Source organism: Siphateles boraxobius, unplaced genomic scaffold (genome assembly GCF_051911475.1).
Source record: "Siphateles boraxobius isolate OS27281-9 unplaced genomic scaffold, OSU_SipBor_1 20, whole genome shotgun sequence".
Classification (NCBI taxonomy): Eukaryota; Metazoa; Chordata; class Actinopteri; order Cypriniformes; family Leuciscidae; genus Siphateles; species Siphateles boraxobius.
This window is the reverse complement of record NW_027508811.1, coordinates 16,977,367-17,554,082: the sequence shown is the minus strand read 5'-3', so window position 1 is coordinate 17,554,082 and position 576,716 is coordinate 16,977,367. Positions and strand designations below refer to the sequence as shown.

Here is a 576,716-nt window from a genome sequence, read left to right as displayed (position 1 = left end):
ATATAACTTATATCAAGTTAGGTCAACTAATATCAAGTTCTCTGATGCGGATCTCTAAAACACTGAAAAGGGTGCTACGGTGCTAATGTTAAGTAAAACTCACAAGCCATCTGTGCCTGTGAAAAAAAAATATATTCCACTGCTTGTTAACGGGAAAAGAAAATGTGGTTCCTGTGCACTTTCAGTGGGAGTCTGTGCCAGATGGGAGTGGACATGTTTTGTTTTCTTCAGCTGTCACTTTGAGAAATAGCTCCGTGCTATCAATTTTTATTCAGAGAGGATTTGGAGCTGGCCCACTGGTGATTTCTCATACAGTTCTTCAGCAGATCCACCTTCTCAGTTAAGGCTGCAGGCAGGTGCAGACAGGTGTGCAATCTCCAGGGTGTATGGAGGTACATCACTGTGTTTAAACTGCTTTGGCTGATAAACATTTGTTATCCATTTATTATCTATTATTGTGTGTGGGGAAGACAACACACTTACACTTGAGTGTTAAGTGCTTTCTCAGAAACATGGTTAAGTGAGTTAAACATAGTTGAACAGTTCATGTGAGAAAGTGCAGTATGTATCTGAATGATCTAAAATGTAAAAATGTAATGTGTCTGGACGATACTTTTGTTGAAACAGTTATACATTTCCATTGAGGCAGCGGCAGTACTTTGTAAAAAACAAACAAAAAAAAAACTAAACACTCAAAATGGCAATCTAGGCCCAGAGAGACAAAGGGACAATTTCTACCAAAAATTTACCAAAAAAGTAAATATTTCTCTCAACTGGATATGAAAATAAAAAGGTTAGATCAGGTGTTTTAACAAGCTATTTTTATTCATTTTACATTTAGACACCTACGTGTAGGCTAATAGAAGGCCTTGGGACTGAGAAAACATACAACATAGTTTTAATCCATAGAAACGGTAAAATGGCACAATTATGTCTCGTGGTCCGGATAGAACCGGTCTGTCTGGTTGGAATAACACTGCCCTAGTATAAGGATCAATCACCCATCAGTGTTTTTGATACTCTCCTCCTTCTTGCGCCATTGCAATCAAAACTGTTTATATTTAATCCTGTCTTTTTAGCAAGGTTTTTTACAGCACAGTGGTCAACTACTGTTGTATTTATTGTGCTTTAAAAATAAATTTTGATTTGATTTGAACACTAGTGGCAGCTAAAACATTTATTCCTTCTCACACAAATTGTGATTACAGGGGCAGATTATTGGTTAATAAAGACTTATTTTTACACAGTTCCTTCTTATGGCCTCAAAATACTTTTACCATGGTGCAGGATTTGTAAACTAATACATTTTGACATTTGCATCACAATAAGCTCAATAGTACATGGTAAACTTACTCAGTAGCTCACCTGGTACAGCACTGCACTTGTTCTGCGGAGCGCTTGGGTAAGACACTTGTTGAAGCAAGATAAAATTACATGGTTGCTTCAGCAAATGTGTTTTATCTCACGTTTGATTTTGTTAACTATCATTATTGGCATACATAGCATTATTATTTTCAAACGCGATAGAGCATTAACTTTTAGTGCCACGATGCATACAACAACCAACGTAATAAAACATTGCCATATAAATAATTTGGATAAAACTGAACAAGCTTTTAGCACCACTCACTAGACATTTCACTTTGAAAATGTTGCAAAATGTGCAAGAAGCAAGTTAATATCATGTTACAGAAATGTTGCCACAGGTATGTGGTAAGCCTTGGTTGGCAAATTTGAATATCCAATTCTGTCCCGTTGTGATAAATAAATAAAAAAACTCTGATAGATAACCAATATGGCATCCTAATATTTATTAATAATAAGCCATTTTACTTGATGTACAGTAAAACATCAGAGTCTTTGCTTTTGGATGTAAACACTCTATGCATATTTTTGAAAGGTCTTTTCGTTTGTCTTGTTTTAGTCTTTAAATCAGTCAAAAGGCAAATTTTTGTCATGTTCACAACCACTGTTACGATTGATACTACAAAGCTACGGTGCCACACGTCATGTATTCTGTCAAATCAATGACTAGCTATTACTTCAACTCAACTTTGCCAGCCACAGTATACCTCTGTTGAACTGAGAACAAGAGCAAACAAACATATCTTGATGCCCTTCATTTACTTGTCACACTGTGGCCAGGGCCAAAAAAAGACTGCATTGGTCAATTATTTTTGCTAACAGAAAGGTATATCTATTCACTCTCCTTCTCATCCCCATCTCATATTGAATTCGCAAGAATTGTTTTCTTGTTGAAGAAATAACTATCCATTTGAGAGTGTTTGTCATCAGTCATCACTTATGTACCCAAAGCACAAATTGGGAATGGAGTGTTCACATGCCCAATCACTTTTAAAGGGTCAGATAAAGACTTTAAATGTGACCTTATTTACAATACAGTCTTGTTTGCACTATATATTTTAGTAGTCATGATTCTGGAAGTATCTTCCCTATTCATTTTCTCCAATCTTAGATAAAGACCTTCCTCTGATTAATCACACTACAAACTTTGTTTTGAAGCAAAAATAAACTTGGAATTAAAAGAAAAAACTAATTTTTACTTCCAGTACCCAAAAGTTGTGCTTTGTTGTCTTTTTTGATCTGCTAAAATTCTGGCCATGCCCTCCAATATAAGCACTATAAATAACACAGTAATCCGTGCTGCTCATTTTCATAAAACCGTTTCATTTTTCATTCAATAACATCTCCACTAGCCTTTATGAGGCAGAGTTCATAAAATCGTAAACTGTGTGGCACTCAGAGTCAAGATTTAACTCAGTTTATGAGTAAAGTGGCCTATCTATCAACCATTTAGCTCTCAGTTAGGTCACAATATGGAACATCAATTTTGAAAATATGTGTATATACAGATATATTAGAGGTTTGCCTAAAAAAGCCACACTAAGGCTGCTATAAAATAATAATCTTAAGGAATGTTTGTCATGACTGTCCTTTCAAATTGTTGCCAAGGAAATGACTGCACTTAGATTTAAATTTGAATTTCAGTTTAAATTTAGATTTAAGCCAAAGCTCATTCCGAATCCAGTCATTCAACTGTCCTGCTTGAGTGACAGTCAGATAGTCACTGAGAAACATGTGAATCATATTTACAAATACATTTCTAATATGAAATATTCATCTTCTTACCATACTTTTTTTTTTGTGCATTTGTCACTATTTCTATGCAGTTCTGCATTGTTGTTTTGGATGTCACAGTAATATCTCTTAGGTGGAGGGAAATGTCATAAGCAGTGAAGCCTGCGGTGCTGCTGAAGCCTGGTGTAAATCACAGACTCTTTGTAATGCATCTGCATTCTTAGGTTTGAAGAAGAGAAGGAAAGAGACAGGCAGAATCAGAGAGAAACAGCAGAAATATGAGCAGAAAGGTCCTGAGGAGACATGAGATTATTATTAAGTCTTCTGTCCAGATCATGTCAACACTTTCAAGCATAAATTTGCAAAGTGTTATGAAGTGTCATTTTCTTTATTAAATATTCTTATTCCCCATAAAAATACTGCTGACACCCAATTTTAGTTTTTGTTTCAGTAGGAATCCTAAGAGAAAGATTTTATCTTATTTACAAAGTTTTATCTCTATGGTGTAATTTAAGGACCATTGAGGTTTTAATGTGGCATTTGTTGGCATTGTATGAAATTCTATCAAAATAAAACACGCTCTTGACAAAGGTGCCACAATAAAACTGCTATCGAAATGACCTCAAGCTAAGCCACTGAATCAATATTGAAGCAAAGGGAAGTCAGTAAAGAAATCAATAGTTCCCTTTCGTTGTCACTCCGAGTTACGTCGGATGACGACGAATGGGGTTTCGCTTAGAAAGCCTATCAACTTCGAGTATTACAAAACGAGCCAATGGCAAAGAAATGCCATGGGTCTGCGGAATTTGCATGGCGTAACTCCGCCCCACCTCGTGGGTATAAAAGGAGGAAGCCGGCAGCAAGCAGATATGTTTTCGCTTCGGAGCCAAGTGTATTCTTCTCTCCACAAGCCATCTCTGAATTGTCAGCTTTACAAACGAGTACCTCGAGTGTTGGTGTGACGGCGATCTACGGCGAGAGCGTGCTTCCTGCTGATCTGTTGCAGTGGTCTGCCAGTCGGTGCGTTTCTCCCCGGGTGCTTCAACACTTGAGTTTTCTCTCACTAAAAGAGCTTACACGTGGCACGTCTTTTTAAAGACGGCTCGCCCGTGCATTTCTGGTTGCAGCGGACTGGTATCGGACTCTGATGGGCACGAGCGCTGTCTCGTGTGTTTGGGCTTTGATCATGCTTGAACAGCGCTCGTGGGTGACTCATGTTCTCGCTGGGAACGTGATCATCGCGTCATATATAGGTCGAGACTCGGTGAACTCGCAAGAGTGAGAGTCCCCTCATCCACCCCCCGATCTTCGGCTGGTGGCCAGGGTGACCTGAGGGTTACGGTCTGGATCTAGGCGCCGACTATGTGTCCGTGACCCCAGCCCCCCTCTTCAATGACGGTGCCCGCTAGTGAACTGCTGATTCCCGCGAGTCTACCCTCTGGTGGCCCGCGTGTTTCAGTTGAAGCTACAGAGGAAGATGCCATGTCTGTTGCAGCATCACTAGGTGGGTTTGAGTCTTCTGGAAGTGAGGGCTCGTCACAGCTGCCACCTTCCGGTGTGCATACGGCTGTGCCTGAGTCTGATCCGGAGATGACGACCATGCTTTCCTGGGACGATGGGTTTTGGGTAAGGCCGCCGACCCTCGTCCACGGCAAACCCCAATACCTCTCTTCCCGGACGTGCATGATGAGATCTCGAAGTCCAAGAAGACCCCCTTGTCTTCTCGGGACCGCTCGCTGATCTCATCCGCCTTTCCTCCCCTCGATGGGGCCGCTGCCCATGGGTACACTGGGGTTCCCCCGGCTGAACGCTCTGTTGCGATGCTATGTGTCCTCAGAGTGCTTCTTCTCGGCGCAATCCTAAGCACCCGCCCGTGGCCTGTAGTTTTTCGTCTACGCTTGTGGCGAGATCCTATAGCGCCACGGGACTGGCAGCCGCCTCACTGCATGCCATGGTCATTCTGCTGGTCCACCTGACCCAGATGCTCATGGACCTGCACGAGGGCGGGACTGACCCAGGGCTCTTCACTGAGCTGCGCGCCGCCACTGACCTTGCTCTCTGAGCGACGAAAGTGGCCGTACGCTCCCTGGGTCAGGTGATGCTCACCAGTCTGTGGCTGAACCTGTCTGATGTGCTGGATGTCGCGTGGACCCGTCTGTCCGACATTCCCATATCCCAGGTCGGCCTCTTCGGCGGTGCGGTTGAGGGCTTGCCCAACAGCTCTCAGCCGCCCATGAGCAGAGTGAGGTTGATTCTGTCCCGACGGCCCCGCCGTCCGCTCAGATCCCTCGTCTGCCCACCGCCGAAGGCGCCCTCCCGCGGCTCCCACCCCGCCCGTTCACGGGCCGGCTCTGGGGGCCGCGGGCGGACGCCACAGCCCTCTCCAGCCCCGCCCCCCGCTACACGCCGGGTTAAGCGGCGCTCGTGAGACGGGTACCTCGGCGATGGAGCAGACTGAGGTTGATTCTGTCCCGACGGCCCCGCCGTCCGCTCAGATCCCTCAGTCTGCCCACTGCCGAGGGCGCCCCCCCGCGGCTCCCACCCCGCCCGTTCACCCGGGTCGGCTCTGGAGGCCGCGGTCGGACGCCACAGTCCTCTCCAGCCCCGCACCCCGCTACACGCCGGGTTAAGCGGCGCTCTTGAGTTGGGCTCCTTAGAGATGGGACTCAGTTCTTTCCAGGAGTTGGTAGCAGGACCACTCCTTTCCCCGGGGAGGGCCGGGGAAGAATCCTTATTCTCCAAAGAGCTGATTCTCCCGTCTCTGAGCACAGAGTTCTCGGACGTCACAGAGCGCCGCCCACAAGCCGTGCTCTCCTCGTCCCCCTCTGTCCCAGAGGTGGTTGACATGGCGTGCCGTCCACGGACCGCTTCGCCGCTGTCCCCCTCTGTCGCCAGACCCCTGGCAGAGCAGGCCCCCGCGGGACGACCAGCCTGGTCCTCCCCTGGCCCCCTCTGCCAGGGCGCGGTTGCTAACTGTGCCCCCTCTCCGGGCCGCTATGCCGTCCACATCTGGGCCAGTTACTCCGCTTCGCTGCCCCTCCGGGGGGACGCCTGTGGCTCGCATGATCCCGTTGGTTCAGTTCCTGGGAGCCTGGCTAGAGCTTCCCCGTCTGTCCCACTGGATCGTGCGTACCGTCAGGCTCGGCTATGCGATTCAGTTCGCACGGTCTCCTCCCCGCTTCAGGGGAGTCCGCTCCACTTTGGTCGGTGGCAATGCCCCTATCATGAGAGCAGAGATTGCCACCCTGCTGGCGAAGGGTGCAATCGAGACTGTCCCTCCAGCCGAGATGAGGTCCGGCTTCTACAGCCCCTACTTCATTGTCCCCAAGATAACCGGTGGGTTACGGCCAATCCTGGACTTGCGCGTGCTGAACCGCTCCCTTCACAGGATGCCGTTCAAGATGCTCACCGCCAAACGCGTTTTCGAATGCATACGGCCCCAGGATTGGTTTGCAGCGATCGACCTGAAGGACGCCTACTTTCATGTCTCCATTCTTCCTCGACACAGACCGTTCCTCCGGTTTGCTTTCGAGGGGCAGGCATACCAGTACGCGGTTCTCCCTTTCGGGCTAGCCCTGTCTCCTCGCATCTTCACGAAGGTCGTCGAGGCGGCCCTTGTTCCCCTTCGAGAGCAAGGGGTTCGCATCCTGAGTTATATCGACGACTGGCTGATCCTAGCTCACTCTCGAGATCAGGTTTGCGAACACAGGGACCTAGTGCTCCGGCACCGAGCCCGTCTGGGCCTTCGGGTCAACTGGGAGAAGAGCAAACTTTGCCCCGTGCAGAGGATCTCTTTTCTCGGTATGGACATCGACTCGGTCGCCATGTCCGCGCAGCTTACGAGCGAGCGTGCGCAGTCACTGCTGACTTGCCTAAGACAATTCGAGGGCAAGAGTGCGGTTCCACTGAAACTTTTTCAGAGGCTCCTGGGGCATATGGCATCTGCAGCCGCGGTCGCCGCTCGGATTGCTTCATATGAGACCGCTTCAGCTTTGGCTTCGCGACCGAGTCCCGAGGTGGGCATGGCAACACGGCACGTTCCGAGTACCAGTTACTCCGACCTGCCGTCAGTTCTTGACCCCGTGGTCGAACCTCGATTTTCTCAGGGCCGGTGTCCCCCTGGCACGAGCTTCCCGGCATGTTGTTGTCTCAACAGATGCCTCCACCACGGGCTGGGGCGCCATGTGCAATGGACATGCTGCTGCGGGCTCCTGGACAGGACCCCAGCGGCTGTGGCATGTCAATTGCCTCGAGTTGTTGGCAGTACGCCTTGCCCTGCACCGCTTCCGGGCGTTGCTCAGGGGTCAACACGTACTAGTCCGCTCAGACAATACCGCCACTGTAGCGTACATCAACCATCAAGGTGGTCTACGCTCCCGCCGTATGTCACAACTCGCTCGCCACCTCCTCCTATGGAGTCAGAAGCATCTGAGGTCGCTTCGAGCCATCTTCATTCCCGGAGCGCTGAACTGTGCAGCCGACGAGCTCTCACGGCTTCAGCCCCTCCCTGGAGAATGGCGACTCCATCCCCAGTCGGTTCAGCTGATTTGGGACCAGTTCGGGGACGCGCAGATAGATCTGTTTGCCTCTCACGACTCGACCCTTTGCGCCCAGTTCTATTCCCTGACCGAGGGCACGCTCGGCACGGATGCTCTGGCGCACAGCTGGCCGCAGGGCCGCAAGTATGCGTTTCCCCCAGTGAGCCTTCTTGCGCACACTTTGCGCAAGGTCAGGGAGGACGAGGAACAGGTCATTCTGGTTGCCCCTTACTGGCCCAACCGGACCTGGTTCCCCGAACTAGTACTCCTCGCGACAGCACCTCCCTGGCCGATCCCTCTGAGGAAGAACCTTCTTTCTCAGGGACGGGGCACCCTATGGCACCCTCGTCCCGATCTTTGGAACCTCCACGTGTGGCTCCTGGATGGGACGAGGCAGGTTTGAGTACCCTACCACCAGCGGTGGTGGCTACCATCACTTCCGCTAGAGCGTCGTCCACGAGACACGTCTATGCGTTGAAGTGGAACCTCTTCGTCAACTGGTGCTCTTCTCACCGAGAAGACCCCCGGAGATGCTCGATCAGTGTTTTGCTTTCCTTCCTTCAACAGGGGCTGGAGCGAAGGCTGTCTCCCTCCACCCTGAAGGTCTATGTTGCCGCCATTGCCGCACATCATGACCTCATCGAAGGTAAGTCGGTAGGGAAGCACGACCTGATCATCAGGTTCCTGAGAGGAGCGAGGAGACTAAATCCTCCTCGTCTTCCTCTCGTTCCCTCTTGGGACCTCTCAGTGGTTCTAACTGCCCTGGAGAGTGCTCCCTTTGAGCCCCTGCAATCAGTCGAGCTTAAGTTCCTGTCTATGAAGACAGCGCTCCTGGTTGCACTGGCCTCCATCAAGAGGGTTGGGGACCTGCACGCATTCTCCGTTGACGAAGCGTGCCTGGAATTTGGGCCGGCTTCCTCTCACGTGATCCTGAGACCCCGGCCTGGATATGTGCCCAAGGTTCCTATCACTCCCTTTCGGGACCAGGTGGTGAACCTGCAAGCGCTGCCCTCGGAGGAGGCAGACCCAGCTTTGGCACTGCTCTGTCCAGTACGCGCTCTCCGCGCCTATGTAGACAGAACGCAGTGTTTCAGGACCTCAGACCAGCTCTTTGTCTGTTATGGTGGGAAGCTGAAGGGAAAGGCTCTCTCCAAGCAAAGGTTGTCTCACTGGATAGTGGACACCATTGCTGGCTTACCAGCAGCAAGGTCGACCGTGCCCCCTTGGTGTGACTGCCCACTCCACCCGGAGTGTGGCGTCCTCTTGGGCTCTAGCGCATGGCGCCTCGCTAACAGACATCTGCAGAGCTGCAGGCTGGGCGACACCTAACACATTCGCCAGATTCTATAATCTCCGAGTGGAGCCTGTGTCCTCTCGTGTACTCGCTTCAACCAGCTAGTACCGGACCCGCTCAGGTGTCTTCGCTTGCTCGCCATTCCACTCCACGGACTGGATACGTGCGATATTTTCTCAGGTGAGCTTCTCCGAAAGCCCTGAGCTCCTCCAGCACTCCTGACGTCGGCGCCAGTGTCTATTGCCTGTGCGTCGGCTAGGTGCCTCCCGTGTGCATGGTCCCTCCTCTGAGCGACCCCCACATGTGTATTTCCACTGTAAGCCTCTCTGAGCGTGTGTCTTTCCCTTGGCAAGCCACCTTGCCACCCCTGGGGTTGAAATATTCCACCTGCGGCTGGACACCCCAGTGTTTCCCATATGCTTCCTTCGGGTCATATGTGTATTCTCTAAGTCCCCCCCCTCCGGGCTGGCATTAATTGCATACTTCCCCTAGCTTGGGATATGCTTCCCAGTGTACCTTGGTATTCCTGTGTTATATGGAGTCCTTTGTCCAGGCTGACAGGGATCTCGATTACGCAGGGCACTGGAAGACAGCTGAGAAGGTGGCGTGATTAGACTGGTAACCCCATTCGTCGTCATCCGACGTAACTCGGAGTGACAACGAAAGGGAACGTCTACGGTTACGTATGTAACCCTCGTTCCCTGAGTAGGGAACGGAGACGTTACGTCTGCCTGCCACTTTCCGCTGTACCGCGGGGATCGCCTGAGCTCAGTCTTGGCTCCTCAGCGAAGAAACATATCTGCTTGCTGCCGGCTTCCTCCTTTTATACCCACGAGGTGGGGCGGAGTTACGCCATGCAAATTCCGCAGACCCATGGCATTTCTTTGCCATTGGCTCGTTTTGTAATACTCGAAGTTGATAGGCTTTCTAAGCGAAACCCCATTCGTCGTCATCCGACGTAACGTCTCCGTTCCCTACTCAGGGAACGAGGGTTACATACGTAACCGTAGACGTTCTCTATGGTGAGAAATATGTTCTTGTTAGATCCACCAGTGCATGGATGAAAGTAGACTCGTGGCACCCTCAACATGTGACAAGTACAGAGCTGAAACCATGCTAATAAACATGATGAGTTAAAGTCAAAAGTGTCATCCTGAAGGAAAATGTTTACCCACAGTGAAAATGCTAAAGTCTCTTTTAGTAATAATTTACTAATTATTTAGTAATTAGCTACAGCATGTGGTTTTAGTGATTTAATTGTACCAGATAAATACTTCTCTAATTAATTAAATCACATAATCTGATAATTATAGAATTTAAAATCTATTGCCTCATTAATTAGTTTTAATTAATTGATGTTTGGTAACTTGTAGTGTAACTAGGAACTTTTTAAAAAAGGTTGCAAAAAGCTATTCATAGGACATTTATATAAGAAAATAAATCTCACTGAACTCCCCATTAATGCCCTGCTGAATTACTTTAATTATGAGACAGTGACAGCTTCCAGTTCACACTCATACTATAAAAAATCTCAGTTGTTTATTTCTTATTATTACTTCAGTTGTATCACACACTTCACTTTGATCCTCTATTTGTTCTTACAGAATTAAATAAATTAGTTTATTGTCATAAATCGGAATTTAAAGTGTTTAGATGAGCCCCACCTTAGAGCTTATATTATTCCACCATTCACTCCCACTGTTTACCCATTACCCATCATTCATTTATTCATTTTATTTTTGAGAATAAGGAACTTGAAGAAGTGTCATCAATACAGAGATTTTATCTCTTTTTGAAACATGGCAGGCTGTCAGGAGCTTTATGAATGTTGCAGTATCTAAACGCCTAGACGTTGATGAAATGGCCATATGGCTCAGTCATTGATCCCCAGTTGTTGTAACTTGCTTTAGATTAATGACACTATAGCAATGGGAGGACCCCATCTGCATGCCAATTCCATCTTGATGGGACTGCGACATGACGCTGCATTACTACCTGCACGTGAGTTTGTAGGCAGCATCTTTTACTCGACGGATGACGGCAGCGATGCATCAAATGCGCTGGACACGACTGGAAAGGTTCAAAACATGTTTTCTTCAAGTGCTCTATTCAAAAGCTTTTACTAGGGTAATCTTTGGTAAAGTTAATTAAAAGTTTACAGATCCTCATGATGAAAAACCAATGGAATGAAAGAATAAACCATAGGATTATGCTTTTCTTTTGAATGGAATTACATGCAAGAGCATTAATCCATAAGAGCATTATACCACCTCAACAAAATTTAGCAGAGCTGATAATTAATTCAACATAGATAAAGATTAGTTTTATAACTAAGCAATACTATTGTAAAAATTGTGTAGGTGTTTGCATGTAGAATACAAAAATAAATAAGATATTGTAAAAAAGAAAAGAGAAGAACTTGGGATGTTGGTAGGAAAGACATGAGAACCAGCTGATGAAAGGGGGAATTTTAGGTGGTTCATAAAGGCTATGCAGTCTTATATTAATTGTTTTCATTCTTCAGATTGCTGCCAACGCCACTCTGCAGAAGATGTTTCCAACAATTATTTCACAGTCTGAACCTCAAGGCTCACATTGGCATTGTTATCCTGAGGGGCTCAGTATTTTAATGACACACCCTTCAGCCCCCAAAGGGCCTCAGCAAAATGCTTAAGGCTGAGGAGATTGAATGGAAGAGGGCAGGATCTGCTTAGACCCAAGACACAATAAATCTCAGAAACGATAAGTTTAGTTATTATGACTTGAGGAGAAATTTCGACATTGGAAAGGTCAACCGAATAATATTCAACAGGATTTTGCACCTGTGTCCCTTTGAAAAGATTGAAAAGCACTTATATTATACACCTATATCCTATTTTGAGCCCTTTCAATCTTATTACTTTTTTCAAAGATCTGAAATAGTGTTGTGGCAGCTCCTTGTAAAATATAACACTGAAGACAGAAAAGAAAGAATGAAATAGAAGAAAGATAAGATAGGAGTCTGAAATCATGCATAATATGTTAACATTTCTTGAACAAGAGAAATATAGTAGAGTAGAGCATGCAGGATTCGCTAAAACAAGGGTCGCTAGGTTTGCGGAAATTTAATTAGTCAAAAATCATGAGATTATTCACAATTATTATATTCCATTGATAGTTCTTAATTGAATTGAACTTCTGTTCTAAAAGGTTTTTATTATCAATGTTGAAAACCATTGTCCTGCTCAATATTTTTGTGGAAACCGTTAATCCCTTTCAGTCAGTCACGTTCAACGTTATGTCGACAGACTGACATAGTGGGATCTCACTTGGGAGCCCAATCACCTTGAAGTGGTAACAAAACAAGCCAATGGACATTGGCGAGTGAGATTTGCATGGCAAGCCACTCCCCCGGACATACTGGCATATAAGCTTGCATGCAACTCAACTCACAGTACAAGGTCCTCCCCTTTGGACTGTCCCTGTCACCCCGTGTTCTTGCCCTGCTAAGGGAAGTGGGTGTTCGCATTTTCAACTTTCTAGCTCACTCTCGAGATTTGTTGTGCAAACACAGGGACCTGGAGCTCAGGCACCTTGGCCATCTGGGGCTGCGGGTCAAAAGGGAAAAAAGCAAACTATCCCCTGTGCAGTGTGTCTTTTTTCTCTGTATGGAGTTGGACTCTGTCAACATGAAGGCGCGTTACACGAACGAGCGCACATTAACTCATGTAACACAGTAACAAGTAACTTGTAACTAGGTTACACTAGACTGGATATGTGCCCAAACTTCCCACCACTCCTTTCCGGGACCAGGTGGTGAACTTGCAAGCGCTGTCCCAGGAAGAGGCAGAACCAGCCCTAACAGAGCTGCCAGCTGGGTGACACCTAATAACATTCCGAGATTCTACAAGCTCCGGCTGGAGACGGTTTCTTCCCATGTGCTATTTTACTTGTCCTTGGCATCAAGTTTGAAAAGCTGAATAGAGTGCAGTCATTTTTATGTTTGTAGAACTACAATTAGAATGTATCACTAAATCATTCATCTGTTATTCTCAGCAATTACATGGGCACTTATTTCTTTTAAACAAAGCTGGATCAGTTGTCACAGTAGTTACACTCATTTATGTTACACTCAGAAACATTTTTGTTTCTGAAAGGTTCTGTTTAAAATCAACCATGACATAGATAATTATAGAAGACTATAGAGTCAACGATGCACAAATGGGCTCACAGCACAATTCTGACACAATGAAATCAATAAATAAAAGTGAGAACAAAGCTGTGAACGTTTCTGTAATCAGGGGTGCTAGCCACTGCTAATGAAGTGTGTTGAAGCCTGTGTGCAGTATTGTAAATAAAAAGGCATGATATTCATGGAAACTCTTTGCTAAATTGCATGTAAATAGCAGTGGGTGTTTGGCCTGCACCTACCATTGGCATGTGGTTAGCAGCTCTCATTTTCCCATCTGTCCTGTGTCAATACACTTGATGCGCACATGCACCCACGTGCACACACAAATCAATACACTTTCTTCTCTGCTACATGCTTTCAAGCATACTAAGCTATGATTAAATTCAAACATACCATTGCTCGCAGGGCTGTTCAATGATTCATGCATATGTTACAAATGGTTAAACAGATAAATTGCCTCTGAAAACAAGACAAACATGCATGCACTATGATTTGCTACATGCAATTTGTAAGGAATGTGCTGGTGAATAATATGCTGACACACTCTCAGCAGGTTCCTGAATGTCGGGCACAGCAGGAGCCTGACAGTCTCAGACAATGAGACTTCCTTCTGTGTGATACTCCAGCTACCATATATATCTCCCCTCATATCCACTCCAAGTAAAGCAGCCAACGTCTTTTTCCCACTAAATCATCTGCTTCAATAGGAAACAGGATATAACCCTCTCAGCACAGTAGAAATTAGTCTAATCTATTCCTCCCAGCAACTGTTTGGTTAGCGACATTCTTCAAAATAACTTTTATTTTCAACAGAAAAATAAACTTAATTGGGTTTAAAACAACTTGAGAGAGTAAATGATGACAATTTTCATTTTGGGGGGGACAAGTCCTTTAATGTTAATAAAAAAATAAAAATAAAAGAGAAAATCACTCTGAGGCTTTAATAGTAGCTTTAATAAGTATCATTGTATAATGTATACAGTGAAGTCTATGTAGTGTTTTATCTTTATATTTTTTTCATTTAATTTCTTTCTTGAATGCTACTGTTAAATACACCTACTGTAGCTGAAACAATATAGCACTGTTTATTTCATTTGTATATTATATGTTGTGTATATGTAATGTGTATCTTTGTTCTTATATTTTAATAACAAAGAAAACAATGACAAAGATTTTTGTCTTTGCCACTTTGGCCAAAATGTCTGCCATTCTATTTTATTTTAAATTTTGTTAACTTGTAAGGGACATTAGTTTGGCGGTAATGCTCAGTCATTTGCAAAATAGTAAAACCAATATGAAAAAGAATAGTGATAAAAAAAAGAAAAATCGTGATATGATACACTATCTTTGCCATATCACCCACCCCTACTTTAGAATACTCGCTTTGAGCTACTAAGAGACATTTAAAGAGCAAAAGAGCATGTGACAGGGAAGTAGAAAGGAGAAAAGAGATAAGGACACTCTCGCAGTCTAAGCTTTAATTCATTCTCACAGAAGGAGCTTTAAGATTTTATTCCTGCTACAATTCCTGCCACACTCTTTATAGAAGTAGCTGCACTCATCCAGCTTTCGTCTGTCCAAAATTGAAACAAGGAATAAAGTTTCTTAAGCAATTCATGGTGACAGTTACAAAGATTTGAGCTGGTGGTCTTTGACTACACTGTATACCCGAACAGTGAAGTTAGCCAAATGAAATGTTTATTTCGCTCAAATATTACTGAAAGTCCATTTTACTTTATATATTTTAGAAGATGATGTATACAGCATCAGCATATTGCGTACATGCAAATGCATAGTGATAGTCTCTTTTCTAAATAAATAAAATATATAGCTACAGTCAACATTTCAGTTAAATTGCAATTAACATGTTTGTGAAGTACGAAAATCTAAATGTTAAGTTCAACAAACTTAGAGTTTAAAAGCGTAAGCCTATAAATGTTGTGACTACTACAGTAAAAGAAAATCAGAGTTGATCCAATATAGTATTTGGCTAAAACAATCAAATGAGAAAGTATTCAGTATTTTATATGCATTAAAATTCACATCATGTTAAATATGATTATTAATATGTCTAGGTTTTAATAAAGATATAATCATTAAACCTGTAAATTAATCATGAAAAATCAATGTTTTATTACTTAAAAACAACAGTATCCATTCTTTTATCAATAATGCATATCATAAATCAAAAAATATATCAGTATACACTATTTATACAATTCCTCTTCCGAGCTGTTAGTCAACAGAAATGGCAAATGCCCTTGACTGGCATTGCTTATTTTTCGATATACATCTGAGGAGTGCAAAATTAGAATTGATCAGAACAGTGAAGGGGGAGCAATTACAGAACTGTCTTGAGTCATTTGAATATAAATGAAATACACAATCAATGAGTAGTAATTGCAATATACTTTTTCTGGCTGAGTCATACATGCAATGTTGCAGACTGCTATTAGTAAATCTTCAAAGCTACTAAGACTCTGCAGTCAAACACTGTCTGCTTTAAATGCTTTTTTTCACATTCAACTTAAAAAAAATTTGACTGTTTATATTAATATATTCCTTTATATGAATGTGTTAACACATTGCAACACATCTACTGCAGACTCATTCCAATCTAAAACTGAGAGGTGTTTAAAAATATCTCTGCTAAAGAATTGAGCAGTTAGGACAAAATCAAAGGCACGGAAAACGAGAATCTAGAACAGCATTTTCTTTATGCATTTTTGTCTATTTTTAACCAAGATTGCAGTAATTTGTTGCTAGAAGAAAAACAATTCTAAATGACAATACAACAGTTTTAGAGATATTTGCATGATGATACTACTGAATTTGTGACTTACAGAGCTTTATAAACTTTGCAAGTACTAACTTTCCCATATGAGATGCTCTTAGTGTCACAATTTTCTCAGCTGCGCTCTGGTGAAAACCAATGGGTTGGCTGAGAAGATAAGAAAACAAGTGTGCAATCTCTAACTCCTTCAGCAATGGTCTTTAAATTGTTCTTAAGCGGAATCGGGTTATTTTGCTTCTTCCACTTGTTCAGCCAACCCAGACCAATCCTCTGGTTTAATTTTTGGAGTCTATATTGACGTTTTCTTGTAGATGGCATGAGCTAATTTCATGCTTCAATTGTTTCTTCTTCATAAGATCTGCCTTGAAGCAGTAATAACAAGGAATATATCAGAAACACAATACTATGTTTAAAAAGTACCAAGTAGCCATTGATTGTTTAAGGTCAGGAATTGTTACCAATAACATACCTCAACTTTTAGTATTCGTTCTCATATTTAAAAATAAATCTTTTAACATTCGAAAAATAAACAGAAAACCCACCAAAACTGTTTAATTTCTGCAGACAGAAATAAAAAGTTTTCAAAGAAATGACAAAAAATATGGGGGGAAATAAACCTCAACCTATGTTAACAGTCATTAACACATGTTTTTAGAATTTACTTAATTTCTTGTTTGTTGTGAGACAAACAGATTTAGTGTGTGTCCAATGAAACACAAGAACAAGATATTTGCTTCATTCCACCTGCCACAAAAAGATCAGTAAGATTTCAGACACTGAACTGTAATGAATAGAGAATGAAGAGAACCCAAGTGTAGTGTTTTTACAGAACGTGATCAAACATAAAACAAAGGCATGACATGAACTCAAAACATAAACGTGGACATGATGCTTACCAACAGTGGTAACAGGAAACAATACTTGATGAGCAACAAGGCAAACATAAGTGTTTAAATACACAAGGACTAATGACATGACAAGGGACACCTGTGAACAATGAAACAATGAACCAATGACACCATGACACATCATGACACAAGACATGGCAGGATCACATGACTAATAGGAAAACATAAGTCAGGAAATTGTGAGATATGTAATGTGTCAGAAACAGTGGAACATGTCTTTATGATATGTAAGAAATTTAATAGAGAAACGGTTTTAATTAAAAGGAAATTAGAGGACAGTGGGGAAAAGGTTTATCTTTAGAGATATTTTGTCTAAGGCTTCCGATCATAGAGTAATAAAATATATGTTTGAATTTTTAAAGAACATGACTCATTGACGGTGTAGTTTTTTTGGGGTTTTTTTGTAAGCCATAGTGATGATCAAGCACAATTTATCTGGAGGGTGGCGGTAGTGGGCTAAGTTAGTCTGCATCCGCCGTTAAGCAGCCAAAGAAGAAGAAGAAGAAGGAGAAAAAGATCACATGACTAACAGGGAATCACATGACAAAGACATGAAACAAAACCAAACCAAGACATGACATGAGATCACATCTGTGCCATTTCCAAGGAAACTAAGTAAGTGGGTGGACAGAATCTTTCTAAATATGTTCTTAGATTATGAATTCTGTGCTTTTTGACATTGGTTTAAGGCTACTATTCTCGGACCAGGTGAATTAATTAATTAATCTATCTATGGAGGCCAAAAGAAAAGGGGATTCACATGACACATAAATTAATTTATCAAATTTATAAAAATGTATAATAATGTGAAAGCTAAACCTCAGCTCGAGACCTGGTTTTAATGCCATGGAGGCAAATCAGTACAAGTTAAAACTGTTCTCTCAAAAATCATCCACCCACAACAAACAATCATTGTGTACCCACAGCATGGCGCATAAACTGTATCCATCCAAAGTGGTTGTTAATTAATGGAGAGCAACTCCTGTGGAACAAGGACATTAAAACTAAAGCTAATATTGGGCTATCTATAATTAGCAGAGATAAGTCAGTGAGAGGCAAAGTCATTTGTCTTATTATACATCACAGAAACCCATTAGCTCAGCCTCATCAAACAATGGCTGTGCTGGTGTCACCTGTTCTGTGAGAGACAAGCTCTTGTCAGAGTTTGGAAGCCAGTTTCCTCATCCTACCCCAATAAATAATAATAATACAAAATAATAACTTAAAGTATAGTCTAAGTGACTACTCAACAGAATTTACTCTGAACTCTAAGAACCTGATTTAGAACCTAACCCTAACCTAACCCTAACCCTAACTCACACATTTCAGATTAGCAAAATAACAAATCTCCTAATGATTTTAGGGCTTATACCACCAGAAAATAATAACATAAATGGTGTGCCAATTGAAATTGTTTCGGTTGCTCCCATAACACGATTTATCAAGCATGAAAGCCATTTCAGAAACAGTAACTGTGTCTGCAAATGAAAACAACTGAAAGACAAGAATCAATCTGATTTGTATTATGCACTATGGCTACTGTCACAGAGAATACAAAGATGTATCAATGCTGCTGGACTGCTGAAATGCAATAATGATGTGAAATGATGAAAATCATCACAATAATGATGAAAATATTTCTCATGAGCTTATGTTAAGATGTTGCTCTATTTAATTGGTGAACATTTTGTTTAAAAAAAAAATAAAAAAAGGTGAAGAAAGAAGACTACAAATAATACATGTGATATTCTTGTCCTGAAATGGGTTAAGTGTCATATCTGAGCATTTTTTTTTTGGTACATTTGCTATTAGGAATAATGTACATGCCATAAGCGAAAACGTAATTTGGACAAGCAAATTATTACTTTAGCCCTATTCGCACGGGATAAATATTACCTGATGACCTCTAGTCATTTGTAATAATTGCGGAGTTTGTCTGAGATCTTAATCCCGTGCGAATCGGCCATGTCTGTAATTTGTAAAGTAAAAATTCCCCCGCAAATTACCTACTATATTTCGCCGAACACCGAGGTCCTGTGATAATATTAGTCCCGTGCGAATCGGCATCTCTGTGATTTGACCGTATTGGATCGTATATCATCTATTCAAGGTTTTTGTTTCATGTGCGCCTTTTTATCCATCTTTCGCGAAGAATGGAGGCTGTGTTGGAGTGTTTTGATAGTATTTTTGGGTGCTGGGTCATATCGCTATACACAACTACACAATTTGCAGAAAGTGAAAGCTGAAAATCATTAGAAGAGCAAAAACAAAAAGAATAATTAGATAGAGATGAATGACATGTATAGCAGCATGCGGTAAGGAATTTTATTCTGTTTATGTCATATATATCATACAGCTAGACCTATAACGAAAAGACATTTCCAAGCAATAGCCTATTGACGTCATATCCGAGAGATAAGTCAGTAAATTTGAGTAAAATCACAGGCTTCGGTTATCCCGTGCGAATGCGCCACATGACATTCAGACGTGGGGGGGTAATTTCTACATCACACGAGGTCCCCAGATAGTACTAATCCCGTGCGAATAGGGCTTTTGTATTTGTTGGGATGTTAATAAATCAGTAGGGCTGGGTAAAAATATCGATTCATCAAAGCATTGCAATTATTTGTTTCTCAATTCAATATCGATTCATCAAATCCTATGAATCAATTCAGCCCACCGGCCAGTGGCAGCGCTGTGGGCAACACTCTAGTGAGAGCGTTCAGCGTTGTACAAGATGCGGGAGACTCCCGGAGACTTATTGTTGTTCTTATTATCATTTTGGGGTAGCTTCACCAAGCTTCACCAGCTTTACCAAAACAGCAAGATGACGGACCGCAGCTGCACTCTGTTCAAGCCTGCACCACCAACCAGGGATGTCGTTAGGCCTATTTTAGGGGGGCTGAAGCTACCCCAAAATGATAATAAGAACAACAAGTCTCCGGGAGTCTCCCGCATATTGATAGCGGCTCCCTGATGTCCGCAAATTAGTTCGAATCTCCCGAAATCTAGAGCTTTCGAGCTCCAAACCGCGTAGTGCGCGCAAAAGAGAGGAAGAGAGCAAGAGTCCTTGCGTGTGTGCAAATGTGCCCGTGTGTGCCTCACAAAGCGCATTTTTTTTATGAGTATGCACATTTTGTGTTTCTGTTTGCATTTCTTTTATAACTTGAATGTATAGGAAGAAAGAAATATACTTTCTATTACAGTTACATGCACTTTAGAGGTGTGTTGATAAAGCATTTGTTTGTTACCGTTGTGGTTTGTATTCAACACATACAATATTGTACAGTTTGTTCTGCTAAATAAACTATGACAGGAAACACGCTGGGGTCAATTTGTTCTTAAACATTGGTAATACTGCACACATTATTTAAAATTTACTCAGGTACTTAATTACTTGTGTATTTACTAATTATTGAATCGCTATCGAAGCTCATCGAAGCCTCAAGAAACGAAATCGAATCGAATTGTGAAATTCCTAACAATACCCAGCCCTATAAATCAGAGCCCAAAACTGCTCTACACTCATGGGAAAAAAGGTTAAATGGGGCTCTATTCTACTCTACTCTATTTTAAAGGACCCTTTATGCCAAAAAGGAGAAATGTCTTGACTGCATAATACTTGTTTAATGGGTTATTTTTTTTCTACTGATATAGTGTTTACAAGCTGTTTAATTCATAAAATTCATTTTAAATGTTTAGTGAATTAAAACAAAATTTATTAATTAAAACTAAATCCATAAAATGGTCCCATGATGGGAACCACCTAAAAGGTTATAAGAGAACCTGACAGAACCCTTTAAGGTTATATGAGTATATTTAAGGTTATATTAAGTGCGCAGATTTCTTTTTAGACATTGTATTGGTTTTAGATCAGTTTAGTCAGGTGCAATGCCCAATGAGACGCCCAATTTTTATGCAAAGGAAAATTTAGGGGTGGTGATGGCGCAGTGGATAAGACACATGCCTTTGGTGTGAGAGACCCGGGTTTGAATCCACTGTGAGACACCAATGTGTCCCTGAGCAAGACACTTAACCCTTAGTTCCTCCAGAGGCGTGCGACCTCTGAAATATAGCAATTGTAAGTCGCTTTGGATAAAAGTGTCAGATAAATGTAAATGTAAAACTAAAAATTTTCTTTCTAAATGATTGATTTTAAAATGATTCTGCACGCGAGACAAACAAACTTGGAAAAGATCATCTTCTTGTCATTGTTCTTCATTCAGAACGATGTCTAAGTCTCGCCAGAAGTAACCGAACACAGTTAAGAGACTGAGTGGGATGATTCCGAGTTCAAACAATCAATCCGGCTATTTGAGAAAGAGTGTGAAAAATGAAGGACATGGATTTGCCTTGATGTTTCAAAGAACACACTGAACGCTGAGGATGAAGCTCGAACTAAAGCTTTTCATCATAATCACAGGGTGACACTTACTGTAGTGAAACACACCTGGAAGGATCATAGTCTCTATACTTCATTTGGCTGTACCGTTTTCGACCATGAAATCCACATCCTGTGGGCAACATCTCACCTTGAGGGAATCAAAGGATTTATGGATGGAACCTTGAGGACCAAAGAAACAAGACACGTTCATCAAACTCCTTTAAAGTTGCATTCAGACGAGATTTAAAAGTCCTCTCTTCTGAGTGAATGCCTGAGTGCTCTGTGGTTTCTGTTATACTTATTACTGTGACAATTGTGAATAAATTAAAATATAAATAATAATTCCATTTATCTTCCAGCAAACTGGTACTGAATGGATCTCAAACAAAAATAAAATAGTTATTTGTATTTACTAAACCAATTAAAACAACTGTTATGATGTTATGATACATATTATCGGATTTTCTTACCCGTTATCCCGATATTCATAATTTCCGCTACTGTACTTGAAAGGAAGTACATACTAAAAAAGCAGGTAACAAAATTGATATCTGCAAGTATGAAAAAGAAAGTATCGGTACTCATATTCAATCTAAAAAAAATGGTATTAAATACTGAGGGAAAAAAACAATACTGAAATTATGTCTGATACCAAAAAGCAGTTGATTAGTTATGTTATTGCTGATAAATAGTCAATATGAAACATAGTTTTGTCCGTATTAAATAAATAATTTAAACACACAAAAAACTACAATCAATTGATTTTTGCCAAAGTCAAATTAATAATGTGATGCTTAAGTGAATGTAGGTTTCACGATACTATAATGTACATTCTGAATTTTGGATAACTTTTAATTTGGAGATTAATTATCAAATGTAAATCAAAAATGTCCCTACTATATAGTATGCAAAAAACAGTACGCCAAAATATGTCCAAATACATAGTTTTCGGAAAACAGTAGGCTTAAGCCCAATTTATACTTCTGCGTCGAACTTACGCCGTAGCTACGCCGTAGGCTGTGCGTAGCATGCTTACCCTTCGGCGTACCCTGACGTGCACCTCTCCAAAAATGTAACAACGCGTCAATTCTACGCGGACGCAAGCGCTGTGATTGGTCTGCTAGAACCACTCCATCGGGTTTCACATGTTCCCTCTGCACGTGTAATTGCGCGTCAACGCGGACAACGACCCAGAAGTATAAATGAAAATCAACGCGTAGTGTATAGCGTAGGGGCTCCGGCGTAGGTCCGACGCAGAAGTATAAATCAGCCTTTAGAGTCCCCAGATTACTTGCTACTGATTCTGAAGTGTGCATTCAATGGATACTTTACCCTCCCATGAAGCCCCGGGAAAGGATTTTTGAATGGAGGTTAACGCAACTGAATCTGGTAGGTCACATGATGGCAGATGTAGTACGTCCGAATTTTATCATATCTACTTTTAATACTGTAAAGAGCACACTTTCTTAGTACCTAGTACCTATTAGTATGCGCTTTTGAGCGCAACAAAAGAGAAAGTTGAATTATTTGAGAAAGTTGCTATATGAATAGTAATCCACTCTTCTAAAAAAGTTGGAAATTATTGTCCACACTTAAATATTCAATATTTTCAAAACCGATAAATAAAATAAAATGAAAAAAAACGTATACGGTATCAACCAAAAACCGATATGCAAAACCCATTAACACTGCACCTTGAATGTATGCTTGTGTGTGACTCTGAATCATTGCATCTTTTGCGTACCACTGCTCAGAGGAAGGCCATCCTTCAGGCCAGAAGCAGAAGCACGTCAGAGCGGAGCCATCAATTGACCGATTTCCTGACAGTGAAACTCATCTAAAATCCTAAATGCAATCCCCATTCTCCTTTTCCTGAATCACAGGATCAGCCATAGGATAACAGCAAAGAGAGACATAATGCACAGCGAGTGACAGGAATACAGAGCAGACTGAACGAGTAGAGACACGGAGGAAACATCAAAGCTTTTAAGCGAGAACTCGTTCCAGTTTTTGCCTTTTATTTTCAGGGCTGATTAATTTCTCATACTTCTGATTAAAACAGGTCCTTCCTGGAATGCAATCACCAGACAAAATCCATTGATCAAAGGCTCGTTTACAATCGCTGCTGCAATCATTTACGACAGAGAAATAGGAGATGAAGTGCCATCTGAGAAGTGCCAAGGATAGTGGAGCGGCTGCATGTGAAATTTACTGAAAATAATCGAACGGCTCTGACCTATTGAATCCTCAAACATTTTCTCTACACATTGAAGTCACAACTAGGAAAAGTTATGCAGTGTAATCGTGTAGCTTGTGTTACTTGCATTCATGATTTGTAGCTGAAGGTCATAGGAGACTAACTGAAAGAAAATCAGTACATGTATTCAGACTATTCTTATTTTAGACGAGACTACTACAACCAAAGGCAGCTGTTTATATATCTTTAATACCTAAATTGTATAAAAGTGTAATATTTTACAAAGTGCACTTATGTATGTCAACAAAGAGAGACCCTGTCCACGGTGTGATACAAGAGAAATGAAGGTTGTTTTAAAGTTACCGTATGAGCTGACTAATTCACTGTACAACGTTGTTAAGGACAATAGGGAATATAAGGAAATAGCTCACTTTTTCAGTGGCCTTGGTGCAGGAAGTATTTTTCCCAATTAAAAGTTATAAACCACCAAACCAACGAGCTACAAGGTGAATAAATTAGAAATTTAGATTTAAAGCAAAACATTTTTTGAAAACTGGGCAGGTACAAGGTACAAGACTGTATTTAATGGCTTTAATGAGGGAAAGAACTATAACCCCACAAAGCACTGCAAATTACATAATCAAATAAAAACAATGGAAAAATATAAAACTACATATACATACAAATATCTAATATCTAGATTGACTACATCATTCGCGGTGCTTCATGGGAGTGACAGTGGGCAGACATTAAAAATATATTTTGGCGTGAGTTGCTTGTCACAATTCTCTGATTAGTGGAGAATCATGGGTCATGTATAGTTTTTCCACCAGGAATTCCACTTTTAAACAAAATAATTTTAAAATAAGTTGAAATAACACAGGCTTACGTGTATAGCTTCAACAAAAGCATATACCATCATTGATTTATAACCTCATAGCTCATAGTAGGTCTGTCTTTAATAGTTTATAAGATATAGTTCAAAATCAATGGGATTTTTACTTCCACAACCCAACTTGGAACCAAGTATTCCAGAGAGTAATGTAATGAGTTCCTATAATCCAGTTTTTGCAATGTGGTTGCAAACGTTTGTTCAACATCTTGCATTTTGAGTTAGTGTGATTTAGTATGTTTCTGCAGCTGGTAATTCAATAATGCTCATTACCATGCATCACCACATACTTTCGTTTATAGAACCAGCACCATTTTGTGATCTTCCTCCACGGTTCCAAGTCTGACTAATTATAAGTTCTCTTAAACTGAATTATTACATGATATGGCTGAGCCACAGTGCCTGCGGTGACAAGTAGGGGGTCTCTGCCCTCCCAGCGCCTCCACCGCCTCATTTTCTGCCTCTAATTATGAAGGTGGGAAGGAAGGTTGCTCATACACCCTGCTGCTCTCATGTGCTGATGTTCACATAATAATCTTCTCTCCAAAGAGGTGCAGGTTTCCACACAGCAACAGGGTAAATAAAGATGTCCTGTTTTAGTAAGCACACTGTGTAATTCATATTGGCTACAAGCAGTTGAGCCAAAATAATAATTGGATATCATTTTAAACTTGAATCAACACAATTTTTACATGTTAAATCACTCATAATATCAGCTTGCTGAATGCAAATAGAGCCAGATATCACAAATGGCACTAGCTACAGCATAATAATGACAAAAATGGCTACTTCAAGTCATATCAAGGAGCTACTGTTCTGTATCCTATCCAAGGAAATCAAGGTGGAACCAGGTTCTTTAAAGGTGCAATGTGTAATATTTCTGAGGATCTATTGACAGAAATGTCAATAGATGGTGTATATAGACCTTACTCAATGCACCGTTATGTTTTTATTACCTTAGAATGAGACATTTATATCTACATAACCGCGGGCACCCCCTTCTATGAAGGTCGACATATTGTGACGTCATGTTTCTACCGTTGCCGACAGCGAACAAACAGCGTTACAGAGCGCGTTTCGTCACTACCTTGAAAGAGAAGCCGCAAAAAGCTAGAAGCTAGCCATAGACACCGTGAGTAGTGACTTTTCCCTTGTCAGTGGTGTAAAATATGTAGTTGGATTGTTTCATGTAACATAGTTCTTCTCCCTTTATTAATTTGTGTGTAGTAAATGGTGTCTAGGGGATGCGGAGGCGCGCACGCTGTTACAATCACATCATTTTTGCAGACGCGTCGAGTATAAACAATGTTTTACGCTATAACCAGCTCAGCCACAGCCCTACAGCATAAAAGCTCATATTAGCCAGCTAAACCTTTACTACCCTCTTAGAAAAAATATGTAGTTGGATAGTTTCATGTGCAGAAACATGTTACAGAAACAGTGACAATGTTACACAATCTTGGCGACGATATGTTTGTCCCGTTTTAGCCACCATAGCTTCTTCGAAAGGGAGGGGTGAGCAGTGGGCTGAGCCATTAGTGCAACTTGCAACCGAACCGCTAGATGCCGCTAAAATCTACACACTGCACCTTTAAAACCTTAAAGAGGTCATACCATGAGGAATCTTTTTAAGCAAAGAAAAACTAATGCACTATAAAATTATATATTGTGACACTCAGAACTTAAATGTTCCTCAGTCCAAAAATTATTATTTATTTTTTTTAAACCTCAAACGACTTATTCTGTACTTTAGAACTAATACATTTTTTTGTTCGCAAGGTTTCTATTTCTGTTCTCTCGTAACCCGTAGCCCCGTCCAAACAGGAAATCAACTGGAGCAAAATCCGGCTTTTAAAATGTTCAAAATCAAACATGGATGTGAAGAAATTGTGGGGAAAAAATGGATGTGAAGAAAGCTGAATCAATGTTAGGAGGACATTGTGGAAAGGTCAAAGAATTTGGAAAATGCTCAAAGGAAATATGGAAAAAATCTCAAATTTGTCACACAGAAAACAGGACTTAATTTATAAATCTCATATATTTTTATAAATTGCTTTCTATAAAAAGGAGAATAAAGTATGATATGACCTCGTTAATATTCAAAGCAGAATTCAGCTCTCCTCTCTGTTATCACCGTTTTATACGCAAGACATCAAAGGCTGTTGATCACAAGACAAAATGAAGGAAGCCTGATTTGAATACACAGAAATGAGTTCAAATGGACCGCAATTGTTGAATACTGCGTGAGATTAAGAGGCTCAATACAGAGTAAAACCCAAAGCGAAAGAGATCAGATTAAAGGTCGCCAGATCAGTTCATTACAGTCACTTTTCATGTGAGTGGGAGGACACTCAAAATTCACATCAGCTCAATGTGATGCAAGTGCAAGTATTACTGGACCATCATCCCTCATCTACAGACAGAGAGAGAGAGTCAGTGTCCTGAAGATAAAGAGCGTTCGGGAGTGAGAAAAACAAGCATGCAGACATGTGGGGTAACATTCAATTAAGTTTATTCACAACCACCAACAGGCTCGTTAATCAAGAGGAGATAAATATTACAGCACATTAGCTCCATTTATTCTACAAAATCAATTCTTCTCTAGACTGTTTTCCTTCCCTTTCTGCTCCAAGCTAAAAGAGAAGACAAATCGCTACTTTTTAATACAAGCCCTTAATTCAGATGAATGGTAGTGTCCATCTTTACACAACTCTCCTGTCAGCCCACTTCTCCATAAACAGCTAGCTGCACCAGAATGCTCCTATCTCTACCAGAAATTCAATCTATCAAACACCACCACCAAAGCATATCCACTAATCTTGGTCAGTGATGGGGGGTAACTAAAGGCTGGCCCACACTTAAAAAATTTTTAAAACCTTATCAGATTTTCAAAATGTGAGACCATAAACATGACAATGAAAAAAAAAAAAATAGATTTTGTACCTATAGTGTGTGGAGTGCCCTGATTTGACCAAGACAGCACACTATACAATAACAGATTCCATTCACAAACAACCAGATTCCCGACTGTGAAAACAGGAAATCTTGCAAAATCTCTCACGGTCAAACGTGACTTTAGAGAAAACAAACATGGCGGACGAGGGGCAAGAAGACAAGCTGATAATAGTGTTTGGACTGCTTTTTACAGAATATTCACACAAAAAAAAATCCATCAGCTTGCTTTCTGATTGGATCGTTTTGGTTTCAATCACTCTTAATAATCAGGACTTTACCTAGGATTGCGGGATAGGGGGAAATTGGGACCAAAATCAGCCCGATTATCTTGTAGTGTGCAGTTTCCTTAACCTTTAATGCTAACTCTACCTTAACTACATGTGCAATACTGACGACTATATGCTACTTTGTTTTTAAATTAACACTAAACCTTTTTCCAAACTCATTCTTCTCCCTTTTCCCACCGCATATCAGCTTGGAAAGTTGTTTACTTTAAATTATATTTGAAAAGAGGAAATAAAGTGCCTAACGGGTATTTAAAAGTGTGAATAAAGTGTTTAACGGGTTAGGGATAGGTGTAAGGGTGGGCTTTAGGAACAGGGGCAAGTTATGTCCCAATAAAGGCAGCATATGATTATATATTTTATAATTTTATAATCAATACACTGAGGTGCAAACAGTATCTGCCACTATTTGCACTAAGTATAAATAACATCTACAACTACTATGACCAGTTAGTGCAAAGAAATACTGCCATTTTCACTAAGTGTAAATATCATTTAACGTACTCTGTGCAAATAGCCACTGCCTAATTCAAACTGTAATAATATTTCATAATATTGCTGTTTTTACTGTAGTTTTGGACAAATAAATGCAGCCTGAGAGAGCATAAGAAAACTAGGAAACCACTAAGAAATCTAGTTTTAAATATACTTCTTTTGAAGTGTTGGTGTTTAATGTAAAAATATATAGTGTAAACAATAAATCACGTTTGAGAATTCTGCTGGCTACTGTATACAGGCCACCAGGGCACCATAAAGATTTTATCAAAGAATTTGTTGACTTTCTATCAGAATTAGTATTGACTGCAGATAAAGTACTAATTGTTGGTGATTTTAATATACATGTAGATCAGGGGTGTCAAACTGAGTTCCTGGAGGGCCACAACCCTGCAGAGTTTAGCTTCAACCCTAATTAAACACACCAGATCCAGCTAATCAAGGTCTTCAGGATTACTAGAAACTTCCAGGCAGGAGTTTTTGGAGCTGGTTGGAGATAAACTCTGCAGGGCAGTGGCCCTCCAGGAACTCAGTTAGACACCCCTGATGTAGATAATGAAAAAGATGCATTGGGATTGGCATTTAAAGACATTGTAAACTCAATTGGAGTTAGACAACACGTGTCAGGACCTACTCATTGTCGTAATCATACTCTAGATCTAATATTATCACATGGAATCAATGTTGATGCTGTTGAAATTCTGCAGCAGAGCGACGACGTCTCAGATCATTATCTAGTCTCATGTAAATTACATTTAGCCAAGGCTGCAAAGCCGACTCCGTGTTACAAGTATGTTAGACCTATCACTTCTGCCACTAAAGATTGCTTTATCAATAATCTTCCTGATCGGTTTCATCATCGCTGACTAAAAAAAAATTTGATGACTAGTAATTTTCTACTACTAAATTCTGAAAAAACAGAGATTCTAATTATTGGACAAAAAACTTCCACACGTAATAACCTAGAATACTATCTAACACTTGATGGCTGCTCTGTTAAGTCTTCGTCGTCAGTTAGGAACCTGGGTGTGCTCTTTGATACCAATCTTTCATTTGAAAGTCACGTGTCTAGTATCTGTAAAACCGCATTTTTCCATCTTAAAAATATATCTAAATTACGTCATATGTCTCATTGACAAATGCGGAACAACTAGATCGTGCATTCATGACCTCAAGGCTAGATTATTGTAATGCTCTACTGGGTGGTTGCCCTGCACGCTTAATAAACAAACTACAGCTAGTTCAAAACGCAGCAGCTCGAGTTCTTACCAGAACCAGAAAGTATGACCATATTAGCCCGGTTCTGTCAACACCGCATTGGCTGCCTTTTAAACATTGTATACATTTTAATACTGCTGATATTGCTGATTACTTACAAAGCACTAAATGGTTTAGCTCCGCAGTACTTGAGCGAGCTCTTAACGCATTATAGTCCTTCACGTCTATTGCGATCTCAAAGTTCCGGCCAGTTGATAATACCTAGAATATCAAAATCAACTAGTGGTGGTAGATCCTTTTCCTATTTAGCACCAAAACTTTGGAACAGTCTTCCTAACATTGTCCGGGAAGCAGACACAGTCTGTCAGTTCATAGCTAGACTAAAAACACATCTCTTTGACCTAGCATTCACATAATACATTATCGACTTCTATAATTCAATATTAGGCTGCATAGATTAGGTCAGCCGGAACTGGGAACACTTCCCTTAAATCCTGATGTACTTGTTACATCATAAGAAGAATGGCATCTACGCTAATTTTAGTGTCTTTGTTTATCTCAAGGTTTTCCCGCAGCCTGCTGGATCCAGGCCGTTTCCAGATCTGACGAAGGACCTTCGTCTGGACCCGTCGAAAATGCAGTGCTGAAGTGCCAACTAGCCTCTCCCTATGGAGGATCCCTATACCACTCTACAGATAAAGCGCGTTGTGGAATTTTCGGTTCACGTACCTATCCAAAGTGATAAAATAAAATAAAATTCTGCATCAAAATTTATAGGCAAGACAAGTAGTTTGTTTAGGCATGGTTTGTAGGGAATTACAAACATGCGCACATATATTCAAACGCACATAACTATAGAATCAATTCTTAATGCGCATGTGAACGCCATCAGCGTCTATCCCAGGTTCGCGTTTAAAGTCTGTTTAGAGAGAACGGTGTCGTCTTAGCGGCCCCTAATTTAATAACAAATGACAATTTCGACGGAAGTGAATCAATCAAAACTAACTTTAGCTGGAAATAACATTATTCAAGAACCACTATAAAACCAAACCAATCTCTGTTACCTTAAATTATATGTTCTGTAAACCTTAAATTATATCTCTGTAAAAAGCTGCTTTGAAACAATCTACATTGTTAAAAGCGCTATATGAATGAGGATGACAAGAGACTTTTTTTCAAAAACATTCATGTTCACCATGTGACTAGTCAAAATTTAGTTTGCATCCACTTATTTAATCCCATAATGTTTTTCATATTTAATTATTTATAGCCAGGTTTTTTTTTCAAATGACAGAGCAGGGTGTTATGTTGGCTTCTCAGAAAGGAAGATGGGAACAGTAAGGCAAACAGTAATGGTAATGACACAATAGACAGAGAGCTGATGTTTGAGTCTAATTCCCTGCTCCATTAGCCAGGTAATGGCTGATTAAATGAAGAAGGGTTAGATGCATTGAGTCCTCCCTAGTCATCGGGGCACTGCACTCCCAAAGGTTTGCAGCAACTATTGATGGAAAGTCATTAAACTGGGATGTGGTGAAATCCATTGTCACCTGAAGGCTCATGAGATCATCTAATTGACTTAACTGAAGAGAATTTTCTGATGCCATTTTATTTTAACAATCTGTCTAATTTTATTTTGTGTTCCATAAAATAAAATAAACAATATGGGTTTGGAATTTTTATTTTTGGGTGAACAAACCCTTGTCGGTGTTCTGGACTTGGGACCAATTACCTAATATCTAAAATCTTACTATAAAAAATAAAGAAAAACAGATCAGAGCAGAGCTTCTTATTACCAACAAAAACTTGTTCAACATTTTGGTTCACCTTCCAGAAGCTTCTTTGAGGGAAGTTCTGGTTCCATCATAGATCATAAGCTCAATTCGAACAGTCACTCACTTTCATCAGAGTCAGAGAGGGTTGAAACACCTAAAACATGAAACAAACTATTAAATGAAGCCTGTTTAAAGGTGCTTAGCCTCAAAAAGAAGGTGCAAACACCCTGACGATTCCACATATTGTTACAACATCAACATCAAACATCAAGATTTCAGATATTCTGTTCCTCAAACATGTTGTTTTTAAACGGCTCACTGAATTGAACAAAGGTGGATTGAAAAAGAAAAAGTTAGACATTTTATAGGCTATTGGTAAAAAGAAAAGGACAAAAAAAATTTTTTTAACAAACCAAATGTAAACAATGTATGCATGTCCATATGTGATTGTGCACCTTTGAAAGTGTGTTCATTTATCCTTCAGTGTCTCAAGGACATCTTCTTATGTCTTTCTCTACAGAATCCAACAAAAATCCTTTCACTGTCCCACTCTTTCAATATGGGCTTTTTGTCTCAATTAAATTTATGGAAACTCATCAATGTTGAGCCTTAGAGAGTGATGATGTACACCTGCTTGATATTTGTAAACCTGACAGCACACTGCTTTGGCAGTTTCACAGCAATCAACAGCAGATGTCATAATAACTAAAAGTGACTGTCTCGGCTGTACTAAATAAACTGTTCAATATGCAGTTACAGAAAGATGTCATTATGCAGCTATGTTCATAATCCATCATCTTATTCATGATCCATCATCTTAATCAACCCTGGTTACAACAGATGAATGCATTTTAAATGTTAATACTAAAGCTACATTCAATAATATTTCAAAAACATGCTGACATTAACAGTAAAGAGTTAAAGTATTGCACAAAATGGAAGATTCTTGGATATGTAAATGCTGTGTATATGTTTCCCATCACAGTGTCTCTTTATGTAAAAAAAATAGACAGGAACCTTTTTGTTGTTGTTGTTTATTTAATTTAATTATTTATGATAAGAGAACACTTTTAAATGACCATTCCATTTGAGATTCAAATCAGTTCTCTCAGATAAAGGCTTAATGCTGAAATTAGTTTCATCGTGCTATGCATCGCATTTACTTTTACATTTACATTTACATTTACATCGCGTTCCATACTTAGCTACTTAGCTATATCCACACTTCTTTAATTCTGTGCTAGATAACAGAAGAGTACATGCGCAAGTAATATGATATAATGACCTCACACCCCTGTTGTAATGAAGCATGATCCATAGTTGTGTGGTCAGCCATGATGGCAAAAAACTGCTAAAAATTCCTTAAAATAGCTCAGCTTTTCCCTTCATACATCCCTTTCCATTTGCTTGCAAGATTATTGTCAAATAGATGTTATGCTGATGCTGTCTATTTGAAATACCGCAAGAAGTTGTTTTTTTTCATTTAAAAAAGGTTATTAATCCAAAAAGTTTGATTCATGATTTTCAAAATGTTAATAGAATTACATTGTGCATTTGTCAACGTCCTTTTTCTGTCCATAATACAAAATGATCAGAAACTAATATTAATTTATTGCCTAATTAAGGAAAAATTACACAGATATGCAGATAAATTAATAGCCAAATAACATAACTGGTCTGCGTTTTGCAAAAGCATCGTAAGCCTAAATTAATCATAGAACATAATTGCCACCAATGTTCTCTACGATCAACTTGGCTAACAATGCTTTTGGGAAATGCAGTCCTGGGCAGTAAAAAAATATGCCTGGAAATACTGTTTTGTGCCTGTCGAAATGGAAATCTGAGAACTTTATTTTCCTCATTTACTTTCCTAATCTGCTGGCTAAAATATCCCCCATTATTTCAGCAGGGTGTCTGTTGTCTTTCAGGTAAATGGAAGGCTTGTCTGTAAGACTGTAATGTGAGCTACGTCAACCGTCTTTGAGTTCCATTATGGTCATAATCACACTTCAATGGCTTCTTCTCTGTAACAGATGTTATTAAGTGTTGCATCTAAGTGTTGTAAGAGAGTTGATGTCATCCCAATTATACTGTCAGGCCGTGTCATCATTTCAATCTCTTATTCCAAATGAAACATGAGAACAAACAAAATTGCACTTGGAGTTCTCAAGCAAAGATAGGAACGTCCAATTAAAAATCATGCCCAGCAGGAACTTTCAATAATGCTCTCATGCTCCAAGTGGAAATAACAACAGAGATTTTGATCGTTTTTGCTTGTCACTGTGCTGACAATATTAGTATTAGTTTTTCGTGGGGTCAAGTAAGTTACTTTTGAGTACTGTGATCATCCGAGTGAATGTTTCGTGTAAATTGATAATTTTATCTGATGGGTCACACATCAGATGGATTCTACCCCTTTATTCTCTCAGATGGCTTCATCAATAAAATTACCGCAGACAGTTAAGATGAAAAAAGTGTCTTGTGCAAGTTGAATAGGCCAAAAAAGCAATCAGTTAAAAACCAGCATAGACACTTAATCACAGACTTTTGCATCCTGTTAACATAAGCATTCAACTATGCTTAATTAAGATTAATTGTGCGTTGCTACTTCATTTGAAAGATATTCTCTAATATGGTGGCTCTCAAAATCTGCTTTTTTACTAAATGTATTTTATATATATATATATACAGTATATATATATATATATATATATATATATATATATATATATATATAATTTTGTTAAAAAATATATATATATTAGGGTTGTAACGATACACAAAACTGACGGTTCGGTTCTTCCCACGGTTTTGACGTCTCTGTTCGGTTCGGTGGGGTGGGGTTTAGAAAGATAAAATTGCTTCTTTTTTTTTTAAACAGTGGTTTAATGCAAAAAATGTGTCTTTGTCTTTAAATTAATTCAATTACAATTAAAAGTTTCGCAAGGATTAAAAAAAAAAGATCTGCTAATGCTGTAAACTATATGGAGCCCGCACATTACTATAACATTAAAGGTTAACAACAGAGCCTAGACTTTTAGCCTATATTCAGATGCTATTTATTTTTTAGATATAATAATCAACACCCAAAACATTCGATACATGGGGTTCGATACACCACGAGAGAATCGCGATACGTATCTTTGGGTTCTGTATCGCGGTTTTTCGGTTCGGTTTGAATATCGATACACCCCTAATATTGTATATATATATATTATTGAAATTTTTTTAGAGCAAAATGGAACGCATTAGAAAGAGCTTAGTGATTTTGAAAGTAAAATGGTGTGGAAGTGCTTGACTAGACTGCACAAAGCATCAACCTAAACCTCACTTAACTCCTTTGGGATGAATTGAAACACTGACTGGGAGCTAGAACCTTAACGTCTGACCTCAATGATGCTTATGTGTGTGAATGGTAGCAAATCGCTTCATCCGTTTTCCAACACCTAGTGGAAAACCTTCAAACAAAAGGGAAATCCAACCCCCTATTAATGCTTATAGTTTTGGAAGTGAATGTTCAACAAGCACATACAGATAGGGGAGAGCCGGGCACAACCTAACACATTTTGGTTTTGGCTCAATTATTAAAAAAATAATTAAGTTAGATTCATCTTTTTTTTACACAAGCAACATACACATCTCTGCTACAAATGAACACTTTTTTCTAGGACCTACCATTTTCGTACTGTTGCACTGAAAGTGGCAGAAGTGCAAATGTTACAACTAACCCCATAAGAGGGGGTTAATTGTAACAGACAGAGGGGTTAGTTGTAACACTTGTGTGTAACACACATAATTCAGTACTATTTTATCTGTGTAGTTTGATATTGTTTGTGCATCTGTATAGATAGATGTCCATACATCCATCCCTCATTCGATCGTCCTTCTATTATGGAGCAATATCATGGATAGAGATATAGGAAAGGGCTGCACAGTTTTGCAATAAATAAATAAATAAAATCATCAAATATTGTAATTGCAATTGAATTATATTTGTGTGTGGCAGCTGCATGCAAAATTAGTATTAATAATAATAATAACAGTAGTAATAATAAAAAAGAGCTTAAAATCACATTGTAAAGGGTTTATTGCATGAAAAACAGGCTATATTTAAATAAACAAACAAGTGATCAATGCATAGTAAAAATAAATTAAAAACAAATAAAATAAATTCCAAAATTGTTTGTGAAAGTCAAACAAAGTTCTATATATAAATAAATACTCAAACCTGAAAAGTGGCTCCCTGTTTTCATTTCATTATCATTGTACACTTGGCAGCTTAGTTGTAACACTAACTAACCCCGCTGTGTAAAACATTTTAAAAGCCTAGCTAACAGTTGCTAGGATTTGCTGATATGTTTCAAAATGGTGCTATATTTTAGCCAACAAGACAGTGATTAAGGTAATATAAAGTTAGATTTGGTGACGCACACACCCAACCCAGAAATCGAAAAAAAAAGTATGATGAAAAAATTTACTAGTTTAGTATCAAAACACTCTTTGTCCAGAATCTTCACAAAATCTTATCAAAACTTTCCACAAATTCGAGGGAAACCGTCTTCTGGCAGAGAGAGAAAAAGAGCGGAAACACAACCTGCTTGATCCTGACTATGTAAAAGGTCCGTGTTACATTTAACCCCGCGTTAGGTTGTGCCCCGCACTCCCCTATAGTGTTTGTCCAAATAGGCTACTTTTTGGCTGTGTAGTGTTTATGGAAACTGAAAAAAATGTGCATGTTTGTTTAAGGAGTATATTTTTAAGCAGGATGAGATATTGATTGAGCCATATAAATGTATTATATTGCTTGTAAAATGCAGACCTATATGCATCACAACTGCATGTAGTGTTTCAGAAATGAGGAAGAAGAGGATCCAAGTGCAGTATAACAGTTTATTAACAAAATAATTAGAAAATCCAGGCAATGGGTGACACAGGCAAAAACAGATAATATCCAAAACAGGCTGAACAAAAATGAAAATGGCTCACACAGTACATTCAAATTGGACAACGCCAGGCAACGAACAAAAGAAACACAAGATATCAAGCGGCTGACGAGGGACAGGTGTAGGCAATGACTGACCATTGTAACAAATGAGGGTATAGCTATGGAAACAAACAAGGTAGACAATGCAACAAGATATTATATTATATTACATTAATTATATTATATTATATTATATCCACACACACACAATGACATAAGTCACATAATCTTCTCTTGTAAAACCCTAAGAACTGAAGATTAATACCTTAATATCATCGCTGTATTGTCATAACGTTTGGAATGTGCTCAAATAAAGCACTGTTATCACTGATCCATCTCTCTCGAGTCTGCAATCACCTGACCTATTATATTATATATTGTATTTTAAAGTCACAAAACCATAACCAAAACATATTGCTGCTCCAGTTTCTACAAAACATATATAGAAATATAGCTTATAATTTGTCCACAAACTTGTAGTTTGGTTTTCTCACAGAAGGATTTACCTCTGATCACTGTAAATAAAAATCTATACAATAACGCTGAGCTTGATCACCGGTTTCACAACCAAATGCAGATAGTTATTGAAGCCTTTTAGAGACCATAACAGGTGGCAAGTGAAATGGTCATTCAACCATTTTATACAAATGCAGAGTAATAGGAGAACAGTCATATGAGCACCAGTTTGGCTCGAGGACATTTGATTGTAGTTCACTGTGTTCTTCCAACAGCAGTAATGTGCCAGCTGTGCCACTGCAGTGGGTGCACATTTGCTAGTGGAAGCTGGACTGGAGCGTGACCATATAGAAAGGTATGTTTTGAACCCCAGGCAGAGCTGGCTTTCTGTACAACTACTCTAAACCTGCTGTTTTTGAACCGCAGGGAACTTCAATGGAAAGAGTTACAAATATGAGCTCTCCTAAATAGACTTCTTGTTCATAACCTTTAAAGGGTTTTGCTAGCTAATACCAAAGACTATAGATATACAAAGAATAAATGAATGGGAGAAACTATAATGCGCAATATGGCAGGATAAGTCGCGCCTTCTAAATAAAAGAGCCAATCGCTAATTGGTAAAGTAACTGTGTCCCTGCAGCTGCCGTTAGAAGCACTTATTATATACAGGTAGAAACCTGGAGGACTGCACATGCACATTGGCTGGTCTAGCCTGAAAATAAGCTTTTTTGTACGATTATTTGAGCAACATTTATGGGACAGTAGAGGTCAGATTTTGTTGTTGATTTGAAATAATGTTCCCCCATTCAACTTGGTCTTGGATGCCTGAAATAGGGGTTGCAAATATGGCTGCTAAGTAAACAGACTTTCCTTGAAAAGAGCTTTGCTGATACTTTGAAATGATTGCAGAATGTTCAAGAATACAGCAACCAATAATACTTTTCTATCTTTCTGTCATATAGGCTACTTTATATGGCCCTACAAATGTATTTGGACTCTTAAGTCACTCTTGAACATATCAAACCAAGTGCCTTCTGCAAACGAATGATGCTTGACCTTTTCTCAGAACTAACTTCCCCTTTCTTTGAGAGTTTTGCTATTAGGATTAACTAAACCAAAGCTCAGTCTCAAGGTGATTTTTTGTTGATGTAGGAAGTCAGTTCCCCTCAAAATCACACGTTAAATTTGAAGTTTGCAACCAGAAAGTGTCCAAATAGTTGTATCTTCATTTTGTATAACTTTCTATTGACATTCATTTTTAATTTTAAACATCTTTTTATTACTGTTTCAAGTGAAAAATATTCTTGTGCTTTCAAAAATGCCACATGGTTTAATATTTTGCATTGTATACACTGTAAATCAGTGAAATATCATTGTCAAACATGAACAACACACTATTGGTCTTTCCAAACCCCCAATTCTGAATCCTTCATGATCACTTTCAGAGTCTTTCTCCTTTCTTCAGTAAAAGGAGAAATTGTAAATTGTGCTTCCAGTTAGATGAAAGGAAAAGAAAGAAAGCAAGCCTTAAGTCAAAGGATGTCTGTGTATAAACAAGTGATTCACTGCATTCATTCAGAGATTACTCCAGTTACCCCCCCAAAAACTTTTTTTTCACTCTTAAGGATTGCCCTTGAATGTTAATTTACAACCTGAGCAGTAATATATCTTTTGATGATGACTGTTGCAAGTAGGGCTGTAACGATACACCAAACCCACGATTCGATTCGTATCACGATTTTTGACCCACGATTCGATTCGTATCGCGATTCTATCACGGGGGCGGGGCTTGAGGGGGCGGGGCTTGTGGTGAAAAAAAGAGATTTTGAGAGAAGAAAAGAAATACCGGTATTTTTATTAAATAACATTAGGAAAAACCTGTATAATCTAAACACCAAAGAACAATAATAACTATGCAAATTATTATACTATACGGCAGTGTAGGCTGCTGCTTTTGGGCTGTGTTCTGTACTCCAACTAAATTGATTTCGGGATGGTGCCGTAATATGCATCTGCATGTTGGACGTGTTGCCGGTCAATTGAGGATTAATTTAATGCACTTTCTGAGAATTTATATTTCAAGTTTTGGCTGCAAATTTCACGTCCATAATGCTGAAATTGCCAAATTTTAAATAATTTATCCTCAACTAGTTTTGTGGTGTAGGTCTACGTAGGCTATTTTATAATGTTAACTTCAAATAATACTAATAGTAATTTAAAGATGTGGTAGTTCTCATGGGCCTGAGGGGAGGGGAGGGGGGAGGGGGGGGCATCTAACCCTTTAGATGATTCTCATGGGGGGGATTTTTTTTGTTTGAGGGGAGAAAGGGGGGGCATTTTTTCCAAACAAAATTATTACATTTATCTTGCCTAAATGTTTGCGCTCATTGCATTTTTACAATGGGGTAATAGCCTATTGTTGTTAAGAATTTACACATCACAAGGAAGCTTGATTTAAATTGTTTAATTAAATTGAAAAAAGTAGCACAAATAAATACAATAGAATAAAGATACAAATAAAGACAATTAAAGAGAAAAGTTTTTGAATAGGTCTAACACTAGTATTTATATACAGATACTGAATAAAGTAATCAAATGGAAAATAACACTGGGTAGTATTTTAGTCCTGAATAAATTAAATACATAGGCTATTAATCCTGATTCCTTTAACTTAAAGCCATCTTTTGTTGTTTTGACAACAAAATTAATGACAGACACATATGGCTGCCGTCACTTTAAGAGCTAGTGCACGGATCCTGTGTTCATTATACTGGCATGCGTTTTATGTTTATTAAAGACAAAACCGACTATAGCCTATTTAGAGTATAGCCTACTCACAAAGACCGAAATTGACAATTTTGCGTGTTAAAGCAATATAATCCGCGAAAAATAGTTACTAGCCAGCTGTTTTTGAGGCGGATTTTCTATGAATGTGCGCATAGAAAATAATCTCAGAGAGCGCGCGAGCACTGATTAGTTTAAAATCGCTTGAATGTTTAAACTGGTAAGACTTAAAAAGACTTCAGTCACGATGCACTGCTGGCCCGATTGTGCAAGTGAATATTCCGTCATGTCCCGACCTTACAGTCTATGGTCCCGACTCCAAAACGCGAGTGTGTATTATCGCCGCAGCGCTTGATGCCTGCCTTGCACAAAACATTATGAGAAGAGATAGAAGACGCGCGGCACCGCTGAACACTCACGCTGTTTGTGAAATTGCGTCTGGAAGATAGTTGTTAAAAGAATGATTTTATTTTATTATCTGTGTGGATTACGATTGCGGGAATTTCCCACATTATAAATGGGAGACCTGCGGGAATGATTAGAATTATGCGCAATACCCGCGCCGAAATTCGAGCCCTGGTTCTAGACAGGAAGGATAACTCTGGGAGTTGGAAGGGGTGTGATCGCGATTCTGCCTTCTCACATCGCGATACAGGATCGTGGACCTGAGTATCGCGATTTCGATTTTATATCGCGTATCGTTACAGCCCTAGTTGCAAGCATGACTGTTTTACTGTAAGTCTCTCTCTCTCTCTCTCTCTCTCTCTCTCTGTATATAGGCCCTATATATTATATATATATTAGGGGTGTAACGATATTCAAACCGAACCGAAAAACCGCGATATAGAATCCACGATACGTATCGCGATTCTCTCATGGCGCACCGAACACGCCCCCCACGCCCCAACCCCACCGCTACCCCGGTTTATGTCTTATGTGTACACAACAAATTCAGTTTTGTAGTTTGTCATAGCATTATATTTACCTCAGCAGGCAAGTCATCATCCAGTTCTTAGAGAAATGAACTCTTGCACTAAATAAATGCACTTTATTAGCCTATATATATATAATATATAAAAAATAAATAGCATCTGAATTAATTTTTTTAAGAAAAAAAAAGCAATTTTAGCTTTCTAAACCCCACCCCACCGAACAGAACCGAACAGAACAGAGACGTCAAAACCATGGGAAGAACCGAACCGTCAGTTTTGTGTATCGTTACACCCCTAATATATATATATATATTAGGGCTGGGAAAAGATTAATCGCGATTAATCGCATTCAAAATAGAAGTTTGTGTTTACATAATATATGTGTGTGCACTGTGTATAATCATTTTGTATATATAAATACACACACATGCATGTATACATATAAGACATTTTTTTTTATAAAATATTTATATTTATATATAATATAAATTATAAATAAATATATACAGTATATACATTAAAATATTTCTTAAATATATACATGCATGTGTGTGTGTATATATATATATATATATATATATATATACACAAAGTAATTATACACAGTGTACACACATATATAATGTAAACACAAACTTTTATTTTGGATGCGATTAATCGCGATTAATCTTTTCCCAGCCCTAATATGTGTGTGTATATATATATATATATATATATATATATATATATATATATATATTGTCTAAGGTGATGTCTATAGTTCTGATTGATTTTACACACTTGTTAGCCATTGAGTGTAGATTCATTAAGTCATTCATTAAATAAACTTTTGATCATATATAATTGGGAGTTGTACCCACAAGCCTTCCCTGTTTTTGCTACCCAACATGCATACCACTCTCCTATCAAAACAGTATGCTCAGTTATGAGTTATGTTGCATGATCAAATAAAAAAAAAAAGACAATGCTCATTAATTATAGAACATTTACATTATAGAACCACTTTTAAAGCAAAATGCATTAGAATAGCATGGAATTAGCCACTAGCTGTAGCATGAACTCACCCCACACCTGCCAAAGCAGTGAAACAGTGGCCTCTGGTGGCAAACACCATGAATTGTACAATTTTTCCACTTGATGGTTCGAGGTTTTATCAATTGCAGTGTACAGCAGTTGTTGACTATATTTAAATATTAATAATTTTGTATCCACATTTTTTTTGTCTAATCACAAAACAAACAGTATGTATAAGGATTACAAATGTCAATATTTGAACATAAAAAAATAATTTGCTAGCCTTCCCAATCTACATAATTGTGTGTTCACTTTATTGACACTCCCATGCTGATATACTTAACATATTCTAGGACTATCATAGATCAAATTGCTTATTTGTTCCAGTATCTCATCTTTTAACCTTTTTCCCCCTTATATGCTTTTTATATGGGTATCTTATAAATTAATCATATTTGCTGTTAATGTTGAATGCATTCTAATTTTAAAATGATTGAATCTACCAACATGACCCCTGTATCTATACAGGCAATATTATTAAATGGTCTACCTAAACAAAAAGGACTCATCTATATAAAACCTTCAGCAAAAAAACATACAGTCGAATCAGAAATGACGTGATAAACATATGACTCTGTCCGCTTTGAAGTAAAATGATAATCCAGCCACAGTCGTAGCAAAATGCAGCATTCAGCAATATGCCATTGGTGCTGTAAGTGATGCCTGAGATGTGAAGGGTAAATTCTTCCCCTCACAAAGCCACTAGAGCCCCATCCACTCCTACCACATCTTCTTGAAGATGATTGCCTGCATATATCATGTGAGGTCTATTTTATATGTGTGAGCACAGGATCAAGGATGTATTTTGTTATTTCTATTTTAGATACTGTATGTGAATGAAATACTCTTCAATCTATACTGTTAATGAGGCCAAGATGTGTGTTGTTGATTATTAATCAGTTTTCCTACATTAAGCAAATAAAAAAGAACTCATGGTATGTGTAGAGATGTGTTAAACATGTATTTAAAATAACTATTTAATTTAAATTTGTATTTTGGAAAAAGTTGAGCAGCAAGAAGACTATTGGCAGTATGGCAATGTTTTAAAAAGGAAAATGAAAGCTTTTAAAAAGGCAGTGTGGGAATGTAATAGGTAAATCGTGGTGCATTATATTATATTATGTATATTGTATTATATTAATTATATTACATTATATTATATTATACACTCACCGGCTACTTTACACGTACACCTGTTCAACTGCTCGTTAATGCAAATAATCACATGGCAGCAACTCAATGCATGTAGACATGGTAAAGACGATCTGCTGAAGTTCAAACTAAGCATCAGAATAGGGAAGAAAGGTGATTTAAGTGACGTTGAACGTGGCATGGTTGTTGGTGACAGGCTGGTCTGAGTATTTTAGAAACTCCTGATCTACTGGGATTTTCACACAGCCATCTCTAGGGTTTAGAAAAAAAGAGTTTGGCCCGAAAAAGAGATGATATCCAGTGAGCAGCAGTTCTGTAGGCGAAAATGCCTTGCTGATGCCAGAGGTCAGAGGAGAATGGCCAGACTGGTTTGAGTCTGATAGAATGCCAACAGTAACTACTCAAATAACCACTCGTTATAACCATGGTATGCAGAAGACCATTATTGAAGCAGATTGGCTACAGCAGTAGAAGACCACATTTTGCCACTATTGACAGAAAAACAACTGAAGAGGCTACAATTTGCACAGGCTCTGATTCAGGCTCGTCTCGATTTCTGCTGTTTCGACATTCAGATAGGGTCAGAGTTTGGCATAAACCACATGAAAGAATGGATCCATCCTGCCTTGTATCAACGGTTCAGGCTGCTTTTGGTGGCGTAATGATGTGGGGGATATTTTCTTGACACACTTTGTCACACATCATGTCAGTGTAGTTGACAAATCTGCAGTAACTGTGTGATTCTATCATGTCAATACAGACCAAAATCTCTGAGGAATGACTAGAATGGTATTATTGCTGAAATATTTTTTAATAACAAAAAAATAAATAAAACCATGTGCTGTGGTTATAAAACGCAACAAAAACATTTGAATAGCAAAAAATATTCCTGTCATTTCATTCAAAGTCTTGGTATAGATGCACAGACACTAAACTACATTATTCATGTGTGACCATTCACTCATTCGCCATTAATTCTCCCTTTACCATTGTCCAGACAATTTCACCACTTACAGCAGTTACATGAACGTCTTTTACCCTGGGTCACAATTACCACACAAGCCTTTGGTTCCAAGGCAGAGAATCATATGTCAAGCACATTATGAGGCCTGTGATTGAGGTTTTCTTTTTTTGCGTCAAATTCAAAAGTGTGCCTTGCAGAAGTGCTGGCAATTTGAATTGTAATTGTAGTCAAGATCCGTTTAGTCACTGGAAAACTGAAATTACCCCCGAGATGTATCCGTCTGTGTGAATCTGTCTGCTCTTTCTGAGGCATTTTGTGACCATAGGAGGCTTGTGTCAGAGCTGATACACATGCCGTGCCCGTTATCACTCTCTGTTGAGTTGTAAACATACAAATACACATAATGACTTAAATATGTTATTGCCAAAAGTCATCAATCCTTCTTGTTCTTGTCTGTTTATCCAGCAGGAAAAGCAGCTTTTTGTGGTAAATTTGGTTTGCTAAGTGACGTTGTGAATGCACACACTAACAGCAAGAGTCAGTCTCTTGATTCAGAAGTGCTTCTTTCCATTTTAAAACGACAGAAAAACATATTTGTGAAATGAAAGCAGTAAAAAGAGGGACGTGAGAAAGACAGAATACCATACAAAACCATCACAAACTACCTACAGAGCCTGTTTGTAAGTTTGTAAGACTTGATGGGACTGTGCTGCCCTGTCTGAAAGGGTGAAATTGCAAGATGCCACCCATAGTTCCTGCTCTCACAAATCAATTTTTGTCTAGGGAAGATGAAACTCATTTTCACAATTTTTCCATTGAAAAAGTAACAAACAGACGTACTCAAGCGGAACTCCTTTTAAACATTTTATAAGACATCATAATCTGCTTGGCCCATAAATTAATATAGTGTAACCTAGGGGTCGACCGATATGTGATTTTCAGGGCCAATACCGATTATTACAGATCAAGTAGAACGATAACCGATATTTTTAACCGATATATAGCCTATGTCTGGTGTAAAAATGTAAATTAATGTCAAAATTAAGAATAACAGAGTTTTGACAAAACTTTCTTTAAATTATTTTAAACATATCTTTGAATCTGAGAACTGTTATTATTAATAATAATAATAACATTTATAAATTTACATTTATTCATTTAGCAGACGCTTATATCCAAAGCGACTTACAAATGAGAACAATAGAAGCAGTTAAACTAACAGTAGGACAACAATACGTAAGTGCTATAACCCCTCTCAGTTTAACTTTAGTGCACTTCATTTTTTTTTTAATAGAATAGAAGAGAAGAGAAAGTGTTAGTATTATTGAATCAAGTGCTGCTGAAAAAGATACGTCTTCAGCAGTTTCTTGAAAGTGGCTACTGACTCAGAAGCTCTGGTTGAGTTAGGTAGATCATTCCACCAACAGGGAACAGTCATGGTAAAGGTCCGAGAAAGAGATGTTGTGCCTCTTTGAGATGGTACCACAAGACGACATTCGCTAGCAGAGCGCAAGTTTCTGGATGGCACATAAGTCTAAAGTAATGAGTTTAGGTAAGAGGGAGCAGTGCCAGTGGTTGTTCTGTAGGCAAACGTCAGTGGCTTGAATTTAATGCGAGCGGCAACTGGCAACCAGTTTAATTTTGTGAGGAGAGGAGTGACGTGTGCTCTCTTTGGCTCATTAAAGACTACTCTGGCTGCAGCATTCTGGATCAATTGTAGAGGTTTGACAGAGCAAGCTGGAAGACTAGCCAGGAGAGCATTGCAATAGTCCAGTCTGGATAAAGCAAGTACTTGGACAAGGAGTTGTGTAGCATGCTCTGTAAGGAAGGGCCTGATCTTCCTGATGTTGTGCAAGGCAAATCTGCAGGACCGGGCAGTTCTAGCAATGTGTTCTGTGAATTTCAACTGATCATCAATTACAACCCTAAGGTTCCTAGCTGACCTTGATGGAGTTATGGATGACGAGCCTAGCTGAATTGAGAAGTTGTGATGAAGTGTTGGGTTGGCCGGGACCACAAGTAGCTCTGTCTTCGCAAGGTTTAGTTGAAGGTGGTGGTCCTTCATCCAGCCAGAAATGTCTGTCAGGCAGGCTGAGATACGAGCAGGTACCGTCGGATCGTCAGGCTGGAATGAGAGGTAGAGTTGCGTGTCATCAGCGTAGCAATAATAGGAAAAGCCATGTTCCTGAATCACAGATCCTAGTGATGTCATGTAGATGGAGAAGAGGAGTGGTCCAAAAACTGAGCCCTGAGGCACCCCAGTAGCTAGATGTTGGGTCTTAGATGCCACACCTCTCCACGACACCCTAAAGGACCTACCTGAGAGGTAAGACTCGAACCATTGGAGTGCAGTTCCCGAGATGCCCTTCATCTTTAGGATTGACAGGTGGATCTGGTGGTTAACTGTGTCAAAAGCAGCAGACAGATCCAGCAGGATGAGGACTGAGGATTTGGAAGCTGCTCTTGCCAGTCTCATAGCTTCAATTACTGAGAGCAGGGCAGTCTCAGTTGAGTGTCCACTTTTGAAACCAGACTGATTGTTGTCCAAGAGGTTGTTCTGTGTAAGACAGGAGGAGATCTGGTTGAAAACAACTCGTTTAAGTGTTTTCGCGACAAATGGAAGAAGAGATACCGGTCTGTAACTTGTTAGATGTGCTGGATTTAGATTGGGTTTCTTAAGCAGTGGGGTTACTGGAGCCTGCTTAAAAGCTGTGGGAAAGGTACCAGTGTGAAGAGAGGTGTTTATGATGTGTGTAAGTGTGGGTACAAATGAGGAAGAAATGGCTTGAAATAGATTAGTGGGAATAGGATCAAGCGGACAGGTAGTAGGGCGATTGGAAAAGAGGAGTTTAGAGACTTCCGCCTCTGAAAGTAGAGAGAAGGAGGGTAGAATGTGTGCGTTTGTTGGTAAAATGTGTATGTCAGTTTGTTGATTGGTAAATTTGCCGCTGATGGTGGTTGTTTTTTCTATGAAGAATGTGGCAAAATCGTCAGCTGTTAGGGTTGATGAAGGAGGAGGAGGAGGAGGGTTAAGAAGAGTGGAGAAGGTTTTGAAAAGCATGCGAGAGTCAGAAGAATTGAAAATTTTGTTGTGATAGTAAGCCATTTTAGCAGTAGAGATATTAGCAGAGAAGAAAGAGAGGAGGGATTGATAAAGACCTAGGTCTGTTGGATCTTTCGATTTGCGCAACTTCCTCTCTGCACCCCTGAGTTTAGTACGATGTTCGCGGAGAATGTCAGATAACCAGGGGGCAGAGGGTGTGGTGCAGGCTGGCCTGGAGGAAAGGGGACCGAAGTTGTCCAAGCAGGATGTTAAAGTGGAGAAAAGAGTATCAGTTGCACTGTTAGTGAGCTCATCAGGAGGAGGAAGTGTGGATGAGACCAAAGAGGATAGGTGAGAGGGTGAAGGTGAGCGTAGGTTCCGTCGAAAGGTGACCTGTGGAGGAGGGTGTGTTGTTTTCTGAGGCAGGTTGAGGTTGAGAGTGAGGAGGGAGTGATCTGAGGTGTGCAGTGGAGTGACCAGTGTATTGTCCGTGGAGCAGTAGCGCGTGTAGATAAGGTCCAATTGGTTACCTGATTTGTGAGTAGCCACAGTAGATACTCCTTTGAGGTCGAATGATGCAAGCAGGGTGTGGAAATCGGCAGCCTGAGGTTTTTCTAGGTGGATGTTGAGGTTCCAAGAATTACGAGAGGATAACCATCTTCAGGGAAGGATGAGAGTAGCACATCAAGCTCCTCCAAGAAACTGCCAAGTTGACCTGGGAGACCAATTTTTGACCTATTTTTAATGTTTGACCTATTTTTGACCTATTTTTAATAATAACTTAAAAAGTGCAGGGTACACCCAGGAGCATTCTATAACTTAAAGACTAATGGTTAAATCAAATTTTAGTAATCAAGAAGCATTTCTAATTAATTGAAATCATCAAACTTATTCAATTAATTTACAGTTTAACAAAAATTACATTGTTAGGGCCCTATGAAAAGGGCCTGTCCGTGTTTTCTCCATTGCGTAAATCACAGGGCCCCATTATATTGAGGTGTTTTGCAACTTCAATGTAGTAATTTATTGCTACTTCAGCAATGTCTGCTGCTGCCTAAACTTTGAGAGACAACTGATGCGTGATCAGTAAAGCAGCTTCAGTCTGCAAGTGCTTTCGGTGTGAGAGTGCAAAACTTTCAGTGCCTTCAGCTTTCTGCGTTGATTGGCTGGACTCGTGACTCCCAAAAATCAGATGGGCGGGGACATTGGTCTATTCTACAGAGTGGTGAGTTCCGACAGAGGTGGCTGCGTCAGAGTCAAATATAGCACATTTCAAATTTAAATTAATTTATCGGCAAATCGGGTTTGGAAATGGCCGATACTGATAACCATAAAAATGCTTAATATCTGCGCCGATAATCGGTCGACCCCTAGTGTAACCCCATTAAAGTCATTTAAACAATAAACCACATAAAATAATTTATGCATTAATGATGTAAAGCACAAAACTGATTGAATTCATAATTAACGTATTAACGAACACTGCCAGATGTCCACGCAAAGCTTCAGGACTGTGCGTGTTATAAGCCAAGTAATTGAAGAATGTACTCCATACTTCATTTAAGATTTCATCATTTGCTTCCGAAACATAGACAAGCACTAATAGACATCACGCAAGCCTTATAGAGAGCTGTCAGAAAAAATATACCCCTTCATTACCCTCTTCCAATAATCAGTTCTACCACCTGTTAGGTGCCAGCCATGTACAGTACATTAATATTCCTTGTCTCGGTTTTCGTTACTGGCTGAATTATACACCAGACATCTGATCCAATGAACTCCACCCACTGGCAGTCTGCCATGCATATGAAATAAGTTCTTTAAAAAAAATGAATTAATTAAAATAAAATAAACGCTTGAAAATGGTGCTAGCCTGACATCCTGAAACCATAATTTGATTCAAGCTGTTCCTTCACTCATTTTGGTAGGAATAGTCCAACTAACACCTCTCAATTTCACAGAGTCTCTTGAACCTAAGTGAGATGCATACTCAAAGAAAGTGATCCGGTGCTCTCAATCCACCTCAATGAAAGTTCCTGTGGAATCTGGAATTGTGGCTTTCCACCGGGGATATTCACTACCATTCAAAAGATTGGGGTCAGTAAGATTTTTTTTATGTTTTTGAAAGAAGTCTCTGATGCTTACCAAGGTTGCATTTATTTAAAAAAACTAAAAAAACTGTAAAACAGTAATATTGTGAATTATTACTGTGTATTTACTAGTGCTGTCAAACGATTAAAATATTTAATCGCGATTAATCGCATTAATGTCATAGTTAACTCGCGATTAATCGCATTTAATCGCACATTTTTATCTATTCTAAATGTCTCTTGATTTCTTTTTGTCCCATTATTTTTTCTCATTTTAATGCTCTTATCAACATGGAAAAGTGGATCGGCTTGCTTTGTGCAAATGTTTTTTATTGAAAACAACATTGGCATATATTGTGTTCAATTTCACACTAAAACATTCTTACTTGGAGCAAATAATCTCTCACACAATGTAACACTGTCCATCAATAAAAGGGTGAAAGAAATACTGACGAGGTCCTGATATTGACGAGGGGGCGGAGAATTCGCATCAGCTGTGTGTGTGTGTGTGTGTGTGTGTGTGTGTGTGTGTGTGTGTGTGTGTGTGTGTGTGTGTGTGTGTGTGTGTGTGTGTGTGTGTGTGTGTGTGTGTGTGTGTGTTTGGCCATCATCAAGTGGTATTTCAGACTGGACGTGCTGCGATGATGATAGCTCAGTTCACAACGACAAAACACACAGATCACTTTGGTCTCGTCAATGGAACCATTTGGCAACTTTTTAAAAGTAAACGTTCCATTCAGAATCTTATTGGCATCCATTTCGGTGTCTCGCGCTCCCCTGCAAACATGCCCCTGCGGGGCCCACGCTGGCTTTTTGTGGGCACAGTGGGCTAGGGCCAGCCCACGCCAAACCTAAACAGGCCCAGTGCGGGCTTGCCCAGGCGAGGCCCACTGCTTTGGGCTCACCGCGGGCTATCTGTGAGCAGCCCAAACTAGCGTGCTGCCCACATTAAGCCCATGATGGCCCATTGTGGGCCATCCCGTTCGGGCCCAGAGCAGGTTTTGTACCTTTGGGCCCATGCAGGTTTTGTTTAGGTAGCCCACTTTCATACGTTTTGGCTCCTTTTTAAAATTTAATGTGAAATTCATAAGACCTTCCATTTATCTGCTCAGAAGGAATAAAAAGAAAAAATAATTTGCATTGGATTGTGTCTACAAGACAATGCGAGATCCCTTAAAAACTCTAAGAACAAATCTTACTTTAAAAAGGATATTATTTTGATAATTGATCATTCACATGTAACGTGAACGCGTCCCCACCGCATCAAAAACATGATTGCGTGATGAAAACATGAAAAATACAACATAAACATATAACTGTTTAGAAAGAAAACACAGAACAAATATGCGCATACGTCCATCTCGCGAATTTAGCTCTTCTTCATGTCCAGTGACGTTGGAACTATATTGTAAGAGGGGAGGGGGGGGGGGGGGGATTCTTGAGGGGGCACAGTCACAAAAGAACAGTCACTTTTTAGTGTAGGCCTACTGTGTTATGTATCCTGATTGACTTTATGATTAGTTAAATCTGTTTTGCACAAGCATCGCCGCAGAGTTAACCTTTTCAGACAGTACCGGACAGCGTTCACTTCACGTCTGTGGCCGTCAAGCACAGCTCAGTGTGGCCGCTCCAATTTACCTTCAATGAAATCTAATGTAATTGACAGAATTACTAAAAAATATTTAGCTATACCTAAAAGTTAAAGATTTTGGTAGATGTGTGCATTTTCATGATTTATGAGCGACGTTAGTCTAGCAGACTTTTCTAAAAAATAATTTGCTATACCTAAAAGTTAAAGATTTTTTGTGTCACGCATGTCTATTTCCCTCATATTAAATATAAAAAACATGTGGATTGTGGACTGATATTTTTCCAATGTCTGGACTCCTTTATTAATGGAGTAGGCCTATATAAACAGACGTTCCAATATATTGGTATTAGGGATGCACGATATATCGACCACATATTGATATCGGCCGATAAATGGTCTTTGACGTTATCGTTATCGAGCCGATAAGAAAATTGGGCCAATATATCAAAGCCGATAGATAGATTATTTACTTCAGTTGAGAGATTAGCGCTGTTCACTATGATGGTTCTGAATGATTGGATTCACTTCGAAAAGGAAGATATACAGTTCAGTGCAACGTGTGCAGCACAAATCTGTCACATAAGCTTCATAATATTATAATAAGAGCACTTCTGCAAAAGAATGTTGTGAATTCTTGTTCGCAGTGTTTCAGCGCGACGAGCGCGTTGTGGCGGAAAGAGCGCGTTTATGGAGTTAAGCCTTCATGACAAGCACAGTCAAGTTCTATTGAGCATTCGCAGCATTCTGTGCCATTGTAAGTTGCAATAATATGTTTATTTTGTGTATATATATCTGATTAATCTAATATGGGATGCGTTTGGTTTGAGTTAATGATGCAGTAGCGCTTCATTGTACGGGTGATCATCTTTACCGTGCGCAGCTTAAACAGAAATGCACATTTATAACTATAATTGGGACTGTCATATACATGCCATTATAATGAGAACATTATTGTAATAAAACGTTGTAAATTCTCTGAGTTTAGTTGCCGTTTCAGCGCGCTTGTTGTGGGAATAGCGCGTCCAGAACAGGGCCTACACATTATGACCAGCACAAGTTCGATTGTGCATTCACGTCATTTTTTGCAGATAAGTCGTGATATAAAGTTGATGTAATATAAATATATGATTAATCTCACATATGATGCATTTCGTTTAAACAACCTGCTAGAAAAGTTCTTCAGTTTCCCGGTGCTCGTTCTCTTCAGCTTCAGCGCGCGCACTTTAAACAACAATGCAAAACATTAAAAGCTGATTGGGACTGTCATATAATTATAATTGTATTCACTATTGTAATAAATTAGTAAATTGGGCAACCGTTGAGTTGATTAATCTTCTAGCAAAGCGATTCAGTTTCGTTCTCTTCAGCTTCAGCGCGCGCAGCTCACACTGACAGCAATGTCATTTGAAACCGTACTTAAGCTATTAAAGATGTTTACTATCACTGTAATATTAAAAATATTTTTTTTTTCAAAAACATTGCGTTATAATTGTTCTCGTATTATTTTCATCAACGATATGGTTTGATTGAAATAATTTCCTTATTGTCGGTGCAGAGGCGATTCCATTTTATTGATCCATGGCACGTGCATTTAGTTTCTTTATATGCAGCCCAATGTTATCCAATGACTTATTTAGGTTTTTTTTTTTTTTTTTTTTTTTGTTAGGCAATAGATTTTTTGATAACACTTTACAATACGGTCTCATTTGTTAATGCATTAACTAACAGAGAGCAATAGCCTTTGTTATTGTTATTATAAAATATGTGCGTTCATGTTAGTTCACAGTGCATTGACTAATGTTAACAGATACAACTTTCTTAAAAATGTCTTATAAAATTTTTGGTTCAACTAATGCTAACAAAATTAAACCTTATTATAGTGTTACCATTTTTTAATAAAGAAAGTTGCCCAGTGTTATTTTACAGTTGATTCTGCTACTTTATTTATATTCTGTATTTCTGAATAGGCTACTAGACCTATCCAAAACTTTTCTTTTGCTATTGTTAGCCTATTTATTTGTGCTATACATTTTTTCAATTTAATTAAAAGATTGAAATCAAGCTTCCTTGTGTTGTGTAAATGTTTAACAACAAACGTACCACATCGTAAAAATGCAATGAGTGAACAAACATTAACGTGAAATAAATGTTTGTAAAAAAAAAAAAAATTATTTTTAAATTGTGCATTTATAGTGTTGCAACGCCATTGTCCATGTTTCTGTGATTTCTATGACAAGTTATCGTTTTTATAGTCTTCTCCATTCATTTCCCATGGTGTCAAAAAGACACGGACATCCTGAGTGTGTAGGCTATTTAAAATATATGCCAACATCCAGACAGGCTATTGTATTTTTATTTTTTACATTTCTAAATTCACTCGGCGCTCTGTTAAAAACACTGCACTTTTATTTTATTTTATTTAGTCATAATGCCGGGGTACAATAACGAAATGTATTTTAGATGTAGGCTATACAAAACATTTTTTTGAAATTAAAAAAATATAAAAAGTTTATAAAATTACATAGTTCATAAATTATCACTCGCGTGGCAAGCCCGCGAAAGAATGCAGAGGGCATATATAAAGCTGCAGCAGAGCTGCAGTCAGTGCCCTTCGCCCAGCGGACATCTCTTCTGACTGGATCACCACGGACGACTGAGTTTTCCTGAGGTAAAGTATCTACTTATCACTATCAGATTATTTTAATTACCTTAAAGACTACATTTAATTACATTTAAACAGATAGGCTATGTAAATGATGTAAAACTAGCTATAAATAGGTTATGACATTTCAAAATAAGACCGGAGTAAATAATACATTATTTTAGGACACAGTTTGAACAGGTTTTTTTTCTCAGCTATAACAACTAAACATAAATAACATCCGTTTTCTCAAATGAAACAAATTAAATGGTTAAAAGGTTGTCGGACGCCCTTTTCCACACACAAACAATGACTTTCCGCCTTTTTTCAACATTAGGCCCCAAGACCATACAGTAGGCTACAGTTAAATGCCGTTAAATTCCGTTAAATATGCGTGATGTCATTTGCACCCAAGTGATTTAAACCCCCTCCCTCTCTCTCCCCCCCCTCCCTCTCTCTCTCCCCCCCCTCCCTCTCTCTCTCTCTCCCCCCCTCCCTCTCCCCACCCCCCCTCTCTCTCTCCCCCCCTCCCTCTCCCCACCCCCTCTCTCTCTCCCCCCCTCCCTCTCCCCACCCCCCCTCTCTCTCTCCCCCCCTCCCTCTCCCTCTCCCCACCCCCTCTCTCTCTCTCCCCCCCTCCCTCTCCCCACCCCCTCTCTCTCTCTCCCCCCTCCCTCTCCCCACCCCCCTCTCTCTCTCTCCCCCCCTCCCTCTCCCCACCCCCCCTCTCTCTCCCCCCCTCCCTCTCCCCACCCCCTCTCTCTCTCTCCCCCCCTCCCTCTCCCCACCCCCCTCTCTCTCTCTCCCCCCTCCCTCTCCCCACCCCCTCTCTCTCCCCCCCCCTCCCTCTCCCCACCCCCTCTCTCTCTCCCCCCCTCCCTCTCCCCACCCCCCCTCTCTCAATCTCCCCACCCCCCCTCTCTCTCCCCCCCTCCCTCTCCCCACCCCCTCTCTCTCTCTCCCCCCCTCCCTCTCCCCACCCCCCTCTCTCTCTCTCCCCCCTCCCTCTCCCCACCCCCTCTCTCTCTCCCCCCCTCCCTCTCCCCACCCCCTCTCTCTCTCCCCCCCTCCCTCTCCCCACCCCCCCTCTCTCAATCTCCCCACCCCCTCTCTCTCTCCCCCCCTCCCTCCCCCTCTCTCTCTCCCCCCCTCCCTCTCCCCACCCCCTCTCTCTCTCCCCCCCTCCCTCTCCCCACCCCCCTCTCTCTCTCTCCCCCCTCCCTCTCCCCACCCCCTCTCTCTCTCTCTCCCCCCCTCCCTTCTCTTTTTCCAGCTTCATTAGCATCTGTTTGTTGGTAAGTGACCATCTGTGCATCTGTGATTTTTTTGCCATGTAGCCTACATTCTGATTAGTATATTGTAGTGATGTCATAATGTCATGCCCACTCACTTCTTATGTCATGCCCACTCTTTAATAATTGATGAACAACCAGCACATTTTAACAGAGGTGTAAAGTCCAGGTTCAGAAAGTAAAAGTCCACCTCAGTATTTTGTTCCAATCACCTGGATTTGCTAATTAGCAGTTTTTTAGACAGGATTATGGCTGCTGCATTTTCATTATAAACATGTTTTACTCACCTCCAACTCTCTCTGTAGTGCAGATGCATGTGCATCGCTATAGGAGGAGTGCTTCAGCACCCCCAAGAAAGACCAAAGCACCCCGATAGCATCCCCAAAAATAAGTTCTGGAAGCAATTAGCCTATATTCAGGCTGTATTCTATGAATCTATATAAAAAAGATTTTATTCGATTCCTCCTTTTCTTTCCTCGCTTCCTTCCCTCGCGTCCTACAGGGGGTGGAGCTGAGACGCGAAGGAAGGAAGCGAGGAAAGAAAACGAGGATGCACAAATAAGAAATGAGAAGCATCCATATTTGTTGTCAGCTTATGTATAGTGTGTAACTCCATGTTGCAGATCATTTACGTAGTGTCACGCAGTGTGAACACCACAATGACTTCAAGACTCCAGAGCAAGTCGTCTGAACAGCACAGCTATCTGCTGACGTTTAAAGTTGTGTAGTGAGAACTTGGCATTAGTGAAATCAGCTGGCTGAGTTCATGGTGGAATAAACATATAGCAGGACTTTTACTTTTTGACCCCTGGACTTTACACCTCAGCATTTTAAATTATATATTAAAAAAACACTCATGTTTCTTCTTTTTCTCTTTTTTGCTCGTGTCTCAACAGCAGCAAAATCCACCCTAACGGCTCTTTTAAGAGCCAAGACAATCAAAATAGTGCATCTTTGGCTTTGTAAGTATGTTTACTAACTGTTAAACACCTTCTCAGTATCTGGGTTTTGATTAATTGAAGCTATATCATGCGGCAAGTTATCGGTAAAGTCTTAATAAAGACATCGAAAGGATAGTTCCTCTAAAAAAACAAACAAGCATCCTGCATCTTAAAACACGTTCCTCTAATCTAATGTCAAGAAAACTGGACATTTTTATATTCTCGATAACCAATCCTGATAACACAAAAAAGTTCATTATAGTTCATTATGTATGTAGCATGAACTAATAATGAACTTCACTTCTACAGCTTTTATTAATGTTAATTTCAACATTTACTAATACTTCATTAAAATCGTGCACTGTAAACTAACATGAACAAACAATGGACAGCTTTATTTTATTAACCAACAATAATAAAGATGAACAAATACTGTAACAAATGTATTGCTCACGGTTAGTTCATGTACGTAAAACATTAACTAATGAAGCTTATTGTAAAGTACAAGCCAGCACACATGGATTACATGCATTTAATTAAGCATATATGATATGGGCTTTCAGAAAATTCCATGTTTGTTGTCCTGCTTGAATACCACAAACACAGCTGTAAATTTTATGTGTAATTTGATCATGTTTATTTGTGAAGTTATAGTAAGTCAATCACATGTATGTATGTTTTAATGTGCTGTATGTTCTTGCTTGTCTTTGTTTTAAACAGGCTCCTGACACTTCTTTTTAGCAAAAATCCTGTCCTTACAGAAAGGTATGTCACACAATAGCAGTTGTTTATAACAGTGTAGCCAAAAATAATCTGTAGTTTAATTGCATTTACATTCTTAAAGTTGGTGTGCAACCAGTGTTGGGTAAGTTTAAAAAAGTAATTAGTTCTAGTTACTTCTCACAAAAACTGAATTAGTAAACTGAGTTACATCATTACAAAAGTAACTAAATACATACCAGGGAAAGTAATTATTGCGTTACTTAAAAAAAATAATAATATGTGAAATAACTTGTATACCCCCAATATACAAAATTTTAAATGAATGAAATGGACACTAAATAGAACACATTATTATTATAAAACATTGTAGACTAGACTAACCACTATATTTTAGTATAGCCAACAGCATGATGGGGTGTGCAAATGCTGCTCAAAATAATTAAACATTTTAGTGTTAGTGCTTTCTCTCCGTAAAACGGCAAAATTTGACAACAATTTATTAGTTTGCCTGATTATTTTAACAGAAGATTTATGTTGACCGCATGTTTGACTCGGCAAGGAAGTGAAAGTCCTATATATATTTTATCTCAGATTACAAGGACATGGCTTCCAGGAGTTATTGGACTAAGCGCCGACACACATTAAGAATCCTGAATTCTTTTGATTCATCACCTTCTGTTCAGGAGATTAATGGTGGTAAAAGTTTGGGAGAAGTTAATCCTGAATCTCTGGATGTCAATGATGAGGAAGATGATGTTTTCATGGATTGTGTAAATTCATTTGATGACTGTGGCAACATTAGTGATGAGAGTGATGCAGTGGAAGATGGTGATACAGACTGTAGTGATGAGAGTGATACAGTGGAAGATGGTGACAGTAGTGATGAAGGTGATACAGTGGAAGATGAATGTGCAAAACTATCAAAGGTGCTGTGTGAGTGGGCTCTGAGGAATGATGTGCCACAGAACACCCTCTCAGATCTTCTTTGTGCACTACAGGAGTTTCATCCAAATTTACCAAAGCAAGCTCGCACCCTGCTACAAACAGCCAAAATAGCAGCCAATGTTAAAAACATCAAAGGGGGTGAATATATACATTTCGGCATTCTCACTCATCTGCGGACAATTTCAACTCTCATCAACGAAGATAGCAACTCTATTGGCCTCCAAATTAATGTTGATGGGTTGCCCTTGTACAAGAGCTCTGCTTTGCAGTTGTGGCCAATTTTGGGAAAAGTGTCATTTGAAGAGGAACCTTTTGTTATTGGAATTTTTTGTGGCAATAGCAAGCCTCTGGATTTGGAGCAGTATTTATCTGACTTTGTGCAGGAGGTAGCTAGCCTTGAGCAAGGCTTTGAGGTGGCAGGAAAGAACTTTACTTTAAAGATTGACTGCTTCATTTGCGATGCTCCTGCAAGATCGTTTATTAAAAACATTAAGGGACACAATGGGTACTTTGGGTGTGAGCGCTGCAATCAAGAAGGAGTCTATGTTAAGAACCACATGACTTTCCCAGAGAAGACGGCTACACTCCGCACAGATGATCAGTTCTCTAGACAGGAGGATGAGGAACACCATAGGGGCAACTCTCCCCTTGCACGGATTAACATAGGCATGGTTACAATGTTCATTTTGGACTACATGCACCTAGTTTGCCTGGGAGTGACTCGAAAATTGATACGCTTTTGGATGAAGGGAGATTTTTCTTGTAGGTTGGGCTCGCATGCAGTGATGGCTATCTCTGTGAGATTGCAGCAGCTAAGGCAGCATATGCCAATTGAGTTTCAGAGAAAGCCAAGAAGATTAGCAGACATTGACCGGTGGAAAGCCACTGAATTCCGCCAGTTCTTACTTTATACGGGCCCAATTGTTTTACAAGACATCCTTTCCTCTTCTCACTACAGAAATTTCATGAATCTCTCAATTGCCATGTACTTGATGCTCTGTCCTGCCTTGTGTAATCATTACTGTGACTACGCTGATGCTCTCATGAAACATTTCTTAAGCGAATTTGAGCAGTTGTATGGTGCTGATGAATTGGTGTATAATGTGCACAGTTTGACTCATTTGGCTGATGATGTTAGGAGGTATGGAGCTTTAGATGGAGTGTCAGCTTTTCCATTTGAAAACTACATGAGAAAGCTGAAAAAAGCTTCCCGGAAACCACAGTTTGTTCTTAAACAAATATTTAACCAAATTACACTTGAAAGGACATTTATTACATCAAAAAAAGCAAAGAAGACAGACAGCAAGACACCTTTGCTGAAAATGAGACACTCATGTGGTCCATCAATACCTAACCTGCCTCACTGCACCCAGTATAAAAAGGCAATCTTTCAACAGTTCTGCGTTGCCACAACTACTGGGGACAACTGTGTGATGGCTCAAGGGAAATTGGGACTGGTACAGAACATACTATGTGATGAAAAGACCAATACAAAGTACATAATTTTCAAGAGGTTTTCAAAGCTAGATTCCCTTTATTCCAGTCCTCTAGATTCAAAAGACATAGGTGTTTATAAAGCAAGTCATCTAGAAAGTACAGACCAAATAAACTACCTGTCAGATATAACAAGAAAATATGTTTTGATCCACACAGACACAGAATGGGCAGCCATTCCATTTCTCCATTGCTACTGAGGGTTTTTTCTTCTTTCTATTTTTTTGTAAATGTAAATGTCTTCCACCAGCGAGTCACCTTCAACCAGCGAGTCACCTTCAACCAGCGAGTCACCTTCCACCAGCGAGTCACCTTCCACCAGCGAGTCACCTTCCACCAGCGAGTCACCTTCCACCAGCGAGTCACCTTCCACCAGCGAGTCACCTTCCACCAGCGAGTCACCTTCCACCAGCGAGTCACCTTCCACCAGCGAGTCACCTTCAACCAGCGAGTCACCTTCAACCAGCGAGTCACCTTCAACCAGCGAGTCACCTTCAACCAGCGAGTCACCTTCCACCAGCGAGCCGCCTTCCACCACCTTCAACCAGCGAGCCACCTTCAACCAGCGAGTCGCCTTCAACCAGCGAGTCGCCTTCAACCAGCGAGCCACCTTTAACCAGCGAGTCGCCTTCAACCAGCGAGTCGCCTTCAACCAGCGAGTCACCTTCAACCAGCGAGTCACCTTCCACCAGTGAGCCACCTTCAACCAGCGAGTCACCTTCAACCAGCGAGTCGCCTTCAACCAGCGAGCCACCTTTAACCAGCGAGTCGCCTTCAACCAGCGAGTCCCCTTCAACCAGCGAGTCACCTTCAACCAGCGAGTCACCTTCCACCAGTGAGCCACCTTCAACCAGCGAGTCACCTTCAACCAGCGAGTCACCTTCAACCAGCGAGTCACCTTCCACCAGCGAGCCACCTTCAACCAGCGAGTCACCTTCAACCAGCGAGTCACCTTCCACCAGCGAGCCACCTTCAACCAGCGAGTCACCTTCAACCAGCGAGTCGCCTTCAACCAGCGAGTCACCTTCCACCAGCGAGCCGCCTTCCACCAGCGAGCCGCCTTCCACCAGCGAGTCCCCTTCAACCAGCGAGTCGCCTTCCACCAGCGAGCCGCCTTCAACCAGCGAGTCGCCTTCAACCAGCGAGTCGCCTTCAACCAGCGAGTCGCCTTCAACCAGCGAGTCGCCTTCAACCAGCAAGTCGCCTTCAACCAGCAAGTCGCCTTCAACCAGCGAGTCGCCTTCAACCAGCGAGCTACCTTCAACCAGCGAGTCACCTTCAACCAGCGAGTCACCTTCAACCAGTGAGCCACCCTCCACCAGCGAACCACCTCACCAGCGAGATGGCCCTGTACAGCATTGTTGAGTTCCCAGATTACTCAGTAGGGATTGTGAGCAGCAAATGGCTTAATGAGGACTCCTCCATAACTCTGTGGCCACCTTATACTGACCCTGGTAAACAGAAGGCAGCTTTGTTGATGCATGAAGTTCCTGGAGAGACTTGGAAAGCGCATGAAATCTGTGTTTTGGGCACAGCAGGTAGATTTTTTTTTCTCTCCCAGAAATGTATATAACTTAAACTAAGCATTGCATGAAATGTGTCAAGGTAAATGTGAAAGGATGAAAGACCTATTGACATTTATTTTGTTTCTTACAGTGGATTATGAAAAGGCAAGATATAAAGCCAAAATGGCAGAAACAAATCTAATTGTAGCCAGTGAACCTGAAGAATTAGATCGCAGTCAGCGGTCAAGACAGTAAGTGTTGTTCTATTGCTTTTACTGTCTAGTACATTTATGCAAATTAGGTTAAATATTAAACATAAATTATAGTGCTGGTGCATTCTAAGTTATAAATGTTGTGAACAAGATCCTGAAAGCAAACTATTACTATATCTAAAATAGTATGAGCCAGTTATTTAGTATGAGCCAGCTGTTTATGTGTGTTAAAATGCATTCTTGGATTGTTTTTCCTCATTTTGTGCAGACCTACCAAACGCTACATTGATCTCGAGCCTGAACCTGCTCCACTGAAAAGGCAGAGACAATCACAAACAGTCACAGCTGCAGTCGTACACCAGCTACCAGTTCCACCATCACCCATGGGTTTGCCACCTTCTGGTCATAACTCTCTGGTTACTCTGTCTCCAAGCCACCTTCCACCCCCGAGTCGCCTTCCACCAGCGAGTCACCTTCAACCAGCGAGTCACCTTCAACCAGCGAGTCACCTTCCACCAGCGAGTCACCTTCCACCAGCGAGTCACCTTCCACCAGCGAGTCGCCTTCAACCAGCGAGTCACCTTCAACCAGCGAGTCACCTTCAACCAGCGAGTCACCTTCAACCAGCGAGTCACCTTCAACCAGCGAGTCACCTTCCACCAGCGAGTCACCTTCCACCAGCGAGTCGCCTTCAACCAGCGAGTCGCCTTCAACCAGCGAGTCACCTTCCACCAGCGAGTCGCCTTCAACTTTCACCTGAGGTCCACCTTCCACTTGCAAGCCGTCCTTCACCTGCAGCCTTCCCCCTTCCTGTGAGGAACTCTCTATCAGCAGGTATGTTTAGTAGACTGTAAAAAGGCTTACACCTCTCTAGCCTTGGAAGCAAAAGTTATTTTTATTCTTTGTGGCTACATCTTGTAATGATGGTTATACAATAAGAGTTGGTTCTTGATAGAAGAACTCAATGTTAATATCCATTTCTTTCTTATTAGGCTAGGCCTTACATTACCTAATTATATGAGGATTTTGTCTGTAATGTATTGTCTGTGGATTTTATTGTTTCATTTGTAGAGATGCACACTAGGCCTATTCTGATTTCCGGTTTTTCATTGAGTTTGACCTGCAATACCTATTTTAGCCGATTCCGATTTCATTTTTTCTAACCACTTTACAGCACACACAAATATTTATTTTCTATCTTTTCTTTAATAGAACATTTTGCATATAACATTTTTTTTAACAGATAATCGCTATAATGCAACTGAATGATTAAAAATAAGCTTAAATGCGTGTATCTTCTATAAATATTTTTATTATTCATTTTATTTTCAGACATACTCCAGTTTTTGTTAAAACTCACTACACATGTTTATTCTGTGCATTTTGAGCAAATAGAAAATAAAATAAGAAATAATTCAAATAGAAATAATTTCTATTTTGTCTATCGAAAGGGTGCTTTCACTTTAATTGAGCTAACGGGGCAGCACAGCAAAAACTAGACTCAGTGCCGAAACCCACTTCACTGCTTCACTGCACGCACGTGACGCTCACGCTCTGCTCATGCTGCCGTTGTGAATGCACTCATTGGTTAACATGCACTCCAAAAAAATATGCGCCGCTCACGCTTGCGGTGTGAAACTGCTGTGATGCTGATGCTAAGCGATGGTAATCATGAGTGCATTTGACTGGCATAAAATCGGCATATGGACTGACCGGCCGGTCGCCGGCCATGGCCGATCACGGGAAAATCGGCCCATTCCGGTCAATCTGTGCATCTCTATTCATTAGCCCATTTAATATTTTCACCTATTACAGATACAATAGTATTTTAATAACATTAGTTATCATGTATTTGTGTAAAGGCTATGTATTATAGTACTATAGTATAGTACAGTATGTTTTTCCTGTATGTGCCTGTATGTTTTTCTATTGCTGTTCAATTACATGATAGAAAGTCTAAGGCCTTCAAAAGCCGTACAGCAAACCCATCAAATCTGGTGCCTATTACACGACATACCAAGATTGCTGTGGGGACAAAAAGTAAGACTGTTAAGTTAGCACTTTTAAACATCCGCTCACTTAAAAATAAATCACTTTTAGTCAATGACTTAATAACCACATACAACCTGGATTTTATGTTGCTAAATGAAACTTGGCTAGAAGAAAGTTGCAGTGCAACAGTCCTCAATGAAACAGCCCCTCCTAACTTTACTTTTATGAGTGTCTGCAGAGCTGTCAGAAGAGGCGGAGGTTTAGCTGCTCTTTATAAAGATGTCTATCAATGTAAGCAAATATCATTTGGGAATTACCCGTCTTTCGAATATCTGGGTATTGTGTTAAAAGGTGCTCCACGCATTTTACTTATCATTGTTTACAGGCCTCCAAAATACTCTCCAGCTTTTGCTGAGAACTTAACAGAACTGTTAAGTTCTATTTCCTCAGAGTTTGACTGCTTTGCCATTGCTGGAGATTTTAACATTCACATAGATAATGCAGAAAACAATATGGCAAAAGAAATCAAAACTGTTTTAAAAACTTTTGATCTGACTCAGCATGTACATGGAGCCACACATAATCGTGGACACACTCTAGATTTACTTATCAGTAAGGGTCTAAACATTTCATCAATTGTTATTAAGGATGTAGCACTGTCTGATCATTTTTGTATTTTCTTTGATATATTGATCTCTCCTGCCATTGAAGCTAGATCTGTGTCTGTCAAGAAGAGATGCTTAAATGAGAATACTAGTGTACTATTTATGGAGGCTATATCTTTAACACCAAGCATATCTGCTGACTCTGTTGATTTTCTCCTTGATTCTTTTAACTCAAAAGTTAAGAGTGTAATTGATGATATTGCTCCTGTGAAAGTCAGGAAGAAGAGTGGCAGACAAAAAGCACCTTGGAGAAACTCAACAGCAGTGCAAAATATGAAAAGACAATGCAGAAAAGCAGAGCGCATGTGGCGGAAGACAAAACTTGTAGTCCATTATAACATCTACAAAGACAGCATCCATGCTTTCAATAAGGAACTAAGCAAAGCTAGACAGACTTTTTTCTCGAATATTATAAACAGCAATATAAACAACACGCGCACTCTTTTTGCTACTGTAGAGAGACTGACAAACCCCCCAAGCCAGATTCCCAGTGAAATGCTCTCAGTGAGAAAGTGCAGTGAGTTTGCTTCTTTCTTCTCTGAGAAAATCAATAATATCAGAAAGGTGATCAGCTCATCCTTGAGTTGCGCTGGGGTCAGGCAGATCAAACAACAGCACGAGAAAGTAGCCACTATGTCTGATTTCGAAGAAATTGATGGCAAAATTTTGGAAGAAACCGTACAGCAACTAAAAACATCCACCTGCGCCCTTGATGCACTTCCCACATCTTTTTTCAAAAATGTGTTACACAGCTTAGAAGCAGATCTCCTAGAAGTGGTAAATGCCTCACTTCTCTCTGGGAGTTTTCCGACCTCCCTGAAAACTGCTGTTGTCAAGCCCCTCCTGAAAAAGAGCAATCTGGATAAGACCATATTAAACAACTATAGACCGATCTCAAATCTTCCTTTCATAGGCAAGATCATTGAAAAAGTTGTCTTCAATCAGCTGAACAAATTCTTAAGCTCGAATGGATACTTTGACCATTTTCAATCTGGTTTCCGACCGCACCACAGTACAGAGACCGCGCTCATAAAGATAATAAATGATATTCGCTTAAATACTGATACAGGCAAATTATCAGTGCTGGTACTACTCGACCTCAGTGCTGCATTTGACACTGTCGATCACAAAATACTTCTTGACAGGCTGGAAAACTGGGTCGGGCTTTCTGGGATAGTCCTAAAATGGTTCAGGTCATACTTAGGAGGCAGAGGTTATTATGTGAGTATAGGAGACCATAAGTCTGAGTGGACATCCATGACATGCGGAGTCCCTCAAGGCTCAATTCTTGCGCCACTCCTATTCAACCTGTACATGCTCCCAATGAGCCAAATAATGAGAAAGAACCAAATCGCTTACCATAGCTATGCAGACGACACACAGCTCTACTTAGCCCTATCGCCTAACGATTACAGCCCCATTGACTCCCTTTGCCAATGCATTGATGAAGTAAACAATTGGATGTGCCAAAACTTTCTTCAGTTAAACAAAGACAAAACTGAAGTCATTGCGTTTGGAAACAAAGATGAAGTTCTCAAGGTGAACGCATACCTTCAGTCTAGGGGTCAAACAACTAAAAATCAAGTCAGGAATCTGGGTGTGTCTCTGGAGTCAGACCTTAGTTTCAGTAGTCATGTCAAAGCAATAACTAAATCAGCATATTATCACCTGAAAAATATTGCAAGAATTAGATGCTTTGTTTCCAGTCAAGACTTAGAAAAACTTGTGCATGCTTTCATCACCAGTAGGGTGGATTATTGTAATGGACTTCTCACTGGCCTTCCCAAAAAGACCATAAGACAGTTGCAGCTCATACAGAACGCTGCTGCTAGGATTCTGAGCAGAACCAGAAAATATGAACACATCACACCAGTCCTCAGGTCTTTACACTGGCTGCCAGTTACATTTAGGATTGATTTTAAAGTATTATTACTGGTATATAAATCATTCAATGGCCTAGGACCTCAATACATTGCAGATATGCTCACTGAATATAAACCCAACAGATCACTCAGATCATTAGGATCACATCGGCTAGAAATACCAAGGGTTCACTCTAAGCATGGCGAGTCTGCTTTTAGCTACTATGCCAGCCGCAGCTGGAACCAGCTTCCAGAAGAGATCAGATGTGCTCCTACAGTAGTCACATTCAAATCCAGACTCAAAACACATCTGTTTAGCTGTGCATTTACTGAATGAGCACTGTGCCACTGTTCGTCCGACTGTTTGCACTGTATTTTATTTTATGTTTTAATTATTCTGATTTCTGTATTTTATCTTTTATTCTAAACTGTTTTAATTATTCTGATTTCTTTTGATTATTTTAATTTCTTCTATGTAAAGCACTTTGAATTACCATTGTGTATGAAATGTGCTATATAAATAAACTTGCCTTGCCTTGCCTTGCCTTACAGAGAAAGTGACACAGAAAGCCACAAAGGCTGTTCAGACTGCAGGCATTAATGCTCAATTCCGATTTATTGCCAGATCCGATTTATTGCCAGACTGACTGACTGACTGACTGATTTTTTAAATGTGGCCTGCATGCGCAAAAGAGTAAATGACGTAAATCGAGTTTATAGCCTATTATTCTGCTAAAACGGTCTCTGTGCTCAGTTTTAATTGTTTTCTTCCTTTTCAGGTATTGATAGATATTTAGTCAGTACACTAGAGGAGATTAAGGACAGGCTGACTATGCTGGAGAGAACAGTGGCAAATAGCTCTCGATCAAGCACAAAAGAGGTCACATTGCCTGATGACGTCATATTACCCCTCCAAAGCTACCAGGACATGGATATCTTGGAGCAAAAAATGGAAGATCATCAATGTCGGAAAGATTTGGTATGTCAACAGTAGCTCTTCTCAAGACCAATTACTTTGAACTAGCATTGACCGAGCCTCTGGCTCTAACTATATGGACAAAAGTATGCAATTACACCCTCAAGAACTTAAATGGCATGCCATTCAAGTCTATATGCATTAACATGGACTTGGTCCCCCCTTTGCAGTTGCAATAACTTTCGCTCTTCTGGGAAGGATTTTCACAAGGTTGTGGGGTGTCAGTGGTATTTTATGCTCATACATCCACAAGAGTTTTTGTGAAAGTCAAAAAAATATTATTTAACAATTTCGTCTTAAGTGTTGGAATGCGCACCAAAATAAAGTAATTTCTTCTACGTTGAAATTATTTTAAATGATTACATTTTCATATTTGTATGCAGAAACAAAAATTGATCGACATGCTCAGGGTTAAGAGAGTGACAGCAGAATATCTCGCTTAACTTCATCATACAACCGGGGAATTGCCGCTTCTGTTAAAAACTTTTATGCTTATTTAAGACATAACCAACTGTGTTTAGAGGATACTTACCAAAAAAAAAAGCAGGATGTGCAGTATATTGAAAAGAAATATTAAAAGTGCGATAAGTCGGGAAAGAGAACGGAATTCTTTGCACATGCTCCGAGCGCAACACAGACAAGCATAGCCTTTGTCTTCGGTTGTGCTCCTAAATGGCCAAATAAACACAAAAATTTATCAAAATGCCAAGTCGAGTATTCACGTAAACACAGTAGATGTAAGTACTGTGTGCATTCTCTCTTTCTCTCTCTCTCTCTCTCTCTCTCTCTCTCTCTCTCTCTCACATGCAGACAGAGAGGATTTATGTTCATCAACCACAGTCACAGTGAAAGCCCTTCGCAATTAATACGTATTGAAACTTTATTGTTTGCTGTATATTTGTTTGTTTTTAGTTGTCTATCTATGGACCTAATAATTAGCTGCTGTTGACATTTTATTGAAAAATCCCTTTTTAATTTGTGTATGTTCCTTCCTGTTAGACTGCCTATCTAGGAACCATTGGTGGGTGTAATGTCCAGGTAGCAACTAGGAGAATATTGACAACATTGATTGGCCATTCTTTAGCCACTCAATTGAACTGGAATGGCTCAAATCAAAAGAGACCTTTTCAGAGCCTGAGGCTAAAGAGGGTTGTAACAGGTAAGCATGTGGTATTAGAAATGGCATGTATTAATTACTTCCCATACACCATGTTGTCTCATGCCTATTTGCTTTTCAGAGGCTGTAAGAAAATGTTCCTTTCAGCCAAGTCCTCGTGATTCCGAAATTGAGAGTGAGATAAAGGTGTGGCTGCGGAATTCAAGAGACAGAGCGGGTGGACGAAAGGAGCGGTACCACCGTCTGCTGACTAGTCAAGAGACCTCGGGGGAAGAGTGAACTTTGCCAATGAATGATTAGCACACCAAACTTTTTTTTATTTTTTCAGCAAAGGTATTTTTATGTTTATTTGAATTATTTTTATATTTGTATGGATGATTTTTAGTCCCTTTCAGAGTGTTAAATTACCTTTATTAACCTGTATTGACCTGAATTGAATGTTTTATATTTTGTATTTAATAAATACATTGATTTGAAATCCCTTTGACTACTGTACATTTTTGTGGTGACTGCATTCATTTCAGATGTATAGAATAATTGTTTTTCCCAAAGACTTATAGTTATAGTAGCCGAAAAGTATTTATAGTGAAACAGATTAATTTTGAAAAAAATAAAATTAAAATAAATAATTGTGAACAAGATCTTTTGTTTTAGTTGAATAGTGCCCTGTGTGTGCGGGCCCTGTGTGGGCTTAGTGAGGGCTTCCTGGGGGCTAAGGGAGGGCTGCCCATGCAGGGCCAACGTTCTGCGGGCCCTGTGTGTGCGGGCCCTGTGTGGGCTTAGTGAGGGCTTCCTGAGGGCTAAGTGAGGGCTGCCCATGCAGGGCCAACGTTTTGCCAATGAGCAAATTTTCATGGGCCCTGCGCTAGCAGCCTGCTGGGGGCCCTTAGGCTAGCCCTAAGTGGGCCCGGAAAGGGCCAGTGCGGGCTTGTTTGCAGGGTCGTCATCCACTCAAAACTGGACGTTTTGAACGTTCCTATAACATTCAGAAATAACGTTTTTATAACTTAATGGGAACGTTATGAAAACGTTCTTATAACCTAAAATTGTTAGCTGGGGAAGAGGAGAGATTCGCGATTGCACTGAACACGTTTTAAGTGCAGGCACATATTGTCTGAGCGAGCCCAGAGAAAATTCTAACAAGAGCAGCGTGTATCTGAGAGCGCGCGACTCGAGCAGAGAGATTCGTGCTCGGCACATTATATTCCACGCGCGAGCAGAGAGATTCGCGCTCGCGCATCCGGCTCGCAAGCCCAAACAAGTGTGTGCGGCGTGCCTGTTGTTTTGTTTCCGGTCTAGCTAGATCCGCTTGCGCTTTCAAAACGTCCATGCCGCGTCCTATTGCAAAAGCATGTGAAAAAAAAAATACAAAGCTTGCTAGGCCAAAAAGACCGTTAATCGCGCGATAAAAAAATTAACGCCGTTAAAATGGGTTTGCGTTAACGCCGTTAATAACGCGTTTAACTGACAGCCCTAGTATTTACATAACTTTTCTATTTTAATATATTTTAAACATGATCCTTCAGAAATCATTTTAATATGCTGATTTGGTGCTCAAGAAACATTTATATGATTAACAATGTTGGAAACTAGTGCATGCTGCTTGGTATATTAAAAACTGTAATGCAGTTTAGTTTAAGGATTCTTTCATGAATAGAAAGTTAAAAAGAACAGCATTTATTTGTAAGAAATATTTATTAAATATTTAGTCATTTTCAATCACTTTTTTGAAACCCTTGCTGAATAAATATATGAATTACTTTAAAAAGATTTTTGAACAGAAGTGTATGGTTTTATGCTTACTTACATTATGCTTACTCTGTTGACAGGTTATGCTGGTTCCTGTTTGATCGATTGCTCCTGTCTGCCTTGCTGCTAGGGTGACCATCCGTCCCGCTTTATGTTGTACCGCACAGCATTTTCACCCCTTGTCCCGCACGTCGCATATTGAGAAAATTCTCTCTATTAATATGGCACATAGTCTTAGAGCTCAAACATGACACTCTGGGGCTCAGGTTAAGAAGCAGACAGACTGGCTAAACAGACCGTCAGCTAGTTGTCTCACGTCACTGAGGTCAGATAAATCCCATCACATTGAGACTTTTTCACCTAGATATCATCATATAGAGACTGTGTCTGTTCCCCGAATTAGGACATACAAAAAACTCCTAAACCCATTTAAGGGTAAAAAATGTAATTGATGTTCAACAAATAAAAAGCAGATATAATACGGATGAACAAATGATAAAGCTTGGGTTGCTGAATATTCGATCCCTTACTTCAAAAGCACTTATTGTTATTGATATGATTACAGATTATAACCTAGATGTGCTGTGTTTGACAGAAACCTGGCTAAAACCAGACGATAACATTACTTTAAATGAGTCCGTCCCGCCGCAAGATTACTGTTATATACATGAGCCTCATCTGAACGGCAAAGGGGGAGGTGTTGCTGTAATTTATAGTAGGGATGCACCGATACCACTTTTTTCAGAATCAATCCGATCCGATACCAAAAATTCTGAGTATCGACCGATACCGATCCGATACCAACACAGTTTTTTTTAAATCAAGTAGAATTTATAAAACTCTCTGTGTGTTGAACTGATAATCACTCTTTTGTGTGTTAAACACAATCTACTTAATACAGACAACTTCATTATAAAGAAAAACAAATCCAAAAAAATATATGATCATAATCTATGACAAAAATGCTTTTATAAACTAGATTAGTGGATAATTCAGCAGCAAAATTTAGTCTAGAAAAATCATGAGTCCACAATTATTGTATAAAATCTGAACATTTAGATCTTATTTGTAAAAAAACAAATAAGAGACAATAAGTGTAACACTAAATCTGGTAAAACATTACACATTGCTCTTTGTATTGTTGTAAAATACATTAATGAAAATCAAGACAACAAAAATCAAAAAGATAAATTATTGTATATCTATCGGCTACTATACAATTGAGACATGTTTTAAATGTATAGCACAGCTGTTTAATGAGGCTGCAAAATATGATAGATAGAACAGAACAAGAAAGGCTATCTTCTAATCTTTCATTGCGTCACTGTATTATGATATGAAAGGCTGCAATACAGTGTGGCACAACGCACTTATGCGCATCCCGAGCGCAGAATGATGTGCTTGAAGCAACATGGAGTCACAGCGCGCAGAGTCCGCATTGAAAAGTATTGAGCCTTTTCTTTTAACAGTTTTAAATTTCAGTTAGTGTGCGCGTGAAGAAAAATTATAGTGCTCTGACTCTGCTCTAGTGATCTAACAGACACCCGGTAGAAAGTAACATGAATGATTAAGTTATAGCAATAAAGTCCAGCAAAATAAAGTTGTTTTATGCGAAACCATAGAACCTTATCTACAGATCAAGTATAAAAATAGTGACAATGAATCATCTTGGAGAGGGTTTCATCGTGTTGACCGTCGTAACCGAACGCGCGCGGAGGGAAAAGTTTACGTGAACTTGGATTTAATGACTTAAATGTTAATTTCTATCTCACATTATACTATAATGGCTTCAGAACACTTGTAATATAATGCACGAAAACTTTATGGTGCTTTATAATGTTTCTGGGGCTTTTGTGGGGCTTAACAAGAACACAATAGTGTACGCACAATATCGGATTTGGATCGGCCTTGTCTGACCGATGAACCCCCGTGCATCCCTAATTTATAGTAATATCTTCAGAATTACTGAGAAGTCTAGTTCTAAATATAATTATTTTGAAGTGTTGGTGCTTAATGTAACACTATCTAGTGTAAACGATAAATCACATTTGAGATTTGGGCCGGCTACTGTATACAGGCCACCAGGGTACCATACAGACTTTATCAAAGAATTTGCTGATTTTCTATTAGAGTTAGTACTGGCTGCAGAAGTCCTAATTGTTGGTGACTTTAATATACATGTAGATAACGAAAAAGCTGCATTGGGATTGGCATTCTGAACTCTATTGGAGTTAGACAACACGTGTCAGGACCTACTACCCATTGTCGTAATCTTACTCTAGATCTAATATTATCACATGGAATCAATGTTGATGCCGTTGAAATTCTATAGCAGAGCAATAACATCTCAGATCATTATCTAGTATTGTGTATACTTAATTTAGCGAAGGCACCAAAGTCGTATCCGTGTTAGAAATATGTTATAAAATATCTATTATAAAGATCGCTTTATTAATAATATTCATTATCAGTTTCATCTCCTCAGCATCCCAGATGGCTCGATATTGTGACAGAAACTTTTGACCCTCTCTTTCCCAGCACTTTAGACACAGTTGCTCCTTTGCACTTTAAGAAGATTAAAGAAAATAGTCCAACGCCGTGGTACAACGAGCACACTTTTGGCGCTTTTCCACTGCATGGTACGGTGCGGCACGGTTCGGTACGGCACGCTTTGACGCTTTTCCACTGCATGGTACGGTACGGCACGGCTCACTTGTGGCGCTTTGCCAATGCATGGTACGGTACGGCACGGCACGGCTCACTTGTGGCGCTTTCCACTGCATGGTACGGTACGGGACGGCTCGCTTCAGCTCGCTTTAAATGGTACCACCTCTGTTGAGGTTCCAAGCGTACCGTACCGATACTAAAATGTGACGTGAAAACACTGCAGATCACTGATTGGTCAGACAGACAGAATCGTCACTACCAGCATCTATGTATTTGCATGACATAAGACCCGCTAGATTTAAATAGCCAGTAACAGCCACCGCTGTAGCACCTGTTTTAAAACTACTTGCTTGACTTGCTTGAAGAAAAAAAACTTCCAAAAAAGAAATGGCTGATTGTGGTCAGTGGACGAGAAGTGCAGACGTACCTCTCGTTGGTTGACGAGGAGCGGATAAACTATAACGATCAGTTATATTCCCACCCACTTTGAAGCTAAAGCGAACCGAGCCGTGCCGAGTCGTAGCACGCAGTGGAAAAGCAAAGCGAGCCGAACCGTGCCGCACCGTGCCGAACCGTACTGAGCCGTACCATGCAGTGGAAAAGCGCCATTAGGCCCTAAAGAGAGCAGCCAGAAAAATGGAGTGCAAATGGAAGAAAACAAAACTAGAGTTTTTTTTTCGCATTTCATGAAAAGAGAGCGTGATTGCGTACAGAGAGGCCTTAAAAGCTGATAGATCTGCTTATTTTTTAACCCTATTAGAAGAAAATAAACAAAACCCTAGGTATTTATTTGAATCTGAGGCTAAATATGAACTTCTTTACTTACAAGATTGATAATTTCAGGGAGAAAATGATAACTATGCATGACTACTACAGTCTACTACAGTATCGCATCAGGCAGTGCATTGTAATCTCCTTGAGGAAAAATTTGATTCATTCATTGCTATAGGAGAGGAAGAATTTTCTAAACTCGTTAAATGATCTAAATCAACAACATGTATGTTAGACCCTGTACCGACTAAGCTATTGGAAGAGATGCTTCCAGAGGTCATATATCCTCTTCTTAATATCATTAATTCATCTTTGTCATTAGGATACGTACCAAAAACGTTTAAGCTGGCTATGATTAAACCGCTTGTTGAAAAACGCAACTTGATCCTACAGAATTAGTCAATTACAGGCCAATCTCGGATCTACATTTTCTGTCAAAGTTACTAGAAAAGACAGTATCCTCACAACTATGTTCCTTTTTAGAAAGAAGTAATATCGGTGAGGATTTTCAGTTAGGATTTTTGACTGTACCATAGTACTGAGACAGCTCTCATCAGAGTCACAAATGATTTGCTCCTATCATCCTATCGTGGTTGTATCACTCTATTAGTGTTACTCAATCTTAGTGCTGCATTTGATACCATTGACCACAACATTCTTTTAAATAGACTTGAAAATTAAGTTGGCATTAGTGGAATTGCATTAGCATGGTTTAAATCATACTTATCTGATCGTTATCTGTTTGTACCAGTAAATTAAGAGATGTCTTATCGATCAAAAGTTCAGTATGGCGTACCACAAGGCTCAGTACTAGGACCGTTGCCGTTCACTCTGTACATGCTACTCTTAGGAGATATCATTAGAAAGCATGGCATTAGTTTTCACTGTTATCCTGATGATACTCAGCTTTATATTTCTTCACGCCCTGACGAAACCTACCAATTCACAAAATTAACGGAATGCATAGCTGATATGAAAAACTGGATGACTAGTAATTTCCTACTACTTAATTCTGAAAAAACAGAGATTCTAATTATTGGACAAAAAACATTCTCACATACTAATCTAGAATACTGTCTAACACTTGATGGCTGCTCTGTCAAGTCTTCGTCATCGGTTAGGAACCTGGGTGTGCTCTTTGATACCTTTGATATCTTTCATTTGAAAATCACGTGTCTAATTTCTGTAAAACATAATTTTTCCATCTTAAAAATATATCTAAATTACGTCATATGCTCTCAATGACAAATGTGGAACAGTTAGTTCATGCGTTCATGACATCAAGGCTAGATTATTGTAATGCTAATATGGGTGGTTGCCCGGCATGCTCAATAAACAAACTACAGCTGGTCCAAAACGCAGCAGCTAGAGTTCTTACCCGAACCAGGAAGTATGACCATATTAGCCTGGTTCTGTCAACACTGCATTGGCTCCCTATTAAACATCGTATACATTTAAAAATATTGCTGATAACTTACAAAGCACTAAATGGTATAGCTCCCCAGTACTTGAGCGAACTCTTAACGCATTATAGTCCGTCACGTCTATTGCAATCGGTTACATGGGAGTGTATGGACTTTGTGTTGGGTTTTCCCTGGTGTGTTTCTCTCTCTTTCTCTTTTTCTCTGTAATGACTCACAGCTGGAGCTGTTAACGAGTGTCCTGATTGGTGACTGGAATGATTGCCGCTGTATAGCGGCAGGAACACACCAAGCCGACGCCGACGAACTAGCGCTGATGAAAGCCGACTGTGTTGTCGCCTCGCGTCGGGGTAAAAAGCTGTACTTGAACACACCGAGAGAACTACTGCCGACTGTTAGCTAGAATGCACGTTCTGCGCCTGCGTGTGAATGACACAACTGTCCAGGGGTGGTAAAAGTACTCAAAAATTATACTTGAGTTAAAGTATATATACCTAAATAAAAAATGACTCCAGTAAAAGTAGAAAGTCCTCCATTCAAAAATCACCTGAGTAAAAGTATCAGGAGTATCCGATTAAAAACGTACTTAAGTACCGAAAGTAAAAAGTAAATATTACAACTGTAAATATAAATAATTAAACAGATCAATTGTTTTGGGAGTGATATGCAATGTTTTAATTGAACAAATTATTAGATACTGCAATTAAGAATTTGTTAGATTTGCATAAGAGACAATGAAGCACCTTGCATCAATTCTAAACAATTTCATTAAGTTTAGTGACAGCATATTATGCTTAATTTTTAAATTAAGAAAATCTACAGAGAGCCCTGTCAGCTGGTATTATTACATGTTAAAAATACATGTGATTTTTATTATAATAACAACTTTATAATATCTTAATGATATAATTAAAAATATAATACATATATAGTGCACATTTAACAAAATACTAATTTATACTAATATTAAATATATTATAAAATACTAATTTTTCTAGCCAACTAACATGCTATGGTCATTAAATGTTTTTTTGTTTTTTTTCCTGAGGTAAATGTAACGTTATGTGACAGTTCTCCAGCTGTTTTATTGACCTCTTTCCGCGGTTGAAAAACACTGATTTATTGATATTATGTAGAAGGTATATACATTTCGGTAAGTTGTACTGTATCTTTCAACATAGGCTACCTATTATTGTTCATTTGTGTTTATTTACAATTAACTAGTAGTAAAGAGATTAACGGCACCCCATAGCGGGCGCTAGCTATCTGTCACGTCACATTTAAAAGCTCCAAAACAGTATTTATTGTTTAAATTTCGTAATAAAATTGACAAAATCAGCTGAGAATTTGTTTCATATCAAAAGTAACCTAATCTGTCTTGTCTGTCGGTGTCAATGTCCTCTTTGCTTTGCGAATTTTCTCTGCGTGAGAAAATGGATGTGTGTCGTGAGAGCGTGTGGAAAGTGTCAATTGCGTGAGTCTCACACTAGAGGTCTGCGCGGGACACAATTTTCAGACCCGCTCCCGCCCGCTCCCGCAGTGTTCAGTCCCGCTCCCGCCCGCTCCCGCAAAGATTTGTCATTTTTAGTACCGCTCCCGCCCGCATCTGTGATATAATGTATGCTCCCGCCCGCACTTTCTGTCTGACGAAAGGTCTTGGGGAAAAAAATGCGTGCACACAAAATTCCTTACCAATACTTTGTAACATATTTATTGGTCCCATATTACGAACAGCATAATATTCACAACAGTACTTTATCTGAAGCACTAGAGGCGCTCTGTTCCTCGTCCATGCTGTCTATTTTGAACTTGAACTAGCTTTCGAATTCGAACTCGGAGCAGCGGGAAAGGAATTGTCTCTAAACAAGTGTGCGTGAGATTAGGCCCCGCCCTACCCGACAACATTCACAAGTTTAGGCTGCTTAAAACGTTTTTATTGCTGCCAATCAGAATCTCCCTCACAACTACAAATTATGTATGCTACTTTAATCATTTATATATTTTACTTTATACTCATATTTAATTTGCGGGAGTGCAGCGTATCATCCCTCCCGCCCGCACCCGCAAGTGCACCTCATCATCCCGCCCGCTCCCGCAATGACCTTTAAAAATTTGTCCCGCGCCGCACTGTTTTGCGTCGGGACCCGCGGGTCCCGCGGGACTCCCGCGGGAGTGCAGACCTCTATCTCACACTGAATGAGTGAGAGTTGGCAGCTCTGCAATAGACATGTTCCGTAACATTAGCTGCATCAAATAGAAGATCTGCAAGATTCAAGGTAAGCGTGAATCTCGGGATCATTGCTGGGCAGAGCTGCACCTTCACCTGTTTCTGCGGTCATCTTCCACAATGGCGAACTGACTGCTATGTGAGCGTATGCTGGCAAAGAGCTTGCGCATTCTTTTTTTCAAAATAAAACCAAGTTTTTCATTGGTTTGGAAAGCCAGTGTAATAAATACTTGGAGCAGGCATGGGGAAATGTAACGGAGTAAAAAGTAAACTTTGTCTTTAATATTGTAGTGGAGTAATAGTGAAAGTAGATGCAAATAAAACATACTCAAGTAAAGTAGGCCTACAGATCCCCGAAAAAAATACTTAAGTAAAGTAACGAAAGTATTTCTACTTCGTTACTTACCACCACTGCAACTGTCTATTTCTGCAGATATATTCATCTATATTCCACATTCAAAAAGAGAAACCGACGCTGCAGGCTGCAGATAAGGTTACACAAACCATAAACAAAGCAGTGCGTGCTTACCGTTTTGAATATCAATCCTGTTAAACACTTTCTTTATTCCACTCCACTCATGTTAATATTTAAATATTTGCCAAGGAACATTCATGTAAGATGACGTAACATAACAGCAGCCTTCTATCTGTACTGTTTTGACTTCTTTGCTCTAGTTTTGCTATTATTCTCGTGCACTGATTCGTTCACTAAGCTGAACAGCCAATCAGAGTTCCCTCTCTCACCGACGGCCCGACGCCCATTTAACATGTCGAATCGGCTGTTACAAAGCCGACGAGGACCAATTTTAGCCAACGGTGCGGAACACACTGAGAAAACTTAGTCCGTCGGCTTGGTGTGTTCCTGCCATAAAGGGATAGTTCACCCAAAAATTAAAATTAAAATTCTGTCAGTATTTACTCACCTTCATGTTGTTCCAAACTCGTAAGACCTTCGTTCATCTTCGGAACACGAATTATGATATTGTTTGATTAAATCTGAGAGCTGGTTCACTCCTCCATCGGCTTCACAAGGGATTGAAGCTTGCCAGCCCCTAAAACTTATTAAAGATATCGTTAAAATAGTCCAAGTGACTGCAGTGACTCAATCTTAAATTTATCAAACGACGAGAATACTTTTTGTGTGCAAAAAATAAATAAATGACGACTTCATTTCAACTATTCGTTTCCTTCTTTGTGGGCCACGAGTCAGTTCACTAGTGTATTAGCGCAGTTCTTCTGTTGTTGTACGTCACACGCATCACACACATGACCAGCGTCGGCCGATAGTTAGCCTACGTGTGACGTAGCTCTACGCTATCACACTATGCTAACTGACTAGAGGCCCAACAAGGAGGAAATGAATGACATTAAAATGATGGACTCAATTGAGATGAAGACTCCAGTAATATCTGTCTTCTATAAAATGCTGTTGTATTCTACATGGAGCCGGTTGCCCCATAAAAAGTACTAATACTACTACTATTACTACTACTAATACAGTACTACTACTACTGACTTCAGCTGAACAACAGCTGAAATGCACTATATTTTTTGTTATCACTATAAAGTTGCTTTAAAACCATCTGTATGGTATAAAACGCTTTAGGACTTTTATCACGACATCGAATTTAGGTTAGAATGCCAATTGATTATTGACCATTTATATAATCATTTATATAGACACTTATTTATTCTATTTAACTCTATACTCTTGTTGTACTCGTTCATTCGGATATTAATATTGCTCAGGGTCTTGCGCCAGCCGTTCTTTTATGCAGATCCAACGGTCACAAACTCGCCAGTCTTGCTTCACTAGAGAGAGGTAATTGACTAATAATTTAGATGGCCGCTCCCATGCCTGCTCTATCTAAAAGTAATTTTTTATTCCCCATAGATCTGTATATACTTGAATAAAGCAACACTGTAGGCAGATTTCATTAGCACTACTACAGATTTAAGCCGACCAATAGTACTTTCTCTGATAGCAGCTTTGGTTTGGTCATCCCAAGGTGACCCATTTACATTTAGCTAGAGTAACATTTCATCAAGTTTACCCTATTTACTTTATTTATTTATTAGTTGGTCGATCATCATTTTGTTGTCCTAAACGGAAATTCCCCTTTTTAGCATTTACAGTTTAACTACACTTGAACCAGTGCCGAGTGTTAGCCGGAGCTCTAAAATCTCAGTTGGCTTGCCCTACGCTCTACTCAAAACTGGACTTTAGTCCATTACTAACCTGAATGCAGATTTGTGGTAACTATAGATACAACGTAATCTACTAGAGTTAATTATTTCAGAGAAAGTCAGAATAAATTCAAATGTAACAATTTATTATTAGTTGGGTACATGTATCATGCCAATTACTTAATCAGTTAAAAGAAAATCAATACAAAACATCAAATGCTCAGAAATGAAGAGTAAAAGACACATACCTGACATCATAAAAATACATAATGCTAAGTGTCTGGAGGACTGCGTGTCTTGTCATCTGGTGTTTTTCCTCTCTTGTGTCTGTCATCTGCCTAATTGTTCCTTTGGATTCTCAAACTGCGCTTTACAAAGCATAAACATAAAAGTATACATTTTAGCAAAACAAGAAAACCAAATAATATAAGACAAAACAGTATAAGAACAAACACAATATAAATAGACAAAACAACAGAGCCAGAGTTGACAGCAAAGGGATGAATCAGAGGTAATGGGATCAGAATCTGTGCGACCCAATAGGCAGTCCAAATAGAATGAGAGCAAGTTGAAAAACAAATGTCCAAACGACAGATTGAGGATAAACACAAAATGCCTCAAAACACAAAATTCTTCTGTCTGGGACAACCGTAACAGGGAGAGAGAGCCTGTGTCACTCCAGTCATGGTGCAATGAAGCACAAGAATTTATTTATGTGGCACCATCCAAAAATACTAGTTATTATGATTTTTATTTAATTAATCATTAAACAATGTGCAATTTATTATATTGCATTCTCTCAATACAAAATCTCTTTCAAAAAGATTACCATACAGATACAGATCAAATATAAGTATATATGTATCTTACTAAGAGAAGTTAGCTGCAGCATTACGCAGTTAATGTCTTTATACCCTTAGAATAAATAATAGAAACTCTATTTGTGCTTATTGCAAATTTGCAGCTATGTGAGCACTGATCAATGACCAAGTGAAAATGTACATGCAGGTGAGAACCAGAATAAATGAGCACCATTATGAGCAGAATATTAAGGTGTCTGTTGCAGTCAGGCTGAATAAGGATGAGCAGTGAGTGCATTTGAAAGGACAGTGGCCCTGGGGGGTGACCCTATTAAAATGGCAATCATGCAGACATGTCCTCAATTCCCTCAGCTGGTTTCTCCTCTGAGAAGATAACACTTCCAGTTCATATCAGTCAAGAGTGAGCAGGGACTGCGTCATATTAAATAATTATTCGTCTGTATGAGAATCAGTGTTATATAATAGCTTTTTAAATGGAGGAAGTAGTACCTCTCTTAGTTTAAGAGGGGGGGAATTAATATCACTATGCTGTCATTTCTAGCTCTACAAAAAAAAAAATTCTGTCTGTTTTAATGGTTAGGAAGCTCCCCGAGGATTATAGTCAATTGCCTGGGAATCTCTTTGAATGAGCTGACCTAGGTATATTTTATGTAGGTGTTGATGACGACCTGATCAATGACCTACTTGCACTTGCATAAGGCTGAAACCACTGTCAGTATTTTGCTCGATGACCTCTATAATGCTGTTTTCATCATTTTACCTCCCCAACTTGGGATTAAACTCAGGTGGATGTAAGTGAATCTTCACACATACTAGATCACAGATTACCTTACTGACAAGTGGAAGTTCATGATGCTCCAGACTTTTGTACCTGAGATGATGTAGTGAATAACAGCAGAGTACCACAGGGTTCTGTCCTGGCCCCTTTTCCATTCACCCACTACGTGCCATCAACTCATGGTTTCTGCAGAAGTTCAACATCATCAGTAAAATTTAATCAAAAGTAAAGCATTTCTCATACAATAAAAACACCACAAAGACCACAGTCTTCTCAAAGGTTCTCATTATTTGATAAATGTCATGAAAGTATGCTACTAAAAATTTTTTTTTATTTTTTTTACATTTGGCAGATGCAAAGTATAAGTTTATGCAACGTAACTTACAGTACATACATTATCTTTTCAGTATATTTGTTCCCTGGAAATTGAATCCATAGTCTTAGCACTTTTAGCTGTTGAACTACAGTAACACTGAGTATTGACCCAGATCATTTATTTGCTTAGAAACTCTCTAAACCATGTTTTTAATTTAAAAAACAAACATTCTGCATTACACGCTATTTTGTAACACTAGCATTTACTTTAATCATTTCCAAGTAGCAAGCAGTGATAATTTGGTAGCTGGTACAGCATAACCGCATTAAAACAAATGTACTGTAATTTATGTTCATATTTTTGAAGGAAAAAATGTGTATGTCTCACATTTTGGCTGGCCACAACCTTCTTCCTAAGAGGTAGACATTTCTATTGAGCCGACTACTGATGGTCAAGATAAGAACTGTCAAACAGAGCATAATATACACTAATTATCCTCCTGCATATACTGAGGCTGTGATAACTGGCATGACTCTTACGGTAACATACTAACTTTGTGCCCCAGATGCATTATAATAACAGCTTCATATTTTAATGTTGTTTATCTTTCTGGCTTTAAATCAGAGAGAATAAAGGGTACTGTGGAGAGTTGCAGGCCTGGTCCTTTGTCTATTTTATTCATTGAGCCAAATGACAAGAAAGAAGACAATAGGCTTTGCCTATTACATGCCACTTCAAGGTTTATAGAAGCCAGTAATATGGCATCCAGAGCATTTTATGTTCGGAATTAGGGCACCTCTGCGGTTTCATTAGAGGAGGGGACAGGATGAGCTGCTCTGGTGAGACTTCAAATGAAAAAAATGAACACAAGCCCAGTCGTACCATTATGAAAGCATGTCAAATCTCTGAAGCGTACTGCATTGCTATTCAAAGAGGAAATGTCAGGGATACAGCAATACATGAAAGCAATTGTCTGTAGTCAGAGAACTTAAGACAACAAGGTTTAGTAGGTTTTTAAGCCCTCGTGTTCTTCAACTATTAAATTCACACACCTATTAGTATTTGGTTCAGTTTCCTTCAAACTTCTTTCTCAGGAACACTAAAATGGACCATAAAACAAATATAAAATAAAATAAAAAAACAATGAAAAAGAAAAGACCCTATTGGCCAGGCAAAATAAATAACCACCCTGAATATAAAAAATATATATTTATATACAGTATATATATATATATAAAATTTTATCTGTCCATGGTAAAGAATATCATTAATCATGCAGTGTTAAAGATCAGTCAGCTTCATAAACCGTCTTTGACAATTAAAGCAAAATGTGCAGAGATTAAGATTTTCCACTGTTAATGATGTGTGTGGGTGTTTGGCAGCGCACACACACCTCTCAAAATGTACAGCAGCTGTACAGATTAATATAGAATTCATAAACTGTACAAACCTTACTGGAGCCTATAGTAATAGTTTATCTTGTGATCAACATTGAAAAGGAGAAAAGTACTGATATGATAAAACAAACACATTTCTGGGGCGAGAATTCAGACGCAGATTGCTTTGATTGACGAAAAAAACTTCCAATAATGTGGCTTCTTGTACCACACAAAGCACAGCAGGAGGGCATGTTTTTTTTTTTTTTTTTTCTGTGGAAGGGAATTTATTTTGACTCAAATTACAGGCACCCCCTGCTGTTTGGCTTGATCGTCTGAGGCTATATTTATGAACATTACATAAATGTGTGTCTATATACACACATACCCCTCGCAAATGCATATAATTTTATTGTGCAAATGGCGTCTGCTTAGAAAGACGTTTTAGCACTTCTCCACCCAAGGCAATGCATCTCTATGACACTCACACAAATCTCAATGTCAATCCGCACGTCTCCACACATCCACTTAAGCTTCTGTAATAGAGCTATAATGCTGCATGGAGAAAGAGTGAGGAGGAGAGAAAGAGATCACACAACTGGGACACCTGTCATAACCCCAGCAAATCTATCTGGACCATTAAAGAGCGTTTTAAACAGCCAGATTAATTGCTGTCTTCCTATCTCGCTGAGTGTTTGATCCCGTGCTTAAATTCCCTCTACTTGTTGTCTCTGATCCATACAGCCTTCATCTCTCTGCCCAGTGCGCAACAGATGCACTCACTGAAGACTCTCGTTGTTGTGTTAATTTATGTGCTGCTGTGCGTAGCCCAAGGCAACGTGGGCATTGCAGGTGGGCTGTGTGTCTCTAAACATGGAGGAGATTGTGTCCATGAGACTGTCTGAGGGAGGATATATTTCTTCTGCACTTCACCATTGAGCTTTCCCACTCATCTCTAATTCCTTAATTACAAAAAAGCAGGGATTTTATTACCATCGGTTACATAAATTAGCACTAGAAAGGAACAAGAATAGAAATTTAAGTAGGAAGACAGAGAGGTGGATGAAAATGTGCTTTTGGTGGTGACGAGTCACTGCAGGGAAGAAAGAAACATAAAGGAGAAAAGAATAGAGTCAGGAAGGCAGTGTGAGCAAGAGAGAGCGTGAATACGAGACTGGCAGACACCATTAGTCAAAGCCTGACAGCAGACTGTGACCGACAGGTAGACCAGTGCCAAGCAGGCTGCGACAGCCTTGGCTCTGATTAGTCCTTCTTGTTTGGAAGCCTTGTTCTTGATTAGTGTTGTTTTGAGAGACCAAATAATCTCTAACAGCCATTCAACTTTAGCTCAACGCTGCCCCCTGTCTGTTATATATATATATATATATATATATATATATATATATACAGGTCCTTCTAAAAAAATTAGCATATTGTGATAAAGTTCATTATTTTCCATAATGTAATGATAAAAATTAAACTTTCATATATTTTAGATTCATTGCACACAAACTGAAATATTTCAGGTCTTTTATTGTTTTAATACTGATGATTTTGGCATACAGCTCATGAAAACCCAAAATTCCTATCTCAAAAAAATAGCATATTTCATCCGACCAATAAAAGAAGTGTTTTTAATACAAAAAAAGTCAACCTTCAAATAATTATGTTCAGTTATGCACTCAATACTTGGTCGGGAATCCTTTTGCTGAAATGACTGCTTCAATGCAGCGTGGCATGGAGACAATCAGCCTGTGGCACTGCTGAGGTGTTATGGAGGCCCAGGATGCTTCGATAGCGGCCTTAAGCTCATCCAGAGTGTGGGGTCTTGCGTCTCTCAACTCTCTCTTCACAATATCCCACAGATCCTCTATGGCAGGTGTCTCCAACCTTTTTTCATTTGAGAGCTACTTTTTAAAAAAAGATAGTGGCCGAGAGCTACTCATGTAATACAATACTTTAATCTCTAAAATAATGTCTCATAACTCTCAAATTAACAACTATTTAAACTGTTTTAGACCTTTAAAAGTGTTTTTGTAGGCCCATATATGTCACCCTTAAATGTCAGAGAAAAGAACAGAATCAGAGATACATTTTTTTAAAGAAAATTGTACTTTGCATATTATACTGTAAAAACAAAACATAATTATAGTTGATTTTATAGTGCATCTTAACTAGATATGAAATGGCATGGAAATTTCATTTCATGATTATAGTGACCAAAATGATCACGGTTATCACAGAATCCTGTTCAAAAAGTACTAATACTACACAATAAAATCAATACACTAAGTTTTATGTCGAAAACCAGCAAATGACAAATATAATTAGCATTAATATGCACTTTTTGTTTACATGAACATTAAAATAACAACATTAAAAATGATGGCCAGATCTTAAAGGAGTACTGGACATTATCTACTAGTATGCAGCCTACAAGTTCAAATAAAGTTTTGACAAAAAAGATGTATAAAAAGAAACCTTGCATATTTCAGCCTTTTAATCATTTTTATAAAAAGAATGAGTCAAAAAAGATAAATTACTGACTTTTACAATGCACATTAGCTTATCTTTTATTATTAATAGTAAAATTCGGTCCGGTTTTCCCGTGGCGTCTGTCGTTGCTATACAACCATGCACTGCTCTCTCTACAATGACATAGAAGTTTTAGCTGATGCATTTTTTCATCTCACTGCGCCTGGAAAAAATGAGCGCGTCGCTTCAATTATGAGCTTCCTACATTTGAAACAACGAACTTGAGCGCGCAAAAGACGCGATATGTGAACGGCCCCTTGGCGAGCTACCTCCAATCAGGCCACAAGCTACTGGTAGCTCGCGAGCGACGTGTTGGAGACCCCTGCTCTATGGGGTTCAGGTCAGGAGAGTTGGCAGGCCAATTGAGCACAGTAATACCATGGTCAGTAAACCATTTACCAGTGGTTTTGGCACTGTGAGCAGGTGCCAGGTCGTGCTGAAAAATGAAATCTTCATCTCCATAAAGCTTTTCAGCAGATGGAAGCATGAAGTGCTCCAAAATCTCCTGATAGCCAGCTGCATTGACCCTGCCCTTGATAAAACACAGTGGACCAACACCAGCAGCTGACATGGCACCCACAGACCATCACTGACTGTGGGTACTTGACACTGGACTTCAGGCATTTGGGCATTTCCTTCTCCCCAGTCTTCCTCCAGACTCTGGTCCCTTGATTTCCGTATGACATGCAAAATTTGCTTTCATCCGAAAAAAGTACTTTGGACCACTGAGCAACAGTCCAGTGCTGCTTCTCTGTAGCCCAGGTGTTACGTGCTAGCGTTTTCTTCCCTCCCCTTTTTGTTTATTGGTTGCTGCGTTTCTTCCCTCTGCTGTTGGTTTCTTCCTGTTTTCCCGCTCTCTGCTATCCTTGAGTTTTAGGTGCTGCTATTGGTCGGAGACAACCAATCATCGGCTGTGGTTCTGATATAAGGCACTCGGGAGGATGGACGAGGAGAAGCTTGGAGTGTTTGTTGGCTTGTGCTATTGTTGTTGCTGAGAAGTACTGACTTTGTGGTGGTTCGCTTGCTTGTTTTCCTAGTAGGAGTGTGTTTGCTCATTGAGGATTGTCTTACCTGATCTCAAACTACGCCAGCCCGGAGAGAAGAGAAAAGGGAAGTACGTCACGTGACCTACATTGTACATACATGTAGAAGTGCCATTGTTAGACACACTAGGGAAGGAGCGTGTGCAACTATATGTAACTTTTGTTTGGTTGGTTAGTGAAGTTTAAGTTATGGCGTTTTGGCGCTGAAGAATCCTTTATTTTCTGTTTTGTTTTCAGTGAGTTTAGAGAGTGGGGATTAGTAATTGAGTGTTTTGGTTTTGTTATTTTGTTTGTTTAGCACCGCTCATTTTCTTTCTCTCTGTGGCTTATTCTTAATATCATTTTATTATTATTATTATTTTTCCTAAGTTGTATATAGCTATAAATGAGTTGATTTGTTTGTTTCCAATTATTCATTGTATGTATTGAAAATAAAGCGAACCACCTGTTTGCAGTAACTTGCTGTCATTGATTCATTCGCCCACAATACTCCCCAGAGATCAAAACTGTAGGAAAGTGTTTAACTTTTATTACGTACGTCTTCCTTATATCTCTAACCATCCGGAGACGTATCAGGCGCTTCTGCCGCTGTTTCTGGTTCAAAAGTGGCTTGACCTGGGGAATGCGGCACCTGTAGCCCATTTCCTGCACACGCCTGTGCACGGTGGCTCTGGATGTTTCTACTCCAGACTCAGTCCACTGCTTCCGCAGGTCCCCCGAGGTCTGGAATCGGTCCTTCTCCACAATCTTCCTCAGGGTCCGGTCACCTCTTCTCGTTTTGCAGCGTTTTTTGCCACACTTTTTCCTTCCCACAGACTTCCCACTGAGGTGCCTTGATACAGCACTCTGGGAACAGCCTATTTGTTCAGAAATTTCTTTCTGTGTCTTACCCTCTTGCTTGAGGGTGTCAATGATGGCCTTCTGGACAACAGTCAGGTCGGCAGTCTTACCCATGATTGCGGTTTTGAGTAATGAAACAGGCTGGGAGTTTTTAAAAGCCTCAGGAATCTTTTGCAGGTGTTTAGAGTTAATTAGTTGATTCAGATGATTAGGTTAATAGCTCGTTTAGAGACCCTTTTCATGATATGCTAAGTTTTTGAGATAGGAATTTTGGGTTTTCATGAGCTGTATGCCAAAATCATCAGTATTAAAACAATAAAAGACCTGAAATATTTCAGTTGGTGTGCAATGAATCTAAAATATATGAAAGTTTAATTTGTATCATTATATTATGGAAAATAATTAACTTTATCACAATATGCTAATTTTTTGAGAAGGACCTGTATATATATATATATATATATATATATATATATATATATATATATATATATATAGGAAATATATATATTTATTACATGAATGTAGTGTGCTCAAAAGCATGAAGAAAATAAATAAAAGAAAGGGAACAGAGTACTGAAGGGATGACATATTTTTGTAGGCTAAAACCTGGAAACAACTTTAGCACTTCCAGTTCCATTGTCCTGAAGTCATTGGGTTGCTTGCATGGGTTTTCATTCATAAAATACATCAGTAATACCCCAGTGATTTACTTCCTTTGTGATTTTCTTGTCTTGAAAAAGGTGGTTGCTAACAAAGGTTGTTGGGAACATTAAACATTAAACAGGGAAATCATCTACTCTCTAGTTCGCTTTTACTGCCTCAATGTGTTTATAGTCCCACTCTTGCAAACTATTTTAACCCAAATAGAGACAGTTAGTATATAGTCTACATTTAGCTTTGTATGCGATTGTATTTACGCTTTAAAATTCATTGTACATTTTCATCACACATTTGTGATTATAACAAGGAACAAAACATAATCATAAACTACAGTGGCCCAGTAGTGCACACCACAATGAAAATTAAAAAACAAAAATAAGTTCCCAACACATGAATCCAAAACAAAACGGAAATGAGCCTCAACAGAGCACAACGAAAAATGTACAAAACAAAAGAAATAAGTCACAACACTACGTTAATGCACAATTTTTGGCACAATTTCACCTCTAGAAAGTCAGTCTGGTTATTACGACTACAAAACTTCAACCTTTGAAACATGATAAAAAATAAAAAAAACTTTTGTTATATTACAGAAATTTTGTTTTCTAAAAATAATTGTTTACTGTAAACATTGGAAAAAAAGTCACCTGTAGTCAGTCTTACCAATACAATCAAGCTTTGGATTTTGAACATGTCTGTTTTTGCCTAATACAAATTATATGTTTTAACCACTTGGAGGAATTGGCAGACCTTAGGGATCATGAGATGTGGTAGCGCATCAAAGCATTCTAGAGTATAAATATGCAGCTATAATGCAAGTGGGTGATTTTGAATTAATAAATGTCAATATACAATGGTTAGCTACATACTGTTAAAACTAATCGTGGTGTTAATATATTTTTTAGACTGCTGACTTTATAGAAGAGTGGCATGGAAAACTAACTTTACCCTTCTCCGAGAGGCCTCTGGTTGTCGGGAGCATTTCCGTTGTGTTGCGGCTTTATTTCCGTTGTATTGCGGCTTATTTCCGTTGTGTTGTGGCATGTTTCCGTTGTGTTCTGGATTCATTTGGTTGTGTTGTGAACGTGTTTGCTTTATAAATGTCGTTGTGTTGTGCACTACTGGGCCACCGTAATAAACTTTTGTTGTTCACAGAAGCTTATTTTCTGAAAGAATCCAAAAAGCCTATTTTTGTTTCAGATTAGCATACAGAATTAAATCATCACTGCAGCGCTCTATAATGGACAATAGCATTTTTAATATTATATCACAAAATGTACAAACACGTGATATACTGACTTTTGCAAAACATATCACCCATCAATTCAGACAATTAATAATGGGAGTTTCATGAAACCTCTCAAGGAGAAACAAGAAGGCTTAGACATAAATCCCTGAGTCCAAGGGGTCGTTCTTATACTGAGAACTTCTGGTGCCAGTGGCCCACAAGTCTAGTAGCACTTGATCGATTTTGTCCACTCACATCTAGCGATACACACACATACACAATTACACAGATGGTGTAACACTCACCCACACATTCAATTCTCCTAGTCCATATCTCATGTGCCATTATAGCTGAGCAAGGAGGTAAAACAATCTGTCTTAATGCCTGGGGCTTAAGCTTGCTGGGAGATAAATTGACTTTTTAAAAAGTACTGAAGTGGAAAGCATTAGTGTGGAAATCCGAATTTTTTTCGCCAGCCAGAAAGTATTTGTATTGTTTTAAAGTTGTCTGTATTTATAACATCCATAAAGATGAAAAATGAAAAGTATGCAAGTAGAAATGTACACATATATGATTCAAAATTTCATGATATTTCTGCTTATATGTACATTAACTAATAATAATCAATTGTTAGAATGTTTAATGCAATTATTTTGATTATAGCATTGATACTTTCAGTGTCAGCCATTGCTTTGCAGAAAAAAACCCTGAAAGTAGACATTCTGATTAAAAGAAAATTAAATTCAACATTAATTCATTTAAATATTTTAGAAATATTTTTATGTTAGGGAAGTTTCAAATGAGAAATACACTTGTACATTATTATCTGAATACAATAAAAATATAGATTATTATTTGAAAAAAATCAAAGCTAAATACTTGCATAAACATGCACAATACTATTTAACATTCACTGAGGCTACAAAAAAAACTCAAGGTTCTTTTGATAAGGAACGATAACCTTGAGACAGAAAGATAAAGGACAGAGAGAGAAAGAGAATTATGCACCATGTGGTTGTTTGTGGTGCCGAGCTGAGAACATTAAAACACTAAGACAAAATTCAAATACACCATCACACCTGCAGATATTTCCCCATATTTACAGATAGTAGCTTAAAGTCACAAAGATTTGCTTTGTTAAGTCTGTGTTTAAGGTGATTAAAGACAGAGATAATATAAGGAAGGAACAACATAAAGATACAAATTAATAATTTATACCAAACAGATCATCTCAGTGAAGTCAACAGCATTACATTTGCTTAAATAGCTTAAGGAATAATTAAATTCTCTCTTGCAAAAGCATTAGCATTGTACCACAGGAGGATAAACTTAATAAAGAGAGCAATGGGCTCAGATGAACCCAGATAGGACAACAGAGAGGTTTCTAATTACATTAGCAGTATCTCTCTCTCTCTCGCGCTCTCTCTGTGTGTGTCTGTGTGCGTGCGTGTGTGTGTGTGTGTGTGTGTGTGTGTGTGTGTGTGTGTGTGTGTGTGTGTGTGTGTGTGTGTGTGTGTGTGTGTGTGTGTGTGTGTGTGTGTGTGTGTGTGTGTGTGTGTGTGTGTGTGTGTGTACCGAGGTGAGACCAAAAGAAAGCGAGCAAGGGAGATCTAGTTGCATTATAGGTTGACAAAATCCCTTGTCCATTCACCTGTGGGATACTTCTGACCTTCAGTGCACACATCATAACAGAGACCAGTCACAACATAGATGCAACCATCCAAACCCTCATCTGATGGGACACAATACTGCGCCACTGTATTCATCAGCAATCACCTGGTTGTGCTCGACTCTTCAATGACACAGCGAGAAGCTCCATGCTGGCAGGACACAGAGGGATCTGAAGGAGCCAGAGCAGGTCAGTAAGATGAATAATGTAGAAAAAGAGTGACCTAGGAACACAGACAGCAGAGTGTTGATGAATGCTAGATATTGAATTTTATGTTAAGAGTTTATGACATGAGACAAACTTGTATTAGTTTTGGGGGTGCTTGTATTCTATTAGTGTGAGATACTTGTATTCTGATATTGAACAATTAAAATAATACAGTGAAATGAGCTCCATAAAAATACACTACTGTTCAAAAGTTTGGAATCACTAAGACATATTTATGGAAACTGGTATGTTATTTTTAATTAATTGAAAACAATGAAAAGTGGTAATGTTTTACAATTGTATGTCTATATTACTTTTAACAGCATTTATTACAGTTTATACATATACAACTTTTAAATTTATTTATTTATATTGAATTCATCGAATGTTAAAAATTCACCCACAAAATCACTCGAATGTTAAAAAAACACCTTATTTTCACATATTTTACATTGTTGCAGCACCTATGGGGGTTTTTTTCTGTCTTTTTCAGCTGTGTAAGTACACTTGCATTTCTTGTAAGTCATGCCAAATTTAAAAAATGGTTAAAAAAATTGTAGTCTATTCTTTTGAGATAGGAAGGCTCTTACATATACTATCATGAAAGAAGAAAATAAACTGGATCAAAGCAGAATAGAACAAGAGAATGGCCCAGATGAACATCAACAAGAGGACAAGCACATCGGACTCTCTAATTTGAGAAAGAGACCCCTGACTGGAGCTCAGCTGGCAGCCTCATTGAACAGAAATTCTACAGACCAGCTTAATCTGCATTAGTCAAGTCAAGTCACGTTCATTTATATAGCGCTTTTAACAATACAGATTGTTTCAAAGCAGCTTTACAGTGATAATAGAAAATTTAAGTAACGGATTGTTTTGTCTTTACAGCAGCAAAAGTTATTGTCTAACTAAAGTTAGTTTCGATTGATTCACTTCCGTCGCAATGATCATAAGTTATTAACTTAGGGGCCGCTAACACGACACCGTTTTAACAGAAAACCCTTAATGCGATCCGGCCGCTCATTTGCCCAAAACAGTGCCTGGTGGCTCGAGAACGCAAACCATGAAATAGGTTCCAAGGTACAAGCCTTGAAAAATTGATAATACAGAATTTTTTACCGCTTCCGCATAGCCAGAGTCGACTTTGCAGCCTTGGCTAAATTAAGTATACACGAGACTAGATAATGATCTGAGATGTTATTATTCTGCTGTAGAATTTCAACGGCATCAACATTGATTCCATGCGATAATATTAGATCTAGAGTATGATTATGACAATGCGTAGGTCCTGACACGTGTTGTCCAACTCCAATAGAGTTCAGAATGTCTTTAAATGCCAATCCCAATGTATCTTTTTCGTTATCTACATGTATATTAAAATCATCAACAATTAGGACTTCTGCAGTCAGTACTAACTCTGATAGAAAATCAGCAAATTCTTTGATAAAGTTCTTATGGTACCCTGGTGGCCTGTACAAAGGCCAGCACAAATCTCAAACCGGATTTATCATTATTACAATAGATAGTGTTACATTAAGCACCAACACTTCAAAAGAATTATATTTAAAACTAGAGTTCTCAGTAATTCTGAAGATATTACTATAGATTACACCAACACCTCCCCCTTTGCCTTTCAGGCGAGGCTCATGTTTATAACATTAATCTTGCGGGGCGGAATTATCCTGACAACTTTTAATCTGTACAGCAGGGCTCAGACTTTTTTTACCTCCGTCCTGGAACCGTCCTGAAAAACTATTTGAACCGTCCTAAAGTGAATGTCAACCATCCCAAAATAAAAATGTTGTTTCTGTACTTTGTTATTATCATCTATAGTCGTTAGTTGTTAGTCACATAATAAAAACACTATTAAAATGTTTATGATGTGTGTCCATGGCTGCACGCTTTGGGTCGGCAGTGTGCGCAAAGAAAACCGTACCGAATAGAGCTCTTTTATTGCGTCGTCACTCTTATTTAGATCTATATGTCTGCTCTACTCATTCTCCCAGACGTTTACATTTTTTAACGTTTTATGAGACAGCGCATGCCAACTCGTGTGCCGCTGGGTAGATCAGCACGCTACGGTACAAATGTGCGCATCTACCACAAACGCAGGACAGAAGAAGGGACGTCTTGGTGCTCAATCTGTTTTACCTTACCGTTGTTTAACCAGCGGAACATATTTGCGATGTCATTAAGCCATTTGATAGATGTACCGCAGAACAAGTCTATGGGTGAGTAGCCGGCCAGTGATAGTAACTATAGTAACAGCATGAGAAGACGCGCTCCTTTGTAGTCAGTGCTTGGTCGGTTAATTTTGGCATTTTCTAAGTAAGTTAGCCTAATAGGCTAGTAATAAATGAACACACATACAAAAATGTCTTTCGTCCTGTAGGCGTCCTTGAGAATATTTCTGTTCGTCCTAAACACATTTTCTATCGTCCCCAGGACGAAATGACAGAGTGTGTCTGCTTCCCAGACAATATTTGGAAGACTGTTCCAAAGTTTTGGTGCTAAATAGGAAAAGGATCTACCGCCAGCAGTCGATGTTGATATTCTAGGTATTATCAACTGGCCGGAATTTTGAGATCGCAATAGACATGTTGGACTATAATAAGAGCTCGCTCCAGTACTGGGGAGCTAAACCATTTAGTGCTTTGTAAGTAATCAGCAATATTTTAAAATGTATGCGATGTTTAATAGGGAGCCAATGCAGTGTTGACAGAACTGGCTAACATGGTCATACTTCCTGGTTCAGGTAAGAACTCTAGCTGCTGCGTTTTGGACCAACTGTAGTTTGTTTATTGAGCATGCCGGGCAACCACCCATAATAGCATTACAATATTCTAGCCTTGATGTCATGAACGCATGAACTAACTGTTCCACATTTAGGATTGAGAGCATATGACGTTATTTAGATATTTTTATAGTTCCGTCATGGCGTGAAGAAATATAGAGCTCAGTATCATCAGCATAACAGTGAAAACTAATGCCATGCTTCCTAATGATATCTCCTAAGGGTAGCATGTACAGACTGAACAGCAATGGTCCTAGTACTGAGCCTTGCGCTACACCATACTGAACTTTTGATCGATAAGACATCTCTTCATTTACTGCTACAAACAGATAACAATCAGATAAGTATGATTTAAATCATGCTAATGCAATTCCACTAATGCCAACATAATTTTCAAGTCTATTTAAAAGAGTGTTTTGGTCAATGGTATCAAATGCAGCACAGAGATTGAGTAACACTAATAGAGAGATACAACCACGATCGGATGATAAGAGCAAATCATTTGTGACTCTGATGAGAGCTGTCTCAGTACTATGGTACAGTCTAAATCCTGACTGGAAATCCTCGCAGAAATCATTTCTTTCTAAAAAAGGAACATAGTTGTGAGTAGAGATTCCCCGATTACAATTTTCTAGGCCGATTCCTGTTTTCCATGAGTTTGGCCTGCCGATACCGATTTTAGCCGATTCCGATTTCATTTTTTCTAACCACTTTACAGCAAAACAACAACAACACAAATATTTATTTTCTATCTTTTCTTTAATAGAACATTTTACATAGAACATAGAACATTTTTTGAACAAATTAAATAAAATAGAACTATATAAATTATTACTCCTGGTGTGGGAAATTCACACATATCTAAGTGCAGAGTTAGTGTATGGAAGAACCATTTTCATTTTTCAACTAAAAAAAAGTGATATTTACTTATTTAGGAAACTAAACTTCTGTATGAGAACATGTAATGTCAATCAAATAATATATAAATAGCAAATAAATAAAAAATAGCCTTGCAGTATACAGATGTTTCTCAAAACACACACACACACACACACATATACACACACACACACAGGCCTATTGCAATCACTTGTACATCAATGGCAAGTTTTATTTCGAAAATAGTTCTTCTCTGCCACATGTCCAGCCAGGCTAAACAATCACATAAATTGAACACAAACAGCGCAGCAAAAATAGACTCTGGGCCGAAACCCTGCTTCCCCGCTGCTCACGCGACGCTCCTGCTCGACGCTCACGCGCTGCTCCTGCTCCCGGTGTGAATGCACTCATTGATAACATGCACGGCGGGAAAAAAAAACCCGCTGCTCAAGCTTGCTGTGTGAAACGGACGTAATTCACGAGGTTTCCTACATGTGCATTCTGTGTGCACGTGTGATGCTGATGTTGTTGCGTGATGTTAATCATGCGGCGGCCGAGTGCATTTGACCGGCAAAACAATCGGAATATGTCAGACTGACCGGCCGGTCGCCGGTCATTGCCGATCACGTGAAAATCGGCCGATTCGAATCACCAGCCGATCAATCGGTGCATCTCTAGTTGTGAGGATCCTGTTTTCTAGTATCTTTGACAGAAAAGGTTTTTTGACTAATTGACTAAATTAATTAATGATGTTAAGAAGAGGATCTATGACCTCTGGAAGCATCTCTTTCAATAGCTTAGTCGGTATAGGGTCTGACATACATGTTGTTGATTTAGATGATTTAACAAGTTTAGAAAATTCTTCCTCTCCTATAGCAATGAATGAATAAAAATTTTCCTCACGGAGACTACAATGCTCTGCCTGATGCGATACTTTAGTAGACAGTTGCATAGTTATAATTTTCTCCCTGCTATTATTAATCTTGTAAGTAAAGAAGTTCAAAAAGTCATTACTGCTGTGCTGCTTGGAAACGTCTGGGGTTGAAGCTTTATTTTTTGTTAATTTAGCCACTGTTTCAAATAAATACCTAGGGTTTTGTTTATTTTCTTCTAATAGGGTTGAAAAATAAGCAGATCTAGCAGCTTTTAAGGCCTCTGTACGCAATCGTGCTCTCTTTCCATGAAATGAAAAAAACTCTAGTTTTGTTTTCTTCCATTTAGAATGTAGCCAATTCAGAGCTCGAATTTCAGCACGGGATTGCGAGTATTACGCATTATTCTAATCATTCCCGCAGGTCTCCCACTTATAATGCGGGAAATTCCCTCAAACATTGATTGAGTGTCCAGCTGTTTCGCGTCTTCTGTCTCTCTGTCTCTCAAAATGGGTTGCTCAAGGCAAGCGTCAAACGCGCTGAAGGCGGTGATACTACACTATCGCTTTTAGGAGTTGGGACATGACGGAATATTCACTTGCATATTCGAGCGAGCATTGCATTGTCACTTTATTTATTTTTATATATGTGAAGCTTTATATATACTTGATATAATTTGATTCATGTAGAAGTTATATGTGTTCTGTGCTTTATACATGCTTGTTATTTGATCCATTTTCAATAAAAAAATAAAATAAAAAAAGCATTGCATTGTCACTTAAGTTTACCATTCGCTCGTCTTTTTAAGTCTTACCAAGCTAAACATTCAAGCGATTTTAAACTATTCATTACTCGCACGCTCTCTGAGAGATGGTTTTCTCTGTATGCTTATGCTTACATAGAGTAAAGACGCCTCACAAACAGCCTGTGAGTATCAAAAGTTATTTTTCGCGGATTATATCGCTTTTACAGCCAAAAACAAGCAAAATGATGTCAAAAATGTCTTTCTTGGTGAGTATCGAACACAGTCGGTTATGTCTTAAATAAGCATAAAATGCATGTGATGTGACAGTATAATGAAAACAGGATCCGTGCACTAGCTCTTAAAGTGACAGCAGCCATATGTGTCTGTCATTAATATTGTTGTCAAAACAACAAAAGATAGCTTTAATTATAATGAATCTGGATTTATAGTCGATGTAGCCTATTTAATTTAGTCAGGACTAAAATACTACCCAATGTCATTTCACATTTAATTACTTTATTAAGTTCTTAATACTAGTGCTAGACCTATTCAAAAACTTTTCTCTTTATTGGTAGGCTATCTTTATTCTATTGTATTTATTTGTTTAAAATGATTTCAACATAATTTAAAGAAATTACTGTGTTTGGTGCACATTCCAACACTTATTTAATTTAACTCTCATTGTTTTTTAATGACAAAAACTAAATATTTTCAGTTATCACAACTGTTATAACACTGTTTATTCAATAAAGATATTACTGTTACTAAACTCTGCTCAAAAGAAATTTAAATTCCAAATTGATCCATATTGTGATACGTATCGTATCGTGGCTTTAGTATTGTGATGCGTATCTTATCGTGACATTGTTGGTGATACACAGCCCTAGGGTCCTGACACGTGTTGTCTAACTCCAATAGAGTTCAGAATGTCTTTAAATGCCAATCCCAAAGCATCTTTTTCGTTATCTACATGTATATTAAAATCACCAACAATTAGGACTTTATCTGCAGTCAGTACTAACTCTGATAGAAAATCAGGAAATTCTTTGATAAAGTCTGTATAGTACCCTGATGGCCTGTATAAAGTATCCAGCACAAATCTAAAACGTGATTTATCATTTACACTAGATAATGTTACATTAAGCACCAACACTTCAAAAGAATCATATTTAAAACTAGACTTCTCAGTAATTCTGAAGATATTACTATAAATAACAGCAACACCTCCCCCTTTGCGTTTCAGACGAGGCTCATGTTTATAACACTAATCTTGCGGGGTGGACACATTTAAAGTAATGTAATCATCTGGTTTTAGCCAGGTTTCTATCAAACACATCACATCTAGGTTATAATCTGTAATTATATCATAAACAGTAAGTGCTTTTGAAGTACGGGATTGAATATTTAGCAAACCGAGCTTTGTCATTTGTTCATCCGTATTATATCTGCTTTTTATTTGTTCAACATCAATTGAATGTTTACCCTTAAATGGGTTTAGGATTTTTTTGTATGTCCTAATTCGGGGAACAGACACAGTCTCAATATGGTGTTATCTGGGTGAAAGAGTATCTATGTGATGGGATTAATCTGACCTCAGTGACGTGAAACAGCTAGCAAACGGTCGGTTTAGCCAGTCTGTCTGCTTCCTGACCTGAGCCCCAGATTGTCATGTTTGAGCTCTAAGACTATGTGCCATATTATTAGAGAGAACTTTTCCAATTGTCTATGAATTCTATATTATTTTGCGGACACCACTTAGACAGCCAGCCATTGAGTGAGCACAGTCTACTAAGTATCTCATCACTCCTGCAAACAGGAAGGGGGCCAGAGCAAATTACAGTGCCTGACATCATACTTGCGAGTTCACACACCTCTTTAACGTTAATTTTGGTGATCTCTGACTGGCGAAGTCAAACATCATTAGTGCCGACGTGAATATTAAAAACATTAGTGAAGAGAAGACTCTGAGATATGAGCCTTTTAGAGAAAATACAAAATCTGACCCTGACAAATAAAAATAAAAGGGTAGAATAAGCGAAAGAACTGGATGGTAAAATCAACCAATCAGATTTGAGGGACAAGTTTACAGCTTATGTCAAGTTTAGGCTTACAACCAAGGTGCTTCTACATCAGTGTTATTCACCTATCATTTAGGTTTAGGACAACATTTTGGACAGGAATGTTGTTCCACATTCAACAAGATGTTTGATCCTGAAATGTGTCTAACTCAAAAAAATCAGGACGTGCAAAGAAATAGGAAAGATTAAATTTTCATACAGGAATGCTGTTCCAGGATCAACAAAATATGTTGTTTCAGGAATGTGTCTAATTCAGCAAAATCACAACATGCATATAGAAACAGTCATCAGCCATCATTTTAAATGTCTGTACCGATCGATTTAATTTTATTAAATTTTATAGTGATTCCAAACTTTTGAACAGTATATGTGTGACTTGTAAGCTGTATACAACCTCCAAAATGTTTTGCCACAACTACCTAAGAAATTCTTCTAAAACCGACATTGCCTAACACATAAACGTCAATATAAATAAAGTGGGAACTGTGTTACAATCTCAGGGCATTTGCTGTTGAAGAATCAGTTACGTTTTAAAGATGCAAAATGTTGCAGTCTGTTCCAGGCAAACATGCTGATATGGTAGTTAATGCTTCACCTTGTTTGACTCAAAGAATTCTGCTGCAAATATATCTGGCAGTTCTCCCAGCGTGTTCCTGGAGAGGAGATTCTGGCAGTTCAGAATGATGCAACAGATCTTGAGAGACATGTTTGTAGATCCAGAGCTTCTAGCTGAACTTAATGAGGAGCAGAGGCAGATTCTTTTCTACAAAATACGTCAGGAGCAGGTGCGACGATGGACGGAGTGTGAGAGCAAAGACGGAAGCTGGAAAAGTCCCCTGACCGAGGAGAGAGATGGTGGGTCCGGCAAGGAAATCTTTCGTAGCCCTATACGTAATCAGATTGTTAAGTTTGACGTTTCCGGGTCCAAACCGTCTATCAGATCCCAAAAGCAAACAACAAACGGTGCTAATATACACTCAGCGTGTGCTGTAGTACTCTGAAAAATTGTGATTCTAATCTATATACATAACGAAATTTCAGTTAGACATAGTGTGTACCGTGAGGTTTGAAAGCTTATCTTAAATGTGTGCTATTCTCAATTGAAACGGAGTAGAGGTTTGGACCGAAAACAGTATTCACTACCTCACAACTTAACAGGTGGATAGTTTTGTTATATTTGATCCTCTTTCATAATTTCATCATGATTTGTTTTGTAATGTACTTTGTCTTCATATCCTTAGTGGAAAAGGCAATTTCAGTATGTACTGTGACATGGCCCAAAAAAAGACTATTCTTTTCTTCAATATATATTGAGATCAATTAATATTGTATGTGAAATGTATTAGCAATATGCTAACAGCAAACTCTGAAATCAACTGTGCATCAAAACTCAATTGTGTGTTCCTGCCTATGTAAAGTGTTGCAGATGTCACTTGTGAAGTTGTGATGGTCTATGATTGTTAGGATGGTCCCTTAGAAGTCAGCTGACTATGTAGGCCATAGGCAGCGAGGCAGCCAGCACAAAATTACTCTTTGGTAAAAGGGTTATTTCACCCAAAAATGAAAATGTTGTTTTGAAATCCGATACGACTTCCATTCTTCTTCGGAACACAAATTAAAATGTTTTTAATACATTATTTTTTCATCATTATCCGTCCTTTGAAAGTCCACACAACCGTATATCCGATATAAAATATTATATAAATGAAGCGGTTTAATCAAGTCTTCTGAAAAGACACCTCTTTATATGATAAAAAGGCTCTCTTTATATAATAAACAGATTTCACTTAGGCTTTCATTTACATAAAACATTGATCAACAGCATTTTCATCTTTTGGTTAACTGTCTTTTGAAAGAGTTCATCTGGGCTGGTTTTCACATCCTTTATCGCTGTTTCCAGAAAACAGGAAGAATGTTCAGTGGCTGCAGGGCAAAGATGGTGAGGTGTGGGTCTGGGTTATGGGGGACGCCCCTGGAGACAAACCATACGAGGTGATTGTCAAAGAGCTGATGGAGGAGAGAGCGAGGCGACAGGCTCAGCTAGAAGCCCAGGAGCTGTGGTGAGGATTGTGAGCAATTGTATGATGTTTATCTGTATCTTTCGACTAGATTAGAAACTGATTTCATGTCCAAAGAAAACATAAAAAAAATCTTTTGCTGTAGATATTTAGCAATTAGGCATCATGCTTCAGGATGCAAAATGGAAACATAAGGTTTATTTTGTTTATACAGAAATTTTTCTGAAAAACATTGTGCACCTAATTTTTTGGCTTTTTCCAAGGCGAAAAAAAGAAGAAGAAATAAAGCAAAAGTTCAGAGATGCCATTGCGAAGGAAAAAGCACGTTTAGTTGCAGGAAAGTGGAAGGAAGAAGCCGAGGACAGAAAGGCAGCCAAACAGGAAGAGGAAGGTATACGAGAAAAGCTAAAGGTGATTGATCAACAAACCCCTCAAACGTCTAACTGTGCTGCAAAATGAGAATGCACTAATTGTCTTCAGCAAGACGAAAATGGTTGCCAGCGTTCCACAAGGATCCAAACTATCTGCTAGAGAGTCAGGGGACTAGCTTAGCAGTGGGAATCACAAAACAATCCAAGTGATCAATTACTTGTAGGAGACCTGCACTGATGTACACCTTTAGGGTCTAACATGTGTTTGGTGGATGTTGTTTTCCACCAGTCTCTCTGTAAATTATTTAGGTAAGTGTGTGGAACGACTGCTGAGGTTGGCCCTCTGTACTTCTATTCTCTGTATCTCCCTTTGAAAGACAGAGGACAATGAGGAAAACAACCAGGCAATCAATACTCAATCTGAAACCAACAGGAGGGCAACTTGCTGCATCAACGACAAAAACTAGGGCTGAGTGCTTTTCTAGTTCTCCAGAACAGTCCATGTATGTACTTTTGTTTGTCATGTTAGTGTTAGTTGCTTCCCACTTTGAGGCTAAATGAAACAGAAAATGTATTACACAGAGCTGAGGCTGTTTTTGGTTGATGTTGTGAAAAGTAGAAGTCAATGGCAAATAAGAGTGCTTAGGAAAATGAAAATGTTGCCTATTGTTCTTTATAATTCTTTTGCACTTTAATCTGTACTCTTAAAGATAAAGGTTCCAAATGTTGTTTTTCACAGCGGTGCTATAGATAGAGAACCTTTCAGTGAACAGAACTTAAAATGTTTTTCTCACATTTTAATAATCTAAAAAAAAAAATTTCACTATAAAGAACCTTTTGTGCTTTGAAAAGGTTCTGTGGTTGTTAAAGGTTCTTCATTGTGTTAACATCGATGCCAATAAAGAACCTTTATTTTTAAGAGTGCATTTGTTTACTTAAAATTTGTATGTATTGTTTTATTGTATTTAAATGTTCAGAGCTCTTTTTGTTATAAGAAAAAAATAATTAAATCTGTATTAGAATGACAACACTTTTTTGCAACTTATATCGTGGTAGTACTTTATACCGTTATAATGTGACGGCCATTGTCGTGATATGAAAATCTGATACCGTCACATGCCTGCCTATTGTATAAATTAATTTGCATTTGAGATGATGTCATTGACCCAAAATCTAGATGCTTAATAATTCTACAAGCCAAAAAGCATGTCAACTTCGTAAGAACGAGAATTTGTTTGGCTGCAAGAAAGTGAGGGGAGAAGTCAATTAATTTTAAATAGAAATTACATCCTAAAGGCATCTTTAATACTGCAAGATTGGTTATACAGAAGTTGCACTGATTGCATTATCTTTTCAAAGAGGAAGAAAAAGAAAACGGCAGAACGTAGGAGGAGTCAGGGCAGACAAAGGTGGAGGCACGACCATTTTTCTAATTATTACACCGCAGATTCCCAAAGAGGCCTTGATGGTTATCCTTGATTTGTGGCCTGGTAATGAGACCTTCTAAAGAAACTTGTCAAATATTAAAGAGCTCATTTATCATAACCCCCATATCATCCCTCTATCTGGAAAGTGCTGAGTCATTAAACTTTGAAGTGTTTCTCTCACAATACTCCTTAAGAAATCTTTTAAAAGACTGTCAAGGCACGACAGAAAAGTGGAGAAAAGTGAAAAGAAAAGGGTAGTTGTCTAGCTTTTAGTTAGATGTGCTTCAGCTATATGAAAAGGCACTTTAATATAGAGTAACTATGTAAGCAAACTCAAAGAAAAAAACTCAAAGAATGAACAATATTAACTGCACTCAAGTTTTTGGACTCTAGTGGTCTAGTCAAGGGGTCTGTTTTCAGATAACGCCTCATTGGTAATTACCTTATGTCAATAATTACACAGCTTAAGTATCTCAAACAACCATGCTCCCACATGTTATAGTGTCCTCGAGGATTAATTATTCAACCAAATGATTTCCATTTCAACACAGCTAATGAGCCACTGGTGCTAATTCATTAGTGCTGTAAGACTTAGAACAACTCATACTGAGGCTAAGTAAGGACTGAGGTGCATATAATTTGACAACACACTCCCTCTCTCTGTCTCACAAAAACTTTCTATATTACTCTCACGCAGAAACAAGAGGAAGAGGAGAGGCAGAGGGAGGAGGAGGAGATAAGACGTGCAGAGGAAAAAAGAGCGAAGGAGCTATATATGTCCCTTGAGCATGAACAAAAAAAAAATGAACAACGTGATAAAGATTGGGAGGAACAATGTGAGTGAAGATGTTGTTTCTTCATATGCATTTTCATCTGTCAAACTCTTTTTTGTTTATTATTTATGTTTCTTCTTAACATCTACAAAATGTTAATCTCTTTACCTCTCTGAGCTTCAGCCTGTTGTGCAAATGTGAAAAAGAAAAGATAGATAGATAGATAGATAGATAGATAGATAGATAGATAGATAGATAGATAGATAGATAGATAGATAGATAGATAGATAGATAGATAGATAGATAGATAGATATTATTGCTTACCTAAGACCAGCTAGAAACCAGCTACCATGTTCCAAAGCACACTTACCAGGATTCTAAAAGCTGGATTTTGTTTCCAATCGCTTTCCTTTCTAATCTAACCATCTACTCTTTCTTTTTCATCCTCTTTAGTACGTCGCTCCAAAGCAGCTGATGAGGAGATGACAAGGAAGGCTCGCTGGGCAAGAGATGAGTATAAGCGTCAGTCACTACGGGCCATAGAGAAAGGCCACGTGGCTGGCCTGAGTGGCCACTTTCAGAAACAATCCCACCGGAGACACAGTACCTTCATTGAACCATCTGCTAGTCCTGTCTCAAGCAATGAAGTCAAACCCAGGCCCGGCATTCAACGTGCAGAACCTCCTTTGTACCGTCGCAGACAAAGCCGAAGGCATAGTACAACTACAACACAACCACTAATGGACAGGTAACCATTCTGTAGTGGAATAACAGAATGTTACATTACTTAAATATAGATTATACTATACTTTAAAGACATTCATTTTAAATACTAAAAGTGAAATTAGACATTAAAAATAATAATGTACAGCATTATTTTATTTATTTTGAGATTTGCTAAAGATTACATTTAACAGTATTATACAGGTCCTTCTCAAAAAATTAGCATATTGTGATAAAGTTCATTATTTTCCATAATGTAATGATAAAATTTAAACTTTCATATATTTTAGATTCATTGCACACCAACTAGGGATGCTAACCGATGACCGTTTGACCGATGGTTGACCGTCTCAACGTTAACCGATCAAAGTTGTCGGTAGTCTGTTAAAAAAAAAAGTGATCTCTAAATTAGGCTATTATAGATAGTGGACTAAACGCTACTACAGTTAGCCATCTTATTCCAAGATATTTTTGTGTGAAGTGAACAAATCCCTCGCACTCAATTTTTCATAACTCGCCTGTTTGTAGCCTACTTAATAAACCAATAAAAACATTTGGTGCGAGATCACAGCGTTTGGGTTTGCGCGCTCACAAGGTTTGCGAAAAGTAAAGGCTACAGGCTAAAACACTGGAGGTTAGAGCCAGGGCAGACGACAGGATGAAGCGTGCAAAGAGACGTGTGTGGGACCATTTCACCAAAAAGAATGACACAGTAAGTTGCAACTTGTGTGATACAGTGCTTAAATACAGTAGTCATACTGTAGAAATACATTACATCTACATTTCAGTGGTAACAGATAAGGTGATGATGATCATCATCTTTCTTTATTATTGTTAGAACTAACGTTACCTCAAACTAAGCGGAGTCTCTTCGGAGCTGTCATTTTCTTAAATGAGACGCTGCAATGTTTCAAATGAGCTTCTAACGCTAGACTAACGCCTTTATTTTCAACGCGATCACCTTGTACCCAAAACATTTCGAAACTAAGGAGCCATTTGTCCTCCGATTACATACAAGCTCCTCGGCGCAGTGTTTGCGGGACTCATGTTTCGCGCTGTAGGGCATTTTAGAAAAGTGACGTGAGTGGAAGCGCAGCGCCGGGGCAGTGTGTGTGCGTGTGTGCGTGCGTGTGTGTGTGTGAGTGTGTGTGTGTGTGTGTGTGTGTGTGTGTGTGTGTGTGTGTGTGTGTGTGTGTGTGTGTGTGTGTGTGTGTGTGTGTGTGAGCGGGAGGCAGAGAGAGATGCGACAGAGTTGCGAAATTGCAGGCACGGCTCGAAATGGCTGTTATTTCAAATAACATAGCATATTTTAAACTAATCGGTTAACCGGTTTCAACCGGCTAATGAGGCTCGGTGGTAGGTCAAGAAAATTTTTAGTTTTCGCCATCCCTAACACCAACTGAAATATTTCAGGTCTTTTGTTGTTTTAATACTGATGATTTTGGCATACAGCTCATGAAAACCCAAAATTCATATCTCAAAAAATTAGCATATTTCATCCGACAAATAAAAGAAGTGTTTTTAATACAAAAAAAGTCAACCTTCAAATAATTATGTTTAGTTATGCACTCAATGCTTGGTCGGGAATCCTTTTGCAGAAATGACTGTTTCAATGCGGCGTGGCATGGAGGCAATCAGCCTGTGGCACTGCTGAGGTGTTATGGAGGCCCAGGATGCTTCGATAGCGGCCTTAGGCCGTGTGTCCACCAAAGCGTTTTTAGCCGGCTGAAAACGCTGGACGCTCTGCTGAAAACGCCTAGCCGTGGGCGCTTGAGAGCGTTTTGGCAGCGCTGCGTTTTTCAGTTGAGACGATTCGTTGCTATGATACAGAATATCCACAGCACAGTTTACTTGTAACTGATTTCGCAGATAATTTTGTTTCATACTAAAAATTTATTTTTCATCCATTTTGTTCGGTTAGCTCTGCTGGTAGACGTCGTTGTACAGAAAGAATGTTGTGACAGTTGGTCGTGTGGTATTTGTCCCGCCCCTCCTCCACTGTGATTGGACGGCTGTGTAAAAAGTGACAGTGATGAGCGCAGCGTTTTACCCAAAGTTGAACATTTTTCAACTCTCGGCGACCAGTAAAAAACGCCGGGCGCTCAGCTCTTGAGCGTTAAATACTCGCTCAGCGCCTCGTTACGCTCATGGCGTTTAAAAAACGCGGCGCTCCCATTGAAAACAATTGGAATTTTACGCCAGCTGCGTGAAAAAACGCTTTGGTGGACACACGGCCTTAAGCTCATCCAGAGTGTTGGGTCTTGCGTCTCTCAACTTTCTCGTCACAATATCCCACAGATTCTCTATGGGGTTCAGGTCAGGAGAGTTGGCAGGCCAATTGAGCACAGTAATACCAAGGTCAGTAAACCATTTACCAGGGGTTTTGGCACTGTGAGCAGGTGCCAGGTCGTGCTGAAAAATGAAATCTTCATCTCCATAAAGCTTTTCAGCAGATGGAAGCATGAAGTGCTCCAAAATCTCCTGATAGCTAGCTGCATTGACCCTGCCCTTGATAAAACACAGTGGACCAACACCAGCAGCTGACATGGCACCCCAGACCATCACTGACTGTGGGTACTTGACACTGGACTTCAGACATTTTGGCATTTCCTTCTCCCCAGTCCTCCTCCAGACTCTGGCACCTTGATTTCCGAATGACATGCAAAATTTGCTTTCATCCGAAAAAAGTACTTTGGACCACTGAGCAACAGTCCAGTGCTGCTTCTCTGTAGCCCAGGTCAGGCGCTTCTGCCGCTGTTTCTGGTTCAAAAGTGGCTTGACCTGGGGAATGCGGCACCTGTAGCCCATTTCCTGCACACGCCTGTGCACGGTGGCTCTGGATGTTTCTACTCCAGACTCACTCCACTGCTTCCGCAGGTCCCCCAAGGTCTGGAATCGGTCCTTCTCCACAATCTTCCTCAGGGTCCGGTCACCTCTTCTCGTTGTGCAGCATTTTTTGCCACACTTTTTCCTTCCCACAGACTTCCCACTGAGGTGCCTTGATACAGCACTCTGGGAACAGCCTATTTGTTCAGAAATTTCTTTCTGTGTCTTACCCTCTTGCTTGAGGGTGTCAATGATGGCCTTCTGGACAGCAGTCAGGTCGGCAGTCTTACCCATGATTGCGGTTTTGAGTAATGAAACAGACTGGGAGTTTTTAAAAGCCTCAGGAATCTTTTGCAGGTGTTTAGAGTTAATTAGTTGATTCAGATGATTAGGTTAATAGCTCGTTTAGAGACCCTTTTCATGATATGCTAATTTTTTGAAATAGGAATTTTGGGTTTTCATGAGCTGTATGCCAAAATCATCAGTATTACAACAATAAAAGACCTGAAATATTTCAGTTGATGTGCAATGAATCTAAAATATATAAAAGTTAAATTTTTATCATTACGTTATGGAAAATAATGAACTTTATCACAATATGCTAATTTTTTGAGAAGGACCTGTATTATTTATAATCAACTGATATCAAAATGTAAAAAATGTCTAATATCATACAAAAACCGTTATGGCACCAATATAATGTACATCCATAACACGTGTGTGCAACACTTCCCTACCAAAGAAACACTTCAGACCAGCCAAGCTGGTTTAAGCTAGTCTTGCTGGCCACATGGTGCTCAGCTGCTCTGCCAAAACCTGGCCTTTTTAGGCAGGCTGGGAGACCAGCAAACCATCTTAGGCTGGATTAAGCTGTCTTTTCAAAGGTTTATGCACCAAATTAAGAACTGTGTAGTTCTGTAAATTAGCACTCTTCTTTCCCATTAGCCCTGCATGGTTGCGGACACCACGACCCAGTTCCAGGGAGTTGGTTATTCTCTGGTTTACTGAAGAGCAGAAACCAAAACAGGCGGGACGTGAAAGGAATGGCAATACTATCGCCCCATGGTTCCATGGTAAGGTTTCTTAATGACCTCTCTGGTGTCTCCGGTTATACGATACATTAAAATCCACTATCACCTGATAAACTGTACGGAAAATGAATAGCTTGCCAATGTCGACATTAATTGCAGAACATGGCTGAAGATTACTGTGCCGTAAGCAAGTGGGAAACATGAGTAGTTTTAGCAACCCAGACAGATGCTAGCACCACTCAGGCAGATAACAGAGCTCTGCCCTTTTACCCTCTTGTACACACTGTCAACCAGATCCAAAAGGAGAGAGAAATGGAGTATGGAATATGCGGCCTTGTTTTGAAACCAGAAACTGGCCGACCAACAGATGGAGAGCAGTTGTGTATGCGTCTACTTGTACACAGACGGACAGTAGAGAGAAATTGAGGGGAGTGCTCAATAATTCAAAGCTTTTGCTAGGCTTATTACTGGCGTTGTGAGTCATGCAGCTTTGTCATGTTTGATTGGGTTACAGTGTGTGACTCCTGGTTAAATGACAAGAGAGCAGATTATTAGGCTTGTGAGTGTCGGAAATTCCAATTTGGGTCGCGTCTGTGTGATTCTGAATAGATGCATATCTAGATAAGAGATCCAATGCACACTCATTCATACCCTTACTGACACACATACACAAGCCATGGTGTAGATTTACACCAACACTGTTAGTACAGATACATGGAAAAACATACTATACCACTTTCTACCTGGCACCTGGTGACTATTACAGAGATAACAAGATTACAATGGAAACAATGCTGAAATACCTAAACAACTCCTCTTTGAAAGTCATTACCTTTCTGAAAAAGAAGTGTGCTCACTGAATGTGCATGTGTAGTGCACACACATGAAATAAAATTAAATAAAAGGTCACTTAAAAAATAGAACACTTTCGTGGCTGTTTCTTAACACACTTTGTAATAATGTCAAGTGAAAATTTTTACTTTAACACATTTTAAATAATTGCTTTAATAGTCTTTTATCATGCTTAAACAAGTACACTTAATGTGATTTGTTGACTAACATAGCCTACTTGGTTATAGATAATATATTTTAACTGTAGTGTGTCATTTAATATTACATTTAACTTCATTACAAATAAAAACATGACTAGAAAGTTTAAATAAAAATTACATTACATTTATTTCCCCATCAATGCTTTTCGGTACATTCGGCTGTACCATATTTCAAAGTCAACAGAAGTAATGATGAAATTACATATAAAGATGTAATTCATGAGTATGTCAAAAAAACAAATATAAATTCAAATTAAAATAAATTCAAATTAATAGCAAATAACATGAAATTAAAACTCAGTTATCAAGTCTATTATTTTAAAATATATTATTTTCATAATTAGTACTATTTTTAAAAGTATGCTATTTTGTATGTCTTTTTCACAAAGGCAAACAAGCCAGGATCTTTGAGGTGCTTCAGTTAACAAAAGACTATGAGAATGTTTTGGAAAGTTTAAATTAGTATAATTAACTCTTCACTGACAGTTGACTGGAATGTTTATCCTGAAGGTATCATTTCTCGAGAGGACTCAGAAAGACTGCTTATGAATTCTGCTAAGGGCTCTTTCTTGGTACGGGTCAGTGAACGGATATGGGGCTACACACTGTCCTATCGCACAGCCAGCGGTTTCAAGCATTTCCTTATCGATGCTTCTGGGGACTATTACAGCTTTCTCGGTGTGGACCAAAACCGTCATGCCACCCTTGCTGACCTCATTGACTTCCACAAGGTAAGAGAGCAGAATAGCAACTTTAGAAAGCTATTGTGAGACATAAGGATAAATGGAATTTTACTTCAAAATCATCTACACCAACCACAAGAATAGAAAAAAAAATAGAATATAGAAAAATAATTTTCATATTATTTTATCAATCATTCACAATAAGGCCTAGCAAGAGTTTAGAAAATAGAGCTGGTGTCCCAATTCAGAGGCTACATGCTTTGGAGGCAGAATTCAAGGGCAGATTGTGTCACAGTGACGAGACAAAGGCTGTCCCAATTCAAAGGCCCCTTCAAATGCGGCCTCGAAATACATCCTTCGTGCAATGAAGGATACAACAGATGGATCCTTTGCGACCTACACTTACCCAGAATTCATTGCGTGTCTGTGACAACATTATTTTTTGAGAGAAATTCCAAGATAACACTTTTAAATGTAAGTTTTGGCTCTCAACTTAAATTAATATGATACAAATGTGAGTTTATACTCTTAATTATGTACAGAAATCGACCAATGTAAACATAATTTCATAGGCTGTGAACACTGTTTTGTTTTCAGACAGATGAATATAACTTTTTTTTAAATCCATTACAAACGTTACTCCCCCTCGTTAACAGCTGTTACTGTTCCAGCTATAGTGACTAGAACAATCCTACATAGACTAGACTGTCCCATTTAACAATGTTCGGTTTGACCTTCACGGCCTTTGAATGTGTGTCCTTTGAAGAATGCAGCCTCTGAATAGAGTGGTGCAAGTTTGTGCCTTCATCGCGCCATTTCCTACTCCTGATCTCTCCTCTTCACTTTGTTTGGGATAGTTAACCAAAAACTGAAAATTCTGTCATTATTTACTCACCTGATGTTCCGTGCCTTCCTTTCTTTCTTCTGTGGGACACGAAAGATGTTTTAATGAATGTCCACACTTCTCTTATGAATGTGGATTGTGGATCATGGATGAATTATGTCTGTCGTTTGTTTAGATGCACAACTTGCGATGCACGATTCGTTAATGAATGAACAAATCACTCTTTTAAATCGGTTCTTTTTTTATGAATCGATCAAATGGATCTTTTTGTTTTGAAGCGCTCGAAACACCACATGTTGATGACACCTGCTGGTAAAAATGTGTAAATACATTAAAAAAGTAAATTGATCTCATTAATTATGAAGTGTATAATTTGAGTTTGTATACTGTCCAGTGCTTGTTTTATATAATTTTAGGAAGGACTTGACTAATACGCAAATTAGAAACCATTAATTATAACTCTCCCCTTTTTTGTACACATGTTTAAAATTCATAAAATTAAAAATTCATTATTTCTTAACACTGAACCTATATTTTACAAAACTGAAGAGATTTCTTAAAGCCATTAGACACTGAATGATTTTACTACATCAATGCCATATAGTGATGAACCATAGGAATTCGAAAAGTTTCGAAGCTTTGAGTCTCGTTTGCAAAATTTACATGACTTGACAAGTTCAGAATGCTCTCCGAATCACTGATTCGAAACAAAACAAAATCAGTGTTTTGTTTCGAACAAAGCTTCAGCAGTGTTTCTAAAGCGCCCATTAAAACACTATGCCAACTGTCATATGTTCACAAGTTGTGAATCGTGTGTGACAGTCTGAAAAAGTTACAAATACAGGTCCTTCTCAAAAAATTAGCATATTGTGATAAAGTTAATTATTTTCCATAATGTAATGATAAAAATTAAACTTTCATATATTTTAGATCAGGGGCGTCACTAGGATTTTCATTTTAGGGGGGCTAAGCCCCCAATGAGGGTTTTTTTTTTTTTTAAATCTAAAAAAAGATAACACTTTAGTTTAGGACCTAATGCTCACTATTAACCAGTTTCAATACCATGCAAAGGCAGGGTTTTATAATCACTGTGGTCCCAAATGTGAGGTAGGGCAGATAGGGGGTTTCTGGGTTTCCCCGAGAAAATTTTGATTTCTCTGATCTACATATTTCAAGATGTTTTGAAGGCCAAAAAAATTGGATAACAGCTTTAAAACCATGTCAGTGGGCAGCTGATTATTTTTCATCATCAGCATCACACCCTTTTTCTCTTTGTTTTTATCTTGCCCTGTCTCTTCCCCTCCTAAAGCTGGGCTTTGACTGATATAGGCTTTTCATTTTTGTCTGTCAGTGAAGAAAGTAAACATAGGATCAACTGATAGGTTGATTTTGCCTATGAATCATTTTCTCAGACACGTTTATTTACTGAAAGCTACTAAAGCTAGGTATTAAATGCATTCACAATATGTAGGCTACACATTCATTATTGATCTTATGCCTAATACAGGGCCGTAGACAGGGTTTTATAATCAAAGAGGTCCTAAATTTGAGGTTGGTAGGGGGTTCAAATTTTTTATTTCTCTGATATGTGCATTTCAAGACGTTTTTAAGATAAAAAAGGATAAGAAATAGCTTTAAAACCATGTTAGTGGGCAGTATCTTATTTTTCAATACCTGCTCTCTCCTCATCTCCATCACTCTTTCATTTTTTCTCAGTCTCTTCATCCCTTTCTCTTCCCCTCCTAAAGCTGAGCTTTTTTAATTTACTAAAGGCTACAATTTGTTCAATATACACGAACACAAACACATTCATTATTAATCTTGTGCCTGACATGATGAAAATGGCTTTGTTAATGTTTCTTGTCCCCTCACAATGACAGTACACTAATTATTACATTACATAAGTCACATACTTTTTGAACTGAAAATAGGTAGGCCTAACGTTACATGGGCATATTTTTCATTCAAAATGACGAAATTAGACAAAACTATATTAGTTTGCTGATTATTTTTTGTCATTCGTTTAACATTTATGACCTAAAAAAAATTCAAATATGAAATGTTAAGTTTAGCTACTTACATCTTATCTCGCACTTGACCGTACGCGTCGAGTCGCACTGTTAAAATTCGCGCTCAGCAGCGTCTGTGAACATAAAGCCCGCCTACTTTGATTTGATTGGTCATCTCAAATATTCTGACATTGACGAGCAGTGACAAGCCAATGAGGCTCAGATGAACACACACACACACCCTGTCCTCTGTTTCTGATGTGCTCTCTGCTCGGCGCCGCTGCGGATTGAAGATGAAGAGCGCGCTAAATCTGATCATAACAAGACTGAAGCGAACATTTTTAAGGGGGCTAGGCAGAAGTTTAGGGTGGCTGAAGCCCCCCTAAAAAGGGCCTAGCGACGCCCCTGTTTTAGATTCATTGCACACCAACTGAAATATTTCAGGTCTTTTATTGTTTTAATACTGATGATTTTGGCATACAGCTCATGAAAACCCAAAATTCCTATCTCAAAAAATTAGCATATCATGAAAAGGGTCTCTAAACGAGCTATTAACCTAATCATCTGAATCAACTAATTAACTCTAAACACCTGCAAAAGATTCCTGAGGCTTTTGAAAACTCCCAGCCTGTTTCATTACTCAAAACCGCAATCATGGGTAAGACTGCCGACCTGACTGCTGTCCAGAAGGCCATCATTGACACCCTCAAGCAAGAGGGTAAGACACAGAAAGACATTTCTGAACAAATAGGCTGTTCCCAGAGTGCTGTATCAAGGCACCTCAGTGAGAAGTCTGTGGGAAGGAAAAAGTGTGGCAAAAAACGCTGCACAACGAGAAGAGGTGACCGGACCCTGAGGAAGATTTTGGAGAATGAACCGATTCCAGACCTCGGGGGACCTGCGGAAGCAGGGGACTGAGTCTGGAGTAGAAACATCCAGAGCCACCGTGCACAGGCGTGTGCAGGAAATGGGCTACAGGTGCCGCATTTCCCAGGTCAAGCCACTTTTGAACCAGAAACAGCGGCAGAAGCGCCTGACCTGGGCTACAGAGAAGCAGCACTGGACTGTTGCTCAGTGGTCCAGGGTACTTTTTTCGGATGAAAGCAAATTTTGCATGTCATTCGGAAGTCAAGGTGCCAGAGTCTGGTGGAAGACTGGGGAGAAGGAAATGCCCAAATGCCTGAAGTCCAGTGTCAAGTACCCACAGTCAGTGATGGTCTGGGGTACCATGTCAGCTGCTGGTGTTGGTCCACTGTGTTTTATCAAGGGCCGGGTCAATGCAGCTGGCTATCAGGAGATTTTGGAGCACTTCATGCTTCCATCTGCTGAAAAGCTTTATGGAGATGAAGATTTCATTTTTCTGCACGACCTGGCACCTGCTCACAGTGCCAAAACCCCTGGTAAATGGTTTACTGACCATGGTATTACTGTGCTCAATTGGCCTGCCAACTCTCCTGACCTGAACCCCATAGAGAATCTGTGGGATATTGTGAAGAGAACGTTGAGAGACGCAAGACCCAACACTGGATGAGCTTAAGTCCGCTATCGAAGCATCCTGGGCCTCCATAACACCTCAGCAGTGCCACAGGCTGATTGCATCCATTACACGCCGCATTGAAGCAGTCATTTCTGCAAAAGGATTCCCGACCAAGTATTGAGTGCATAACTGAACATAATTATTTGAAGGTTGACTTTTTTTGTATTAAAAAAACACTTCTTTTATTGGTCGGATGAAATTAGCAAATTTTTTGAGATAGGAATTTTGGGTTTTCATGAGCTGTATGCCAAAATCATCAGTATTAAAACAATAAAAGACCTGAAATATTTCAGTTGGTGTGCAATGAATCTAAAATGTATGAAAGTTTAATTTTTATCATTACATTATGGAAAATAATGAACTTTATCACAATATGCTAAATTTTTGAGAAGGACCTGTATTAGTAATTTTCTTGCCAACATCTATTGTTTAGGTTCGGAAGATATATCAGCTGGGGTTGATTGGATTCCCGTTCACTTTGTGTACCGTGCACTGGCTTTTATGTAGACTAGCTAGGCCTACTCATGTAGATTATTTTTCTAAAAATCATCTAAGAAAGTCATATAGCCAACCTCTGGGACAGCATCAGGGTGAGTAAATGATGAGAGAATGTTCATTTTTGCCTTCTGTGGCATATCACCCTGAATCAGTTCGCAATTCAGTCTAAAACATTCAAAAAGGTCAATCATGCACTGAATCTATTGCAAGCTGTTTGTCCTTGAACACAGAAAACAAAAAGTGGTGGGATTAAGTGCCGATTTACTTACAATCCAAATGAAATAAACTTGCAAAACCATTATTCCCCAGAAGAATGTTTTCACTGAGGAGAAGCCTTGATGCCCAGAGACATTAAAGTTTTAAAGTGCAGGATTAAAGTTTGGTCAGTCTTAAAGTCTCTAGATCTCTAAATGTCCTGTAACATCACAATATTTGAGAAAAGGATTAGTAGTCAGAGCTGTTCCCCGAGTTAAACACTGTAATGTAACCTAATCTGCACTAAGGCAACTTTCAGTAACTAAGAGCTTACCTTCACACATCTCTTCAGCATGCCCTATGTAACCATGGATACATATTTCACTGTCTGGAATGCTGTCAAAGTGGGAGTCACAAGCTGTGAAATCTCTGACATTAGTTACTTGCAAATGCAGGCGACGTTGTACAACTGTCAACAAGCGTTCCCGCTTCACGCCTCTGCAATATGGTAAAAATAAATTTTAAAAAAGCTGTAGCGAACCTGTCAACATATATATGAAAATTACAACAGGTTTAGCTCAGGTAGAAAAACAAGCAGAATTCAATAGCAATCACAGAATGAATACAAAAGCAACTCAGATTTATCCTGAAACAGTGCTGGAAACAAGGCTGCCCTCACTATTTCAGGCCAGATTTGACACATTTTAGAATATGTAAAATAAATTGAATGACACAGCATGCGATGATTCCAGCATTTGATGATTTCAGGCGTTTGTGTATAGAAATGTTGTACTCTCGTTATTAGAGTGCACAGCACTCTGGATAATGGCAACATCTGTCGATTCTCAGGAGGAAGTCATCACAACTACAGGGAAAGAGCTGCTGCTGGAGGCCTGCTTTCGGACTGGGCCCTCTGCGGACTTCGGAGGGCTTTTCCCATGATTCCTCACACTAAAGACTTCAAAGGCGAATCTATGCAGGGCAGCTAATGTAGCAGGGAGTTCGTTGCATTTCAAAGAACATGGTCAAAAATAAACAAGACTTCTGCTCCTCATGTTCTGCCTCTGGTTTACAGTTCCTTATGATCAGGCCCCAGACTTTTTCTTTGCATTTTCTGTGCTGATCTTTGAGGAAAAGATGTGGGATTCTTGTTTTGTACTATACTCGTGTTGGTATAGCTGACAGCATTACCGAATATTTCAGAGATTTATGATAAGTCTCCGTATGATCCTGGCAATTGAAAGAGTTGACACTAACTTGACATGTTGTGTTTTACATAATTAGTGGTCTTTGTGGTTGAAAAGCCATTAGTGTTCCATTTTTTGTGATTATTAATGCATGTAAGTCAAATGCATTCATGTAGTGCAACTGCAAGTATAAATATATCTGAAACAGAACTATTATTTTCTGTTCTTTAGAATAGGATTTGATGGAAATAGCTACATAAGAACCATTGTGAGCACTGAAAGAGAAAAAAATCAAAAGTACCTTACTGTGACTGGGGAAGGTCTGATTTAACAACAACAGGAAAAGACAGTTTCCTCTGTCCATCCTTTAATCATATTGTAGCTTTTTCCATGACGGAGATCGTTGTTCTGTACCTTCCAGTGAAAGAAAACAGGTATTTTACACTTTTCATCTGCCCAGCCAGAAAAGCCCATAATGGGACTTTTTTATCAGGACTGATTGTCAAAGGTGTTCAATGTAATGTAGAGGTGAATGTGAAAAGGCAAAATTTACAGAGAACCCAGTCCTTCCAAATTGAGCAAGACAATTGTGCTTGTATTTACTGTGCTATAAGTCATTTTGAAAGGGAAAATGTCACTGCTACTATATAGTAAAGATGCTTAAGTAGTTGCTGAAAAAGTAACAAGAAAAGTTGCATAAATCATAAATGAGACAACAAAAATTTCTAGATTTGTGGCAAATGTAACGCACTGCAGGCTTGCTCAAGAAGTGAACCTTTCTGGCCTGGCCATCTGAAGCTCAGATGTCTTAACACACAGCAAAGTCTGAATTTTAAAGACCTATTTTATGTTACATTGTTCAGGTTGTTTATTTGTTGTTGTTGTTGTTGTTTTTTCCCTTCTCCCTGATATAAAATCTAACTTTGAGATTTGAAGCATAACTAATGGTATGAACTTCATAAACCAGCGTATTTTCTTTAAAAGTCAAACAGCAATGAGGCTGATAGCTAACAAACTTTTTATTGAATATCAAAACAATGAAAAGAAAATATTTACAAAGACAACACACATTCAAATCAAAGGACATAAATCCAACAAAAAAACATCCCTTCGTTAAAAAGGAGGCTCTTGCAGTAAAATCGGGGAAACTACTGCATTTTAGTAAATAGTCAAATTAAGCTTTAACACTACACAGTGGCACAGACAGACACTCCAAAAAATGGACCAAATAGTGCTCTCTGAACTGAAAAGATTAACAATTTAATTTTTAAGTTCTTTTTTAAGTTTCTTTTGTACATTTTTAACATAAATTCCTTTTTGCATTATTGTGAATTTCAGAGGTCATATTATACAAGTATACTATGATAGAACAGTGAAAATGAAAAATAACAGTAAAAGTCTTAGGGCTAAGAGTGAAGTTAATGCTATGGATTTTAGTTTGTGCTATTTTGGCAGTTAATTTTTCAATTTAGAATATAAAAAGTAAATATTATTTGATGTGTAATAATTGACACGAATCCAACAAAAAACCTCTATCCAGCTAACACATGGTATAATACATTTGATAAAACCTTCAATGCGAGAAAAAAGGCACAACCTGATTTTTTGTGTAAAGTCAGGTAAGAATAGAAGGAGGTAAGAGTTGGCATCTCAAAGGCAATGTTAACATCAGTATTGGAAACCATATGGTGATTTGCATCAAACTCCAGTGACTCCTAAAGGTCTGCACAAGTCCAGGCTTGCACATTCAAATGCAAGACAATCAGATGAAATAATCATTAACGGAATAGAAATATAATAGCATAAATGAGTAAAAATACAGGACGCATACTGATGCTTAAAACCTGTGATGTAAGACCCTTCTCTTTCAGACTCGCAGGAATTTCATTTCTACCCAACTGCACTCAATATGTTCTGTTTGCACGCGAGTCTAGTCAGATCTTAATAGATTTCTTCTGCACTCTTTGCAGTTAACATTAAATGCAGTCCCTCTGTCTGCATAAATATGAATAGTTGTACTCAATGAACTAAGAAAATGGAATGCATTTACTGCAGTTAAAACTGCTTTACAATTGTTCTTTCATCACACTTCTTACTATGAGGCCAGTTTCTAATCATCACCAGCATGTTTTTATCTAAGGAAAAATAAGCAAGCTTCAAAAAGACATTCTAGTTTGTGCTTTTGAACTAATTATTAAAAATAGAGAGATATTGGAGTATGTGTAAGAGGACCATACCGATACATTTCAATAATTAAAACTTGGTTGACTAGGCTGCTTCTTCTCATGATTAGAATTACAATTCAGGTTAGTTTAATGGTTATGGTCCCACCCTATGGCCAGTATGTATATCAAACTTGGTTAATAGTGGTCCCAAAATTACAAATGTTAATGTTGGTCATAAAAAAAAAACACACACACAATGGGAGTGGGCTGCTGGAGGTAAACTTGAAGAAGAGAGAAGGCACACATGTGACAGTAATCCAAATGATCTTAGGCAGCTGCAAATTCAATATGTGGTCTTTAGAAATGCTGAAAAGGTGGTCCAAGTGAATGGTCCAGAGTCCTCTTTTCCACAAATGTTCTTGTCCTCCATGAAAAAAAAAGAATAACTGGAGGTCCACATATTGCTCCATACATTGCCCTTCGCTCGTTTTAGTTACCTGAGCTCAGTAATAATTAAACTTTACTTTTTCTATGTCTCCAATCAGCGTCCTTGCCAAGAAGATTCCCACCATCTAATAGCAAAGTGACAAGACACAACATTAGATTCAGATTCACTTCAAAACTGTCTTTTAAAAAGACATACTCCTTACATGCAGAAGAGTATTTCTTTTCAGGGGCTACAATTTGTATTCATTCTGATGACAGAATTTGTTTTGTGTGGGTGACATCTAACAGGAAAACATATTTTCCATGCTGGATATATTTTTTTCAAGCACATCCAATACCTGTAACAATGATATGACAATGAAGACTCCAGCCACAATGTACAGATTGCGTGGAAGCCACTCTTCTAAAGCCATCATGCATCCTTTGACATAAATGGTGTTGCTCCATTGAGACTGAAAAACAAAACGGTGTGTTGTTTATTCACAAAATAAGTGACAATTTATGCAATTAATTCAAAAGCATTTTATTACATCTACATATCATCATATGACACATGACTATCTAAGCTGTATGATGTTTTTGACATAGTACATAGTACAAAAAAAGTGTTTCATAAATTATGGGAACAAAATGTTATCACCAAATAACTCAGCACAGTTGATCAAGGCAATAATTTAAAAAATGATGATTATTAATGTTTTTGTAGCTAGGTGGCGCCCGCCAGCTGTACACTCCATGAGTGACTACTCAGCACTCGTTAAGAGTTAATAATTGATTTGTTTCATTCTATTCAGTGGTTGCTTAGTAATTTGATTATGAATTTGTTTCTCTTGGTGTACCGTCGGCGTTACACTTCGGGTTTAAAGGGTTAAAGCAGAACTTTTGTCAATAATGCCAAAGAACAAAATGCCTAGCAAAACTGTACAATCTGCACTCACCGCTGAGCCAGTTGATCTAACATCATATCCACACTGCGTGTTCACCACTGTATCCTGTAAAGAAAAGTCACAGGTTCATAAAAATGAGGCCTATAATTATGTAAAGTCATTTACGATAGAAATAAATAACCAAGCACTAAGTAATTTAAACCAAAACCAGACATAGCCTGTGAAGGTCAGTATTCGGGGTGTGAAGAGATCTTGTGCCACAAGATCTTACGATATTAAAACATAATGATATTTCTCGACAAGGTGAAAAGCTGTCCCGTGATATCAACACCTTTTACAGTGCTGACATTATATTGTTCTGTCTTTTCCTGCATATGATAATTCATACCCAGAAAGTAGAACTGAAGTGACAATAATCATAAGATGATTAGTGTAGGGCTGTCACAATTCCTCAATTAAAGTTGTGTCGATTGCAATTTAACTGGAAATGGCTGTACATATGCATCATAGCATTGTGCTATTATTTATAAACCTACACTAACACAGGGGAATACATCAGTGTGTTTCTAAATATGCAAACTTTTTTTCATTGCAATTTCAAAATAAAAGGTAGCATGTTTTGATGTCCATGTTCTTCAAGAAATTACAATGACTAGCATTTCCATCATGAAGAAGTGGCCAAATATTAAAGATTAGGTGAACACTTGAATGAAATGTTTCTGGCCAATATTAAACAAGGATTTGATTATGTTGTAAAGTGCAACTAACAACAATCAAACAGCCATCGCCGCCTTTGGCATTTGTTATAATGTACATAAGTTGATTGTTATAATACATAATATAATAAACAGTGTTCTTCAATAAAACCATAAAATTACTTGCTTTTAATACTTTATTTAAAACAATTATTATTGCCTCATTGTTATTATATATGAATTTTAAGTCATTATAACCGTTATTCTCCACAAAAATATTATCCGATAACTCTATTAAATCATGACTTTCTGAATTTCCGTTTCTCCAGTCATATTTTGTCATTGAAGATTTCTTAAATATAGTGTTTCTTTAAAAAATTGTCTTATCTCATTCTCGTGAACCCAATTTTGTATATGGTCTCATTTCGTGAGCTAAGTGTATCATCACACCCCTAGTCAGTATCCTAAACACAAATAAATCCTAGCCCTTCTGAGATTAATTCCCTAGCAGAGTGAAAGTGAATTAAATTGGTTGCAAATTAAGGAACATGTAATGATGTTTACAAAGTAATAGTTAGAGTTAGAGTAGTGAGGGTAGCAACCAACTAGCTAGATTGGCTTGATGCAATAAGAACTAAAAAACTGTTTTCAGTTTCATTGGCTTGTGAAAAGGATAGTTCACCAAAAAATGTTGTTCACCCTCATGTTGTTCCAAATCCACATTACTTTTTTCCCCCCATAAAATGTGGAATAATGCTTTAAACCATGCAATTGCAAAGTACATTCTGCAAAGTTTCTCAGACAAAGATGTATGGGTTTGGAATGACATGAGGTTAAACTATTCCTTGAAGCATTTCAAGGACAAAAAGCAAGCAAAGGAAGTCTTCAACATGCTTGGCCTTTGACTTGAAAGCACAATGTGTTATTTTAAACAGTATTTTTTATGATGAAAAGAGCTCTTTTTTCTGTGGAGGGCTGCTGTGAAGGAGAAAGGAACCTACAGCAGGGTCGCTGATGCAGCAGGAAAAGGGCACTCCACATTTCTCTCTGCTATGCTGACTCTGTGAGCAGTTAAAATACACATTCAGATTCCAGTCATTGGGGTCTTTAGCTCCACAGCAATGATTCTGTGAATAAAACAACATGTACATTCAGAATGTTTTTAATCAAACCCTGCAACAGGAAAGGTGAATAAGCACAGTCAAAATTGTGCTATCATAATTCCCCAAATTACATTAACAATAATTTAAAATGTAAAATATTATTTGAGAAAACAGATTAAATTCAAAACCAAGACATATGTGTTCAGTACTAGCACCAAAACTGCTCTACAAGTCCTTAATATCTATGGCTTTTTCATCCCATATATGGTTTTGTTCAGGTTAAATCATGCTTGTTAATTTAGCATTGCTTTAATTAAAAAAGAATTGGCGAAAAGACACAGAAGAGTGAATAGCGAAGCACAAAGTTTGTGACAGTTTGACCTCTAATAAGTATGGGGTGGTTAGCATGCTGAGTAAACAGAAAGCATTCATTTACATATAGGATTGATTTTAAAGTATTATTACTGGTATATAAATCACTCAGAGGTAACAGTTGCCTATCTGACGCACAGATAAGCGAGCAGTCCTGCACTTGAGTAGACAGTGAACGTTTGTATGTTCAGCTCAGCTTCTCAGCTTTGATGAGAAACGAAACAGACTAAAATGTGACAAAGCTGAAATGCTTCTTTTTGTAAAGAAGAACTTGCATGCACTTTTGAAAAGCTAGAAATAAATGTCAGCTCTGTATAGGATGATCATTTTTATGTTACCTTAAAATTACATTGACTTAAAAAGCACCTGCTGTAGCATCTTTGTTTTACTCGTTGCACTAAACATTATTTGATTTAACATTTTAGAATAATACATTTTTTGGGGTTTTGTTTAGCTTCACTGGTAAATACCTTTTTTCTTTACAATGAATTGAAAAACAAATGCTGAATGCTGATTAAATATCCAAACATCTTTGTTTGGATTGTTGAATGTGTGTTGATTGTGTAGTGAACTGTGCAGTTGTTGTCGTTAACTTCAGATGGTTACAGCTGAACTCAAATGGCACTGAGAATTGGGTAAGAGAGAGGAAACCAGGCCTGGGTCTACGTTGGAGTAGTGAGTTAGACGTGATTAAACTCGAGGTTCTGTGGGGTGCAGACTGGATTGAATCCATTCCTACAGCTTCCGAACAAATGGGTTTTTGGGGTGCGGACTGATGATGCAGTGAACCCGAGGTTACCCCGTGAGTCAGTCCTAGAGCTCCTCCTGTCCATTTTAGGGAAAAATCGGGTCTAATGGAGACGTCCAATAGATTTTTTGTGTGTCGAAAGAACACCACAGACAGTATAATCCAAATGGGAAAATCTCACAGTAAAACAAGCAGCTGTGCAAAATAAGATACACCGGTGTTTTGCCAGATGAGAAGATTTATGTATTATCTTATTACTCTTTTAATTATTTGTATAACTGTATCCACTGTATGTCTGACTGATTGCGCTGTATTCCTCCTTTTGATTCTAAACTGAACTCAAATGGCACTGAGAATTGGGTAAGAGACGAACATAAATTACTTAATTGGGGAACTTGAGAGATGAAACCATGCTGATGGCCTGGGTCTGTGGTGGAGTAGAGTGTTTGATGTGTGATTAAACTCGAGGTTCTGTGGGGTGGGGACTGGATTGATTCCATTCCTACAGCTTCCAAACAAATGGGTGTTTGGGGTGCGGACTGATGAGGCAGTGAACCCGGGGTCAGTCCTAGAGCTCCTCCTTTCCAATTTTAGGGGAAAATCGGGTCCATCGGAGACGTCCAATAGATTTTTTAGGCGCGCCGAAAGAACACCACAGACACAGTGTAATCACAATGTGAAAATTGAGTAAAACTGGGAGTTGTAAAAAATAAGATACACCGGTGTTTTGCCAGATGAGAAGTTTATCTATTTATCATCTTTTAATCTTTTAATTCATTTTATAACTATACCATATCTTAATTTATTTTATAACTGTTTTAATTTTCCTTGCTTTTGTTTAGTGATTTTTTTAATTCCTTTCTGAAAAGCACTTTGAAGCCATAGTGTATGAAATATGCTATATAAATAAACTTGCCTTGCCTAATGAATGAATGTGAATTGGTATACATTTAAAAACTCTCTCAAACGTACCAGCTTCTGAAGAGAGTCGATCAGATTCTGCAGGTCAATGTCTTCCCTGTAGGCCTTCACATTGGCCAAGAAAAATTCGTTGATCCACTCCCTAACTTGGCCCTGGAACACAAATGCCAACACCGCAGCCGTCAGCTCCAGGAAGAAGATGAAGCCAATGACTCCAGAGAACTGAAAGAAAAAGTCAAGCAGCAAGGTGAAAATTCAAAGAGTAGCTTTTGACAGTGAAAAATAGTATTTGTACATTTTTATGTCTGAGAAGTATTTACATTTCACACATCATAAAGTGCCTAGCTTACACAGGTCTAGCACTGCAAGGCATGCAAAATTGACCAGCTTATGTGATGGCACCTCAGCATCACATCGAAAGGATGAGAACTTACAAATTTAAGGAGGCAGATGTTTTCCCGGAGTGCTCCGACACAACCAGCAAATCCCAACACGAAAGTGACTGTGCCCACAACAAGCACCCCCCAAACTGGGTCGAAACCATGTAGACGTGTGACTTGCGTCAGATCTGATAAAACACCCTGTGGGCAAATCAAGGAATAAAACATTTTCACTAGTTGTTTTTCCCTGAGCCACTAAAACCCATTTACAGCCACATAAACTAATTTTTAGAAACTCGAGTTCTAAGAAATTTTTTTAAGGGTGTGTTCACACTAGGCAGATCGGGTTTGATTAAAATGAACTCTGAAGTGATTGCTCTGTTAGTGCGGTTCATTTGAGTAAGTGTGAACGCTGCCATCCGAACCCTGGTGCACAGCTAATAAGCAGACCGAGACCCCTGAAAAAATGGGTCTCGGCCCACTTTCAAACAAACTCTGGTATGGTAAGGCTGAAATTTTAGTATAAACACGGACCAAAGGCATGTAAACAAACCAAAAACAGGACATGATGTAACAGGATGCAACCCTAAAAAGGACAGAATGCTCAAGCATACCTGTTTTTCTCATGATAATCGCAATGTTGTTGTTTTGTGTGTATATCCAAGTTCAGTCGCAAAATATACGTCATAAAAGCTTTTTTTGTATCATTAGGTTCGGTGTTTAAAAATAACAGTGTGAAGACTAAGCAAACCAGGACTACATTTTTTATTTTATTTTTTGATCCAAACCAAACTACCAGTGTAAACACCCCTTAAAAGAGTAGACAAAAAAGACTTTCACAGACACTTACTCACCTTTTCACTCCAGGCCCAGAAGCCAATTGCAATGAATGCTGTTCCAGCTAGCTGAAAAGCAGAAGAGGTTTAGGAGACGTTAAGACATGTAGCATCAGAATAGTCAAGTTCAAAAGTGTGTGGTTATAACATATGACGCATTAGTATGACTAAATGTGACTAAAATCTAGAACACCAAGCAACTAGACACTTCTAGTTGGAATTTTTAAAAAAGTTTAAAAACACAGTACAAAATTTGGGGTCTGTAAGAATTTTTTTTAGCCCTACAGCCTCTCTTATACTTACAAGGCTGCATTTATTTGATCAAAAATACAGTCTGTACATAAATACAAAATAGGAATATTGTGAAATATAATTGCAGTTTAAAATAACTTTTCTGTTTTAATACATTTTAAAATGTAATTTATTTAATGTAATTTTTAGCATCATTACTCCAGTCTTCAGTGTCACATGATCCTTCGGAAATCATTCTAATATGCTGATTTGGTGAAAATCGTTGTTCTTTTAAACCTCAAACTTTTAAACGGTATAAAATTTTGAACATGCTAAAGATACAATTTATTTAGCTTTATTTAAAAGTATGGAAAATAAAGTGTCGATTAATGGACACAAACGGAATGAAATATGCATAGCACACTGCAGTAAAAACAAAACTTGTTTCTCAAGAGCCATGTTAAAAATTGAAAACAGGAAACCGGGTTAGAAGGTGTTATCTGGTATGAACTCCTCCCATGCTTCCTTATACAGGACACCACAAACTACTGCAATAGTATGTCCGCGTAAATCTGTTTCCTGTTGACGTATATGGAAACCTGACATCATTAGGCTGACTTTTTCGGTTCAGCTGTGGGTGTTAACATGCTCTGATGAAAATGCAGTCAATAAGTGTGAAACATCTCTGCACACGGTGTAAAACTAAGTGGTTCAAATAAACATGCAATGTGGTGCTGGTTGTAGATTATGTTATCTGAGCAAGAGTGTCATAAAAGATAGGCAAGGCAGACACAGTACTAGATGTTATCTAATGTCAGAACTGGAAGGGCTGCCCATTTAAACATGATTTGCAGATGAGGGCATGTTTGTGTGTGATTGTGCATGCGTTTACACCGAAACAAAACATTGTCATTAACTTACCCAAAAGATAATGTTGTAGCTGAACATGAGGTATTTGTAGCAACAGCTGACCTCTGCATTTTCATATCTATAATAGTGCATCTTTTTCTGTAGAATAAAGGAAAATGACATTTGAGATTACCACATTAAAATATCTAGAGAGATCTTTATCATATATTGTTAACTTACATTTACATTTATTCATTTAGCTGACGCTTTTATCCAGAGCGACTTACAATTGCTATGTATGTCAGAGGTCGCACGCCTCTGGAGCAACTAGGGGTTAAGTGTCTTGCTCAGGGACACATTGGTGTCTCACAGTGGATTCGAACCCGGGTCTCTCACACCAAAGGCATGTTTCTTATCCACTGCGCCATCACCACTTAAACTTAAAATGTTCACAAACAGAACTCACCCAATTTATAAATTCACCCAAATTATATCACATCCTCAGGATTAATCAATTGCACAAGAGTTTAATTACTCAGCTGTTGCTAATACAGGGAAGAGTGTGTATTGCATTGCATTTCCTGTCATGACAGTAAAGATACATTTCCAACTGACTGCATTTCCAGAAAGAAAGAAAACTTCCCCATTTTTTTTTAATACAAGCAGACCCACCCTTGCTGACTTAAATGTATTTTTTAACTAAATTATGTTAAAGATAAAATGTACCTATCAATTCGTCCAATTTAACATACTTTACTTTCTTGTAGACCCAAAGTGGGGGATTGTTTGTGAGTTGATTAAAAAGCAAATAAGTAATTAAATCAAAACAATTAAAATTAAAGTAAATGATTTAAAAATAAAAACAAAACAAAACACTATAAAAAGGAGGAAAATTATTTTTTACTTTCATGTCATATGACCATTAATCGAGAACTGAGAAAACTCAAATGTGTTGTTAGATTGTTAAATAAATTATTTATATTAAAATAATTATCTTGAATGGAGCAATTATTCTGCATCTACCTTACACATTCACATCCAAAAATCTTGATAATTAAAAAAGTACTACTTAATGATCAATAAAACCCTTCATAAAACCCTCCATTCTGTATTAACTGCCCTATTATACTAATATGCAGTAACGTTAAACAGAAAACTAAATGAGAATCAGCTTTTAAAGATTTGTAAACATGTCTGATACATGACACGTAAAAATCTCGGGTTAAAGTGTTATGTTATCATAATTATTCCAATTTGGATCAGCTGCAAACAGTTCATTGGAAAACCACTGGAGATTTTCAGGGGAAAAAAATCGTGTGTACGTTTGTTTTCTTTTGATTATCACATCAGATGTGATCACAAAATATTTTATTGTTCCAGAGGCAACTCATACGGGAATATATCCGTCCAATAATCAGAAATCAGAGATTACACACACACACACAAGATGGCTCACAAACTCTTCCCCACTATTTCTTCCTCTTGCTAGTTAGCTAAGTTGCTAACGTTAGTTGATTAGCAAAGTTGTCACAGTTCACACTTTAAAACCAGCTCCCAAGGCAAATCTCGGTCTTCCACAACAATTAATGTTCACGTTTAGGAGATTTTGTGAAGTTAATGTAGTGAACACTGTCAGTACAATAATACTATAATATGTTCGTTTTGTTTCTGCGGTATAAAAAAAAGAAGAATGCTAAGAGCTAGATATCTCAACATAGCTAACCAACTGTATCACCTCACGACTTGTCAAACCCAACTATTTACTCACATTTACCTACTAAATATATAAACAATATAACGTTAACATTACCCAGATATAAAATCTTTACAACGACTGGTTAAAAATGCAGCCACAGTTTAATTTATTTACGTTAACTTGGGAGAGTGCGCGAGCGCGCTGTGGGTGAAACGAAACGCTGGAGAGCTTATGTCTGTTTATTGTATTTACAATTTAGACGCACATCGCAGCGCGGTTTATTACCGATTTTTACAACAACAACAAAAGCACGTCACTCAATGTTAAGAAATAAATAAATAAGCAGTTATAATATGTAATCTTAAAGCGCTCACCTCTTTGTTTATGTCACACAACGCCTCCGCCTGGTAGAGTTTGAAAACGAAAAAGAAAAAACTAGCCTAACTCTTCTAACACCCACCCACTCCGTACATGAATGCGGGACATCGAGTGCGAGTGAGAATGCTACGCCCAACTCCCGAGTAATGATCCCTCAAAAACACAACCAAATCTATTCCACGATTATTTATCAGAGATCCACTTATCTCATTGTAGGCTATATATGCATTAAAGCGACGTTAAAAACACGAACAGTAGCCTACAAATAGGCTATCTAGTATTTTATTTCTGTTGTTTAAATATTAATAATAATTATAAGACAAAAACACATACACAGTATTTTCTGATATCTAGTGTTTTATTTTTATAATTTCTTTAAAATATTTCATATTATTTATACTGTTTAAACAATAAATTAAATATATCATAAATATATAAATTAATTAAGGTTCAGGCTAATTCTGCCACATCCGCTACCTTGCTTTGAATTGTGTAAACAGGAAGAGACATTCTTGGTTTGCTAGTGCTCATATATATATATATATATATATCACATATATAGCCTATGTGATCACGCTATATCACACACACACACACACACACTCTCTCTCTCTCTCTCTCTCTCTCTCTCTCTCTCTCTCTCTCTCTCTCTCTCTCTCTCTCTGTCACTTTTTAACTGTGATAACTGTACTTGACAGCAGTATGAGTCACATCCTCTGCAGTTTCATCCAAGAGGGACAGAATAACCAGCTTCCTAAAAAAAAATAACCAGCTTCCTCCTTGTTTGTTTTTTTCTTTTTCTTTTTGAAGTGTTGTTTGCAAGAAAATGTTGAGGAAAAAATGCCAAACATCCTCAGAATCAAACATCCTGCTGTATTGTTCACTGTGAGCAGAACATAGCAAAAAACGAGATTCCAGAACACACAATGGAATAGAAAACAGACCAGTACATATTTAACTGGGTTCAAATACACTTTCAGTCCTTTGTAAAAGCTCACTCACACTGCAGACGCCAGCAGATTTACTTCAGCAGATACCCCTGTCGCAGTCTTTGGCATTGGTCAGATCATGTTCAATCACTGTTTGTCGGGTCGTAGAATGTCTATAGGCCTACTGTAGTTTGGTGATTTACCGCATCTATTTGTGCAGTGTGAACTGGTATTAAAAGAATTCTAAGGGTTTGATGAATGTACACACACATACATAAATAACCTAAATACAAAGAATATGCAACAGCACATAAATCCTGCTAGTCTGTGTATAAGGAGTGAGGATTTGAAGTTTGTAATGCTCAGACTTTTGGAAAATACCTCTACTGTCCAAAATGTTCACCTGGCCACCTGGCCACCAGCACGTTGCACTGTGACTTATTTTGTTCTGAGAGAGGCAGGAATGCTTATAAAGAAGCGAGTAGTGTCATGAAGACCTATGGGAAGAGAACATGCTGTAGACGTAGATGGAAAAAGAGCGTGGAGACATCTCCAACAGATAAAGGATACTCCTGCAATCCAGATGTGAAACCATGGAGATTACCTTCACATTGTCACCTGATGTTGTATTGTATAGTTCCAGAGTTTTTTTATTTATAGATTATCAACCCAAAAGTACAATATATATATTTCATGAAAGCCTTTCTACTACAGGGCTAAAACCCATTAGTGCCGGTACCACCATTCTTCAAACCAATTGCTCCTGTTGATCAAAGGAGCTGCAAGCAGAAGGCTTTCCAGTTTATGCAAATCACTTATCTCCTCTTCCTGTTTCATCACTGTTTCTAAAAACACAACCACCCCACACTCACAAAAAAAGTAAACTATTTACACTGTAAAAGCAGCTGGTGCATGTAGATTACACCCGAAACATTTAAAAACCCTTATACAAACCCCAGACTTTTGAATGGTTGAGTATTCTTTTTGATTCAGACCAGAAAAGGGATGGATAGTATCGAGCACAAACATTTCACCTTATGAATGACAGAAACACTGTGTTATGCATATTTGACGATTATCATGGATTTTTTTTTTTGGGGGGGGGCATTGAGGTTATCTTAAAGAATAAGTGCAAAAAGCTATAGCAATATACAGAACAATTGTATAAAGTCTGATATTTGAGAGAGCATTAGGGGGAAACACATCTTTATTTAAATACAAGTGCAGCAATTAAATTAATTCAATAAAAAATGTCTGTACACACAGCTGCATGATTACACGTTTACAGAGACTATTAAATAAATAGCAAAAATTAAGATAAATAAGACTAAAGCCCAGTTAATTAGTCTGAAAACATCTGAAATCTCTCATGTTGTTACTTTCAGATCAGATAAATAATAAATTATCGTTTAAGCACTTATCCTTATAGTCAATAAATACATTGAATAAATAGTCATAGATACATTGCACACAGCCAAATTCAGCCATATAGATGGTTGTCCTCAGACGACGAGTGGCTGTTCAGTCCTTCTCCTTGCCACCAGTCTCCTTGCAGTTCCCCCAGGATCTCCTGCAGCGACAGGGCCGGCAGCTCAGGCAGAGGCCCGTGGTGAGGCCCGTGGTGAATCCCGCTTTCCTGTTGGCTCTCCATCCTCGGAACTTCTGGGTTGTCTACACAAAAAGAGCTGGAAGCTGGAGGAGTGCCCTCCCAGCAACCCGAGTCTGGGGTAACAGGGGTCAGTGGCTGAAGGCTGTTGTGTTTTTCAGATGGAGAGTAAAAAAAGCTCTGGATGGCGCTTGTTTTGCAGGCATAAGCTTCAAGATGATATGGACTCCACATGGAGCTCATAGGTGACCTCCTGTCATACCTCGTAGCCCAGTTAGGGGGCATCTGATGCTCTGTGCTTAGAAGAGGAGGGCTGCAGTGAGCGTTCATGGCTCTGGCCTGATGGTGTCCGTATGAAGGGGTGCAGTAGCCGGAATCATCACCGATAGACATGGAAGATGGAGTGTCATATCCATAGTGGCCATCCCTTTCCATCTCTTCCTTAATATGATCTGGGTGCGCAGTTGGTGAAGTGCATAAAGGCCCAGTGACCACACCAGACTTGCTGCCCTCCCTGTTAGAAGAGTGAATCTGCAACGGTGAATTCTGCATGGCACTGTAGGCTGGCAATGGTGAGTCAGATTGCCACAACGGTTTCTTTCCACCCTTGCATTTTAACGTGCGAGCCCTCCTATTCTGAAACCATACCTATTGCAAGTGGAGACATCAAGACATAGAGGGTCAGTCTCATAAGAATACAGTTGATAGATTAGACTCAACCATCTAGTGCATACAGATAAGAGCTTCCCTGTCAAAAGATTCAGGTTAATCATTGTGAGATGCATCCAGCTATGGTGGCATAAAGTCAGGATGGTTATCTATGCCTGGTATGTCTATTGTTTACAGGCCGTATGGTCTCTAAACTAAACAGCAGATAAACACAAAGACGCTTACGTCATGTCAGATATTGATAGTGGTATCAAAGACAGCAAACAGTATGTTTCACATAAGGCCTTATTAGCATATCACTTCACCTGTTTTTATGCGTAGCTGGTGAATTTGTAAATGCGTAAGAGATACAGAGAAAGAGAAGAAGAAGGGGTTGCTTCCTTATTTACATAATTAAAGAAATAGTTCACCCAAAAATGTACTCACACTCATGTTGTTTCAAACCTGATTTTCTTTCTTCTGTGGAACACTCAATGAAATTTTGAAGAAAAAAAAGCCTTGGTTTTCTGTCTATAGAATGAAAGTCAATGGGGCCAAAAATTGTTTTAGACCCTGCTGACTTTAATTATATAGATAAAAAATAACGACAAAAATCTGTTTCACAGCGGAACGAAAGTCATTTAGGTTTGGAACGACATGATGGTGATTAAATGATGACAGAATTTCATTTTTGGGGGGTGACCAACCCCTTTAAATTTCAGTGAATTCAGTGTGCTATTGTACATAACGTGCCATAAGACATCGTGACCCACCTGTATGCGAGACTCTGGTAGTCCAGTAGTTTGGGAGAGACTTTCTCTGAGGCTGATTCCTGGGTAAGGATCTGTCTCAAATGTGGCACGCAGAAGCTCAACGTGTTCCTTTGAGAAACTCGTCCTTTTCCTGCGACTTGCACTTCTGGATACAGTACTGCTTCCAGATATTTTAGCAGATGCATCTGAAAAATAAGATCTAAATTACTGCAAAGCCAATCATAGTGTTATAATGATTCACAACCTCATAGTTCATTAAAAAAATACTATATTACAAGCAAACAATATCAATGCAATGTATGAATGCTTCTCCACAATAATATATACAGCAGAAGAACAGTAACAGTATATTACTTTTGGTTTGAGATGGAGAAGATTGTTTTTTCTTATTACATCTTATATGTTAATATATATCCATAAAAAAACACCATTTAGTAGTGCTTACCAATACTGTTGTCTTTCCACATGTTGAGTCACCACTGCTTGAATCCTGAATACTGAAGGGGCTGGAGAAGTATAAAGGTCTGTCTTGTTTGATACTCCTCAGGGATTTGATTTCTGACCCCTACAGCACTGTTTTATACCTGTACCTATCCCATGACCCCCCTTTCACCCACACCTCCCCCATTAGAAGTGCTTATTATGGGTGAAATAGAAATAAGATGAGGGGAAAAGCCAGCCAAAGCCAGTACTTAAGTGTTTAAAAACGTCTTTCTCAATAAAAAAAAAATGTTTTGTCTCTTTAAATTGGATTTTATAACATTTAAAAGTTTTCTTTTTAGATATATCTTCAAAAAACCAAATACATGAAGAGCATTAGTCGCTTTTATACAGTATGTTTATCTGCTTTTATTTTGTCAGATCTTTGAATATGTTATTTATCTATGTTTATCTATGTATTTATTAAATTTTTTGGTTGGTATGTATATTGCATTTTATATATATATTCTTAATATATACATAAAAAAGAGTTATAAAGTTACAGCTTTACAGTTTGGATATTCTCGTAATGACCATTAGCTGTAAATCATTCAATTTAAAAAAATATCACACACTTAAAACAGCAGAAAGTAATTTGAGAATGCAATGAAATGTTAAGTTGTTGTTTCAAATCTATTTGTTATTTTATATTATATTCCAACGGCTAAAAATAAACACAGACTGTACCAAATAATATATTTAAATTCTTTATATATATATATATATATATATATATATATATATATATATAAAAAAAGATTAAGGTTTTCAACTTTACAGTTTGGATATTCTAAAAATCCCCATTATATGTAAGTCATTTAACAATATCACTTAAAACAGCTATACAAATTTGAGAATTGAGAATGCAATACAATGTTAATATGTCTGTTTCAAAACTATTTTTTTAAATATATTCCTATTTACAAAGGTTAAAAATAAACAGACTGTATGTTAATAGAGAGGGCTTGTTGCACATTAATCAAACATATAATTACCCTTATTGGAAAAGTGTGTAAATAGATGGTGTCTTTTGCTGTAATTGCTCTTCGTTCAAGCATTGTAATCAATTAAACAATAGACTCAAGAAAATATTAACTAACAAAGACATTAACAACGTGCTTAACATAAGTTTAAGCAAAAGGCTGTGAATGGATATCTCTTTGTGTCTTCTGATCTCTTTTCAAAAGAAACATGTTTTGGAAGCCAAGGAAAACAAGGAGGGTAATTTGTGAAATGATTAATAGGAGAGTTCACATGTGTGAGGATTGTCACTCCCTCTCTCTGCTCCAGAGGATCCAGAGGGGATAACGGTCATTTCAAAGTCAAGGTTCTTGCCAAGCTTGTCAATGCAGATGAGCTGTTAAGATGTGCTGTTGAATTAAGCCAGACTAAAGCAAACTGAACACATGGACCTATCAGCCCAAGACATAGAATGGATAGATAGGTAATGGATGGATAGAACGGATCAATAAATAATGTCCATATCTGACAAGATAAATGTTTCCATACAAACAAGTTCAAATAAATTATGGAATCGGGTTAGCTATAAATTAAGTGATGTTTGGAATGATTTTTATGAAGTCCAGGTTCATCTTGTCATCTCATCTTAGTGCTTTTGTTATGGTTATTAAATTAAATTACCATGTAAAGCATGTAGAACCTCAAAGTTTTTCATTAAGTAGTTTGGCAAGCATGCATTGAATTTCTTACAAAATGTAGAGCGTGACATCCCCCCATTCTTCAAACATACCTACTTGGCTGATACCGCATTCTGCTGCAGTTTAAATCCAATCAGTTTGTTATTTTAAGATAAATGTGCAAATTGCAGATAAGTTTTCATTTATTTGTTTTGTAAAAAATTACCTTGCAACATTACTATTGTATAGAAGCAAATATAGAGAGTAACTATCCTTTCCCACTGTTTCTGTATTGCTTTTTTTTTCTCCCCATATTTGAAAATTTACCTTTAAAACTCCTAGTCCAGCTGTTCTATTGACATAACAGTAGTCAGCACAGTATTGAGCTTTAACAGCTTTAAGATTGTGGCACGATTTCCATAATTCACAGCTCTAAAATCATAAGATGCATACAAACATGTTCAATTCAATAGTTGTTGATTTTAGGGGATAAAATAATACTTTTTTTTACCTGTACAATGAGGGGTTTTTTTTGTACCTCTGATCTAACCAAATTATCTACCGAGATGTAATGAACATGCACATACAGGCAACTGAGTGTTGCATGGATGATGTATTTTTTTAGGCCAAAAAAAACAGTAACAAGTTAGCATATTAGCGCTTCTGGTTATGTCTATAGGTCAATGGGTTTTATGTTACAAGCATGAAATACTGTATGTGGTTACACAAGCTCAAGATATTTTGAGGTTTTATTCTACAACAAAGTCTACTCTCAGTCATTTTTACATGTCCTTAAAAAGGTGACAAATTTGTAGGTGTCTTAAATTTCATAAGTACAAATGCAACAAAAATTGCTGTCCATTCATTTTGATATGTTGGGGAAAGTAAAAGCAGTAGGGAATAACCAGGCACTGAGGTATCGCTGTATCACACCACTGCTGTACCCTTGAGCAAGTCACTTAACCTCTGGTTCCAGCAGGGCAATGAGAAGTGTTACCTAAATGGCAAGTTACTGACTGGCTATTCATGAAAAATGCTGGGGTCAATGTACGGCTGCTTAGTTCCTAACCACATTTTTGCCTGCTAGTGGAGAAGAGCACACAGAATATTCCAGAAAGTGTTTTTGCCATTACAGTTATTACTTATTAAAACCTCTGAGTCGGATGTGATAAAGAAATCATATTTCTGAAGAGGCTTCCAGAGTGATATCCAAACACAAGTGCTATATCATGTACTGAAGAAAAAAAGAGAATGAAAAAAAAGGAACTTACATCAATCTTAAGATCTATGTCTGTCAGACCTGGAAATATGTAAAACTTCCTGTTTACAACAAAAGTATGTGTAAGAATGCGTAAAATATTCCAGCTCAGCTCAGAGAACCTGTCAGCTGACACCATTTGTCTGTGAAAAGTTGAACAGAACATGAAAGACACAATAATACAGAAACAACTTTAATGACAAAAAAAAAATCATAATTACTTCACATTGGCTTGGAACTTGTACAGACAATCTGGTAAGAAAGATAAATATTTACATTTGACACCTTCAATACATCACATTTCACTCCTTTATTAAAATATAGGAGTTGTAAACATGTTTGTTGTAAATGTTTTGTAAAGTAAACTAGTGCCACTTTACATTCAACTTCATACAATAAGTTCCTACAAACACAATGTTATCTTTAACATTAAGACAAAGTCATAAAATGTCTTTAAAACAAATCAAAATGTCCTTTAAGTGGAAATTTGCAAATATAGAAACTTTCAGTCTTAAAAAAAGTGATTCTAAAGGAACAGACATGAGAAATCAGAGTACAGACAGACACCAAAAAAAAAAACCATCTTAGACAGTAGCAGCAACATTTCAGATTAAAATTAGAATCCATATTTAGTTCCACTGAATATTCTCAAAGGCTTGTTCTCTACCAGTACAAAATACAATATTTTAAAAAATGGCCATAGGTGGAAACCCCATCATGGTAATTTCAGTGGAATACCAAATTCCCCCACAAGCATAAACTGAACTATCTCCAAACTGTGATCACATGTGATATTCACAATAAATATATATAAACTGTGCATTTTAGTAATGACTCAAGTAACAAACACCATTATAGGAACAGCTAAAGTTTAACCGCTGTGCCAGACACCAATTTAATACTCACAGACAGAAAACCAGAAAGGAACCATTTCATACTGACTCTACATGTGTTATTCAAGGGTGAGCGAGTCTAGATCAATCATTCCTCAGCTAGTAGTACATACTGTAAATTCAGTGCATCAGGGCTGCAGTGAACTAATGACAGAAACACGCACAGAATGAGAGCGAGAACAAGGGTGTCGTCCTTCTGGAGAATTCCAGCCTGAAAAATGCCCATTTTAAACTACTAGAAACCTGTCCAACCAGTCAGCACAGATAATTCAAGTTTCTGTAACATCATGAGAAAACAGAACTATCATGCAGCAATACCTACACACCCAGAAGAACAATCAAAAATGGATGAAATTTTAATGGTGTGGCCATTTAAACTAGGACTTTGTTCTACAAATATGTACATTTAACAAGGACTCTTTTGACAAATTCTTCACTTGTTCTCAAACTACAAACACAGATCTTGGATCTGAGCACACGCTACAACATACACCATGTGTCTCAGCTGGGTTCAGGGCATGTTACCAAGTCTGCAAAGAGTAAACAAACATGAACTTTTGAAGATTAGAAACTGTGTCCTGTAAGACTGCAGGACAAAGCGATCATATGACACCGAAAATTCACAATCACCCTCCAAAAAAATGTCTGGAAGTTCTTCAAAATCAACAACAAGTTCTCAACAACAACAAAATGAAGAGCTGTTTTTGATTAATACCAGAATAGAACGAACAAACAGTTTGAGGCATAGCCAGACTATAATAGCAGTTGACATCTTCATTGTTCACCTTGCTTTAAAAACATGAAATAAATAATATAACAATAATATATTTTTTTTATCAAGGAAAACTATCAAAAATAAAACCTGTATATAAACCTCAGTCCTGCATTTCACTCAGTTTTGATGCCCATGGGTTTTGAACCCTTTATGTAAGACTGATAAAAGAAAGAAGAGAAGAGGAGCAGATAGCTGAGATACATGAGTGAAGCCCACACTATGTTATCCACATAAGAGGGACAATCTCCATCCTGCATCCACCGGTACACTAGTGCACTTACTGCCAGCCCCATGGCCATCTGGGCAATCTGGGTGCAAGTGATGATGATGGCACAGGGTTTCGGCACACGGAGTCCTGCCGCTCGAGCAGCGTAGTAGCTGTACATGAGTGCATGCACAGTGTAATTCATGGTCATGAACCAGCCACCACCGGCAACCTGGTCTTTGTAGGAATACCAGGAGTACACCAGCACGGTAATGTGATGATACCAGTGCAGGAAGATCAGCCGCTGCTTACGCAGGACGATGAATATGGTGTCTCCTGAAAAGATTACAAGAGCAAAATTGGAAGCAATTAAAGAGAATTAAGCTAGAAATAAAAAGTATTTAGTCACAAAACTTTTTTTGTCCATACAATGAAAGTCAGTTTCATTACATATGCAAAACAATTGGAACATTCTGCAAAAAATCTTACTGTGTGTTCCAGAGTAAATGACAACAAAAGGGTATTTTTGATAAATTATCCCTTTAAAAATAAAACCTCACCTAGCTCTGGGGCTTTGCTCAGCACAAAAGCACAAGCCCAGAACTTGCTAATTGGCCCGTTGTAGAAGCTCTGATCACAAACAGACTGTTTAAAACCGCTTGTGCTGAGAATGTACAACATGAAGCAACCAGTTCTCACCGCTCCAATGATACTGAAAAAACAAAACAAAAAGCATGATTTGTATATGAATATTGTCTGCCATGGTTGTGAAACCATGATATCCAAGATAAACAATTCAGGCCTCTTAACTTTAGGGGTGGGGGAGAAACCCCCCCAGGAACATTGCTAACAGGCAGTTTCTGTTAAACTGCAATCAATATCAAAACATTAACTAAGTGGTGAAAGTCCAGTTGCTAAGGGAGATCTAAATAGCATGTGACCAGAGAGCACTGCTGCCATCCAATCACAATATTCCATTGTTCTTTTCTCAAGCATGCACACAATTACTTTGTGCTTGCTGTCATTTCTGTCATCTTTTGAGATGGGACCAAGACAACTTATCCCAACCCAAGTGAAACCAAAATCCAACTTGAAACAACAGCACTGACGATTTAAAAGCAACACGAAGTGTTAAATCTCTCTTGCATGCATTATGGCACTCTCACATTTCAAGCAGCAAATATGTAACAATGTTCAAGAGTGAAAGTCTCCTTAAAAAGACAATGTGCACTATCATTAAAAGGTCAAAAGTTCAGGGCATTTGACTGATACTATAAAATACTATGGAAGTCAATGGTGCCCCACAACTGCTTGGTTATAAACAAAAAAAATAAAAAAAATTATATCTTCCTTTTGTGTTCAGCAGAAGAAAGAAATTTAAACCAGTTTGGAACAACTTGAGGGTCAGTAAATTACAGAATTTAATTTGGGGTAAACTATCCCTTTAAATAAACATGTTACTTGCTGTTCCTCAAACATGTAATGTAATATATATATATATATATATATATATATATATATATATATATATATATATATATATATATATATATAAATCATTGCACCCAGAAGTGAGCTAAATTTCAAAACCTCTTTTTAAGGATGTCTTAATGTGTAAAATAACTTGGTATTTTAGATAACCAAGTAAGTGCACGCTATAAACTAAACATGGTTTTTAACTTACCTAAAGATGGCCAAACTGAGAGACCACAGCAGTAACACTCTTCGCAGATCAAGTCTCTGTCTTTCCTTCATGAAATGCTGCCCACCAAACACGACCACTACATACACAGCACCAAACAAAAACGACTTTTGCCTGAAAGGGACAACACACAACACAAGAAAACTAATTTATACTCGGCCTTAAAGCAAAGATGGCAGGTGAAATTCTTATTCAGTCAAAGACAGTTCTTACCAGTTGTCCTGCATCCATTCAATAGCAAACCTCTCATCAAAGTGGCGCTCGAAATCATACTCGGTGAGAGGCAGGCCAAATTCAGTGCCATTCATTTTGAATCACCTTCAAAAAATCGCAATATAAAAGTGAAGGTAATTCGGGGAAAATAATAAAAAGTTGTGGTTACTGTCCACTCGGCAGGGCGGCCACCAGTTAACTAAGCAGGCTCAGACACACACCTGTGCACACACCTGGCATATGCAAATCAGGGTGGAGTTTATAGTGGAGTTTAGGGAGTGACTCTCGGGCAAAGGGCTGGTTTTGTATTTCCTGAATCGAATATCAGTTTCTGCGATGCAGCCAAAGCACACAAATAGTTGTTTCTATCCATAACATACACAGAGGGAGAAACAAGGTGATTGAGAGTCTATAAATAAGCCATTTAACTCAGAGCTGTGATAAGACAATTACAGTTAAGTAGACTATGACTTATGCAAATAATAGCGACATTATCGCCAGAATGTTCTCATGTTGCATTTTTTAACTTCATAATATATGTCTTATTTATATTTCTGTCATTTTTGTCTTATGTTTCATGAAAAATAGCCTTTAATATTTATTTTTTAAAAACTAAAAAGTAACTGTGATGTGATAAACCAAACCGGTCAAATAAGAACAGAGCATTTCTGTTAAAGGTGATCGACGTAAAATACAATTAGCCTATCAAATCATTTTTAACTGTAATTTTTTTAGCCTATTTTATTATTTTTAGTGTAGGGCTATTAAATTTAGCTTTAATTCCTGCCGTTCCTATTCAAATTCCATATGAACATTCTGTGAGTGTGACAAATTCCATTCTAGTGACTGAACTGGCAACACATGACGTAAAAGTGCGTTCTGTTTTTATTAATCAACTATAAATGTTGACAGGTAGCCTATGGGCACTAAATCACGAAAATTATTCAGGAAAATTATTCAATGCTTCAATGATACAAACAGAGTTCATTTCGGCTGTGCAGTCACTGTTCAACTGAAATCAGTAGAAATAAAATACCTAAAATAAAGGGTAATCGGAATCAGATTTACAGTAGCCTAAAAGACTTGTTAAAAACATGCTTTATTAACCCTTTTATTAAATGAAAACTAGGGAAGAATCAGCGTTTCAAATTTATTTTGGCCCATATTTCATCCATAATCCCACTCTGCGTAAAAACAGTGAAAACTTTCATAACGAGAATGAATTCAGTGTTTCTCAAAGTATTATACCTGCAAAAGATATGGCAGAGAATCTGCACCATGATCTGGACCATAGACAATCATGCGCTCTGTAGTTCCCCTGCCAATCCTGTAGGTGGCGAGGATTGGTTTATTTCTGTATAGTCACTTGGAGCACAGAAGAAGTAGGCTATAGCATCTGTAGGAGAGTGATGTTTACTACAGTGTTTTAAATTAAATCGTTTAGAAACCTTTAATTATACGATTTCTTTTTTCACAAGCAGCGGTCTTAGTCTTACAAATACATTCTACATTCAGACGGACCGAGTGGCCACGATGAGAATTTATCATTCTTTACTCAATGCTACCAAGTTTAGGAGAGTGTTTGACTTTGGTGAGCGAGAGGTGGCGCATTGGTTCCCTGGACATATGGCTAAAGGTGCGTGCCACATACTAGAAATCACTAAATCTGGCTTATCCGTCTAATTTGTTGCTACATAGTTCTTTAAGACATGTGCCAAAAGTGAACATCTAGAACAGGGGCGTTTCAATCATTCTGCTTACTTTGGTTACTGATCTTATTTATGGCCATCAGATAAAAGCCAGGAGTCTTAAAGTTTCAAAATTGTCATGTCATTCCTTCAGAATTATCCTCAGCGTTGTGACTTTTTCTTTTTTAGGACTAAAGCAGATGAGAGCCAGTCTAAGGAAGGTGGACTGCATTATAGAGATCCATGATGCTAGAATATCCTTTTTATGGCAGATAATGTACATTTTGAATGATTAAACATCAGTTAAACCCTCTTTAACTGGCCAACATACCATTTTCTGGAAGAAATCCTTCATTTCAAGAAAGCCTTGATGTCCGGCCACATTTACTTGTACTGAACAAGATGGATCTGGCAGACACATCCAAAAAGCAGGTGTCATAATCTTATACATGTCATTATTGCTTTTAATTTAAATTGCCTTAATAGATGCAAGAACAGAAAATACTTAAATAATGTGCTAATCAGATATAACACGTTTTTTTAATTCCACCAGATCATTATGAAGCGGCTTGAGAGAGAAGGTGTGAGGAATGTTTTATTCACAGACTGCTTAAGACAACGAGATGAAAACCTAAAAAAGGTGAGAGGTTTTACACTTTACATCAGATTTCTAAATTAAGCTTGACTGGAGAACCTGACACCTTATAAATTGAAACATTCTGTCTTTCACTGTCTGGCGTTCCAGATCATTCCTCTCGTGACAGAGTTGATAGAAAGTGGGTCACGTTTTCACAGAGAAGAGGTGGGTTTCAATTATTTCAGTGGCTTACATTTTGCTATACAGTTTTCTGACTTTGTTATTCATCTATGTGTAGGACAGAAGTTACTGTCTGATGGTCATTGGTGTGCCAAATGTGGGGAAATCATCACTGATTAATGCTGTAAGAAGAACATATTTGAAAAAAGGTATTTCGTTTATGTTTTGTAAATACTCTTCTGCATGCTGTAAGAAATTCCAGTCTATTAATCGTTGTTTGTTTGACTTTAACAAACAAACCGGAGGCCTAGACATTTGATATTTGTATTTTCTTGTTTTCAGGGAAAGCTTCAAAAGTTGGAGGTGAACCAGGAATTACAAAAGCTGTCCTGACCAAAATTCAGGTTTGCAGTATTAATTAATAATTAATAGGCAGATAATGGATTTGTTTCGGTTGATGTGTTCTCCCGTAGCATTAAATACATTTTTGTTTTACTAGGTCTGTGACCGACCCAAAATTCATTTACTGGACACCCCAGGAGTCCTGCCACCTAAAATAGAGAACATAGAGACTGGAATGAAACTTGCTTTATGTGGTAAGTCCACAAATTTCAGAAACAAAGATGCCTATCTTAGTGTATAGTAGCTTTGTTGTTTTAATTTCACAATTGTAATGTAATGAAAGAGTTTTCTTTTCAAACAGGTACCATTTTGGACCATTTAGTTGGTGAGGATATCATTGCAGATTATCTGCTTTTTTCACTGAACCAACTGGAAAGATTTAGGTAGGTTTTGTGTTTATTCTCGGTGAGTTTTGAGCAAATCTACAATTTTATAGTAGTAAACAATCATCTGTTGCATATTTTATAAAGCTGCATGTACAAGTAATCAACAATGATTGTGACAATTTCTTCTTTAGTTATGTTGAGAAGTACAATCTGGAAGAGCCTTGCGATGATATTCAGCACGTGCTGAAGTGTATAGCAGTAAAGCTCGGCAAGACAAAGCGTGTGAAGGCCATCACTGGAGTTGGTGAGCTGATTTATTCAGGCCATTTAGTGAATTCACACAATAAATCAACCTCACTTACACTGCTTTAATTATTGAAGCATTCAGTTGTTCATGAAACATCGTATCCGATGTATTTAACCAATAACACATCAACTCTTTAGGCAACATCACTGTCCAAATGCCAGACTACAGTGCAGCAGCCTACGATTTCATCAGAGCATTCCGGAAAGGAGAACTTGGAAAGGTGATGCTTGATTATGCTTGACTTGACTGTATTTACATTTAAGACTGGACACTGAGCACATAAGTGAACCACTCATTACTTTTAATGTTTTAATTAAAAGGTGGTGCCATGGGTATTTTGGACATGTCTTGTTTTTATTGTGTAGTTATCAGGTCAAAGGTGCAGTGAATGTAGTTATTATTATTCAGCACTGCAATTGAAGCAATAAATGATTCAGTTTAATTTGAACAGCATTGGTATCTTGAGTGCATAAGTTTGTATGTGAAAAGCAAAGATTATAACCAAACGTCAGTTGCCAACACAAAAGTACTTATAACAATTAGATTGTCTACTTTCACATCAGCTGTTTTTCCTTACTAATATGTCCATTTTATAAAATATTTGGCATGTGATTGCTTTGATTTCTAAAATTATAATCTTTTAAATGCATCTAACAGCTGGCAAACAGTGCTTGTGTAGTGTTATATTATAAAAACATCTTCAATTTCACTGCCTTTTTTAAACACTTGTGAACTTAATACATACTGCATTATCAAAAAATTCTACTAGAAATAGCATGACTAAAGTAGAAATTTAAAAACAGGACATTTTAACACCCACAGCAATGGAAGTACAGGTACAGATAGAAACAGTTTTCATATTCTAAACATGTTACAGCATACCTCTTCAATCTACACACAATTATTAGTTAAATGTGAACATAAATATTGATAAAGAGACAAAGGTTCATTAAAAAAAAGTTCACGTTTGTGTAAATCTCAATTACAGTGGTGTTTCTCCAGCCGTTCAGCAGCACAACAATAACACAGTATTTTTGCCATCCAGTACATGATGTAACCAGCATAATTTAAGTAGTCTATAGTTGTATAGTTACTAATGCTCCTGTTGAAGCAAACTAAGCAGTCTAACTTCAGATCCTATTCCTAAAATGTCTACTAAACTAAATAAAAGTTTTGAATCTTTCTTTTGTTTTCATATCCTCTTTGTTGTGCAACAGACACATTATTAAACATAGGTGTTGCACAGTAACATACATAAGCAGCTTATTAAGCTGTCCCAATCTGTGTCTTAAACTGCCTCAAGGGGCAAAGTACATGATGAGGTTTATTGGTAGGAGCAGAGCGGAAAGTTTAGTGGTAGTGGGGTCATACACTATTGCGCTTGATGTCCTGGCGAGGTAAAGCTCCCAGTCTGTTCTGTTACTGTAGTAATCATCTCCATGCTCTGAGCTGTCATCCGGTCGGCGCTGGGCCGACGCGTACCATCCTCCGGCTCCCAGCGCCACCACGGCCCCGGCCGCCGCTGCCCCTGCCACCCGCACAGCGGGGGAGCCTCGGGTGCGGGACGTCCGGCCGCCTCGGGCGCTGCCCCGCGCTGAACCCCTGGCACCTCCTCTGCCACCTTTGGACATCACCTGATCGCAGAGGAATGCTGAAAGCAGGAGAAATATCCAGCAGGTGGCGGCTGCCCTGTTCATTCTGGATCACCCTGGGAATAGAAGAAAAGCATGAAGATGACTCGGAGAGAGAAAAAAATTAGCAAAAGCTAGCTATTTTTCCCAATATTACTGTGGCCTCTAATAGTATTTGGACACTTTCCCCCAGTTTTACAGACAAGGCTTAATAATGGAGTAGTTCACTTTGAAATAAAAATGTCCTGAAAATTTACTCATACCCATGTCATCCAAGATGTCCATTTCTGTCTTTCTTTCTTCAGTCAAAACGAAATTAAGGTTTTTGAGGGAAACATTCCAGGATTTTTCTCCATATAATGGACTTCAATGGCAACCAACGGTTTGAAGGTCCAAATGTCAGTTTTAATGCAGCTTCAAAGGTTCGACGCGCTCCCAGTCGAGAAATAAGGGTCTTATCTAGCGAAATGATCTGTCATTTTCTTAATAAAATAAAAATTATATACTTTTAAACCACAAATTCCCATCTTGTACTATCTCTGAGATGTGCCACGCATTACTTCATCATGTTGGAAAGGTCACACGTGACGTGGTCGGAAGTACCGACCCAGTGTTTAGAAGTTTGGAGTAGGAGGAACGTTCAAAGTTATTGTATGTTGAATGACACATTAATATGTATTTGTGTCAGTTTATTGTTTAAAGTGGTCCTTACGTGTGCATATCCTGGATGTTTAACGATGTCACGCGTGACCTTTACAACGTGATGATGTAATGCGTGGCGCATCTCAGAGATGGTATATTATTTTATTTTTTTGAAAAATGGCCAATCGTTTCGCTAGATAAGACCCTTATTTCTCGACTGGGATCGTGTCGAGCCTTTGAAGCTGCATTGAGACTGACATTTGGACCTTCGAACCATTGGTTGCCATTGAAGTCCATTATATGGAGAAAAATCCTGGAATGTTTTCCTCAAAAACCTTAATTTCTTTTCGATTGAAGAATGACATGGACATCTTGGATGACATGGGGGTGAGTAAATTATCAGGACATGTTTATTTGAAAGTGAACTAATCCTTTAAGCCTAGTCCCAGACTAAAATGCATGTTTGAGCTGTTTTAACTGAAAGCAACATATCTTAAAATATGTCAGTGCTATTGTATTGTCTCAAGATGCATACACTGATGGTTTTTTTTCTAAGGAACGGTTATAAAAGCTACTTAAATGCCTTAATTGAATAGGCCCTACTCTTAGTAAGCCCTGTCTGTGAAACCAGGCCTTTAAATCATAATGTTTTTAAGGATTTTTAAGTCGCACTTAAAATGCATGAATACCATTGCATTTAACCAGTGGTTCTCAAACAGGGCCTCAGCAAGCCTCCAATGACTTAGTTGCTTTGGCTCAATTAAAATCATTGGCAATTAAGAATCAATGGCCTGGGTTCACAGACAGGGCTTAGATTAAGCCAGGATTATACCTTAGTTCAATTAGGACATTTAAGTAGCATTTATCAACGTGCCTTAGAAAAAAAAAACCTTGTTGGTGTGCAAATAGAGACAAAACAATGGCACTGACATTTTAAGATATGCCAATGCATGTTGCTTTCAGTTAAACATGCAATTTAGTCTTTGACTAGGATTAAGCCTTGTCTGTGAAACTGGGGGAATGTATTTCTTATTTTAATTCACCCCCTCATCAACCTGAATATATGAGGTAACCTAAGTGTGATTTCAAGAATGGGAAAAGTAAATAATAAATAAATGAATAATAATAGAATAGTATTATTTACTTTTTTCCTAGTCATACAAAGCTCTAAAATATTTTATCTGTTAAATGTTTTTTTTAAAATCCTTATCCAGGCATTTGAATATTGGCAGTGGGGGGCAAATGCTTTCTCCCAAAGTATTTGGATACTTGTTGTCAAACTTTGTGGAACAGGTGCATAGTTCATGTGATGAATTACACCTGATAGGACAGCAGTAAACTTAAGGGGAATGATCCAATGTAAAAACAAATTAAAAATAAATTGTAATTTTAACTGGGGGGAAATGTTTTTTTTTTTTTTTTACTATAGAAAAAAAAAACTGTTAACTTAGTTAATTTTGTTTTACCTTACTATTGCATTGCATGTATTTATTTTATGTATTTATTTGTAGAACTGTTTTTTATTGCATTTTCTTGAACTTGCATTGCATGTAATTTCTATGTAAAATATTGTTTACAGGTTTAAATCTGGTCATCACCAGAATTATTTGTGCAAACTATCACATTTATTTTATATTTCATTTTAAAATGTTATTATGTGCATAGGAGTTTTTTTAACTTTTTATTTTATGTAGGCTATTTCATGCATATTGCATTAATTTTGTGTCATATGTTTTATCCTGATGTGTTTTGCAGGGGTAACCTCATATTTATATTGTCTTGTAACTGCATTTTTTATGATAAAGTTCTGGCAACCACATCTGCCAGTTTTTTAAACCATAAATGTAACAAACTTTTACTACAGACAGACAGTTGACACAAGCTACTTAAGAGTCCAAATACGGTTGGGAACACTGCAACTGCAAAGTACGTAATATTAACAAAGGTTTAACATTTTGTAATGCCCGTTCAGGTTCATTTACTTTGCTCGGTGATAGTGTCTCCAAATGTGAGTAGATTGCTTTGTTTGATATAGGCCTAATATAAACAAAGACCAGAGAAAAGCACAGTGATGGTGGCTAATGAGCACATATTCTTAACACATAATACATTAAGCTAACTCAGTTTTAATTTGCCTTAAAATTTGGTATTCACTGTCGTGTGTTTAATTGATGAAATTGTAATGAATCTGGCTAATCTCCAACTAGGTCACTAGAAATTAATTCATTTAGGAAACGGTTCACAATTGCTAGAGATAGCGGAAGATAGGTTATATTATCCTAACCTTGTGTTATTCTGACTATACATTAATAGCTACAATTCATGTCACTCAATACAATTTATGAGAAGAAAAATACTCTTTACACACATCGTTCGCCTGGTCAAAATTTAAAATGTTCACGATATCAATAATTTTTTAGTTTTTTAGACAACGATAATGCGAATTATCTGGCATTGTCATCCTTTATGATAATATGCAGATATGAGAATAGACGCGCATATGCCTGATAATATGGCATTATGCATGCGACGTCGATTGATGTTCGCACAAACCCAAGGCGTTTCTGTGGAGTCTCGACGGTGTCTAAGTAGAATTGGTTAAATGGATGCTACACCTCTGCAGCAACCCTTCATTATGCATATTCATTCATTTAAATCGTTGTATCTTTGGCCATATCGAGGCACTTACCTCCGTTTGTGTCCGTGTCCACAGAATAACCCGCGATATCTCACTATCATGTGTGAGATCAAATCAAATGCACGCGTTATGTAAGGCAGCACTGCTCGTGTAGGCTATGCTGATGCTGGAGATGATGAATTAACAAATGGCAGGTGTAGCCTCATCAGGTTTGCTGCTCTAGTAAAAAGAAGCCTCTGTGCAATAGAAGAGCAGCTGAATGTATTCAAATGCATCATTTTGCAACTACTTTAAAATACAATTTATAAATGCTTGAAGACAAGTGGAAATCATGTCTATTGAATTTAGCAAATTTATTAACTAGCAATAACTCTTGGTGTATTTATTAATGTAGGGATATTTAAACACACAATACCATCAAATGCCTAGGCCTAATATCTGTGCATCAATGGATATGCTTGCTTTAAACACAATAACAAAAGAACTATCAAAGAATCCTGACAAAAAGTGTACATAACTGCATGTTTCAACATTGATAATAATAATAAACGTTTCTTGAGCAGCAAATCAGCATTAGAATTATTTCTGAAGGATCATGTGACACTGAAGACTGGAGTAATGATGCTGAAAATTCAGCTTTGCATCACATGAATAAATTACATATTAAAATATATTCTAATAGATAACAGTTATTTTAAATTGTAATATTTCACAATATATTACTTGATATATTACTATTATTGTTGTATATTACTATATTACTATTGTTGTTGTATTTTTATTTTTTTTAAATGCAGCCTTGGTGAGCATAAGATACTTATTTAAAAAAATATTACCACTCCCAAACTTTTGTATGGCTTTGTATATAGGCTACTATTATTCATTATTAATATACACAGAGTGCTCATCACTACTACACTATTCATAGGAGTGAGTGTGAACGTGGCAGCTCCTGCGTAAAACAAATATGTGTGAAGCGGACCCTGCAAATGCACGGGAATAACGCTAGGAAGATGGATGAATAAATTCATTATATTGATTCAAAGTGACCGTAAAGTGCAGGGGGAGATTTAAAATGTATATATATATATATATATAGGCCTATATATGATGGTTATCATGGTTATATCATGGTTTCCACAAAAATATTAATAATAAGAAATGTCTTTTTAGAACCAAATAAGGATCATGTGAAGCCTGGAGTAATGGCAGCTGAAAATTCAGCTTTGCCATCAGAGGAATAAATTTAATTTTAAAATATAACATAATAAGAAACAGTTATTTTAAATCGTAACAACATTTCACAACAATACTGGTTTTACTGTATTTTGATCAAATAAATGCGGCATTGGTGAGCAAAAGAGACTCAAAAACATCTCACAGACCCCAAACCTTTAAATGGTAGCGTATTGTAAGTAGTATTTCATTTTTAAAAGCAGTTACACATACAGTATGGTAAATAAATTGTGATACCATACCTTACTGTCATGCTTTGACCAGCAGGGAGCGCCACAGTTGCTGTATTCTAAACCTCCATCACAGTGCTGCCACAGAATTAAACAATAAAGGTTTTAATTGAATTGACACTATTCCACATAGACTAATGCAAGACAGGAACATAATCATAATTAGTATGTTTTACTAATGGAAAACAAACCAAAGAGCAGTTAACTATTACAAAATAAAGCTTTTAATATACTGAGCAAATTACTACAGCAATTAAGTGAGAAGTTCAAAATTTAAGGAAGATCTGAAATGTATTACTGTTGCTGTTGCTACCGTTGCTTAAAAATACCCTATTTCGAATCTGTTCATTACATGGCTGTCAAATCTATACCCAATAAGAGTATTATAAATGTACATTTGGGGTCTCAGTCAGGTTGGTTCTTTAGTCCACTGCACCAGTGGTGCGAGAACAGCATCCCGGGCGGCGCAGATATCCCAATAACCCCTTTTTTCTTCTCTGGGTCAATCCTGAGCTGTGCTGGGATGCTGTCGTGTTCTGACGCGAGAGCTTCACCGCTATTCCCTTAGTCTCTTTGATCTGTATCTCCAGATGTTTCTGAATCGCAAGTCCGAGTTCCTCAGGGTCGGCCGAGGCCCCGTACACCTCCCAGGTCATGCCCTCTGCATCCCATTTCACCTCCTTCACCGGAGACTTTTGACTCTTTGACACCGTTTTCACATTCGTCTTCTCCTCATCCAGACACACTTCTGGGAACACGTGCTGAGGATGTTCCTCAGAGTCCTGACCCACTTGCACTCCTACATCTCTCAGTTCATTTTGTGAAGTCATGGTCTCCACTTCCCTTGTGGTCTTTTGATCCACCCACCGTTGGGTGCCAACTGGACGCAACGGACCAGGCCAAGAGCAGTCCAGATTGCAGAAGCGGAGGAGTCGCTTACCATCCAATCCGGTCTCGCTGACGGAGGAGATGAGCCGAGGAAGAGCAAGCAGGTTGCTTGCAGATGCTTGACCCTTGTAGTTCTCCTCCATTCCCACTAAGTGCGGAAGCAGCTGCGCTGGGGCAGGAATGGGCTGCGGGTGGCAATATGCAGCAAATGTGTCTTCGACGGCTCCATGGTGGAAGTGTGAGTTACAACAAGCAGCCTCTTCGAATCTGGGGCAGGTGGATTCTGGAATGACTTCAGAGATCTGAATGAAGCTGTTTTTGGCTGGTTGAGTGGGGCTGCCCGACCCGCTACCTCCTCCTCTGGTGGACGTGGTCACCGTATTGCTCTGCTGAAGCGGCATGGCCTGTTTACACACTAAAGAAGGAAACGACTGCGCACAAACATCCTGGTCTGGTCCTTGGCAAAAGGCGTCACCCGTTTCACAGTAGAGAGGAGAAGCAGTGGCCTTTTTGAAAATCTGCAAGCTGTCTGTGTGGCTCCTCTGTACTGATAACATACTGTGGTCATTTAAGTCCTTGTGAGGGGATAAGGCATGTTCCCTGTGTACTGTCAGTAAACATGAGTGTTTATTCTGATGTTGGTCATTCAAGCTGCTGTCTTTGAGGTCTTTTGAAGAGAATGATGGTTCATCGGAGCTCTTCAGGAGTACATCTTCAGGCGTCACCTCTGCTGAACTGCACTCAACAGTGATGACAGGGTCTGATTGGATGAGGCCCCCTGGTGGGAATGGCACTGTGTGCCCAGTCTCCGCCATTAGATATGCTGGAAATGAATGGAGAAAAAAGGTGTCTTTAATGTGAAAAGCCTTGAAAACAATATGGGTTGGATTAACTGAATAGCTACTCTAATCAGAATTTTTTTTTGTAAAGCAATTAAGAAAAATGAACACTGATTCACAAAGGTGCCTTAACTCTTTTCATGCCAATGGCGAGTTTTTACGGCTTTCCGTGTTATCACTAAAGCTAGGGGGCGCTACTACACATCTCCTGAACGAGTACAGTATCTCCAGATCAAAACACAGGCAAAAAAGAAACAGAAACGAGTGATTTCATATGTAAGCAGAAGCATATGAAAAATGATGAGATCATCAACAATAAACAGCATATAAATCATAATGTTTTTTTAAACAGTTTTTTTATTGAATAAATGAAGCCTTGTGAGCATAAGCGACTTTCAAATACATTAAATATTTTAACAATCCCAACCATTTGAAAAGCACTTAGACTCTTAGAGTATCAAGACAGACATTGGCATTTGTCTTGTGTGAATCCAGCTGTGTCTCAATCCCACCGTGGTTGTTTTCTCACTCTACAGTCCCTATATGCATGCATTAGAATAGCATATATGTTGTTGTTAGACATTGCGTATAGACATTGTGAAAAAACAGCCAAAACAAGACTGTTTGGTAATTTTGGTAGAGCTTTCTTAAAAAAGTCCAAAACATGTTTTTTCCCCACCATTCCCCACTTTAATTTGTTTTTCAGTGATATATCTTGTTTGTGATATATTAACAGATGAGGAAAATAACATCTATAGCCTAGCAAGAAATTATTTGCATTAGACATTTTAAATAACAATAAAACATGCTTAGTATTTACATTTAATTAGATTTAATTCCAATGATAAGGTTTGTTTTTACTTTAAGAGTCTTTCATAAATTTCATAAATAAGTTAAATGTCACACAAGAAAAGAATGTGCTACTTGGGCACAGTGTGATGAAACAGCTTGGCAATATCAATTCATTTAAGGCCTGAGTGCATTTTTCTTCCATTAAATCCCAAAATACCTTGGTGGCAAGGTGAGAACTCCATCCTCTGTATCTAAACCCATCCACACACATATATCAAAAAAACAATGGCAGACAGTTTTTTCAAAAGAAATGCATACCTTGTGTCCCAGTCACAGATGAAGCTCTCTTTTAATGACTTCTCTGCCCCGTCTTTACCTGTCCACTCTCTCTTCAATGGTCTCTGCGGTCATCCCAGACTCCCAAGAGTGAAACGTCAGTCCAGGTCCTTATAAAGGCAGAACCCGTCGGCACAGATCTCTCGGCATCAGAATCACACGTCACCCATCCTGGCCCTTGTCCTCTCCTTCAGCATCCCACTCCAGCAGTGAAAAAGATGGAGGGAGCTTCGGGATTATACTCGTCTTTCATCTGATTACAAACCAGCCTCAGTCACATCTTCAAATCCCCAGGCAGGAGGGCGCGTATGCGTGCATGAGAGAGAGAGAGAGAGAGAGAGAGAGAGAGGTGAAGGAGGAATGTGTGTGCCCGTGTTTGTGTGGGTATTGTGGGGAAAGACTGTGTGTGTGATGTGGTGGAGGACTGAAGGTGATTGGATACTAATAGGGGGAGAATGAGATGAGGAGGTACAGCAGTGGTTAAGCCGTTGGCGTTGGTGCCACTTCATGCATCTGACAGAAAATAAAAGGTAAACACATGAATGAATGTAAAGGAAATCAATGGATGGACGGTCAAATTATCTCTCCCTCACTCACTCCCCCTCGTCTTCAAATGCCCTCACCATCTCTTATGAACAAGCGTAAAGACACAAACACAGTGGAAATATGTTTTTGTCTTTCACCTCTTTTTTTATAAAGAAGTGACACTCCCTCTCTAGGTCTCTGTGGCTTAACATCATTCTCCCCCTGTTGCTATGGAAACAAAATTTCTCAATGGGGCTGAGATGAATCTTCGTAATACTATGATATTACATATTGTCTCTCTCTATGTACACAAACTATTATGGGATCACCAAAATGAAGTGTGTATAATGAACAACTGTGCCTCTGAGAGTCATTTGTGGGCAAACGGGTCATTTAACAGTTTATTCACCAGTTTATTACTTGTGTGCTCTTGGCAACAAAGGAAATGTTTGGAGAGATATTTATACCTTTAAAATATATATATATATATATATATATATATATATCTGTCTTTCTCTCTGTCTATCTATCTATCTATCGTTCGTTTGTTCATTGTTGCAGAGGGAGAGAAGCCCCAAGACTCAACATCTGGAGAGGAGTGTGATCAGAAGCGCACAGATTAAATACAGACACAGACGAAGAGAGAGAAAACAAGCCACAAAGCAGCAGACAACAATCATCAGTCTTGTATAAGGACTGATGCTTTCTTTTGTCAGTGTGTTAAAGATGGATGTGGCCACTATCAATCTGGCCTCTTTTCAAAACGAAATTGGACGAAACTCAAAACGAATTGCTTGTGCTGCTGACACAATTTAGGGGGTTTTCTGTCAGCTCACATTATAGAACAACATCACAATATTGTGGCAAAATAGGTGATCTGACCTTATTTACAGAGAGTTTCAAATTCTGCTCTATAAAATGCAGGGGGGGGAAACTGCTACATGCTCAGAGAGGGCATTCTGAGCTGAATTGTTGATAAGAAAGCACTGCTGGGCCATGCAGGCAATGGAGGGCAGCAGATAGGAACAAGGTTAAGCAGCTTTGTATAATAAACAAAATAACTGCTGACACCCATTCAGTGTGATTTAAGGGAAAACAATACTTGTCAATGGTAAAAACAAGACAGAAAGAGAAAGAGTTGCAAAATTACTTTAAAAAACTATATATATATATATATATATATATATATATGGTGCAACAAATTCTACAGTGTGTGGTAACAAACATCTAGCAGGAGAAAACACAATAAAACCCACTTCATTCATAATTTGCACAGTAAAATGACCTATCCCATCATTTTTATTTTCCATGTGTGATCTTTGTACTTAAGTGCACATTTCACACAGATATGCAATATAACAGAGAGTGTGCACTTAAATCCTTTTCTTTTGGCATCATATAGGCCTATCTGCTGGAAGTGAATGAGGGAAAAGTGACTTTAATGTGAAAACCCTTGAAAAAAAACATTTTTAAAGATTTTTTTTATTCAGCAAAGGTGCATTAACCTGATCAAAAGTGACAGAAAGGATATTTTACAGTGTTACTCAATATTTGTATTTTAAATAATTGCTGTATTTGAACCTTCTATTCTAAACTAATTCTGAAAAAAAAATTGTATCACAGTTTCCACAAAAATGTATAATAGTGTAAATTAATACAGTCTTAAGTAATTTATAGTTCTAGCAGAAAGTATCAACATAATCAGAAATACTTCAATAGTAAATCACATTTATATTGAAACTATTATATTCAGATTGGACCAATCACCAAAACTAAATCAGGCCCAGTGGTAAAACAGTTAAATATGATACACATAGTCATTTAATTTTGTGTCTTTTGGTGAATAATAATTTACGTCGACCTTGATCATTTTCTACTGACCTTGCATAGGTGAGTTCAGTCCTTTGGTGGTCCTGGATCCTTTTGCCTTTCTCAGTTTTCGTTTAATGGGACTCTGAACTTTCTCTTATGAAAGATAGTCCTTCAAGCATGAGTCATGGCTGTTCCAAAGAGCACTATTGTGCATGTCTCTTCACCTGGAGCACTTTTCCTGTCCATTGTTCACACGACTACCTGAAGTCCAGCCACGCCCACACCAGCATGTTTACATTCTCACCTTCAGATGTTAAAAGTGTCATTACGGACCTTTAGCTCAATTTATTCAGTACTGCTGCTCCCTACATATTCAGTTTCAGAAACATTACAGTTTTTTTACAATCGCTAAGTATTTCTTAATACTTAATAAAAAAAAGTCCCTTTTTCAAAACTCTTCACACAGTTCTCCTTACCAACTCTCAACTTGGCACGGCAGTTAATTTCACATTCAAAATGCATTAAATCTACCAAAACACTTCATACATGTCTAAAATCAAGCCATTCTTCCATAACACTAGCAAAGCTTATCACTCATAAAACAACAATCTAAAAAACTATAACAGCACATATAGCATTATACAATGTTTTCTTTTGTCAAATGTCTTTACAAAACAAAACATGACAGTTCTCTACTCTTTAGAATTCACTTTGCAGTATATGTTACTGTCAGGGTTATGTTTAGGTCTGTTAGTTTTTTTATGTTTTACTTTGGTTTCCCTGTTCCAGATTTGCCTGTGTTCTCATTCATTGTTAGTTGCCTAGGTTGCTAATCAAGTTACACACCTGTTCTATGTTAGGTTAATTAGATCATTGTATATATAAGCCCTTAGATTTCCCAGTTCCCTTTCGAGGGGTCTCTCATATTGCGTAACTTAGCTTACGCTATGGGAAAACTCCTTTTCTTGAGAATATTGAAGCCAATTTTTTTATAACGCAGTGCAGCTGCACAGCAAACATATAGCTGAGCGTCTAGCGCACTCATTGGCTGTGGCAACTGCACGAACCTATGGCGAGTCGGCTAGGGTGCGCGAACCAATCAGGTCGCTTCGCGCCAGAGCGTCACATCCTTTTCACTTCCTGTTTGGGCCGTGACCATGTGGAAGCTGCACTCTCTAAGGTCGGATGCCCGGAGTGTGATGAGATGGCGCACCCTGCGAACTCGACTGGCCACCAACGACCCCGCGCCTCCCACTCCCCCTTTTCCTTTGCTCGAGCCGCGCAAGAAAAAGCGAGGGGATGTCAGAGGATTCCAGAGCGGATGAATACGAGCGAGTACACGCCGGCCCAGTCCCTGCGTGCTTCGCTCTCTCCCCCTCGCTGGTCGTGTTCACACAGGCGGAGCAGCGCCCCTCTCAGCGAGCGACCTGTCTTGTCTCTTTTGGGGGATCAAACGAGGAAGACGAGAGGACGACAGCGTTTCTCTCGCTGCATCTAAATGCGAGGAGTGGGTGGGCTCCGTGGCCGACCACGTACCCTCAACACAAACCAGCGCGAACGACGTGAGAACCAGCCTTGACGCAGAGCTTCTCCGTGTGTTGACTAAGGCCGTTGAAGAGCCCACGCGCAGCAAGCTAGACGAATGGTTCCTGCAGGGGCGCCGGGAGGCCCCTCAGCAGAGACCTGCTCCCTTCTTCCCAGAAGTACACGACGAGCTAAGAAAGTCATGGAAAGCATCACATTCAGCTCGTCTAAAGCCTTATATCTCCCCCTGCACATAAGCACTGTCCCCTCAGTATCAGCTTTCCCTCCGGCTCGTGCTGGAAGTGTAATAAATGTAGGTTGTGTGCCCACTATGAAGTATGCAACCCTGCACATAAGCACTGTTCCCACAGTGTCAGTTTTCCCTCTGGCTAGCGCTGGAAGTGTAATGAATGTAGGTTGTGTGCCCACTATGAAGTACGCACCCCTGCACATAAGCACTTTTCACACAGTATCACAAACACAAAACAGCTGGACGGCCAGGCCATCTAGAATGCCTAAGTTTTAGTCACTAAGTCACTTACGCAATAAAAGTGAACCACGGCTGTGCCAGAGCCAAGCGTGCCGCACAAGCCCTGAAAAGTGAAGCCAAAGTTTCTCGATCGCCCCCCGGTGACTGGTCCTAGTATAGGTCATAAACCCCGCCTCCCCATGTTATTCAACGGGACATGAGACCAACAAAACAATTAAATTACACTTCACATTTCTTTTTTCCAATGATAGTTTCTGTCATTCACTGTAGTTTTTATCATGCTGATGTAATTTCAAGTGTTTGTTTTTAAAATAGGTTTGTTTTTAGTTGGTTATTTGAAGCTATAAAAACTGTGACGTCATGATTGACAGGTTCTCTTAGCAAAGTAACGTTAGTCAGTGAAGCCCTATACGAGGACAGGCCCATCTCCGGCGAGGCCCAGCCCGGAGAGGCGCCTACACATAAACTGTCAAGACATGAGAGTGTTCGCTCTATCACTAAAAGCTTTCCTCCCATACATAAAAGGTTACCACGTCTTGGTCCAGTCGGACAACATGGCAGTGGTTTCCTATATAAATCGCCAAGACAGGCTCAGGTCGAGCAACCTGCACACCATGGCCTAACACCTCTTGCTATGGGCTCAGCTCAACCTGCGCTCGCTGAGAGTGGCGCACGTGCATTCTGTACCAGGGTGCGGATATGCTATCCACAGACAATATCCTACCAGGGATATCCCCACTCTCTGTGAGGCAGAGGTCGACCTCTTCGCCTCAGAAGACAACAATCGTTGCTAAGCATTTTTTCCAAATACAGGGACACGCTGGCCCAGAGCTGGCCACGCCGCCTGCTGCATGCATTCCCGCCGGTCACGATGCTACCTCAGGTCATCGAACGGATCGGGGAGAGCAAGTGTGCAATGCTCTTGATAGCCCCGCCCTGGAGAAACCAGCTATGGTCCTCTGAGTTGACTCAGCTGCTGGAAACAGCCCCATGGCCGAAACCGCTGAGAAGAGACCTCCTCACGCAGGCGAACGGGACGATCTAGCATCCCCGTCCTGACTTGTGGGCCCTCCATGTATGGCCCCTCAACGGGTATCCAGGAACCTTCCGGATAGGGTGCTAAATACCATTACTGAAGGAAGAGCGCCTTCAACCAGGCGTCTTTATGCTCTAAAATGGTCAGTATTCTCCGGCTGGTGCACTAGGGATGTTAATCGATGACCGTTTGACCGATGGTTGATCGTATCAATGTATCAATCTCTAAATTAGGCTATTATAGACAGTGGACTAAACGCTACTACAGTTAGCCATCTCATTCCAAGATATTTTTGTGTGAAGTGAACAAATCCCTCACACTCAATTTTTCATAACTCGCCTGTTTGTACTTAATAAACCAATAAAAACATTTGGCGCGAGGTCACAGCGTTTGGGTTCGAGCGCTCGCAAGGTTTGCGAAAAGTAAAGGCTTCAAGCTAAAACACTCGAGGTTAGAGCCAAGTCAGACGACAGGATGAAGCGTGCAAAGAAAAGTAGTGTGTGGGACCATTTCACCAAAAAGAATGACACAGATGTAAGTTGCAACTTGTGTGATACAGTGCTTAAATACAGTACATAATCTATGATGTATCACCTGAAAACGTGACTTGTTCTGTCCGTTATTAGAAGGCACACAGTGAGTTAGACCTGCCTTGGCCGGTGCGTCTTTTACGCATTCTGAAGGTGCCTGTTTTATCCATTGGTTTTATCGTGTTGCAGTCTATTAGGCAACATTCAACATAAGATGGGCTTAGATTTGGAAATACATTACATCTACATTTCAGTGGTAACAGATAAGGTGATGATGATCATCATCTTTCTTTATTATTGCTAGCACTACCTCAAACTAAAGCGGCGTCTCTTCGGAGCTGTCATTTTCTTAAATGAGCCACGGCAATGTTTCAAATGAGCTTCTAACGCTAGACTAACCCCTTTATTTTCAACGCGATCACCTTGTACCCAAACCATTTAGAAACTAAGGAGCCATTTGTCCTCCGATTACATACAAGCTCCTCGGCGCCGTGTTTGCGGGACTCATGTTTCGCGCTGTAGGGAATTTAAAAAAAGTGACGTTGAGTGGAAGTGTGGCGCCGGCGCAGTGTGTGTGTGAGCGGGAGGCAGAGCGGCAGAGAGATGCAACAGAGTTGCGAAATTACAGGCACGGCTCGAAATGGCTGTTATTTCAAATAGCGTAGCATATTTTAAACTAATCGGTTAACCAGTTTCAACCGGCTAATGAGGCTCGGTGGTCAGTCAAGAAATTTTTTTAGTTTTCGCCATCCCTATGGTGCACAGTACAGAACCTGGGCACCTACTCGTGTGGAGTGACAAGTGTACTTTCCTTTCTACAAAAGCTTGAGGACACGGGTCGCACCCCCTCCACGCTCAAAATATATGTAGTGGCCATAGCAACACTTCGCGCTCACGTGGCCGGGCAATCACTGGGAAGAAACGACCTAGTCGTGCGCTTCCTGAAGGGGGCCAGAAGGCTAAACCCACCTCGACCCCTTCTGTACCTATTTGGGACCTCTCCACGGTCCTAGGGCCCCTTTTGAGCAGCTTCAGTCTGCTGAACTGAAGCCTCTTTCATTCAAAACCGCTCTCTTGCTACGCGAATCTACTCTGCTCTGTGAGGGCTCTCAAGAGTCTATTTGGAGCGTTCTGCCCCCTTCCGGCAGTCAGAACAGCTCTTCGTATGCTTCGGCGGCTGCACCAAAGGTTTTGCGTTCACGAAGCAGAGACTGTCACGTTGGATAGTTGATGCTATCTCGCTGGCTTATGAGTCTAAAGGTCTCCGTTGTCCCATAGGCATCAAAGCTCATTCCACGAGAGGCATGGCCTCGTCATGGTCGAGTGGAATACCAATTGAAGATCTTTGTGCGGCGGCCGCCTGGGCCTCACCGTCACATTTATGAGGTTTTATAACATGGAAGTTCCTGCTTTACAAGTGAGGGTTCTTTCCATATGAATAAATTGTTTAAGCACATTTTCCATAACTATAAGGCCCGGCGTCTGTCTGGTCCTGGGTGGACATGAACTACAGTTCTATAAACCATATAAGAAGGAGCCTGGCCTTTTATAAGGCCCATTCCTATATTTTCCCTACATGAGGCTCATTACTGATCTGGCCTATATTAAGACTTATAACTTTACTCTTCTATGAGCCTCAGGCGCTTGGCCCTAGGCTTAGAATGGGGCAAAGTTGATAAGCACCCACAGCGTTTTGAAAGGGGTTCCCATAGCGTAAGCTAACTTACGCAATATGAGAATCCTCTCGAAAGGGAACGTTTCGGTTACTAAAATAACCTCGGTTCCTTGAGAGTAGGGAACAAGTATTGCGTAACCCACCGTGCTACTGTGCTTCGATCAGGGGATCGCTTCACTCGATTTAACCTGAATTCTATGGCGAAAATGGGGGCTTATATAGCTATAAGCCACGCCCATACTGGCGGGCTCTGACACGCTCTGGCGCAAAGCGACCCGATTGGTTCACGCCTTCTAGCCGACTCGCCATATTTTCGTGCAGTTGTCGCAGCACAGCCAATGAGCGTGCTAGACGCTCAGCTATATGTCGCTGTGCAGCTGCACTGCATTTAAAAAAAATTTGGCTTCAATATTCTCGAGAAAAGGAGTTTTTCCATAGCGTAAGCTTACTTACGCAATACTCGTTCCCTACTCTCAGGGATCCGAGGTTACGCTAGTAACCGAGACGTTCTCTGTTGTTGTCTATGTTTATGTGTTGTTCCTTTGTTAAATCTCAGTGTTTATTAGTCTCTCCAGTATCCTGTTATTCCTGCGTTTTACTTTTCAATGAGATATTGAAGCCAAAAATTATCCTTAATTTTGAATTAATGTAAAATGCTGTGCGGCAGCATGCAGACATAGGCAAGACGGCTCGCACTCCTATTGGCTGCCCTGCAGCAACAGCAGCAGCCTATCGAGAGAGGCCCTGCGTGACGTGCTACCCAATGGGGGCGCTTCGCGGCCATTTCGTCACGTCCCGCCAGAATAGGCGTTGCCTTGGCCTATAAATACGCTCGACAGGCTGATACAAACTGATTTTCATCTCTTCAGCGAAGCACTACTGCATCGCTGGATCCGGAGTGAGAAGCCGCACCGTTGACAGAAAGCCTTCTGCAGGACGAACCTTCGAGACTTAAGCCGCTGGCCTTCACCACGCCACCTTCAGCCGCCGTACCTACTACGCTTTCCAGCGTCTATATCCTTTCACTGCTAGGAGTGTGTTTTCGCCGCTGCGACTCACACTCTCACTTTATATCTCTCTCTCTCCTAAAAGAGCTGCGTCTTTTTAAAGATGCAAAGATCCTGCGGCTCGTGCCGAACCACACTCAGCGACGGGGACCGTCATCTGCGCTTCCTGCCTGGGTGAGGATAATGTGGCTCTCGCGCTCGCTGACGGCGAATGCCCTCATTACGAGCTGATGCCCATGGTGACTCTGAGGACTCGCCTGGCATCCTTCTCAGAGCCTGCTCATCCGCCCGCTGTAGTGACGCGCCGTAAAAGCCTTGTACAGCCCGTGAAAGCTCGCCGGTTCGCCCGCCAGCTTCACCAGCTTCACTCGAGTCGCTCGCTGACGGACAACGGCCGCCGCGCGCCGCCGCTTCCGCCGTTAATGACGCCGAGATAGCTGCATCTGTAGAGAAGGCCAACTGCTCTATCCTGGCGTCGGACAGTGAGGATTGGGCGAGCTCTGTGGACCTCCCCCACTCTGCCTGCGAGTCGTCAGGGAAACGGGCCAGCATCAAAACCGCGGCGCGGCTAGGTTTCTTTACGTTACAAGAAAGCTACCCCGCCCCCCGTGGACATGCGTCACCGGCGTAATGAGGAAAGAGTGTGTTTTGGTCCCGCCGAGGCCGGACCAATCTCCATTTCTCAAACATTTCTCAGCTCCTCGTAGTCTGAGCGGCTGAAAATGTCAATATTGCAGCAATGAGCCTGTTGTTTAATACGCACGCCTACAAACAAACGCCGGAACACACAAATCTGTGATGACGCTCTCAACCCGTGGGCACGCGTCACCGGCGAATTGAGGAAAAAGTGTGTTTTTGTCCCGTTGAGTCTGAGCGGCTGAAAATTTCAATATTGCAGCAATGAGCCTATTGTATAACACGCACGCCTGCAAACAAACGCCAACACACACACAAAACTGTGATGACGCTCTCTTATCTGCACGAGAGACTCGTGTTCGATCCCAGCTCTCGCAGCATATTAAAAAAAAAATTTGTTCATTTCTACACACAAACACAGCCCGCCACAGTGCAGGGCTCGCACAAATGAGGTCGACTCATGTCAATTGTGCATTAAATGTAGTGAATGTGCCCACAACCCAGTGCCCAAAAACACTACACACTTCATGTACCACGGTTTCTGTAAAACGAAACCAACACACATTCAGTCAGCTAAGACCCACGGTGTTTAGGTCTCGCCACGGCCAGACTCCAACGAAACTTCTCGCTCATTCAGTTCCAAACAATGTGACTGTTCCAGTGTATTTCGCAGTAAACAAGCCGGTACCACAGCCCGCTTGCCTGCACACAAACGGCATTTTTACGGCGACCCAGATAAATCCCAAAAAAGAGTGCATTTTCTGGTATTCCGGCCATGGCCGATGGTGTTATGAGTGTTGTAAGAATGCCCACGTCTCAGTGCCCATTCCCACACACAGACACAGCCCGCCACAGTTCAGGGCTAGCACAAATAAAATCGACTCATGTCGATTGTGTGAAAAAGAAAAAATGTAGTGATTGTGCCCACGACACAGTGCCCACAAAAACTACACGATACGTGTCCCTCGGTTTCTGTAAAAACGTAACCGACACACATTCAGTCAGCACAAGCCGACGGTGTTTTCAGTGTAGTGAGTGTGCCCGCTGTCCCGCGCCCACATTCCCTCACAGACACGCTCAACCCAATGGGGTTTGTCCCGCTCGCTCTCTCTCCGTGATCGGCGCGCCTCCCGCCTCGCACACTGTGTTTATGTCTCAGCACACCGAAGCTCTGCACCGAAGCTCTGCACCCCGGATTTCCCTTCATTCTAGCCCGGATTTCATTCTACCTCTAGCTATTCACCCAGAGGCGTGGGCAAAGCTTCCCGGGGTATCAGAATGGGTGCTGAACACTATAAAAAGAGGCTATTCGCTACAGTTCGCTCAACATCCCCGCTGTTACACGGCGCAAGTCAAAACCACGGTAAACAATGAAGTATCTCATCTACTTCGAGCCGAAATAGCGAAAATGCTGAGCAAAGGGGCCATAGAACCTTTATCTCAGGCTCAGAGCGAAAGGGGGCTATACAGCAGATATTTTCTGGTACCGAAAAAAGACGGGGGTCTCAGATCCATTCTAGATCTGCGACAGCTGAACAGAGTGCTTATGAAGCGCCAATTCAGAATGCTGACAACCAGGAAAATCCTTGCGCAAGTGCGCCAGGAAGACTGGTTTATGTCAATAGATCTGAAAGACACCTTTTTTGAGACTTCAGGGCATGCGAGTTTTGAACTACTTGGACGATTGGCTGATTCTAGCTCGGGGAGCGCTGCTCGAGGGCAGACCGTTCTTTGGCCAGTGGTCAGAACGGGAAAAGTTCCTACACATAAACTGTCTGGAAATGCTGGCAGTCGACAACACGCTACGGCGCGTTTGTCCCCAGATAAAAGGCCGCCACGTCTTGGTCCGGTCGGACAACATGTCAGTGGTGGCATACATAAATCGACAGGGTGGCGTCAGGTCCCGAAACCTTTACAGGCTGACGGAAACGCCTCCTGGTCTGGGCTCAGCACAACTTGCTTTCACTGAAAGCAGCGCATGTGCCTGGTCGCCTGAATCTGGGACCAGACTGTCTGTCCAGAAACAATGTCCCAGCAGGGGAATGGTCGCTGCACCCACAGACGATCCAACTGCTGTGGGAGATATTCGGCAAAGCGCAGATGGACTTGTTCGCGTCCCAAGAAAACGCTCACTGTCCAAATTTTCTCCAAGAGCAGGGATGCGCTGGCCCACGTATGGCCCCTCTGCCCCCTCTATGCTTTTCCCCCCGTCTCGCTCCTGCCTCAAGTGCTGGAACGAATCAGGGAAAACGGATGTCCAGTGCTGCTCGTGGCTCTGTGTTAAACACAATCCCGCAGGCTAGAGCCCCGTCTACTAGACGGCTATATTCCTCAAAGTGGTCGGTGTTCTCTGTCTGGTGTCAAGCTCAGGGCTTTTCACCCGCAGACTGCGGGGTTACGGAAGTGCTCTCCTTCCTCAGGAGCTGCTGGATAAGGGCAGAACCCCATCCACGCTCAAAGTTTACGTGGCAGCCATAGCGGCGTTTGCAAAACCGACGTCTGGCCAGTCACTGGGGAATAACGACCTGGTCGTGCGATTCCTCAGGGGAGCTCGGAGGCTGAATCCTCCCAGACCCCCCTCAGTCCCTGTGTGGGACCTTTCTACGGATTTTGAAGCCATGAAAGGTGCCCCATTCGAGCCAATCCATTTGTCAGACATGAAACATCTGTCTCTCAAAACGGTATTCCTTATGGCTCTCGCTTCAGTGAAGTGCGTAGGCGACTTGCAAGCATTCTCAGTAAGCGCATCATGCATGGAGTTTGGGCCTAATGACTCAAAAGTCATACTCAAACCAAGGCATGGGTACGTGCCCAAATCCCTCAACACACCCTTCAGGGCCCAGGTTACACTGAGAGCTTATGTGTCCCGCTCATCTGTCTTCAGACAGACTGAGTAGCTCTTCGTTTTGTTTGGCGGATGCTCCAAGGGACTGGCCGCATCAAAACAGAGCCTATCCAGATGGATAGTCGATGCCATAGCGCTGGCTTACACTTCTAAGGGCCTGCAGTGTCCTTCGGGTGTCAGAGCGCACTCCACAAGGGTGTGGCCTCGTCGTGGGCGTGGTCTAGCGGGATTTCCTTTCAAGAAATCTGTATGGCGGCAGGCTGGGCCTCGCCGACTACATTTATAAGGTTTTATAACCTAGATGTTACCGCTTTACAGGCCAAGCTGCTGTCGGTCTAGAATTCAGTACTATCTGCCCTGTTGCGCCGGCGCAGAATGCTGAGTTTTGCTTGCGCATCGCTCACTGATCGATAGAACAGCTCCATGGGTGTTGAATAACCCGTACTTATACCCAGTTCAGGCTGAACACGTTCACCCTGTCTGCGTGAAACACTGTTAACATAACTAGCTCCTGTGGGATGCTATTTCATGGGCTTCGCGCCCCCATTGGGTATCACGTCACGCAGGGCCTCTCTCGATAGGCTGCTGCTGTTGCCGCAGGGCAGCCAATAGGCGCGTGAGCCGTCTTGCCTATGTCTGCATGCTGCCCCACAGCGCTTTACATTAATTCAAAATTAAGGATAATTTTTGGCTTCAATATCTCGTGGAAAAGAGGTTTTCCCCATAGCGTAAAATATTACGCAGTACTCTTTCTCTCTCTAGAGAGAACCGAGGTTACGTTAGTAACCGAGTACGTTTTGAGTGAAAGTGACTTACAGTAAGTATTGAGAAATTGGTCCAATAGTGATTGTAAAAACATTTTTTGATTAGAAGCCATTAATCTGTAGTTTTTCATAACTTCAATGGAGATTAGATGTGATCCAATGGGCCAATCACTAACATCAGTGCGCCTTTTTGTTTCTCATCTTCATCACTTTTTCTTTCTTGTGGAAGTTGATAACTCTGGAGGATCAGCAGATTAACATCTGTGTGATCTGTAATCTGTACAGGCCATGCTGTAATGTTCCACAACAGCAAGCATTGATTAAGTTGTGAATTAAAGACAGGATTAACTTGCTGAGATACAAAGATGACATTATAATTTCTGTGGCATCATTGAAAGAAGCAGCACAGTGTTCATTCAAACTTGTTTCTGTGTGGTTTTGGGTGTTTGTGTTGCTGTAGTGATTTAGATATAGCAATGCCAGAATACAACCGTAACATGAGCGTCACAGCTGCAGTTCTCTGATGAATCTTTAAACAGGAAGAGGAAAACCAGCCCAGCAGCCTTCCTTCACTGAACATAAATCAGCAAGTTAATCTCAGATGGTGATACTCAGTACTTGAAATACCTGTTCTGTTAAGCAGTATACAGTACTGGTTCTGTACATTTTAAAACAGGAATATACCTGTGTTGCAATTAAAGTATAAAAAGTTTATGTAGAAATATGCCCTTTAAGAACAGGCACTTAAACTCTATTATCCAGTAAAATAAACAGTATGCAAATTGGATGGAAAATAATAAGGAGGAAATAAAAAAGTATGTACACTGTATGTTAAGTATTGCAATTGTGGAATGTATTTTAACATGAATAGGCTGGTTGTTTTACAGTGTCTGGTTGTGTTCCCTTGTTTATCACTAGAGGTCCTCGTTCTCACGGTGTCCTTCACATTTGACTTCAATTCCCAGCATTCTGTCTGTCACTGTCACTCATCAGTTCATTGCACTCAGCTGTTCCCCCTAATCATTGTTCCCAGCTGTTCTGTGTTAGTCTTGTTAGATATGTGTATATATTCCCTGTCTGTGTTAGTATGTGTACGGAGTCGTTGTTTTGTGTTACCAAACTTCTTGTCTTTTTAGACCCGTTCTTGTTTTGGATTGCTTCTCTGGATATTTGACCTCTGCATGGATTACAACGATTTTGGATTGTCCTCTTAATAAATTACTGCACTTGGATTTTCCCTCGTCCTGTGTGTGTTTGTGACTGGTTGGGTTTAAATGTGTATTAAAATGGCACTGTACTTACTTTGGGAATTCTCTTGTTCTGATCAAATAAAAACAATCAGATTTCCATCTTCAGCAATTGTGAGTTCAAATACATTAAAGTGTATGATGGCTACGTGAAAATGTACTGCATAACAGGAATGACTCACCTGTGATTTCCTCCTCGTGAGGTTATTGAGCTATTGCTGTTATTTAGGAGGTGGAGGTCCACTCAGTGGATGATGGAGGAACACACTGATTAGGATCGGCTGGGTGCTGTGGCTTGTGTAATGTGGACAGATGAGAGTGGATGAACTCTGGGCATGAGGCCTGTTGTACCAATCACCTGCAGGGACTACACATATTTTTCACTCGGCACAGCTCCTGTAAAACATGTCCACCGTTTGTTTAATGCAAACATGTCCACAAAACCTCAAAGATAGTGGTTCCCTCAGCCGTAATCATTTGTCACATGAATCAACAGCCTGGCCTTAGGTTGAGACTCAGTAAACTGTCAGAATGATCATTACACAGATAATATATACATCAAACAGAGCTTCAACAAAGGAAAAAAAAAATGGGTTACCATGAATGACAAATAATGAGATTGTAGATAGTAACTGCCATGAAATTAGACAGCAAATAAATACGTACTGAACTGGTTTCTCAGCTTTTTCTTTATTAAGATAATGAAGGTTTGTTCCCTAAGTCCATTGAAGGAGCTGCACAGACAAACACACTGAAATCTGCAATGAAAGCATGCGTTCTGGTCAAAGTAGTGTTTCAATTATCTCCATCTAGTGGTCATGTCGAAGACTTCTGATTTGGGAGCCTTTCATGACAGTGTTCTGTTCATAAGTGGTTCACAAACAAGACAGTGACAAGAATAGAGAGTGGTTGCATTTTTGTTTTTAAACTTTCTACATCATCCTAATATCTAATAACTAATAATCTATCATATGTTATTTCAAATAGTCATGTAATTATAAGACAATATTGTTCCATTATTAAATCTGATAGTGTATATATATATTTGCAGTTTGCACCATTGCACCATTCAAAAGTATTGAGTCAGTTAGATTTTTGAAAATGTTTGTAAAAGAAGTCTGTTTTATTTATTTGATTAATAAATACTATACATGTGATGTTGATATTGTGATATACAGTGATATTGTGAAATATTTGTATAACTGTAATATAAAGTATATACTATATATACTAAAATACTATCATTTTTATTTATAAAATTTAAATAACTGTTTTCACTTTGAGTTGAGTTTAAGTTTAGTTGAATTAATGGATGATATGCTATTGGTGAACAACTAAATTATAACAAAATTTCAGATATCACAATTACACACACACACACACACACACACACACACACACACACACACACACACACACACACACACACACACACACACACACACACACACACACACACACACACACACACACACACACACACACACACACCAACACACACACACACACACACACACACACACAAAATGAAAACAGTGAATAAATGTGAGCAAAACCAAAAGGTGAGACAGGGTCTAGTATGAACTCTCATCAGTTCCGATCATCGTTTTTTTGGGGGACATTTTCATACACGGTCTCCGTCTTTGATTTCTGAAAGGAACCTGCTTATGCGATGAGAAATTAATAACAGACCAAGGTTTTTCTCTGAATAACCTTGTTATTCTCTTAATAAAACCTTTTAAAACTCCAGATAAATCAGTAGAACTGAACATAATTTTCTATCATTTTTACTCCAAAGGATGATCTTGTATGCTGCTTTTTTATTTTTAATATGCAAATCAAATACAGACATTTTTGTTTACTACTAATACTGAAAGATGCTAACAAGCATTCAGTAGGAAATTACATCAAACATCCCATTCATGACTTTTTAAGCAGTTAAATCATAAAACAGATTAAGTTTCTTCATATTTGACAGGACAGTCTATGCTCTGAAAATTTAGTCTTTCACACTAAAGCAACAGCAAAGAAACCAATGGCCACTAAAGCTGCATTACAGCTCAGATAATGATAATGATGGTGACATTAGTAACAAGTCTGTGTCCTACTTTCTCTCCAAAGACAACCTAATGATATAAAAGCTGATTGGGTGAATTTAGAATAATCAAATCAAGTTAGAACTGTTTGTATATGTTTTCAAACTAAAGATTAGTCACTGGCTGGCTGGTGTAAAGGTCAAACATTTTAAACCAACATGTAGGCTATAACTAATACAAGTCATAACACCTACTTTATGAGCTATGTACATAAAGAAAAACACTTTTAGGCCTTTTTTCAGGCAGACAGCAGCACATCAAAAATAGAAATAGGTTGTCAATAAAGATGTGTCACAACTACAAGAGCGATCTACTCAGTCAAATGACACACTTCATAGTCACGGTAGCTCTCATTTGAATTAATGCATAACCAAATCTAATTTATACATATGAATTGGTTTTTATTGTTGGTTTTCTTTTCCATGCCAGCTTCTTGAGTTAGATGTGAAGTGAGAGGAGAAGATTGAGATAGAATGCTGAGCATGTGCTTGCATGTTATCCTGCTTGTTCATAACAGTTATTAAAAGTTTCCTAAGAGGAATACACTTGTTTGTGCTTCTTGTCATGAAGACATAACAAAATTGGCGACGAGGACGATTTTTTTACAAGATTTCCTGAGGATGGCATCAGTAAGTGCTCCGTTTCCCAGTCCATTTCTGCCTTGTCCTGGTGAGCCCGCTATTCCACTTATAACATGGCTGAGGATGTTTCAGAACTACATGCTTGTCATCAATGCTACTGGAGATTCCTAGCCAGAAGCCAGAAACAGGCTTTCCTTCTTCTCTGCCTCGGAACTGAAGGTCAGAGACTATTTCATAAATTGCCCAATACTGGTGACAATCTGGCAGGTGCTAGCTTTGGAGGAGCATTTCATTCCAAAACTAAATGTGGTTGTGGAAAGACATGCCCCCTGGAAACGAGTGCAGAGGACACATGAAACGGTACTGCAATACATTGCTGCACTGAGAGTTTTGGCGACTACTTGTAAATTTAATGATATTAAAAATATTAAAATTTATTATTAAATTTTAAAATTATTATTATTATTAAAAATATTGCTAACCCTCGCATTCGTGAAAGATTATTAGTAGATCTAAATTGACACTGGAGACTGTAATTACAATTGCCACACAGCTAAAGGCCACTGATGCTCAGGCAAAATCTATGGCTATAAGCAGTTCTGCTCCAGTACAAGCCGCACATGCCACACCTGCAACTGTACGACAGCATCCAAAGGCCAAATTCAAAGCATGTACCTTATCAAACCCTCTGCTTCTGCTCAGACATGCTTCCACTGTGGCTCCGCTAGACATCTTGCAAATGCACAGAGCTGCCCTGCTGCATCTGCTAAATGTAAGAATTGCAATAAGACTGGACATTTTGACTGGAGTCTGCCGTTTTGCTCCTACTCGTTCAGTGCATTCAATTGAATTACCAGAGGTCTGTATTCTCTACCTAGCTGGAACATCTGACCGCTTGATGTGTGATGTGACCATGAATGCTACATCTGCTGTTACACCTGTGTCTCTTCAACTCACAGTGGACTCTGGTTCATCAGTGTCCATTCTGCCAAAACAATTGTTTGAGCAGCACTTTCGCACTGTGCCGCTACAAGTTCCTCTGCCCGTGTAATCACTTACTTGCAAGAGCCAATTTCAATGATTGGATGTTTACCTGCAACAGTATCTAAATATGGCCTTACCTGTCCTGCACACTTCTTCATTATTGACAATGGCACAGCTTTGCTAGGCATGGAACTGATAAAGGGACTCCAGCTTCGATTCGATGGAAACAGTGTGCTGACACCGCCACAATCTTCTTCAGTTTGTGTCCTCTCTACTCCTCCATCACAGTGTACTGCATTGGGCTGTGTAAAAAAAATTACACACAAGGTTAACATTTTTGATTCTGTACCTCTGTGAGATGCTGTTTCTGCAAAACTGGGATGACTCCACAGAAAATTGACTCCTCTCTTGGGGGGGATCCACATGTGTGTGGATCTGCGAGGACACAACAAGGCAGTTATAGTAGACAGCTACCCATTGCCACACATGGAGGATATGATGACATTACTGCAAGGTACAACTGTATTTTCAACTACAGACTTGGAAAGTGCATATCATCAGTATCTTCAGGCAGTATCTTCACAACTATGTTCCTTTTTGGAAAGAAATGGTATCTGTGTGAATTTTCAATCAGGATTTAGACCGTATCATAGTACTGAGACAGTTCTCATTAGTCACAAATGATTTGCTCTTATCATCCGATCGTGGTTGTATCTCGCTATTAGTGCTACTCGATCTTACTGCTGCATTTGACACTATCAACCACAACATTCTTTTAAATAGACTCGAAAACTATGTTGGCATTAATGGAATTGCACTAGCATGGTTTAAATCATGCTTATCTGACCATTATCAGTTTGTAGCAGTAAATGAAGAGATATCTTATTAAACACAAGTTCAGTATGGTGTACCACAAGGGTCAGTACTAGGGCCGTTGCTGTTCACTCTGTACATGCTACCCTAAGGAGATATCATTAGGAAGCATGGCATTAGTTTTCACTGTTATGCTGACAATACTCAGTTCTATATTTCTTCACGCCCTGATAAAACTTACCAATCCACAAAATTAACGAAATGCATAGCTGAAATAAAAAACTGGATGACTAGTAATTTCCTACTACTTAATTCTAAAAAAACAGAGATTCTAATTATTGGACAAAAAACTTCCTCACGTAATAACCTAGAATACTGTCTAACACTTGATGGCTGCTCTGTCAAGTCCTCGTCGTCCGTTAGGAACCTGGGTGTGCTCTTTGATACCAATCTTTCATTTGAAAGTCACGTGTCTGGTATTTGTAAAACTGCATTTTTTCATCTTAAAAATATATCTAAATTACGCCATATGCTCTCAATGAAAAATGCAGAACAATTGGTTCATGAGTTCGTGACATTAAGGCTAGATTATTGTAATGCTCTAGAGTCTAGACAAACGGGGAGGTTTGTAACTTTCACACACACACACACACACACACACACACACACACACACACACACACACACACACACACACACACACACACACACACACACACACACACACACACACACACACACACACAATCATGGTTGTTTCCTGTCTAAAGATCATTAAATAAATAAAACCAGGCATTCTCAGCTGTATTTCCACTTTATTGCCAGAAGCAAGCTGTTCTGGTAAACCGTACACTTCACACACAAAAATAGTCTATTTATTTAAAAAGGTAATCAACACCCATTAGCGCAGCAGCTATGAAGGACAGATGGATATTGTGCTATTTATCAAGCTGTGAAAAGCCTTGTGGTCTTCAGTGCTGCATGAAGCCATCTTGGCCACTTCACAGCAACCTCACATATTCAGCTTTTTAAATCTGAAAAGTCTGACGTTGCCCTCAGGCCATTTGTTTCCAAGAACTATACAGGCCACACATTTATAGACACAGTTCAAAACATTACTTCCTCTGACACAGTAGTCACTAAGATTGTTCTGTTTTGTCGATCGTCTGACCTTGAAAGAAACTGCGAGTTTTTAAGACATGGATACAAAGATGCAAACACAACAGCATTTACACAACACTGCTAGAGGTATCAATGACAATTGCTTTTTATTTAGACTTGGGAAGCTCAAGAACTGTTCTTGATATGTTTCTGGCTATTGCTTTCATGATATGGAGATTCAGATTTGTGCTCATGGCTAGCTAGAAATAAATGATCAACATGATCAAAGAATCTGCATTAAAAAGCCCTACACAATAAAACTTAAATAGTAAGGCCAGCTATGATATGAAAATAGACAATACAACCCGAGACATACTATTTTCTAACCATTTTTTTTCATTCCCCATTTTATAACTTGATGAAATATAAATCAGCTGTGTTAACATACTCTGATAAAAAGAAACCACAAGACAAGTATAACACTACTCATATAAACAGCAGTGTAGTACTGTACATTGGTGTGCAACATAAAATTACATGTTTGTTATTAATTCATTTCCATGGACAGACAGCAAGCTCATAGATAGATACAGCTGCTTTGCTAGATCTAGTGCTCTTACAATGGAAGTCCAAAGCCAATATAATTGCATGTTTGTATGCAGATATTAACCAAGTTATTTTCCACTGAACACTCCTCATAAATGTAAAGAGTTGTTTCTGTTTCTTGTTTAGTAGGGCAGAAGGTTAATTACTGATGTCTGATGGATAGTCTGTCTCCCAAGTGTTCCTGTCCCTGGGATAGCTGACAACAAATGACATAAATCATGGACAAACTGATTTCTTCCTACTTTAGATGATTAAATCGCACCACATTTCTCCCAAGTGGCTGTGGTAAACTTATATTGCTTTGGTCTGACTATATGCCAAGCTAGATGGGAGTAACTTTTTTTGTTTTACTGTCCTTATGGGGATGAACTGTCTGAAAATATCCCCCCAAGGATGACTATGCAAGACGTGTTAATCTAGGCAGTTTCAGAAAGAACAGCCATCACCGTGTCGGCCTGCTTAGCCAGCTTTGTGCTGGTGTGAGTGGACAGTTTGGACAGGGTATCCCTCAGGTTTAGAGATGTTATCTGCTCCCTTAACATGCCTGTAAGAGAGAAAGAGAAGCCAAATGATGAGAAGAGGTAAATAGAAAGATATAGTTTAGTTCAAAACTAGGGCTTTCTATTGTATATGCCTGTTCTAATACCCAATGAAAACATCAGTTAGGTAGACACATAAGTACCTAAGAGTAATGAGAGATAATATGGTTTCTTGGAAGGACCATATAGACCGTATATGTGAAAAGACAATGTGGAGAATACATGTGGAGCTGTCTCAAGTCTTTTGGAGCGAGAAAACTAATTACTTTATCATTTTCTTATGTCTGTGATTATGAGTGTCTTACAGTATTGTAATTCCATATGGTATTTGAGCCCGTCTGTTAGTTTAAAAACAAAGTTGTTTAATCAATTAAAACTTTGCTCTATAATTGCAGGTCACCCTTTTGAAAAAGTATAATTTATCCTATTATAAGAACTTCTTAAGGCTGGCCAGTGTTGCCAAGTCTGCGGTTTTCCTGTGGAATTTGCTGTTGCGTGTTACTTTTTTCTGCAGGTTGATTTCCATCCCCATATATACAAATTCAGTGGCGAATTCAGCCGCCTGACAGAGAAAATCGCATTTGGGTTATTTTTGAGCAACTTTTGATTGGCCATTTGGCTACTTTTATTGCACAGACCTGGCAACTCTGAGGTTGGCTAATCATATTGTCTTGGAACAAAATCATGTACTGCATAATGAATTTGTATTCGTATTGTATACGTTTTTGAGATATTATCAAGTCAGACTAAAGCATTCTTTTGTACATCAAGCTGTATTGAAATTTAATAAGGTACATAAGAAATCAAATGACACTAATAGTAACTCTTTGTCTCTTATGTGTCTCTTTGTCATGTTGTTTCTATGATGTATTGTTGATTGGTGATTGTCAGGGTTTGGGGATTTATGGGTAATGATTGTGAATGGGTATACTGTCTTGCAAGAAAGATTTCCATCCATCCATCCATCAATATTTGCCCTTTCCATAGTGTGTTAATTTTGCGGTACTAACTGGAGTTGGCTAGGCTGCAAATGAGGCCTAAAGCACTGAATTTGACCTCCACAGCCACAACAGGGTCATCTAGCATCTTCTGCAAGGTGGGAAGGAGATCTGCATCCAGAAACGGTTCTTGGATTGCCTCTGCACAGAAGAGAAAGTGGCACGCATATACCAAGATTAGAGATGGTATGTATGAGCAGGAGTAACGCATTACAAAAGTAATGCCATAACAGTAATACAGTATATTATTTTTTGCTGTAACGCAGTAATATAAGGCATTACTAATAACATTTTGGTAATCTAATACCGGCTACAATCTCAATAACGTACGCTACAACAATGCATTTTAACCCAAAATTATGTGGTGTTATTTATTTTTTAAGAATTTACCAACATACTCCCATTATTTTTATTTCGTCAGAGAAAAGAACAACAACATAATAGTCAAGTGCAATATATATATGCAACACTAATGGAACTCTCTACATCAAGAAAGTAACTTGAAGAAACACCTGGACCAGTGCCAGAGAGAGAACGCTAAAGAGAGAGCTGCAGGGTCGGAGAAGAGAAAGAATGCGGCGGACGAGAGCGCGGGGTAAGACAAAGCAACAGAAATTAATTTTCTCTCAGCCTGCCATGCTACTTGAACCCCGAAAAGTGAAGAGACTTCTTGTGGAAGATATGCATGCCAGGTTTGTGCTGTGAACTTAAAAGAAGAAGAAAAAGAATGGAAACTAAAAGAAAAAGAGATTGTGCATCTTGCATGTCATTAGGCCAAAGGTTGCATTATAGTGGGCTCTAGCTCTATTGTGTTTGGTATCTCTACCATCATTTACCAGACTTTGATTGCTTGTCTACTTTTGTGATTCTGACAGTGGTTGTAACTTATTGTATTGTGCCATGAGCCTTCACTGTGCCTATTCCATTATGGGCCAGATTTACTAAACAGTGCAAATTAGTGTGAGAGCGCAATTCCAAAAAACCGCCGATTGGAGTGGAAAGTTTAGTGCGTGATCTATTCTACTGACAACATGCAAACTAAAGTACACAGACGCAACCGTATCATTTCAATAATGACCAACGCAATCTACCAAGAGCAGCGCAAATTAGCATCTGATTTAAGATGTGCATTTTTTAGACAGTAAATTGACCAGCTTAAACCTTAGTAAATCACCTTACATGATTAATTTGAAGTCCCCCTGTGGTGCAAATCAAGTTTTTAATGTTGTTTTAGGTCTATGTGGTGTTTTTAATATGCTTTAAGACAAATCATGTGCAAATGCATAAGTTTTTCAAGGAATTTTTGTTTTTAAATATGTCCTTTTGGTGATCAAAGATGAGTTTTAAGGGATAACATTATTGACTACAGGGGGGCTTTAAATGCTCTCCTACAAATGCATATGCATTAATGTCAGCTGCAAAAATAACTATGTCCACGCCTTTACAGGGCAAATTATTTTCTGTGTGTCTTAAAGCTACAATATGTAATTTTTTCGCCGATATGGGTCGCTAACCTCTTACAATAACAAAGGCCTAGGTTGATAATGCATAAGCGGAATTATGGAACTTGTCATCATTCTGATGGATCTAATAATGTTTATGGATGAGTGAATACACTGATGTTTTTAACATGACTGTGGTATGAAGCAGGTCGCGATTGCGATGAGAGACAGATATCAGCGCCACATGCAAGTCCCGCGGATATAAAGGAATAAGGACATTTAATTCTACCAAACTGCCTGCAAGTGCTGAATTAATACTCACACAGGTCAGTTTATCAGACGAATAAAACTTGTGAGGTAATGCAGTGCTGCTTCACTTGCTCTAGTCTACATTATTACACTAAACTGCATTTGAGTGTGTTGAAAGTTATAATGTTATTCTAGGTGTTAGTTTGTTGGCTGTATGAGACTAGCAGTAAGCTAGATCAACATTAGAATAACATACTGATCATATTCTAACATGTAATCATGTTGAGCTATATAACATTGATTAGTTTTATGTACATTTGCTCACCTGTCTAATAGGCTAAAGTACATGCAAGAGCGGCGTATCCGTCAAGTCGAAGTTTGTCACGGACGTGGAGCTCTCGGCAACTCAAAAACTTATATCAATCCTCGTTTTATTTCTCTTTTTGTCCCAAAGTATCCTTGCCATGGTCCATAATGTTTAAACGAAACAACAAAAGCGTGAGCGTGCCGCTAGACATAACGCAGTTGTTCCCGTCTGTCGCGATGGTTACTATGGCAGTACGAGCAAAAACCAGGGATAACGCGGATATTACATCATTGACAGGCGACAATGACCAGGGACAAGCCATTATTTAAAATTGGAATTTGCCTGTCATTAAAAATCTGTGGGAACTTTTGGGATATTGTAAGTACACAACTGCAGTAAATATATCACACTGTACAAGTGATTCTTATATAATGTACCTCTAAGTAAATCCTGACAGTAGTTTTTAAGGCCAAAAGAGGGTTTGCTTTGCGCAAGCTGTTAGTAAACCTGGCCCTATGTTGTTAGTAGGCTTGTGGCCTACACAGTCATTATACTATACCACATCGCCTTCCACTGGATGTATAATGAGCAGCAATAAACTACATTTTAGCATTTGAGAATGCCTAGTCATATGTCTGTGGTTATTTTGGTGAAAGTAACTTAAAAGGCACGCAAAAGTAGTGTAATGCATTACAACTCAGAGGCTGTAAAATTGTAATGTAACTAATTACTTGCAAATGATAGGAACTAGTATATGTGTATATATATATATATATATATATATATAGAGAGAGAGAGAGAGAGAGAGAGAGAGAGAGAGAGAGAGAGAGAGAGAGAGAGAGAGAGAGAGAGAGAGAGAAAGTAAGAAAGAAAGAAAGAAAGAAAGAAAGAAAGAAAGAAAGAAAGAAAGAAAGAAAGAAAGAAAGAAAGAAAGAAAGAAAGAAACTTATATTTGGAAGTAACTTTCCAAACACCATGTATGAGGGCACTACATAATTCAAAGAGTTCAGTGTCCAACATACAAGCACAAAGGCCAATTCGCACTACACAGACAGATGCCGACCAACGTCGACAATGGCAATAATTACAATACATCACTTCTCAGACATCCCACAACCCAACAAAAGGCAATTCAACGTGTTCAATGGCCAAAAACAAGTGGAGACCAAAGCCAACAGACTCCAACAGGGGTTACACACTTTATCAGGTTTTGTCGGATCAGTTTATGTTGCAGTCTGTCAGTGCAGTGTGAAATGGCCTAAAGACTGGCAAGACCTGTTCACACCAAGGTTGATAACTATAAGATAAAGATAAAGTTTTAAAAAACGTTCTAAATTTAAAAAAATAGCAAATCCCAAACCACAAGTATAATGATATTTTAAAATTGATACACTAGTATGAATAGTGCATAGTATAAAGTGTATATTGTATAATATGTCTTATGGGACACAACCATAGTCTCACCAATGTCTATTGCAGAGGCAATGGCCAAAGCAACTAAAGCCTCATTCTGCATGATGACGTGTTCACTTGTTGCCATTGAGATGAGATGTTGGACTCCATCTGCTTTAATGACAGTTTGTATGACTTCCTTTTAAATACAAGAGAGGGTTACATTTTAGACAGCCATGATGATAGCAATTACACATAGTGTGTGTGCGTCTAAAACTCACAGGGTTTCGGCTGTGTCTTATAAGAGCTGCTAAAAGGCGATTGGCCTCGCCTCTGACACCGGCGTGATCTTTAGCCTCGCACCACTCCATGACCCGAGCTAACAAAGCTGTATCCTTCCCCAAAACTGAAGCTGCTTCTTCTACGAGACGGGGGAAAAAAGTACAGTAGAAATGAAGAGAGAAAACAACCCAAAAATAACTGTTGATACATTTAATGAGACATTGCAAATTTCAAAGAGATACTGTGGCAGCACTTTAAGGTTTGCTTACCTCTGTATTTAGTTACTCAGTTCATTTTTGTCAAGGGAAATAATCACTGGAGTGTAGATAATAATTTAGTGTGTCAAAGCCCTTGCAGGCCTATTGTCTGCATACTGAGGTGTCTAAGGGCTCCCTCTAAAATAACACACTTTACTGAAGGGCAGGAAATTACAGCCTTCATGTTCACTACATTTGAACAACAGTTTAAAGTTGTAAGTAGAAATGTTAATTCCTCAGCCATTATAATAATTTGTGTCACTGTGACACCTGTCTCGGACTTTGTTTTGCCTTCTGTGTTTGTGCACTCTGTGTTTGTGCACCATGTGTTTTCTTTTAAATCAGTTTCACCTGTTACCTGTCATCATCCTCATCAGTCATCGTCACTCACCTGTGTCTGTGTCACCTTTTGTCACATAGTCTCTTCATTTGTCTGTGTATTAGTCTCAGTTCTCCCTTGTTGGTTCTCATCAACACTGAGTTTGAGTTTTGGTACGTTTCTGTTTAAATTAAATTCCTGTTGTCACGTCATCATTTCATCTGAGTCTGCTTTGGCCAGCCTCATGCAGCCAAAAGCGTGACAATTTGGCAGGTAATTGTATAGTTTTAAAAACTCGTCTAAAAATTACAACCTGTCTACTGTCATGTCCTCCTTTTCAACGGCCAAATAAACATACTTTTTTTACTACCACCAGGACTGTCACACTTATTCAGTTTTTTTTTCAGTGTATGCATTTAAGAGTAATTTTAAAATTGCGGTGCTAGCACCCCAACTAACAGGGAACGTTCTCAGAACTTTGTCTAATGTTCTGGCCAGGTTCTCTTAAAGTTTTAAACAAACATTATTCCAGTAATGTTAATAGAACGTTTGTTCAAACATATATGGTCTTTAATAATGTTCTCAATGTTAGCACAAAGATATTATTTTTCCTGACCCGTTACCTTGGCCGTCCACCATCATGCGCAAAGTGCCCAGCAGTTTGAACTGGACTGGGGGCATGTCAGAGCGCAGAAGGGTCCTGATCCTTTCCGTGACTCCATCCTCCAACATGCGCACCTTATTGGAGGCTACATCAGGGAAATGGAGAGAGTAAGACTACAGAGTAAAGCTGAAACTAAGAATGATTGTGGTAGCTGGTTATGGCAAGACATACTTCCCCCAGTTGATTAATCACTGTACATTATGCCAATTGTTTTGTATTACAAGTTTTCAAAAAAAAAAAATACAAAAAAAAAAAACTGTATAAAATACTGTATGTCTAAACCAGGTTCAAAATTGTTTCATATTGTTGACATTAGGATTTTGGATATCTTTATTCAGAAAATACTGTTAACAGCCAGAAAAAAGAAGGCAGTTTGATGATATTGAATTATATGTAAAAGAAGAGAACTGAAGAACCTGGAATGGCGAGATTTCTAAGTGCACTGAGGCCAGCGTGCTGCACAGATACATCTCCCTCTGTTACATGTTGCTCCAACAGGTCCAGAATATGAGGAACAACTCCTAATTCCAACATCTTCACACAGTTGCTGTCTAAGAGCAAAAAAAGAGAAAACTCTTCTTATAAATCTGATATACTTGAGAAAGTTGGAGTGATTCAGACAAAACCTTCACTAAAAAAACTATATTCATCTCCTCACCATTTCTGGCAAAGTTAGCAATGGCCAGGGCTCCTGACAACTGCAGCTCAGTGTTTGATGACTGCAGCCAGGAGAGAACATCCTGATACACCATCCCTGTCCCTTCCCCGAAACACTTCTGCATTGATTCATCTGTAATGGAAGGCAGATGCTAGAAAAGGCCTACATTAAATAAAGGAGTCTGAATCTCTCATCCATCCATTTTGGGTAATAAAGCAAGCAATATAAAACCAGTGGATTAAAACTAAAATGTGAAGAGATATGAAGTTAGTGGTGGTAAGTACTATTTATATACTATTATAGTTTTTTATTCATATTTTGAATGAGCTTTTATTTTTTGATTTTTGTTTGTTTCATTTTAAATTTGGCAAGTTGTTTTGACATTTCTAATGTTCTAGTTTTTAGTTCAGCTTTCTTCCAACAAACAAAATTTTCACAGTTTTAGTTTATGATAACAACCCAAGTGGTGAAGTAATGGAGGGCCACACCTCCCAAAAGGAGGGACACTATGAGGTTTGAAGCCACTTTGATGCTGCAGAGGTCATGTGTGTCAGAGCCACCCTGAAGAGTTCGAATCATTTCAGAGAGAGCTTCGGGCACGCCTGCTTCCACAAACTGCAGCTTCAGAGCATCTAAGAGACACAAACATGCGGTCACACAGGGATTTGCAAGTACACGCACAAGTACATTTTCAGTTCACTTCTAGACACAGTGACTGAGGTGCAAGATAGATCATATTTCAACCAAAGTACTCAATACAATTCATGTTTTGTAGAATCCAGGCTCATAAATGGACCTGGTTTATATATTTGTCTCACCACTCTCTCCCAGTGACCCAAGAACCTCTAGTATGAGATGCCGGCGTTCAGGGTCCGGTGCCCGCTTCAACTGATATGTCAAGACTTCCGCCACACCCACTTCTGCCAGAGCCTCTCGTGCAGCATCTGAACAGTGGCATACCTCAGAATGAATCACTAGATCTTGTATAGATACAAGAGATATTATGAGAAAAAATACCTGAATATTTATATAAATAAGAGTAACTGAGAATGGGATGACTATAAAAACAGTGTTATGCATGCACGATATATTGGTAGCATATTGGCATGCCCATTTTCCCTATTTTTACTTTTAAATTAACTTTGCCCTCATCTAATAACACCTACTTAAAGTTAATCTTAAGTTAATATTAATAAAGTTAATAACTATAAATAAATGTAATAACACTTTAGGACATCTTAAAATGAATATCCATGTTTCATACGGCATATTTTTGTGGTGTGTTGTGATGCTTAAATTCACTTGTATTTTAGTTTTTGAAAGATTTATTTTTAGTTTATTCAAACTAAATAATATAGAATGTAAACATCGCTAATTTATTGGTAATGCAAAAATGATAAATAATTAAAACAATAATAACATAAAAATTATTAAAAAAATTAAAAAAATTATATAATAGAAAAAAATTATAGCCCAGAATACTGGTGATATATCGGTTAAATAAATAAATCACCCGGAATTTTAGGCCATGTAGTAATGGTTATGGGAAGAAAGAAAAAATCAGTATTGCCAGAATTTTAAAAAACAGTGTATCCCAACCAATGTCCAGTCAGCTAGTGTTTTCATGATTTTAGAGCTTCCCTTCCCCCTCTATTTTTGTCTTACCCACATCAGCAAGGTTGCAGAGTGCCAGCAGGCAGACATTTACCAGCGGGTCATTCTCGGGATACTGCTGCATTATGGCCACCAGCCTAGGGATTACTCCATTCTCCACCAGCTGCATCTGCTGAGCAGCTGAGAGAGAGAGACATGGGGCGGATGGGTGAGTGGGCGCACAGGGAGGGACAGACAGCCAAGAGAGGGATGGGCATTGAGAGCTATAGAAGATGTGAGAATAATCATGGAGAGAAGAGCACAGAGAATGAATGGCGGTTTATTTTATTCTGAATGTGCGAAATGAATGCTCAGCATGAACAGGTTGTCGCAAACCAACAAACCAAGAGCAGAATACACATTATACTTAAAGCATCTTTTTAGCTAGGAAGTTTTTCCTTTTTGACCAATCACAAACTGCATAACCAACCTGAGGAACAGCAAACACACTTTAGAATATGAAATTCAACATAGACCTGGAAAGAAGTGCTGGTACTTTAGAAGAAACTTTTGTTTCAAGTCAGAGAAAACTAGACCAGGAGATGTTGACAAAACAGAAACTCAATCCAAGGACTTCACTCAAACACTCCAATCAAAGAATCACTCCACACTACACGTCTTTATACCACATGCAGATCGCCGAACCATAATATCAGGAGAACTACAGGTGAAACTCCAAATGAAACTCCTTGGTACGAAAACTGAGTTAGAACCGAAGCAAAGGAGCTGAATGGAACTGTGGGACCAAATCGGAGACACATCAAGTCAAGGAGCTTCTCTGTCACTCCGAACGCACCAAACACTCCGAATGCTCTACCCTCAAACTGTCAAACGTTAATTCAGAGACATCCAGGAACAGTTTTACTCACCATTTTCAAAGCAGATCCGTCCAATTGCACGGCCCGTGTGCAGCAGCTGGTCCTGGTCTGTGCTTTTCAGTAAAGGGACTAATACAGTCACCAGGCCTGCTTCAATACAGTGCTCCCTCACAGTAGCTAACACACACAAATGCACAAACGTTATGTTTTACATAATGGTGGACACCTCACATTGCTTTCTATTAAACTTCTTCTTCTTTTAAGCTTAATAAAATTACCTGAGTTGGAAATTATTTCCCTAATCTTACCCATTAAAAACACCTTTTGGCATTAAAAAGAAAGGTTGAAAAAGGTTGTTCTTTTTTGCCAAATAACTATTTCAGTGAACAGTTCTTAGAAGAACCTTTCTTTTTTTTCTTAGTGAAGAACAATGTGAAGAACATTTTTCCACTATAAAGAATGTTTTGTGCAATGTAAAGGTTCCGTGGATGTTAAAGGTTATTCATGGAAACATTGATGTTAATAAAAAATCCTTATTTTTAAGAGTGTGCATGTGAAAACAGACATTATTTAGTCCATATATTGAGCTGTTTATATAAGTTTTATTGTCATTGCAGGGACATTTGATTCATACATGGATGGACAAATACAAGGTTTTATCTACGGGAACTTTGTGAACTTAAATGCTTATAAATGACAGTAATTGATATTTGATAAGTAAATGATATTTAGATAGAACTTTGCTGTAATAAAATGACAGACTTCTCTATCTTGCTAATGCTAATTTCATAGCTAGAATTTTATGTACCTTAAATACAATTAAACAATATTTTCATACTCGTTACATAATTTGACAAAATTGTGGCTTTGTGAGAAATAACATACAATAAAAATATTTAGTTCACAGTGATGTGAAAGGTAAAAATATTCACCTTGATTTCTTTTTGTTTCCTTCACATATAACGTTTACATTTACATTTATTCATTTAAGCGACTTACAAATGAGGAACATAGCGAACAGCTATTCGCTGACTTCACATCTACAAAAAACATTAGGGTCAAAAAGGTTAATTGTGGTGTAAATGACATCACAACTGAGAAACAAAATTCTGTCCCTAATTGATATGAATAATTTCACACAATGAATATTTAAATGGTTTATGTTTATTTCACACTTTGTTTAGATTATCATAGTTTTTAATGTAATAAATTATTTTAATGACAGATGTCAGTTTTATAATGAGTCTGGGACAAAAGTAGACCTATAATAAAATTGGTAACACTTTACTATAAGATCTCATTAGTAAATATTAGTTATTACTTTGTTATAGTTAACTAACTATAACCAATACATTTTTACAGCTTTTATTAATCGTTGTTAGTGTTAGTTAATAAAAAAATACAATTGTTCATTGTTTGTTTATGTTAGTGCATTAATGTTAAAGGACAAGTTCGGTATTTTACACTTAAAGCACTGTTTTAAGATCGTTTCTGATGAAATAGAACGGTTAAGATTGAAATTTGGACAAACGCTGCTGTCCCGAGAATTTTAGGTTTCTGTGTTAGCAGCTAGATCATACTAAATTCATGTCAGTTTGCATGCTTACTGACTTTTGATGGATGCTAATGAGACGGGCGCGTTCACAGAAAATCTGGTGCACACGCACTGACGAACACGAACTCGGTGGGAGGGTATTCGTTGATAGTGGGGGAGGGGCATGAAAGTTGTAAACATTCAAAATTTTGCCTGTCCACTCTATCCGCCAGACTTGCCGACTGCAGCTTTAAAGTTTAATGCGTGGGGTGGGGGTGCTAACACAGAAACCTAAAATTCTTGGGACAGCAGCATTTGTCCAAATTTCAATCTTAACCGTTCTATTTCACCAGAAACAATCTTAAAACAGGGCTTTAAGTGTAAAATACCGAACTTGTCCTTAGATACAACTTTCGATTTAAATAATATATTAGTAAATGTAGAAATTAACATTAACTAAGATTAATAAATGCTATAGAAGTAGTGTTTATCGTTAGTTCATGTTATCTAATGTAGCCAAATAACGTTAGCAACGAAACCTTATTTAAAGTGTTACCATAAATAAAAGACATTTGAAAAGTAGTAATAAATTAAGGATAAAAAGCTTCAAAGAATGTGATGGCTAAAAGGCTGAAGTTGACGCAACACAAATGTAAGTAACAGACTCTAATATAAATCTCATTTACCTTCTCTGGCCATCTCTGCCACCAGTAGGGTGACCTGAGAGGTGAGGGGACTCTTCTTCCTCAGAACTTGAGCCAGAATGGGCAGAACACCACTGGACACTATTTTCTCTGCTGTTCCTTTCTCTGGGGATAGAAATAGATTTGATTATTTTCTTTGCATGTTTGTAATATCTATATAATGTCTAATACACATATATATAAATATGCGTGTGTGTTTATTTGGGTCATACTTTACAGGTGTGTTTTCCATTTTTGTAGACTGGATATTGTCAGGGTTTATCTGTGTTTGGTTTGTTTTGCATGTTTTTAGTTCAGTTTCCTGTGTTTCTGTTTGTTACCTTGGTTATTCATTGTTTAATCATCTTTTGCACATGATGTTCATTTGGTTACTTAGTTTGGTCTGTGTATTTAAGCCCTGTATTTCTTTCTGTTCATTGTCAGTTCTCATGGTGTGTATAGCGGTTGTTTTGTTCCATAGTGTGTTTTGAGTTCTGTTTAATAAATACAATACTGCTGCAAATAGATTCTTACTAACCTTTTTTGCAACCTTCACACCTTTTTTGCAACCAAACAGATATCCTCATTGAATAAAACCAACTGAATGTTTTAACAAAGCTTCCCAATATTTTTTTTGTCAAATAAATTTCAAAACACCCTTGTTTTTCTTGATTGCTCATCCTGTTGCTTCACTTTTTCTTTTATCTCCTTCCTCAGTTTTTGTTCTGTGCACTACAGAGTTGCTCTGACAGCAAGGCTAAATAATCCATTCAAATTCACAGTAGTTGACAAGGATCTCCCCCGGAGACAGAGATGCTAACAGGAGAAAATCTGTCATTAAAGCATGTTCTCCTCAAAAAAAGAAATCCACAAGGGCCACGGTGGCAGGTCAAGCTGTCAGAGGAAGCCTGGCTGCTATGGTAACATCTACTTTGTGTTTTTTTGCGGGGGCTGCTTTTCCATTTTTAAATGTTAGCATTTGCCATCCGAAAGCACAAGGAATATGCCAAGAAGGGCCAGCTGGTGCAAACTAATTTGTGAGAATGAGCAGAAGATGGGGCGTGAAGTGGAGAAAAGAAGAGAAAGATTAATGAGATTAACCCTTTCTCTGCTTCGCCTTCCCTCTCTCCCTCTCTCAAATGTAAATGCGGATTACTTGTCTCCTACTTGTGCCCCAAATCTGCTAGCAGGAAGATAAGCTGACCCTCTGCTGCCCCCTACATTGGATTGTCTTCCCACACACTCACACACACACACACACATACTTCAAGGAGGCAGAGGTAAATAGCAGCTCACAGCAGGATGAGTATGTAATGAGTGTGACGCTAAATGATGCCCTCACTCAGTAGGGCATCTGGCAAAAACACACGTCACTTTCACATGTGATCATGGCTTTTTAGTCTCTTGTATGGATCATGGCACCAGGATTGGATGTTGCAATAAATATACATACAGATATGGATGAAAAGACGGATTTATGGATTGATGGGCTGACAGATACACAGAGATTTATAAATAGTAGTTAATAAGCACATTGGTGTAAACTCACTCTTCTCTAATAGGAGGGTAAGCAGAACATCCAGATGAGGCTTCAGCTCCTCCTCCACCAGCTCTGTGCTCACAGTGATGGCTTTCAGGGCCTCGTTGAGAGATTCTGAAACACAATCATGAGTGTCACCACATCATGATCCCTACCGCACAACATTTCAAAAAAGCAAGCAGAATTAAGTGTCTCTGAGACATTTTTCATGATGATTCATAACCATCTCAGTTATATAGATATAGCTGAGTTTATCCATGCATTCGGTGAATTTCCCATGTACATTATCATACAAAATAATAATGAAGTCAACTAACTGTCTTTATAATGATATTAAGAATTTTTATGTTATTGGTTATTTATATTTGCATGCTCACATGCTTCATTTAGATTACCTTTAATGCTCAATTGAATGTAATCTTTAAAACACTAATAATTGTTACATTAACTTGTAATAATAAACTGTATCTTCAAAATTAAATGTAATTTTAGCTAAATTAATTACTTAGCATGAATAAATATTACATTCTCAAACTGTACATCATATTTTTACCAAATTATGTGCATGGATACACTATTTAAATAAAATAGCAATTAATGAATGAAGATGCCTGTGGACAAACATGTCAATGTGATTTAATCTGCTGTGACATTCTTCACACCATGAACATTTGTATACATGTATGTGTGCCTAAATTATACCACTAATACATTAAAAGTCGAACACTATACCACAAATACATTAAAAAACGAACATATTTGCACATTTTGATGATCACAGGAAGCAAACAGGGCCAGAAAGAGAGAAACAGAGACGATTCTGTATATCTTCTGTAAGTAATCACCCTGATAATCCCTGGTAAGCAGAGTGAAAATAGACACAGAGGAGGTCTATCATACCTTTCCATACCAACTTCCTGTGATCATTCATAGACACAATAGATATGTTCTGCGATATCAGCCCTCTCCATTATAGGTTTAAAGGGCAGGGATGGAAAGCAGCAGTGCGTATGTGAGCTGGGCGGGGTTGAGGATACCCTGGGGCTCTCATTAACTCTGGGTGTCTGGCTCCCAGCATGCCCTTATTTTAATACCCACACGCTGAGGATACACTTCTCAAACAATGGGGTTCGGATCACCTGGAAGGTTAATCACAATTAGATTTCTCCAAACCTAAGAAAGTGTGACCTTTAGAGGCAGAAAGTGTGTGTGTTCAAAGTTAAACCTAATATTGTGGTTAAAAACTTGCAGAATAACCAAAATAGGATTTACAGAGAAGAGATCTGAATCACTCACCTATGTCTGCCATGACCACGGGTCCTCTGAATCTCCCTCTGAGCCTCTGTGCGTGTCTCGGCGGCGTGTGGTTAGAGACAGCCTTCCTCAAGGCAGGATGGAAGGCTCCAGCCCTGAGAATGCCTGAAGTCAGTAAAGCAACCTAGCCTCTCTGCTCGGCTCCAGTCCTCACCCTTCCCGTTTTTGCTGATCACACATGCGTATTCCTTCGGTCCCTCGCTGTCATTCGCTCCTTCACTTTCACTCTGTGCCTCTCAGTGACGCTGCATCCACTTTGGCTAATTCACATGCCCTTTTATTTCAGTGTGTGTGTGTCTCTCACTCGCCGATGCAATCCTCCCCGCCCCGGTCCTCGGCTCTCTGGCAGTATTCTTGCTGCCTCTCCCTCCCTCCCTCCTCATAATACACTCTAAATCCTAAAGCTGCTCAAAGCTCATCAGTTGACAATTAGCTTGAGGAAGATGCTGAGGCTAACACACAACACTCAGTGCTTTGCACTGCAGTTCTACCCCTCCATCTTTGGGTATTATTGCAGAGCAAACGTGAAATTTGAACACTGGGATCTGTGGCCCAGGGGGTCTGGCAGCTATTTATCAAGATATTAGTAGAGCTGTCTCAGTGGGGGAGACTCATTTAAAGGGACAGTTCACACACACAAAAAATTATTTCCCTGGTCACTAAACAAAATGTCCAAGCTGCTGTTTTTCTTTATAATGAAAGTGGATGGGGACCAGCCAGGGACTGCAATGCAGCTTGAACCATGCAAAAAAAAGAAAGGGTGAGGGAGGGTAAATGATGTTCACAAAAAGAACAATGTGTCCACACCAATGGACGATAACGTTATGTATATTACAAGCACACTACAGTTATGTCGTCTGCTGTTTTAAATGCTTGAGTGCTTTAAAATTGGGTGGATTCTGATTGGATGTCAGTCTTTTAGCAGCTGAAAAAAATTTGTGATTCCATCGATATTGTTCCTCGGTCACCATGATTTTGCCAAGTAAGACATGTTCAAGAAAAATAATTCCGTCCAAAGAGTCCTAACAGGCTTACTCGCATGCTATTGGCTGGTCAGTGGGAACTGCACGAACCAATGGCAGAGTGGCGTAACTGCACGAACCAATCGGTGTGAAGCCCGCTGAAACTGCACATGGGAATCCCCGGGGAAATTCCAGGGGGAATCCGCCAATAAAAGAGGCTCGAATTGCCATGGATTCAGGTTTTTATCGACTGCAGCGACTATCACTAGTCGTTCGCACCATAGCACAGCCGTTTACGCAGTACTCGTTCCCTTATCTCAGGGAACCAAGGTTACCTTAGTAACCGAGTACGTTCCCTTTCGAATGGTCAGTCGTACTGCGTCTTAGCTTAAGACGCTAGGGGAACCTATTCAGTCACGCCGTGCTACGATGAGCGCAACGACATGTACACTACCCAAGTTGGGACGCTAATAATGGTCCCAAGCTTGAGTTTATTGACATATCATATAAGGGGCAAAGACCCATAAAGTGAAGGGCCGGGCTCACCGCGGCCAGCCACAATCATGATGAAGGGACTTGTGTGCTTGCAGCGCAGGGGTGCCTGAGTATGGACCTCAAGCGCTAATTGTAAAGGGCCGGGCTCACTGAGGCCAGCCACCATCCTATTGAAGGGTTATGTACAGTGTACTTGTAGTACAGGGCTAACTGTGAAGGGCCGGGCTCGTAGAGGCCAGCTCATCTCTTTTTTTTTCTTTTTCTTTTTTTTTTACACAGAAAGGATACGTGCCTGCAGAGCAGGGACTTCCAGACTGTAGAATCTGGTAAAAGTAGACGGCGAAGACCAGCCTGCCGCTCTACAGATATCACCAATGGATACTCAGCTGGACCACGCCCAGGAGGAGGCCATGCCTCTCGTGGAGTGGGCCCTATGGGGCACCACAGGCCCATAGAAGCGTAGGCTAAAGCGATAGCATCCACCAACCTTCTAGATAGTCTCTCCTTCGTACTCAGGACACTCGCTGGGAGGCCCCCGAGCTCCCATCGAGGCGCCACACATGTAGTGCCCCCAGTTTGGGAAGGGGGTGCCAGGTCATCCTGTTCGCCTGGGAAAGGAGGTCTTTCCTCAGGGGAATTGGCAAAGGGGCTGCTGCGAGCAGCTGAATCATCTCGGGGAACCAAGGTTGGGTCTGCCAGAGAGGGGCCACTAGTAGGACTGCATGTCTGCCCTCCCTGATCGTGGGCCAGTGCGTCCCTGCCCTTCGAGAAGAATGTTGGGCAATGACAGTTGTCTTCGGTAGCGAAGAGGTCGACCTCTGCCCTCCAGAAAACATTCCATATCATTTTAACAGTTTGGGGGTGGAGAGTCCATTCTCCAGGGGACACTTGGCCCCTGGACAGCATGTCTGCTCCCTGGTTTGGCACGTGCACTGCTCTTAGAGAGCACAGGTTGCCATTCGCCCATAGGATGAGATCTCTGGCCAGTTTGTACAGACGTCTCGACCTGAGCTCGCCTTGGTGATTTATGTAGGAGACCACAGCCGTGTTGTCCGTGCGGACCAGGACGTGTTGACCTGAGAGACGTGGTAGGAAGGTCTTGAGGGCTAGCACAACTGCGATCATTTCCAGTTGCCTCCGTCCTCGATCATGAGCTGAAGGCCGGTTCGCCCTCGCACAGAGCACCCCAACCCGTCTTGGAGGCATCCGTGGTAACTACCATTCGCCTCGAGACTGTCCCAAAGCTCATCCCAGACTCGAAGAGACTGGGTGTCGACCAAGGACCCAGGGCTCTGATACAACCATAGCCCACTCTGATAGACAGACTGCCCGTGCGCCACGCTTGGGGAGGAACCTGAGGTTTCAGCCAGTACTGCAGGGGGCGCATGTGCAGCATACCCAGCGGGAGTACTGATGAAGCCAAGGCCATAAGACCTAGCATCCTCTGATACCTTCTGAGGGGTCTGTTGGTTTCCGTTCTGAACGAGCGTGCGAGCCGCTGTATAGCCAGCGAGTGCTCGTCTGACAGCCACGCCCTCATTTGGGCTGAGTCTAAAATCGCACCCAGGAAAGAGATCCTCTGCCTGGGCACCAATGAGCTCTTGGCTGTGTTTATTCTGAGACCCAGGCATTCTAGATGGCTGAGGTGCACAGATTTGTGGAAATTCAGTTCCGCCTCTGACAGGGCCAGAATGAGACAGTCATTGAGGTATTTCAAAATGCACATTCCCATTTGTCTTAAAGGGGAGAGTGCTGCATTCATGCACTTTGTAAAAGTGCAGGGGGGCAGAGACAGTCCGAATGGCAGGACTGCATACTGGTAAGCTGTCCTGTCGAATGCAAATCTCAAGAACGGCCTGTGACGGGGTGCTATTTGGATGTGAAAGTAAGCGTCTTTCAGATCCACCAAGAAGAACCAATCCATCAAAATGGGAAATCTTGGCTTTCCAGCCAACCGTTGCGGGTGGGCAGAGGTGTGCCGCCACGGCTTCCTCAAGAGGAGGCAGCCTCTCATAGCCTTTTTTCACTGCGCCGTCGATGGTCAAGAGTGCAGACGAGGAAGAGAGACGCAGGCGTGCAGAGTATGGGGCACGCCTCGATTTCGCCAGTTCTTCGTGGACTTCCGGGAAGAATTGAGCGGATCTAATACAGAAAATCAAAATAACACATTAAAAACATAACCAAACCAAGTCTAATAGTCTGTTATGTTCCCTGGTACCCTGTTATGTTTTAGATTTTAGATGTCATAATACTTTGATTTATCATGTTAGTGAATGATTCCCATATCCGTGGTATATGCAAATAATATCATACTAGCATGTTACATGTTCAATAACATGTTAGTTCCATATGGTACTTTTTAATAAATGTTATGTATTTACTTAAAATTTTAAAAAACAAAACAGCCTGGCTATATTGTATCTTTTACATATGTGTGGTTGCAATGTGTGCTTCAATGCAGACCATCAAAGACTCACAGAGTCATTCAGTCATTTCCATCTAATGGTTTGTAGCAGCAGGTGGCAGTATGAGGCATCATTCAGTTGAGAAGAAAATAGCTTTGGGGTTGATGGGTTTAAAAAGAATTGTTGACTCATTTATATATATATAATTTGAAAAAAATACAGTAGTTCATTGTTAGTGCATGTTAGTACACAGTTCATTAACTAATGTCAACACATACAATGGTTAAACTAATTCTAACAAATTTTGTAAAAGTATTGTTCATTCTTAATTCGTGTTAACTAATGTACTAATGTTAACTAATGAAACCTTATTGTAAAGTGTTCCCACTTGAACTACACATTTTAATTTTACTGTCAGATGGACAATTAAGAATCAAATCATATTGTGAAATGAGTGTGGGTTCTCTAGTAAAGTGCAGATGTAATAAAGCAACGGGACCACCATAACAAGAATTTACAGTGACATTATTACATCTTGTAGCCTATTTGTTTGTTAATAAGAGGATTAGTAAGTCTTAGTTTAATAAAAATGTTTTTTCTAAACTTGGACTATTGTTGTTTACTTACAAAATTTGTACATTTAAAATGTATTTTAATTTTTAAACTATTATCGTTAAAAAAAATATCTGCCGACATTCGGACTGGCAACCAATCAGCAAACAGCCGCTGACTGTCTGACGATAACAAGATTGTGCTGTTCAGGCTCGCGCCTCATGAGGAGAAATGGAAACAAATGAGCGCAGATCACACAAAGAAACGTAATGAACATACAGTGGTTAAAAATTTCATATGGAGTTTTTATATTTATAACATATGATATGATACAGTTAAGCAACATCACACGACCACGAGTGCTGAATTGAGAGCAAATTAAAATGCAATTGAAATGCATTTGAAAATGTGACACTGATTTCATTTGACAGTTCAATAAACAAGTAATTAATATCAAGACAATTACATTTTAGACACAATATTTACTGTTTTTGTTCTATTTGAGCAGCGAACCACAGCGAACCACACCTCATAGCAGAACCACAGCACATCTCACCGCATTACTGAATGATTCAGCGCTTTGAATGAATCGGTTAGGTCACAGGTTCAATAGCCCATTAGACAACTGCCTCATTCCTGAACAATTCAGCCATTTGAACGAATCATTTGAATAAAGGACTTAATAACTCACTCATTAAGACGGTCACCTGCCGCCCCCTGGTGGTTTAGTTTCGTGGTTAAAAGTAGGCTATCCAATGTCATATTGTATTTTCAACAAATATTTAAAACAACCTGATAACATTATTTAATGCAGTTGTAATTTTTCAGTGTAAATTAATTAATTTGATTGGCAACAGCATAGTGTCTTATTATTTCAATTGAATTTACTGATCAAATTTAAGAATTTAAAGTGAAAGATGAAGCATAGCCTATATTTAAACCAATTAGTGACAAATACTCTTTATAAAGGTTAAAATATCATAAATATGCAGATTTAAATATGTAAAAGCTGACTGAACACTGATGAGAATATTGCTTCAGAATAAATTTTATTTACAATAAAAAAAAATCCTTTTTTTTTTTGGAAAATATTTTTTTTTACTTGGACAAGTGAATGACCGATTCACTTATTTGAAGGACAAGCACATGAAAAGTCTTAATGTTGAGCCCTGAGTTCTGGCCTATGTTCAATATCAAGGCCAATCTAACCTCAATCATTTCCGATCTAACACAATCAGTTTACATACCCTTTAGTGGTTGTTCATGTTCAGATAATCTGTTTTTGTCATGCATGTTGTTTGTTTGTATTTGTCAGCTTCATTTCTTCTGTTGTTTGTATGTCTTTGTCTGCTTCATGTTTAACAAAAGTTTGCGAAAACACAAAAATGTAACAGAATGGCTTGAGCCTTTATTTGTTGATTAGTGACCTGAGTCTTTGGATAATCCTGTTCTTTATTGGGCTTTGGCCTGTACAAACCAATTGTTAATTTTTATCTTAAGTACAATTTTGTGTTTTTAATTGTTAATTGTTTTTGATTATTAGTAATGTTATTTATGTGTAAGTGTCCTTGTGATGTTTGTATGTCTGTCAGCTCCATGTTTAACTAAATGTTTGCAAATGGTAGTAAATGTTTGTCTCTCATCTTGTCTCGTGTTCTCGCATGTAGATCTGTACCTTGTTGTGGTGAGCGAGCTTTAAACCAAACAGCCCTTGTTTACTTGTGTTTTCAATGCATTGCCTTTTAAAAGAAACACGTTCTGGGTGAAAAATAAAAGTTGTAAAAGTATTTCATGTATTTTGGAGTCTCTGTATGCTTGGGTTTCAGAAAGGGTGGGAGAGTGTCAAAATAAACACATCAAAGCAATTAGAAGTCCTTGTTTCTTCTCCGCCACTACCAGAAGTGTGAATACAGCCCACTTTAAATAAACTAGGCATTGTACATGACAATTTCTGTAAATAACACTTCAGGATGTTGACCACCAGGTGGCACGAAAGGAAACGAGGATGCACAAATAAGAATTGAGAAAGACCCTGGGTCACGACCGGGACCTCTGAGCTTGGCTGTCTGAAACAGTTTTACAACCAGTGTTTTCAACCTTACAGTGTTTTGCTATATCTTTATTGGGATAAAAGTTGATATTCCGGATATAACAGAGATGTTGTGGCATCTATCAATATGAGCAAATAACTTTTGAAACGAATGTTCGCTTTAAGTAGTGATTGTACCTATTACATTTTTCAACCAGTAGGTGGCGTCCAGTGACTGTTAAAATGTATTCGATGTATCAAATCATTTTAGACAAAACAAGTAGGCCTAATTAATTAATTATAAATAATAAATATTTCTTAATGGTCTCATAATTACATAATTTCACAAAACAAAAGTCAAACCCATTTTGTTTTTGGTTTAAATCTTGAAATTATACAACCTAATTTATTTATCTATTTAAATAGCATCTTTGTTTGCATCATGATTACGTTTCAATTGGCTGGCTATATATTTTTAAGGCCAATTCGGCCTGCTATAGAGCAAATAAACAACAAATAACTTTGAAAAAAAGAAAAAAAATCAGCAACCTTATCGGAATCGGCCAATTTGCTTGTAAAAAGTCGGAATCAGCAATAAACATTATAATCGGGCCACTCTACTAAAAAAATGTTAAATAAACATTATTCTAAACATTTTAAAAATGTTTTGTTTTCACAGAGCGTGTTTTTATAGGTTTATTGATTTGTAGTTTGTATGGTTAATATTAATATAGACTTATTGTCAGCCCACTAAGGTAAAAAAAGGTAATTAGGCCCGCACATGGTTAAATTTTTTTCCCCATCCGGCCCTTTACCTAAAATTAATTTGACACCCCTTTAGATGTGCACGGATCTACACTTCGGAAATCGACCGGAAAAAGTAGAACATCCGGGGACTTCTGGCATAGGCTAGAGTCTAGACCTACGTACTCTTTTCAACATAATGCTTTGGGGCACACTTATTATAATCTCACATACTGTTTAGGATGGACAGATAGGACATTGAACGCAGGGACTGTCTTTATGAATTGGTCACTGAATCATGCTCAATCGATTGTTAAAGGGAACTATTGCTGTGTGTTGCTCGGAGACGCACAACAGTTCTGCAGTGGCTTTGTTGGGACTATTTCGTTGGCGAAATTGAGCAAAGACAATATAAAAAATAAAACAGTGTCTAAATGTACCACACAATTAACATATTAACTTTATAGAATTGTCGTATTTATCACATTTGCAATCGTGCAGATAGGCCTACGCGGGAAAACAGCACTCGTGTGATATTATCATTATAGATAAGACAAAACCCCGTACAAGGAAGGTGCATGTCTTAGTTAAATTTTAGGGACATTATAACTTCAGTGCATTCTAATAGACTTCACCACGAAGTCAGTCGTTATCCCATCTTGTTCGTCACCAAGCATGCAATTTTGATGTAGCCTACAGTCTGAGGGTTGAGTGCGTTAAATGCATTTTGACGCGTTAATTTTTTCACAATTAATCTTACCAAAATGGACACGTAAAATCGACAGCCATTATTGTAATATACATATGATATATATGGCATTCACAACCTGTATTTTTGCCATCTTCATCCAGTCTAAACAGGAATGACGTATGGTTAACGCCCGGTGATTGGCCAACGCACAAGAAGCCCTTGGCTTTCGGCTTTCACCAATGAGAAACATTGCGGCTATCCCTGAATGCTGCCTTCACGGCACGCGCTATATCGGAATTTTCGTAAATACTAGCTTCCTAGTTAAACATGAACCATGAGCTATTCTTAGCCATGGTTAGCCTCTCAAGTCAACATTTGAATGAGATGAGCTCGTAATCACGACTTCAGAAGTGGGAAGTAAAAATTTCTGATAGCACGTGAAGGCAGCATCATGGTTGGAAAATGCTCTCAGCCAATCATATCATATCATGTGTTTTAAATGATAAAAAATTATACTAATAACATTATATATATAGTATATATTATATCGATGTATAGATATAGTAGGCTATATAAAAATTATTATTATTTCACTAAACATGCATAGATGAAACTGGGGCCTCATGATGTTAGCAGTCAATGCACTGGAATATCATTAGTGTCAAAGGCCTCTACAGACACATGTTTGTGCCCAGTGAATTATTTGATACTGCTCTTATTTCGGCCTCTAACCAAATAGACAAAACATGACAGCAGAAAATAAGGAGTCAGGAGATCAAGGGTTGGGGCAAAAAGTCAAATGTCACTATAAACATCCATTCTTACCATTCACTTCTTGTGTTGTTTAACCACTATTGGCCAGTTCAAGAACAACACATCTCCGGACAACATTGTGAGATTTTTTAAAAGACATTTTTATTCAGCAGGGACACATTAAATTGATCAAAAGTGACAATAAAGACATTTGTTTGTCATTTAAAATAACCAAAGTTTTCTATTTTAAATAAATGCTGTTCCTTTGAACTTTCTATTCATTAAAGTTTTTTTTTTTTAAATCAGTTTCCACAAAAATGTTAAGCAGCACAACTGTTTTCAACCTTGCTATAACAATAAATGTTTCTTGAGCAGCAAATCATCATAATGATTTCTAGAGGCTGGAGTAATGGCTGTTGAAAATTCTGCTTTGCCATCATAGAATAAACTACATTTTAAAATATATTCAAAAAGAAAAGTTATTTTAAACTGTTGTCTTTACTGTATTTTGATCAAATAAATGTAGCGTTGGTGAGCAGAAGAGACCTGTTTAAAAACATAAAACTGTAGTAATGTATTGTATAAAATATATAGAAATAGTATGGAAATATAGAAGAAAAAGTCAAAAAGTTCTTCCTCTAACAAAATTAAGACAAATGAATACATTATGACAACACTTAAGTTAACCACCGGACTATCATCATAATAAATTAAAGCAATCGTGTGGGGAACACAATTACAGCCATCCTGGAACGACTGACACCCCATTTACAGAAGTTTGCTATATTTATATGATATTTAACGTCACATTTATAAACACATTTGCATCAACTTGTTTTCTCTTCTCATAGTGAAGGAAGATCATGTAAAGTCTTACATATTACAGGCTATTGGCCATAATGATATCCAATAGCAATAATTAAATAATTCATTAAAACGAATAAATAATGCCAATCACTGATGCAAGAGCCTTGCAATACCGTGAAGGAACAAAGTCAAAAGATGCATGACAGAGGTGAAGTAATTGCGCTACAGAATGCACTGTTGACCAGACAGACTTCATTAGCTAATGGATCCGACTTGCATTAATCAATTCACAATTCCAGACAGTCCTCAGAGAGACCAGACTGGCTCTCCTTTCTGTTTCTCTCTCTCTCTCTCTCTCTCTCTCTCTATTACAAACACAGACACGCTTTTGTCCTATTTCATTTTCGTCTATTCCCCATGGACAAACCCTCAATATCTTCTCAGCTACATATTGTCTCACAAAGTCTGTCTACTGTTCAAGTGTGAAATTAAATGCAGGGGATACTTAAAATAATGAAACATATAGGGACAATAAGAACACACATTTGCAAGAGAGACAGTTGAATTAATACCTCAGAGATGCTAAACAGCCCTCTTTATGTAGTGTGTTTGAGTAATATCAGTAAATATAACATGTAGTTTTCAATAGTGTTTGAGTGCATGTCTCTGAGCCTCTGAATGTCCTGTTTTTGGCAGATGGGGTGTCATGGCTGTGTTCTTCAGGGGGTCTGGACAGAGTTTCTGTGCCACTATGTCCCATATGAGGAAAAAGGCCCACACCATGACATCTCATCAAAAATTCATCATTCATACACTCAGGAGGCTTCTACTCCCCCGGAGATGTCTTCCATTATCATAACATTGAATATAAAAGACTTAAGGAGAAGACTATCTTTATGAAACCCATCTTACTAAAAAAAGGTAAGGATAAATATATAAAATAAGATTATAATAAATTAAGAATTAACAGCAGGCTGGAGGAACTGTCACACTATGAGTCCGAAGATGCAGGAGGATGACGAAGATCAAAATAATAGTTTATTTAAACAAAGAGAACTAACTAACTAAGACAGGCAAAATGAAACCAAGACTAAGCATAACGTTCACAGGAACCTGGCACATTAAGAGAAATTAAAATAAATCAGGAAAGAGAAAGACAGATAAAAATATTATCAGACTTATTAAGTAAACTATTTCACATGGGTCACAGTTTTTTTAAATCAAAATTCTATTAAGCAGAAAATGATTACTTTACTTCGCTTCATTCCTCTATGGGCAAATAAAACTTAAGCCTTAAAGTGTTCGTTAATTCCTTTCTCCTGACTGTAAGTTATACAGAGTTTAATGATATTATATTAAGCCTTCCATTATTCCTTCACATCACGTTACACAGCCACTGACAACCATTAAACTCAGTCTAAAAGTAGAGTGAGGGATTATAATCGAATTACTGCCAAGAAACTTTAATAGCAAGAATCCCACAGTAACCTTGATATTCTTTTTCATATTATCACTGAATATATGAGAAAAAATGTGTTACATTATCACATTGACTTGACTTAGGCTTGGATTAAACAATCACCAGAGTCATTCTTCAAACATGCCAATATGTTTTAACTAATGTGGTGGTTAAGATTTTTGGTGGGATCATGTGATGAAAGAGGGTATCAAAGGAGATAGCTGCATTCTTACAGGTTACAGGGTCACCTTAAAAAGCAGTAAGGTACCGGCACAGATACTCAGTGAAACAATGAGGGAGCAGAATGTCATGACCTCAGTTGGTCTGGTATGTTTGTGCAGCAACTCATTGGGCAAGCACAGCTAACAAAGAAGAGGAAAATAGAAAGGGAAACATGGTAATGTGAGACAAATTGGTTAAATTGAATTCTTGGTTGAGAAAAGTAGAGAACGATTCAAATAGAAATTTGAAAACAGATTCATGTGGTCACAGATTATCCTTTTAGTTTTAAAAGAGCCTCATTTGTACATTTACAGTTTAGATTTCACAAAAGTATTTCACGGTGCAAAAATATACTTCTTCCAGGGTCTACATTTATAGACTAACTCACTAACTTTTTCTAAAAGCAATTCGATGAGAGGGATTTTCCTTGAAGAGCAAAATACACTAAAGTCCTGATACAAAACCAACTAGTCCAATAGCTCTAGTTCTTAAGAGAAAAAAGCTACATTGTCAGGCTTGTTGAATGAAGTTTGAAATAGATTGTTTCAGGGAATGATTTATTATTGAGAGCAGAGAAAACCCATCCTGACCAAAAAGAAGAAGAAAAAATTTCAATGGAAAAACTCTGTGTACAGGCCATTGAATTTAGCTCAGTCAAGCAAACAGGAGCAGGAGAGGTCAGAGTTCATGGAGGGGCAGTCTTTGTTTCTTAGGTATTGTCTATGTCATCCTATTCTGCTGGCACATGAAAACCCGATACAGACAAAAAAACACTACGGCTGAAATCAGCTTGGAGCTACACTTATGCCTACATGCACTGCGCTGCATTTTGATTTAATAAAACTGTTAAATGATTCCTCATTTTCTACAGTCCACATGTGTTTTAACTTGTCTTTAGCTCATGATTTGAAACTTACCATGGAGTTGAACTTTGCTAATATGAAATTCTGAAATGGAATTTACTTATAAACAGTCCTGAACATTCCAGAAACACTTCCCAATCTAAGCATTTATTCAACAATTGTAATAACTGGATTAGTGTTCTGATAGTTGTTCCAGCTAGCTGAAAACTAGTAGTGGGTAGACCTGATACAAACAAGCAGAGACACAGTCTGAATACCAGAACAGATCTGAGTACAAGCTGCCATTTAATGGAATGCATTGACCTGTTTAAGTACCCTGAAGGAAAGATGTGGAGGAGAAAGACAGGTGAAAAATTATCCAAATAGACTTAACCCTTTCACACGTACGATCACACCGGTGTGATCAGTCTTGGCTGGTCCCTGGAGCGTACGATCACACCGGTGTGATTAGAACGGTCAGTGCATCACGTGATCAACTGCTAAATTCAAACGTGATTTCGCGCGTTTGCTGGCGCTGAGCCAGAGAAGGACGCACTCAGTGCTGTCATATATCACAACTATTGAGTGTTTTCAACCACATAATGTTTATTTTAGGTTTCAGACATTTAAATACACACAAGTACTAGCAAAACAATGATTTTGAGTTTGTAAAATACACACTGATGTCTATGGAAGCGGCAATAATACTCCTTTACATTATAATAAGACGACACGTTTTATTCATATCAGATACACATTGTGTAAGTAGCTTTACATTTGACCCTATTCTTCTCCCAGTTCACCGGCCACTTACTTTCATGCATTTCGTGAGAAGTGGGGGAATTGACGTGTAAATCCAACAGATCCGATTCTCTGAACTGTGAAACAAACTAACATGGCGCCGCCCGTCGCGCATACAGCTAAACTAACGCGATCGTTATAAAGGTGTTTAAACATCAAAACACATCCACTTGCACATATGTGACAATCGGAATATCAGTGTTTCATGCTATAGCTAATACATTTGTGAATATTTTTAATAAAAAAGGGAAAATTACCTAAAAGCAGATCATCATTCATTCAGCGCTGTGTTGTGGTTGCGCTGTGTCACGTGACAAGCAATGACGCGTCACCATGGAAACATTAAAGTGACAAGTTCTAAATAACGGTCGCCTTGAAAAACTCACGCTGGGGGGTCAGTTAGAATATTTTAAACTTACGTGTGAAAGAAAAAAAAAGTGAGAAAATATTTGCCTTATCTTCATATTCAATTTTAATTTGAATGATTTACATTAGGACAGAAACCTTGCCACACAAATCTTATCTAATCTCTCCACGATGGCATGACTTATAGTTAGCCAATCCATAAAAACAATTCAGACCTTCCTGGTCTGATTTTACTGCAAGGAAGAGCAAAAGAACGACATGGTCACTGAAACTTTGTCTCTACATGTTTATAACTGAGCTGCATATGAAGGGAGTTTCTGTTTGACAGGCCTCATTAATTAAGAGTGAAGTACTTTTCATGTAAGCAGCAATTAACAGGATCAGGATGCATTTTTTTTTTTGGTCTTACATTAGGTCAAATCCATGTGAAAATGTTTCTGAATCAACATAATATAAAATTGTAATGCCCTAGCTGTTTTCTGGGGATGAAAGGAAAACTTTGGTTTGTCTTAGAGAAATCGAGATTTTGTTTAAAAAGTACTTATTTGAAATGTATTTAATTGTCAATTAGAGTACTGGGAATTTAAAGATATACATTTTAAGAACATTAAGATTATTAAGAACACTGGGTTTTAACTTAGTCATTTAAAAGTAAAAATCAAGTTTGTTGGGTTGTCTTGTGCTCTCACAGGACCCTGCTCTCATTAGTAATTATGTCCTGAGTAAAACTTTTATTGGAAAACCTGCATCACCTAAAGGCATCCTGTCCTGATGTTTACAATTAAGCACATGTCCAGTTCTTGTTAAAAGGAGAGTTAATACTTAAATTGAATTCCTTCGGCTCATGGGTTGAACCCTAGCCCAAATTCCAGGTGAACAAGCCAGTGAAACAACTCTGAATTGCACTAGATCTTAGCTCTTACCTGCATTCCCCAGTGTAATTTGTCATGGATTAATGTATTGATTAAATTCGTTTTGCAAATGTTACAAAAATCAACTGATGTAAAAATATAAATTGCTGCCAATAAAAATTCCTCATAATATTTGAAATCCAACAATATCTTCTTCTTGATTTATTATTTTTGCGGTTGACATAACTTTATGTGCATCCAAATAATGTCTGAACAGTGAACAATCTGTGGTTGTATTACAGCCATAGAAGACACATGAAAAGAATCAGCTCATGATACTTTTACGACAGTGTCAGCAGCGGTAACCATGAAAACAAGTCGAGAACGCTTTCCGACACAAAATGGCGACTTACACATGAGGACGAAAGTAAGAAGTAGTCGGCAATGACATTTAAGTTTATCATTAGTACTGTTATATAGTTAGTCTGCGTTTTAGTCTTATTTTGAATTTGAATTTTAACCGTATCGAGAGGAGACATTATAAAAAGGCCATGAGTGGATCTGCGATTCAAGAGAAGGTTGCTAGATTGTTAAGCAAGCAGAATGGGAAACCCGCAATGAAAGCCGTCAAACCTCTGGCTCTCAAGAATGAGGTCGCTAACCGCAAGCCGAAGAAAGGAGGTTAGGAACTTTTCATTTCTCATATGTGTACATAAACTCTTCGATGTCTGTTAGTCTAATTCTGTTAGTCCATTAGTTCAGTGGATGTGCACTAAACAGGTAACGACTGTGACTGTCCTTTTCTCTCGTTTTGTTTATTCACGTGCATGTAACGTTATTCATTTATCTTTTTTGATACTTGTTGTCAATAATACTTGTTACTAAATATTAAATAATAATAATAATCATCATCTATTTTTTTTAAATGGAACAGTTATTTAACCTATTTACAAAATATCAAAAAGAAGTTTGCATTTGTGTTCTATGTCTTAAATCACATTTGATACATCTTTATCTATCTATCAGGCCATATAGTAGTGAGAATATGGAGCACACATTTGAAGAGGGAAAAAAATATCCCAAATCAATAAGATTGTGTTATACAGTGTAGCAGATTACTTTCATAAAATGCATATAAATATCAGTATAATATCATATAAAAATAGATGATGATTATTATTATTATTTCATATTTAGTAACAAGTATTATTGACAACAAGTATTAACTTAAAAAAGAATAAATGAATAACGTTACATGCACGCTATATCTCCCAATAGTATGTCATAGTAAGATTGTATTTACATGCTTAGTTTTATGATAAAAGCTCTTTAGTTTTAGTTGTGGGGGACTGGGGACAAAACATATAATGAAATGTAGTAGGCTATATAATGGTGATTAAGAAATAAACTTTCAGTCCAGTAATTTGAGTCCAGATGTTCATCTTAAAATATTAAAAAATATATAGAAGTTATTAATACATTTACTTAAAGGTCCCATATTGTACACCTTTCTGGGGTTTTATTTTAGGTGTTGATGTCCTTAAGAATATATATTTGCGGTAACCTATAAGTACCAAAAATCATCTCAATATATTTGTATTCTGAGTAATGCACGGCCAGGCCAACCACAGGTAACTAGGGTCATGTATGTTGTAGCTTGGTGATGCTCACAAGTAAGGTAAATAAAACACCTGTAATGATGGACATTGCTGAGGGAAATGTTATTCGGCCTTATATGCAGGGTGGGAATTATGTAATTTTAGGGGCAAGGCCATTTGGCCTCCACCTTTTCTTTTTTTTTAGGGGCACCAAGGCCATATGACAGGGCGCAAAGGCCATTGAGTACAATTCGATGGTTTTCCCATTCAGATTGATACCATAACATCCTAATTTGGAATAAGACATGGATTATGACTTTTTTTAATAAAAAATACATTTTTTACCTTCTGTGATCTGATTTGGCTTCAGATAAATAAAAAAAATCAGACAGAAAATATAATATTTTATGTATAATCAGGCATGAAAACGGTTCAGGGGTGAAAAAGGTGAGAAGGATATTACCCCTCTTGGGGGGTCCGGGGGGCATGCTCCCACGTAAGAAAATTTTATATATACCATATTTTAAAGGATCAATCTGATGCATTTTTAGATGCATTTTTTTGCATACCAGCGCAGTTAAAAAAAATCAAATAGAATTTCTATAACTGTGTTGAACTGATAATCACTCTTTTGTGTGTTAAACACAATCTACTTAATACAGAAAACTTCATTATAAAGAAAAACAACAAATAAAAAAAATATGATCATAACCAATCATGACAAAAAATCTATTATAAACTAGATTAGTGGATAACTCAGCGGTAAAATTTAGTCTAGAAAAATCACAAATGTACAATAATTTTGTCAAATCTGAACATTTAGTGAAAAAAACATTATTTACTGGGGAACAAATAAGAGACAATAAGTGTAGCACTAAATCTGGTAAAACGTTACACATTGCTCTTTGTATTGTTGTAAAATACACGAATGGAAAACAAGATAAAAATCAGAAAGATCTATTATTTTATATATAGTCTAGGCTACTATAAAATTAAGACATTTTTTTAAATGTATATCACAGCTGTTTAATGAGGCAGCAACATATGATAGATAGGACAGAACAAAAAAGGCTATTAAGAATCTTTCATTGCGCAAAAGTATTATATGATTATGAAAGGATCCAATACAGTGCGGCACAGAGCGCTTATGCGCATCCCGAGCGCAGAATGATGCGCTTGCAGCAACACAGAGTCACAGCGCGAAGCGCGTCGAGTCCGCATTGAAAAGTTCAAAGCACAAAGGAAAGACATATCGATGCGTAGTGTATTATACAGTATCTATCTATGCAATAGTTTATTGAGCCTTTTCTTTTAACAGTTTTAAATTTCAGTTACTGTGCGCGTGAAGAACAATTATAGTGCTCCATTGTTGTGATCTAACAGACACACGATAGAAAGTAACATGATTAAGGTACAGCAATACAGTCCAGTAAGATAGTCATTTTATGCGAAACCATAGAGCTTTATCTACAGATCAAGTATAATAATATTAACATTGAATCATCTTGGAGAGGGTTTCATCTGTAACTGAACGCGACGCGCTGTTTGAATGCTGAATGGAGAATGACTGACAGTCGCAGCGGAGGGAAAAGTTTTCGTGAACTTGAATTTAATGACTTAAATTTCTATCTCACATCATAGGCTACTATAGTATGGCTTCATATAGTATACCATTCTATTCAATTCAATAAAATATTATTCCTGTTAATAGAAATCTGATGTAAACTGAGAATATATAAATATTTCTCCAAATCTGCACACTTCTGAGCTAAAAGCCGTGAGTGACGTTGTTTTGTGAATCGCTGTCATGACGACAGCACATGAGTTTTTTATGAATGGGAACGCGATGGGGAAAAAAAAAACGCTTCAGTACGCCGACGCACTCGTTATGACACTGCACCTGCGCGAATCCACAAACTAATTGAAGTTCAGAGAATACTTGGGTGGCCCACTATGCCACACTGGCGCTTTATACATGGAACTTGGACAGGGCCAGGGCACACAGGCCACTGTGGCCGTACAATGATTTTTTTTCACGGGGCATGAAGGCCAAAGTGTAGGGCAACGGCGGCCGTGGCCGCGGTATAATTCCCACCCTGCTTATATGTTTGAGCCGGAGTCAGACCCCGAATCGGTGCAGCAGGAGAAAACAACCACCTCCTCAAACGCGGATGTTTCAGAATTGTTGGCTAATTAATGTTTTACACAGATTACAGATTTAACGTAAAGGTTAATTTAAACTGTCTGTTAACAAACTGCTTTTACAATAACGTTACCACACTAAACGCACACTTTGTGTCTTTTGTTTTGCTAACAGAAACTGAGACTGAGTGAACTCAATCTTACCGTTTTTAACTTAATAAAAAAACAGACACCAACAGGGCCGGTTTCTGTAACTTAGGAAAACAACGGGTTTTTTTTCTTGTTTCCAACAAATATTCTATCAAAGCTTGTGGCAACCATAGACTGTACAAAACAACATGTCAGCATCAATTTGTATCTGTTTACAAACTATAATTTCAGATTATGCTTGCTCCATAATGTAAGATAAAATGTGTTTGAAGTTTATTTACGGGTTGTGAATTTAAGGTCGGACCCAACAATGTAGGGACTGCAGAATCTTAGATGAGCTTCTTTGAAAAACATTGAACTGTGCCTGATTGACAAAGCAGTCACTTGTAAAATGTGCAGAACAGACGGTTAAGGTCGAACTAAATTGCTGTGGTAGTTCCGAATAAATGAACCTTAGCCACTGGTCTCTTATTAATGTTGTTGCCTGTGCAATGATGTAGTTTCCTGACATCCATCAACTGAACAGCGTTTTCTCGACATGTCTCATTTTGTCTGGGGTTGGGCTAAAGGAGTGAGGGTACTGGGCTAAGCTTGGGGTGGAGACTGAAGGCGGTGACTGAGTAGTTCTGACATCACATTTTTACGGAAGTCACAACGGCTCGTGAAAAGGCACAGCTACTTTATGCAGGCTGTGTGCATTGCTGAATTTGAAATTTGAAACTTATATGGTAGTTACATAGCCCCTAGACCTCTGTTATCATGAAAAAAACAGGAAATTTCAGTTTTGACAGTATCGGACCTTTAATATGAATCATTCAAGATTTTAATATTTTAATATCAACTTAAATCAGCTCTAGTTCAATTAAATAAAGTGTTTTGTACTATTTAAAGGGGACCTATTATTTTTTTGATTTCACATTTTTAACTTTAGTTAAACTAAACTTTAGTAAGTGTTTAGTTGGTGTGTAATGTTGCTGTTTGAGCATAAAAAACGTCTGCAAAGTTACAACGCTCAAAGTTCAATGCATAGGGAGATATTTTCCTTTACACAAAACGCTTTTTAAGGACTACAACAAACGGCTGTTAGGTACAACAACAATTCTTCCTGGGTTGGTGACATCACAAACACTCAAATTTACATAAACCCTGCCACCGGGAACACGCAACAAAGGTGGTGAGGCCATGTTGGCCTGCTTTAGAGAAGAGGAAGAGTATGGTCGCTGTTTTTTACACTGCAGAAAAAGTTTGTCCTGAGGCTAACGAACTTAGAGAGGTTAATTTATTTTTAACACTTTTCCTGAACATTATAACCATAACGTTTGTCTCTGTGCTGCACATTCGGGACTATCTGTTTATTGATAACAACTTGTCTTATTATTTGTAGTTGTGTTTTCTATTAAAAGTTCCAATTAAAAGCTTTTTGTAGTTGTTATGATGTAGGAGAAGGGCAATGCTTTGCCTCCGCTAGCCTGCTAACTAACATTATAGTATTGATGTAGTGTTTACTTTAGCTTTTGTAAGCTCTTGCTTTTGTAAGACTGTTCACTGCCTCTTAGGAAAATTATCCATGATTTTGTGATCGATTACTGTTTGTATTAACATAGTTTTATGACAAAAATTATTAAATGGTGGATAACATTGTATCTATTAGAAAATTACAAAAAAAACATACTACTCTAAACGTCCTGTGAAATCTGTGTTGAAATCCATTCAGCACAATCCTGTTGGTCGTTAACATTGTCAGGGTCTGAATAGAGCTTGAAATATTTCGAAATTGAAGCCATCGTCAATATTTATATCTGAGTAGAGCTCGCGTTTAGAAAGTGGCGTGACATTTCCCGAACACGAAACACGCTGCCAATCTCAACACACTGGGCCAGCTAACCAATCACAGCATTTTTCGGTTTTCGTAAGGAGGGGCTTCATCGAAAATAACGCATTCAACCAGACTGGGGAGAGAGGAGCTGTAATAATATAAAATATGTGAAAAATAAAGTTTTTTGAACAATCAACAAGCATGAAAACATATTCAAGTACAACCCAAAAACATAATCAAGACTTCATAAAAGGCCATAATAGGGCCGCTTTAAATCTTTCTAAGCATATACATTTAGCAATTATAAGTAACTTGGTCTCACTCAGTCGGCATATTAAAAGAAACATTATCTGATTGTTTAAACCAAAATGAAAATTATTTTTGCTTTCCTAAATGGGACAGGAAATACACAAGTTTTTTTAGGCAACATTGAAGGCGTGTTGTAATGCATTGTTTTGCTAAACCCTTACATGGTGATATAATCTCTATGTTACAGAGGCCACCTGCGTTACGGAGATGACGTTGCTGATGGCTTGCTGGAAACAGAACGACTTTAACAATGCACTCTGCTCTAATGAAGTCTCATCCTTCTACACATGTGTTGAAAAGGTATTGCCTGCGTGCAACTCACAATCCTCAGGAAATCCTCAGTAAAACACCCTACAGATAGCTGACAGCAATTTAATGCCTTGAATTAACATGGTTTTGCTGAATATATGGAAATGGCTAATTGGGATGAGCGAAGAACTAGATTTTCTCTGCCATTTCCTGGTTATGATGAACACGTTTCCTTTGCAGTGCAGTTTCCTGCTAGACCTTTAGGGGGGGTTTTGTGTTTTTTTTACCTAGCTCGTTTCCATGTTTTTGGTATCCTCACGTATCTAGCGAGATAATATTTCTGCTAGCATCTACCCTCTAGTCTACAGCTTGAATGTTAGCTAGAATTAATTATCTTGAAGCCTTTGTTGAGGAGGAATAGTAATTAAAATCCATGCAATAGTTATTTTTATTTAACATTGTTTTCTAATTTCGTTTCTTACAGGTGCAGACCAAGGCCAAAGGACAACAGGGAACTCGGGGTAGACTTTTGCCTAAGGAAGCCAACACCTTATTAAAACGATTTCCTAACCTGGCCAGTGAGATTTAGGAACAGTAACACAGATTAGTCACAGAATCGACACTTTTATTATCTGAGCTGAATAGATGGGGACTTTAGTCTGAGTGCATTACTGCGCCAGCCATTTGATGAGAACGGGGTGTGGAAAGGTTTTCTAAAAAACAGCAATGAAGCTTTCACTGGGATGCTCGGCAAGCAAATGAGCTGCGTTCAGAAGGTTTTGAAGGTACTTTTGGTGATTACTACATTTTACTCACTGCACAAGGTCGTCCAATTTTAACAGTACAAAAGAAGAAGCTCAGTTCCCTTCACATACTTAAAGGGATAGTTTGACCAAAAATTAAAATATTTCACCATTTACTGACCCTCATGTCATCTTTAGTTCACAACAGAAGGAAGAAAGTCATACAGGTTTGAAATGATATGAGGGTGAACAATTGTTGATAGACTTTTAATTTTTTGGGGTGAAATGCTTCCCTTTATTTTTCTGAGTAATTTGTGTTATTAATGTTTGACCATACCAACATTACTTCCTCATATAATCTGAATGTTATTGTATTTCTTTTTGGTATTGCTTTCTTAAATCTCCCCTGCATAACTGAGCTGTGACCTGTGAAACCAGAAGATTTATTTGTTTTACAATTGTTCTTCCTGTTTCGTGCTCGGTCCACAATATAATTAGTCTTAGCCATTTTCAGTTATCAGAAAATGGAGATCAAGGTAGAAGTACTCAGTGCCGGATCATGTTACATGCCATGACAAAGTGTATTGGTTTTGACCATTAAAGCTCTGCAATAAAGATTGAAATAACTAATTTGTAAACATATTAACTTATAAATAATTCACTTTCTATTCAAATGATAGATTTCATGTTTTGATTGATTTAATTTGAAACTTTGTTCAACTTTGTAACCATGAATTGGTTTAGTTCCCTTAATGCAATTTAACCATGGCTGTCCTGTGATAACACTGCCCACCATTTCCTTAGGCTGATTATCTACAGTTGTCTGCAGCGTAATGTGTTTAGACCACAAAGGAAATGCTGTCTGCTGTTAGACTAAACCTTACTCAATCACGACATTGTAAATCTGCTGCTGTTGAACAGCTGTCAACTGGACAAACTTTAATCAAGCAACATTGAACAGCCCAAAATACATTCAGATCTAAGTCTGAAACGGCTACAGCTCTGCAGAATGGTGTTACCAATGTAAATGCCCCTCAGATTTTATTTGAAAACTACAAAGTAATGATTACCTCAACCTGTTATATTTACTGTGCATTTGATGTTATACGCAGTAATCCATGCAGTCTCCAGTTCCTTAAGCGTGTATATCAACCAGATTAACACCCCCAATAGAGTGTGGAAGAATGCCAAGCAATGCAGCCACACCTCTGGGTATCAGATAAGAGCAAACCAACTATTATTTGTTTTTGTTTTTTTAGCTCATTGTTAAAATGACTTTTTAGCTTTGATCAAATGTACAAATTCTTACATTTTAAGTAATGATGTAAGTTCAATGTTTTTAGCAAGAAACGCATATATATATATTATTTGCGTTAAATAAAAATAAAATATAATAAAATATTGTGGTCATGTGTGAAAGACCAACTCAAATCTGGACACAAGTAAACTGATCCTACAGATGAATGAATTTAAGTATAATAGAATATGAAAAACATGTAATTGTGGTGTGGTTAAAAGGAGCCTTTGGTCTTTTATTAAATTATGAGTAAGTGATTCAGGTATTGCTAACTTCTTTTGAAGCTGTATGAATGGTGAACAATGTGGAATGAGGTCTATTCAAGTGCCTGTGTACACAGGTGAACAATGCAAGACATGGTGAGCTCAACCACCTGTGCGTATAGAGGCTCTTGTTTTTAATATATTTAAAACCCAGGAGATTTAAAAGATCATTTTTTCCAAGTGGTTAATAATAGCCACCTTATCAACACTTGCCCTTTGTTAAGAAGGCTTCAGGAGTTATGGAAAGGAACAGGAATTCCTTGTCTGTCTGTTTCATATTTGCCATGTGACCACAAAAGTCTGTGTCTGTTTTTAAGCTTTAGACTCATATTCGGGGGTTCTGTACAAGGGTCTGCTGAGTTATTCAAAAATCCATTTCAAAAACGCATTCTATGCAGATTACTTTTTTTTTTTTACATGATGAAAATATATCCTGTAAGGATTTTACGTCTTGGAGAATTGGTGGCTAATTTGGATAAATTTGTTAAATTTTTGTACAATCTGCTTACGCACTGATGATGCTTACTTTTTTCTAAAAATCGTACATTTCTTTATGAAGCGCAGTGTACACTGTACAAATTTTTTTTGGATTTTAATAGTAAAAGACTATAAAAATGCGACAATAAAAACCAGTAAGTTTGCTTAATGTATACAGGGAATAACTGTTATAGATCTAACCCTACATAAAATACTGTTACATTTACAGTTTTTGGAAGTGAAAAAGAACAAGTCATTGTATTATTTACAGTTGATTTTTTTTTTAAATTGACATTACCATGCCATATGTGACACTTCACATTTGATGTATTTTCATACATTTGATGATGTATGTTTCTTCTTAGTTTTTTCCAATCAATTATGTAGCTACATTAGGTTTTTATGTTACATTAATGTTTATTCCATTTCTTTTGTGTCATATGTGTTACCATGATGGTGTTTACTATTTGTGTGAATGACACTGCTGCGCCTTTTATATATTTGTATTTACCTACTCAGCTTGTGATGATCTTTGATTCATCATGTGACTTTCTCACCACCACCTGGTTTTGTTGGCTGTCAGCAAAGGCACAAAACAGATATTATTATAGGTTGGTATATTTACTGTAAATTTAAGTGAAATCTGTTGCTACCATTTTTTTTTACTGTAGCCTAAGTTTCTGGCAAGAGCTGTTTGGTTTTTACCGTAAATTTCATGTCTTTTTAGTGTGTTTTTTTAGTGTACGAAATTCATATGAATTCGCCGCCTCATAAAATAGTTAAATTTTCTCAAGAGATCAGGTTGGTCCCGTAACTTTCAAGAGATATTTCTTTCTCATTAAAGTGTCATTAAAACTTTGTAACAAGTAGACTGACAATCTTTTAAACTAAAGTCACGATGAGACAGAAGGGCCTAGCGACAGATATTTTCTTCCATATTGTGACACATCAGTGTGTAACAGATTATTGAAAAAGAAAGTAGGATTGGGTACTTAGTTCTATACATCGGTATTGATTGGATCCTATGTTTCAAAATAAAAAAGAAATGTATGCTCAGATAAGTGGTTCACAATAAGATCTGTAACATCCATTTAGAAGGTTTATTTTCATTTCATGTTGATTTTAAAAGTATTTTTTCTTTAAATGTTTTTTAATATTTGTTCACCAATCAACGCAATCAACATTTTAAAATCCTTTATTATACCAGTTGCATAGTCAATGTTGACATTAGCTATGGGGGAAAACATTGGCTCAGGTTGTTTATCATAATCTATCAATGTTATTTATTTATTAAATCACAGTAAAGCAATTTAAATATTTTATACATTATTTAATCTTTGTCTACCAAATAAAAGCCAACAATAGGCCTATTGGCAGCAGGCCTATCTAATGATTTGTTACTAGTGAAATTGCAAAAGATAGTCACCATTGGATTACTAATTAAAAGGTAGTAGCCTACTAGTAATAAAAATAAATGATAGTTAGTTTAAAAGAAAAATTGTTAAAACGGCTTGCCATAGCCTCACTGCACTGTGTTCCATAAATGTTTATGTCCTATAATCATCTGTTAGTACTGAAGATTGCAGGAGCGGCGTCTCTTCTTTCTTCACCTCAGTGAACGCAAACCTCAGTCAGACCTCACCATGGGAGGGGTGTCAGTCGTGTCGTTGGACTTTTAGAAGTTTACACAATATTGTTTTGTTCTATCTGATCATTATCAATGTTTCTACTTCTGGAACATATATTTATACGCATTTTGAGGCGGGAAGGCGTCCCACTTGTCTCTTGACTCCCTGTATGCCCGCGAAGAAAGATGATGGGACAGTTGTGCTGGATGTATGGTCAATGACAGGATGGATATCACTGGGATCCTCTCTATCGCTGTTGTATTTCGTTTCTCTATCGGTGTCTATGGCGAGGTATGTAAACTCAGTTTGCTATCACTAATAAGTTCTTAGTCAGCTCACAAACAGTCAAACTGACTGTGATTTATTTATTGACGCGTTCCTTTGGTTTTAGGAGTTCAGACGGCGAAAAAAAGCTGCTTTTTAGGCTAGCCTAAATACGTGTACAGAAATGGTTTTTTGTTTTTGTTTTACTAGTCTGTAATATGAGATTGTAGCTATATTTTTGTTCTGTTAAATGAGTAGTTAGAATGGAAGTCGACACGCGAAAGATTTACAATTTTGATCCTGCATTTTATTATGACTCTTTTTGACGTTGTCACTGTGACTTTAACGCCGTGTATCATGTGAAAGTGTGTGGTGATTGTTACAGAAGGAATTATGCAGTCTTTGTTCGTGTGTGTGTGTGTGTGTGTGTGGCTGAGGTGTACTTTGCCCCGAATACATTTAATCTATTTAAAGTATCTAAATAATAATCACGAGATAATGAGAGCCGTGCATATGCATATTTACACGTCCCTTATGTAAAACTGTAAAATAAAACATTAAACCAGTCTAAGTGGGTTTGCTGGTTTCAGATGGTTTAAGATGATCTTCAGCTGCATGGTCTGCTCTGGCCTGACAAACTGAAAATTGTCCAAAACCCCAATACACCAGTCAACATCGGTTACTTGAAAGCCACTATGTTAAGATGTTTCAGCAGGAATATGAATAAACAAAACATTCATGAAAATTAAAACAGAACATAATGACTTGGGAGAATATACTAAAGCCTTACATAGGCTATCCTGTGCAAGCTGAGTACACCAGACAACCAAGCTTAACCCTTCTTTTGTCATCGGGTCATTTAGGTTTTGGTATTGGTGTAAGGCTTTGCGGCATTTTCAAGAACATCTAAACTAAAACATTTAGAGCAAATGTTCAGTTATATATAGTGTTTAGTGTTTAATATTTTATATTAAGGCCTGGTTTCACAGACAGGTTTTAGTTTAATTAGAACATTTAAATAGCTTTTGTAAACATGCCTTACAAAAAAATACTGGTGTGCATCTTGAGACAAAACGTTTTTTTAGGGCAATAGGACAGTTAACGTATACTTGCTGTAGTTTTTTGTCTTAGTTGTTACCCAAGTCTGAAGACTTGAGAAACTTGCATCTTATTTGTACTTAGACCCGCTTGTACACTGCAAGCGTCCTCTCCCATCGTTTGCTTGAAGTTTAGTGAGGAATGAGGATGAGAGAAAAGTGTGATGCTCATTCCCTTCATCACACACCCAGTCTCACAGTAGCAGCAGTCACATAATGGCTTGATGGTCATGAAAGTGTTCTTTGATCTAAGCTGCAGTACTGCTAAAGCATAACTGCTCCACACTATTAACTCATGTCTTTGTGACATTTTCCTGTCGTAAACAACGGATACCTTTAATAGCCTTCCTCTAGGGAGAAAACCTCTGACTAGGGCTGACAGATGGTTTTTGGGAACATGTAACTCAAACAAAACAAATAAAATGGTATAAAAAGGCTGTATCCTGTGTTTAAGTCGAAATTCATGTCTAGCCATTATTATTATTCACTTCATTTATTTGTTATGCCCTTACAAAAGTGTTTTTACACAGAAAGTTTTTTATTGGCATGTGGCTCCATGAAGAATCTTTAACATCCAAGGCTCCTTTCCATTGCACCAAAGTTACTTTTTAGTTGAAAAGTCCTTTAGATTATTAAAATGTTCTTCAATCTAAAAAATGTTTCTTTAAAGATTCTTTGAAGAACCAAAAAATGGTACTTCTATCTATGGTATAGCTGCAAAACCCCCCTTTTGGAACCTTTATTTTTAAGAGTGTGATACCGTGAAGGTATCAGATTGGACCATGATACTTTTTTATATATTAAACAAAATACCAATACCAAAATGATATACCAAAATGAATAACAAATGATTACCCATTCATTTCACAGGTAATTCAAAGAATATAAGACACTATTTTTTTTTATTGTTTTTATTGTTTTAACTTATTGTTTTTATGTGTGTTGGTATGGGTAATATGGATGAATACAGTTTGTACAGAACATGTCCAAAAAAACTACATGTCCTTGTTACTTTTTATTTTAATTTTATTTTTTTACTTTTTGGTTAGTGAAAGAAGAAAACTGACTGTTGTTGTTTTGTTTTCATAGGCAAGACAGAGCGCTGTGTACCTAAATACCCTGCAGAGCTCAGGTAGGCACTCACATGCATTTACAAGTCTATATTTTTCACTATTTCTTAAAGGTTAAATAAAAGTGCAAGCTGGAAACCTATTTGGTTTCTTAACGAGATTTGGTGATATACCAGCATCTTTTTGTGAGAACATTTGCTTGGGAAATTAAATCATGGCACCTAATTCAGGCACACACTCATTGGTTGCAGCTGAAATGTCACTGTATTTTGTTCTCGTAAAGAGCATCTCTTTCAGTGCCAATAACCACATCCCTGCTTGCCACTGTATTTAATCAACATCAACTGATGCAAAAACACTTGACTGTCAAGAGATATATTTTTCTAAGTTAAGATAAGTTTCCCTACGGCAGAGTTAAAGAAATACTCAACCACAACAATCGCTTCTCCAACAAGATTGCCATGGAGAGAAACACAATATTCAATGTGCTTGTAATATGAGTAAAGCACAAACACTTACTGATGACAGTGAATGGATTTGAGGCTACTGTGGCATTGATGGGCTTTGAGGAGTCACTAATTTGAGACTGAATGCCCCGCTGTTTTTGCATATTACACGTGTCATATTCATGTTCTGTGAACTTTATTGCTTTCCTTGCCTTCCAAGTCTGGACAGGTTTGTGCGCTGACATCCCTAGGGCAGGATGCTGAAATATACTCAACCTTCCTACAGAACCGTCAACCTACTCCCAGTTCATGCTGGGGCAGTGTGAGATTCCTCTATGATTGCCTCATCTGTAGACTTATTTTACACAGGCCAGCAGTGTAAAACCACTTATATTTAGTCTCTTGTGATACCACCAGGAGTCTTGTTGGTGGTCTTTCTCGTGCTCTATAACTGTAACACTATGATAAATATGACTGGAACTCAACCCTGATGCTATTTCAGCAAATTGCTTTACTGTATGTACAGACCGACATACAGTGTGGAACCTGAGCTCTCACGAGACGAGACGTGAGTGTCTGCAAGAAAAGATTTTAGACTGTTGAACTATTAACCTGCCAATGCAAATATTTATAATGGCGAAAATATTTTTAAATTGGAAACATCAACAATCAAGTCTCTTTTTCATATTTTTGCTCATATACTATATTAACACAGTGTGTATGGTGTTTTATCATTGACTAGCTATGCAATGCACATATTTATGATACTGAAATCCACAATATATATCGGTACCAGTTATTGACTGATATTATCTTTTTTTTCATTTTTTGGCTATATATCTGGTATATACATATTGGTTATCAGCCATACCATGGAAATAATTATCAATATTTTATCATTAGATTATGGAAAGTTTTCTTTTTTGTTCGGTGAGATGTCAGATAGCCATGTCATCCTCCTCTGTTTCCTCTGCCTAAATTGAGATAATCATAATGGATGGACTGGATGTTTAAAAATGAATCACATTGGAAATCTAATACTGTTCACTGATGAAACATGTTTTTAATAAGATATGGAATGATACTGTGTGAGGTTTCTTTAGTACTTTGTTTACAGTTATATTTGGAATAATGTAGATAGAAGAGGACGACGTAATGGAGTTTCAGTTATGCTTTAGCTCTAATATGCTTATCTTGGCCATCAGTCTTTAAGTGCACTTGTCTCAGCTCAATAAGTCTAAAGTAATCTGCACAAGCAGGGCTAGGCTATGTGTCAGCTGGAAGTAGATTTGTATACGCATACAGGTGTAAGTACTTTTCTGGCGGAATGTTTGCTAGCATTTTGGCCCATAATACTCACAGTATGTGATTGTCTCATCTCTCTCTCCCTAAGGGTTTAGCACCTGCTTCTAAAGAGAGACTAGGGCACGATGTCCTCTGTTTGATCCTGCACAACAGGCCCATAAATTCTCAGGAGCTTTTTTTTTCTTTTTTTCTCAGAGCTGATCGATTCTATGGAAGATTGTTTCCGCCACAGAATTAAAAATAAAAAAGGTAATTGACTTTTTTATCTCACAATTCTAACTTTTTTCAATTCTAACTAATGTTTATATCTCGCAATTCTGACTTTGTAACATGCAATTGGGAGATATAAAGTCAGAATTGCATGATATAAAGTCGCAATTGCATGTTATAAAGTCAGAATTGTGAGAAATAGTAAGTCACAATTGCGTGTTATAAAGTCAGAATTGCGAGATATAAACAGAATTATAATATAAGTCATAATATAATATAAAATTATTTCTCGCAATTGTGTTTATATCTCGCAATTCTCACTTTATAACACTCAAGTGCGACTTTTATATCATGCAATTCTGACTTTATATCTTCGGAGATGTAAACTCGGTATTGTGATATAAAAATTTGCAATTATCTTTTAAAATGTTTTATTCTGTGGCGGAAACAAGCTTCCAAACGATTCTGACATGTATTTGTAGTGGATAAGTTTCCCTTTGATGAAACTATTGTTACTTGCCTAAACAAATGTTTGATATAATCTGAAATTATATGTGTTATGCTTTCAGAAAAACCTCTAATTGCATTAAAGAGCATCTCCTCCTTATTTCATTCTCTTTTATAAATGCCCCAAAGCACCCACTGAAGTGACTACTATACTTTTAAATATCCTTCTCTTGTGGTGGATGGAGTCAACGTCTGTCTCTTGTCTGAAAATATGTCAATACTCTAGTTAAGCTTGCATTTGGACAGTGGGCACAAAGCCCAGGATTTTCTCCCTTTCTAGTCACATTTCCAGAAAACCATTAGAGCACAGACTGGCAGCAAATAGGGAACTGCTTAAGCTATGGGTTGCTGTATTAAATGATTGTTTAAATGGTCACAAATTAATTTAACAACCCACACTAAATCATGAAATTAATTTGTTGTTTCTGGCTGCCTGCTACAGAGTAAATGTTTTAGAGAATGCTCTCTCACATGAGACTTGTCTAGAATAGATCACATAATTTGGTCACATCAATCCTCCAAAGGCACCATATTTTTTGTTTACTTTAATGGTTTTGATTAGAATCATTTGAAAAAAGGAGTTTCCTGATTGTGACTAACTGATGCAAGCAAGCAAAAGTAAATTAGTTATTTGAGTAATTCCGTTATATTAATTTGTTTGAAAATATATGACAAATATATGACACACACACACACACACACACACACACACACACACACACACACACACACACACACACACACACACACACACACACACACACACACACACACACACACACACACACACACACACACACACACACACACACACACACATACATACACATTGTATAACACATCACTACAAGGCATGTATCTGTGACTCATCGTAGTGGGTCCTCACAGGTCTTGCTGTTCCAGCAGTGCAGCAAGCCATCATTAGTATCTCACACTGCTGTTACTGTAGGGTTTTTTTCCTCATAGAAAAAAAGTTACATCATAAGAAAGCTAATAAGACCACCTTAGGTTTGCAACACTGCTGCTTTGACATAACACAAGGTTCTATCATGCACATTTTTTTCAGGCCAAGGATTTTAAAATGAGTTGAGCTTTATTTGCCACTGCATTAAAATATTATTTTATGCTCCATCAAGGGCATTATTCAAGTATGAATGCTGAATTTAACTTTAAATTGTGTCCATGATTCCCATAGGACATCTGTCCTGCTCTGAGGGCTTCACTGAGCTGGGTTATTACAATGGATCTGTGTCTCAGACAGACTCTGGCTCTTCCTGTCTAAAATGGACTGACTTTCCAGACTACATGCTGCAGTACCCTGATGGTGGGCTGGGGGACCACAACCACTGTAGAAATCCTGACCGTGCATCCAACCCCTGGTGCTTTTTCAGACAGAAGTCAGGAGCAATCGGATGGGCCTACTGCGACTGCCACCAGGGTGAGCATTCCTTGTTGTTGTTGTTTTAATTTTAATATCTTTTTGTTCCTTGAGTTTGGAGGAAGAGTAAGGGACCATTCACGCAAAAAAAAAAAAAAGCGAGACGCAGGTCAGTGGAATGTAAAAAAACATTTTGTGTGGACAGACCCTAAGTTTAAAAGTGACGAAAGCCATTTACAAACCAACCAACACATGTGCAAAACTATTTCTGACCTGAAGCTTGAAAATGATAAGTGTTATTATGCAAAAATGTTTCATCAGGTTGTTTCTTCAAAATGTTGAGCAGGTGTCACAGTCCTCGTCTACACCTGTCTGTCTTCGTCTGCACTACACTACCCAGTATCCTCCTTGTCTCCACACCTGAACTCACTCCCTCAATTACCCACCTGTTCCTCGTCTTTATTATCTGTGTCACCTGTCTTCACCTTGTTATGTTTGATCTGTGCTTGTATTTAGTTGGCTTGCTTCTGTTCAGTCTGTCTGGGTCGGTTCTTGTTTTAATGTTACTGTGGTTTTGGTGCGTGAGTTTTCCTTTGGCCTGATATCCTGCCTGTACGTGTTTGTTGTTTTCATATATATATATTCAGTGAACTGTTTGTATTGAAGCCTCCAGACTCAGCCTCCACCTTCAACCCTCACACACAGTGACAGAAGAACCGAGCAACAAAAATGAACATTCCTGCTGTGGCTCTCCTCTGCCTGGAACAGAAGGAACGCTCCCTGAAATCCCACACTAGGGATTTTCTGGAGCTGGCGAGCCTCACTCTCTATCCTCGCCACGATTTAGCCGATTGTGTTGAGTGGGTGCTGGTAAATAAGGATTCTTTTACCATCGACCTCGTAGAGCCTGCCAGCACCCCTCAACGCATTGCAGAGCCTTCACTGCTGGTCCCGTCCAGCCCTGAGCCTTCACCGCTGGTCCCGTCCAGCACAGAGCCTTCACCGCTGGAGTTAGATTTAATAGACTTTTTCACTGAGTCTTCACCGTTGGTTTCTGTCCAGCAAAGAGCCCTCACCACTGGTCCCGTCCAGTTAAGAATCTTCACCGCTGGTCCTCGTCCAGAATCCGAGGGAGTTGGATTTAATAGACTTTTTCACTGAGCCTTCACATTTAGTCCTGTCCAGCCCAGAGCCTTCACCGCTGACCCCGTCCAGCCCAGGGCCTTCACCGCTGGTCCCGTCCAGCCCAGATCCTTCACCGCTGGTCCCGTCCAGCACCGAGCCTTCGCCGCTGGTCCCGTCCAGCACCGAGCCTTCGCCGCTGGTCCCGTCCAGCACCGAGCCTTCGCCGCTGGTCCCGTCCAGCACAGAGCCTTCGCCGCTGGTCCCGTCCAGCACCGAGCCTTCGCCGCTGGTTCCGTCCAGCACAGATCCCTCGCCGCTGGTCCCGTCCAGCACCGAGCCTTCGCCCGCCGGTCCCGTCCAGCACAGATCCCTCGCCGCCGGTCCCGTCCAGCACAGATCCCTCGCCGCCGGTCCCGTCCAGCACAGATCCTTCGCCGCCGGTACCGTCCAGCACAGATCCCTCGCCGCCGGTCCCGTCCAGCACAGATCCCTCGCCGCCGGTCCCGTCCAGCACAGATCCCTCGCCGCCGGTCCCGTCCACCACAGATCCCTCGCCGCCGGTCCCGTTCAGCACAGTTCCCTCGCCGCCGGTTCCGTCCAGCCCAGAGCCCTCGCCGTTGACGCCGTCCAGCCCAGAGCCCTCGCCGCTGACGCCGTCCAGCCCAGAGCCCTCGCCGCTGACGCCGTCCAGCCCAGAGCCCTCGCCGCTGACGCCGTCCAGCCCAGAGCCCTCGCCGCTGACGCCGTCCAGCCCAGAGCCCTCGCCGCTGACGCCGTCCAGCCCAGAGCCCTCGCCGCTGACGCCGTCCAGCCCAGCGCCCTCGCCGCTGACGCCGTCCAGCCCAGAGCCCTCGCCGCTGACGCCGTCCAGCCCAGAGACTTTTTCCCCGCTGGTTAAGGCCAGCCCAGAGACTTTTTCCTTGCTGGTTAAGGCCAGCCCAGAGACTTTTTCCCCGCTGGTTAAGGCTAGCCCAGAGACTTTTTCCCCGCTGGTTAAGGCCAGCCCAGAGACTTTTTCCCCGCTGGTTAAGGCCAGCACCGAGCCTTCGCCGCTGGTCCCGTCCAGCACCGAGCCTTCGCCGCTGGTTCCGTCCAGCACAGATCCCTCGCCGCTGGTCCCGTCCAGCACCGAGCCTTCGCCGCTGGTCCCGTCCAGCACCGAGCCTTCGCCGCCGGTCCCGTCCAGCACAGATCCCTCGCCGCCGGTACCGTCCAGCACAGATCCTTCGACGCCGTTCCGTCCAGAACAGATCCCTCGCCGCCGGTCCCGTCCAGCACAGATCCCTCGCCGCCGGTCCCTTCCAGCACAGATCCCTCGCCGCCGGTCCCGTCCACCACAGATCCCTCGCCGCCGGTCCCGTTCAGCACAGTTCCCTCGCCGCCGGTTCCGTCCAGCCCAGAGCCCTCGCCGTTGACGCCGTCCAGCCCAGAGCCCTCGCCGCTGACGCCGTCCAGCTCAGAGCCCTCGCCGCTGACGCCGTCCAGCCCAGAGCCCTCGCCGCTGACGCCGTCCAGCCCAGAGACTTTTTCCCCGCTGGTTAAGGCCAGCCCAGAGACTTTTTCCTTGCTGGTTAAGGCCAGCCCAGAGACTTTTTCCCCGCTGGTTAAGGCTAGCCCAGAGACTTTTTCCCCGCTGGTTAAGGCCAGCCCAGAGACTTTTTCCCCGCTGGTTAAGGCCAGCCCAGAGTCTTCGGGTGCTTCTCATTTCTTATTTCTGCATCCTCGTTTCCTTCCCTCGCTTCCTTTCCTAGCGTCTCAACTCCACCCCCTGTAGGTTGTGAGGGAAGGACGCAAGGAAAGAAAATGGGGATGGAGGAATCGAATGAAAGCTTTTTTTATACATTGGAATACTTGATCACTGGAGCGTCACTTCATAGCGTCATCAGCAGCGCTCAAAGGATCAAAGGAATAAATTCAAATTATTGTGAACGATGTGAAGGGGGAGGAGAATGTATACGTGTGTCACGTTTAGTCAATAAAACACTTCCGCATAGGATACACCTGTGTATCCTCGCTCATAACTCCTCTGAAAGCCTCCTCACTCCTCGATCCTCGACTCCTCGCGGTGCAATTAGAGAATTGAGATGTCCTTCAAGATGGCTGTGCTTGATCGGTTTCCGGGTCATAGGATGGAGGACAGAGGAGACGAGGAGGGATATTGAGAAGCACCCTTCTTCACCGCTGGTTAAGGCCAGCCCAGAGACCTTTGCACCGCTGGTTCCGACCAGCCCAGAGACCCCTTCACCGCTGGTTCCGTCCAGTCCAGAGACTCCTTCTCCGCTGATTCCGTCCAGCCCAGAACATTGTGCTGACCCTGTCACTCTCCCCATTAATTTTTTTTGGGGGGGCCATAGACCGCAAGGGCCCAAGGCCACCAGAAGGGTCTTCACTGCCACGGCCGCCCGAAGGGTCCACACCGCCGCGGCCGCCCGAAGGGTCCACACCGCCGCGGCCGCCCGAAGGGTCCACACCGCCGCGGCCGCCCGAAGGGTCCTCACCGCCGCGGCCGCGCGTAGGGCCTGCTCCGCCCTGGCAGTCTGCTCGTCCTGCTCCGCCCTGGCAGTCTGCTCGTCCTGCTCCGCCCTGGCAGTCTGCTCGTCCTGCTCCGCCCTGGCAGTCTGCTCGTCCTGCTCCGCCCTGGGAGTCTGCTCGTCCTGCTCCGCCCTGGCAGTCTGCTCGTCCTGCTCCGCCCTGGCAGTCTGCTCGTCCTGCTCCGCCCTGGCAGTCTGCTCGTCCTGCTCCGCCCTGGCAGTCTGCTCGTCCTGCTGCCCGCCCTGGCCGGCGGCACGCCCTGCTCCTTCCTGGAGGTTTCCTGATCATGATCAGCCATGCCCTCGTCAGCCTCCAGGGCGCCTACCCCCCCACCCCATTGATGTTCTACGGCGCGAGGTCGCGCCATTGTGAAGGGGGGCGTTATGTTACAGTCCTCGTCTGCACCTCTCTGTCTTCGTCTGCACTACACTACCCAGTATACTCCTTGTCTCCACACCTGAACTCTCTCCCTCAATTACCCACCTGTTCCTCGTCTTTATCATCTGTGTCACCTGTCTTCACCTTGTTATGTTTGATCTGTACTTGTATTTAGTTGGCTTCTGTTCAGTCTGTCTGGGTCGGTTCTTGTTTTAATGTTACTGTGGTTTTGGTGCGTGAGTTTTCCTTTGGCCTGATATCCTGGCTGTGCGTGTTTGTTGTTTTCATATATATATATATATATATATATATTCAGTAAAATGTTTGCATTGAAGCCTCCAGACTCAGCCTCCTCCTTCAACCCTCACACACCGTGACAGCAGGCTGGTTATCGTTACAGATATTATTTCAGTCTAGCATGACTCTCCCATGGATCGTTTTAGACATCAGAGATATACTGTGACCAGCTAAGTTATAATTAGCTAAATTATGCACTGAATATGTTCTAGACATTAAATGTACCCACAGACTGGTATATCTGACAAACGTGTGAGCTAATTATGATTCATCTTTATTATTCTCAAAATAATTACCTAACTGTATGTATGTACCGTGCCTAGCATAAGTGAACAACATACCCATGCTAAAGTTGACTAAAAAGAGATTGGCATGGGCCACTTTCCATAAGATCATCTCTCAATGCAAATCAAACCAGCTATTAGCCTACATGAAATTGCACCATCCCAATCTCTAGGTATGGTGAAGGGAATGTGATGATGTGGGGCTTTTTTAATTCCAAAGGCCAAGGGAACTTTATCAGGGTGCATAGTATCCTGGATCCCTGAAACAACTGGCCTTTAAAAATAAAAATATGCCAGCCTCTATGGGAATTTAACATAGGGGTGTCCTGACTTGCACAACCTTTATTTTAAGGAAGAACATTTATTTATTTACGATAAATTATTCATTCAATAAGAAAATTGGTGTCCTTAAAGGTTGGATTTTTCCTCTTTTTTAAATAAGGCATTAAGATCAATTTCCAAAAGATGATTTTTATTCCTCTTTTTAGTCAACTTTAGCATGGGTGTGTTCACTTATGCTATCCACTGTAAGTATGTATAGGTTTATTTACATGTTTATTTATTTATTTTAGGTTTAATTTTATTTAGGTCTATTTGCATAGAGGCAGTACAAAAGCATAAACAATATGCATTGTACATAAAGATTGAAGCACAAGCTAATTAATCCTTTTTTAATCCTTTAAATACAAATGGGTTACTGGAATACACTCATTCCATATCAAATCAGTTGTCATTACATTTCAAATAGCTGCTGTACATACATACAGTAAATAAGAGAAACAACCAGAATATTCAAAAATGAAGAAAATAAAATAACGTTTGGGGCTGTAGCGCATGGTCGCTGGTGGCTCTAGTCTTGCTACATTTGACATTGAAAAAGGTCTTACTGTACCGTGCTGTTTGTGTCCTGGTGAGTATTTGTGTCATAGCTGTCATATTAGCGTAGGTGTTGTACAGAAATCGATTGCCATATTTATTATGGCAGTCAGCACACAACCACAGTCAAGGATTCTCTTTGTCCTCTCTTTTTATTAGACTCTATTCATCTTCCCCTGTCTATGCATTTACTGTCTAATATTCAGACTCACGTCCCTCATGTGTATTTGTTACTCTGTATTACTCCCATTCTGAAAGTGTCTGTTCATTCTCTGGTTCTCTATGTGCTGGTCTGTCATCATCACCTGCCTGTGTCTGTGGTTCGTTCCTGTGATTATCTCTGTCTGCCTCTCTCCTCCTTTTCTTTTCAATGTAATTAACACTGAACACAGTTACAGACTCAAACAATTAGTATGTATTTAAATTCATGTCTGTGAGCATGGCGTCTGGCAGCAAGATAATAATTTGCAAGACACAGTGTCTTATGTGATAATTCTGTAATACTTATAGAGAGTTGATTCACAGAGTCTGTAGATGTAAATGGGTGATAGTGGGGTAAGCTGTGCCACTTTTACTTAAGTTGTCCTCTAGTCAAGGAGAAAGAAGACAGGGGTTAAAGCTAATTATATTTCAGGATGTCTGCTCTCCACTGAATAGAAATAAGACAGTATCTGCAACAATAAGAAAATGGAGAATTAGATTTCTCAAAACATAAAAAGCATTTAACACAGCTTACCCCTATTAGGGGTATTATACAAAGGGGTAAATATATATATATATATATATATATATATATATATATATATATAAGTAACGGGTGCATAGGGACGAGGCAGAGAGAGAATCCAAGTGACCAAAAAGTCAAAGATAAAAACACAGATAATCCAGACCAGGAAACAGGCAAATAGTCCACACGAACACAAATATTTCACATTATCACATTGAATTGAATGTGATAATCTTGTACCATATTGATGTAAAAATACAAAGAGAAAAAAAAATCAATTCTTTATCAACAATATGAAGTGCATTAAATATTAAAGTCGGAATATCAGAATATATATTAATGTTATATATCACGTCAGGGTTTCCCAAACAGTGGTTCTTGAAGGAACTGCAAGGGGTTTGAGAATTTAATGAAAAGCAAATAAGCAATTAAATCATAAAAATGTAGGATTAAAATCAATCAATCAAAATAAAACGCTTATTAAGAAAGATTCAATATCTTATTTGTTTACCTGCATGCCATGCGGCCATTAACCGACATCATAGAAACAAGAACTTAATTTTTTTACTTATTATTATTATTAATATTATTATTATTGACTTTATTTTATTATTGACCTAACTATATATATATTCAAGGGAAAGTTAAATGTTTTGTTTTGCATAAAAATCTCTGAATGTGTTAGATTCTGCAACTATTCCTCCAGGTGAGGCTCGGTTGGTGGGGGCTTCGTCTAATAAAAGTGGTCGTCTTGAGGTTTACCTGAATGGCCGTTGGGGAGCAGTGTGTGACATTCACCTGACTGATCGAGATGCCAGTGTGATCTGTAGACAACTGAGGCTTGGGTATAAGCTGCAAACTCTATTCATTATCAGCTAGAGGCTCTGTGCTGATTAACGCTCAGTATGTGCTCTCATTGCCTGCTAACTCCCCAACAGTGAAATCGGCACTGCACTTCGGCACTCTTACTTTGGACCTGGATCTGGTCTCTTCCACTTTGAACGTCTTGGCTGCCATGGCAATGAAGATTCTCTGCTGAAGTGCCGGAGCCGGAAATATGTCTCCGGCGACTGTAACCATGGCAATGAGGCCGGAGTGGTGTGTGCTGTTCCAGAGGGTAAGTTCGTTTTTTCATTTGAGTGGGGTATTCTCCTGTATATATATATATATATATATATATATACTTTCAATTTTGATCCATTTAATGCATGAAAAAAAGTATTCATTTTCTTTCACTTTAATTCACTTCAACTTTTGAAAGGTATATAAATATAGATGTACATTTAGATATAGATATATAGGGCCTATATAGATGTAGATGTAGATATAGAGAGAGAACAAATGCAAGTTAGGAAACACTATCTTTGTCACATGCTGTCAATTAAATTTCTCAGATTCACAGTTTATAATGCAATAGCTGAGCTTCCTGTTTCTGCTGATCGTACTCCTGTTCAAGATATATTTTCAACAGTGTTTTAGTGTGGAAAAGCCTTCTGTGGAGCTAAATGAAGACAGAATTTATGACAGACAGAAGCAGAGTCATAAACCGTGCGCCTGTTATAATGGGACAGTTTGCTAGAACAAGGTCAGGTATATTTAGCGAGAGCTGTGAATTATTCACACAGAAACATTATGAAGGAGAAAGCAATCTGAGATCTCTGAGGCTTTGCCAAGGGTTCTTACACGTCCCCATCATTTACCACGCACACATACATGCTACTAAGCATTATGCCATATGTGGGAGACATATATCTTATAAAAGTATCTCTACTGATGCATATAGCAGAGTTTTAAGCTTCTGCTCTCAAGATAGTGTGAAAGATTTCACTTATTATTTTGTCCTAATCATTCTCTGCTGCAGTAAATGAATTATGGGTTGATTGGACTGTTTTTCTTAGGTAATGGTGCCCCCCTGAGGCTCGTGGGAGGCCTCGAGGATTTTGAGGGGCGTGTGGAGGTATACCATAACGGGAGGTGGGGTACTATCTGTGATGACCAATGGGATGATGTTGATGCTGAAGTGGTTTGCAGACAGTTGGGGTTGGGGTAAGAAATATGTTATCATATGTATCCTTTTTGATGCCAAAGACCCCAAATATGACTTCATGAATAAAATCCCATTTATACTATAGTGTGTGTTTTTTTAAGAAAGACAACTTAAATGTAATAATAATTAAATAAGATTAAATCATTTTCATATTTAATTTAACTTCCAATTATATATATATATATATATTAAAATAAATAATATTATCTGGAAAATATTTATTTCCTATTAAGTTGACAGATTGGATTTTATTGCATACCTTTCACTCTGAGGCTGTAGATAAAAATGAAAATACATTTGTTAAATTCAATATCTTAAGTTAAAACGTTAACTTTGACAGTCCTAAAAAATACATTTAGTAAAAATAAAATAAAAAAAACTCAAATTTTCCATGATCTGCCTTGTGGCTTTCCATTTGAAAAAACAACAACCTTATCTTATAAGCGTGAGTACGAGGATATATTCCAAGTTCTTCTAATGTAGCTTGAAAGTTTTTGTAAGTAAGGACATCCTCAGGATGTTACTAACTCTTTTCTGTTTAGATAATATTTATAAATGTTTTGCTTTGAGCTGGGAGACACTGATGATGTCATGCACAAATCGGAGTGCGTCCTTTTTTACGCACTAGCACAGTGAGTGAACTTTATTAATATAGATGAATGGAAGGAGTGCATGAATGATTGATGGGGTGCAGGGATTCACTCCATGAATCTGCAGTGGGATCGAAAGCAACTGATTTTACCCTTCACCATCCATCTAAAACATTTTTTCTGTTCTGTTTTCTGTTACCACCATAGACACACACGCACACACAGACTCAAATACTTTGCTGTGTTCACTTTCTACTACACTTCTCAATATCCTCTTCTGTACATTATATATATATATCAATAATGATTATCTTGAATGCCTTTGCATTGTAACTATCATTACATATAACTGAACTAATATGGTACCTCTGTATCTTTCTCACCCCTAGTTATAATCATAAATGTATACTATTTTTCAAAAGTTTAAAGAAGTCTCTTTGGCTCACCAAGGCTGCATTTACTTGATCAAAAATACAACAATTGTGCCATACAATTGTAATATTACACTTTAAGTAACTATTATTTATTGTAATATACTTATAGTTAAATTTATTGTTGGCTAACAAAGCTGAATTTTGAGCATCCATTAAGGCCCGTTCACACAAAGAACAAGAACTATAACAAATATAAAGTTTTAAAAATCATTCTAAATGTAAAATATTGGCAGAGCCCACGCTACAACTATAACAATACCGACACTGAGAAACAAGATCATTGGACTCACTTTCACAACGATTTTTACAAGTTAATCAGAATCCATCATGCTTTAAAGAGCTTGAGCATTTAAAGCGTCAGACAATAAAACTGCAGCATGTGCATAATAAACAAAACAAGGTTTTGCGTTTGTGGGGATTCTTATATAGTTATCGTTATAGTTATCTTTAAAGTTATTGTTCTTTGTGTGAATGGGGGAACTTGGTGGTTACTCCAGTTTAAGTGTCACATGATCATTTAAAAATCATTCTGATTTGGTACCCATTTTCTTATTATTATCAATGATGAAAACAGTTTTGCTGCTCAATGTTCTTGTGGAAACCATGATAAAAAAAAATTTCAGGCTTTGATGAATAGAAAGTTCAAACAACATTTTGAAATACTTTTGTTTTGTAAAATTGAAATGTCTTTACTGTCATGTTTGATTGATTTAATGCATCCTTTATGAATAAAAGTATTCATTAAAAAAAAAAAAAAAGAGTACTGACCCCAAACTTTTGAAAAGGAATGTGTTGTTTATTTTTAGTGGTGTACCAAAGGCGTGGACATGGGCACACTTTGGGAAGGGCACTGGGCCTATCGTACTAGATGGTGTGCACTGCACAGGAAATGAACTGTCTCTTGAGGAATGTCCTCATGCGCCCTGGGGCCGGCACAACTGTGACCACATGGAGGATGCTGGAGTGTCTTGTAACCCATTTACAGGTGAAGATGACATGAACTGTGTCAGACAACATCACTGCCCGTATGATAACACATTGAAAGTACTAGAGACCAAAAGTTCTGCCCCTTTTACCTTTATCACTTCATCTGTCTGTATAAGTGCATAGATTAAACATATCCATGCTAATGCTGCTGTAGATGGAGTGTTGCGGCTAGTAGGAGCTGATAGCCCATGGGAAGGACGCCTTGAAGTTTATTACGAGGGAGAATGGGGCACCGTATGTGATGACAACTGGACTGGACGTCACGCCCAGGTGGTATGTCGACAGCTGGGTTATCGGTAAGCTGATTGATACCATATTCCTAATGTAAATTTATGTAAGCATATGATGTGCTACTTTGAAGTAACTCAAAGCAGCACATTTTTGCATATTAGATGTTTTCAAGTTTGATTTGAGATCATTTGGTCTCAGGAAACCAGAAATCTATGACTATATAAGTGTTCTCATTTAGCCGTATGATCTGTTGCTGCAATACCGCTATTTGTCCAACAGAGGGCGTGCTGAGGTGGCTCCAGATGGGATGTATGGGGAGGGTACAGGGTTGATCTTGCTGGATGAGGTGAAATGTGAAGGGGGCGAGAGCTCTCTGCTGGATTGTGCTCATGGTCAGTGGGGGCAGCATGACTGCTCCCACAGTGAAGATGTGGGCATACGCTGTGAAAGAAAAGGACATAACAATGAAATTCCTGAAGTGGCTCCTGCCGCGGGTGCGTAAACTCCATGAAATTTTTTTTATTAGCTTTGTCATCGTCAAGAGTAACACAAAATCCTAACCAGATGTTACACAAGAAAAAACATTTTACACTTTTAAGAGCCCTCCAAAACAAATTGGATACTAGGAAACATCATCTTTTATAATATGGCATGTTTGCATATTTATATATGCTTATAAAAAACATTGTAACTTGAAGAACATGGTTAGAACATGGAGTAAAAAATATTGAAATCATCAGAAAGGGATTTATTTGCTCTGACATCAAATCTTCGTTAACATAATGTGATTTTAAAAGAATTATAATAAAAAACTATTTTCTGTCATTTCAGGCACCATGTTGACACCATATTGTAGGGTTGTATAACAAGAGTGCCCGTAAAAACATTCTTAGCCAATGAAATGCCTTTGTACCCCACGTGGGGGATATGATTTCACATAACATCATCCTTTAAAACAGAGAATGGAGTTGCATTGTAACTAATTATATATTAATTTTATTCTCATATATTCATCACTTGTTCAAGTCTATAGAGGCCCATCTTCTCTATGCTGTTTCTAGCTATGCTGTGGTTCCAGGTCCCCTGGTGAGGCTGGTGGATGGTGAGAGCCGTAAGGAGGGCCGCGTAGAGGTGTTTATTAATGGCCAGTGGGGCAGCGTGTGTGATGACGGTTGGAATGACATCAATGCTGCAGTGGTCTGCAGACAGCTAGGATTCATGTAAGCATGTTTCATGTGATCAAAGATCATCTCAAAATCTTCATACACTTACTTGTTCCTCTTTCCCCCTTTCAATATCAGTGGGGTCTCGAAGGCTCGCTCCATGGCTTATTTCGGCGAGGGCCAGGGACCCATCCATCTAGATAACGTGAAGTGCGTTGGAACAGAGGCTTCGTTGGGTGAGTGTTCGGCTGTAGGCCCGGACGCCCATGATTGCAGGAACAGTGAGGACGCAGGGGTCATCTGTGATTACACCACTGAACCTGTAAAGTACAGCGGCATGAGCAAGCAGGAATGTGGTTTGAGACCTAACACACAGAGGCGCAGGAGAAGGATCATTGGAGGAGACAAGTCTCTACGGTAATGGACGTCAGGGTTCATATTATTTGCTAACATTGTAACATCTGCATTGTTTTTATGAATCTCTGTATTTATTGTTGTTATTGTCTTATATTGCAATGTGGTCACTAGAGAACAACATATAATGTTTGTATATTTAAAGTTACATGAAAGTGACTACAAATTTACTGTATAATCATGTGTTTGATATTAAACAGCTGTTTTTAATTTAAAGGTATAGTTAACCAAAAATTGTAATTATTTCATCATTTACCCACCCTCATGTACTTCCAAACCTGTATTTCTTCCCTGGAACAAAAAAATAAGAGATTTTGAAGAATGTGCTGCCCACTCTTTTCCATATAATGAAATTAAGGTGGATTCTGGCTGTTCCAAAATGGTGTAATTCTTTGGTCCTTATCTTATCTATTAATTCAAAGTACACTATCTTTAAAAAGTTTATTTTTATTTATCAATAATCAAAAGTGACAGTAAAGACATTTATAATGTTACAAAAGATTTCTGTCAAATAAAGGCTGTTCTCTTGAACTTTCTATTCATCAAAGAATCCTGAACAAAATTGTCACATTTCCCGCTAAAATATTAAGCAGCAGTGTTTTCAAAATTGACAATATAAAGAAATGTTTCTAACAAATCAGCATGTTAGAATGATTTCTGAAGGATCATGTGACACTGAATACTGGAGTAATGATGCTGATAGTTCAGCTTTGCCAAAATATATTTAAACTATGAATCAGTTATTTTAATGTTAGTATTTCACAATGTTACTGTTTTACTTAATTTTTTATCAATACATATTAAACTTTAAAAACAATGATTAAGATGTTTACAATTGAAAGTTCAAGGTGACTGAAAATGTTTTGTTTTGGTGATTACACCACATTCAATTTTAATTTTCATTTACATTTTTATAAATGGTGTCTAAGTGTTAACCATATGAAACCAACACGAACACAAAGAGTACATTTCTTGGTACATGTATTTTAAACCATGTGTAACTGTCATGTAGTGGGGACTGGCCGTGGCAAGTATCTTTGTGGCTGAGGTCTCAATCGAAAGGCACACATCCACTTTGTGGGGCGACTCTCATCGATTCCTGTTGGGTCATTACTGCAGCTCATTGCTTCAAGAGGTGAGAGAGAGAATCTACTGACATCTAGTGGCTCTCCATAGAATGATGACCACTTTACGCTGTAACAATTGATGCCATTCATGACATCTTGGCAATAAATAAACATGCTGTGCATTAACATCTCTTTTTCAGGTTTGGTTCTGACCCCTCCCGTTATGTGCTGCGCCTCGGCGACTACCACACAGAGGAGAGGGACGACTTTGAGCGCACTCTCTCTCCTGAGCGCATCGTGATCCACAGGAAGTATAACAGCCAGGGCTGGGAGTATGATATTGCCTTACTGAAGTTGAAGGGGACAGATGGGAACTGTGTGGCCTTTAACCCGCACACTAATGCAGTTTGCCTCCCGGCTCACAGCAACAAGAGGGGCAAGAGGCCCATTGCCTGTGTTATTACCGGCTGGGGAATTACAGGTACTGCAAACTGAAACATATTCAAAGTGATTTGAATACACTGATGATGATTAATTGTTTCCTTTAGAATGGAAGACCTATGCTAATAATGCTGGGTAAAAAACAATATAAATAGGAATTATTTATAAACAGTATATAAAACAGAATAAGGAAAATGAAGATAAAAAACTATTTTAGCAAACAAATATTTACATGTGTAAATATTATAATATGACAATTAAAATACAATAACATTCAAAAGTTTGGGGTTGGTAAGCTTCTTTTTTTTATGTCTTATGCCCACCAAGACTGCATTTTTAAAATAGAATATACAGTAAAACAGTCATATTGTCAAATATAAAAAAAACTGTTTTCTATTTCAATATATATTTTTAAAAATGTAATTGAATTTGAAATGAAACTGAAACTGAAATTAATTTTCAGCAGCCATTGCTCCAATCTTCAGTGTCAGTGCCTCATGATCCTTCGGAAATCATTCTAATATGCTGATTTGCTGCTCAACAAATATTTCTATCGATGTTGTAAACAGTTTAAAACTGCTTAATATTTTTTCCTGAATTCTTTGCTGAATAGAAAGCTCAAAAGAACAGTATTTCAAGAGGAAAATCTTTTGTAACATTATTTGTATCATGACATCTCTCAGAAGATTTTTAGCATGGTAATCCACTGCAGCAGCAATTCAGCATTGCAGACAATGTTAATGTATTTGGTCTAAATCCTGAATTGCTGCTGCTGTTGATTATTGCTGCTGAGGAGCAAGTACAGGAACTTGCTACTGCCAATATATACACGACACACTGCTGTGAGTATGTAATCAATTTAATGCATCCTTGCTAAATAAAAGAATGTAAAAGTAGTACATCTTACTGACCCCAAACCTTTGAATGGTACTGTATATTTGTATATTTATTTACATACATTGACTTTTTTTTTTAAAGGTTTAGAGATGCTTATTTTTTTTCTCTTCTTGTATTAGACTCTGAGTATTCCCGAACACTACTGCAAGCCTGGGTTCCATTACTGCCCTCTTTGAAGTGTAAAAAACGCTACGGCAGTCGCTTTACCAGCCGCATGTTGTGTGCCGGGAGCTTGTCGAACCATCGGCGTGTGGACAGTTGTCAGGGTGACAGTGGGGGTCCCCTGGTGTGCCAGGGCGATGGTGGGCACTGGATGCTCACAGGAATCATCTCCTGGGGTCATGGCTGTGGCGACCCCACCTATCCTGGTGTATACACACGGGTCGGCCGGTTCCTGAAGTGGATTGAGAAAGTCACCCACAGCCCTGCCAAAGCGTGATGTTATCGCAGTGTTGACATTAAAGCCACTTATTGCATTGTATAAATATATATTATGTATGAAGGGATCACCAGCTGGCCATTAGGTTTAAAGCAGGTTTGATTTCGTTTTTGGTGTTGCACATTTTACCACTTGCGCCATGCCATTTCAGTTCCATTTCTGTACACTTGAAACGTTCATGAACATGCATAAGAACGTAAAGCCACAAATGTATGTTTTTGAGGGACAGCTGCATTAAGTGAGTGGAGTTTTCCAGGACTGAAAGGTCTTTGACAGATAAGCCTTTGTAAATATGTCATTTTGCACTAATCTGCATGCCAACAAAGTGGAGCATCTGTGGGAGGTCTGTGTTTTGGTCTGGCTTTTCTGGATTCTTAAATCAGTTCACATATTGCACTTAAACATATTTTGTTGAGCTGGAGTTCATTAAGGTAAGGAGTGGCATGCATATATGTAAAGATTTATCAACATTCCACTTGTATGTTGGTTATGTGTACTCTTGTTGAAGGTATGTAGGGTACGACTATCATTATACGAGCTTACAATTCAGAGTAAACAGTGTCAGTTTATTTATACATATAACATCTTTCAAAAGCCCCTACCAAAGAAATTTAATAATATCAGTGAAATGAAGCATTGGACTGTTAATCGGCTGGATGACATTGGGACATGGTGATTAACAAAATATGAGATGGGAGCAAAAACTATATACAGTGCTTAGCATAAGTGTACACACCCATGCTAAAGTTGCCTAAAAAGAGGATTAAAAAAAATTATCTTTTGGAAATTGATCATAATGCCTTGATTAAAAACATGAGGAAAAATCCAACCTTTAAGCACACCAATTTTCTTTGTGAATAAATAATTTATTGTAAATAAATAAATGTTCTTCCTTAAAATACAGGGTGCATAAGTCAGGACACCCCTACGTTAAATTCCCATAGAGGCTGGCAGATTTTTATTTTTAAAGGCCAGTTATTTCATGGATCCAGGATACTATGCATCCTGATAAAGTTCCCTTGGCCTTTGGAATTAAAATAGACCCACATCATCACATACCCTTTAATAGAGATTGGCATGGGGCACTTTCCATAAGATCCTTTCTCAATGCAAATCAAACCAGCTATTAGGCTAACTGAAATAAAACCATGCCATGGAACCATGGAAAGGCATTAAGATCAATTTCCAAAAGATGATTTTTTATTCCTCTTTTTAGTCAACATTAGCATGCTAATTTCACTTATGCTAAGCACTCTAAATGCTTTTGCGTTCGCTTGAAAAACTAAATACTATGATGTGGATGGAAAATGCAATATTTCAATGCTTTTGTGATTGAACGCAAACTTCCTCGGAGGAACGCAATACTTTGCAAAAGAACCCAAAAGTGTTGTGAGCGAATGTAAATGTATTGAAATATAATTATTTCTCCTATCTCATATTTTTTTCACCACCTTAGCCTTAGGGGCTTTGTAGTATGTTGTAGTAGGTAAAAATGACAATACAAAAGACTAATATCCAGGGCAACAGACTTTAAAACCTAAAACTGTATATTTTTCATATTTATTTCACATATGGTCAGAACCTGGTGCTGAAAAGTATATTATGTCATCTGTTATCATTTTCTGTCTGTCATTATATTGCATGGAAGTTGTGTTAAAGGGGCTTGAGTGATGTTGTTACATTTGCTCCCTGCAGTGTTCAGGTTTTTGTATTTATTTACATAAGAAGATATAGACGTACAAATTCATTGTTTCTCAAGAATTTCTGAATTAGGCATAGACAGAAAGAGAGATGGAGAAGACCACTTTAGTAATTAGTCAAGTGATAAAGTACAATTCCATGTAGTCCATTCTGTTCAAATTATTTAGATGTTTTGGTTCTTGATACTTTATGAACAGTATGTTTTTCATCAATCCCAAACAGAAACTTTGATGTAATTATGTACAAATGTATAGGTGGTTAGTATGCCAAATTTAGCCTCGTTTAAACCAGTTTAGAAAAACTGTGAACAGTCAAATGATTTGACATCAAATGTACCAAACATAACATGGAAACAATGGGTTAAACGCATGTCCTTCTCTCTACTTAATTTTCTAGTTCTGAGAATGATGATTGGAAAGCAAAAACAAGCAAATCAAAATGCATAGTCTATATTAATCATTTATCTTAAATTGTGTTTGTATTAAATGTTTAAATTTTACATTGACTGCATTAACATTGGAACAGTTTGATTAAAAAATAAACATATTCTAATTCCTATGGTCTAATTCCACAGGCTTGATCCTACACCTACTGTTTAGCTTAAGATGTGTGTTTTGAAAGGGTTTTGAATATGTATTATCATTGTTAATGGTGAAATGAACTCTTTCACACCCTAATTATGTTGCCGGTACACAACAATATATGATCATGCTTTATATCTGCTAGAAATGATAATGAATTAAATAAATGAGTCGTTAAAATGTTTATTATCAAAGTCTATTTCAATAAACATTGATTCTGCGACATCCAAATAAATATACGTATATACATTTGTTGTAGATTAAGTTGTTTTATCGATTAAAGTAAGAAAATATTACTTCCAGCAGTTTTGCAGAAAATTGAGACCCAATGTCCATTACTTTAGATATCAAATAATAAAATCCTTTGTAATAAAGGTAAATGTCCAGTTTGATAGGACTTATCTTAACTATGTCACTTAATTTTAAAACAGTAAAACAATTGCTTATTTCAAGATAAATATAATAGAATCAGAATTATTTGTCTCTTACATGCTGCCATGCTTTATTCATTTTAAATAGCCTAAGCAGCCTAATTTTTTTTATAAAAAATTATTATAATAAAAAACATCAGTGGATGTTGTAAATTGTAATCATATTATCATGCATTTTGGGTGGCACCAAATTCCAAAAATTATGCTGGAATGGATACTGGCTCTGAAAATGATAAAAATCCACTATTTGTGTGATACCAACACAGCAACATGAATTGTTGCATTGCTAAAAAAAGCTCTATCCAAGTCACTATCAAGCATTCCTTCATTGTTATTAAGGTATTTGATTTTGAATGTAAGCTCATGTCCTAAATCACACAGTCCAAGACTGACACAATTGGACCATGATAATCTGTTGCACAATATTCATTTGTTGATACTAAAGAAATAAGGTAAACCAAACAGTTGAAATGCATTATAAATTATTTATGATTTAGTACTAAACGTACATACTGACGAACAAATAACTGCCGTTTAATTTGTTGTGCAATGCTAAATTCTGTAATGAGAGACTAGTGTTTGTCTGGCTTTAATGTGGAGCGGAAGTGCGGATCAGCTGATGCTGGAGAGCCATCTTCATCTTCCCGAGCAGAGCAGAGGAGAGGAGAGGGGGACAGGACAGAAAGAACAGGGGGATCTCGACTCCAAATTGTCAGCTTTTAAAGACATTTTGGAACCAGAGAGCACTGGCTGCTTTGGAACGGAGGACTAGAAAAGAACCGGCCGGTGGCACATGTAGACAAGCGGATGACAAGCTTTTACACACAAAGGAGAAGACATATGAGGCAGCTAGAAGTGGCATAAAGACAAATGTGTTTTCCACAGATGGACGTCTGTCCCGGTCGAGGTGTCAAATCTGAATTTTAGTCGTCTGATTTTTTTTATATCCACGTTGAGGCAAAATGAAGAGATAAAAGCACTGGCCGGTCGTTTGTTTTGGGTAATCATTGGATCGACAATACTCGGATTAGGGACCAAGGCTTTTGTGCCTAAACATTACAACAGTGTTATTCCGTCTGATTATGTGTAGGGAAAAATAAGCACAGGTCGTGTCAGCGCTTATTTTGACAGTTTAAGAAGTGTTTGGGATTTCGGGTTAGCCGGAACGCTAGCAGGCTAACGTTAATCGACTAACGTTAGCCTATCGGAGTTAGCGGAGCTACCTCGGTCGAAATAAAAACAACCGTACGTGGGTTGTTTTGGGTTAACACATGTTTACTACTGTAATATGGCCTAATTTAAAATAAATATCCCTGCAGAGGGTCACTAGGTGTACTTGGAAACCTGTTTTTCTTCACCGCTCTCTTGTTTTGTTAGCAGTAGAGCTGTTGTGGGACTCGAGGCTCAGCTGATAGGACGAACAGAGGAGAGGGGGTTTAAATTAACATTTGAGTGAAAATAACTCCTGCTTGCTAAAACGACCAGAACTCTGCTAACATGTTTACATGTAAGTGAGTCACTACAGTTCATGCTGTCAAATAACATCACTTGCTATGTAGTTTGAATACTACATTAAAGAGGGGCTTATTGATTTCAAAATCTTAACTTAAACCTCAACAAAGGTCCACTAATACATATCTGGAGTGTTCTGTCCTACATACACACTTGACGATGTAAGACACCCCTTATATAGGGGGAAAGTGATAAGTATATAGGTTTATTAAATCTTTATCAATGGGTTGTCACTTTTTTCAAGAACTAGACCCCTAAGCGTCTCCAGCAATTGGGGTCTAAAAGCATGGATTAACTCCACTTAACTGCACCGCAGTGATGTGCAAGTGCTCCATCTGACAACCTAAATATAGCCTACATTTTTAAGAAACACCGGCTTTCTTGAGGGACTTCGCAGGGTGTTTGGGTTGAGTGTGAGTTTCCCCTCCCCCTGAGCGAGTGTCACTCTCTCAAAACAACAGAAGCTCAGAATCACGTTCAGTTGGAGCTTTCAGGTCTCCACACAGCGGATGTGATGGAACTGATGTTCGCTGAGTGGGAAGACGGAGAGAGGTTCTCCTTTGAAGATTCGGACCGTTTTGAGGAGGACTCCCTGTGCTCATTCATATCAGAGGCGGAAAGCCTCTGCCAAAACTGGAGAGGATGGAGGAAACAGTCTGCAGGCCCAAACTCACCCACTGTGAAGATTAAAGGTAATGGAATATTGTCTTCGTGTGCTGTAAAATGCTTTATGTGCTGTCATTGTAACGTGAGCACGCCGTTCCTTGGCATGGCTGCCCTTTTGAACTTAGGATGTATTCTTAACTTATGGATAACACTGTCACGTGACCTGCATGTTCAGAACTAACAAGTGAAACCGTGCCTCCAAATACGGCCCTATTTGGACAATTTAATGAGCCTTTGTATGTCTTGGAGTTATTTTTGACTAATTATTTTGATAAAGAATTCACATTAAATATCACTAATTGAGTTAGGCATTGTCAAGTGTATATATAAGAATACATTTTGTATAGTAAGTTTCCCATCTTTGTGTTAAATTATTTTTTTTGAAGGTCATTTCATAACACCTGTAGTACTACAGCACATTGTTTTGCATGTAGGGATGAATTTATTTGTTGCAATGATTTTGCAAAGTGACTTTCAGACACTATTTAGATTTATTTATGAAATGGGCATGTAAAAATGTTTCTTTAAGATGCACATCAACTGTTAACAAATTACAGAGTAATACAGCAGTTAAAAAAAGATAACATTAAATATCCAAAGTGATTTTAATGAAGCAGAAGTCTTTAAACATTTAATTTACTAAATGTGTTTTACAGCAATAATCAGTGTGTTTTTTTCTGTTATAATTTAGTCTTTATTTGTACTTCAGTATATTAAAAAAAAATCATGTATTTTTAATTATTTTCAATGTGAGTGAAATTTGACTTGGATATCACAGGTGAGTGAAATGCCACAGGACAATAGTAAACTTAAAGGGATAGTTCCCCCAAAAATGAAAATTGTCATCATTTTTACTTACCCTCATGTTATTCCAAACCCATAAGACTGTCGTTCATCTTCATAACACAACTGAAGATTTTTTTTAATGAAATGTGAGACATTTGTTTGTTCATTGACATCTATGCAACAACCATTTGGATGCTTCAAAACGTTCAACAAAGAGATTGTAAAACTAATCCATATGAATTGAGTGGTCATAATTTTCTGAAGAGACATGATCACTTTATATTATGAACTGATTGCATTTAGGCTTGTGTTCACATATAAACATTGATCAGCGAACATAAACAGAATCTCAACTAACCTGCTTGATGCGTGAGAACAAACTACTTACAGAAGCTCAAATGTGCTGCGTAACACGAGAATGAACTTCATTAGGACATGCTTAAGCTTCTGTTTACCATGTGAGATGTGTGCGTTGATGAACGTTTATTGTGAATAAAAATTAAATCTGTTTAGTGTATAAAGCGATTGTCTCTTCAGAAAATTTGGACTAAACCACTCAATTAATATAGATTAGTTTTACGATCTCTCTGTGAACATTTTGAAGCATCGAAGTGGTACTTGCGTAACTGTCAATGGAGGGACAGAAATCTCTCAGATTTCATTAAAAATATATTTGAGTTCCGAAGATGAACGAATGTCTTACAGTTTTGGAACGACATGAGGGTGAGTAAATGATGACAGAATTTTCATTTTTGGGTAAACTATCCCTTTAAAGGAGATAGTTCACCCCCAAAATAAAAATTATGTAATTTGCTCATCCTGATGCCTTTCCAACCCTGTATGACTTAAGTTTATTTGTGAACTAAAATAAGATATTTTCAAAAATGTATTCCTTTCCCCATACCATGAAAGTCAAAGGGTTGTTTGAACCCCAACATTCTTCAAAATATCTTCTTTTGTGTTCCGCAGAAGAAAGTCATACAGGCTTGAAACAACATGAGGGTAAGTAAAAGATGACAATTTATATTTGGATGAACTGTCCCTTTATTAAATTGACTAGAAAAAGCAATGTCCAAATTGGTAGGAATTTTCTTTTAGTTCTGGTTTAACTCAAATTTGTCTCTATAAAAATGTTTTACAGTATCCATAGTGTTTTTTTTGTCTAGCAGTAAATCTATATCTTTGATATTGCAGAACAACTGTGATGTGTTAAAACCATGTTTGAAACAACTTTGAGTTGCATTTGGTCAGTCACTCTGTATTACTGCAAGTTCTTTAAACTGCTGAAACTCCATCCCACCAAACGCCCAATGCTGTGCATGTGTCCAGAGAGTTGTCAGTTGTGAAGATCTGGGCTGGTGCAGATCTGTGAGTGGAGCATGTAACATTTGTTGGATAAGTTAAGGGGGTTTGGAAAGGAAGGCCTGTGTGCTGTTTACATTGAAAGTGAGTGTTGTGGGGGGTTGGGTGGAGTTGAGCAGCAGAGGGCTGTAAAAAGATCTTTGTCTTGTGCAGGTCACTGCCTCAGAGCAGAGGATTGTGGTTAAACAAAAAAAGCCACATTTGATCAATCCGCATAATGCTGCTGATCTTGCACAGCCCAGTTTTGGACGCCAAATCCCCCTGTTTTTTTTATCATAATCTGTTCTAAAAGTAAATCAGAGGTATATCACATGCCCATTTTCTTGGCACTGGAACTGAGGGAACACAATCACTCAGACTTAGCCGTTTATATAGCACTCTGTGAGCTGAGTGTCTTTGTTCTCTGGTTGTTGGGCAGCAGACGGTATGGTTTGGAGCAGTGAGACGGCAGACCGCTCAAGAGAGACTGTCTCACCTATTCACTGCCTCACAAAAGACAAAGCTGACTGGTAGCCTGTATTAACTCCTTTTCTGTTGGTCACCATGGTTAAGTCAGCCAAGTTGGGCTATGAGTGTGCCACCTGATTCACTGGGATCTCGCTCACACTTATGCACATATTGTTTTGGAGCAGCTGTTTGTTGGCAGCACCTTTAATGAGTCAGCTGTCCCCTGTGAAGTTGTTGTCTCTATGACTCCCACTGTCTGTCTATAATGTATTCTTGTATCTACTTGTGGTCTGGGTAATTCATCTCCAAAGTAGTTTAGCGTTTCATCTTTTGGCGGTTGGTTTTAGATTATGTGGGTGGCTGGTAATGGTGTGGTTTGCTTCTATTTGACCATGACATGTTTCAGTGCTTTGCTTAACAGCCAAAACACCAGGTTGTAGGTAGACAGAGTAATTTTAAAATGTTAAGTTGCATTTGTCAATAATTTTGCATCCTCTTTTTTTTTTTCCTGAAGGTAATATCATAGCATCCTTTATGACATACTTGACACGGACAGTTGTGCTTTTTGGTTAAGGGTGATTGATTTAACCCTAGATAAAACTGTGTAACTTTAATAAAATGGTCACACTTTTTGGAAATGGACAGTCCTGCTTATTTTCCTTCATGAGGAATCAGATAAATGATTCCTGTGTTAGAAGAACTTTGAAATTGAGGAGTTTGTTTCCTTTTAAGAATGCATTAGTTTATATTACTGTAAATAACTTGCATTGTAAACACACTATTGCCAGTTCTCTACTTTTGCTCCTTAAACAAAAAAAGTTCCAAAAGTCATTGTGGAAAAAAAGCACATTCAAACTCTTTTTTCATTCCCGAATGAATCTGAGCAAGTCATTGAATCTGTCAATCTACTGATTCGTTCAAAAACACAAAGACAATCACTTAGCCCATTTCATTCCTGAATAAATCAGCTTGTTGGAATGAATTGGTTGAATGAATGATTCAATGATTTACTCATAGGCCACAAATTGTGATATTTGCACTTGTCTGCTTATCAAATATGTTCCGTATTTGGCCCAAGTGTTTAAGTGGGTATGAAGAAGTTTGGGTAGTCTGTGTGTGTAGAACTTTTGATGACCCAGTGGGATACCCTTAAATAGGGTCACTTCACTTGTTTTGTTTTGTGAAGTTTCTTGAATGAATCAGTGTTTAATTAACTGAATGATTTGATGACTCACTCAAAAAACATTTACTTTCTACAAGAGTCACTGAAAAATCGATTAATGCACTTATTTTACAACTTATTTAGTGCAAGTTTGTGTCCTTAATGTTTTTATTATGTAGTAACCCTTTTATAAAAACAGTAAGACAGTTGAGGCTTTAGTACCATTTATACTTGTATAATCAGGTCTAAATGATGTTTTTAGGCACAACATGCAGTGGAGTCACAATATATTATATTTAAAAAAGTAGCATACTTTGGCTTCATGTGGCAGTTGTATAGTGACAGCAAACCAGTGCATTGTCTCTGTGAATGTAATGTGAGATGCGGCTCTAAGGTTACCGAGTACAGTCGATTACAGTGACATTGCCTAAAGCTCTGTTATGATAACGACCTGATGTTGGTGTTCATTTCAGATGGATCTTGCTAATATCTTATGAGATAAGTATGTCACTACAGCCTTGCAGCTCAATATAAGAAAAGTTTTATTATATGTGCTGTCTCTGAAACCTGTGGTTGAGTTCACTTTAGGCTGTAGGCACAGATATTCAGTTGGTCTTAAAGGAGTGTTTTTTTTAGTCAGAGTATTTTTCATTATTAATGCCTGGAGACTCTTATCATTGTCTGGAGGAAATGAGTGACTTGAAACCAGGACCCTGCAGGATACTGGAAACCCAAACCCCCCCCCCCCACCCCACCCCTTCTCAGCGGACAGCATTTAGTCCCTGTTGGCAGCTCTCCGGTTTTCTCTCTATTTATCCTTGAGTGTATATGAACCGTCTGGTTTAGGAACAAAATAGGTTGCCTGAGGTCTTGAACCTCACTTCTCAGTCCTGTTCCCCTCCATTTCAAAATAATGAATTTGAACTGCAGCCATCTGTGTGACTATTGTTCAACTATTCGACATAGATGCCAAGTGGTTTTGATTGTTTAATGCAGAGTGGCTGTGACCGGAATGTAGTGATTTTATCAACCTACTGATCTAGCCATTTCAAGGCCTGTTCATGCCAACACGAATGTTCGCCATGAGAATTTGGTCAGATTGGTCTGGTTCTGGGTTCATCCTCAGCTATTCACTGTCGCTTAGCAAAATATTATTTTGTTAGCACCATACATAACAGCAACAGCTCTGCACATGTGACCACACACACAAAAAAATTTGGTGTCGGCAAGTAGCACTGAATTAAATGTCTGTGGCTGTTTGTGTCGATCTGAACAGACGCTTTAACAGCTGTTCTTTCAAATTAAAATGTTTCTTGCACAGAACTTTCACACGTAATATTTTTTCTTTGTGTGAACAAGCCTTCAGATTGCTGCTAAATAGCCATCGATGTCATTAATTCTAGTATGTAGTTTATCTGAAGCAGAAACTGTAACTCAGATGTCACTTCCTTTCTTAGATGGACAAGTCATCCCTCTGGTGGAGCTGTCGGCCAAGCAGGTGGCATTCCATATTCCGTTTGAAGTGGTGGAAAAGGTCTATCCTCCCGTTCCTGAGCAGCTCCAATTGCGGATCGCCTACTGGAGCTTTCCAGAGAACGAAGAGGACATCAGGTAAAATCCCACAGACCTTGTAACTGCTAATAAGCACTGGCCGGTAAAAAAAAAGTCACTTTGTGAAATTTGACATTTATTTCCATTAAGAGGTGCATACATTTTTGGTCAAGATCTTGTATTGACCATGCAAGAGTCATGCACTTTGTAAAGTCTGTTCCAACACTTCCCAAATAGTTTCAATGAATTTAAGGTCTCAGCTCAGAGGTGCCAATTCATGTATGAAAATGATTCTTCTCCATGCTCCCTCCAAACTATACTTTCACAATTTGAGCCTGATAAATCTTGGCTTTGTTATCCTGGAATTATGGCCGTGATGTGTCTTCCTACATGCTTGTTTAAGAAATAAAAAGCTAAACACTCCATCAATTAGGGTTAGAAGAACTGTTGCCAAACATATAACAAGCTAAAAACATAAAATTCACTGCAATAATGATCCAGTCATTGACTCTTAAGCATTTGCCTATTTGAATCCAAGCAGCAACTTTTTTTTGGCCGGGCAGTGTATTATTTTAAATACTTGTGCTTTACCTTTATGCTTAACCAGATTACCAGAATGCCTATTAAGATATAGAGTATGACCTGCTGAATGCTCGGTTTAAATTCCTTCTCCTTTCTGTTTGTGCAGATTATACTCTTGTTTGGCCAATGGCAGCCCTGATGAGTTTCAGCGTGGTGAGCAGCTCTATAGAGTGAGAGCTGTTAAAGACCCTCTACAGATAGGTGAGAAATCAAAGACATTTGGTTTTTGACCAAAATTTTCGGAAAGTCCCTTTAGGTGAATTGCTTTGCTGCACTTCTCAAATAAATCTTGATTGTTTTTTTTTATAGGATACAAATCTTAAAATCACACCCTAAATAAGCCATCCTTGTGTTTAGAGTCATCTTTGGCTCTGTACATGTTCAATGCCAAGTCTTCAAATAGCCTGAGAGAGAACCAGAGGCATGGCACATAAGTCTGAGTGTATGTGTAAGTGGTTTAAGCTCAGGCTGTGTAAATGAATGCTGTTGTTGGAGGCAGTGGGCCATACAGCAGCAGAGGGAAATCATGATGCAGCTGGCCCAAGCCTGACCTAGCCTCTGCACACACACACCCTACAGGGGTCTGTCTGCGTGCCGATTCAGTTTTTTAGCCTGCCCGTAGAATTCAGAAAACTTTGCAAAATGCTAAAACAAACCCTTAAACTCTTTCAAGATTAGTGATGAATCGATTCATACAACCGTCCAAATTTTGGGGTCGGTAATTTTTTTGTATTTTATGCTCACCAAAAGTGATTTTTTTTTTGCAGCTATTACTTCTGTCTTTAGTGTCACAAGATCCTTCAGAAATCATTCTTATACTGATTTGGTGCTCCGATAATTTTTCTGTGCTGCTTCAATATTTTTGTGGAAACCATGATAAATTTTTACAGGATTCTTTGATTAATAAAAAGTAAAAAAGAACAGCATTTATTTGAAGTAGAAATATTTTGTAACATTATAAATCTCTATTTAATGTATCCTTGCTGAATAAAAGTGCAAATTTCCATATAAAAAAAATCTTATTGACCAAACATTTTGAACGGTTATGTATATCTGTAGGTATAGGTAATTTTGAGATCTGCGTTTGTTTGTTAATGAACATTGAGACACAAAGCAGTTACATTTTATATTGTAATATATTTGTCACCTTTGCTCTCTGAATATCATCATTGGTGTCTAAAAAACACAGAGATGGTGGAGTTAGATGTGTCGCCATCTTTAACTAGGAAACACAGTTTGCACGGTTTAACTTGAAATTTTCAAATTTGTCAATGCAAACTTCTCTAGGTCTTAATTTTTTTTTTTTTGTGGTGCTCAAGGTTAGAAATGTGTAATTGATGAGTCCAATACTTCAAGGTAAGTTGTGTTAGTAACACTTTACAATAAGGTTCATTAATTAACATTAGTTAATGCATTAACTGACATTAACTATTTACAGTATGCAGTATTTAAATATACAGTATTTATAAATCTTTTTTTTAATGTTAGTTAATAAAAATACAGTCAATATTTGTTCATGTTAGTTCACAGTGCATTTAACTAATGTTAACAACCACAACTTTTGATTTTAATAATTTATTAGTAAATGTTGAAATTATAAATAAATTTGATTAATAAATGCTGCAGAATTCTTGCTCATTCTCATTTCATGTTTACTAATGTAGTTAACTAATGAAACCTTATTTTAAAGTGTTAACAATGTGTCACTAGCTCTAATAATAATAGTGATCTTGCTGTTTAAACATTGTAACTTTCTAGAGGGAAAAATCCAACTAGCTTGTTCCTCAGATGCATACTTTAGGTTTTTGTTTGCTTTTTGACCTCTCTGTGTATTTGGTTCTTCTGATTTATGTGAGTTTCGCTCACTGCTTTTTTTGTTTACAGTGTTGTAGAAGATTGTTAGTGGGATTTATTATCAATTATATGATTCTGAAAAGACCATAAAAAAATCCTCCTCTAGCTGCCCTGGCCAATCAGTGACAACCCACCACACTGACCTCCTAACTGCCTGTCAAGGCCAAATCAAACGTTTTCAGTCACTCCACCAGAGTGGAGCCAGAGCGGTCTGACATAGAACAGCTGCAGCTAAAAGGGAAGTGCTTCCAAAACTCTCCCCATTGCACTGTTTAACCTCATAGTGAGAATACAGTGCTAAAAAGAATATAACCTTCAGCCTTTTCATGTCATGCCCAAACTTCTTGGTTGTTACAGACCTATTAGTCTATTCAACAAACATTGCCCACTGGGATATGAGTCAGATAGACCCATTCAATCACTTAATTTGTGGTTCATGTGAGGTAAATTATCAGTTTAATCAGAGATTAAGTTTAACAATATCACTAATCCTAACATTACAGGTCCTTCTCCAAAAATTAGCATATTGTGATAAAGTTAATTATTTTCCATAATGTCATGATAAAAATTTAACTTTCATATATTTTAGATTCATTGCACACCAACTGAAATATTTCAGGTCTTTTATTGTTTTAATACTGATGATTTTGGCATACAGCTCATGAAAACCCCAAATTCCTATCTCAAAAAATTAGCCAATGAAACCAATGAAAGAAGTGTTTTTAATACAAAAAAAGTCAATCTTCAAATAATTGTGTTCAGTTAAGCACTCAATACTTGGTCGGGAATCCTTTTGCAGAAATGACTGCTTCAATGCGGCGTGGCATGGATGCAATCAGCCTGTGGCACTGCTGAGGTGTTATGGAGGCCCAGGATGCTTCGATACCAGCCTTAAGCTCATCCAGAGTGTTGGGTCTTGCGTCTCTCAACGTTCTCTTCACAATATCCCACAGATTCTCTATAGGGTTCAGGTCAGGAGAGTTGGCAGGGCAATTGAGCACAGTAATACCATGGTCATTAAACCATTTACCAGTGGTTTTGGCACTGTGAGCAGGTGTCAGGTCGTGCTGAAAAATGAAATCTTCATCTCCATAAAGCTTTTCAGCAGATGGAAGTATGAAGTGCTCCAAAATGTCCTCATAGCCAGCTGCATTGACCCGGCCCTTGATAAAACACAGTGGACCAACACCAGCAGCTGACATGGCACCCACAGACCATCACTGACTGTGGGTACTTGACACTGGACTTCAGGCATTTTGGCATTTCCTTCTCCCCAGTCTCCCTCCAGACTCTGGCACCTTGATTTCCGAATGAGATGCAAAATTTGCTTTCATCCGAAAAAAGTACCCTGGACCACTGAGCAACAGTCCAGTGCTGCTTCTCTGTAGCCCAGGTCAGGCGCTTCTGCCGCTGTTTCTGGTTCAAAAGTGGCTTGGCCTGGGAAATGCGGCACCTGTAGCCCATTTCCTGCACACGCCTGTGCACTGTGGCTCTGGAAGTTTCTACTCCAGACTCAGTCCACTGCTTCCGCAGGTCCCCCAAGGTCTGGAATCGGTCCTTCTCCACAATCTTCCTCAGGGTCCGGTCACCTCTTCTCGTTGTGCAGCGTTTTTTGCCACACTTTTTCCTTCCCACAGACTTCCCACTGAGGTGCCTTGATACAGCACTCTGGGAACAGCCTATTTGTTCAGAAATTTCTTTCTGTGTCTTACCCTCTTGCTTGAGGGTGTCAATGATGGCCTTCTGGACAGCAGTCAGGTCGGCAGTCTTACCCATGATTGCGGTTTTGAGTAATGAAACAGGCTGGGAGTTTTTAAAAGCCTCAGGAATCTTTTGCAGGTGTTTAGAGTTAATTAGTTGATTCAGATGATTAGGTTAATAGCTCGTTTAGAGACCCTTTTCATGATATGCTAATTTTTTGAGATAGGAATTTGGGGTTTTCATGAGCTATATGCCAAAATCATCAGTATTAAAACAATAAAAGACCTGAAATATTTTAGCTGGTGTGCAATGAATCTAAAATATATGAAAGTTTAATTTTTATCATTGCATTATGAAAAATAATGAACTTTATCACAATATGCTAATTTTTTGAGAAGGACCTGTATATTCTTTAATGACGTGTAGCTGATGACAACCTAGTGACATTTGCAATTATGATGTGCTTATTGTTGCAGCCAGTTGTTCTCTTAAAGAAATACCTTTTTTATACAAAGTTTTTTTTATGAAGACTATGAAAACTTTGGGCCTTTTGTTTTATCAGGGACAGCTGATAGGAGAATGTGGGTCAGGAATAAAGGAATAGAGGGGTACTTTTGGCACCGACAGGTAGACTGAAAGAAAAAAAGAGGCAATGTAGTAGAGTTGGCTTGAGGAGGAACGTTGAATTTGGAACAGGAGCTATAAGCTGAAACTACCCACTACCCCCACCTCTTCTCTTACTGGCCAGAGGAGCGCTGGCCGCTGTCCAGTGGTAAAAGCTTTCGGCCAACCCCCTGCACTCGACTCTCCACACACACTCCACGCAAACATTTGGACTCTTTCTTTCTCTCTTTCCATCTCAGATGTCTTTCATTTCCTGTATGGTCTGTGTACAGTTCAATTGCTGTTTTATCATTCAGTCTTACAGTCACCAAACTCCCTCAGCCGTTTAAACATTAATGTTTCCCAATTTTTTTAAATACCTCCTTGCATCAGGTGCAAATATGTTTTCAGAATAATCCCCCTAAAAACAAAGCACACATTTTCATATTAAACTGTATTTTACAACAAATAACTCCCCAATAATAAGGACATTTTTATCCAGAGCGCGAGGAGAATGTGAACTAGTTTTTGTTGAAATGTGTTACCAAAGACTGACATGCTTTTGTTCCCTTAAACAGGTTTCCACCTCAGTGCCACAGTAGTGTCGCCCCAGGCCGGCCAATCAAAAGGAGCCTACAATGTGGCTGTAATGTTTGACCGCTGCCGCATCACTTCCTGCAGCTGCACCTGTGGAGCAGGAGCCAAATGGTGTGCCCACGTTGTGGCACTCTGCCTCTTCAGAATTCACAATGTAAGAGTTTGTAGATGCACACATTTTCCTCTCGCTTGGGATACATGGTATATCTTTATCCTTTATTGTATGATATTAGGGTTTTATTTTTTAATTGGATATTTAATTGTGCATGCTTTATTTAACCTATTTTTACACATCGATAATGCTAATGCTCACTCAAAGTAAATCTTTAAAAACACTTATTTAATATCAATGTTAAATATAATTAAGCAAATCTGAAAATGAATATACTGCATATCGTCTAGTGGTCGACCGATATATCGCTAAGGCTGATACGTTTTTCTGAATGACCGATTTGTTGGAAGCGGGACTTTTATTTTGATGGCGCTCCAGATTTTTATTTTGACGGGCGGTGCTGAGAACACCAGTAATATTGTCGCTATTGGGCGGAAACCTTATTTCTTCAAAAACGCTACTTTTCAGGAAATGGAAAAAGCATTATTTTTTTTAATAAGCACTTAAGTTGATATTGTGGCTTTATATATGGTCAGACACTTGTGACACTAATGTGTCATTGTTATATTATAATTTTACCAAAATAAAGCTTAAATTGTGTCACAAGGTTTTCGAAGAATTTTGCTCATACGTTTTTTGTCTGTCATTAGGACGTCTAAATCTGAGGCATTAAGTGTATGTAATTTTTTATCAAATTAAATGTTTTTTAATTTGAATGCGTCTGTTTATGAACTAACCCTGCAACTCCATATGTAGCATAGTTAAGATTGTCCCTTAAGGTTCGAAGAAATGAATGCATTAAAAGAAAACAAGCTACTTAAGGCAACAATTCTCATTGTGTCTCAAAATGACATATACGCAGGAATTTTAATACGCACAATGGCCTGCTTCAGATAGACACATCTGTGGGGATGATTTCACGTACAGCACATGCACGAACTTTCTCTAGGTTTCTATCTGTGCGGAGTGACCGTGGGCGTGAGAGCACTGAGAAGCTTTTGATTAGGTTTGATGCCTCCCTGTGGAGTCAGGAGGGTGGAGGGAAGGATCTGCACTGCTGTGATATCCTACCCCCCTTAGGAGGGCCTGCCACAGTCAGATAGACCTGGCGGCCCGGGCCGTGGGTGGCGTTTAGCATTTGCATGTGGTCTTTGTGTTCTGTTTACAGCCGTTGGGGGAAATTATAACAAACTTATTTTGCATAAGCTTTTCTCGCATGGTTTGGTTTTGTTGTACGTATCAAATACACAGTTCCCCTGTTTAGTTTCTTATAGCTGTCGCTAGATATCCATTGCGTTTATTTGAATTTAAAATTGTAATTTTGGAAAAGTGAAGGAAAATGGAGGAGAATTATACTCTTTAGGTAGTGTTTGCAACATGTCACTTGCCCATGTTTGTAGGTTTGGTGTCTCTTATCTCAAACCGTTTCTTAGCAAAAAGCTTTAAGAATGTTTCATTTGAATGTATTTACCGTCATTGTGCATTCCTGTGCGTTTCAAACAGATTTAGAGTCTATTATGCTATTGTGAGTTGAATAAACATTACATTCTTCGTTCTCCTATGATATAAGACCATTTATCAGCCACGCAGGAATTTCAGTAAATCATTGACACTTATGACTTGATATATTGCTGCAGAATTCATTCATTTGCCTCTTTGCGTGTCTGATGAGGTTACCTATCACTTTCTCACATCACAGCCTGCAGCCTGAAGTTCAAATGCTTCAGGCTTGACATTTAGCCCACCTACTCGACAGTATCTCAAAGATTGTCACAAATTATAATACATTCCTGCAGACATTTTCTAAATCCTAAACAGAACATCAAGAAAGATACAGACTCAAACAGTCATTGATATTACTGGATTATGATATTGTACATAGAGAAGCTGGAGAGGCATGCACCAGTGATAAACTTTGTGTGGCAGTCATTAGACCTCTCATTCTGCATCATCGCTGTGCCCTTTAACTATTTGAGTGGGCTTATGTGTTTTTTTTTATGTGTGACTGTCCTCACAGCTCAAATTACATCAATACATCTCCTCACCATACTAATTATATTGGTTGATACTAGGATTGCAACTACATTTCAACTGACCTGATTTGAAAACATTAAAAAGGGTCCTAATTAACATAGTTTTCCCTAAACTGTTTTGGAATAGCAGACCACCAGGGTAATTATGTGGTAACCTTTTGCTGGAATGCTGTCTTTTAGCCAGTTTTCGTGACTTTCACATTTGCAATTTACTTAAAGTTGAATATTGCAAGAACCCAAAACCATTTACAAATTTGCAGTACATGAATTTGAAAAGGAAGTAAACTGCCATAATGGTCAGATTGAATGGGGGGTTTGGGATGTGCAGAAGAGGTGATAGGTGGTCCCTGAAAAAAAGTTTACAAAATACATTTACAAAATTTGAAATTGTTTCCTTCGTCTTTCTGTACAGCTGTTTAAAGTCAATATTTATTGCCGCACAAATACAAACAGAAATGCTTTATATTTTAATATTTATATTTATTCAATGGGTAACACTTTACAATACGGTTCATTTAGTTAACTACATTAGTTAGCATGAACTAATAATTAACTGCCCTTATACAGCATTTATTAATCTTTGTTCATTTTAATTTCAACATTTACTAATACTTTATTAAAATCTTGTTAAGATTAGTTAATACACTGTGAACAAACAATGAACAGTTTTATTTTTATCATCTAACGGTAACAAAGACGAACACATACAGTAACAAATGTATTGATCATGGTTAGTTCATACATTAACTAATGAACCTTATTGTAAAGTGTTACCATTCAATGTAATATATTTATTTACTTTGGCTTTAGTACAATGAATAATATATTACATGCATACACATTGACCGACTGAAAAAACCCCAAAACTCACTGTTTGAATTTAAATAGGCAAATACTTTGCATCACGGCCATATTCCAGGATGACAAAGCCAAGATTCATCCGGCTCAAATTGTGAAAGTATGGTTTGGAGGGAGCATGAAAAATCATTTTCACACATGAATCTGCAACTCTAAGCCCAGACCTTAAATTCATTAAAAGGCTTTGGGATGTGCTGGAGTAGACTTTACAGAGTTCTTAATTCTTGCGTTGTCAATACAAGATCTTGACCAAAGTTTTATGCACCTCTTAATGGAAATAAATTCTGATATTTCCATCAAGAGGTACATCATAGTTTTTTATAGTTCAACTGAAACTGAAGCAACTCCATACAGGTTTGAGACAACATAAGAGTGAGTAAATGATAGAATTTTCTTTTTTGGGTAAACTAGCCCTTTAATAACAATAAAAAACATAAAGCTGCCTTTTATTTACATTTATCCATTTGGCAGGTGCATATATCCAAAGTAACTTAAATTACATTTAAACTGTACATTAGTTTTTAAATTCATGCATTCCCTTGAATTTAAACTCATAATGCTAGAGTTACTAGTGCCATGATCTACTGTTTGAGCTAAAGGAAGGCGTTAAAAAGGCCTTATGTTTAGGTTAATTTTAACTGTTATAACTTAAACGTCCTTCTCATACTTAATAAATAGGTTTTAATGATTAAAATAGTTAGAATACATTTTGTGAAATGTCTGCAGAAGGGTCAGTCTGATATTGTGTATGGAAGAATGTGGTCTCCCATTGTTAGCCACATAGCTAATCTAGCACTCAGTCATACTGGGGCGTGTTGTCCAGGAATCCTAAACATTTCCGTCCTCCTTATCCTCCTCAGTTTACTTCTCCAGGTCTGTCCTTCATCCATCCTCCTCTCTCCCCATCCTCCATCTCCCAGACACATTTCACTCCAGTAGTTCACAATGCTTCCCCCCCACGGGACACTCTGCATTCTCTTTAATAATCTCACTATGAGCTAAAGAGAGAATCAGCTCTGATCGACTCAAAGCATGTCTATCTGGAGCTCATATATTATGTATGGGCCAATTGCAAATGAGGGGTTCTCCAGCATTTGTGTCCGCCACGAGCAGAAGAGAGTACCAGGTGACGGCACACTGGGACATCCACTTGAAGGCCTCAAAGCCTCCAGATACATTAGAAATGCACAGTGTTTGCTAATGAGCAGCCTTCTCCCGGTTTAGTTTGCACTAGTGAGTAGGTTAAAGCACTGATGCTTAATTTCAGTTATGTCTGCCAGCTTCAAATATCAGTGACTTGTGTTTGGCTATAGGCTTCTGCTGTGTGTCTTCGAGCACCTGTGTCAGAGTCCCTGTCCAGGTTACAACGGGATCAACTCCAGAAGTTTGCACAATACCTCATCAGTGAACTCCCACAGCAGGTGAGGCATGCATTTTATTTTATTTTATTTGTTCTTATAAATTGACGTGGTCTGGTTGCCCGTGGTTTCTCTGAGCTTTAAAGTGTCTTTGCACAGCTCTAAATAACTGTGATGAAGTGCACACAGTGGCCTCGTCCATATTGGGGTGTGACTGCTCAGATTTATCTCAGTTTGGTTTGTATCATGGTTCTGTGTTCATGACTTTGGTGTGGTTCTGTAAATACTTGGTACAGTATGAAATAGAAAACATTTATTACCAATAATATTTATCTGCTAAATGCTAATGTTTTATTGTGTTATACTATGTATTATGCCATCATATATTGTTACTTGTGTATATAACATTATATAAAAAAAAATACTTTTTTTTATTACTTAAATATTAATAAATATTAACTTTTATCAGATAATTTCTCATCAGATGTTTAAATTAATTTCTGGCTTTATTCTGATTCGCTCCTTTGTAGATCTTGCCGACAGCTCAGCGTCTTTTGGATGAGCTTCTTTCCTCCCAGTCTACCGCTATTAACACTGTGTGTGGAGCCCCGGGTATGCACTGACCTACAAACCACAATTCATGAATTTCTAAATGTCTAATTTTCTATGTAGATATGCAGACCTTTTAAATCCTCATTTTTCTTTTTCTAACGATTGGTTCAACAGATCCTACTGCTGGCCCTTCAGCCTCTGACCAGAGCACCTGGTATCTAGATGAGTCCACCCTAAGTGACAACATAAAGAAGACCCTGCACAAGTTCTGTGGCCCTTCACCGGTTGTGTTTAGGTAAAGGCAACCAGACTGGTACTATCTACAGTGTAGCACAGTTTACTGTTGTCATCTGTGTTCTAAACCAGTGTTTTCCAAACCGGCATACATGGTTTTTGGGGTTCTTTTTCAGACATTTTTTTATTTGATGTGTTTGGATAAAGAATATACCTCACAAGCTAGAGTGTGTATATATCGCTATCACTGATTCTTCAGATAAGGGAAAAAAACATGTTTTAGAAGTTAGTTTTTAGTGTTTAATAATACATTAATTATAAAATAATTTATTTGTAGACAAAGGTCTCTGCTAATGAACTGAAAATGTTCTGAAATTTTTTTTTGCTAAAAATGTACATTTATTCACTTTATAACTTAATTTGTCAACTACGTCAGATACATTAAAAAGCATGCTATTTTAATTTTATCCATCCAAAAACAGTGATAAGTCATCAATTATCTAATAATGGGATCCAGTAAAGGAGCTGAGTGGAAAAAAAAAATTTCAATTTTTTTTTCCTAGGTTAGGGCTATGAACAATCCAGTTCCTTAATTCTCTACCCTCCTTTTAAATATTAAACATATATAACCAATTTTCTTAGGTAAATCAGACATAATATCATGTAGTTAAGTTAATATTTTTTAATATTTTACACAATAAATGGAAAAAAGAATAAAATATTTCTTAAAAATTATCAGAAACCTTCATCTGACAGTGTTAAATTCTGAGGGAGTTGACAAAAACTGACGGAGTTGACAAAGGTTCAGCTGAAGTTTACAACAACTGATTGACAAGACAACAAATTAAGACAACTAACTAATTTCTAAAATAATATTTAGTTTAACATAAGAATCCTTTCATTGATTTGTTTTTCTTTTTTTAGCAGTACAGTACGTCTCATTATGTGTCTTCAGTAGCTCACAGAATACAAGAAGCTTATGTTAGGCTCCAGTAACAGAAATGTTCCCATTTGTGAATCCAAAGAATCTGTAGCCCGTCTTTAAAATGCATCAATTACGTACATTTTATTTTTGCCTGACCTGCACTGCTTAAACAGTGAGAAATACCATCGGACATGTTCACTCTCTATGATGTCTGTTACGCCACTCCATTTGCTATTGCTGTGATCTCATTTGAGTGACAGGTTGTAAAGAAAGAGAGAAAAAAGATCTGTACAGAATTATTTATAAGAACGGCAATATTCCATAAAATGAGTATCAAATTTGATTTCATGGTGACAGTAGATGTAAAGATGCTGTTTATGTAAGGCATGTAAATCAGGCCAAATATATATGTAAATAAAATCATGAAACAACATTAGAATAAATCCCCATTTGCAAAAAAAAGTAAAAACGTTTTGTGAGCATTGAACACTTGTCAACTCCATGAATCCTGGTGGAGTTGATATCTGACGGAATTGACAAAACTCTTAGTTGTTTCCCTTAGTTGTAGCTGCCTTAATAAATGCATAAAAAATGCCAAGATTTATGCCTGTTACCACCAAGTTTTGCTGCGGGTCTTTTGCAGTCACTCGAGGGTTTTTCTGAACCTGCCGCCTTAGAAATCTGGTTGCAGCCATTGATAGCTTCCTTTTTCTGCCCCGTCCAGGCAGTGTAACCACTGTTCCTTTCATTTTGGACTTGCAAACTATGCTATTTCAATTACTTTTGTTTGATTTGTTCATTGGAAACAGCTGAAAGTCTTTAAATTTTGCCAATAAACATGATTTGCAATGGGGGTTGAATAATTTCAATTGCAACTGTATTTACAGAATAAAATATAAAAAACTATTAAACTTTCAGGACTGTGTCCTACTGTGAGATCTACAGTGAGCAGGGAATAGGAAAGGGGTCCTCAGTTAAAGATAAACATGACATTGTCAGGATTTTTTATAATTCTGAATAAATTAATAAAAAGTGAGGACACAACTTTGATTGGTATTTTTTATGGAAAATATAATTCAAGATTTATTTTTTTGTATGGGAAATATAATTCAAGATTTTTTTGTATGGTTTGATATATTACAGATATATTACAGTATCCAGATTTCCTTGATGTAACTTTTTAAGTATTTTTATTTTGATAAATTCCTTTATTTTTTAACATAAATATGGCTCTTGTGTGTAGGACATGTTTTGTCCCTTATCTGAATTTATGTATTTACAACTAGCCTAATTTGTCAGACTTGTTTTATCCAATATTGATATGTATTTTATATAGACCGTCTTCATATACGTATTACAAGGGCCACAAGCATAACTGTTCTTTTTTTGTCCCTTGTTGTTCTTAGTGATGTGAACTCCATGTACCTGTCGTCCACTGAGCCTCCGGCAGCTGCTGAATGGGCTTGTCTGTTGAGGCCCCTGCGAGGTAGAGAGCCAGAGGGCATCTGGAACCTTCTGTCTATCGTCAGAGAGATGTTTAAGAGGAGAGACAGCAACGCTGCACCTCTGTTAGAGATACTCACCGAACAGTGTCTCACCCATGAACAGGTACCAAACCTGACTCGGCCACACTTCACACCTCAGGGTGACCGTTTCAAGTGTAAAAAATTGCATCATCCTGTTGAAAACACTTGTCACTTTTGGCCCTGCATTCAAACCATTTTGTTTATTTTATTTCAGAAGGAAATTAAATATTTAGTTGTTGACTGTATATACTTAATATTGGATTGGAGATGCATTTTTAAACTCAACTCAAGAAAACTCAATAAAAAATATTCTAATGATACTCTACTACTCTTTTTGTTGTTCTTCAAGATCATTGGTTGGTGGTACAATGTGAGGACATCCGCCTCTCACAGCAGTGCCAGCGGGCACACAGGTCGCAGTAATGGGCAGACAGAGGTTGCGGCACATGCATGTGCCAGTATGTGTGATGAGATGGTTGTCTTATGGAGATTGGCAGTGTTAGACCCTACCATGAGTCCCCAGAGGTGAGCAATTTTGTACAGCTGGTTAAGCTCTTAAGTACTAGTGTTCTTATTTGTTGTAATGTTGATCTAGAATTGCTCAATTTAATATTTGTGGCTGTATTTTTCATCAATTAGGTAAGGTAATGTTTTTCCCTTTTTGCGACTCCTCAGGCGCTTGGAGCTTGCCGCCCAGCTGAAGCAGTGGCACCTGAAGGTAATCGAGATCGTGAAACGAGGGCAGCACCGCAAGTCTCTGGACAAACTTTTCCAGGGCTTCAAACCAGCTGTTGAAAGCTGCTACTTCAACTGGGAAGTGGCCTACCCTTTACCTGGAATCACCTATTGCAGCGCAGATAAGAAAAACGCTTCCTTTTGTTGGGCCAGGGCAATGCAGCAGCAGCGGGGTATTAAAGCTGGGACTGGTGGGGACACAGGAGATGGCAATCGTGGTGGAACCTCAGAAGGTTCTTCCTCTGAACACAAGTCAAGGAGTAACTCACATCTTCCCCAGCAGGAGGTGGCTGTCCGCCCTAAGGAGACCATTGTAAGCAAGAGGAAAGGAGTGTCTGGCGTGAACAGCGGAGGTGTTCTAGTTTGTCTGGGTGGAAGGGTCTCTCTCTCACTTCAGGAGGGAGGTAAAGGCATGTATAAAGCCAACAGCTCCTCCCCATCAGCTGGTAGTAAGGCCAAGCTAACGCAGAGCAACAAGGGCTCGTGTGGAAGTTCAAGTGGTGTCAGTGGGAAGCACCCTGGCGCAAAGCGGCGAACCAGCAGTGAGGACAGCTCTTTAGAGCCTGACATGGCAGAGCTGAGTCTGGATGATGGCTCCAGCCTGGCGCTCGGGGCAGAGGCCTGCAACACCTTCGATTTCCTCCCTCCTCCTCCCGAGATGTTGCCTTCACCCAGCCCGCTGCTCCGTGAGCCACTTAAATACACCAGTGGTAACGTTTCAAAAGAGCGTGCTTTTGAGACAAAACATGTGGCACATGCTGCCATGCCCTCTGCTACTGATGCCCATGCCTGCTTTTCAAAAGAGAGCTCGACTGCTACCCCAGTAGTGGTAGCTATGGAGAAAGAGGTGGATGCAGACCTGGATGAAACCGGAGGAGACGAGGACCCTGTAGACGATGCTCTGCCCTGTGCGTCGCTCCCCAGCCAGGCTCAGCGGGGCCGCAGAGAGGGAGATGGAAGTGGAGCTTCAGGGGCCCCAGGACCTCAGGCGGCTGAGGCAGCAGCAGGTGCAGATGCTGTGGGTGAAGATGACTATCAAGCCTACTATCTTAGCGCTGCCTCAGAAGAGGGAGCGGATAGAGGGGTTGCAGACGGCAACCATGAGGAAGAGCCAGACATCTTTGCTGGGATTAAACCTCTGGAACAGGAGGGCAGGATGGAGGTGATTTCCCCCCTCCCCCGTAAAGTACTGAAGCACTGCCTAAAAAAATTAACTCTGAACAAGAGCTAAATTTTGTTTTACCATTAAATTTTGTTTTACCATTATTGAAGTAATCCAGTGAGATTTTTGAATGCACAAGGAGTCTGACAACAGCCAGTATGATCTGATCTCACCACCATCGAGTCTGTCAGTGATTACATGAAGAAACAAAAAAACTGAGGCAGACTAAATCCAGAAGAACTGTGGCAACATCTCCAAGATAATTGAAGGAACCTACCTTCAAAGCTACCTTAAAAACTACATGCAAGTGTAGCTAGGACAAAAGCTGTTTTAAACGCAAAGGGTGGTCACACCAAATATTGATTTGATTACCTTAGAAGTTAATTGATAAATAAAATCTGTTTGTGCCAATATTTTAGAAAGCATCCTGACTTTACAGCATTTTTACACGCGTCTAAAGCTTTTCACAGCACTGTAGCTTTATAGGTAGGTTTCAGATGTTGCTGCAGTTCTTCTGGATTTAGTCTGCCTCCGTTCTTTCTGTTTCTTCATGTAATCACAGACAAGACTTGCTGATGGTGAGATCAGATCATACCAGCTGTTGTCAGACTCCTTGTGTATTAATCCTGGAATATGGCCTACATGATGGTTTAAGAAATGAAAAGCTACACACTCCATCAGTTAGGGTTAAAAGAACTTTTGCCACACATATAACATGCTAGAAACATAATAATCACTGCAATAATGATCCAAACATAGACTCTTAAGCATTTGCCTTTTTAAACCAAAACAGGTAAATGGGGCTGTTTTTTTTTGGCTCGGGTAGTGTGTGTGTATATATATATAAGTGGGGATGGTTTAATAAAAAAAATTAATAAAAAAAACGGCAAGAAAAACAATTATTAGTTTATTAACAAATGATTATCCCTTCCATCAAGCAATGTAGTTCTTTAGCAGTGTTTAGTAGAATGGTTGCCATTGAACACACAGATGCAATGCTGCAGTAATACTGATTTAATGAAGTCACACATGTATGTTTATAGAGTATTTCACAATAGCTCTAAAGGCAGCTCAGCCAATCATAATCAATTACTTGAACTGTCCGTTTTATAATAATATAATGAAAATTAGAGCCCGACCGATATATCGGCGGGCCGATATTATCGGCCGATTTTAGGCATTTTCCTAACTATCGGTATCGGCATTTATAATGGCCGATAAATGAATATTTTAAAAAATGCGGGTACGGTGATTCATGTAAGGGTGGCGCTGCCAATAAAGCACCTAAAAGCTGTCACAAGAACTGGCAAAAATAATGATTATGAATACAACAAATATAGCAAGGAGACATTTTAATTGTTTATTAATAAACAAGTGTTTTCAGTCAGTGTCAGCCAAAGATGAAGTTGACGATGCTGACTCGCGATCTTCAGTGAGCGCGCGCCAGAGAGAAATGCACATTTCATACGATTACATGAGTCTGTCTGTCTTTCGTTTTGAATTGTTCTGTTTAAAAGTAGACATTTCAATATAGATATATTTCAATTCTCAGGTCTATACGCTGAGTTTCGGTTCATGAGACGAGCTCCAGTTCACCCGCAGGCGCCTCCGTGTCGAGATTATCTATCGTCTGCTAAATTTACTTCTTATAAATTAAATCCAGGCAAATGGCTGATGAAACATTGATTAAAATTAAGATACAATTAATACAAAACGAAATTCACTTTGAAACGAAAGGTTTTGTGCTTTCTGTTTGATGTCTATGTGAAAGTTTCAAAGCATTAGTGCCGCTTTCAGAGCGCTCACGTCCGTAGTGCTGAACTGTCGTGTCTGTAACATTGTTTTTTCCTCATAAATGCAAACACGAAAAATAAAATAAAATAAAATAAAATGAATATTTTATGTAGCCTGTGGAGACTGAGAGCCAACCCTTCTTCATCCGGTGGGTAGTAGCCTACTTGTGATTTGCGCAGTGTAATTCACAGAATTGATTTCTCTGCTACAAGCCTCTGTCACGTATTGTGTGAGCTTGTGACTATTGCAAGCGCGCAGCTGAGAAGTCCTGATTATATTGTCTGCTATATTTAGGCCGCCTTCTTATTTATTAAGGCAATTGGTTGATGAAACATTGATTAAAATGCGTGGCGCGAGCGATCTCCGACAGTAAACTGATTCTGCTTTGTCTAGGGTAAACAGCTGTTGCGACGCGAGCAGTAACGGCCGCGTCCGGTGTAGACACAGTGTTAAAGCTCATTCTGCCTGATAACGCTACGTTACAACATCAAGCAATATTCCAAAAATGTATATAATTATAACACTTTATATAGGGCCATTTTGCATTAAGAGTAGCCTAGTTTCACGTTTAGTACATTTTGCTTACTAATTATTTAAAATAGTATAAAAGTACTGTACATATGTAATTAAAAACGTTTTCATTATGATATTATTCATTTTACTTTAGTAAAAAGATCTGAGTTCTTCCTCCACTGGTAGAGATTAGAGGAATTAAGAGTAAAAATAGAAGATAATAAGGTTTTGTCAGTGACACTTTTTATATATTTATTGATACAAGTTATGACTAAATTAAAAGACAAAGTCGTCGTTAGTGAAGATTATGCAACAGTATTTAGAATATAATATAATATAACATGCAATGCAAACTAGTTTGGTTACAGCTCAGCTGTATAATTCTCATTCTATCATTCCCCCTGCCTCCATTACATATCTGTGTCACACAAGTGTTTGATTACCACATTTGAGTGATCATTGCAAAACGTGTTTATAAAATATATTTATTCTGTTTATAGCTACTGTGTAAAGTACCCATCAAAAGTTTGTACACACCAATAGGAAAGTGTCCAAACTTTTGACTGGTATACTGTACTATAATACACATAAATAATATTGCTACTGTATTATAATATACACATAAATAATATCGGCCGATATATCGGTATCGGGCTTTTTTTACTCCCTAATATCGGTATCGGCATCGGCCCCCAAAAATCCATATCGGTCGGGCTCTAATGAAAATGTTGCAAAATGGTTTCATGGCTTGACCACAATTTTTACTTCTTTTATTTTAGTCTTTTCAATTTATTTGCACAGAACTTTAAAAGGTTTTCAAAGGTATAATGGTGTGTTGCAGGTACTGTTTGCCTGTGCTGAGGCTCTCTATGCTCACGGCTACAGTAATGATGCTTGCCGACTGGCTGTTGAACTTGCTCGAGATCTTCTGGCTAATCCGCCCGACCTGAAGGTGGAGCAGCCACAGACAAAGGTACTGAAATAGTCTTTTCATTTATTTCCCAGAGGTTTCAGCTGTGACATGCAATCATACCAGTGCTCACCTTTGAACGTTAATGTCTCTTCGTCTTGTTTAGGGTAAAAAGAGCAAGGTGTCGACCAGTAAACAGACGCAGGTGGCCACTAACACCCTGTCTAAAGTAGCCTTTCTGCTGACTGTGTTGAGTGAGAGGCTGGAGCTCCATAACCTGGCCTTCAACACTGGCATGTTTTCCCTGGAGCTGCAGAGACCTCCTGCTTCTACTAAAGCTCTGGAGGTAAAGCAGATGTCAATTTCATAAATCTGGTGATCTGCTAGTAGACACTATAGTTTGTTGTTAGGGATGTGTCTGGTTTTGTTGAAATTTGGAAGTGTAATATCAGTTTTTTTTCTCAAAATTTATTGTGTTTTAGTTGTATAAAAGTATTTACATGTTTTATTATATTATAATTTATGTATTTAAGCATAAATATAAAAAATAATGCCAAGTAATATAATTTAACATTAGCAAACGAGGTGTACACAAATTGCAGAGATTTGAGCACTTCTGTTAACACTGTATAACAAACCGCAAACTAAAAATGCATTGTAATGTTTTGATGCCCGATTTCAAAGATGTGCAGGGGAGTATTTTTTGTCCCAGACTTCTAAACTACTGTGCTCTTGTGTTAGGTGAAGCTGGCATATCAGGAGTCGGAGGTAGTGGCTCTCCTGAAGAAGATTCCTCTGGGTCTTGTAGAAATGACTTCCATAAGGGACAGAGCAGAGCAGCTCCGTGATGGAAACTTCTGCGACTATCGTCCGGTTCTGCCTCTCATGCTGGCAAGCTTCATATTTGACGTGCTCTGCACCCCTGGTAAGTCGCACATCAGCCTTATCCAACCGGTTTAAAAATGCCCTTTAAAAGCCCCAAAATCCCCATGCTCATATTTTTTTCCTATCACTTGACTGTTGCAGTGGTCTCTCCCACGGGCTCCCGACCTCCTAGCCGGAACCGTAACAATGAAATGCCTGGTGATGAGGAGCTGGGATTTGAGGCTGCTGTTGCAGCTCTTGGTAAGAGTCAATTTATGTGAACAAAAATATAAAACCAACCAGCAGTAATGTGTGTTGTCAAAGATGTTATTTCATTGTGTGTTTCAATTGTCTCTCCTTTTCTTTAACTTTTTTTCCCCCATTAGGTATGAAGACAACAGTCAGTGAGGCAGAGCATCCTCTGCTATGTGAAGGCACACGGAGAGAAAAAGGAGACTTGGCTCTAGCACTGATGATCACCTATAAAGATGACCAAAGCAAGCTTAAAAAGGCAAGTCTTTTGGAGTTATCCTGTAACCGTTTAAACTGCCCTGTCAATCATCTTGTCACAGTTAAAATCCTCCCCATTCAATTTAATTTAATTTCTTACCATTTCAGAGAAATGTAGTAGTACATTGATCTGCCAGTCATGGTTCTTGATGCTGAGAACATGTGGGTTCTCATGCTGAGAAATCTCCTTATGTGTTTGTAATTTGCATAATGATGCATTTAAAAGTCAATGACCAAAAGTATCATTACAAAAGTTCAAAATGCTATTGCAGATGAAATAACTTCTTAAATTAATTGACTACAAAGCTAAAAGTTACTAATTGGGGGTATATTTACAATTGGGTTTTTATGGGATTGTTAATATGGGAATAATAAGACATACACACTGCTGTGATTGTTCTGTCATTGCTTGCTAAATAATTTTGAAGAGTCTTTATTAAATCCTAAAGTGGTTTAACTCAGAATCAGGAATGATTGAGAGAATACTGTGCTTAGTATGTTTTTCATCTTCAAACCAAACCTGGGTCTCTCGCCAACAAAGTTTTAATCCCTTCTGGCTAGCGCACTTCCCATAATATTTACTCATTAAGTCAGTAGGTGGAGAGTAGGCTGTGTTTTGTGGCTGTTCGAACACATCTGACCACATCAGTGTTTACACTACGAAAGCAATCTGGTAAAATGCATTTTCGACAAACTCTGGATCACAAACTTGTCCTCTTTCAACCACTTCCAATCAACCAAAACGCATCTTAATACCAGGTGTAAACAAGGCCTTAGTCTCTCAAATATTTTTTTTTAATGAAGCATAAGCCAATATATCATGTTTGAAAACCTGTAAATGTCTTGTATTAATTTCTGATTTCATCTTTGTGTAGATTCTGGACAAACTCCTTGACCGTGAGAGCCAGACCCATAAGCCTCAGACTCTGAGCTCATTTTACTCTAGCAAACCAGCTACCAGCAGCCAAAAGAGCCCATCCAAACACGCCACCCATGGTGCCAGCGGAGCCGCGGGGGGAGTGTCCAAGCACACCCCTTCAGCAGCATCAGCTGCTGTGCAGAGCGTGACCGGCGGAGGAGCGGCAGGGCAGCAGGGAGGTTTAGCGGCCGGCGGAGTTCAGAGCACAGCAACGGGAGAGGGCGTCTCTGACAACAGAGATCAAGGTAAACCACATCGACCAAAGTGTCATGGGTAGACACTTCAATTTCAGAAGGAAATTCATTGTTTAAATGTTATTGTCTTGGGTCCCTGTGCAGTTTGAAGTGACCTAGTTTAATTTAAAAAAATATATTTTATCCCTCTTTCTTTTTTGGCAGAGGGTGCCCAGTCGACTTCCTGTGAGCAGCAGAGCGAAGCTGCACCCTTCAAGCCTGAGGGCACAGTGCCCAGTCGTCTGGCGCTGGGGGGCCGCGGTGCATACGGCACACGCTGCTGGGGATCACCTGTACGACAGAAAAAGAAACACACTGGTAGGAGACCGTGGGTTTATTAATTAGACAGATAGAGGAGTTTATTTGATGCAGCACCTATGACCTCTCGTGACAAAACAATGAAGTGCACAGATAACTCTAAAGATGATCTATTCACCCATTAGCCTTTTTTTCTAAATAGTTATTTAATAATATATTATTTGTAAAAAAATATATATATATTTCCCAATATAATATATTAATTTGCATATATTAATTTAATTTATTATTTTTAACTATGCATAAAGAATTTTGAGAGTGTAAAAAGGTGTTCTTTCTGACATATTTTCTCAGGCATGGCAAGCATTGACAGCAGCGCTCCAGAGACCACCTCAGACAGCTCTCCTACTCTCAGTCGACGCCCACTTCGAGGGGGTTGGACAGCTGCTTCCTGGGGGAGAGGCCAGGACAGTGATAGCATTAGCAGCTCTTCATCTGATTCACTTGGCTCATCGTCATCCAGTGGCTCACGCAGAGCTGGAGGAGGAGCCAGAGCCAAGAGTACTGACACCAGCAGGTGAGACAAACCTGTCTTTTTGCCCTCATTGCCCCTTATGTGGGTTTGGTCTTGGTTTTTGGTGCTTGTTCATCAGCATCTCTTTTAAGCCCTTAACAAACACAAGTAAACCACTACTTCAGTACCTGTTCACTGACTAAATAAGTTGTTTCAAAATGAGAGTCAGAACAGATTCTCTGATCCTCCAAGTCTGCTGTATATGACACACACTTTCTCTTTCTCTCTTTATAGGTATAAAGGCCGCCGGCCTGAATGCCATGCTCCACATGTGCCCAACCAGCCATCTGAGGCAGCTGCCCATTTTTACTTTGAGCTGGCCAAGACTGTGCTGATTAAAGCTGGAGGAAACAGCTCCACCTCCATTTTCACTCAACCCTCTGCCAGTGGAGGCCACCAGGGGCCCCACCGCAACCTGCATCTGTGTGCCTTTGAGATTGGCCTGTATGCCCTCGGCCTCCATAATTTTGTGTCTCCTAACTGGCTGTCAAGGACGTATTCCTCACATGTATCCTGGATTACAGGTGAGAGATAATTGTGTAATCTGCAGGAACTTCAAAATGATTTATTATCCCCTTGAAATGCGAATGTAATCTTTAAAATTCATATCCTTGGCTTTAGAGTATCAATTCAGTATGGAGAACTATATTACTATACTAGAGTATATTAATCTCTCCAGGCTCATGTATGGATTGATGGATAGATATGGATGGATGGATGGATGTGAAGCTGTTTCATGCCTATACATAACATCTGTCCTCTCTGGGTCAGCGGCAGCACCAATGCAGATTTGAATGTTCCGGTGTGATTTTGTCAAAGGTTTTATAGACAGGCAAATCGTTGTCTATTTAGGAATAAGAATGTGTGGGTGTATGATAGGGCTGTGTATCAGCAACAAAGTCACTATGCGATGCATATAACTATACAGATGCCACGTTACGATATACATCACAATACGGGTCTGCACAATCTCTCTCTCTCTCTCTCTCTCTCTCTCTCTCTCTCTCTCTCTCTCTCTCTCTCTCTCTCTCTCTCTCTCTCTCTCTCTCTCTCTCTCTCTCTCGTATGCCACGTTACGATATACATCACAATACGGGTCTGCACAATCTCTCTCTCCCTCTCTCTCTCTCTCTCTCTCTCTCTCTCTCTCTCTCTCGTCCATAAATGAACACAGACTTGATATATTACATCTTTCTGTGAATACAATATCGAACTGCAGATTGCTAAACTGCAAGTTTACTGGTGTTGTCAGAAAACCAGCCCTTTTATCAAGAGAGAGAGAGTGTGTACACATGGTTACCAGGTTGAGAAAAATAAGTAAAACATTTAGCAGATTTTGAAGCTCGGGGATTGTCTTGATATCAGGCAACCCCAGTTATGTTCCTCTGCTTGCCAGATTAAAATCTTGTTATAACCTATATATTACATTATATTAATTAATTTCAGGACATTAACACAGCGTTTAAAATGCTGTTCTTGTATTCTAATTAAGCGTGGTCCACTGCTGCGCACATGCTGCGTAACTGATACAGAAGCAGCTGTATTGATACTCGTATCGCCAAGTACCATGTGATTATACTGCATTGTTGTATCGATGAAGCAGACACCTCTCTAGTGTTTGAATTGAGATCGAATTGAGATTCTAACAAATAGGTGGGCAAACCTGTCTTTTTTTTATTATTTTGAATTCTTCTGTCGTGTTTGCACAGGCCAGGCTATGGAGATTGGGAGTGCTGCCCTCAACATTCTGGTGGAATGCTGGGACGGGCACCTTACTCCTCCGGAGGTGGCGTCACTCGCAGACCGCGCATCCCGAGCACGTGATCCCAACATGGTGCGTGCTGCGGCGGAGCTGGCCTTGAGCTGCCTGCCTCACGCTCATGCCCTGAACCCCAACGAGATTCAGAGAGCTCTAGTGCAGTGCAAGGAGCAGGTATTGTCCAGTACAGCCCACATTCATTATACATAGCCACTGGACCATAATCCATTTTTAATCTAATGTTATAAAAATCATCTGCTTGTTGCTTTTAAATGACACTTTTCTGCATTGTTCTCTCTACAGGATAATGTGATGCTGGAGAAAGCTTGCATGGCTGTTGAGGAGGCTGCAAAGGGAGGCGGTGTATATCCTGAGGTCTTGTTCGAGGTGGCTCACCAGTGGTATTGGTTGTACGAGCAAACAGTGGGTGGTGGTTCAGGGGCCCAACGAGAGGGTTCCGGCCGCTGCGGGGCCAACGGTGGAGTAAGGAGAACGGCACCTGAGGGTGGCTGCGGTATCCTGGATAACACTGGAGTCTTGGATTCATCAGGTGTCTCGGCTGTAACTACGACAGTGACGGCAGCCGCCGTAGTACCTGTCATTTCCGTTGGCTCCACCATATACCAGTCACATGCGCTGCCGGGCTCAGCCATGGCACATACGGCAGGTCTGCATCCCTACACCACCATCCAAACCCATCTGCCCACCGTCTGCACCCCACAGTACCTGGGCCACCCGCTTCAGCATGTCCCCCGTCCTGCCGTCTTCCCCGTCTCTGGGACAGCCTACCCACAGGTATGAGCTCTGTTCATTTCCCATTGAAATGATTATGGGTTTCAATTACCTGTGCTTAGCATTTTTATTTCAGTCTGTAGTATTATTTGTCTGCATTTAACTGAAGGTAATTAATACTAAATTTAAGCTCTAATGCAGACGCTTACTTGGCAGTCATTGATGCATAGCATGACATTCCTGTCAGAATATAAATGGAGAGACTCGTACCAGTTTGTTTATACATGTATAATGAACTTTACAGCTATGCCCTTGGTTTAACTTAATTTTGTGGTTTTAATTTTTCAATGGCAGGTATATGACTCGAGGAAGGCGTATCAAGCTGGTTTTAAGAGCATCTGTTTGTCTTCTCAGGGAATGCACCCTGCTTTTATTGGGGCTCAGTACCCATTTTCTGTGGCCACTGGCCCTCATCCTCCTATGGCAGCGACCGCTGTCACTTTCCCTGGCGTTCCAGTGCCGTCCATGACTCAGATCGCTGTCCACCCATACCATACTGCAGAGGCTGCCCTGCCTCTTAGCACTACTGTGACGGGTAAGGACAAGTTGGTTGTAGAATTTCAATTCCATCTTAACATGAACACAACTTTCTGCATAATATCCCATGTTATGAGAATAAAATAAATAAAATAATTCTGAATAAATGCAGTTTTACAATATACAGCAATTTGCAAGAAATGAACACTACTTTTGTCAGATTTAATATCTGCGTTTAAAATTATTTGCACTTACATAAAATAAAACAACTATTCAAGGCCATCTCATTGGAGCATATTGGAACGCAAAAAATTATGGTATTTTGAAACAATTAGTTAGACACTCATTTACTATCTAGTTCGTTTAGTCTTTCAAGATGGATAATTTTGCTTGCATCCTGTCACTATTACTGCTCACTGCATTACCGTTGAGTGTCAGTTCACATCTTGCGTGCTGCAAACAAGTGTCATTTGAATTTCATACAAGTATGGATGTTGCTGATCTTGAAGAATAATTTATTACGTTTTATGGATATTTTGTTTTGTTCATAGCTCATTTATTAGGAATGTAAATGGTCTCAGTATTTTTCAGAAACCACACTAACAAAAGAAAAAGTTGGATTTAGTGTGGATTTACTAATTTCCTCTGAATTCGAGCATAAAGCCTTCTGTCACAGGACAAGACGAGACAACTCACATTGACAAAATTGTTTTTACATGAGAAAATAGTCAGTAAGAAAACATTTAAATGCAGCAGGAATATCTTTTAGAATTGGATTGTGACTCCCTGAGTCAAAAATGGATCTAATTGTGAGATGTCTGTCAATATTATTTAATCATGGGTGACAAATTTTACATGTACAAAATTACATTTTATTAATGTAGCTAGAAGACTATTTGAACTAAAGCAAATTACAAATAAAAAAACACGAGCAATTCGTCACAGTGCCCTTAATATACATAATTCAAGGCTAGTGCAACAAACTAGTTATCAGAAAGAACTTTATTGCCAAGTATGTTTGCACACAAGGGATTTGTTTTGGTGACAGAAGAAGCTTCCAGTACACAGGACCCATGCTTTTTTGCTTTAAGGTGAAGACCCAACTATATGCATGTTTTGTAAGACTCCCCTAACTGTTAAACATATTTTATTATGTTTAACAGTTAGATTTACATTGTTTTAATGTTGATTAATGTACACTGTCCCCTTTCAAAAAAAAAAAAAATTCACAAAAAAAAATTTGTGCATTTCGGACGAGGGTGGGGAGATAATTCCATGCTGGTGGAATGATCTACCCACCCTCGTCCGAAATGCAGAATCCCTGACCGCATTCAAAAGAAAACTAAAAACTCATCTCTTCCGTGAGTATTTAACATAAAAATAAAAAAAAACTTTCCTTCTCCTTTAAATCTTCCCTTGTCTGGTTTATGCTACTGAGCAATGCCTGAACTTTGTATTTTGAGCACTTCTTGCGTTGTTCTTGCCTCTTCACGATGACTTGCTTGCTTTAGTCCTCAGTTGTAAGTCGCTTTGGATAAAAGCGTCTGCTAAATGACTAAATGTATTTGATTGTCCTGGACTTAATACAAGTAGAATGCTTTTTTATGAAGTTACCTCACTTAAGGACTTCTTTAGGAAGATTATGCCTGAAAAGGTTTTGGATTTGTTTTTTTCATATGTGAATTTAAAAAATCTTGTATAATATGACTTGCTGCTTTTGTTTGTTTGGTTTTTATTGTATTTATATGATGTTAGTATTTTTGTAATTGCATTTTTGCCATGAAAATAGCCTTGGATGCTGACATGGTACTAAATGAAACAATCTGAATCCAGTACACAGAGACAACAACAGTTCACAGGTAGTAAAATAAAAAATAAAGAATAAAGATAAATGAATAATAAATTAGTGAATAATTATATACATAAAACATATGTATATACAGTGTAATATATAAATAAACAAAAATAGAAAAATTTGTATTTACAGGTGTGCTGTATATAACAGAATAGAATATAATTGACAGGGAATGGAATAAGAGGTAGGTTAATGTCAAAATAAATATAAGTGGTATTGCGCATATTTATCATTGCCCAGTGGGTGCATTTAACTTAATTTGTTTGCCCTTTTGTTTAACAATATAAAACTTTCTGAGATTAAAATCTCTTTTAAAGAAGTGACCTTGTCAAGATGAGCTGCACAACATTATCAAAAAAGAAAAAAAAAATAAGAAAAAAAAAACATTAAAAAAATTAAAAACATTTACAAATTGTTTCTTCCATTTTGTAAAAAGTTCCAATCACTGGGTGCCGCATACCGAAAAGCTCGTTTTCCAAATTCAGTTTGGGCGAGTGGAACTGAGAGGGTATACATGTATATGTTCATGATGTAGATTGCCTGATATGGGGAAGAAACTTCTTGTGCCTTGCTGTTCTGGCGCTCTGTAGCGCCGACTGGACGGCAAAAGTTCAAAGAGAAAGTGACTTGGATGTGAGGGATCCAGAGTGATTTTCTGAGCCCTTTTCCTCACTCTGGAAGAGTACAGTTCTCGGAGAGTGGGCTGGGGAGAACCAATAATTCTCTCTGCACTCCGAACCGTCCTCTGTCTGCTGGTGTCGGATTTTGTAGCTGAGGGCCAAATCAGACAGTTATGGAAGTGCAGAGGACAGACTCAATCAGCACTGCACTGATCCCAGCCGTCATTGTGCAGGTGTTGGATGTGAATTTCCCCTGCCTCACTAGCTGTTGCCTATCTGTCAGAAAGCTGGTAATCCAGTGACAAATAGAGCTAGGAGCAGAGAGCTGGGCTAACTTAGTCTGAAGGACTGCTGGGATGATGGTGTTGAAGGCCGAGATGAAGTCCACAAACAGGATCCTTGCATAAGTCCCTGGTTTGTCCAGATGTTGCAGAATGTAATGCACTCCCATGTTGACTGCATCATCCACTGACCTGTTTGCTAGATAAGCAAACTGCAGGGGGTCCTGTGATGTACTTCAGGTGTGCCAGCTAGGGATGCACCGATACCACTTTTTTCAGAATCGATTCGATCCGATACCAAAAATTCTGAGTATCGACCGATACCAATGCCGATCCGATACCAACAGTTTTTTTTTAATTAAGTAGAATTTATATAACTCTGTGTGTTGAACTGATAATCACTCTTTTGTGTGTTAAACACAATCTACTTAATACAGACAACTTCATTATAAAGAAAAACAAATCCAAAAAATATATGATCATAATCTATGACAAAAATGCTTTTATAAACTAGATTAGTGGATAATTCAGCAGTAACATGTAGTCTAGAAGAATCATAAGTCCACAATAATTGTATAAAATCTGAACATTTAGTGAAAAAAACAAAGAGACAATAAGTGTAACACTAAATCTGGTAAAACGTTACACATTGCTCTTTGTATTGTAAAATACATTTATGAAAAACAAGATAACAAAAATCAAAAAGATAAATTATTTCATATATATCTATAGGCTACTATACAATTGAGATATGTCTTAAATGTATAGCACACCTGTTTAATGAGGCAGCAACATATGATAGATAGGAAAGAACAAGAAAGGCCATTAATAATCTTTCATTGCGTCACTGTATTATGATATGAAAGGCTGCAATACAGTGCGGCACAAAGCGCTTTTGTGCATCCCGATCGCAGAATGATGCGCTTGAAGCAACACGGAGTCACAGTGCTCAGAGTCCGCATTGAAAAGTTCAAAACACAAACGAAAGACATATTGATGCGTAGTGTATTATACAGTATCTATCTATGCAATAGTTTGAGCCTTTTATTTGAACAGTTTTAAATTTCAGTTACTGTGCTTGTGAAGAAGAATTATAGTGGACTCTACTCTAGTGTTGTGATCTAGCAGACCCCCGGTAGAAACATGATTAAGTTAATGTTACAGCAATAAAGTCCAACAAGATAAAGTTTTTTTATGCGAAACCATAGACCTTTATCTACAGATCAAGTATAATAATAGTAACATTGAATCATCTTGGAGAGGGTTTCATCATGTTGACTGTCGTAACCGAACGCGACGCTGAATACTGAATGAAGAATGACTGACAGCCGCAGCGGATGGAAAAGTTTACGTGATCTTGAATTTAATTACTTAAATGTTAATTTCTATCTCACATTATGCTATAATGGCTTCAGAACACTTGTAATATAGTGCACGAAAACTTTATGGTGCTTTATAATGTTTTTGGTGCTTTTGTGGGGCTTAACAACAACACAGAATAGTATACGCACAATATCGGATTTGGATCGGCCTTGTCTGATCGATACCCGATCCGGCAAAAATGGCAGTATCGGAGCCGATACCGATGCTGAGTATCAGATCGGTGCATCCCTAGTTAGGGCTGTAGCGATACACTAATCTCACGATACGTTACGATACACAATATTCAGCTCACGATACGATATATATCACGATATTCAGCCAACGATACGATTCGATATAATTCGATACACTTACATAATTTTCTGAAAAATTTAAAGGGGACAGAGTGATTTTGGTGACATCTTGTGAGTGTTCCATTTACTTGGATTGAATTATTTGTACTGAAAACTAAAAACTTGATTTACACAATATATGTCTCTGACTGAACAAGTTTAAGTTATTCTTTCAAGAGCTGGGAGTGCCTTTTGTTGTTTGATTCATATTAATGGCTCAATCGTCAGCAGATTTATTAGACACTTTAAGACCGAGTGCAGATCTAATAGGTGACTGATGCACCATAATTTTCTCCTAACTATTTACGTCCATTTAAGACATAAACTGTTAAAGTGAATAAACTGTGTGTCAATGAATCTCAGAGCCGGTCATTTTCATATTATTATGTATATTTTGATAGTTTAGATGCGCGCACATGAAGCCCAAAGTTAAGTAGCCTATACTTTTCTTGTCTCGTTGCAGTCCATTTTGGAGCGCGCGTCGCCTTGTGAACAACTCTTGCACAGATGTTTGTGCTTTTATTGGCTCTTTTAATGATTAAACGTGTCCGCAATTTAGCAACAGTAGAGACTGCATTTTACAACAATCACCGATCGTGCTGATTCTGACGGTAGGCCTACGTTTGGGTTTTAGGAAGAAATGACAGCGCATCGCTGTGAAGGGAAGGAAGTTGCTCTAGACATAATGCAGTTAGTTTGGTTTCATCTCAAATATCTTCGTTTATAATCTCTGAAAGCCGAAATCTAAAATAAAATTAGAATATTATCCCAGATCTAAAGTGTAACCACGTTTGAATGTTTAGTTCTGTCCTCATTGTCAGTCATTGAGCAGGGCTGTGCTGTTGTGCGCGCTGTGGCTCCGCGTGAGAGATCGCTCTCTCTCTCTCTTCTGGACTGCGAATAGCAAAATTGCATCACAGACGAATGGTTTAATATTATTATATATAGAACTGGCTGGCGAGATTAACATGTTCAAGATTACGTCTTTATATCAATAATAAATAGAAGCCTACGTGTATTTTCTATTTTCTCCAGTAGGCTACCGACAGCAGAACTGAAAACGTCCAAGCTTTAAAGCGAATGGGGGTAAACACGGGGGATTTGAATGGGACTTGTGTATCAATACTCGCGGCTTAAAAATCTATACTTTCTTTGGGAAAAAAATATCGATTTATATCGCAGAATCGATAAAATTGCTCAGCCTTATCCCTAGTGCCAGCACCAGTCTTTCAAACGACTTCATGACCACAGACGTGAGAGCGACAGGTCTGTAGTCATTTAGCCAGTGATTTGGTTTTTTTTGGGATGGGGATGATGGTGGAGCATTTGAAGCAGGAAGGGACGACTTCCAATGATCTGTTGAAAATCTGCGTGAAGATGAAGGCCAGCTGGACATCACAGGCTGGTGAGACACCGCCTGGGCCTGGGGCTTTCCTTGTTTTCTGTTTCCCGACACACATCCTCTTCACTGATCTGAAGTGCAGAAGGGAGGAGAGTGGGGTTACTGGAGGTGTTGAATGTTGTGCAGAGACTGTCAGAGTGGGTGTGGGGTGTGACTTTGATTTTCAAATTTGCTGTAGAAATCATTCAGGTCGTCGGCCAGTTGTTGATTACCTACAGATTGGGGGATGGTATCATCTTGTAGATTGTGATCTCTCCTTTTAGCAACTCTATTCTCTTTTGTCAGTGTGTTTTTGGCCTGATTGTACATTATTTTTTCCCCCATTCCTGTAGGCATTAGGCCAGTGCAATTGAAGCAGGCTTTTAAATCCCGCTCTGCTTCTTTGGTCCATCCTTTAACACTCCTTATTATAGGTTTAGCTGATTTCTGCCTATAGGTCGGTATAAGATGAATCAGGCAGTGATCAGAGAGTCCTAAAGCTGCTCTAGGGATAGACCGATATGCATCCTTTATTGTGTTGTAGCAGTGGTCCAAAAATATTTTTTTCTCTCGTAGGGCATGTAATGTGTTGTCTGTATTTTGGCAGTTCAAGGATGAGGTTTCCTTGATTAAAGTCACCAAGAATAATAATAATAATAAGAGAGTCTGGGTGTTGCTGCTCTGTTATATGATCAGCCTGCTTTTGCAGCGCTGCACTCAAATGCGTTTGCTATGGAATGTAAACACTTACGAGGATGAAAGAGGAAAACGGAATGGCTCCATTAAGCAACGTTTCTGTGAAAAACAGAGCTGCAGAGTATGAAAAGTCCTTATTTGATTCAGGAGAGAAATTAGTCCGTTTTGTTGGGTAGAGAGCGGAGATTTGCCAGATGGATACTAGGCAGCGTGGTTCTAAAGCCACGATGTCTGCGTTTGACTAGATTTCCGGCTGGCTTCCCACGCTTGTGCGTCTTAGAGCGCTTGGGCAGCGCTGCTGCTCCTCAAACTACAATGTTCAGCAAACGTCAGAATAATCCAAAACCTGTAGAAGATTCGGTAGTGTGTACTGCCGAATGTTCAGCAGTTCATCCCTGGTGAAACTGTTTGTATAAGAAAAACAAAAAACAGTAAAACAAATGGAGAGTTCCACACAGAGGCGGCCGTTTGCAGCACCATCTTGAAAGCATAGACCATAGTTACATAGTTGAATTATTTAGTTTGAGCGTAGTTATTTAGTGCACCTTAAACTCGGTGCAGACAAAAGTTCATTACAGTTCTTACCAGCTTACCAGAAATTGTTGGGAAGCCATTGGACAGTTTGCAAATTCATAGACACCCCTAAACAACCTCTCCCCCTTTTTTGCCCAGCAGCTGGAGTACACTCAGGCGCCACCATCCAGGCCATTCAGGGGACTTCTCTTCCAGGACTCTCGTCCCAGCCCGCCTCACTGGTCAGTGCACCATTCCCTGTGGAAGATGAGCAGCACAGTCAACCAATCAGCCAGCAGGGCCTGCACTACCTCCACTCGGCCTACAGAGTCGGTAAGGACGCCTGATTTCTAATTACATAGATCCATTAGGGCATGGCTTGCCTGTCCTTATGTTGCTGTTTTGCACCCATTAGGATCCATCTGGTCCTGAATTGTGGTGATTAATTATCAAGAGAGGTGAGGGAGAGGTCGGTTGTGTCCATGTTGCAGGACTCACAAAGAACTCTCACAGTGAGAAATATTAATTAAGGCATGATTTCCGTTCTATCAGTACTCATAAGTCCTGGAGATTAGGATGTTTGGGTGCATGTGTCAATTCAATACTTGATCAGTACAGTGTCGTACAGTACAGAGTGTTGATGGCAAAATGTTCCTGTCCTTATTTAGGTATGCTGGCCTTGGAGATGTTGGGAAGAAGGGCTCACAACGATCATCCGAACAACTTTTCCCGTAGCCCGCCATACACAGAAGACGTCAAATGGCTGTTGGGCTTGGCTGCCCGTCTTGGTATGCCCATTTATCTTTGCAATATGGCTTTTAGGAAAAACAAGTTTTCTAAAATCCCATTTTATTTCCTGTTACCTGCTATAATGGCTAAAATAGACTGTAAATTATATGTTGGCAGTTTACCTTGCCTTCAGCGGACAAGAGGTGACTCTCCAGCAGAGTTATTGACATCCTGATGTCTGTCCTCTTACTCTGAGCTTTATCCCATGCTGATTGCTCGCATGTTGCCAGTTTTAATGGGATTAAATATTACAATTAGGAATGTAGAAAATATGCCATGTTTTTGTTAGGCATCTTATGAAATGGCTTGTTTGTATTCTTGTATTGCTAATGGTCCCCTCTGAGATGTGTATCCTTATCAGAAGGTAATGACATGGACCTCCACCAGCTTCCTTTAAAAGGATATTCTGGGTTAAATACTTAATTTTTTTGCTAAGTTAGTGTATAAACAGCCTGTGTGCTTGGAAACAGGTAAATTTAGCTCAAAGGATTATTAATTAATTTATAGGGAATTATGAAAGAATTACTCATTTTTACAGCCGAACAAAGAATCATCCAGCGTTCATTTGAATGGGATATAAACTCTGTAGCGGATATTAATATCCAAACTATAGTGAAAACTCTTATAAACACTGTAGCACTATTTATTAGCAATTTGTCGGTGTCCTTGGTTTTCAGGTTCGTTGATTTGCTGGAGGTCTTTTCATGCCTGAAATGGTGTCTTGGGAGAAATTTTTCTAGGTTGAGACCGTTTACCTTTCATTTTCTGGTGACATCATTTGTGGTAAAAATCTGGATGTGCATGGAGCGCTCTCTCTCTCTCACATTCGATTTCAAGGTGGATATTAGGATATTACAGATAGTAGGTGTGGTGCGTCAATCTTAATATCATTACCTTGACCCTTATGGGGTAGACAGCCATTTTACTTAATAAATAAAGACTAAACAAAACAAATAAGTTGAGTGTTGTCTGGTATGGCTCACAACTACTGTTGCACAGCTAAGGTGTCATGTACCATAACTTAATGTTAGGTGTTTTACTTGTTGGGTGGATAGTTACATGTTTCCTTTCTGAAGCTAGTTTCTACCAGTGAGAAGAACATGTTTGTTGAATGTTTTCCATGGTAGTGTAGTGTAGTGTAGTGTAGTGTCCGTTTCAGTCTCTGTTGATCCCCAATTTTCTTGTAGGTATGATCCATGTATATTCCCAGTTGAGTTTCGATTGACTTTTTGCATCTTTGCCTTGGACAAGGTATCATCCATGATCTGATGTATGTATGGTCAGATCCCCACTTTTCTTGAATGTTTGACCCACATGATTCCTGGTTTCGATGGGTTTTTGCATCTTTGCCTTGGACAAGGGATCATCCATGATCTGACGGGCGTCAGTCCAGTAAGGCTGGAAGTTCTTTGGCAGACAATGGGAGGTAGTTTGGCATGGCTGTGTAGAGCTGTAGTACAAAACTTTGTCTCCTACATTGCATTCCTCTTGTGATGCCTTCTGGTGGTGGCAGACTTTCGGACCTTCTGTGCTTATTGTGGTTACTGTTGCATAAACATGGTTCTTGAGTTTGGGGCTCATTTGGTGGTTTCTTTGTGAGTGATGCGTAACCAGGATGAATTTCTCTGGTACCTCTGGACTTTTGTTGGTGGTTGGCTGTGAGAGACACCTTTGTTCTGTGTTGTTGTAGAACAATCATCTTCATTATGGTCCCAGATGAGGTGTACCAGATGATAAATTGGCTGTTCCATCGCTAGTCACAACGATCATGACTCATCTTGGTCATAGGGCTGGGATAAATGATTATTTTTAATTCGGTTTAATTAAATTAAATCGGTTCCGATTCAATATCGATTATCTCCCCATTAATTGAGTAATAGCAATTTATACATGTGGATTTACATATCTGAATGAAAAAAAAACATGAATTCCTTAACTTTGCAATTTATGTTTATTGCTCTTAAAATTCCAAAATAAAAGACTACTATGCAAAGTAATGCATTCTTAGTCAGAGGTAGCATTCAATAAAACCTTGAAGCCTTGAAAACACATAGGCCTAGCTTACTGAAAAAAAGTGCAATCTGTCACGGCACATTAAAGAGCCACAAAATAGTAGGCGTATTAATGGTTTAATTTTCTTTAACTGAACACATTTGAAGGTTGAGACTTTATTAAATGTTACCTTCTTGGTCCTGTCTGACAGCGCGTTGTCAGTGTCCTCTATGTATTTTTCACGACATAAATAGCTATAATCGCGCATACTTGCAGCAGTCTTGCACGCGCTTAGAGCTTGTGTGAATTGCACGTATAAAATTAAGTTAAGGAACAACCTCGATCCATTCAGGAAATGCCATATAGGTCGGTGCATTTCACTGCGCTTCATGACATTTTTTTTCCTTTTGCGCCAAGAAGCCGTTCGCCAGAGATGTTAAAAGATAGCGGAGTGCATTCATGATTATTAGGCTGCCGGTATAATAATCATCCTGGCGCCGGGTCTAGGTGAGTCATTTACTCTTTAAAATAAAATATTGTATTTTACTCATTTAAGACTGCTCTTATGAGGACACTCGACAAAACGTACAGTTTGTCGTAATTTGTGTGTTATGGTTCGTTCAAGCCCAAAAGAGAACTCTATACTGACGCACATTTTTCTGTGGGTTGTGTGTGTGTGTACTTTAGAGGAACGAGTGCCTCGTTAGTGGTTCCATGCCTTTTATTGTATATAAATAGGCATCCTCAGTGCTGTGCTTAATTGAATGGTGTCTAGGTTGGTTTCGTCGTCGATTACCCACATTTGAATGCTTTTGAATGCATTGGTTGATCGCCTTTAGATGTCCAGCTAGGTTTCCAGTTGTTTCTGACTTTTGGGTTTCTTGAGAAGTATGGCCGGTCCCACGAATTTTCCCAGCAGGTGGTGTGATAGGTCTAGGGGTGGGCAATCTTCCCAGAATTTCATATCATAATCTTATAACAAACAATCACAATCTATGATTTGAATTGCGATCTTTCCAATTTTGAGAGATACTATCGAGAATATCCAGACTGGAACAAGCCTATGGACTTATCTATTTGCACAATTTAAAACACAGTACTGCATTAAACAATCAGTTGTCAATATAGTCATTGAACTAGTGGTCGACCGATATAATTTTTTCTAATGGCCGATGCCGATATCTTAAAGAGCAGGGTATTAGTGATGCGCAGATCGCGGTTAAATCCGCGGGCACTGCAGATAATCCGCAGATCGGGCGGGTCAAGTAATAAAAAAAAAAAGTCTGATTAATTGCAGGTGGGTTGTGGGTGGATATGATAAATAATTAATAACGTAATATTAACTAATTCTCTAAAATATGAGCATGTTAAAACATAATTTTTCCGACAGGCACTAATTTACACTCTCATTAAGATATGCTGTGCGGGGTATTGGATTACATGTAAAGCCTATATATTTTAATTAATATTTAAATACATAATTTGAAAATGAATTAAAAAACAATTCTCTAAATTAAACCGATTTACATTAAATTGCAACTTCTTGATTCTGTAATCATATTACAGTATTTTTCACAAATAAAGACATTTTGAAAAAATATATATAAAAGAAGTAAACACTGTAACTAACAGGGCAATCAGTAATCTAAGTTCGTGCACACTGGTAATCATATTTTTTCAAATAGACAAGGTATCACTAATATTACATACAGCACAGTGAAAATTACATGAATATGGCATAACGGGCTACTTATAAATATAGCACAGCTGAACTCTTCTTTCCGCATTCAATTAAAACGGGCAGGCTACAAATGTGCACTTCAGAAGATCCAAAGACCTTAAAAAGACTTCAAAGGCCACTAATTTCGAATAAGGCTGCAAGGTATGTGAAATTAAATGTTTATTAGTTATTCAAAGATTTTTTTAAATTCTATAAATTAACATTTGCTGAATGCTGAAGGTAAATGAGAACAAATTAATAGTGTTCGCCTTTCTGTTACTAATAATATCTGTAAAAGCAAACGCTATGATACTCTTTCGTATACAGTTTACTTTCTTTGTTTAACAGTTCAATTTAGTAATGTAAGAGACAAAACTGTTAAATTTAGTAATGTAAGAGACAAAACTGTTAAAAAGGACCATCTATCTATAAATTACAGGAACGTCTGTCTGTCTTTCTGTGTGTCTGTCTGTGTGTCTGGTAATCGCATATCTCTCGAACCGTTAGTCCGATGGATCTCAAACTTGACTGGTGTCTTGCTACGGGCACGAGTAAGTGCAGTGCCGAGTTTGACGTTGTTTGGATTAGAAATGCAAAAGATATTGTCAAATATATCGGTAAAAGAAGCACAAATTGAAGTTGTGGTTTAGAAATAAACATTCTGACATTAGAGAGGGTTGTGGTTTAAAAATTGTGGTTTAAAAATAAACATTTTCAGCTAAACATTAAGTCAGCTACACTGTTTACTTCTGAATATTGTAGTTATTCAGAAGTAGTTAGTTGTCAGTCATAGATATATACACTAGATGTCGCCTTGGGGTTCTAAACATGCTTTAAAATCGCCGCCATCTTGGAACAGGGGTCTTGTCATAGGAAGTAGCTAGGTAACGCTGAATTCATGGATGATGCCGGACTTTTGTGCTGCGTATGGATGTTTACACGAAAGAAATCTAAAAACCTGACCGCAAGGGATTACATTTCACAAGATTGAAATTTTGTAAAAAAAAATTACATTTCTCTGGACTCTATAATAAATACATGTCTGACCGTTGGAACGAACCAAAACAACTAGAAAATCGCATTCATGACGATTTATGGTGATTTTATTTCCGTTAGACCTTTTCCTACATTGACCCTGATGAGGGGTTCCCCTGTTTCAAGATGGTGGCTCTATTGACGCATTCGTTCCAATGAACTGCCATAGCCAAGGTGACATATTTATATCTATGGTTGTCAGTAGTTAGTTATATATGTAGTTCAATTTTCCATATTTATTGTATGTCATTATGTCAGTATCAGTATTTCCTTTCAACCATACACAATTAAAAATGTCACTGAACTTTTGCTGTGTAATTGAAACAATAAGCACTCAAACACACCAAACCAACAATTACTAAAAACACAGTATATTTATACTATTATTATATTATATTTATACAATATAAATGTAATATAGCCTATACACAGACACGCATACATCTATCTATAAATTACAGAAACGTTTGTCTGTGTGTCTATTATTCGCATATCTCGGTAAAAGAAGCACACATTGAAGATGTTTAGATGATGTTTAGAAGGTTGTGATTTTAAAAATAAACATTCTGACATTAGAAGGTTGTGGTTTAAAAATATCTGAATATTATATTTTATTCACGGCCATCATTTGTTAGTAGCCTATTCACAAACTGTTTGCTCAAGCGTAGCTTTTCCTCGGAGTTCACTTTGTCGCTGCTCCCTGAATCGTCTCGCTTATTCATTTGTGGATGTTAACTGAATCAGCTACAGTCAGCTACACTGTTTACTTCTGAATATTATATTTTATTCTGGTGCGCTTAACGTTGTCGTTTTCTCAGAGTTTAGGCCAGCAACTCAAACATACCAAATCAACAATTACTAAAAACATACAAAAACATGGGCGTTTTGCACGGGCATTGAACTTGTCTATCTATAAATTACAGGAACGTCTGTCTGTCTGTCTGTTAATCGCATATCTCTCGAACCGTTAGTCAGATGGATCTCAAACTTGACTGGTGTCTTGCTACGGGCACGAGTGCAGTGCCGAGTTTGACGTTGTTTGGATTAGAAATGCAAAATATATCGTCAAATATATCGGTAAAAGCACCCATTGAAGTTGTGGTTTAAAAATAAACATTCTGACATTAGAGAGGGTTGTGGTTTAAAAATTGTGGTTTAAAATTAAACATTCTGTCAGCTAAACATTAAGTCAGCTACACTGTTTACTTCTGAATATTGTAGTTATTCAGAAGTAGTTAGTTGTCAGTGGTTAGTTATATCATGCACAAATAAAAATGTCACTGAACTTTTGCTGTGTAATTGTAACATTAAGCACTTAAACACATGCACCAACAATTACTAAAAACACGCACAAAAACAGATTTTGAAAGGGCATATGTGTTGTTCGCATGTCTCTTGAACCGTTAGTCTGATGGATTTCAAACTTGACAGGTGTTTTGCTACGGGCAGGAGTAAGTGCAGTGCCGCGTTTGACATTGTTTGGATTAGAAATGCAAAAAATATCGTTAAATATATCAGTAAAAGAAGCACACATTGGCTTTTGTGGCTCTAGCCGCTGGCCACTCAGGCTCACACTGCACACTGAGTGGCCACTCCCCCTCTCACACTCTCACACTGCACACTGAGTGGCCACTCCCCTGCTTCAGAGCATAGTTAATGCCATGCTAAAGCTAGATGAGTTCTAAATGCCAGAACTAAGTGTGAATCTAAAAAAATCTGTTAATAGGGTGATAGGAAAAATTTTGGTAGAATAAGTTTACTTAAACTTTCAAAGTTCAAGACTTATTTCTAAATGTATCTTTTAGATCTAATCACATTAGGATGAATAATGATAACTTGAAATGACTTCAATGTAAACACAACTGCTTCGGTTAGCTTAGGAACACTGTAAGGTTTGTTTACAGTATGGCATCTATACACTGCACATGCACAGTTCAGAGTTCATCCGGAAGAGTCGGCCAAAGCCAGGGAAACACTTAAGGACTGTAAAGCCCCGTTCACATTATAAGCGACTTTGTCGCTGCATGTCACCAGTGGCTGGCGATGAGGTCGCTAGTGATGTGAACGGGGCTTAAAGGATTAGTTCACTTTTTAAAAAACTTTTGCAGATAATTTACTCACCCCAATGTCATCCAAGATGTCCATTTCTTTCTTTCTTCAGTCGAAAAGAAATTAAGGTTTTTGATGAAAACATTTTAGGATTTTTCTCCATATTGTTTTACGGTGTGTGCTTTAACCTTACACCTTTAACCTTATTATTTATTATCCTCAGGTTAGGTAGAGTAAGTCAAATCTGACCTAAATCATAAGCGTTCAAATGGTACTTACAACTTGTTCAGAAGACTTGTCTGTGGTTTAGTTCTTGCTCAAGGTTTATTAACAACAATACTGGTAGACAATATCTTGCAATTAGTATAATAGTTATTTATTAATATTCCAAAAATAAAAGTTAAACCAAAACTAATAGCAAAGTTACAATATAAAGCAAGGTCTAAATCAAAGGTACAATCAGCTGGGTTTCTGGCGTCGAGAGATACCGCTAAATCAGTATCTGCCTGTTCAGTCTTCTCCTCAGTCTTTTATACTCAAACAGTTCACTGCCGAAGTCAAACTCTCTTCTGTTGTCATCAACTGGAGAGCTGCCAAGTCTTCCATGACCCTTTTAAGGTGTTTCCGACGTAGCCTGCCCGCTTTCTTCTTGGCTCTTTTTCTCGTGCATCACAGAACAGAGCAAGGCGAGCATTTGCGCTTATAAAACTTAAACTTCTTTATTTATTTTTGAAATGACCGATCGTTTTGCAAGATAAGACCCTTATGCATCGTTTGGTGTCGTTTAAAGCCATTTGAAGCTGCACTGAAACTGTCATTTGGACCTTGGACCGTTTGATACCCAATGAAGTCCATTATATGGAGACAAATCCTAGAATGTTTTCATCAAAAACCTTAATTTCTTTTCGACTGAAGAAAGAAAGACATGGACATCTTGGATGACATGGGGGTGAGTAAATTATCAGCAAAAGTTTTTTAAAAAGTGTACTAATCCTTTAAGGCCGATTACGAATGTAATTTGATACTTACGACTGATAATGCCCATATGCGCTGAGTCGGAGACTGTTGCGTTCAGTTGGTGTTTACAGTTGGTGTTTAAAATCAGCTCCAGTCATTGGAAACAGTCTGTAAGTGAGTTCAGTCTTAAGCCACGTCCACACGAAGCCAGAGCTTTCCCTATCCGATCTTTTTTTCTCTCGTTCTAAAAAAAAAATTCCGTAAACACGGCGCCGCCTCAAGAAATATCTGCGTACACACGAAACCGACTGAAACCGATATAGTATACATGCCAGACCAGTATGAGGTGCTGTATTTCTGACACAGATACACTAAAAACAGAGGAGAGGACTTGCGCATAAACCTTGCCCGCTGTATACAATAATATTAGGAACAGTAGCTTATTTTTTTCTTTCTTTTTAACCAAGAACTTTATTGAACAATATGAAAAACCATAAATGGCCTGGTACAAAATAGGAATGAGTCACGATATTCGATTAGTTAGCAGACGCATAAAGCTTGCCACAAAGAACCGGCAAATAGCCTAATCATTATGAATGTGTCAAATATAGCAAGGAGACATTTTAATTATTTATTAATAAACAAGTGTTTTCTGTGACGATGCTGACTCGCCACCTTCGCAGTAGGTGAAGGTGCTTATAGAGATAAATGCACACTTCATACGGATTATAAGAGAGTTGTCTGTTTCTTTTCGTTTTGAATTGTTTTGTTTAAAAGTAGACATTTCAAGCTTAGATATATTTCTGAGATTCTGTTCATTTATGAGACAAGCTCCAGTTCACGTGGGATGCAAGTTATATCGCGTCGGCACCTCCGTGTCCTGATGGCTATTGTCTGCTATATTTGCTTCTTATTTATTAAATCCAGGCAATTGGTTTATGAAACATTGATTAAAATTAAGATACAATTTATACAAAACGAAATTCACTTTAAAGAAAGGCTTTATATAAAACACAACTTAATGAAGTGGTCAAAATGATGTGCCTCGATATTGCGCATTATGATTAGGCTACTCAGGCTGTTCACTTTTCATAATCAACATATATGAAATGGAAAAAATAACATATTATTTAAACATAAATATGAAACTAACTTTTCTTTAATGGTTACAACATGTAGGCCTACAGTACAGAGAAATTTAATGTCGGAGCGAACGCCGTGTTACCAGCATGAGGGGGCAGAGGTGCGTTTTTTGAATAATAATCAAATAATTCCCAGCGATCGTCGAATATTATTTTTGCTTGAAATGCCCATCCCTACAAAATACGAAATGTCTTAAACAGACAAAATACAAGCATCATAGCATAAGAAAGAAATATAAACAAATAAAGAAGTAAAATAAAGAAATAAAATAAAAATACTTTAAAGTAGGCCTAAATAATAAATAAAGAAATAAAATAGGCTCAGTAGCTTCTGAAGCATGAACTCAAGCAAGTAGTCGCAGTTGTTGTTGCTGTTAGCCTACTGATTTAGCGCGTCTGACTAGTCGACACGTGGGGTGATGACATCATCGTTTCACAAAATATACGTATTGGCCGTACACACAGAGACACAAGGGTGTCGTTTTCAGAATTATGCACCCTGGGACCCGGTTTCCAAAAATAACGGTTTCAGTCTCCCAAAACGCCGGATCCGTCTGGACGAAACGCCGATCCGATAAAAAAATTGTCTGTATACAGCTAAACGCGTCTCCGTGTGGACAGGGCCTTAGAATGTTTTAGCTAGTAGTTAAGTGTGTCCCCTGCATAAGACTTCTGTTCCACGATCGTAACGATGGCAACAGAACAAACGCTAATTGGCAAAGTAAGCCTGGGCGATTTGGACTAAAAATAAAATCCTATTTACAATTTAAATCGATCCCCCCCTACTTAAAATCAATCTGCAGATGACTAAGAAATTGTTCAAAACAAGTTTTAACTTTTATTTTGTTTTGATTTTCCCTACTGGGATTTGATCTGGATTTCCCCCCCGGGGGTTAAAATGCAATCAGAAACAACATGCCAAAAAGACAAGATGTCAGGCCCCGCCTTTGTAAACAGTGAAAGTATAACATAACAACATAAAATGGGTGGATTGGGATTGGGGGTGATGTAAAAAAAAAAGAAAAGAAAAAACTTGCATCACAATAAGTGTATTGTGATTGTCAAAACATTTGGTAACTAAAAATAATTTTATTAAGTTAAGTGACAACACAATGTATACATGGTACAATTACTGGTATGCTACTGTTTATTATTGCTTGACACAAATTTCACAATTTCAGTTCTTGTGATTTGATTCTGATCTTGATTCAATATCGATTCCTTTGGATTAATATTTGGTACAGTAAATATGTTAATGTGTTATGTACATTTTTCTCAAAAAAATATATATCTCACCTAATGCTGTAAACATAGAGCCCCGTCAGCTGGTATTATTATTAAAGGTTAAAAACAACATCTCAAATTAAATATAATGTGTTTTTTTATAATAACAACGCTATAATATTTTAATGATATAGGTAAAAATACAATAAATATGTAATATAGTTATCATATTTAGCAAAATACTCTCTATAGCATTTTTTTTTAAGTCCAACTAACGTGCTATGGTTTTTAAATGGCTTTTCTGAGGTAAATGTAATGTTACGTGACATTGTTCTCCAGCAGTTTTATGGACCTCTTTCCGCGGTTGAAAAACTCTGATCGATTGATTTTATTATACGTATTTCGGTAAATTGAACTGTATCTTTCAAATTACCTATTGATCATTCGTGTTTATTTACTATTAACTAGTAGTAAAGAGTAACAGATGATCGGTTCACATGCCGCTTGAACTGATCTGTCACGTCCCATTTACAAGCACCAAAGCGGTGTTTATTGTTTGAATTTTGTAATCAAATTTATTGACAGAATCTGAGAGCTGAGAAGTAGGCTTGGGCGGTATCCAAATTTTGATACCATCAAACCTCCTCCCTATTTTACCGGGGTATACGGTATTACCGTGACTAATTAAAAATTATGACATAAGGCTCAGACAGCGTCACCAAACTGTTGGCTTGAGCCTACTCCGTTCAGAAACTGAATACCAGTTCGGGCAAATTTTTTTTTTTTTTTAAAAATCAAGGCCAACCTGTGCACGTTGTGTCTGATCCCGGCTGACGGCATTAAATGTAATTATGAGCCGGAGCCCTATTTAGACTTGACTATTTTTAATACGTGGGCCGTTATAATATGGTGGCGCCAAATAATTTTTTAACCCAGGTGCTGAGGGGGTGGTAGATATAAATACTATTTATGAATGATCAAAAGTGGGACACTTAATAATATTTAATTATTTTAATTATGACAATTAAAGTTTTCATTTTATTAATTAATTTAAATTAAATTAACAAGCAACAAGCAAGAAGTGCATTTGTAAATCCGGTGACACGCGTCCATTGATTTTTATGAATACAACTTTTCTGTCAGTGTCTGCTGCAAAGATTAAGTTGACGATCGCCATCTCCTAGTGAACGCGCATATATAGAGAGAAATGCAAATCATGGATTACATAATAAGAAGGTATAGGCTAGCCTTTTTCTTTTCGTTTTGAATTGTTTCGTTTAAAGAAATTGACGATTGATATCTCCGTAGTGAACGTGCCTATAGAGAGAAATGCACATCATGGATTAATCAGAGAGTATGCTGCCTATTTCTTTTCCTTTTGAATTGTTTCGTTTAAAGAAATTGACGAATCGCCATCTCCATAGTGAACGATAGAGAGAAATGCACATCATGGATTACGTAATCAGAGAGTAGGCTAGCCTATTTCTTTTCGTTTTGAATAGTTTCGTTTAATGAATTTGATGATCGCCATTTCCGTATGAACGCGCATAGAGAGAAATGCACATCATGAATTAAATAATCAGCGAGTGGCCTATTTCTTTTCATTTTGAATTGTTTCGTTTAATGAAATTTCAAGCTTTATTTAGATATAGGCCTATCTGTCATGTCTGTGAGGCATACACTGAGTTTCGGTTAATTTATGATGAGATTTCAGTTAATTTATGATGAGATTTCAATGCAAGTGACCGCGGCGCGCTAGCGCAGGATCCTGTCATGATTATGTTGTCTGCTATATTTGATTCTTTTTTATTAAATCCAGGCAATTTGTTGATAAAAAAATTATTAAAATTAGGATACAATTTATACAAAACGAAATTCACTTTCAAGAAAGGCCTTTTACAAAATGAAACTTAATTAAGTGGTCAATGTCTGACTCCCGATGCATCCCATCTTACACGTGCTGTTCACTTTTCATTATCAACGTAAAAAAAAAATAACATTATAATATTTTAACAAATGTAAACTAATGCGCTTATTTAATGAACTCGGGGCAAAATGCATCTTCGCAGCAGTGAGTGGGGGGTTGTTTCGGAGATGTGACATTAGGTTAGAGGTGTTTCCATCTCTCGCGGTCACCTTTTTTATTGCAACATTTACAAATTGCCTCGTCAGTATTTACCGCCTCTCCCTTCTCACTCTCTTTCTCCTCCACACTGTCACTTGATGACAACTACATAAGCATTTTAGGCATTGAATAAATTATATTTATATATTATATATAAGTGCCGGTAATGACTGTATTGAAACTGATACCGTTGCTATTTTAAGACCCCACGGTATACGGTATTACCGTAATACCGCCCAACCCTACTGAGAAGTTGTTTCATATCAATAGTAACCTTCTCTGTCTTGTCTGTCGGTGTCGGTGTCCTCTTTGCTTCGAGATTGTTCTCTGCATGAGAAAATGGATGTGTGGCGCGAGTGCGTGTAAAAGTGACAATTGTGTGAGTCTCATGGTGAATTCGTGAGAGTTGGGAGCCCTGCAGATTCAGTTTGTAAATGTTTTTGGCTGGTGTGCTTGTGCTGCCACAGTCTTGTTCATTTGCCATGTTGTTTGTGTATCTCTATGGCAAACGCTGAGTCAGTTCGGAACTACGGGTGCCCATCGACGGATGTCAAAGAGAAAACTGATTTTCATTCAAACAAGTCGGCATTCGAGTTAATCGATAAAATTGGTTTATTGCCCAGCCCTATGGCAAAGATGTGAATTGCATCAGATACAGTTAGGCATGTTACATGAAATGTAGACACTTTCAACACTGTCCAAATAAGACACCACTCGTAGCTGGTTTTACAACGTGGCACCAGAAACACTCAGTTCGTTAAGAGTGAGATTAAACTTTAAGCAAACGACAGTTTTGCGCTGTAATTGATGGAACAGCGATCTCGGCAGATTGTCTCTCTGTGCAAGTTTCTCTGGGCACGTAAAACAACAGGGTTTCTTCGCTGTTGATTCACAGTTTCAATGTTAAGCTTTACTTGATCAAGATTTTAAGTCTCTCCCCTTCAAATCACACTCGGACAAGCAGTGTTGCACAAGCTCTCACAAACAGGCAAGCATTTAGCTGTTTAACAGGGAGGACACCGAACACGCAATGGCATCAGTTTAGCTATAAACTATTCAAGGCATTCTAGAAATTGAGGAACACGCTCAATTATGTTCTTATCGTATAGTGTGAGATATCAGATCTTAATTTACTGGAGTTTAAAAATAGGGAGGCAGACTAGATTAGAGTTACAGCTTTCTCTGCATTAATTCATTCATTCATACATTCAATTAAGCCAAGCCATTAAGCTACATACATCACATCTATATCATCCGCAACAATGGGAAAGATAAATGACTTAGTATACGCTTACAATTTAGATTAAACTGCCAACATTCTCCACCAATAGATGTAAGGAAAACCAGGCCAATTTAGCCCTAAGGGAATTATTAATTTATAGGGAATTTTGAATTATAGGGACTTCTTAATACTAAATGTCAAGACACTTGAAATGCAGCTCGGCAAATAAAAATAGAGGGCTGTTAATTGATTAGAACATTCAACGGCATATTTTTGGTAATGGTTGCAGTTCCAAGAAAACTAAATAACAAGCCTTAGTGTAATTAAGTTGAAGCACATCTTTATTTCTAATGTATCTTTTTATTTATTTATTTTTTTTACATATTTTGCTTTATTTTTGCATTTGAAATGTAGATTATTATTATTATTATTATTATTATTATTATTATTATATAGTTAGATATAATCCAAGCCTTATTTTGGCCCTTCATAGTAAAAACTTTGGGACCAGGAAATGGTGCACAGGTAATGCAGACATAATGTGACAAAAATGCAGCAAATATAAACTCAACAATTCCTTAGAATTTATGGACATAATCTAAAGATGCACTCTTCCAAAGTTGTTTGCGTTAACAGTTCTACCGATTGTGTTTTACTTGTGGGTGATATTTCACTCTATTTGAGGTTCGATATTTAAATTTCACCACACAAAGAATTAAAATGACTTGACCTCTGTAAAGCATCCCATCTGGGTCTTATTCATGCAAATTATTATTTTTTGATAACGTATGGAGCTGTGATGCTATAGCTGTGATACCAACATATTCTGTCTGGGACTTGTAGACTCATTGGATTTTATGTATATTGAAAAAACAGAACAAGCAAAGGAATGCACTGATGAGCAAGACATAACCAGAAAGGTGCGATGAAGTTTGCTTATGGAAATGGTTGTATATTGACAGTGCTTTTTGTACTTGGATTTCAATTTAATTTGCCCCATTATGCTTTTTCAAATATTACCTTTGATCGCAGACCTTTAACATTCACAAACTGCATAAAAGTACATGACAAATAAAGTTATTACCTCTTAAAAGAATCGAGAATTGATCTAAACTGCTGAAATGTGTTGTCAGCAATTCCATTATCCATAACAATGTAAAAAAAGTGCATAATACCAGCGAACACTGTTGTTTTAGCTGAGGCCTAGAAAAGATTGGCTTGTGTTGTCAACATGTCGAGAAGACCGTTTTAATCGCTGCAAATCAAAAAGAATGAGGACTCCGGAATTGATGGAATTGATATGGAAAACCCAATGCCATTGTTCGTATTACTTGTGTATACAAGTGCTGAAGAAGCCTTCTGAGCTTAAATTCAAATATGGTAAAAGGCGATTTTGTTTCCAACTTGCGCTGTAAGCGGTAGACCAATCACAACAGACTGGGCCGTAAGACCAATCAAAGCAGAGTAGGCTCACAGAAAGACCTGAATCTTATAACTAATCATTTTCAGACTCTTTTAGAAATTAGGTGATGTACAATGTATATTATGAGACAATTAACTTTTTTTTTTTTTAATCTTGATGCATGAAAACCAAAATTAGGAAGCTTTAAAATAGCATAAGGGGCCGTTCACATATCGCGTCTTTTGCGCACTCAAGTTCGTTATTTCAAATGTACGCGGTGTGACAATGCCGTTCAGAATGCCGGAAGCGCACAGCAGGTCATGTGACAAGAACCAACCAATCAGGTTCACTTCACCCTTTCTGTAACAACTTTGAAAGCTAAACATGAAGTATGGGGTGCACCCAAACACTACAGGTTTTTTTTCTCTGTAAATAAATCTTGTAGCAGAGCTACAAGCGTTTTTCGGTGGTGATTTGTTGATTTGTTATTTGTTGTTGTGGAGATTGCAATTCATGGTTGCATAGCACCAACAGACGCAACAGGAGTGCAGGCGCTCTGGAAAGAAGGAGCTCCTTCCACGCGTTTTTAGACGCGATATGTGAACGGTCCCTAAAAGGGGCACTTTAAAGGGTTAATTCACCCAAAAATTTAAATTCTGTAATTTACTCACCCTCATGTTATTCCAAACCCGTTAAGATCATCCCATTTTGATCATCTTCTGTACAGAAATGAAGATATTTTAAATAAAATGAGAGATTTATGTCCCAGTCTATGCAACTACCACTTTGACGCTTAAAATTAGAGATCATAAAACTAATCTATATGAATTGAGTGGTTTAGTCCAAGTTTTCTGAAGAGACACGATTACTTTATTTGATGAACAAATTGAATGTAGACTTTTCTTCACATATAAACATTGATCAGCGAACATAAACAGAAGCTCAACCGAACCTGCTTTGAATATTTATGTAAATAACCCTAAAATAAAACTGTTCAGCATATTAAGTGACCGTGTCTCTTCAGAAAATTTGGACTAAACCAGTCAATTATTATGGGTTAGTTTTATGATCTGTTTATGAACTTTTTGAAGCGTCAAAGTGGTAGTTGCGTAGCTGTCACTAGAGGGACAGAAATCACTTGAATTTCATTAAAAATGATTAATTTGTGTTCTGAAGAGGAATGAAAGTCTTACAGGTTTGGAACGACATGAGGGTGAGCAAATGATGACAATTTTTGGTTAAATTAACCCTTGAAATAAAAATAAAATTAAATAAAAAATTAAAAGTAAATTAATATTACAAATAATTATGAATAATTTATAATTCAACATTAATAAATTATAAGTAAACAGAATCATAAATTGAAAACTTAAATAATTAAAAGAACAGGTAAAAGTACATAAATGCAATGTATTAGAGATTCATTCAGTTTCAGAATGTTTCCTTATCCTCCTCCCTCTTCCTCTCTCCTCAGGTGTGAACCACGTGTACCAGTTTTGTGTGGGCGCAGCGAAAGGTGTTCTTAGTCCATTTGTCCTGCAGGAGATCATTATGGAGGCTCTGCAGAGGTTAAACCCTGCACATATCCACGCACACCTCCGCACTCCTGCCTTCCACCAGCTCGTGCAGCGCTGCCAGCAGGCCTACTTACAGGTACAGATTCACAAATCCCTAAGATTCAGCCTGGGGAACTAATCACACTGACATTATTACTAATAACATCCCTAATAGGATGAAATCTTGAAATAAGTCTGTGCCACGATGATGATGATGATAATCCAGGAACATATATTCTTGCGCTGACAGAAGTGGTTAAAATTACACTCCAACACATGAGCTGATCCGTCACAGCTGACATTTGTATAGAATGTGGTGCAACCATCTCAAAGTTCGTTTTTATATTACTTAGACTTAGTTTCTAGTTTCAAGTAGAGAATTTAAGTAGGGTTTTAGAGCATTCGAGTGGTGCCAAGGCTGGATTGTGACGGCATTGTCGCCCACATTGAATATAAATTGTGCATGATCAATTCTGGAGTGTTAAAGCTAGAGAGGGAAGCCTGAGTCTGTTCACAGGATGGAGCATACTGATGAGAGAGCATCAAACACACTGTGACAGCCCAAAGCCAAGAGCTGCTTCCTAGAGAAGGAGCGCACACATGCTATCTCTCCCTCTCACACACTGAGCCTGCTAGCAGATAACTGCAAAGTGTGTCTGAGTCTCTTTATTTTGCCATTTCAAATAGGTTTCAAGTTGTTGCATGGGCATGTCTACGTAAGTGGCCATTGCGCTCTCATGGCCTTCTATTTTAAAATGCCCAGATCAAGGGACACTCTACCATATGTCTGCCACTGTAAATCTTTGCAAATGAATGTTGGGTAAATGTGAAACGGAGACGTCCCTGCTCTAATCCACTCTCTCCATGCGTGGAGAATGAGATGATGACCGAGAGGCTGTACTCGAGCAGAAACCTACCCAGACTGTCACTGGGTCATTTCGCACATCGCTGGTGGGAAATGCACTTCATATGCTACATGTCCCAATAAACATCCGGGACATGATGCTTCATAACCAGTTTACGTTTTATTAAATGGGTTCAGGTTAGTGCCATCCAGTAGCAGGTATATTTATGAACTTGTCATGTTGCATGTTAAACCAGAGGGAGATCAAAAAGGTATGACAGTAATGAAATGCTGTTGAAAGATACGTAAACGCATTTAGAGCTAGAAACTAAACTCAAAACGAAGCATTATGTATATAGTTTATTTATTAAAATATTCTTGTATTTATGTATTTATCTACTTGCTAAATAAATAAATGAACATGAAATATTGATTTAAATTTAGTTGAATTATTTCATCTTGTAGATAACTTGCTAGGAAAAATAGCCCATTTTTACCATTGAAAAAACAAACAATGCACCTAGCAATGCATGAGTATAAACAAAGGAAATCTGCACACTATATCTATTCCCTTTATTTGTAAAATAAAACGGCAACTGTTTGATCGTCCTCCTAGCAAGAATACAAACACTTAAATAATATTACAAAATTAATATATTAATCTGCAGTTATCTTCCTTTAAATTCGCTCTCATCCATCTCTTACAAGCTCATTGTTTTCCAATAAATAAATAAAATCTTTGTAAGTTTCAATCAAAGTTTGTTTAAGTTGTTTTTTCTTTTAAAAACTGTCCCTTTTTCCCTTTTTGAATATCATGATTCTTCAGGGCCCCTAAGCGGACATGGTGAAAAAAGAAATATGAGATAGGAGCAAAAATTCTATTTCAGTGCTTTGATTTGCTTTCAACTTTTGCATTCCTCCAAGAAACTTTTGTGACAGAACACAACTTTTCAGGGAACCACAAAAGCATTGAAATATAACTTTTCCTTCCATCTCAACTTTTTGCGTTCCCCTGAGAAACTTCATACTAATGCAAAACTTTTCGCAAAAACATTTAAATTATTATTATTATTATTACTATCAGTGTTGAAAACTGCTTGAGCTGCTAAATGTTTTTGTGTAATGTTTTTGTATTTTATTTTTCCATGATTCTTTGAAGAATAAAAATATATTTTGTAAAATTATAAATGTATTCACAGTTTCTTGAGGGAATGCAAATATTTTGTGAGTGCATGCGAAAACATTAACATATAATTTTTCCTTCCATCTCATATTTTTTCATCACTATGTCCCCTTTGTTTGTTTGTTTCACATTTAGGAACAGATGACATTATATAAGGCTTGCTAATTGCATTTCATAATGTTTAAACTAAACTATAACTAACAAAACTATTGTTGGAAACAAGTAAAACTGAAATTAAATTTGAAAATAGTAAAAATACTATTAAAATGCAAAAATTAAATATCCTTGGGACAGAATTCATGTCTTCCCTGCTCATTTCGATTTCTAATTATGTTTTATTCCAGTATATCCACCACAGGCTGATCCATCTGACTCCCGCAGACTATGACGACTTTGTGAACATCATCCGAAGCGCCCGCGGGGCGTTTTGCCTGACGCCAGTTGGCATGATGCAGTTCAACGATGTGCTGCAGAACCTGAAGAGGGGCAAACAGACAAAAGAACTATGGCAGCGGATCTCATTGGAGATGGCCACCTTCTCACCATGACTGCTCTAGAGACCAGCGGGGACAGAGACGCCCAATCTCCCCCCCCCCCCCCCCCCCCCCCCCCACCCCCAGTGACACAGCTCAATCCGAGACACAGTTCCCCTTGATAGGAAGTGTAGCCATGCCAACTTCCTGTACAAGCCCACTCACATGACTGAAAATTTTGTCCTTCAGGCCCTGAAGTCATGAGAAAGAGGTACAGAGATACTGGGGCAAGTGAATTTCTCCAGTCAGTGGGTCCCTCCTTTGTCATGTTGTTGATCCCAGTGTTGTGTCTGACCCTTTTTTTCTTTTGTTCTTTTTTGGTGTGTTCAGTCAAGTAACTTGATGGCTATCTATGTTTTATCTGTGTCCTAACATCTTTCGTTCACTGATTTGTACGTTTTGTGATCCCCTGAGTTTGTTTAGGTGATTGATAAGGGGACTAAGGTTTTCACTTGCTATGTTGATGTTTGGTTCAAGTTTGAACAAAACCACTAAATGTCTGACTCATACTACAACATTCCTCTACCCTGGAGAACAGAGCCACCACCGGTCATTAAGGATTTCAACGTTGGATAGTGGATGGCAGTGTAAAAATGAGGAAAATGAAACAAAACTTTGTTAAAAGAATAAAAGAGACATTTATTATGAAACAATAATCAAAGTACGGGTGAGGATTCTTCAGTGTTTTGTTTTATCTTTTGTTTTTAATATTTTGTATAGTATGGCGTGTCTGCAGAGAGCAGGATGAGGAATGGAAGAATGTTATTACTGACTGATCTGTGAGTTCCTTTTTCCGGTCAGATGTTGGTGGCTTGAGTGCTGGAACAGAGAAGTCTGGCTGGACCAGATTACACCGCTTTAATTCTAGATGTCAGCGCGGACTTAAGTCCAAAACAATTCAGGCTTCCTGTTTAAATTTAATTTAAATTGGTTTCTTTTATATCCGAAATCTAGCTATTGGACAAGTTATTTGCCATACCATTAATAGACCTTGCAATTTAATATTTCAAGATTTAGTCGAACCACACAATCTAGTTTTGTTCTCATTTTAAAACGGGTTAACCGCTTCCCTCGGCCTAGCGTAATTGAGTGGTCAATAAACGTCACTGCCAGATTCCCATGTTTCCAGCATCGGCCCCAGCTTTGGAACTCACTAGTGGAGAGTGACTGCGTAGAAAATGTACTGTGATATTTTTGTATTCTTCAAGTGTAGCTTGGTTGGAAAAAAACAAACAAAAAAATCTATATAAATACATATAAATATGAAACTGTTTTGATTGCAAGAGGATGTAATTTAGAATAAATGGGGGAAAAGAGAAAAACTAAATTGGAACAAAGCAATATTAAAAATGTAGAGTTTACTTAATAAAGATAAATCAAAACACTAATAGTTTATCTGTGTCTGTTGTTCTAACCATTATTAATAGGACCAATCAAAAATTTGGGGTTGGTAAGTTCTCGTTTTCACCAAAGCTGAATTAATTTGTTTAAAAACAGTAAAAATATATATATATTGTGAAATATTAGAATTTAAATTTACTTTTCAATTTGAATACATTTTAAAATGTATTCAAATTCTTGTGAATTTGAATACAAGCTGAATTGAAAATGTAAATGGAAAAGCATTCATTACTCCAGTCTACAATGTCACATACCTCAGAAATCATTCTAATATGCTGATTTGGTGCTCAAGAAACATTTCTTATCAATAGTGCTGCTTTACATTGTTGTGAAAACTGTAACATTTTCTAGGATTCTTTGATGAACAGCATTTATTTGAAAAGGAAATATTTTGCAAAATTATAAATGTCTTTGATTTAAATGCGTTCTTCTTGCTGAATATTTTTTGAAGAAAAAACAATTTTTTTTTTACTTCGTTTATATGGATAACGATACGAATAGTTTCATGAATACGTTTAATTGCAATTGTCAGATATGCACCTCATTAAAACGAATTTGATTAGCAGGGAATCAACGTTGTACTAAGGGGGTTTTAATCGGCTGGGGGCGCTAGAATGTTAAATACCGGTATTGACACTGCTGTGATTTTGTGGTCTATCGGGGATTCAGATTCTTTTATAAATGGGCTGATATTTAAAAGATTTGCTTATTCAAGCACGCAAGTAGTTTTGGTGCCAAATTAAACTTTTTAATGATTTTAATGATAAATATAATGATGCTTGTCTAAACTTGTAGAATACAGTGTTTTCAAACCACTTTACTGCAAGTTCAGGTGAATGTATTTAAAAACAAATTTGTCAAGCTAATGCACGATAATCTCACACCGGTCCTTGTTTGTACACCTACCTGAAAAAAATCTGCTCGGAGGTACACTTTGGAAACAAGTCTCTGAAATTTGATTACAGTGCGGGGGTTTTAATTCACTGTATTTATTTCTTAAAATGTTTTAACCGGTGTTGTTCTAAGCACTCTAAAATTCCAGTTAAAAGATTTGAACACATCCAACTTAAGATATACTTGTGTCAATACTTTCAGATAATGCCATGCGAAATTGTGAGTTTCCGCAGGTTTCCCCCCATCTGACGGACTGATTTGGTTTGTTCCAGAGTTTTCGGTAGGTAGAGCGTCTCAAGCGAACAGCAGCATCATAGCTGAGTGAAGATGGCGGTTCAGAGAGTGATGCTGTCAACGAGAGTTTGAGTTCACCTCTCGTTTTTTTAAACTTGGAAAACCTTTGAGGATCGGTTACGGATAGCTGTATAAAAAAATGTATCGGTGAGTCGTGTTTTGTGTTTTCTTCCAAACAAGTGCAGTTTTGCCTCTTCAGAACTGAAATAATGCTACGGCTAGCCGCGCTAACCTCGTTCTGAAGAAAATCAGAGAGGCGCATTATCAATGTTTTTATTTTAAACTCCTTTTAGTTTGCACAAACACGGCTTTATCTTAAATGACAATGACAATCAGACCTCTCAAAGCTTTGCTGTTTGTATAAAAACTACGTTTAGTAATAGAAGAGACTATTTGAACCGCGGTGTAGTTTTCCAGTTTAGTGGAAGTTTGGTGTTGTGAGTGATTTTCATCTATACGCCCAGAAAGTGTTTAAATAATTATTAGTATCAGTAAATATTAAACAACTTAGAGATTTCTTTTTCCTTACACAGGCTTAATGTGCAGTACAGTGTGACCCTGTGTAAGTTTGAGTTGCAGAGCAGCTGGGACAAAAGCAAAGCGGGATGCTTGTTGCTTTTAAATGCGTGTTTTTTCTGTATGACTTTATGGGCAGATTGAGTCTACATTGGTACCTTTACGCAGTCCATTGGAAAATCTGAGCAGCTCTGCCATGGAGACTTTTTTTGGGCAGTAATGAATTTTGCATGGGCTTCACTCAATGCTTAGTTCTCTTTTATAGGTGAGTCAAGAAGAAAATATCATGTGTCCGCCTAGTGCACAGCGTCATGTAAATCTCTTTAAAACGACAATTCAGTGCGTGCTATTCTAGCTGAAAGTTAGAAGAATATGCTCTTGGATTTATAGTATTTAAAAAGTGTAACGTTAGGTTTTTTTAATAAATTGTCTGCATGTAGGCAGGGTTGTTTGAATGTTTTTGACCATCTTTTGATCTTGCGTTAAGAAAATATACATTTGTGGGTTGTTGACCCATAACGTGTCCATTGACATTATCAAGATTTTAAGTTTAAAAATGCATATGTACAAGATAATGTGCATATCTTAAAATCCATTTAAGCACGTGTCATTTTTGTACTGAAAAAATGTACTGTTGATTAAAATGCTAAATTTGATATTACATTGTGGGTTTAAATGAATAGGCTTGGACTTGGTGCTTGTAACGCAAGGACAATGGTGACACCAGAATAACAATATTCATGATTCTGAAGCTGAAATTACTGAGTTATTGTAGATGAATATGCTTGAACGCTTTCACTGACTAGATACATTTAAAATAATGTCGGCCACTTTTTACTGGTAACATCAGACATTTGGCATTATCAGGACCCACAAATATTCCCCCATTGCATTATTATACATTATAATCAACATTATATACAGGTCCTTCTCAAAAAATTAGCATATTGTGATAAAGTTCATTATTTTCCATAATGTAATGATAAAAATTAAACTTTCATATATTTTAGATTCATTGCACACCAACTGAAATATTTCAGGTCTTTTATTGTTTTAATACGGATGATTTTGGCATACAGCTCATGAAAACCCCAAATTCCTATCTCAAAAAATTAGCATATTTCATCCGACCAATAAAATAAGTGTTTTTAATACAAAAAAAAAGTCAACCTTCAAATAATTATGTTCAGTTATGCACTCAATACTTGGTCGGGAATCCTTTTGCAGAAATGACTGCTTCAATGCGGCATGGCATGGAGGCAATCAGCCTGTGGCACTGCTGAGGTGTTATGGAGGCCCAGGATGCTTCGATAGCGGCCTTAAGCTCATCCAGAGTGTTGGGTCTTGCGTCTCTCAACTTTCTCGTCACAATATCCCACAGATTCTCTATGGGGTTCAGGTCAGGAGAGTTGGCAGGCCAATTGAGCACAGTAATACCATGGTCAGTAAACTATTTACCAGTGGTTTTGGCACTGTGAGCAGGTGCCAGGTCGTGCTGAAAAATGGAATCTTCATCTCCATAAAGCTTTTCAGCAGATGGAAGCATGAAGTGCTCCAAAATCTCCTGATAGCTAGCTGCATTGACCCTGCCCTTGATAAAACACAGTGGACAAACACCAGCAGCTGACATGGCACCACAGACCATCACTGACTGTGGGTACTTGACACTGGACTTCAGTTTCCTTCTCCCCAGTCTTCCTCCAGACTCTGGCACCTTGATTTCCGAATGACATGCTTCTCTGTAGCCCAGGTCAGGCGCTTCTGCCGCTGTTTCTGGTTCAAAAGTGGCTTGACCTGGGGAATGCGGCACCTGTAGCCCATTTCCTGCACACGCCTGTGCACGGTGGCTCTGGATGTTTCTACTCCAGACTCAGTCCACTGCTTCCGCAGGTCCCCCAAGGTCTGGAATCGGCCCTTCTCCACAATCTTCCTCAGGGTCCGGTCACTTCTTCTCATTGTGCAGCGTTTTTTGCCACATTTTTTCCTTCCCACAGACTTCCCACTGAGGTGCCTTGATACAGCACTCTGGGAACAGCCTATTTGTTCAGAAATTTCTTTCTGTGTCTTACCCTCTTGCTTGAGGGTGTCAATGATGGCCTTCTGGACAGCAGTCAGGTCGGCAGTCTTACCCATGATTGCGGTTTTGAGTAATGAAACAGGCTGGGAGTTTTTAAAAGCCTCAGAAATCTTTTGCAGGTGTTTAGAGTTAATTAGTTGATTCAGATGATTAGGTTAATAGCTCGTTTAGAGACCCTTTTCATGATATGCTAATTTTTTGAGATAGGAATTTTGGGGTTTTATGAGCTGTATGCCAAAATCATCAGTATTAAAACAATAAAAGACCTGAAATATTTCAGTTGATGTGCAATGAATCTAAAATATATGAAAGTTACATTTTTATCATTACATTATGGAAAATAATGAACTTTATCACAATATGCTAATTTTTTTAGAAGGACCTGTGTATATATATATAGTAGTTTAATGTAGCACTTACACTAAAACTCTCAAACTTGAATTTTTTGCTCATACAGTAATTTTTATTTTGGGGGGACTATCCACGATACATATTGCCACAATCCACGATACTTATTGTTGCATTTTTGTATTGCGATATATTGTGGCACGATATATTGTTACACCCCTAGTATATAACACTGAAATTATTGCATCGTGTTCAGCTATTTGAATATTGAATTATGAAGAAAGGATGTTCAAATACTTTTTAGCTTTGTCAAATGTTTAACAACGTTGAAATTGGATAACAAGTGAAATTTATCTTAGTACCTTAAGTGATTCAGTGATACTTGATTTATCAAATAGCTTTCAGAGTTAACACGCTCCTTGGCTTGTCCTTTTTTGCCCAGAAGGAATTTGGAGACATTTTTATGAATGAGCATAAAATAATTTTCTTCATCCTGAGGCAATGTTGTAAATATTGGTATGAAGACTCACAGATCAAGTAGTGTGATAAGTGTAAAATCAAGATTTTTTTTTACAGCCATTATACCTCTTGAGCTTCTCTTTTCTTCTCCTGATTTAAAACAGGACAAATACATGCCCATAACTCATTTGACTCTGTCCCCAAGTCCATGACCCAATTAGCATTGAATTTTGAGTTAAAGATGAGTTTGGTTCTGTCCCAAGGCAAGAACATTATAAATGTCTGAGATAATTTGCAAATGAGCGTTGGGTCTGGGGTGGCTCTCATGCTGAGAGTTTTTTGGGCTTTATGGTAAAAAAAAAAAAGACATCTTTGAAAGTGGGACAAGACTTGGATTATGTTTCAATAGAGCCACTGAAGAACCCAGAATCCCATTAGATTAATGACTTCAAATGACCAGGCTCTTTTCTTTCGCCTCATCTCCCTAAAGCTAGTATTAATTTCGCTCCTGTATCTTAATTGCATGCCTATAGTATTACTCGCTCACTGGTTGTTTAAGATGACCTTTGGAAAGGCTGGTTAACTGAACTTACAACGTAACTTTATAATCATATGAACGCTTTTGTCGTGTCAATTTTAGATAAAAGCCTTGTCTCCATGAAATGCACCCTTTATTTGCATTGATAATGTAAAAGTGCTTTTGCTGCAGTGCAGTCCACCGAGTCTACTGTCACTTTCCACTAAAGAACAGAATAATGGGGATCTGATTTTTTTTATTTTTTTAGTCCGTTTAATCTTCAGGGAGCTGAGTCAGGTCTTGTGCAGCGCTGGGAGATCAGACAGGGATGCCAACGTGGAGGGAATTCTACAGCTTGATCGAGACGTGCAATGAAGGAAGCACTCAAGGAATGGTTCTCCAAACCAATGGTCTTTAGGACTCCAGGAGTAATAATAGCAATAACAACACCAGTAATAATATGAATCCAGAATTGGCTGTAAGTGTTAAAAGAATAGTTTCAACGAATGAACATGACTGAGGATCACTCAGAGTTTTCCCTCAACATACAAGCTACCATGACATTTACTGGCAGTCTCTAGTTGTCAAGTTGGTGTGTTTGAAAAACTTTGGTTGTATCTTTGATCGGGCCAACCGACTAAAGCCCTGAGTGGTGCACTGAAATAGTCGGCTTCATGTACCCATGCAGAGCTTTTTTTAACCCTCTCTTCACTAAGTCAAGAGGCAGAGGCGAACAGGCGGTCATCCCGTTTTCCTCTAGTTTTTAACAGCAGATCAGTATGCTGAGCCTAAATGGCTCTTGTTATTAATAAAAAGGGATGCTGCAGGGATCACTGCGTGGCAGGGGTCAAGAGGTGCAAGGTTTAATGGCATGCTAGTTTAATATCAGATCAGTTCTGAGCTGATTGCCAGCCCAGCAGAGATTTTTGCATCCTTCCTGTGCATGCCTGTGGGGCTTAAATTAGCTTTGTGTTATCTTCGTGGTTATGGCATTAAAGAGAGCAATCTTTTTTTTTCTAGTAGATGATGAATTATGAATGGTTATAATTTAAGAGTGGGAGTTTTCACCGGTGTAGACTCAGATAAGTGATAACACTGAAACCTATCCACAATATTCCTACGCCCCATGACGCTTTGCGCGAATTATGGGTGTAACTTCCGTTAAGCTGTAAACAAGCAGTGAAAGACTTGCTCTATGGACGCAATAATATATATATTTTTAAACTGTGTACAATGACATTACATTATTCTACTCACCCATTGATCATTAAAAGTACATTTAAAAGTGTAAAAGCATCAACAAGGTTCTTTCAACAGACCATGAATAACCCCAAAAGTGTGAATCTTTCAACAGCAAAATCGGACGGTTAAATATCACTGTGGTAATCTGTATTATGTAACATACGTTGCCTTAATAAACTTATTATACAGATATATGACAGATATTACATTTTATTTACCTGTGAAAACAAACCTGGAAAGAGACGATTTGGGGAGAAAAAAAAAAGAGATTCTTCATGCATTCCAGTGAATTATTAATGGGATATATCGAAAATTAAATCGTTGAGAACAGACCACAAATGTGCAGTAGCTACATATGTTGACCTTTTTCATACTATTACAGCAGATTGCAAAAGGAAAAAAGAAAATAATCACGAAAAGAATGCAGCGACTAAAAATACTTCTTACCGTAGATATTCTTGTTATAACATGTCACGTTAAAATACCAAGTGTAACGTTATTCTCATGTTATTCTTAAATAAAACATGAAAGAAAACTGATAGCTTGACTGATAGATTGAGTCAAACTGACGGATCAGCTTTATTTTGAAAGGCAACCTTATGATTTGAAATGATTCGTTTCAGTCTTTTTGAATGGAAGTTCCCCAAACGGAAGTGCCGCCCATAATTCGAAACGCAGTAAACTCGTCAGGAATAAGGTTGATTAAGAATTATTTTAGGGTGTACTCACGCTAGGCACGGTTGCCTTGTACCGTGCCCTGGCGCGATTGTTTGCTTGATCAGACCTTTTGTCCAAGGCTGTCTTTCTAGGCTAAAGGTTTTCTGAGTATTTTCTGTTCATCTGTTTGCAGACCTCTCAGAAAGAGTTGCATGTTTTTTCTCAAAAAGAGTTGCGCACCCCATTCCATTTTTGTTTATCTGCCATTTGCCAGTAAATCTCACCTGGTTCAAACCCCATTGCCACAAGATATAATGTCTGTTTCTAAGTCAATCTATCTCTCCACACAGCTGTGGATTAAAAAAAATTGCATTGCTTTTTTGACTGTTTATTTTATTCTTGAAGTTCCTCCAGGGATAAGATTGGCTGTGACTAATTGCATAGCCATGCAGGGTAAGCACAATTCATTTCTCCTGAATGTAAGCCTCATTCTCCTGGTGCTGATTCACAGGTGAGGTGGGTGTGTGTGGCATGGCAACTTGATAATCAGGAAGGCCCTTCTGAATTGCTTTGTGCTGGACAAACATTATCAAGCTGCTCTTCTGGAGAGAAGCCTTTGTCAGAGAGGTGATGTCCAAACAGTCTGTCTCTGGTGGTTATATCACTGCTAGAAAACATTATAGTTCGTGATGTATTGCAATTCTTTTGTTAAAATACTTTCTCTAAGGGTTTTTCTTTTGATTAAAGTGGTCTCTGGTGATAGCTTGCATACATATATGAGTTGGTTTATTTACATAATTATTACATATTGCTTTGCTTTTAGGAATATCTAATGATCATGACATGACGTGATGGACAAGTATGGTAACCCATACTCTGAATTTGTCCTCTGCATTTAACCCATCCTAATTAGTTCACACATTAGGAGCAGTGAGTTGCCTTAAAAGGAGTTGCATGAAAATATAGAAAATATATACGCGAATTAGACTTCTTTTTTTTATGTACATTTTAAACTGTTTAATAATCTAAAGAATCCTTTTCCCACTATAAAATGTATATAGTTCTTTTTACAATACAGAATGTTTCAATACAGCTTTACCGTAATAAACAGGAAAATAACAATGATGCAAACTTCATCAAATATGAGTAAAATACATCGTTCAAGCAGCTATACAGAAGACAATAGTGTCATTGTTCAGCTCAAGTCAGTTCAGTGTTATATAAAGTTCATCACTTATGAATGAGTTCAGTTCCGCTATAAGCAACTCTAAAGAAGAAAATGGTGTAGTTATTCAGCTCAAGTCAGTTCAATGTTGATTCTGTTCAGTGTATCGATGTTGCAAAATTCGCCAGCAAGGTAAAGTTTTCCCCCTCTGTTTTTAACGTCAGTCTTTCCAGCTGTTTGAGATGTTTGACTTTCTCTATAGGGCTTAAAAGTAAAACATTCACAGAAGTCAAATGGGTTGCACATTTTGCACTGTGCTATCCAGGGGCTCACTCAAGTGATCCATCCTGTGCCATGCTGCTATCCAATCTTATCACACATCTGAGGAAAAAGAACACAGGGAGGGGAAAGTGTCACTACCTGTAGCACTTCCATCTATCTGACTGTCAGCATTGTATTTTGTGGCGTTAAGACCACTAAGCAGTATTTTTTTTTATTTACTTGCTGTGGAATATATTGTGAATATTCAAACTAATACCATAACAAATTATCTGTTACCTGCATGTGTATCATCGTCCCCACTAGAGTCCCATCTGAAATGCATGCTAATGAAAGTCTGCCGCAGACCAGTATTAATCAGTCTACGTAGACGCAAGGGGTGGGGAGTGCACCTCTAGACTGCTTTTACCCCTTAGGATAAAGAAATGGTAGATTGATTCAATTATCTGTAAATGAGAGATCAAAGGACCCAGAAAAACAACATTTTTGAAGTAGCAGCGGAAGATTAGTTCTTCTAATCTCTTCAGGGTTGTCCTGCCTTCCATCAAGAGCTCTTGTACACAGGGGTTGCTACAAAGAGCAGTGCTTCTACTCTTTCAAGATGAAACATCTCACCCACTTCAGTCTTCATGCTTAGCTTGAAGAGGTAGTCTGTTTGTCCATGTTTTGAATGAAAGGCTTCCTTAATGCAAAATATTTTTTCCTTTGTATTTGACATCTGTTGTTCTGTTTGTAAAAGGTTTTCAAAAGGTATTTTTGACCATGTTTACCTTAATAGAATCATCTAGATACATTGGCTGCTTTTATTCACTACCAAGCAAGAACACAAGGCATTGAACATTCTTAATGTACTGCCTCAATCATTGAGTTTGGGCAATCAAGCAATAGCTGATCTGAAATTGTTGCTTCAATTCAAGGTCAGGTATTCCTCTGAGGTGGCTCTTTAAACATTTAATTGTAATAGATGGAGAGACAGAACTCACTAAGGCAGCTGCATTGACACATTTGGAGATTTCAAATAACTGTAAGTCTTAGTAGTTGTTGTGCATTTAAATTCCAAATCTTGATCTTTGCCCTTTTTTTCTGCGTTGTTGTCTGTTAGGGCTAGGTATTAGGGGTGTAAAGGTTCTCGGTAAAACATTGAACCGTACTGTTCTGCCCCCGCGGTTCAGGACGCACTTGCAACAGCGATAATCAAAAAAAGGTGAACAAAACGGTTACTTTTTGTAAATTTTTTTCAATGCTAGTGCCGTTTGCTCGAACATGACCAGTCATTTATGCCGTCATCACCTGGGTGTTCATAGCGCGCAGGCGAGACCTGAACTACTCATTTTGCTATCTGTGTTTAAACTTTAAACTAAACTAATTTAAGCTTTGTCAATTTAAAAATTAAAGAGCAAGACGCGAAAGAAGTCTTGCGCGCTGTGAGAAGATTTGTGTTTTTGCGTGCACTCATCCGAAGCGCACAAACGTCTCAGACAGCGCGCAAATATTGAGATCTCTTTCAAGTCTTGCGCTTGAATAGACAAAATCACACAAAAATTGTCAACATGTCCATCTTGATGAGTATCCTCGCCAATAAAATCACTCACAGCTTTGGATTTAATATATTTTGTAACTTAAAGGATTCATCTTTAATTTCTACAGTCAAATATGCAAAGTTATTTTACATTTGGGTTACTTTATTCAATTTCTGTACCTGAAAACTGTTAGACCTACCTGAAAAACCTAAAAAGCACTGTTTATTTTATAGTATACACTGTATTTGCTTCTTTTTTCAAAATTATTTTTTCCCATTTAAATTTTTCTGGATTCCATTTTTCTTTTGTAATATTTTTGGACTCTGGATTTTGGACCTTAAATTGGTAATTTTTGTAATCAAAAAGCATGTCTAATAAATTGAAATCATGAAACTTATAGTTTAACAATAATGTATTAAGTTTAAAAAAAATACTGAAGTGCCTTGGAACGCTAAGCGACAGCGTTGATAATATTTCCACTGAAACAGGAAGCTAAGGTGGGACATTGAAATTCTCCTCCCCCTTTTCAAATAGCCAATAGCATTTAATTTACCTCACAGACTACAAGTCATAGTTGCCAGCACCATGGAAGCGAATCCGAGCGCAGATGATACCTTGGATTTAGTAGTAGAGGTGTGAATAAATTCTAGCCATTTCATTCTTTACCAATGTACAGTTGGGAATAAAAAACGGAATAAAACTTCAGTAACTGACCACACATCTCCAACCAGTAGCGTAATTTTGTTTTAAAAAGTAGGTGGGACAGGTGTGTGGGGGAGTAGGAGGCTGCTATAAAATGCTAAGATATATGTACAAGTTGAAGTTCATGTGTTCATGTCCTCATTTAGTGAGGTGGCAGAGGCTGAAAACACTGAGCGTCACGTGTATGTGGGGTAAATGAAACCATGCGTCTGCGCCATTCATTCACACAGAGACACGCAGAACATCAAGGATTCATATTTTTTTCAGGATTCAGTCTTTTTGCGGTTTAATATTCATAGACACTATTCTATGGCTCCGTTCCAGTCCACTTTTAGACACGCACTTCCACCTCCCCAAGCACTTCCCCTCGGGGGAATCCCTGCCGCCATTTTGAAGTGTGTTCCACTTCGTGAAGTGGACGAGGGAAGTTTATATGGACAGACCTTTTGCTCCCTCGATTTTGACCGAGGGAGCGAGTCTATTTCATGTACACTTCAGGCAGCTCAATATACCACAATGCAACATGATTGTGACGTTAACGCATATTGCGTTTAATTTACCCCACCACAAACAACTCTGATACATTAATAATTCAAAAAAAAATTTGAACAACTCAAACACACCTATATACATAGAATACTGCATTAAACAATATCATAAGGGAAAAAAATAAATAATAAGTCAACCCCATAGTGGATTCTAAGTGATCAAGGGCTTAGTGGTCACAAAGGCAACTTAAGCAATGACGTACATCCGAGTGGACGAGACGGAGGGAAGTTAGCGAGTGAAGGGCATGACAATTTTGGAATTCTGGAACGCAGCCTATATCGCAATTTGATTTAAAGGTGAATTGTGTGAATTTTTTTTTTAGTGGTGTTTAAATCAGTGTGTGATTTAAATTAATTAAATTATAGTTTATTATTCATTTAGCATTCACATTTCTGTCACAATTTTCCAAATCATTGTATTCCCATCACAAACCTCCATTTGAAAAACCCTGACATATCAAGACTCACTTTGATTTTGGACTCTCAAGGCTCATGACAGGTTGACGTCCTCTCTTGTCTGTGAATAAGGGTAATGTTATTTAGTCGTCTTCCAAAAAGTAACACAATCCCATGGGTTATTTTCCTCCTTTTTTCAATCGAGTTTGTATGCCTGCTGACGGCTTCATTTTCCACACTTTATTTCCGTAAGGCTTCATTTGATTGCGGATAATGTTTCAAGAGTTAAATCAATTGCTGTGCACTTCTCCTGACTGCTGAGATACAGACTGTTATTACTCAGACTTTGCACACACACAGCAATTTGGGATACTCCCCTTTTGAAGTGATACTTAGGCCTATGTCTATAGGCTCATAAGCGTTTGCTGTTGCTTTACTTTTTCAGAAGAGCATGAATCCTTGGGAGATAAAGTACTGTGGTTGTTTCACAATATATTTTCTTGAGTTCCCATGGCTAAATGAAAGCACTATGTTGCATTTAGGTTGTATGTATTTTGGTTAGTGTTTTACTTTTGTGTTTGTTGTAGCAGTTTACTCTTGCATTGTCTAGACTGATTTCCTGTAATTTTTCTATAGAAGTGCAGTGCACAACGTTGAGTTTGGCTTCCAAATATCTAAAGCATTTCTGAGAATATCTCTAAAATGGGAATCTTGCTGAATACTGGGAGTATTCTCTAGGTAATATTGAAACTATACTGTCCTATATACTGTGTAGGAGTACTTGTACCCCTAATGTTTTTTGGGCCACAATAAAAATAAATTGTGGCACGCTTACTGTGCGTTCACACCGGACGCGAATAGCGCGTCAAATTCGCGTCTAACGCGTCTAGTTTGACGCTTGACCACTTTGTGTTAATTCGTGCGACAAGAGTGAAACTGACGCGCGTAAAAACAAAAGTTTTAAGCGAAATTTACGCGCTTCACGCGTGTCAGAGGCAAAAGTTTCGAACCCCTTTGGCGGCCATCTTTTTACAAGATGTCTGTTGTTGATGGGTCATTTATCGAGAGAGTCACCGCTCTGTATTTGCTCAGAAGAGCAGAACAGCGGTGTATGGATCATCATCGCCGTATTTGGGTCCACCAGACCCTTCGGAGGCGAACCCAGTTCGACGAGGTTCACCATTTGCTCCAGGAGCTGCGCCTGGATGACAGCCCAGTTTTTTTTCCCTCACACAACACCGACACAAACTATGTTGTTCTCTTTACATTAGAATAATAATAATGTTTCATATAATCTAGATTAGATATGGAATAAATAGCATACAAAATGAATGTCTCATATATTAAAATCAAGTTTTTATGTGGTAAAATATTTACTTCACCACGTGACAGCAGCAAACTGGCTCCTGATTGGTTAACGCGGCGCGAATTTGACGCAGAAGTTCAGATTTTTCAACTCGGGCGGCAGACGCGAATTCGCGTCAAATGCGTGAATGCACGAAAAGCACTAAATAAATCGCAAGACGCTCATTTTGCGCCATTCGCGTGAACTTGACGCGCGAATGAGGCGAATACGCGCCTACCACGCCGCGCTCTACGCCTCATTCGTGTTTCGCAGGAATTTTTTACGCGCGTAACGCGTCTTTGCATTGACTTAACATTGAAATCACTTGCGCTAGACGCTCTATTCGCACCCGGTGTGAACGCACCATAAGGTTTTCACATTTGTTTTAAGGGTGCATTGTTGTTAAAGGGTAACTAAACCCCTGGTCAGAGCCTGACTCCACCCACTGGCAATATTTGAAAAATGCTGGAAAAGTGGGCAGAGCCCAGCGGAGGGGGGCGTGCACCTGAGATGCATCTCTTTGTATGGAACCTACCTACGCCACCAACAACCGCTGCGGCACGAACCACCGCAACCACCAATAGGAAAATTCAACTGCAGTAGCCACCGTTCAACCTGAAGAGGGCAGCACTCAGACGTTTTTATACCATATATTGTAGAATTAAAACACTTTAAACCCAAATGTCAAAACATTTACTGGAATCAATGAACAGCATTTATGAAGCTCCATTCTAACAGATCATTAACTAAAAAAAGTTGTTTTAGTGTTTAGTTACCCTTTAAATCAACATGCATATTGTCGCTATCAGGTGGAAATCCTGTATGTCCAAAACTGGTACTTTTCAGGATAAGAAAAAAAAAACTTTTTTACTGCATGATTATTTTTTTTTAATCTCAGTGACAACCCATTGACTTCCATTATATGAATCTCAGAGGACCATGGTTTCAGCTAAAAGTCTTTTTTACTGTTCTACTGAAGAAAGTTACCTACATCTTGAATGGTCATCTTGGAGTAAATTAACAACTATTTATTTATTTGGGTAAACCATCCCTTTAAGGCCAGTTTGGCCTGTAATAGAGCAAAAAAAAAAAAAAATTCATCAACTGGTATCAGATTCTGATTGTAAGCTGACACAGCATCCTAAAAAAGTGGTGCAACAATTTTGTTTGGTGCAACAATGACAAGAAAGTGCAGAAGAAATGCAAGAACATGTCCACGTGAACTAGGGGTGGGAATCTTTAGGCACCATCCATTCCGATTCTGGGAGTCACTATCCGATTAAATAATTACAAGTTTAAAAAAAAAATTAATACAATTGTATGTTAAGATTGTAAATAAGCAAGTAGCCTAGTAAATAAAGAGGAACAACAAAACATTACAAGTAATAAACAGAGTGCTTTTAGTATTTAAGACTAAGTATCTGAATGGTTTCCATTTAAGAGTAGTGAGTGATGTTTCTCAGCTTTTTTGTTGTTTTATTATTATAATATACTGGTGAAATCATGGATAACGGAAGTTGCATTCAGTCACACAGATCTCTTTTGAAATGTAAGATGTGGTTTGTCATGCCAGTTTAATCCCTTAAAACATAACTGACTGTTTACTGTAATTTTGTGTCATAAAAGCATTTTGAGATGCAAGTACATTTAATCAATTACAAGGAAATTCATAGAATTGATCCAGAATTGTTGGAGAGAATGACAATGCATCTTTTTTTTCTCCCACTCCTAGTGTGAATGGTAGTAAACGTTTTCTCACTTCCTCTATTGACATGGATGGAAAACAAAAAACTTTCAAGCAGTCAGTAACAGTGTAAAATGTTAAAGTTTTATCACACAAAGCAATATTTTAGGTGAACAGGGTCTCAGCACAATGTTATGCTTAATGGTCTTCTCTGAATTCAGTTTGTGTTGTTAATGTGCATTTTTGAATATTTGTGATCAGACTGTAATAGCTATTTGCTTTGTTTAGCAAATGCTAGTTTTCCAAAGTGACTTGCAGCACAACAGTTGTAGGGACAGTCCACCTGGAGCAATCTTGTGTTAATTGGTTTTCTCAAAGGCATAATGTGGCAGTGGAGTGAGTTTGTAATCTCTGTAATGACACCATTAAATGTTGCGTCAGATATTAAAGAGCATTTTGTTGTACAACTTGACAACAGTGCCTTAGTTATCCCAATAGACAGTTTAATGAAAATGAAAAAAAAAGAATAGCTTAATGGTTGTTTTTATTTGTTTGTTTTGTTGAGAGCACTAAGTTATTGTTTATGTAAAATAAAAAGGTTGCCTAACTAATTTGGGAAATGTTGTGTTTTTGAAGATATTTTATAGTTTTTATCATTGGCAATCATGATCAAATATGTTTGATCAAATATGCACTTCTGTCGTCATTGTTGTAAAAATGTAGAATGGGAAATGTCAGGGTCTTTACGGCAACCCCTGAATAATCTCTTGGACACTTGAGTTGAGTGCCACAGCGAAATAATTAAAGTAAAAAATTGTTATATTTTTTTTAGGTCATTTTTTTTCTGTAGTGTCATTAGAAGGCATGCTTTTTTCCCCCTTGACCGGCAAGTGCTTGATTCGTCAGTATAGTGTTGCAATTATGTGTTTGTACTGTTTGCATAGTGATACTGACACAGTCTTTCAGTCCGTTTTTTTTAAATGTTTGTGTGCAAGTTGTGCAACAAATGTTTATTACATAAAAGTTACTATGTTTAAAGAGAGGCGGTAACCTGTGCTGAAATGAGTTTTATGACACTAAGCTACCACAGTCTGCAATCACTGTATGTCACAGAAAAATACTTCATATATTTTGAAGGAATTGCAGCATGATCCCACACAGTAAACAGGATGGCCTGGTTTTGTTTTGATTGCTAGTTTTAACAACACCAAAACTGTTGATGGTTATTTATGAGAAATTGAGCAGTTCTCTTACGAGAGGTTCTCTCGTATTGCGTAAGTTTAGCTTACGCTACGGGAAAGATTCATCTTCTCGAGATACTGAAGCCAAAAAATTATCCTTAATTTTGTATACCTTGTCAACGCAGTGCAGCAGCTAGCAGACCTAGAGCAGGCCATCTCGCGTGCTCATTGGCTGCCCTGCGGGCAACTGCTGCAGCCTACCAGTGAGCCCGGCTGGACGTCACGCCCAATGAAGGGCGCCCGCGCCTTTATAGCGTCACAGCCTGCCAGATAGGCGTGGCTTAGAGTATAAAATAGTGGCTGTAGGCTGAATTCTCTGATTTTTCGACTCTTCAGCGAGCTCTTCGCATCGCTGGATTTGAGAGAAGCCACCGCCGCCGTCGAACAGCGAACAGCCAGCCTAGGACAGCGCTGAGGAAGCCGGCCGTCTTCGCCACCTTCAGCCATCCGTGCGAGCTACGCTATCCGGCGAAGTATCCTTTTTGCCTTGCATATTATTCTAAAAGAGCAGCGAGCGCGTTTTAAAGATGCCTCGCACTTCCTGTGGCTCGTGTAAAGCCCCGCTCAGCGCCGGAGACCGCCACCTGATCTGCAGTCTCTGCCTGGGCCTAGAACACGCAGAGCTCGCCCCCTGCGGGCTCGACTCGAAGTTTTCAACACCACAGCAGTCACTCCGCCCCCTGTGGGACCGCGCAGAAAGAAGCTGACGCGGAACTTATGCGCCTGCTGACACAAGCTGTTGACCGTCTCGGGCTTGAGTGGTCGCTGCCGAAGGAACCCGCGCCGAACAGGCTCGACGGCTGCTTCCTTCAAAGTCGCCGCCGATTCCATTCCTGCCGGAACTTCATGCGGAGCTGACGAAGTCATGGAATACACCGTTTTCTGCTAGACTTCAGTCACAGGCCTCCGCGTCGCTCTCCCGAGTGGACGGCGCCGCCGAGAAAGGGTACACAGCGATTCCCCCTGTGAAAGAGGCAGTCGCAGCGCAACTTTGCCCGCCCTCCGCGAGATGGCGGTCACGGTCACGGTCAGCCCTGCCGTCTAAAGCCTGCAGAGCCACTTCCGCCTTGGTCGGCCGCGCTTATGCCGCCTCCGGCCAGGCCGCGTCTGCTCTACACTCGATGGCTGTGCTTCAGATCCTGCAAGCCGACCACCTCCGTGAATGGGATGAGAAGGGCCGGGACCCAGCTGCGGTTACGGATTTGAGAAGCGCGACGGATCTCTCTCTCCGCGCCACCAAAGCCGCGGCCCAAGCCATCGGACGAGCCATGGCCGCGTTAACCGTGACGGAGAGGCACCTCTGGTTAATGCTTGCGGATATGCGGGAAACTGAGCGAGCCACCTTTCTGAACGCGCCGCTTTCCCCCACTGGTCTCTTCGGCCCAGCGGTGAACAGGATTGTTGACCGCTTCTCTGTGGTGCAAAAGACCACGCAGGCCATGAACCTCTTCCTGCCGCGACGCTCGAGTTCCGCCACAGGCCGCTCTCGCGAGAGACAAAGCCAGCCTCTTGTGCGAACCAGCACCCAGCGTACAGCACAGCCTCAGCCTTCGCAGCGACGTCAGGGCGGCCGCCCTAGATCGCGCTCAGACAGCCGTCACAGACCGCCGCCCCCCAGAGGGCCTCGGCAAAGAATCACACTGAAGTCCGAGCACGCGAAGCCCTCCTAACAGCGAGAGAGAAAAGACGCGCGTGTCCCGCTGCGGCCGGACCGCCGTCAAAGTTCATTTCCCTGTCAGTCCCCTTCGAACAGGCTACTGCAGTGGTTCAACTAGCAGCCAACGAGCCGGTTTATTCACCCTCTCGCCTGCACACAAACGCCGTTTTCACGGCGACCCAGAGAAATCTCAAAAAGAGTATAATGTCTGGTCCGGCTCACGCCGTCAGTATTTTAAGTGTAGTGAATGTGCCCACGCCCCAGTGTTCACCCCTACACATAAGCACTCCAAATCCCGTGTCACTCACAGAGCACACTCTCATAAAGCGCAGAAAAGACGCTTGAGTGTTGAATGTAAGAAATGTGTCCACAGGTCTATGCCCACTATCTGCCAGCTCTGTTACACGATCAAAGAAGCAGGTTATGAACGTAAGTCTTGTGCCCGCCAGAGAGCGCTCACGCTTGCTAACACAAACCTCCCCCCGGGCCCCGCCTGCGCGTTTAAGTGTTATCACAAAACACAGGGCGTTAATAAAGCGCCCCCCATCTATTATGATCGAGGCCGTCATATACGGTTGTAAGTCTCGTGCCCGCGTGCGCGCGCTCAAGCTTACAGAGAGCTCTTCCGCCCAGAGCGCTGCTCGCGCGTCAAAGTGTGGTAAAAGTATGTTCCCCATCCCTTATGATCGGGACGTCTCGCATAAGTCAGCCGGTTTCGGCTGTCAGCGAGCGGCCATTCCCACTGCGTGGGAAACTATCCCAGGGATTTCAGAATGGGTGTTGAGCACAATAAAGCAGGGCTATACACTTCAATTCATTCGCCGTCCCCCGCGCTTTCAAGCCCGGACCGCGACGATAGTGAATGCGGAAGTAGCACACCTACTTCACGCAGAAATAGCAAACCTGCTGTGCAAAGGGGCTATAGAAAAGGTACCTCCTTCTCTGAGCGAGTCAGGCTTTTACAGCCGATAGTTTCTCGTACCCAAGAAGGACGGAGCCTTCAGACCTATCCTAGATCTGAGATATTTGAACAAAGTGCTTGCAAAAAGACCGTTCAAAATGCTTACGACCAGGAAAATCCTCGCGCACGTTCGCCCGAGGGACTGGTTTATTTGTCTAGATCTGAAGGATGCCTATTTTCAGATTCAGATAGTACCCCGTCACAGGCAATTTTTGAGATTCGCCTTCGACGGTCAGGCATATCAATACACCGTCCTGCCGTTCGGCCTGTCCCTGGCACCCCGTACATTTACAAAGTCCATGGACGCGGCGCTCGCCCCCCTGAGAAGTCAGGGGCTGCGCATAATGAACTATCTGGACGATTGGCTGATATTGGCACAGTCAGAGACAGAACTACTATCTCACAGAACAGTGCTTCTCAGTCATCTGGAAAGCTTGGGTCTCACGGTCAACTGGACCAAGAGCTCATTACTGCCCAGCCAGTCAATTTCCTTTTTAGGAATAGAACTGGACTCGGTGACCATGACGGCTCGTTTATCGACACAGCGCGCGCGCCGTGTTCGCCACCTAGCCGCATCTTTCCAGAAGGGCAGCTTTCTCCCTTTGAAAACATTTCAAAGGATGTTGGGCTGTATGGCATCAGCTGCAGCGGTGCTCCAGCTGGGCCTACTGCGCATGCGCCCGCTCCAACGCTGGTTGAACGCTCGCGTGCCTCGCCGAGCCTGGGTGTCTGGCGGCCAGAAAATCAGAGTGACTCAGACCTGCATAGCAGCTCTGCAGCCCTGGTTAGTGGCCGACTGGTACCAGCAGGGAGTAATGATGGGAACCATCTCTTATCGGAAAGTCATCTCGACAGACGCGTCCAACTCGGGTTGGGGCGCGCTGTTCGAGGGCAGACCGGCCTTTGGCCAGTGGTCAGACCAGGAGAAGGGTTTTCACATAAACTGTCTGGAAATGATAGCGGTCGAGAACGCGCTGAAGTGCTTCCTCCCGTTCATACAGGACCAGCATGTTCTTGTGCGCTCGGACAACACATCTGTGGTATCCTATGTAAACCGTCAGCGCGGTGTCAGATCCAGAAATCTCTGCAATCTGACGGAACGCCTCCTTATTTGGTCACAGATGAACCTGCGCTCGCTGAGGGCGGCGCATGTGCCTGGCCATTTGAACGACGGCCCAGACAAACTGTCCAGGGACAATGTTCCCCCAGGGGAATGGTCCCTGCACCCCCAAACGGTCCAGAAACTGTGGCGCCTATTCGGCAGAGCGGAAGTCGACCTGTTTGCGTCAAAAGACAACGCTCAATGCCCGACGTTCTTCTCGAAGGACGAGGACGCGCTGGCCCAGGTTTGGCCCAGCCTCCCGCTATATGCTTTCCCTCCGGTCTCTCTGTTGCCACAGGTGATCAAGAGAATCAGGGAAACGCGCCACTCGGTGCTCCTCATAGCCCCGCGTTGGGAGAATCAGACTTGGTTCCCGGAACTGGCACGGCTGTCACATACAGCTCCGTGGCCGATTCCGGTGAGGGCAGATCTCCTCTCTCAGGCTTGCGGCACGATCTGGCATCCCCATCCAGAGCGCTGGTCTCTGCATGCATGGTTGATCAATGGGTACTCGTTGCCCTGCCAGAAGGAGTGATGAACACGATCACGCAGTCTAGACCCCCTTCCACGAGAAGGCTCTACGCGTCTAAATGGTCGGTGTTCTCTGGATGGTGCACCGACAGAGGTCTGGACCAGCGGACATGCGGGGGGCGCAGCTGCTCACCTTCCTACAAGAGCTGTTGGATAAAGGAAGGTCCCCATCCATGCTCAAAGTATACGTGGCGGCCGTGGCAGCGTTCGCGGAATCGACGCACGGCCAGTCACTGGGAAGACATGAGTTGGTCATCCGCTTCCTTAGAGGAGCTAGAAGGATGAATCCGCCGCGCCCCCCGTCGGTTCCCATGTGTCCCATTGGTCCTCGAGGCCCTGAAAGCATTCCATTTGAACCACTAGACTCCGTGGGGTTGAAATATCTATCACTAAAAACCGTTTTTCTGACTGCACTGTCGTCAGTAAAACGTGTAGGGGATCTGCACGCGCTGTCTGTCAGCGCGTCGTGTCTTGAGTTCGGACCAAATGACTCTAAAGTCATCCCCAGACCTAGACATGGTTATGTCCCTAAAGTGATGGGCACTCCATTCAGAGCGCAAGTTATTTCGCTGACAGCGAAAGTGATGTGAATCTCCTCTGCCCTGTCAGAGGGCTGAGATTTTACATTACGCGCTCCGCCTCCTTCAGGCGTTCGGAACAGCTTTTCGTTTCGTTTGGTGGGCGCGCCAAGGGGCTCGCCTCCTCGAAACAGAGCCTGTCCAGATGGATAGTGGACGCTATAGCGGCAGCTTACGCGTCAAAAGGTCTGCAATGCCCTTTGGGCATCAGGGCTCATTCCACGAGAGGCGTGGCCTCGTCGTGGGCATGGTCCAGTGGAATTTCTATCCATGACATGTGTAGCTCCCCGTCTACCTTTGTCAGGTTTTATAACCTAGAAGTTCCTGCCTTGCAGGCTAAACTGTTGTCAGTCTGAAAAAGAGGTGTATTCTGCCCAGATCTCCTGCTCAGATCACTTTCATGACTCAGCTCTCCTGGTTGAGCTGCACTAAGTAGGGTATGTGCCATATGACTATACAGACCGGCGCGCTGCTTTGTATTCCCTATGTGTGCTTATGTACAAGTGATGGCCCGCGTGGCTGCCCACCTTATTTTTTCCACTTATGGGGTTCCCCTCAAGCTCGGGGCCTCATGTGGATGCTTGGCGCGCACGGCGTTGACAAAGTATTCCCGTAGAGTAAGCTAAACTTACGCAATACGAGAGAACCTCTCGTAAGAGAACGATACTCGGTTACTAACGTAACCTCGGTTCTCTCTAGAGAGGGAACGAGTATTGCGTAACCGGCCGTGCTCGCGCCACGAGCGACTTCGCTTCAGTCGTCGAAAAACCAGAGAATTCAGCCTACAGCCCCTATTTTATATGCTAAGCCACGCCTATCTGGCGGGCTGTGACGCTATAAAGGCGCGGGCGCCCTTCATTGGGCGTGACGTCACGCCGGGCTCACTGGTAGGCTGCAGCAGTTGCCCGCAGGGCAGCCAATGAGCACGCGAGATGGCCTGCTCTAGGTCTGCTAGCTGCTGCACTGCGTTGACAAGGTATACAAAATTAAGGATAATTTTTTGGCTTCAGTATCTCGAGAAGATGATTCTTTCCCGTAGCGTAAGCTAAACTTACGCAATACTCGTTCCCTCTCTAGAGAGAACCGAGGTTACGTTAGTAACCGAGTATCGTTTTCCAGTCTGACTTTGAAACTAGGGCTGCACGATTATGACAAATATTTGTCGATTGGCTATTCCTTTGAAATTGTAATTGCGATTATTAATTACGATTATCACAATTTACACTGAATGATGTTTTGAATAGCTTTTTATCATTGACTGAAGCAACTGCATGCCATATTTTTATATACATTTTGGGTCATTGTTACAGTGTAATTATATATTTAAGTATGGACTACGAAGTAATATTAAGCAACTGCTTGTACTTATAGCGTTAGGGTACAATTTGGTTGAGTGTTAGATGCATGTAATTATGCATAATTTACTGTTATTACTATGATAAGTAGGGTAAGTGTACCCATTAAGCCCAACAAAATCTGTGTCTAGTTTTTTTTTCATAAATATTGACAAGGTTTATAAGGAAAAAAATTAGTTAAAATGTAAGATTTATCTCTCATTTAAAAATCTATTAATTAGTTGATGTACATTTTTGAATATAAAATTAAGATAATTTAGGAATAAAGTCAGAAGTCTGGCATGGGCTTAATTGGTACTTTTGGCACCATTTAAGCCCGCATCATCATTTATTCACAAAATATAAAAATTGTTTTGATTTTAAAGTAGTACAAATATTAGTATATTTATTCAGTGACAGGGAAGTATTAAAAAAAATCCTTTTCCTAATGCTTGATTAGAGCCCTGGGTGGGATGGGTGGGTGTAAGTGGCCGGTGATCTGGAGCCTAATATCGGCTTGACTGGAGTTGTAGCTGGAGTCAAGCTGGAAGTTTGACCGGGTGTATCTCGGGAAGGAAGCCGAGTTAGGGCTCCATACTCTGGGGTTTCGGGGGGTCTCCTAGTGGGGCCCCCACACCGGGAGTATGCAGCCTTAGGTCGGCTTGACTGTGGAGTTATGCCCGATCAAAGTTCCACAGGAAGTGACCATATCTCGGGAAGAAAGCAGAGTTAGGGCTCAATACTACCGGCATAGCGGCCCCACTGGGTGACCCCTCCATTCCCGGAGTCCGGAGCCCCAACTTGGCTTGGGTCCCGAGTTTTGCCTGGTCAAAGCTGGACCAGAAGTTGTGGAAATGTTAGCATTAAACACTTTCAGAAAATGTATGAAAGTTTGCAATTAGAGGGATTCCTCATTGAAATGCATAAGGTGGGCTTAAATGGTTCCACAGTGAGTAATGGTGAAAAAAGACAATGTTTTCCTTTAAAAATTTAAGATATGTTTACAAATACATGCATGGAGCTTGAATATACTGTGGACTAAGTATCATAGTAATTTTCATTGTGCCCACATTGAGAAATGTTGTTTTTTTCATTCAAGGTTTTCGTTCAAGTATTGGCTATAGTTTGCATGCGTTTTGTGGCACTGTACCATTTAAGCCCATCAAAAAAAAAGTTAATTTATGAAAATAATCTTCTCTACAAAACAATTTTTGATGCATTTATTTGTAAATTAAAGGTACAATATGCAAGAGTTGTTTGCTGCTAGAGGGCGCTACTTTCCAAACAACAACAACGGCGTAGCTTGATGACGATGTGAAGGAGCGTGGAATGATGGGAACTGTCATTTTAAACTCCACCGTGGATGTAAATCAGTCAGACGGGAATCGAAAAATCATATTCATGGATGAGGTTATTTATTTTTTTATAATGAAATGCTTTTTGTGGCGAGGGTGGCGTGGTTCAGCGTGGTCTGTAATGGGAGAGAGAAGAGACGAGCGGGAAGTAGGTCAAGTGCAAATGACGAACACCTGTGTCTTATTGCAGTGATCGGCGTGGAGAGACCGCTTATTAGCTGCGCGCTGGAACGAGAGAGAGAGACTGGAGAGAAAATTTGACGCAGAGGCAGAAAACCGGTGGATCCGAGCTCTCATTTTTGAACTGTTTTGTGCCGTCGCGGTTGCCACGGTGAATGCGCGTAGTGTGCGACTTTTGTTTGTTTTGTTTTATTTTAATAAAGTACGAGTCCCAGTCACGCAGACCCCTGTCTTCTTCCTTCATGACTCTTGAACCTCATCACACTTTTATTTCATTAAAATGAATTAACCACAAGAAAAGTAAGGTTTAATACTAAATTGGTTATCATAGATGTTACTGTATGTCGAATTCATTATTGTGATAATGCTGTGCAGTTTTACGTGTTTTAAACAATTGTTGTAAAAGTACATTCGAACATACCCACATCATTTGCCAAAATACTGATTAATCTTTATGTATAACACATGCTATATTTATTTACATGGCCATAAACATCAGACGTGATAAACAATGTCAATAAACTAAACACAAATCTAAAGCAATAATACTTCCCTTACATAAACATAACTATTAACGAATGCTACATTTGGAAAATATAAAATTAAGCATGCTTTGTCGACAGAACCAGCTGCAATCGGTAAAGAACTGTGTTCGTAACGACTGCACGAAACAAGCTAACGTTTGTAGCTTGATAGACGCTACAACTACAACTTCCGCATTTGTCAAGAACTCCACGCAGTACGAGCGGAAACCGAGGGTAACTCGGATATGACGCAATTGACTGGCGACTCCCAGCTCCCCCCTGCTGTAACGCCCCATTTCCTTGGTTAAAATCGCAAGTTTCTCATGATTTAAAAATAGTTCGAAACATTTGGAATATTGTAAGTAGGGCTGGGTATCGTAACAAAATTTTCGATACCGATACCTTGACTTCGATACCGGTTCCTGAACGATACTTTTTTCGATACCAATTTTATCAATATAACATTACCTAAAAAAAATATTTTTTCAGTTTGTTGACTTTTTTACACTCATATTTTGAGTCTGTAAAAAAGCAGCAATGCTAAAGTTTTCTATGTTTCCTAATCATTTAACAACATGTATTCTTTACTTCAATGAGCTCATTGTTTCTGCCTTAAAAATTATATAAAATGATAAAGTACTTTTTGTTCATACACAAAAAACAACACATTTATCTCTTATTTGACATAATATCAATGTAGTTACCAAATAAATGGCTGAAAATTGCAGAAATGTATTGATTTCTGAAGAGTCCCGAAACACCAAAGTTTTGGGGTGACTTTGTGTGAGGTCCCCTGAGACAGCTTGCACATGGGTGGGGCTTACTCAACATTGCCAAATGTGATTGGTATACAATAAAAAATGCCAGGGAAGTAACAAATCACTGGATTGATTAAAATAATGAGCACCGTAAAATATAATTTTCTCTTTTTTTTAATTTTATTTGACTTCAAAGTTGAAAGTGGGCTTAAAGGGTACATGGGCTTAATGGGTACTCTTACCCTACATGTAACAGGGGCTTTCACACTGGGTAGTTCTAGAAACTAGCTACCAGGGTGGCTCCCATTCTCCATCTTCATTAGTTTACGATCAGTCCTGTCTAGAACTGTTATACAAATTAGACAGTATATGACTTTTTTTTAAAAATGGTGTGTACTGGTGTTTTGCGCGTTCAATCAGCGTACATGTCTTACATCACTGGTAGTTCCCATTGTGCTGGTTCTTTGAAGTAGTCATGATTCTGCTCTCACAATGTAACATGCTCTAAACATTCCTCTTAAGGATGCAGAATAATGTAAGTTAACTTTTTTTTGTAATCGTGGCACGTTTTTGTAATCATGATTATGTAATCGTGGCACATAAAGTAACAGGGTCATTCCACCGGTGGAGACATGAATATGTATTGAAAGTGGGTCCTATATGTAGTAGAATAGTATCATACATTTCTAATTTGGGACCTTCTTGGCCGATAAAAGGCAGAAAATGCCTTTTAATGCTTGTGGATTGTAGACAACAATCCCCATAGTGCATTGCAATGCTCAGCTCCGCAGACCACTCCCACTACAGTAGCTAGCTTAACTGCAAGATATTTGTGCAATGAACCTGCCACGTTAGCGTGTTAACAAAATGAAAATAAACTTACTTTACAGAAAGACGACCAATTGACCCTGTAGGCTTTGGCTGACGTTGCCAGTTGACCTTAGGTATTCTAAAGTAGGTCTTCAGGACGCCGCTATCCATATGGGGTGCGAAACTCGGGTGAGCAACAACACACACGTCCGTGTCATCCTCCAATTCCGTAGCACAGCTGGAATTCTCGGCAGCAGACAGACTCTTGTTCTGTGTCCATTGGCGCACAGTGAGAGCACAGGCACCACCAATCTGCCGCAGCTCGAGCCATTGCGGGCTCGTCGTCCGAGGCAGGCAGATCGTCTGCATCGGCTGTGGTGACAGCAGCTTCAGCCGCCTCCTGTTCCTCCATAGCCCTCAGCTGCTCGTCGCTATACTGTGGCTCATAAAGGTAGCCACGAACATCCGTTTCTACCATAACTTTGTCAAAATCCAGATCCTCCATAATGCATCCGCCTGTGTATTCAGTACCTTCGTCCATATTTTCAAAAAGTTTCTCCCGGTGAAATCAAACGCACTGGCACTGATCTGATATGTCTGTTAGCGCATTAGGTCCAACCCCCTATGGGCGGGTTTGAAAGTGTTGGGAACTAGTGCTTGTAGTCTTCACAGAAATCCCCCCCTTTTACACTTCCTCCTACAATGATGTAAAATGACGATTTTTGCGTCATTGTAGGAGGAAGTGAAAAAGGTAAATAGAGGATTTCTTTCAGGTGAAAATGAAAGAGTGTTGCACGACCATTCAATAGTATGACTGGATTTCTAACAATGGAAATCTTAATGCAAATGGGTGGAGTGACCCTTTAAGAACAGGTGGCTTACCTCCTTAAGACCAAGAGACTTTTGAATGGTAATTGCTTACAGAACGCACACAGACGACTGTAAAAGGCTTGGATTACCTTGTCCGTCTTTTATACAATGTTTTTCAGTTGCTGTACTCGGGAAAATGAGAATACATCTGTTGACTTTAGCCTCATTAGAGACAGACTGCTAGCAAACTCTGTTGTTATTAGTGTGTCATATTCCCAAATCTTTGAGACAGGGCTCTGTGTTAACATGTTTGTTTAGGAGCACTCGTGCCCACCAAGTGTAATTATTTTTATGGGCACAGTTTTTAATTGAATTAAGAATTGCCACAAAAAAAAGACATGATTCTTCATACAAGACACAAGATATATGTCTTCACAGAAATGTGTAATATTTTACTTGACAGACATCCTGGATTGCAGCCCTGACTGATTGTCTTATGAGTATCTGATAAAATAAATAAACTTCATAATAACTTTCATTTGTTATTCACAAAACCCTTATATAATGCTTCATTATGTAACACCAGTAGTTTGTGACTTTTCAAATATGAATATTAATGTATAAAATCTTAATCAAAACAAATGTTCATCTCGTTCATAAATATTTAAATGCATTTTCTATTGTGATCTGCATTAGCCTATATAATGTTGGGATGAGTGAGACTATTCGACTAGTCGATTAACGATACTCCTGCTGCAAGACTTTTTTTTTGCACATTTAATGTCTTGCTAAGTTTATAACTTTGCTTTTCATTTATTACTTAAAGCTCACTTGAAGTTCTTCGACACTACATCAAAAACAAAATAAACCGAGATGAATACTAAATAACAGACAATGTGTAACAGTTGCATTCAGGTACAGAAATTAATAACTAAGCCTAAATGTAAAGTAACACTATTTGTTAACTATAACAAATAGTTTCTGTAACAAAACTATAACAAATATTCATCTTAACTATAGATGAAACTCTAAGTGTCTGAGTCACTTTATATAGTTTATATAATTTATATATATATATATATATATATATATATATATATATATATATATATATATATATATATATATTAGGCCTACATCTGTATCCCTTTGTGGATTCGCTCTTCCCTTAACAACGCTGATACAAGAGCAACTAAAGCACAAAGAATTTATGCAGATTGGCGCTGCACATCTTGCACTTAATATTATTGTTTGATCAAAGTGATTACAGTCATCACTGCACATTTTCTAAGCCTAACGAGAAACAACTTTAAATAAAACAGGTCTATTGTTGCATTTTATCAATGATTTTGAAAAAGAAATAGACTATCTAAAAAGAATATGACCGTTCGCAAATAACCCATAGTCAATGTCGGGCATTGCATTTGAGCTGAAACTGAAAAGTGAATGAATGGTCGGTAAACTGCAGCGCTTTGCTAGCTGGTTAATATACTCAACCGAACACCTCCTATATGAGATTAATCAGTTAGACAAAATAAAAGTAATCTTACAACTTATATCTGCACAAAAGGGCACAAAGGCGCACGTGACCGCGCTAGTCTATAACTCGTTGTGCATTCCCTTAACAGCGCACTGATACATGGGTGACTAAAGCACAAAAAATGTACAACATTATAATTTATTACAATCGTGTTCTCATTATAATGCAATGTATATAACATTTTACCCGCTTTGAAATAAATGAGTGATAATGCCAATCTGGCAACAGATTATGATAGACGATGCTGGGATGGAGAGCACTTTGATCATCAAGGAGGAGATGGTCCAGCGAGTGTTTGAGAGGACTAACGTACGGAAAAGCCTGGGGCCGGATAATATCGAGGCATGTTCCATCTTCCAATGCTCAATAGACACCCAGGTGGTTACACTGCTTTGGAAAACAGCAGTTGTGACCCCCCTTCCCAAAGTCTCCCATCCATCCTCATCCAAGGATTAGAGGCCCATCGCCCTCACCTCTCTTTTAGTTAAATCACTTGAGCGGGTCATTAAAAAACACATCATGAACTCCTGTAAACATGCCCTTGATCCTCTACAATTTGCTTACAGATTTGGGTGGGGGACGGACGATGCCATTGTAGTGCTTTTAAATTATCTGTATACACACCTGGAGGGGTGTAAAACACATGCTCGCGTTTTATTTGCAGACTTTTCATCAGCCTTCAATACAATCCACCCACAAATCTTAGCAAACAGACTTAGAGACAACTTCCAATTGAACTCAACACATTTGAATACTTCCAAGACCAAAGAATTGGCCCTTGATTTTAGACATGGGGCTCCCTCACCCACTCCGACCCTGATAAAAGGAGAGGAGATATAGATGGTGACGGAGTACAAATACGGGGCTCTCATTTCAAGTTCGCACAGGGCCTCGCACCCCACCTGCGACGGCACTAATTCCCATGGCAATAACCCAATCAAATAAGATGTGGGGAGGGGTATGATTGGGATGTGAAGTAATGTGAAGTCGTTTTATTATTTATGATATTGTGCATGTGGACAATGTTTGTGTTGTGGATTATGTGTCAATATGCCTGTACTGTACAACAAATTGCCTCTTGGGGACATTAAAGTTTTCTAAGTCTAAGTATATGACAGATTAGTGCTGCACATTTTGCACTTAACTGTATTTCATGATCAAAGTCATTCCAGGCATCACTGCTTTTCACTTTATTTCGCTGGTCTGGAAGGCGTGCTGTCCAACGCTAACCAATCAGACCTCAGGTACCGCCCAAAATGCTGCAACCAATCAGTAAAGATAGACCAATATATTTTTTAAAGTCAGGACGATCATCGCTTTCATGATCGATCATCGCTGTCAAGTCCAAGTACTAGAGTACTCATGCTCATCCCTATTGCAACCTATAGCCAGGTAAAAATGGCATTTGAAATCTTCCTTTCTGTTTTTGGAGCCCTGTTCTCCATAGGCCTTCAGGTTATTAAAAAAAAGTGCTGTTTGGCCACATAGGGCTGTTTAGTGTACTGGTAATCTGTTAGAGCCCCATGTTGTTGTGAAAAGCTAAATCTTTTTTTTTTTTTTTTTTTTTTTTTTTTTTTAACATATGTTTTGTCAGTGTACAGCTGCCCTGCTGGGCCGGTGATGAAATTTGGAGGTCTTTCCATAGCCATTGACAGAGCACATCCTCTGAGACTTCATTCTTCCCCAGGTGTCTGGGCCGAGCAAAATAGCTGGCATGGCACCAAATGTGAGTGTACTTGCTGTTGAAACATTTTTGAGAGCGTTGCGTGTCGTTTTTCTTTTCTTTTTCACTGCTTGTTTCCTTCAGAGGTGTGTTTGCTTCTGTTTAGGTACAGCATCTCTTTTTCTTCTCTGTCCTGTTAGTCCTCTCTGTCCTTTTCTTTCTATGTCCATCTCTGTTCTTCTCTATGGTGTTCCTGTTTTGTAGTGCGTGTCCTAGTAGAGCCTTTCGGCTGATCAGGCTTTGTTTCAGACTGAATGAGCGCAGTGTGGAGGCAGGCTGGCAGATAAACAGCAGGATCTGCAACGAGCAGTCACAGCTCGCTCTCCCACTTATGCTCTCTCTCCGTCTCGCTCTCTTTCTCCCTCGCAGTGCTCCACAGGAGGGAGAAAAGCGTGATGAGCTTCTCTGTTTACTGGCCTCTTCCTCTCTGTTGAGCTGCATGCATGTTTTATTACACTGCCATCAGAAGCACAAAAACAAGCATTTGTGTGCAAGAATTAGCCACTCCTCTGAGAAAATCTTCGCCGTTTTTGTGTCCCTCCGCTCTGTGTGCGTAATTTAGACACCGCAGGTTTTTCATTTCCCTTTTCGTCTGTTTTGGTATTTAAGCCAATGCCGACTCATGCACAGCTCATAGTCTTTTGGTAATATGATTGTATTTTGTGCCCCACATGGAAATCATTTGGAAGGAGTTCTGCTTCTTGGTCTCTCTGGACCATCACCAAACACAAGCAGAAATTCCAGTTGGCAGATGGATGAGCTGAGAGATGCTTTTAGCCAATGACAAGATACTGTCTCAATGCCTCTTGGCAGAATAAACTGCTCAACTTCTGTTGCATTGCAAATGAAGAGAAGCACTCGTAACATGCTTTACTGTTTAAGATCCTTATCGCTCAAAGATGAAACCTTTGCTCTTTACCCTATATTGGCATGATGTTTTTGTGCTATAAAAAGATAACGAGGGTAGATGTATTGTCCCCTTTATGGCTCAGCTTGTTAAAGTCTATCAGAAATGGCACTCGTAATGCATTTTAATTGCGTAATGTGACTTGTTTCAGAAAAATCCTCTGTGAAATTATTGTTAAAAGTGGCCTGTACAGTGCTGTGTTTGGTTGTGTTGTAAACATTTGCAGCATGTTTCTGTATTTGGTTGTGTTGTGAGTATCTGGAGCACACGTGTGTTGTAAAACTGGTGAAGATTTGTTTTCTTAATTTGCAGGTGATTTTTCTATTTGCATGCATTTTCTTTAGTTGCAGCGCGTTGAGCTCTCTCGGCCACCGTAGACGCGCCTATATGCAAGTTTCATATGGACTACATAATCTATGAATATTTGTCTTTGTATGTAACAAACCAGCTTTAAATTTTAGCAATTCTTTTGCAGAAATATGACCACATTTGTTGCTTTCTCTGGCAAAATACGACACCTCTCCTTACTTATTGCATGTCCTGCACAAGGTGAGCGTTATTTTAGAACGCATTACCTTAAATACCGTGATGCGAAACCCCTCGAAGAACGCTGTCATGTTTACAACTGTGAGGCATTTAAGTGGCACCGAAATCTGCGATTCGGTTCGGTTACTTGGGTGCCGAGTTTCGGTATTGTCGTAATTGTCACGTAATTGCAACCCTAATTGCTTGACATTTCAAGCTTTTTTTTCTATAGTTCTTATGTCTGTGAGCCAAGTAGCCTATAGGCTGAGTTGTGGTTCATTTATGTGACGTGCTGTAGGTCAGGGAGACAGAGACGGCAGAAAGTACATTGTTTGTTTTCTTTATTTTACAAAAGCACAATGTTTTTTGTTATTGTGAGCATATTACTCAAATGAAAGTAGACCCTTTACAGTTTGGAATGATGTACTAGTCTTATCCAAAAATGACGGAGTATTTTAAGTTGAAGACATGCAAGTGATCACGCCGGTGCCTCCATGTTATTGTTAGTTAGGCTATATTAGTTATATTACTATATCTGTACTTGGAAATCTAGTTTAGACCTACATGATAAACCAGAAAAGAACTGTTTATTAATTTGTATGTTTGTTTTGTTTATTCGTGCTATTGCGCTCGTAATTTGATTTGTTCTTATTTTTTTACTGACTGCCTGTAACAATATTTAAAATTTAAATGAGTTAGGCTAATAGTTTTTGGTGTCATAACCTTATTTTTTTAAGGTTACATGGATCAAAAACAACTAAAACAATAACTAGGCCTAGCTATTTTATTTTATTTATTTATGTATTACTTTTTTGTGGTGGGGCCAGTGAAAATTTTGGCAGGGCAAGTAAAAATTCGAACCACTGGCTCAACCGGGCCAGTAGAAAAAATCCTTTGCATATTTTTAATGAAATCTGAACGATTCCTGTTCCTCCATTGACAGCTAAGCAACTAGGGCCTACTACTTTGACGCTTCAAAAAGTTCTTAAAGCGATCATAAAACTAATCCATATTATTTGAATGGTTTAGTCCAAATTTCCCGAAGAGACATGATTAATTTGTTTATAAAAGCCTAAATTCAATCTGTTTCTCATATAGAGTAAATGATGACAGAATTTTCATTTCTCGGTGAACTAGCCTAACCCTTTAATAATTTGGATGATTAATTATCATCCTGTTATTGCTTAAGGAGAACATCTTCCCCAACTTATCCCTACCAATGAATTGTCTATGATGGTCATTTTTGCTTTCATCTTAACTGACTGTTTTTTTTTTTTTTATGGCTGTGATGTGAATTTATGACTGACGGAACAGAACCTGAGATGTTCCCTCATTGCCAACACAGGGACCCAGTAGCTATGTTTCCATCACCCTGTTTTTATGCACAGTTTGAAGTTTCGCATCAGAAACGAGATATGGAAACCGTTTTTCGAAGGAAAAAAAATACCTAAGCAAAAAAGTTTTTACGCTCGCTTGAGGTGGTTTTTGACTTGTGCGAAAAAGATTTAATGGGAGATGGAAATTCTGACATTAAACCCATGTGACTTATAGGCAGTTTCCTCATGGTTGGAATTACATCTCTTTTTAGATAACCGAACCGGATCATTTGACTCGGCTCAGTAATAAGATTATTCGTATGCATGTTACTCATCTTGTTTTCTGACCTGATAATAAGGATGATCTTTTCGCTTTTCGCATTTTTGTTTTTTTTTGTGAACTTGGAAAAGATTCACATTTGGATAGAAACTCATAATGTTGGCACTTTTGCTCCTCGATTTAAGGACACTTAATTGGTGCAATGTAAACAAATGGGACTTGCTGGGCTCCTATGGAAAAGAGTTCTCATTGAACAGAGTCTAATTTGTGTGTATTGTGTGCACATAGTGAGGTGAGTGGGGACTACGTTTCAGGCTTGGGGCTTTTTTGGCATGATTTACATTTACAGATTTGTGCACCTGTAGAGACTGCTGTTGTCTGATGTTGAGAGTTGAAGCATACATTTCCAAGTTTAATGAGCTCTTGTTTTAACGAGCAGAGCACTGTATTATTGCAGATTCAAGGCTGCGTAGAACGACAATAGGAAAAATCATGTTTTTTGTGCCATGTGGTCTTCATGAAACTTATTTTCATTTGATTTGCATCACACCTGTTTAATATTTGATGGTGTATTTGGGCTTTTTAGTCATCAGATGTCACCTGCTTTTATTTGGATTAAGATCATGATCATTAATCCCTTAATCCTAGATGTTGTAATTGCACTTGATGAGCGAGTAATTGTTGGCATAATCTGGCATGCATTTTGTTTACATGCTACCACAAACAGGGTTGTGCCAAGTGCTTTGAAAATATTCCAAGAACCAATTATGAGAGAGAATAATTCAATGTGCTAATCGTTTGACAAATTTTTTTTTTTTTTAATCCCAAAGCATGGGATTTGATTGAGCAAAATGTTTTTTTTTTTTTTTTTTGCTCTAACAGTGACAAGTCTCATCACTGTGGTTAGCTTGGGCTGTTTCCTTTCTACAATCCCCTACCAAAACTGAGAAGATTCACTTCTTTGAAATGAAACTGATTGCTACATACCCATCCGAAAATAAAAACCAAATCTGTGTTAAATGCCTCTGAATGCCATTAAAAATAAATACAAACTCAGGAATCACGTTTTCTAAAGTAATTAATATTTTTCTTGAGGCACACGTTTTTTTATTTTTTTATTTTTTATTTTTTTATAATTTAACAATACTTACCCAGAGAACTATATAATTATTCAAGTCATCAGTGACAGAAGTTGTACTCATAGCTTGTGCTCTTATCGCATAAGTGTCGATTTCCAGGACAGGTAGCTCGAACAGATGTAGCATGATTAGTACAACACTTTTTGGGGAAAAAAGTACAAGAAAACTACAAAGATTCTTTATTTATGCCTTTTATAATGTCACCAAAGATCAGGCCAGTAAGCACCGCTGACTGTAGTGAAAGTGATTGTTACGGTGCTGTTCTGAGCAATATAATCTTATGAAGCGTCTCTTGTTTTAATAGGTTGCTGCTCCTGACCATTAAACTATGGAAACTCATGTTCTTCCAGACTCGTATTCTCACATCTCACATCTCACATCTCGTGCTGTACGTCTGTAATTGTGAGAAATTCAGTCTCAGGTGGGTTTTATAAATATATATATATATATATATATATGTATATGTATGTGTATATGTGTGTATATATGTATGTATCAGTATATGTATGTATCAGGATTGTTTAAAGAGTTGTTTAACTTTTTCCACACGTCTCTGAGCTCAATGTACTCGCTCGACCAGGCTGCAGCAGAATTCATGGCTTTTATAAAAAGTTGAGAATTAATCATGCTTGTGTTTAAAGATTTTATTTAAATTGTCAAGCTTATTGCTGTGTGAAAATCTTGTGCATGACCCATTCAAACTAGCTTGTTTTTTTAAAACCATACTAGGACAAAATCTCATTTTCATCCACTCTCTCAACTCCAACAGGCTGCATTGTTCGGTATTAAGGAAGGCTTCGGATGCATGGACCATCAAAACATTAATCCTCCATATTGGAGTGTCATGTAGTGTCAGTGGTACCAAATGGTTCTTTTGTCACTTCTTATTGCTTATTGTGGGATCAGTCAGTCGCTGGCCGTCCTTTTACCCAGCAGGGTGCCGTCCTGGCAAGCACTCCTCTTTCTCGAATCCAAGCCCTTAGCGCTTGCTGTTTTGAGGCGATTTTGGCCAGAATCTCCAATTAGAGGACTCTTCTCTCTCTACCTTTTATATTAGAATTAACCCTTCCCTATCCTAAAATCACTCCCTCACTCTCAGTTCAGAGTTCATCTATGTTTGCAGGCCAACCCGTGGATGTCTGTGCAACTGTCACAGACATGACACGAAGGTAGAGGTGTGACTGCTATCATTCTGTTTGTGTAGCCAACCATTTATAAATCAGCCTGGGTAACTCACAGGTGATGTCTTGATCCTTTGCTTGAAGGCCCTGTTGTAACTGCAGCATTTTTATATATTTTCATATTAATGGGCATCTTGAATAATTAAAAGTAGAGTAGACTTGTTGTAAGAACAGTAAGGAACGGTTATAGTTATATTTCTACTTAAGCTTGGTTCGGCACAGGAATATTAAAATACGTTCTAGGCCCGTAATTTTCAGCACAGTTGGCTCACCCTCTCTCTCTCTCTCTCTCTCTCTCTCTCTCTCTCTCTCTCTCTCTCTCTCTCTCTCTCTCTCTCTCTCTCTCTCTCTCTCTCTCTCTCTCTCTCTCTCTCTCTCTCTCTCTCTCTCTCTATCTATCTTTTGCTAACAATAAGATGTTTTCCCCTTCAAATGGTGATACAATCATTAGCTTAAAACAATAAACTAATATCCTGATTGTTTTAAACTAATTATGGTACCTCCGTTTGAAGGGTAAATCCCCTTATTTTTTAGCTGTTTGAGAGAAAAAACAAACTACTATGTATTGAATGTCATCAAAGACAGAAACATATTGAGATTTATTTATTTTTTGCTGTGTCACCCAGCCCTTTTGATTTTGAACTTTAAAGAGAGAGACCTTGCCACAAACAAATTAAAGTGCATAATCCAAACAAACATTCATATGCTTAATTTTGTTGAGGTCAATGCATGCATAATGTAAGAAGATGAACTTCTACAGAAACACACAGGCTTATTCAGAGCCTTCTGAGGTCACAGTCTTGTTGGAGCTGTGTACTGTGCTCTGGAAATATTAAAATCTGCAAATTAATTTTTCATACAGCAGCAGGGCCGTTTGAGATACAAGTTCTCGTACTACTAATTGTTGATGGCCAGACACTGCAAGGAAAATATTCTCCTTCTGTCGGCTCTCAGTAGGAAGTCCGTCTGTACTGGCCTTTATGCCAGCAGGTGTGTGTGTGTGTGTGTGTGTTGTGTTATACTGCAGAGAATAATGTTGTTCTATTGAATTCATCATCTGTTCTTTTACACGTTTGAGGAAAATAAGATTAGATAGGTGGCACCGGTTGTCAAAAGGAAACATAAGGGCCCTCCTCCTGTTGTGAGTCACACACTGGGGGTCTGTCACAAATCCCTCCATCCAATCTGCCTCCCTGCTTTTAACTTTGTTTTTCAGCTTACAGGGCTTTTCCATTCAATCTTTTTCAAATAAATTATTTTCTTTAAAAGACAAGATTTGGTCTCCAAAAACCTTTTTCCAAAAGGTACATATTGAAAAGGGGAGTCGTTTTCTATTCAGGGTCATCTTATATTCGGAACAATCCGGTAATTTATTATTATTCAACACTCAAATAGCTAAAACTGAGTTGTACAAACATTTAAATTGCACTTAAGACATCTTTTATATAAACTTTCTAATTATAGAACAAGGTCAACAATGTCTGTGAATACGGTCAAAACCCATTTTCACCCATTGAACTCTGTCATCAGAGAAGCGATAATTAAATGTCTGTTTTGGTCACTGATTTCAGCCCGAACTCGAAAATAGCCGTTTCGGCCGAAAAGTTTTGGTAGCCGAAATTCTGGTGCATTTTGCTTGTAAATGTCTACTTGTATCTTTTTATTAAAGACAAACAATTAATTTGATACATTTTCATTGCACCACTGAAGTTCCTTATGCGCTCCTAAATTTTTCAAAGTAGCTGCACGTCTTATACTTGGCAAAAAAAGTGTCAAGCCCTGCCTTTGAGTAATCAGCAAAATTATGGTGCACGGCTTAGGGTCCAAACAATGAACATCAAAAAGTGTCAGGTGTGTGGGAAGAGGCTACTTCACTTTAGATTTGAGGATAATATAGTTGGTTCTCAGAGATGTCAGAACTTCTTTGTTGTTGCCACAAGATTGAAACTAAGCACATCTTTTTTCTCTTGTAAGTGCGTCTTGTGTGTTTGGTGCCGTTTCAGTCAAATTATGTTATGCTTTATGATGATATATATAAATGAGCAATATTTTACAAGCAAAATTGTTATTTTAGTTGTAAGCATGTCTGTATTTCAGCTGTAGGCACAAGATATCTTTGTGGAGCACGGAAATAATGTATGGCCTCTGTTAGCCTTTGTACGTGAGTCTATGAATTTCAACTCTTCTTGAATTAAATATGTCATGAATTAAACATTTCCACAGAAGATTTCTTCGGGTCCATACTGAAAAAAATAAAAAATCAATCAATGGACATGCAGTTAAAACGCATTCAATTCATTTAGGTCTGGTTCTGTTTTTAATGTTTTCTCCAAAATATTTTGAGTAGGCTTCTGTGCAGGAATAGCTTCAAAAGTTCACCGCCACGTACATGAGCAGCTTAGAGTGAACATTGATTGATGCCAACTTCATTACCTTGAAAAAGCTTCATTCAGTAACAAAGTAATTTGGCCCGCGTGTTTTTTCCTTACCCGTCCCTCAACCTGAAATGAGTTTGCTACCTCTATCTGGATGACATGCAGTATATGATCATGATGCAATATATACATTATTGAGAAAGTGTCACGGTGTTTCAAAATACTGATTGTAGCACAGCCTGCTGATTAGTTGCCTACAACGGCTCAGTATAGAGGTCTCCAAGGATGAGAGCAGGAGACCGCAGCCATTTTTATGCTGTTCTCAATTCTCATGCCAAGTAATTTTTCATGTGTGTGTTGGTTCAGGTCCTCTGGCTTTTTACAGCACCTCAGAGGAATTGAGCATGAGCTCCGCCTCCTTGGGTTTTTTCCCCCATATGATTTCTCTCTCCGTTCCTTGCTTGTGTTGTCACTGAGTGGTTTGAGTTCAGGTCCAGGAGGGAAACACGTCTGTGATTTTCCTCTTGCATGTCTTGATGTAGTTAGTGAGGTTTTGTTTTTGAACCTGCTGACCTCACTGTGACCCTGCTGTGTCTATGGCGACCGCTCCAGCTGTGAGAGGTTGTGGCAGCACAGGGCTTTGTGGCTGCATTCCAGCGTTGACAAGCCTGCACGCGTAGAGACACCATTACAAGAACCCTACTCCTGCTGAACATTATGGGATAGTAACTTGGAGACCATTTTCGTTCAGCTTGAGTATTTAAATGGGGGTAAATCTTAAAGGTTGTGTTTTTTCTGTTAAAACGTGTATTTTTCTTTTTGCTTTATTTGTGTGGGGTTTTTTTGTAAAAAATTGTGATTCTCAATTGATCCAGTCTTGCAGCCCTAGTTTGAGTTGTATTAACACTTGTGGAAAACAGCAGCAAAAGCCAAACATTCATCTCAACCCAGTACAAATCTAAGGATTTTAACCTCTAGCATCCAGACCCTGACCTCTTTATTATCATGACAACAGCTTTGTCACCATGATCATGATTCTGCACATTCTCCATCACACTTGCCAGAGTCAGTGTATGAAGTGTAGCTGTCACAAACAGAGCAGATTACAGCAGGCTCACAGTGTTTAATAGGCTTACTGCTATCGATAGAGTCAATGTTTTCTTTTTTGCCTTTTCATTTTCCCCTCTTTCTTTCCATTCATCTCTCTATAGCTCTCTCCCACTTTCTTCTTCATTCATGTTATTGTATTGTCCTTTATTTCCAGCCATCCATCTGCCAGTGTTCTCTTCTCATGCTCCAGTCCAGACCATTCGTTGGTATTCTGACCTCAACCAATCCCCTGAATATCTAGGAAGATACAGAAACACTGTGAAAAGAAACTGATTCTAAGTCTCATAATGTCTTGCTAATGGCTAAGACTTTGCTCTCTGAATGAGCCCTGGCTCTGTACAATCTGCCAAGAAAAGCGTTGCCTCTGGCTCTCTTTTTTAAGGGGCTAAATCTCAGTCTCTTATCTTTCACTCATTTTATTCTTTCTTACCTTAAGTCTCAGGCCTATCCGCTAACTCTTCCCAAATGTCTTTATGCCACTGGTCATGCTGTCACTTTCACCCTGTCACTCTGTGCCGCCTTCTTTCTCTTTAGCTCACACATGCATTCTCTCGCCTGGTTTTTGCAGCTTTCTGCAATGCTTTCCTGGTCCCTGTGCCCCTGTTCTCCAGTCAAGTGCACTTCAGTCTTGAGAAGGCTTCTACACCTCGCTTGCCGTCCGCTGGGCTTAAGTGGGGTTTAACGCTCTGACCTGACTCATGATTAGAAGTGTAGAAGGGCAGATCCTGCACCATGGCAAGAAAAATCCTGCTCAATAATGAATCATGATTAAACTTAGAGGGAAATAAAGGGGTAGAAATAAGGCGAAGAATATAAAAATGGATGGGAGTACTTTAAGAAGGTTTGTGACATTCAGATCCCTGCAGGTAATGATTATAGGATTTCCAAGTTGAAGAACATGTTTACTCTTCTTGACGGTCTTGTGCTGGTTTGTCTTTTCTTTTTGTTTTCCCACCAGTATTATTTTAGTATCATTGAAATACTAGTATAGTTTGGTTTTATTAATAGTGTGAATAGTTTATTTTCGGTTTTCATTTTAATTTAAGTTTTAGTAATTTTGTTGTGGATTTGTATTTATATATAGCATATATATATATATATATATATATATATATATATATATACACACACACATACATACAGTATCTCACAAAAGTGAGTACACCCCTCACATTTCAGAGTAATCAATGTGCTGCTTGTATAGTAGTATATATTTACTGTCCTCTGAAAATAACTCAACATACAGCCATTATTGTCAAAATAGCTGGCAACAAAAGTGAGTACACCCTAAGTGATAATAGCTGTACATCGTTTATCCTTGCAAAGCCACATGTCCTGTTCATCATTTTCATGTTTTTGTCTGCTTGTCAGGATCATACGAATTTGTGTATCTTGTATTAGAGCAGTTAAAATTTATGCTTTGAGTACAATTCTCTCATATTCTCAATTCTCTTCAGTTCTATAGTATTGTCCCTTGAGAAGATTTACTAAAATGTTTGCTGAAATGTGAGGGGTGAACTCACTTTCGTGAGATACTGTATGTATATGTGTGTGTATATATATAATATATAAAAATATATATATAAAAAAATATATATATATATATACATATTTAATAAGTTTACGTATTTTAAAATAGTATTTTATTTCAGTTAATGTTTTATTTCAAGCACCAAAAATGTTTTTTGAATTGTTTTTGATTTAGTTAACTATAACCCTGTTTCCCACCCCAAGGCCCTAATTACACTCTGACCTCCTCTCACATTAGCTTTACCACATACTTTAAATAAAGATTATGTTCTTGCAGGGGTGGACTGGCCATCTGGCAGAGCCGGTGGGCCGACGTGCTTTTTGGGCCGATAAATTGCATACTTTTTTTAATTCTTTCTTTTTTTTTACGGCCCATAAAACTTGTACATAGAACCTTTTGTTTCGTTTTGCTTAATTGGCGGCGCTGGGGTCTTTGTGCTGTTGAAATGCTTTGGTAAGTTTTTTTTTCCTTCTTTTTTTTTCTGACAGACCATCCCATGAAACGCGTAGATCAGCGGCCCATTGGTTATTTTCTTGATTGGCACTGGGCTGAGACAATCACATCTTTAAACACCTCCCCCTTTGGGCTCTGACGAGCGTGGAGTGTCAGTGTGTATCTGTCAAAATAGTCAGAGATGTAGAAACGCAAGAAATAACGTGAAAAAAAGAAACGGGCCCTTCAAGCAGATGCTGTAAAATGTGTAAAATAACAGATATGTTTTCTATAGCAGCAGGACCTTCATCAGCTCCCATGGCTGGTGATGATAGTGAGGAGGATAAGGAGAGAGATGAGTAAGTGTAGAGCCTGCGGTAAGCAGAACTACTTTCAAAACACTTAAAATATGTCATCATGAGTGTTGGAACCATTACCCAGTTACACATTATTTCCACATCTGCATAGTTGACGATTACTGCATTTTACTAGAATTGTAATGAGATGCATTTCTAAACCATGTTTTCTGCCAAAATAAAAGTTTGATGCAGTTTCCGTCAAAATGAAAGATTATGTATTTATCTGTTTCAAGTAAAGCCCAACCGATATATCGGCAAGCCGATATTATCGGTCGATATTAGGCATTTTCATAACTATCGGTATCGGCATTTATAATGGCCGACAAATTAATATAAAAAAATGTGGCGTGCGGTAATTCATGTAAGGGTGGCGCTGCCAATAAAGCACCTAAAAGCTGTCACAATGAACTGGCAAAAGCAATGATATGAACACATCAAATATAGCAAGGAGACATTTTAATTGTTTATTAATAACAAGTGTTTTCAGTCATTGTGGGCTGCAAAGATGAAGTTGAGGATGCGTACTCAAGATCTTTGAACGCACCAGATAGAAATGTACATTTCAGAAGGATTACATAAGCAGAGAGCAGTTTGTCTTTCGTTTTGGTTTGTTCTGCTTAAAAGTAGACATTTCAATAAAGATATTTCTCAGGTCTATACGCTGAGTTTCGGTTCATTTATGAGACGAGTTGCAGTTCACTCGCCGGCGCCTCCGTTTCGAGATTATCTATTGTCTATTATATTTACTTCTTATTTATTAAATCAAGGCATTTGGTTGATGAAACATTGATTAAAATTAAGATATAATTAATACAAAACGAAATTGACTTTAATGAAAGGCTTTGTGCTTTCTGTTCGAGGTCTATGTGAACATTTTAAAGCACTTTAGTGCCGCTTTCGGAGCTTGTCACGTCTGTTTTTTCCTCATAAATGCGAACACGAAAAATAAAATAAAATGAATATTATATGTTCTGTTGAGAGCCAACCCTTCTTCATCCAGTGGGTAGTAGACTATTACTTTTGATTTGCGCAGTGTAATTCACAGAATTGATTTCTCTGCTACCAGCCTCTGTCACGTATTGTGTGAGCTTGTGACTATTGCAAGCGCGCAGCTGAGAAGTCATGATTATATTGTCTGCTATACTTATTTCTTATTTATTAAATCCAGGCAATTGATTGATTAAACATTGATTAAAATGCGTGGCGCGAGCGACAAATCTCCGACAGTAAACGGATGGCCCATTCTGCTCTGTAACGGGTGCTTTTCCGCGTCTCGGGTAAACGGCTGTTGCGACGCGAGCAATAACGGCCACGGGTTTTTTGGGTTATTTCATCTGTTAACTCTCACTCGTTCCTACTCACTCATTACATGGCATAAGTAGTTTTAAGGAATAGGAGTTGGTATACATATTCAAGGGCTCAAAATGCCAGGGCTGATTTATTTATTTTTTTCTCCCAGTCACACACACACACCCCCTGTGTTCTGGTATTAAAAAGCCTAATAATTCATGGTTCATAGCATCTTTAAATCATTTAACCATCTGTAACATGCTCTGATCTTAGGCCATGGGCTGCAGAGTGAAGGCATCCCGGCATATCTGCAGAGTCAAAAAGCTGAAATGAAAAGGATAGTCCATATGGTCGAGATTCAAAATGGCTCTGCTAGAGGCTTCGTGATGCCGGATCTCGGTGCCCCACTGTTTCCGTGAGGCAGAGTTTTCAAGGTCCTGCCAAGATGCCAAGGATTCACTATCTCTGAGGCTGGCGGTGAACCAGCAGTTGGGTTTACTGTAGGAGATTAAACAAGAGGGGGTGAAGATGGTGCATAATGTCAACTCTCTTGCTTCAGACTGTCCCTGTGTCCTGTCCTCTATGTCCTTCTACACAAACCTCTCTGTCCCATGTGTCGACCTCAGCCATGTGCCGTGGCCTAATGCCATGTAGATCCGTGTAATAAGTGACCACAAAGTGGATGCTTATGAGCACCCTGTTGAGTCTTAAAATGACAAAAGTGACACCCTAATATTTCATGGCCATTGGACGGTTTGGACCACAAGTCCACATCAAGTGTGCCATTCAGGACTTATCCTCTCTTATTATAGTTCTCTCTCTCTCTCTCTCTCTCTCTCTCTCTCTCTCTCTCTCTCTCTCTCTCTCTCTCTCTCTATATATATATATATATATATATATATATATACACACACACACATATATACATGCATACATAAAAAAAAACATTTTACATGAAAATAAGAATCCATCCATCTTTTCCACCTTATCCGGGGCCAGATTGCGGGGGCAGCTTAAGCAGAGACGCCCAAACTTCCCTCTCCCTAGACACTTCCTCCAGCTCTTCTGAGGCATTCCCAGGCCAGCCGGGAGACTTAATCCCTCCAGCGTGTCCTAGGTTTTCCCCGGGGTCTTTTCTCGGTGGGACGTGCCCGGAACACCTCCCCTGGAAGGTGTCCGGGAGGCATCTAAAACAGATGCCCAAGCAACCTAAACTGGCTCCTCTCGATGTGAAGGAGCAGCAACTCTACTCTGAGCTCCTCCCAAATGACCGAGCCACCCTGCGGAGAAAGCTCATTTCGGCCGCCTGTATCCGGGATCTTGACTTTCGGTCATGACCCACAGCAGATTACAATAGGTGAGAGTAGGAAAGTAGATTGACCGAAAAAATCTAGAGCTTCGCCTTGCAGCTCAGCTCCTCCTTTACCACGACAGACTGGTACATCGACCGCATTACTGCAGAAGCTGCACCGATCCGTCTGTCAATCTCCCGTTCCATCCTTCTCTCACTCGTGAACAAGAACCCAAGATACTTGAACTCCTCCACTTGAGGCAGGAATTCTCCACCAACCTGAAGTGGGCAAGCCACCCTTATCCAACTGAGAACCATGGCCTCTGACTTGGAGATGCTGATTCTCATCCCAGCTGCTTCACACTCGGCTGCAAACTGTCCAAGTGCATGCTGAAGGTCCTGGTCTGATGGGGCCAACATGACAACATCATGCGCAAAAGCAGAGACGAAATCATGTGGTCCCCAAACCGGACAAAGGGCCCGGACCCCATACTCTACAGGGTGTACCCCTACACCCCCACAGTACGCCGCGAGTGACACAGTCGAATGTGTTCTCCAAATCCACAAAGCACATGTGGATTGGTTGGGCAAACTCCCATGAACCCTCATGCATCCTGGAGAGGGTATAGAGCTGGTCCAGTGTTCCACAACCGGGACGAAAATCGCACTGTTCCTCCTGAATCCGAGGTTCTACTATTAGCCGAATTTTACTCTCCAGTACCCTTGGTGCTGGCTTGTGGGACTCCTGAGGCAGCTGACAGGTACCGGCAGGCCAAGTGGACAGCAGCCTGGGTGGTTGTGGAGGCAAAAAATCAGGCATGGAAGAGTTCCGTGAGGCCATGGAGGAGGACTATCGGTTGAAAATAAACATTGCGAAAAAAATGTTTAATCTTATAATATTTATATCAGTGTCTCTAGGCGTATAGTTCGTAGCTCTGTCCTGCTGGAGGCTCTTTTTTTGTGACAGGACCTCACATACCTGGCAGCCAGATTTGAATTATATGGGCTTTCTCCTAGTAGGTGTTGGAGTTTGTCCATATTTGATTTCTGATGGAAGTCTTTCTGGTGGGTTGTGAAAAGGGGATAGGAAGTGTCCCTAATGTTTGTATAATTCGGGCAGGATGTCAAAAAGGGTAGCTCTGTTTCCACCTGTTTCTCTGTGCAGTGAGGGCACAGTCGCTCTTCCTTCGGCAGCCAGGTCTGTCTGTGTCTGCCTGTCTCTATGGTCAGATTGTGTTCACTGAGTCTGTACATGCTCAGGAATTTTCTCAGTTTAGGGTCGCTCACTTTACTCTGGTATCCTGCCAATTCATAATTTCTGTTTAGGGTCAAATAGCATTCCAATTAACTTTGTTTGTCTGTTGCGTCTATCCAATGTTTGTGTTTTAATTATTTGGTTTGGTCTGGCTATGTTTTTATTATCAGTTTGTGACATCAGCTCTAATACCAATCGGCCGAGGGCGTTTTTCTCTGACTTCAGCTCTTGGTAGGTCAGGGATTTGTGATGGTGTGTCTGTTTATCACTATTTTTTTAAGTGGGCATGGAATTGAATGGCTCTTTTTTGAAAATTTATCACAAGGGGGTATAATCCTAATTCTGCAGTACAGGCGTTATTTGGGGTTTTGCACTGAACTCGTAGCAAGATTTTGCACATCCCGGTCTGCAGACTTTCTATTGGGTGTTTGTCCCATTTATTGAACTCTTGGTCTGTGAGTGGACCCCAGACTTCACACCCGTACAGCGCGATGGGCTCTATTACAGTTTTAATTATTTTTAGCCAGATTCTGATTGGGATGTCAATTTAGATATTTCTCTTAATACCATAAAAAGCTCTCTGTGCCTTGTCTCTCAAGTCTTTAAGAGCTTTTTTTAAATTTCCTGTTGCTGCTAATATTTATGCCAAGGTAAGTGAAGTCCTGCGTGTGTATGAGGAGAATGTTGTCCAATTTAAAACTATGATGTTGGTCTTGGCGGCTGGGTCTTTTCCGGAAAATCATTATTTTTGTCTTGTTGGGGTTAACTGACAGGGCCCATGACTGACAGAAGTTGTGCAGGAGGTCTAGTTGCTGCTGTAGACCCTCTTTAGTGGGAGACAGCAGCACCAGATCATCAGCAAACAAAACTCATTTGACTTCAGTGTCCAGTAGAGTAAGACCAGGTGCTGCAGACTGATCCATAGCCCTCGCTAGCTCATTTATGTATTAAACACAGCTTGCGACTTAAGCTGCAGCCCTGTCTCCCTCCACGACTCTGAGGGAGGAATTCTGTTTGTTTGTTACCAATTTTAATTGCAAATTTGTTTGTTTACATTGATTTGATGATGTCATATGTTTTTCCTCCGATGCTGCACTGGATTAATTGAAGAAAAAGACCTTCATGCCAAAAGTCAAAAGCTTTTTGAAGTCAACAAAGCATGAGAAATTTTTACTTTTGTTTTGGTTGATTTGCTTATCGATTAAGGTATGGAGAGTGTATAAGGTCTGATGTGCGATATTTTTGTTGGAAGCCAATTTGACACTTGCTCATAACATTTCTGTCTCTGAGAAAATGGGCTAGTCTGCTGTTTAGGATGTTGCAGAAAAGTTTGCCTACGTTCCTGTTTACACACATAGGCCTATAACGCGGTAGTTATTAGGGTCAAATCCGTCTCTGTTTTTATGGATTAGGGTGATAAGACCTTTGTTCCAAATGTTGGGGAATAAACCTAAACTCAGGATGATATTGTAGAGCTTGAGAATGGCTAATTTGAATTTGTGGTCTGTGTATTTAATCATTTAATTTAGGATGCCATCGACACCACAGGATTTTACGATTTCAGGGTTTATATTTTGTCTAATAGTTTGGATAGTATAATTGGAGGTTCTTAATTGGTCTAAGGGGGTTCTGGTAGTCTTTGATGGTTGATTCTAAAACTCTTATTTTTGTTTATTATTAAAGAGGTTGGAGAAGTGGTTTATCCAAACATCTACGTTCTAGATAGCTAGTTATTGATGGTAAGATTTGTTTAGTGTGTTATGTTCCAATGTTTCCAGAAGTGGTTGGATTCTAAGGATTCTTCAATTTCCCTGAGTTGACATTTTATGTTTTGTTCTTTTTTCTTTCTTAAAGTATTCCTATATTGTTTAAGTGTTTCGTGATAGAGAAGACGGATGTTCTCATTGTCAGCATCTGTGTTTCTGGTTTGATAGGATTCTTACTTTTTTTTAAAATGTTTTTTGCAGACACATTTCTCAGTGTCATGTAGTCTTTTTGGTTTTCCTTTTGTCGTTTTTAAGTTGGATAATGTCGCTTATACCTCAAATATTCTGTTTAGCTTGTCTACTGCTAGGTTTGTACCTTCACTGTCGTGCGGGAAAGGAGTGGCAAAGAATTTATCTAATGGGGCTTGAATTTTTGGTTGACTAATTGTACTTAGATATATATCTTTACTGTTTTGTTTCCATTTATACATGTTTCTAAGTGAGTGGAGCTAGGTTTGTTTATATGGTTCTTGGTTGGGCATTGCTCTGTTTAAGTTGAGGGTTATTTTACTGTGGTCTGATGGTGGGTTTAGTGGGCTGACTGTGAACACTACACAGACTGTACTGCTACCAAAAGATGAGCTGTAGGTGTATCTACCGTAGGAATTTCCTCAAAGCCTGCCGTTGACTAGGAACAGACCTACTGTGCGACACAGGTGAAGATGATGTGTTCCGCTTTTATTGGTTGTTTTATCATAATTGTGTCTATGTGTGTAGGTGTGGGGAAGACGTCACCTCCAGGCAGGTGTTTGTCCCCCTGAGAGGTAAGTGTGTCCGGTTCTTCGCCCGTTCAGGCATTCAGGTCTCTGCAACCAGCACGCTTCCCTGTGACTGGAAGTAATTAATGTCTACTTCTAGAATGGATACATTTTTTTCATTAAAATAGGGAGAGTCTGCTGCAGGGATATAAGTGGCACACAGGAAGATGTGTTTCTCTGTTGCGGTGACTGTCTTATTAATTTCTAACAATGTGTAGAATTGTCCTGTTTTGTCCAGAATTGGCTGGTTGTGAGGGGAAGGGTCTGATGGGAGAATAGGATTCTGGCTGTGCTAAATCTCTGTTGTTTGGGTACCGGTTCCTCTGATGAACTGAACTAAGCTGTGCTGTGATCCTTTGTCCTGCCTCGGTTTTCTTATTTCCATCCTCATTGCTGTTAGTTGTGCCTTGTGTATCTCAGTCTGTTGTAGGAACTGTGTTTCCAGTGTCTCCAGCTGAGCCCTTAACCCCTCTCTCTCCTGCTGGAGTCCCTTCACCTCAGTCTGCAGTGTAGACAGCTCTCTCCTGAGACTGTCCCTTTCTCTGTGCTTGGATGTAGGACTGTTGCTGGTCTGGTCTGTTGTCTGAACTGTTTGCAGGGAGAAGATCATCTCCTTGAGCTGGACCATTGCTCCCTCTTGCTCTGTGAATCTCTCCCTCATGTCAGTGCAAAAGCAGTGTTGATGGGATCTTCGGGCTGTTCTGAGCTGGTGTAGGAGACTGACTCCTCAGGAGTGATTAGTTGATCACTGGTAGTGGTCTCTTTATGTGCTCTGTCTTTGATGCAGAGAAAGTCTTCTTCGAAGAGCCCATTGATGCTTTTTACCACCACTATGGATGTTGTTTTGTTGATATTTACGTTGGTGGTTGTGTCTTTCTCGTTTCTTATTTTTAGCTGGAAACCCCTGCAGATGCCTTTTCTTTCAGCAGAGGGGTAGTGTGCAATGATGGCCTTGTGCCATGCATAGGGCTTGTTGGTATAGAATATAAGGTTACTTATGCTGCCATCTTTATGTAGGTCTGCAAAAAGTGTTTCTGGGTTGTCTGTTAGTCTTTTGTTTTTGTAGACTTTCCGTGCCGATTCATTTGTGACATCTTTAGGATAGTGTAGTGGGATGGCCTCCACATATGGGGGTTGTTTAGGCCTGACCTAGGTTATGTTGCTTGATGTTATCCTTTTCATTATGAATATCCTCTTCTGTTGAGGGTAATCCTGTGATTTTTCTCTTGAACTTTCCTCAGATTTAGGTGTGAAATAAATTAAATACATGAATATATAAAAACTGTCCCAATTCAACAAAAACTTTGTCTAGACGTTGTTTTATGATACATCTTCTACTTTTCTCTAATTTTGAGGTAAAATTATTCTTATTTTTTCATCATTTATCTGGAGCTCAACTCAAGTGTGACCATCTCTTATGAAATATTCTCTCTCTCGCTCTATCTCTCTCTCCCTCTCTCTCTCTCTCTCTCTCTCTGGACATGATTTATGTCTTTTATTGAGGTGTAACGGTTAAACTTCTTACAGTTCACTTTGTACCGTTGTTCTGATGTCATGATGTTTTGTTCATGGTTTTGTGACCTGCAGCGTTTCACTAAATGTCAGAGAGCGGAGAGAATTCTCATTATGTAGATATGCTAGTAAAGTGGTGTTTGGTAAAATGCCCTTATTATCATGCTTTATCAGTGGAGACAATGGGAGAACAGTACCTCTATGGCCGAAGACTGTCAGAAGACAAAGATCTACAAAGACAAACTCGAACATTGGTAAAACATTGGTACAACATAAACAGTGGAAAGATTTGGTGATAGAGAAAATGCTGAGCAGTGTGTTTTCCCCCTTTGCAGTTTCTTTTACTCCTCTCTTAACCTTACTCTCGAAAATGGGCACCTAACAATGTATAGGCTATACATCAAATATTCATGTCTTCTTAGTTGCTGGTAGATAAACCTCAATACAAATATGTTTGTGCTAAACCATAGAGATTTTTTGAAACCGTGTCTCAAGTGTTTAATGAGATATGTATTTCATGGTTGTGTTAGGAAATTTTAATATGACTGTTAAGCTCTTATGACGCTGAACTTCATTCTTATTCGTATGTAGAGGTTTAAGACATAGCCTATAAAGATGAATTTGCCTACAAAAGTTTATGCATGTTTGTCCTGCAGGGTTTATTGTATTGATTTATAGCATACATGCATGTTCAAATCACCTGGCCTATGCAGATGAATGTGATAGCAGATGAGAATAAATATTTGCCTTTTACTTCGTGTGTAAGACAAAATATATTTAATGACTTAATGGCATCAGCTTCTCCTTAAAACCAAGCACCTATTTACTTGTAGATCAATAGCTGAATGATGTGACATTCCTTTTTTCTGTGCTTGTGTATGTAAATGTAAGTGCCAAACTGTTTTGAGTGCGCACGTGTGTCAGTTTGTTGTACCTGTAAATAGGGATCCAACGATACCATTTTTTCTGATCCGATCCGATACCAAACATTTTGAGTATCGACCGATACTGATACGGATCCGATACCAGCGCAGTTTAAAAACAAAAAAAAACAAGTAGAATTTCTAGAACTCTGTGTTGAACTGATAATAACTCTTTTGTGTGTTAAACACAATCTAATACAGACAACTTAATTATAAAGAAAAACAACAAATAAAAAAAATATATGATCATAACCTATGACAAAATTCTATAAACTAGATTAGTGGATAACTCAGCAGTAAAATTTAGTCTAGAAAAATCACGAGTGCACAATAATTGTATAAAATCTGAACATTTAGTGAAAAAAAACATGATTTAGTAGGGAACAAATAAGAGACAATAAGTGTAGCACTAAATCTGGTAAAACATTACACATTGCTCTTTGTATTGTTGTAAAATACATTCATGAAAAACAAGATAACAACCAAAAAGATCAATTATTTTATATTCTACTGTAAAATTAAGACATTTTTTAAATGTATAGCACAGCTGTTTAATGAGGCAGCAACATATGATAGATGGGACAGAACAAAAAAGGCTATTAATAATCTTTCATTGCGCAAAAGTATTATGATATGATTATGAAAGACTCCAATACAGTGTGGCACTTGCGGATCACGAGTGCGGAATAATGCGCTTGCAGCAACACAGAGTCACAGCGCGCAGCTCTTCGAGTCCGCATTGAAAAGTTCAAAGCACAAAGGAAAGACATATTGATGCGTAGTGTATTATACAGTATCTATCTATGCAATAGTTTATTCAGCCTTTTCTTTTAACAGTTTTAAATTTCAGTTACTGTGCGCGTGAAGAACAATTATAGTGCTCTCCAGTGTTGTGATCTAACAGACACACGGTAGAAAGTAACATGATTAAGGTACAGCAACACAGTCCAGTAAGATAGTCATTTTATGCGAAACCATAGAGCTTTATCTACAGATCAAGTATAATAATAGTAACATTGAATCATCTTGGAGAGAGTTTCATCGTTGACTGTCATAACCGAATGTGCTGTTTGAATGCTGAATGAAGAATGACTGACAGCCACATCAGAGGGAAGAGTCTACTTGAACTTGAATTTTGACTTAAATATTCATTTTTATCTCACATTATAATGGCTTCAGAACACTTATAATCTAGTGCCTGAAAACTTAATGGTGCTTTATAATGCTTTTGTGGGGCTTAACAATAACACAGAATAGTATACGCACAATATCGGATTTGGATCAGCCTCTTCTGACCGATACCCGATCCGGCCAAGTATGGCTGTATCAGAGCCGACACCGATACTGAGTATCGGATCGGTGCATCCCTACCTGTAAATGCAGTCAGTGCTAGTGTTTCTTTCTTACAGAACTCTTCAGATGAGTCACAGGTTTTCGGGAAGCATTTATGTAACACTGATAGACTTCCTCTTTCTCTCCTTCTCTGCCTCTGTGCTATAATAAAAGCTGAAAGCGAGGAAACTTGGCAGGAGCTCATATTTGAGACTGTTTTTGTCTCCCTGAGGACATTTCCTACTTGCTTTTCACAGCTGGGAAAGACATTGCCACTTATATTGCTGACTGCGTGTTAAAGATAAGGACTTCAGAATGACCAAATTAAACAGGGCTTTATAGAGAGTGACTCTGCTTGAGTCTTAAGCGCCGTTCACACCGCCAGCGACACGCAGCGACAAAGCGACATGATCCTATTCGTTTCAATGGAGCGCTGGCGACATCCGGCGACACGAGCGACATCGACCGTTGGCGACAGAATGTGGGCGTGTCAAGCGACAAGAGACAAGCGACAAAAGTTGAGAAATTTTAACTTTATGCAAATGAGAAGCGATTTTCGCGAGCGACAACCAATAGGAAAGCAGCCTTTTCAGTGGAGCTCACGTCACCGTCTCGAATGCAGGGAAGACAGAAGAGTTCGAGGATGATTTCACTGTTTTATATGATTTGACTGTAACCACATATGGATATAATAAAATGATGCATGGAAAAGAAACTGTCGACAGTCTCAGTGAGTTTAATTCATACATTTATAGTTCGAGTGGTGTAATTTTATGATGCAAGTTTAGTACTCCTGCATTTCATTTTACAGTTTCCCCTGCATTGTGTTGACTATTGGGGACAAGAAAATTGATTATTTGTCAAATTCGAATGACGTTTTAGTAATTTATGACAGTATGAGTGAGTTTAATTTGTTGATTGATCGATGGTTAATCTAGTAAATTATTTAATCCACTGAACACAGCTGTGGTAATATAAAAACACTCTCCCAACAGCATATACTGTTTCTTTTGAGCCTAATTCCTAGTAAAATTAAAATTGTATAGTTGTATATATCACTTGTGATGGTATTTTGTATAGATATGGCCAGACGTGCAGTCTACCAATAACATTAGAGCGACAGCACTACGAACGCCCAAAAGCGACTTCACAGTACAGAGCCGAGCGACATACAGCGACAAAGTCGCTGGCGGTGTGAACGGGGCTTTATGGACAGCACTTCCGCTGCATAGTAAATCTCGTCAAGGCTTCTGCTTTTTCTGAGTGCTCGGGGTGGCGGTTACCTATTAAGAATATGTTTACACAAAGGTCAAAATCCTTCTCATAATTATCTCATGGAGCAGGGTGCTTGAGCTTCAGAGAGATTGTAGCCTACTTGTGGTTTGTGTGGGCCGACTCACAAGTTGCTTTGGATAAAGAGTATCTGTTAAATAATCTTGGGCCATTTCCATATTGTTAGTAAAAGCTTTGTGAATCTATTGAGAATTACTCTGACTCTTTCAGGTTTTAATAGAGATACACCGATTACAATTTTCTAGGCCGATTTCCGATTTTTCATTGAGTTTGACCTGCATAGAACATTTTTTGAACAGTAATCGCTATAAAATAGAACCTATAAATTACTCCTGGTGTGGGAAATTCACACACATCTAAACCCTCGCCACTGCTGCTCGTGTGAAGCTCCTGCTCGACGCTCACACCCTGCTCCTGCTCCCGGTGTGAATGCACTCATTGATTAACATGCAGGCTGAAAAAAATGCGCGCTGCTCACGCTTGCGGTGTGAAACGGCCGTAATTCATGAGGTTTCCTACATGTGCGCTCCGTGTGCAGGTGTGATGCTGATGTTGTTAATCATGCGGCGCCAGAGTGCATTTGACCAGCATAAAATCGGCATATGTCAGACTGACCGGCCGGTCGCCGGTCATGGCCGATCACGTGAAATCGGCCAATTCTGGACACCAGCCGATCAATTGGTGCATCTCTATTTTTTAACTGCAGGGGTGGGCGATATGACCCAAATCTTATATCGCGATATGAGTAATTTTATTTCACGATACAGATATCAAGATATAGTTATTTTTGCTTTAAATAAGGTTTTTATGATAAAATGTTTTGATACCTTTGGAATTTCATCGCCATTTTCAATATTAAAAAAACTAATACTAGCCTAAAAAAACTCAAGCTCACTGAAGACAAGTTAACAGTAATGAATAAAACAGACACAATTGAAATAGATCTACCAGAAAAACTTCAGCACTAAATAAGAAGTACTATATAAAATGTATAAAGTAACCCAATGTATAAAAAACACTGCCTTGTCTTCACTGTGTAAATTAAATAAACATTAATTCGTATCAAAGTTACAAAAGTGATTCAGTCACGAGCATCGAGAGATTTTCTCTTTTTTTTTGTTTCATTAGCATTAATAATGACAATAGGTAAATTTGGATGCGGTCACTCTAAGACCTATTGCACAGAATCCATATTAAAACTGTTTACGTTCACTTAAGACATAAATTACTGTTTACTTGCAAATACATGGTCACTTTGACTCAGGTATGTTTATTTAACCGTTCAAGCCCAATTAGGTTGCAAAAAGCACTCAGTTCAGTTTTCACATGCTTTTAGCAGCGGCTTCATGTCGCGCGTCTCCTAGACAGCCCTGAGAAACAGTCTCTCAGAGCACGTGCATATACTGAAACGAGTTCAATGTTTGAAATAAAAAAAAACTTCAATGCTTAAAAACGCATTTAAACGATAAGCTTTCATGACTGCGTAGCACAGCAACGTCACGTGATGAGATGATGGTCCAAAATCTCTACGGGTTGACAAATTTCTACAGGTTAATAGTGTCTGCTGGTATATCGCCCACACCTTGCTGTCAGTCTGGCAAATTGTGGTTGTTCACTAGGGGTGGGAATCTTTTACCATCTCACGATTCAATTCGATTCCGATTCTTGAGGCCACGATTCGATTCAAAATCGATTTTCGATTCAAAAAGATTTTCGATTCAAAACGATTCGATTTGATCCATAATGATTTCTAATCGGGTTTCTGATCATGATCTACTCTCATCTGCTTTCCTATACAGAATGACAAACGGAGACATTAAAGTCATTTTCACATTTATTAAGTTCAATTCTCAGGGAAGTGCCTTTTATCAAAAACATTGTCTGGTTCTCAATTGCTACTCATTAGTAGCTAGCTATAAAATAAGTTGGAACAAAAATAAAGTGCTTCTTCATAATACAAAATGGTTGAAAATAGATGCATTTCCCAGAAGGGTTGCAGTTTAACACAAATATCATGTAGAACACAACAGGTGAAGACAAAAAAACATCTATATTTCTCAGTCAGACTCAGTAACTTAAAGAATAACAAGTTATGAAAATAAATTGCTTCTTTCAAAATGAAAAATAGTACCCCTAAGCTACCTGTCTCTGAAATAGTCATGACAGCGTCTCTTGCAACAATAGAACTGTAAACTGTGCAACTGATTATATGATTTTCAACAAACCGAGTTATTTTTTTTCCCTCTTGGAGTTGGCATGGAGTTTCGTGAAGCACTGCAGTGTGCGTTGGTCTGCAGTTGGCGGCTGACTCTGCTTCGGGTCGCTGAGCTCCGGGTGATGCCTAGTAATATGAGCTACTTTCGTTTTGCAAAGCTTGCACACTGTGTGTCCAGCGCAGTGCTTCCAGGCATTCGGTAAAAACCGAAATTACGCTAAACTTTAGCTTTAAGTGAAGACGGGGCTCCCTGGATCGGGAGATTCTAAAACGTGAAAAACGCTTAACGTGGCTTACAGCACTAAGACAGTGATATTAAAAGACCAAACTCAGTACACATCATATTAATAAACCATACTATGTAAAAAAAATAAGATGAGCCCAGAATATAAACGCAGCGCGTTTAATTACACGTTAAGCATTTTCTTCCCATAAACCGTTATAAGAAAACGCTTAATGTGTAATTAAACGCGTTTCGTTCATATTCTGGGCTCATCTGATTTTTTAAATACATAATATGGTTTATTAATATGATGTGTACCGAGTTTGGTCTTTCAATATCACTGTCTTAGTGCAGTAAGCCACGTTAAGCGTTTTTCACGTTAAGCGTTTTAGAATGTCCCGGTTGGATCTCCCTCTCATCCATATTTGCTTCCTCTTTGTTTTAGTGATTTGCCACTCACGTTCAAAAACCGGCTGCGTGGTGATTTCCGTATATGCTAGTTACAAAAATGAAGGCGAACAGCCAGCTGATTTTATTTATTTATTAAATCGATTCTTGGACATTTCAGATCGATTCTGAATCGTTGCAAATGAGAATCTAGAATCTTCTGTGAATCGATTTTTTGGCACACCCCTATTGTTCACCCAAAAAATAACAATTCTGCAATCATTATTCACCCACATAGGCTATTATTCCAAACTCTTTTGGCTTTTTTCCATGAAACACAAAAGGAGAAATGTTGATTGTACTAGTCACTCTTCTCCATTTAATGAAAGTGAATGGGGATCTAGGCTGTGAGCTTGTAGCCTAAGTGTCAGAAAAACATTATAAAAGTGGTTGTTTTATATTCGTTGTCTTATGATACATATTTGTGTGGTGAACACCCAAATTTAAGTCCTTTTTCATTTATTATCTTCCTCTCTGTTGTAGCTCATTTCCTGGCATGTTGCAGCTTGTCTTATTGTGGATTAGGTGAAAGGTTTAAAGTTATTGTGTCTCTCTCGTACTCTAATTCTACATCCCTCGCTTCCCCTTCTGTCATCCGTGCTCACATCACGTTCTTTATTCCCCCGTGCTACTCTGACATGTCTATTCAGCTGACTTTTTCTTTTCCTGGACCCCGCTCAGCCTCTCCCTCGTGGTCTTACTCCCCTCTGTCTAAATCCAGCTGTTGTGTTAATAGTTTTCCTGCTGCCTGGAGAGCCAAGTAATGAGATTCCATTTGGAAACCAAGACCTTTCGGCTTGAAGAGATGTTCATGTTTTTTATTTATTTAAATGTTTGTTCCTTGACTTGAGTAAGGCAGCCTCTCAGCTATGCTGCCTGCTACAACCGGTTTTCTTTTTTTTTTCTTTCAGCCATATCCCTTATGCCTCTGGTTTGATGCTCCTTATGTCTTTTATCCATTTCAGTGACACTCTAGGTATTTCTCTCCTTCACATGCCTTTATCTGTTGCTTTTAAGCTCAGATTCGAGTTAAATGTTTAATTGCTAGAAATCTATATTGATTGTCACCTGAAATAATTGTGTGAAAGAGTTGATTGTGGCTGTCTTTTGACACCTTGTTCTCTCACTTATGCTCTGTCTTTGGCAGCTGAACATGTATCTTCTCTACATGACTTAAAGTGTTTAACCTTTGAATTGACATAACTGCTCTTTTATTTCTTTGTGCTCACTAGTGCAGATGATGTGGGCTTCAACCGAGGCCACGTTTATACCTGATCTCCACTGATCTGATCACTAAATGTTTGTGATCTGATAACTGTAAACACATTCAAAGCTAGCCAGAAATACACGTGACCACTAGTGCTGGGTATATTGATGCAGATTTCCTGATTCATTGCAGTTCTGATTCATTTGGGTATATTTCAGGTATAATGCCCATTTTGCTTGCATATGGAAAGTTCTTTCTCTCCTTATACTGTACAGTATTTTATTTAAAAACAGCACCACTTTTTCTAAAGACATGAAAAAGTTGATGCACAGATTGTGATTTTTTTTTTCATGGCCGAATTGTGTTGTTTATTTTTTTTACAAGCAAATTGTCCAATTCCGGTACTATTGCCTCGTTCTTTTGTTCGTTCTTTCTTTCTTTCTTTCAGCAAATTTATTTGTTGTTTATTTGCTCTGTAACAGGCCTAACTGGCCTTAAAAACCTCTATAGCCATTTGAAATTAGCGGCAACCACTGCATTTTAATCTCAATCGAATCCAAACAAAGATGCTGCACAAATGGAGCATGAGCAGTTGTTTTTAATTTAAATTAACAATTTTGAGACATGGACAGTAAAATGGCAACAACTTTGATTCCTTTGCACACAAATTATGGTTACAGGAGCTGATTATTAATAATTTATTTAAAAAAAATACTTTTTTTCGCACTCAAAACCTTTATACCATAGTGCACTATTTGTAAACAAATACATTTTTGATGTTCGCATCACATAACCAGCTCAATGCAAGGCTTTTCTGATGTAGTAATCTTGCTCCATAGTTTACGCTGCAACAAATTCTTTTGCAGAATATCTTATCAATATATTGCCATAGCAACGTATTTTCAATGAACCAGTGTTGCAGATTCACAACTCACATTCACAACAATTTAGGAATGGCAGCATTGATTCAGCATGGAGAGAAGTGCTGTACTCTTTAAAATAGGCATAGAGTAAAAGATCAGTGTTCTGTTTTAAGAGTCAATATCAGAGTTGGTCAGATGAATATTGTGATTAATTGCAAAATCAATATTTTTACCAATCCCCGGGGTGTCACAATTGGCTGTAGTGAATGTCAAGGGACTGAACTGAACAGGGACTACACGTATATGGCAAACCCAAAGAGTGATAATCGGGTGATAATCTCAAGTAACCATAGAAACAAACGAGTACATAATCATTAATCAAGGAAACTGAGACTAAACAGAACAGGGAAACAAGAACAAAAGAAAATGCAACAGACTTTCAAAATAACACGGCATGGAATGTTGGACATGGAATGTTGCATTTTTAATGTACATCTATTGCATCCTTGATAGCGTCAAAAGACCACCTATCAGATATTGCAATAAAACAAGAAATATTAATTATCTGAGGTTTGTAGTTGTAACGAGTTGTAATGAGAAAATATATATGGGAGCAAAAGTGTCAACTTTCTGTGCTTATCAAAAGTGAACAGGAGCCTACTGACAGCCAGAATTACTGTCACAAAAGATGTATGCTGATACCAGGTGAACATCAATTTGTTTTGGTTGACCACTCCATTTCATGTGGTCGTCTGAGATCAATGTTAATACCAGATCGTAAACAGGGCCTGAGCCAGTGTCCTGCCTTACGTGTCTATCCGCATCCGTCTTCTACTCTCCCCTTGCCTGTTTTTGGTCTTTATGTGGAAGCAGGCCTTGCCTGCTCGTGCGTGGCCTGAAGGTGGAAGTGTAATTTCCTGTGGCAGACAGGCTGGGAACAATTGGTGGGGGGGTGGTTGGAGAGAAACAGACTGTGAACACGCTGCACTATGAAAACTCAAAGAGGCAGGCCGCTGTACGGGTGCCGAGACAAAACTGAAGAGGGAAAAAATGAATAGCTAAGCCACAACACCCCACCCCCAAAAACTCCAAGCTCATTCAGGAGGGTTTGTGTTCAGCCAGGCCTGAGAGTACCCTGTTGTGTTTTCTCAAGCTTAAAGTGGGGAGCATAAGAGAGGTACATTAGTATCGCCTCATTTCAAATTTATTACGCTCCTCTGTTCTTCTGCAGCGCCGTCGTAATATGGAAATAATTGAGCTCTGATAAAAGGGGAAAAAAAGCCACATTGTGTTTTTGTGTGTCTGTCGTTCTTTAGTTTGTTGTGCTTGTGTGTTTCATGGATTGATGATCTCTATGAGACGTTAACCGAAGCCTAAAGTGTTGTTGCAGCAAATGTTTTTGAAAATTTGTAATATGATGCTATGCAGAGGACTTGCCGCAGAGCTTTCACGCGACACATATGGTTGCTTGTGAATACATTTGTCATTTTATTTTAGTTATTTATTAATTTCATTATGTCTGTTGGCTCTCTTAGATCGGTTTGTTAGTCATTATTCCGGTATATTTTTGGGCTGCAACTGCAAGCCACATTATGAGTAGCATCTGGACGGTTGTTCCCCTTAGAGAAAGAAGTAGTGTGTTTTGGGCTGTCTGTTCTGCACTAAACAGGATTACTCTCCTTTTCTTAAAGGATTAAATTCTGTGCGATGGTGTTATGTCCGTCATCGCACACTCTCTGGATCTGTTTCAAAACCTTGTCAACAGTATCCTAACAGAGATGAAACCTCGTGATTAGGAACACTGTCCATGGGAAGCGACTTAAATTCATTCCCAAAGAGTGCAACAGTTTGTTCTCGGAAGTAAAAATCCCCTTTATTTTCTCCATAGGGGAATTTATTTTGATAACTTTTAAACCTTTAAAGACAGACCTTCTGTGAGCTACAATGTTGATAATTGATGGTATATGCCAATATTTAAACCATAAATATTCGTGTTTGCCTGAGGAATCAGGGGTAATCACAAGCAAACCGTGCCAAATGAATACTTTAGTGACCATGAAATACTGTGAATGATGAGAGTTGGTCTCCCTATGGTCTCAAATAAATGTAAAATATATTGTTTCTGTATGGGTAAATTTAGTTTGGGTCACTTTTTGCCAAATCAACCCGAATTCACCCTAATCAACATCTTAAAATCAATAGTTTAACATTTCTTCATTGTTTTTAATTTTGACTTTCGCAATACTTCATGGGTTTGTAGTTATTTCCCTCATTAAAGCCAATAAGTACACAGTCTTGTACTTTTTGTCCAATTTTTTTTTTTATGCTTCAAAAGTGTGTAATGATGTGATTTACCTCGTAGCTGGTTGGTTTAGTTCAGAACTTGCAACTCTCAAATGAAGACTTTTTTACAAATCCCATATGGGAAAAATACTTAGTGTAGGACACAGGCACTTTTCGGTGTTAGCATTTTACTAAGCTTACTATTAGCTTGTCAGGCTGTTGTTGTGAACCCCTAATAAGTATAAAAAGACATGCCACACTGTCAAGTGCCAAAAAGGAGACAAAAAAAAAATCTCCATATGATAGCTATGAGAAGGGAATAGATCTATATTTAAGTTGCTATTAATAGAACTCTACTGTAGTTCTCAAATCTCTAAAGCCCCGTTCACACTTCAAGCGACTTTGTCGCTGCATGTCGCCAGTGGCTGGCTATGAGGTCGCTAGTGGGCGTTCCCACTACTGGTTGCCTTTATGAATAACATCCAATGATGTGGAGAAGGATCATGCGCGCTCCGCTCCTATTGGTTGTCGCTCCCGAAAGTCGCTCTTCATTTGCATAAAGTTAAACAGATCTCAACTTTGTCGCGTCGCCAGACACGCCGCATCCGGTCGCGACCGCGCGTGTCGCTGGAAGTCGCCCGCTCACCATTGAAAATGAATGGTATCGTGTCGCTTGGTCATGTGTAGTGTGAACGCAGCTTAATGTACTTGTGCATATTCATACTTGGTGCCTCACACACCGTGTCCTAACCAGATGTGATGCGATAAGATTCCAGCGACAAATAATTTGTCTGTCCACACTAGACGTGACGCGACTGCGAGATACGTAAAAATCAATCAAAACCCACAGCCAATCAGAACAGTGTGTGAGAGTAATCTTGAGAGTAATCTTAAGAGCACCAGAGAGTAATCTTGACGGCACTCACAAGAAAATGGATAAGTAGGCTACATAATCAAATTCTCAAATATTACACCATTTAAACATTCTTAAAAATACATAGGCAATCTAAATCTAAAACAATCTTTGTCAAAGAAAACACTTGTTTGTTCACAGTTTGAACTTTCTTGTTTCCATTTGTTTAATTTCAAGATCTGAGGTGAATTATCCATTGTTGCTTTTACGGCTACAAATCTGGGAGCACTAAATGATATTCAAAGTCACAGTGCATGCTTTTAACATTAAATAAAGCACATAAACAGTACCTGAGATTATCATTGCCACACAATGTGTTTGTTGTTCCAGCCGTGACGTCTCAGAAAAATAGAAACTGTTTCTAAAATAGAATTGTCGTGTGTCGCCGTCGCGGCTGGTTAGGACAAAAACTCTGATCTAAGGTGGGCATGCACTGTGTGATGTCTGTGCGATTTCAGCAAGGTTGCCTACTCACACTGAACGAGTAGATCACATGCGATGTAGGCTAAAGCCAAAGCTCGCGTTTTATGTGCTCACACTATACGGCCCGATCATCGAGCTGCAACTTGACTGCTCACACTATACGTGTGAAATATGTGCGACAAATCCAGAGATATTGTCAAAACAAGCATCAGCTATCAATATCAAGAGTATTTAGCATTTCTAGGGTATGTATTAAATTATTATTAGTATTGTATTATTATTAGGGAAGGCCTACTTTTATTATTAAATTTATAGGCTATTATAATTTGCCATACAATCATTTTATACCGCATCCCTGTTTAACCGAGATGCTACGAAAATTAGATGGAAGCTTACTCCTCATCATTGAAAATTGTCTAAAAACATTTAGGTCGATTACAATGATTATATAGCCTGACTACGTCAGACTTCCTACTTCCGCTAATTTCATTTCGCTCCTGTAGTCAGTCTGAGATAGCAGCCTATCTTTCTGTTTTCCACCGGCCTGAAAACAGCCTGGCCAATCAACGAACAGAGGGCGGGCTGAAAGCCGTGACGTAGTCGGTAAGCGCCGTGTTTAAGATTAGGTCAGGGAAATCGAAAACGACCGCTGATATGGAGACGCGGATGCAATTCGCTCTGTTGTGGAGAATATTCCCGGCATTAGCAAACTGAAGCCCGAACACGAAGAGTGTGTATTAAACATTTTGAATGGAGGTGATGTTGTGGCCCTACTCCCTTTGGGAAAAGTTTAATTTATCAACTATTACCGATCGTCAGCGAGAAACTGGGGAGCCTTTTGACAGGTCAGTGTCTCTTTTCTTTTCCAGGTCTTAAATACCGTAAAACTTCAAATAATAGCCCGGGCTTTTATTTGCCCAAATCGTCGAACTGCACCGGCTTGTACTTGAGATAGGCGTCTAACTTATATGAGACAGGCCTTTATAGTTGAGATGTTGTTCATTGAGATGTTGTTCCTAGAGTCTATAATCTCTAAAAATCTCCAAATGCTCCACGTGAAACCGCGGTCTTCCGACCTCTTACTATCTTGTCGATTGATTTTTATGAATATGCGCGAGGGAGAGAGAGCAAGACAGCGCTCGTGTTGTTTGTAGACGTGGGAGTGCGCGCGCGCGGCCGGGGCTCTCTCTCTCTCTCTGCTCGTTTGTGCCCTGTCAAGCGCAGCAGTCATTCTATTACATCACTCACAGATCAAAAAAGTCGTTTACAGCCATGTTCACTCGGGTATTTCGCTCGCATCATCAAGTGTTTACAGTGGAAGTTCGATCATAGATTTGAGTTCGATGCATGATGTCTGTGGTTCGATGCGGCTGTGTCGGCGCATAACATACGTCATAAACAAACTTATCTGATTGGCTTACGGGTAACCAATGATTTTAAACTTCAGTACGCGCCCCCTAGCGAGAGAGAAAACACTTCTCTATTATGCTATCCCAGACTCTGTGTACGAAGCAAAGTGAAGTAGCAGAGTCTGGTATTACCAGGCTAATGATTATAGGCCTATAATTAAAATTTATTAACAGTCTATGTCCAAACACTGTAATAATCAATCATCAATGAAAATTAAAAAGATCTTTATTTCAAAAACAGCTTGTTTAACATGAGCATTTAACAAATTAATAAAAGAGGCACGGTAGCTACATCGCAGGTGGCTTGTAAGACGTGGGTATGGTTTATCCACTTTGCAACACGAATTGGAGGTAAGCAACAGTAATTTGTAGCTATTTTGATATCTACAGAACTTAAAAATCTCCCTCTTTTCGTTTTCTTTCTTGCTGCATTAAAGATGAAATTGGTAAACTTCTGTTTTTTGCGCAGGTACAGTAAGGGAAAAAACACTGAGTTTAGGGCAATCGGTTCGTAGCTTTGCTTCAACTCTGCAATATATAGTCACGAGGAGCGACACAAATCTCTGACATGCCAGAAATTCATCCGACCATCCAGTTGCCTCTCGGGAGAGGTTAATCGCCTCTCGTTTCCCCCTGTACACTTCACGAACACTGCACGAGAAACGACGCACAGCAAAGCTGAAAATCGGCCCGAGTCGCTCAAGTCAGAATTCAGCTCAAATTTGGACGAAAATCGCAGTGTACACCCACCTTAACATGGAAAAGATACCTTTTATAGCGCGTTGCGGCGTCACGTCACGTGTAGTTAGGACACGGTGTTGTACATTGCACCAGTTTTTATGTAAATTATGTCCGTTAACAATTTATTTTTGGTTGTACCTCTTTATCTTTCTTTATTTTGTCTTCTTTCAGTGTTTATCATGGCTATTTTTTCCCTTTCGAGTCACCCTTGTAGTAGTTTGATGTAGGCTGTTAGAGATTGGAGTTGTAGTTTTGTCAGCTTCCTGCCTCTATTCTTTCCATCTATTGGGAAGAACTAACTGTTTTACCCTTTTGTTTTGCTCACATGGAAGACCCAGAGAGGATGTGTATTAATCCTGGGTGCTACCTCTAATAGAATTATCAACTCCTGATGTTGTGCACGCCATAAATCTTCACCCTGCTTGCTGTCTTCTTCTTGTCAGAAAGTGCAAGTGTGCACTTCTGCTGTGGTGCACTTTCCTTGTGGCATTTCATATTTATTTCCCTTTCTCTTTTCTGTGGTGGGAGCTTGATCATTCTTTTTTTGCAGGCCAGGGTTGGTTGTACTAGGGCTGGTTGATTATGGCAAAAATCATAATCATAATTATTTTGGTTAATATAGTAATAATGATTATTTAAACGGGTCCTATTATGCCCTTTTACAAAGTCTTGATTTTGTTTTTAGGGTATCGTGCACTAGAATGTTTTCATGCTTGATTGTTCAAAAAACGCATTATTTTTCACGTATTTTTACATTAAATATATGTACATTAAACTCCTCTCTACCCAGTCTAGGCAAACGGGCTGTTTCGATGAACCAGCTCCTTCCGAAATATGAAATGTGCTGTTATTGGTTAGCTTGGCCCAGTGTTCTGTGATTGGCCCAGTGTGCTTTGATTGACACCGCTTAGCTCGTTTTCGGGAAATGTCCCGCCCCTTCATAACAGCGAGGTCTACTTACTCGGATGTAAATAAGGATTCCATCAATTTTAAACCAATTCAAGCCTGATTTAGACTTAAAGGTGTAGTTCACTTTCATTCAACGAACGAAATGACTCGAAAAAAGATTAGTTAATTTTGAACGAGTCTTTTTTTCGAGTCATTTCGTTCATTCAACGAGTTCGAACAGGAGAGTCACGAATGTGCATCACAGAACAGAGCAAGGCGAGCATTTGTGCTTATAAAACTTAAACTTTTTTATTTATTTTTGAAATGACCGATCGTTTCGCAAGATAAGACCCTTATGCATCGTCTGGTGTCGTTTATGTTACATGTGTGTCCTGGGTTTCCCCCTGCTTGGTGTTTTGGTTTAGTCCTATTCAGTTTTCCCGCTCCTCGTTTGTCCTCAGTTTAGTCACCTGTGTCTAGTTAATTTGCCCCAGCTGTGTCTTGTTCCCCTATCTGTTCTGTGTATGTAAACCCAGTGTTCTCCCTCACTCCTGGTCGGTTATTGCGTTTATATGGTTGTAAGTGTTGCAGTTCCTGAGTTTTTGTATATTAAATTCCTGTTAGCAGTTATTCCTCGTCTCCTAGTGCTTCCTGCCTACACACACCGTGACAGAATAACCGACCCAAAAGATGAACGTGATGGCTGAAGACAAGCTCCTCACCATTCAGCAGAATGGCCGTTCTTTGGAGAGGTATGTTGAGGAGTTCCTGGATGTTTCCCATCTAGTGAACTGGGGTAATTCCACAATTAATGCCTGCTTCCGGATTGGACTGGATGATGATAATTTATTCCGTTTCATCTCCGTTGATGATTGTTATAAATCTGTCCCGGACTTTATTAATTATGTCCTTGAATAACATGGCTCTGATTTCCTCGTTGACTATGCAGAAGATAGTCAAAATCATCATTCAGTCCCTATCCGGAAGTATGTAGGCGATGTAGGCCCAGTTCACATCGATCCGGAACCCTCTACATACCTCTCCAAGAGCTCCGTGTCCCCCGCTTCACCCAAGATGGCCGAGCATTCATCGCGGGTCCCATCCAGCTCCGAACCTGCGCCGCTGGTCGCGTCCAGTCCCGAGCTTATGCATCGCGCCATACCCACCGTACCAGTGGGGATCTTGGTAGTGCTTGAAGAGGAGGATTCGCTTATTGATAGGGACACAGAGCTTCCGCCGCTGATCCCAGCCAGCCCCGAGTCATCATCACTGATCCAACCCAGCCCCAAGTCTTCACTGCTGGTCCCAGTCAGCCCCAAGTCTTCACTGCTGGTCCCAGTCAGCCCCAAGTCTTCACTGCTGGTCCCGACCAGCCCCGAGCCATCATCGCTGATCCAGCCTGGCCCTAAGTCTTCGCTGCTGGTCCCAACCAGCCCCGAGTCTTCACTGCTGGTCCCGTCCAGCACAGAGCCTTCACCGCTGGTCCCAGCCAGCACAGAGCCTTCACCGCTGGTCCCGTCCAGCACAGAGCCTTCACCACTGGTCCCGTCCAGCACAGAGCCTTCACCGCTGGTCCCGTCCAGCACAGAGCCTTCACCGCTGGTCCCGTCCAGCACAGAGCCTTCACCGCTGGTCCCGTCCAGCACAGAGCCTTCACCGCTGGTCCCGCCCAGCACAGAGCCTTCACCGCTGGTCCCGCCCAGCACAGAGCCTTCACCGCTGGTCCCGCCCAGCAGAGAGCCTTCACCGCTGGTCCCGCCCAGCACAGAGCCTTCACCGCTGGTCCCGCCCAGCACAGAGCCTTCACCGCTGGTCCCGTCCAGCACAGAGCCTTCACCGCTGGTCCCGTCCAGCACAGAGCCTTCACCGCTGGTCCCGTCCAGCACAGAGCCTTCACCGCTGGTCCCGTCCAGCACAGAGCCTTCACCGCTGGTCCCGTCCAGCACAGAGCCTTCACCGCTGGTCCCGTCCAGCACAGAGCCTTCACCGCTGGTCCCGTCCAGCACAGAGCCTTCACCGCTGGTCCAGTCCAGCACAGAGCCTTCATCGCTGGTCCCGCCCAGCACAGAGCCTTCTTCCCCGCTGACGCCGTGCAGCCCAGAGCCCTCGCCGCTGGCGCCGTCCAGCCTAGAGACTTTTTCACCGCTGGTGCCGTCCAGTCCCGCGAACCCATTACCGCTGGCTCCGTCCAGCCCAGAGACCCTTTCACCGCTGGTTCCGTCCAGCCCAGAGACCCTTTCACCGCTGGTTCCGTCCAGCCCAGAGACCCTTTCACCGCTGGTTCCGTCCAGTCCTGAACATTTCCTGACCCAGTCACTCTCCCCATTAATTTTTTGGGGGGGGGCCAAGGACCCTCGCCGTGGGCGCCCAAGGGCCCACGGCCACCAGAAGGGTCCTCACCGCCACGGCCGCCCGAAGGGTCCTCACCGCCACGGCCGCCCGAAGGGCCCTCACCGCCACGGTCACCAGAGGGGCCTTCACCGCCACGGCCGCCCGAAGGGTCCTCACCGCCACGGCCACCCGTAGGGTCTTCACCGGCACGGCCGCCTGCACGTCCTGCTCCGCCCTGGCCGCCTGCACGTCTTGCTCCGCCCTGGCCGCCTGCACGTCTTGCTCCGCCCTGGCCGCCTGCACGTCTTGCTCCGCCCTGGCCGCCTGCACGTCCTGCTCCGCCCTGGAGGCTTCCTCCTCCAGGACACGCCCTCCTCAGCCTCCAGGGCGCCCACCCCCCCACCCCATTGGTGTTTGTACGGCGTGGGGACACGCCTTTTTGGGAGGGGGCGTAATGTTACATGTGTGTCCTGGGTTTCCCACTGCTTGGTGTTTTGGTTTAGTCCTATTCAGTTTTCCCGCTCCTCGTTTGTCCTCAGTTTAGTCACCTGTGTCTAGTTAATTTGCCCCAGCTGTGTCTTGTTCCCCTATCTGTTCTGTGTATGTAAACCCAGTGTTCTCCCTCACTCCTGGTCGGTTATTGCGTTTATATGGTTGTAAGTGTTGCAGTTCCTGAGTTTTTGTGTATTAAATTCCTGTTAGCAGTTATTCCTCGTCTCCTAGTGCTTCCTGCCTACACACACCATTATTAATAATGTTATTTATTATAATACTAGTGATTTTAATGTATGCATTTGAATGTTTCAATGTCAATGTAAACACCTTGAGTCCAACACAAATTTCCCCTTTGGGGACAATAAAGTGTATTTCATTTCATTTCACACCGTGACAGTTTAAAGCCATTTGAAGCTGCACTGAAACTGTCATTTGGACCTTGGACCGTTTGGTACCCCATGAAGTCCATTATATGGAGAAAAATCCTAGAATTTTTTCATCAGAAACCTTAATTTCTTTTCAACTGAAGAAAGAAAGACATGGACATCTTGGATGACATGGGGGTGAGTAAATTATCAGCAAAAGTTTTTTAAAAAGTGAACTACTCCTTTAATCATTGTGCACAACGGATTTCATTCACAGACTATGCAAGCACGGCTTTCACAGAACGTTTCAGATTGGTGTGTTTTTGTTTTTGTAATTTTTTTAGACACTTTATATACAATGTTATACACCATTTAATCATGATATTTTTTAAGAAAACTATGGTAACCCAAACAGTAATCGACACCTTTTTGCAAAGTAACATTGCAGACTAACTAAAGTTGAAAAAGCATAACATTTTGCGTGTATTTGACGTATAAGTGCGCACCCAAAGCTCAAAATTCACTTTGCTTGTCTGTGCTTTGCCCTGTCTCGGAGGGTTCACACAGAAAGCCACTTGAGGAACTGCGCGTGTTCTCTTTTGCGCTTTTGATAACTCTTTATAATATTATGCAGGTCCCATTTTATGAAAGTCGTGTTATCCCCCCCCCCCCCCCCCCAAATGATTTGCACGTTAGGTTTGGATTTGTAAGAAGTGAAAGTGCACCGCTGGAAAATAAATGGAATGGAGAACAATAATAGTTTTATCCGATTATTGAATTTTCATAATCGTTGGAAGTTCACAGCGATTTTTGGAAATACAATATTACAAACTCAATTTCAATTATTTGCACAGCCCTAAGTTGTACGACATGGTGTGTGGTTTTTGAGCAATTGTTTTTGTGTGTGTAATGTTAAAGAGTGTTTGTTTCAACTGGGAATGTGCCATTTTAAGGTTTCTCTCGTATGTACACAGCCAAGCAGGCTTTTAACATCACTAGCTTTGCATTCACTGAAATTAAATGTTCTTTAATAACAGTGAATTATACATAAAGACCAATGCTTGTTTTAATACTAGCCCCGCTGTTTGGGGCACAGCGCAACTTCTCTACATTCATTAAAAAGGCATGGCACTTAAGTGGATGTCATAGGCCCGTTGGTGGCCAGGCATCTTGCTACATTGCTACAGTCCCACATTTGTCTTTTTAATCTTCATTGGATCTGCATAGGATGTTTGTATAGTCCTGACACAATTCTGTGAAGCCTGCGGGCCACAGCAATCAGCCATGAAGATCTCTCTCTTTTTATTAGTGTGGGACCATAGAGACTTTTGCCTTTTATCAGATACACCGGCCTGAGATTCATCTTTTGCCCAAATGTGTCTATTCATCATATAGCGCAGTTGCATAATTGCACAAAGGGGCTTATTTGCTGTCAAAATAATTCATTTATCTTTTTGCAATTTCAGACATGTAAAAATATGTAGGTAGTTTGTTCTTCATCAAACATGGACGATGCAAGTGGGGAAATCTATATCAAATGTACTGTACACAGATTCTTACACAAAAAGCAATGGGTCTTGCTTGTACTTAACACTTTCCCTTATAGAAATCATATCTCTGCTGGCCCACCAATCATGAGTGGGAGGGTCCATTTTATTAACTGTCTCCTGCTGGGACGCAATATGCAGATGAGATGAGGATACATATACATTGAAAGCAACATCTTAACAAACAAGCAGCCTTTTTCCAAACAGCATGTCATTATCAACTCACCTCATGTTGTTTCAAACCTTATATGACTATCTTTCTTCTGTTGAAAACAAAAGATAAGGATGATCCAATCAGCATTTTTTGGGCCAATCACTGGAAGCAGTATTGTTCGATGCTAGGGGTTTAACGATACCGACTCATGTCCCAATTCGATACATATCACGATTCGGAACTCACGATACGATATTGTTGCGATACTCCAAGGCATGGTAAAAGGTTAACAAAAAATGTACTGTTGATTGAAATGCTAAATTTGGCAGTACATTGGGGTTGGAAATTAATGGGCTTGGACTTGGTGCTTGTGACCCAATGCACAGGACAATGGTGATCCCAGAATATTCATGATTCTGAAGTTGAAAATACAGAATAATTTTAGACAAATATGCTTACACTGTCACTGACTAGATATATTTAAAATAATGTTGGCCAATTTGTACTGGTAACATAAGATATTTGGCATTATCAGGACCCACATATATCCCCCATTGGATATTATACATTATATTCAACATTTATGTATAGTAGTTTAGTGTAGTACTGACACTAAAACTCTGTAAACTTAAATTTTTTCTCCCAAAGTAATTTTCATTTTGAGTGAAATATACACAAAACAGACTGTCACTATCCACGATACATATTGTTGCATTTTTGTATAGCGATATATTGTGTGACAATATATTGTTACACACCTAGCCGATACCGGTCATCACAATAAATAATTGCATAACAACAATATATTTTAAGTATAAAAAATTAAGATGAGAAAGTATCTTACAACTCATGATTTATTGGCAAGCAACATATTCCATTCCCTCTCTTAAGAGGTGATTAGGAGCAACTTAGAGCTTAACAAATACTGTATTTTGTTCCTGTGAAATAATAAATACATTAAAAATAGTCCATCAAAAAGTAATCAAATGAAAAGCAACACTGCATAGTCTTCACTGTATAAATTAGATATAGATTAATCATACTAAATCTACTTGAGCAGTGAGGTTTTTTTTTTTGTCTTTTCCTGTTTGATTGACATTAATGACTCAGACTGCTGCAGGAATATTAGGCTGCTGTCACTTTTAGACGATTGCACAGATCCATTATACGGTTACAAATGCGACTTGTTTCCCTGCTGTTCATGTTCACTTAAAACATAACCGACGGTGTTTAAGCAAATACTCACCAAGCTGGGCATTTTGACATATTTCTGAGTTTTTAACCGTTTAGACGTGAACCCAAAGTTCACTTTACTTGTCCTTGTTCCACTCTTTCTTGGAGTGCACACACAGAAAGCCACTTCAGGAACAGAATCACTTTCGTGGCTTTTTAATAATTTTAATTTAATTTAACTTTTTTAATCCAGTTTTAATAACTCTTTTTATTAATCGAGTACATCATCCAGTTTAGCAATCACTGATCTAGCTGATTTGGCCGTTAAGTTTGGTCTTTTAGTGAGGAATGAAAGTGCAGCACTGTGAAGGAAAGAAATGCACTAAAATAGAGACCACGGATCAAAAACTATAAAGCTATTATCGTCTGATAAAGATCAGTGCCCGATGAATCAGAACACCCTTAATGTTTTTGTCCATACAATGAAAGTCAATGAGGTCCAAAACAACAATGGATTTGTATGGACAAAACTATTTGTAAGTGAGTAAAAGATGACAGAATTTTCACTTTTGGCTGACCTGTCTCTTCAATGCAGTTCTCTATACACAACCCCAGGAAGGGGTAATAATGAAAGGGTAATAATGTGCATCTCATCTTGTTCCCTTAGATGAGATGCACATGCACGCTGCTCTAGCGAGTTTTATAAGCAGTGAAGGATCAGTGGTCTGTGCTGCTTGAATAGATCTCACAGCTGAGAAGAATATTCCAGTACTTATTCCATTTGCATTAACTCGGGAAAAACGAGCACTTCCCCTCTACCTGCGATTTCACAGGTCAAGGTAATGCTCATATCTCACCTGTCACCAGAAGAATGGCAACAACAGGGATGAAGAAAAATGCACACACACATACAGATACAAGCAGAGGTGTAGAACGCTCTGTACCAAAAGATAAATTAGCTGTTTTGATGCACTTCCTCCTCTCTGCGTTTGGTCGTGGCTGTGGATTATAGCCGTGCAATCGGGGATACTTGTGTTGTGTGTGTGTGTGTGTGAAAGAGAAAGTGTGTATAAGAGTGACCTTTAGTGGTTTAGTGGTGGGTTCCATCGGGGGCAGATTAATTGACGGGCCATGTGCTTGTCAGCTCGCAAATGTCACCTCATGAACTTCAGCCAATCTGATTAGAAGTGAATGTACTTTCTTAAGAGATTCTCCTTTTTTCATTGTGGAATGTTTTCCCCCCAGGGGCTGATCTCAATGCAGGGGTGTGCTGAGACCACCCAAACCTCTATCTTTCACACCCAATCAGAATTTAGACACTGATAGTGTTAATCTGTTTCTTACGATTCATTGCATTGATTAAAAACAATATGAGGCGGGATGCGTTGAGAAGTTTGATGAAGGGGTATAGAATGCCCCAACAAATCAAAAAAGCAACACCAGAAATGTTCTATTATTAGCTGAAAGTAATGGTGCGGTGTGAAATGAGGGGGCTTCAGCCTGTAGCGAAAAAGCAGAGGCTGAGAAAAGCACACGAGTGAAAATAGGCAGAAATTACAGCGAGTTTAATGCATCTTCGTTTATATGTATCTTCATATTTACTTACGAATATACATTTATATTGCTCTGACTGATTGTAAAGTGGTATTCGGCCGCTACTAAAATTGGGTCATTGGATGCCCATTTTACATTTACATTTACATTTATTCATTTAGCTGACGCTTTTATCCAAAGCGACTTACAATTGCTATATGTCAGAGGTCGCACGCCTCTGGAGCAACTAGGGGTTAAGTGTCTTGCTCAGGGACACATTGGTGTCTCACAGTGGATACGAACCCGGGTCTCTCACACCAAAGGCATGTGTCTTATCCACTGCGCCATCACCACCCCATTTTCCACAAGTTGATATGATTCTTTAGGGTCTTCATGTAAAGTTTGTAACATACTTTGGTTAAAATTCCTTAATGGTTGTGTAAAATATACAACTGGCTCAGGGCGGAAATATGCTAATACAGGACAGTCCGTCAAGTCAAGTCAAGTCAAGTCACCTTTATTTATATAGCGCTTTTTACAATACAGATTGTATCAAAGCAGCTTCACAGTGATAACATGAAAATAATATAACAGAGTTTGTTTCTAAAAGAAAATTGAGTCAACGTCCACCTTAAGCAAGGCAGATCAATAATATTATTGAATATTAAATGTCCCCAACTAAGCAAGCCAAAAGCCAAGGCAACAGTGGCAAGGAACCAAAACTCCATCAGGTGACAGAATGGAGAAAAAAACCTTGGGAGAAACCAGACTCAGTCGGAGGGCCAGTTCTCCTCTGGCCAACGAAGGAACAGTGCATGATTTATGATTCGGGCAGCATTACAAGTCAGATTGGATCGGAACATTTAGAATATTTATCCATTTCCATCTTTTGGAAGTCCAAGTAATCACGCCGGTGTTGAGACGAGTTGTTGAGGATCAGTGCCGTCCACCATAGAGGGTCCATTTCGCCGGTGTTGAGTCGTCTCTTCACAGGCTTTGTGATTGGCGTATCTGAAGTCTCTGTGAAAGGCTGGATACAAACTGGAGCTGACGAACGCCGTTTTTCTCGGGACTCGCGTCCCGAGATAACAGCAGAAAAGCAAAAAGGGAAAATAATTAGCGTAGCTGCTGTTCATAATGATTTCCATAACACGGGCGTAAATGATAAAAAACATGAAGACAGTGATTCTTGCGTCCCAGAGTCACCCCCCTCCGTCCCCCACTCAACTCAGCCCTGCTTACTGACCTCTACATCCCTCCTGCTGCTGAGACCCAACCACAATCTCACAATCTCTCCGCAACCCAACCATACGCGCCGACCCGTTTGACTAAGGCTGTCGAGCCCCACTGTCGTCGTTAATGCAGGTTCAGTGGCAACGGTTCCGTATGGCATACCAACTACCGCAAAACACAATATCTACCCAACCACCCGTCATTCACGCAATATACACAGGAACGTAATGACTGTAAAAACTATGCAACTTATACAAATAACCTACAGACTCCTCAAGTTTTATAATATTAAATGCATTATCCGTCAGTGGTCGTGGGCGGAGCATGATCAATATGATGTCATATTGCTCAGAAAATCCAAACAGCTTGAGTATTGAGAGTGTTTAGGCTTTTTGAAGATAAAAAAATAAAGGAGCGAATGGATTTTTTTCATTAAATTATTTTTTTCCAAAGATGTTTTCATCATGCTGATGTCAGTTTAAGTCTTCGTTTTTTTAAAATAAGTTTGGTCTTAGTTGGTTATTTGATGGTATAAAAACGAGAATGTGATGTCATGATTGACAGCTGTGATTGACAGCTTCTCTAAACGAAGTAGATGCACCAACTGACTTTTTGGGGGATTTCGGGAGGAAATTGGAGCTTCAGCTTTAATTTCTACATGTCCATAAGCATAACTGTTTATTTCACACTGACATAATGAGTTGTTCAGTAGGCCTACTAACGGTTTCTGCGAGAGTGAGGGCAGAACCTTGATATCGCGGATTCACTTCACGCTCACTACTTCGCAGAATCAGAGCCCATCTAACGGAGAGCCTTGGCACTTCCTATTACCCCCATTGTATATCATCTTGGTTGCAGTTCCATTATAATTCCACTGGAGGTGATCGCGGGCGAGTGCAGAATGAATGGGAGTCTATGGAGCTAGACGGCTAAATGTATCCCTTTCTCCTGCTTGTCGTTGAATCAATGTAGATTTTATTGTTGATTCCGCAAGTTCAATACATAGATTATAGTCCAAAAGTCGAATGAACGAGAACTTGTGTCCTTTCGATTTCTTACAGGTTAGGTCGTTGTTGGCCTGAACACGCTAGCATTCTGCTATTATGTGACGTCATCACATTTTTGAATGGATTTTTAGAACAGATAAGTGAACTTAAAAATGCAATTTTCAGCTGAGTGTATTATTTTAGCCCCCCCCCTTTTGAATGCAACTTTCAAATTACTTGACAAAAAAGTACATCCTGAGAAAAGTAGATTTCTGGGGGTGAAACCCCATAGACTCCCATTCATTCTGCACTCGCCTGCGAGCGCCCCCGCATGGACAGAGACGCGTTACTGCAGCCAGTCCAGAAACCGGAAGTAACCAGACAGTGCCAATTCTCTTTCTATTAGAAATTCTCTGGCAGAATCAGGTGCCAAATCTGCGCAAGATGTCAGCGCCATATTTGGACTTGGTGCCTTCACTTATCAGTTATCACCAATGGAGTGAAGGGGCGTCATCCATCTTTTTTTACACTCTATGCTTCTTGCGCGTTAAAGATGCGTAACTTGTTATAGGGCTGTAAAACAATTAATCGCGTTTATTCACATCCAGAATAAAAGTTTGTGAAAAATTGTGACGTGACAGATCACTGTATAGGCGCCTCAGTTCAACCGGCAGCGAGTGAATGCGATCATCTTTTCCTCTTAATACTAGTTACAGAATGAACAATTGAAGGTATGTTGAAAGATACAGTACAACTTACTGAAACGCATCACATCAGTGTTTCAGCTAAATATGTGCACTATATTGGCCTATACTTTCATTATATTTTACTTCACCTGTTTTTGATGTCTTGATTATTTAATGTATATGTAAAAAATCCGTCCTGAAAATGACACCCATTGTGTAAATGATTTCAACAACGAATTGGAGTAAAAACAATTTTATAATAAGATTTAGAAGTTAATGCAAAAACTGCCTTGCGTTTGCATACAATTTGTTATTTGAGTGTTGTTGATTATTATATCTAAAAATAAATAGCAATTGTATTTAGGCTGTTAACCTTTTAATATTATAGTAACGTGCAAGAAAGGGCTACCTATACAATTTACAGCATTTGTAGATATTTTTTCATCCTTACGAAACATTTAATTATAATTGAATTCATTTAAAGACAGAGACACAATTTGTCCTGCTAAAGTTCTCCCGCCTGCTGTACTGCACAGTATAGAACCTGACTGTGGCCGAGGTACGTACTGAACCGTCAGTTTTGTGTATTGTTATACCCCTAGTCAGAAATATTAGGGATTGAATTTGCAATGCATTTTTGAATTTGACAGCAATATGCTTTCGATATTTACAGATAATTACATCAATCGTGAGATTTTCGTTGTGTGCTTTATACAATAGAGATATGTCTTGCTTATGTCTCCTGAACATGGTCAGGTGCAAGGAGCTGTGAGAGAGAATCTCTGGAGTGTCAGTGTAGAAATGCTAGACTCAGTCTTGTGTAACTCTCTTCTGTTGTGCTGATTTGCTACATACCTCACAGGTAAAATCCTATTATGATAGACTACTAATCCTCACATGCTGGCAGACTGCTTACTATCACTCTCAGTTGCTGTCTCTCTGTCTCAGTCTTTTTCTTCTTTCTCTTTCTCTCCTCCATTCTTGCTCTATCCCCAAGTGGGAGACTCTGGTTTACAATAGGATTAGAAACCCCATCCACAGTGGAATCCGACCATCAGGCAGAGTTGTTAGTGTTGCTCACGGTGTGTTAATTGGCAGACAGATCACATGGGCAGTGAGAGGTCCAAACAAGATAAACATTGTCCTTAATCTGCTAATGTCAGAAGCATCTTTCATTGAGTCTGTCCAGTGAGACATGTTTCTTCATCGACAGCATCAGATCTCATCTCTAAATATGACCATGAACACTCAACGATCTTTTTTTAATTTTATTTTTTTAAATACATGCAAAAGAATAAAGGTACATGAAAAAATGATCTGCAATACTGTGTACATGCATAAATATGAGTATAACGTGTATGAATGATTCATAGCTGAAGCCAATAGTATTGCATTATTTATGCACAGTGTCCAACGGCTGGCCGGCTCATCCGTGAGGATTGACGTTTGACATGCATGATTGGGATGCAGTGGTTCAAAGACTGGGGCTCAGGGGGTTAAGTGCCAAGGACAAGCGTCCCCCTGATCCCTCAGGTTCTCGCCCCAGAATTCCCTCCACTAGGCGCCTCGTGCAGTTTAGACTTGGACAATAGAGTGCTGCTCCTTTCTGCATACATGAGGATCCAGAAAGATGTGTTAGTGCTACCCGAGACTGTCTCCCAAGACTTCTGCTTCCTCATGGGGAAAATGCAGGTTGATGATGAGTTTGTATTCATAAAGCAAGGGAATCACATGAAAATTAAGCATATAAACGTTTATTTTGACCTGGTTATTTTACCTTTAATTTAAATGTTACAGCAGTACTAAGCCCTGATTTCTCTCTTTTTTTTATAACAATTTTTATTGTACAGACAAAGAAAAGTGTACATTAAATCATTGAAGAGACAAGCATAAAAGAGAAAACATTGTCTGCACTTTTATCTTTTACACATTCCCTTCCAACATATAACTAAAAAGAAAGAAAAAAGAAAAAGAACCACAGCAACAAAGTAACCACCACCCCAAACCCCTCCCCCCACCCCACCCCACCCACCAAAGAGGATTAGAAAATATCAGCAGTCTCTACACGCGATTATACTTTATATATATTAAAAAAAAAAATATATATATATATATATATAATACAAAATAAAATAAAATAAAAAACCTTGCACAACCCATGATATGTTTAGTCACAATCTAGTGAGGATACAGAGTCGTAAAGATTTAAAATAGGGTTCCATGTTTTATAAAATTTATCAGTTGAGCCCCGAGTCGAATATTTCAATTTTTCAAGTGAAAGGAATGACATCAGATCCTTTAACCAAGAGGTAGTTGGAGGGGGGGTTGGACACTTCCAATGCAACAAAATGCACCGTCTAGCAATAAGAGAAGCAAAAGCAATAACCTCTGCTTTCTGCCTCGTGATGGATGAAGAGTGAGACACACCAAAAATCGCGACTAGAGGGCATGGAGATAGAGAAACGTGCAGAGCTCTAGACATGAAGTCAAAAAAAGAAGCCCAGTATGAGGCCAGTTTTGGGCAGCTGAAGAATGTATGGGTGTGATCGGCGGGAGAATAGGAGCATCTGTTACAGTAGTCCCCTGTTTCTGGAAACAATTTATGAAGTTTAGCTTTGGTAAAATGAATTCGATGAAAGACTTTTAGCTGAATGAGACTCAGCCGAGCACATATAGAAGTAGAATTAACTCTAGCAAGGGCCTCAGACCATAGCTCTTCCGACAATTTGGTTTGCAGCTCATTTTCCCAAGTCATCTTTAGGCTGGAGAGAGAGGACGTACTAGATGAAAGCAACAAGGTGTAGACAGAGGCTATACGACTGCCACCTGTAGGGGCTGACAATAAGTCCTCAACCAGAGATTTTTCTGGTAATTAAGGGAAACTAGGGAAGTTCGCCTTAACAAAACCGCGGAGTTGAAAATACCTGAATAAGCCTGTAGTATGCAGGTTAAATTTGGACATAAGATTGGTGAATGAAGCAAAAGATTTATCAATAAAAAGATCTGAAAAACAGGCCATCGCCTTATCTTTCCATCTTTTAAAAGTGTGATCAATAGCTGGTGGTAAAAACAAGTGATTGTTGTAAATAGGACTTAAGACAGATAGTGACTCTAGCCGAAAATGTTGTCGAAATTGTTTCCAGATTTTTAAAGTTGATAGCACAATAGGATTTCTAGTATAATTGGAGGGACGCAGGGACAAAGGAGCAAAGACAAGTGCAGAAAGAGAAGAAGAAAGACAAGTATCAGCTTCTAGAGTACACCAGTTGATCTCCGGCGCATTACACAATAAGAAAATCTTAGAAATGTTGGCGGACCAGTAATAAAAAAGAACATTTGGCAGAGCTAGACCTCCATCACGTTTATTTCGTTGCAGGATAGTTTTATTCACCTTAGGATTTTTACCAGCCCAAATAAATGAGGAGATGATTTTATCTAGACATTTAAAAAAAGATTTAGGTAGAAAAAGAGGGAGAGACTGGAAGAGAAATAAAAGTCGCGGCAAAACATTCATTTTAATGGTCTCCACTCTCCCAACAAGAGAAAGGGGTAGGCTGCCCCATCGTTTTAAGTCTAGTTTAATTTGATCAACCAAATTCGTAAAGTTATTCTTAAAGATAGAACTGAAAGAGTGTGAAATGTTTACACCTAAATATCGAAACCCTGAAGGAGAAAAATTAAAAGGTAGAGTGCTTTTAGAATTTTTTTTAGCCACGTCATTTATGGGGAAACATTCACTTTTGGTAAAGTTTAATTTGTAACCTGAAAAAGAGCCAAAGGTGTCGAGCAAGTGCATAATCTCGTTGGCGCAGCCAACTGGATCCTGTACGTACAACAACAAGTCGTCAGCATAGAGAGAAACGCGGTGTTCTGTGCCTCCCCTATGGATCCCGCGTATAGACGAAGATGATTTTAAGGCGATAGAAAGTGGCTCAATAGCTAAAGCAAAGAGCAAAGGAGACAGAGGGCAACCCTGCCGCGTCCCACGAGAGAGGGAAAAGAATGATGAACTATCCGTATTTGTTTTTACACTAGCAGAGGGAGCCGCATATAGAAGGCGAATCCATGAGATAATATTCAAGTCAAGTCAAGTCACCTTTATTTATATAGCGCTTTTTACAATACAGATTGTATCAAAGCAGCTTCACAGTGATAACATGAAAATAATATAACAGAGTTTGTTTCTAAAAGAAAATTGAGTCAACGTCCACCTTAAGCAAGGCAGATCAATAATATTATTGAATATTAAATGTCCCCAACTAAGCAAGCCAAAAGCCAAGGCAACAGTGGCAAGGAACCAAAACTCCATCAGGTGACAGAATGGAGAAAAAAACCTTGGGAGAAACCAGACTCAGTCGGAGGGCCAGCCTCTGGCCAACGAAGGAACAGTGCATGATTTATGATTCGGGCAGCATTACAAGTCAGATTGGATCGGAACATTTAGAATATTTATCCATTTCCATCTTTTGGAAGTCCAAGTAATCACGCCGGTGTTGAGACGAGTTGTTGAGGATCAGTGCCGTCCACCATAGAGGGTCCATTTCGCCGGTGTTGAGTCGTCTCTTCACAGGCTTTGTGATTGGGGTATCTGAAGTCTCTGTGAAAGGCTGGATACAAACTGGAGCTGACGAACGCCGTTTTTCTCGGGACTCGCGTCCCGAGATAACAGCAGAAAAGCAAAAAGGGAAAATAATTAGCGTAGCTGCTGTTCATAATGATTTCCATAACACGGGCGTAAATGATAAAAAACATGAAGACAGTGATTCTTGCGTCCCAGAGTCACCCCCCTCCGTCCCCCACTCAACTCAGCCCTGCTTACTGACCTCTACATCCCTCCTGCTGCTGAGACCCAACCACAATCTCTCCGCAACCCAACCATACGCGCCGACCCGTTTGACTAAGGCTGTCGAGCCCCACTGTCGTCGTTAATGCAGGTTCAGTGGCAACGGTTCCGTATGGCATACCAACTACCGCAAAACACAATATCTACCCAACCACCCGTCATTCACGCAATATACACAGGAACGTAATGACTGTAAAAACTATGCAACTTATACAAATAACCTACAGACTCCTCAAGTTTTATAATATTAAATGCATTTGATCTTATTCAGCAGTGGTATAAAAGGTAAGCATTATGTAAATGCTTGGCTAAAGAGATGCGTCTTTAATCTAGTTTTAAACTGGGACAGCGAGTCAGAGCTTCGAACAATATCAGGAAGGCTATTCCAGAGTTTTGGAGCTAAATGTGAGAACGCCCTTCCTCCTTTAGTGGACTTAGATATCCTAGGAATGACCAGAAGCCTCGAATTTAGTGATCTTAAAGAACGTGATGGATTGTAGGGCGATAGAAGGTCCATTAAATACACAGGAGCTAAACCATTTAGGGCTTTATAGGTCAGTAATAGTACTTTGTAATTGATACGGAACTTAATAGGTAACCAGTGTAGAGATGATAAAATTGGTGTTATATGATCATATTTTCTTGACCTAGTAAGAACTCTAGCAGCTGCATTTTGCACTAACTGTAGCTTGTTTATTGAGGATGCAGGACAGCCAGCTAATGTAGCATTACAATAATCTAGTCTCGAGGTCATAAATGCATGAACTAACTTTTCTGCATCAGAAACAGATAGCATGTTACGTAGCTTTGTAATGTTTCTAAGGTGGAAAAAGGCTGTTCTTGTAACATATGAAATATGATTTTCGAATGATAAGTTGCGGTCTAGTATAACACCCAGGTCTTTTACTGTAGTGGATAAAGTAACTGGACATCCTTCTATATTAAAGTTGTATTGTAAGTGAGTTTGTGGGTAGTTTTTTGGACCAATAAGTAGTACCTCCGTTTTATCTGAATTTAGTAGCAGGAAATTACGTGTCATCCAGCATTTTATATCTTTGAGACACTCTGTCAAATTTGATAAGTTAGTGTTTTCATCTGGCCGTGATGAAATATATAATTGAGTGTCATCAGCATAACAGTGGAAATTAATTGCATGTTTTCTTATAATATTACCAAGTGGCAGCATATATATTGAGAATAGCAGAGGGCCTAACACCGATCCTTGCGCCACTCCATATTCTACTGACGTTATCTTTGATTTTTCCCCATTTAAACAGACAAAATGATAACGGTCTGATAAGTACGATCTAAACCAGCTTAATGCCTGTCCCTGAACACCAGTGTAGTTTTGTAGTCGATCCAGGAGTATTTTATGATCGATAGTGTCGAACGCAGCGCTTAGATCGAGTAGAACTAGTATTGAGATACAGCCTTGGTCAGAAGCTAAAAGTAAATCATTTGTAATTTTAACTAGCGCAGTTTCTGTGCTATGATGCGGTCTGAATCCTGACTGGAATTTTTCATATATCTCATTTTCTTGCAAGAAAGAGCACAATTGAGCGGACACAATTTTTTCTAGTATTTTAGACATAAATGGAAGATTTGAAATGGGTCTGTAATTTGCTAAGTTATTTGGGTCTAATTGCGGTTTCTTAATGAGAGGTTTTATTACTGCCAGCTTGAATATTCTTGGAACATGACCTAAAAATAAAGACGAGTTAATAATATTGAGAAGAGGCTCTTCCACTACAGGTAACACTTCTTTCAGTAGTTTAGTGGGTATTGGATCTAATAAACATGTTGTTGGTTTCGATGCAATGATAAGTTTATTTAGCTCTTCCTGTCCTATAGTTGTAAAGCGGTGTAGTTGTTCTAGAGGGGCGATAATTGAGGCTGAATCATAAGACACCATAAAAGAGTGTACATTTACAATTGTGTTACGGATGCTTTCTATTTTCTCATTAAAGTAGTTCATAAAATCATTACTACTATACTGTAACGGAATATTTTGCTCTGGTGATGTCTGTATATTTGTTAGTCTAGCCACGGTGTTAAATAAAAACCTTGGATTATTTTGGTTATTTTCTATTAGTTTGTGGAGATGCTCAGCCCTGGCTGCTTTTAGAGCCTTTTTATAACGTGACATACTGTCTTTCCACGCGAATCTAAAGACCTCTAAATTAGTTTGTTTCCATTTACGCTCTAAGTTACGAGTTTCTCTCTTGATAACATGCGTAGCACTGTTGTACCAAGGTGCTTTAGTTTTCTCTCTAACCTTTTTTAATCTAATTGGTGCAACAATATCTAATGTACTAGAGAAAATGGTGCTCAAACTGCTAGTCATTTCCTCTAGTTCATCTGTTTGTTTGGGTTCACTGAGCAGCTGAGATAGATCAGGTAAGCTTTTTAAGAATCTATCTATAGTGGTTGGAACGATTGTTCTGCCTGGTCGATAACGTGGCGCAACATGACAAATTTCAGCAGTACGTATTATACAAGTTACCATGTGATGATCAGTGAGATCGTCACTTTGCGGTATAATATCTATATCAGTTGGATTGGTTCCATATGATATAATTAAGTCTAGTGTATGATTTAGACGGTGAGTGGGCCCACTGACGTTTTGCTTGACCCCAAAAGAGTTTAATAAATCTGTAAACGCAGTCCCTAACGCATCATTTGTGTTATCTACGTGTATGTTAAAATCTCCAACAATTATTGCTTTATCGGTATTGACCAATAGATCTGAGAGAAACTCTGCAAACTCTTTTAGGAAATCAGCATAGGGCCCTGGAGGTCTATATACAGTAGCCAAGGCTAGAGATAATAGGGATTTCTTTCTTACATCTAAGAGCGTAATATTTAGTACAAGTACTTCAAATGAATTAAACCTGTGACCTGTTTCCTGAATAACATTAAGAATATCTCTATAGATTGTTGCAACACCACCGCCACGACCGATCAGACGGGGCTCATGCTTATAACAGTATCCTGGTGGAGTGGACTCATTTAGACCGAAATAATCATTTGGTTTAAGCCAGGTTTCAGTAAGGCAAAGTACATCGAAGCTATTATCTGTGACCATTTCATTTACAATAACCGCCTTAGGTGTGAGCGATCTAATGTTTAGAAGACCTAGTTTTAGAAATTGTTTTTGTTCACTGATATTTAGATTTTCAGGTTTAATTACAATAAGATTTTCCCTAGATCCTACAGTAGATTTATTATATGGCCTCACTAAACGAGGAATAGACACAGTTTCTATATAATGTTCTACACTACTTATTTCAATTAATTTGGCACAGCAAAGACTGTGATTTGGACTTTGATTTTCTAGTCATATGGTGTGTAACGTCTTGGAGATGTTGTCCGACAGAACAGCCGCTCCGATTCTGCTGGGGTGCAGGCCATCAGCACGGTAGAGCCTAAGTCGCTCCCAGAACAGATTCCAATTATTTACAAAGAGCAGTTTCTGTTCATTACACCATGACATTAACCATTCATTTAGTGCAAATAATCTACTGAACCTTTCCTGTCCTTGTCGGTACGTGGGAAGCGGTCCAGACACGATGATCGTTGCCTCAGGCGCTGTGCTGCGTACCGTCTCGATCAGGCTCTTGTAGTCCTTCTTCAGAACCTCCGTCTGCCGCAGCCTGATGTCGTTTACTCCCGTGTGCAGCACTACTGCTCCGACGCGCTCGTCACCGTTCAGGATCTCGGGAACCTGTGCGGCGATATCAAGAACACGAGCACCAGGAAAGCAGTGAGTGCGCACCGTACCCTTACCTGAGGTAGCGCGGACATGACGGACCATGGAACTGCCGATGATCACGGCGTCGTCGCGTTCCGACTCGCGAAGGGGGGAGAAGCGGTTCCGGGTGGAGATCTCGAAGACCGGGAGGGGCGGAGAGGTTCTTGCTCTGGTCCTGGCTCGGGTCTTTCGCTGTGGGATCACCCAGGGTCCATGGTGTTGTGTCGGTGCCGGAGTGAATGATGCCAGAGATGATCGCGTCCTCCTGGGCAGAGAAACGCACGGAGTAGACGAAGTCGGAGTCAAAAAGTTACTAACCACTGACTTATGAGCATCGGCGCGTGACGTTTCAAGCGCTGAACGCCGATCCCGCAGCTCGGCTTGTTTCTCCAGCAGACCACGGATCTGTTTCTCCACCGATTCCAGCTCCAATCGTACCGAAATCAGCTCGAATGTGTCCTCACCTGCACTCAGAGGTAACGTTAGACACACATCCGATATGTTCGCCATTATAACAGATGAACAGTAAATTAGTAGTGATACTATCAATATCACTACTAATTTAGGAGTGAAATGCTGGATATAGCCTGTATCCTTTCAGTGAAACGGGTGTAAAATAAGACGGTCGGTAGGCGCGAGGCCACGCGTGAAATGCTAGCGGACTAAAGGCTAGTAATATTGTGCCCAAAGCCAAACCTTTTTAATACAGTAAATAAATAATTCCATTCCACACGGTCAAATGCTTTTTCAGCATCAAGAGAAATGATCATTTCCGAGGCCTTAGACAGAGAAGGACTAAAAAGTATATTTAGCAATCGCCGGATATTAGATGACATCTGACGTCCCCTAATAAACCCGGTCTGATCCTCAGAAATAATATCAGGAAGACATGCATCGATGCGCTTTGCCAGCACCTTTGCTAGAATTTTAATGTCAGCATTCAATAAACTAATAGGTCTATAGCTACTACATAAAGTTGGGTCTTTATTTTTTTTTAATAAAAGAGAGATAGATGCTTGATTTAATGAGGGTGGGAGAAAACCCTGCTCAAATGACTCCTTGTACATATCAAACAATAAGGGGGCTAACTGCGCAGAAAATTTCTTATAATGTCTAGGGGGAAGCCATCAGGCCCTGGAGCCTTGTTACACTGCATGAGACCAACGCAGGTGGTAACTTCATCTAGCCCGAGAGGTACCTCTAATGTCTCCTCTGTTAATGTATTAATAGTGGGTATAGTTAAATTATGTAGGAACGACTCCATTAAGGAAGCATCAGAAGGAGGTTGAGAAGTATAAAGACTGGAATAAAAGGAGGAAAAGACAGAGTTTATTTTTTGAGGGTCAGTAACGAGCTCATTAGAATGGTTATCATAAATCTGCGTGATATAGCATGATGCTGACTGGTGTTTAAGCTGGGAAGCAAGAAGACGACCTGCTCTATCCCCATGTTCATAATAGGTGGCTCTAGTTCTTTTAATCAAATATTCAGCTTTATTTGTTGAAAGCAAATCAAATTCAGTTTGTAACTTTGAACGTTTTAACTTAAGATCAGGTTTGGGATCGCTTGAATACTGTCCATCAACCTTTAAAATTGAACGGATAAGCTCTTGTTGCCGAGATTTTCTTGTCTTGGCTAAGTGAGCACTAAAGGAAATGATTCGACCACGGATAAACGCTTTAAATGTCTCCCATAGAAGAGAAGCAGACACGGTTTCCGTTTTGTTAGTCTCAATGAAAAAGTCTATATTTTTGGAAAGAAATTCGCAGAAGTCAGTTCTAGCAAGAAGCCCTACATCGAATTTCCATTGAGGTCGGCTCTTAAAAGCGGGCATAAAGGAAATATCTAACACATGCGGGGCATGATCAGAAATAACAATGGGAGAGTAATCTGAAGAAATAACCGAAGAAAGCAGGGCTTTATCAAGGAAGAAATAATCAATCCGAGAGTAAACATGGTGCACACCGGAGAAGAAAGAAAATACCTTGTCAGAGGGATGAAAAAAGCGCCAGGGATCTATGCAGCCTATTTGATTTGTTAGCGAAATTAGAGACCTGGACATAGCGGAAAGAGAAGAAGATTTAGTCGCAGATTTATCAACATTATTATCGATAACACAGTTAAAGTCCCCTCCAAAGATAAGGTGATGAGTGTCAAGATTTGGGATTTTTGAGAAAAGCATAGACATAAAAGTAGGGTTATCCCAATTTGGGGCATATACATTTACTAACACTACTGGGGTTTGAAAAAGAATACCACTGACGATTACAAAACGGCCTTCAGGATCTGAAAGTACTTGCTCTGCTAGGAACATGACTCTTTTATGTATCAGAATTGCAGTACCTCTGGATTTGCTATTAAAACTGGAGTGAAATACTTGACCAACCCATTGTTTACGCAGTCTGGTGTGATCACCTGTACGCAAATATGTCTCCTGGAGAAACATATTATCAGAGGACAGTGATTTTAGATGAGAAAAAACTCTGGAGCGTTTAATATGGCCACCCATCCCACGTACGTTCCATGTAATGATTCTAATATTGTGTCCAACCCCTCCCCCCTTAGAATTCACAGGTGGCTTATTCATAGAACTGCAAAGTAGAACATAATAATATAAATAGGGTACAAAAGAAAAAAAAAACAATGCTTTTTTAAGCTCAATCCTTTTAGCATGTGTAAGAGACATTAAAAGCCAAGACAGACAAAATAATCCTCCATCAAACATAACCCCCGAACATACCCAGAACATAGAGAACAAAACACACGTTTGCTCAGAAATAGCAAAAGAAAATCCCTTCTGATACTCGTCCACTTAGACATGACGAGTTGCCAGAAAAAAAACGTTATCACAACCGATTCTGTAGTGAAGTTGACTCCAACAAACAAAGACTTTAACACTAATAGGAGGATTCACTCCTTAAAAGAGTGGACAGGGTGCAGCAGATCAGCAAATGTGCAAAACGAGTGCACATAGCTATTGGCTGTAAGACTAAAAAGGAAGAATATTTAAAGACAATCTATGCCTGTCAAGCACTCAACTCTCAACCCCATCATAATAAGATAAAATACAAAAATAATAAAAATACATTAATAAAAATGAAATGTGCATGTATATAAACACATACACAGAATACAGGCACCCACCCATAATGCTTCCGTGAAGAAGAAAAGATGAGAGAGAGAGAAAGAAAGAATTAATTAGAAAAAAAAATTATGGTCTAAAGCATTTGGCATTTAACAGCTATTCGCAGAGAGAGAGAAAGAGAGAGAGAGAGATCTCCTCATCGTCAACGACGCTCGTAAAGTTACTCAGCAAAGTTTTGGTGGTAGAATTTTTCTGCAGCCTCAGGAGAGTCGAAATAATGCTCCGTATTGTTGTATGACACGCGAAGTCTGGCCGGGTAGATCATGCCAAAACGAACACCGCGTTTATACAACAGGCCCTTGATGTTGTTGAACGAAGCTCTCCTATTAGCCACCGAAACGCAGAAGTCCTCATAGAATTTGATTCTGTGTCCCTTGAAAATCATTTCCTTTGACGATTTTGCGAACTTTAGCACAGCCTCCTTCTCTATGTAGCGATGAAATTTCACTATAATCGGACGGGGATTTTGACCTTGACGGGGTTTGGGCCTTAAGCTCCGATGGGCGCGATCAAGCTCCGGTGCGGAGGGAAGAGCGTCGCCGGCGACCTCGATGAATAAATCTGCCATGAACTGCCTGGCGTCCTTTCCCTCAATATCCTCCGGAAGACCAACCACACGAATATTCTGCCGTTTGGACCGCGAAACAAGGTCTTCCACGTTAGCTCTTAAAGCGACATTCTCCTCCGTCGCTGACACCAACTTCGACTGAAGAGTAGAGACCTCCTGTTCGAGATGTGTAATCCTGTCGCTGTGGTCGGATAAACTAGTTTCCATGTCAGTGATGGTAGTCGCTTGAGTCGCCAAGGTAGACCCAATAGAAGAAATGGATGAGTGAATGGACTCCAGCTGAAAAGCCTCCAAATGTAGTGTTATGAGGAAAAATTATGAAATTCGACTCGGAGCACTAACACCACGCGTCTCTCCACTACATGGCAAAACCGGAAGTCCAAGCCCTGATTTCTAAAAGAAATGCTCAAGGTCAGAGTTTTTTTTTGTGTGTGTCCTTAAGTCATTCAGTGTCTTTTATCCACTCATTTGGTCTGAGGAATATAGGAAAAAGACAGGTTACATTGATGTAGACCTGAACAGCAGGAGCTCAATTTGTGGAGCTTTGAGCTGCATTGGTAATGATCATTCTCTCTCTTTCTCTCTCTGCAGGTCTTTGGCTCTGCTGATAAACGCCCTCCAATAAGGTAAGCTGTGTAGAATCTTTGACAAATCTTAAAATAAATATTAATTTCCATACTGCAGGTTGTTTTAATGCATAAATTTACTTAGAATTTATTATCATTATTTAAAATAGTATATAAAATAAAATTGACAAATTATCATTATCGGTCATAACATGAAAATAATCATCGACCAGAATTTTTGTATCAGTGCATCCCTAGTATGTGTATCGTAAAGAAAATAACAAGTTGTGACTATCAGGACATTAATTCATGGAGAAATAGAGCTAGAACAGGTTTGTCATTCTAACAGTTGAAAATAGAAGATAGAAAAGCTCAATGTAAAACAAACTCAAAGTGAGCTACCGTGGTGGGGAGTAATCATAATGGAGAAAGCAGCCATCTATATCAAATGTGCACCATTGGATTCTTTAATTATTTTATGCTATAGCATCATAAACTCAGGTCCCTTTGATATCTTCATGCAGGAGCAGGATAAACTATTCTCTCCATCTCCGATTGCTCCCAGGCCGTATGGAAAATAAGATTTTTTGCTGCTTTGAGGTAGTTTCCTCCGTTTAGGCAACATCTTGTCTCTGAAATCAGAGTTTGAAGTCTCTACAGTGTAACAGAGGCACAGCATCCATGCGGAGATCGTTTAAATCCCTTCCGCTCATATGTTGCAACAGTGTTGTGATGACCAAATTTCTCTCTCTTCAACCCCTCCTTGTTTTCTTCACCTATCCTCTCCTCCTTTCTCTTCTCGCCCTCTTCCAACTACATCTTACACCTCTCACACCGCTGAGGATGCCTGTTATCTCCGTCTGCCAATATATTTTTTTACAGTAAGAGGATGTGATTGAAAAAGACACCTTTCTAAAGGAGGCTGTGTCATATGTTTAGCTTATTCTTTTGGCTTGCCAGCGCTAGTTTCTTTCTCTCTTTTTTTTCTCTCTGCAGTAGCTTCTAATGTGGCTGTGTAATTTATGGTAGGTTCGGGCAGAGCTGTTTAATGCCCTCTCTGCCATCGGCAGCCTACGTTAGCGCCTGCAGAGATTCATCTTTGAGGAGCATCTAAATATGAAACAAATGAAATGCAGCAGCAGGAAAAACGAAACCAGGACAGATTATTAATGTGATTTACTCAGCCAGCAGACCTGTAAGTTTTCTCCACCGGTCCCTCGCTCACTCGCTTGCTAACCGTGGGACAGATCTTGTGTTTTAAACCACCTCCCAGATGGGCGGCGAGTGTGAGTGCAGGTTGAAGGCTGTTGCTGGTAATTGCGGAGCTGCAAATGGATTTCTGTAACACAAGCTGTAGTGCATTTAATGTAGTTTGATTCACAAGCTGAATGGTGACCTCCAGCACGGGGCCACGCTGTCTCTGTTTTTACCCAGGCCAGAGTCTCACCCCTCCTCCCTCCTTGTAGCCTCCGGGCCTACCCCTCGCATCACCAGAACTCTCCGGTCATGTTAGCTCACACACTCTTCCTCTGTCGCACAGGATCAGCCGCAAACAAATGCAGACCTTGCACATGTCTTTCCTCCATTTCATAAAGCCCTGTGAAATCGGTTTAATTTTTTCCCAAATTCATTTTTTTCCGTTTGCATTTTTCTGGAATCTGTTTCAATGGTTTGTTTAAATTTTTATAATCAAAAAGCACATCTAATCAATTAAAATTAAAAAAACTTTAACAATTTAATAATACATTTTTCAGAAATTCTGTTGTCTATTCTGTTGAGTTATTAGAAATGTATTATCAAAATCTTATTTTTAATCAAATTAAGGCATAAAAATAACAATTTAATAAATGTATTGTTACTTTGAGAATTACATTTTACTGTACAATATTAATGTCTGTCATAATTTCTCAACCAAACTTTTATTTTAACGAGGTTGACGTGAAGACCTATGAGTTTCTGTGTGTATCTGACAATAGTTTTATAAAATGAAATGCTGGATGCTGATGAGGATTGTCCTCTATATATTGAGAGAGCAGATGCTGAAAACACCATGAGCATCATGCATGCTTCAGTATGTGTAGTAAACAAAACCGCACTCATTCACACAAAGAACATGCAGGAGATGTTATTTAAAGTTAGTGTACAGCACTACTTTAGAAATGTTCAATTTTAAAAATTCGGTGACATTCCGTGTGATTCGGTACATTCCAATTTTATTACTAGATTCTTTGATTCCTTCTGTGTGTTTTGCTTCACAAACATTCACACACAAACACTTCACCCTACATTCATGACCGTGTTCTATTTTCTCCATACGGCAGCGTTTTAATAAGCAAACCTCATAGATGGGCTAAATGCCCAACAGGCTCATCTGTCCCGGCTTGCTAATGGCTTAACTGGATTAGCCGGTTCCCCATGCGGTCTCATCAGAGCTCATAACGCTGATCACCTCCATTGATCCGATTGATCAGGGCCTTGCTTAGAGTCCTGTAGTGTGCAGCGTGAAAGCCACTGTTCTGTTCCTCTCCCTAACGTGTCCTAATGGGACACGGACACAGACTGCCGCTCCGCACAGATGGGCCATCTGAGGATACATGGGAGGTAATGGGGTGAATGAGGGGTAAAGAAGTTAAATCAAAGGCTGGTTTGAGACCGATGGAGTGAAACTGAACCTGAGACGCAGTGTCTGGTTATTGACGGGCACTTCCTGTCATCAGTATTGGCCTCTTGTCGTCTTAAACCAACATAAGGCCCTGCTACTAATCAGCTGTGGTAATCTGCATGCACACAATCAGTCCCGCATTGACCTGGCAATCTCTCATCCAAGATTTGTCTAGAAATATATAAATACCCTAATCAACACGTCTAGAAGAGAACAGCTGCTTGTGTCCTTTATCATTTCGTATGCTGCCATCGTTGCTGCTTCGGTTTCAAAGTTATCTTAAAGTCCTCGCTATTTTCTCTACCACTTTTGCTAATGAAGTGAGATTTTTCGAAGCTGGGACACCATCCAAATGAGACCTTTTTCCTCTCCTGTTATTTTTTTTTATCTTCACCCCACCACCATTCTGAAATGAGACATTCTGTATCAAAAATTGCACTCCTTGATTAGGCCCTCGCCAAATTCATTTCCTGCCTGTTCTGATTGATTAATTGACGTTGTTAAATGGCTCCTTTGGTAATGGCTTTTCAGTATGGCATGCAAAGCGAGAGCCAGGCTAAAGCACAGTCTGTCGCAGTCCCTTATGGCCAGAGCAGCTCTGTCTTTTCTGTTCACTGTGATTGTTAGTCTGCCGTGTTACATCACAGGGGCTGTGCCAGTGCTGACATCACTCAGCTGTGCCCTAATGGAGCAGGTTGGCTCTGTTTCTTTTGTTTAAGTACAGGTCAAGGCACCGTGTAGCTTTGACAAGTTAGACACCTTCCTGAATTCAGCCATGGAAAAAAGGGACTATAGTGCTTTGGCATCTTGCTGACGTTGTATTTAAGCAGGTGGTGTCCATTTCGTTGATCAGCCTTTCAGGCTGTGTTATGCCTAGCTGTGCTCTTGTGGATCTTGGAGAGAAGGAAACCTGGGTTAGGTCAAACTGAGTTCATGATAGTGACAGGCTTTATCAATCAAGTCACTCATTGAAGTCCTTTTAGTTTGTAAGGTCAGTAGCACAGTACACTCAAACCTCAGCTTAATTATGAAGAATGAATTTCATATTAACTGCATAAGTGTGTTTTTTATTAATAAATATTTGTTTTCCATTAAATGCCTATTAATGTCATGTTCACAACATATGGGATGATTTCCCTATTATTAAAAACTGTTATATATAGATACAATTGTAACATACATAAAGTTTAGGGATGCACGATATATCGACCACATATCGATATCGGCCGATAAATGGTCTTTTTTGATGTTATCGTTATCGATCCGATAAGAAAATTGGGCCGATATATCAAAGCCGATAGATAATAGATTATTTACTTCAGTTGAGAGATGCCGCTGTTCGCCATGATGGTTCTGAATGATTGGATTCACTTCGAAAAGGAAGATACAGTTCCGTGCAACATGTGCAGCATAAATCTGTCACATAGGCTTCATAGCATTATAATAAAAACACGCCTGTAAAAGAATGTTGTGAATTCTTGTTCGCCAGTGTTTCAGCGCGACGAGCGCTCTGTGGTGGAAAGAGCGCATCTATGGAGTTAAGCCTTCATGACAAGCACAGTCGAGTTCTCTTGAGCATTCGCAGCATTCTGTGCCATTGTAAGTTGTAATATGTTTATTTTGTGTATATATATATCTGATTAATCTAATATAGGATGCGTTTGGTTGAGTTAATGAACGAAGCAGTAGCGCTTCATTGTAGGCTACCGGTGATCATCTTTATAGCCTATTTAGCGTGCGCGCAGCTCAAACAGCAATGCACATTTATAACTATAATTGGGACTGTCATATACATGCCATTATAATGAGAACACTATTGTAATAAAACGTTGTGAATTCTCTGGGTTTAGTTGCCGTTTCAGCGCGTTGTTGTGGGAATAGCGCGTCCAGAACAGGGATTAGCCTACTACAACATTATGACCAGCACAAGTTCGATTAGGCATTCACGTCATTTTTTGCAGATAAGTCGTAATATAAAGTTGATGTAAAATAAATATCTGATTAATCTCACATATGATGCGTTTCGTGGATTTAAACAACCTGCTAGAAAAGTTCTTCAGTTTCCCGGTGCTCGTTCTCTTCAGCATCAGATTAAACAACAATGCAAAACATTAAAAGCTATGATTGGGACTGTCATATAATTAGGTGTTCAAGCACGAAGTGCTGAAAACCTATTGTAATTGCTATTTGAAAAAAAAAAAAACCTAAAACGCATCGTGCAGCCCAAACCGTAAGGCCTAGAGACTTGAAACCTGGCCTGGTGGTAGGGCCTCAGTTTGGGGAGAACCTATCAGAGTATGACCCCGATTGGCCCATAGGTGGCGCTACAGCAACCAAAAGTACTACATTGCTCATAACTCCTAGACCGTTTGACTTGGAATCAATCTTTTTGCACCACTGTGTTCCTTGGCTCAAGGCGGACAAGATGTATATCTCGGATTCTCGATTTGAGCAACAAAAAATTTGTTATGGACGATTTTGTCCAAAACCTACTTTTGCGAACTAGTCCCTGTTTTTTTGCCTGATCGGAACCAGACCAGTCTAGGACAATTCTCTGGACTCTCTAGATCAATAATTATCGAAAAAAAGTTGAACTCTTGCATTTGGGTGGCTGTAACAGGGTCATTTAGAAAATGGGCGTGTCAAAATACACTCAAATGCCTATAAATCATAAACAAAAAATCAGAACTTCACAAAAATTGGTGAGCATATGTGTCATAACATGGTGAAGAACCATGCAAAGTTTCATGGAGATCGGACCATAGGTGGCGCTATAACTATTAAAAAGCTTCAAAACCATATATCTCCTATGGTAAAGTGCCTGTATTAGCTGTAAATGGTCTTTTCCATCTACGATCATATAAAGTTCATATCATAATGTTTAAAACCATCATAAATCATTATAGAATGTGGCATATCATGGTAAATCATCCTATAACATGGTAAATCAAGGTAAACTAAGATAAATCATGGTAAACTATGGTGAATCATATTAGAATCATATTAAATCATACTAGAATGTGTTCAATTCTGGTAAACCATGCTAGAGAAGGGTAAATCATGGTGAATCATACTACAACTTGGTATATCATGGTAAACTGTGGTAAATCATGCTAGAATCATATTAAATCATACTAAAATGTGTTTCAATTGTGGTAAACCATGCTAGAAGAGGGTAAATCATGGTGAATCATACTAGAACTTGGTATATCATGGTAAACTATGGTAAATCATGCTAGATTCATGGTAAATCATACTGGAACATGGTAAATCATGAAAAATCACACAAAAATTTGGTATATCATGGTAAATCATGCTAAAACAAGGTCTATTCCATCTATGATGTCAGTGGTTAAATGCTTGCTACATGAAACTTAATGTCTTTTGATGCTTTTGAGCTTAACTGCCTTAACTGCCTTAACTGCTTGAACACCGCTAAATGCTGCTTGCAGCTTTAATTATAATTGTATTCACTATTGTAATAAATTTGTAAATTCTTTGGGTTTGCATTCTTCAGCAACCGTTGAGTTGATTAACCTTCTAGCAAAGCGATTCGGTTTAACGTTCGTTCTCTTCAGCTTCAGCGCGCGCAGCTCACACAGCAATGTCATTTGAAACAGTAACTAAGCTATTAAAGATGTTTAATATCACTGTAATATTAAAAATGTCTATTTTTTTCAAAAACATTGTTATAATTAATAACTACCATTATTTTGTTCTCGTATTATTTTCATCAATGATATGGTTTGATAAAAATAATTTCCTTATTGTCCGTGCAGAGGCGATTCCATTTTATTGATCCATTTTGTTTCTTTATATGCAGCCCAATGTTATCCAATGACTTGTTTGCATTATTTAGGTATTTTATTTTTTGTTAGGCAATAGATTTTTTGATAACACTTTACAATAAGGTCTCATTTGTTAATGCATTAACTAACAGAGAGCAATAGCCTTTGTTATAGTAGGCTAGTTAATAAAATATGTGTGTTCATGTTAGTTCACAGTGCATTGACTAATGTTAACAGGTACAACTTTCTTAAAAATGTCTTATAAAATTGTTGGTTCATGCTAACTAATGCTAACAAAATTAAACCTTATTATAAAGTGTTACCATTTTTTTAATAAAGAAAGTTGCCCATAGGAGTGTAAAATTAATTTTAAAAGTTAAGGAATCTTACACTGGTTCAAACTAGGCTATACTGTATTGTATATGTTTGATTTATGTTAAAAGTGTTTGAGACAAGGCTTTTAATGGTGAGCCTTTTGTTTATGTATACAGGCTATCAAAGTATATAAAAATTTTAATTTAGATTTATCGGCCAATATATCGGTTATCGGCTTTCAAATGTAAAGAATTATCGGTTATCGGTATCGGCCAAAATGTTCATATCGGTGCATCCCTAATAAAGTTTGATATTTCTTTGTATTTGTATATAGTTTACCCCATTGTAATAAAATAAAGCCAAACATATACATTAATGTGCTAAAGCTAGTTTATTTAGTCTAAATCTTTTGCTGTGGTGTGTCAGTAGGAAATATCAGTTTACATTTCCAAACATTCCTTTTGCCATTAATTGTAAGAATCCAGTGAGATTTTTGTATGTCTGACAACAGCCAGTATGCTCCACACAGAGTATGTTCACCACCATCGAGTCTGTCTGTGATTAAGGGAAGAAAAAAAAAAACTGAGACCGACTAAATCCTGAAGAACTGTGGGAATGTCTCCAAAACGTTTGAATAAAGCATTCATATTCTAACTTATGAATTGGAAAGGAAACGATTCTTTAATTCTTGATTTTAGCCAAATCTAGTAGCAACACCCTAGCAACCAGCCAGAACCGCTTGACATCATGGCAGTTTTACAGGTGCAAGCCCTACTTGCATTTTTTTCAGAACATGTAAACATCTAGTTTACACTGTGCTTCAAGACTATGTGCCAGTCTTTTCCATTGTTTTCCTGCATTCTATGTAAATTAGACCGCTTTGGGCAACACTTTCTACAGATGTTTAAGAAATGCATTGAACATTCAATCTATACTTGGTTTCTTTCTAATGGAAATGGAGCCCTGAAGCTTTAACTTTCAACGAATTCCATCACACCTCTTAGTCATAAGTCACACGCTCACACACACCAGTTCCCTGCCCCGCAAAGGCCCATGATCCTGCCGTAATGAGTGTGTACCCCCGCCCGCTGAGGTTCTGTCTCATTAGCTTTGCGCTAATGGAGCCCTACAGGTCTGGCTGCACCGACTTCTCCACTACCAGACTAACGGTAACCCATCATGATGGCTATTGCCTGACGGACAGCTGGCCGGCTGACCTGAACCGAGACCTCATCACCAGGGTGAATTCATATTGCTTTCACTGCTGCTGTCATTACTGCTGACTGTGCATGAGGGGGTAATTTGTACTTGGCTTGCTTGAGAATTAAGAGCAGCGATGAAGAAAGAATGAGGGGGAAGAAAAGGAAGTCATCTGAACCAAGGCCTCTAGGGTTGCTGCAGTGCAGATGGCCTTGTCTGAGAAGAAACTGTCATGCTTCTCTCTCTCTCTTCCTCTTTCTCATTTTGTGGGGTTGAGGCTGGACATTTGTCAGTGTCGCCCACTTCCCAGCTCTCCCTCAGCTATCACCGCGGAGACAGGATGAGGCCGTTGGCAAAGACCAGACATGGGGTGTGCTCTGAATCTGTCTTAGTCAGTTTGTGTGTATGTGCATGCCTGTGTTTTGGAGTTTGTTTGTGTGGGAAATTGTATTCGTTGCATGTAGCAGACCTGTGGAAAAAGGATGTTTTTAACATGCCTTCTAAATTGTATTAATCTCTTATGGTGCTTGTTTGTTAAAGGTAGGAAAATCAGGGGGCGATTGAATGTGTGCGTGTTTGTGTGTGAGCGAGGAACACTTGGTGTTGTTGATTGCATGCTGCTGAAAAGCTGAGATGGCACGTTTCCAGGTGCTCTGAGTGAGACTGTGAACAGTTCTAGTCTGGCAAAGGAAACATCCAACAAACTGCATCAGGTTTATACTCACAACATGACGTTACAAAACTTCATCAGTGCACCAGCTGCTCTCTGCTACACCTTTCAAACTAAGTAACAAGCAACTTCTGTTTGCGCAACCCCAGTTGTTTGAAAGAAATTAATACTTTTATTGCAAAGATGCAAAAATATATCAAAAGTGACAGTAAAAAAATGCTGTATTTTTAGATCAAATAAATGCATCCTTGGAGAGCATAAGATGATTAATAAAAAATAAATTCATTTGAAAAAAACAAAAAACATTTCACTGTTTCTACTGGAACTACAACAGCAAAATAATGTGTGTAGAGGTGCATGCGATTTGACTTGGACACCAACAGGCACACAGTGACAGTGGGAACTGCGGAGTCATTTATAGAGAGGCCAACAGTCATTGACTTTTCTCCCCTCAAACAGAGTAACCCAATCTTGAGATGTGAATCTAAAGCCATTGCAATTTGAAGCTGTGTTTTTCCATCAGCTCAACTTAACACCAGCACAACTTTATATTTCTACCAGCTTTACAATTGCAACTTTACACCAACAGCATAGCTTTACCTTACCTTGTCACTCCAGCAGCTGCTCTCAGCGGGGGTAACCAAACACCAGTGCACTCCCTCTCCTCCACATCAAGCTCAAGGGGGAATTTCAGCAGTGCTCTAGTCTAATATGACTTCAGTGATGGTGTTTATGCTCAATAGACTGATGTTTTTTTTTCTTTCTATTGGAGTAGACTAAGAATTAAGAAACAGAACAGCAGATGTCTTACAGCAGATGCCTGCCATTGGCATAATACAAAGATGTGATGGCAAAACAGCTCAACACTGTGTCTTCTGCTCTGTTCATTGTGCAGGGATCCCAACAGATGGCTGTTCTGACTTCAGATCAGTCTAAAGTTTAGCAGGAATTATATGTCCGCTTACTGCATTTCTTCCTTGACTTTCCCTCACTTCCTCTTTACTTTGTGTGAGCAGCATATGGAGCATGTAGAGAGCGAACAGAGCAGATATGTGAGCTTGAGTGATCACTCTCCTGTGCTGGAAAGCCGAGAGCCATCTGTAATGAGCCCCTGCAGCTTAATCGCGTACAGGAACGTTTGGGATCTGTTTCCACCAGAAGGACGAGTGGCGTAATGAAGCCGCCAAGGAATGAGAGAAGCAGAATGCATGTGAGGACTGAGAGAGAAGGAAGGGTGTAATGGGGAGAAGAGACGCCCAGAGGGAGAGAAAAGAGGAGGTAAGGGTGCAGGAAGTTTCACTGCTTCTCTGGGTGGAAAGAACAGATTATAGGAAAGATAGATGGAGGAAAACTATCTAAGATGTGTCCAGATAGCTGGAAACAGGGTGTAAAAACAGTATAGAGCTTCAGACTTACAACTAGAGAGGAATGAAGCCCAGTCCATGCTGACATTGGTCATTGGTTGTCTATAAGCATTATAGTTTGGTTGTCATCATAAACCAATAGTGCACATGGTCTGTCACTGCACACATAGAGTTAGAAAGTAATGTTCACTCTCACAATCTTAAACACAGTAAACCAACATCATATTCAATTCAGACTACCAGCTGATGGCTCTGCCATAATTTCTTTTGCAGTGGAACTACAGATTCAGCAGCGGCATAAAGTGGTGCAGGAAATAGTTATTTTAGTACAATGTTCAGTTCGCATAAACAAAATAATGCAGTCCTTCAAGAACAGCTAACACAACTGAGCACCGTAAATCATCATTTAGTTCCTGACGTTTTTACAAGAAAATATTCTCAAACCTTATGAAGACTGATTGTTGCATTTCCATCCGAAGTGATGACCTCAGAGCAGAGAGACCATGCACTTCTCAGTCACCATCAAACAAGAAAGGTTGTCTGTGCCTTTGTTTGTGGTGGTGGTCATGCTCTCTCATCTGGCCTGTGTGTTCTTGTTAGCAGCCATGGTGTGCCGATATAGCAGCCTGTCTGTCTGTCTATTCATCTTTCAGTCTGTCTATCTCACCATATCCACCCCCAGAGAGTCTGTTGTTTTCGCTTTCTTTTTCTCCCAATCAGTATCATTGCTTGTATCACCCTAGCTTCCATTACTACTTTTAACTCAAGGGTCTTTTCTAATAAGGCATTTATTTTAAGCCAGTGCACACGGCAAGACTCAGTGGCCTGCACACATTTAAAGACTTAAAAGTTTTGTATTTTCTGTCGTGTTTTCAATGTCATGGGCATTGTTGACATCATCTTGATGTCAACTTGGAAAGGCTTGTTGTCATTTTCCTCTAATTGCACAGAATGGGAAAGAGGTGAAAAATTTGGATGTGATGAACGATGTCTGAAGGACTTGGGGCCACCAATTCCTACTGCTTATCCGTTCCCTAGCAATTTCATTGGCTATTGAACATAGTTCACAAACCTGATGACCAGTCTGCTAGTTGTTAAATAAGTTTGAATCATAGTCATAACATCTGCTGAAGTGTTGACGATCACATGCTGCAAGTTGGCTCGCATCTGTGGCTTTTTGTTGCAGACCCTTACCGGCCTTCTGTCTTGTGTATGCTGTGCTTTACAGTGTGCTGTTGTAGTTGTTTCATCTCACTGTGTGTGAGAAAGTATGGGGTTGTATGATCTTGTTTGATATCCATTTCTTTGGTGTTATTGTTTTTGAAAGCTTGACATCTCTCCTTCATTTGATCTCTTTCTCTCTCTGGCTCTCCCGCCTGCAGGCTTATGATCGTCATCAGGATCTGCAGGTTGTTTTAGTGGCAATGACAGTCGTTCGTTGTGTTGTGGGGCTGGTGAGAGATAAGCTGCAGCTGATATAAGTAACAGTAAGGGTAAGAAGTAAGGGAAATATGGTGGGAAAGATTGTAGGTTCATACTTAAATTTCAGAGCATGCGAGTGCAGATTGAGAAGTAGAAACAAAGTTGATTTAGTACTGACTAGGTGATTAGCGAGGCAAACTAATTTTAGAGTTTTTTTAATAGTTTGATAATTGATATTGATACTTATTGCTGCACAGTAAAACATTCTCAAAGAAGTTGTGTACCGTATTTTCTGGAAAATACGTTTTACTGGGTCAAAATTGCATTCTTGAGACCAAAAAAACAGATAAGTTGCATTGGTGAATTAGCCACATTTTATTATTAGTTTCCAAAATATAAAATAGCAGATGATAAAATGAAACATTTACCAAAAAAAAAGGACTATGAATTGTGGTTCCCCTCCCTCCACAAAAATTTTTAAATTTAAATATTCAGAATGGAACAAGAATAAAAAATGTAAGTATAAAACAAACATAAATTATAGTGGAATTTATTAAGGCCTAAACAAGTTTGATTAAAGCGAAGCTGAAACTACTGGCTTGTGGGAAATGCGATAATATACAAATAAACTTGGGCTCACGTCAGTAGCTGCTCCTGGCCGTAAATTTAGGTAGGGCAGATTCTGGGTCTTAGTGCTAGTTAATGTACCATTCACGACACACTGAGCCAGCTAACCAATCACAGCACATTTCGTATTTTAGAAGGAGGGACTTCATCGAAACGGTACCTAGAATGGCGCGTTTGAGACCGACAGGACAGAGGTGCTGTAATAATGAAAAATATATAAAAATTAATGCGTTTTTGGAACAAACAAGCATGAAAACATTTTAGTACACCCCAAAAACAAAATCAAGACTTTGATAAAGGCTATAATAGGACCCCTTTAATAACAATAATTATTATTATTATTATTTCAATAGAGCCTTTGACTACAAAAACATCCTACGTGAATGTTCTCTAGGCATTTGATCAGAAAACTGGAAACCAGCCTGATTATTCAGGGTTTCCATAACATTGACTAGTTGTTCCCACAACCCACCAACTATGACAATTTTGAAACTGTAGCATCCCTAACATTGAGTGTCCTTAAGTGTTAAGCTGCATACGTGTGTTTGTCTGATAGCAGCCAAGAGTGTGAGCGAAACCGATTGTTTGGGATGTGAATGGTGTCGCTAGTAGGGATTTGGTGAGTCCTGAAACTGCTGCCAAGTGCCACTGAGACAACCAAGCAGATGGAGAGGGGAAGACGTTCTGTTAGAGCCGTTAACCACAGGCCAAACCAGGACACCCCTGTGTGCCTGCTTATGTGCCTGGCATTTTTTTAGTTGGTTGATCAAGACAGATGGTTGGTTGATCACGTTGCAGGTTCGCTCTCTTGTGTTTGCAATAACGGCTCCTCATCTGTCTTTACACTTTGTTCTCACTCTCCTTTAATGAGACACACCTTTCTTCACTGCAGCTCCACCAGAGAAGCAGAGATGCTCCAATTACTGGCCTTTATGGAGGAGAGCAACAACAATCAGCTTTGTACAACTTAAGAGGCAGGATGCTGATTTGTTTTACCGCAGGGGTGTTCAGACTTGCTTCTGGAGGTCTACTTCCCTGCAGAGTTCAGGTCCAACTCTATTCAAACACACCTAAACTAGCTAATCAAGGTCTTTGGGTTCACTTGAAAATTACAGACAGGTGCGTTGCAGCAGGACTGGAGCTAAACTCTGCAGGAGCGTTGATCTTCAGGAGCAGGATAGATCACTGCTGTCTAGTCTGAAACCAAAGGCACCCGTCTTGCTGCCTAGAAAACTGAATTGGTTTCAGAAAGGCTTTTAAAAACTTGTATATTTGAGTCTTTTTAAGTGATTAAATTAGTGAACACATATATATATATATATATATATATATATATATATATATATATATATATATATATATGAAGGGCCAAACAGGAACTAATTGTGAATGTAAATCTGAATATGTAATTATTAGTTTGAATATATAAATTTAAGTTCGAGTAGATACAAATCTGAGTATATGTTTATAATCTTGGATGTATAGATACAAACTTGAATATATAAATGTAAATCCAAATATAATTTACATTTAAATATTCAAGATTTAAATGTATATTCATACTTAACAATATATTCAGGTTTACAATTATACATTTATATTTATGTATTCACAGATTTTGATCTATATATTCACGATTTACATATAATTATTTCCTGTTTGGCCCTTCATAAGATGGATAAAAACATATATACAGTAACAGGTTTTTTATATAAATATAAATTGACCCCAAAATGAATAAACAGCTGTAATGGAATTAATACATTTATATAATGAATATAAAAATTAGAGTAACAACTAAATTTTTTAAATAAGCAGTTCTTTCAAAAGAACAGTTCTCCTTTTTTTTTTTTTTCACTGCTGGTTTTCTGTTTGTCACATCCACTTGTGCTGTGCAGTAAAATCATAATGGCTGGTATTTTTGAAGATTAATTTTTAAGTGTGTCACGATTTCGATTTTAAATCGAAATCGATCGAAATTAATTCACAAACTCAAAAATCGAAATAAAAAATGGAATCGTCGATACTGCCACGCCCCCATGTCGCGCCCGTGATGGAAAGTTCGGATCGTTTTACTGACTCTATTGTTCAATCTCGTTCATCAAAATTAACTAATCTTTTTTCTAGTCATTTCAGGGGCTTTAAATGTTATACTTTTAACAGGCAAATTCCCCGAACACATCCACCAACGCAATCTTGATCATATTCTGAATTAAGAAATCATTATAATGCAGTCAAAAGTAATTTACAGGGAACATTAATACTTGAACTTCCGAGTCTTTTGTTCATTTGTCGCGTGACAGAGGCAATGAACGGATCGTTCATGAACGACTAATCACGGCGCGGGAAAAAAACACACGTGTTGAAAGGCTGTGAGTCCTCTAACTTGGATTCTATGCCCGAGCCCGAACTTGGCATATATTTCCCATCACTATCCTCGGGCCGGGCTCTTGATCTATAGGCATGCACTCCCAACGCAATAGAGTGCGGCGCGGGACTAGATTTGATGGCCGAGTGCGAGCGCGGGCGGTAATGCACTCACTCTGTGTGTGCGGGAGAATAAAAAGATTCGCGGGACTCCCGCAAACTAGAAATATCTATGAATAAAACATTTTAAAAAATAATAAAAAAATTTCATCTGTTGCAGAAAAGCAACAAGAACAACTAAAACAAAATAGAAACGATTTACAGGCCAGAGTTTCTATTTATAACGTGTTTGCAGCGTTGAGCGATTTAGCCAATCACAGACATATGTGTTGATTTCTTGAACGCAATGACCAATCAGAAGCATTTAAGATAGACTCTCCTCACCGCTCAAAACGGACTTTTTGTTCAGTGCTGAATTCTGTAAGCTGGCAAATCCTCTAATTATAACAAACAAAGTGTAGGCTATATATTATGAAAGATTCATTGTGCAGTCAGCTTCACTGATAATAACAGAGATGTCTGAGATTGCGATGAACTGTTGTCAGCTTTTTAGGAGCAACAGCAACCTGTGCTTAAAAAAAAAAATCGAGAATCGAATCTAACCGTGACCTTAGAATCGAAAATGTAATCGAATCGAGGATTTGGAGAATCGTGACACCCCTATTAATTTTGTACCCTGCATAGGATTATCATAGGTTACAGGATGTAACATAAGCATCAGATTCAGGCATACCTCGATGCCTCCCAACCTCTGTGCACTGCATGTAACCTTTTTCAGGTTTCGGACACAAGCCAAGTGTCTGTGCAAGGTACCGTAGTCGTCGTTAATAAGTCTCTGTCTGTTAGGCCGCTGCGTGCCGTCTCTGAGCGATGCTGCTATCAGCAGCAGCATTGACTTATCTCAGTCTCATTTGAAACACTGTCACTTGTCATTCTAAGAGTAATGGCTATACTATAATGAGAGAGGGTGTTCGCCTCTCAATCAATTCTACACTAATTAGTGTTAATGCAATGCCAAAAAAAACCTGCAGCTCTCTTCATCACTGTCAGCTCCTCCTCTCCCCCTTTTCTCTGTTGTCATAAGGCAATCGAAACAACATCTTCATCACTTCTGCACTTGTACATAATGTAACAATAGATATTGTATAGTCTCACTAATGTCCTGGCCTCTATTCTAGTTAATGGCTCACAGCCCCACAATGGCCAATTAATGTTCCCTGACACAATCAGAGCATTTGTTTCATGAATTATGGGAATGGTGTGGAAACCAATCACAACTCCCTCCCCATTTCCTTCTTGTTGGTACAGATGGCCTTTAATGTGTGTGATAGGTTTTTTGCAAGTGCAATGTTTTGCATCACAGCACAATTTACAGTGTAGTGATTGATTTTCCTCACAATATTGCATTGGTTTTTATATTTATATTTTTGTGTGCTTGTTCAGGTCTTTATTTATTTATTTTATTTATTTATTTTTTGCAGCTGGGTGAGTCCCTCTGGGTTGTGTACAACATACAGAGTGATGTTATTGTAGCACTGCGGGTAGACATTGAACTTCAGCTTCAGGAAATCACCTGCTTCCTGGCAAGATGCTCCCTATGGTCATTAGAAGACTTGATTTACGGTTAGGTAGAGTTGTTTAAATGTACCCCACCTTTCAAAATTTTGGATTCTGCAAGATTGTTGTATTTCATTCACTTCTGCTTAACAATGCTTATTTTATGAAAATGTAGTAAAAACATGAATATTGCCAAACATTTCTACAATTTTAAATAACTTTTATTTTTAGATATTTCAGTCACACTTTTTTCAGGATTCTCTGATTAATGTAAAGTTAAAAAAGTATTTATTTGAAATAGAAATCTTTTGTAACATTATGAAAGTCCTTACACTCACTTGAATGCATTGATTCGATGCATCCTTGATAGTATTCATTTCTTTGAAACATTTTACTGACACCAAACTTTTAAACGGTCATTTTGATCATGGATATATCCGGGGGAAAGTGTTATGAAGCATAATAGCCTTTTTCACACAAAACATGTTATATTGGAGTAAAAATTCCAGATTTATCTTATAAATATACTACATCTGTTTTTGACATATGGAACGGCTGTCTGTCTTTTGTCTGTATTGCTACCGTTCACAAATCAACATCAAAATGTGTTGTAACCCTAACCAAACTGTGATGTCATTTGCCCTAAATTTTGTCAAATCGTAAAAGAATCTATAACCGTTCCAGTAATATTTCCATCTGAGCAGTTCTTTCATTTCAGTATCTGTACAATTTGACAAACATTTGTTTTTTTGTCACAACTTGTGATTGACTCAAGCTCTTTGAAAGCAGCAGACCTACATCAGATCGTCCAAACTTAGTATGTGTTCAAAACGTTATTCTTTTCTGGCAATTTTGGCATAGAGCTGATGTACTGGCGTTTCGAAAACAGACTTTATTCACATATAGTACCTCTAAAGGGAGATGTCATTAAATTTGCATAAGACTGTATGAATGAAAGTGGCTATAGCTTCACATCATCTATCTTTAGGTGAACAAAAGTAATCCAGCTCAACTTTTGAGCCTAATTTGAGTGACTGCTTCAGAAAAGATATCTTAAATCGTTTGAACGGCATGTCAGATCTGTACAGTCAGCCTTCATTCCTGTATCTCTCTATCTCTATCTCACCTGCTTTCTCCAATGTCACAGTTTGAATTATCTCCCTCCACAGGAACATCTCAATGTGTTTGGCTGTGAATGCCAAACACTCAATCACTGTTCTATTTCCTTCCTCCTCTGGTCTCTAAAGTAATAGGATTCCTCATCCGGCATGACTCGAGTCTCACCGGCCTAATTGGAGCAAGAAAAGATGACAGACGGTTTACAATCAGACAGGAAATGCGCAAGCAACTGTCCTAAAATAGCAGGTTCGCAAATAGAAATTAAGAGCAAATTTAATTCACAGCAAAAGCAATTGGACTAGTGCATGAATATAAGGGTGCTACAGTAGATGTGGTGATATGAGCTTGAAGAGACGTGCTGATCGGCTCATGAGTCGCAGCGGTTATTATGGTCTGATAACAGTCCTCGTGTAAAACATTCACACGGGTGTATTGATTCTGCCTTCCTTGTAATGAGGAGAGACAGTTACTGCATCTCATTTCACTTTCTAGTTCTTCATGACGGGAATCAGTATGTTGTTTATGTGAATTTGTGCACTAGCAGAGGCCTTGATTCACTAAACATTAGCACACTGATGATTAAATTTCCTGTGACATGATTATGTGGTTGCGCATTAAAACATCTTTAAGCACTGATCACTGTATATAACATCAGGACTGCTATTATTCTGATATCATTATCTTGCATCTTAATTGTAGCTATTAAAAAATAATGTGCCATCATGAAATATGCATTCATCCTCTATTTCTGTTGTCTTGAGAGACTGAGGAAAATGTAACATTTCCCGTAAATGCATATATTGAGTAGCTAATGTTCAGTTGTTTTATGGTGGATTGTGGGATTTTTTCAGAAGCGAATGTTTCAGTACCCTGGAGTGATTTTTGTCTATGATATGGCTCTTAAAATAGCTGATTCCCTGGGCTTTGCACTGACTTAAAATATAAAAATGTTGCAGACATAAATTGAATAAAATAATACATTTTTAATTATGTTAACCTTGCTTTTTGAGCACTATTAATTTTTTATTTTAAATCAGTATTTTTCTCAACTTGTCCATTATCTTAGATGTGTTATTATGGTTTTATTTATATACTAATATTTAATATTTTAAATTAGCTATTAATTTTATATTATCTGTTATCATTTTAGTTGTAGGTAATTGTTGTTGTTCTTGTCTTTTGTCATTTTATTATTGTATATTTCGATTTTCTTTATTTTTACTTAAACTTGAAATGTTGATTTGGAAACTGAAATAAGTTTTTCATCTAATATTTATATTTTATGCCACTTTTATTTCAATTAATGAAAACAATTTTTAATAGTTTTCATTTTAGTTTTAGGTAGCAATAACAGTACTGTCTTGGATGTTTGTTTATTTTTTTTACCCACTAGTTTGACTTTTTCACGCTTTTTCAGTATTTAATCCATGGATGTGGCTTTGATCACAGAGCTCTATGCGTTCATGTTTGGTGTTTGTGTCAGTGTGAGTTATACCTTCTGAGTGTGTCTGATTCATTCCCACTGAGTGGTTTAACGAGACAAGAGTGGCCAAACCCCAGTGTGTGTGACTGTGTACCTCCACAAGGACCATGAATTAAGCATAACTACACCACTGACACTCCGGTAAGTTTGAATCAGGCAAGGAAGAGAGAATGTTACTCAGTCATTACCTTCATGTTTAACTCGCCCTATCCAAAGCTGCTCTTTTTCTGTACTTTGCCTTATTCTCTCGTCTCATATGAGAAACAAGCATTTAGAGAAAACATTCAGGCTGTCAGTAAGCATCAGTGACTGTCTCATCCCTCTTCTCACGAGCCAGAGCTTCATTGCTTAATCCCATCATTTAAAATGTGTGTGTGAGCAGAGCACAGCTTCCTCTGAGTGTGTCTTGCTGCAGGGTAATGCTTCTACCCTGATGCGATCTGACACATTGAACCGCTGCGTCTCAACTGCCGCACCATTACCTCCACACAGAGCGCTCAGTCGCCTCAATTTCAGAGAGACACAGCTGAGGGAAGAAGTGACACAAACGTCACTAAAGTTTGGGGCACAGAAATCTATTGTTATTTTCCTTTTGAAGCTCAGTCACTAACAGTTTCTTCTGAATAACAAGTTGTCAGTCTTTAATCAGTATGTTCCATAAATGTTGGCTCTGGGTGTTATCTTGATCCCTGTTCATTGGAATCAAAGTGTTTGTAAGTGGGATGCATCAACGAAAAAGCTCTTTTTTGTGTGCGTGTGTGCGCACATGTTTTTGCGCTCTTGCAAGTGTGTCTAATGTAGCAGTGAGTCAACATGTTCTCTCCGGCTCAGAGATTTCTCAGCGGGAAGTCTCGTCTCCTGAGCTGCACTGCATTAGAGAGGAGCAAAGCAGCGTGGTGCATTTAACCCAATAAGTGTGCTCGAAGTGAACAACCACCCTTGCCTCTTTCGCTCTGACAGAGAAAGAGAGGGAGAGATAGAAAATAAATAGAAGAGAGAGAGAGAGAGAGAGAGAGAGAGAGAGAGAGAGAGAGAGAGAGAGAGAGAGAGAGAGAGAGAGAGAGAGAGAGAGAGAGAAAGAAATAGAGATTTATGAGCCCAAAGATTAGGACTTTTAGATGTGGTCCTTCTCTATTGTAGTAGGTGAGCACTAAATTAAAATTACTGCTACCAATTATTTCTTCACTTTTTTATTAAATCAGCCTGAACATACACAGTCCAGGTGGAAACCCCCACCCCCGCTTTGTTTGAGCGCCACAATTTGCTCTGGATTCACACAAAAATTGGGTTATTGCTCTCCAACCGAGAAAGCAAGATGTGGTGCTTCTCAAAGCAGCTCTAATGCAGCACTTCATATACTCTTAACCAAAGCCCAAAACCTCATCTTAACCAAGAACATTAACACTACTCTTTTGCTGCCTTGAGCACTTCCTTTTTCCCAAATCTAGTTTATTTAGAGATGTGTTTTTTATTTATCTTTACTTTGTGCAATTTTGTGTTTGCGCGCGCACACACACACACAACAGCAGTGCTGCTCATTTCAAAAATGTCAGCGTTTCATCTCGACATTCCCCATTGCATTTAGCTACAGCGTTACTCCCGGCACCGTGTTGTGCTCAGGTCAAGCGTTGTAATGTGATGCTTAAAGTTCAAACAATTCCAGTTTTGACCCTGTTTGCTGCTGCCCTTTTGAAGCGCAGCCAGTTATTACCAGACAATTTGCATGACATATTGTTGCCTAGCTCCTGTGCAAAATCATAAAAAAGAAGAGCATCTCGATACATCAGGATGTACAACATAACATCATAGGTGCATCTTGACATTCACAGAATAATTATCATACTATATACACATTAGATCAGTTATTTATTTGTTATATAATGATAAAATTTGCCCTTTTTACCATGAAAAGGGCACTGTAATAAGCATTAGCAATAATATACGCTTTCCTCTCTGGTTGCTTGTGTTGGTTTAGGGCACACAGGCATCAGAGTGAGCTTTCCCTCTTGCATTAACTTGGATTATCATTAATCTGCCTTTAAAGATGCTGCCCTTGGGGACCCAACATTTTGTGCTCGCAGAAACCAGCGAAGAAATAGAACAGGGAGTAAAAACCTGCATGAATATTTCCATCAGGTAATCCTTGGTCTCTTGGGCTCACCTTCCATTGTACTAGTCATCCTCTCAAGTGCCTGCGTCTGGTCTTCGGTTTAATCCAACCGCCTGTGATTTACCCGGGGCCTGTCGCAGCATGGGGCTGGATTAGTCTCCCGCCCCGTCAGACGCTCGTGCCTTCAGTCTTTACATGGAGCTCTTATCTCTCCCAGATGCTGATTATGGGCTGTAACAGGCCACACTGGGAACATGACCACAGGGAAAATAGGATCTGTGCTTTTGGAATGGGACTGGTGTTGTTAATTTGGCATTAGAGACAGACCTCCACCTTATCTAATGAGGGGCTTGGAGAGGTGCTTATTGTCCTTGCTGGTTTATTGGGTCAAATTTCAGTCAGACAGATATTTCTCAAAGGCTCAAAGCCGAACCCACGATTAGCCGAGTCTCAGGGTATTGTGCTTTGCCTTCTCTTGTTTATCTGGTGATATAGATATTATCTCTGCTTAATTCCCCAAAATGCTGAGGTCTGACTTGGAGGTGGAATTCAGGTGACTTCCAATAAATAAAATAAACTCAAAGCTAGTCGTTGGATCTTATTAACCCTTGCCGTTAGTGGGATGTGTGTGTGTGTGTGTGTGTGTGTAACAGGTAACCGAGTCTTTCTTTGGATGAGTAGTGTGTGTGTTTTGCCCCTGGCACAGTCGTGTGGAACACATTTCTCAGCTCTCCTGTCTCACCGCCTCTGGACACCACGCCTGGTTGGCCTTGTCAATGTCACTGACAGATGTCCCCGGAACCTTCCACCTTTATTTATCTCTGTTTCCCTCTCCTCATTGCTCTATCCCCTATCGTTTGCCTTCTCTTTCTTCCCCTTTTTCTTCCTCTGATCTGTGATCCATCTCTGGTCTAATTCCTCTGAATGACCTCGTCGTGGTTGTGTGTGTAGTGAGGGGTGTTGGGGTATATACTGCTGCTGTTCGCGCATAACTATTCTCCTCTATTGGCTCTTTATTTGTTTTAAACAGCATGAGCATATGAACCGTTTTGCAGTGCTGCTTATATTTATCACGCAGTAAAACCCCACGCCCGAAACCAGTCTCCTGTGGATGAGTCTTAAACAAGGACTGGTGGGCTGTTGTCCTGCTCCATTTCACAGACGCTGCATAAAATACGAATTTTAGAATAACGGGACACTCATTTAGATGACTTCAACAGGAAGAACAGCTCGTTCCGTGCGTCATGGTCATTACGCTATTTCAACATCATTGCACATGCGCAATCCTTTCAGTTTCGGTTTTCAATCCAATTAAGTGTTTACATGTTCTCTTGATCGGATTACAAAAGGAATAAACCACTCCTTTCAATCGAATCGAAATTCCAATCGGATCGAGCTCAATCAGATAGATTAAGGTGTTTAAATGAAGGTTTTTAGGTCCAATTGAGCCATCAATCCGATTATAAGGGTGAACGCAGCTACTGAAATATGACAATTCCGATGTTTTGCTCATATGCGAGACAGATCGGATGTGTTCTATGACCGTGTAAACAGGAAAAAAAACGCATGCATTCGGATATTTCGAGATCGTTTTTAGGCCTCGTTCATATTTGGAAATAAATCGGATATAAATCAGATGTGCCACTGCGACTCATGTAAACACGCAGATCAGATTTTCTGAGGCATTAGGCTATCTCCGCGGTTTAATGACGAGAGAAACCCGGCATGCATCTGCAAAGGGACGGATGGCCCGACGAAACGTTGTGTCGTCGTAGGAGAGGAATGTGGACAAAGGTTAACACAACATATCAAAGGTTGGCTTGCACATCCTAAAATTTCAGACCCACTGCTCCTCGTTAAAGCCCGCCACGATCTCATGAAAGTGTGTATCTATAGCGCAAATTTTATTTCTCGTGCCATTTAAGCCAAAAATAAACTCTGCATATGATACGCACTTTATGGCGTGTAATACGCACGTACTCCACACCCCTAATCCTACCCAGTGTGTTTACAGTGCATATCATATGCACGCAAAAACTATTTTTGGCATATGAATGGCATGAGAAATAAAATTTGTGCTATAGATACGCACTTTCATGAGATCGTGTTGTATGTTCCCACCAGTCCTGAGATCTCTCGCACACAATAACGGAAGCATATGCGCAGGCTGCAATGATGGCCCTTTTCGTCATCCTCCGCCTCAAAATCATTGTGATGTTTGGCGAACTTCGCATATATTGCAACGCTAGCATCAAGCATATTTTGCGTTCGTCCATCTGTGCAAGAACCCCCTTTAAGCATGTGCCATGTTTCAGATAGTATGTCAAGTGTGAATACATGAATCGGATATGGGTCACAATTGAAAGAATGTGTAAACGAATGGTAAAAAAAAATCAGATACAGGCAACAAATCAGAATTGGGCATCAAGTAAATGAGGCCTTAGTCCCTGTTTACACCTGGTATTATGATGCGTTTTAAGGGCTGTTTACATGACAACGTTTTCAACAAAAAATGTGCAACTTATGCGTTTTGTCTGTTCATTTACACGACAATGGCGTTACGCAAAGTTTTGAAAACAGTCTCAGTGTAAACAACAAAATCCATGACGATGACTTCAAGCACATGCGTATTACGTGTTCAATCTATGTTTCATCGCCATCTAATGGCCTGCAGCAGATTACAGGGTTTAGTCGTTCTTGTGCATCCGTGTGATTGGGGATTGTTTTGACAATGGTGTCGTCTGTACACAGATAACTCAAAGAAAAAACTTCTAGTTTTAAGCATATTGCTGTCATTTAAACATATCCTTAGTCGATCAGATAACAAATAGATGAGGGAGACACATACCCGTTTACACCTGGTGTTTTAATCCGCCTCTTTTCTCCACTTTCAGCCACTTCTGTCCTGATTTCTTTGAGGGGAGGATCTATGGGCGGGTAAATATATAGTTTTTTTTCAGATCTTTCGATCTAATGGGTTATAATAAATAAATCTTTTGTAGCATTATAATATATGTTGTTACTTTTGATCAGTGTAATGCATCCTTACTGGATAAAATCATTTCTTTAAAAAAATCTTACTAAACCCATATTTTTTTCTTCGCACATAACATGTTATATTTCAAACATGTTCACCGATACTGTTGTCACCTTGGCAACAAAGTAGTCTAACTTTTGATAAAACTTTGACAGGGAAAATTGTGGTTGTGGAGAAAGTGACAGCTATAGAGACAATACTAATTTGTTTAAAGCCTTTTCATTTTTACACAGACATAAACACTACTGTTTGAAGTTTATATTACTTTCTGTAGTATCGCAAGTAATTGCTGTGGAAAATTCAGCTTTTCCATCAAAGGAAAAAATTTGATTTGAAAGTATATTAAAATTGAAAACAGTCATTTTAAATTGTAATAATATTTCACAATATCACCATTTTACTATATTTATTGTATCAAATACAGCCTTGGTGAGCAGAAGAGACTTCTTTCCAACCCCAAACTTTTAAATTGTTGTGTCGTGGTTTATTTATTCCAATCTTGGTTTAGAGAACCAATGTTTTAAAAAGATTTTTTTCATGATGTATTTTCATAGTGGATGGTCAAATTGTAAACAACATAATCTATGCACAAGACATTTTAATAGTAGCAAACATAAATGATGAATGCATGGTAAAGAATTTATAGCTTTAATCTATATGTTTAACCTTAACGTTTAAATATAACGTTTAACCTTCATATATAAAAATTGCGTATAGTTTAAGAAAATCATGTATATGTTTTCCCCTCCTCTTTGGGAATTAATACCATTCATTCTCTCCAGTGTCCAACCTTGACGAAGGTGACACTAAATGCATCAGCTCTTTACATTTTTAGCATTGTTTTATGTCTTAACCTAGCCGTTCTTTGTTCATCGGTTTAAACGAACTATCCATCATAGCTAAATGGACTTTGCGACCCCTGTTCTTTCATCACCCCATAACCAAACTGATCCAGTCAGATCAATAGCTCTGCACAATCCCAAGAGACCCAGGAAAACAATTCTGAAAAAATCCTTTCTACCTGCATAGCTCACTGAGCTGCCCATTCGTCTCAGCTGCTCTGAGACATGTACTCGCTCTCTCTTTCTATCTGCCATGGAGGGTTTAGGATGAGCTGTGGATGGCATAGCCAAACATTTGGTATCATGTCTCAGAGAGAAAGAGCGGGATTCTGCCTTCTACTCTCTCTGCCATTTTTCCTCCCTTCCCTTTCCCTTCATGGTTCAACGAGCATCGTTATCTCCAGTTCCTCAACTGACCTTTTTGTTTATATCCTGTCTGCAAATTAAAGCAAAGTCACAGACAATGTGCGAGCACTCGCCACTCTAAAAATACCTATCTGGTGATTGGGAGCGCAGCGCTGAAATAGTCATTAAGTCGCTGTGAGTCACACGGGAATATGCCAGTGGATCTGGAGTGCGGCTGGACTCCTCTGCAAAGCATTGATTTAAGCGGGGTTCTGACGGTCTCTAATGGGAGAAATACAGGTAATGGAATGTTCTGGGATGAAAGAGCAGGTCAAATGAGGTGGATAAAGACGAGGGGCGGTCAGAAGGTCTAGGGTCATCCATTGTCATGGCTGTTGATGAACATTTCTGTCTTTATATGTCCCTTGGGCTTGTGCTTCTCTGTTTTCTTTGTAGTTTGGAGTAGCTTTGATATGGTTCTCCAATGTCTATTAATTATCATAGTTAATGTTGTCAAGCACAGACTTGAATGAATGTAACTTTTGTTGGTAGGCTAGTTTTATGGCCTCCTGAAACGTGTGTTTAGTAGTGTCTCTGATTTATACCACAGATACAAAAATGACAATAGTGCTGTGAAGTTAGATTAATTTCCACAGATTAGTTAAGTTTGTCATTACTCAAAACTGTTCTTTGAGGTTCCCATGGGGCGTTTGAAAAAAAGCTGTGAGAAATAAGCATGCCTTTTATTTTTTACTTTACTATAAAACATTGTGAATGTAATTGGCTTGAGTAGCTGAGGAAATTATGCTTCCTTTGACTTCTGATTGGAAAAAACACTTATATATATATATATATATATATAGAGAGAGAGAGAGAGAGAGAGAGAGAGAGAGAGAGAGAGAGAGAGAGAGAGAGAGAGAGAGAGAGAGAATAACCCGATCTGTATATGTGCTTCTTAATCTTTTAAAATTGTAACGGTACATTTTACTGCTTCTGCAGAAAGATGCTTTCCTGCCACACATCATTGATACTCATTCCTTGTTTCACTGTCTCCTCACCTATACGAGGGGCAAGCTGCTTTATGACCCATGATTGTAGTGCAGTGCCATTGAGCAAGGTATTTATGAAGAGCCTTCATGAAAACCTAGTAGTTTAAGTAGTTGTGAAATCCACAAACCTTAAAAGGATAATTTATCCAAAAAGAAAAATTCTGTCATTAATGCATGTAATTTGAAACCCCTATGATTTTCTTTCTTCCATTTTAACGTAACAGGAGAGATTATTGTAAAAACTCATGTGCTCATTGAAGCCTGGAACTTTGATCTATTTCCCAAAGTGTGATTTATCGTAAGGCACCAAGTTTGCATAAACGCATGTATGAATGGGATTTTGGAGCTTATTTTTATGTGCCCATCTATGTATTATGCCTTTTATATGAAAAAGTGCAGCTTGAACATTATGTACAATATCTCAGCTGAAGAAAGTCAGACACACAGGAACAACATGAGGAAGAATAGATGATGACAGAATTTTGGCTGAACTCTCCGGACTTTATTTTTAGGAAGCGTCTCTCTATCCAAATCATTTTAGCCAAATTGTCTAGAACCTACTTGCATATCTCACCTGAAATCTCTGATAAGCTCCAAACATCTCTGCCTCCGAGAAAGTTTTTTTTTTCTTGATACTTTTCAGAATTTATTGAGATTTAAATTCCTGGCAGTTGGAAACAGACGGCTTTGGTGAAGGCTGAGGTTGTTTTCTCCTTGGCATGCACTGCAAACGTCTTGAGTTTTACTGTTTGAGGCAGGGAGCTGTTTTTTTAAGAAAAAGTTTGGATGTGTCATAGAGACTAAATGTTAATTTTATGAGCAGGGATCCTTCTGTGTTTTATCGAACATCAAGCTCTACAACTGAGACAACATGACAGCACATGAGAGCATAAGAGTCAGCAGAGGAGCAGGTACAGGCCCACGTGGAATATGTGCCCGCAGACTCTGCCTCGTGCGTGCTCATTTATGAAATATTTTTGCCAATGCTTTCATCTGCCATTTAGAATGTAGTGCTCTATTTAAAATTAACTACCGTTCAAAGTTTTGGGGTAAATGTTTTATGTTTTTGAAAGAAGTCTCACCATTTAAGGCTGCATTTATTTGATTAAAAAATACAGCAAAAACAGTAATATTGTGAAGTATTATTATAAATTAAAATAACTATTTTGTATTTTAATATATATTTAGTATTAATTGTTTCCTATAATGGCAAAAACTGAATTTTCAGCATCATTACTCCAGTCTTCAGTGTCACATGATCCTTAAATCATTCTATGCTGATTTCCTGCACAAGAAACATTTCTTTTTATCAATGTTGTAAACCGCTGTGCTGCTTAAGGTTTTTGTGTAAACTGGGATACATTTTTTCCAGGATTATTCGTAAGGAAGTTCAAAAGAACAGCATTTTTAGGAAATTTAAATCTTTTGTAACAATGTAAATGTCTTAACTGTCTCTTTTGATCTTTTTCAAACTTTGAATCTTAGTGTATATTAAAAATGTTTTCTTATTTAATAAAAAAACAAAAAATTATATCACACCTCCATTTTGCCAACAAGCCTACATAGGACAAGCGGTTTGATTAATGGATGGATGAATCTACATTTTGACTTATGTGCTGTTAAATGTCTTGGAGGTAGATATGTACAAAAGCTGTGTCCAGTACTGAAGAGAGTGACAGTATTTGTCAATAGAAGGAGACTATATGACAACAGGTTCGCCCCTCTGCTTTATTTTCTCTGCGATGAGGAAATGCCTTTTCTAGATAGGTTGAGTGGTCTTTCAGAGAGAGCTCCATCGGCTAAATCTCTGCCGTAGTGATGCCTTTCAATCAGCCTTTTTATTATAGGATTCAAACAAATCATTTCTTTCACTTTCACATATCACACTGATGAATTTTAAAGTGTTTTCTGAGTGGGCTTTATTGTCTCTCCTTTTACCCTGACACACAGAGCTGATTTGTGATAAGATTTGTGATAACTCTGTTGCTCTCTTCTACGTCTCTCTTTCTCGTATAATTAAGTCATTCACTGTCACCAGATTGGCAGTCATGTTATGTTACGCCCCCGGCTCGGTGCCATTCTCACCCGTGCAGCTCACAAATTGAAGCAGCTCTTTGGCTAATGAAATGTCACTGCGATTGCAGCATCTTAAAAGCACATTTCATTTATTACATCGCTCCTCCCTACAATTTTATTTGTGAAACATGCCCATGATTATGAGCGTTGCTACAAGAGCACAGCCCTGCACAATCTTCAATATGATCATTTTCTAATCTTCCTTTTGCATATTGACCGTTGACAACGTCGCACCGCTCTCTCACGATTCCCTGCCGGAGTGATGAGTCACAGCCATCCATACACTGTTACGCATCCCATCCCAACCACTCTGTCACACACTCACCGCTGCTGTTGGTTTGATGGTGCAGTGATGGAGAAATGAGAGCTGGGTTTCTTTGAAAGGTCATTGTAGATCTCTGTGGGCTTTTGTGTGCTTTTGCATGTGCAAACTGGCAGTCAGTGGAAAACTGCATAATAGATGGAGTTTGTCCTGTTCCTGCCTGATAATGCAGAGCTGTTACAGGCTGACTTAAGGGTCTCCATTGCTGTCAAACCATCAGCACACTGTCTACAAGCTAAGGGATTTAAGCCAATCAATTAGCACCCTGCATGAACTATAGACTGTTCTGTCACACTGAGATGAGAGTTTGTGTAGGGGTGGGTTACGGCAAAGGATGTGTAGTGGGATGAATCGGATTGTTCCGAATGAAATACTAGTGTGCTGCATACTGCACAGATATACACAAAAATATATTTTTTTTGTTAAACAGTATTATACAATGACGACAATATTATAGAATATTGTTTAATTCAGTAAATTTGTGTCCATTTGTTAAAAGGAAAAAAATGGCATTTTCAATTCAATTTCTGGTTAAAACGTCTTAAAAAATAACACCGTATCTACACTGGATGCGACAAAGCGACCATTGAAAATCCATTTGTCCTTCGTATAAGAAGTAGTGCGATGTACTTGAAGTACATCAGAAATGGAATGGGGCAATTCTGTTATTTTAATGCAAAAAATACATTTTCATTACCGTGATGGACTAAAAATGTATTATTATTATTTTTAAAACATTATCTTGGTAGTATTTATTTACTGCCTTCACACTAATAAAAAATAAACAAAATTAAGAAATCATTTGATTACTTTTTTTACTGTACAGTACAGGGGGGAAAGCAATGAATGTATTAATTAGAGGTAAGGGAGAACATATGAATTGTCTTGAAATTTTCACAATACTTGTAATTATGGTCTAAAAATTTAAATACTTGTAATTATGGTCCTAAAAGAATTAATAATAAGTGGTAAATGTCTATTTTCTTGATGCTGACTATTATTTGTTTTCTTTTGTCGTTTTGTGAAATTCCCTCATTCCCTCAATATCCCTCAATATTTTCCCTCAATATTTTATGTATATTGTATTATACATAAAATATTGTGTTGTGTGGTTGTATGATAATCTGAGAATAGCCTTAAGTCTGTTTAATATACCTGGAGAAAGCCAATGAATGTGGAGGAAACGTAGTCATGTAGAGGGAGGGTAGAGATGAGAGAGCTGTTCACTGTTGGTACTGGGAATCCTACAGCGCTGATAGTCATGCTTTGTTTAGTTTCTTTATCAATATTGAATTAGTCAGTGGAGAGTGGAACATGGCTCTCACTGGGACCTTGACACTGTGCAGAGGTTGTTTTATGCGCGTGTGTGTGAAGGAGAGGCGAGTTGAGTGCTGTTTAACAATACATGTCATATTTGTAATTGTTTGGTTTAAATGTTGTTGTTTTTGTGGTTGGGTCAATGACATCCCTCTTGTTTAACATCAGATTGTTAATAGTCCATGTAGGAAATGCGCAGAACTACATATTCTATTGAAATCAACTAGTTGGTTGGATTATCTGAATGAGTAGCCAACTAATCTGGTCTGGTTTTAGGTTCGTCTGTGCTCTGACTTGTTTATAGGGTTAAAGTCTACATACAACAGCTAAATTCAATGTCACAGAATGCAGGGATTTTGAGGTATATTTTAAAAGTCAGACTATTTTTAACTCGTATAGAACAGATGTCAGACAATTAGTCGACATTAGACGCATTTCCACTGTCGGGCCAGTGCGAGCCAGGGCTTTCAACGGGTCGGGCTTGGCTAATTGCCTCGGACATGTAGCATCAAGCCCAAAACCACACTGCGTTTCCACTGTCAGGCCAGTTGCTTCGCAGCACTTCACTAAAACCCGCCCGAAACATGCCTCTCTGGAACAACGTCACACAAAACCATCATTTCACCAACAAAAGTTTTATCAGAAAAATAACCATAAAGAAATACTGGAAACTAGCGCGATCGCAAAACGAACATGAACGTGAAGAACGATCCTTTCTACTAATTTTCCACAAAAAATACGACCTGAGAAGCTTTAGCGCTCTCTCCAGTGACATCCCCAATACAGTTATATTTTCAGTCAGAGAATCCGAGGAAGCTCCCGGAAAACCGTATTTGCTTTATTTTATGACACACGCGGAGCTAAATATGTATTAGATATGTAAAATATTAGACAGTCCGTTATAAAGAGACGATAGCCTACTGACAAATAAAATAAATACATGATTGTGACAGCCTATATGATTTGTCTGATTTCTTCATTCATTCGTATTTACCACGTTTACTATGGTAAGCGCGCATAGTCTTTTGCATCACATTTAAATATTCCTGCCTTATACGGTTATCAGAATCCACATCGGATCTCAAACAGAAGGTATTCAAACACTCGCTGCTGTCTGAAAGTGAGTTTTGAGCTAAAATGATTTTAAAAGTCTTTAATGCTGATGACAGCTCGTATATGAAATCATCAGGCGCTGCTGTCTTTTGACTCCTCAAGCCCTAGCTGGCCCGCTTTGGAGCAAGGTATTTGGCGGGCCAAAAACCCTGTGGCCGTTGGCCCCAACGAGGGCCGTTCAAGCCCCGGAAGTGACAGTAGAACCGCTCGCTTTTTTTCGCCGACAGTGGAAACGTGGCTAGTGTGACCCATCTCTACTCCCATGTGAAGGCGTGTTATTAGTTGACATCCTAGTTAAGGTTCCCTCTGGTGGTCCTGTGAGAGATCTTCTGTCTTTCTGAGATCTATTAAACATTAAACTCTCAATCTGCATCAGCAAGAACAAAGGCTTCTTCCTGTGTACTTCCTCTGCTGTCTTCTGATTGCCCTCCTTTCTCTCTCTCTCTCTCTCTCTCTCTCTCTCACACACACATTTTTTCACAGTATCACTCTCTCCACGTGTCCTTGTTTTCTCTCTCGGCCTCCTGTCGTGCATTACCAGACAAAGAATTAAGCTCTAGCAGAAACACACTCATTGACAGCAGATGCATGCTAGTTGTTATGAAGATCACCATGAGGTCTACTTTTTTTCATTGAGCAGATCTGACTGTAATTCATTCTTTCATAAATCATTTCATAATTGTATTTCTGTTCATAAAGTTTATGTATAAATTTCATTTTGGGTCCAGTTTATGTGAGAGACGAGCGTGTCACTTAGCACTTCCTGTTTATAATGTGTGTTTATGGGTCAGGATGGTCGACTAGTCGTCTAACAACCATTTTTTGCTTAATAAAACTAACTCCTATATTATGATTTTTGGTTCCAAACAGAAACTGCTGTACTATGTAAAGGGGTGTAACAGTTCAAATTACTCATGGTTCGCTTTTTATCATGGGTTTAGGGTCACGGTTTCAGTAAGGTTTGTTATGTGCAATGTTCAGAGAAAAGAGGACTACTGTCAAATAAAAATAAATAAATAAGAACAACAGCAATAATAAATTCAATGGAGCAAAGATACAAATTAAATAAACCGTGCTTTTCAGGTTTTTCTGGTATCTAAGTTTTCAGGTACAGAAGTTGAATTTTTGAAGTAATCAAATTTAAAATAAGATTGCATTAAATTCTTCGCTGTATAAATTAAATAAAGATTAATCCTTATTGCAATTAAAAAAGCTATTCAGATTTTCTTGTCTTTTGTTTTTTGATTATCATTAAAAACACATGCAGAACTGTGTGCGCGCTTCAGATGAGCTTAAATAAGTTTAAACACTGATAGCAATGTGTGCTTCAATCCCAAATAGATTGGAATTATTCAAATCACCCATTAGATAGTCATTGCGAGGCTTTACTTTTTAACCTTTTTTTTAGGTTTTTTCCTGGACCGCTCTCCTATCTGTGTATGAGTTTGGTTGGTCTGTAATTGGTTAAGAGGTGTGTTCTTATCTCTGCATGGTTTGTCAATACATGTACATCAACACACACAAAACGATTCAATGGTGTTTAGATCATAGTCTTGGAGAGAAAAGTGAACCGTCTGAGACAGAGACGCCTCACAAATGAGAGAGAGCAAATATTGACTGCAAAAGTGATGCAACTGCGCGGGAGTCATCTATCAAAACCTCACCACATGTCCTCTCTGTCCTCATTACAGGTGCCTGGACACACGCTGAGATTCACACACTTCCACCAAGGACAAATCAACTAACACACTGACTGATTTAACAAGCTCTCTTATGACCAGCTGCAGCTGAGAGAAGTAAGTGTTGTTTTCGTTGCTTGTTCTTTGACCTGATTACTAAAATAATCCTGAATGTACTACTTTTTTGGAATTCATGTTTTAAAGACATAAAATCCACCAGCTATGGATAATTGGCCTCAATTTGTTTGTATGTTTGTTAATTAATTTATTCATTTTATTTTGTAAATGGGATGGTTTCCTATGGTTCAACAATATGGATGACCCTGATAAGAACTTAATATTCTGTGACATATTGGACATTGTTCTTGGATTTCTGCTAATAAAATCTATCACATGGTTATCAGCTAACAAATATTAAATAAAAAAATTGTGATAGTCTTAAAAGTTTAAATGGTTTGAAAATTATGAATCAATTTTTTAGTAAAATTTGTATATTTCATTTAAATCTTTTTCTTCTTTTTTGCTTTTTTGTTGTTGTCATTGTTTCACTCCAGACTTTAAACAGATTTTTCCTGTTATTATACAAATCTGAAAAAAAATCTTTTTTGATTTTTAGAGATTCTTCTTATTGTCATTGTAAAAAAAATACATCAAAATTGTTTTGTTATATTAATGTATACCATTAATAATTTCTTTGTATTTTTGTAAAAAAATTTATCAAATTTATCACTATTCATTAGCACCCCTTATCAAAATGGTCTTCATCTCTCATTTCCGAGCAGCTTGTCGGCATGGTAACAGTCTTAATTCCACTACAGTTAAACTCACTCAAGTGTTTGCTGCCAGTCCTGCAGAGCAGCTATCCAAACCTCACTGTGACTGATCTGCAGAAACACTTAACGCTTACACGGAGGGCTCAGAAAGTCACAATTCACTTAGCCAAATTAGGCTTTTCTTTGAATCTACTTAGTGTGCGTGTGTTTGAATTGTGTACTCAGTGCACCTCTTGAGCTGATCAAATTTAAATGTAATTGACCCCAGAACCGAGAGGAGATTTTATGTGTCTGAAAGCACATGCACACTTCCAGGGCAGGTTATGGGCCAGACCTCCATAGAGAATACAAGCTCTCCAGGTCTTAGATGTCATCCTCTAGCATAGGGATGTGCAATATCGCGATTTTAGATTGTGAACAATTAAAATGTCTCCACAATCTGCTTTTGAAGAAATATTGTAGTATCGTGCTACAGTGCACATTCTGTCAGTTGCAGTTGTGGTGAGGCACCCTCGTCCCAACATACTGTAAGGACATTGCAGTTCTTCGCAATCACGAAAAATGTATTATTCGCATGTTTTGCAAAGCCTGTCAGTTAAACATTTTATAAGCGCACGCTCACTAAAAGTCTGTCATAAAACAAGTTATTTTTCTCGTCTTATAATATGGCCTAATATACGTGCTGTCGCTTGTCATTAATGTTAATCAAAAAAAATCACTGCCTATTGCTTATCACTGAAAAACTTCAGTAGCTTTAATAAGAATCATTATATTATTTATACAGAAGTCTATGTAGTGTTTTATTTTAACGGTTGTTTATTCAATTTCTTACTTGAATGCAACTGTTAAATACTGTAGCTGGAAAAAATTCAAGCACTGTTTATTTCGTCTGTATATTATGTTGTATTTGGCCCATTATTTGTAAATTGCTTTTTTTGTTTTTATTTTTAATAACAAAGTTAAGATTTTCATCCTCACCCAGCCCTACTTTGGCCTAAATGGTCTTTCATTCTCTTTTCTTTTATATTTGTTGTTACCTTGTAAGACAAAATGTTTTAAATAGGCAAATTAGTTTTGCTGTATGCTAAGTGACTTAAGAAGAATCGTAATAAAATTGTGAATCGTGATCTTCCTGAAAGAAATGATATTTTTTCCAATATCGCAGACCCCTACTCTTGCACATCTGTCAGTATGCAGCTGGCTCAACTATGCGCATGCCCGAAGTCTGCGTTTAATAAGAGAGAGACAAAAACATTATCTTGATTTGATATTGTTTGCTCAGTTGAGATTGCATCAGTGTGCTTATTTGTCAACCTGTGTCATCAGCTGCCTAGATCTTATTCAATCCGTTTCCGCTTAAAAAAATAATGTGTCTTTGACAGCCTGTGGGTATTAACTCCTGGATCTCAAATAATGAGAATGACTTGGCACAATAAGAAAGATTTAGTGTCTACTCATTCAGTAATAGAGAGCTGACTGTTGTTGTTTATCATATACTTTTGTCTCTTTGTCTGTTCTATGAGTAATGCCAATAACCCATCCACTGAATGGAGTATAAAAGAATTGATTGACAATGGATGGCATTGATTGGAGAGCAGGCAGAGAGAGTGATGAGAGCATTACTGTATAGAATTAGGTATATTGTGCAACGGGCGCTCGTGCTCCTCGTCCCCCTATGAACTCTGCTTAAACAGAATATGAGCTGAATTGCTGAGCGCAGTTCTGTCACGGTAATGACATGGGCCGTCGTGAACCATGACTCTCTTACCCAATTGGGGAGCTGTTATTTTCCCTCTCCCCTGGTGTTGATTTGATTGAAGTTTAGACTGTAGAAGTTGAGTTTTGTAGACTGTAGAAGTTTTATCTCACTGCGATCGATGTAGAACTGGGTAAATGGATATATTTGTAAATACAATCTTCATTTAAATGATCTGATACTGATTCTTAATATTTCCAAATGCCTTTTTATTCTGGATTCATGAAAATGTCCACTTTTTAGTATTTTGCTTTGTAATAGATTTGAACATTTCCAATTTGGGATCCAAAAATAATTAGACATTTAAATTATGGTTATTGTTGCTTATCGTCTTTCATTCCAGTTAATTGTTTGCAAGTGACTCTATGTAATGAAACTTTAGCCAAATAATCTATCACTTGCGCCAATTACGAAAATAGCTGATTGACGTCAGAAGTGTTTGTAATCACAAAATACAATAATTTCATATTTCAGCAAGTTGTCTAAAACTAGTAAGAGTTAATTCACCCAAAATTCACAATTGTCATAATTTACACATCCTCGTTGTTCAAAAATCCATAAGACGTTTCATTCATCTATGAAACACAAGTGAAGACATTTTTAATAAAACCTGAAAGATTTCTGCCCCTCCATTGAAAGTCCTGTAATGAAAGGAACATGGAAGCTCAAAAACCAATGAAGTGCGTTCTTGTACTTCCAAGCATGCATGTTAGAGTTTGTTTTCCATTCATGATTTAGAGGTTGACGATAGTGGATTTTGCCGATAACAGATTACCCATCTGATAGTTTTTAAAATGGATTCTGAATGAAAACAAACACAACCCATAAAATAGTGTTGAACTTTATAACAAAATTAAAAGAAACACAGTACCGAACCATGAATATGTACTGTACTTTTTAAATATAAAAAAAATGAATGTATTAATTCTGCTGGAACAATCCGTTATCTGTGCCGATTAATCGGCAAAACCGATCAATCGGTCGACCTTTACAAGATGTGCTTATATACTGTATGTGTGTTGATCGATGCTTATATTTGAACAAAAGTCTAAATTAAATCTAGATAAATTAAAGAATTCATTAAAGGAACACACCACCGTTTTTTGAAATAGGGGTTATTCACTGTCTCCCCTACATTTAGATGGGTGGGCAAACGCATTTTTGTCTCAGTGCATGCATTGTCTTAGTCTGGCAGCGCCGCATCTGCCTAGGAAATCGGCTAGTCTTAATCTGCATTGCTATTTTTACTCGTTGCGAATACGCAGGCCACAAGAAGTAATTAGTGTTTTTTACTTTTATCACTTTTACTCACGACATGCTACCCGGCAACAAAGGATTCCATTCATTATGCTAAGCTAAGCAAGCGGCTGCGCTGCCAGACTGAGACAATGCATGCACTGAGACAAAAATGTGTTTGCCGACCAAAAGTCATAAAATCAAAAGACGGTGGCGTGTTCCTTTAAATATCTTCATTTGGGTTTCAAAGATAAACGAAAGTCTTTTTTGGTTAAACTATCCCCCTTAGTTTTTCCATCATTACATTTTCATTAAAGTTTCGGGAGAAAGTATGTGACCAACAGCTGCAACTTTGTTTTATTGTTTGAACTCTAGGTTACCTGACTCCAATTAGCTTTTGCGAAAGTCATTACCCTAGAGATTCACATTCTGTACTTTTCCACACTGTACTCTGTGAATGTGTATCTTGCTGTTTGTGTTGGCTGTGTGTGGGTGTACAAATGTGTGTAAATGCAGACATACTCTTGCAAGTGGGCATGCTAGTGTACTTGAATGATTGTCATTATTCTGCAGCCTCTGTATTCTGAGTGTTTAAGAGAGCGAGAGATGGTATGAATGCTTCAGTGTCCTGCTCCGTGAAGTGAGAATGCTAAACAAAAGCCTGCTCCCCTGTGCGTCCCTGTATATGTGTGTGTGGTCCCAGTAGTACCCTCAGCTCTGCCAGGAAGAGAACCGTGGCCCCTGAACCTTACCCCCGCCCCCCTGTCTCCTCTCCTGTCCTCCTTCCTGCTCCGTGCCAATTAAGCAAGCACCTTACCAACTGAGCGTACCTCCGGAGATAACTTCCTCACCTAGACATTGAAACCCAGTGCGAGGGAATGACGTAACCTCCTATTGAGGGTTCTGTCAGCAAGACGTTGCTCTAAAGGTCCATTACAGTTTAATTTTTTTAATTCAGACCTCCCTGTAAGGAAAGATTCATTATTCAGAGGGGCCTTGCATGCACATCTCCTCAATTGTATAATGATGTCTGCCTGTATTTGTGTGGCGTGAGAGAAAGAGACATAGTTTAAAGGCAAGTTTGTGCTTGTGGGGTCCTCCAGGACTTTTGTGTGCATGGTGGGATTGATCACAGCATGAATGGAGGATACTGGCAAGCATCTTCCTCAGACAGATACAAAGTGAAAAGATAACTGCAGAGAAGTTGTGCCAAAGAAATTTTAATTGGAGCAAAGAGGCATTTTGGTTTTTGTGGTGGATGTGGGAGGGTCCTAAACCCCGGGCCAGAGAAACAGAATGACAATACGGAGTAGAGAAAGAAAGCAAGGTCGCTCTCAGAATCAGATACACACGTACGCCCCCCATCGCTTTTTTCTCACGCCTACTCACACAAATGAAGAGTTCACAGAGGCAGCGTTTGTCACTGTGTGATTGGCCAGCTGTGGCAGCATGCTATCATATTAAAGCCAAAGGGAGCTGCAAGTTTCAAAATATATATATTTTTTACTGCACTGTATTACTGTAGATCCTTGGGTAGAGGATGTGGGCGGTTTGTGGAAGTGTAACTTGACAGCAAGAGTGGATCAATTGTCAGTTGTCATTTTGCCTCTCTCAATGTCTTTGCACAGTGTGACCAATTAGAAAGCTCTAAATACCCATGTCATGATGACACTGGTGACAGAAGCTGGCCATGATTGGCCACTGTGACATTGCTCAGAATATAAAGATTTTTACCATTCCCTTCTCTATATATACTTTGCACAAATATGCTCTGAAACACACACCTTTCTGCAGTCTCTGCTTTCCCTCTTTAAAGCAATTATTATGCATGTTACTGAATGCATTGGAGTATGCATTGAATGCATTGGAATGCACTATTTTAGTTACAATTGCATTCTATGACCGAGGAGACAATCTTAAATTTTAGGAGTCTCAGGTCGATTTTTAAGAGTGAGTTTAATTCATTTGTTGCATGAACGGAAACAGTGTTCTTCACCTCAACTCTGAAAGGATAAATGCAGTGTCAATATGAATTAAATATTTAATCATTAAAGATGCAATTGGAAGTATTTATTATTGTCATTGTCACTATGGTTACACGCATTACTCAAGGTTATAGCAAATTAAGGAAGGGAATTGACTATTTACAGTACATGCGTCAGATTATTGTATCAGTTTATTTTCAGTAACTTGTATGTTTTTATTACAAACCTAAAGCATAAAAAATTACCTGAAAGCATAGCTGGCAAACTTAAAGCAACGTCCAAAGTGCATGTCACTGCACTTGCTGCAGATTAAATTCAATATTGAAATAAGCATGCATTGTATTTTATTACATTGACCATGTGTTTTTACTGTGTCTGGTTGTGTTTTAAAATGGAATTTAAAATGATCAGTTTTGTAAAGACACTGTCAAGACCCAGAGTTCTGTTCCATTCAGTTGCAGTCTGTCTAGTTGTAGAAACCCGTTCTGTGCGTGTGTGTACTCTTTGTGTGTGAGATTTTCGTTTTATTAATTTTATTAAATTTGTCATGCTGTACATTATATTTGTTGAACCCTAAATTCAGGTATAGCATTTGAAAAATATTCATTGTAAATAATTATGAACTAATTATCAGCCAGAATTTTTATTTTAGCGCTTCACTAAATGTTTTTTTCCTAAAAATTTTTTATGATCATTAGTATCCTTTCCAAATACTCAAGCTCATCCCTAGTATGTACAGACGAATTTGAGTAAATACAGTCATCAATTCCAAATACTGGCAGTGTGAGCCTCGGAAAATCAAAAACGATCAGTTCTCTTTTCGTGACTAGTTTTGCAAAGTGCTTTTGTTACAAAAGTAGGAAGGCAGTAAGACCCCCTACTAGATTTCAACTGTATTTTCAAACTAATGTTTCACAGTGCCACCATGACGATTGTAGGTAAGTGCGCTCCCTTCAGCAGAGCTCCTTCAGGGGCTGCCTTTGATCAGAGCCTCCTGTGAACTCCTCAGCGACCCTGCCTGCTTTCGCTCCAGGAGGACGGACATTGCTAAGGGACAGTGCCATCGGCTGTCCAAATCTGCTGCCTCGTCTGCACACCTCCAGACATCAGAAAGCATAAAGATAGGAGGAAATAGCATCCCACTCTTAGGGCTTTTCAAGATGACTGGTCTCCTCCGATCAGAAATGTACTTGGTTAAAAGACACTTCTCTTGTCTTCTTTCTAACTGGAAGTGGGGAGAGAGGAACTTCTGTTGAGTGTGTTTTGATGGTGTGGTTTCACTTCATACTATTCAGAAGAGTTTCAGGGAAAGAAAACAACAAGCTCCTCGCTTTTATTCTAGGCAAGTACATTTTGGAAATGAGAAGTAAACAAGTTCTTTTAGCGTATTAGACCACACTTTGCGTTAAAGAACGTGCGTTGCGACGTTCGTCTGTTATAGGACAACTTAGTTTGAATAAACGAGCAGACACTGATTAGCTACTTGCTCTACGTTTATTTAAAATGAACAGCAAGACAACTAGAAGTGAATGTGCTTTCCATTAAATGAATCACACACAGTAAACAAATCCTTAACAAAACAAAAGAAACGTTGCAATGAACGTGCTTTGTTTTAAATAAATCACACACAGTAAACAAAACCTTTAAAAAAAAACGTTGCAATGAACTTTGCAATTTAGACGCGCAAACAGGGTGCCGGTGCAGTGAGACGTACATGCTCGGGCAGATTCGGCTTGAAGTCGTTCAACCTCGGATGCGGCGCCACGCGCGCTTTTACAAAAAAAGCGTGCCAAGCCAAATGGGGTCTTGCCGGTCCGGCGCACCCAACGTATCATTTTTGCCGCGCGCATCTTCGCGCTCGACGCGTCGAGTATAAACAAGGCTTTACTCCGTGTCAGCGCACGCTCTGATCAGTAAAGGGGCACAGACCTCTCCCGAATCATCTCCTGCAGCATCCTCCGAAGCACCACTAACTCCGCCTCCGTTTCCCTCGTAAGCTGATATTGGTATTTAAACATTCTCTATGATAAAAAATGTTTGTAAAAAAATATTTTAATAACACGGTTTTGGTGGTTATAGAGTTCTAATGACGGTGTTCAACTATAACCGTCGGTCTCACGGTTATATAGTAACCGTCACACCCCTACTCACAAGCCAATGTGGCTAGTGGTTTTCCAAAGTTACTAGTCACTCAGAATTTTCACTGGCCAGAATTTTGACATCGATACCATGGTAAAAAAAGAAAAGAAGAAAAATATACATGTGGGTGCTGTGTAATGACAGATGAGGTCAAAAGTCTACCTACGCAATCTCTGTCCTAAATCTGCCACCAGACCTGTGCTTTCAGGACAAACCTCAGGACGAGTTTCCTCTCTCTCATGCTTAGCAAGTGGAAACACGCTGTACTCCAAAGAGTAGTGCTGTCTAAATACTTGTTTGTAAAACTCTGAACTCATCATGCATGCTAAAAAGACCACACACTTTTTTTTAAAAATTGGATTATTTAGTAAGCTGTCTCAGTCCACACATTGGAGTTCTAGAATCCACATTTCAAATCCAGTGTTTAACTAAAGCTGAAAATAATATGTTTGGATTTTTTTTTTTTTATAAAAAAAGCTGATATTAGTTTTAGGATTTGAAGTATTTAAGAGTAAGAAAATTTGTGACATTGATCATGTAAAAAGGTTATATGCTCTTACTTCCAATGAAGCACAAGATGCTATTTGCAATTGCTGTATTGTACATCTTGAAATATCATCTGTTATTATAGCAAAACAAGTTAAAGGTCCCATATTGTACACCTTTCTGGAGTTTTGTTTTAGGTTTTGATGTCCTTAAGAATATATATTTGCGGTATAAGTACCAAAATCCATCTCAATATATTTTTATATATTTTTCAGGAGCTCTGCCAAGAACAGGTCGATTTTGGCTTGTCTAATTAATATTCATGAGCCTCTCTTCTGACTGGTCTGTTGTTTTCTGAGAGACGCACGGCCAGGCCAACCACAGGTAACTAGGGTCATGTATGCTGTAGCCTGCAGTGGCTTGGTGATGCTCACAAGTAAGGTAAATAAAACACCTGTAATGATGGACATTGCTGAGGGAAATGTTATCCGGTCTTATATGTTCGAGCCGGACTCAGACCCCGAATCGGTGACGATACGAGACAACCAACCACCTCCTCAAACGTACACGGATGTTTGTTTGCTTAATGTATTTTTTTTTTTTTACTTTCGGCGTGAGAGTATTATAATTACAATTACATCAATGCTGCACGCAGATTTAAAGCTGCATTCGGCAAGTCTGGCAGATTGAGTGGACTTAGTCAAAATTTCGAAAGTTTACAACTCTCATGCCCCTCCCCCACTATCAACGAATACCCTCCCACGAATTCGTGTTCGTCAGTGCGTGTGCACCAGATTTTCTGTGAACGCGCCCGTCTCATCAGCATCCATCAAAAGTCAGTAAGCATGCAAACTGACATGATTTTAGTATGATCTAGCTGCTTCAGATGGTAGATTGTTACGAAATGGATTACCAACCAATTAAACGTAAATAAACACTATCATCTGTCTGAAACGCTATTATTGCTGTATGGTATGCGGCAGACATGGTCATTGTACATTGTTCTATTGCTTATATAACCGAGCTAGTCAGATAGCACATACAATAACAGTAGCTTTACTACTGTTCTTACTCTCGTAAGAAAGATAGAGTAGCATTGATTCTTCCAAAAAGCCAAACTGTATCCCTTCATCTGGACATGTTTATCCACCTAACGTTACGTTCACACGGATTTCTTGCAAACAAAGCTAACGAACCTGCCCAACAAGTGCTAACGTTAGCTATCCATACCAACACATTTGGGCAAACATACTTAGATTACTAATATAACACTAAGAAATAAAGTAACTGGTTGATAAAGCACAATTACCTGTTGAGAAGAAATGTTGCAAGCTCTGCATCCAGCTTGAACCCAATTAAATCACGTAATCTCCACCTTTCAAATACCGATCCGATGTTGATCCTGGTTTTATTACGGGCACGGTCGCTTTCTTTCTTTACTTCTTTCTTTTCAACAGGTGTTCTCTTTTCCTCTGTTGTTTTTGACCTCCTAGCTCTTGAGGTTCACCGAGGAATTGGAATCTTTTCCGCCATCACTCTTCATTACTGCGCGGACTTCAGGCGTGTGCATGTGATTGTAACGTGCGCGAGGGGTGGCGTGTGCATGACCTGTGATTGACAGTCAGATATCACACCCCCCTGCGCTGATTGGACCCGGTGATCCGGGGGAGCGGTGGATTTTTGCAAAACAAATAACACACTCCAGGTGGAGTTAGAAGCTCGTTTTTTTTTTCTAAAACCACTTTATTTATGTTGTTCTGTCGGATTATAGTGTCGATTTCACTGAATATGATCAAAAAAGATTTGCCGACGGCAGCTTTAACGTTAACACTAATTTAAACTGTCTGTAAACAAACTCAGACTTTTGAAATAACGTTACCCGTGCAAGTACACCAAACGTTGGTTTCTGTAGCAAAACAAAAGACACAGAGACTAAGTGAACTCAATCTGACCGTCTTAAATTCAATAAAAACAACAGACATGATTTCTGCTGGTTTTCATACACGGTTTCTGTAACTTAGGAAAACAAACAGCGTATTTTTGTCTTGTTTCCAACAGAAATTCTTTCAAAGCTTGTGGCAACCATAGACTGTACAAAACAACAGGTCAGCATCAACTTAGCAACACGTAAGTGTTGCATATCCGTTTACAAACTATAATTTCAGATTATGCTGGCTCCATAATGTAACATAACATGTGTTAGAAGTCGATTTACGGGTTGCAAATTTGAGGTTGGACCCAGCAATGCAACTGCAGAATCTTTGATGAGAACGTTCTTTGAAAAACCGGCATTGAACTGTGCCTGATTGACGAAGCAGTCACTTGTGAAATGTGAAGAACAGACGGTTAAGGTTAACTAAATTGCTGTGCTATTTCCATATAAATAAACATTAGCCACTGGTCTCTTATATTAATGTTGTTCGGAAGCCTGTGCTATGACTCGGGGTGGAGACTGAAGGCGGTGACTGAGCAGTTCTGTCGTCACATTTTTACGGACGTCACAACGGCTCGTGAAAAGGCACAGCTACTTTATGCAGGCTGTGTGCATTTGTCTGTGGATAGACTGTTTTGAAACGTATATGGTAGTAACATAGCCCCAGCCTAGACCTCTGTTATCATGAAAAACGTTTTGACAATATGGGACCTATAAAGAAAAAATTAAGGATTTTTGTTTAATTAAACTTTTGTGTTCATGTTTATGCTGATAATTATGTTCAGTTAGAGAAGCAAAATAGAAGCATATTCACTAGTAGCTTCTGACTTTTGCACCTTACTATACAATTGAATGTGTGCACAACATTTTTATTCATTGAATGTACTTGTAGCACTTATTTGTAGAAAACACGATGTAGATATTTATTTATACTCTGTTGAACTGTGGCCTCTTAATAAATGTATTGAGTTGTATTGAAGACTCTATCTGTTAGTCTAAGAGATGTAGTTGCAATAGACTATTCAATCAAGCCTGTAACATGTCCAACCTTGACCTTAACACTCTTCTGGTTTGATTAAAACTTTGGCCAGCAATCTCAGAACTCTGTGTTATCATATGAGAGGCAGCCAAGACAGTTAAATTGTGTAAACAGGACTCATCTCTCTCTCTCTCTCTCTCTCTCTCTCTCTCTCTCTCTCTCTCTCTCTCTCTCTCTCTCTCTCTCTCTCTCTCTCTCTCTCTCTCTCTCTCTCTCTCTCTCTCTCTCTCAAATGGTGGTCAGCGTGAACAGCCTTTTTCACACCGTACTTATGAGATCAGGGAGGTCTGGGGGTCATCCAGCAGACAGGTGGTCAGATTCCTTCATTCTGCCTTCGGAACAGGCACGTGTCCCCCATCCCACACATGCACACACAGTGGGTGGCCGGGTTTGGTTGACTCTGCAGCGTGAAGGAGCGGAAGGTTTATTCTCCAAACAGCCGTGTGTTGTGGTTCTGCGGGATGGGAACAACTTGATCTCGAGGTAAATGGGGCTCAGGCGTGTCCTCAGCCTCTCCTGAGCTTGACCCTTGTCGCTGCAGCTTTATGCTTTCTCAGTCCCTACCCCTCTGAATACCTCTAGACCAAAATTAGCCAACTGAAATATACTTACAAATACCAGCCCAGTCACAGCACAGTTAGCATGTGGCAACTGAGCCTGCACACTCTCTTTATCTCACACACATACTATGACTTTGATCACATGCACTTCTGTATTGTGGTGACGCTCCAGAGTTTGGATTAGCAAGGATGATAGGCATGACATTCTCACCAGCAATGCAAATATTTTGACACGGCCTTCCCGATGCCAGTGGGCTCATCACGGGTGCCACCTGCGAGAGGATGAGGGAGAGGCGTCTCCGACTGACTGCCTACTGCAGCGCGCTCTCTTGACAAATCACCCTGTTTAATGAGGTACAATTTTTAATCGTTAAATATTTATTCTGCAGTAATGAGAGAGATTAGCCCTCAATATTTTTCAGTGTGGGAATCTGCTAATAGCAGGGGTTTTTTTTTTACTCACTCTTTCCTTCTCTCTGTAATGAAACGTTTTATCTGCTTCCCTCCAGCCATTGCACCATAGCAATGCTTGTTGTCATTCGTAACAAGATCTGGTCTCTCAAAATGTTTTGATGTTAAATTAACAAAGAGTGTTAGTAAGTGTAGATGAGTAGGTTTTTTCTAAACGTACTTTACTCTGAGTCATGAATCTCACATTTGTGTGGCCACTCATATGGAGTTGTTTCCTCAGTGAGACTTGTGTGGCATTCCCAGTTTGATTCAGTTCTTGAATTTGAAATAAGAATGTAGAACTGCAATTTTAATTTTAAGAAGGTTGAATTCAAATAAGTTGAATTAAAAAAAATACATGGAAAGCATGATTTGTCAAGACAAACTTTTAAAGGTCCCATATTGTGCACATTTTTGGAGTTTTATTTTAGGTTTTGATGTTCTTAAGAATATATTTGCAGATTTAAGTGCCAAAAAACATCCTAATATATTATTACAGCTCTCCTTTCTCAGGAGCACTGCAAAGAACAGGTTGATTTTGGCCTGTCTAATTAATATTCATGAGCCTCTCACTGATTGGCCTGCTGTTTTCTGAGTGACGCACGGCCACAGGTAACTATTGTCATTTATGCTGTAGCCTGGTGATGCTCACAAGTAAGGTAAATTAAATGCTAATGATGGACATGGCTGAGGGAAATGTTATCCGGCCTTATATGTTTGAGCCGGAGTCAGACCCCGAATCGACGACAGGAGAAAACACCACCTCCTCAAACGTGCTTACAAAAGGATGTTTCAGAATGGTAATTAATGTTTTAGTTTTTTTACTTTCGGCATTATTGTAAAAGTATTATATATGCGTCAATGCTGCACGCAGATTTAACGTTAACACTAATTTAAACTATTTGTAAACAAATTAAGATTTTTTTTGCCCAAATTCGATGTAAATGTCCAAATTTACACATTTACATTACACAATTACATTACACTGAGTTTGAAACATTTAACTGCTTTAAAATATATAACGTTAGCAGACACCGAATGGAGTATTAAGCTATCTATTGCTTTCCTACTGATACAGTAAGTTGACGTGATACAATTTCTTTTACAAAGTTACTTTTTTTTTTTTTTTTTACTAAAGCCATGTCCGTCCCACAGCAAAACAAAAGAGTAAACTCAATCTCACCGTCTTTTACTCAATAAAAACAGGGTCGGTGTCTGTAACTTAGGAAAACAAACAACATTTTTTGTCTTGTTTCCAACAGATTCTATCAAACCTTGTGGCAACCATAGACTGTACAAAACAACACTTCAACTTAGCAACACGTAAGTGTTGCATATCCGTTTAAAAACTATAATTTCACATTATGCTGGCTCCATAATATAACATAAAATGTGTTAGAAGTTTACGTACGGGTTGCGAATTTGAGATCGGACCGAACAATATAGGGACTGCAGAATCTTTGATGAGAACGTTCTTTGGAAAACCGTCATTGAACTGTGTCTGATTGAAGAAGCAGTCACTTGTGAAATGTGAAGAACAGACGGTTAAGGTCGAACTAAATTCGACCTTATTTATTCGACCTTATTTATTGCAGCGTTTTCTCGACATGTTACCGTGTTGTTATTGATCAGCATGGACGCAATGTTGTCTGGGGTTGGGCTAAAGGAGTGAGGGACGCTGGGCTGAGCTCGGGGTGGAGACTGAAGGCGGTGACTGAGTAGTTCTGACATCACATTGATACGGAAGTCACAACGGCTCGTGAAAAAGCACAGCAATTTTATCAAGGCTGTCTGCATTTGTCTGTGGATTGAATGGTTTGAAACTCATAGGATAGTTGCATAGCCCCTAGACCTCTGCTATCATGAAAAAAGCCAGGAAATTTTAGTTTTGACCGTATGGGACCTTTAATGTTGCTTTGAGTGATGGAAAGATGGAAATAATTTTTTAAGTCTTTAAAGGGATAGTTCACACAAAAATGAAAATTCTGTCAGTATTTACTCACCCTCATGTTGTTCCAACCCCGTAAGACCTTCGTTCATCTTCGGAACACGAATTAAGATATTTTTGATGAAATCTGAGAGCTGGATCACTCCTCCATAGGCTTCTTGAGGGATTGAACTTTCAGGCCCTGAAAAGTTATTACAGACATCGTTAAAATAGTCCAAGTGACTACAGTGGCTCAATCTTAAGTTTATCAAACGACGAGAATACTTTTTGTGTGCAAAAAAAAACAAAAATAACGACTTTATTTCAACTATTAATTTCCTTCTCTTTTGGCCTCTAGTCAGTTAACTTAGTGTAATAGCGTAGAGCTACGTCACACGCAGGCTCACTATTGACCGACGCTGGTCATGTGTGTGATGCGTGTGACGTACAACAACAGAAGCTTACGCTATTACACTAGTGAACTGACTCGAGGCCCACAGAGAGGGAAATGAATAGTTGAAATAAAGTCGTTATTTTTGTTTTTTTGTGCACAAAAAGTATTCTCGTCGTTTGATAAACTTAAGATTGAGCCACTGTAGTCACTTGGACTATTTTAACGATGTCTGTAATAACTTTTCGGGGCCTGCAAGTTCAATCCCTCAAGAAGCCTATGGAGGAGTGATCCAGCTCTCAGATTTAATTTGTGTTCCGAAGATAAACAAAGGTCTTACAGAGTTGGAACAACATGAGGGTGAGTAAATACTGACAGAATTTTTATTTTTGGATGAACTAACCCTTTAAGTGTGAAGGTTTATAGGCCATAAGCATCGATAGATAGATTCATTCATTCATTTCAATTAACATTTCTGTGGAATGTGGCTTTTTCAATTTCCATTCCAATTCATTTCCATTCAATTCAATTACATTCAAAAAGTGTTTGATCAGTCTTTGTGATAGACTGCAAGTCCAAAAGCAAAAGTTTCTAGGTTTGCATATATGATGTTGACTTTGACACTTTTGTAGATTTCCCCTTGTAATTTCAGTATTTTCTCATTTTCTACAGTTATATTTAGTGTTTCAACATAACAACGTTGTACAAAAGTTTTTGTTTTTTTACCACAATGATACTGTGCATTTAAAGTCAAAATCATCAGGTACAACAGCGAGTTAGCAGACTCACTGCATCATTTTACCCACCCTTGTAACGCAATTGTCTGACTGTCATATGCCATAAGATGTTGCATCTTATTCTAAGATGGTAGCTCTCATAAAAAAACTGTGACCCAGATTTGGAGATTGCTGATTTAAGCTTGTCCCAGTTGTGTTAGTTATTTAGTCTCTTTGTCCTCTCCAGTTAAGTCTGGCTCGCTAATTGCTGTCCTGTAATCCCACAATTAACAGAGAGTGCACTGCAAGAATTATCAGCGGCCAGCGACAGTGAATCCTGCCAGAGCTCTTCAGCATGCAACTCACATCAGTAAATCAGCTTAGTTTGGGTAATTCCTTTTCAGTCACTCATTATACATTCTGTTTTTGCACTATTTTCAGAGAGGCTGAAAGAGAGAAGCTGGTGTTCTCAATAGCCAAACACAAGCAAAGCTTTATCAGCACCGCTGCCCTCATTCTCACATAGCACTCTGAGAAATGGACGGGTAAAATAAACACTTTAAAGACGTAGTTTAGCCGCACTTCACATGCCCAATTGATGTCTGAATGGGATGGAAAGCAGCAAAGCTCCTTTATCTCCGTCCACAGTAAAAGAAATACACAGACTTGATAGACAGAGTTCAGCTCGCAGGAAGATTAAAATGGAACTGAATTTTAGTTTTCTGATTTCTTTTTCTGTTTTTCCCCTCTCAGCTGAAATCAGAAATGCCATGAAGACGACAAATGGTGCGGGGGAGTTTTATCCTTTCTTCTTTGTTTTTTGTTCGGCATGTGTTTCATGCACTAGAGTTGAGTCTATTTGGTGTATTATTCATGGTGAATAATCAGAGGGAGGCAGCGGCCTTTGGAATTTGACGGTCAGCATTGTGGTGTTTGGGTAGGGAGGGCTTGACCCAAGGGTTGCTGGGGCAGAGAGGCTGAGGAGAGGGTCCTCACTTGGTCCCCCTTCATCTCTTTGTCCCAAACATTTGTGGTTCATGCAAGAATTGAGTTTGTCACCCTGCTGTCATCTCGAATTCAGGGATTCAAAATTATAGCTCAGATTAAGCCACACTCTCCAGCTGTTTTAAAACATTTCCTTTGATTAAAAATAAGCTGAGCTGTTTTTTCAACCGTCCCCCACAGCTTGTAAATTCTATAAATAATTGCATGTTAATTGCCCCACAGAATTGAATCCATCTAAAGATTTTTTTTTTTGCTATTAAATCTATTTGTTAATGTAGAAGCGCTGTTTTTTTTTTGTTTGTTTGTTTTTTGAAAATTGGATGTAGCAGGTAAGCTGCAGGCTTATTAAACTTCTCCACACATAGTAGCAGTTTAAAGTGCTCTTTTTTTATACTTAATATTGATCGAAGCGGTCTGGTTTTCTAGCAAGTGTGTGTGTGTGTGTGTGTGTTTTGTTTGTTTGTTTGTTTGTTTGTTTGTTTGTTTGTTTGTTTAGGCGAGATGCCCAGAGGCCTGCTCACCTGTGCCTCAAATACAATATGACCTTGGGGCCTAATGATAGCCCCCTCCTCCACTTTGCCCAGAAACCTTAATTCTCTGCCCATTGTGTTTGGAAGCCCCCTGCTGGTCACTTTTACACTGCACCATGACTCCTGTTGCCTAATTAGGGCTGTTTGCCAAGGCAAGCATCACTATTTGCACAAAGTTGGGGTAAGAGGTTCAAACAGACCTCTAACCACACGTATAAAAATTTGGTGTGTAACGTGTCCCAGACCATTTGTGCTAAGGTAATGAATGAAACCTCAAATCACTGTTGCACTATTCTAGAGTTGCACTATTCTAAGACTGCAGACTGATGGTAATATGGGTGAATAAATCACATAGAGGTCCATTGAAGCTATATATATGGAGCACAACATAATAGAGACTTTGAGGTGAACTCTTGACTTGGGTCATTAGGCAAACACCCAGAACACCCTAGCAACCACATAGCAATATATTAAAAAGCCACTCGAAAAACAACTTAGCAACTGTGTAGCAGTGCCTTGGCAACCACTAACAAAGCCTTAACTTTATTTATTTATTTATTCATTTGTGAACATTTTAAAATGTAGTTTAGTATAGATAAAGTAGCAATAATGCATTTACTTAACAGCTGCTGGTTTGATTGAGTTTGTATCTGATTTCTGTTAGCGGCCAAGATGCAGGTTTTTCCTATATCTTGACAGCTCAAAAAATTAAGTTGTTCTGGTGTAATTTGGTTAGAGCAGAAAGAAACTGAAGTGATGAAAACCTGAGACCCCACATGGCCCTCATAAAAGCTCAGCCAGTATGGGTCAGGGGATCAGAGGTCATATTGGTCATGTGAGGCATGACCGTCTTGAAGGGTAATTTATGCAGCACCACAGGAACTAGTTCCCTCCTGGTTGGTAATCTTACGATGTACACTTAACACACTGTTGTAACCAGGTGAAATGCCATTATATGATTAAACCCATCTTTTTTATGTAGATCCCAGTTTGTTAATGTTAAATCGACCTTGACGGGACACACAAATGTGATTTGTCAGTAGGGGTGGGCGATACCAAAATCTTATATCAGGATATGAGTTATTGTATTTCACAATACTGATATACAGTATATCACTTTAAATAAAGTTTTTATGATATCAACGTTTTTGATACATTGAAATCGACTCGGTTACTAACGTAACCTCGGTTCCCTGAGAGGAGGGAACGAGTATTGCGTAAGTAGCTTACGCTATGGGAAAACTCCTTTTCTCGAGAATATTGAAGTCTTTATGTAAAACGCATTGCAGCTGCACAGCTGACAGCAATGAACGAAGGCAGCTCGGTCATTGGCTGTGCTGCGGCAACTTGCTCGAACCAATGACGGGGCGACTCTGAATGCGCGACCAATGAGCGCGCTTCGCGCCCGCGCGCGTCAGAGCCCGCCAAGATGGGCGTGGCCAAGAGCTATATATTGGGCGCCCCGTCATGAGAGTTCTTTAGGTTAAAACGACTGAAGCGAACTAACCAAGCACAAGCACGGCAGCTTACGCAATACTCGTTCCCTCCTCTCAGGGAACCGAGGTTACGTTAGTAACCGAGTCGTTCCCTTTCGAGAGGTCTCTCCTATTGCGTAAGTAGCTTACGCTATGGGAACACCATGCAAAACGCCGTGCGTGCTGAACTTCGCCTTATGATAGCCAGAGGCAGGTGCCTGAGCTAAAAAAGCAAAGTTATCATCCAACTAGCCGGCAGAGGCGAGCTTTATATGTGGGAAAGAATACAGAGCGGCTAGAAGGCGCTCAGTGTGACACAAGCACATACATAATCTAGATACGAACTCGTAGTTCAACTAGCATCATGCTGATAGTACATTGGAATGCAGTGTCGGGACCTGTAGGTTGTAGAACCTGATAAATGTGGACGGTGAGGCCCAGCCTGCCGCCGCACAAATATCCTCGATCGGTATCCCGCTCGACCATGCCCAGGAAGAAGCCACACTCCTGGTGGAGTGTGCTTTGACTCCCCAGGGGCATTGAAGTCCCTTAGCTTCATAAGCCAGCGCTATAGCTTCAACTATCCAGTGAGAGATTCTCTGCTTTGAAACGGCGGAACCTTTCGTACGGCCGCCAAAGCATACAAACAGTTGTTCTGTCTGTCTGAATAGGGCAGAACGCTCCAAATACACTCTGAGAGCCCTAACGGGGCAGAGTAGATTAGCGTCGTGTTCGTCTGCTGGGGACGATAGCGCAGTTAGGGAGATAACCTGTGCTCTGAAGGGAGTGGTGAGCACTTTAGGAATATACCCATGTTTCGGTCTAAGGACGACCCTGCAGTCGTTAGGTCCGAATTCTAGGCAGGCAGCGCTTGTCGAAAGCGCGTGCAGGTCGCCCACTCTCTTGACCGAGGCGAGTGCCAGCAAGAGCGCAGTCTTGAGCGAGAGCTGTTTAAGGTGCACGGTTCGGAGTGGTTCGAACGGAGGCCCTTTAAGAGCGTCTAGGACAGTAGCTAGGTCCCAGATCGGCACTGAGGGGGGGCGTGAAGGGTTCATCCTCCTAGCGCCCCTTAGGAAACGAATAATTAGGTCGTTTCTTCCCAATGGACGTTCCATTACAGGGTCGTGTGATGCTGTGATGGCCGCCACATATACTTTGAGCGTGGAGGGGGCGCGGCCCGCCTCCAGAAGCCCTTGTAGAAAAGCGAGTACGTTCGTAATCTCGCATGTTTCAGGGTTCAGGCCCTTGGCATTACACCAGACACTGAACACTTTCCATTTCTGGGCATATAAGCGTCTCGTGGAGGGCGCCCGCGCCTCAGCGATGGTTTTTAGTGCTCCGCTCGTGAGGTTCCTGGGAACCCGTTGAGGGGCCATGCATGAAGGGCCCACAGATCGGGGCGGGGATGAAATATCATCCCGTTGGCCTGACTGAGGAGGTCTGGCCTCAGTGGAATCGGCCGTGGTGCAGATTGCATTTGCATCAGATCTGGAAACCATGTTTGGTTCTTCCAGAGTGGGGCTATCAGCAGCACTGCGTCTTTCTCCTCTCTGACCCGACTGATGACCTGCGGTAGCATCGCGATCGGGGGAAAGGCATATAAGGGACGGCTCGGCCAGCTCTGGGCGAGCGCATCCATGCTTTTCGTGAAGAAAAGAGGGCAGTGCGCGTTCTCCTTGGAGGCGAAGAGGTCGATCTCCGCTTTGCCAAAGGTTTTCCATAACCAGTGAATCGTCAGCGGGTTGAGAGCCCATTCTCCTGGGAGAATTTTGTCTCTGGATAGCATGTCCGCCCCCTGGTTCAGGGCACCTGGCACATGCGCTGCTCTCAGCGAGCGCAAGTTGTGCTGGGACCATAAAATGAGTCTCCTGGCCATTGAATGCATGGAGCTCGACCTGAGTCCACCCTGGCGATTTATGTACGATACTACCGTCATGTTGTCCGTTCGGACCAAGACGTGTTCGTTTCTCAGCTGTGGGAGCAGGGCTCTGAGAGCCAAAGCGACCGCTTTCATTTCCAGACAGTTTATGTGTAGGCGCTTCTCCGGGTTTGACCAAAAGCCGGAGACAGGCCTGCCCTCGTAAAGGGCCCCCCAACCTATTTTGGAGGCATCTGTCGTTATCATCTTTCTCCTTGTGTTCACACCCAGACTCACGCCTGACTGGTACCAGTCGGCGGCTTTCCAGTGCGTCAGGGCTTTTATACAGCCGTGGTTCGCTCTGATTAAAAGGTGGCCCGAACGCCACGCGTGAGTAGGGACGCGGCTCTTGAGCCAGCGTTGGAGAGGGCGCATATGCAACAATCCTAGCTGGAGTACGGCCGATGCTGAGGCCATGAGACCGAGCATCCTCTGAAACCGCTTGACGGGGGCGAGCGCGCCCGCCCTGAATGATGTTGCAAGGCGCCGGATGGTGAGCGCGCGCTCTGATGAGAGACGCGCTGTCATTTGCATCGAGTCTAGAACTATTCCCAGGAAAGAAAATCCTCTGGCTGGGAGATAGTATGCTTTTTGCAAAATTGATTCTTAGACCCAGGCATTCTAAATGGCTGATAATCCAAGATCTGTGTGTTATTAACTGACTCTCTGATTGTGCTAGAATCAGCCAATCGTCGAGATAATTCAGTATTCGCACTCCCCTTCGCCTTAGGGGGGAAAGTGCTGCATCCATACATTTCGTGAATGTACGGGGAGCCAGGGACAGGCCGAACGGAAGTACTGTGTACTGGTACGACTGTCCCTCGAAAGCGAATCTCAGAAACGGCCTGTGATGAGGCGCTATTGGAATGTGAAAGTAAGCATCTTTCAGATCCACTGAGAGAAACCAATCTCCTGGGCGTACTTGCGCGAGGATATGCTTGGTTGTTAACATTCTGAACGAGCGAATCATTAGTGCTTTGTTCAGGTGTCTGAGATCTAGGATGGGGCGGAGACCGCCATCCTTTTTCGGGACGAGAAAATAGCGGCTGTAAAAACCTGCCTCGCTCAGAGAGGGGGGAACAGTTTCCACAGCACCCTTTTCTATTAGTTTGCGCACCTCGGTGCGTAGAACATGTGAGCACTCTTTTCTCACTTTCGTCTCGACCACAGTCGTAAAACGTGGTGGTCTGCGAGCGAACTGGAGCGAGTATCCGTGCTTTACTATATTCAATACCCATTTCGGCATATCTGGAATATTTTCCCATGCCGCTGCGTGTACAGATATGGGCTGAATACAGGCTAGGGGCGGGCCGCTGTGACGCAGGGACCCGGCCAGCGAATCGCCTGAGCTCATAGCTCTCAGAGGCGCGGGCGCGCGCTGAGCAGCTGAGTGAATGGGCGCGTGTGTGATTACAGCAGCGCGCGCTGTGTCTGTAAAACTCGCAGCCTGGGCTGGGGCTGTGTTTGACACTGTAAGGACAGTGTTTATAAGTGGGGGTGCATAAACAGTGGTAGGCACACGCGTCACTTTTATAATGTTTCCCGCTTTTACTGGGGATGAATTTATAACTGTGTGAACAGTGCTTGTGTGTAGTGGTGCGTACATGACCGTAGGCACGTGATCTACATTCATGGGGTGCGCAGCTTGAGCTGGGAATGAATTTGGCACTGTTTTGACAGTATCTGGGAATGCACACCTTGTGGACATGTGAACCCTTAGTGACACAGGCAGAAAAAGACTCTTTTTGTGTTTTCTGTGCGTCGCCGTAAAAACGGCGTTTGTTTGCAGGTGAGCGAGCTCTGTGACTGGCCCATTGACTGCTGTATGAACATATCCAGCCGCCTGTAAGGGGACTGGGTAATGCTTGAGCTTTTGCAGAGAGAGTGGTCCGGCTTTTGCGAGACACGCACTCTCTCTTTTCATTCTTGTGGCTAGGACGGCTTTCGAGGCTCGGGGTTCAGCACAATCTTGGGCCGAGGACCCCGTCGCTCAGAAGGCGGCTTGCGGTTGTGAGAGCGCGAGCGGCGTCGAGCGTCAGCCTGAGGCGCGGGCTGAGAGGCGGTGGGGGCTGTTCTAGCCCGCTGCGGCTGCGGCGGCCTCTGTCTGCTCTGCGATGAGCTGGAGCGCTTGGGCAGGAAATGCCGCATAGCTTGTGAAGCATTCTGGGCCTCAGTGAAGCGTTCGGCGAAACCCTTAACCGCCGGTCCAAACAGCCCGCTGGTGGAGATAGGCGCGTCGAGAAATGGCGCCTTATCCGCGTCCTTCATCTCAGTCAGAGTCAACCACAGATGGCGCTCGAGAACAGTCAAATTAGCCATGGCACGGCCGATAGACTGGGCGGTGGCCTTCGTGGCTCGCAGGGCTATGTCAGTCGCGCTGCGTAGGTCCTTAAAGGCTTCGGGTTCGGGGCCAGACTCGTCCATAGAGCGGAGAAGCTTGGCTTGGAACACTTGAAGTACCGCCATAGAGTGAAGCGCTGATGCAGCTTGGCCGGCGGCGGCGTAGGCGCGACCGGCGAGAGCTGAAGTAGTGCGGCAGGGCTTCGAGGGGTGGGAAGCTTTGGCTTTCCATCCGGTGGTGGAGGGCGGGCAGAGATGATTGGCCACGGCCTCCTCGAGGGGCGGTGTTCCCTCGTAGCCTCTTTCCTTCGCGCCGTCCACAGAGGAGAGCGAGGAAGAAAAAGAAGGCTTTAGGCGCGCAGAGTGGGGGGCTTTCCACGACTTGGTGAGTTCGTCGTGAACTTCCGGGAAGAAAGGAGAAGGCCTTTGCCGAGGGGCCTGCTGGCGCCCCTGCAGAAACCACTCATCCAGTCGGCTCCGGGTTGGTTCTTCGGGAGAAGACCAATCGAGCCCGAGGTCTTCCACGGCCTTAGAGAGAACGCGGATAATCTCGCTATCCATGGTGGAGCCCCCGCTCGCGCTAGCTAGCGTCGACGGGGCGGGGTCGAGAGTGGAGCCCGGCCAGTCGTCCGATGCAGCGTCGATTGACAAGCTGTCATCCATTCCCCCGTCGTCCTCGGACGCGCCGAAAGTCACAAGGCCCACCGCTCTGCTAGAGGGGTGTGGGTCCGGCTGGGTGAACTGAACCGGCGGTGGGGAAGGCAAGAGCGGCGGTGAAGCACGCGGAGACTGGCTCGGCGTGACGTCACTGAGCTCAGGTTCAGGAAGCCTCTGTGAGCGGCGCTTTTTCTTAGTGCGCGGCTCGAACAGAGGGATGGCGGCGATGGGCTCGCTCACGGCGAAAGCGGCGAGGCGAGCCCGCAGTGCGGAGAGACCCAGGTCGTCACATTCGGGGCATCCGCCCTTGGTCAAAGCAGCTTCTGCGTGGTCCCGGCCCAGGCAGCGAGCGCAGATGATGTGACGATCCCCGTCCGGGAGAAGGTCTCTGCACGACGCGCAGGAAGGCATTTGAAACAACGCCTTGGAAAATTTGCTCTTTTACAAGTGTCGCAGAGCGAACAGATGTAAATACTTGCGTGAGCAGTACGCCGGATGGCTCAGTAGGATCGCGTTAGAAGGCGGCTGAAGGTGCCGACGTCCTCGTAGCAAATCCCGCTGGTATGCTTTTCGACGGCGAAGCTTCAATAATCCGGAGGATCCAGCGAAGAAGGTGTTCGCTGAAGGAGATTAAATCTAAAGAACTCTCATGACGGGGCGCCCAATATATAGCTCTTGGCCACGCCCATCTTGGCGGGCTCTGACGCGCGCGGGCGCGAAGCGCGCTCATTGGTCGCGCATTCAGAGTCGCCCCGTCATTGGTTCGAGCAAGTTGCCGCAGCACAGCCAATGACCGAGCTGCCTTCGTTCATTGCTGTCAGCTGTGCAGCTGCAATGCGTTTTACATAAAGACTTCAATATTCTCGAGAAAAGGAGTTTTCCCATAGCGTAAGCTACTTACGCAATAGGAGAGACCTCTCGAAAGGGAACTCATCCTCATCACCATTTTCAATATCACAAAAGCTAATACTAGCCTAAGTAAAAAAACAACAACGACAAAACTCTCAAGCCTACTGAAGTCAAGTAAACAGTGATAACGAAAGAACAAAGAAACTAATTACAAACATATAGAAAAACTAACTACAATAGAACAAAGGCACAAATGAAATGGACCAACCTGAACAACTTAAGCACTGGAAATAAGAAATACTACATAAATTGTACAAAGTATCAAATTTATAAAAAAACCTGCATAGTCTTTAATTAAATATACATTTATTCTTATTAAAGTTACAAAAGTGATTCAGTCAAGAGCAGTGAGAGATTCTCTCTTTTTGTTTGATTAACATTAAAGTGTTAGTTCACCCAAAAATGAAAATTATGTCATTAATGACTCATCCTCATGTCGCTCCAAGCCCGTAAGACCTCCGTTCATCTTCAGAACACAGTTTAAGATATTTTAGATTTAGTCAGAGAGCTTTCTGTCCCTCCATTGAAAATGTATGAACGGTATACTGTCCTTGTCCAGAAAGGAAATAAAGACATCATCAAAGTAGTCCATGTGACATCAGTGAGTTAGTTAGAATGTTTTGAAGCATCGGAAATACATTTTGGTCCAAAAATAACCAAAACTACGACTTTATTCAGCATTGTATTGTCTTCCGGTTCTGTCGGGTATCCGCGTTCACGAGTCCGCAGTGACGCTGATGACGTAAGACGCTGCTGACGTGTATCTGGTGCGTCAGTGTATTCGGGTTCAAATAAATATGGCTGGGCAAAAAAATGCAAGTCTTCCTCTGTGTGGAAATCCTTAGACATGTTTGTGAAGATTGTTTTGTTTCCAGAGTGCGTCTCCCTCAGACTGTAAACGAAGCTCGGGCGCACCAGACACACGTCAGCAGCGTCACTGAACGCGGATCCCCAACAGAACCGGAAGACAATACAATGCTGAATAAAGTCATAGTTTGGTTATTTTTGGACCAAAATGTATTTCCGATGCTTCAAAACATTCTAACTAACCCACTGATGTCACATGGACTACTTTGATGATGTCTTTATTTTCTTTCTGGACAAGGACAGTATACCGTTCATACATTTTCAATGGAGGGACAGAAAGCTCTCTGACTAAATCTAAAATATCTTAAACTGTGTTCTGAAGATGAACGGAGGTCTTACGGGCTTGGAGCGACATGAGGGTGAGTCATTGACATCATTTTCATTGTTGGGGGAACTAACCCTTTAATGACGACAGCAGGTAAATTTGGATGCTGTCACTTTGAGACCAAACGCACGGATCCAATATACTTGTGTGTTTTATTTCTCAACTGTTTACGTTCACTTAAATGACTGTTTACTTGCAAAGACAGTCATTTCGACACACGAGTATGTGTATTTAAATGTTCAAGCCCAATTAGACTGCATAAAAGCACTCAGTTCAATACTCACGCACTCTATGAGCAGCGGCTTCATCTGCGCACGGCGTCTCTCAGACAGCGTTCAGAAACCATCTCTCTGACAGCATGTGTATATAGCGAAATTGGGTTTTTTTTTGCTCCTTATTGCACTTTGTGGGTTTAAAATCACTTGAAAAAGCATGCAAATAATAAGCCGCGCAGCACAACAGTCACATGAGCATAACAGCGAAAGAGACTCTACCGGTTGACAAATTTCTACCGGTTAATCGGGTCTACTGGTATACCACCACCCCCAACTTTCAGTGTGGGATAGACAAATTAGCACAGGTAACTTATTGTTTCCCATATTTTTGTGAATACGTGTCTTTGGGTATTTGCCTGTTTGTGTGTCATATCAAGGTGATAACATCTGTATGCACCTGTTCACGCCCCTGTCTAATCAGTCATTTTTCTTGCTCTTACACATGGTCTCACATTTACTCACTCCTTCATTTTGTCCTCATTCTGCCACAATAACACTGTTCTGTGTTACCAGGAAAATCTTAGTGTCACAGGATATTGATGCGAGACTTTCTATTTTGTTGCTAATTACAGAACAATTCTAATACATTTCTTGATTCTCTTCATCTCCATGTCTCTGATCTCAGGAGTGCATATTCATAATCATAACCAACATCATTCAAATTGCTGGAGGTCAGCGAGTTGCTGTAGCTAGTAGACAACTGTATCTTTTTCATATATATATATATATATATATATATATATATATATATATATATATATATATATATATATACACGTTCCTTCTAAAAAAATTAGCATATTGTGATAAAGTTAATTATTTTCCTTAATGTAATGATAAAAATTAAACTTTCATATATTTTATATTCATTGCACACCAACTGAAATATTTCAGGTCTTTTATTGTTTTAATACTGATGATTTTGGCATACAGCTCATGAAAACCCAAAATTCCTATCTCAAAAAATTAGCATATCATGAAAAAGGTCTCTAAACGAGCTATTAACCTAATCATCTGAATCAACTAATTAACTCTAAACACCTGCAAAAGATTCCTGAGGCTTTTAAAAACTCCCAGCCTGTTTCATTACTCAAAACCGCAATCATGGGTAAGACTGCCGACCTGACTGCTGTCCATAAGGCCATCATTGACACCCTCAAGCAAGAGGGTAAGACACAGAAAGAAATTTCTGAACAAATAGGCTGTTCCCAGAGTGCTGTATCAAGGCACCTCAGTGGGAAGTCTGTGGGAAGGAAAAAATGTGTCAAAAAACGCTGCACAACGAGAAGAGGTGACCGGACCCTGAGGAAGATTGTGGAGAAGGGCCGATTCCAGACCTTGGGGGACCTGCGGAAGCAGTGGACTGAGTCTGGAGTAGAAACATCCAGAGCCACCGTGCACAGGCGTGTGCAGAAAATGGGCTACAGGTGCCGCATTCCCCAGGTCAAGCCACTTTTGAACCAGAAACAGCGGAAGAAGCGCCTGACCTGGGCTAAAGAGAAGCAGCACTGGACTGTTGCTCGGTGGTCCAAAGTACTTTTTTCGGATGAAAGCAAATTTTGCATGTCATTCGGAAATCAAGGTGCCAGAGTCTGGAGGTAGACTGGGGAGAAGGAAATGCCTGAAGTCCAGTGTCAAGTACCCACAGTCAGTGATGGTCTGGGGTGCCATGTCAGCTGCTGGTGTTAGTGCACTGTGTTTTATCAAGGGCAGGGTCAATGCAGCTAGCTATCAGGAGATTTTGGAACACTTCATGCTTCCATCTGCTGAAAAGCGTTATGGAGATGAAGATTTCATTTTTCAGCACGACCTGGCACCTGCTCACAGTGCCAAAACCACTGGTAAATGGTTTACTGACCATGTGCTCAATTGGCCTGCCAACTCTCCTGAACTGAACCCCATAGAGAATCTGTGGGATATTGTGAAGAGAAAGTTGAGAGACGCAAGACCCAACACTCTGGATGAGCTTAAGGCCGCTATCGAAGCATCCTGGGCCTCCATAACACCTCAGCAGTGCCATAGGCTGATTGCATCCATGCCACGCCGCATTAAAGCAGTCATTTCTGCAAAAGGATTCCCGACCAAGTATTGAGTGCATAACTGAACATAATTATTTGAAGGTTGACTTTTTTTGTATTAAAAACACTTTTTATTGGTCGGATGAAATATGCTAATTTTTTGAGATAGGAATTTTTGGTTTTCATGAGCTGTATGCCAAAATCATCCGTATTAAAACAATAAAAGACCTGAAATATTTCAGTTGGTGTGCAATGAATATAAAATATATGAAAGTTTAATTTTTATCATTACATTATGGAAAATAATGAACTTTATCACAATATGCTAATTTTTTGAGAAGGACCTATATATATATATATATATACATACACACACACACACATATACATACACACACACATTTTTAATTATTAAAGAAATTGAATACTTTTGACAGGTAGTTTGGAATAATTAAATGTTTTTGTGCTTTTGAAATAACTATTTTATGCTTGTCAAGGCTGCATTTGATCTCAAATGGAGTAACAATTTTGTATTGTGAAATATTATTAAAAATCAGTTTTCTATTTTAATATATTTTAAAATATAATTTATTCCTTTGATGGGAAAGCTGAATTTTCAGCAGCCATTACTCAAGTCTTTAGTGTTATGTGATCCTTCAGAAATCATTCCGATATGCTAATTTGGTGCTCAAGAAACATTTTTTTATCAATGTTGAAACTCGTTTTTGCGCTTTAACATTTTTGTGGAAACCGTGATACTCTACCATTAAAAAAAATCTCTCTTTAAAAAGAAGAAAAAAATTGAGCAAAGATTCATTACATTTATGATGTAACAAAAGATTCGTATTTCAATAAATACTGTTCTTTTGAACTTTTCATTCTTTAAATAATCCTGGAAAAAAATGATCACGTTTCCACAAAAATATTAAACAGCAAAAACTTTGAGTACATCAGTGGAGCCTTATTAGTTAGCAGTGATTTTCTGCTGCCTCGCTTGCTTTTTCCTTATTTATTTTCTTGACCATCTTTTATTCCTTCTTGTTCTTGTTTTCTCTTCCTTTGCATCTTATTTCCTCCCTTAGTCACACTCCCCCCATCTTATTTCCTCCTGTGCTCATGTGCACCATTACTCTGTAAGCATGTTTGTTTTCTGAGGAGAGTAGTGTAATAAACACAAGATATGCATGGCCATCCTGATCATTTCCTGGTCGAGTTCAGCTCTGAATAGCTCATGATTGCATTCTCTGACTCAAAGTGAAAGCTATTCTCCTGAGATGAGAAATGCTCAGTAGTACTCTCATCCTGGCTTTAGCTGCACATGCCATGTGAAAATATTCTACTCAATGATTCAGGGCTGCCGTTCCCCCTCTCTCGCCCTGTTGCTTTACCGTACAGATAATATAATGTTGAATTAGATACTCTGATCTGAGTGTATCTTTATGATCTCATGAATTGCAATGTGTTGTGATGGAAACCTGCTGTTTGTGTGCATTTGTATTTGCTTGGGAGTATGTTTTGAACTAATGTAGAACTGGTCTGTGAGGTTAGAGTGCTCCCAGCTAATAATAACCTAGGTTTCCGTATCAGGATGTGTTCTTCTGTAGAGTTCATTCTGAGTTTGATCAATTTAATACAGCTAAGCACTTTGCTGCCATTTTCTTTTTTTCTATGTAATTATTCTTTGCCATCTCTCGGACAGGTGAATTACCAAATTACGATTCTCTGAATTAAATATTAGCTTTGAGGGTAAAAGTAAAGTTTCTCTTTTCTAGTGTCTTATCATTCCTTATGCTATGTTTCTCGTTTCCTTTATTTCTCTCTCTCAGCTTATCATCTGTCCTAGACAAGGTGCCTTTGACCAAAGGACAGGCCATGCTTGTCCGTCTGTGGGAAAAACGATCCTTTAAGTGCCAGCCCTGATTTATAGTTACAGCATGGCTAGCATTGATCATGTCAGAGACTGATAGCTGGCTGTAAGCTGACAAAGCCTCTCTTGGTGGGGAGAGGAACGAGAAAATGTGCCTGGAATCTGATGATTTCCGTCTCAAGCACCTTGAAACTCAATCTAACTGTTGACTTGTTCTCTCGAGAATTTGGAGAATATTTAAGATATTCTCAAGTTTACAAACAGTGCATTCCAATCACAGTTTTTACTATTACCCATCATCTGCCTTCCCATGCTCTAATTAGTGTACTGGTTAAGGTTCACCTTTGAACAGTGACCATAAGGTCAATTATATCCATAAGGTCAGTGATCCCTCTATCCCACCTGTAATGCCATCTTACTGGAGGACAAGAGCTCCAGGTCTATTTTAGGAGTCATGAGAAAAAAAGAAGACTCCATGGTAATGTAGTGATCCACATCAACAGTCACACTAATAGTAAAATCAATGGCCACTTGGAAGTATAAAGAGTGATGCAGCATTTGGTCATTCACTAGACTTAAGATCTGCTTGCTTCCCCCGTTTCATGCACTCTTTAAAGTTGTTTGATGATGTTTGAACTGATTGAATCTCTTCTCTCTGTGTTTCAGGTTCTGACTCAATGATGAATGTACTGAGGATGCTGGGCCTCTACTGGGGGCCATGCTCACCATCCTGCCCTAGTGGTGAACACCCTCTGAGTACTCGCTGCTGAGGCCAACGGGGCAAGTGGAGCACCGGCCTCGAAGCTCTCCAAAATATCCAAAAGAACCCTCTACACCGAGAAGCACATGCTTATTTGAAAGTTTGGTGCACAGCAACGCAAAAGAAGTCAGCGGTAAAACAACTGATCCTTTGTCGAGTGGTAGTGGAGTGTCGAGAGAGATCAAGAAACCCAATCCTGTTATTCCAAGACGCCAGCCGAGAGTTGAGTGCACTCAGGGAACGCGTGGTGGGGGTGAAAGTGCTGGTTGACCTCATTGAAGGACTGGGGCTAGAGGCAACAATCAAAGCGGAGACACACGTCATGGACTATGGGGGCCATGGTGACCTAGCATAAATGGCTACTCTTGACCCAAAGCTTGTGCCGGTGTCTGCTGCTCAACCTTTTTGCTTTTTCCTTCTCTTTTCCTCTCTGTTGTCCTCCTCTTGCTGCGAACATTGCAACGATCATCCTATCAGCCTCCCCTCTGCCCCCCTTTCTTCCCCGGCCCCGCTTTTGCATTGGGGCCATGGGGCTGTGGAAGTTAGTGCGGGGCGTCAGGCAACTCGAGCTCCACCGCCTCATCCTGGCGCTCATCGTCTTCTGCTTGCTTTCCATGGCTTTCCTGGCCTACTATGTCAGCAACAGCCCTAAAATTAAAGAGGCGCCCCCTTTGCCCTTCAGTGACTGTGGTGGAGTTGTCCCGGCTGCAGCAGGAGGGCAACGGACTCCTCTTTTCCTGCCAACTTTCACAGGCCGGCAGAGGACGGTTAAAGTGGTGGATAACTCTCGAACGGAGCCTGTGGTGCTTGTCTTTGTGGAGAGCATTTATTCTCAACTCGGACAAGAGATTGTAGCTATCCTTGAGTCCAGCCGCTTCCGTTACCACACTGAGATCGCACCCAGCAAAGGCGACATGCCTACATTGATGGATCGCGATGTTGGTCGCTACGCCCTGGTCATTTATGAGAACATTCTCAAGTATGTCAACTTAGATGCTTGGAATCGTGACCTGCTGGATAAATATTGCGCAGAATTTGGCGTGGGCATCATTGGGTTCTTCAAAGCCAATGAGAACTCCTTGCTCAGTGCCCAGCTGAAGGGCTTCCCGCTTTTCCTGCACTCTAACCTGGGCCTTCGGGACTACCACATCAACCCAGCTGCCCCATTACTGTACATCACTAAACCCAATGAGGTGGAGCAGGGCCCACTCCCTGGTGATGACTGGACGGTCTTTCAGTCTAACCACAGCACCTACGAGCCTGTGCTTCTGGCCGTCACAAAGTCCTCAGAAGCACTGGCCCACCTGGGGCCCCACCGAGCCCTTCATGCTACTGTAGTTCAGGACCTTGGCCTTCACGATGGCATTCAGAGAGTGCTTTTTGGCAACAATCTGTCGTTTTGGCTGCATAAGTTGATTTTTGTGGATGCCATAGCCTATCTGACAGGAAAAAGACTCTGCCTGTCCTTGGAGAGGCATCTGCTAGTTGACGTGGATGATATATTTGTGGGAAAGGAGGGGACTCGGATGAAGGTGACAGATGTGAAGGTACGTGTCTCTTCTTTGTTAAAGGGATAATTTACCCAAAAAATTCTGTCACTTACTTATTGCAATGACATTTTAAAACTTTGTGACTTTCTTTTTTTTTTTTAAATGACATGAGGGTGAATTAAGTGATGACTGAATTTAAATTTTTGGGTGAACTATCTCTTTAAAAGTTCCTAGGCTGCTCAATGTTGTTTAACTGTGAGCATTCACATTGTTCTCTCAAACTCACTCAGCTGTTGACTTAACGAGCAAATCGTATGTTCTCGAAGTGGGTAACAATGTATTGGCAATGTATCTGTAACAGATTACATGGTACATACTATGCAGATGATGCTTTGAGCACTGTAGTGTCATGGAGAGGCTAACAGCTAGTATTCAAAATAATGTGCTTGTTAGAGCAAGGGATAATTGCTCTGTTTGGACAATGTGCCTATTAACCTACTATTTATTAGCGGCTTTGCCAAAGGGGCTGATTACACATACTTATGAATCCCTCCCAGTTCTCATCATCAGGTTGTGTAGAAGCTTTCAGCCTTCCACAATATGCGAACCACACTGCTGACTGTGGTCTGTACACCCTCTTGAGCCATAAATGTGTAGTTTACACTTGCAGAGAGACACCACCTGGAGGTCATCCTCATAAAGATAGTCAAAGTAAATTAACAGCTCTAATAAGAAATAATATGTCAATTAATGTCCCATTTGCATTGACAACATAAAGATGTTTTTTTAGCAGAAACATCTGAGTCAGTCAGGCAGTTAATTAGCTCACCCTCAATTATATTTGACAAAGTTAGCACCATTTAGTTTCATATGCGAGGGATGTGGAGAAAAGTACATTGATGATTGGTGTTTGACAATTTTAAATTTGATGTGCTAAAATGGCGGATGGATATGTGACGTCAGCATAATAATCAAAAGTATATTTTTATCAGCGTTGATATAAAATATTTATTTTTCTGTTTGAGGAATAGCTTATGCACGAACACAATAATTCTATCTTTATTTCTGTCATTACTTACTCTACCTCATGTCATTCCAAACCTGCATGACTTACTTTCATTGTAAACAATAATATGACCACTTTGTTCCATATAATGAACGTAAAAGCACCTGTTCCTGTCAAGCTCCAAATTTACAAGGATTTGGAATGACTGTAATGATAACAGAAATTAAATGTTTAGGTGAACTATTCCTTTAAGTTTCTGCTAAGTCTGTCACATTATATAACAAGGGTCGGGAATAATGTTCATATCTTGCAAATAGATGGTATGTGTGTGACGTCACCATCGGCCGGAGTGACTGCGGTTACGCCCACTGAGTGGCACAAAGACTGAGCGGCAGCATTTGTTTTCAGCATAAATGCTGTGAAAAACACACAAAACGCATCTAAAACGGGAAAGAGCTTTGCCATTGACTGAACAACTAGATTTGACAAGAAGTCTGAGGTATATTTTTACAGACTGCCGAAAGCTACAGAGCAGAGAAGCAAATGGATCGCTGCAATTCATAGAAACAACTGGACTTGAGGCAGCAAAAGGTGGATTTGCAGTGATCATTTTGTCTCAATATGCTGAATTTAGTAGTAAAATCATACCCTATATATTGTATTGTTATATATTGTATTGACAACTTATCAATTAAATATTTACTAGAGATGCACCGATTACAATTTTCTAGGCCGATTCCGATTTCCAATTTCGAGTTTGGCCTGCGGATACCGATTTTAGCCGATTCCGATTTCATTTTTTTCTAACCACTTTACAGCAAACACAAATACTTATTTTCTATCTTTTCTTTGATAGAACATTTCAAAAAAAATGATTCAAGCCCTTCTTAGAGGTGACACATTTAAATCTAATTTGCTTTATTTAAATATATCTATTTAAGATTATATGTGTGTACATATATTTAATTGGTTTAACTAAAAATGTATTAATAGCTCAACTCCAAAAAATTATTCATTGGATGAACTCAATTAAGTTGTGGGCAGGATTTCCATCCAATAAATATATGTAGCCCCAACTCAAACTGAGTACATCCATTCAACAGAATGTAAATCAGTTAGCCTAACTCATTTGTATCAAATAGATGCAAAAGAATATAAACGAGTGAGGCAAGCTTATTTTTATCAAATACTTATTACTAACCAGACTGACTTTATTTCTGTCAGACGTCTACAAACATTTTATTGAAAATTAACAGGGGTTTAACTCTATTTGTTTCATTTGAAGTCACCATAACAGTGATCAATGTTTCCATTATTTGGGCTCTTAACTCTTATTATATCTATTGCCTTTTTTGGCTGCTGTGACAGTGTGTTTGTTAAACACATTTGGAGCAGCAAAGAAAGCTAAAGTAAAATGAGATCAGCTGATGATGGTTAACGGTTGATGGTTTTATAATAAATTTTTTTGAACAAATTAAATAAAATTGAACTATATGAATTATTACTCCCGGTGTGGGAAATGCACACATGTAAGTGCAGTGTTATGGTATGGAAGAACCATTTTCAATTCCTATATTCAACTGTACAAAAATGTGATATATTTACTTATTTAGAAAAAACTAAACTTCTGTATGAAAACAGGTAATGGCAATAAAATAAATAAATAGCAAAAAATATATATATATATATTTACATATATAGCCTTGCAGTATAAAGATATTTCTCCACACACACACACTCACACACACACACATAGGCTTATTGCAATCACTTGTACATCAATGGCAAGTTTTATTTCGCAAACAGTTCTTCTCTCGTCTGCCACATGTCCAGCCAGGCTAAACAAGCGCTAAGCCCGGGTAAGTGGAGCAAGTGCAGGGAAACGATTGGGAAATAATAAAAATAATTTCTTTTCATAGCCTAGTCCAGTTTTTGTTAAAACCCACCAGACATGCAAATTCTGGGCACTTTTTGGGTGAAATCATATTTATTTTGTCCCAACAAAAAGTGCTTTCACTGTAATTGAGCAATAATAGACTCTGCGCCGAAACCCCGCTTCAGTGCTGCTCACGCGCTCCTCCTGCTCTTAATGTGAAACGGCCGAAATTCACGAGGTTTCCTACATGTGTGTTCCGTGTGCACGTGTGTGATGCTGATGTTGCGCGATGTTAATCATGCGGTGACCTAGTGCATTTGACCGGCAAAAAATTCGGAATATATCAGAATGACCAGCCGTTCGCCGGTCATGGCCGATCACGTGAAAATCGGCCGATTCCAATCACCAGCCTATCAATCGGTGCATCTGTAATATTTACCATTGTATATTCTGCATATTGGATGTTTTTAAATAAACACTGACAAAAACTACAAGTTTTAGGGCTGGACGATATGATGATGTATAACAACGATATAAGTAAGCACCCAGATTTAGACCTAGCTATATATTGTATTTATATAAAGTGTTCACAGGCAAATTTGCTTTATGTATTTCCCCGCCGTCAAAATCAGGCACATAGCCTAAATGTCAGGAAACAGTATTTCTGGCTGCATGTCAATATCTATGGATCACTGGATCTTTGGTAAGTTGTAAGAAACACTATATCGAGCCAAACCTTTAGTTTAAACTGATAATCGTTTGTTTTACTCATGTTTTTGCAGTTTCCCCTATTATATCCAGTCACACAGCAGCTTTTTTGCCACTCAGTCTGGTTGCAATGCATACGCTCTATATTAAAACCTACCTTAGTAAAACTTTGACTCTTTAAGCTCTTCCTCAGGAAAGGCATCTTTAAGTCTAACCAAATAATATCTCACCCTTTTGGTGGTTCATGGCCTTTTCTCTTTTTTTTTTTTGCACATAAACTAATATTGTGATGCATGCCCTCAATTTAATTTGCGTGTATATGTGTCTAAAAGTTTATCCATCCTGTACCTCAGTATGAAAACCGCATGCAAGGTAATCTCTAACAATAGCATCTGTTCTCTAACAGTAAAATTCTATTGAGCAATTGCTGTGTTTGCCCCATATACTTCAATTGTAAGTGCATTTTTGTCAACATGTTTTGTTTTTGCAAACTGTGGGATGAGTCAATTACTTTCTGTGGTAATTGACAGCATGCCACAGATGCTGTTGATGGAGCTTAACTTGTATTTAGCCTGTTATACAACCACTGCTATTTATTATTTACTGGTGAAAGAATGTGTAGCATTGTAGCATCTCATTTCCAAATGTTTTTCTCTTAAAGTCATTCTTAATCATAATGGTTACTGGGGACAATACCTTGGACCAAGGACTTGGTTTTTAGTTCATCCATGTTCTTCTATTTTCCACAGATAGCATAAATGATTTTCAGGAATATGTGTGTAACAGACAGATTATCCACCCACAGAGCTGTGTTTACGTTTTTGTTGTTTTGCCAGCTTTGTATGGTGATGTATGCCATGTCACCTGGCCTCAAGCTGAACAAGTGGGCTGTAATCACCTTAGCCAGTGGTGCTGCATAGAAAACTCAAACAAACTGTGTCTAATGGTAGACTAATCGCATCTATTCTTACTCCATATGCTTTTTCAGCTTATTTCCACCTACTCCCTACAAATTGCACACATTATGCACATACATGCACACAGTTCACTGCTCTTCTTCCTGTGCAAAGAACATAATTAGCTTTGTTCTGATTGGCATTGTTGTTCCAAATGTAATTTTTAATGATCATGAAAATCTGTTTTGCTTTACTTATTTTAACAAAGCGATGATATTTTAATATATTTCCTAGGTTGTTGGTATGCGTTTATAGTATATATGGGTCAATGACATGGTGTATATATTTTTGTGCATTTCCTTTTAAAAGAATTAGAAAAATTCATGACATAAATCATTTTATTCTATAACACTAATTAGTTTGAATACATTTTCAATATATTCAAATAATAAATATTATTTTATGTGATTTTTTTTTTACAATTGTTAAATAAAAATGAAAAACAAAAATGTTATTATTTCATGGCATTTTAAAAAACCCAAATGTATATTTAAACTATTTAAAATGTTGTTTTAATGTTAATAAATTCAAAAATTAAATATTATGGCATAATTGTATAGTAATTTAAGATTGAGAAAAGAAAAGAGAACTTTTGTCCCGCAATTTTTACAGTCATATATGTCAGGGTAGCACAACGTCTTTTATTATTAAGTGAAAATGTAATAACAGTAAGTATGATAATGCATCATCCAAAAGACCCCAATTAATCTTTGTGGCAGAGTGAAAAGGTTTGTAGATCTCTTTGAAATACTGATCAAATTAGCTACTTTCAAGTATGGGTAGGTTGGTACACTTTACATGTCAGGTGGTACAACCAATGTAAAACTAAAAAAATTCAATTTTATCATAAACTTCTTTATCGTATTTTTTTTATTAATTATTATGAACTTGTTAGCATAGGCAAAAGCTAATACAGGCATCCAAGTAGAAACCTAGCCTATTCAATGAAAATTAGTTGCAAAAGTCAGTTAACGCAACCAGGATGTGCAACTGTAATTGTCCCTTTATGCCATTAAAAAACCTTATTTAAGCTAAATAAATAATAAATGTAAGCTAAGATTTTTTTAATTGTTGTCCTAAAATGTTAGTTTTAAGTTACAGATTTTCATGATAATAACTTTTTAATAATTTTAGATAACATTTCTTATCAAGTAAAAATCATTCACTTTATATAGTTTCTTTACTATATATTTACATTTTAAAAAATTGTTAGGTACGATGTACCATTGTGTGCTTCTATTGAGGTGGGATAACATATCAGATAACATTTTAAGCTGTCGTGTTAACTGTGCTCCATGTTTTCACATTTCACTTCCATTTTTTGGGGGGTAAAAATAAAAAAGTATACACTGTATTAATGAAACAAAACCACATAATTAATTGAAATTAATGTGGGAAAAAATAAATTCTCTGAACCCCAAAGGGGAGTTAACACAAACTGAGGAAGTCAAAAAGTCCTAGGTTGTTCCCCACTCTCCCCTACACAATATGTGCATTGTATTAGAAATTTTTGGTCATATGCAGAGATTACTTCTGCGTTTTAGCTTGTATATTTGTGACCGTCTGCAGTGAAACAGCACCTATAAAAAAGAAACACTGATTGTGTCTTTTTCATTTTGTTCTTTTAATGTGGGTCATATTCCGTGTATCAGCAGATGGTGTTCTGAAGAAAAAAATTGTTGTTCAGTGATGTGAAATATAGAGTGCCACTTAAACATAAGAAGGAATTAAGTATTATGTATTAATATTATATTTGTTAAATGTATATAATTTTTTTATTTGAATCTAAAATTCAAGTTTACAAATAAATAGATATGAGAAATTGTGTAGTTCAATAGATAACTTTCTTACACTTCAAATTCTGGTTTTAATTTTAATTGGTTAAGTTTAGACCCTGATTACTGTATAATGATAGCAACGTATTTTTTATACTTTAATTTTCAGTTTGTTGCAAATTTGAGCTTCTTGACATATCAACTGTACTTAGAGACTTCATGTCACCAATGAGTTGCCTTTGTCGCCTCTGGCTTTTGTCTTGCTTAGATGGGGACACTTAATATTCAAAAATATTATTGCTCTGCCTGCATTGACACCATTGAGAACTGAACTTATTGATGACATCACTGTTTTAACTGAATTAATAACGTTTTTGCAACAAAAATGAACCATCACTGAACTTACATAAGCTGGACTATGACGCTATTTTCTTCTAGATCTGCTGTACAGCCAAAACAAACTTTTGTTGCATTATTTTCCTGATATCACTGTAAAGCTGCTTTGAAACGATCTGTATTGTAAAAAGCGCTATATAAATAGTTGTCCGCCTTATGGGCAGAAGAGAATATCTGTATGGGAATGAAGATTTTATCCTTGTCCACTGTCCAAATGTGATCCCTTTGCTGTACATGCAGTAAATCTGTCTGCAGGAGCTGAATCTTGTCTTAAGAACAATCTTGAGTCTGTTAGAGATAATCAGATTGGCTATGGGAATAAAATAGTATTCAGGTATGAAAATGTTTCTGCAGTGCTGAGCTTAGTCTATTGTGACGGCACAGTGGTGACAGAAGCTTTGTTCTGACCCCTGGCCATATTTCGCTTTCTCTGTCATAAGTTTGATCAAAGTTATTGATCATCAAAGAAATGTCACATTTTCTTTTTTTAAAAGGGTAACATCATTTTATTTTAACTAACTCTTTATCAAACTGTCAAAGTTGGTTCACACTACTGATTATCCACCCTGGACACCTCCCTGCAGTTTTGGACGGCTCGCAGATTGCCATAAAAACTGCAGGATTATGCTGACATGCTGAGCAAACACACTCAAGGCAGAACAAATATTGGATACACATACTCAGGGACACCGGTGGCTCTTAAATCAGCGTAAGATGCCATCTCTTCATTGAGAAGCAGCAGCCTTCTCAATCTCCCCAGCAGCTCATCTTGATTTGTGATACTGCTGCAACTATCGGCTCAGCTTTGTGTTAGATTTGTGCGGAAAGCGACATTATCTCTCCCCGCCGTCTGATTTGTGCTGGAACAGCGCTGTAATTCGCTTATACCCCCGTATCACTCTCAGAGTTTGAAGGGCTTGATGGCAGGATCATTTTGTATTTCAAGCCTCACAGCGTCGTCATTAGCTAGATGTGCGCAGTGATGCTAAGTTATGAAATGTGTTCATTTCAAGGATGAGTTTAGATTGATGTTAAGGCTGCAGCTTCATTCAGCACATCTGACCTGCCCGTGGGTAGAGGAGATTTGAATGCAAATGTATATTTCACATCCCACTCATTCTGTCGATCTGGCCGACGGCCTGAAAATTAGTCTTTTCTTCTTAGGACTGAATAGGCACCCCACTGCCATCTGTTGGGGACTTTAGCTCATGCATTTGTTAAGGTAGCGGAGAGATTTGTGTAACAGCACTGTTGATGTTTTTGCCTTCAAGCACAGCTCAGCATAACATCTGATGATGTTTTTGTTGTTCTTGGCAAATTGCTAATCTTATTCCACAGATTTTTGGCAGGACTTTGATATCATGTTATTAAAGTAATAACTCTTCTTCAATTTCAAGGCTTTGCTCAACACACAGAATAAACTACGGACGCTAGTTCCCAACTTCACCTTCAATCTTGGCTTCTCTGGAAAGTTCTACCATGCAGGTACTTATTTTTTCTCTTCTTTTGTTGTCTTTTAAGACTCTTTAGCATTTGTTTACACTTCAGGAGAATTAACAGGAGATTTTGTCAATTTGACAAATAACCGCAAGTAAGTTTGGCCAGATCTTTTTGTTGTTGTAATTGTTCAGAATGAAGTCACTTATGCTCAGTTTGCTCACCAAGGCTTCCTTTATTTGGTAAGAAATACAGTAAAAACACTTTAAAATAGCTTTTTTATATTTTAAAATATATTTATTAATAAAGTTATGTGATGGTAAAGCTGAATTTTCAGCATCATTACTCCAGTCTTCAGTGTCATGTGATCCTTCAGAAATTATTCTAATATGCTGATTTGCTGCTCAAGAAGCATTTCTTATTATTATCAATGTTGGAACGAGTTGTCCTGCTTCATATGTTTTATGGAAACCTTGAAAAATCTAAATTTAGTGCAAACCGAGAGTGAAAAGTGATTTCAATCAGATTTGCACAACTTAAAGTATTAAACTTGTTTTCCTGTTCAGACTACAAAAAATAAAATGGATCTTTGTTAAATAAGCACAAACAAACTAATTTTTAATCTCTTAAGCCATTTTAGATCCAAATGTCTTTACTATTAAACTTCAACAGTGTGTATATATGTGTTTGCAGGTACAGAGGAGGAGGATGAAGGTGATGACATGCTGTTACAGCACCGGCATGAGTTCTGGTGGTTTCCACACATGTGGAGTCACATGCAGCCTCACCTCTTCCACAATGTCAGCGTGTTGGCGGAACAAATGAGACTCAACATGCAGTTTGCACAGGTTAGTTGGTGATATGCATCTCAACTGAATTATTGATTTCTATGCCAATAACACTTTCAAACTGATTTTCAGTAATAATGTTACGAAAATAGTTTTTCCCAGACACTCCATCACTTCTATTTGGAGATGATCCCATCCTTAATAGTATTCCATTGTTTTAATGTTTTAAGTGTTTACACTCTTCAGCCGACCTACAGAATTCTTAGTTGTAGTTTTCTTGAAATATTAAGCTTAGATAGGCAAAATCATTTTTACATAGAAAAAATGTGACAAAGTAGTTTCTTCGATCTTTTCCAAATTAGTTTTTCCCCTCATGTGGTGTTGCGACAGGGGAGCACGCTTTGTTCCTTCATCATTGTGTTACTATTTACAGGCATTATTGCTGCTGTCGCAGAGGTGCGAGTATCGATTCTCTGCCCGCCTGCTTTATCTCATGTTGGTATTTCATTATAGATTTGTATTAGCACTTTTTCATTGGATCGGTAGGATTCTCTTTGACCTTGACTCGGTGTGCATCCGCTGAGGAGATTGTGAATTTGGCCTGTTGAAACGAGCACACTCTGGTGTAATGATGGTCATTGGAGTGGGATATGGACCGCAGGCAGACAGACAGAGAGAGGGAGTGCGCCGTGAATACTAACCAGCCCTTTCCTCCTCTCTCTAATTCCTCTGTCACATCCTGTCTTTATAGAAGACACTGACATATGCCTTTTCCTGCTCTCTGCTCAATGGAGAAGACACAGCTCCTTCATCAAGGTTTAATGAGCCTGCAAAGGGCCGTTCTTAGCCGGGGCTTGTGGATCTCACAGTTTGTGCTGACACACGAGTGAGGAGGAACACACACACTTGGAGCTCTTAAAGGTGGCACTTTGGACTTGAAGTAAAGCCCTCTGCTCAACTGAGGGATGTGTTTGTCTACCACCCTCCTGTGGTGTTGGAAAAAACTATGACTCTTGACACACTGCCTCTGCTGAGAAACATAATCAAAAGCATCTCGTTTGCAAACGCCTTGACGACACGTCTTGTTAACGGTGTCTCTAATGCATCTCATATCGACTTTTCTCCTCTGTTCTACTCCCATTCACCCTATAAGTCTTGGCAGTGCAATTGCGAATGAATTTCAAGTGGTGAGTGGATTTTGTGATTGATCATCTCAAGTGTTTGTTTGTCTCTTGCCATTACAGGAGCATGGTATTCCCACAGACATGGGGTACGCTGTGGCCCCTCATCATTCAGGGGTGTATCCCATACACAGCCAGCTGTACGAGGCCTGGAACAGTGTGTGGGGGATCACAGTGACCAGCACAGAAGAATATCCACACCTGAGGCCAGCACGCCATCGCAGGGGCTTCATACATCGTGACATAAAGGTAAAAAGATTCTGCTTTACTGTGAGGCCCAATGATCTGATAAAAAAAAAAGAGGAGAGAAACCAAGTAAATCATCTTTTAGGCAAATGCATATTTTCTAATTTGGTGCTTAAGAAATATTTATTTTTATCTATGTTAAAAAGATGTGCTGCTTAATATTGTTTTAGAAACAACTTTTTCTTCTTTTTTCATTCTTTGATGAATAGAAAGTTCAAAAGAACAGCATTTATTTGAATAAGAAATATTTTGTAACATTGTAAATGTCTTTACTGTCACTTTTGATCAATTTAATGCATCCTTGCGGGATAAAAGAAAAAAAAATCTGATTCCAGACTTTTCAACATTAACGATTAGTTTTTCGTGTTGATTTTGGTGTCAAAGGGCCTTAAATCTTACATAATTTAATTGCGTGCAACAATTTATCCGATAAGGATTGTATAAACAATTTAGAGATTCATTCTCCTTTTGTTTTATGAATTAGACCCAGTGTTTTGAAATCCAAGAAACAATAATGCAGTTATTGTAGCCTAAGCTCAAATTGCACCCACCATCATCAGATGAAATGACAAATGGCTGTTTCATTCCTTGTAATGCATTTGTCTTGGCCATTCTTGAAGTGTGGCTGAAGCAGAATTGAGGCTTGTCTGTTCAAGTCTCTAACCTTTTTCTGTCTGCAGGTGTTGCCCAGGCAGACATGTGGCCTGTTTACTCACACTATCTTCTATAATGAGTACCCTGGAGGCTCTCACGAGCTGGACAAGAGCATACGTGGAGGAGAACTCTTCCTCACTGTCCTCCTAAACCCTGTGAGTTGCATTTGTGCTTATTTTTTTTTGGTGACAGAGTCCTGCCCTTGCACTGTGTGCTTTTATTTGTGTTCAGCCCTATCGCCTGAAGTGTTTGCTAGTGCAGCAGCTGGAAACATAAACTAGATTATGATCTGCATAATGAAAGTACTGTAGTAGATGTTTCCACAGCTTTCATTTAAAAGAAACAAATTAACTTAAATGTAAATAATGTTGTTTCCTCCCTCAGATCAGCATCTTTATGACTCACCTGTCTAACTACGGAAATGATCGGCTCGGTCTCTATACCTTTGAGTCTCTTGTGAAGTTTGTGCAGTGCTGGACCAACTTACGGCTACAGACTTTACCTCCAATGGAACTAGCCGAGAAATACTTCCAGATCTTTCCAGAGGAGATGGACCCCCTATGGCAGGTAAGAGAGCATCACGTTTGTGACACATAGATCTATTAATTACAATGATTGGTGCCTGACATGCAAAAAAAAAAAAACACTCCACAAATCTCTTTATTTAAAATAGTAATAATAATTAAAACTGCAATATTGAATGAAGGAAAAGTCATGGAATTTTTTTTAATCAAAATGTGTCGGAATGTTTTCTTCATCTTTTCATCCATTCAGAACCCCTGTCATGACAAGAGACATAAAGACATCTGGTCCAAAGAGAAGACCTGTGATAGGCTGCCCAAATTCCTGGTTATTGGCCCACAGAAAACGGGTAAGTCAACATGTTTTCAGACTCAAATCAAAAATCCTGCTTAGGTTAACTGAATAAAAAAGGACCAAAATACAACCTAGGTATTGCATCTGAGATATTGATTATTTTTGGCAACAGGTACCACAGCTTTGTACTCCTTTCTGACCCTTCACCCTGCCATCACCAGCAACTTCCCCAGCCCAGTCACCTTTGAGGAGATCCAGTTCTTTAACGGGCAGAATTACCACAATGGCATTGACTGGTAATATACATAATACAACATTTTCTCTCCCAACCAATGTAGCAGACACAAACCATTAGTCATATGTTGTATATCACCTCTCCTCTTTATTATATTAGTAATACTGTCTGGGTTTCATATTGAATTCCTAATAGATCCATTATTTACAGGACCATCCCTCTGTTAAAAAAATTTTTTCAATAGTGAGTCATCATTTACAGTGTTCTGTAATGAAAGACTTATCACAGTCTGGATTTATTTGGAAATAAAAAAATTGTGATTGTAGCCTCTTATAGCATATTTGTATTAAATCAGTGTCTTAATCTTTTGCAGGTACATGGACTTCTTTCCCTTCCCCTCGAATGTCAGCACAGACTTCATGTTTGAAAAAAGTGCCAACTACTTTGACACAGAGGTTGCTCCAAAGAGGGCTGCCGCCTTACTGCCCAGAGCCAAGGTCATAGCAGTGCTTATCAACCCAGCCGACAGAGCCTACTCTTGGTATCAGGTACTCTACAGCTTTCTCTCATTCTTCAGATCTCTCTTTTTTTTTTTTTTTTTTTTTTTTTTTTTGTGGAGTGTCTTTGTGGCAGCCAGGGTCTTTTTCTAGGCATTTCCTTCCTGTCAGTCATTTTATGCATTAATAGGGCAGCCCTTATATAGGTAGCAGGAAGTAGAAGTTCTTGTCTGAAGCGTCCTAGACATATAATTTATCTTAACCATGAATCTGCCTCCACCCTTCTCTTTCACCATAGAAATTATGACATGAATTGTGTTTTTTTATGTCTTGTTAGCATCAGCGAGCTCACCAGGACCCCGCTGCAATAAACCACACTTTCCACGAGGTTGTAACAGCAGGTCCCTCTGCATCTAAAGAGCTATTGACCCTTCAGAACCGCAGCCTTCAGCCCGGGACTTACGCCACACATCTAGAGCACTGGCTTATGCACTACCAGGCCAGACAGGTAGACTAGTTAACTGTGTATGATCGTCAAGTCCTTTCCAGTTGAGTTTTTGATTTTTCACAGCATTACTTTTTCTGTTTATTTATTCATATTTTGATTTTTATTCCGTTTTGATTTTAATTTTAGTTTCTTTAAGCAATTTAATGTGCTTTTGTCATTTTTATTATAATTTTATTTGATTTTTATATTTCTATTTAGCTTTGTTTATTTCCGTGTTACTTTTTTATCATTTATTTCAAGTTTTTCGCCTATTATTTTTCTTTCAGCTTTTTGCAAATTAACAATTTTAATAGTTTTAGCTTGAAATGTCAAAATGTCAACGTCAGTAACATTTTGAAAAATGTTAAACAAAACATTAGCAATTCTATTTGTTGTTTTTTAATACTTTCTTTATTTGACACTCCTCCACATTAGCTCCACATTGTAGACGGCACCCTGCTCCGATCTAACCCAGTCCTGGTGATGGACGGCATCCAGCGGTTCCTGGGGGTCACGCCCATCTTCAACTACACCCAGACCCTCATGTGAGTGCCGCAGTTTACACATCACCTCACTCTGTTAATGAACACCTGTGAATAATCTTATTCTTGTATAAAACTGTGTGTTGTGTGTGTTTTGCAGCTTTGATGAAGGTAAAGGATTCTGGTGTCAGAGGTTGGAAGGTGGGCGTCCTAAGTGTCTGGGGAAGAGTAAAGGCAGAAAATATCCTGAAATGGCCCCTGAGGTAGATGATAGTCTCCTCTCTTCTCTCCTCCCTCATATAACTTTCTCTCTTTCTGAACAATGCCAGTGGCAAGGACACGCTGTTATAGACGTGTGACTCACCGTCAGTGAGAAGTGATGGGCTTGACCTCACACAGACACGGACAGTCATGTGTCATATATCACTGGATATGTTTCAACTAGTAAAATACAAGAAGCATGTTTGGTTCATTGCAAGTAGAATACACAGAGTCCTCTGAGTCATTCTAGGCTATTTGTCATGTTTTTGTTTATTGCTTAATGAAAAAAACTGAGTAGGGAAATTGGCTTAGTGAAACAAACAAGCAATCAATAAATGTAAACAAAAACACATATGTTAAAATAATCAGCGGATTCCACTACACAAATCTTTAGGTGCTTTTCCACCGTCGGGTCAACCCATTCTTAGAACCGCTCAGCCAGTGGAAAAGCTGCTTTTGGCAATTTGAATATTGATGATAATAATCCAAATAATTTTTAATTTTATATTAATGTAATTACAAATACTACTTATAATAATAATAATAGAATTAGCACAAATTCAATAATTTATAATTTTATTATTAAGAAGAATAACAATAATAAGCTGATTTCACCACATGAATCTTTGGTATAATAATAATCAAACATTTGGAATTTTTATATATAATTTGATAATTATTGAACTAATAATTTCTAATTGCAAAATATTATATTTATATTATTATATTATATTTCTAATAATAATACAATTATAATAATTCAATAATTTATAATTTATTAATAATAATAATAATACCACTTAGGATTTAAAAAAAAAATAGATTTAATAGTTTTAAATACATTTTAAATTTAACAATAAATACATTTTCTAATGTTTTTATTTAATTTGTGGACCACTAAAAAATTTTAGAAAATAATTTCTGGGAAGTTGTTGTTATAAAACACTAACTGTAGCAATGGTACTCTAGGATGTTCTATATTGCAAACATAGTCATTGCTACAGGCTGTTGTTAGTTAGGTTTCCTGAAACAGCTCTGTTTGTGTCTTTCCCAGACACGTGCCTTCCTGACGGAGTACTACCGAGAGCATAACCTGGAATTGTTGCGGCTGCTGAATCGGCTGGGCCAGGCATTACCTACCTGGCTCAGAGAAGAGCTCCAGAGCAGCAGCTGGAGCTGAGAGGGCGTCTCCTGCACCTCCAGTATCAGAACATCTTAAAAAAAAAACAGTCCGCTCACTACAGAGGTACCAAAACCACTTGGTTCAAAACTATAGTAGCAGATGAAATGAGCAACGGCTCTGAGTGGACTGCAAACTTCAGCCGCTCCCTGCTGCCAAGGTGCTCACATGCCCTGTCTGGCGTGTTGAAGATGAGGGAATGCTGGGATATGTAGTCCCTTCTCTTCTCTTAATGACAGATCTACCTATCAGGACCAGAACGCACAACCAGTGTGGACAAGCATGAATTCACTGGTGACTTAAGTGTGTTAATACACTAGTACTTGTACAAAAACACACACACAGTCTAGCCTTGCTCATCTCTCCTGAGGAATGATTGTAAAGCGTTGTACATTTAAAAGTGTTGTATATTTTGGGTCTGGGTGGGTGGGATTATTACTGAATAGACATCAGTTGAACCTAAAAGCGATTGTGTACAGCCAGAGCTCTGTTTGAGTAGTACACTTAGAGGACGTCAGATCCGCAGCCCTTCTCGTCTCCACAGACACAAACGCACAAAGCTGGATCAGAAACCAAACGGTAAGAACGTGTATGCAATCGAGGGAACAATGTCTCGTCTCCCACTAGAATCCAGTGAAGTGTCTTATCAGGTGTATCCCCGTATTTATCCTAACCATGCACTTTCCTCTACACTACGCACACTGACATGTGGAAGTTAATGTAGATGCTGTGGCTAATGTGTTGTATGTCAGGAGCTGTGAAAGCGGGAGAGGAGAAGGGCTGTCCTGTGTAGTCTGTCCTATACAAGGAGAAGCTGCTGTCTAGTCTATTTTTCTTTTTCTTTTCTTTTCTTTTTTTTTATAAAAAAACAACAACTGTATTTTAAAAACTCCCAACGCTGTATTATCTCTAATAAATCTTAGAGCGGTTGGATATGTTTGTGTGACTCATTTGATCTGGTATTGAGCATTTTGGGAAAAAAGAGCAGGCCTATGGGCTAAAAAGTAGGTGGAAATCTTTTAGCCCCTCATTCGTGGATTGAGCCAAAAAGCTATTCTTTTAGTTTCATCTGACCACAGAACCCTGTGCCGTTTGAAATTCCAGTCGTGACTGACAGCTAATTTTGCTGGAGGTTGTTTTTGGATGATAGAGGAGAATTTTTCTTGAAACGCTCCCAAACATGTGGCGATGTGATGTAGGGGTTGTTGGAATTTGTTTTAGGCTTTTAGGCTGACCCCAAGATTCAACTAATCTCTGCAATTCTCCATCTTTGATCTTTGTAGAGTCTTTGGTCACTCGAACTTTCCTCCTTGCCATGTATTAAGAGAATATAGACACGTCCTCTTCCTGGCAGATTCATTACATTTTTAGTTTATTGGAACTTCTTAATTATTGCCCTGATGGACAAAATGGGGATTTTCAATTCTTTAGCTATTTTCTTGCAGCCACTTTCTATTTTGTGATGCACATCAGAACTATATTCTTTGGTTTTACTCATTGTAATGGATGATTAAGGGAATTTGGCCTTTGCGTTTCCTCATATTTAAACTTCTGTTAAACAATAAGTCATAGCTAGACAATTTCATGTTCTTAGTCACTCTGGTGCGCTAAAAAAAAGGTACATATTAACGGGAGTATACTTCAGAGATATTTTTCTCGTAAAACACTCTAGGGGTGCCAATAATTGTGGCCAACGTGTTTTGGAGAAAAACATTTATTTCATGTGATCCCCCTTACCACCCTACTTTCAATTCTTTTACTTCAATGAAAGGTTAGATTTTTGCAATTTTTTTTAATGAAAGATCAAAAGGATAACCAATGCAGATTTATTTTTTACTGCCATTTTTGATCATATTCACCAGGGTTGTCATTAATTCTGACCACAACTGTATATAAATATCTTTACTATTAATCTTGATCAATGTAATGTGTCCTTATTGAATAAAAGTACTCAATTATTTTAGCAACAACAAAAAGTCTTACTGACCCCAAAACTTTAAATGTAATGTATGATCCTAAAATGTCATCAGTTTTAGAGATTTTGGTATTTTTTCATTCAAGTAGAAGAACTGTACTTGTCTGCCTAGAAAATATCTGCCTGTGGGTGTTGCCACCAAATCAACTTTTAAAGGGAACACGCAGTCCTGTCTAGGGAAGCACTTTTTAATATTTTTATAGTTGCTGCCCAAAAGCACAAGAAAAATAGAAAATAAGTGTGTAACAGTCATATTGTGTCTAATATTTTAAAGTAGCTCAGTCTCCATCGCATAGACATCCATATTACTGTCCTTTTGGAAGCTCCATAAAGAACATTTTAGGTGTTATGCCTTTTTGCCCCACATAGTGGCGCTACATACTTGAGTAATTTGGTGATAGCTACACACGCTGTACCTCTAGAACATTTCAACTTATCCATTGATTAAAGGGTTAGTTCACCAAAAACACATTTATTCACTATCAAGTTGTACCATGTAGGAATTGCTTTCTTCTCCTGAACACAAAAGAACATCTTTTGAAGAATATGGGTAACCAAACAGGCCTTGCTAGGGCCCCATTGACTTCCATAGTATGGGAAGGCATAAACTGTTTGGTTACTGACTTTTTTCAAAATATCTTATTTTCTGTTCATCAGAAGAAAGAAATTCATTCAGGATTGGAACAACTTGAGGGTGAGTTTCAGTTTTGGGTTAACCAACACTTTAAAAACAGTAAGTTTATGGGCTCACTGGGTGTTTGGCCACAAAAGGGTTTACACCTCTTTTGAGTGCGTTTTGATTATTTGTGTATATTTAGTTGTCTTATCTTCTTTTATGTTATGTTGTGCTTTCAATAATGTAAAGAGATAGAAAAGAAAATTCTGTTATCATTTACTCATTTCGTTCCAAACCTATATGGCTTTTCTTAGGTCTTACACATCTTTTGTTCAGCAGACGAAAGAAAGTCATATAGGTTTGGAACTAAATTAATATAAAAAATCTGTAATACTTAACATCTGTTTAGTCTCTCGTAGTAAAATGGCCACATTTTTAGTGTCAATCATTTTAGTACTGTATTAGGTTGCCACAATGTCCAAGGTAAAATCTGGGTCCTTAAGCAAAACCAGTTGGACTAAATGGTGAACAGACCAGGCTGCTCATTTTGAGTGTTTTTTTCTCTCTCTTTCTCTCTGGCTTCCTCCTCCATTTTCTCTCCCTGCACTGAGATGGCTGTGAAATTTCCCACTTGGGTGAGACTGTCGTCTGTTTTGACTTAATGTAGGAAATTGACTCATTTTGTGGCATTGATTTCCTCTCTGCTACATAGAGGAGATCGCTGGCAGAGCAAACCTGAGTGCGGTCGATAGCCCTTCAGAGGGTCGGATATGTGTGCCGCACCTCTCCTCTCAAAGGAGAGTGTGCGCTTGTGTGGTCTTGTTTGTTTCCGTTTGAATTCTCACAACCTTCATCTGTAAAACTACAGCATTAATGTACTGTCATGGCCTCATAGCTTCATCTATAGGTGTTCCTGGTGTAGGTGTGGTGGTTGCAAACTAAACATTTGTTATCTGTCAGTGGTCGTCTGGCTTCAGTAGAAGACCTTTGGTTTAATGCTACTAGCTTCTGCTTTGATTGATTGAATTGGTAGGTTTCACAACATGACACATTTATTCTTATTGCAAGCTCAGGCCTGGTATGTTGGAGTGTATTTCTGTGGTTGCTACTGATTTTATGGATATAATGGAGGGGGAGGGGGGGGTGGTCATACAATGGAAGCATTCTTCAAAAAATTATTTGTTCAGCAAAAGATAGTCATACAGCTTTGAACCAACACAAGGGTGAGTAAATGACGACAGAATTTTTAGTTTTGGGTTAACTGTCCCTTTAATAGATATGCAAGTATAGACTTTATTGAGCTTTATACAGCAGACCAGTGCTTGTCCTTTCCATGCATACTTCCACTGTTCCACAGTAAGCATCAGTTAGCCACTATACAGGAAAGTCAGCCTCCACAGCCTCTGTTCTGGGAACTCATTATTAGGTAAACGCCTTGATTTCTGAGGTAGGCCCTAATTAAAGTATCAGTGAAACGATTTGTGAGGTTTGTCTTATCAGCACTGCTTCACTTGCACTAATGCTTGTTTTGTCAATATCATCCACAGGTAATGTCCTACAGGACCTAACATTAGTTGGGTGTAATACACCTTCTGACCAGGTGGTGTCAACAATGTATTTCCTGGTTTGTTTGTTTTTTCTTCTCTTTTTGTTGTCCTGTATTTTCATCATATTTCCATTATTTTGAACATTTCCCCCTATCAAGAAACATTCACATGCAACCTCACACAATTAAACTTAATATAACATTTAAAAAGTAATGCTAAAAGTATATAAAATATGTGCTATAAACTGAAAATAGCTCAATTTATAATGAAATTAAAAAAAAAATTAATGATGCATAACACACTTTCGATTACTGTTCTATTATCCTGATCCTGTAGGTGTGTGCTAGAGGAATGTAACATGGTCTTGTTAGAAGACAGCAGTGTTTACTCTTGGACAAAACATCTCCGCTTGCAAAGTTTCTCAGACATACAGTATACCATCCTAGCATAACAAATCGTGAATACCTACAGAACGGATTTCATTAAACACTAGTTTCAAATTAAATTAAAAGAGCAAAATCTACTTCAGAGGGGGGGAAAGGACCTTCATGCACCACGATGGATCATAACAGCAAGCTTTCTCTGTTAATTCGGCTTGGTTGAAAGTCAACATTTAGAAAATTTAGTCATCAAAGGGCTAGTCAACGAACAAGCAACCTGGTGGATTGGTGTATACATTATGGATGTGTTAGTGCTTGGGTTCTGCTTGGTGCTAGGACTGCTACACACTACGGAGGGAAAGATTCTCAGACCGGGCAGAGTTCCCCCACATATTGTTTTCGTGATGGTGGATGACCAAGGCTTCAATGACATCGGGTACCATGGCTCAGAGATCCACACGCCCGTGTTGGACCAACTGGCTGGCGAAGGGGTGAAGCTGGAAAATTACTATGTTCAGCCCATCTGTTCCCCCTCACGAAGCCAGCTTATGACTGGACGGTAAGAGACTTAATATTGCTGTTCTAATGCCACTATTATATGCATCCTACTATGTATGTATGTGTCTGTGTTTTTCATACCTGAATGCAATGAGACTTCATACTATTAATCATAATCTTAATGTTATTACTATTAATATGATATTGGATATTCAATATTAGTAGCTGTCCTCTGTTGTGGTTAAACCCAGCGAATGTATTGGTATAAACAAGGGTTCTTCTCCTGCAGAGTTTAGCTCCAATCCTAATCAAAGACATTTGATTTAATCAGTTAATCAAGGTCTTCAGAGTTACTAGAAAATTAGGTTGGTCAGTTTGATCATGGTTTTAGCTAAGCTCTGCAGGGCAGTGACTCTTCAGGGCCAGATTTGAAGAACCCTGGTATAGACAGTGTTCCTCCTCCACAATCACCGCCTACCATCTTTTTCTTTTCAGGTATCAGATTCACACTGGACTTCAACACTCGATCATCCGTGCACGCCAGCCCCTCTGCCTGCCCCCTGACATACCAACACTCCCTGAGAGGCTCCGGCAGGCTGGCTACAGCACCCACATGGTAGGGAAATGGCACCTGGGTTTCTGCCGGCCCGAGTGTCTGCCAACGAGCCGTGGATTTGAAAGCTTCCTTGGATCACTGACGGGCAGCGGAGACCATTTTAACTTCCAAAGCTGTGACGGTACAGAGGCCTGTGGGTTTGATCTGCACGATGGAGACCGGCCAGCCTGGGAGCTGAGTGGAAATTACTCAACAAGACTTTACACGGAGAGGTGAGAAACTGCAACCATTTGTGAACCAAATACTTTGCTGCAATGGGTCATGCATGCTTTGTTTTTGTCATTTGGACTCTTGCAGAGTAAAAGAAATCCTGAGACATCATGACCAGCGGAAGCCCCTGTTTCTATATGTGGCCCTTCAGGCTGTGCACACACCGTTACAAGCTCCTGGGCATCTTCTCAGACGCTACCAGACCCTTGGCAACAGACCTCGGCGCCACTATGCCGCAATGGTGAGCGGCGTAGATGAGTCGGTAGGGGAGATTGTCAGTGAGCTGCGGGGGCGAGGCTACTACAACAACTCTGTGCTCATCTACTCTTCAGACAACGGGGGCCAACCTCTCTCAGGGGGTTGTAATTGGCCCCTGCGTGGTGGCAAAGGCTCCTACTGGGAAGGCGGAGTTCGAACAGTTGGCTTTGTACACAGCCCACTTTTGAAAAGGAAGAGGGTGGTGAGTCAGGCTCTGATTCATGTTTCTGATTGGTACCCAACCTTGCTGTCTCTTGCAGGATACAGAGAGTCTGATTCCAGCCACCTGGACGGCCAAGATGTTTGGGGCGCTATAAGTAGTGGGCTACCCTGTCCACGAACTGAAATCCTCTTCAACATTGACCCAGTGTCACGCAGGCATGGAGAAGTTGACCCGAGACTCCTAACTCTTAATGGTTTTGGGATATGGGATACAGGAGTGCGTGCAGCCATTCGAGTTGGTGACTGGAAACTTATGACTGGAAACGTAGGTGATGGAGACTGGTTCCCTCCACAGACGATGCCAGGAGGTCCGCAGCAGTGGCAGGGCATGGAAAAGAGACGAGACCAGCAGGGGAAGTCTGTCTATCTTTTCAACGTCACTGCTGATCCCTACGAGAGGGCAGATTTGGCAGAGGCACGGCCTGAGGTGGTCAAAATGCTCTTGACCCGGCTTTCCGAGTACAACCGGACTGCTGTGTCTCTACGCAATCCACCAGACGACCCAATGGCAGACCCGCAACTTCATGGAGGGGTTTGGACTCCTTGGCTAGGACAGGAAGAAGCAGGAGATGAAGGGGATGATGAGGAACCAGACAGCATAAACAGAAAGGCCAGATCCAAGAGTACCTGTAAAGTCTGCAAACTCCGGGCCTTATTCAAAAAGGTTGGTACCCGCATGCAAAGGGCCACTTTGTTCTTGTAGTCAAGAGGTAGTTGTGTACAAGATCCACAAAGCTATTTTATTCTGGCAGTGCATTTAACTCATCTTTGCAAGATATTTTGTGGCACACTGGCTGTCTGTAATATGTGCAGTGATGTTGACATCAGGAACTCTTGATGTCCTGCCTGCATTGTTAACTAAGATTTTTACACATAAGTACCCATCTGTAGGATGCAATGGATTTTACTGTAAAGTTCAGATCACCTAGTGTTAATGGGGTCCAGACAAGAGCAGAATGAATTTGATCACATGTGACTCCATAAGCACATAATGTGGATGTTAGATCTGATGATCCAGTTATTTGAATACATAAAATAATTCAAGTAGTGGCAATGATTTAATAGGGAATAATACAGCAATTAAATTCTTCTTCACTTGTTTGTGGGCTAGTGTTCTCTAATCCACCCCCTGGTTCACTTTCTCTCATCTATCTGTTCTTTCTCTGACATGCCTCTGCCTTGCACTCCTCCTCACGCCTCTCTTATTCTCCTACCTTTTGCTTTTATGCTTTTGCTCCATCCAAATCCACTCTGACATAGCCAACCACAACTAGAATAAAACATTATTCTTCATTGTTTCTCCACTTTCTCCTCCATCTGTTTCTTGTCCTCTTGCATTCCTTCTTCGTATGAGTAGATCAGGTCAGAGCAGATGTAGAAGCAAGCATATAAGAGCAAGGAAAAGTATTTTCTTTTATGTAAAATGAGGGCTATTTGAGGAGGAGGAGGAGGATCACTCTTGGGTATGAAGGCTGTGTGCCTTTATACAAGACATTCTTGGCCTATTCATCTCCCGGTTTCAAGAGACATAATACAATTCACAAGGAGTGATGAAATGTTCTCTGTATTCGATGTAATGTGCATTTTGGAAAAAAAGAAATGTACATTATACCTCCTATGTAAATGATTTTACTCTTTTGTAATTGTGTGTATCTCTGATAATGTGTTCTGCCTTGCGTTCCTAGAAAATAATCCATCCATCTGACTTTCACAATAACAGTCCTCCCATAAAGATGTTAATATAGTCACAAACCATAAATGGTACTGTAACCTATATCAAGCTGCAAAGAAGTGACCTGTATTAAACACAATTCATATGAAATAATTAAATGTGGAGAATGTTTCCTTAAGTCCTACAGTACGAAACGCAACGCTTCGTTGTCAGAAGATAAAGAATCTAGAGCAAGGTAAGTCAATACACAGTTAAAAGTAACGTTAGTACATAGTTAAGATAATGCAAAACATATGTTTACTTTAAGAGCTAAACAGCAAGAGGTACTGTGTATCTTTAGTTTCTAAAGGCCATTGTTGTTAAAAATTAATTAAACCAAAATTCAAAATGAGTAAACTGCTACTACTTTCATTTGAATTGTTATTGCTGAATAAGGCCACGTTCTTTTAAATGTTAAAGGAATATGTTCGGTAAAAAAAAAAATTCTGTCAGTAACCTGTATAATGTTCTCCTGTGGGACATTAAAAAATGAAGATATTTTGATAAATGTATTAATTTATTTTTGTTCATACAATAGCAGTCAATGGGCACCAAAACTGTTTGGTTTCCATCATTCTTCAAAATATCCATTTTGGGTTAGTAAGTAATACAATTCTGTTATATTACTTCAGACTTAGATTGGAGAAACGGGGTCTAGTGACCACACCTTTACAATCTCTGATGTAAATCTGTTGTATACTTATCTTAGGTCATAGTCCAAAGGGCATTTTTATTTTATTTTGTTTCTATGTGTCCATTCTAAAGAAGTGAAGAGAATTCAGGAATCTACCAGGATTAATTATTACGTAACTAACTGTTATTCCTTCATACAAGCAGATGTAAGTGTTGTAATTTCACCAATGTAACAAAAACGCTTCCTCCTGTTTATCTCTGAAAACTACTCAAAACAGCTTCAAACCACCTTGGAAAGACTTCAACTGTGGTAAGAATGCACAATGGGCAATCCAACAAACTCCCTCACAAGTGTGTGAGTCATCCTGAACACATGCTGAGTTTGGCATCTCTTAAAGGTGTTATGAGCGATTTGTTTTTGAAATACCACGCATAAAATGTCCTTACTACCTGACAGAAACAGCTGTTCAGACTAAAAAAAAAAGACTAGGGCTCCAAAAATTAAATATTTAGGGGTCAAAATAATGTTTTAGTAGCCAAATTACAGAATCATTTGATACAGTTTGTTGTTCAGAGTGCTGTTGTCCACGTTTACAATTCTATGGCAGTGGTTGAGAATCTTCTAGGGGATACATCATTTTTTTTTTTTTTTACATACACCAAATAAGTTAATTGAATAAATGAGTTTGATTGTATTGCTTCTTTGTTTACCTTTAAACCACCAGTCATGCTATGTTCTGAGATGAAGGGATGTTATAGTTATTAAAAAAAATGTTTGTTATATAAAGTTTTTTTTGTTGCTGTATTTCAATATATTTGTTCCACATAAGTTTGTTTTAATTAAAACTAGCAGAAATATTCTTATGAAAGTCAAATGTTGCAAATTCTTCTACAAATGGTTTATGGTTCCAATGACACATACCATTCCCCAAAAAAGTGCTCCTCAATTGGTTCAATCTTACAATTGAGCCTAACAATCAAGGGTGTAACTTTGGTTTGAGAAGTGGGGGGGACACAAAGTGGGGGAAAATATTTTCGATTTGAATCCCATTTCCTGCATTTACAGACATTTGTGATGCAAAATCCAGGAAATCATTTGATTATAATGATAATTCTGCCAAAAATAATAGTAGGCTATCTATGTATATAAGAAAAAGATGTCTTACTTTATTGTTTAATAGGGGCCGATCGCCAAGACTTAAGAGAATAATTTTATAAAGTAAAAAATGTTAGCTATTAATGTTTTGTGTGTAAATAAAATTTAAATAATGTGAGACTCAATTTCCACTGTAATGTAGAAACAACATAAAGACAGAATAATGTCTCGATGAATTTAGGCTTCATTTTATTAGGCTTCAAAAAATAGTGAAAAAAGTGAACTTAAAACAAACCTCACATAAACCCATAATAGATGTCATATTATGTTGACTTTCTGTCTAACAGCTGTGCCAGTTGTCTAACATGTATGAAATATACAGACATTTCAGAAAGTTTATAAAACGGCATAAATTATAAATTAAATATTAATTTAAATAAATTAATTTAAAATATTTTATTTGATTAATCCGTTCTTTAGTCAAGAGCAGTTATTAATTTTCTCTTTTCCTTTTGTTCTTTGGTTAACTTTACTGACAGAGAGAATGAGTGGCTGCTGTCACTTTAAGATCTGCCCGCTGCTGACAGGATCTCACACGTCTCATTCTCTCACAACTCTTTACTTCCATTTAAGATTCTATTTAACTAATTTAAGACTGTTCTTGTGGGATACTCGACAAAACGGACATTTTGGCATAAATGTGTGTGTTTTATTGTTAGGTTCTGTCTTGACTAGGCTACTTCGTTGCTGACAGAAAATGCAGCGGTTTAAAGTGGACTCGTTTTCATGGTAACTTAGGCCTACAGAATGTTTATTTTTTAGTGAGCTACACAGAATGTTCTACATTAATATATTTAGCTAACACAGTCTGAAGTTATTAAGCAGCAGTGTAGCTCGCCTCAGTCAACGTAAGGCTAACATCAACAGGTGTAACGTTAGACAGAAAATATGATTTTCCAGACCTGAGCAAATTTACTGAATCACCCAATTCACATCTCCTTTCTTTCTTTTCATCCATGATGACATTAAAGTCACCTTTTGTTGTTTCTGGCGTTGCGCCGCAACCGCTAACGTTATTCCTGCTCATTAGAACCTGATTAGAACTGGCATTGAGCTATTTTTAGAGTGCACGCGAAGTTCCTGGACGTGGACCCGCGCGTCGACACAGGCTCGGTCCTGCTCCTCCGTTGCGATGACGGCGTGCGGTTTAAAATCATAACAAACGAATTTGAAAGTGTGGGGGGGGGGACACAAACGGGATTTTGAAAACTGGGGGGGACATGTCCCCCCTGTCCCCATAGGAAATTACGCCCATGCTAACAATGCTAGACAATAAACTGGTTTATTGACCCTGAACATTTTTTTAGAATAACATTGGTAGCCTTTTTATTAGTGCCAAACTCTTTAAAATTGTATCTTAAATTGCATGAAAAATCATTCAGCAAGTCTGATGTAAGTCTCACACATTTAAAGATATGTTACTGCAGGCTAATGTAACAACCAAAACACGATACGTGTTCAAAGTTGTGAAATCTGTAATGGCTCGATTACTGTCTGATTCAAATCACTAATTTACTTGTGACTGTTTTGGCAATCTTTACTGATTGAATCGTTAAAAAGAATCAGCTCATTTGTTGGCAAATACCATTTGTTGTGGCATCCATCAAGCACAACACTAGAACACACTCCTAACTACTACTATTTTTCTTTTTTACTACTGTAATAAATTTTTAAGGGTGGGGTTTTGGAGAAAGGGCATATTGTTGAAAGAATGTGTGTGGCATAATTTGCAGCGAGAGTGGCGGAAGTTAAATTCATCCTCGTTTAATGGTCACAACTAAGAGCAGTAGTGGATTACACATTTGTTTCACAAATCAATACAGCAACATAATGCTGTGGTGTGGCAACACAATCATCGCCCAAAGGCAAATTATAATTCTTAAAATGGTAATTATGCTGATGTAAATATATCATGTGTAATACAATATGTTTGTATTAAAGTGCCCCTATTACGTTTCTTCGAATATTCCCTTTCATGCACTCTGTAACATAGCTGCACAATGAATAAAGTAATTGTCTCCCAAAAGAAAGAATCGACTCTGAACCGCCTTTACGAGTCGTTTTTAATTCGAATCCTACTCCTTTACGGTTCTACATCAGTATTAGACATTTGCATATAACCCACCTATGTTGTACGATGTCCGCCCGCAAACAACTTGACCAGCCCACAAACGTCTTCTCTCCTTCTAAAATCTCAGAGTTCAATGCCGGATTCACAAAATGCTTAAAGATGGGACAGTAACCAGTATGTGGACCAGCTTGCTCCTCAGAATCACAACCTGTAAGTATGAATAATTGTTTATCTATATATTTTCTATGGGTGTTCAAAATAGTTCTGTGTTTTATATTGTGTAAGTTTCTGGCTAACCGGCTAACTCATGTCATCACTAGCCGTGTTTCCATTACCCTTCAAATTGCGCAAATTGAAATTGCGAATTCAAAATATGCCCAATGGAAACTGTCATGATCCTGGTTTTTCCTATCCTTTTCCGCCCTCTTTTGGTCACTTTCATTATTGCTTTCACCTCTCTTACACGCTCTTAATTACTTACTCTCAGCTGTTCCTTATTTTCCCGCTGCTCTGCTCCTATTACTTCACACCTGTTCCCTTTTCTCTCTGATTACGTTTGCTACTTTTTCTCTCTCTTCCTCCTGTCTCTTTGTCAGGTTGTTTTTGACTACTGATGATAGAAGTGTCTAGTGATTATTCCACTCTTACCTGCCCTGTCCTGTCCTGTCCTGTCCTGTCCTGTCGGCGACTTGAAACGTCTTGCTGCAAGTATTTGTCTGCTTATACTCTAACCAGTTCTCTGTGTACAGTGCCGTGCTTATCTATGCTGCTGCAGCTCCCCGCTGTCTTCTGTCGTTACCTCTGCTGTGTGATCTAAGCCTTGCCCCAGCTTTGCCCGTGCTTCTACGACGGCTTTCGCCTTGGATCTCTTCCAAGAGGACTTCTCAGTTAGTTAATTAACGGCCACTAGTGTTGCCTGTTTGTGTTGTGTTTTATTACAAGAAGATTTCTGTTCATGTTTTGCTGGCGGCTTTTCCATTACTTTCATTAAAGAATAATATTGACTGTCATTTGCGACTGGGTCTTATCTATCCTTACAACAGAACAACCTGACCAAGTATGGACCCAGCAAATGAGACTCCTTTCCATATTGCTGTCGAGCGCCAGGGAGCCTTACTGGGCAGACACGAAGAGGAATTGTCCGCTACAAGACGCTTGGTGGAGACTATGGCTGCGCAGGTGTCTGATCTTGCCGCTCAGCTACATCATCTTCGCCAGGAGACCTCACTTCTATCTCCGTCATCCTCGTCGTCTGAGCCAAGAATTAATAATCCACCTGCTTACTCGGGTGAGCCAACCCAGTGTCGATCATTTGTTACCCAGTGTGAAGTAATATTTTCTCTTCAACCCTCAACTTACGCCAGGGACCGCGCCAAGGTCGCCTTCGTGATTTCCCTTCTCTCCGGACGGGCTCGTCAATGGGGAGCGGCCAGCTGGGAGGCGGAGGCAGAGTTCCTGGATCGTTTTGACCTGTTCAAGGAGGAGATGATTCGCGTTTTTGATCGGTCGGCACATGGAGTCGAGGCTTCCCGCTTGCTCTCTTCACTTCGTCAAGGGAGATGTTCTGCCGCCGACTTCTCAATTGAGTTCCGTACCCTCGCCACGACTTGCGGTTGGAACGAGCCCGCTCTGGTGGCCCGTTTCCTGGAGGGGCTCAACGCTGAATTAAAGGATGAGATTCTCGCCAGAGAGGTTCCTTGTCGTCTTGATCCTCTCATCGACCTTGCTATCCGTATTGAGAAGCGTTTTGATCTGCGGCGACGTGCGAGGGGTGCTGAGCCTGGTTCTCTCGCGTCCCTTTCTACCTCATCTCCCTTTTCAGCTGCCTTGGAGGTGGCTACTGAACCTATGCAGCTGGGGGGCTTACGTATTTCCCCCAAGGAACGAGAACGGAGAATTATGAATCGACTGTGTCTCTACTGTGGCTCCGACAAGCACTTCGTTTCAACGTGTCAAGTAAAAGCCAACGCTCGCCAGTGATGGGAGGGCGGCTGGCGAGCACAACTTCTCAGATCCCTTCTTGTCGTGTCAATGCCATGATAGACTCTGGGGCCGAGGGGAATTTCATTGACGAGACCTGGGCCCGTGAGCAAGGTATTCCTCTCATAGATCGTAAGGAGGCCACTCCCCTCTTTGCCCTAGATGGTAGTTCCCTTCCTAAGGTCAGCTGTGAGACTGTTCCCCTGTCACTCACGGTCTCTGGAAATCATCGCGAGACTGTTTCCTTTTTAGTTTTCTGTTCCCCATTTTCCCCCATTGTTTTAGGCCATCCCTGGTTGGTCCAACATAGCCCCCATATTGACTGGTCTAAAGGAACGATTTTATCATGGAACCTGTCGTGCCATGTTAAATGCCTTGTCTCTGCCATCCCTCCTGTTTCTTCTGTCTCTGTGTTTCAGGAGGAGCCAGGTGATTTGTCTGGAGTTCCGGAGACGTATCACGATCTGCGAGCGGTATTCAGTCGTGCCCGGGCCACTTCTCTTCCCCCCCATCGTCCGTATGATTGTAACATCGAGCTCCTTCCCGGTACCACGCCACCCCGGGGTAGACTGTATTCCTTGTCGATTCCTGAGCGTAAGGCTCTAGAGGATTATCTCTCTGAGGCTCTTAATGCGGGTACTATTGTTCCCTCCTCCTCTTCAGCCGGCGCTGGGTTTTTCTTTGTGAAAAAGAAGGATGGGTCCTTGCGTCCCTGTATAGATTATCGGGGTCTTAATGACATAACGGTTAAGAACAAGTATCCGTTGCCTCTTATGTCATCCGCCTTTGAAATCTTGCAGGGAGCGAGGTTTTTCACAAAGTTAGACCTACGTAATGCCTATCATTTGATACGGATAAAGGAGGGTGACGAGTGGAAGACTGCGTTCAATACTCCTCTCGGGCACTTTGAATATCGCGTTCTTCCGTTCGGACTCGTAAATGCTCCTGCCGTTTTTCAGGCACTCATTAACGACGTCCTTCGCGATATGCTCAACATCTTTGTCTTTGTATACCTGGACGACATTCTGATTTTTTCACCCTCTCTTCAGGTTCATATTCAGTGCGTTCGACGCGTTCTCCAGCGCTTGTTAGAGAATCGTCTATTTGTCAAGGCGGAAAAATGTTCGTTTCACACTCACTCAGTAACTTTCCTCGGGTCCGTTATTTCGGCGGAGGGAATAGGGATGGATTCGACTAAGGTCCAAGCGGTCTCTGACTGGCCTGTTCCAGACTCACGCACGGCTCTTCAGCGATTCCTTGGTTTTGCTAATTTTTATCGTAGATTCATTCGGAACTTTAGTCAGGTTGCGGCTCCCTTAACCGCTCTCACGTCATCCAAGTCTCGCTTTGTTTGGTCTGACTCCGCTCAATGTGCGTTTGATCGTCTTAAGAGTCTTTTCTCCACTGCTCCCATCTTAATCTCTCCCAACATTTCTAACCAGTTCATTGTCGAGGTTGATGCCTCTGAGGTGGGCGTTGGGGCCGTCCTCTCCCAGCGCTCATCTCAAGACGGTAAGGTACACCCTTGCGCGTACTTTTCACACCGTCTTTCGCCTTCAGAGCGCAATTATGATGTCGGAGATCGCGAGTTACTCGCTATACGTTTGCCGTTGGGGGAGTGGCGTCACTGGTTGGAGGGAGCATCGACACCATTCATCGTTTGGACCGATCACCGTAACCTCGAATACATTCGTTCCGCCAAAAGATTGAACGCGCGTCAGGCGCGTTGGGCTCTGTTTTTCGCACGCTTCGAGTTTACGATTTCTTATCGTCCTGGATCAAAGAATGTTAAGCCCGACGCGCTTTCTCGACTTTTTGAGCCTCCTGTAGCCACCCCAACCCAGGAGGGAATTATTCTTTCTGAACGGGTGGTTGGGGCGACTATCTGGGGAATAGAGCGACTTGTTAAACGGGCGCTGGCCCATTCCATCGTGCCGCGAGGTTGCCCTAAGCATTTGCTTTTCGTCCCGGTCTCCGCCCGGCGTGCGGTTCTTCAGTGGGCCCATACCTCCAAATTAGCTGCTCATCCCGGTGTCAGAGGTACCGTTGCCTCGGTGAAGCAACGGTTCTGGTGGCCTGGTCTTGATAAGCATATCCGTCGTTTTGTTGCTGCGTGCGCGGTCTGCGCCCAGACAAAGTCCCGTCATTCCCCTCCGGCTGGCTTGCTGAGACCATTGCCTATACCCTCTCGCCCATGGTCTCACATAGCTCTTGATTTTATTACTGGTCTTCCTGCGTCTAAGGGTTTTACTGTTATCCTTACCATCGTTGATCATTTCTCCAAGGCCGCGCACTTCGTTCCCCTGCCTAAACTTCCCTCCGCCAAGGAGACGGCTCAGATTATGATCGATCACGTCTTTAAGCTCCATGGTCTTCCGTCTGACGTTGTTTCTGATAGAGGTCCTCAATTCGCCTCTCAATTTTGGAAGGAATTTTGCCGTCTGATCGGGGCTTCAGCTAGTCTTTCGTCCGGGTTCCATCCCCAGACTAATGGTCAGGCCGAACGCGCGAATCAAATTGTCGGTCGCATTTTGCGCAGTCTCGCTTTTAAGAATCCCGCGTCCTGGTCCGAGCAGTTGCCCTGGGCTGAGTATGCCCATAATTCTTTTCCGTCCTCAGCTACCGGTCTCTCGCCCTTTCAGTGTTGCCTAGGCTATCAACCGCCTCTATTTACTTCCCAGGAGTCAGATTCGCACGTCCCGTCTGTCCAGGCTTTTATTAAGCGATGCAGACGAACCTGGAAGAGGGTTAGGTTAGCCCTTTGTCGATCTAGAACTAAGATGTGCGCTACAGCGAATAGACGTCGCATCAAGAGCCCTCGCCATTTATGTGGTCAAAGAGTGTGGCTATCCACCCAGAATCTGCCTCTTCAGTCTATTTCGCGAAAACTGGCTCCCCGTTTTATCGGTCCTTTGCGAATTTCTAAGGTTATCAGCCCTGTCTCAGTCAAGCTAAAGCTTCCGTTTTATCTTCGTCGTGTCCACCCTGTTTTCCATGTCTCTTGCGTAAAGCCTGTTACTCGCGCTCCATCCCGTCCTGTGCACCCTCCCATCTCTGTCGAAGGCTCTCCCGTGTATAGAGTTCGTAAGCTCCTAGATGTTCGTCGTCGTGGTCGCGGTTATCAGTATTTGGTGGACTGGGAGGGGTACGGCCCTGAGGAGAGAAGTTGGATACCATCACGGGACGTCCTGGACCGCTCGCTGATTGATGATTTCCTCCGCTCTCGCCAGTCTGCTCCCTTGGGAGCGCCAGGAGGCGCTCGTTGAGGGAGGGGTACTGTCATGATCCTGGTTTTTCCTATCCTTTTCCGCGCTCTTTTGGTCACTTTCATTATTGCTTTCACCTCTCTTACACGCTCTTAATTACTTACTCTCAGCTGTTCCTTATTTTCCCGCTGCTCTGCTCCTATTACTTCACACCTGTTCCCTTTTCTCTCTGATTACGTTTGCTACTTTTTCTCTCTCTTCCTCCTGTCTCTTTGTCAGGTTGTTTTTGACTACTGATGATAGAAGTGTCTAGTGATTATTCCACTCTTACCTGCCCTGTCCTGTCCTGTCGGGGACTTGAAACGTCTTGCTGCAAGTATTTGTCTGCTTATACTCTAACCAGTTCTCTGTGTACAGTGCCGTGCTTATCTATGCTGCTGCAGCTCCCCGCTGTCTTCTGTCGTTACCTCTGCTGTGTGATCTAAGCCTTGCCCCAGCTGTGCCCGTGCTTCTACGACGGCTTTCGCCTTGGATCTCTTCCAAGATGACTTCTCAGTTAGTTAATTAACGGCCACTAGTGTTGCCTGTTTGTGTTGTGTTTTATTACAAGAAGATTTCTGTTCATGTTTTGCTGGCGGCTTTTCCATTACTTTCATTAAAGAATAATATTGACTGTCATTTGCGACTGGGTCTTATCTATCCTTACAACAGAAACATGTCAATTTCGCAAAAACTCCCATTTATCGCAAAAAAGTTTTCACGCTCGCATGAGGTGGTTTTTCAGGCAATTCAAAAAATAAATATTTATATATAAATAATATAAATATAAATATATATATATATATAAATTATATAAATAAAACTGCAATGGAAACAGTTTTTGCGCATTTACAGGTCACCTGACGTAGATGACGCTGTGTGTTTGGACAGAATACGAGACAGAGTTCTTTATTAAATTCATAAAAGATGAAAGAATTACATGAATACTGGATTCTAAACCTCAAAGAAATGCCACAATCAAGACCTCGAAGCAGATATGAGGGAGAAACACCCAGAAACACCTCATATGTGCCGCTCCCAGTATATAAGGGTCTTTCCTTATCATTAATGCTTGGACAACATACGTCTCCTTCGATTATTAATACTGGCCAGTGCAGTGGCTGGGATATAGCCTACATAACTGTACGTTCACACCGCCGCCGGCGAGAGCGGCAAAATTCGCTCTCGCCGCCCTGCCAGCGACGCCGTGGAAAGATTCGTGGACGCTCTGATGCTCTGACGTAGATCGAACGCGTGGTCTTTTTTACAACTGTATTTAAAGGGGCCACAAAGCAAACAAGCATGTCGATCGTTATTTTTGCAGAAAATTGATCGATGGAAAAAACTTAACAATTATAGTGACATGTTTGCTAATGAAATAAACTAATTAAAAGCCATTTGTGTGGTGTGGCTTTTGTGTTCATGGTTAAGTGCTATTATAATTTGCATTCCCGCTGAAAAACAAGCGTTCTAGCGCGAAAATATTGCCTATAAATAGTGTTGCGCGCCTTCTAATCAAATTTAAATGATCAACCTCCTCAATTTTGCTTGGGAACTAATGTGGTCGGAACCAAAGTTTACAGGACTGCGTTCTCTGGACTCCTCTCAAACGGAGCACTTCTATATTCAGATTGGTTGCCGCCGGTTGCCGCCGAACCGCGTCATTGCTCGTTACCATAAAGTTGACCTGACTCAAAGTCCTTTTAGGCAAGTCATGCCACTCGGCCGCCATCTTGGCAACGCCTCCGGGCAGCTATTTCGGACTAACAAGACCAGGCTCCTATCTAAATGAATGGGCAGAGAGTCAGAACTGCACATTCACTGGTCACCGGGACATAAAAACTGCATGTATAGAAACAGCAGTAAACTATGATAAAAATCGCTGAAAAAGTTTGATGACTTTGCCCCAAAATAAGGTTTAAAACGCCTTTTTCCCCACAGGTTATACTTTACTACGCATGCGCAAGGGTTCTCTCCCTCTCTGACGTGCGCGCGCTGCACGGTTTGAAGCACAGTATGTGTGAGCTCTCGCTCGCTCGCTCTAGATTCTGGGAGATTTGAACTAATTTGCGGGCATCAGGGAGCCGCTATAAATATGCGGTAGACACTTGGGATGTCTGATATTTACACAACGCACACATACACTGCATATCAAATCTGCCGCCTTTTCAAACAGTAACGTATTTTCCACTGTTGCAAACCTCAACTGTGCGCATGCGTCAGTGGAACCAGACGATAGGCTTAAATGTTTCCCGGCTTGACTGTTAAAGGCAGACGATTGGCTTTCCAGTGGGAGGGGCGGGACATGTTCATACAACCGCCATCTTTGGCGTTACGGGTTTTCCCTATATAGTTGTATTGAGGATTGAGTAAGTGGCATGTCTCTATAAATAGTCTCTGCCTGACTTCAACTCTCATCGCCGCTCTCACCGTCCAAGACGCGCCGCGCCGCTCTCGCCGGAGCTCGCAGCCGGCTCTCATTGAAAATGAATGACTTCCGACCACTTTGACACTCTCGCCGGCGGCGGTGTGAACGCACAGTAAACCTACCAACATCCGTCGCCGTGATTTTTGGAATGACTTATCAAAAGAGGAAAAAAAATTACGTTTTAGTCGCATAACATTGGTTAATGGAAACGCCTTCATTTCGCACTAGTTTTTTGTCGACATTTAGAAAAAAACGCAACATTTTTGCGCAAATCTGTGATGGAAGCGCGACTACTGTCTTACTGAAATACTTCTGCTAATCAGCTGTGGGCCATTTTTTCAGGCTACCTAAAATTGTGTCCATTAATGCAGATTGTCTGTCGCTCTTACTCAGAAGTGTAAAGTCCAGGTTCAGAAAGTCAAAGTCCTTCTCAGTATTTTGTTCCAATCACCTGGATTTGCTAATTAGCACAAATTTCAGCCAGGAGATAGATAGATAGCTGAGTTCATGGGTGGAATAAACATATTGCAGGACTTATACTTTCTGACCCCTGGACTTTACACCTGTGCTCTTACTATGAGTTAAGATAAAGGATGGAGCAAGATTTGTTTTAAAACGTTTGTTACATCAGTCATTCACGTTGGTGCTGGGTGAACATATGCACCATTATTGATAGTTCCCACATGTGCACCGCAATAAATTTACAGACCGATAAATACATTGGTTATTTGTTGGATATACATTCGTTAATGCTGATGGTGAGGATTTACAGTTGCAACATTTCATAATGTTCACTTCAAAATTATTAGTGCATCACGTCCTGCTCAAGTCGTCCTTGCGATGGAATTTCAGGTTAAATAGCTAATTTTAGGATTGACATGGTTGTTACTGTCTTTACAGTGTACAATCGCTGAGCTTTAGGAAGCCTCCGGATGGTGCTGCAGTTCAGTTATGGTAATGAGAGTTAGCTTACTGTACACTGTAGACCAATCACAACAGACTGGGCCAGCTGGCCAATCAGAGCAGAGTAGGCTCTCAGAAAGGAGGGATTTAGACAGACTGATTCATCCTACAAGTCATTTGCGAATCACTGGACAATGTGGTGATGTGCAATGTATGAAAAAATGAAACTGCTTTTTGACATTTGATGCATGTAAACCTGTTGGAGACCTCCAAATCAAATTTCGGAACCTTTAATATAATAAGGGCACTTTAAGCTCCACAGCTGCGCTTGATATTTTAGCACGTTTTGTGATGCTTCAGTTAATCTTCAGTTATGCCGAGTTCAGACTGCACGATTTTAGCCCCGATTTTGGCTCGCCGACAGGTTTTGAGAAATCGCTGACAAATGCCCAAAATCACAGGCAAACCGGTGCTCGTTCACGCGAGTGACAATCACGCAGTGTGAATGAGCAAAGACGCCATCTGAGAGAATCGCCGACGAGTCGCCGACGCCCGTTAGATATTTGGCATGCTAAATATCTGGACCTGTCAGGGATTCACAATCCTGCTGTGTGAAAAGTGTTCTGACTGAAAACTACACCGGAGATGACCGACAGCCAATGAGAGAGCAAGATACAGGACAGCAGGCTGTTCGGGGAGGAGTTATAGACCAGAATATCAGTATTTTAATAGATAGGCCTATATTTACAATTTTATCAAACAGAAACAAAGCACAAACATTTGCATGACCAGCAGCAACAGCAGAACATTTGTAAAATTATTTATTTACCCCCAACTCTCTTTGCAAAACACAGTCCTTGCTCCCCTCGTCTTCCCAACCATTTCCTGCATAAACTCACTGTTGTTGTTTTTTTGTTTTGTTTTTCATTTTCGCTACAAATCAGTGCACAGACAATTTGGATCGCAATCTTCTTGTAGGCTATCCTTTTTAATTACAAATTCAGTGTCGCGCGAGAACTCCGGTCTCACCCACGCGTGATCTTCCGTTATTTCCTTATCACGTCTCGCGTTTGTTTGGTTGTGATTGTGAAACATAGTTTGCGGACCATGCAGAAGTTGTCGGCGATTCTTTCTTTTGTAAAGTCATGCACTGTGAAACCTACTGTCGCCGATCCATCGTGCAGTGTGAACATACCAGCAACTGAATGTTACCCCAGATAGTCATGTAGTGTGAAAACAACAGTGACCCGATTATTTTGAAAATCGTGCAGTCTGAACTCGGCATTACACAAATGGAGTAGGCTAATAATATGGTCAGAGCATGACAGTGCTGATACCTCTTTTTTTTTTTTTTTTTTTACTGTAGCTCAATTCTAAATGCAAAACGAACATTGATCACTCATTTGTGTTTAAATAACTTAATAACAAACATTAACAGCCTGATTATGGCATATTGCATCACACAAATAATTCAATCATGATCTGGAAATATGGTCTAAAATACCAAAAGCACTACATTTTCCTGAAGAACTGACACTGTCTGGCAGCAAGCCATCCTCCCTCTGCTGCTGTGCTTTTGCAGAGGACTGAGGATACCAAAATGTGGCGTTTCCCAGCATGCAAGGACACACTGCCATACACTGCAACATCACTACAGGAACACTGCAATTAAAAACCACCCACCTCTACTCCTCTCTAATTAAGCTTTCATATCAACCTGCCTCTGTGTAATTACAGTCCCTGCACTTCTTATGCATTAATTCCTAATCAGACTGTTTTGCTTCACAAGGTTGACCATGAAAGAAGAGAGAGTATTTACGGCCATGGGACAGTGAACTGTTACATTCTTTTTCTATGAAGCAATAAAAGTCCCCATAATGGACTAATATAGTGGATCAAACCTGAAGCAGTCTTGCATTAAATGAGTAAATCAATTTATTTGTACATTTAAATGTATGATCGTTGTTTTACCAGTGATTGACATTTGTATTTATTTGTGTTGTCAGTTCTATTTATTGACAAGACGATAATGTGAGATATGTTTATCTTATTAGGAACTATATCACCAATACATCTACTTGGACATTTTGACATACAATGACACATGGAATTGAGTTTGTGTTGCTGGAAGCATCTGCATTTATGTTGTTACTTAGTGTGTCATTTTATCTTACACCTTCAACCCTATGTTTATTCAGTTAGGGTAAGGATAGTCAAATCTAGACTAAACCATAAAGTACTCTCACCGGTCCACAGGTTGAAGTTCTTCAGGAATGACGTAGAAAACTCCCTTTGTGGTTGTTCTTTTTTGTGGCTCACTTTGTATACAAGTCCTACAGTAGTCCAATCGTAACAATAAAAACACTTATTTTACTGTTTAGAGCTTGATTATAGAGCTCTTAGCTGATTTTTAAGTTTGTTTGTTTTTTGCATTAACTTGTATTGTAACCAATAAAATAAGTGTTTTTATTGTTACAATTGGACTACTGTATGACTTATATACAAAGTGAGCCTCAAAAAAGAACAACCACAAAGGGAGTCTTTTATGTCATTCTTGAACTTCAACCTGCAGGCGGGCGGGTTAGTACTTTATGGTTTAGGCTAGATTTGACTATCCTTACCCTACCTGAATAATCATAGGGTTAAAGGTGTAGAAAAAAATAAAATTTAATTGAAAAGCGTATGTCTCGGGCCTTGCTACACTGGACTGGGCACCTTTAACAACCCACAATGAAACAAAAGTTGTCTGTTAGTTTCATCCAGGAAGTAGATCTAGTCTTTCAGGCATGGATTCAAATGTTTTTTAGAGTTACATTAGTGTTTGAGATTGTGATTGTGATGATATCTGCCATGATGATGTCAACCGTGTATAAGCATGTTAAGAGCAGAATGCAGACTGCCAATGAAGTGCCCTTTGTCCAGCTAAACATTAAATATTTGATGAATATGAGCTAGGGGGACTGTAAAATTGACATTTTATGATAGGGTCAAACACATGCCAAAGAAAAATAACCGACCAATGGTGCAGCAAATGCAGCACAGATATAATAAAACAATGTTAAATTGCATTAGGCCTATCTCTTGTAGTTTTTGAACTTTTTACATTGCTATCCACTTCATTTCAATGTAAGAGCAGCTGTGGCCATTTAAACTTCAATGTACAAGGTGTCTGGTGTGGCGTCAGCTGCTTCCAGTTATTGAAGGCTACAAAAACGGGTAGTCATTCTGCTTTATTAGTAAAAAAAATATATATGTTTTTTGTTTTTGTGAAAACAGTTTTTACTGTTTACTGCACTTACTTGTAGGCTACTTCTAGTTATTTAGGCTACCTTTAATTGAAAGTCTCACACATAGGCTGTAGGAAATAGCTTGCTTCCGTGTTAAAAGAAGTGGGTAGGCCAATATTCAAATGAACTATTTTGCTATTATAAAACGTGTACACAACCAATTAGTAATTATATTTCAATAATATATTTTATCTGTAACATCATTTTTGTTCATTCGTCTCATTATAAAAGCTTACTTTTGCAAAGCCAAATTATTTCATTCCAAACATCAGCTCTCGGTTAGGCCTATAGATCATATATGATATCATATATCATAAGTTGTTGACTTCAAATTGTTCAAACCGGTTTTGGAGAACAATTCCGACTCCAAAAACGGTGTGTGCACGTTCAGACATCTCTACGCGGAAAAACACCACAGCAGCAGTTCGTACAACAAAAGCGCGACGTCGTTCTAGTCGCGTCGCATACTCGGGCTATGTTTGTCACTTCTCTCGACGTCGAAGGAGAAAATCTCGCGTGACTGGCTGCTTTCTCTCTCCACCTCCACCAACACACACACACCACTTACCAGCAACTCTCTCTTCCTTCTCGCCCACCTCCTCCTTCTCTCTATCTATCTCTCTCTCTCCCTTTGAGTGAGCGAGAGATCTCCCGAAACCTGAGCGAGGCGGTCCCGGAGACACCAGAGAGGCGATATCCTCGTAAAGCGCAACATGGCTACAATTGTAACCTCCACCAGGTTTACAGACGAATATCAGCTGTACGAAGAGCTCGGAAAGTAAGCGACCGCACCGCTGCATTTGTGTGACGCGCTACACACACACACACACACACACACACACACTCTCTCTCTGTCTTCACTCACTGCATTGTCTCATCGTGTTGCCTGTATCTAGTTCAGTGTTGACAGCAGCCTTCACACACAGAGCCGTATCGGTTTTGCATGTGAAAAGCCAATGCAGCCCGGTAACGGAAAGCCCGATTGAGTCGATTTTAACAAGTCGGTGTGATTATTAAGCCTCGTCGTCCACAAATCTCGTTTCTTTGTTTATCTTTAGATGCGTTTCCTAACATCGTGCTCGCGCGCCACAGGGTGCTTTCGGAGCCTGCGTGTTGTCGTGATGCAATATGCAATACTTTTATAGACACTTTATCGATATGCGAACGGACATTCGTTAGAAAGGGAAATCCTTCAGTCTGATTTAATCTGTAGCCTATCCGTGTTTTGAATGCACACCTAAACTTTTACAGCATTCAGTAGCATTGATCGGTAGGCTATCACCTATGACTCCTGTCGGGCAGGGTGATAGTAGGCTACGGTTTGCTGCAGACTTGTGTAACGATAGTTATGGAAATTACTGCTGTTTTGGGCGTCATTTATCGCAGAGTCATTGGGCGGTCGGTTACGCTTGTTGTCCAGCCGCCAAAAACATCACCGCGAGAATGAAGGAAGGGAAGTGAATTGTCGTTGTCCAATTCTTAAACGAAATATTTCTGTGGTGTAGGATTGTTTTAAATGAACCAGTTGAACCTGTATAGAAAACCGGCTTGCACGATTGTTCGTGAATCGTATTGAATCTATTTGAGCGGTTCTCAAGTCAACAACTCATGCAAATTAATTGAAAAGTCGAATAGCAGATATCACTCATAAAACATAGGCTACCAGAAAAGGTTTACGTTTTGTTTTATCTACGCACACAAAACCGAGTTGGCTTTAATAAAAGCTGTAGATGTGTAAATAAACACAGTAAATAGTGCCTAAAACTTTATTTACAAAAAACAACACATGACTGAACTATTGAAACGTTTTATATCAGTTGTTTACCAGCAACCAAAAGCATCAGAATAGAATGAAAGAATAGACTTTGCGTTGTCCGGTTTATTTATTATATTGAATCTGTTTAAACGGTTAATGAATCAAAGACCATTTCAGTAATTCGAACCGATGAGCTAGGCTACTAGACCATTTGGATTTACGTAGCATAAACATTGCTTTATAAAAACAGCTGAATAGTAGAGATTTTACTAACATACTGGAAATATGTTTAAGATTAAATTGTATGAAAGTTCTGGCAGTTGGTTTTATGAAATAGCTGGAGAAGAAACTTGGAGGTGCACTCAGAACACATTGAAGACATTAGTCTACATGAGGATGCAAGGTCCTGCTGAATTGCTTTTTACCTGTTAAGCTATGGAATTACTTTTGTGCCAATAATAATGAACCTAACTTTTCAAGAAACTGATGAAAATATAAATTGAAACTGAAAAAAATATCTTTGAAACTGAAAAAGAATAAATCGCGGGCACATTTTTTTACTTCGTTCTTAATACACATAATTTATTGCTAACTATTTCTCATATTTCGTTCGCTGATCTGAACTTACAAATGCGCTTCCAGAGTTTTCAGTTACGCTTCTCAAGTTTTCGTTAACGCTCCCTGAGTTTTCGTTCGCAGTTCTGACACATATCTCTCGTGGGGGCGGGGCTAGTAGCAGTGTGTTCTCATTGACTACTGAGTTTTTAATTGACAGCTTCGTGACTTGGAAGTGAAGACGTCAGTGTTGTTTACATGTCTAAATGTGAGCGTCTGTAAGCGCAGGTTTCTATTTAATTTTACTGATATTAAGTTATGTTTGATTTTTAATTTTATCTGTATTTACCTGCTGCTACTACTTTGTCGACAGAAGCTTTTAGGAGCGCAAGAGATCTATTGAGTCTATTCACTATTCAGGTGTAATTGTACATTAAAATAGGCCTACTGTATAATACAGAAAATATTGTATAGTGTCCAATGTTTTCTGAGAATATTTGTTTATTCCTGATGATTCTTTTGCATGTTAGGCTCTGATTAGGTTGAGCTGCTACAATTTAAAAATAATACTAGCATAGTGTGTGATATATTCAGCAGTCAAGAAGAAAGTTTCACTTCAACCAGGTAATCAAGGTTGGCAACCATGTCCATCACATTACTCATTGTCAGCATATGCATTTACACCATCAACATTAATGATCACTTACATAAGAAGAATTTAAACAATATAAAAATTACAATCGTGGCCTGTTGTCAAATGATACAGACCTCAAAGGGCATTTCATTACATATGTCACACAAAGAATGTTTTTTATCATGCTGATAATTTTATTTAGTTATTTAATGTAGTTAATATTATCTTCTAACATTTAAAATTGTAAATTTAAAATTTTAACAATCATCAACAGTTTCAATTGTGACTTATACAACCAGTTATATAAAAGTAATTAAAAATATGAATTCAAATAAATGTACATTCTTTATTGTCAATACGGCATATACACAAGTATCAAAGTGAAAGTCTTGGATGCAATGTTGTGACAGGAAAGACCAGAATCCACAAAACATTACCTGCATACTATACATGTAATGCACAGTATTATCATGATATACATTACTATACAAAATGCATAATTACAAATACAGAATAAATATTTAAAATTCATATACATCTTAAATGATGCTATGATCCTTTGAACAGTTCCTGTTATAGTAAAAGTAACAAAGCAGTGACTGGGTTGGTACGAGGATAGTCGGCCCAAAAAATGAGAATTCTCTCATCATTTACTCACTTCATGCCATCTCAGATGTATATGACTTTCTTTCTTCACATAAACATAAACAAAGATTTTTAAGGAAATAATCCATCTCTGTGGGTCCATATAATACAAGTGGATTGTAATTCATGTACATATGACAGTTGGTCGGAAGTGAGTTTTAATAGTTTTAAACGGTTTATATTATTAGTATTTTTCCTGTCTAGCCTATTGTTTCACTCCAGAAGGCATTGATTCATCCACTGAGGTCGCATGGACATCACGGTCACTGTGTGTGGTTTTTAAAGCATCTTTAGGACTCGCAGAGATGGATTACTTTCCTTAAAATCTTAATTCGTGTTTATCTGTAGAAAGAAAGTAAAATGCATCTGGGACAGCATGAGGGTGAGTAAAATAAGTGAGAATTGCATTTTTGGGTGAACTATCCACTTAACATTCATATGCTGTTGGTATGCTAATCCATGATCAGCAGAAACTAATATAAATTAAGTGCAACCTCTTGTGTACTTGTGAACTGTGTTTGTTTTGATCTAGAGGAAATTAAAATATTTGCTATTTTATAAAAACAAAATAAATCAGGTGTCTGAAGATCAAGATACCAGTCATTCAAATGTGATGTGTCTGAACAAAGTAAGATTATTGTCTAATGTGGACAGTGTATCTCTGGTACTATCACTCCATCCTCTGTGTCAGCATCAGAATTTTGTTTATGGAAAAGTTGCTCAACTCCCTGGAAAATGAGAAAGGAAACATATTATAATCAATACAAACTGATTTGAACTCCCACATACAGTAACAAGTTGAAGACTTAAAATATTTATTTCAAACAAATTATATGAATAGTTTAAGGCATTTTACAGTACTAAATATTTACATCTGAGTCAAGCACCATTTATCATCTGTAATACTGTTGTGTAACCAGTAGACGGCTGTTATAGCCCTATATATAAAAATATATCCATGGCTGTGTATTCCCTAGTTGCTGGATGTTTTCAGTCATAATTACTTGAATGTATTAAGTTTTGAATTTGGACATATATTTATTATTAAAGAGTCTAAATAATTGTGTGTTTACATATCATGAACAGAGTCTGTGGTCTGAGTTCAAAAACTCTGCATCACAAATTAATCAGAAATTGAGAAATTCAGGTTTAAATAGCTTTATTGGCATGGTAAAAAAGGCTTTACATTGCCAAAGTTGAATCAGGCAGTGATTGACAGCGCTCTGGTCCAATGGCATCGGTCATTGTCTGACTTGACTTTTTGTACTGTAGGCTACACAGTACAGATACTGTACAGTACTCTAGCCCAATGTTGTTTGGGGTGGCTGGGGGGAATATTATCTAATCTAAGCAACTATGATCTAATCAAAGACATAATTGTATGTAGATAAACAAGTCATGTAATGATTGGGCTAACAGTTGAATCAAGACAACACTGTATAATGTTATGGGCTCACTGAGCTCTAAAATGCCTCACCACCTTAAAAAGCAAGTACTGTATTATAAATAGTATTAGTATTGTATAAAAAAAATATTAAAAAAAGACTTACCACGAGTATCCAGTATCCTGATAGTGACGACGACTAATGATAATGATATCATTCGTCTGTAGGCTACTTTTCAATCTATAAGAAATCATCTCAATATAGTGTACCAGCAAATAAATACACATACAAACTTAATATCAGTAAAATGAAATAGAAAGCTGCGCTTACAGACGCTCACATTCAAACATGTAAATCAGTCAAAAACTCAGTAGCCAATGAGAACACACTGCTACTAGCCCCGCCCCCACGATAGATATGTGTCAGAATTGCGAACGAAAACTCAGGGAGCGTTAACGAAAACTTCAGAAGCGTAACTGAAAACTCTGGAAGTGCAAGTTCAGATCAGCGAACGAAATGTGAGAAATAGTTAGCAAAACATTCTGTGTATTAAGAACGAGGTAAAAAATTGTGCCCGTGATTTATCCTTTTTCAGTTTCAAAGATATTTTTCCAGTTTCAATTTATATTTTCATCAGTTTCTTGAAAAGTTAAGTTCATTATTATTGGCACAAAAGTAATTCCATATTAAGAAAACTGATAGGACGAACTTAATTGTGGAAATTATTCATATTTTCTATCAGTATTTTTAAGCATCATATATCACACTGGTAACTTTTGTTGACAGCTGTTAACCAGCCAGCAAAAACACAGCATGCAATGAAAGGAAGTGAATATGATAACTGTGAAATGTACAAATTAGCATTTGACATGCAATTCTTGCTGTTGTGGCACATAACTAATAAAGCTGCTGTTTTTCCTTACCATGCATTAGATCCTTATGACATTTATAACTGTAATTGGTGTTCTGAGAAATCACATTTGTCTGTGTAAACAGGAAAACAAAATTTTACATGCCTGTACATGCTAGCCAATCAGACAAGTTGGAGGCGGCTCCCTGCCAATGGTGTCAGTTTTGACCCGGGTTACTTTTTTATCCGACCTAAGCTGTGTTCACACTATAAACGACTTTATTGCTGCATGTGGCCAGTGGCTGGTGGTGAGGTCGCTAGCGGGTGTTCCCAATACAGGTTGCCTAGTAACGTTTGTGAATGACATTCACAGATGTTTCTCCATTTTGTAGACAGGGAATCAGTTTTCTTGCAGCTACAAACAAACATTTTGGAATGAACAGACTAAATATAAATGGAATCAGTACATAAAATGCTTAATATTAAAGATGAACAAGAAACAGCTAGTGCTCATTGCCATTAGCCTACGCCTGTATATCTGTGGCACAAGCGCTGGTCTATCTGGGTTCATGAAACCATTCAGGCCCCGAGTCATCACGGCAAGTACCACCATATGTACATGGAGACATATCATAAATTATAGTAAAGTTACTGACCGCTAAAATTAGTTCCCCCCCCCATCTTGCCTCGACACTCCACTACAGAGGATCACGTGCGCTCCACTCCTATCGTTTGTTGTTCCCGAAAGTCACGCTTCATTTGCATAAAGTTAAGCTGCATTCATGCCATGTCGTAATTACCGTAGTTTTAAGATGTCAACAAGTGACACACTGTGCACATCCTCAGACTGGGAATTACGCATTTTTATGGCACCACTATCAACGCCTAAATAAATCTGCACCGGTCAATTGGTACAAATAGGAGAACTCATCTTACAAGCTGTAATTACGAGCTCTATGAGGACGTGACCGCTTTTTAAAAGTTGAAATCACGTAATTGCAGTAATTACGACATGGCATGAACGCACCTATAGCTCACATTTGTGGTGTCGCTGGACACACTCTGTCATAGCCAGTGTTGGGGGTAACTTATTACAAGTAACTTGAGTTACGTAATCAGATTACTTTTTCAAGTAACTAGTAAAGTAACGCATTACTTTTTCAATTTACAACAAAATATCTGAGTTACTTTTTCAAATAAGTAACGCTAGTTACTTTTTCACATTTATTGACTGGCAGCTCTCCTGTCCCCATGTTGAGAGAAATAAAGTGAGGTGTTGTGTGCATTTGCATTGAACATGCATTTACTCATCTCACTTGCACAAAACATTCAGTATTCCTCAAAATGAATAAAAACAGTCAAATGCAATCTCAGAATTTTGTGCAAAAGTTTTATAATTAACTATGTTAAATTACACAAGTATACTTTATGTATTTAATCTCACTTTATTAACCAAAGTCTTTGCTCCTGACCTACAATGATCTAATTCAACCATACTAATAAGCAAAAATGACTTTAGATTAGGTTTAGAAATAAGAGTGTTGAACTTCCTTCTCCTGTATCCTATTGTTATTTAATCAAGAACAGCAGCAGCTGAAAGGTTTGTTTGAGCGGCGCCCTCTACTGTACAGTAGTAAATATGCATTTCCTTCAGCCTTAGGCTTATTCATTTAACTTTTGATGTGAAAGGGCCTTGACAATTGGCAAAAATAGATTGTTTTAGCTGTTATTAAAGCACAAACAAACAAGCCCATGCAGGTGAGAAAAAGTAACGCAAAAGTAATGTAACGCATTACTTTCCATAAAAAGTAACTAAGTAACGTACTTAGTTACTTTTTTGGGGAGTAACGCAATATTGTAATGCATTACTTTTAAAAGTAACTTTCCCCAACACTGGTCATAGCCCTTCAACCCGTCACCAACAGTCACTGTCACTTGTTTAGCCGGAAATCTCCAGCCCTCTTTTAAAATGAATGGTATTGTCGCTTTCGACATGGATTTCCACATCATGACTTACAGCAACCGTTAGTCGCAAAGAGACTAAGCTGAACAGAGCTTACTAGAAACTAACTTCGTAACATACAGCAGTTCCACGGCCTTCCGCGATTTAAATATTGTCTGTGTGAGTGCATCATAATGGGTTAGGGTTTAAAGAGTTAGTTCACCCAAAAATGAAGATTCTGTCATTAATTACTGTTTTATTACAAATTTAGATATTTTTGATGAATTCAGAGAGCTTTCTGACCCCCCATAGCCTGCAAAGTAATTGCCACTTTCAAGGCCCAGAAAGGTAGTAAGGCAAAATTACTTAAAAAATTGTTAAAATAGTCTATGTGACTACAGTTGCTACGAGAGTAGTTTTGTGTGCAAAAATAATGACATTATTCAACAATTTCATGGAAGCTTTCGGATTTCATCAAAAATATCTTAATTTGTGTTCCGAAAATGAACAAAGGTCTTACTGGTTTGGAACGACATGAGGGTGAGTAATTAATGACAGAATTTTCATTTTTGGGTGAACTAACCCTTTAACTGTTTAGCATGATTAAATTAGCCCCTTCGGTTAGATGCCATACCCACACCATTCTGCTGCCCAAAAGCATCTTTCTCCATTCAAAAGTAGCTGTGTTTTATGTGTAAATTTTTTCAGCCAAATTTAAATTGTAAATATTTCGTATATTGTCTTAGATGTTTTACCAGTGCCGAATCATTTTCAGGGAGCTCTTTAAAAGCCAGAAATAGACTCATATTTTCCCTGTTTGCTACCGTTCACAACGTCACAGCTCACGATAGTTGTCTATAAGAAAAGACATTTCTGCAAGTATGTGTTGTGCATTAAACTTTAACAGCAGCTTCAATTATCTTATGCAGCCATTTACAGTTTTCCTCATTCGACAGTCATTGGTCTCTAAAGAATAATTTTTTAAGATTATTGGAATACCATACAATGAAAGTAGTACATTTAATGCTGAATTTTTATTGCCAGTCAAAAAAATTATCAAATTATTTTTCATGATTTTCTGTCCAATAGAGTGCAAGAGTTCTGAGGGGGAATTGATCAGTTCTCTATAGGGGAATTGATGACGATAACTTATACACACTTAAAGACAGACATTATGTGAACTACAAGGTTGTTAAGCAATGATAAATACTTTTTGTTGAAGCCATCAGACCGCATTGTTTCAAATTATTTTTAAATAATAGTTTAACAGTGGAGTTCCTGCCGAAAAACTAATTACCCATGCTTGTGCAAATAAATCTCCACCAATCAAAACGAGCAAATCGCACAGAAAGAACACTTCAGAGCCCGCCCACTCCCATGAAGCACTGCAAATGATGTTACAGAGTCACACTCCCTACGCTCTCCAGTTACTTATTTGTATACTTATGAAATTTGTATGCATTATATGCATGTTTTGCAATAAACTTGAAATATGTTGTTTATATGTACATTGTGTACAAGTACACAGTCCAATAGTTGGTTGGTTAGGTTAACGCTTTAATGAAGACTTGAAGACTTCAGATGCAAAAATCCATCTGACATTTTTTTTTTAAATAAGCATTTTCATTTGCCTCCTATCTTTAGGTTCAGTAATTTCGCTTTAATGGCAATGACAAGGTTATTAGTCAGTTTAATGAAATACCTTATTTAAAAAAAATATTCACTGGTAAAATTAAAAACATAAAGATAATAATTTAAAAGAAAAATGTCAAGTGGACTTTTGCAGGTTTTTGCTTTAATTCAATAAAAATAAAAAATAAACCCTATGGGAAAAATGTATGTGAAAAAATACTTTTTGAAACCAATCCCTCTGCAAAGGTGGGTGAGCACTGTTAGCTTACTTTGTAACATTAATATTTTGGATTTTTTCTTAAATTGAATTCCAGTCTAGATTGATTGTGCTGTGCTATTTTTAAACAGGGGAGCCTTCTCTGTTGTTCGGCGATGTGTAAAGAAATCAACTGGCCAGGAATATGCTGCTAAGATCATCAACACAAAAAAGTTGTCAGCAAGAGGTAAGGGTTTTCTTTTGCTCTCCTGTTAATTGGGCTAATGCATTTTGATCTGCCCTAATTGTGATCAAATATTACATCTTCTATTTGTCTTAATACACCATCATTTTTAACTTGGGTTTTTCTCTTCAATTTAACCAGATATGCATTATTTGTGATTTAACACAGTCACACCTGGGGCTAGTTGCATAAACTAAGCCACTATGGTAAGACTGTGTCTTAAGAACTACAGTAGTTAGTTAGAACAACTAACAGTTAACAAAGGGTTGAGTTGTACTATTCCCATTCAAAATAGACCGATCTACCTTTTTATGTAACTGACTTTAAATAGCTAGCACCATCTTGAAGAAAAAAAATTGATGACTAACTTTCAAAAATTAGTCTAAGCTGTTAATGCAACTGGCGACTGGCCACTTATGCGTGATTCAACTTTTTATGAGTGGCAAACACTGCTGTCTGATTGTACTTCAGACTGATTGCTAATTTGAGGTACATTAACCTACCACAAATGCTTAACAGTGAGCACAGAGATGAAATATTAGTCCTTCCATTCTGCATCAAGACACTGAACAATATTTGTAATTTGTCTCACTTTGTGATGTGCTATGCTGCTCTCAAATGTGTAACAGCATATGCAGTGAACCAATTCTTTCTAGTGCAGCACAATTAATTATATCGCAATCGCGATGTCAGGCCTATGTGATTATATGACGCTAAATGCTGCGATTTAATATGAAATAAACAAATTAGGGCTGTTAACGTAATTAATGCTGCATCTGTTATTTTTTGTCATCCTTTGGCCAGTTTTACATGATCCAAGTCTTATTCGTGCAAATGCTTTTAAACCATTGATGCGCGACAAGTCAAAAGAGAGCGCACTGCCTGTGAATGCCCTGACTGTGACTCACAGAAAGACGCGCGCCAGTCTCATGCGCATGCACACCAGAATATAGTTCTCTTTCGCGCTTGAACGAACAATAACACACACAATTATGCCAAAATGTCGTTTTGTCGAGTATCTTCATAAAATAAGAGCAGTCTTATGATGGATGTAAAGAGTTGTGAGAGAATGAGGCGCGTGTGAGATCTGCATCTCTGTCAGCAGCGGCTGCTCTTAAATGGCCAGCAGCCAGTAAAGCTTTCTGTCAGTAAAGTTAATCAAAGAACAAAGGGAACAGAGAGAATTACTCACTACTCCTGACTAAAGAACTTTTGTAGCTTTAATAAGGATTAGTCTATAGAATTTATAATGTACGCAGCGCAGACTGTTTGATAACTTAATTCAATTTCTGTATGTACTTACCTGTTAGACAGGAAGGGCACAGGTAAATATAACATTATTATGGGTTTTTGTGAAGATTGTTTGAAGTTCACTTAAATTAAAAGCTGATATATTTTTTGAAGCCTAATAAATGTTTTAAAAAAATTGATAGCTTTCAATTATAATGACGGAATCACTGTAATGTTGGATGGCTATAATTAATGTTTAAAATGGGGGAGGGGGGGGGGGGTCATTTTTATCCAGACATCAATGGCTTATTGATCATTATAGGTGTTATCAATCATTTAGTTGTTGTTGCTAGTTTGAGTTGAGAAATACAAATTTCAGAATTATTAATAATCTGTGTGTGCATTTTGCTTTAGAATCAAGCAAGTTGACACATGAAATCAATTGTTTATTATCATGCAATCGCATTCGCAATATTGACCTCAATAATTGCAATATGACATTTTCTCCAAATCGTGCAGCCCTACTACTTTCATTCATTCTTTCTCTATCTTAGTTGAGTCACTAATCACTGTCGGCATCATCAGTGCTAATTATTCTGTTGGTGAAGTGGGTATGGATATATGAGCCTCAGCCACTGTTTCACCTGCATCACAAACAAAAGCAGCAGATCTATTTCGGGAAGCAGACACTTTGTGTACCTGTCATTAAAATGGTATCAGGTTAGGCTGTCTAGGTTTGAATTAAATTAAATGAATTTTAATTAAATTACTCGTATGGATTGTCAGTATGAGAATGAATACACAGAGGTGGCAGCAAAGATTGATCATGATAACAAAGTAATTGCATTAACTTTGTGTGAACTTTTCACACAGACCGAAATCCAGTAACAATAAAGTGCCAAAATGGGGCTTGATTTTAAATCTTGTGACTTGTTAGGGTTCGTTCACACAGAATGCGTTTTTGTTAGGAATGCACCAATGTTTTTGGTCGATACCGATTTTAACAAACCTCTATTGGCCAATTCCAATACCGATATTTGTCACTTGCTCATTAATTTTGTCATTAAAATAAATTACTGTTTTGATCATGTTTTAAATTAGCAAAGTTTAAAAACACATACATTAATAGGGTGAAGATCAAATTGTTTTCGTTGAACATGGATTGGATCAATTTAACATTCAGCAGGCCAACATTATAAGAGAGGCACAAAATAAGATAGACAAATACAAATAAGATATTTGCTGTCAAATATTTCTTAACATGAACTAATTTTTGACTTACTATTATAGAACATTACATTTTTCTTTAATAAACACATTAAAGCTACAATATGTCATTTTTTTTCACCGCTAGGGGTTGCTAACCTCTTACAATAACAAAGGCGTAGGTTGATGACTCCTAAGCGGAATTATAGAACTTCATCATGCTGATGGATCTAATAATGTTTATGGATGAGTGAATACACTGATGTTTTAAATGTGACTGTGGTATGAAGCAGGTCGCGATTGGTAATGAGAGACAGATATCAGCGCCAAACTACCCGCAAGTGCTGAATTAATACTCAAACAGGTCAGATTATCAGACGAATGAAACTTGTGAGGTAACGCAGTGCTGTTTCACTTGGTCTACACTATCACACTAAACTGCATTTGAGTGTGTTGAAAGTTATAATGTTATTCTATGTGTTAGTTTGTCTGTATGAGACTAGCAGTAAGCTAGATCAACATTAGAATAACATACTGATCATATTCTAACATTTCATCATGTTGAGCTATATAACATTGATTCGTTTTATGTACATTTGCTCACCTGTCTAATAAAGTACATGCAAGAGTGGCGTCTCTGTCAAGTCGAAGTTTGTCATGGATGTGGAGCTCTCGGGATCTCGAAAACGCCACGCTGATATTGATCTTTGTTTTAGTTTTCCTTTTGCAAGTCTGCTTGCCATGGTCCATAATGTTTGAACGAAACAACAACAGGGTGAGCGTGCCACTATACGTTAATGCGGTTGTCCACGTCTGTCGCCATGGTTACTATGGCAGTACGAGCAGAAACCAGGGATAACGCGGATATAACGTCATTGACAGGTGACAAGTGAACATAAACGAATTGGGAATTTCTCTGAAATTAAAAATCTTTGGGAATTTTTGGGATATTGTAAGTACACAACTGCAGGAAATAAATCACACTGTGCAAGTGATTTGTGGATTTTTTTTTTTTTTACAAAAATCTTACATATTGTAGCTTTAAATAATTCCAGTGCTGTTGCTTTATATATTATATTATTCAGAAAGAGATTGACTGCTTTTTACCCACTTTTTTAAAGTGAGTCTGACAAAATATACAGGGCTCAATTCCAAGGAATTGCATGTTCCTCATTTAATCAGTCAAGAGCAGTTGTTTTTTGCCGTTCGATTAAAAGCACAGACTGTAGCGCAGCAGGAATATTAGGCTGTTGCCACTTTAAGACCGAATTCATTCTGTCCGAATGAAATACTATGTGTTCCCTGTCAGTCAACGTGTGTTTCCATACCACTGTGCAGCCTGTTCACGCAGACATCATACGTCACTTTCCTTCTGAACCAACAAGAAGTCGGTTGTCTTTGACTTTAACCTATGCAGATAATTTAGTGAGATTCGATTGTGTTGCCGCTATTTCCTGAAATCGCATATGAATAAAGCTGAAATACAGTGCATTCTTTCCTCTTATGTCAACAGGTCAACTTCTGAACTGGAGTCATTTCACAATTACATACTTATGTGCAAGCATGCGCTTCCGTTTCTACCCTCATTGCACTATAACGTTTTTTTGAATGCCATGTCATGCACAAGTTGCTGCAAAAGATGAAAGGCTTGCACTTTTACATTGAAAAACAATGGAATAAAAAAATGCATTCTGTGTGATTAGCCCCTTACATTGTTTTTGTTATTGTTATTTTTTTATTTTTTTTTGTAAAAAAACATGGTCTCATGTAAAAGCAGTTCCCTTCAGCATTTGTTGCTGTTTTAGGGTGAAAATGTGTAAGTGGACACATGGCCTGAGCTGTAGAATTGATTGTTCTGTCTGTAGACCTTCAAGTTGAATTACAACAGATCCTGTTCTCAATGTTTGCGTTTGGGTACGCTACGGTCCCCATGGATGACCAGTAAACAACAGATTTATTTAAAAGAACCTTGGACAAAAAGCAACAGGTAATTAGATCAGCATAGTTTGGCGACTCTCATAGGCTTTTTTTCAAGGAACCTGGCAACTGTTATTCTTCAAACTCTTTATCATGCTGGCTGGCACTGTATAAAAAAGCAACCGTGCTATTCATCCAGTGGAGCCCACACAAGTGCCAAAGCCCCCTTCCACAAAATCTCCCCATTCCCTTGGCCTTAATCAAAGCCCACAGAGATCTCTCGACATGCCAACCTGTTAACAGACAAGTATAAGCTATTATCATCTCTGAGTCATCTTGCAAAGGCCAGGACAGTCTGCAATTGCTCAGTCAAATGTTGTTTATGTCTTATAGTATATAGAGTGCAGTAGGCTACATTCTTGTATGTTGAGAGTGCCACAGTATGGTTGTTGTTTAATGGTAGTGCTCCAAATGGCTTGTTGGATTAATCCAGCGGTTCTCGAAGTGTGGAGCGTGCCCCACTGGTGGGGAATAGAGACGTGACCGGAAATTTTCCTTTTTATGCCATTATATCTTTATTCGTTGATGGCGAGTCCACATCGTCAACTTCATCTTTGCAGCGACACAGAAAACACCAGTTTATTAATAAACAATTAAATGTCTACTTGCTATTTATGACACATTCATAATCATTACTTTAAAAGCTTTTTGCGTGCGCTTGAGTGCGGCAATATAACGCTCATTATCCTGTATAGCCTATGTAAGTAATTAAATCAATATAAAGGGCTGATTTGTCCACTAATGGCTTAAATTGACAACTACTAGTCTACTAGAAAAAAACTTTAGTCGGCGACAGCCCTTATTCCACATAGTTTCGAACCAGCAGGCCATTCTGTGTAGAGCGACACTGAGCGGAATGAACGAGCGGAGGAATATTCAGAAATGCGTTCTCCGCTCACATGCTCTGATCGGAACAAAGAAAGGAATATTAAAATAATTAATCATTAGCTTATACACTGCCCATCATTTTAATCCCATATCAAACACAGTATGTTATGTTTATTTTAATATGTGTAATACATATTTGTTTTATTTCAGTTTTTAAGTAGCCTACAATATTATGTTAGTCCACAGCCCCCAATCTGTGGTGCTGATGCTATGACCAGTGGAACTTTTATTTCTTTTCTATTTTTGAACTTGATACAAAGTTTGACACAACTGCACTTTTATTTTCTCTATTTTTGAATTTCATGCAACTTATGACACAGATGTACTTTTTTTTTTATAACTTATTTATAACTTGCTGTTATTTGATGTAGATAGTTAGTTTGTATTTAGATACAACTTGTTACTATACTGATACTACTTGTTCCTTCAATAAATTGGAACATTTTAAGCTTGTTGCGTATTTCATTAGCGTTGGGGCGATGGGGGCAGGTGGGGCTCGAAAATTCCCCCTTGTCCAAAGTGGGGAATGACCGAAAAAGTTTGAGAAGCACTGGATTAATCTTAATGTTCATTGTGTAGTTTAAGATTTAATTTCAGTTATGAATTATATTGAATTTATTTGAATGTGATGCTTAAATTTTTAGTACTGTACTTGTGAAATTCAGATTAATCCAGTGAAATGCAAAGTTAACTATTATGTTAATGTAGAGCAACTGAGAACGAATAACATGAACTTGTTCCCTGTTGGTCTGATCTCATGCCCCATCTTTTTACTTTTGCTGTGGAACTATTAAATGGTCATGAACTTCCAATGAACAATACTTAATGTTAATTTCTACATGTGAAATTTTTTTTTTATGTTTTAATTATAATTTAGCATTAATTTCTAAAGTTAGTTTATGTCGCAAATTAAATGCTGCAAAAAATTGTTCATTGTTGGTTCATTAAACCTAATGCATTAAAGTCACTATGTAATGGAAGCAGATACAGATATTTTCTTTCATATTGTCAGAAATGGTCTTCGGTGGTGGCGGACAAACACAGTCATCCACACACAGTACACGAAAAATAATCAAGTTAATGCATATTTTCATTATTTTTTACTAAAATTATTTGAGACCCCTCCAGTACCCCTGTTGAAGGCCTCAGATTTAACATTATTCCTACACAGTTCTGTGGCCATGTGTGGTTTGGCTAAACATACTAATGGAATCGTGCTTGCTTGTAGCGTGTGTGCGCGAGGAGTGAGTGAGAGAGATGGTGGTCAGTGGTGGGATCCAGGGCAGCGTGGAGCCTGTGGCTGAGACGCAGGCATCGTGAGCATGCAGTGGTGATGTCAGGAGGCGCGTGAAACACTGCTGAATAATTGAGATGCACAGCCTGCCGTAGCTCTAAATGGAAAAAGAGGCTAAGACCTTCACCACTTTCTGCCTCTGCACATCTCTCTCACTCCCTCTGACCTCCCTCAGATCAGCCGCAGCATCGTGGCCTTGTCGTATTATCAGGGCCCTGGAATGCTTCCTCTCTGCTTGCTGGAGGGTGACTGGCAGAGGCCCGATAAACCCAACAGCACTGGTGTGGTGAATCTTTAATGGAACAAACTGTGAATTTTTAATGAACCCCAGCCAAATGGTGTGTGTGCACAATGGAAAGAGAGTGGCTGTTGGCTGAGTGTGTATTGGGACACATTTAAAGGAAAGACACTATTGTGTGCATGTTTGTGATGTATGTGTGTAAGTACCAGTGAGTGCCAGAGTTGTCGAAGGGAGGGAGAGATGGTTGTTCACTCGTTAGATTTTTATGTTGTTGTAAGTTAAGAATGCATACATGTGTTGGGTTTGTATATGATTCCATGAGGGATCATTCTCAAATCATGCTGGATAACACCACCATCAGGTTTTATGTTCAACTAAAACAAGAACAAACCAAATACTAAGATAAACATTTCAGTTAGGGGTGTCAAACTCAGTTCCTGGAAGTCACTGTCCAGCAGAGTTTGGATTCAACCCTATTTAAACACACCTGAACCAGCTAATCAATGTCTTCAGAATTACTAGAGACTTTCAGACAGGTGTTTTGCAGCTGGTTGGAGCTACACTCTGGAGTTTAACACATGAGTTACATGGACAAATTAGTTTATCACTTTAGTAATATTTCACAAAATGCAAGCATTTTCACTAGCGATAGACTGGTAAATCTTCTGGTATTTAGCCATCTTTCTTGATTATTGTCGGCTAATTTGTGGATATTTTGGTCATTTTGGCATTGGTCAATAACCATGTCCACTTGGCCAATGTATAAACTACCATTTGAAAATTTGGGGTTGATACGATTTTTTAATGTTTTTAAATTACATCTATAATCAAAATATAGTAAAACAGTTTGTGAAATTTTACATTTTATAACTATTTTCTGTTTTAATATATTTTAAAGTGTAATTTAATCCTGTCGTGTCAAAGCTTAATTTTCAGCATCATTACTCGTTAGAAATCACTCTAATATGCTGATGTGGCTCAAGAAACATTTCTTATTATTATCAATGTTTTAAATTGCTGCTTCAAATTTTTGTGGAAAATTGTATGCATTTTTTTTAAGGTAACTATTAAATTAATAGTTAATTCAAACACAATTAGTTTGAAACAAATCTTTTGTAACATTATAAATGGCACTTTTAATGCATCCTTGCTGAAAAAAGTATTTTATTTAAAAAAAAAAAAACCTTACGGAAGAATGGTAGCCAGGTAATGTATAGTGACATTGTATCAACCTAGCCACCCCACTTTTTAAATATCAATATCATCCTTTGAAAAACCCAATATTGCTCAAATCCCTAATTTTGTCTAGTTGTCCCAGACTTTTGGACTTAGTGTGTAACAGGTGTCAGAAGAGAAACTCCAAATGTCTACAATGACCCCCCCATACAGTTCAGTCTTTGTTGTCTGTGACACTCTGGTTCCTGATTAACACTGCATGACATTCACCTCTCTACACCTTAAAGCTCCGAGTCAGTCGATGTATGTACCAATCTCCTGTCACACCCTTCTCAGATGTCTTGAGTTTACTTTGATGATGTCACAATCTTTCCTGTAACCTTAGATGAACTCATAGCTAAAATTGAATTACAATAGCTTAGAAAGGGGTGTTTGAAAGGAAAACTGCGTTAATTTGTCTCGCAAGTTTGAATGCGTGCAATCTCGCTTGCAATCTTAATTAAACAGGATTTCCGATTAGCAGTGTTGACTTCATCAATGTCCAAATGTTTACTTACCTTGATCACTAGCATAGGTTATAAGGAATGTTCTTGGATCGGAGGAGATTCATTTCAAGTCCTAGTTTTTGGCTGAAATTTTAGCTTTAGCTCATTTAACATACTGAGGGGTAAAAGGATTTTCTAGTGATCGAAACGATAGAGGTTTTATAACCAGATCAATTGTGTATGTAGTTTATGATAGTTAACGACAAAATTCGGACACTTTTTGGCTATGTAAACATTTGCATTTATTTTAACTGTCATGTATTCAAATGTTTTGCAAGATGGCAGATATGCTGATTTATTACATGAGTATTTGTTTTGTAGAACTAAAAATAAAAAAGGCAGACAGCTTATTTTGTTTTGCAATTGAGAGCATATGGAAGCCATCATTTCACTACCCTGGAGTTTGAGTAGTCTTGTTTAAAGGAAAGCCTCCTATGTTTCCTTAAAAGCAGAATACTTCACTTCTGAAAAGTTACATTTACTATTCAGTTAATTGGGAATTAAAATAATCTAAAGTTTGGACTCAACTAACAACAAAACAAAAGTTGAGTTTCCTGGATGCAATTCATAAATGTAACACTTTCAAGTTTGTTTGTAGTTCTAGTTCAGCAGCAGGTGCCCTGAAATAATCGCAGCATCTCTATAAACTTTCATTACAACTCTTGCTGATTTTTTGGCAACTAAACATTAGTTTGAATAGATTTTCATTTAAGTGATTGGGTTCCAGCATTAGGGATTTTTTAGATTAACATCATAAAATATGGTGCACCTACACTACCACCAACAAGTAATGAGTCACATTTATCGCACAATTGATATCAACACAAAAGCTCACCTTCCTCTTCCACATAACCAGAACACAGGTCTGTCATGCTATTTACACCGCAGGCTCTGCTCATTTCAAACCAATGAATGTTACTCTGTATTTTGAAAGGACATAATGTATTTGATGATACAGTATGCATAAGTCTGTACCATGTGGCACGCTCTACAAACATTGACACAGATAAACCATTATTCAGGTGGCTGACTCTTTCTTTGCAAGGCCCTAAATAATTGATTCACATTTCAGGCTAAAGTCACTATCCCCAAGCTGTGTCGAAGGAGAGTTTTTGTCCTGGTGATCTTCACTGAACCGAGAATTATCTATTAAGCATTAATCATTTTCTGTCATTGACAGTATTCTATTATCCTGCAATACACACCATGTTATATATAGAAAAAGCTCTATAGCTGGTAAGCGGGAATTTTTTATTTATTTTTAGTAAATGTTAAAAAAAATTCCATTTCAACAGCTCCATCTCCAATGATCTTTTGGGACGGTGTTTAGACTAGAGTTAGATCTTAGATAATATTTTAGGGATTAGATGCTCTTGTATTTAACATTACAAGGTGAATGTTATTGACAGTTTACAGAGTAGAATTGTTTTTTAATTTTAATCCAGTGATTCTCAAACAATAGGGTGCCTCAGCAAATATACAAGGGGGTAGCAAGATTACTTAAAATGTAATATAATTAAAATATTATTCATTTATAATTAATTTAATTATTCATTTATAATTAATTAATTTAATTATTCATTAAATAATTAATATCATTAATCAAGATTTATATCCCCCCAAATAACTATTGCATTTCAGTTCTTAAAACCTCTGGAAAAGAAAATGAATTGTGATTTTTTTATTTTTTATTTATATATAACAATATATTATTATGTTGGCCCTTTGAATATTGTGTTGGCAATGGGCGGCCTTGGGGCCTTAAAGTTTGAGAACCTCTGGCTTAATCTTGTCTCTCTCTTTCTCTCTGACGGGGACTGTAAAACAGAGCCCCGTCCACAAGTCGTAATTTTCTTTTTCATGCTGAAATTATTTTAACTTCATATTTCTAGAACTCTAGAATAATATTGATGGGCTACACCAAGCCTACAGTAGGGTAATTTAATTTCGAACAAGTCAGTAAACGCTTGACCAATGACAGAATTGAGCGGGAAGTGAATTCACCACAAGGTCATCCTTTATTCTCTCACGCTGTCATGCAGTGGTCATAGGGATTTGTCCTACCTGCTTTGTTTTAACTGCTGGGAATCTGCAGGCATCTAAATCACGTAACAGGATAATCCCTGTTGGATCGGGGAGAGAGATGTAGTGACACCCTGGATCAGCAGATGGTCTGGTGCGGGACAGACGCACGGCTTAAGCTCACACTTACACACGAGAAGCACGTCAGCGTAAAAAGCCAGACTCCCTCCGCTTAACACAGAGCAGCTATGCTTATCCTTTCTTCCTAGAAAGAGTTGAACTGAGGGGCTGTGAGTTTGCATACATTGTAAACATTGTTTCCATTAGCCAGTGTTTGGATGTTTTGGATTTTAAACTCCATTACCTAAAGAGGAAATAACTGGCAAGAGCCTTTGAGGTGATTGCTCTGTCTGGCCATAGGAGGTTTTCCCCTCTTTTGGAAGAGTGTGGGAGGCATACCTTCAGTACAGAGGTTATACATGTGTATTCTGAGCACGAAATTCATGAGTCCATTAGTAGGGCAATAATTGTGGACAGTTTTACTGTCCTTCGTTGAATGTTTACTTTTATCATAGCATGACAATAAACTTGCACAAAGCACACATACACACCCTTCCTAAAAGAAGTTTATTTTGTAGTTAAGAAAGGGTTTATTTTCTCGGTGAGTGGATCGATGGCAGAGAATGTGATGTTGACAATGCTGTTGGTGGTTGGACTGCTCTCATTCCATGCCTCTCCACAAAAGTGTGCAATTGAACTTTGAAATCAATCAGAGGGAAGAGTTTTGAACTGAAACCACTTGAATGAGCATTAGGGATGTGCAAGAGCATTCATAATTGACCAGTCGTATGCTTAATTGACCAGTAGTAAAATATTTTATATATTTTCTCAGGTTTATGTCATGATGTTTCAATAGATCTTTTCTTCTGCATTGAGATGTACATCCTGTATAATGTTGATTGGATCTGTATGTGAGCTTGCAGTCAATTGTAAGTAAGTGGTGGGGTTTTAGTGGCGTACATCACAAGAGAAGTCTGTCGTTCCACTGTAAGATTGAGTTATGACATTTTCAATAAATAATAAAGGATAAAAAAAGATAAACATGATTTGATGAATTATTCACAATAAGATCAATTGCATGCATTTAGAAAATTTCATTTTATGCTGACTTTATACTCATGGCGTGTAAATGAAAGTCAAATGTAAGTAAATATTCTCCAGTACCAGCTTTATGCAGAGTCAACTATAAGTCAGCCAAGGTAGGTTGATTCCTACGAAATGTATAAAGAAGCACAAATATCATCATGAGACATTGATTTGTGATTGGTTCTCCCAAAAAATGTAGACCTTCAGATTATACATACTAACAGGAACTTTGTTCACAGCAGTTGATTTGAAGTCAGACAGTAATTGACGTTTATTATTTTAGAAGGTGTAGTTGTTTGTCAGACAGTGTTTTAATGGCTGTAGTGACATTGCATAAATGGGATGAATTTAGGATGAAAACGCAACTTGCTACAACTACGCAACAGTCTAACAACGTGCTAAAGTATAGCATGCTGCTGTTTAAAAAAAAAAAGCAAAGGAGTCTAAACATTAAAGCGAAAACAAAATTAGATAAAATAGGACCTCACTAATCAAATGATCAGTTGGTGAACAACAGCTAGTGAACCATACTGAGTGAAAGAATTTGTTGTGCCTCCTAATGCTTGGAAAGCTGGCAAACTTGTTTTGCTCGGGTATTTATTGAATCGTCACCGGGGCTGTCATCCTTCGACCTTAACCTGAAGTTAACAATTCTGCCTTTCCACAACACCAGACCTTTCCCAATCCATGGCAGACTTACAGAGCTGAGAGAGGAAGCTAGAGGAAGAGGAAGCATGCTTGTCTCTATTATCTTAGCTTATGCCAAGTTAGTATTGAGTGCTTCCTTTTCTTTTATTCTAAGAAGTTTCATTTTTTACTGCTGCTGCTCCCCATGTGCTTTATTAATGTGCTGCAGGTGAAAGACTCCCTGCCAATCTGATTGAATCAAAAGTAGAATTGTCTGTTCTGCCTGTGTATTTCTATGGCATTACAGGTGTCATCACTGAACCAAGACCAGGCATGCAAAAGGAGCAGTTTTGATCAGTGTGGCATCATCATGATTATGATATAGAAGATTATCAAGACCACTAGGATAAAGTAAACATTGTAGGGATTCTACAGTTGCTTTTTCCCTTTTCAAAATCTCGATCTGATGCGCTTTTGTTTAAAATTTAATTTTATATTGAAATATTTCTGTCATCCTTTGATCACAAACCTGTATTATTGTCTTTCTTCTGTAGTGCATGATGACAGAATCTATTGGTCACAAATTTGCAACCATACACATCCAATTTTTATATTACTAGAGATGTACCCGCTGACAACCATAAATCGGAACCGGCCGTTTTGGTTCTGTTTTGGCCAATCTCTATTCTGAAATTGCGCACAAACTGCATTGCAATCATTTCCCAAAATGTGTGTGAAAATGTGTGTGTAATTTGTGTGAAAATATTACGAAGTATGTAAACAGGACATTAACACAGAAACGGAACACGCTGAAGACCTCTTTTCCACCTCACGTTTAAATCGTTTACAGTGCGTAGGCTATCCACACTGAGTGGAGCAAACCAAGCGTTTTCAGTTCATTCCTATGGAAGTTGAGCTTCAGGCTCATCAACTGAAAAAGCTCGCTCTGCGCCAGTGGACACGCAACGTTTTGAATGCCTGTGCGGCCGTGCGTATTTTACTTTCGCTTTCGAATTATTATTCTTAATGAAAAACACAACAACAAAACTGTACAATGACAAACTCGCTTACATTAAATGTAGAAATTTTATTAACAAAACGAACAGGCACGGTATACTCCTGCTGCTGATCTGTGCAGCAAGCCTAACACCTTCTACTGGCTGGGAGTTAATGTGCATATCATTCAGTGTCTGCTGTTTTTGTTTTGAGTAGCATAATTTCACATCTAAAAGTCAGATTCTGATTTTCATTTAAATCTTGAAATGATATGCTCATGCTTTGTTTGGATCACAAGTGGTTGGTTCTAATTTCTAATTTCATAGTAATCTAATCTCTCTTTCACTGTCTCGGAGTCAGTATGTGATGCTACTGGGCTGGCTATTGGAAAAAAACGTTTTTATCTCCTGGCCAGATCTTTTCTTCCTCATCAGTAGAAAACAGATGTCAGAAATGCATCACAGTCTTTCACAATTAATTTTATCACAGATTAACAACATGTAGCACATCTGTCGAACAAGCTGTGTCTCCTGGCATGTGCGGACCGGTGGAGAACACTGACTGGACCCAGTCCTGGGACATGCAACAGCTGCAGCCAGTATGACGCAGGGAGTGTCTGGGATCAGAGAGGATAGCCAGTAGAGTTTGGTGTGTATATGTGAATTTTCATGTATATATCTGGCGATGTCAGTCGGAGTGTGAATTAATACAGAGAATGACTGTTTTGACACGTTTATCAATTGTTTGTTTGTTCACAATTTTTGTTTGACATTATCCAGTTATTTTCAAGTGGACCATAGGCCTCAAGAGCACATAAACTGTTTGGCTTTTCCATTAGCCGTAGAAAAAGCGCCACACACACACCTCTTGAGACAGATTGAATGATAGAAATATGTGGAGGAAAGCATATAGGTGGAAAGAGAGCTCAATGGGCTGGAAAGAGAAGTCAGGTGAGTGTTACCATGGTGGCAGGAGAGGATATAATGTTATAATAAACGTGTGTGTGTGTGTGTGTGTGTGTGTGTGTGTGTACTCAATCATGTGCTTGTCCACCTCCCCCTGCAGTTGTCTAAGGAAAACTCTGCACTGCAGATTAGTCGTAGGATGGCGACAGATCAGACACCCCCCCCCCCCCCCTTTAAGCTGTTTTTAAAAGGAACAGGCCCTATCGCCTCAGTTTTTGTATTTGTAGCCTTTCGATTTGATTTTCTCATGCTTAAGATATTGAGAGCTGTTTTTGGTTGTTTATTCTGGCAGTACGATGCCTCATTGGTATGAGCTGAAGAACCAAAACGAGCTACTTTCTTGCATTACTAGAGTGTCCGTCTCACTGGAACCATTTTTATTTGCTCTCTGACAGCTTGGCTCAACTAGCGATAAGGTGTCGTAGGGGCCTGGGTTTCATTAAAAAACACTCATATACACAAGGTTTACTTTCTTTTCTTTCTGCCTTATATATTTACACACATCCCTCTAACACACACACACACACACTTTTCCCCTCGGGCTTTGCTGCTGTTGCAGGACCTTTTCATTCTGCATCCACTGCATTAATAAGAGGCGACTGGATCTGGTTCCAGGTAGAAGCTGTTTCCTTCTGACTGTCCCTTCCAGCAGTGTCACCCTGTCCAAATCACTCCGTTTACCCAAGAGAAACAACCATCTCACACCCTCTTCTGCGTCACTGACTTCATACTTTGCAGTCTTTCAAACATTAGTGCAAATACCAAAATAATCAATATTATGATCAATATTGTTCTAGATATATTTTGATATTTATAGTGTTAATGTATAGTGTTTTTACCAAACATTCAGCAATCGTTGTAGAAGTAAAATATGTATACAATCATCAAGACAGTACAGTACAGTATTTACCTGCAAGGAATGAACGGGAATAACAAGAAAAATAATAAGTGATATTTTCCTACATATTTTTTTTAATTTTGTGTCTGGGATGAGTGTGTGATGCCGCTGCTGAGAGAACTTGCTGCGTCATTGCTGGACTGAAAATCGAAATACTGTCCAATAGTTCATAATTCGTCAACTGATATTTGGCCATTTTGAGATTAATAATACCAGCCATTGCCAGTACCCATTTGGATGATTGACAGTAGTCAGTCAAGATATGCGTCAATTTAGTTCTGGAAATATCTGACAGCCTTGACAATGAACAATGCAAATGTTTTTTTCTTCTTCTTTTTTTGTTGTTGTAATATTTTATAAAATAGTTTGTCATTATTTTTCATCATTTCTGTCAATTGTATCTTATTTCCAACCTTGATCTCTAGATTTATTTGATTAGAAAATACAGTAGAACACTAATATTGTAAAATATTTCATTTTAAAAGCACCGTTTTCTATTTGAATCATTTTAAAATGCAATTTAATCCTGTTATGTTAAAGCTGAATTTTCAGCATCAGTACTCCAGTCTTCAGAGTCACGTGATTGTTCAGAAATCATTCTAAGCTGATTTGCTGCTTAAGAAACATTTCTAACTATCAGTGTTGAAATCAGTTTGCTGCTTAATATCTTTGGAAACATGATACATTATTAAACATGTATTTACTGTCACTATTAATCTATTTAATGTGCCTTGCTGAATAAAAGTATACATTTCTTTTATAAAAAAGAACCTTACTGTCCTCAAACTTTTAAAGTGGATATCTAGTATACTCTACATATATTATATATTTAGTGTGATTAGTATCTGAACTGAACTTGGCCTTTTTACAAAATTAGATAGAAAGATGGCCTGGACTTGGCATTCAAAACGTTACTGGTTCAAACCATGAGTTATCACACTTCTGACCTGTGACATTCACACACAGTGACATTCTAAGCGCTTTTGTCTGCTAAATGACCACTACTGACATGGATATCTACGCTTATGAATCACTGCGGTTGGAACATTGTGGAATAGCAGCTGCTGAACTACATTTGCATTTCCTGAAGGAACTGCCAGTGGTTGTAAGACAGCAAAAGAATAGTAAGCAAGAGAACATCAGGAAAAGGGCACGACTGGACAGATTGGAGCTGTACGTGTCTAAGAGATGGGCAGGGTTGTGATAAATGAGTCAAGATGATGATAACACTCAACCGTGTGTCAGTTGTCATAGAAGAACAACTGACCACAAGGAAAGCAGGGGTTGGAGAACGAGACGAAAGTCAGTAATCTTCAACTGGAGTTAGCCTGTGATTTGTAAACAGTGAGGACACTAAGGCCCCGTTCACACCGCAAGTCCTAATGCTCAATTCTGATTTTTTGCTCAGATCCGATTTTTTGATTGGCTGTTCACATTACCTTTTAAAATGTGACCTATATCTGATTGCAGTGTGAACTGTTTGAGGTTTCAAACTAACCGGCATGCGCAAAAGAACAATAACAATGACATCAGACGCAGCATGCGCTTGCACTAAAGTTCGGGAGGTTATGGAGGAAGTAAGCATATTCGCATTTATTTCATAATGTTTGTGTAATGGAAACTTTTGCGGGTTTATGGTTGCAAATTCACTACAGAGATCTGTGTGGATGCATAGACGAAGCCAGGAGTGGTGGGAATATGACGTGAATAGTTTCACTGAGACGCTGTTCTCCTGTGTCCCCGTTCTTCCATTTCGTGTGCAATTTTTTCAAAAACGGAGCGGTTACGGTAGGTCCTTCTAGCTTGAATTGAAGTATCTCCCCATATACTACTTAGATCTAACACCTCACTCTCATTGAATCGCTTCATCGCTGTTCTCCATATCTAGTCAAGTTTTTAATGTTAGGCTACTGTCTGTGTTTGTTGTGTCTAGGGCTTCGCCGGCGCATAATTGTGACAAATGTCGACGTAGATTGACGTAAAAGTCGCATCAAATCCGCCTTGATTGTTCACAGTGCGGCCGCATTGAAAAAAATCAGATCTGGGTCTGATTCAGGACCACATATGTATGTGGTCTAAATCTGATTTGAAAAAATCAGATCTGGGCTAGATTTGAGTGTTCACACTACCTCTGAAGAAGTCTGACCTGGTCACTTGACCCCAAAAAAAATCAGATTTGGGCCACTTTTGCCTGCAGTGTGAACGGGGCCTTAGGTCAGCGTTGATGAGCCAACAGAGGAGGAAAAATAAAGCAAGCAGACAGAATGAGTGAAAAAGCCACAACAAGGGCACTTCTCTGGAGTGCAGAGGAGATGTGAGAGAAGAATGACCAATTAATTAAAGTCCCTCACCTTTTCCAGTATGTGTAGGAGTGACCCTACTGTCTGTTCAGAGTCTGGGCTGAGTAAGTGCTGATACATAGTTTCGTGTCCTGTGACGTGTTGGGATCTGTGAGAGCAGGAGCAGCTTGCACATATGTGCACACATTTTCTCAATGTGTTTTTCCGAGCTGTACGACTCAACTAAATTAAATTGAGCCAATTCATTTTTGCTTTGTAGCATCTGTTAGTAAATCCAGAACAGAAATGAGACTTATAGAGCTGCATGGCACCTATTACAAAAAAAGTACTGCGATTGTATAGTGGTATATGGTGATTATTTGTGTGCACAATGTAGTGAATATATTACCATGCTACCAATTACTTTGTTTTGTATTGTAACTGTAAAAGCAGTAATGCATCTGGCAGCAGGTTTCCTTCCCCATTCCAATTTTTCACCTAATTCTTCTACACTGCACTGAGAGCTTGTCTTCAGAGATTTACACTCTCTCTAATGGGTGCATTTGAGGTTACCGGCCCATGATGCATCTGCTCATGCTGAAGTGTCATCATTGTATTGACTTGCTTACAGAAGTTATTTCGCTGTAGCCATTGAGAGACTTGATGTTTTTTATTGTTTAAGGAACTTGGAAAGAGCACCTGCAAACAAACATAAACGGCTCCAGCTGTGCTTACAAGTGTGCTTTGAAAATGGATTTGTATTTATGATACATTTTAAAGCACACAGTTCTGATTGGATGAGCCATGTTGCTGTTGTAAAAGGTGATAAACATCTTGAACGTGTTACTGCACATTCAATATTAATGTGCAAGTTTCTACGTTGCGTGGCAGGCATAAACACCCTAAAGCTAGACCAATGAACATTCATTTGTGGACATTTTGTCTGATTATGTACAGTTCCAAAAGTTTCAGGTCAGCAAGTTTTTTGTTCAAGAAATTAATACTTTTATTCAGCTAGGATGCGTTAAATTGAGCGACAGTAAAGACATTTATAATGATGTAAAAGATTTCTATTCCATGAATAAAAAGACATTTTAAAATAATTAATGTATTACAATATTACTGTATTATATTATGGAATACTTACTATTAGATGGTAAAAAAAAACAATATTTCACTATTACTATTTTTAGTATAATTTTCTCAAACAAACGCATTGTATTAAATGTATTAAACCATACAGTTGCTGGTCTAGAATGCTCATTGTCATCTAAGGTTTTTGCCGATCCAATCTCAGGACTCTTGTACGCCTGTTGATGTTTCGTTTAACCGTTCATAGCAGTCAATTCAGTTTTCCTGCTTTCTGAATCTCTCGGTTTCTCTCTCTCTCTCAGAGTTCATGGCGTCATGGACCTGACCGCACAGTGAGAAAGCAGCACTTAGCCCAATTGGATTTTAGAGATGGTCACAGAACAACACATCATTTATTTATCTCTTTAGTAATGGGAAAAAAAGAGAAAACGAGAGAGATCGCACAAAGGGTGGATCATGAGTGGAAAGAAAAAGGTGGAAGGGGAGCCACACTTAGCCATTTCTCTTTCTCAAAGCCTTTATCAGATCACAGCCATCAGTGCATTTGTGTTTATTCTACTTCAAACTTGATTTATAATGCAGTGGATAGATTGCATGTGGAATGTGCAGCAAATGATAAAAACAAAATGTTTTATTACACATACTCAAAGTGTTTAATTTATGTGTGTGTTTATTTTCTCTACATGCCAGCAGTCGTTGTACGGATGTCTCTCACGCTCAGCCATCAGATTAACTGTTCTGTAGGGAGCCGAATATTAAATGTCCATTATTAATTCCGTTAGGTGATAAAGACATCTGCTGCCATAAACCGAAAGCACACGCACATCACTCACAGTGGTCACCATTCGTTCTTTCAGAGGGATGTTTATTGGGTAGTACTTCTCAGAAAAGCTTTAATCCACCCGTGATAATACTCCCACATGTATTTCTACAAATATGATGAAAACATCATTACTTTGTGTGTGTGTGTGTGTGTGTGTGTGTGTGTTCATGAGAAGTACTGTGAATGCTAAGGCTGTGTGATGTTAGTGTGGTGGGTGATGATGGTTTTTAGATTAATATTTGATCCTTTAAGATTGAAGCTGATGTCATTTCTGAGAATCATGCTTTGGGTCTGTCAGAGAATTTGAAGTCTTTTTGGGTAGAAGTTCCACATCCATATGCGGATGTCTCAAGGCCTCCGACAGGAACACATCAACAAGAATACATAAACACCCTGGAACATCTATACTTTTTTTTCAGTCTTTTTTATATTTTGTAATATTTTCTTACAGTTTGAGGTCTGGCTCATTTTAGGTGAGTAGCTCACACCACTGTGTGATCTTGGACTAAGGATTTGTTATGCATAAGAGCGCTGTGTATGCTAGTGTGTTTAAGTGAGACTGATCTGACCCAGCAGGAGTGTCTGCATTGAGTTCATGATTTGAATTCCTACTAGTGGATCACTGCTGCTGAAGATGACTCTTTGTTTGGTGCACATGTGCATTCTTTTCAACTAGGGTGTTGTCTGGCATCATGCAGACAACTCTAGTTAAGATGCTTGACATGGTTTTGATAGAGTATACACAACATCAAATACCAACAGCCCTGCATTAGAAACTCTGCTTTTCCATGCTGAAACATAAGTCAAGTACAAAACCCTCTTGGGTTATTCTTTATATCACATCATCAAGTCTCTCCATGAATGGTGGTGCGTAACATAATTGTTTATAGGCTGGGAAGACCTATGTATTCATATTATGTATACACTGCAGAAGCAGTTTGTTTGTGTGTCTGTTTGATTACCCTGCCATAAAAAAATCTTGAAAGGTTTCCCATTGAAGCTATGACCTCGTATCCTTTTAGAGATCGATGCTCGTTATTTCAGGATGGGCAGTTATATTAATCTCGGACGCTTTCTTTCTAGAGTGGAAATCTTTACCTCATGCACATTGCATTCGCCCAGAGTCATTAACTATATTCTTGCTAATAATAGGGCAGAATGCCTGCTATTAATTGTCACTAAACGGTTGCATTCACTGCATCACAGGGACTGTTTACACCTGGGATTGATATCCATCTCAGGGTGATTTGAGCACATCGGTCATTTCCATATAATGAAAGTGAACCAAATGACCAAAAAACACCATTTAAAAACATAAAAGTCCGTCTTCTGAAGCCAAAGGAGAAACAGAATTGATTTGTGTGAGAAACTGTATTTTTGATCAAATACATGCAGACTTTTTTTTTAGGAACATTAAAGATCCCTAAACTTTTCAACAGTAGTCTAAGTGGTTCTTGACTGATAATGTTTGTTCTGACAGGTGTGGAGGTTCAGGGGTTAAATGAGCTGAATTGTTCTGTCTGTGTTTAATCCTTAGATCATCAGAAGCTGGAGAGAGAGGCTCGGATCTGCCGTCTGCTCAAACACCCCAACATAGGTGAGTCTCATCAACATGCTTGTGCTCAATATGCTCAATACAGGAGGTGCAGATTCGAGTGCGGCATGCAACATGTCCTGATCCCATTCTCCCCGCAATAATCAAGGATAATAGTGGATGTACAGTGAGACATACTGTACAAACATGCTTCACAGTCAACACAAGATTATTTGCATGGAATGAAAAAGGATGTGGATGACACGACAGATCCCACAGATAAAATCTCCTGCTCATGCAAAATCATGGAAATGTCTCAGGCTTCGTCCCTTCAGGCTCACCTCAGTGTGTATGAACAGCTGAGTGCTGCGGTAAGATGTTTCTTAATGGTGATAAAGGACACTGAGGTAATCACCAGGTGCAAAAGAGAAAGTTAGGAAGTTTGCGAATTCAAGGTCAAGCTTTTGTGGAATTTGAAGTTATGAAGACTTGAAGGAATACAACAGGATTAAAACAAAACGGTCGGACATGTTTGAGAAAATATCCTTTAACCGTGATTAAAAGCCTCACACCAGACTTATTTAGCAGGGAATATATTGACCCAGAAGTTGCCATTTTGTCAGCATTTACTTTCCTTCACTTTTATTTGTTCTTTTCTTCCGTGAAACAAAAAATGAGAGGGCTGTGACTGTGGCAGTTTTTTACCACCGTGGTGGTAATGGACCAACCACCAATAGTGGTTGGAGGCTGTTTTTATATATATGTGTATATATAAGTGTTTCATAACACACATGCGTGTTTATTTGAGCATGTCCGTCAATGAAACATCACACTAAAATCTGTAAAGCATTGAAATAAATATCAGTAAATAATATTAACTCAAATAATATAATAAAGTTAAATATTTAAAAAGCATTTGTTTAATATTTCCTCACAAAGATGCGTGATATAGCCTAAGCCTACCGCTCTATGCTTTGAGAGGGATCAGGGATGTGAGACATGAGCAGAAATCACTTTTTTTTTGTATATCTTCATGTTTTCTACTTGTTGTAAAAGGTCTGACGCGAATTTTATCTTCCACAAGGGCAAGACATTAAGGCTATGTTTGATTTTGAGCTGCCAGAGGAAGCGAAACTCAAATCACCCGCGCATGTGAAACTCGCTTTACAAATAAACTTGACGTGCTTTACCAAGTATTATAACAAGCACAAACTGTGTTAAAAAGAATTTGACGTGCAAGTAAAAAGGTAGGCGATCTTCCTACATCGTTTTTCTACTTGACCACAGTAAAGAATGCGAATATAATAGGCCTAATTTAAAGCGAACCAAAGGAACAAACGTTTATAATCCCCTGCGAAAATGGGTGGGATGAGAGTGAAGATTTGGGAAAAGAAACAGGAGATTCCATTTCCATTGGAATAACTAATGGATTAGTGTTAAATTCACTGATAATGTGTGTAATTTTTCATTGATAATCATTATTAGCCACAATCGTCGCTTGATGTCTCCCTTTTTTTTTTATAGCCCTCATTTTTCTTCTTTCTAGGAATTGTCTCCCTTCCCACCCTCTTATCTCATCTCTCCTCTCACGCTTTTCTCTTTCTCCTGTATTCCCTCCCTTCCATTCCCAGTGGCCTAAATCTGTCTTTTGTACCCTTTACTGTTTAACCGCCTTAAATGGCTCTTTCTTTCTCTCTCATGTTTTCTTTTTTTACTCTTTCTCCCTCTCACTCTCTCTCAAAGAATCAGATTGTTATGTTTTCTGCATGGACTGCCAGTAAACTCCTAACAAAAAGAGCAATCAAGTGTTTATATGAGAAAGAGAGCGAGAGAGAGCATACTCAAAGAGCATATGGCCTATGGCAGAAAAGACTCAAACTCGTTCTTTTCCGCTTCTTTTTTCTTGAACACAGACTGTAAACATGCAGGGTAACTTAAAGCCTTTGTACATATTTCCAACAGCTGTTCTAAAAAAAACAGCAGATATGAACACCTGACTGCCATTGGCCCACAGACTCATAGCTAGAGCAGATAGTGTGATATAAGCTCTGTCACACACACACACACACACAGCCCACATGCAACATGCATTCTTCATATTATCTCACTCAGAGCTGCGTCTTCAGGCATGCGTTTTCATCCCTGTGGAGCTCTTCAACAGATTGTGAAAATTCACCCAAAACTGATGTTTTTGCAGAATTTCTTTTTCCGCTTAGCAAAAAAACAAAAAACCTCACCTTCCAATAAAATAAAAGATTTTGATTTATGTGTCCGGTACTGATATTTGTGATATTACCGGATATCAAGAGATCATAAAACTATGCTAATAAAAAGGGAACTTTTATTGCTTTTATTGTTCAGTCAGATTTTTCTCCCAATTCAATAGTTATAACAATAGACCGATAAAGATAACTGAACAAAGATACAAAATAATTTAGCAAATAAATGTTCTGAAATATTTAAAAATAATAATAATAAAGTAATATAAAATACACAATTTCTGTGTCGATAAGGTTTTTTTAATCCTTTGACAGAAGTATCTTATGTTCACCAAGGCTGCATTTGTTTGATCAAAAATACAGTAAAAACAGCAATAATGTGAAATACTATTACAATTTAAAATAAATGTAATTTATTCCAGTGATGCCAATTTTCAAAAAATCATTCTAATATGCTGATTTGTTGTTCAAGAAACATTTCTTATTATTATCAGTGTTGAAAACCATTGTGCTGCTTAATATTTTTGTGTAAACCAGGATAAATTTACAGCATTTATTTAAAATAAAAGTCTTTTTTACATTAACTTGTACATATAAATGTCTTCACTTTCACTTTCATACATTTAATACATGCTGAATAAAAGTATTCATTTCTTTTGTGAAAAATAAATATTTACTGACCCCAAGTATTTAGTATATTATGTATTTTATATATAAATATGTTTATATATAAATATACACATCTGCAGCAGCAGCTACATTACTACAACACACACATGACTAATATTATTGCTTTTTTTCCATTTTTAGTTTTAGACCAGTGAAGTACCAGTACTCCAGTTCAAGTCAAAAGTATTAGGGCAAGTTTTATTGCTATAGAGTACTAGAGCAATCACTAGCGTCATCTCCATCAGAGTACAACACAAATCACCTCTATCCACACCTCACTTCTCTCAGGCCAACCTGTTAAAATCTCTCTCCATTCACACACTGTTCACAGCACCATGAGTCTGAATTGTGTTAAAACACAGTCCTCCTGTCAGAATGTGTGTGTTTGTGTCAGCGCCGCGGGTGATCCTGGGTGTATGTGGAGATAATATAATTCTGCTTTGTCCTCTCTGCCCTCCTCTAGCACAGCCACCTCTCACACGTCTGAGATTAATGCACGCTGTCATTTACACAGACCCACACACAATGAGAGCAAGCCGAGGGTATCTTAATGCCTGCGTGTGTGAGATCTGGCAGGAGCACTGTTTCAAATCTGTAACTACCGATGACAAATTCATTACTTTCAATCAGGATAACAAATGTTCCTTTCCTTACTTGCAATGCCACCGTTCCCTCAGTAATGTGAACTTCAGTACCTCCTCTGACACGAATGATGTCAGCTGTGATTCTTTTTAATTTAAAGTGGTCATGAAGTCAGTGTTTCTTTTTTCACAGCTCGGTCTTATTGTGCACAATATATCAAGGCACATTGTTTCAAAGAAAAAAATGTGATAGTGTTGCCTTCTAATGTAACTTGTATCCTTTGAAGAGAAAACAATCCCATAATAATGCATTGCAACAAATACAAAAAAAATCCTAGATGTTGGCCGGGCATGAGAAAATGTTGTCTATAAATAAACTTATAATTTACTCCGTTCTAAAATAGTTTAATAAAAATTTAATAAAATTTGTTCAGTGTAATTAAAAATGTTAAATTAAAATGTAAGTAAGCCAAATAAAAATGTTAAAATATTTAATTTAATTTTGCCCAATATTTGTATATTATATATCCTTATTAGTGTATCACAGTCTCCTATGTCATTGTGGTTAATGCACGCACCGCAACAGAATTAAAAAAATGGTGGCTGAAATAAAATGCTGCGTAGAGACAACCAATCAAAATGCTGCGTGAACTCAACCGAATCAGCATGTTCAGCGCCAAAGTCCCACCCCCGAATGTTCCTAAACTTTGAAAAAGTACTACCTTTCGAGCAAGGATTTTTTTTCATGGAACTTCATTTAGACCCTGGTTCCTGTGGTCGAAACACACAGAGTACCAACCCAAATTCCCTTGTTCCTGGGAAAAGGTCCAGCAGTGGAAATGCAGCTTTATATTACATCTTGTAAAAAGGGTTATAATAGGTCCCCTTTGATATATAAATAGTTCCAGTTTCTGTTAACAAAATAATTTTGAAAACAAGCTACATTGTCAAAATTACAACAATTACAGAAATACAGAAAATATCTTACCTTATATGGTGTATGGCCTCCGAATATTATGTTTTTAGTTGAGAACCACTGTCCTATGCGGAGTTCTATTTGTGTGGCATGTGGAGATGCCCTCTATGTGCACCGTTCCAAATGGGTCACTTACGATGCTGCCTTAGAAGGCATTAGGTAGCAAGGTTGCATTTTGTAATTGAGCTAATGAGGATGACTTCATGGGCAGGTCAAGAAAAGGATAAAAGCTTGTTCTGTTCATCCTGCTATTGTTGTTTCTCTGTCTTACCTCATTCTCTCTATCTGTTTTCCCTCAACAGTGCGTCTCCATGACAGTATCTCAGAAGAAGGCTTTCATTACCTGGTCTTTGACCTGTAAGTATCTGAGTCAGACACTCTGATCTTCCCTCTTACCTCTGCTGTTAAACAAGATTGATCCTAGATGAGGCCTGTATACTCGCACTTTCCACTTCCTTTCACCCCTGTTTGGCTGTAATTAACTGTTAATTACAGGAAAATGTAATTGATGTACGACTGTTAGACTCTTTTCTCCAGCCAGTAACCCCATTTCTCTTTACCATATAGTAGGAATGCACTGATATGAAAATTTTGGCCGATACTGATAATTCTTTATATTTGAAAGCTGATAACCGATATATTTGCCAATAAACATAAATCCAAAAAGTTTTGAGAGCCTGATTAGAAAAACAAAAGTCTCGACATTAAAAGCCATGTCATAAGCACACAACTATAATGTTCCCATTATAATTTAATATAGCCTGTATGACAGACTTGCGCTGCACGCGTTGCACTTAACTGTATTTTCCTTTTTGAAGTAATTCCAATCATATTTCAAGCAATTCAAAAGCATTATAGCGAACAGTTCACATCTGAAGTGTCTCTGCTGAAAGAAACAATCCATTATTTATTGACTTTAACATATCAGTTAAATTTTCTTACCGGGCTGATAACAATAACATTAAAAATGAACGTGTGTGTATGTGTATATATATATATATATATATATATATATATATATATATATATATATACATATATACATACATGTTGTGCATCCCTAGCATATAGTCTAAAATACTTTGGTTTATTTCTAGACTCCTTTGCTTGAGTTATGTTGACATCATGTTGAACGATTATCAGAGTCTGAAGTGTTGTCGAGATATAGAGTCCTCTTTGTAACTGCATTGTGTGAGAGCGAGACATACATGTGTGCAGATTGTAACTGTATGGCCCTCTCTCAGGGCGCTTGTGTCATTAAGACTATGATAGCGCTCACCCAACACTTAAGTGCCGAAACGCGGTGATAAAACTTCCCTCCATTAGCCACACTCTCCTCTACTGGCCTCATGCTCTGTATAGTTTTGAGTTTTGAGTTCTCCCTTGAGCTGTTTATAAAGCCTGTATTTCTTCCTGTAGTGTGACTGGTGGAGAACTGTTTGAAGACATTGTCGCAAGAGAATATTACAGTGAAGCAGATGCAAGGTATGTTACAAAAAAATTCAGCTAAAACCATATCAGTGTTTAGTTGTAATATTTGTGTGTGTGTGTGTGTGTGTATATGTATGTATGTATGTATATATATATATATATATATATATATATATATATATATATATATATATATATATATATATATATATATACAATACTGTTCAAAGGTTTGGGGTCTGTTAAACTATTTAATGTTTTTGAAAGAAGTGCTCACTATGGCTGCATTTATTTAATTAAAAATACTTTATTATTATTATTATTTTAAATCATTTTTTAATAAATTAATGTAATTTTGCCAAATGTGATGGCAAATTTTCAGCATCATTACTGTCACATGATCCTTCAGAAATCATTCTAATATGCTGATTTGGTGCTCAAGAAACATTTCTTATTACTATCAATGTTGAAAATGTGTGCTGCTTAATATTTTTGTGGAAACAGTGATTATTTTTTTCAGGGCAAGAAAAGAAAGTTCATAAGAACATTATTTCAAATAGAAATCTTTTGCAACATTATAAAAGTTTTTACAGTCACTTTTGATCAATTTAATGTTTTCTTGTTGAATAAATGTATTAAAAATTTTTAAATTGTATTGTCCGCAAACTTTTTAACGGTTGTGTGTGTGTGTGTGTACTATAGCAGTTATTTAGCGATGTACGCGTAGTACCATGGATATTACGGTCTGCAGCCATCACTGCACCATGGCACCACCGCAGTACTTTACTGTGAAGATCAGTGAAGATGTTCTGACTCTAATGCTGCCCTTTGGTCTCAGACAGTGAGACAATCATTGAATGCCAGGGCTACGCAACTGATTATTAAACATGATATTTTTATTTAAATAGACAGAGAATTAACAGAGATGGAAGCTGGCCTGAAATATGATGTTATTTTTTAACTGCTGCCTGAATAGGCATCCCCTTAAATTTAAGCTGACTGTCTGCACTTCAATCCATATCCACTTCATATTCAGCACTAAGCCGGAACAGCAAAATTAGTGTCACTTTCCAATTACTTTTGGAAGGCACTCTCCAGATTTGCAGTGTGAAGACTGCTTCTGAGAGTTCGCATCAAGGGAGAACTGAGAGAGATTTTGCTGGAAAGTATCTCCGTAATGGGATGGAATGGAATGGAATGGAATGCAGTCCACAGATTTTGCCAAATTTGGACACAAGAAATGCCTTCCTCGCCATCCTTCCTCAAGAGAGCTTTAGGGAATATCTAATGGGGCTCTTTCTTTCCGCAACTGCCATTGCTTTTCATTCTGCAAGCTCTCTCTTTTTTGCTCTCTCTTTACATGAAAAAATATATTTCTGAATGATTTGGTTTAAGTATGCTTATAAACAAACATTCCCTCAGAGAGATGTCATCTCCTCCCAACCCTTCCTCTGTCCTCGGGTCATGACCTTTTGACCAGGTTTCCGAGCTCCTTAATGAGCTGCACCACTGTCTGCATTATAAACATTCTTTCCAGCTCCACCGGTGCTTATTTATGTCGCCTCACTGTCTATAGAAGTCTTTCTTGAAATGTCTCTCTGCAGTGCAAGTCTGCCGGAGCAACAAATGCCCTATAGAGAGTGTGAGAGAGAAATATTGATATAGATCAAAAAAAAAAAAAAAGAGTATTATTATTATAAACTGTAATATTATTACAATTTAATCAATCAATTAATTAATATATTTTAAAATGAAATTATTTCTGTGATGGCAAAGCCAAAGTCGTAACATAATAAAGGTATCTACTGTCAGTTTTGATCACTTTAATGTAGCCTTGCAGAATTAAAAGTGTTGATTTCTGTATACCGGTATACCAAAAAAATCTTACTGACCTCAAACCTGAACGGATGTGTATAATGTTACAAAAGCCTTCTATTTCAGATAAATGCTGTTCTTTTGAACTTTCTATTATTCAAAGAATCCTGAAAAAAAAATTGGACGCAACTGTTTTCAACAATGATAATAATAATAAATGTTTAAGCATATTTGTATGATTTCTGAAGGATCATGTGACACTGAAGGCTGGAGTCAAATAGAAACCGTTATTTTAAATGGTAAAAAAAAACAAATGTTTTGGCATTTGGATGACATGATAAATGTATCTTCATTCCCATCCTGGAGAGTTACTCTGATTTGTGTTGTGGTTGTCAAAGCTGCCAGAGTATTAATCTGTAAATACAAAGCTCAGTCTCTCCGCATAGGCCAGATTCTTTAGCTAGATTTCTTGTGCCCGATCTTCTATCTGGAGTTAGATCCTTGTACTAATGCCCTAATCTCTCTCTCTCTCTCTCTCTCTCTCTCTCTCTCTCTCTCTCTCTCTCTCTCTCTCTCTCTCTCTCTCTCTCTCTCTCTCTCTCTTTCTCTCCCTCTTTCTCTCTCTCTCTCTCTCTTTCTCTCTCTCTTTCTCTCTCTCTCTCTCTCTCTCTCTCTCTCTCTCTCTCTCTCTCTCTCTCTCTCTCTCTCTCTCTCTCTCTCTCTCTCTCTCTCTCTTTCTCTCTCTCTTTCTCTCTCTCTCTCTCTCTCTCTCTCTCTCTCTCTCTCTCTCTCTCTCTCTCTCTCTCTCTCTCTCTCAGTCATTGCATCAATCAGATCCTGGAAAGCGTCAGCCACATCCACCAGCATGACATTGTGCACAGGGACCTCAAGGTGAGTCATGCCATCAGTGTGGCAATGTGCCAATCCTGGAGCTTGCGTCATCCAAACCCTCCTCCTCCTCTTGGCAACACTGTGTCGTCATCAGCACACACTCAAACATGTGCTTGTGACATTAAACACTGTGTGGCTGCTAACTTGTCACTGAAGAAAAATGGATGGCTGTTTTCTTGCCTGTTTGATTGTTATTTGTGTTTCTTGACGTCAGATAGTGGCCAGTTGGCTGTGGCGAATCCAGAGGGGCAATTTGATGACAAGCACAATGCAGAAAGCAATCAAAGGGATGTTTAATAGAGGATGGAGAGATTTGTTGCTTAAATGCCAGTGCTTCCTTGTTGCTTGTCAGAGGTTACAGCAATTTTTCTTTTGTATCTTCACATCTTCCTACGAGTAGATGTAGTAGAGTCTGTGTAGGAGGTAAAATCATGTGTGTTTGCGTGGAAGTGGGGTTTTTTTTCTACAATAATGACTGATGAAACACAGATCAGCGGCATGTGGTGGACAAAAATGTGTCTAACACCGCCCCTCCAGAACCTCCAACTGAACCGGCCCTTTCCATATTAGTTCACCTCTTTAAAAGTAAAGGCAGACAGAGGAGTGCTGAAGAGAGGCCGGTTGCTATGGAAACTCGTGTGATGTCACAGAGGCTGCAGAACCGTGGCATGGTGGTGAGCGTGTGCAGTAGGAACTCATTTTGCCGCCTCCTAATTCATCAGAGCGAAAGAGACTGTTGAACACAGACAGACAAGAGAATCTTACGACAGGGACATGAGAACCGAACAGGGACAGTCGAGCAGGAGCTAGACTGAAGAAAGAAAAGTGTATTTTTTTCTCTAAAGGTTGCAAGTGGGGGGACAGACGGGCTGGTTTGGCTATATTGTATAAAGAAAAAGTTCACAGAAGATGATGTTATTATTGTTAATTAAAACTAAAACGTTTTTTTTTATTGGTAATTGAAATAAAGCTGAAATAAAATAAGTATTATTTATTATCAAGAAATAGAAATGTTGCCTTGCCAACCATCAACGGGGGGGGGGGGGGGGGTGACTAAATAGATTTTTTTAAAATATTAATCAAATAATAAAAGTACATAAATTTAAATATAAAAATAAAAGGTCATTCAAAATATTAATAAATGTTATATTGTACAGGGGTCAACAACTTATGGCACATCGGCCCGTGACAATAGCTAAAGAGGTGTATGCATTTAATTTAAATAAAGCGAAACTTTATTCAAACTTGCATACAGACTTACATTTTGAAGTAATCATTCCTCCATAGTAACACAGCCTGTTTTATTAAGTTAGGTACTATAAATACTAATAAACTGAAATTTTAACCTGTGCTAGCACACAGATCCGACAGACCATTCGCTTCAGTGGTTATCCTTCTACGTGCCATAAGGTTTCCAACTGCTGAAATGGTTTATAAATAATACTAAAATAATAACACTGTCACATTTGTTTGCCCTCGAATTAAGTGAAAAGAACAGTTGTTCCAACAAACTTAAGGTTGACCTTCTATTTATCTATAAATGTAGCAATTTATTTATCTTATTTATTTGTCTACTAATTTATCTATTATCTGCAATTCGATGTTGATTGTTTGCTGTTTTTTATGTTGATAGCATTTCCAAGAGCTAAAAACTGATTAAAAAATCTTTGAGCTCTTAAAAAAAGATGAGGAAGATGTGATGCCTAGCATTTAAAACTTTTGACCTTTTAGTCTTTTTTTTGGCTTGGCTTATGAATATTCCTTAGTTTACATCATCGGGCAGTCTAGGAAAGTAATATTCTGTCAGTATGATTTAAAGGCATAGTTCACCCAAAAAATCTTTTATCTCTTACTCACGTTAAGTTGTTCCAAACCTGTTTGAGTTTCTTCTGTTAAACGCAAAGAAGATATTTTAAAGAATGTTGGTAATCAAACAGTTGACGCCAGTAGCAATTAACTGTAGCATTTGAAAAAAAAGTCAAAAGTCAATGGCTATCAACTGTCTGGTTACCAACATTCTTTAAAATATCTTTGTTTGGGTTCAACAGAAGACACTCATACAGGTTTGAAAAAATTAAAGGGTGAGTACATGATTTTTGGGTGAACTATCCCTTTAATTAATATTTATTATAACAAGCCATCACCATGTCATGACATCACAGAAAGTCTGTTGTGTGCAGCTCACTATAAAGCTTGTTCCGGCAGTTGTTGTAGGGTGGCTCCGCTGTGTCCGGATCAGGGCTGTGTCTGCAGCATACAGAGGCAGCAGGGTGTGTAGGACAGCGGGGTGATAGACCAGCTCACCCCTGCTCTCGTAGCATGAGATAACAAGCCCTCCTCTCTGTCTCTTCATGAATTATGCAGCTCAGAGCAATGGGTGCGCTGTCATAACTATCGGTCAGCTTTACACACAGACACCACATGCAATCTCTCCCTTCTTTTCCAACACATAAGTCAAGTTAAGTCAAGTCACCTTCATTTATATAGTGCTTTTAACAATATGGACTGTTTCAAAGCAGCTTTACAGTGATAATAGGAAATTAAAGTAACAGATTGTTTTGGCTTTACAGCAGCTCTAGAATAAAGTTATTGTCCAGCTAAAGTTAGTTTTGATTGGTTCACTTCCGTCGCAACGATCATTAGTTATTAACCTAGGGACGCTAACGCAACACCGTTCTAACAGAAAATTCTTTAGTGCAATCCGGCCCCTCATTTGGGGGGTGCCTGGTGGCTCTGAGAATTTTTTTATCGTTTCAGTGTAGCCACGTGAATCGGAATTATCCCAACAACGTTTTATCAGTATAGAGTTGACACTTCAGGACTGCGTTGTCCTTGTGTCCAGGTGCAGTTCCTTCATCAGATCCGGATACGGCCTGGATCCAGCAGACTGCGGTAAACCTCGGGATAAACTGAGAGACAAATATTAGCGTAGACGGCATCCTTCTTATGATGTACAAAGTACATCACGAAAAGGATCTACTGCCTGCAGTTGATTTTTATATTCTAGGTATTATCAACTGGCCAGAATTTTGAGATCACAATAGATGTGAAGGAGTATAATGTGTTAAGAGCTCGCTCAAGTACTGGGGAGCTAAACTATTTAGTGCTTTGTAAGTAATCAGCAATATTTTAAAATTTATACGATGTTTAATAGGGAGCTAATGCAGTGTTGACAGAACCGGGCTAATATGGTCATACTTCCTGGTTCTGGTAAGAACTCTAGCGGCTGCGTTTTGGACCAGCTGTAATTTGTTTATTAAACGTGCAGGGCAACCACCCAGTAGAGCATTGCAATAATCTAGCCTTGATGTCATGAACGCATGGACTAATTGTTCTGCATTTTTCATTGAGAGCATATGACGTAATTTAGATGTATTTTTTAGATGGAAAAATGCGGTTTTACAGATACTATTCACGTGACTTTCAAATGAAAGATTGCTATCAAAGAGCACACCCAGGTTCCTAATTGACGACGAGGACTTGACAGAGCAGCCATCAATTGTAAGACAGTATTCTAGGTTATTACGTTAGGAAGTTTTTTGTCCAATAATTAGAATCTCTGTTTTAGTTAAGTAGTAGGAAATTACTAGTCATCCATTTTTTTATATCAGCTATGCATTCTGTCAATTTGGTGAATTGGTAAGTTTCGTCAGGGCTTGAAGACATATAGAGGTGAGTATCATCAGCATAACAGTGAAAACTAATGCCATGCATCCTAATAATATCTCCTAAGGGTAGCATGTACAGAGTGAACAGCAACGGTCCTAGTACTGAGCCTTGTGGTACGCCATACTGAAATTTTGATCGATAAGACATCTCTTCATTTACTGCTACAAACTGATAACGGTCAGATAAGTATGATTTAAACCATGCTAATGCAATTCCACTAATGCCAAAATAATTTTCGAGTCTATTTAAAAGAATGTTGTGGTCAATAGTATCAAATGCAGCACTAAGATCGAGTAACAGCAATAGCGAGATACAACCACGATCGGATGATAAGAGCAAATCATTTGTGACTCTAATGAGAGCTGTCTCAGTACTATGGTACGGTCTAAATCCTCACTGAAAATCCTTGCAGATACCATTTCTTTCTAAAAAGGAACATAGTTGTGAGGATACTGTCTTTCATAAACAAGCATGCACTCTATTTCTGGCTCTGAATTGATTCCCTCTGTAGTTTGAGACCGGATCTCAGTATTCCTTGTAAGGAACTCAGCTTTTTGGAAATATTAATAATCAATAATATCTTGTTATTATTAATTATAAATATTTGGGTCAGTTAATTGGATTAACTTGATGTGGCTGAATTAATATTACAATCAATTAATCAGTTCTTCCAACGAACTCTTTTGATTGTTAAATTATTCTAAGAAAAGGGTATCTTCCATGGCCACAGAAGAATAATTATTTCTTCGCCTGTACAGTAATTTGAGCCAGTAGCAAACACCGTGATCGTAAAGTGACTTGTATTGCAAACAAAACAGAACCAAATACATATTATGTACAAGTTTTATTAACTAAATATAGATATTTATATGAATATAAATAAACTAAACAACATACACACATGAATACACAAATAGCTTAGTGATAGGATGAAATTGGAAACCGGAAGAGGGTCTATGATAAGAACCATCAAAATTTCATTTTCACATTTCATTGAATTGAATTCTTGCATTTGTAATGGGAACAATTCTTGAAGTTGTTGAAAATTGAAGTCGTTGATGGTTCCGGCAGTGTCAAGTGGAAGTTGGTTGAGCGTTCTCTTTCTCCAGGAACGCAAGGCTGGTTTGGTCAAGTCCTGAGGCCCTGTTGAGGCCACGCCGAACACCCAGGAGAAGTGAGGAAGTCAGAAGGATGGGTGATTGGAGTCGTTGTTGGTTGGAGTCTTTGTTCCAAAACTCTTGAGATTGTCCTTGGTTCTTTGTGAGAGAGTCATCTCTCTCCTGCCTGAGCCCATATCTGGTTGGAATCGATGCCTGCTGGGCCCTGGGGCCCCCTTGGAGGGGGAGGGGGTTCCCCAGTATAACCAGAACAGTGTTGCGGCTGGATGAAAGAACTAAGAGAGGGAGGTCACATGTGGACTGTCTCTAATAAGGCCTGGAAAAGATCCTACCCTAAGGGTTGAACTCGACCAATCAGAAAGGTGACATGTCTGAGAGGGAAAGTGGCTCTTAGTTGATTTACGGATCTTTGTCCCTAGCATGATTATACCTTCATTAATGCTCAGATAGCTATAACACATCCACACTGCATTCTAGAAGAAGGTGATGTACATCAAAGTGTGAGTCATTAAATGAGGATTAATTAGGTAGGAGGCAAGATACAGGTGAGGTTACATTGATCGTTAGTTGGTTGTATACCAGGATACATACCATAATATATACCTAATAGTACACAAGACAGTAAACCATTTACACTGTTTCTTTCACAGTTTTATGCATGTTCATTTATAGATCAGTTAGTCTATGATTAATGCAGCAAAGTCTGTTTTAAAGAGGGTTTCTGTTTCATAGTCTCTCTCTTGAGTATGTGGCCACATTCCTCGGAGGTCGTAAAATCCCCTTATCATGCCCTGTAACATGACACTGTTTCTGCCCTTGTGTTTATTCATTTGGGCTGTGTGAGGAGTTTCATAAACCTTTGTATATAATGAATAATTAGTATGTGTCTGATTGGTCCATACCCTACATCCTACAGTGTGGTGATGAAAGACTGTCATCATAGAACATGCTGGACACGTTTATGTCCTTTAAAGGGATAGTTCACCCAAAAATGAAAATTCTGTCAGTATTTCCTCACCCTCATGTTGTTCCAACCCCGTAAGACCTTCGTTCATCTTCGGAACACGAATTAAGATATTTTTGATGAAATCTGAGAGCTGGATCATTCCTCCAATCTAGTCCATAGGCTTCTTGAGGGATTGAACTTGCCGGCCTCGAAAAGTTATTAAAGACATCGTTAAAATAGTCCAAGTGACTACAGTGGCTCAATCTTAAGTTTATCAAACGTAAAAAAATTAAAAAAATAACGACTTTATTTCAACTATTCATTTCCTTCTCTGTGGGCCTCGAGTCAGGTTACTAGTATAACAGCGTATGATCTGTTGTTGTACGTCACACGCATCACCCACATGGCCAGCGTCATCCAATAGTGAGCCTGCGTGTGACGTAGCTCTACGCAATTACACTAGTTTAACTGACTAGAGGCCCAAAGAGAAGGAAATTAATAGTTGATTGAAAATGATAAAGTCATTATTTATGTTTGTTTTTGCGCACAAAAAGTATTCTCGTCGCTTGATAAACTTAATATTTAGCCACTGTAGTCACTTGGACTATTTTAACGATGTCTTTAATAACTTTTCAAGGCCGGCAAGTTTCAATCCCTCAAGAAGCCTAGTATGGAGGAGTGATCCAGCTCTCAGATTTCATCAAAAATATCTTAATTCGTGTTCCGAAGATAAACAAAGGTCTTACGGGGTTGGAATAACATGAGGGTGAGGAAATACTGATAGAATTTTCATTTTTGGGTGAACTATCCCTTTAATGCAGATCACAGCTGATTAAACTCAGCCTTGGTATGTTTGATCTTCACCTTTAGCATTATCATGCAAAGAATAAGTGAGCAGCCGTATGGGAGGGAATGCCTGTCGACTGCACTTTATAATTCTTTTGCTCACATTTAGTTTTTTCATACTGTACACTATAATGTTGTTTTAGTGTTTTATTTTTAAGTTATTAGATGAAATTGTGTAGAATAACAAAGGTGCAGTCGCATTTACTGTTGTTCAGAGAATTTTTGCGAGCCAAAAACTGTAATATCAACAGGAATCCACCCGGTTGGGAATTTCTTGGGAAAGTAGCTTGGTTTTAAAAAAGTGACTTCTGTTTGCTGTGCTTCATACATTGATGGTGGACCTTTTTTGAGCGCGGATTTTTGCTACTTTGGCCTCAACTTAACTTAACTCAAGTTAACTTTTGGCCTCAAACTTGGCACACTACACCTTTACATTTTATATTAAAAATCACAGCATTTGGAGATTTCGGCTCTGATATACCCATTTTATGTTCTCCTTTGCTCTTTCACACTCTCTTATCTATGTCTCCTATCTCATTTTCTTTCTTTCTCACTATTCCTCCTTCCTTTCTTGTCTCCTACCCTTTTCTTTTTCATGTGTCCTCTTATAGCCAGAGAACCTGCTATTGGCCAGTAAGATGAAGGGGGCGGCAGTGAAGCTGGCTGACTTTGGCCTTGCCATCGAGGTGCAGGGAGATCAGCAGGCCTGGTTCGGTAAGACTCCTTTGCTTGTTGGTAGTCTGATCTCTAAAAAGGATTTGGCTTGAAGCCATTGTAGATCATCTTGATGCAAGATTGAATTAAATTCAAGAGACCAAATTAATTTCACTGGTTTCTCATACATTAAAACATTAGCTGATTTTCAAGAAGTGTTTCCCTCTCTATGGCATCTTTGGCTCTTGTGGGACTGGAGAACTCTGGAGAGTCGCCAGCTTGTGTTTTTATTAAAAATAAGCTTTTCCAAAATTGTGGGAATTTCTTAAATGCTTTTTCACATTATACAGCCTTTAAGAAATATCTATTTTTATGCACATCTGCACATCTTATTTTCACAAACTATTTTGGGTTTAATACAAACTGAAATGTTGTTGCCTGTTGAATACTTTGTGAGTGAAATCAGTTAATTTTAGATACTAAATGTATGTAAATTACAATATGGCCTTACAGGTTTTGCAGGCACCCCTGGATACCTCTCGCCTGAAGTCCTGAGAAAGGATCCCTATGGCAAGCCAGTGGATATCTGGGCCTGTGGTAAGATTTTCACCTGTTTTATTTAAAGTGTCATTTAAATAGTCTATTTTTTCTAGTGTCCTTTAGTGTCATGTATTTGTCCACTTTTAAGAATAATCGGTGTACTAAATATGTGATTCAGTCTCTTTACTTTGGAAGAAGAGTGGAGTAGTATTTGAATAGTTATCAATTTATGTGTCCTGGGCAGGTGTGATCTTGTATATCCTGCTGGTGGGTTACCCTCCTTTCTGGGATGAGGATCAGCACAAACTGTATCAACAGATCAAGGCTGGAGCCTATGACGTGAGTGATCACACACACTGTTTCCCTTAATGAGTTCTCACTGCTTTATAATGTAATGAGACTGTTTTAGATCTAATCAGGCCTGTTCCATCGAAGGAAACACATCCACCCCAATATTCAGATCAGTGGTTGACCAATATGAGATTTTCAATGTTGGATTCTCATTACTTTTTGTCCAGTAGACCTATAGATCCATACCCAGTAGATCCAAATCAAAAGTTTTGAAGTCAGTAGTATATTTTTAGTGTTTTTGAAAGACCTCTCTTTTGCTCATGAAGGCTGCATTTATTTGATCAAAATATGGTAAAATCTGTAACATTGTAAACTATTAATACAATTTAAAATGACTGTTTTCTATTTTAATATATACTTCAAAATGTTATTTATTCCTGTGATGGCAAAGCTTTTTTTTCAGCAGTCATTACTCCAGTTACATGATCCTTCAGAAATCATTCTAATATGCTGATTTGATGCTCAAGAAACATTTCTTATTTTTTTTTTAATGTAATGTCTTAATAATGTTAAAAACAGTTATGCTGCTTAATATTTTTGTGGAAATTTTTCAGTATTTGTTAAATAGAAAGTCAAAAGAGCAGCATTTGTTTAAAATAGAAATATTGTGTTACAATGTAATCGTCTTTACTGTCACTTTAGGTCAATTTAATAAATTATTGCTGAATAAAAGTATTAATTTCTTTCTAAAAACTTATGAACGATGGTGTACATGTGTGAAAGGAAAACTTCTTGTTTTCACATCACACGTCTTTTTAAATTCCAAAACAAACCTATGGTTCCCCTGTTGTGTTTCTCCATCATTCTTCAGCTTGGTCATGGACCAGTGCCGGAAGAAGTTCAACTTCCAAAACGCCTACTTTTCACTCCAGGCAAAATCGCTCCGCACTGCACCCATATCTGATCTAATTTAAGTAGACATTTAGTAAACAGTCAATGTATGTCAAACAAAAGGCCTGTTTACTTCAAAAAGTGACTGTAACCCAGTTTAAGCAGCATTTGGCTCAATCAGTAACAGAAAGTGAAAGGCCTTTCATTAGTCTTTTATTGCCCATCAACTTGTTGACAGAGAAGCTCTCATGGCCGTCCTCATACAGAGATTTCAGTGCCACCTCATCGACCCAAGATTGACGAGCCCAGATTGAAGCCTTTGTTAATATTTAATTGGTTGGGATAGAGAGCAAAGTTACTCAATAATAAATGATGGCAGCCCCCTCCTCTAGAGCTCAGCAGTGGAACATACAACCGAGGAGTCTTCTTCATTATCATCTTCTCAAACCCCAGAGAAAACAGTCTACAGTGGGATCTTTCCCATTAACACTATTTTATATAGCTTATAATAGGTTACAACAGTCTTGCATATAGCATCGTGTCAAACGTTTGTCTGTCAGTGCAGTGATCAGCTGTAGTTTGTAAACAGACCAGCATGATCGTAGTAAGGATTCATACTAATTGGATTTAATTTGTGCTTTCTAAAATCCCTTTTGACTAGGCTCACTAAGTGCATGGGACTAAAGCATGCTTGTTGTGTTTGTTGCATAGTAGTGTTGTCCATTTGATGGAGTGCTGCAGTGTGGGAGAGATGTGATTATGAAGGCCAGTTTTGGTTTCAGCATTTTCAGCCATCCAGGTGGAAAACAACTCTTCCAGCCATCACTTTAGCTACTCTGCTCTAATCTTATTAAAATCCATTACAGGCCATGGAAGCCATTGATCTGTGTGTTTGTCCATGTCAGTATACATTTGAGCTCTTAGTTTCATCCAAAAGTCTGAGATGGTGAAAATGCTTCTATTTTTCATTCTTTTCTTGCGTAGTATAAATTTTCATTACTGTTTATATTATCAGTATTAGCTAAACTATTTGGGTGCAAATTAATGAATTAATTGAATTAACATTGTTGAATTCCGAATTAGTACTTGTTTTGTCTTCTTTTTGCATTGATGTCAGCAGTGCTCAAGCTTCATGAACTCAACAAGTTTGTGTAAAACCTGATGATCCTGTTCTCCAGTATGATTTAAGATGATATAAAGAGCATCTTGAGCTTCAATGGAAGAACATGATCAATGTCACAAATTTACTTATGATTAGTGATCTTTGAAATATTGACTTTTCACAATGCTTTTCCTTACAAAGCAGCTATACAGAAAATGCATCTTTAAATGTAAAAATGTCATTGGGCCTTAATGAACCAGGAATCTACCATTATAAATAAATAAATCAAATATAAATAAACTATACCAGTGGTTCTCAACTGGTTTGGTCATGGGACCCACATTTTCCCATTGTCATTACGCTGTGACCCAAATATTTATGAGTTTGAACCAAGCGAATTTATTTCTCAAAAAGGGTTAGTGCACCATGCACACTTTACTTAACATACACATAAATTGTAAGAATATTGTGATGTAGCTCAGGGTTCGTGTGTGGGTGATGGAAGGAGACTCGGGGTCGGCAAGTAGTGGAGCTCGTGCACTTTATTAAAGATCCTCTTTGCACAGCGCTTTCTTGCGCTCTCAAAATTAACTCAAAACAAAACACTCAATTTTCACATGTAAGGCAATACTCTTCCCGCTGACTACAGCTTCTCAGATCACCAACGAGGCAAAACTCTTTCCACTGTTCACAGCTTCATGAACATTTCGTCCCGATCGTCAGCGTGCATGAGCTTCCAGTCTCTCCCTCTCCACCATTATCAGCACAGCCCGCTTATATGCGGTCTCCTTACGCCAATTACTGAAATCACAAACAGGTGTTCGTCATTTGAACTTGACCCACTTACTCACCGCTCGGCTCCGCCCTCGCTCTCCTGCTACAGACTCCGCTGAACCACGCCCCCCTCGCCACAAATATCACTAACACTTATGAATAAACAGGATATGAAAAGGCTATTAAAAACTAGTTTTTGTTGAGCCACCACAGTCATCACAAATATGTGGATTTTGGGTTAAGGTTATTGAAACTATAGTTACCATGGTAAATACACAATATCAGACATCCCACCCTGCAAAAACTAATTTCCGGGAGGTAGCAAAGCCTCATTTTCAGGTTTAAAATGAAACAAACCTCAGGTTTTCAGTGTAGACCTCACTGTATCTCACCAAGAATACTCGATCATCTTTCATCTCTTGTTTTTTCATGTCTTAGTTTCCCTCTCCAGAGTGGGACACTGTTACCCCAGAGGCCAAAAACCTTATCAACCAGATGCTGACCATCAACCCAGCGAAGAGAATCACGGCTGACCAAGCAATCAAGCATCCATGGATCTGCGTAAGTGTCTTGGATTTAAACCCCAAGCACTTTTCGATATATCTTTCAGGGCTGGTTTATATTGCGTCGCCCAGCCTGTCACGATTACATGCACCAACTGTCATAATGTCAAAGAGCATGAAATAAACATTTGCTAGCCTGTTTGGTTGATATAAAACTTTAAATGAGACTTTATATCCAATTTGTATTATATACAATATGTCATAACATACTGTATCTGAATAAAGATTTGTCCTGAGGACTGTGACATCTTTCTCTCACACTTAGCAACGCTCCACTGTCGCCTCCATGATGCATCGCCAAGAAACCGTTGAGTGTCTGCGCAAGTTCAACGCCCGTAGAAAACTCAAGGTCTGAATCATTCATTGCTAACACAATAAGGTTCTATTTTGTTAACATTAGTTAATGCACTGGCTAACATGAATAAGTGCAATACTGTATTAATCTAGGTTACTTTCCATAGCTATCATTAATGCTCTATCCAAATCCATGATTGTTTGAAAACTTTGTCCTTTTCTTGATAAGATACTAAAGTAGCGCTTGTGTCTCCTGCAGGGGGCCATTTTGACCACCATGCTGGTGTCCAGGAACTTCTCAGGTGAATGCCTTATTAGCTTCTGAATTATGAACAAGACTTGTGATCATACATTGAGATCAGTATGTTATGTTTATGTAGTTTCTTTCAAAACTTTGATTTTATAATCTGGCCTCACTTTCCTGACTGCATAGAGGCATTTGGGCTTTGCTTTAGGTTGCTTTGTTAGGAAACAAATTGGGTAAGTTTTTGTGTGATCCCGGAGAGGCTGAGCTTCTGCCTTGAGTAAGCCTCTCCAAAACGAAATGCTCTTTTGTCCAATAGTGGGTCGGCAGCACACCAGTCCCGCCACCCCCACCACCAGCACAGCTTCACTGGCACAGGAAGGTATGTGAGATGGGCACTAGGGGGCCATTGCCCACTTTCAGCCTCAGCATGTGACCAAGGGGAGCCTGCTATACCCCTGCCAACGCACGGGCACTGAAACTCTTCTGAGAGGCCATTCGCTATGCAGAGAATACTTAAAACACGCTCCAGGGTTTGTGTTCGTTGACTGAATTTAGAATATTTAAATTCTAATTTGATTCAATAGAAATCTTGCATGACTGCATATCTTGTCAGCAATAAAATTTAAGTAAATGGATGTGTATAAAACTTGTAATTCAGTCACTCCCATCCCTGAGACGCATTCGTAACCCTTTGTGCTTCGTGGCTTTTGACCAAAGTCTAGGATGAAGGTGCCCTTTCCTGTCAGAGGCGACCTTTGCCTTTAGTCTGCACTGAACATCTTTACACAAGTGCTGTGAACTTGTCAGAAGATGTTTTGTGTCATTTTCAGCGGGTTGGGATGGTAAGAAGAGTATCACAAAAGCATGTATTATGTCTTCCAAATGGTGTCTCTCTGGAAACATAATGCATTATGGGTTTGCGCTCTTGGTGATGGTCCAGGGATACTCCGGTGGAGGTATTTCGACCCGAGTCACCTTAAGCAACGGCATCATATTTAAGGTTTTCATCACAGATTAAGTGGCCTTTATTTATGTTGATGGTTTCTTAAGGTGGCTCGTTCTCCTTGTGTACCTCACAGTCACAGTCAGGTCGGCTTTCGGTCAACCAGCTGCACTGGTATGAAAATGTGGGTAGATGCTGACATGCATTTGCCTGTTGTAAGAATGAATGTCTACATAATGTATGTATTAGCAATAGCATGGTTTTAAGGGAAGACTTATTGAGAAGAACGACTGTACTGACGTCTTCACAGCGGGGATCGCTGTGGGGTGCATAAAAAGCACCTTTCAGCATGTCTTCAGGTGTCTTTGTGCATGGAAGACACGAAACAACAGGAATCCACATGTCCTTCTGTCTTGCTTTTTGTTTGTTTCATAGTTTCTTGCCCCTCTCTTCATGTCTACGTCTTAATGAAAGTGGCATGTCTGTGAACACTCTGCCAATTGCTTCTGTTGCTTTACAATGATACTTAAAGGTGCAGTATGCTATTTCTCGAAATAGTTGCTGAACACTCTTGATATTTGAAATAAACCCGAACAAACAGACCCCTCCCTTCATTGCTTTGCCCCCAAAATGCACAAACATGCAATGCAAGAGTGTTTTTTAAATCATAGCAGAAACAAAGCAAAATAATGCTTTGCGAATAAAAAAAAAGAAGACAAACAGGCGACAAGGAAGCACAAAAAATTAACCTACAGTACACAAGAGTATATACAGTATATAATGTTACTCACGGATGGAGCAGAAACATCACAACCTCTGCATCCATTTTCAGGCCTTCCTGATCTCACCAGGTTTGGAAAGCTTTTCTAATATTAGCACGGGTCCTAAAGCTCTTGCTTGATCATAGCCCTTCTTTTTCCAGTGATATTTTCTCTTTTGTAATCTAAACTTAAAGTCTTTCTTCAAATATCGCTCTTGCTCAGCTCACTGTCTCTCCTCTCCCATCATTAGTATACGCCCCCTACTGCTGATTGGCTGCAGGTTTGTTGCGGTGCATGGTCCGATCCACTTTCAACAGCATTTTTCAAAAATATCTTACTGCATCATTAACAGCTGCAGTGGATTATTGAAGCATCACAAGTACATCTACTTTAATCAGAGGGAGCTGTTTACAGTGTGATATATCAGCCAGGGCATTTAATGAGCTGCTATTTGACTATTTTGAAAGACACTGCCTAACCATGCCCGCTTATGAGTTTATTTAATTTGAGCAAATTTGACTAATTTTAGCACACACAATTTCTACTTGTACACCGTCATTTAAAATTTTGGGGTCAGTATTTTTGAAATATTTGAAAGATACTGTAAAAACAGAAATGTTGTGAAATATGATTACAATTTAAAATAACTGTTTTCTATTTTAAAATATAACTTTTTTTATTGCAAAGCTGAATTTTCAGCCTTATTGCTCAGTCTTTAGTGTCACATGATCCTTCAGAAATCATTCTAATATGCTGATTTTCTGCTTTAGAAACGGTTCTTATTATTACCAATGTTGAAAACAGTTGTGCTGCTTAATATATTTTTGGAAAATGTGATGTATATTTTTTTAAAGATTCTTTCACGAATAGAAAACTCAAATATATATATATTTTTTGAAATTAGAAATCTTTTTTAACATTATAAAAGTCTTTATTGTGCCTTTTGATCAATTTAATGCATTCTTTCTTAATAAAAAGTATTAAAAAAAATTATTATTGTTTTATCTTGCTGACCTGAAACTTTAGAAATGTATTGTGTACAGTACATGATCACTTACTCGGCCATCAACCACACTGTTCTCTCTATTGGCAGCGGCACTGACTATTTAAAAAAAAAAAATCAATCCACCGCTACCCTCTCTAACTCATGCTAAATTAGTTTTTTATTAATTTCACACTATCAACAGGTGAAGCACACAAACTCATTTGATGCATTATACAATTTCAATTACGAGACCAGTTTAATTACGAGCCCAACAGCTGAACAGATCAGAAAAAAGGTCTTATCGTCCAACCACTCAGTCCTCTCATGAATCAGCAGTTCAGCTCTAGAGTGCTACAGTGAACTGAAGCAGACATAGGCATTGGTTTGTCAGATCTGCATGGAGTCGTGTGCAGGAGAGATGCCTTCAGTGATGACAGCAGGCCAGGCAGGAGATGGCTCTGCACAGCATGGACCCAGCATGAACAAAAAATCCTCTAGTTTTGCTTTGAGTTGCTTGACTACTTTGTTTGCCACAGCTGTTTTTCTTTTTAATAATCTGTTGATTGATTTATCTTACCTTTTTCCCTTTTTGCATTCTTTCCTACCTCTATCTACTTTTGAAGGTAAGGGAATTTGAAGATCATACTTATAAAGTCTACTAATATCCTTGTATTTTTTTTTGTGTGCACATATTTGTTGGCATTGTGTCTGATTTGATCTGTTTCGCCTTTAAAACCACGTTTCTGTTTATTCACGTAAGTGTTTCATATCAAACTTAGGTGGTCTTTCGTGTTTCTTGGTGGAGAGAATCTTCTAGCCACTTTATATGATACCAGTGCTTTGTTTGCTTGTGTCATGGGTCTAGGTGGCATTTTTTACTGCCCTATGGCTGGTATTCCATGTCATGTGACTTGATTCTGCCATTATTATTTATGTACTACTGTAGTATTAATTCATATTTTGAATTGACTTTTTAATATATATATATATATATGTAAATGTAAATGTATATTTTACATTTTCATTTTCAAGTTTTAGTAATGTTATGTGCTTTGTCACATAACATTACTAAAAATTACTAAAAATAAAAAATATTTCTATATAGTTTTTGTAATTTGATTTACATTTAGGTGCCCAACACAACACCGGTTTCAACTCAAAACTGTTTATGCGTTTTAGCCGATCATTTACACAACAGCATTTTGGGGGCCTGAAAACGCAAACTTTTGAAAAGGGGTTTCGAAGTGCAAGTTTTTAAAAATGATACCGTTTATAGTCTCTAAACTTCATAAATGTGAATTTGTGAAAACGGTGACATATTACATGCTCATTCTATAGTTTTTCTTTACTAAGTTGCCAACTACTGGCCTGACATGCATAATACAGGGTTTTTAATAGTTTCCGCGGATCCGTGTAAAACGGGATTGTTTTGAACGTTGTCGTCTGCTGTGTACGCAAAAAAAATGCAAAGGAAAAACCTTGCCGATTTTAGTACTGTACATAGTTGACGTGTAAACGTTCCCTTAGTAATTTTAGCACTTATTTCATGTTTATTTTTAATTCTCTAGTTTAAGTTTACGGTTTTCATCTAATATTTTGAATATTTAGGCTTGTTTTCAACTACCCAAAACAATTTTTAATAGTTTTAGTCAAGAATAACAACTGGTTTCTACAGTAAAGGAACAGCATTTGTAGATGTCAGTAACTAGTCAGTTCATCGAAAGATTGAGTGTTTCGAAGTGTTTAAATTTTTTTTTCTCTCATCTTTCAGCATGCAAAAGTTTACTGAACAAAAAGTCTGACGGCGTGAAGGTAAGCCCTAACACATATTATAAACCTCTTTCTCATTAAGTTCTTGAATCCGCATTGGCATCATAAAATAAAATGTTTTTGTATCTTAAACAAATGCACAGTTCTTCCCCAGTTTTTATGTTTAAACGATGTTTCCTGTCATATTTATTTTCCTCCTTTTAAGGGCATATTATAAACAGAACTGACAGTCAAGCTCACCAGCAAATGGCTGGCATAATCCAAAGACATTAAATGCACTCTGTTTCTAATTTAAAATGATTAGCTCTTTATATGATGTATTTTCAGTTAGCTTGAATAATATCCCACTGAGGAGGCCCAATCAAACTCATTCAGCATATTTAGATGGATATTTGCCCAATTATTAGTCCTGAGTCAAGGTGAAATCTGTAGAAGAAGAGAGACTTTCTCAACCCTGTGCCATCTCTGTGCATGCAGTGAATCGTCCGCCTTTCACCAAGCAACTGTGAAGCAACAGTTTCTCTAAATGAAACAAGTCTTATCAATACATCAATTCCAGCAGTTAACACTTTTCAACTGTTGCTACTAAACACCCCTGTCATGTCACACATGGCTTTGCAACTTCTTGTGGTTGTTTATTTTTCCTCTTTTTCTTCTCTGTGGGATCTAACTAGCAGCTTACTTTTTTTCTGTGTTCACTGGCCTGTTTTCTATGCTTCCCTGTTTTGCCCTCCTCTGTTTCACTCCGTTCAGAAAAGGAAGTCAAGCTCCAGTGTTTATTTGATGGTGAGATCTGTTCCGTGTCTCTCCCCTTTTTCTGACTCTCCCTCAACACTTTCTCACTCTCTGGCTTTTTTTTTTTCTTGGTTGAGATGCTCGAGAGTTTGTTTGGGTCTTTTTTTGTCTCATCGTAGGGTTTTGTGAGTCATGGGATCATCAAACATTAACAGAGTCATGTTCACCCGTTCAGATCTGTTTTATTACATACACACGTTCCTATTGGAATCCCATTCCCCTTGAAGTTCATTCTTCATTCCCATTGCATCTTGGTGCTTTCTTTGTAACTCAGACCAGGGCTTTTGTCTAAGAGGTATCTCCTCGACCTCTGCAAGCCCTTGATACACCCTGTGAGCTTCCTCCAGTTCGACTGTCTCTGCTTTCATAAAGCCATAATAACCAGGGCTGAGGTGTGCTCAGAGTGGACAAAGGTTTCTTCCTTGGTACTCTTTAATAGGAAAGAGAGAGTTTTAATGGTATTGGAACAGACTATGTTAAGACACAGACAAACAAGCGTTTCACTCAGTGGAATTCCCCTTTTTCCCACAGTCCATAGTTTGCCAGGCGATTTCTGTTGCCATGGCAATAGCTGCAGTGCTGTGACATCGAGTTTGTCCTGACAACAAGTAAAGAGCAACGTGTTACGATAATTAATATATTGTATGTTAAATTTTACTATTTAAAACGCACCTTTCTTTTTGTTCTGTTTTCATTTTTTTTATGGTTATAAAGAATGTTTAATTAACCATATCATGTGGATTTCCCACCTGAAGAATAAATCATATTTTTTCTGTCGTCAAGAGATTGATAGTAAATGACAGCAGCAGCAGTTGATTTCTGTGAGTGAGCCATGGCAGTTCTGTTTTAGCCTTGTCCCAGAGGGACATTTTTAATATCGAACAAACATCATTCAGACGTTGCGCATAGATCCCCATTTCTCATGTCTTGAGTTTCTCCATCAGGTCCAGACAAATGCACACCCTTTCCTCAGTTTTACTCCTGCTCGTGGCTATCATTGTCCCCATTATTGAGTAGACCTTATGATTTTCCAACCAAGTCTCTGAGAATGTGATCTTGAAATCTAATAATAAACTTAAAGGAGCCTTCAATTGATTCAGTGATCTCAATTATAGTCTTGAACACAAGATTTGATCATCTTTAACATCCTGTAGGAAGTTATAAAAAAATTGTATTATAAATATTAGGGCTGTCAATTAAATATCTTATTTTAATTAATTCGTTTTGGGGGAAAATAACGTGTTAAAATCAATCCGACCTACGCAGTTTATCTTACTTTTCATACAGGTGAGTGGTGACAAACATGAAGCAGACCAACAACTCACTGAGTGATGTTGTCTAAACAATGCATTTGGAATGCCCCTAAAATTCAGTATATCAGGGCAAAAAACTCCCTTGTATGAGTTTTTGTCTCATATTTATATCATGATAAGCAATATCACAAGAGTGCTTTTTTTGCCCCGAACGAGTGCAAATGTGATTGATTTTTATTCTACAGGTCAATAAACAAGAAGTTAATATTGTGTTATATGTTGGACAGGATATTGTCTGTGTTTGCTCAGTTTTGCCAATGTAAATATTACCTGTAAAGTCACAGCATAACTGTTGTGCATCTCTAAGCAACACACAGCAGTGCTTCGTTTCCGAATGAATCTGCATTTTGAGCGAATCAATTGTGTGGACCAATGATGCAATGGCCTATTAATAAAGAGAGCCATTTACTTTATTCCTGAATGAATCAGCCGTTTGAACGAATCGAATTGAATGACTCGATATGTTAAAATTATAATATATAATATAATTTCCATATAAATGTTAACCCCGTTAAAAAGGTTTACTTCACCCAAAAATGAAAATTGTCATCATTTACTCGCCCTCATAGCCGTTGAAGCCTAAAAGTTTGTGTAATAAATACTGTTGAATCAAATAAATAATTTTGTTCCTAAAGCTACTTTTTGTAATGAGTATTTGATGCTTTTCTTTACTTTAAATAGTCTTTTGTAAGTAATTTCTCAGCCAAATTTGATGTGCGATTAATTTGATTAATTAATCGGTACATCTGAAATTAATTTGATTTTTTTTTTAATAATCGCTTGACAGCCCTATTAAAAACAATAATATAATATTTGATTTAATATGAATGTATTTATATATATATATATTTTTTTATATATATATATATTATATAAATATAATAGTTTTAATTATATTTCTTTCTTCATAAGCATCTAAAACATATGAACTGACAGAAAACGTACAGTTATTTTTCAGGGATGATATAGTCGGTCACTTACAAACTGTCTCTATAACTTTAGCTGTCTCTATAACTCCTGAAAAATGCTGAAAAATTTACTCAATTAACTGAGACTGAATGCATAAATAAAGCAGTTTCTTTAAAAATATATCTCCCTTTTCTCTTTATGGCTGTTTAACATTTGGGATGAAGAACTTTTGGCTGCTGTTCTGCTTCAGTGTTTTTGATCCGTGTGTAACCTGTTCTAATCTCTCTGTAAGGATTATTGAACGTTCTTCTCAAGAATTGTAACGGTTTTACTGCCGCCTCTCTTCTTTCTTTCCTGTAGTCAGCCTTTGTTCTTTTTGGATTATTAGTTGTACCCTGAATTGATTCACAGAGTCCGAGGTTTGAGCATTAACTCTTCTCGCTGAAGCGTTTTCACTGCATGCACTAGTGACCTATCAGGGTCCCTTAACTCCTTGACCGTAACATTGGCCTCTAATTGTTACTGTGCCAGCAAAATAGTATTTTTAAATATTTCTGTAAATACCAAATATTTTATCTGTAGCCTTGAAACTTTGTTGTGTTTTTTTTTTACCGTTGTATCCATCTTTATGGATGTATTCAAATATGTACAAATTCTATTAGTATATTTACATGTTTATCAGCACTGTAACAATGTCTCTCATATCATCAGTTTGAAAGATGTTTACATATCCTGACTTTATTTTTATTAATAAATAAATGTCAACAAAATATACTTATTCTCTGTAAATATACTTATTATCTGTAGTCATATTTTAGGATAATTGAACAGTTCCAAAACAACACTGCCGAATTGTATATCAAGGAACATAACCATGTAAACGAATCTTACTGTCTCTTTTTGTACAGCCCACCATGTTTTATCTTTGTTTTTATCAAGAATTGTAATGTGATTTTACAGATATGGGAGGATTTATTAAAAAATATATATATATTTTATGACTGCTCTAGTATTACCGACCATGAGTAATTTGAATCTGTAATTCCATAACGTACATCTCACAAAAACACGCCTTTTAATAATTGAAGAACAACTAAAACCTTTTTTTTTTTTTTCATGAATGAGCTGAGGTTGTCAGTTCTTGAACTGCACTGAACAGAAATCATTAGGGCCCGAGCACCGATGGTGTGAGGACCCTTTTGGAATGGCTCTGTTTATTTTGTGTTGTCATTGTTTTTTTGTTTTGTTTTTTACCCCAGCCACAGACAAACAACAACAAAAACAGTGTAGTAAGCAGCAGCACCAAAGACAGCAGCATATCATCCACTGCACCAATGGTACCTCATCTTAACTTTTTATTTCCTTCATTCATAGTCTTTCCTTTTCTTAGTTCTTCAGTCTTTGTTTAGTAAAAGGCTTTGTCAGTTTGTCCCTTACCTGTTATTTTGACTTCCACCACTCATCGCTCAATCCACTCAGATGAAGATGTGTGATGTTACTCATGGTTTTTGATGAGTTGAACTAAAACATCTGGTTTGTGCCTGTGGATTTCTCTCTGACTTCCTATTTTACCCAAACAAACTCGCAGGAGAAGTTTGACAAATTAGCAGACAACCCCTGTACTTTAGACAGTTTCAAAAACTTTTCTTTTTGTTCACTATCTGACCATATTAAAGTGAGATAACATTTTCTTAGACTAGTAATATGTAGATAATCCCTGGTTGCATCTTCTCTTAATCTCACAGTCGAGTCTCCAAGGGTAAAACAGGATCATTTTATGTCAGGAATCAGAGCTGCTCTGTTTGTTCTGAAGATGCAGTCCCTAACTTTTATTATTATGGGTAATTGCTCATTTACCCAGTTCACAGCCTTCAGAGGACATAGTGCTTCTTCAGAGGTACTTCAGTTCTGTCAACAAACACATTTGTCACCTGACATGCACACCCAGTCAAGGAACAGTGGGGTCTAAAAGTCGAAGATCATTATGTTTTCAGGAAGAAAATATGGGTGGGGGGTGAGGGGGGAATTTAAATATCTGAGTATTTAATTGATATGTGATGTTTTATTTAATTTATATTAAGTATTATTTTCAGTATTTCTTAGTGTTTGTTTGCTTGGGCTCACAGGCGATGAGTTTTTTTTCTCTTTCTGTAATGCATCAAAGGGAATGAAATTGTAACTGATTCTCAGCACGTAGGGACTGCATCTTCAGGTCTGCGTTGACAGGTTGCTTATTAGAGGGTATTGTGTTAGTGGTGGTGGAAATAAAGTAGGATCTAGTGCGCAAGACTTTTTGTTTATATGTGGAGTGTGTGTATGTGCAAAGGTGGGATCAATGCTTTGTGTTTTCTGGAGAAATAACATACTGTGGCATTGAAAGCTAACTGTTTGTGCAGTGTTAATCATTTCTGTTATGTCTATGTGCTGTTGGTGACTGGGGTTGGTCTTGGAGAGAGACTTCTCAAGCCTATTGACTACTTCCTTTTCCACTGTCCCTCTGTGGTTAGAAGTACCCAATCTTTGCATGCATATCCATTGAACTTCAAGTTCTTTGTATAATGTCTTTCTTTACAAAACATTATAGTTATTTTATACAGGGGCCTCAATGTATTTGGACACCTAACACCAGTGTTGGGCAGTAACGCGTTACTAGTAACGCATTACTGTAACGCAGTTACTTTTGACAGTAACTCATACTGTAACGCATTACTTTTTAAATAAATTAACTCCGTTACCATTACCACATGGTGCGTTGTCCGTTACTTTTTTAAATTAATTAATTTTGGCTGAAGTGTAGCCTACAGCCCAACCTGTTTGCAGCAGCGACGCATTGTAGGATTGGTGGTAGGGTTGCTTGCGACCCGTCACTTAAAATACGGAATTGTCCCGTATTTTCAAGTAAAATGATGCGTCCCGTATCAAATCAATAAGGAAAGTGATTTGTCCCGTATTTTACATAAGGCCCACACATAGCCTAGTTGGATAAAAACATAAGGATTTACTATACTAATAGCAAATAGCCTATAAAGAAATCAATTTCACAATAATGTTACATTATGATTAGAATCAAAAGAATTTTGTCCATTTTCTAAGCTTAGAAAATGCACATTTATACGGTCTGAATTTTATAGGCCTAAATATTGTTTAGTAATTCTGTGAATTACACTGCGCAAACCAAAGTAGGCTAATACTACCCACCGGATGAAGAAGGGTTGGCTCTCAGTCTCCACAGAACAAAATATTTATTTTATTTTACTTTTAGTGTTCGCATTTATGAGGAAGAAACAATGTTACGGACGTGACAGTTCTCCGTATGTGAGCGCTCTGAAAGCGGCACTAAAATACGCTTTAAAACTTTCACAGAGACATAAAACAGAAAGCACAAAACCTTTCTTTAAAGTGAATTTCGTTTTGTATTAATTGTATCTTAATTTTAATCAATGTTTCATCAACCAATTGCCTGGATTTAATAAATAAGAAGTAAATATAGCAGACGATAGATAATCACGAAACGAGGCGCCAGCGCGTGAACTGGAGCTCGTCTCATAAATGAACCGAAACTCGGCGTATAAGGTAACCTTCTTGCCTCACAGACATGTCTACTTTTAAACAGAACAATTCAAAACGAAAGAATACAGACTGCTCTCTGCTTATGTAATCCGTATGAAATGTGCATTTCTCTCTGCCGCGTCTACTGCGAAGATCGCGAGTCAGCATAGAGAGTCGCCTCAGAAATCCTTGTGATATATTCAGTTTGTGCTGGTCTGACTTAAATAAAATAGTGTTTAAAAATTACTTTCTGTTTAAGTCAGTTTTGTTTTTGTGTAGACCATAACGCATAAAAGAACATTAATGGGAACATTAAAGAATGTTTTTTTTAAAGTAACTAAAAAGTTACTTTTAACAGTAATGCATTACTTTTTGGTGTAAGTAATCAACAAAGTAATTGAGTTACTTTTTGAATGAAGTAACTAGTAACTGTAACCAGTTACTATATCTTAGTAACTAACACAACACTGCCTAACACACACTTAAACACAAATTAATGTCATTGTAGCATTTTTAAAAGGGATAGTTTACCTAAAAATGAAAATTGTTAAATATTTAAATAAATACCAAACCGGTTTACATTTCTTTGTTCTGCTGAACACAAAGAAAGATATTTTGAAGAATGTTTGTAACCAAACGGTTGTGGGGCGCCATTGACTTCCATAGTATGGAAAAAAATTCTATGGAAGTCAATGGGAACCATCAACTGTTTTGATTCAGCAGAACAAAAAAATTCACACAGATTTGGACCAACTTGAGGGTGAGTAAATGATGATAGAATGTCCATTTTTGGGTGAACTCTATCCCTTTAAAATAAATGTAGTACAGTCTTGCTTTATTTAATTATTCCATTATTTTATTAATTTTATTAATTCATTATTATATTATTTATTTATTTATTTAGCATAAATTAAAACATGTAACAACAAACAACCAATACTAATTACCACTTGTAAATGTTATCATCTGATGCAATGAAATTCAGTTTAAAATTCAGTTTAAAATAAGTGCCCAAAACATTTTGGGGCCTTTGTATATGCATTATTAGCTTATGGAACAAACGCAGAAGTCTCCAATGCTCCTGACAGTTGTACAGTCACATCATGCTAGTTGTGGAGTCAGGGTCCACTCACCCTCTTCCCTCAGCCCCGCATGGTAAACTCTCTCCTGCCTCCCCCAGGAATCACAGACCACTGTCGTGCACAATCCAGCCGATGGCATCAAGGTAAGCCTCCTCTTTTAGCTCTGCCATTGAACACGGGTCATTAGAGCTACTTCCTAAAACCACAAACCCAAACTTCACAAATATCACTCAAGTGAATGGGTCTTGCCCTCATGCTTGGTTGGCTGGTTTGTGCAGGGCTCGGTGTGTTCCTGTCAGGGGTCTGTGTGTGTGTGAGGGTGTGCTGGGGTATATCTGTGCTTGCGGGTGATTTTTTTTTTTTATGTGTGTGTGTGTGTGTTTGCTGGTTTACAGTGTGTGCACCATATATTGTTCCACATGGTTTATAGACCCTGTCTGCAAACCTGTTTCTATACTACTTTTTCGGTCTTCCCACCTTCATATAACCACCCCTCCATCTTGCATATTGTCTCTCTCTCTCTCATATCACAGGGGTCTACAGAGAGCTGTAACACCACAGAAGAGGAGGACATGAAAGATAAGAAAGGTACACTATCAACTCCTCATGTACTTTGCATGTCTTTCTTTTGTTCTTTGGGATCTACAGAACAGGGTGTCTGTGTATGAGTTAATTCAAAATGTAAATGTTTCTTAAACGCGTCATTAGAATCAAAGGCCATGTTTACACCTGATATTTACATCTGTCCTGTGACCACAGGTTTTGTGGGCGCAGTCTCTGATTTTCTGAGTACATGCAGTACTGTGCAAAAGATGCTTCACAAAAACATTGGTTATTTGTCTCTTTTGATTTAGTGTGTCAGTAGGAAAAATCCATTTTAGATTTCCAAACATTCCTTTTGCAAATATTGTTATTATGCAGTGATATTTTTGTATGACCAAGCAGTCCAACATCAGATGGTACTGTATACAGTATGGTCCATAGATATCTGAGCTCCGCATTGAGTTTTTCTGGGATTAGATAAAGAAATAGAAGCAACTGAGACTGTCTAAATCCATAAAAGAACAAAGAGTACTTAAAGGGATAGTTCACCCAAACGTGAAAATTGTCATCATTTACCAAACCAATCATATGAGAAAACAACTCTTTTAGTTTTATGAGAAAAGTATGAATGTACAAATTCATTTGAATTTGCCAAAACAGAAAATGGTTAGAATAGTTAAGAATTGCCTTTACTCACCCTCACAGCGTTTCCAGGTTATAAGACTTTCATTTATCTTCTAAACACAAATAGATAGATTTTTAATGAAACATGAGAAATTTCTGTCCCTCCATTGAAAATTGGTTCATGACGATTGGTTAATATGATGAACAGATTTTATTTAGGTTTTTATTTACATTGTTCAACACACATACATAGAGCACATCAAATATGAACCAATGATATTTGTCGCATCAAGCTAGCTTGACCTTCTGTTTATTATATTTGCGTTGTTTTTTTGTTTCGTTTTCTATATTAACAGAAAAATTGTCAAGAACACATCGGAATGCATTTTATGTAGGGTTTCTGACTACCTCTGAATGTGGTTTCAATGAAAGGATCACAAATTGCTTTGGACGGACATTAATACCAGATGTGAATGGGGTCAAGGCTTGTTCACTTTCCCAAATAGTGGTAATGAAGGCCAGACGGAATAAATATTATACAGGTAGTGAGAGGTTGACAGTGAGATTGATTCCTGTGTTGTGAAAGGACCTTCATGGTATGATAATTGCTTTGCTTTGACGACCAGCTTGTCAGCTCTAGATACATTGCTGTTCACTACAGCTTCAGCTATTGTGTAGTATAAGGGACCAAAACAGGGTCAGACTGACTGATTTGCTATCATGAATCAGCACAAGCTTTGCTATGAAAAGGAGCCATGCTGTGATTGCCAAAGTTACCATGACACTAATGAATCACAAAGTCTTGTGTTTTTATAATGAATGTCCACAATATCTGAGGGAATATTCGTTTTACAGCAGTGACCTTTACTGGTAACAAATACCCCTTCTGAGAATTACTGAGCCTCCGTATCACATCTCAGTATGTTGTTCTTCAAGAGTCACATGGTGGTTCATTACCACACAGCAATATTGCACAATGGGTTCAACTAAATTATATTTAATCATGGCACCATTCATCATCTGATTGCCCTTTTTGATAAATTCTGAGCTTCTATATTGCTTTTTGAGGGCTGTTAGATGATAAGATACCTTATTCATTTCTGTTCAATCTTGGAAACACAAGCAGAGGTTTAATGAGTCAGTAGAGCTTTAGGATCATTCTTTGCTTGACACTGATCTAAGCTTGATGGTCAGGTACACTCAATAGTCAATATACTGAGATTTAACCCTCAGAGACCCAAGCACAGATATTGATATACACTACGATTCAAACATTGTTGTTCAGCATTGATAACACACTTTCGTGCTGATTAAAAAAGTTGACCAAAGTTGTCCTAAGACAAGAACGGGTATTGTTTAAAATTCATGTATAACTTTAATAAAAGGTTTTGATTCATTTAAAATGTTGACTACTGTTATAAGAAATGTTTCTTGAGCAGGAAAGAAGCATATTAGAATGATTTCTGAAGGATCATGTGACACTCAAGACTGGAGTAATGATGCTGAAAATTCAGCTTTGCATCACAGGAATAAATTACATTTGAAAATATATTAAAATAGGAAAATGTTATTTTAAATTGTAATATTATTTCACAACATTATGATTTTTACTTCATTTTTTAATCAATCAAATTAATCCCTCTTGTCATCATGATGTTTTACCTAGTTTTATCCCGAAGATATTTTATTTAAGTAACCATTGCAGTTCTTCCAACCGTAGGTCTCCGAGGGTTAAACCTTAGAAATGATCCACTTGCGTCATAGCAGGAAGGCCCAAAGATGTCACATTCTATACTAGGGTGCAAAAATATCGCTGACAGAAGTATTTTAGCTTTTTCTAAAACAAACAGTTGTATAACATGTCCTTGTATGGAGGTATAAGAGAGTTCAGGGCTCAGAAAATATTCTGAAAATATAATGCCTTTATATTATTTTCTGCTCTTAAGTTGCATGCACATTGTGTCTTAGCATTGTTTTTTTTTTTTGTGTGTGTAGTGTGTACTGTTGATATTTTTGGACGATTTTCATGCAAATTGTGTCAGCACAAAAGGCAAGCTGAAAAAAGTTTTGTGCCTTGTGGTATAACTTATCACAACAAATGTCACACTTTTCCCCTGAATTGTCTGTGTCAGTATCGGTGGGCGGGGCTAGCAATGACAGTGCAGTGGTCAGCCAATGCAGTGGCTCTGATGAGCCGGCTCCTCAGACCGAGGCTCCTCCCCCCTGCCCACTACCCAGTAAGTCAACTGCTACAGCAGTGACCTTATCAGCGGCTCCCTCTTGGACTCATCTGATCTCTACCTCACATTCTCTCCGTTTCTACTGCTCCCACTGCTAACCTAGAGTATTTCACCTTTCTACACTTGTCATTACTTAATATGTTACTCTAATATATCTGGCTGAGATGGACATCTACATTGTTAAATGCCCTATTTTTGTATTTTGGTGTCAGTATGAAAGGTCATATCATACATTTTAATTTTGTAATTGATTTATCATTATAGGCAGCAGTTTTATTGTTTAAATGTGATGCATAAACAGTTACGGTCGTATTGAAATTATCAGTTTGGTAAAAATAAACTTAAGATACTCAGATGTCAGATGTTTTTTATATTGCTCGTTTTTCTGATGGGAATACTTTGTTGAAGTGTGATGTCAGAAATGTGTGGATGTTTAGATTGAGTCATATTTACTATTTAGTTTTAGTAAATTCTCTTTTTGTACTGAAGAGTGTACAAATGAATGCTATGGAGTGTTTTTGTAGTTTATCTCAAAAGCTCAGGGAACATTTGATTCCTTATGATATGACCCCTTTAAGACAACAATATGGCATTTTTATGGCTTTCGTGAGTCATTGCAACACATTCCAACACGCCCCATAATCTACTGTACTCCGCACAGCAATCAAGGACTGAGATTGTCACGTTACCTGATTTGGAGTCTCTCGCAGTCCACCATCTTTGCCCTTTTTCTCATGTACGTCCTCACCTCTGACATGGAAAGAATTGCACTGACCTTCTCAGTCAGAGTGACCTTTTCTTTTATTTATCTGTGACACTGAATACTTTGAGTGTGACAGATGAGCAGAGGGCCCGTGCTGAGATTGTACACGCCAGACATCTCTCAACACATGCACACACTGTGCCTAGATCTACTCAGTATGGCCATTACTCCTCTTGTGTTCTTCATTTACTCCTCCTGCTTATGCCAGTTCAGTATATAGATTACTGTCATAAAACAGGCCGTCTTGCCTATACATCTCTGCTCTTTCTTGGCTGCATGTTGAGTTCAGCGACTGCTCAAACCACTGAACCAGACTGCTGAAGGCCTTTGTTTAAAAAAAAAAAAACCCTTGAGATCTGCCACCATCTGCTGGACTGTTATAACAAGCACTGCCAGCTCTCTGTTTCAGTGCCTTGGACATGCTGAAATCCTCTAAATCATTTTCATACATATTTATCACGTCTGCTATTGTGTATTTAATGTTAATTATTCAAATTCACTTAAAATCTAATTACTGAATTTATTTCTGCATTGTTTCTGTGTGACGCATGCAGTGGTTTAAGCATGGTTTGCAGTAGCTTGATGTTTTATGAAGCATGTTATATAATCAGCGGTTCTCAGCCTTTTGGGCTCGAAGTCTCTCCATTGTCTAACACAATATTCAACCCCCTTTCCCCCAGATTATAGGATATATAAGATATTTCAGGTATTTCTGCTGTATGACAAAGCTGCTTGTTTTCAAGCTTTTTATTAACTCTGCAAAAAACTGTACATTTTGATTTTTAAGTGTTTGATTATTTTAATATAATAATCATTTATTAATTTATTTTTTATTCTTAATGCACACACAATAACTTAAAAGTTTTAAGTCAACCTGAATCTCCCCAGGAAATTTACTGAGGCCCCCTTGTGGGCCCCGGTCCCCTGGTTGAGAACCACTGATCTAGATGAATTAGTGGCTGTGTCTATGATTGGAATAGAATACTATTGTACTACTAACTAGTATTGCACAGGATACACTGTATAATGCCTACTATTTAAAAAATATATATGTATTTTTTATTGGAAATAAAATGCAATTAAATATAAAATTATAAATACTTGGTATAAAAATGTGTCTTTTGTAGAATTTGTTTTAGAAATTTTGTGAAGAAATGGATGGTAAAAATTAAGTCAATAAAATTTCTTATCACAGTAGAAACGGAAGGTGAATTTGAGCTCATTTCATTGTGGGATGTAGTATTTCACACAGTCACACAGTTATGTTTAATACTGCATGATTTGTCAAGTGTAACTGGGCATTCAGCTCTTCAAACAGAAAATGTGCATATTGTGCACAGGATACATGCAGCTGTAGCAATAGTAGTAGAGTAGTATACTATTCCGAACACAGCCTGTCTCTGTTTAGTGCTCACTGTGTTTGTCAGACTTTTGTTTTGCTGTGGCCTAGCATCTCTGTGTGCATAGTTGCCGTTTTGCTTATGTGTCCCGTTGTCTTGCAGCCGAACCACCACATGATGTTAAGAATGTTGCTTGGAGCAGTTCAGGTCAGAGCTCCTGTCCTGATTTAGAGCCTGCTGTACCTGCTCCAGCCTCCACAACACCAGGGGGCAGCAGCGTGCACAGGCAGCAGTGTAAGTCTTAGACTGTTGATTTAGTGACAGAGATATGGTGAATTTTATGTTTTCTAAATAGACATCCTGACATTCCCTCTGGTTTTACAAAAGTCCCTGCAATTCATCACACTATTACATGTCCATCCGCAGGAATTATGAGCTCATGCGAGTGTTTGTACTTTATGGTTGGGTTATGGTTACTGAGCTGGTTGAAATCATAAGTGTTTAATAATCATTGAATACAAGTCATTCAAGACCTCTGCTTGTGCTAAAATCAGGATGCTTGGGTAGATGCTGAAAGACTGAATGAGATTTCTGGGGCAGCTAGGAGCATAACGTTGGTTTGCAGTTTTCAAATAATGGATGTGGATTAACCTTGATTGTGTCCTTGTGCTTCCTCCTGTCTCTCCAAACACCAGCACGAAAGCAGGAGATCATTAAAATCACGGAGCAGCTGATTGAGGCCATCAACAACGGAGATTTTGAAGCTTACACGTAAGTACTGTGTATATATGCTGTTTTCACATATCACTGATTAAACATTGTGAGCATTTTATGGATTGTGATCATTTTTGTTGGTACATTTTCACCCAAATAACAGCCAACAAAATGTTAATGTTGCACATATAGAAAATGGAATATCTTATATTTATCAATAGGAACAAACCCCATATTTAAGATTTAGCACTTTAATTGATATTGCTGGTAATTAAGAGAACATTTTGAAAATCTTGTTTTATCAGCACTTTTGGTGGATATCTTAAAAAGCACTGGTTTGTTTAATTAAAACATGAATGAAACGTTTAATGGAATATTTCATTTAAATAAACAACCTGTTAAGATCACCAACCATTTTCTGTAGAATATGTTTAACTTTTGTAATATATTTCAAATGTGTGCATAAATAGGATTATGACCATTTGCATATATAAATTATTTTTTTTAAAGGTTTAAAAGTTAAACAAAAAAAATGTTTGACGTATTTTTGTCAATGTTTTATGATGATGATGAAAGAAAGGGAACAATTATTGTATTGTATTATGGTATTTTCATTGATATTCAGACTCGCAGGTATTGAAAGCTCATAAAGCCCTATAGTCAAAACTGAAAAGTGTTTTGCATTGTCATCTCTGTAACCTTTACTGTTGCAGGAGAATCTGTGACCCTGGCCTGACCTCTTTTGAGCCTGAGGCACTTGGAAACCTGGTCGAGGGAATGGACTTCCATAAGTTCTACTTTGAGAATTGTAGGCCTCATGCTTTTTAATGTGATAAAGTGCAATAAAGCAGTTTAGGTTTGTTGTATTTGTGAGCAGATTCACTTGAGTTGAATGGTACCTTTGTCTGCTTGCATGTGTTTGACTACAGTGCTGAGTAAGAACATTAAGCCTGTGCACACAACCATCCTGAATCCTCACGTGCACCTGATCGGAGAGGATGCCGCCTGCATCGCTTATATCCGACTGACGCAGTACATTGACAGCCAGGGCCGGCCACGCAGCAGCCAGTCCGAGGAGACGCGTGTGTGGCACCGCAGAGATGCCAAGTGGCTCAACATCCACTTCCACTGCTCCGGAGCGCCTGCCGCACCTCTACAGTGAACCACCCAGGGCAAAGGTATATACTGATTGACAGAATCTTGGTGTCGACACAACAAGTGACATATTATTTAGTATTCTTCATATTCTCTCCCTTAGCATGCCTGAATACTAAAGCTGATTGGAGCATTTCTTCTCCGTGCACGTCTTGCCGCCTGGAGCCCGGCCAGAAGAGAACCTCTTGAAGTTTCGAAAACGTGAGGGAAAAAATTTACACAACTAAGAAATATATTTAAAAGTGGCCACCACTTTAGTCCAACTCTAGCTAGATGTGTGGCGGGCGGCCACGGCAGCAGCCCTGCCTTCTGGATGCTGCATGCTTCTAATGCCCACACGGGGCGCTGTATTGTCTGTAACCATAATCTCTGCTGCCCAACATTCGGAAATGGTGTTTAAAGTATTAATAATATATTGTAAAATATTGAGATCTTCACATGTGTAATTAACAGCTGGTAGAGATGGAAGTTAGAACCAGAAATGTGAATTTTTTGAAGAGCACATGCCGTTTTAAGGGTAAATGGTGTGAGTTTATTACGTTTCAGAAAACATTTTTCTGTTATATCCTCTTTTTTTTACGCATAGAATGTGATGGCATGGCATATCAGAGGGAACGAAATATTTTATCAGACGTTGACGCACCAAAGTGTAGTCTCTTAGACTTTGAGAAGATGATGTTTTAATGTTGCTTTTATTTTTTATTATAAGGGGAGAATGGGGTTGGGGAAGATTTTCTTTCTGGCTTTCTGTCGTGTTTTTGTGGAACTCTTGGTTTTTAATCTCCTGAATGATGCTGTATTTGAAAGTATTTTGTGTTTTCAAGACAAATGTTTTAAAGTGGGACAGGATTTAATATAGTTGTGCATAAATAGATATTTATAACGAGAAAGGGCAAAACAGTCTGGGGGAAATGGGTGAGGAGATTGTGTGTTTGTGTAAGTATAAATGTTCTTTCTTGGGTTCAAGATGCACGTTGCTATGTAGTGTTTTGCGTAGATCTTCTTTCCACACACTTCCACATGAGGCCTAAACTCAAGCTGGGTTGGTTTACTTGCCTTCATGTATGTTTGCACCCATAACCTCCTGGCTCTCTGAACCTGAAGTTGCAGAACTCTCACTTACTTTGATTCAAGTTTGTTGTATGTCTCTTGGTCCCCAGGGGGCACTAAACACTACACACAAACACGCTAACGGTTACTCTGCTCACTCTTTTAGGCTTCCAGCTGCATGCATATCATTTTGTAGACTATAAGCATGTCGAAAAAAGGAAATGGCCTGTACTGTTTTGCACACAAGCTTGAGACTCTATGCTGTTCTGTTCACTTTTTTGTGGACTGCTTTGCAACTTCAGGTTATGAAATCCATCCATAGGGGTCCACACTTTAGAAGAAGACCCAAACTGTCACATTACCCCTCCGTGAGTGTCTGTACACCAGTTTTGTTTATGTCTCATCGTCATATACAGTGACTTGAGTTTGGTTTTGGTAAAACAGTGATCACCTGAGCATCCACAGGCTGGTTATTGAATGAAAATGACTTCATGAATGCACTTCCAGGGTGTTTTGGGGACCATTTTGTGGCAGAATCTGTTCTGGGGATGTTTATTTTATTTTTAATGTTTTTTATTTTTATTTTTTCTTCTGTGTTACCTGTAAATACTAATGCAGATCATTGATGAGGCATGATTCAAACTCTTAGCCAGTTGTCTTCATCAGACTTTCAGTACACAGTAAACATGCGTAGTTAAAAAATGTCGGTTAAAGCACATGGACACATTGTGCTCCCTTTAAATTTGATCTGTGTGACTGTCATACATTGGAACACTGTTCTGGACTGTGTTATTATGTAGAATCCTGTGTGTGAATTGTGATGCATAGGGGGCTTGCCGTTCCCCCCTTTACTCTGTGCTAAGCCATTTCTTGTGACTCATTACCTTTTAAAGTTGGGCAAATGTTGCACCCAAGTTGATATGTTGAAAAAAAAGGGAGAAAAGAGAGTACTCCTGCCCTCCGGCATCTTGTTAGTGAGTTCACTTGTCCACAGATGAAACCGTCTGGCACTGTGATGTCTGCCATACCTTCATACAGCGCTCTCTGCTGCAGTGTGTGTTCTAACAGTGTGATCAGTCCTAGTCTCTGCCTGGCCACTTCCTCCACTCATAGTGTGTCCTCTCAGATATGAAAAAAAGTGCAGTTCAGTCTGTTAAACTTACATAAAAAATGTAAATGGTTAAGAGTTGTTTCCAGATGCAGGAGATTATAGTTCTTGTATTTCTTATGACTGTTAGATGGACACAAAAAACGCCTTTGTATGATAAGTGAATAATTCCTGAACTAAATGACTCTCACAACCAAATCATATATGCAGTTCAGCAGAAGCAAAATATGCATGTGTAACTTTCTCGTAATAATTTTCACTGTCTGTGTTACCTAAATTTGAAATATGTGTATATTACCTGCATCTTCAAGGTAAATTACATGTGGCAATGAGATATAGTTTCCAATGCTAAAATGCTAATTTTATAAAGAAATGGACTAAAAGAGATTAACAAAGCTTTAGCTTGGTATGTTGCCCCATTCTTGTCTGTTCTTTTGCATTGTAACCATATATGATGGGGCTACATATGATTATACTCTGAGGTTTAATTGGATGCTGGATTTTTTTGCATGACCATACAATTAATAAAACTATGAATTTAAATCTATGAAGTGTTTGTTTGAATGTTGTTAAACCATCATAGCTTTGTTATTGTTGAAACATTTGGAAGCATTTAATAAAAGATAATCTCAACATCATTGTCTTTCTCTCCTGCTCAGCTTGCATTTGAAGCTTACCTACAGTACTTGATTACACGAGGACAAGACGAACTCAAGGCAGTGTGTGTGTTACGTCGAGCAGCCTTGCTCTCAAAGAAAGTGTTACTTGCGTTTAGGTTTACAGAGATGAACATGACATACATCTTAACGTATGGTTATGGCTTGTCCAGACCTCCAGATTCAGTATTGGTCTATTGCGTTTTGTAAGAAATGCCCCATAATGAAATTAAATTTTAGTTTGTGTCGGTACACATCAATAATCAAAAGGTTCTTAGAAATAAACACATTTCTGTTCAGTCATACAAGTTGTCCTATGACTCCCATCAGTGCTTTAAAAAAATGCCAATTGGGCTGAAGGTTGCATTCTGTATTTAGAGAAACTATATTTATTATTATTTAGTTTTGTTAGTAAATCACACATTTGGAAATACATTTGAGCTGTGTTATTCTTTTTTCTGACAGCTACATGGTTCCAGAGCACTGTCACTTTCAGAAAGCATTTATATAGCTGTTTTACAGTGTTCTTACTGGCAGTTTAATGTTTTATGTTCTTGTTGTTGGTGGTTTTTGGACTTTCATTCTTCATTTATTTAGACTTAATTCATAAATTCTATTTTTAAATTTTGTATTAAAGTTTTATTTTGGCAGTGCACCTTCAGTACCGTATCATGGTGTATATATACCACCATTTTATAGCTACAGAATTCCAGTGTATTTAAATGTTTATTGAAATCCATTCATGTTGTTTGTTGACAGCAGAACTGCTCTGAAAGAACAGATTAGGGGGTGGGGATTCATTTGAGTCTTTTTATGAATGGATTGACATGGCCCCCTCACAGAGTTTTGCTTAGGGCCCCCAGAAGTCTAGGGCCAGCACTGCCTCAAGGGGACCCTAGAGGTAAATGTCTGCACCTTTAAACCAGATGTGTTGTTATTCAGGCAAGTTTCTAAAATGATCTTACTCCCTGAAAGATATCACTTAAAATGGTGGGGTCATAGGAAGAGTCTCTTATTTGTTGGCTAAGTATGGCAGAACTTTTAGGTTCTATTTTCTTTCTTTTTTTTCTATTATTCTTTTAAAATGTGCTATGGCTTCATGGGGTCAAATAAAAGTGGTGTGATTTTATTTTAATCTTTCTTTATGTTTGTGTTATGTTGTATTAACATGCACATTGCTATAGTAACATTCCATGTGTTGTTTCTAAAAACCAGAAAGAAACCGTAAACATTTTCTATTTGAATATATTTTAACATGTAATTTATTGTTGTGATGACAGCTGCATTTTCATCATCATTACTCCAGTCTTCAGTGTCACATTATCCTTCAGAAATCATTTTAATATGCTGATTTGCAGCTTAGTTTTTTGATGAAACTTAGATATTCTTTGATGAATAGAGAGGACATTTCTTTCTAACTGAAATCTTTTATAACAATGTAAAAGTCTTTGACACCTTTGATCAATTTACTGCATCCCTGTTAAATCAAAATATTAATTTATTTTTAAAAAAAATCTTACTAACCCAGACTTTTGAACAGTTACTGAATTATCATTTGGGAATGTAACAAAATATATGTAATGTCTAAAATGTATAATGATCAAAGTCTTTCTCATGTATGTGAAAATAAATTGTCACCAAGTCTCTTAATTTCCCACTGAGGTCAGGTATGTGCGTGCTTGTCTAAAGAAAGATCGATTGGCCAAGTGCCCCAGTTTGGCTGCCAAGAGAACAGGACTGCTAGAAGGTCCTGATGTTATAATATAACCCCTAGAAAAGAAGAACCACACAAACTCAACTGACAGCGGTCTTAATTCCTTGACCACCCTTTACAGAAAACAAAGGTTAGATTATAAGATATTTTTCAGTGATTGTTTATACACAGATCATTTATTTCAATTTCAGACTCGATTCAACTTGTTGCTATTCTGAAGTCGGTAAAAAGCTTGTCCGCTTCGCAAGAGAGGCAAAGGGCTATTTTTATATCAGCGATGTTCGCCCCCCTCCCTTCTCACCAGCTCTGAGTGACAGCACAGCTGTGATGAACTAGTTCCTACCTTCATCCAACAAGAGATTCCACTTCATAGGGAGACGGTGGGTATCTCTTCTCTTTCCCTCTCTATTTTAACTTCCTTTATGGCTGCGCCCCTATCACCAGCATCCAGCTCAGGGTGTGGGAGGTGATCTGTGTGTATTTGTGTGACACACTCAGCTCAGGTGGGCTACTAGAAGGACATAGTTGCAGTAGTAGTTGTCTTCTCTGAGGGGGCCCTGTAATAACATGGACCGTGTGAACTGAGGGCCCCCCAGGCCGACAAACTGAACCATAGACGCAAGCACAGACCGCACCATGGTGGCTGAGGAGGTTATCATCACCCTATCCGGAGGAGCACCATGGGGCTTCCGACTACAGGGAGGAATCGAGCACCAGAAGCCTCTGCAGGTCGCCAAGGTATGATTGCTGGAAACGCATCGGAAAAAAATGAACTTAAAATGGGTGCACTATACTTAACTTTAAGACTTTTAGGCCTGGTTTCACAGACAGGGCTTAGACGAAGCTAGGGTTAGTTAGTTCCATTAGGTCATTTAAGTAGCTTTAATAAACGTGCCGTAGAAAAAAAAACGTAACTGGTGTGCATCTTGAGACAAAACAGTGACATATTTTAAGATTTTAAATAAAGATTGAAGAAAGATTTTATTCTTTGCTTTCAGTTAAAACAGCTCAAACTGTTCTGAGGGGGGAGGGGGGTTCTATTCAGTTCTAAAGAAACTTAAGGTGTAATGGACACCAGAAGCGCCGGCCCCTGCACTATGAGTGTGGTGTGGAACTGATCCTTTACCAAAAAAGTAAAATGATTCAAAGAGCTGTGAACTTGCAAGTACTATCAGAACTGCAGACAAACTCCTTAACATTTTGAGTCCTAAATAGAATGTGCACTAACTGTAAATTTAGTTGTAGTAATAATTCAAGGGTATAGGCCTATATTACTAGTAACAAGACAAGCTTGTGGAAAAAATCTTTAGATAATTAGCTAAAATATTTGATATGCAATTTCTGATTGAAGTAGCTCATGAGCAGCGACTGTGTCAAGTGTTTCTAGTACATGTATTAATCTTGTAACAACAGTGCTAATGGACTATTTTCTGTCTATCTGTATAATAATGTAATCTGTTTATGGTAGTTTTATGCATCCATTAGAAGTATTGTTTGTTATTGGTAGCTAGATGCTTGTCATCAAAAGGAAATTAGATTAAACTAATGGTATGGATGCAGTTTAGACAGGGCAGTTTCCAGATCCAGTTACCCACCAGGTCTTGAACCTGTACCTCTACATTTACAACCTGTATCCCAAAAACCACAGGCAACATGATAAGGATCCGAAATGGAAAACCAGATCACTGACCCATATTCCATGTTGCTTTAGTCTGTTTTGCTCAATCCATGGCCAAAGGAGCACACATACTATAAAATGTTATTTTAAAGCTGAGGTAGGCAATTTCAGAGACGCCAGTAATAGAAAGCTAACTTTGAAAGCATTAGATCCCATCCCATTCCCACCTTCCCTTCAGAGCGTCTCAAAAGCTCTGCCCCCTCCAAAACACATGATAGTGCTCAGCCAGAGCAGAGTCTGCAAACCATCACGAGAAACGACGTTAATTTACCTCATGTCTCAAAGCACATAACATTACGATAATAATGAATGTAAACAACTTAAAGAGCTCTAACTTGTACAGGGTTGCCAACTCTCACGCATCTGGCGTGACACTCACTCATTCAGCCTCAATCTCACGTTTTCACGCTCAACAAAGAAATCTCACGCTAAATTAGACATTCTTCTGTGCTGTATTTTTTTCACTCATGTGCCTAATTTCAGAATTAGGCTAATATAAGCAAGTTCAGGCTCTTAACTACTTATTGGACCCACTGCATTTTCTCACGCAGAGAAAAATCGCGGACAAAGAGGACACTGACACCGACAGACTAGACAGAGAAGGTTACTTTTGATATGGAACAAATTCTCAGCTGTCAGATTCTGTCAATATTTCCAACGTTTTGGCGCTTTTAAATGTGACAGATTGCTGTAGCGCGTCAGTTCAAACGGCACGTGAAGCCTCGTTGTTTTGGTTAAAAAGTTACGGTGGTGCTTGTCTTGCTGTTTGTTTGCGGCACACGACTGTCTGGCTGAATCCGAAATCACCCTTTAAATTCTTAATCATTATTCCCTACGTTAGTCCACTAATACAGTTTACTTGAAGGAGTAGCCTAAATGAAAATGAGTGAGCAAATTTGGGCAGCCGTTGAGTGTAGCCTATCAGCTGTAGGGCTACACTCATTATTGCGGTGCAATCCGGGAAAAGAGTCGAGTGCACTCGATAACGTCCACTATAGTTTTGAACACCACTACAAATGGCTGTCCCCTCAAATAATGCCTATTTGAGGTTATGGGGGAGAATTCGGACATAGACATAGACTCATAGGGACACGCTGATGACGTGAATTCTGCACTGAATATTTGGGGGAAAGAATTTTGGTCCTGAGACTTCCACAGAAGATGTACATTTTAAAATATTTAGACCACTTCTATTTTAGATTGCTATCAGGATATGAACAGCATTTCAAAAAGGTTTTATGAAAAACATTACCTACCCTAGCTTTAACAGTCAGGTATATTGATTCAGGAGCTTTCACGGCATTAAAGAGCAGAGAATGTAAAATGTCATACACATCACACTGTTCTTATTTAAAGTATAAATGTAAGTATTTATCGACGGATTATTGCAGCTTCAATAATACGTGCAACCTGTCACTCTGTGAACAAAACCACTGAAATCAGAGCCTATTGTCCTGTGCTGAGTAAGAGGACAGATAGGACAGGAGTTGGAGCAATAGCATTAAAGGTCTGAGAAACACAACTAACACACTGGCACATAGGGTGTGTCTGTTAACTGTTTATGCCAGCCTACTGTGTCGTTTTCATTCTGATTTAGACATCATTCACAGTGTAAATATTAAGATAAAATTATCTGAAATAAAAAAAACAGTATTATGAACAATGTTGCACGTTTTTTGCTGGCTCATCTCACTTAGTAGCAGAAACATTTATTGATTGTTAAAGAACTATATTTTTTATTTCGAAATATATTTTGAATTGCATTTATGGGTGACATAATGGCTCAGTGTGTAGCACTGTTGCCTCACATCAAGAGGTCCTTGGTTCAAGTCCTGGCTGTGTCAGGAGGCCTTTCGAAGTGGAGTTTGCATGTTTTCCCAATGTTGATGTGTATCCTTTGGTTTCCCTTACAATTCAAACACATGCAGGATAGGTGAATTGTAGACACTAATTATGAAATTTGTAAATGCATATGACCAAATTCATGTCACTCGTTGTGATTGCAGGTCTACTTTTAATGATATTCATACTTTATCAACTTACATTTAACCTATAGGTGCGTAAGCGAAGTAAAGCATGTCGGGCCGGACTACGTGAGGGAGATGAGCTGGTGTCCATCAATGAGAATTCCTGTGGGAGTCTGTCGCACGCCCAGGTCATGAACCTGATCGACTGCATGCCAGGAATGCTACACATCAGAGTTAGGAGGTAAACCATCTTTTACTTTGCCATTGCTTATGTGTTTGTTTAACTCAAATGGGAGCTGAAAGTAAATAATTGTATTGACTGTATTTAGACCTCCAAGCCAGGGCTGCTGTGAGATATTGTTTCTGACCACCCCTGTGCTATTTTACCCCCCTCACATGTCTATCAGGGCACCGGCTGGCTTCCAGTCGGTGGTTCTTGTTGCTCGAGCTCCTTCTCCCCGCATTGATAAAGAGTACCGTGCTGCCCTTAGGGCTATGTCACCATCCAGCTCCCGACCTCACCAGTCCAGTGTGCGGCAGATACACCGTGAAAACCCGATGTCCCCGACCGGACGCAGTGGACTGACCTCCCCGCCGGGCAGTGAAGCCTACTACGGAGAAACGGACAGTGATGCAGACGTGGCTGCTCATGAGAGGCAACGCAAACCAAAACGACGCAGTCCCAGCAATTCACCTGGCAAGGCTACTCGAGCCTCACCAGAGGGAGCAGAGACTTCAGAAATGAGTGGGTATGACAGTGCCTCGGATGCCCAAATGTACAATCTTTTGGGACCTAATAAGAGGCAAGACGCATTGCCTGGTGTAGCCCGCAGAGAAGTGATTTACCAGCCCCCTCCCCATGGAGCCTGGTCCTCACAGACCTCAACGGAGACCTCATCCATGAGTGCGGATGACCAAAACCCACGAGAAGCGCTAATGGAAGAAGACAGTGGGTTTCAGGAGCCCTCAAACCTTCCCCCTCTGGTTTCTCTAGAGAGAGCCAAAGAAGCTCTTATGCTGAGCTCTCGTAGTCAGTTGGTTCCCATGGTTGGTCCAGTTGACAATCCAGTGGATGAGGAACTCACATTAACATACATGGATAAAGCAAAACAAGCAAGTGAGTATAGTGAGATTGTTGCTCTTGTGATTGACTTACTGTCATGAACACCTGCTTTGTAAATATGTTCTTAAAGTCACTGTTTGTGGTTGCCTGCATGCATACCCTTGAAGAAAAAAGGGTTGATCATACTGAGTAGCCCCCACCAGTGTCTATATTTGTCCTGTGGCTCGCAGGATTGATAACCTGAGCACTGCTTTGCATGAGCTGGCAGAAGCATCTTCAGCTGCTAGCTCATATCAGGTGACAGTGTGCCTCACAGGCCTCGTTCTCTTCACCTATATTCTCAGCTGAAATATTGGACAGTATTGTTAGTATTCTCAGTATTGTTTTCAGACATGAACAGCCAGCATCTGGCTGGAATGGAATTTAGAGTCACTTAAATGTAATCAGTATAAGTCACAAATAAGCATACTTCAGAAGACAGGTTAGTGTCAATAAAATGAGATACGCACCATTAGTTACACAGGTTTTACATTCCAGTTCCTGGACACTAGTAATGCAGTGTCTGTGCACTGGTATGACACTGATCCTGGACTGCAGCTCTGGAATGTGTGTTTGTTGATCCCAGATCAGGTGGTAAACAACACATTGGCATCTGTGTTTATGCTGAGATTACTTGCTGTGGAATCTAGTGTGCTATTAATAGAATATTAAAGTTAAATATATATGAAAAATATGTACGATGATAACCATTCATTCATTTAGTGCAAACATTAGATTCAACAGTTATTAAATCCAACAAAACGGCTACACCTCATGATTTACATAAATTCTAGTTCAATGAATTCCCTGTTATGATAATAGTTAGGTTTAGGGATTAAGTTAGAGGTGAGACTTAATGGTTAGTTTTAGGTTTGGGTCATGTGCTGCAGTACCATTTTTATAAAGTCTACAAGCATATTCAGAGCTACAGCTATTGCACTGACATTTCAAGCAACAGCATAAATAAACAGTCATAAATGTAATCTATACACTAAACATTCTCATTCTCTTCTCAGGGACCACAATTAAGCACTGGTAAATAATGCATGTCCCCATTGTAGACAAATCAATTTGGCACCATGCTATTTTTCTCTAATTGCTATTAATTTAATGAGTGGCTCTGATGCTAAATGCTTTGATTTAAAACACATTTTTACTGAGTTATGATGTGAAAACTGTTAAAAGAACAGTTAGAAGCTCTTTAACTATCCTAACTCCTCCTAACAGAGGAGTAAAATTTAGCAAGTATATGGACATTGAGGGGCACTGATTTTGCACAATAATACAGGCCTAATGAAACTGACTTTATTCAACACTATATCTGACTGAATAAAGTGAATGGTGTAAAGCCATAAAAATCAATTTATAATTAAATTTTGTCTGAAACCTTTCATCTCATGTTATGCAGAATTGAACCGTGGAGAGACGGTCATGGACAAACAGGTGAAAGAAGCTCGGTCCAAGTGCCGCACCATCGCCTCATTACTGACGGATGCACCAAACCCTCATTCAAAGGGTGTTTTGATGTTTAAAAAGCGCCGGCAACGCTCCAAGAAATACACACTAACCAGTTTTGGAAGTGTTGATGAGGACATGAGGCAAGACTCTCAAGAAGAGGATGGCATATTTCCTGGAAGCGAATCAGAATTTGACGAGGAAGGTTTCTCTGCTGCACCGGACACCACATGGGACAGCGACTATCTTGAGATGCTAGAGAAAAGATCTGCTTCCAGGGGTCAGGAAGGAGAGGGTGGTGCTCTCAGTCCTGGTTTGAGTGATACTTCTGGGAAGGGGGCACAGTTGTTTGAGCAGCAGAGGAGAAGGGCTGAGGAACATGCAAAGAAAATAGAAGAAAAGATACAAAGCCAAATGCTGGGCATTGTACTGAAAGAGACGCAATCACTTCCTCAACTACAGACACTGCAACCTCAACCACAACCAGACTTATTGACAAAGCCCAATGTCCAGCCACCATCAGTTGCTCCGAAACCTGCCAGACCTTCAAAAATACTACATCACGAGGTTCCACCAGCAGAAACACAAAACATGACACAGATTAGCACACCTAAGGCCATTTCTGCTGTCTCTGTTATGGTTAGCAGGGATACTTTAAACACAATGGTGCCAGCCCCCTCTGTGTTGCCCGAAACTAATTCCTCAGTACCTTCTGGTGAAACTGTGATGCTTCCACCACCAACTCCTCTACCAGAACTACCTCCCAGCTCTGTGTTAAATAGAACTGCCCGTCCATTTGCCCCAGGCTGCGTTATCAATCGGGCAGCCACAGCTCCTGTTGTGTTTCGCCCTGCAGTCAGTAGAAAGACACCCAGGCCTGTTTCGGTGGCTGTGGTGGTACCATCATTTTCTGCAGCATCAGAAGAGCATGCCATGGGTGTCACCCCTGTCTCATTTGTAAGCCAAGTCACAATGAATCAAATGAGTGAATACGTCCCTTCTGAAACGATACCTACACAGCCTTTTATGCCTGGACAGTCTGTTCCTCCATCTGCTTCTGTATCCATGGAATCATATTCTCAACCTGCTCTTCACTGCTCCTCAGTGGAAAACATCCAGGTTGCATCAGTTCCACCTCCCATTGTTCAAAACAAAGAACCTACCTTTCTTATAAACGACATAACGACTGTTCCTCCTGCAATCCCTATTGGCAACATGGTAACAACTTCTGAGACCCCTACAAGCCCTGTTACTTTGCTGTCACCAATAGTTTATCATGAAAAAAACTCTTCCTCTGGTGGCCGCACTGGTATTCTCCGAGAGTCCCAACGCCGTAGTGCATACAAGCCAATGTTTAAGATACCTGACAGCAAGAAGAACTCACCAAACCCTGAACTATTGTCTATGGTGCAGAACCTAGACGAAAGACCCAGGTGTGTATATTCTGAACCTGAAGATATTACCCACGACATGGATGACAATAGGACAAGGGTCCCACCGCCTGTGGCTCCTAAGCCACGGGTCATCCCAGAAATGTCACAGATCCCTCAAGCAGAGGGAAAAGGTGCAGAGCTGTTTGCTCGTAGACAGAGTCGCATGGGTTTGTTTGTTGTAGACTCTCCACATCTGCAGCTTGCACCTCTACAACCCCAACAATCCCAATCAGTCATAAACTTGATCCAACCACGGGAACCCTCGCCAACCCCATCACAATGGAAGTATTCCCCTAATGTTCGTGCCCCTCCACCAATAGGTTACAACCCCTTGCTGTCTCCTTCCTGTCCTGTTGGGGTGCAGCGTGGAGGTGCCAAGGTGTCTGAGGGAAGTTTCAAAGGAAGTAAGGGTACTTATGGTGTCCCAAAAGAGGGTATCAAGGTCTTGGACTTCATGAGGCGGCAGCCTTACCAACTGAACTCTGCAATGTTCAGTTCTGGTGGCGGCATTGGCACACAGTCTTCGATCCCCTCCTACCAGAGGCAACAAAAGACGGGTCACACTCTGACACCACCCAAGCAGATCCCAGTAAAGGCGGCACGTGTGTATGAAATCAAACGTTTCTCCACTCCCACCCCAATGTCAGCACCAACTCTCAACCCCACAGTGATTGTACCACGCTCAAGGACCACGCTTGGCGAACACTTCTCTCATTCTGACCTGACGTCCCCTACACCTGAACCTGTGCCCGAATCAATTTCAGCACCTTCAAGAGCCCCAGGGCTCCCAGAGCTCCCCAAACTTTCAGCTGTGCCCATCCCTCACCCCATGCCGTACTCACCCCCAGCTCCCATGTCAAGTATGTCAAGCCTAAGCTACCCAGGGCTCCAAGCTGCCCAACAGTTTAAAAGTGCCCCTGAGTTAAGTGCCCTACCACCAAACCCCTTAAAGTCTCATATTCAAGTTCCCAAACCTCACTTTATTGCAACAAGAGGGGGTATCCAGCCCCGCGTCTGGAGGCCTGGAACCCTACCTCACTGACAGTATTAATTTATATGTGGAAGAAGGTAAACCATCTGCTTCTGTTCCAGACTCAAAATTCCTACTTTGATCAGTGTTAACATCTGATTAATATAACTTGAAGAAAAAAATAAATTATATTTATATAATATACTGTATAAATAAATAAATTATATAATATACTATGGAGTATATTAACTTTGTTTTGAGAGTGTTTTTCAAGACTTAACTGAAAAATCCAAAATTTCTTCAAAATGTTCATCAATAATTTTTAAACCTCCCATGTTAAACATTTTGAAATCAAAATTGAACCTACATTGATGCATTTCTCAATGCATGTTCCTGGTCTTAATGTGAACAATGTATCTACGTTATGCAAAGAAAAACATTGTTTGGCTTTGTAAACTTCAATCGAAGTATAACTTGCTCTTCTCTGAAATGACTGTGTTGACGTCTTTCAGTCTGTGTGGGCAAATTTGATATTAACCAATAGCCAAGTAGCTACTCAGGCATTGTTTAAGCAAACTCACATTTGGTCTGGCTCCCTGGTGTGTAATGCCCATTATTCTCAATCCAATCAGTTGCATTATGTATTGTTTCTTTTCTCATTGCATATCTTGTTACATTTACACATCAGGTAAGGTTACAGCAGTAAAAAGGGTCCTAACAATTTAAATACTAAATGTAATTATAATTATTGTAAAGCTATTGACAGTCATGTGTCAGAGTACTTATTTATCTGTGACTGCTAGACAACAGAGGTTTGCAGTGCAAGAATCCCAATTTTATAGGGATGAAGAAAACTACATTCTGACATGGGTGCCTAGAAAAAAACTTTCACATGGATTGGGCGGAAATAGAACATGGATTTGACTGAGGTATTTTGAGATATTTTCTTTCAAAATTTCTTCTTTAAGACATGTGTGAGTTTTGACTTTTGGCACCTCTTACATACAAAAGTGTCATCGCTTTGCAAAGCCTTGATCTACTTGACATTTTTAAGAATGAAAGCCGAGGTTTTGTTTTGATGTATGCTCTTAGGTCAATCAGAACTGATATCTCTCCTGGCAGAGCCTGAACTGAACAGGTGCATGAGGGTCACAGCCTATTTGTAGGAGCAAATTAAACAGGGAAACCAGGCTGGTTCTTTAAAATGTGCTCTGGCTGGATGTGTAGTCTTTATATCCCTGTACCTATATTTTAAAGGGGTGAGATTAATGAAAATCTTTTTTAGTAATTTTTTTTTTTTAGAAACGTATTCAAGTGGTCAAATTGTAAGTGTTGGAAAGAGTTCTAGAGACAGACATAGGCTATTTGAGCACTGAAGCAAATCTGTCGCATGAAGACAGGCGTAAAAAGTGCAAAGCCCTGTCCAGGATTATCAGAAGGTTTATTAGCCAACTGGCTTTACAAGAATTAGTCAGAATACTCAAAGCAACATGACATTTGAATGGCATGTGTGACAGTGAGAGTGAGGCTGATAATTGTGGTTGTTTTTGAATGTGTTCCTCAAAAATATTGCAATGTCTTTAGAGAAAAAAAAATCTGAGGCCTTGCAACATTAAGGGAACAATGAATTGAGGTTAAAGGAAAGGAAATCAGTTTATATAAATGTGTGTTAGATATACAGAGACTCAGAGAGGATGAATTAATAATGATTGCAGTACTGGCAGGAGAGAAAATTTTGTTTTCTTTTTTAGAAATTAGGCTACATTTATAAACTGAATTAGAAATTGACATTGATTGAGTAGATATGGTGTTTAAAAACTGAGCTACAATTTTGTTTGTCTCTCCAGTTCGTTTGTTATAATGTTTTATTTTATAGACTAAAGTTTTACATTGTGCAGTTCTCTTAATTTTGACTGTTGTACAAATCATTTGATCAATGTGTCTGTCTTTGTAAACACTTTGTGGTTAAAGGGATAGTTCACCCAAAAATGAAAATTCTGTCATCATTTACTTACCCTCAAGTTGTTCCTAACCTGTATGAATTTCTTACATCCGTTAAAGTTAAAGGAGGATATTTTGATGAATATGGGTTACCAAACAGTTGATGGACCCCATTGAATTCCATTGCATGAAAAAACAACAAAAACAACTATGGAGGTCAATGGTGCCCCACAACTGTTTGGTTATACCAACATTCTTCAAAATATCTTCTTTTGTGTTCAGCATAAGAAATAAATTCATACAAGTTTGGAACAATTTGAGGGTGAGTAAATGATGACAGAATTTTCATTTTTGGGTGAACTTTCCCTTTAATGTATCTGGCGATTTTGCTTTTTGCAATGCGTATAATGTGCTCAGCTGAACTTTTGACATATGCGATTCTAACTGAAAGACAAGTGTCATGTATTTCTAATACAGTCAATAATTTGAATAAAACTTCAAATTTCACACAGTGTCTCTGTCTCATAAGCATCAAACCGTTGCATGTAATTCAGACATGATCCTAATGCCTCACTTTACTCTCAAGCATAATGGTGTGTGAATTATGAAAAAGGCCAAACTCGTTTAACCAAGGCCAAACTCTTTGGCATGTTTTAATAGTTGATTAATTTATTTGAAGAAAAAAAATATATCAGTATCAATGTGTCCCTTTTAGAAAGACTAAAACTACATGGTTCATGCAATGAATGTGACTAATCACCACATGGTGGCGCTTATGCTCTACATTTTACAATTTAAATCAGGTTATGTAATGGAACATGAGAGTGAGCATTTCAGCGTTTCTTATTTAAAAAAAATTACACCTGCTGTTATCTTTATAATTTTAAATCACAATAACTGACATTTATATAGTGCCAAATTTATAATCAACTCTCTTTTTTTCTAAAACTTAGTAGCGGTGAAGTGTGGTATTGCACACTGTTAGTGAGACGACTACAACTGAACCTCCTCCTATATTTAGGACTGATAATGTTCAGGCACTTTTTATGGCTGCTCCAAGCTTTCCCTATTTAGATTCAATTTTTGAGTGGATCCTTCCTGAATTGAAAAAGATTCACACACACACACACACACACACACCTTAAAGGTTCTTTCAACCCAGGCCGTTATGTCAAACTAGTGAGATTACACTCTGTGCAAATTTGTGAATTTCACCACTAATTGTCTCATTCACACTACAACTATTTAGAACCATGTTGGACTGAAGTTAGTTGACCCCTCTGAGTGCTTAAATCATTATCATAAAAATAAATTTAGCACAGTTAGGGGGCCCGCTGTTGGATTTAAAAAGTGAAAATCCTCTCACAAGTGGAAGGTGATTAACCAAAGAAGAAAAAGTGCAAATCTACCACAGCCATTTTGCCTCTTGAAGCTATTTGATAACTATGTGCAATCACCCGGTCTCTCTCCTTCTCTCTATATTTAGCCAATGAAGCATCTGCAAGACAGATATTAGTCTCTTGATATTCCCATCAGCAAAGTGCTGTGCAGACCAATTGGGCCCCCCTTACCCCGCACTCCCCCTTCTTACTCTCCCTCCCCCCACGAAGATCTGTCATCCAAGTCCCGACTGGATTTTGCACGCCTTGGGTTCTTGGTCCAGCCACACAGGTCAAAGGTACCAAACTTCTTAGCCACAAGCCTTTTCCTATTTTCACTGTACCTTTGAGACCACTTCTTGTAAGCAGTCTAGAGCCTTGGTAAGTGGATTATGTGATTTTTTTCGGTCACTTAACTAACCGCACAAACTGTTCAACTAACAGCTGCACTCAGAGTTTGCAAGCACTGACAGCATTTTCTCATTGCAAATGTGCTTTGATTGGAATAATCCAGCTCGAATGCTCCATTTGCCCTGTGCCTTTTTGTTGCCAGAAAGTGGGAATGTGCTGTGAACACTCCCACCCAACCTGGCTGACGATTTTATATGGAATGCAAAGCATACTGTACAGCTGGGGGAACTTAAGCCTAGTGGACCCCAGCTTGTGATTATTTTACAGGGTGGGTCAGTGCGCCCCCCTCGTCTCACCACACATCAATCCGTGGTGTCGATTCAGTTTGAGGGAGATTTCCGATTTCTACAATGCGATAAGTCATCGTGTAGGTGTGTTTATGTGTGTATGTTTGTTACAAATTCAGAGTGTCTAACAAAATAAATAAATAAATACAATGCCACGACTCCTCACTAAAAGGTCTCGCTTCAAAAATAGCCATACTGTATTGAGTTACAGTCAAGTCGATGCAGTGTTTGCCATTAACAGAGCCTTGAAAAAATAGCAGATATACTATGTGTAAGCTGATGAAATGAAAATTAAAAATAGGCCCAAACTGCACTTTACTAATGGACTTCCATGCTCAGACTTTGAAAATAGAAAATTAGGTTCAACTTTATTAATTATGACTTTATTTTATATGACATGAAATTAACAAAACAAAGCAATTATCATAAAAATGACAAAGAGCTTAATTTGGATATTCTTCAGTGTTTTAATAAGTGTCTGTTCTTCCCCGTTATTGCTCAGGGACTAACCGTGTCATCTGCAGAGTTTGCTTACAACACAAAAACAATACCTGTTCATCAATTAAAAACTACTGTAAATAGTCGGGACAAAGATGCGCTTTATCATGGTCAAATCCACTCTGATCTCTGTTTTCCCAGTCTGGAATCATGCCTCTGTCAGGAACACCAGCTCCACCCAACAAGAGGAAAAAGCTTTCCAAGATCATCACTGACCTGTCACACATAACCCAAGATGGTGAGACACACAATTTGAGCTTTATCCTTGATTGTTGGGGTCTAGGACTAAATAACTGTTGTTGTTTTTGCTTCCCATCTTTTGTCCTTCATATAATTAAAGAGTGTGTTTGTTTAGCCTTCCTGACAGGTGTTTTGAAAGATGTCATTAAAGAGATTAGATTATGACCATGCCATAATGCAGACAGTTTACAACCTGCTCAAGCGTCTGCGTAGACAGCCTGTCTTATAAGGTGTCACTTTGAAACTGTTTATTGAGAACATCATCTTAATTTCAGGATCCTGTCACTAAGGTTTCATGCGTCTGGATTTAATATGTTTTAATGAGGAGTAATATGTCAGCGATAACATGCATATTGTAGATTTCATAGCTGAAATGTCAGCTGTGTCTCTGATTATTACCAGAGCACCTCTTCCTCCCCCTCATCATTATAATCATTGGACACATACACAAAGAACATTACATAAGTGTCTCCAGTGGAAATTAAATGAAATCGATATGTTCTTTTTCATGCTTTGAACGTGAGTGAAAAATTATTGTTGTGAAAGAATGGAAAATTTAGCCAATGAAGTTTGAAGACTGTCGAGAGACTCTTGTGATCCTGGTACATGTTTGTTTTTTCCTAAGGCAACATTATTTTGATGTGAGGAAACACTTATTCCTTGTAAAAGCTATGCGGGATGTTAAATCTAATGCAGAAATAGACTTGATACATTTCAAATAAATGTATTGTTTATATTAACAGTTGTGAACTTTCCAAGGAACTGTGGGTGATTTCCCAGCACAGACAGTGGGTGGTAGGATGACTAATGGCTACTTAGTAACTGTTATGATTACAATGCAGAAAAATAGATATATCTGTATAAATATGATGACAATTGATATTAGAGAATCCAGGACCTTCTTTTCAAGCATAGTCTCATCATAATAATATCATGCACTGTTAAAATACAAGTTAAACAATAGAGAAAATTGATTACGCTGCCAAGCATGTGCACAGATAGACCCCCTTGTGTGTGTGTGTGTGTGTGTGTGTGTGTGTGTGTGTGTGTGTGTGTGTGTGCGTGTGTGCGTGTGTGCGTGTGTGCGTGTGTGCGTGTGTGCGTGTGTGCGTGTGTGTGTTTCAAATCAATTAATCACGATTCATCACATCTAACATAAGTTTTTGTTTACATAATATATGTGTGTGTGTATACAGTGTATATATATATATATATATATATATATATATATATATATATCTCTGTGTGTGTGTGTGTGTGTGTGTGTGTGTGTGTGTGTGTGTGTGTGTGTGTGTGTGTGTGTACTGTATATATGCACACATATATTTATACATGTATATGTGTATATACACACATATACGATTTGACAGCACTATTATATATTTTTCCTGAAAATAATTGCACACTTTAGAACGTTCATCAACCAGTAAGATTCAAGCTTTCATACACCCTTTATATAGTACCTTTTCTTCTAAGAGTGTATTTTATAAAAGACTTTGACCAGACTTTTTTCATTTGGTGATTTATAAACATAAAATATTTAGCAAATAATGCCTTTATTTAAATAGAGTATGAATCGGAGCCTGAGGCTTCAGAGTTTGACTTGGGGAAGAAAATCAGGGTACCCAAGGACGTCATGCTGGAGGAACTATCCCTTCTGAAGAACAAAGGCTCCAAGATGTTCAAGATGAGGCAGATTCGTGTGGAGAGGTTCATCTATGAGAACAACCCTGACCTCTTTAGTAGTGAGTCCATGGTAAGGCAGAGAGCTCTGAACATCTGTGTATATTATTCCTAATTTATGCCTGTCATTATTCCTAAATAACAGATCTTCTGTATGTCAACGTTCTACATTCATTTCTGATTCTAGATTCTGGTCATGTTCTTATTTCTTATTTAAATTGAACATGATTTGAATGCTGATTTGGAAATTCTTCCACTAATTACCATGTAACTCTGTGTAAAGGATAACCTCCAGAAGTTCGTGCCCAGCCTGGGGGGCCAGATGATGGATGTTGGTGGCCGCCTGATTGGTGGACAGATGGCTGGTCAGGCTGGTGGGACCGGCAAAGCACCAGTGCCTCCTCCCAAACCCGGAAGCTATGGCAAGGGAGCAGGGGGTGGGCTGCTAGAAGGTGGGCTCGCTGGAGGAGCGGGAGGTGCCGGAGTGGCAGGAGGAGCAGGAGGGAAGGATGGTGTGTCAGGAGATGCCTCACAGAGTGAGTAGGAACACAGATGGAATTATTAATTATTCTCGTTAATTAAAACAACAATTATTAATTTAAAAAATCTTAATTGAAATGAAGCTGAAATAAAATAAAATAAATATTAGAGGAGAAACTTACACTGAAAGACGATTAGAGATCTTGCCTTGGAACTAACTAAAGTTTATCTTTTAAGTTTATGTTGAAGCTCTAAAATAAATTGCTAAGTTGAAATGAAAACTGAAACTGAACTAAAACTAAAACTGAAATAAAATAAACATACATAGTAAAATTTAAAAAGAACAAAAACTAATACAAATGATAAAAGCTCATAAACTAAATTTTTTATAAAAACTATAGTAGTAAAATTATACTGTTGTTAAAGACACAGTTCACCCAAAAATGAAAATTCTCCCACCCGCATGCTTTATCAAACCTGTTTGACCTCTTCTGTGGAACAGAAAAAAAGTAGACTTTTTAAAGGTTTCATTTGTTTTTTGTCTATAAATTGGAAGTCAATGGAGGCAAGTGTTATTTTAGACTCCATTGACTTTCATTGAATGGACAAATCCAGTCATAGAGTTTTGAAACAACACGAAAGGTGTAAATTATAGAAGAGAGAATTGAAATTTTGGGCAAACTATCCGTTTAACTATTTTACTTATGTGACTTGATCGATCACTTTCAATCAGTTTATGGTTTATTTCTATTTAGGTGAGGAAAGTGCTCTGGAAAAGGCTAAAAAGAGGGATGCATATGGGAGAACATACATTTCGCCTTGGGAACGGGCTATGAAGGGCAATGAAGACCTTCTAGCCACAATGAAGGCTCAAATGCCAGGACCCTATTCTTATAAGGAGCTGAGCAAATATAAGAGCTTTAACAGGTGCCGTTGCATTTCTTCGCTTCCTGTGCATTCTGCAATTGTACTTTTTAGTCATATGGTCTCTTTTTTGCCTTTAATTACTATCTCTTTATCTGTCTAGGAGTGCTATGCCCTATGGAGGCTTTAAGAAGGCCTCTCAGCTGATGACCTTCCAGCTGCCAGACATCGAGGTGGCTGTTGAGGAGCCTGAAACAGCAGTGGTGTACCAGCATGATATCGGCTCACGACCCTCCTTTAACCGCACACCCATTGGTTGGGGGGGTAGCGTTGAACCAGGCAGCATTCACATGGAGTTGGATACTATACCATTTGATGGGGAGACTGATGACCTGTGAACCTATGACCCTAAACAAACCTAATTTATGCCTGTCCTTATTTCCCTGCACAATAACCAAAAACACACCTATGCACACATAGTCACAATGCAACAAACTGTAGATCCATCAGGAAAACGTTTAAAATGGGAATGGCAAACGTCTCTACTTGTACTTTTAACTTTGATTCTAAATCTGCATCTGCATGTAAGCTTTAAATGAAGAAATATGTATGTATTTTTGGATGAATTGAATGCAGGAATTATATCAACTTAAATGAAGGTGTCAGGTGGAGAATGTTTTGATTCGCTTGATATTTTGTCTGCATGTTGCACTTTAGAAGTGAACAAATGAGAATAACGTGCCATGGGCAACAATGTCTGGTTAGCACTATCAGTGATGCTTGGCACACACTGCTGTTTTTCCTATAATTTAGATAAAGGTAAACAGTTTTGAATGCATAATCTGGAACCGCCCTTTAAATAAATTACATATCATCACACTTTACCATTCATTATAATGTAATTAACATGAGTACTGATTATAGTCATGAAAATCATACTTATGATTATAATTAAGCAGGGGAACACCTTACACAGTATTGTTGTTCTTGCTATAGTATATTACTATTATAACAAATATGAAATGTTAGCACATTATGCACATTAATATACTAATCAAATCCAAACATTCATGCAAATACTTAAAAAGGTGATAAAATAAAAAATTCCAAACTGCTTTATTCACACTACATGCCTATTCTTTAATAAATGATTAATGGCTTATATTTTTGTTGCAGTCTTTTGTGAATATACTGTGCCTTTTGTGACTGTGACTAAATTGAGAAGGAGAAAGTGGGTCAGAAGTATAGGCTATTTGATGTTGTTTTAGTCACTAATACTATACACATTCGTGGAATATTTCATTAGGACTTTCATAATGACTCTTACGAGGCGGTTCTTTTTAGTGAATGAAAAACGTGCAACACAACAGTGTTCAATTGAACAAATGACCCACATTATGAGTTATTTCTATTAAAATAAATATATAAAATAATAAAAATAAAACAAATTCAATAAATTAATCAGTTGGAGCAATTACTGAATCAATCTGACTCACAAATCTATCCTATTGGCTACTTGTTTAGCTTTTATTTCATCATATCTAGAAACAAACCAAGAAATGTTGGGTCAGTGTATTAGAATGAAATATGTCAACATTTTTAAGTATTTTTAATACATAGTTAGGGAATTTATGGTCAATTACTAATTAAAATATGTTTAAATTATATGTTAAAACTAGTGAAGGAAATAGAAAATGTAAATTATAGGCTATTATTGAATTTGAATTAGCATTTTGCTCCAAATGTTTCACATTTGATACGGGACAATGAGAATTCAAATACGCAATAGGCTACATTGCCATTTTACATATTGCAGTGCCATTTTTCATATTACATTTCAAATTGAATGTCGTGACGCTACCCATAAGCTTCCATATTTCTGGGCTATTCGTACAGTTTATTACATTGGGTAGAAAGGCTATAAAAAGTATTTTTCAAACATTAGCCTAATAATTGAATTTTTGTCTGATCCGTT

The 576,716-nt window shown here is 39.1% G+C and overlaps 16 protein-coding genes and 2 long non-coding RNA genes across 59 annotated transcripts; 11 read left to right on the top strand and 7 right to left on the bottom strand.

Annotated features, from left to right (window-relative positions):
• Positions 1-45,334: 45,334 nt before the first annotated feature.
• Positions 45,335-47,025, bottom strand: LOC143744712 (uncharacterized). The gene is made up of 3 exons (XR_013205904.1): positions 46,924-47,025; positions 45,670-45,907; positions 45,335-45,475 (listed from the first exon to the last, which is right to left on the bottom strand). It is a non-coding gene; the product is annotated as an uncharacterized LOC143744712 (long non-coding RNA).
• A 12,382-nt stretch (positions 47,026-59,407) lies between these two features.
• LOC143744711 (uncharacterized) lies at positions 59,408-66,934 on the top strand. Its single transcript, XM_077236351.1, has 6 exons — positions 59,408-59,648; positions 59,767-59,866; positions 60,096-60,661; positions 65,126-65,325; positions 66,322-66,481; positions 66,561-66,934. Exons 1-6 carry the CDS (start codon positions 59,453-59,455, stop codon positions 66,716-66,718), a joined length of 1,380 nt encoding a protein of 459 aa, XP_077092466.1. The 5' UTR covers positions 59,408-59,452; the 3' UTR covers positions 66,719-66,934.
• A 21,724-nt stretch (positions 66,935-88,658) lies between these two features.
• sh2d4ba (SH2 domain containing 4Ba) lies at positions 88,659-113,347 on the top strand. Of its 2 annotated transcripts, none has more exons than XM_077237245.1 (9): positions 88,659-88,919; positions 96,943-97,160; positions 98,206-98,365; positions 98,587-98,734; positions 100,819-100,957; positions 101,349-101,643; positions 105,390-105,517; positions 107,038-107,258; positions 113,143-113,347. In XM_077237245.1, the coding sequence occupies exons 2-9, from the start codon at positions 96,986-96,988 to the stop codon at positions 113,233-113,235; spliced, it is 1,359 nt and encodes a 452-aa protein (XP_077093360.1). In that variant the 5' UTR covers positions 88,659-88,919; positions 96,943-96,985; the 3' UTR covers positions 113,236-113,347. The 2 variants fall into 2 exon arrangements, with proteins under 2 accessions (XP_077093360.1, XP_077093361.1); XM_077237246.1 differs by having other exon boundaries at positions 88,865-88,919; positions 96,917-97,160.
• A 1,134-nt stretch (positions 113,348-114,481) lies between these two features.
• tspan14 (tetraspanin 14) lies at positions 114,482-125,383 on the bottom strand. Its single transcript, XM_077237192.1, has 9 exons — positions 125,185-125,383; positions 123,187-123,273; positions 122,053-122,103; positions 121,253-121,399; positions 120,870-121,040; positions 118,676-118,801; positions 117,031-117,084; positions 116,431-116,544; positions 114,482-116,217 (listed from the first exon to the last, which is right to left on the bottom strand). Exons 2-9 carry the CDS (start codon positions 123,265-123,267, stop codon positions 116,149-116,151), a joined length of 813 nt encoding a protein of 270 aa, XP_077093307.1. The 5' UTR covers positions 123,268-123,273; positions 125,185-125,383; the 3' UTR covers positions 114,482-116,148.
• Positions 125,384-127,525: 2,142 nt separating this feature from the next.
• mxtx1 (mix-type homeobox gene 1) lies at positions 127,526-129,611 on the bottom strand. The gene is made up of 3 exons (XM_077236350.1): positions 129,590-129,611; positions 129,145-129,329; positions 127,526-128,371 (listed from the first exon to the last, which is right to left on the bottom strand). Exons 1-3 carry the CDS (start codon positions 129,609-129,611, stop codon positions 127,598-127,600), a joined length of 981 nt encoding a protein of 326 aa, XP_077092465.1. The 3' UTR covers positions 127,526-127,597.
• Positions 129,612-132,699: 3,088 nt separating this feature from the next.
• elovl6l (ELOVL family member 6, elongation of long chain fatty acids like) lies at positions 132,700-136,561 on the bottom strand. The gene is made up of 4 exons (XM_077237191.1): positions 136,308-136,561; positions 136,077-136,208; positions 134,953-135,104; positions 132,700-134,728 (listed from the first exon to the last, which is right to left on the bottom strand). Exons 1-4 carry the CDS (start codon positions 136,400-136,402, stop codon positions 134,301-134,303), a joined length of 807 nt encoding a protein of 268 aa, XP_077093306.1. The 5' UTR covers positions 136,403-136,561; the 3' UTR covers positions 132,700-134,300.
• Positions 136,562-136,680: 119 nt separating this feature from the next.
• On the top strand, positions 136,681-140,970 carry mtg1 (mitochondrial ribosome-associated GTPase 1). Of its 2 annotated transcripts, XM_077237189.1 has the most exons (12): positions 136,681-136,761; positions 137,789-137,943; positions 138,185-138,249; positions 138,323-138,427; positions 138,549-138,635; positions 138,741-138,797; positions 138,871-138,961; positions 139,095-139,156; positions 139,252-139,348; positions 139,456-139,537; positions 139,672-139,784; positions 139,925-140,970. In XM_077237189.1, the coding sequence occupies exons 2-12, from the start codon at positions 137,841-137,843 to the stop codon at positions 140,026-140,028; spliced, it is 966 nt and encodes a 321-aa protein (XP_077093304.1). In that variant the 5' UTR covers positions 136,681-136,761; positions 137,789-137,840; the 3' UTR covers positions 140,029-140,970. The 2 variants fall into 2 exon arrangements, with proteins under 2 accessions (XP_077093304.1, XP_077093305.1); XM_077237190.1 differs by lacking the exon at positions 136,681-136,761 and having other exon boundaries at positions 137,672-137,943.
• LOC143745223 (uncharacterized) lies at positions 139,777-144,852 on the bottom strand. The gene is made up of 2 exons (XR_013205960.1): positions 144,750-144,852; positions 139,777-141,495 (listed from the first exon to the last, which is right to left on the bottom strand). It is a non-coding gene; the product is annotated as an uncharacterized LOC143745223 (long non-coding RNA).
• A 1,048-nt stretch (positions 144,853-145,900) lies between these two features.
• On the bottom strand, positions 145,901-151,625 carry LOC143745219 (GRIN2-like protein). Of its 2 annotated transcripts, none has more exons than XM_077237187.1 (3): positions 151,426-151,625; positions 149,002-149,532; positions 145,901-147,875 (listed from the first exon to the last, which is right to left on the bottom strand). In XM_077237187.1, exon 3 carries the CDS (start codon positions 147,865-147,867, stop codon positions 146,587-146,589), a length of 1,281 nt encoding a protein of 426 aa, XP_077093302.1. In that variant the 5' UTR covers positions 147,868-147,875; positions 149,002-149,532; positions 151,426-151,625; the 3' UTR covers positions 145,901-146,586. The 2 variants fall into 2 exon arrangements, with proteins under 2 accessions (XP_077093302.1, XP_077093303.1); XM_077237188.1 differs by having other exon boundaries at positions 149,002-149,299; positions 151,426-151,587.
• Positions 151,626-168,379: 16,754 nt separating this feature from the next.
• On the bottom strand, positions 168,380-184,466 carry LOC143745218 (rap1 GTPase-GDP dissociation stimulator 1). Its single transcript, XM_077237186.1, has 14 exons — positions 183,923-184,466; positions 182,636-182,740; positions 181,090-181,212; positions 178,921-179,046; positions 178,064-178,192; positions 177,217-177,342; positions 176,887-177,030; positions 176,399-176,530; positions 176,157-176,291; positions 175,700-175,825; positions 174,500-174,639; positions 174,291-174,417; positions 170,841-170,969; positions 168,380-169,835 (listed from the first exon to the last, which is right to left on the bottom strand). Exons 1-14 carry the CDS (start codon positions 183,933-183,935, stop codon positions 169,708-169,710), a joined length of 1,683 nt encoding a protein of 560 aa, XP_077093301.1. The 5' UTR covers positions 183,936-184,466; the 3' UTR covers positions 168,380-169,707.
• A 13,801-nt stretch (positions 184,467-198,267) lies between these two features.
• Positions 198,268-206,480, top strand: chchd1 (coiled-coil-helix-coiled-coil-helix domain containing 1). The gene is made up of 3 exons (XM_077237185.1): positions 198,268-198,600; positions 204,122-204,234; positions 204,668-206,480. The coding sequence occupies exons 1-3, from the start codon at positions 198,471-198,473 to the stop codon at positions 204,770-204,772; spliced, it is 348 nt and encodes a 115-aa protein (XP_077093300.1). The 5' UTR covers positions 198,268-198,470; the 3' UTR covers positions 204,773-206,480.
• Positions 206,481-208,529: 2,049 nt separating this feature from the next.
• On the top strand, positions 208,530-232,054 carry LOC143745215 (neurotrypsin). Of its 2 annotated transcripts, XM_077237183.1 has the most exons (15): positions 208,533-208,882; positions 211,042-211,084; positions 212,969-213,022; positions 214,686-214,928; positions 221,794-221,932; positions 222,026-222,204; positions 222,986-223,133; positions 224,965-225,143; positions 225,300-225,441; positions 225,656-225,870; positions 226,455-226,596; positions 226,678-226,956; positions 227,966-228,088; positions 228,221-228,501; positions 229,478-232,054. In XM_077237183.1, the coding sequence occupies exons 1-15, from the start codon at positions 208,802-208,804 to the stop codon at positions 229,795-229,797; spliced, it is 2,568 nt and encodes an 855-aa protein (XP_077093298.1). In that variant the 5' UTR covers positions 208,533-208,801; the 3' UTR covers positions 229,798-232,054. The 2 variants fall into 2 exon arrangements, with proteins under 2 accessions (XP_077093299.1, XP_077093298.1); XM_077237184.1 differs by lacking the exon at positions 212,969-213,022 and having other exon boundaries at positions 208,530-208,882.
• Positions 232,055-233,131: 1,077 nt separating this feature from the next.
• On the top strand, positions 233,132-292,653 carry zswim8 (zinc finger, SWIM-type containing 8). Of its 13 annotated transcripts, none has more exons than XR_013205962.1 (28): positions 233,132-234,714; positions 236,444-236,476; positions 239,903-240,056; positions 240,685-240,779; positions 245,315-245,487; positions 249,650-249,757; positions 250,225-250,306; positions 250,421-250,541; positions 252,812-253,013; positions 253,281-253,456; positions 253,607-254,828; positions 257,977-258,108; positions 258,212-258,391; positions 258,787-258,970; positions 259,072-259,170; positions 259,296-259,420; positions 260,295-260,583; positions 260,737-260,889; positions 261,184-261,406; positions 261,638-261,927; positions 263,113-263,336; positions 263,466-263,957; positions 264,309-264,489; positions 271,655-271,825; positions 271,908-271,950; positions 272,161-272,280; positions 288,624-288,802; positions 291,077-292,653. XR_013205962.1 is itself a non-coding variant. In XM_077237199.1 (27 exons), the coding sequence occupies exons 1-27, from the start codon at positions 234,537-234,539 to the stop codon at positions 291,278-291,280; spliced, it is 5,790 nt and encodes a 1,929-aa protein (XP_077093314.1). In that variant the 5' UTR covers positions 233,132-234,536; the 3' UTR covers positions 291,281-292,653. The 13 variants fall into 13 exon arrangements, 9 of the variants coding, with proteins under 9 accessions (XP_077093314.1, XP_077093313.1, XP_077093310.1 ...); XR_013205963.1 differs by having other exon boundaries at positions 271,908-272,004; XR_013205961.1 differs by having other exon boundaries at positions 264,249-264,489; positions 271,652-271,825; positions 271,908-272,004.
• Positions 292,654-293,864: 1,211 nt separating this feature from the next.
• ndst2a (N-deacetylase/N-sulfotransferase (heparan glucosaminyl) 2a) lies at positions 293,865-460,241 on the top strand. Of its 7 annotated transcripts, none has more exons than XM_077237215.1 (18): positions 293,865-294,001; positions 326,885-327,001; positions 380,002-380,036; positions 395,933-396,074; positions 412,513-412,617; positions 442,744-444,384; positions 452,442-452,529; positions 453,175-453,329; positions 454,514-454,699; positions 455,377-455,505; positions 455,735-455,917; positions 456,125-456,221; positions 456,339-456,462; positions 456,775-456,949; positions 457,236-457,406; positions 457,821-457,930; positions 458,028-458,130; positions 459,183-460,241. In XM_077237215.1, exons 6-18 carry the CDS (start codon positions 443,365-443,367, stop codon positions 459,306-459,308), a joined length of 2,667 nt encoding a protein of 888 aa, XP_077093330.1. In that variant the 5' UTR covers positions 293,865-294,001; positions 326,885-327,001; positions 380,002-380,036; positions 395,933-396,074; positions 412,513-412,617; positions 442,744-443,364; the 3' UTR covers positions 459,309-460,241. The 7 variants fall into 7 exon arrangements, with proteins under 7 accessions (XP_077093330.1, XP_077093329.1, XP_077093327.1 ...); XM_077237214.1 differs by having other exon boundaries at positions 395,933-396,079; XM_077237212.1 differs by lacking the exon at positions 395,933-396,074.
• Positions 460,242-463,618: 3,377 nt separating this feature from the next.
• LOC143745238 (arylsulfatase I) lies at positions 463,619-467,455 on the top strand. The gene is made up of 3 exons (XM_077237238.1): positions 463,619-464,385; positions 464,820-465,152; positions 465,238-467,455. The coding sequence occupies exons 1-3, from the start codon at positions 464,126-464,128 to the stop codon at positions 466,331-466,333; spliced, it is 1,689 nt and encodes a 562-aa protein (XP_077093353.1). The 5' UTR covers positions 463,619-464,125; the 3' UTR covers positions 466,334-467,455.
• A 16,115-nt stretch (positions 467,456-483,570) lies between these two features.
• Positions 483,571-556,530, top strand: camk2g2 (calcium/calmodulin-dependent protein kinase (CaM kinase) II gamma 2). 19 transcript variants are annotated; one of them, XM_077237219.1, is made up of 23 exons: positions 483,596-483,822; positions 492,792-492,886; positions 513,826-513,885; positions 518,570-518,624; positions 519,687-519,752; positions 522,332-522,404; positions 529,595-529,697; positions 530,151-530,234; positions 530,422-530,516; positions 533,674-533,796; positions 534,064-534,147; positions 534,352-534,394; positions 534,656-534,718; positions 538,800-538,840; positions 543,075-543,152; positions 546,545-546,589; positions 546,980-547,034; positions 549,746-549,850; positions 552,119-552,250; positions 552,652-552,727; positions 553,384-553,478; positions 553,600-553,848; positions 553,929-556,530. In XM_077237219.1, exons 1-22 carry the CDS (start codon positions 483,758-483,760, stop codon positions 553,830-553,832), a joined length of 1,869 nt encoding a protein of 622 aa, XP_077093334.1. In that variant the 5' UTR covers positions 483,596-483,757; the 3' UTR covers positions 553,833-553,848; positions 553,929-556,530. The 19 variants fall into 19 exon arrangements, with proteins under 19 accessions (XP_077093344.1, XP_077093341.1, XP_077093346.1 ...); XM_077237225.1 differs by lacking the exon at positions 552,119-552,250; XM_077237220.1 differs by lacking the exon at positions 546,545-546,589 and having other exon boundaries at positions 483,602-483,822.
• Positions 556,531-558,722: 2,192 nt separating this feature from the next.
• synpo2la (synaptopodin 2-like a) lies at positions 558,723-567,144 on the top strand. Of its 2 annotated transcripts, none has more exons than XM_077237210.1 (4): positions 558,723-559,091; positions 562,088-562,239; positions 562,406-563,115; positions 564,509-567,144. In XM_077237210.1, the coding sequence occupies exons 1-4, from the start codon at positions 558,990-558,992 to the stop codon at positions 567,028-567,030; spliced, it is 3,486 nt and encodes a 1,161-aa protein (XP_077093325.1). In that variant the 5' UTR covers positions 558,723-558,989; the 3' UTR covers positions 567,031-567,144. The 2 variants fall into 2 exon arrangements, with proteins under 2 accessions (XP_077093325.1, XP_077093326.1); XM_077237211.1 differs by having other exon boundaries at positions 558,844-559,091; positions 562,490-563,115.
• Positions 567,145-570,406: 3,262 nt separating this feature from the next.
• Positions 570,407-575,903, top strand: myoz1a (myozenin 1a). The gene is made up of 6 exons (XM_077237182.1): positions 570,407-570,659; positions 571,616-571,712; positions 573,283-573,470; positions 573,681-573,933; positions 574,633-574,804; positions 574,905-575,903. Exons 2-6 carry the CDS (start codon positions 571,625-571,627, stop codon positions 575,137-575,139), a joined length of 936 nt encoding a protein of 311 aa, XP_077093297.1. The 5' UTR covers positions 570,407-570,659; positions 571,616-571,624; the 3' UTR covers positions 575,140-575,903.
• Positions 575,904-576,716: the final 813 nt, after the last annotated feature.

Bases quoted from the DNA above. Each gene is read 5' to 3' on its own strand.
- LOC143744711 (XM_077236351.1), top strand. From the start codon at position 59,453: ATGGCCCTGTACAGCATTGTTGAGTTCCCAGATTACTCAGTAGGGATT. The intron at 59,649-59,766 runs GTAGATTTTTTT...TGTTTCTTACAG, and splicing joins CTGTGTTTTGGGCACAGCAG to TGGATTATGAAAAGGCAAGA. The intron at 66,482-66,560 runs GTAAGCATGTGG...TTTGCTTTTCAG, and splicing joins GCTAAAGAGGGTTGTAACAG to AGGCTGTAAGAAAATGTTCC.
- sh2d4ba (XM_077237245.1), top strand. From the start codon at position 96,986: ATGATGCAACAGATCTTGAGAGACATGTTTGTAGATCCAGAGCTTCTA. The intron at 98,735-100,818 runs GTGATTGATCAA...ACTCTCACGCAG, and splicing joins GTATACGAGAAAAGCTAAAG to AAACAAGAGGAAGAGGAGAG. The intron at 100,958-101,348 runs GTGAGTGAAGAT...CATCCTCTTTAG, and splicing joins TAAAGATTGGGAGGAACAAT to TACGTCGCTCCAAAGCAGCT.
- tspan14 (XM_077237192.1), bottom strand. From the start codon at position 123,267: ATGCACTATTATAGATATGAAAATGCAGAGGTCAGCTGTTGCTACAAA. The intron at 122,104-123,186 runs GTAAGTTAATGA...TCTGCTTTTCAG, and splicing joins GCTACAACATTATCTTTTGG to CTAGCTGGAACAGCATTCAT. The intron at 121,400-122,052 runs GTGAGTAAGTGT...ATTTGCCCACAG, and splicing joins TCTGGGCCTGGAGTGAAAAG to GGTGTTTTATCAGATCTGAC.
- mxtx1 (XM_077236350.1), bottom strand. From the start codon at position 129,611: ATGTGGAAAGACAACAGTATTG. The intron at 129,330-129,589 runs GTAAGCACTACT...CTTATTTTTCAG, and splicing joins GTGGAAAGACAACAGTATTG to ATGCATCTGCTAAAATATCT. The intron at 128,372-129,144 runs GTGGGTCACGAT...CACTTGCAATAG, and splicing joins TACCAGAGTCTCGCATACAG to GTATGGTTTCAGAATAGGAG.
- elovl6l (XM_077237191.1), bottom strand. From the start codon at position 136,402: ATGAATGGCACTGAATTTGGCCTGCCTCTCACCGAGTATGATTTCGAG. The intron at 136,209-136,307 runs GTAAGAACTGTC...TGTCCCTTTCAG, and splicing joins GAATGGATGCAGGACAACTG to GCAAAAGTCGTTTTTGTTTG. The intron at 134,729-134,952 runs GTGAGGTTTTAT...TAATCTTTTCAG, and splicing joins GAGCAAAGCCCCAGAGCTAG to GAGACACCATATTCATCGTC.
- mtg1 (XM_077237189.1), top strand. From the start codon at position 137,841: ATGAGAATTTATCATTCTTTACTCAATGCTACCAAGTTTAGGAGAGTG. The intron at 138,798-138,870 runs GTGGGTTTCAAT...ATCTATGTGTAG, and splicing joins CACGTTTTCACAGAGAAGAG to GACAGAAGTTACTGTCTGAT. The intron at 139,157-139,251 runs GTTTGCAGTATT...TTGTTTTACTAG, and splicing joins CTGTCCTGACCAAAATTCAG to GTCTGTGACCGACCCAAAAT.
- LOC143745219 (XM_077237187.1), bottom strand. From the start codon at position 147,867: ATGGCGGAGACTGGGCACACAGTGCCATTCCCACCAGGGGGCCTCATC.
- LOC143745218 (XM_077237186.1), bottom strand. The intron at 177,031-177,216 runs GTGAGACAAATA...TGTGTCTCTTAG, and splicing joins TGGGTCACTGGGAGAGAGTG to ATGCTCTGAAGCTGCAGTTT. The intron at 169,836-170,840 runs GTTAGTACCGCA...TCTCTCTTACAG, and splicing joins TTGCAGCCTAGCCAACTCCA to GCATGTTAAGGGAGCAGATA.
- chchd1 (XM_077237185.1), top strand. From the start codon at position 198,471: ATGAGTGGATCTGCGATTCAAGAGAAGGTTGCTAGATTGTTAAGCAAG. The intron at 198,601-204,121 runs GTTAGGAACTTT...TCTATGTTACAG, and splicing joins CCGCAAGCCGAAGAAAGGAG to AGGCCACCTGCGTTACGGAG. The intron at 204,235-204,667 runs GTATTGCCTGCG...CGTTTCTTACAG, and splicing joins TCTACACATGTGTTGAAAAG to GTGCAGACCAAGGCCAAAGG.
- LOC143745215 (XM_077237183.1), top strand. From the start codon at position 208,802: ATGGTCAATGACAGGATGGATATCACTGGGATCCTCTCTATCGCTGTT. The intron at 225,871-226,454 runs GTGCGTAAACTC...CTGTGGTTCCAG, and splicing joins TGAAGTGGCTCCTGCCGCGG to GTCCCCTGGTGAGGCTGGTG. The intron at 226,597-226,677 runs GTAAGCATGTTT...TTTCAATATCAG, and splicing joins TGCAGACAGCTAGGATTCAT to TGGGGTCTCGAAGGCTCGCT.
- zswim8 (XM_077237194.1), top strand. From the start codon at position 234,537: ATGGAACTGATGTTCGCTGAGTGGGAAGACGGAGAGAGGTTCTCCTTT. The intron at 254,829-257,976 runs GTGATTTCCCCC...GGTGTGTTGCAG, and splicing joins AACAGGAGGGCAGGATGGAG to GTACTGTTTGCCTGTGCTGA. The intron at 264,490-271,651 runs GTAAGGACAAGT...TTTTTTGCCCAG, and splicing joins TCTTAGCACTACTGTGACGG to CAGCTGGAGTACACTCAGGC.
- ndst2a (XM_077237212.1), top strand. From the start codon at position 443,365: ATGGGGCTGTGGAAGTTAGTGCGGGGCGTCAGGCAACTCGAGCTCCAC. The intron at 455,506-455,734 runs GTGAGTTGCATT...TTCCTCCCTCAG, and splicing joins TCACTGTCCTCCTAAACCCT to ATCAGCATCTTTATGACTCA. The intron at 457,931-458,027 runs GTGAGTGCCGCA...TGTGTTTTGCAG, and splicing joins AACTACACCCAGACCCTCAT to CTTTGATGAAGGTAAAGGAT.
- LOC143745238 (XM_077237238.1), top strand. From the start codon at position 464,126: ATGGATGTGTTAGTGCTTGGGTTCTGCTTGGTGCTAGGACTGCTACAC. The intron at 464,386-464,819 runs GTAAGAGACTTA...TTTTCTTTTCAG, and splicing joins AGCCAGCTTATGACTGGACG to GTATCAGATTCACACTGGAC. The intron at 465,153-465,237 runs GTGAGAAACTGC...GGACTCTTGCAG, and splicing joins ACAAGACTTTACACGGAGAG to AGTAAAAGAAATCCTGAGAC.
- camk2g2 (XM_077237219.1), top strand. From the start codon at position 483,758: ATGGCTACAATTGTAACCTCCACCAGGTTTACAGACGAATATCAGCTG. The intron at 552,251-552,651 runs GTAAGTCTTAGA...TCCAAACACCAG, and splicing joins CAGCGTGCACAGGCAGCAGT to CACGAAAGCAGGAGATCATT. The intron at 553,479-553,599 runs GTAGGCCTCATG...GTTTGACTACAG, and splicing joins TAAGTTCTACTTTGAGAATT to TGCTGAGTAAGAACATTAAG.
- synpo2la (XM_077237210.1), top strand. From the start codon at position 558,990: ATGGTGGCTGAGGAGGTTATCATCACCCTATCCGGAGGAGCACCATGG. The intron at 559,092-562,087 runs GTATGATTGCTG...TTTAACCTATAG, and splicing joins AGCCTCTGCAGGTCGCCAAG to GTGCGTAAGCGAAGTAAAGC. The intron at 563,116-564,508 runs GTGAGTATAGTG...CATGTTATGCAG, and splicing joins GGATAAAGCAAAACAAGCAA to AATTGAACCGTGGAGAGACG.
- myoz1a (XM_077237182.1), top strand. From the start codon at position 571,625: ATGCCTCTGTCAGGAACACCAGCTCCACCCAACAAGAGGAAAAAGCTT. The intron at 573,471-573,680 runs GTAAGGCAGAGA...CTCTGTGTAAAG, and splicing joins TCTTTAGTAGTGAGTCCATG to GATAACCTCCAGAAGTTCGT. The intron at 573,934-574,632 runs GTGAGTAGGAAC...ATTTCTATTTAG, and splicing joins GTCAGGAGATGCCTCACAGA to GTGAGGAAAGTGCTCTGGAA.